The 576,688-nt window shown below is 39.5% G+C and overlaps 1 protein-coding gene across 1 annotated transcript; it reads left to right on the top strand.

The window, feature by feature from the left end:
* Window positions 1–62,169: 62,169 nt before the first annotated feature.
* Window positions 62,170–485,600, top strand: LOC101881240 (disks large homolog 2). Its single transcript, XM_034072915.1, is given in 25 exon segments — window positions 62,170–62,487; window positions 93,464–93,517; window positions 115,909–115,959; window positions 165,379–165,420; window positions 165,422–165,504; window positions 187,408–187,577; window positions 211,861–211,997; window positions 222,816–222,960; window positions 225,447–225,588; window positions 240,127–240,282; window positions 264,859–264,927; window positions 275,054–275,210; window positions 291,554–291,607; window positions 291,609–291,657; window positions 401,413–401,527; window positions 438,322–438,498; window positions 448,925–449,000; window positions 464,850–464,949; window positions 468,856–468,897; window positions 476,944–476,994; window positions 477,718–477,819; window positions 478,731–478,903; window positions 479,593–479,702; window positions 483,338–483,429; window positions 484,452–485,600. Coding segments are annotated over 25 exon segments (2,772 nt in total). The 3' UTR covers window positions 484,559–485,600.
* Window positions 485,601–576,688: the final 91,088 nt, after the last annotated feature.

Below are 576,688 nucleotides of genomic sequence, written 5' to 3' on the forward strand. Positions count from 1 at the left end.
CTGCTAGTGTTACTACTGCCTTCAAGTAGTGAAATATTTAGTACACAGGGAATGCTGGTGCTAATATTGCCTGAGATCAACTGAACTCCTCTCAAGGCAGCTCTGCTCTTACCTATTTTATTAAAGCTATTAAAACACCTTGAGTTTGTTACATGAGAAGATTATTGTTAGGAGAGCAAACGTGATCATTTGAACATCGGAGCTAGAATAACTTAAGGCAAAGATTGATGTCTTAAATTTTTCTCATTAAACCACAATCAAGCAGAAATCAAGAGATGTTAACTGCGTGTGGTTATGCTATAAAGATAAGTACTCTAAATGATTGGAAGAGGTACAGAAAAGTAACTGAGCAATTAATCACGTTGATCTGAGAGGGTGAACTAAAGCAGCGTGAAAAAGCTTCTGATAATGCTTCACTATATTAATAGAATTTGGGTTTCAGGTTTCAATATCAACAGGGGGAAAGACTTTGCCAAAGTCATCCTGTCATTTATTTTCAATGGGGAAATTGAATACTGCTTTTCCTGCTGGTTCAAATGAACCTATGAGACCCAAGTTATAAACGCTGTTAGAATTAGTCAAGTTGTTGAGTTTTTACATCTGAAGACAACACTCACTTTAAAAGGAGGAGCAAAACAACAGGCCCATGTAAAGCATTTAAATGAGTTGACTTTGACCATCCTTTTACAGAATAGTATTTTGGGTATTCTCTTTCTAGTTTTTAGATACCAAAGTGCTCTCACAGTGTTATCAGATTTAAGACCTAATGCCCTATGCTTGAAAATATATATTTTACCCTAGAAGGTTTAGTTCATCATTCCAGTTCAACTCATTTGTTAATTTAATAATTCAAGACAGAAGCAATTCAACTTTTAAAAATAGATATATGGTGTATATATGATGCAAAAGGCATGCAGTTTCTGGACTATCAGTTGTAAAGAAAAATAAAGATTACCAATAGCAATATTCATAAACTGAACAGTATAATTTTAAGTGAGTAGATTTAAATGTAATGTGCAGAGTAGATAAGTAGAACATAACCCACCAGTTTTTCATTCAGTGTGCCTGGGTTGAGTTGTTTCAGGTAAATCTTGGTAGTCTGTCAGTCTGCAATGAGATTACAGGAAAAACTGCCTTAAAAGGTTAAAAAACATGTGATGTGTAACCAAAAAAGATACTTGTCAGTAAATGCAGGCATACTTAATGCTTTTTCTGACTGTCCTGGCAACAGCAACAATTAACTCCTCAAGTCAAGATGACACTAGATATCTAGATCATTCTCATATCTGTATTTTAGTATAGTTAATTGCAGAGTAGGCTGTTCTAGGCTACGTAGTCTTGTTTCATTTTTACTTTGTTTACAAGTAGCTGCCCAGCAGTCTAATTTCAAAGAGATAAGTTCACTTGAAACAGTAATTACTTGCAACATAGAATAGAAACTATGTGATTAAGAAATCATGGAACATAATACCAGTTAAACAGCCTTTCCTTACAGTATTTTTAGATATATTTAATTCCAAACAAGATAAACTCTCTTTCCTTCCATATTTGCATGTATAGCTGATATTTCTTAACACGTTCTCTTTTTCAAACCAGAGCTTACCAAATTATTTCCGGTCCACTGGGGTTGAGATGAAGTGATAAAACTTTCAGGTCTAGTTATTGCCTTGGCCAAAGGTGACATGACTGCTTCTCTAAGGGACTTCTTATGTAGCTGCCACATGCTGTAAGGGTAGGTAAGTTTATACGTATTTGGGCAAAAGAGGAATATCAATGGCAGGATTCAATGGGATGACAAAAGTGCATCACTTATTTGTAGAACTACCTGTATGAACAGGTACTGGAGCCATCTCAGATCCCTGGGGGAATCCTTTCAAATGGGCTTTGTAAGTGCTCTGTTCTACAGTTTTATGGAGAGATCTTTTCTTTTCACGCATAACTGTGCAGAGAAAAATATGCAAGTGTTCCTCCATCCAGAGCTCATTGTGCCTTTTTTTTTAGCACAGCAAAGTTGGAATTCTAAGACATTTTCTTACACTGTGATTTAATCCAGATACATATATATCTGCTAAACCTTTCCCCCCTCCCTTTTTTGGTTGCAGTTAGTTATAATCCCATATGTACCATGATTACCATGATAAGAGTACCATGATAACAGTAAGGATAAGCTGCTGAAGTAGAAATTTACTGTGTTCATAATTTGCATCCATGTCACAATTTGCATCCATGTCACAATCACCACAATAATAATAATAATAAACATATTCAATTAATTATGAAAAATGCAAGAGTGATGTTTTAAAGTAAGATGCTGATCAGCAGTAAAGTACTGAAATTAATCCTTTGCAATCCTTTATTTCAAAGAAATTTTGGTAGTTTTTCTAATCTGTGAGGAAGCTGCTCTTGTTTTGCTTGCTCATTCCATCTGTCCCAGCCCAGCACCTACCTGTAGCTATTACTGAGCAATAAGGGGAACTCCTATTTAAAGGAGCTTTTGTTCATTGAAGAAATACCTGTTAATCAACTATAGGTGAGGTCTTATAAAGAGCAGAATATATTCTCTCTTTTGTTCCAATTTAGCCTAAGAAGACTCTGAATTAAACTTAGCTGGCTGCTGTACATTGGTGATGCCTCTTCTCTCCCCCACGCGTTGTCATCCTGGCACATGCACTGCTTTATGTATTTGCCTGTCAGGTACAACAAAATCGTAGTCCATAGGTGTCTGGAGCATGATGCTTAAAACCGTTTTTCCTTTGCTGATTTAGCCAGTGTTGAGGTCATCCTAAAAACACGTTAAGTAACTCTTTTCAAGTGAAATTTCATCTTGTTTTCTTACATGTAAGGCCAACATGGACAGAAAACAACTGCCACATGGATGGTCATGTAATTGCTACTTTGAATGTTCACGCTGTGACTCAAATGGAATCAGTTTGGACCTGCTTCTAATGAATAAGTGGGTTTATTATCATTGGCTACAAGCTACTGTGTTTGTGGCTTTGGGTTTTTTGGGTTTTGTTTTGGTTTTTTTTTCCAGATTAAAAAAAAAATCTCAATTTCTTCTTCCTCTTTTAATTCAATAATTAGTTTATCATTTTCCCTTTGGGTTGTTTTATTTTTTAAAAGAGAAAAAGTAATTTATCAGCTTTATTTGTGTTTTGGTCCACACTGTATATCATGTTCTGTTAAATCCCAGTGTGTAGCCTTGTGAATATAATATTTAATTCATGAGGTCCTTGTTATTTTATTGGAATTGTTTTATTCCTTTGCATTTTTATGCAGTGTTCAAGTATATTATGAAAATGGCTCGTGTGATGTGCAAGTGTGTGATTTTTGCATTACTTGCCTCTCTGTTCCGAATATGCAATTGAAAACAGTGCATAATAAAATAGCTGTTTGATTTGTGTTCAGAACTGTATTTGGCATCACTCACTATGTTTGCAAATAGTGATCAGTTTGAAACACTGACAAGAAACAATCTGTCCTTTGGCATTAAGAGTCCCTGGAGAAAACAGATGAGAATTCTCTCACTAGTTCCTAAGGTAGATGTTCGAACTGTACTTTACATGTTTTAATATGCTATATGGACCACTACAGCTGGTATGTAACTTGCTCTCACTGGAAGGCATCCTGCCAAAGACCTGTGTATGTAAAAAGCTTTAGTAAATCTCAGAATTATTATGTCATCTGATTCTCAAGACAGATTATTTTAAAGGAGGCACTTTTTATGGTGCAAAAAAAAATTCTCAGCCATACACTACTTAAAATGTCAGGGAAAGCTTGGTTATAGTTATAATATATGCTAACAGCTTCGGATGAGCAATTTGAAAGAATCAAGGGATTAGTTAGTACGTGCTGTATGAGGGGTTTTACCACCAGGAAGGAGGCCCAGATGTCATGTGAAGCGTTGGCAAACTGTTCTGAAGACTGAAGCTCTCTTTTTCGCAACAGCTTCCATGTGCCTCAAAAGGGAGAAAACATTGGTCCCCACATTTCCAACCCTCCACATTGCAAGTCATTTTGGAAATGGCAGCCTTTAGATACAGAGAAAGCATGGGAATCTATGTACCTTTTACAACTCTTAGCTCTTCCGAGATGACCAGTGATGACACCAGCACTATACTGAGTGACTCATGATGTTCAACTACCCTGTTAACCAATTAATTAATCTTAGCCAGTATTAACTAATCTGTGTCTATCACTTGCCTTTCATGAAGCTCAGCAGTGCAGTAACTTTGGCATTATTAAACTGGAAATGGTTTTGCAGAGCAAACTGCATGGAAGCTCTGTATTCAGTCCTAGACTAAGATTTTCTTTCCATTTATTTCAGTCTGCCTTCCATTAAACTGTTCTTCCATATGCCATGCAGGTAAACAGTTTATCTCGTACCTTACCTTGAGAAGCAAGGTCATATCATTAGTGATGAGAAGCACGCTACCAACTGTATACTTCTTTATTCTGTATAGAGTCTGGAATACCTATGGTGTGCAGCTTTATAAATCTATGAAATATGCTTTAACCTTGAGACATAAGGAAGATGTAGAAAACTGTGGTCTTCTCATTCTCTAAATATTGTACTGTTTTCCAGTTAGCTGATGAGTTATGTATGCATGGTTATGGTTTTCTTAGCTGACAGCTTTTCTAAAGGTTTTAGGTAAATTATTTTTGACAGGAATGTCACGTACCTTTATAAGGTAGAAAAAGGTCAGGATATCCTATATTATTAATAAAAACAACTTGATAGACAAGAAGCATCAATTTGCTGTTCTGAAATAAAGGTTCATGTTGAAAGCGATCCTGTTGCAAACTCTTTGTTTTCAGGTTTATGCTTATAGCCTGGTCATTGTTCTGTTCAGTGTAATATTCCATCGAATGAGCTTTCCTGTTGAAATGGGACACACTGTTATTGTTCTTAACTTTCTCCTGCCTGTCTTGCTTTGCTCTCCCCATTCTTCACATTCATTGTTGTTCACAAGGGTAAACAATGTTCCTGCCTTCCTCTTCCGAGAACCATGTTACTTGAGTCAGTGAGACAATAAGAAGGAATAGAGGAGGTTTTGGTGGGTTTTTTGTGTTTGTTTTTTGTTGTTGTTATTGTTTTTAAAAGTAACCAAACAGAACTCCTCAGAGAACTGTAGAATTATAAAACAATTTGGGTTCCTCTATTTGAGGGACCTCAAATCTCATGTAGTTCCAACCTCCTTGCCAAGGGCAGAAACACCTTCCACTGACCCAGGTTGCTCAAAGCCCCATTGTCCATCGTACTATATGTTTAAAAATTTCTGAAACCTTTAGCAATATTTATTGACCTAAGAAAATCTGTTTTAAAAGCTCATATTAAATATCATATCATTATGTGTTGTTCAGCATTCATACTGGGATGTATATATCCATCTTGACATGGCTTTACAAAAGGTCTGTGTGCAATTTCCTAAATTGCTTATTCTTTTAATGTAAATGTGGATGTATAAATGCAAATGCATTTTTAAAAAGTGTACCTGGGAAGTTATGAAAACTAAATCTGAAGAAAGAAAGATATTCACAAGAAAGTTAAAATACTATTACTTTTATTAGAGATAGTCCTGTTAGCAAGGAAGGCATTGAATCAAGTCTATTACATTGCAAATGCACAAAATAAGTTGCTGTAAAGAATATAATACTTTTTTTCCCCTCCAAATTCTATTTATTTAACTGGCATATGAAGTCTGTTGTGTTTCCAATTAATTTAAAATGCCATTTTAAGATTACTTCTGTAGAAAGTACTTTGGGAACCAGACCTATAAGTAAATAGCAAACTGGGTAGCCAAGTACATGATTCTTCACTTAATTGGTAAGGGCAAACCCCCCAGAAAAGAGTTTATTTCCTATTACTTGTTTTGGAAATGTACCATTACCTCCCACAACGCAGCTGAGATTTTTAGTATTTAAAAAGTTGTTTAATTTCAACAGAACACCTTCAGCTTTGCTACCATTTGCAATTAAATATTTAGTTGTGTAGTAAATTAAGAATGCCCTGATCTCTGCAAAGTGGTGCTTCGTTTACTGCTGCATAAATGTTTTACAAGCTGCTGTATTGTTTCTAGTAAATTAATAATGAAGATTTAGATTTTAACTGATTAATAACCTAATTTAGTATTTAGGAGGAATTTAATTGAGGACTGGAAACAAAATTGAGGTAAATATCTTTGGCAGTGATCCCAGTCCTTTGACAAAGTCACCAAGTGATAAGGGAAAAATGAATCAGAGTAAAAGGAATTAAGAGACTGGAACTTTTAGGAGAAGATGCATTTCCCCATGAAGACTGAAAATGTTTCTAAACTGCAGTGTACTTACACTTGACTTCTCTTGTCATATCACAAACTGTAGTGCAAATTTTATACAGCAAATTGGCAGGATTTTGCAAGATAAAGTATGAATTTGGCATAAGTGAAGTATTCCCAAACTATCTGGCTTAAAGCAAATTTATTGTTCATTGCAGGAATATTGCAATACTCCCCAGAATATAACTTCTATTTTTGATGCTCATAGAACAACAAGTAGTATGCTAGGAAACATTCAAAAGTAGAATGGATGAAGTAAGCATGAGGTGGGATGGCAAAAGCTCAATAGAGCAAAATGAAGGTTGCAAACAGTTGTGCTATCACAATTAGAGCTCATGAAAATATGGGAATGAACACATTATTGAGAACTGCATGCCTTCTAAAACTGGTGAAGTGGCTGAAGCTGCTTAGGTTTCATGTCAAAGAAAGGTACAGTGTGCAGAGGAAGGTTAGCTATCAGAAACAGCTAATAAGGAGAGATGCCTCACATCTTTTCCTTTTATAACCTAAGAGCTTGAAGGTTGGGCTTATGCAGTTATAAGATTGGAGAGCCTCCTGTTTGACACCTTCACCATTGCTGTTGCAGTCAACAGCTTTGGTTTCGCTGCATGCAGCATGCAGCAGTATCTTCAACACTTAAAGCTCTGACTTGAGTAACTGTAATTCAAGTCAGCACTTCATAACTTCACCTGGTTGCCTCCTGACACTGACATAAAATTCTTTACTGAGAACAACTGGCAGTAACCATGCAGATTTTACTTCTTGTGTCCACCATTTTTAATTTCATACTTTTCGAGGACTTTTTTGTTAGTGGTAGTCTTGTGTGCTTAGGTTTAATTTTGAGTGCGCATATGGAATGCTATAGTTTGTGTTTCAAATAATTCCCCTGGGTTCATCCAATAGTCCTTTATGGCCATTCTTCTATTACAGTCTCATTCAAAGTAAAAATTTGGCTTTATCACCAGTTTTCTATTAAGAATAGAAATTCTGGAGTTAGAAATATCATGGTTTATCAAGGATTAGAACCTGTCCTGCTGCATTTCTCTGTACAAGAGGTCATATTTGTTGAGTGGAGAGATTATTTTAATTGACATAATTAACTTTTCTCGTGATTATCTTAGGCTTGAAAATGCATTTTGCTCTTTCCCAATTACAGCTTTTTCTCTGATAGAGCTAAACATGCTGTGTGTAATAATGAAGGTGGCTTTGGAAGGACTTAATGTATATAATTGGAAACTAAGATTAGGTAGTCTTCTATCAGCAGGAGGGTAGGAGAGCTGGGATGTATAATTGAAGTACAGTGTAATGGGATTACCTACAAATTTTAAACATTGCTTTCATTATGGAAAATAATAAGCATATTTATTAAGTATGATCTCTGCTTGGGACAATATTTGTTGTTATGAAAAAGCTTTTGTAATTAAGCTTGGGTATAAAACTGTATTGAACATACTACATCAGTCTCTGGAAAATGCTTTTGTGCATAAAATTTTACTAAAATAGAAAGAGCTTTCACAGCAGAGGCAGTTAGCCAGATATTAGTATAGCTCACATCTAGCATTCACTGTAAATTGTTCTATCTGCTTTCAGTTTAGTCAAGGTCAAATCGAAAGAAATATCATAGTGAAATGCACTTATACATTTATCTTTTTATGAGACCTTTTTAATGATTCTGCTGTTTTTCATGGTTATCCTCAGTGGAAATAAAGGCTATTTTTTTTAAGAGTATTTTCTTGCTGTAGCTCCAGAAGTGTGATGTTTTAGGGATTATGGGATGAGTGTGTATGACCTAAATTTTGCAGGCGGACACGTAAAATTCTCCTAGGAGTTGTCCATGTCCTTAAATATGCATCTGTGAAAGTTTCCATAATTGTAGAAAGTATTTTCAGATTGTTGAAAGCATTTCAAATGTGATTGCTCTGTTGGTACTTGGGATATAATACGGTGGCCCCTCGGGATATTCTTTTATTTCTTTCCATTATCACTTTCGAGGATTCCTTTTCAGAAAAGCACTAAATTCAAATGTGTAGCTACTTTCCTTAATCAAAGCTTGTACTGAAAAGCACTGCCTTCAACAACTGTTGCCACAGCTGCTAGATTACTTTGAGGAGTTCTGTTATGGCAGTGCCTAAGACACGTTATGGCAGTGCCTAAGACACATTCTTTAGGTCATAAGGTATGTCTTTATCTAAACAATAGATATGGTTTGGGTTTGCCTATACTGTGAATGTAGATCTTAGATTACAAATTTCTTGTATCATACTGTGTATATATATAAAAATGGCATTTCACTTAATTTATAAAGTTGACAAAAGTATGTTAGTGTATATTAAAGGTAAATGAATAATTAATTGCTATAACAGAGAGAAAAAAGTTCAGAAAGTTCTGAGATATTGGTGTTATTTCATTCTTTTACCTTTCAACAAGGTGAATGTATACAGGAAAGGACAATAAAAACAGGAACTGTAGAATAACAGTGTGGATAAGTTTGGAAGAGGACCCTGGAGGTCATCTAGTTCAACCGTGTGCACAAAGCAGGTTGCTCAGGACTGTGTGTGACCAGGTTTTTAATATCTCCAAGATGGAGACTCCACAAGCTCTCTGGGTAGCCTGCTTCAGTAACCATCACTGTAAAAAGAAATCTTTCCTATGTTCAAGGGAAGTTTCCTGTATTTCACTTGGTTCCCATTGCTTCTTGTTCTGTCAGTGAGATTTAACTGTGCAGACTCTGGTTCTTTTTCAACTGAAGGTGCTCTAGACCTTCCTGTTATTATTGGGGACCTTTTAACATTAAAGAGCAAAATGAAGAAGGCATTGAATACCTCAGCTATTACCATGTCCTGTATCACCATCTCCCCTGCCCCCATTCAGCAATGAGCTCATAGTTTCCTTTGTCTTTTGCTACTCAAATACCCATAGAAACCTTTCTTGTTGCCTTTCATGGCACTGGCTAGGTTTAGATCTGAATGGCCTTTGGCTTTCCTACCCTTATCCTTGCTTGCTCAGACACTGTCTCCATCTTCCTTCTGCTGTTCCTGTTTTCACCTCTTGTATGCCTCTTTTATATCCGAGTTTTGTTGGGAGCTCCTCTTTCAACCATGTCAGCCTCCTGCTACGCTTGCTTAACCTTCTATCACTTGGATAAATCACTTTTGAGCTTGGGGTAGGTGTTCTTTGAAAAATAATCAACCTTCTTTCCAGGTCTATATCCCATGGGATTCTTCTAAGTAGATCCCAAGGAAAAAATAGCTGTAGCTTTGGCTTATGCATGGTGCTCATTTTCAAGTATTTCCTTGCTAGAGGAAAATTCAGGTCCAGTTTCCAGAATCATTTGCCACATCAAGAACTGACAGAATGATGCCAACTCATATAAATCAGTACAAGTCGTTCCTGAGGGAATGTATAAAAATGGAAAAATCTAATCTTGCATACTAGGTAAAAACGTCAGCCTTTAATCACAGCTCTACCTGGCTGCTTCTGAGATGCAGCTTTTTTCTTTTTCCTTTCTTCTCATTACTGCTTAAGGATGAATCTGTCTCCTGCAAGGAAAAAATTCTGGAAGTAGGAGGTGAAGAATCCCAAGAAAAAAGTTCATGTCATCTGTACATAAAAGAGAAGTTAAAGGCCATCATGAAAGAGGGAAATACAACATCTGGAATATGTGGTTAAACACAAACTCAGTTTTGACTGCCCTAGTTGCTTTTGCCTCGGGATTGTCTCTTTGCCAAGGCCTCTCACAAAGAGCCTTGCCTTTATGTCAGTATATTTGTAATTTAAGAGCAATTTGCAATAATTTGCAATCCCGTATTCCCCTCCCTTTTCCCAGGTGGAAGGTTGTTTAACATTTTCTCTCCCAGCTTTCAGAGAGTTCTCCATTATGTTGTGCTTGCCAGTAACATTCCCATGCATCTTTTAAAAGTTTCTTTTACTCTCCTGATACCTTCTTTCCTTTCATTATCCTCACACAAAATTGGCCAGTTATATCACATAGTAAAAGTTTCCTATTCTTTTAATTATGGCGTGCTGAAGTGACTTCAGGCTCTAATACTGACAATCAGAGTGAAGGAGCTTTTTCCTCTGTTGAAGATTGCAGGGATGTTCAAACCCATAGTTTAATGAAGAAAACTGCTGTGTTAATTATGGCAAAAATAATAGTAAATTTATTTTACTTTTTTTTTGAGGTAGGTTAAAAGCAAGACAATGCAGTGTTATTGAGAAGAAATATAGTGTTGCTGATTCTGGGTTGCAGCGGAGTTAATGAGAGCAATAGTTCCCTAGTTATTTATCTTTTCTGCTTGTCAATGTTGAAGGCCTAACAATTTTTCATTAGATTCAGTGTCTCAGAATACAGACCATGAAGATGCCTTGCAGATACCTGGCTGTAGTTTATTCACCCAGTTCATCCCTCCTTCCCATTACTGCTATTTCTGATACTTCACTGGCTCTGATTAGAGCACCTCCTTCTTCCTCAAAAACACAGATATGATAACCTTTTTCAATTACTTTATAGCCTAATTTCTGGGATGAGATTCTGACTTGACCAGGAATTTTAGAGACTACTTATTACAATTGTTTTACTTGTCTCCAACTTGAAGATATCGTTTTATGTAACAGGCTGAATTAGATGACTTCTGTCCTTGTAGTGTAGGCATCAGTTTCCAACAGGCCGTTGAGTTGGAAGAGTTTGAATGGCTGGTGTTCAGAAAGATGAGATATCATCAGTAATCAGGGTGATAAAATGAACTCACTGACAAAGTTGTTGGGTTTAGGTACTTTTCTAAAATCCTTGTATATTAAAGGTAATGAAGAGCTGGAATTGAATGAGAAGCTGACAAAAGGGAAGAAGAGAATACAGAATTAAACTCTCTTGGTTGCTTCTTTGGATGAGTAGTTTGGCTTTAAATTTTCTTTCTTCGGTATGAGAAGTATTGTGTTCAGGGATGTAAAACATGACTGCAAATTGGCCAGATAATCTCCCCTGTTTTGAGAGGTGTGTTGAGACAGTACAAAGTAGGTTGCATGGTGAAATGCTTTGTTTACAGATAGTACTTGCATCTTCTGAAATGGTTGAATTAACATGAGCAAAGTAAAAGACAAGAGTTAGGAAGGGGAATACTGAGTTCAGCTTTGGTATCATGCCAGCTAAATGCAATTAAATAGATTAGGACCTAAGAAGAAGACACAAAAAGTTCACTATAGGTGCCAACTGAAAGAACAGGAAAGGGCAAAATATAACCAGGAGGGATTATACAGAAAAAACAGGAGAAAGAGCAACAACATTGGAGTGTGAACAAACCACAAAACTGGCAGAGGTTGGCAGTCACTAAGGGAACCTGGAAATCTGTAAGGTAAGAGAGGGATTCATTAAAACATTTCTGAAAACAGAGATTCCGTGTGAATGCTCTTATATGTATAATATAGGCAGGTGTTAGTAACTTGAGTAAAAGTAAGATCAGCAAAATGAACTGGAACTCCCAGCCTGGGAAGAGCCAAATTGCACGTGTCAGAGAGAAGAGTGAAATGCTGAGAATGCACAACAGGGTGCTGGGTTTTGGAGTTGCCATATGCAATTTCAAATAATGAACCTGTGAATACTTGTCTTAAAATGGTTTCTTCATTTTTTTTTAAAATTACGGCACTAATCTCTTTCATTATGTGTTAATATTTTTTTTCCCCAAATATTTAAAATATGTCTCAAAAAAAACTTGTACTCCTGAGGATAGAAATACACGTTAGTAAAATTATAAGTAATGGTAAGACATTTTCATGAGGTGTGTATAACAAAATTACATCTTTAAATACTACTTCGTCATATATGACACACTCAGAAGCCCCAGTGAGTGAAAGATAATTTACAGTAGTTATATGACTTTCTTGATTGTTCCTCTTTCCCTCAATTTTCTGAGTAGATTTAAGTGCTTTGGACTATTTTTGCTCATAATTTAATGGAAAAAGTGCGGTGGAAAGCTTAAGTGACCTTGTAAAGGATCCAGAATATGAACCTTGAGCTGAGCCTATGCCAAAAGTTGCACCCAGTTTGCATCTTTACCCAAATCCTGATGGGTAACTCTTCACTTAGTCTGTGCTGTTAAAGGATAAAACAGACCATTGCAGAGATATAACTATGAGCACATTTGGCAATAAATGCTGGCCTTCATTAGTTGTTAGCTGATAGCTTGGGGAAACATCTTTGAAGGTTTACTTTACAGCTTATTTGTCACTAGAGACTGTTATTAAAAAGCAGGTATAGTTCAATATGAGTGTTATGCAAATTTTCAAAGTGCTTGGTAAGCAAAGTTATAATGACTATAAATTGCTATGTGTTTCAACTAGTTCCATATTCTGATTTGCAGCATTTTCAACAAAGCACTTTTCTATTAGAAAATATCTCCTGGCAATACGTTTGATTATTTTCTAATTGATTTTTCTCTAATATTAAAAAAATAATTTATTTCAGGCTACTGCTCTGTTGCTGGAAGCATTGTCAAGTAGCATTATGCTGTAGTTGCTGTGAGTATCACTCTGCTACTCACAAAACTTGTGTTTGATTTTTGTCTTGGAACAAACCCACACTTGTGAAAAAAATGTATTTTGACAGATGGGATTGCTCTAGAGCCAGCTGTATGGAGTAGCAGGATGCCACACAAGTAAATAGCTGGATAGTGAACACTTATGCAGGTCTTCAAATGGAGTTAAGTGATGACGACAAAATCAGTCTGACCAAATCTGGTATGCTGCTAGCTTGAGACTCCCAGGCTCCAACAGTATCTGTTTGCTGACAAGGCTTCCTCTTCTGTATGCAACATAAGTAAGATGTTATTTCTAAAGTAAAACTCTGACAGTTAAGTAATATTTATGCCTTTATAGATACTAAAAAATGAAGTCTGGATAATTTCATTACTCTCTAGCTGTATTCCAGCACTGATAAACCACATTTCTGTGATACCATCCAGAACATACTGGGTATTCACTGCCTACTGGTATTTTCTTCTAGAATAATTTAGCACCATTCAAGAATAGAATTAGAATAGTTCCAGTTGGAAAGAACCTACACAGATCATCTAGCCCCACTGCCTGACTAATTCAGGTCTGTGCAAATGAAAGATATTATTAAGGGCATTGTCTAAATGCTTCTTAAACACTGACAGGCTTTGGGCATCAACTACCTCTCTAGGAGGCCTGTTGCAGTATTCAACCATCCTCTCAATCAAGAAATACTTCCTAAAGTCCAGTCTAAACCTCCCTTGCTGTAGTTTTGAACCATTCCCACTCACCCTGTCACTGGATACCAGGGAGAAGAGATTGGTAATAACAGTTTGATGATCACTCCCCATCACCCATTTCTGACTTTATGGGACTGGGGCAGTAACAGTGTAAAATTTTTTTAATAGCTTTAGCTGGTAGTTTCAAAACTGAGTAAAAGTCCTGACCTCATGCTTTTTAGTATATTATCCTGAAACACCAAACTATCGACTTTTCAGAAAGACAGATACTTTGATGTCTTTTACAAGACATCTCGCATTACAAAACATAAAAGCTGAAAGATTTTATCCCTATTGGAGCAGGTCAGGCTAAGTAAGACTTATGAGCCTACACTCTGACGTGAAAAGGAAGTGGAATGAGTGGTTGCAGCTTTTCTTTTGAGTTCTTGTATGATGACAATCTACATTAGAAACACTGTTTGGAGAATATTTTTCTCGTAGTGCTTTGTGAACCTATGAACCTTTGATCCTTTATGCATCCTTCTCTCTGATGGTTGTTATGTGTTTTCCACCATGCTTCGTTTTCACTGTTACCATAGAAATTTACTGAGGCTGTCCCAATCCCTTTTTTTTTATTTTTTTTTTTATTTAAAGCAGTGTTTCATATTATGCATGGCAGGAATTTTGGTTTTGCAGGTAATAGAAGGATCTTCATAGAGTCTTGAAAAACACTAAAAATACAGCAAGATGAATACTGCTGTCTTATTGTGATTAATCAAAATCCAATAAGGAAGACTTGACATCAAGCTGTTTTCTCTAATTGCTAATAAAATGAACATTATCACCAGTATCAAATCATGCATGTATAGATTAACATTCTTAGACTGTTGAGTTGTGAGCAAAACCTAAGTTTATTTCATTGATACTGCAGTAGTTCAAATCTGTTAAAAATAGTTACCATTGGATGGATGTCTTTAATGTACAGGCATATTTTTCATATATTATTATACAGAGGTAAAAATAAATCTGTGACATGGATCATTCATTACTCATCATTGTATTTGTACTGTCACCATTTAAACGTTCTCTTCACAGAACAGATAATAGGCAATCAGTTGTTAATTTAGGAATGCTTCTGTCCCGATTAAGCAAAATTTCACGTAGATGTTTAAGACTTTTTTTCTTAGAAAAACCCTTGTGAAATATAAATTTGCACATCTGTTAGATAACAGGAACTGAAATACATGGAACTCAAAATAAATCTTAATTAAAAATCTGAATTGAAAGTAATTTGATAAAGTATGATTATTAACTAGGCAAATATACTGTGGGTTGAAAGCTAACTCACGCTTGAAAAGAATATATATATATATATATATACAAAAATATTCAAATCCCATTCAGGTTCTTTTTTTTTTATTTAAGTTTTTTTTGTTAAATTTATTGTCCCTGTAAAGATATCATTAAAAATCCCCCTAATATGAGCTTTGCCATATATAATGAGTTCAGCAGACAGACTTCACTGAATTTAATCTGGGAAATACTTGTCAGCATACAGCGTATATGTGCTCATAGATGTGAAATGACAAATCCCAACATGTGCTAAAAGGCTTAACCTGTTATTTGCCCAGAGTGAGAGAAAAGCACTAAGTATATTTGACTATATTAGCTTCACTAAATTATGTTATATACGGGCATGTTATGTAGTCTGTATAATGAAAAATTTGAGAGATACACAGTTCTCTGTGTGTGATTTTGGCACAGAACACAAGGAGCTCAATTTTTGAACTTGATGTATGCTGGAGAGGCAATTGGTGAATGAGGACATCTTTTTGTTTCAACCTCCTCTCCTGGTTATTTTCCATTTCCTCTTTTACTTCTGAGCTGCCATTGAGGCTGCCAGCTCTTCATGGCTGGAAGTTGTCTCTTTGTACACACTTTGTACTATGGGGCCTCATGATCTGTTGGATGATTCTACAGCTGCAGTTCTGAGTGGTTACAGATGGAATATGTATTGGGGTAAAGACACTTTCATGTTGTAAACAGTCATACTAATTTAACTTAGGTTTAAATATTCTATGCTCATAGGAGGAAAAAGTCCCATACATGCTCACTGATTTGGTAAGATCTGCATAGTTCAATTTTCAGCCATAGACAGCAGCATATTCTTAGGTCTGGGATCACCTCCCTCAGCCTTAAGGTAGGAGCACAGTCACATTGCACCAGTCATTGGGGAAGGTCATATTCAGACATGATTTATATTTACTTATGCTGAATTGCTCCCTGGAAATGCTTTTTCATCATATGGGGAGACAAAGTTGACAAGGCTTCTAACACAAGCAATTAAAATTAGCTGAAATTTCTCCAGGTCCTACTGTACACATCTACTCTTTTCACCTCTTTTTCCCTTCCTCCTTCACAAAGATGAGACTGCTGTAAAGAACACTGTGCTCCTCTACAGTATTTAGCATAATACCTGCTGAGCAAAATTCCATTTTCATAAGGGTTTCCTTTCTGAAGCTATCTATAAAATCACACAGTACTTTTATGTCCCTGTATGACTAGTCCTCGCATACACGTGGTAGTAGATCTTTGTGAAGAGCAATGAGAACCATCTTGCAAACTCTGGTTTTCCTGGGGAACAAACCTTATGTCAGTAGTTTTCTCACTGCCTTTGCCTAAAATTAAGCAAGGAAAACCCAGCAACTGGTTGGCAGAAAGTCAAAATGCCAATAGAAAATGATTTAACGCTAGTAGGAAGCATAGGGACATCTTGAACATGATGCTGCATTTCCTGTAGTATCCACGGTAGATGAGTTCAGAAAAATAATGTTTTGAATTTCAGATTAAGATCATAAACCTCAGGCACTGCATTCAGTGCTTCATCAGCAGTTCAGAAATAGGAATCATTAGTTGTGAGCCAAGACTCTACGTTTAATGCAAAATTTATTCCACATCTTAGATGGTTATATATGACTGAACTATTGATTTTTTATTGTATCTGTCAGAATTTAGCTGCTCACTCACACGTGTGATATACCTCAATCATTTGTAGGCAGGCATATGCCTCTTTAAAACTTGTTTTCTGTGTAGATAATATACTGCAGTTCCCTGGAGACCTTATAAGCATATCACAAAAGCCAGCACAAACAGCAGGCTTGCTAATACCAAAACAAGTGATTAATATTAATCCCTATACTCCACTTCTGTCAAAGGCTTTGGAATCAGCAATTTTTTTTTTGTCCTGGGAGAACATAAAATAGGAATAAAATTCTCAGATGCCTATGTAGCCGTCTGCTTTTATGTCAGAGGTTGCTATTTTTCAACTTGCAGAATAACAATGGTACGTCAACAGGGTTTCTTTACCCTTGTTTTACTCTAAACAGGTTTTTTTCACCATGTTTTTTCTTTAAGAAGGGAAAAAAAAAATATGACATTCCATAGTCACTACAGAGAAGTGATAATAGCTATTGCAGTACTTTTAAAACAATTTATATTACAGGTAATCAACATAATATGTTCCTGGCCATACTTTAATATTAAAACTAATCAGGTCCCAAGACCCCCTCATGCCCCATCTCCTGGATTTTATCTTGTTTCCTTTTTCCTTTTTTGGAAGTGTTATCAGCATACGACTGAGATGAAGAAAGATAACATATACTTGGTACATGATGATAAAGGGCTTGTACTACTGCAAAAGCTTTTCAAGAACTAACTAGAATAAAGAAGCTGATCTTTGCTAAAAAGAACATCTTTAAGTTCCAGCGAGCAGTTAGGTTATGCCTACTAAACAGCCATCTGGAAGACTTCCTGAGCTGCACAATGCAATATTAAGATAAGGATTTCTTGTCCCTATGATTTTTAAAACAAATAAATAAGCTATTCTCTCCCATCTCAAAAAAAGCTATTTTCAATTTTTCAGCCTGTCAATGGGTTATTTTGTAAGCTCAGTATAAATGGCACAATCAACAACAGTGAAAACTAGAATTTGTTCCAGTGAAGATCTGTTTGTTCTACATATTTTAATGTTACTATCTAGTGATTTTTATTTCTTTTTAAGTAAATTTAGTGATTTGTTGTGACCTTTTTATAAACTGTTACTGAAACAGTTTTGTAACCATTTATGATCATGTTTAGCTTTTGAGGTATGGAAACAGCACTGCTATACTCTTCAGACTTATCCTAGTTCTGATTTTTGATTTTTCCAGGGGATTTTCACTAATGAAATTACATTTCTGTTTCTATAAAATTATACCTTTCAGCAATTAATTTGAAGGAGGGGAAAAATCAAGCACATAAGGAATTGCATTTATCTTACGTGAATAAAGCCACTTCTGACTTTGAGTTGAAAAATCTGGTCCTCAGTTCACATAGAATCATAGAATGGCTTGGGTTGGAAAGGACCTCAAGATCATCTGGTTCCAACCCCCCTGCAGAGGGCAGGGATGCCTCACCCTTCTTTTTAGATGCTATTCTATCAATGACCAACTTGCCTGATATATCTACTTATACTTTTCTTCCTCATTAATCTTTGTTAAAAAGATCAAAGCGTGTGTGTTCCGTGATCATGGAGTACTATTCATATAGATGACTTCCATAAGGTGTCTGATACAAAGTACTTCAAAAACACTCTGTAACATTGACTTAATTAGTTTTAAAACATGTATAAATTTTAAGAAAGGTCATGTGTTCATTAATTAAAAGTAATGCTTTAATGCAGGCAGAGTTTAAGTCAATATTGGATCCTGAATTCTTCAGGGCTCAGTTGTACAGGCAGCTGTAAGATTATAAGGGGAAATCCTTAATTCTACTCTCTCAATTGTGAATTAGTCCCATTGCAAGCCACTTTATTTCAGGATTTCTGAGTTGATATTAGCTGACAAGATAGGTCAAAGTACACACTGCTGCCTTTAAGATCACAAAGTCTTTCCTGAAAATTATGTTGGCATAGAGAATGGAGATTAAACTTTTAGCATAAGAAGAGTGGACTTGTTAACAGTTAAAACATTTTATGTATGGTGATGGAATAAACATGGAAATTGAAAAAGGAGAGTGAATGCTGAATAAGAAGAAATGTAATATTAGTGGGGTTTTTCCCTAAAGTATAAACATACTAAATTATTCAGACTATAATAAGGGGAGGTAGCATATGAAATTATACCTCTAAATCCATCCATACTGTAGTTGTGTGGAAGATATAAAAGCTGAGAGCAAAACCCATTAAAACTGTATATTGAATGCATTATAATATTTGTTAATCTATGGTTTGCTTTATTTTATATTCTTTTGTTCTTTTTCTTCCCACTGTTAGAAAGCAGAAAAAAAAAACATTACAAATGTTTTTATAACATACTTGCATTACAGCATCTAGACAAACAGCTTAATTTTGCATGGTTCAAACTAGAATCAGTCAACTGACAGCCTGTACTTTCCAGATTATTCTCATATTTAGGGTAATGAATATGCGGTAAATTTCAGGTAATGAAAGGTCGACTTGACTGGGATATTCTGTAGTCTACTGCCCAGTTGCCAGATTTATTTTGTCCCAGCCATACAGCCCGAAGGGAAGCTTGACTACAACTACACTAATGACACAGTGCAGGACTGTATGTAGTGTAGAAGTCTCTTTCCTGGCCTGACACAGAAGATAGTAACTGCCATGTTTGCAAACCCCTGTCTTACAAAATCTCTTCTGAGATTGTGTGTTTTCAAATTAACTATGAAATTTCATTTCAGCTTTTCCTTTTTTTTCTTGTTCCTTTTAGAATGTCATTGCTCTTATAGTCCTTGGTTTATAACTTAACCCACTCACAAATGGTAAGTTGGTTGTCAGAGTATTCAATGATGAAATTGGTGTCCTACAACTGGGTGATACAACTGGAAATAGTTGGTGAGGGTGTATTATTATTTTTAGTTTTACTATGACAACACAACCTAAGGAAGAAAAAATATGCCTGACACTTTATTACACTTGTTAAAAGAATATGACTGTGTGGCAGTTGGTGCTCCACCTAAATAAGTATGAATTTGCCTTATGTCCGCTTACTGTATTTTCCCTTTGATTCTTGATCATACCTGATCTCATAAGAACTCTCCAAATCATTACAGTATCATTATCTGAGTGTGGTTACATAAGTTTGGTTTTGAAAATGTATTCACCATGGTGCAAAACTGTGAACAGTGGTTCTTAAGTTGGTAAAACATAACATTTCTGCGATGCTGAAAGTTACCTTCCTGACCAGAATCATCACTTCCTTGTCAAGAGGCCTGTGATGTCTCCCTGTTTCTCCTCTGAGAGAACCAGAATATTTTAAGTTATACTCTTTGGCTCCTTCTGTTATTCTCCTGGATAAGAGTTCTGAAGAATTGTTTTTTCAGAATTTATTGACAATATCTAAAATTTCACTGAATTGTTAAACCAGGGATTTAGATTGTGAGCCTTGTCCAAATCACATAGTGAAATATCAGGAAGAGGAGTCAGAAGTCTAATCTTAAATTACAATTATTTTTTCTTCCCCATAAATCGTAAAATCACAGATTGGTTTGCATTGGAAAGGACCTTAAGATTATCCAGTTCCAACCCGCTGCCATGGGCAGGGACTCCTCACACTAGAATATGCCACCTAAGACTCAGTCCAACCTGGCCTTGAACACTGCTAGGGAAGGGGCAGCCACAGCTTCTCTGGGCAACCTGTGCTAGCGCCTCAGCACTCTCACTGTAAATACCTTCTTCATTATATCTAACCTGAACTTCCCGTGTCTAAGTTTGAACCCATTACCTCTTGTCCTATCACCACAATTCCTGATGAAGAGTCCCTTGAGGCTCCTAGTTTTACCTGAGGAATGCTATCCTTTCGTTAAAAATATATTGAATGAAGAACATAGGAGACAGTCAGAAATTATTCAAAATACTCTCAGAGATGTAGTTTAAAATATAAATGAACCACTGGAGTATTTTTCAGGTGTTCTTATTCACCTTTAATTCAGAAGTTTTTAATAAAAAAGGATAGTAGCTTAGGATTCCTTTTTTAACAAATTAGTTACTTTAGTATGTGAAAGAGCATTATCTAAGCTAGAACAGGTTATTTTATCTGGGGCATATCAACTTGGTTCTGGTGTTTAAAAGAGCTCAGTCTTTGCTCAGACTCATTCTACAAATACTTGCCAAATGTAGTTTTTGGTATTGAAAACAAATGAAGGAGGTAAATGATTTGCATGAACAGGACAGATGCCTCAAATACAGCAGATGAGATGCAGGTTTGAACCCGGGGAGGTGTATGAACAGGGCCTATTTTCACCAGCCATATGTGTGGCTAAGAGAATTCCTTTTTCGCTCATGATCTCTCCCTAACAACCTGGAATACAACACCAGAAAAGAAACTGTGGACAGACTTTGTTAGGGTTTAGTGCTTGTGTGTGTTAGTGGTGAAATGTGTGAAGATAGTAAGCAGAAAACACTATGATTTTTTCCTTCCACTCTATTGAACACACCTAAATCCTTTCTGCACAAAATGTTACTTTCTGTAATGCCTTTCATACTTGCCTCTGCATTAAATAACACGTGTCCAAAGAGAGAATTGTCATAAATTGCAATTTATATTTTAATTCTAATATTCACTGTTAGATATCTCTAGATAACAGTGAGGAAACATGGGAAATTTCCCTATTAACCTTGTGAAGAATGCTCAGCTCATCTCCATCTGAAGACTGCCTTGTTCCAGTTGTCTTTCTGAGCTGAGCCTGTTTCCCCACCTTGCCTTTTTAGTCTATTCTTTTTTGTACCTAAGGACTTGTAATAAGTGCTACTAACATAAATTTATTAAGGTGGTATTCTAATGCACTAATGGTGAAAGTTAACTTTCACTGCTCCCTGAAGGGAAAAGCATGTCAGTAATTGAGGCGTTCCCTTGCTGTTCCATGAACCTTGCGGTGGTGTATGAAAGACGGCTTGAATTATTCAGTGTTCCTTGTTAGTTATGTTTCTCCTTGGTTTCCCTGTGTAGCTGATGTCATTTGTAAAGGTGAGATTTAGAGACCAGATTTGTAAAAAAACCTCCCTTTTTTATTTTTCTTCCAAGAGGTAACATTTAGATGCTGATGTTTTCTATTTGTCCATCTTTTAGGATATGAAATGTTTGGAAAACTCTAAAAGATTAAGATTACTTTTAGACTTCCAAACTGATAGAAAAAAAGAACTTCAGAACATTGCAATACTGCTGATGTTTGCAGTCCTTAGGGGTAATTTAATGCTGAGATCACAGAGAATGCTTAACAGGATAAACATTCCCATTCTGCCATTCTGATTTATTTAAAATGACCTTTGTGTATAGATACACCTATTTCTGAAGTTCCACTTGTTTACATTTCACACTGGAATGCACATCCATAAAGCCAGCCTTTCAAGAAATCAAAATGGACATACATAGGAACCTGTAATTTTTATTTAAAGCTCTTTTTTAGTTTCTAGGTTTTTGTTAGCTTAATTTTAAATTAATGCCAGGAAGGGAAGGAAAGGAAGAAATAGAGATTTTATAATAGTTATTTAATCCCTCGGCTATCTACTAGCAGGAGCACAAATTGCACCAGCACAGATGTGCTCTCTGTAAGTGCTGTAGGACAAGCTGTAAGAACAACCCATTCTGCCATAAGAGCATTTCGTTATATAAATGTCATGAAAAGCCTGTCATTTCTCTGAATATTATCTAGTTAGATTTTTTATCAGTCCTTCAGCTTTGAATTCCCCATTCCACAGGGTAATGAATCCTCTAACTTCAGATAACTGTGTAGTGTCTATATCAGAGACTTCATTTAAAATGTTGTTTTCTAATATTGTCAGCCTGTACCAGTCCTACCAATGTGAGCAGTAATTTGGCCCCAAACTGATACAAGCAACCAGGGATGCACAATTCCTGTTGAATGATCTGTTGCCTTGCTTGTGGCTGATCTCACCACAGATGGAATGAATGTATTTCCCTGCTTTGTCAAGGAAGTAAGACGGGATCCTATTCTTACAGACCTGAAAGAACCATAAAGGAACATTTTGCTCATCTTTCAGAAATATCCCTCTATATACTGAGACTTCTTTCACTTCTGTGTAGTTTTCAGAGCACCTGAAAGAAAAGGGCAGCTGCACTAGGCTGGCTGAGCCACTGGAATGCATGGCAAGTTTTACCCTTAGATACACCCTGATATCTCCTTAGAAGACAAAAAATGATGCTGATCTGAAAGCTGAATGTTTCCCAGATGAGGAGGAAAAAAAAAACCTTTTTTGCCTCTTGGTAGACAAAAATATTCTTACAGTATAATTGAACATATTCATCAGTTCATACAAGATATAATTGAAAGTCTTAATTCTTGCTTTACAAGGTCACCTTGGTCCCTAATGGAGAATTGCAATAAAGCCAAGAGACTGAAACACTATTCCAAGATTCTGCCACTGACCTGCTTTTGCAAATTAATTCACATTTTTCTTTATTTCCTTTTTCATATGTGTATGGAAATTTTTACTGTACACTCTCTAAGAAAGGTAGGAATTGCTTGGTTTACTGCATTAACTCCAGGCTTTGTTTGAACTCGTATCCTCTCTGAAGCATCAAATCAGAATAAAAGGAAGAGGAGCTGTATGCATTTCATATTAATGTTTAATAGGAAAACTTTAATGACAGAGCAAAATATATAAAATGCATCAATCTGATTAAAAATCTCAGCCATAGTTTAAAGATAAATTTTGCTCAGATAAATGGTTCAAAGTAACTTCTCTGTTTCAGTATTAACATTTTGTAATAGCTGGCATGAACAGTTTGATTTTATTTTGTTTTTTAACATGGTGCCTCTTGCTATCAAAGGCTTTATTGCTTTCCTAGTGAACTTTCTGCCCAGTTCAAGCTCCAACTAGAGTGGTAATTTCGCTTCATTGACATGGTAATCATATGAAGTTAATGCAGGGAGCTGTAGGTGTGCCACACTTACTGGTACCAATGTAAATTGCTTAACAAATGCCCTGTATTCAAGGTTGAGAGCATCCCTCTGGACTTTGAGAACTTACCAGAACAAATTCTGAATCAAACTCTTTTCATTCTTGCATGGTAAAACAATTTGTGATAAAAGAGTTGTGCAGTAATTCAAAGCTTGAAGAAATTCTTTTATATCTTTTCTAATCAAGAAGAAAAGGAACAGAACTTCTGAGGCAAAGGCTAATAGAAAACTGAAAACATACACATGTATTTTTTAACCTAAGAAAATAAAAGAGGAAGTTATAACTTTTATCCAGAGAGATGTAAATGAAGTTCTGCACCAAAAAAAAACAGCTGTTCCATTGTATGTCTGTACAATTCTATCATACAAATAAGGTTTTATTCTGCTGTCCTTGTAAGAAAATAAGGGACAAATTTGCTAAGGCTCATTCCATGTGAGATGGCTGCATGGACCTCATTCAGTAATTCACAACCTCTCCAATGCATGCTGCTCTTTATTTAGCAGGGAACTATCATGACTGCTTTTCCCTTTGGCAGTAGGGTTACAGCTCCTGGTACCTGCCTGACACTGGCGTTTTAGATGTTTATCCTAGAGGAAAGATGTATCCCAAAATGTTCCAGTATTGTAACTGCAACTAAATTCTGCTAGGCAGTTTTAGAGGAGCCAGGTGCTACTGCAAAAAGAAACAGCACTGTAAATTACAGGCTATTTTTATGAAAGTAGAAACTAGCTTTCTAGTATTTCTGTTTCTCAAAGTCCTAAGGCTGCAGAAAGCGTACTACAGTGCTCCCATTCTATAATAGAAATGGAGGAAAATTAGTTTTAAGAAATTATGGCTTACTGCTCTGGTCTTTTCACATTTTCTTTTCTAGCTTCAAGATAAACTTTTGGGGATAAAATACCACTCTGCAATCTGCTAAAACAGGTTGATAGGTTTATAACTATTTTAGAGCAAGCGTGCTTGATTACAGATATATTTTTATTCATTCTGCATGCCTAAGAATAGCTTGAAATCAGAAGGCAGTTTTTGATTATTGTTTTCAGTCTTTTATGAAACCTCTTGGTTTGAAGATCCCCATTGTGATAATTAACATCATCTCCTTTTGTAAAGCAACTGTGTTAACCGCAGACTTCCTGCACTTTCCATTTTATTCTTGTGGCTGTGGGAAATAGAGGAACTCTGGCATTCTTCTCCAATTCTTACTTTTCCAGTCTGGATTTATACTTGTGAACCTACTCAAACCCGTATGTATATGACTGTTCGCACATAGGTAGCACAATGCAGAAAATTAGCAAAAAGCTTGTGATTTTAATAATGTTCTCATTTGAATCACAATTGCTTGTAAACAGATGAAGGAAGTAAGGCAGAAGACGGAGGATTTGAATATGAGTTGGCATTTCAGTTCAAATTAGAATTTCTGGGTAAGATTGCTTTGTTAGGAGTCTGATGTACTTAGTAAATCAAAGGAACTTTTGAAGCAAGATTTGACAGGAAGGAGCAATGTGTTAATATTCTGATTTCACAAAGCACAGAAATGTCAGTTATCAGAATGGTGTTGATTATATTTCACAGCTGTTTATGCTGATTCCAATGAAAAGAGTTGTGGAAAATTATTCCAAGGATAAAACTGTCTGCTTTAGTACCTTTTTAATATTTTAAACCATTACAGACAAAGGGGTTGTCAAGAATAAAAACACTCAGATTGTGAACAATTTGTGGATTGAATATAGATGGATTATTTAAGTTATATTGTGATGCAGATGCTTAATTATGACAGTGATGAGCACTATAAAAATTCTGAAAACTAATATAATGCACTTGAAATAATAATGTAATTAAAATCTTGTGGAGATGAGGCCATCAATCATGTTCTAGTGATAAAATTTATGCATTTGAAACCCTACATTCTTTCCCAAGGACTTCATTTAGATTGTAGTAAAATATTCAGGGGGTCTTGAAACCCTCGCTTGGCTACTGATAACACAATTTCTGTCTGCTTTCCAGAGAATTATAAGGATGACTCAAGGTTTGAATAGCCTTCTTAGTGCCATATCTACTAAGTATTTTTATTTCATTACCATGGTGATACATAAATTTCAATGTGAAACCAAAGTTGATATGTGTATCAGTCAGCAAGCAGCTTACAGCACATATACTTTGGAGAAGGAGAAAAATAAAAGAGTATATATGTTTTCCATCACAGAAATATGAAAATGTAACTATTATAAAAAGCATCATCTTAATTTTAGGTTGCTCTGATAATGTTCCTTAAATAACAGTTGACAAAGACCACTCCTTTTATGTGGTTCTTAAGACACTTTGAATACTTAATATCAGGTTGTTTAAAAGCATCTCTAGGATAAACTCTGGTTTATAGCATCCATGGCACGATTTGTAAGTTCATAGATCAAATTATTCAATGAAATAATTAGCAGAATTATTCATTCTGTACTCTTCAAATGTTGGAGGAACCTGCTGATATGATGTTTGCTTCTGCCAGGTGTAACTGTATGCATGTAACGTGGCCCAAAATTAAAAAGTCATTTAATCAGCAGATGAGTTGACCTTTTTGGCTCTCTTTTTTTACCTCCATTAACCAGAAAATCTCTACTGACAGAGAATAATGGAAACTCTGTAATTATGAACTGAAACTGATAACAGCTCCAGTCACTTATTCAGGTAATAATCTTGCCTAGAGGTTATCAATAATTTATGTGTTAAGGGAGAGGTAGTCAGTAGATATGAATATATTTTTAAGAATAATTAAGATATTATCATGTCTTCTCCTAAAGATAAAGTCTGAAAAAAGGAAGTTCGTGCTGGCAGCATCAGGAAGGACACATCACATCCAGATTTTAACAGCTTTAAATGAAGATAGGTTGTGAGGCAGGTGGAAAGGAAGGGAAATAGCTCTATTTTCCCTCTAGGCTGTGATCACTGACAAGATGAAATAGTGGGTAATATTGTGATGAAAGTCTACATGCGGGATATGAAAAAGCTCCAAAACAACTCTGAAAAATAACATAAACATTCTAAAAATGTTATTTACTTTGGAAAAAAAAAATCTCTTTAATCTTCTGAAAGCAAAAGAGGAGAGTCTGAAAAGTGAAGACAGGATTTTCTGTCTGGGCTGTGAGGAAAGGAGAGTAGGCAGACACTGAAAGAGCAGTTATGTCTGCTCTATTACATGAAGCTCTTCTGTCTTATTTTTTTTGTGTGTCCATCTTTCATTTCACAAAGTAAGGAAAGATTATGTTGGTTGCATCCAGAGTTTATTACTCCTATTTGAATTAATTAGAATAATAGCTATGGTGGGACTGCCCAAGGGCTCCATCTTGCTCAGTGTCTTACCAAGCAAGTGGGAGTTGTACCAGAAACTGAGAACACATGTGATAATATTGCCCCAGTCTCCAGTTTTTGAACCAGAGAATTACTCTAGTTAAAGGCAATTATTCTATTCAATTTTTTTTCACTTTTACATCTTTTTTTTAATGATTTGCATACTACCATTTCCATATTAAGATTTCCTAGAGTCTTGCTTTTATTCAGCCCTTCAATGGCATCTTCCACTTTATGCTTCTCTCTATATTTCTTATCTCTGCTTCCTTTATATTGATTAAATTTCTTCTAAATTAGGCAGGCATTAGCATACTTACCCTAGCTGGATTTTATTTACATTTCTTTGATCTTCAGGGTTTCTTGAAAACCTGTTAGGAACTGGTTTCCAGTTAGTTTTGGAAGGTGAATTTATTACTTTGCTCATTAGACTCAAGAGGAGCTTCTCTTTTATCTATCCTTTTATTTCCCCTCTCTTTTCTTTTCTTTCCCTTGCTTATCCTCATTTCACTCAGCATATGAAATTTTCTGGTGACATTAACCTCCATAAAAGTGATTTCTGTTACTAATATTTCAGCTCATTCTGCTTTCACAGGGACTCAGAAGCTCACTAAGGAATATGTCAGTTCTTTTTGCTTGTTGCAAAGGCTTCTGGGCAAATTAATGAGTCTAACACAATTATTGGGCTGTAATACACAAGCAGACAGAAACTGCTTAAGGGATCTCAGAACATAATTGGCACAATTTAGGTGCCTAGGCATCAGTCTCTCATGCTTTTAGGTACTTTAGAGATTCAGAGACATCTGCATGAAGTGGCAGATATGACACAGGACCTTTAGAAATCTGACCTTTTCTGTAGTGGCAGCTCTGGGCTTGGCAGGATACCTTGGGGCATTGAAAATGTTACTAGTCTCATATCCATAGCCAGCTAAATTCCACCCGAGAGCTTTTATTTCATGTTCTTAACATGCTGTAACACTTTGATGTACAGTCGTGCTTATCTGCAGTGTTTGCAGTGCTGTGCATCAAACCCTAGATTTTAGGAAATGCTCTCTTGTGTTTTTCCAGTATTCCCAGCACTGCAGAGCTGGGGTTATGTTGAAAGATGCTGTTTGCTTTAGGTATGATTTTTTGTGGCCTTTGCAGTGTGTATAAATATATAAATATATATATACATATTGTTTCAACCGTTTCCAGGAAGAGACATGATACTGCAAAATGTCTTAAAAAAAAGTGATTAATAGCAATTTGGCTGTTTTCAAATTCCTATTGTGTATACAGTGTTAGGCACATTAAACATCCATGTCTTTCTGGCTTTCCAGCTAAATAAGATAGTGACATCTATTTTGGAAAATGAATGAGATTTTAGTATCTGCATTGCTTTTTATAAACTGGCTTAAGTCTGTTGTTAATATCTGGTTGGAGGAGGGGGGAGACAGGATTTTAGTTATTTCTTTTTAAGAAAATTTAATTTTTTTTAAGTAAAAAAAATCCTGATGTTGGAGGGTGGGGGGTATATTTTCATATTTGTATTACATTTTTTAGGAGCAGGGAATTTATGTGCAAAATTTGAAGCATTCTTTCCAAATAACTAATAACGTTTTCTTGGTTTGGTTATTTTCCATATTAAGGGGGGGAGGTTCTTTAAAGCTTCTCTGACCTGTTCAGCATTAAAACTAGAGGCTAAAGATCCTTGATTTCCTGTATTCCCTGAGTAAGTCACTAATAAAGAGAAATTAAAGGAAATTAGATAGTAATGAGAAAAAAGGTCACTTTAACCACCTCCCTGATTCAAGACGAGACCTGCTCTTTCCTGCTGGCAAGTATGACCACCCCTAATTTCTTTTTTGCTTATGTTGTCCCCAGCCACCAGACCTGCAAAAGTATCACATTTAATGTTGTGTAAATGTCCAAAGAAAGATTATAAGACTTCGTTTTCATTGCATTTGTTGATATTGTTGGGAAAAGAGAAATGGAAGGAAAGTGTCTTGGTTTAAGACCTGTTGGCAAGTCAGTCTTGCAGTTTCTCTCTCCCTCCCCCACCCCTACCCCCCTTTTTGCCCTCCCCTGCTCGGGGAGGGATGGGGAGGAGAATCAAAAGAATGCAACTCCCACGGGTTGAGATAAGAACAGTTTAGTAACTAAGGCACAACACAAACCATTGCTGCTACCACCAATAATAATAATGATAAGTGAATTAACAAGTGAAGAGAATACAACACCTCACCACCGGCCAACTGATCACTCACTCCACCCTGCCCGACCAGCACCCACCCATACCTAGTCCAACCCTGAAGTGAACTAGCTCTTCCCGGTAACTCTCAGTTACATCCTGGGCATGACGTGCTGTGGCATGGAATAGCTCTTTGGCTTGTTTAGGTCAGGTGTCCTGTCTCTGATTTCCTCCTGGCTTCCCCTGCTCCCTGGCAGAGAATGAGGCTCAGAAAGTCCTTGGTTAGACTAACCATTTGAGCAGTAACTAAAAACATCGGTGTTATCAGCTCTGTTCCCAGGCTGAAAGTCAAAACCACAGCACTACACCAGCTACTGAGAAGGAGAAAAATGACTGCTACTGCTGAACCCAGGACAGAGAGTCAGCCCCTTCATGTCTGATTCTTCCTGAAATGGTCCTTTGATGATCTCATCCATGACCTCCTTTTGTGCTCTAAAGTGAAAATGTGATTTTATTTTTTTATCCTAATGGTGGAGAAATTATAGAATTTTCTTAATGACACAATATTTGACAACTGGCGTGTGAATTTATTGTTGAAATTCAGCAGAAAATTATTTTAGAGATTTTAACAAAAAATCAATCATGCACGTGTTGAAAATAATGAAGATGATAAAACACTTTAATTGAGCCCAGTGCTGTGCAAGTCATGGCAAAATTAGCTAAGCCACAAAATTAGTTTTCCCTTGGAGTGTTTTACTTCTCTTTCGATAATAATGATAAAGTCAGTTTGTGATACTTGACAGTCATTTCTTTTTATCTGTCTAAATGCAACAGAGGGCTTCCCACAGAAAATTGTGTTTTGCTTTGAGAGCTGAGTAGAATCTTTCTGGTTTGCTTGCAGTTTCATTTCTAATAGTTTGGTGGGAGGATGTTACTCGTGTTGCTCTAGAGCATATGGTAATCAGATGTGACAGTCCCATATGGGGTGTCTGTCCTTCCCACCCCTCCATTCCCCCCATACTCTTTTGGTGCTTCAGTCTTGTACATTAAATATCTACTGGTGGTTTTGCTGAATTGGCTTCTTTCTGGAATAGACTCCTAATAATAGAAAATAAGTACAAGCAATTACTTTTATCCCTTAATGTGGTTCTTAAATATACTGAGTACTTGCTGTCATTGTAATTTTACCCCTAGTTTTCTTCACAGTGGATTATCTATTGCTTGAAAACATAAAATTGCTGCAGCCTTTCCTTCACTGGAAGCAATATTATGTTTTCTTCCTTTCAAGTTTCTTACTGTTCCCATGCAAATTCCCAGGAACTATGAGAACTGCCCAGATTTGCTCAGAAATGTCCCAGTAACTATTGAATTCATTGCTCAATAACACCAGCAGACAGCTAGATGTTTGGACACTGAGTCTTTCAAGTCATGCCTCCAGAAAAAGAAAGGTGAGGGCAGCAAAAAAGTTTTTCTGTACATTTATTTTCTGTTTAGTGTTAATTCCTGTAAAAAACTTGTTTCTCAAATGCTACCTGAAACGAAGACAACTGCGTGATAGTAGCAAAATCATCTGATTAATGATGAATATGTCAGTTTGGCTGATAGAACATGAAGTCAGAAGCTGCAAAATTTGCAGATGATTCTTTTTATTTCCAGTGTGTTTCTGGAAGGGGGAAGAAGAGGGGGAAGGAAAGGTCAGGCAACTTTTTCACAATTGCAGCTTTGCTAGCTATAGCTTCTGCTTAGGCATTATTTTCCTATTATTGTTTTGGTGTAGAGAGACGTGTGTGTCCTTACACGCGCCCAGGCTTCCATGATTGATTTAATAAAAACGATAAAAAGAAGAACCAGTTCAGCTCATCCAGCAGAATTCTCAGCCCTCTGGCATTTAATTATGTGGCTCTGCAAATTATATTCAGGAAGCTTTTTATTTATCCTGTTTTGTTTGGGTTTGGTTTTTTTTTTCACAGGGTGTTCATAAGGCTGCTACATCTTTAGTGGCTACATTGAATATGTGTCAATAGAGATGTTTTTCATTCTGCATGAGTGCACCGTTGCTGTGATCTGCTTTTGGCAACTATAAAATAGGAAACAGTGACACTAGTACAATAGAGGAGGAACAGCGTAGGACACACAAGTGGGAGACAACAGCTACCAAATAGCCTGGCTCGTATAAGAGTTGTTAATAATGGCTTAGGATCCTCTGAGGCTCTGAGATAGGTCAAGTTAAAATGATAACCAGTTTTGTGGCATGTGCATGACAAACTCAGTTTAGGATTGCACAGTTAGTAGCATCTAATATTGTAAGTTACAGCAAAATTTATGGATTTGTAATTTAGGGTTTGGAAGGTTGTTGTATACAGAAAACTGTTTCACGAGTCTTTGGAAACAGATGTATGAGGGAAACTTTTTTAATATAGTTGAGGTTTTTTGAGTGAGAAAGCAGTTATCAGAAGACTGGGGTGAAAAATGAACTATCTAGCGGTAAATGCCTCAGCTTTGACAAATCACAGAGGAAGTGTACCTAGTGTAAAAGCAGCACCTCATGAGGTTTTGTGTCCACATTACCAAAAGAGGTGTTCTTTGGATGGGCAGAAAGGAAAAACCCAAGAGTCAAGCCAGCTGAAGTGGCCATCTCTTCTTACTATTTTTAAATGGAGACAAAGTTTGGAAGAGCGCCTACTGAAGAAGCACAAAACTAAACTGAATTGTTTTCAGGTAACGTGTTAGTCACAGAATATCTTGGCTGTAGTAAGTAATATGATTAAACATAATCAGCTGCTGCATGTGGTTGTGTCTTGAGATTAACATTAGATACGTACATTTTAGTAGTGCGCAGTCAAATAATGATGTATAAAAAGGATAAGTTCTTCCTGATGCTTTCTGAAATGTCAGCTAATATCATTTAGTAGGTTTTGCTGAAAATCATGGAGTCTTCTTTGCAACATTTTAGAGTTCTGAAGTAAGGAATAATTAATTTTGAATATAAACATGGATCTATTTTTCAGTGCACAATATGAGTGTTATGTAGCATTATATTCCAGAGATTGCCAATGCAGTCTTATTTGCTCTGCATTAATTTCTTTTCTTTTTTGATTTAAAGCAAATTGAAAATAAAAATGTTTATAACAAATATAACAATTCTGAAAGAAAAATATTAACACTGTGTAAAGTTTGCAAGAGTGTGCGAGTTCTCACTACACTTCAACTTCACAGTTTGAAGTCCCTAATTAAACTGCATGTCATGAATGTACATTTGGAAAAGATAAAAATACAATAGAAGTGATATCTCAATATGACTCTGTAAGAAATTGGTTAAGTTCAAAGTCTTCTGCTGACTTCAGTGCAAGCAGGATTTCTACAATAGCTTTTAAATACAACACTGGAATATATATTACTAGTAGTGTTAAATTAATATATAGATTGCATATAATGCTATGTATATCTGTTTTCAAGACATTTGTGTAGTTTCTCCTAGTACATAACTATTCTGATTTAACAAATTTTCTACTCGTAAATGATGGTACTTGTAAATGGGCAGTTATAATTCATGGATATAATGATATCTTGTTCTAAGTTAACCTTCAAGCAGAAATCCCTTTAAACTTCAGAAGGCAAAACTTAACTGTGCAAAAGAGTATAAAGCATTTTTTAATGAGGAATAGATTATTATAGTTCTGGAGGAAGAATTCTCATTTGAGTGATTAAAGTGAGTGGGTCATAACAATCATTTACAATTCCATTCTTTTCAGAAGCTCCTCTTTTTAAAATTAAATGTATTGCAGGCTCTAATATAGGATTATTTTAAAGAATTCTTGTATTGTTCACAATCAGAATAATCATTTACAGAACTGCTTTGTACTCACTTGACACTGCTAGGCAGCAAAATCAACACGGTAAATGCTTTTTTTGCTACCTTTTCTTGCACCTGGTTTTATCAAAAAAACACCAAAATCAACAAATTCTAGAAATTGTATATTTCAAAATATACTTGTCACATTCTCATGAAACAAAACAGAATTCTGTTTAAATATTCCATAATGCACTTGACCCTGATTAAAACAAACACGTATTTCTTTATCTTTACAAATACGTATTATTTTTATCTTTCCATCATGAGTATGTACTGGTAGAGGCAAAAATTGTTGAAAGCAACTTTGTGTAAATCTAGAATATCATCATGCCTAACACAGCAAAATCTATAGATACTACAATACAGGTAAATTTGTCATTATAGTCTAAAAAGACAAACTTTATGATGCTGTGTGAATTTTCATGATATAATATGTATGAAATGGCTTACAGAATCTTTGTAGGAGGTTGATATTGACTTTGAACATGGACGATGGAGGAGAAAAAAGAGCAAATTAGGTTGAGTTCACATATTCCCTAATCTGTGTTTTGGATGAGTAGTGAAGAATTGTATTTATTAGATGATGATAAATTGCAAGTTTAGGTAGCAAAGACAGTCTAGATGATGAACTGCAAAAGGATCTTAAAAGACCATGAGATAAAATGGCTGAAGTTTGGTATGAATGATTGTAGAGCAGTGCACATGGTGGGGGGGACTGGGTGAACAGTTTTAATAAGGTGGGCTCTAGGTACCTAGGACAGATCTTAGAGTCATGATAGTTGCCAGATAAGGTCACTTCAGTAATGGTAAAAAAAACTCAAAAAAAAACCCTAAAACCAACCCCAAAACTCATCTCTTATACTAGAAATTATTAGAAAATAATAGAGCACAGGAAAAGGACATGACCAATATGAGGAAAACCTGCATCCACTCTCCTTTATGCTACTACAGGAGAGAGGGAAATGATTTCCTAGAGCAGGAGTCAGCATATCCAGCTACAGAAATTGGGTGGGAATTATCCTTTTTCCTCTTCTGGCTACAGTGAGACATAGGATATTGGGGAGGAGATCACTTGATCTGACCAGTATTGCTGTTCTCACATTTAGTTGGGAGGTAGTATCTGACAGATTCTTGATGTTTTTGACTTGTACTGGTTTCATCTAATGTAGAGTTTTTTCTTAGTAGCTGGTATGGGGCTGTGTTTTGGATTTGTGCTGGAAACAGCATTGATAATGCATGGGTATTTCAGTTACTGCAGTGCAGTGTTTATACAGAATCAAGGCATTTTCTGCTCTTCACACCACCCCACAAGCTAGTGGGCTGGGGGTACACAAGGAGTTGGGAGGGAACACAACTAGGACAGCTGATCCCAACTGACCAAAGGGATATAGAATCATAGAATAGTTAGGGTTGGAAAAGACCTTAAGATCATCCAGTTTCAACCCCCCTGCCATGGGCAGGGACACCTCACACTAAGCCATATCACCCAAGGCTTCATCCAACCTAGCCCTGAACGCTGCCAGGGATGGAGCATTCACAACTTCCCTGGGCAACCCATTCCAGTACCTCACCACCCTAACAGTAAAGAATTTCTTCCTTATATTCAATCTAAACCTCTGCTGTTTAAGTTTCAACCCATTACCCCTTGTCCTATCACTACAGTCCCTAATGAATAGTCCCTCCCCAGCATCCCTGTAGGCCCCCTTCAGGTACTGGAAGGCTGCTATGAGGTCTCCACGCAGCCTTCTCTTCTCCAGGCTGAACAGCCCCAACTTTCTCAGCCTGTCTTCATACAGGAGGTGCTCCAGTCCCTGATCATCCTCATGTGCTCCTCTGGACTTGTTCTAACAGTTTCATGTCCTTTTTATGTTGAGGATACCAGAACTGCACACAATACACCAAGTGGGGTGTCCTGCTCAGCATGTAAAGCTGGGGGAAGGAAAAGGAAGCAGGTTCCATTCAGAGTGATATTTTTTGTCTTCCCAAATTCTGCTTTCCTGGAGATAGAAACACTGATAGGAAGTAGTGAATGAATTCCTTGTTTTGCTTTGTTCACACAAGCAGCTTTTGCCTTACTTATTAAACTGTCTTTATCCCAACCCATGAGTATTCTCACTTGTACATTTCTGATCTCATTGTGGGGGAGTGAGTGAGCAGCTGCTGACCAGGGTTAAACCACAAATGTTTTTCTAGCAGGTCATGGATTTTATCATGACTTATAATATCTGAGGATGGAAATTAAGTTTATTGTAGCTTAAGTAAATTTTTATTAAAAATAATATTATTCAGTTTGCAGAACAGTCTGGATAGTCTGAGGGCAAAGGAGAAAAAACTGAAAATGTCAGGCGAAAACAGAAACTGTCAGATAAAAGCAGGCTCATCATGCCTTAGAAAAGGTATACACACAGTCAGACTATCCCTTTTTAAGGTTTCCTACTTAAGATTTGTTTGGGAATGGCAGGTGATTGGATTTATTGCATTGGGAAGCTTGGTTAAAGAGTCATGAATCAAATTGTCTTCTCACAGTGAAGTTCAGTCTACTGAGATTGGGAAGTGTACTTTTTGCTGCTTGTCATGCCTTGCAAACTTGGATTAGCACCAGGGACTCATGAAACAGCACAAGTGGTTTCTGTAATCTCTTACTAACCTCAGCAGGTATTTTGCTTGTCATAGAGTGTGCTTTAATGGATAAAAGTTGAGCCTGAAAACAGCCTTTTAGGTGCCCTCTTCCTTTGATATTTAGTTTGCCTCTGAGCAAGAGAAATTGCTATTTTATTGACAGTCAAATGAGACTGCTTTTAATTGTACTTCCTAATGAACTTGGAGCCCTTTTCATCTTATCTCCCTATGCCTTTATCACTGTGTATGTTGAAAATCTGATGTTTGAAGTTCCTTGAAGTCTAAGAACTCAGTTGACTAAATAAGGTCTCTCCTGAAACCTTTTAGTGGTGAACACAGGTTCTTCTTTCACAGATGCCAACATAGCAGCAGCAATTTTGACTTAGACTTCAAGATGACATATGCCATACGCATGTCATACTTTATGTTCACTTTTCCAGCCTTAGCTCCCCTGAGAAGTCAGCACTCACCATGCAAAATGCCATGTACTTAAGCATTAACCTACGCCGAGTGCCTGCCGTAAAGATTGTGCAGGGTATATTTTTAACAGGGTGGGGGGGAGGAAATTAAGCATTTTCCTTTTAAAAACTTGCAATTGGTTGCATGCAGCATGCTGTGCCACCAGTTGTGTGCAAAAATTCTGTGGTGTTTTGAGGTTAATTCATATGAGTTATGTCTGAAAGCAGCCTGATATAGTAGGTTTTTCCTTCTAGCTATTGCAATTTGTTGAACACTAGTGTCCTTTATTACAGAATTGAATGGAATAAAAAATGTATTCAATTTCTTAATGTAATTTTATTCTAATTAGATAGGGAAAGGAAACCACTATCTGTAGTTGGTTTACTGCATAAATCTTTTAAGGCCATAACAAATCCTTGTGGAGAGAAACACAGTCTTCCCCTGCTGTCATCGTCTTCATCTTGCCTTCTGGTTTTGTTGTTTGAAGTGCCGAAGTAGAGAGTTTCAAAAGCAAAGAATGAGAGATAATCAAAGCATGTTTCTTTTGTTTCAGACACACAAAGCAGCTGCCTTCTGGAGGCAGAAACTGCAAGTCCCTTAATAGCTGGTCTTAATTTATTGAGGTGATTAGTCATATAGATATTTCTGGGCCGTTGCTACACTAAAGGCACTTTGGTCAGTATTACAAGAGAAGTGGGATGGCACCATTAACAATGATGTGAAACATTTGGTAATTATAAGTAGTGTGCACCAAATGACTTCCTAAATACTATGTTTCTATACCACTTCCTCACTGCTGAACTTCAAGAATTGATTCTAGAAAGCAATATAATAAAGGTAAGAACTTGTAACTGTGCCCTGTCCTTTTAGGGTGCAAGACTTCTGCTGAAGAGATCACAATAGGTAGGGGTGAAGAACAGCATTTCATGTCTTGAAGCTCTTCTCTAGTGCTTGACTGCAGTCTGGCTGGTATAAAGCAAATTTAGCTTTTTAGATGCTGCGTTTAATGAAATCCAAAACAGAGAAATATTCCCAGACTGGTAAGAAAACACGATATAATTTTACACAAGCTTAGGAGCATCAATAAGCAGTAGATGGGACTGCTGTGGATTGAATTGGAAACTGTCTTTTAGAATCCTGTTGCTGTGGTAGATAAGAACCACATAAAGTGTAGCTTTAATATTTGAAACCTAGGAACATTACAGCTCAAAGACTTTTTATTAAGGGAGCTGGAGTATTGCTTTGCTAGCTCACTTGAAAGGGGTTTATAGATAAATTCCATAATTATATGCTTTGTGTTGAAAGTTAAATTAGCCTGCAAAACTCTCAGAGACATTTAGAGTTTTATAGACAGTGTTTATTTATCTGAAAGCATCCTGCTGGGCATCCTGGTCTAGTGTGAACTATGGCAGAAGAAAAGCTGGTGTTTACTTTCAAGTTTCTCATATCTGTCAGGACATAGTTTTCAGCGTGTGAAACTTGTCCAACTGGGATGCCAAACCACCGTGTGATGCCAGAAAGCATGTATAGAAAAGCTGAAGGAGGAGTTCATACCAAGAGTGGCAGAAAGGATCATAGAGATATACTAAAGCAGGAAGCGGTCACTGTCCTGCTTCCACCCCCAGCCCTGGTTCAGGGATGTCCATTTCATTCTAATACAAAATAAACCCCTAGATCAAATCCTGAAAACTGTCATGAAACACAATTATTTGTGGTTATCTCAAATGCTGAATGGGATTTGGGAACGAGGTCATAGGAATGAACATGACTGTCTTTCCTCATATAGGGATTCCATGGAGTACTTTGTGTCACTTGTCATATTTCAGGTAATTTCCATAGAGAAGAAAACATGTTCACAAACAGGGTGGACATCAGTGGTGCTGTAGTAAGGGTGCAGGTGTGTAGGATGCCTAAATATTGCCTGAGTAGTGATTGCATTTGGTAAATGAATTTGAGGAATTGGAAGCAAGTTATATACTAAATTCACTGGCATTTGTATGCTGTGTTAATGTTTTGATCAGTCAGGTAGTCTCCAAATCTATCTTATTTAATGTAGTCAGATTTTACTAACCAAAACACATCTGTGAACACACTACAGCAGGCTTTTAGGTAAAAGCAGTAATATTTTGCTGCTGTGGTATGTGAATACTTTCTGGAGGTAGGATTGATGCCCTTGAATTATGCTTTTTTTTCCCCCTGAAACTTCAATAGTTGCTGCAATTAAAATAGACATTGAACTCAAAGGAAAGTGTTTGTTGTTAGAAAGGTAACAGGGTTAAGAAAGCTGCAGCAATTCATCCTTCTGATTCCTCATGCAACCTTTTGTTTATACTGTGAGAAACAGGGAATAAACCATGTGCCATCTTGTGGCTTCTGTAGCCACTGCAGTTAGTTTAATGGAGAATGGTCAAGTGTTAGCTGAAATACCTTTCACGCCCTGTTGGATTGTATAAAAGCTTTAGTTGAGAGAAGTGGGAAATGGGACAATTTTGGAGGAGAAAGAATGTTGTAGGCCACTGGAAATGTATGAGGTGAAGCACAGGAATTGGGATTTTTTCTGGTTTTCCCTTGCCCCTCTCTTTCCACCAGATAATGTCCTCGTTGAACCAATTTGCTGTAATTGTTCTTCACTCATCTAAATGTAATGCCTTTTGCAGTGATGATGTCAGCTTCTGTTTGCATGCTCTACTCCTACTTTATAATTAAAACAATTAACATGCAGGCTGCTGTGTCTTTTAGATGGAAGCTTTTAACAGTGTATAAAGTGAAGGTCACAGCTTAACTGAGTGCATTGTTTTACACGACTAGCTTCAATATAGGCAATCAAATATTTTATTTCTCTATTGCAAACAAGATGGCAACGTTCAGGTTTTACCTGGATTATTGAAAAGGCAATGCAGTAACACCCTGAAAAACATAATCAATTATTTTGCTGCCCCTAAGTCTTATTTTCAAGAAAGCCTTTGTCTTACCTGTGATTAATTTGTGTGCCATACACTGACAGTTTACCTATGCAAAACTGTTAAACAGAATCTTTCACGAAGAATTAAATGTCTCTTTAAACAGAGACATCAAGTTATAGCCAGTAAGGCTCTACTGCAGCATCAGGAAGGATACCTCTGATCCACAGCAGCAGAAAACGTGGCAAATAGTAGGGAATTTGGGTAGCAGGAGTTAACTGACAGATCAATTCATGTATTAGAAAACATGCCAGACCATTTTCTGTGGTGACCTGCTGTTTCTAGGAGAAGACATGAGAGGGGAGGGCTCCCTTTGCTGTGATACCATCTGCAGTGGGAGTGAGTATTGTAAAGGGCACAGAAGTAACAGTTTACAAAAGCAAAAGAGGATGGTAGATCTACAGAAGGAAGCAGAGCATGTGCCTTTCTGGGGTTTCTGTTCCATACAACTGGTGTATCTGAAACCAGCATCTATGTTCCTTTGTGAGCTGAGTAAAACCAGCATGCGTCAGGAATTTGAAGGATAACAGTGCCAGACTCACAGACCACACCAATTACTGTGGCATGGTAACATAGGCAATATATTCATGTATTTTATACAGCACCTGAATCCTGTATATGCAATCTTACTTCAGGTTCATCTCTACAGATTAGATTTATTGACAGGAGAGCAATGTAAAGAAGCCTTGACCAGGTTTGTTCAGGACCTGCATCCATTCTTTAGTGTAAAAATTAACAGATAACATAGGGGGAAGTAAAATAACTACATTATGAACAGACGCTGGGACTTCAGAACTCCAGCATAAACTGTAGTTCTATTAACCCTTGTAATGTCTGCAATTGACATTGACTTATTTTCCTATCAGGGTTTCTTTGCATCCTACCCAATCTACAGAATATGCTTAATGGCAGCTTTTGTATTAAAATAACAGATTTGTCCAGATTTAACAGTATGATAAATCCTTGTGAAAAAGGGTTAGGGCTTGATCTCTTTAAATTTTATCCAGGTGAAGTCATTAACCTTCCTGTTCATTAAAAGCTGCTTCCCAACTTGTTTCAGTGTTTAGGAAATTTTGAAATTCACAGTTAATCTGCCCTTCTTGAGGAAACCAAATTGAAACACAGACTTCCACTACCTTGATAAATATTTACCTACTCCTGAATTTCTATTTATGAAGAGGCTGTCTGAGAGGTTTATGATGGAACATTTGTGGCAGGATATGGAGAACTCATACTCCAAGTTTAGAGTCACATTGCTTGAAATATATACAAAATGGTGAATAAGAAATGCATATTTAAATATATTCATGCTTCTGAGAGTGATCCCATTGTCAGTTCAGAAGAATGAAAGAGCAGAACAAAGAAACGTTTTCCCCTCTATCTGCACAAATATTTTTCAGAACTCTGTCTCATATTTGAAGTAAAAGCATGTTGCACATTTCCACTCATTCAGACTATTGTGTAAGCACTGGCCAAGTCAGAGCACAGTTGGATCTATCTTCATTTTAGCCAGAATTTGGCACTGAGATTACTTGAACTCTGTCTGATGCTTTGACACCTTTGTGTGACTCATTCCTTCAGCTAGATTATATTTGCATGTGTTTCTAATCAGATCATTTTATTATTGCTGAAAAAGAAGGTTTTGAGCCTTTAGATATTACCCTTAGAAAACCAGCTGCATGATTTGGCCTTTATGAGTAAATGTAATTTCTCTTTAATCTCTGTATAGAAATGAAACAGATTATTTGCAACACATGCTTCAGTGTGATAGGGTGACACTTAATATTTGGAAAAATATTCTGTCCCAGTGGTCCTAACTTCATATTTGAAACTTTAAAAGGGGTCATGCAACTACTGGGCAAACTTTCTCATACCAAAATCTAATTAGAAAGTATTTGAGATTGAGTCCAGGAATTTGGAGTCCAGATCAGCCTCATAAAATGGAAAGAAAGTAGAAGGACAAATATCTCTGTGAGTGCACAATATTGAATGAAAAAAGGGTAAGAGAAAAGAAAAGAAAGAAAAGTAGCAAGCAGAGGGTATTTTGATAGGTATGTACTATCAGAAGCTGTTTCTGTAGAATACATGTATGCATGTATTCTACAGAAACAGTTTCTGATATCTTAAATATTCTACATAGATAAATGTATAAAGGTTTCAAACTTATATAGTGATATTTAAGATTCATTGCATGTATACCCTGTTGTATAGATTTTAGACCCCTGCTTGTGAGGACTCTCATCCATGCTCCTGCTCAAAGCTGGGTCAAATATTGATTTCATAGGTGGCTGTGGGATTTGTCCAACCTGTTCTTGGAAATCTCCAGGAGTGGAGACTACACTACCTCTCTGGTCAACCTGTTCCAGTGCTTAAATGCTTATAGCAGTTGTCAGGATATCACTTGTGTGGTTTTCCTTCTGATTCTTTCCTTTACAAATTTGAGTCTCTAACTTGGTTCAGTTGGCCTTAGTTGAGCCCAGGAAAGGGGAAAATCATTGTGAGATTGATAGTGAAATAAGTCTTCAAAAAGACATAATTGCTCTGTCACTTAAATCTTATTTATTTTATTGAGTTTATCTAGCAATTTTTAGGCCACTTATTGTCATTATTATCTTTTGTTCAATTTATCTGTCGTTACATCTTTCTCTGTGGTTAATAAGTGGGAACTGATTACATCCTTCCTTGTCCTGATCCACAGGACAACATATATTAAGCTTTGCTTAATATATATTTGGTTACTCTGTGCCAGGATTTTTTCCCTTGCTCCTGAAGATACTGTGTAATTGCAAATTACATTGAGCTCTCTTCCACACTTCCTTGTTTTGAACCACATACCTGATCTCAACAAATAATTTCTGAGAACTTCCATTCTTGGTTTAATTCTTTGCAGTCTGTGGAGGAATAGGAAGTAAATATCCTAAAACATAGGCAATGTTTGAAGGTAAGTGAGGGGAACATAGGAAACAATTAATAATTACCTTGTTTATTATGATATGGATTTCTGTATTTAAGTTTTTGCAAATATTTTTTCTTACTAAAGCAGGTATAGCAGTTTCGCACTCAAGCATAATCCAAGGCCAAGTGTGCTGCATTGAAAAATACCAATTGGTTTTGCTTAATTTTGAATGTGTTGGTTTGTTGGTTTCTTTTTTTTGTGATTCTTGTAGTGCTTTCTAGTCTTTACAGAGACCTTTTCATGTATGCAGTCACTTGAAAATATATCTTAATAATGTATCTGGTTTGGGCTGGGTTGAGCATCTGTACAATCCCTGAACATTAACTAAGAGGACGCAAGCTGGAACATGCAGGTAGTTATATACAAAATTAAACAGATAAAAATGTTTTATTTTCAATGTCATTTTTGAAACCTGTAAAGTTTCTATCTCAAGAACTTTTCTGTGTATTCATAGAAGTTGTTACAGGAGATTGATAGACTAGTATGAATTAAATATTCACATATCGTGTTGGCATTTGGGAGCAACACTCTAAAGAAGTCTTCAAAAGGGGGGAAAGATGATTCAATCATTAAAGTAACTTTTAAAATTAATTTATAACAAGATAATATTATTTACTAAGACCATTTATAAACTGTCAGGTTTTATATTTTCAATCATTTGAAAAGGTTCTTAGTGAACCATTGTTTTTTATTAGTATTCTTGCAAAAACTATGCAGGGCTTTTTGTATCTGTTATTTGGAGAAATACTTCAGGGCTGCCTTTTTACAATGCATTCGCTCAGAATAAAAATTAATAAGGAATTTTAAAACTGGTTATATTAACATTAAATATAATCAGTTGCATTTAAATCAGGTTAATTTAAATGTAAATGCACTTTGTGTAAATAGAACTGTTAATAATCTGCTATAATTCATTGACTGGGATCAAAAGAATTTAAAATGGCTTTCACATCATGTGTTAACTGTTAGTATAAAAAAACTCTTTATTTGAGAGTTCTGAACTTCAAAGTATTCTTAAATTTTCCTTTATGTAAAAAGCTTGCTTGATATCATGGGGAAACTAAGTTTTTTTGTACTACAAGTGCAGCAGATGACATTTTCCATTTGGATTTTGTTATCCTGTGGCTTTGGGTTGACAAGTAACTCTCAGAACATTAAAAATAAGGTAGAACTGGTAAAAAAATTAGAACTGATAACACCTACTATTATTAGAAGTGCTTGATTCTACCTACACAAAACTCCACATCACTTGTGGGAGGGATAGACTTCCATTGAACTAGGAAGTCTGTGAGATCCTAGTGTTGTGGATGCTTGCAAATGCTGGCATAAGGAATCTTTCTGCGAGCAGGGCTGCTGGAGAGGCTGGTGTGTTTAAAGAATGCTCTCATACACATGGCATAGCTATGGGGTTCATGTGTTGTGTGCAGTGTCACTGTCCAAAGGCAGGCAGGGATATCACATCAAGTGACACAGTTTATCCTGTAGTAAGGGCTCTGGTATGAGTGTGATTAAATTTGTCTGAAGCTACATCTCAGGCTTATGGATTGTATCTCATAGAACTGGGAAATGGCCCAAAGTAGCTCCTGCCGACTGCTTGGCTCCTTCACGAACAGCGTCATACCCCCTTCCTAGTGCCTTTCTGTAGTATCCTCCAGGCAGCAGGATTTAACCTGGATGCACAGAGGCACTCAGGGTAGAATAACACAGGGAATCAGTGCCAGGCAATTATCATGCTTCAGATTTAGACCAGTAGCTCCTTTTGATGATGCTTGCGCTATACAGACAATCTCTCAGAGGAAAAGTGCAGACTTTCATCTCTTGTTTTGTTCTGTATTTGCTGAAGTTCAGCTCTTAACGCCTACTACAGCAGAGACTTTTCCAGTACAGGCTCACTAAAGGAAACAGCTTTTTGTTCTGTAACTTATATTCCCTTGTTTATTGTTTTTATTAGTTGCTAACAGAACAATAAAATGAAATCTGATGTTGTCATAATGAATATTCAGTAGGGAGAAAATTATCATCAGTCAAGTGTACCAGTTACCATAACATAGACTCATCTGTTTATCTTTGAATAAGAAATAAGTTATAGTGTTGCCATTCTGCACAATGTCAGTAATTGGCTGGAGTACATAAAGCTCTCCATGGGCATGGATGAGGAACTGACCAGGAGTTTATGGACCAGATTTAAAGGGACGGTAGGGAGAGGTGGTATTTGTAGCAGGAGTAGACCCTGCTACTAAGACCAAGCGTATGAGGCACTCTATAGACACATAGGATCAGCCTCACATTCACAAGCCCTGGTCCACATGTGGGACTTCATCCCCCTCCACCCAATATCTGTTGGAGAGACAGCACAGCAGGCCATAAGCAATCCAGCAGGTTCCTAAAAAGTGTTGATGATAACTCCCTTCTCCAAGTGATAGAGAGGACAATGAGGATAGGTGCTGTGCTGGACCTTATTATCACCAAAAGGGAGGGTCTGGTGAGGGAGTGTGAAGCTCGAGGGCAGCCTTGGCTCAGGGAAGACATTGAGCATCTTTCCGATATCTAAAAGGGCTAACAAAAAATCTGGAGAGGGACTTTTGGCAAGGGCATATAGTGATAAGAAAAGGGGGAATATCTTTAAACTGAAAGAGCAGAGATATAGATTACATATTAGGCAGAAGTTCTTCCCTGTGAGGGTGCTGAGGCGCTGGCACAGGGTGCCCAGAGGAGCTGTGGCTGCCCCATCCCTGGCTATGTTCAAGGCCAGGTTGAACGGGGCTTGGAGCAAGATGTTTTAGTGGAAGGCATCCTTGCCCATGGCAGAGTGGCTGGAGCTAGATAGTGTTTAAGTCACTTCCAACCCCAACCAGTCTATGATTCTGAGGGTGGTTGATTACGTGTGTTTACTGGTAACCATTCTTTGCCTGTATTCTGTTATCCTTCAAAAGAGTTATAAATATTTTAAAGGCTCTAAAAGAAGTAATGTCTTTTACAACTAACCCATGTTTATTTGCTGTTTTCATTATTATGCACTTTATCTCTTTACTTTTAATATCAACATGAGTATAATAAATGAAATTGTGCATACTATCATTAAGATACTTAGACTATGGACTGCCACAGGACAAGGATGGGAAGTAAAATTCAAGGTCTATTAACTTGCAAATCATAGTTTCCTTAATGAAGTACAGAAATTCATTAACTTGATTTTGTTAGATCCAGTCATAGATACACTGGTGACTGGTGTCTGGTTTCCCCTTTACAGCACCTTCCAGGCAAAGCATCTTGTAACAAAAGTACTAACTTATTTTTCATTAGAGAATCTCCTGCTGAAGGTATGATAATATATTTCTTAGTATCTTTAATATTATCTAAATGTGAGCAAGAAGGAGGCTTGGGATATGCCTCTCCCTTCAGACAGAAATAGGCATAATAGCAGAAACACAATAAGATGTGAGTGTCAAGATGTCTGAGCCAGGGGAGTGGGAGTGTAATCAGACACTTGAGGAATGGAGGCTGAAATGAGTTGATGTGGAAAGTGAAGGAGGGGGGAAGGTGGAGGTGGAGGGTAGCAGTATCCAAACCAAGTGGATTTAGAAAAAAGTCAACATTTCCTTTTATATTACTGATGATATAACAAACAAATTATATATTTTATATCAGAAACATTTATTATAAATGTATGTTAAGGAAAAAGTTTAAGGTAAATTATAGATTTAGTCCAAAGCAAAGTTACATAAGTGGAGAGAGTGATTATAATTATTCCATCATAGCTATCAAAACTCAGTATGATATTGTCATAGTCTAACCACAGGTAGCAAGTAACTCCCTCACAGCAGCGAGCTCACACACTCCCTGCTCAGTGCTATGGGGTAGAATCAGAAGGGCAAAAGTGAGATAAAGAGTTTAAGAGGAAGAGCAAAAGCCAAACGCAGAAGCAAAGTAAAAGAAGGAATTAGTTCACCACTTCCCATCTCAGGCAAATGTTCAGCTGTCTCCAGGACAGCAGGGCTCTATCACATGTGACAGTGAGTTGGGAAGGCAAACACCATCACTTCAAACATCCCCCCCTTCCTCCTTTTCCCCTAGCTTTATGTTCTGAGCGTGACATCATAGGGTCTGGAATACTCCTTGCATCAGCTGGGATCCCCTCCTAAAGCCTTGTGCACCTCCAGCACACTTGTAGGTGGGGCAGTGTGAGGAGCAGAAAAGGCCTTGGCTCTGTGTAAGTACTTCTGAGCAATAATAGAAATATCACCGTTTCCATCACGAATCCAAAATATAGCTCCATCATAGCTTCTACGAACAAAATTAACTCTATCCTAGTCAAACCAGCACAGATATGCAGAACTGATGGCATCTACTGCTATTAGAATTGCTCGATTCTACCTATACAATCACTTTTTGGCAAAGTTTGCATCTTAAGCTAAAATATTCCATGCTGAGTTTCTGTGTCTTAGGCTAATTGATTTATTTCTGTTTTGTCACAATTTTAGCTACAAAGATTTAGTAATTTATAGACTGATATTAGGGAGTGAAAATACCTGTTTTCAAAAATAACTAAGCCTGAAATTCTTTTCTGTATTCCTGATATTCCAGCACTTCTAGAAGAGCCAGATGACTTCCATTAAGGGCAGTCCTTCTGAAATGGAAACAAATTTGACTGAGTTATATTCCAGAGTTCACACAGGCTCTCTATATATTTGCTAGAGATAATAATTAAGTCTTCAAAGAGCTAATTTTTCTTTCATATTCTGACCAAGGCACATGGGTACTATTTTCCCAGTGATTAAGCATTATTAGCTCCAAGATGAAGTGTAACAGCGAGAGGTTGACGTACTTCATCCTTGGATGTCTTTGTGCAGTGGAGTTGAAACCACAGGGTCTTTCTTTTTTATACCCCAAAATATTAAGGCAAACTGAGAAACAGCCTGTATTAACTTGGGAACAGCATTGTCTTAACACAGATACATTTTGAGTCCTAATATCTTAGAAACTGAGAGTTAGTGGCTATATAAATCCATCTGTCTAGATGGATTCTGGGAAATAAAGGGTAGGGAATGAGCAGCTGGGAACCAGTATGGGAGAGGGGGAAATATGATCACTTGGATATCCAACTCAGGGCAAACTAGAGCATAGAGAACTAACAAACCAACAAAAACAAGCCTAAAACCTGAACCCAGCTTCACCCTAATCTTGGATGACTGGTTTATTCACACTTGATAATTCAGGATTTGCTCAGCTTTATAAAGCACATGATGTATGTAAGAAAATTCAAATTGATATCAGCTACCTTTTTTTGATACTTTTCTTTATCTTGCTGCAAATTAGACCCAATGCTGTTAAATTGAATAGTGAGAAAATTAAGCATATGCAATGAGCACGTATAATAATGTTGGTTTAAATGGTTTCCCCAGAGAAGCACAGAAACACTTTGGCAGAAGAGGGGGTTGAAGCCATCATAAAAGGGAATTATTTAGTTATTTTAACTGTAAGATCTTGATTATTTGCACACGCTCTCTGCTCTTGTGCAGATGAGGACAGAGGTTTTGAAAAACAGTTTCTTTCAGATAACCCTAATTTATTTGCAGAGAAGAGTGAATAAAATAAACTTCAGCTTTCCAGTATTTCCATAGGCATTACAGATAATATATTTTCTTCAGACCAAGGAATGTGGTTTGCTCAGCTAAACAGTAAGCACATATGATGTTCCATATGGGTAAGTGACTTTAATGATCATTCTGGAAAGCTTAATCAGATGGTAAATATAACATCTGTTTACATATCTCCATTAGAGATAACTAACATTCTTTTCAAAGTCACCCTCCTGGTCTTGGGAGACAATCTCATGGGATAGCTCAGTGGTTCATTACTGGAAGAATTGAGGATTATTCTTTTTTGCAGTTAACATCAATAACTACAGAATTGCAAAGGGTCTTGTAAAATATGGAAATTACCATAATCAGAATGATTTAGGACACTGATGAGATCTGTCTCCAGAAGCAGAAATGTGATTGTAATGAAGATCGAAATACTAAGAACCAGGTTCTGAACTGCTGTTGACTGTTTAAATACGGTTGTTTATTTGCACATGGGGAGAGACAGACCTTTAATTCCCTGTATCTTCTTATTAGTTGTACCAAGCACAGTGCATGTATGCTAAGGTATAGTTGAGTGCGTTGTTTAGTGCCCAGTTCAGGTTTGTTCTGGTTGTGGTGTCATTCAGTCATTTGTGATGTAGAGTTACAAGAATGGGGGTGATCAATGTGAAGCGTGTTCTAGTTAGAAACGACCAGGACCATTAAGTCTGGGTTTGAGGATTTTTTGTGTATTTACTTATTTTTAGAGAGTTCTGGTATCATTCATCTGCTCTTTTCCACACTGTATTTTATTTTAGAGTCATAGACAATTCAATCCATACTGAGTAACTCTTATCAGACAGAATGAAGCTAGATCAAGTTCAGGGAATAAGTACCTGATTGCTAGGCAATTGCTATCACTCCTAAAACTATCTAAAAGCAGCTTAGGCTGAGATGAGCTTAGGAAAGACACCCTGCACTGTCAGGTTTTTCCTACTAATGCTGAGATTGTATTTTCTTCTAGCTGTGCTCTATCCACTGCTGTTTGGAAACAGGCGTCCCAGCACAGAGGGTCTCATCAGTGTTGGATGGGATCATCTGTTTTTGCTGGATGACTTGAGCAGCATCCTGGACTGAGTTATTCTCAAGAGTACAAAGACTTGGGTTGAGGTCAACATAAATCTGTTGAGTCACATCTAGAGTAAGCTCAAGAATCTCTGCTTGGCTCCATGGCAACCTTGTCTTGGGTGTCTCCGTACATGAGCTGTTGGGGAAAACAAGGTCATGCTTCCAGTAATTTTCTAAATACAGGTTTTATTTTGCTTTCCTTTTTTGCACAGGTAATTACAGTCTGAGTCATAGTGTGTTGTGTTAGTTGAAACAGAAGGCTGCTTATTTAAGAGCAAAATATTAACTTCTAATATTGATTTAGTGTAAACCTCTGTTTTAATTGGGTAGGTAATTTGCTCTTGAATTGGCAAACACAGATACATTGGCAAAAACACTGCTTACAGATCTTTACAAACACCTTCTGTCCAGACAAAAGTGAATCTCAAATGTATTAGAAGAGAAAAATAATGAAGATGAATGAAGGTCGTAGAAGACATTCGATAGTTATTTGCATAGTTTTATGTAAATAATTGTTTTTTGAGTGTTGCTGCCAAAATTCCAGTTACACATAAATGATTTTATACCTGTAAGACTTTTGTAAATTATTTGGCTGTGAAGAGATGGAAGTTTCCAAATATTTTCTAAATCTACACTTGTGACTTTCAACTCAACTCAAGCAAAACTTGAAACACAAAAGTATGGGTGTACATCCTCAAATACCACAGAATACACAGGAGAAGGTTCTGTAGGTTCCCCAGAGACTGTATTTATGCATTTTATTCCCCAATTCCTCAAATAAACGGGTCATAATCATGGACACACAAAAAATATCATATTAGTAAAACTGCTTATCAGGGCACTGTGTAGACCAGAAGTTCTCTGGAGGATAGGAGCTGCAGGGACTTCCCCAGGGACAGCAGTCCAAGGTGTCCCACCACTGGAACCAGGCAACTGGGGGCAGACCTAGCCCTGGGCATCAGGTGTCTTCATGGAGCAGAGTTTAGTGGAGCTGGAGACCCCATTCTATGAGGCAGTCCTTGGGGCTGGGACTAATGGACTAAATGGGGTCCTGGGCAGTGGCTAGGGTGTGGGGGGACACCCTGGGGGAGGTGGGCAGGGACAGTCAGGTCTCATATTGCCCTCAGGGCCCTGCCATAGTTGTCTTCAGGTTGTTGGCTATAGGTACATTGTCCTGCAAACCACTCCACAAAGAATGAAAGATCCAGGAGACAAAAGATATGCAATTAAGCTTTCATACACTATTCTGTGAAACCCTTAACAAACTTCAAAAATTTAATCTCCAACAATCATTTAATAGCTGTCAAGAAATGTTTATGAAAAATATAGTATTTCTGTTCTAAAAGAGAACAGACTATTCTCTAGCATTTAATTCAGACTGGCATCCTCTTTTGCCATGTAGAATATCTCTGGCTAATTAAGAAGGCTGATTTATTTTGGAGGGTTTTAATAGTTTCTTCAGTTTTCTGACATTCTTTTGGCCTGTTGGCAGTTCCACAGTAACAGTTTTCCAGACTGAAACAGTTTTTTCTTCACCTGCCAACATTTACAATGAACAAAAGAACAGTTGGGAGGAAAGGATGAGGTAAATGAGGCTGAGTTGACTCTTTCTAAGTACTTCATTTTGGAAATATGAAACAATTGTCACTTTTAATGTATATTAAGCTTATTATTTGATAAGACAACTTTATAATATGTTTTATACTAGCTGTCTTAGGCGCTAAATATTGACTCCCCAGTCAAACATCAAAAGATGTGCCCTATACTAGGGGGCATTTGTTGAATAAACATTGTATTTGCAACACTTGTATAAGCATTAGTGGTTTTTATATTCTGGGCAACCTGTTCCTGTGCTTGATCACATTCATAGGGTTGTTTTTTTCTTTGTTTCCTGACATCTAATCACTTTTTGCTTGTTTGTTTGGTTTGGTTTTGCTGCAGCTTGTGTTAATCATATAATCATAGAATAGTTAGTGTTGGAAAGGACCTTAAGATCGTCTAGTTCCAACCACCAGTTTATTTTCAGAGTTGCTTTTTTCTGTGCAACTCTGAAAGAGTATCTCTGACTTTTGTATAGCCATCTGTTTATGATAACGGTCACCTAGATTTGCTTCTTAGCACCTTGCCTTCTTTGAACTTCATTGATTTTCTGGAAGTGTGATTCTCCATTCTGTTGTGATTCCTGTGAATCACAATCGCGCCTATTCATGAACCCCTCCAGTTTTTGAACTGTGAACTTTGTTTTGGTTTTCATTTGTTCTATAAACTTCCCATGGACTGACATTAGGGAGACCACCCTGAAGCTCTCCTAGTCTAACTCTTGCCCTTCTTAGAGATGGATGTGATGTTTTTCTTCTCTCATATACCAAGACTTCTCCTGACACCACAGCCTTTCAAAGATGAGAGAGGTCTCACTACACTGGTAAACTTCCTAGGAGCTTTTGGATGCATCCCATCTATGGACTTGTGTGCATCCAATCTAGTTAAGTGGTCTCTAGTTTTATGTTCCTGCATTTCAGCTAACAGTTCCACCCCGGATTCTACTACTCATTTTAGGACTGTGGGAGGCCAAAGAGTAAACCTTGTCTATAAACAGTGAGGAAGCAAAGTCAATTCACAACAAAGGCTTTTCTATGTCTTTGTCACTATAGTCCTGCATTTTCCTTGATCTTCCTTATGCTGCTGGTTATACTTATAAAACATGTTACTCTACATGGTCATCTCAAATTTTAACTGAACAGCAATATCTCTCTTTCTGAAGAATTTAAATAACAAAGACAAAAAAAAGCTGCAGAAATATCTTTGCAAATAACACTATTTCCTTAGTTTTCACTATTCCAAAATATTTTCTGAGAAGCACTAAATATTAGAGATTTAAATTAATTATTTCTTTTTTTCCCCTTATTGTAAATTTTTTATTGAATTCCTCTAAAACATTCTGTAATTCCTTCACAAGTCAATGTATACATGGGCTGAAGGGAATCTGGATCATCATTGTTGCTATAGGCCCCCTTTTTCCTGCTGTAATTTTTCGCAATCATTGCATCTATTTAAGATCATATTTAGAAACAGTTATTTTGACATAAAAGCAATTCACTAATCAGTCATTAGTCATGAGGGAGCAAAATTATAATTGATTAAAATGGTAGATGAACATATCACGTTTTGCTCTGTGCTAGTTCAAAATATACTTTCCACATTGCACAAAGTTTACTTTTCAGATTTGCAGTTTAATAAAGACTAATGCTCTCTGTTTAGTGGTAGAGAGACAGAAAATTAGGAAAAGTGTAGTCTGCTCTTCCAGAGTTATCTGTCAGTAGCACTGTTTATTTTTTCTTGGACTATCCAGTTAATATCTACTTATTTATTTTCATGTCCTGGATTTTAATTATATATATATATTATAAAAGAATTATAGTCATACCTTTTACCAAGCCTGTAAACTTAGTTTTAATTTAATCTACAGGACAATTATTTCCATGAGTTAACAATGTATTTTAGAGGAACATTTCCTTCCAGCTATATTTAATTGTTTAACATATTTATTTCCATATCTGTCTTTGGTCTTTGAGACAAGTAATTTATTATGTTTATGGAAATCAACTGACATGTAAGTATAAATTATTTGTATGGATAAATTAGAATCTTTTGTAAAAGTAAAAACATAAGTGCATTGTACTTCTAAGGAACTTAGTAGAAAGACGAAACCCATGGGATATTACTGTAATCTGAAAAGGAATAATATAATGTTAGGGAAAGAAAACTGAAGACAAAGTAGTTAATGTATCAAAAATCAGGTAAGAAGTTTTGCACCGTAGCATGGTATTAAAACCATTCCCATTAACTGAAGAGTACAAAGGTTGTGTTTTTAGCTGCAACAAGTGATGTAAAAACAATGAAACATATTTCAAACTCTCTCTTGATTTAGTGCTGACCAATGTATGGGATGCAGAAATCATAACATTACGCTTTATATCCTTTTAAGACTGGGCAAAAAAATAAACGAACCCAGAAATATAAAAGTTAAAAAATAAAATTAATATAAATCAAGAAACAAGTTTCATAGGGTTTTTTTTAATTGTTAAAAGAGCAAGATATTTTTATTGCAATAATTTATCATTGTTTCTAAGCAAGAAACATGTAAATCTTCATAAATTGACGATTTAAATGTAGAGCTATGGCAATATCTGCTGCAGGTTTTAATGGAGAGGAAAAGAGAGTATATTTAGTATTTTTTCAGCACATCCAGAGAAACTGGAAGGAATTAATATACGAGCAAAATACAAACATAAAAAAGGCCTCTGAAAAAATATTTTAAAAATCTAATTAATTGTTTGCTTCACTTTCCACTGTACAGAAATGTTGGAAGATTTATAATTTCTTTACAAGGAAGAAGTCAGAGAAACTGTCTAAAAGCAAAGCATAATAAAAGAGAAATATTGTTAATAGTTGCATATTGCTGGGACCATGAGGTTTTAGCCCAGGAAGGAAGCAATAATTAAAATTATCAAAATACTAAGCCAATGGGTATTCTATCATTTAGGATGATTTTGGAAATACAAGAATTGAAGATGAAAATCTCACATTTCTAAAACTAGATTTTAAAGATGATTCAGAGAATTATAGACCAGGAAGTCTGTCTTTACACTGGCTAGCATGGTTGCAAATATAGTGTGTTGTCCCAATGGAAAAGTCAACATAGCTATTCTAAAGGGAACAACTGTTCTATTTCCTTGGAAGAGCAACTGAGTGTGTGCAGAGAGAAGATATACCCATACAATGTAATAGTATTTTAAAAAACTTTTAAGAAAATTCAGAAAAATATGTCCAGATGAAATTAAACTGTAGAAGATGAACAGAGGGTCTGTTTGGAGTTTTGATAGCTTAAAATGTAAGAAAACAGGAAAGGCAACAAAATAGGAGAGTGCCAAACTACATTAAATTAACCTAGACTGCAGCTAACTGTGAAGTTGCAGAAGCAGCTACAGACTCAGCTGACCAGCCCATAAGTCTGAAGTGATTGATTCTTAGTCTTCCTAAAATACACAAAGTATCATTTAACTTGAAGTATTTGCATATATTAAGATTAGTAATAGGTAGATTATGTTACTGGCATGTTTGAAGTAGAGTGAGCATTTACTGTCTATCTATCCATCTACCTAGAAACACAACTTTTTGTAGGATACATTGCCCACAAAAGACTCCCAATAGTCACCACTGAGCATATGAGGAGCTCTTTAATCTTAGATTGTTCTCTAGATAAACATAGCTCTTGATGAATTAGATGGGTTTTTTTCAATACTTTAGATCCTTTGGAAAGTGAGCTTTGAACTCAGATTTTCTCAGGTTTTTCAATATATTATGGGGTTTTATATAGTTCACTCAACTGTTACACTACTTGATTTCGCTTACCTGAAGACAACATTCCATCAAATGGTAAGAATGGTTTATAGAGATTAAAGAACTAAACATGGGTGCCAGTATCATAAACATCATCCTGTGAGCTTGACATGCAAAGTTCTTTGTAGTCAATGGAGAGGCAAATGCAGCATTATGACATTCTTAATGTGGTCTTATAAATGAGTGGTACTTTGCTGAGAAGGTGTCCTTTCTTGTCTATGCTCTAGATATTTGAGTGACATTGACACTAGCTTGAGTATTCAAAATGTCATGTTAAAACTTTGTCTGAAAACATTAAAGTGGAATTTAAGAAATGGAAGCTACAGCCAGAAAGGTTTTTTTGGCATCTTCAAAAAAGAATTAGAAATGTTGCATTTGAAACATTAGGGACCACATTTCTGAAGGAAACTAAAAATTTTCAAGAATGGTTTTGGATTTTAGAGGCTTTTTTATTTTCTGTAAACACATTTGGGTAAGTTTTTTTTTTAATAGAAAGTAGGTAGTTTTGGAGAACAAAGAGTAGTGGTTAACATGTTGACTTACTAAATCAACTCAGTTTGTTTTGAAATAATGCACTTTATTTTAATAGTATTGCCTGTATTGGTTTGAGACATATTTTTCTATGCATTATTCTTTCAGTATCTAGATATTGTGCTGTATTTGTACACGTACTCAAGGATATTAAGGTAATAAATGCAGTCTGCCAAGAACTGTCTTAGAAGGACTCCCAAGTATGTGGACTGTTTTTATAAACTTGTTTTATCAATATTTTAGGGGCTGTTCATTTTTGTTAGTTTGTGTTTTTCATAGGGGGTTCACTAGCCTCTCACTAACAGCTAGCTAGCACGTAAAGCTGCAAAGGTGTAATCCTCTTTAGACTGGATAAAGAAAACAATAAAAGGCTTATAGGATGCAGCTGACTTATAACGGACAAGTTAACACACTGGATAAGCAGGCTAACAAGCCATGAGAGCTTTACTGATCTTTTCATTTGAAAGTAATGATTGCTGAGAGAGATAAAGAATTATTTTAAGTACCATTGGAGAATAAAAATAAATTGATGAAAATAAGGAAATGCCAGTTGAAAGTTACTCAGGAAAATGCTCCTTAGAGTGTGAGCTATTTGACTGAAGAGAAGTTTTTCTAGCCAAATACTGGGGTATATTTCAATAAATGATGCATACCAAAACAGAAACCTTGCAATGCATTTACCTACTTTTCAGTATATGAGTCCTCAACTGTTATTTGGTGTACTTTGATGTCATCTTCAGGAACGTTGACAGTAGTTCTATGAAATCAAAAGATTGTTATTTTCAGTGTGAGGCTGTTCAATCATTTTGGTCTTTATTCTTCCAATGCTGTTTACCATCACACATTATAAAAGTAAAATGTAAGCAGTTTCTACCAAAAGGAGGAAGAGGCAGACTTGATTGAATCATCTACATGTAATCAGGTACTTGACAATATATATCATCTCTATTTCCTTCACAAGCTAATGTGATTTTAATGTGATCCTGTTATAAAGACCAAATTGTTTTCCTAATATACCAAGAGGTTCCAAGAGAAGCTGTATATTTTGCCACTGTGGGTTTGCTTTCCTGGGTGTTTTTATAAAAATAAAAGCCATTTTCACAATTTAAAGAAAGAAAAGTTCTCTCGTGTATCACCATGTTTCCTCTTGCTTTAACTGACATGGCTGTAGATAGCTCAGGCATGTGGCTGGTCTCTCACCTTCTGTATCCCAGAGATCTTCCTCAAAAGTGTTATTCTGGGAAGCATGTTTAATTTTGTCTTCTCTTCCTAAAACCTAGTAGCTATCATTAGCAGGCTGCTTTACATCCACTAATACAGAGAAACTACTTTTTATCCTAGCCTGTATTTTGCTTTCATCCATATGTACAGTGTTGGAGATGATTGTGATTATCTGGTTTGACCAGATAAAGCTATATGTGATCCAAATAGTGCTAATAGATTGTTTTTACTCTTCAAAGTAACGAAGACAGATATTAAGAGAAAATACCCATATACATACAAACCTTTTAAGTCTACAGCTGTGTTTCTGGATAAAGTTCTTTTTAGTATAAAGCCATCAACTGTTCATCTTGCTTCTGTAAGTCCCTATCTTGATTCAGGTACTATCCTTGTCAGAAAAACACACAGCACATGGATTTGTGTGTAATCACTATACAAAACATGCTAGGATATTTGTTTGGGAAATCTTTTGGGGCACTGTTTGCAACTGAAATGGAATCTCGGGGCAGGGCAAGTATAGATTGAGGATTAAAAAGACAGATTTTTGTTCCTTTGATATTGAACCAGGTTATGTTCCAGTCAAATGGTTTTGCTTTTGTTGTGAAATGTATGTTAGTCACTTAAAACAAGTCTTTATCATTTCAAAGGCTGAAGAAAGCTTAACTAGAACTGTTGTTAGTGTATGCTATGACATATACACTGTTGGTAGCGTATGCAAATGAAACCTTGTCATTTTTCCTGTGTTGTCTGATCACATCTCTCTGCTTTCCATTCATCTTCAGTGAAAGCTTACAACTGGACCATAATAAGACAGTGCCAGAAGTGTGCCAAACTCTTTAAAGCTGTTGTGTATCATGAATAGAATACAAATAGCTTCACAAGGAAGAAACTATTTCTCATTGTCTGCTAATAGAGTTGAATGAAGTTCTTTCTAAGTCACTTTAATGGGAAGCGATTGGAAAGAGGATGTTGTTACAGGCATTACACCTAAAAAAAAGTTGGCTAATTGGCATTTTTTTATTTGCTATGTGGATGGCCAACATTGAAATAAAAGTTCTGGCTTGGTTATATTGTCCTCTTTCTTTACGCACTGAATGCAGTGCATATATCTTTATGCAGTGTGACTCTGTTGTAAAACTCCTGATTAATTTATTCTATGGATATCTTCTGGTTATTTGTTATACTTCTATTGCTTAAGTTACCATTTGGATGGAGACTCAAAGTAGATTGATTTATTTTTCCCAATCAAAAATGACCCAACATAAATAGCATGCTGTTTTATTCTTAATTTAACAGAGAGACAAATAAGAGTAGTTTGAGGTACTGAATGTCTTCATACAACTGAATTTGAGGATATGAATTTTAAATAGCTATTAGCCATGAACATTTCTTTTTATCTTTATATCTTTTTTATCACATGAAAAACAGTGTTGGAAGTACTAGGGCTGATACTGAGTTTCTGAAATGTAATTCTTAATTAGAAATGCAGAATCACATCTTTAAAAAGCTGTCTAAACTCGCTCATGCACTAGTATTATTCTCTGTAAACTGAAAGGTTATTAAATGGGTTAAAGTCCTGGGACTCATCAGGGCTTACCACAAACTAGCTGGCCAAAGTTACTCAGGCAAAGGTCTTATGTTTCTCACGATGGTGAGTGCAAGTTCAAGTCCAGAGGAGGCCACGAGGATGATCGGGGGACTGGAGCACCTCCCATATGAGGACAGGCTGAGAAAGTTGGGGTTGTTCAGCCTGGAGAAGAGAAGGCTGCGTGGAGACCTCATATCAGCCTTCCAGTATCTGAAGGGGGCCTACAGGGATGCTGGTTCATTAGGGACTGTAGTGATAGGACAAGGGGTAATGGGTTGAAACTTAAACAGCAGAGGTTTAGATGGGATCTAAGGAAGAAGTTCTTTACTGTGAGGGTGCTGAGACACTGGAAGGGGTTGCCCAGGGAAGCTGTGAATGCTCCATTCCTGGCAGTGTTCAAGGCCAGGTTGGACAGAACCTTGGGTGATATGGTGTGAGGTGTCCCTGCCCATGGCAGGGGGGTTGGAACTGGATGATCTTAAGGTCCTTTCCAACCCTAACTATTCTATGATTCTATAAGTGTTTTGGGAAAACTTAGAACCCTGTTTGTCACTGACAGCATGTGGAAAAGAGCCATCAATATTTCCCACATAGTGAAAATTATGGTTTCAGCAAATTCTGCAGCTCCAAGTTATTTTGCCCAATGCCTTTTTATCAATCTAGTTTAAGGTGAGCCAAAGCACTAAACTAAAGTGCATGGAATTCTCCAGAGGAGAGAGCTTCACAAACTATTGCACACCTCTACCTGAAAATAGCAGATCTTATAACATTCTGTAAGTTTCTGTACTGGCTTGGAATTGCTTTTGTATTTTAGTCTTTCCACTGCAATTTTATTATTCTTTGGTTCACTTGGATGTGAAATTGGTAAACCTACTGCTCTGTTCTCCACCAGCTTTGACATGATTGACTTTGACTTAATATTCCCAGCTGAGGGTTGTTTTCTTCTGTTGATATAGTTCCCTTCCAAACCCTTGTCATTTTTCTTTTTCATTCTATCTTGATTTCTAAATTATTGTCCTTATGTCAACTCTAGGACATGCAGCTAACACAGGGAATCGGTATATTCATGTTTGTAATTCCATAAGCTTTTCCACTCTCTCATAAAAACCAAAAGAACATGCAGGCAGATATGCTTTGCAGGGAGCTGTCTCAGCAGTGTGCTGATATTTGTATATAAAACCTGAAAGCTTGAGACTCACACTTTTGTTTGAAGGATATGGGGATCATACAGCTTTTTAAAGCAAATAAAATATTACTTTTAAAGATCATTGACAGATTTCCAATGAAATTTCCTTAATGGTGAATTTTTTAAGTAACCAGCCTTTATTATATGTTTTTCTACTGTTTTATTTTTGGTGTTTGTATTCCTGCATGCCTTTCTTGTCTTGTACACCTGGAGGCGGGGAGGAGCAGGGAGGCCTGAAATAGAAGCTGAGCTGTTTCATTTCAGCTGTGTCCTTCCCCACCCCTCATGTTCCAGTTTCATTAAAGGAACATGTAGGATAGTCATGGAAATCATGTAACTTGATCAAGCTTTCTGAGATGCCCTGTGACAGCAATGAGTTGTGCCAGCTCAGCTGGCTCCTGGCCTAATCTTGGACTAAGCACAACAATTCCTTCTATCTTGTGTCACCACTAAGACTATTATTTTGATGCAAGCATAATTGCTTCTCGCTAAACAAATAGTCGCAAAGAAATTGCATTTGTCATATTTCAGCAGCTTTGTATATGTTAATTGTTCTCATTATTTTTCTTTCTAGAAGAACATTTGTAGAAATGTTAGGACCACTAAATAAGCTGGCTCACTCTGGTTTTATCACTCTTCTGTAGTTTTTATGGTTGCATAACATTGCATTCTTGGTTGGAGGTAAAAATCTGTTACTACATCTAAATCCTCTTTGCCTGTGTTTCTAGCTTCCCTTTCAGAACTCTATTAATATTTTTTGTTTCCCATATGCACTTTTGGTTTCCCATATGGACATTTTTGCCCAAAGCAAACTCTCTACAGTGTTTATTTTTGGTGTATGTCCAACATTACTGTAATCCAGTTACGGTTGTTTGTGCTGGTAGAATATCAGCTAAATCTATTTGCTCCATTTTGTCATGCCTACTTAATATATTAAAAAGAGAATTAGTGAGGTTTTTTCCACAACATTATCGGGTCAAACACAGTTCATGCAGTGTACTGTACAATAGTCAGTTTTTGCTTTGTGCACCAGTTATTATCAAATTAGGTTGAAAGTTGGCCATGTGTTAATCCAAGTTAGAAGTGCATGCCACCCTATCCAGTACAATGGTTCAATTACAGCTGATGAAATTGCATTACCTTTTGAATACATCTCACCATGTTGTCTGGCAATTAGGTGCACATACACATCCCATATTGAAGTGGGTTTCCCACTATTTCAAATATAGTGTTTTAACAGTATATAGATAAATGTTACAGTCAAGAGGATGCCTTTGCAGTTCTGCGTTGTTCTGGTTGGGGTTTAGTGAGGTTACTAAAAGGACACTGCTTTACAATATAGTACTATGTGTTTTGTGATAGACATATTAGTGTCCTGGTAAAGATGGCTTTACCCAATATTTATAGTGTAGATGTGTGTGTGGTCACCGAATGTGTAGATTCTTTCCACACAGCAACTAAAAAAGCTGATGGTCTTAGGCTGATGGGCACTGCTGAGAAGGTCTATGATGATGAAAATGAAATCTGAATTTGGCCTTGTTAGTGTTTTTTTTTCTTACATATATATCTATGGTATATAAGTTTTTTTATTATTTTATATAGATGATTTATAGCATCAATTAATGGTAATATATATACTTATTGCATAGAGATAGTCCTGCTGGAAATGATACAGTAATTATTTGGATTCTCATCTGGTGGACAGGTGTTTAGGTGCTCAGGGCTGAGTTATCCTTGAGCACTGGAGGAAAGCAGTTTTCTGGGCAGCTTGCACACCTTTATTCCTTATGCTTGAGTAAAATTGCAAAAACATGGATTCAGTCTTATGTATCTTTACATTTATATTACATATAGCAATGATTGCTTTGTAGGTTTTTAAGTCCTGGCTTCTATATCTGCACCTGCAGCTCAGAAGTGCATTAATATTTTTTCTTTCAAACATGAAGCAACCATAACTGTATGCCAAGCTATGAGAGTCCTTGAAGTTGGGCACTTGTTATGTGAGAGGTGCATGATTTTGGTTTTCTAGCAAAGTTCTGAATAAACTTTGCATTAAAATACCATTGTAGTGTAGCCTGAGACAAGCACCTTAAGTGAAAATACAGTTAAATCTGGTGTCACTTTCACATGCAACAATTTAAATTAGAATGTTGTCAAAATATTTCCTCCACTGTTGGAGCATTGCCATAATTTTTGATGAAGAATTAATGTCAGTTTTTATTGTAATGTATTTCAGTAATATCTAAGCTTTGAGAAATTTTAGGTTAGTAATTTAGGAGAAATTAAATAATTCAATCGAGTCTTATTACACCAAAGCATTTGTAAAAGCTAATTTATCTCATTTGAAAGTATATATGCAGATAGTCATAGTTGTCTCTTTGAAGTCTTTAAAGCAAATTTCCTTTAGTCTTTGGAATGGTAAAACTATGCACATCACTTATGGAGTCCATTTCATTTCTGTATATTTAAATCCTAGTTGAACACCAAGACATAAAAGGATTCTGTCACACAGTCCTGTATTTTTTATTAAAACAATTGGTTGCTTTCTATGGTTAAAAGTACCTGAGACACTCTTAGGTAAAAGAAAACCTCCACAAATATAGATATATAGGGATCAAAGATCCAGTGAGTCTCCAGGGGCTTTGTCATCTGAGACTGGAGTGTATCCCTGAACTCCAGATGCAGGAAACAATCAGCCCAGGTTTATCCACTTTACACCCGTGTCACTTCTATGAGAAGAATGAAAATAAATAAAATTTGCAAATAAAGATTGCATTAAAATGCAAGGAAAAGGGATTGTAGTAGTAAGAAAAACTCAAGAGGGGATATGGAGAAAACTTTGTGCAGAAGGCTATTGCAAGCATCAAAGAATTTGTAAAAGGTGGAAAATAAGAGGAGAAAATGATACATCAATTATAATCTTGAAGACTTGTGCACAAATAAATACATTCATATTTATACATACAAGCTGCTAGAGATTTGTTAATTTCTTGCACAGATCTCTTCTAGGTGGCTTTATTTTTAAGCTCAGCCTCTTGCTGTCTTTGCACTGTTCATGTGCAGTAACACACGTCAACGTTCAAGCTCCAGTTTAGCATTTAGGGCAGATAGCATTCTTCCAGAACCTGTCATTTGCATCTTCTGATGCAATTTTGTTGACAAGGTCTTTCCAGGCATACAGGGTAAAAAAAACCCTCACTCCCTCATCTGTTTCCATACTGGCAAAAGGGTATCTTTTCCAGTAGTTTGTCTAGATGCTGTTTCCACCAGAAAGCACTTTGCCTGTAAAGCTTGCACATATAAATGTGCTTCAGCAGGGTGCCTGCGAGTCTTCTCAGGGTCAGCTAAAAAAAACCCACCCCTACATCTCCCTGCAAATTGCAGGAGTGCTTTTGTGTTTGTTTTCCTCTCTTTTCTTCCTCTCGTGGTTTGTCATTCAGAAAGGGATGCAGGCGCGCATCCCAGCCACGCAGAGCATTGATTGCTTCTGCCTGCAGCGGGGATGCTGTCAAGTCGCTGCGCGAGTGGAGTCCGGTATTGACACAGAGCTGCTGGCCAACAGCTCCTGCTGCGCCTCGCTCACGCCATGCTCTGCCACTAGCTGCTGCCAAGGGGGCTGGAGAGGCCCCGGCAAAGGACCTCACGTCTGGGAGGAGAAGCGCTTGGATGCAAAGTGGCCAAAGGCAGCCCTGGGTGCGCCATGCACGCACACCTCCCCAAGCAGCACAGCTGTGGCAGGGGGTCCGAGGGGTCGGATGCCGGCAGGAATGTGCCTCCGGTAGCAAGGGATGCTCACTGTGTCTGCCGTTGGCATCAGCATCCTCCAGGGCTCCAGTGTAGCTCTCAGGCGCTTCCCTCCTGGGGACCTGGGGGTGCCAACCAGAGCAGGAGCAAGTTTGTCCCTTTGTGGGACACTGTGCGGAAGAGCCCCCATAAATCCCCATCCAAGCCACAGGGCTGCCAGGGGCAGCGGTGGTCAGAGTGCTCCTGTGCCCACGGCTGGTCCCCCCCGGTACAGGTGAGCCAATTCTTCACTCTCCAAGTGACTTAGAGGATGCTGCAGGGAAAGAAAGTGAGGTTTGGTGGTGTGAGGTTTGATGGTGGTGACAACTTTTTGTGCTGTGCCTTGATTTGTGTTTAGTGGTGCCTTCTGGTAAAATTGTATGCAAGGGTGAGCTGTCAGTTGGTAATGTCTGTTGTTTGAATATTGCTTCTCTGTGGCCTGGGGAAACTGTGGGGTCCTTTTGCAAGGGTTTTTCTTGTCAAAATGATTTGGTTTCTACCTCCAGGTTCTACAGACTTTGTATTCCTTTGTGTTGTACAAAGAAATGATGTGTTTATCACCCCCCCCCCCCCCCCCCCCCCCGTAATGGGTTGTGCCTGTTTCTGTAAACAGTTTGTTTTTAAATATTGCATGTAATTAATAAGGATGTTTTAAACAGAGAACAGGAGGGGTGTGTGTGTATGTGTGTTAGATTTATTTATAAGAGAAAGTGTGACCTGTTTTTCCTCTTTTGAACCTCCAATGGGATTGAAATCTTTAATAAATATGAAGCAGCTCTTTAACATTCACAAATTGATAGATTTTTATTGAATGCAAGGCAGTGTATTTTAGAATATAAACCAGCCAGGCTCAAGGATGTGTAGATACCTATAAGCAGTTAGACTGAGAGATGTCACACACTCGATAACCCAGCACTGTGAAATAGAAATCACAGTGACACTCATATGATGGTTAATATCAAAACCATTAACACTTCCTCCCCAGTGCATGTTTTCATTTTTCCCTTAGAAAAGTTTAAGCTCATTCCAAACCTTTGTATTATGTCAACATCAAACCCTTTTGTTATAATTTCACACTAAAAAGCAGAATGCAATGTCAAAATAGGGTTTTGGGATATATGTTTACTTACTGAAATAGTGTACACTAGAGTTTAACTAGCCTTAGCCCACACTGAGCATGTGCACCCTCTCTAGAGACTAAATCAATTTTTTTGCTGTAAATGGTTTTAATGTGTTTTCACTGAACAGAAAAGCTGTAAGACAAAGGATTGTCAGTCAGTGTACCTGTACTTTGTCTTGTCCTGTGGTCTAAAAATGGGATGCTCTGTTGACTGGAAATGATTGCTTTGTAGGAAATGCTTTATTTTCTGCTTCAAATCCATTATCAAGTGGAAAAACTAAGCTTTCTGATATATTTTGGAGTGACCAAAATATTGCATGTGACTACAGTTAATACTATATATTTTCTGTTATATACAAATCATATACAATTATTTATGCTAAAATAAAGCCAAAGATAAAATATTATATAAAACATAAAACTAGCCTTTTTTCTAATTTTAATTAGACAAAGATCTAAATCTGTTCTTAAGCTCTGAAGAGTTTTGTTTTGGAAAAAGCTTGAAGGAAAAAAGTACTGTAAAGGAAAGAGTTCCTTAGTTATAAAGAGAAAAATGAATTCTTTTAATAATAATCATAATAACAGGCCACTTCTAAGTCTAGTTTAATATCTAAGTTATAGATGCATTGTAAAGTCACTTCAGTATTTTTAATGCCTTTGTAACCACATGTACTTCTGCTTATACAGTGTGGAATTGCTCAGGTGTATGTACTTTCTTATATTTCAGTTTGAGTTCTGTACTGTAAACTTTCTTTACTGTCCATTCCTTATGCCAGCTACCTTATTCTGTTTAAGGAAGTCCCTTTTTGGGCTTCTGCCTATAATGAACCAATCTATCATCATTCAATCTGATGTTGTGTGCCTAGGGATGGACTGATATACTTAATTTGGCAAATACTTGATATTTTTAGGTCATGGAGTTGTGAGATAGTTTGTTTCAAATAATTATCTTTTTTTCTCTGTGTGAAGTAAGCATTGTACAGGCTATTGGAAGGGAACAGTGTGTATATATGTGTATATATTGTATGTACATACACTTAGAGGATCGATTTATCAATTATGGCATAGATGCAATATGGGAAAACATTATAACGCTGCCCTTGATTGCCCTTACTTTGGGGATACAAGCTGAAGTCAGTGATGGGTTTTGAGGGCTACGTTGACTGGGAAAGCTGTCATCTTTCTTGCTAAAATAAGTAACACAAGTGATTTACATTTGCTGGCCTAACAAAGGGAAAATTCATTTGAAATTTCTATATTATGTTTAAATGTGATAATAAAGATACAAGTGACAGCTTCAAAGGTGGAAGGGTTTTTTTTTCTGTATGGTTCTAAGCAGATTTTTCTTCTGCTTGACATTTTTGGAAGGGACTACATTCTTCAAGTACAGTAAAGCCACAACACCTTGGAAAAGCAGATTCCTAATTAGTACTGTAGTACCAAATAGAATTCCTAGAGTGTGTACTAGACAGTGGTTACTAATGTGCCCTTTGTCATCCTGATAAAAAGGTTGATTTTTATTGCTGAGGACATGGCTTCATTTTCTTTACTAGTTCCTCCTTCTTAAGTATGTCAGAGCAAAGAATGGCACTCTGGTATTATTAATATTTTATGTTAGATATTCTTCTTTGCTAGCTTGTATGCTTGTGTTTGCTTGTAGCTTTATGTTGAGTTGTGGGTAGCAAAATGCTCTCTATAGCTCTAAAGAGGAATTCCTTTTGAATTACAAAAAAAACCCCAAAAAACAAAAAAACCCAAAAAACAAAAAAACCCAAAACAAAACACTAAACTCTTCATTTCGAAATGCACTGAAATAAAGTTTAGATGCAAAACTGATTCCAAGACTTAATTTGGTTTTTACTTCCCGTCATTCCTGACAAACACACAGTTTTGTTTCCTTTATTTAAAAGAGGAAATAAAAGATAGCAAAGAAGAAAAGTAATTTAATAGTCAAGTTTTTATATGTCATTGTTGCCTGGAAATATTTCTTGCTTCTCTGCAGTGCACTAGTACCTGTATCAATGTCAGGGAGTCACATAGTTTGTGTGATACACTCAGTGATTTCATATCTAAGGCCAGTGTTACTCTGTGAGGGATCTGAGTGAAACTGGGAATGGGGAAGGCAGAGGCAGGCAGGGAAGTGTCTTAACATTTTCCATGGCTCATTTTAACATTGGATGTAGTTTGTGACACTGGATGTACTTTCCCTGCTGGCACATGTGATCTACCAATTAATCAGATTAGAAATGTATGATAACAGGTGTAGGTGAGGGTGTGCAATAACCTCCTACTCTTTGTGCAGAAGGGATGGCAGGATAGGATTCTCTATTGGTCTGATTGTAGGCTGAGGAAGAAGTTGCAGAGATTGACCTGCTGTGCTTTTAAGTCCACAGTATAGATTTTATTTCATGCGGTCTCTATGAAAGAGAGCCTCTTATAAACACCTTTCCAAGGTGTGTAAATGCATGTTTTCAGTTTCCTAGAGCTCAATATTCTTCTGTCAAAGGGGGAGGAAAACACAGATGTGGATTCCCATCTTTGGTTGTTTCCCAGTTTAGAAGACAATATTGGACTCCAGCTAACTCCATTTGCTATTAAGTTTTAATCCTTTGTTTTGACATGCTCTCAAGGCAGAAAAAATTCTTATCAGATAGCATCCTGGATGTGTCATCTGCAAAAATTAATACATGTGTTTGGTTTTGAAGAGTTATGTAGAAGTGTAAATTACCATATATATAAACAGCTTACTGTCAATGTCAGCTCTGATGACTTTTTAGGTTGGTGGATTTTTTTCCTGCAATATAAAAGAAAAAAAGGGTTTTTTTTGCAATCAGTGTCTTTTAAAAGAAATACCATCACGGAGCTGTTTTGTTACCTGGTAAAGAGGCTTGTGAGCTAAACACTACCTTATAGATGTGACATGACTTAAAAAAAGGCAGTGAATAGCCAAACTCTAAACTATCAGCTGAGAATGGTCTTTTGTCTTTGAAGGCCCCTGGCACTGATGCTGAAATTTCAGGATACCATTTGAAAGCTCTTTGCATGGTGAGATGAGGTGAGAGCTAGCTTCAAGGCATTCTGCTACAATACTAAAGCAGAGGTCTATTCCAACAGATACTGGCTCTCCTAGCAGTATAAAGAAATGATTTGTCATCAGTTGTGTTTTTGAAAGCTTAGATTACTCTTTTCAAGTCCATAGATTCCTGCATGCAACTGGCCATACTTCTGTCGTGTCACTCCTGGCAATGGAAGTACATAGAGAAATTTTAGTTAGCCAAGGCAGGTCTTTTCACTCTAATTTAGTACTTTCAAGTGCCAGTAAAAGAGCAGTAAAAGGAGAGTCAAATAATGCCAGTTATTTGGCTTTTTAACTTTTGGGGTTTTTTTAACCTTCAAGGCAATTGAAAGCCAGGTTCCTCTATCAGTCCCACAGAGGACTTTAGGAAGTCTACATAATTCTGGGTGACATTTATATCTGACACTCTACCAGGACAGCTGCTTTAGAAAACTATATGCATTTACATTCATGTTTTACTTACTTATTGTATTTATTTTACAAAACCCAAGAAAGCATTGTTAATACTGAAATCATAGCATTTAGATTTTGTTTGGCATAAGAAGGAGGTAAAAGATTAGCCTTTGAGTCCCTGGTGTTGAGGCCTGCAATCTGATTAGTGATATAGGGAATGGTTCTGGTCAGATGCAGCATGAAATGTTGCATATATTTCTTTGGAATTAATAAAATTATAGAATGGTTTGGGTTCGAAAGGACCTTAAAGCTCATGCAGTTCCAACCCCTGCCACAGGCAGGGACACCTTCCACTAGAGCAGGTTGCTCCAAGCCCTGCCCAACCTGGCCTTGAACACTGCCAGGGATGGGGCAGCCACAGCTTCTCTGGGCACCCTGTGCCAGCACCTCAGCACCCTCACAGGGAAGAGCTTCTGCCTAAGAGCTCATCTCAATCTCCCCTCTGTCAGGTTAAAGCCATTCCCCCTTGGCCTGTCCCTACAGACCCTTGTCCAGTGCCCTCTCCAGGTTTCTTGTAGCCCCTTTAGTCACTGAAAGCTGCTTTAAGGTCTCCCCAGAGCCTTCTCCAGGCCCAGAGCATCTTTGTGGCCTCCTCTGGACTCCCTCCAACTGTTCCACATCCCTCTTGTGCTGTTGCCCCACAGCTGGATGCAGGACTGCAGGGAGGTCACATTGAGAACAAAGCAGAGCAGGAAAATCCCCTCCCTTGACCTGCTGGTCACTCTCCTTTTGATGCAGCCTGGGACATGGTTGGTTTCTGGGCTCAAGTGCACACTTGCTGGGTCATGGGGAACTTCTCATCAACCAACACCCCCAAGTCTTTCTCCTCAATCTGCTCTCCACCCAGTCTGTATCTATGGGAATTACCTCAGCCCAGGTGCAGGACCTTGCGCTTTGACTTGTTGAACTTCATATATGGTTTCTTTAATGTAATAATGGTTCACACATGACTCCAATTTGAAAGATGGACTTGATATGTCATGAAAATACCAGAAACTAAACATGCTGAGGCTCATTTCAACTTTCTCCATAAAATACAGGTTTGGAGTTTGGTTTTTGATGGTTTTTGGCTGGTTTGGTGTTTTTTTGTTTGTTTTGCTTTTTAGAAAGAAAAAGAAAACCCCAGCACTAGTCATGAGATTTTACGATTCACTGTGTCTGAAGCAGTCATTCAATTCAGCTACCACTTTCTGATAAGGTAGCATTGCTTTCCAAAAGGCCATTTGGAGTTAAAGAGGATATACTTTTTTTTGTTGCACAGTGTTCTGTCTCCTTCTATTAATGTATCAGGTCTTTCTTCCAGGTTCATATCTTTAATAATACATAATTTTAAGTGACAGCAAAGACAATTAAGAAATAGGCATAGTTATACAGATCATGAAAGTATTTATGTGCAAGATGTTCCATGTGTCTTCATTTAAATACTGAAAAGGATAAATATATTCTATGTACTGTACTAACTAATGATTGTAATGATTTATAGTTTATCTGCACATATTTTGGTTCCTGCTGATTATTCGGTCATAAATATGTTAATGCTTAATTTGCATGATTTGTTGCACCATATTTAGATTTGCATTTAATTAATCCCATGTTTCAAAGTTTCTCCTCTTAGATGCCTCAAGAAGCCAAGAACATTTTCTCCCCTTGACATATAATTTGGCTTCTGGGGTTTTCAGGGAGGATGAATGAGGGCATGGGAAGGGAATTGGAGAATTTGGAAGGGAATGTTAGTAGCATTGGTAATTGGCCAAAACTGCACAAGTGCTCTGATAGTCCTTCTGCTATTGATGAATTTCTGTAATACTTGGCATATGTATTCACCCATGGATAAGTTGTCATCACTTTTTCTGTAGTCTGTAATCCACTCCTAGGAATACTTTTAACCTAACCTGGGGATGGAATATTTTCACCTAACATGTTCCTTACCATCACAGGAACTTACAACACATGAAAGTCTTGATCTCTCCTGTATTACTCTGATGGTGCATGACACACAATAGGATTTTGTCTTCCTGACTCATGTTATGGAGGTTGAGGTTGCTGGAATTGTTTTCTGGTATATCAACAGGACTGGTAGACTGGATACTCTGAACTAAAGGCAAAAAAAAAGAAGAATGGTTTCCTTATGGCTTCCTTAAGATGATAGGAATAAGTCTTGTTAGCCCTGGTTGTGCTTTCAGTCTAATGTTAGGCATTCAAAGATGCAAAACCTTTACAGCAACTTAACAAAATGCTTTTGGCCTAAGCAAAGCAAAACAAGTCAAACATGGTCCATGACAGTTTGTAGCTGGATACTGAGCAATAGCAAAGATTGAGATAGAATCTATCTCAGCCATTTTGGCATGACTTGAAGAAACACCCTGGACATTGATTTCTCTTTTGGAAATAGCTATCTCTACTGTCTTGGGGTATTTGAATCAACTGAAAATGGCAGAGTTCCCTACAAAAAGAAAACCCTAAAGTGAGTTTCTGGTTGTGGTAATGACAGAATTGATAGAGTTTGCTAATTTAGCTCTCTCTTTTCTCATGTCTGCATGTGGCTTTTGGATGAAGGATCATTAAAATAAAGCCAAAAAATTAAAAAGAAAACTATGGATTAAACTTCTCTTATTGTTTGCTTTTAAGTAATCTATAGATTTTTGAAGTAGAGTTTATAAATTCAATAACATATATTCATTTATCTTTTGTATAAGTATTCTTCTGTCAGTTAATCAGATGAATCAGCTCAATGGTCACCTACTTTCAAAAGCCCCCATTGTTTTACGAGTTCGAAATACCGTGATCAAAAAGAACTTCTTTATGTATTCAAAATAGAGGTTCTATAATATCTGAAATGAACATCAGAAAAACAAACAGAATAATCCTTTTTGTAAATTCCAATTCTGGTGTGAGCTTTTTTTAAGTCGCAGGAGCCAGCTATGAATGCAGTACAAAATCCAACTTAGCAAAATAACATCTGGTTTTGTTTTAGATATATTGTACTTTTAATATGGATTTTTACCTTTCTGATTCAGTATTTGTACAAGGAGAAGCAGGGTACTTCAAATACTGAAATTGCTCATATAATTGGTCAAACAGAACATCAGACAAATGATTTTCACTATGCATTTCAAATGAGAGTGGAATGGAGTTGTGCCATAGGTTTCCAGTTACTGACACCATCGAATAGCTCTGCTGCAAACAGGTCTGAAAACAGTTAAACAGAGACTTTTAGGATTCCTCTTGCTTACATTTGTTTTTTTTCTTTTAAATTCTGATAAACACTTCCTCCATACTGAAACTGGTGTTTGTTGTATTCACAATCACAGAAACTTTTGCTGATTTGTCCAAGTTTTTGTCTTACGGTCATCACTCACCTGATAGCTGAGCTCATTAAATATTTATTAATGTGAGTAAAGTCTGTTTTACTTGATTTTGTAAGGTCTATTTTATAAAATATGTGATTTTGACAGCTTTGTGAAGGAGAAATGCAGATGTGTTCCCCTTAGGAGTGGCTGCCAGAGGAGCAGGGTCCTGGCACTACACTTTGTTGCCTTCGTTGTTCTGCTTTGTATGATTACACACTGAGCTTAGAGAACTGCTATGTCAGAAAGTTAAACTGGAAAGAAAACCCACTAAGGTGTTTGAGAGACCTATTTCATGGCCCAGCTTGACATCCATTAGCACAGCTTCTAGTGCCAGCACAAGGCTGAGAGCAGAAGCGTGTGACAAGGGATGTGTCCCAAAAGATACCATGCAGAAGCTTCTTTCAAGGGTAGTCACACTTAATGTGCTATCTGATGTGTGTGTTTCCACTTTGACAACACCTCAGTGCTTGGGGGCCCTCTCTGTTCTAAGTGCAGAAACTTGTATCGAGCTCTTTGCTACCTCCAAGAACTCATGCAAAATGTGCCATTTAGGAAATGGAGAGTTTCAGGAATACCTTGTTCCCTTTCTGTTCTCACTTTCTGTTCAGCAGACACATCTGGGTTCCCTCAAATGTGTGCATCTTATAGTCCTAAGTATAGATATTGTTTGGCACAGCTCTGTGAGGAAGCAGTCAGGCAGACAGATTCAAAAAGGCAAATGATATTTTGCAAGAAACCCCCCCAAAATTCTTATCTAGGGATTCAAATAAGAAGACAGTAAAAAAAACAGGACCCTGATCTCATGTTCTCTTTGGGGCTGATGCTGTCACATTTGCTACTATGTTCTGAATGCTCTTTGGCCTTTGTACACCAATAGCTTGCTCGAACACAGATTTAGAAGCAAGTGCTTGAAGCCTCTATTGTTTTATTTTCCAACACTTCTCAAACACAGCTTTTTTTATGCAGTGTTAGTAAGAAATAGTTATGTAGTACTGAAATATACATCTTCCATGCATAAGGCTGTGGCTCTGTACAGCAGTTTTCTTCATTACATGGTATTTCTGCTCTATCTGTAAAATATCTCCTATGACATGAATTCTTTTCCATTTTTTAATTGTACATGTAAAAATGGAAAAAGTTTATCATAGAGTATGCACATTTATGGCTTACAAAACCTTTATACATTCATGTTTTAATCATATAATATTTTAATACATTTAGAGGTAACTGATAAAGTTTTATGCAGCTATGCACAAACCAAAGCAGGATGGATGTTTGGGTCATTTTTTATAATGATGAGTAAAGCAAGTATTTTTGGTTTTAATTCCTGGGATATGGAGTTACTTAAAAATAAAAGGTCTAACTAGTTTGATCATCATCAGTTTCCCTCATTAGACATGTACCTCTCTGGCTTAACAGAACCTAGTACACAGCTCCTGATTTCAGACTTGGAGAGATTACAGTACCTTCCTCTGCATTTCTTTCTGGCATGCAGAAAAATGAACATATGTGGGAGTAAACCCAAACTCTTTAACATGAGAACAAATAAAACATGTGGATGAAATGAAGGTTCCACTGCAGCTTATTAATATTATTCTGGTTACTCATCCTGCTAATGTTCATGCATTTGTATATGAAATACATGAAAACTTTTGCTTAATGATATTCAGTAATTGACAGCTCTATATCCTCAGTGCCCATGACTTCATTTTTCAGAAACAGTGTCAGGGGACTGACTATGGATAGAAGTTTTGTGTAGGAGAATAGCCAGTAACAACTGGTGAGTAATGTCATCATGCAAAATCTGGGAAGGAGATTAGACAGTGATGGGAGAAGAGGGTGCCACATCTTTGTACTTTCAAGGATTCTAGGTTTTAGAAATAGTTAGGTATAGGTTGCTGTGATTAGCATGTAGATGTATTCTATGTAATAAGCAAAGTTATGATATACTGCACTTGCCTCTGGGGCAGTTAGTTATTAGCTTGCTCAGCCATTGCAAGTGTAAAAATGGGAGCAATCTGATCACTTCTGCAGGCATAAATCTGTAGAAATCCTGCCTTTTGTAATTCTTTTTTTCTTGGAGTTGTCATGGCAGTATTCTCAGTGGATCTCCTGGTTTTACTGAGATGCATTTAAGTCTGCATAGTCAGCACTAACTTAGAACTTACATTACTCTCTAAATAATTTGTGCTGAAACTTGAGGTTATCATTCCTAGGTTTTTTGGTTTTAAGCACTGGTTACTGTCTATCAGCTAAACTAGTCTGTGTACCAAGATATAAAACATTTTGTTATCATCTGGAGAATACAGAAAGAGTGAGCCATCTCTTTGTAGTGAATAAAAATGCAGAATTGCAGAAATATTTTGCTGAATGGCCAAAACCCTAAAAGCTCTTCAGATTCATAATCCTAGGGTCCTTGTGTCTTCTGATGGTAGCCCTTGTCATGTGTAACCAAAAGGTTGCCTTTTGCTCATTTTATGTAATGTTCTTTCAAAACACGTTTTGGTACTGGGGAAATTAAAACTGTTTTCCTTCTCACCTTTGTCTCTTTCTGTCTTCTTTTTGAAGAGCCCCATTACTTCTATGTAATTTTTTTTCATACCTCATCTATATTTTCACATTTTTGAATGGCTGCCAAAACAGCAGTGGAATTACTGGGTTTACCTGTATGCTCTTTGTCTTGTTTCCAGATGGAAGTCTTTTTCCTTGTGGTTCACTTGACAGGATTTGTCCTCAGGTGATAACAACTTTAATGTACTTTCTGCCAGTTTCTATTTCATCATATTACCTCTTGCACTTGAGGGTTCAGCAAACCTGACAAGACAGCAAAATGCAAAAGGGAACAGAATTGCCACATCAAAAACCTTTGGTGGCAGAAGGATGAAGGGTAGAGTAGCTTGGTTTTGTTTTTATTAATAATGATAGCGATAATAAAACCACCAGAAATCCTTTTGAAATCTGAAGTATTAGGTGGTGTTCAGCAAACAACCAGGGGCAGGAAAGGTGATCAAGGCAAAACTGATGCTGTTTGTGTTTTCTCCAGATGTCATACGCCTGATGTCTTGACATTTCTTAAAGTGCCTCCAAAAGAACAGCTATATGATTCTTTTGTTCTTTTGTTTTCTGATACATTTGTGAGTTCACCATTCATTCCATTTCTGACTGAAAAGGCTGAGCCAGGGATTTTGTACATTGTACATAAAACAGAGGGGGAACTTTGCATTTTCAACCACTTTATCATAGCTTAGTCCTACAGGCAACAGCTAGACTGGACCAACCTGTACTATTTGTTGAAGTCCTCAAACTTTTAGCTGGTTTATGCTGGTTTTTGGCTAACCCATCAATGTGGAATCTGTTCTCCATTGGACCTTCAAAGGACTTTGCTGCTTGTGGAAACCATAGAAGTGTGGCAGCCTGCTTTCAGGGTATCCCAGCGACTTCCTGGATCCATGAGTGTACGTTGATAAGATTTCCATGTTTTTGAGGGTAGTGGTTCCTCATGTTACTGAAGAAAGCTTTGTGGTGGGTAATGAGGTCTTTGCTGAAGTGGGTCACTTTGCATCAGCTCATTCAATCTATGAGAAACTTCAGCTAAAGGAAGGGCTGTACTCTTGAGGTGATGGACACAGTGGATTGGAGGTACAAACAAATTACTCAACCAACATTACTTCTTCAAGCCTTTCCATCAATACAGGATGCTCAACTCACAGTTTGAGCTGACCTTGTTGCTGGGATGTTGTACTGATCTAGACAACTCAATATAGCCAGTTCTGGTACTACTAAATCAGCAAAATTAGAATAAGAGGAGAAAATACTGAAAATGGAACAATGAAACAATGACAAGAAGTCATTAAAGAGATTTCTTAAACAATATTTCTTTTTCAGGGACTACAAAAAAACAGAAGCTCAAAAATAAGCTGTGCCAGTAGAGAGGAAAGTGAAAACTGCGGACCACAGTTCAGCACAGTGCTTAACACTGTTCCCTAAGCACACCAAAACAGTCTATGTTAGTGGGATTGTATTACTGGCAATCCCTTAGTTCTGAAATCAGTCTAAAAGTTAAGTACCCTGCTGAACTGGGATCAATGTAACAGTAAAAGTCTAACCTGTAACTAGATTGACTGATTAGATGGGGGTTTTAGTTCATGTTGTTTTCTTTTCCATTTCTATGTAAAAGTAGAGAAAAAGAAGGAAAAAATAAATCAATCCCATGTATAAATTGTTGGGATTGAAACAAAATTAATAAGATGTTTTCAAAGTTGAATACATCAAATGCACGTAAAGTGCTACTTGTATTTAATTATAACTGAAATTACAGTAATAAAATTGGCAGATGAGAGGAGGAAAGAAAATTATATTTCTGTAGACTTCTTGCACTCAGGTTCAATCCACTAGAGGAGTTTGAAGACCACAGAAGTCAATTTTAATTGCTGCAATTACTGATCTTTAACTACTGCAGCACTAGTGGGAGAAGTTAGTGAAGCAGAATTTCAGCTGATCTGAAAGTATTATGAAGTAGCGTTACCGCCTGTGATTATGGGATGTAGAAGTTCAGGTATCATGATGCAAGAGTTTTGGGCTGCAATTTATCAATCACTATACTATTCTTACTTCCCTTTGATTGAAGATTCTATAAGAACAACCACCAAAACCCTGCAGATTTACACAGGACACACATTTCTGCAACCAGAAATAAATACACCTGTATGTAAAGTTGCATGGCTATATTGTTTTAATTCTTCCAAATGTAAAATCCTTACAAAGTGAATCACTCTGTTATGTCGGTCATTTGTTCTTAATGTCTTAGAGGCTTGTAAACAAACCGTTGGCAACTCTCCAATGGAGCTTTATAGAAGCTATTCTCTACTGAAATTTACTTTAAAAATGAAACATTTTAATGTTTCATAGGAAGGCATTAATCCAGTTGGAGAGATGTAAAAGGGTGAAGTACAGTTAAGTAATTACTAAAACTTTGCTGGAGACATAGTGGTGTATTCCCAGCTGATCTGTTATATCAAACTGAATCACAGAATACCAGGTTGAAAGAGGATCATCTGTTACAAACTTTCTTGGCAAAAGCACAGTATAGAAGAAGATGTCCCAGTGTTTCCCAAAGATTATGGAGAGCAGCCTTGCACCAATGTTAGCTAGCTGTCTTAACACCCTTGGGTGGCTATTTTCAGGGTCCATTGACCTGTATAACACAGAAGTCAGAAACACTGGTTTTACCTCTGAGGAGAGTGCCCACCAGCATCCTGGTAGAGAGCTAGAGCATTTCCCTGGACTGTGGATCTACAGGCAGGGTACAGGCTCCTTCCTGCATGCTTCTGGTTGCTTGCACTCCTTAGGGGCATTTATATCTCCCACGCTTGCCCCAGGAATGCCCAAGCTTCATCAGCCAGGTAAATTATAAAAGGTAATCTTACTGGTTGAGTTATTGAACATTTACTTGATTTACAATAGCAGTACTTGTTTTCATAGAACTAAATATGTATCATAAATGATATTGCACATATAAGGCATGAAGGAAGCTGGAATGCTATTTTTTCCTATAAAATAAAGCCTATGTATGAGCTAATATGTACGAACCTTTATTTGATGCAGTTGCATCAGCTGTTGTACTTGATCTTTATTCATTCTGAGTTCTTTGTTTGTGTTTTGTCATCACTGTCTTGACCTGATGTATTACGTCTATAGTGGTTTTCCAGAGATACCGGAAAAAACTTTAAGTATCCTATGAGACTGCTTTTAAATGATGGAAAGTCTCCTGAAATATGCGCTTTATTTGGAGGTATAGTACATCAAGTTGTGGTGAGTTGGCCCCAGATGGCAGCCAAGCAGCCACAGAACCACTTGCTCACTGCCCATGCAGCAGGGCGGAGGAGAAAATAGGAAGAACGGGAATGAGAAAGCTCATGAGCTGAAATAAAAATAAGGAAGTTACTCACCAATTACTGTCACAGGCAGAACAGACTCAACTTGGGGAATTCAACATAATGTATTAACAATTAACATAAATATTTAATTACTGAAATAGGTATTGCAAGAGAAAAATGGGGGCAAGACCTCTCCTTCTGCTTTCCCAGGCACAGCTTCACTCCAGACACTTCTCTTTCCTCCATGATATCACTGCAGGTTACACTCAGTCCCTTTGGGGAGGTTGTACAGGAGGTTGGGGTCAGGACAAAGCAGTTTTTTTCTCTACTGCTCCTTTCTTCTCATGCTTTTTTCCTACTATTGCTCCCTTCTTACTCATTTCCTCCTCACCAGTGTGGGTCCTTCATGGTCATAGTCCCTCAGGGGTAGTACCTACTCCAGCATGAGCTTATCCATCAGCTACAGGGTCTTTGGAAGGATGCCTTCTCTGCAATGAAGTAGCTCCTACTGCTCTGGTCTTGTTCTCTCATTCTCTCCTGCTCAGCATTTTCTTTCCTTTATTAAATATATTTTCACAGAGGTGCCACCAGCTTGGCTGATGGCCTCACCTGTTTCTGTCATGATCTGTTTGGATCTCTCGAATTTATAGGACAAGTTACTCTGTAAATTAAATCTTATTTTATGAGCTCATTGAGAAATACAGCAAACTCCTTGTAACAATTTTCACAGCCAGGAATCATTTTATGTCCTAAAAAGCAACAGTTTCATCATTAGCCACTTGAATTTATGAAGAAATTGCTAATTATTTATGGTCCTACTTTTAAGTCTTCTATTTTTCTGAGCATCAAATGCTACTGATTGTGTTTTGAGTGACAGAACTGTACTGGGTAAAACTGAAGATCTATTCAAGCCATTGAATACTAAATGATGTACTAAATGTTTCTGGATAGAGTTTTAAAAGAAAGGAAGTTACCTGCTCCTTGGTATATGCAGTTCACATATTCCAGGATTTCCACTAAATTAACATGTTCATTTGGTTAGTCAGGTATTTTCTGAACTATGCTTTGCAGGTTTATTGCATTTTAGTTAACACTGAAGTATTTTTGCACCATTCAAATTAGTGTAGAATGTTCTCATTAACCAAAGCAGTAGTAGGTGCAGGGGTGGAGGAGAGAAGCAGCTCTCAGTCTCCCTTTCTTCACCTCCTCTACCAAACTATACAGGTTTTGTTGCAAGATCTTCTTTGGGTCTTTTCAGAAATAGGTTTTCTTGGGGAAAAAGGTGCAGTTTTAACCTTAGGCTGTCTATGCATTTCTTCTTTGAAAACTTCTTTAAGAAACAGCTCATCAAAAATGTACTTTGTACAAATGCTACATTCTGAAAGACTTTCATGTTTGTTTGAAGTAAAATATTTTGCTCTGAATCAGGCAAAACTTTAGGATTTTTTAATGCTTCTTCTTATTTTTTTTTGTCAGTATATTTGCTGAACTTTACTTGATTTTTCAATTATTTTTGGTCCTCTGACATTACTTTTCAGTGAACTCTGATCATGAGTATTTGGAGTCCTAAAACGAACTGTTACTAGTAGACAAAACCAAAAGGTTTAATACCCAGGGAAGGACATACTGTTTAAGGCCATTTGTTTCCTACTTTTTGTCCCTGGTGCTACACAGTTTTCAGTCTCTCTCCTCTCATACCTTCTTCTCTTCATAAGTAATTACTTCCTACTTTTTGGAAATCTGTTTCATGAGAAGTTGAGGAATTGGGGAATATTTCTAGTATTTCAGCTTTCATACTTGATATTTTCATTTCAACTCTGACATTTGGAAGCCTTGGGTGGAATGTTTTAGTGTGAGGTGTTCCTGCCCATGGCATGAGGGTTGGAACTACATGATCTTAAGGTCCTTTCCAACCCTAACTATTTTATGATTCTATGATCTACTATAGAGCTTTGGCATAGGTGATATCTTGTTCCAGAAAATCTGTGTAATGCCAGTCTTCATGTAAATTGTCTGAGCAGACATCCCACACCTATGCTATACCCTCCTCCCAAAAAGATGTCATCACTAAAATGCTGAACTTATTGAAATCTTCAAGATTTCTGTGGGCTTTGGATTTTACCCTAGGCAAAACAAACACTGTTCACTGATGGATGGGAGCCCTGTCATTTCTTCAGTATGATAGTGCTATCCATAAGTTCAGGCAAAATAAAGCTCAACAGGTAAAGAGAGCTGTGCAACATCCCTTTGGCAATGCAGGCCAGAATAACATCCTTTGGGAGAAATAAGAAATTACCTTTCACTATCCTGTCGTTGTTAGGGTAGTTTTCTTGGATTTAGTCACATTAAACAAATCTTTGTAGGTTGATCCTTACATTTGTCACTGAAAGTCTTTGCAACACTTTTTGTTATGGAATTTCTGTACTCAGTACCTTTCCAATTTTCATTCTTTTCATAATAATAATTTGGCTGTGGGTTTAAGGGTGTCTTGAGAAGTAGGTGCTTGCTGCATTGGAATATAAATATAGGGAGATCTTTTGACCTGCACTTAGAAAAAACATCAGTGAATAATTTAGTCCTAAGTAACATAAAGGGATGATTTTAATTTTCACACAACTATTTTCACTTCTGAACAGCAGAACACCATCTAGTTCGACAGTTGCACAATTATCCCTTAGTGAAACAGCTGTCTTGGCTCTAATCTTGCTCTCCTATCCTTCCAATGAGGCTTTTTGATTAACTTTTTATTCTTAGGATAGTAATTTGTAGCAAGGATCTAATTAAGAACTTTATGTAACACAGCCAAAGTCCTCCTTTTGCAAGGCTGTCTCACCTCAGTCCTACTAATCTTGCAGCTTTCAGTATGGAGCATTCTGAAATGTCTGATATTTCAAGTTATCTCTACTGGTTGAAAACAATTTCAGCTATTGAGAATTGGGAACAAGACTCATTTGATTCTTTTGTCCCGGTAAGGAAAACTGTAACAGCTCTGAAAGAAGAAATGCTTTTAAAATTTAAATTCTGAGGGTTGTTTCTTTAAGGGAAGTAGGGGGAAATGACTTAAACTGAATTTCTCTGCTGAGCTGTATGAGCTCAGACCTCTTACCGTAGATGATCTTTGTTTCTTACTGATGAGGGATAAGTGTGTTATTTCTGGGTAGAAAATGCATAGTACTATATATCTGAAATTAAATGATAATGCCACCATTTCTACTTAGGAATAATGACAAAGAAAAGAGATAGCTATATTACATATTATTAATATGTATACATAGTCTTGATTCCAGAAAATTGTATAATTGAGATATAGCATTTAAAGGAAGGAGTATTTATCAACTTTATTTAATAATTATAAATTCAATATCTGGGTATTACTGCTTATCACCCAATTCTATACATTAATATGATGTTTATTGCATGTAAAACAAAACAGTTAATTTGACTGATCTATATTTACAATATATGTTACTAAATTTAAGTATTTTAAAAACCATTTCATATATATTAGTGTCATGTGCATTGGAAATACTTATTTTCCCATACGCAGTAGCAGATGCAGGATGATGCTTTTGGTGGCCAGCTTAGGTAAGACAGTCAGAGTGTGCTTGAGAGGAAAGAAAGGAGTATATTGCTTTCTTCCATGTATCTTCATTTCATATGAAATATAATTTGACAGGGTATCTTTAAAGCAAATACACTGATATTTGCAGGTACAAAAGGGATGTATATCTGAATTGTTATGTGTATTATCAACAATCTGGAGAAATATTATTTAGGTACTAACTATATCAGCATAGTATTGACCTAACAAGGGAGCAAAACTAAGTGCCTTCAATACCACATAGGCTGATAACAAAAGATGCTTGGGTCCTTGTTTGTGTATGAGTAGAGACTTTATACTATAATCAAAGAAAATATTTCAAAATGTGTCACAAAGCATATAATAGGATGTGAAGGATGGACTGACTTTAACTTGTTTTCTCCTTGTTACAGTTGCCCTAAAAAACCTGGTGCTTCCTGCAGATTCTGTGTTCCTCTTGCTGTAATATTTTCTATGTCATTTTTCTCCCATTCCTCTGAAGCACACGATGTTCCCATTTCTTGTCCTCCAGCCAAACATTTATTTAGTATCAGGGTCAGGTCTGCAGTGGGGTTTTTATGTGTTAGTGCTCAGAATTGGTGCACCTGCCTGTGAAGTTGGTTAGCTTTTGGAAAGGACCGACAGCTTAAGTGTTAATTTTCCCCAGACGTCCTATGGCGAAAGTCAAGATTTACAACAGGAGAATGGTAAAAGTCATATTTCTACCAGGCATCATGATTTAGCGGATGAGGGGGATATGTTGAAAATTGTTCATTTCATTTGGAGAGTGGAATTGGTGCCTTAAAAGCAGGGTAGGGGGAGAATGCATCTCTCCAAAGGGCTCTTTGGTAAAGGTTACCTTGTGTCTGAATGTCAATTGCATGAGATAGATGTTGAGTTGTTTTTAGAGGCTGAAGCACTGTTGTACAGGTGCAAGGGAAATCTGACTTCCTAAAGATGAATGTTTTCAGGACTGATTGATTCCGATGCTCTGTGTCCTGTACTCTACCTACACCCTGCCTTAAGCAGCCAGCTTCATTTGTGTTACTAAATGCTATGCTTAGTCCTTTTCCTGGTCTTCTCTCCTAACACATGATATAAAGTGCATAACTTCCACTCCTTGCTTTGTCAGGAAATGTTTTCTTTTTCTTTCCTAACAGTAATCAAAGCTTATTTCTGAAAGTCCTCTCCTGGAACAATTCCATTTAAATCAGAGAAATAAAACACTACCATATCAAAGACAGACATCCAGGAGCTGATTATTATCACTGTTGTTATTATTATAGGAAGAGTCTGCTTGACATTACAAACCATTTAATGTTCCAGTGTTTTGGGGGATCATGTAAGTGGATGAAAGGTTGTTGTGACATTTGAAATTCCCCCAATTGATTTGCAAACCCATCTTCTCAGTCTTGATAGATCAGTTCTGACAGTTTTTAGGTTTTATGTCTCTGTGATTATTACATTCGTTGTTCAATACAGTGACAGTGAGAGGTCAGTGTTGTCTCTGTGTACAAGAAAGGTTGTTTCATTTTGTGGAATAAGTTATACACATTCACACAGTAAACCTACAAGGACCAGAACTTAGCTCTGCCCAGGTCAATGTTACTAACGTATACAAATGGTAACATCCCAGATTTTTGTGTTTTACAAGCTGAAAATATGTCATGAAATCGGTAACTGAAAGATATCCTATAATCTAAGAATGATTTTATTTCAGAGTGGTACCTTGTGTTACTTTTTGTGACTGCCTCATCAGTAAAAGTGCCATGTTGCTTTCTGCTAGATAAATCACTGTTAAAATTGCCTCCATCTATTTTTAATTCAGTTTAAGATAATGATTTTTTACTCTGTTTCTGCTTTCTTTTCTAGCCAAAACAACACTGTTTAGAAATGACAGAATGCTAAAAGATAAAGATGGGGAACGACCTCACAGGTCATGTTGCCCATCTGCCAGAATGTTGGTACTGCCTACAGTGTGTAGTTTAGTGCTTAGCTGAAGTGTATACAAAGAGTTTTAGGCAGCAAGACTTCTCTTTCTCCTCTAGGGAGATGATACTATAGTTTGATGGATTTGACACACAGTTGTAGCAGTGTATAAAATGTGCTTGCCTGCCCTTGGCATGAAATGTAAAAATATTCCCATGTTAAAAATAGCAAAATATTTATTGAAAAACAGGCCAAGTCTGATTTTACTGATCTGAAGTGTTTCTCAGCATCTTTCCTAACATCAAAAATATTGTTCTGACATTTCTCCCTTTCTGTTTTTAATCCAGCTCCTGAAGTCTGTCTTTTTAGCATCAATACACCTACTTGCACCCCTAATCTAAATTTGTTAGCTTCACAAGGATGCTGTTCCCTTGATTATTACTTGACAGGAATTGCCTTAATTTCTTCAAGGCCCTAATTTTGATTTAAGGCGTATTTTTAAGGTTCTCTACAAGTTCTTTGGAAGACTGTCAGTGTTGCTGTACCCTCCAGTCATGTTGTTTGTGCTTCTCAGACTTAAAATGGCCTCAGGCACTTTCTTTACTTAAGCAATGGCATATTGTAGAGCTGGTTTTATGATGCTGTTGATACTCATCCTGGGCTCAGTCCCTTTATGTGGTTTCATTATTCTAGAAGCCTGCAGTACCATGTTGTTCTTTGCATTTTGAAACTTTTTTGTAAATGCTATTTCTAAGAATCAAGAAGTTGACAGGATCTTAATAGATTATATGTTAGAAGAGAAAGCATAGCTTTGATTCTCTGTGGAAAGCTTCTCGATGAACAATAATCAGTTGTCACTTTATGTGTTTCCATTTTTACTCAATAATGTGATTTTACTTGTGGCTGCAGCACGGCTTCCACTTTCTCTTTGTTGCTTCTGCTACTCAAGTTGACATTTTCTTTTATAACAAAAGACCTTGCTCTTTTACTTTCTTCTGCTGTTCCAGACTCACCTCCAATAAATGATTTGTAGATTTATCAGAAAATAGGATGAGTAAATAAAAGACTCTGAACAAATATCTGTTCTGCAGTGAAATTTCAGAGGAATAGTGGTGCTGCATGCAAAACAGACTTGAGTTTAACTGTATTGACAGTTAAGAGTTTGCTTTCAGTAACTACCTGAAAGGAGAATGGAGCCAGAAGGTGATTGGTCTTTTAAGTAACATGCCATAGGACAAGAGCAAACGGTCTCAAGCTGCACCAGGGCAGGTTTAGATGGAGATTATGAGCAATTCCTTCCCCAGAGGTGCTCGGACATTGGAACAGGCTGCCCAGGGCAGGGCTGGAGTCACCATCACACACCGCGTAGATGAGGCCTTCAGTGCCATGGGTTAGAGGCAGACTTGGCAGTGCTGGGAACGTTTGGACTTGATGATGTTAAAGGCCTTTTCCATCCCAGCTGATGCTATGATCCGTTCTCTGTGATATCATTTAATTATTGAGTGGGGTATTGAGAAACAAAGATAGGTTAAACATTTAGGGAAAACAACTCTGTGCCAGGTTGAGCTTCACTCCAGACTCATGGTGACTACTGCAGGTCACACTCAGTCCCTGCAGTGAGGTGAGGGTGGCACAGAGGGTTGGATTCAGGATGTGGTATTTTCTCTCTGCTGCTCCTGTTTCCTCACTCTTTTCTTCCTTATTACTTGCTTGTTCTGCTCCAGTGCAGCTCTTCTACAGGCCGCAGTGCCTTCAGGGTGTTCCACATGGAGCACCAGGGTCTGTGTTTTCACAGAGGCACCGGTTGGCCCAGAGGCATCACCAGCCTTGCTGATGGGCTGAGCTGTGTCCTGCAGTGGGTCTGACACTGAGATGGCTGGAACCTTCTGTGCCTCTCACAGAACAGCCCTGACTTCTCCTCACAGACCTGCCCCTGCAACCCCCTGCTGCCAAAACCTCCATGTTTGTGACCACTACAAGGGGGAAGACAGGCAGGTATAATGGAGTGCGTTTAGCTCTGGGGCCCCAACATAAGAGGGACATGGAGCTGTTGGAGTCCAGAGGAGGCCATGGAGATGCTGCGAGGGCTGGAGCAGCTCTGCTCTGGAGCCAGGCTGAGAGAGCTGGGCTGGGGCAGAATGGAGAAGAGGAGGCTCCTGAAGGGGAGACCTGAGAGCAGCTCCAGTGCCTAAAGGGGCTGCAGGAAACCTGGAGAGGGGCTTGGGACAAGGGCCTGTAGGGACAGGCCAAGGGGAATGGCTTTAACACACCTGAGGGGAGACTGAGCTGAGCTCTTAGGCAGAAGCTGTTCCCTGTGAGGGTGCTGAGGTGCTGGCACAGGGTGCCCAGAGAAGCTGTGGCTGCCCCATCCCTGGCAGTGTTCAAGGCCAGGTTGGACACAGGGGCTTGGAGCAACCTGCTCCAGTGGAAGGTGTCCCTGCCCATGGCAGGGGTTGGAACTGGATGAGCTTTAAGGTCCCTCCCTTCAACTCAAACCATCCTGTTATTCCATAATAATACAAGCTTAATTTTTCAGTAGGCCATATTCCTTAAAAGAGGCATGAATATTGCAGATTAAGGAATTACAAGATGCAAAGTCAAGAATTGGACTCTATTAATTTCTCTGTGCAAATTTTTAAAGTATGAGGGAAATCAGTCCTAAAACCAAAAAGAAAATGGCATGTGTGTATTTGCACCACTTAGCCTAAAACAAAATTGCATCATCCTAAGGGAGCATTCTCTTTCTTTCAGTAGCAGCCTGATGGTATTACACACATCCCGAGCCCTTGCTAAGCTCGGCAGCCTGTGATGTTCCTGCTGGGTGCTACAGTCTGTAAAATTACAGAAGTAGTGGCAGTTCTGGCACGCATTGTCCTGTAAGTCACCCACAGAGTGCTCAGTCTCTCAGGCAGAAGGATGTCAGTGAGAAAACAGAGATTAAATGTTTGGCAAGCCCTATAGTGAAATACCAAACAGTTTTACGTAACAGTCCATCTCCATTGAGAAATGCATTTTATGCCATGTGAGGCAACACCTTGTAAAATGACTCACTTGCCCTAAACCCTGGATAACTTCACTTTACACACTTGCAACTTTTCAGATGACGTACTGTGAGTGCAGTGGTCCTGCAGTGATCTATGGTTTGAAGCAAGCTGTCGGCAAGTGATATATTTGGAATTATTCTGTTAATTTTATTCATCAAGTAGTGATTCTGGGACGTGAAGAGACCCTCTGGGACATCAATTAAAACTTTTCCAGAGGACATAAGGTTTGAAGTTTACTTCTACTGATGTAAAAATCAAAACCCTCCTTGCTCCAGCACAGGCCAATTTGAGTTTATTGCAGATATTCAAAATCAAGTTTATTTATGTAAAATTGATATACATTCATTAAGTGGAAGTATTTGGCAAAGCAGCTTTGCTCCTACTTAGCCAGAATCAATTAATTAAAGTTGAGGCATTTTATGGACCACAGTAACCACCAGCTCTTCTGGCAACTTCTGTGCTGAAACAGAATCAATGGTGATTTTGCTACTTCTGTTATATCTGAAAGCCTTCCTAAAACTCAAGATGCTTCCTTCTCTATTTCCCATTCTTTCCTCTCTATGGAGAGTTTGAGCTGTAGCATCAGTAAGTCTTGATCTCTTCTGTTCTTGCCAAACAGAGGTGAATGCTCTCTAGCACTAATTCCATTATTTCTCGGCTGCTGGATACAGTGCTTGATGTAATTGATTAATCTCTAAAAGCAGGTGTTTAATTCCTTAGAATTTATGTTCTAATAAAGCTCTTAAATAGATAATGAATTCTGTTAAAATAATTTCCCTACTTCACATGTAGGTTTACATTCACTTTTTTTGTTGTTGTATTCACCTGCATTGTAATTTTTACTCCACTGAGATTACTTTCCTGTTCTTTTTGTTGCACAGCTCTTCTTGAGGCTTATATCTGTACCAGTCCATGGTTAATAAAGCTAATGCTCAGGCAAACTGTTGGGAAGTTAAGCAGTTAAAGTTTAATCAAACATGGGAATGCTCAAGTCAGTGAGGACGTTTGCCCTTGTTAACAAGTCTGTCAATAACCTAAGCTTTTTGTATTAACTTCCCCGCCATCACCACCCTCTGGATTTTTAATTTCTGGATATTCAGCTAATGTGATTTAAAACAAGATACAAAATAATTCCAAAGACATATATTAATTTGTTTAATTTGCTTTAAGTTCTTTTTGCTTATTATTGCTTTCATGAACCAGCAGGCTAAATGCATGCACCACTCTACAAATCCTGCCAGGAGATAAGAACCCCCAGTATCAAGTAGAAACATATTACCTTAAGTTTTGACTCTGTTGAAAGCAGATCAGTGTTTTACCATTAACTTCAGTTATGCAGGGACTTTCACCCAGAATTTTTTAGATCTGATAGATGCAGCAGAATGTCATTGATGTTTAAAATGGAAGATGTAACCTGTTTTGTTAATTTCATAGTATAAAGTAAGTTAGCTTAGCTCTTAGGTTTTCAATAGCACCCCTCCATTGTAATTTATCCTTCCAACAGTATTGACTGCAGTGGCAAGATTTCACAATATCTCATCTTTTTATAAAATTATCACAAATTACATCAAAACTGAAAATAAATTATTTAAATCAGATGTCAGAGTTTTGAAGATAATACACTTAGAAAAGTACCATATGGAATGTATTTCAATTTTTGTTCTTGATTCTAAAGTTTCCATATCCACATTTAAGAACATACGAGAAACTGTCATTGCCTGGATTGTTTAAACTGTTATTTTCTTAAGAGATGTGCTTTGACACAGGCTTTGGGGAAAGTTCTGGAACACAGTGGAGATGAGATCAGAGCAGAGATATGTGTAATAAATGAATGTTATGGCCCATTCACTTTCAAAAGTCCATGAACATGCGCTGAAGCAGTAAACCTAGAAACAGGATTTAGGTCTAAATTTCTGTTCAAAGCTAAAGCACTGTTGTATGACAATTGGCATCAATTTCTTTCGTGAGTCAGAAGAGACCTGGTAATGGGACCGCTGTGTGAGTCTTAGTATGGCATTTGGCATCCTAGAATGAGACAGATGGATCCACCCTGCCTAGTGATAGGAAGGTTATCACCTCAAAATTTAATGAGTAATAACATTTAGTTGAGTAATATCTTCACTGGAAATTCAGCTGTACCCTAATTATCCCTCATTCTCTGTAAAGCTTTTCCCATTGACATTTCTGTGTCCTTCACTAGATCTGATATTGGGCAAAAAGTTGCCATTATGTTAATCATAGATAATTAAAACAGCTAACAGGTAACATCAGTATGGGTGAAACTTCAGCAATTTTAAGGTAGATGCTTTCTTGCCATTCCTTGGTCCACCTGTGGATCCACACAGAAATGTTGGGTTTTCCTGAGGTCTGAAGTCTTTTTGTTTAAATAATGTCACAATTAATACAATTTTAAATAGAAAATTATTCTTTCAGATTAAATAAAGAACAACACAAAACCTCAAGCTCAAAAATAAGACCATGTTCTTTAAAAAACACTATTTACCTTTAAATTAAATGGCTTTATATGAGGTTACATTATACACATAGGGAAAGGTCCTGAGTATTCCTTGAGGCATTTTTCCTCTATTCTTGGCAGCTGCAACCTGCAAGCAAAGCTGCTTTTGACTTCTGAAAAATCATTCTTTAGATGTTCAAAGAGACTCCCTATCTTTCATATTTTCTGTTTAATAACAAGCAAATGACTTTTTCTCCTTCTTGGTCCTGTAGTTTGTTATTCAGTGGTAAATACGATGAAAAGTTCTGTGTGTCCTCTGATCTTGAGGCCTTACAGCATCACAGAGAATTTTGACATCTAAATTATCATTTAATCTTTCATGCTATTGTGTGTCAATGTAAATTTCTTTCTTGCAGTTGTGAAAAACTTTTGAAAATAGGCAATGAATTTAAATTAATTCAGTGTTACCTTTTTAAGGCCTTAAACAGTCTGACAGGTTATATCTGAGAGATGCAAGCGTGCCCTATTCCTTTGCAAATGTAGGGGCCATTCCACTTCATATTATTAAGACACAAAACGCTAAGAATCTGTAGTAAAATAAAGCTGCAACTGAGAGTGTTTTCAAATTTAGGAATGTCTGCCTGGAAGGATGAGCCCTTAACTCTGACATTCAGTCCACAGGGTCAGGCGTCTGCAAAAGATGGTAATAAGGCACTGACAGCTCAACCTACTTTTTAAATGGTAATGCATACACTCTATTTCACTACCTCTTTACTTCGAGTTTTCTTAAATGTAATAATGTAGATAATGACAGTAATTGCTTAGCAAAAAAACAAGAAATTGAATTTTCTGAGTCAAAATCGCAGCTAGGATTAAATATAAGTGGATAGTTTCAAAATTATCATATACTTGTTTTAACGTTTTCTGGCTAAGAAATAATGTGCTATGCTCTTTATATAATAATCACCATATATCTATGCAAGTGGTTTGATGGTCTGGTGTTGAATACAGCACTGCATGGAAGAAACAGTTAAAACAAGGAGATATGCGTACTCCAAAAGGAGTGAAATGCATTATAATATGGATAGTCTGCAAAACTGCGCATGCTCTAAGTAAAAGGATAACGGTAGCATTCGTGGTAGAGGAAAAGTTCATCTTGTCTGAAAGGTATGAGTCATGTCAGACACTTGTAGAGAATTTGGTAGCAGAGTAAATGTTCATGAACTAGACTGTGTGCCTTTTTGTTCTGTTTCTACTGGCTTCAAGTGCTTTCACTGTATCCTGCAACTAGAAAAGCCACTAGACTGTCTGACTCACTGCAAGCAGAACAATCTCATATATATATATTTGTGGAAACAAAGTCTGTTGTGCTCAACTGCTTTAAGAAGGAAAAAAACCACAATTTTTTCCCCCCCCAAAGCTATTCAAGCTTTGTCTCAGCTCTGCCAATCTGTCACTGCAGCTGTCAGTATGATCCCTTTTCTTCAAAGCACAGAGATGGCTCAGCTGAAAGCACTGCTTCTAGTCATGGGCAGGAGAAAGGTCTGTGCAGGGAGCATAAGACTGACACCCCGCATGGTACGTTGTCAGCATAATACTTGAGATATAGGTAAGGATTAGGGCAGAAAGGAAAGTGCATGAGGAATGGGGGAAAACAGGCTCACTTAGCTCACTGCACTCAGTACAATCCCTTGTTTTGGTGATTGGTTTGGATCTATTTTGCAGCTGCAGAACTGGGACAGTGTTCACAAAGGCCTTTTCCCATCTTTAAAATGTGATTGCAAAGTCTGGGAGTCTTCAGTATTCCACCTGACTTAAAAGAGGGCTGTCTCTTTCATGAATTAATTAACTACTGATTTGAATTCATCCTGCAGGTTAGGCAATTAGACATGTAGAATTTTAAACCTCCCTACATAGAGATAGATTATTTAGTTCTCAGCAGCTGACATCGCTCTTAAAATTCTGACCAAATTAAGCCAGTTTTGCTAGAGCTATTAAATATCTTGGTTAAGACTACAGAGCAGGTCAAAGGGCAGAGCTAGGAATAAAGTAATTTTCTTTGTCTTCCAGAAAGCCATTTATTCTTCTGACCAGTGTCAGACATAGATAGATAGTTTATATATGTGTGGGTATTACAGATCAGATGCAGCGCTATCTCAAAGACACAATGGGCAGAGATTTTGGAGAGAATCTAAGTATTTTTTTACATGCTTTTGTTAATTTATGTACAACTGGAAGTATTCCTGCTGAGCTGATGAACTGTTGTGATGGATTAGTCAGTGCTCTCTGTAAGAAGTGTGCAGATATATGGGCATCCTTTTTTGAGAATTTGGTGAATCAGTGCATGTGATGTGTTTTTAAGTCAGCATAGACACAACATCCTGAAAGGTAAAATCCTTCTGACTCTTTGTTGCTACTGATCTTCTCCTGACCTGTCCGCTGAGTAACTTCACTGTGAATGCAGGACTATTTTGATGCTCCTTTGTACTGCATAACTAGCACTATATTTAGGTCTTTTTCCAGTAACTGATAACTGTCTTCTTAACTCTGCATGATTAAAGCCTCCTACTTTTCTTTAAAGCATGAGCAACAAACGGGACATAACTAGTAAAATAATCTCCACTTCCTGCACTTAAATGTAGTGTTGTAGCTCAGGAGGTCAGTGTTCTTCAAATTACCATATGGTAGAGAGACTGGAGCAAAATGTTTCAATTAAATCAGTTTTCTCAGGAAAAAAAACAAAACAAAACAACATCACCACACAGACATGCACATATAGGAACAGGAGGAACACAGAAAAGGAAAATGAACTCATGATATTAGTTGTGAGTGAATGTTATAGTCACTCTATCCATCTGAAACAGTCAGTCTATAAATCTCCTGACCGTCTGTCTGGTCAGGAGAAGTGCTTCAGTAGCAGAAAATTGTCAGTTTGATCGTTAAGTTCAACTCTTCCAATCAGTAACACACAATAAGCACTGTGTTAAAATGAAACCTGAAAGATATTCGAGCTTGAAAGCCAATTCTTTACAGGCTCTGTCAGAAGCTTAGTCAAGGAAGGATCACACTATTCCAAGGAACAGCTGAAGTGCTCAGACTTTTGCTGTAGAAGGGATGATGGGCCAAGTGAGAAGCTGGAGGTCAGGATTAGGAAGAAGCTAACAAATGGAAGCATTTCAGTGGGTGCCTCCAGGAAGCCTTGTCAAGGCTTGTGAAGGACAGAGGGAGGTGATTACAAAGAGCAGGTTGATTTACAAAGGGTAAAATTATGCCTTGCCAACCTGACAACTTTGTGATGTGATGACTAGTTCTGTGGATGATGGCAAATCAGTAGTTGTAATTTGCCTTGATTTTAGCAATGTTTTCAGTACAAATTCTGTTTTTCAGCCAAATGAGAGACAGTAAATGGATGGATGTACTAGGAGATGAGTAGGATGCTGTCTAGACCACCAGACCCAAAGGGTGGCAGTCAGCAATTCGAAGTCCGGTAGTAACTGGTGGCATGTTACTTACGGTGTTTCTGCAGGGTTGATACTGGTGCTAATGATGTTTAGCATCTTAATTAATAACCAGAATGATTAGGTAGAATGCACTGTCAGCAAGCGTCTGCTGGGCAGAGCAGATGATACTTTGGGCAGTTGCTATTCAGTTGCTATTCAGAGGGATCTCAATAGGCAGGAGAAATGGGCTGAGAGTAACCACACAAAGTTCTTGCAGTGGGACAGAACAAAAGATGCAGCAGTCCCAGCCAAGCATAGTACAGATAGGTAGCAGCTTTACAGAGTGGAGAATAAGTTGCACATGAGCTATCCATGAGCCCTTGCAGTGATGAAGGCTAACAGCAAACTGGGCTGCACTAATAGCAGCCTAGACAGCAGTCTGGGGGACATCTTCTCATCACCTGAGTCTGCACTGGGAGTACTGTGTCCAGTTCTACGTTCCCTGATATGCCAAAGTGTATTTGGTGGAAGATAACAAACACTGACTGGGTCTGGTAAACAGAGCATTCAGGAAGAGAGCTCAATTTGTTCAGCTTGGAGAAGAAGAGGCTGTGGGAAGAAACTAATTGCTGTCTTCATCCATCTAAGGGATAGTTAAAAAGGACACAAAGCCAAACTCCTCTCGGAGATGTACAGAAGTATGAGGAAATAGACACAGATGCATTAGGGGAATTCTGATGAGATATAAGAGAAACCTTATCTCAGTGAGAGTTCTATAGCACTGGACCGGGATCCTGCAAGGCTATGAATGTCCTTCTGAAAACAATTGCAACCAATAGTGTGAAAGATTTGTGGGTTCTGCTTGTGCTCTTAGGAGGAAGAAAAGGAATAACTGTGTCTTCAAAAGAAATTCCAGGTTCCTTAAATGTTATTTTTTACAGTGTTCACACAATTACTGATTTCTGATCAAGAAATCTCTTTACTTCAGCAAAATCTGATATGGTATAAGGCTTTGCTCCTCAATGAGTTAGAAGTGATTGGTGTTAATATGAGAATGCTTTGGAAAATGACTACAGAAAGACATTTGTAATTTTTATAGATACTGTTTTGTAAAGCAATGGAAAGATGCTTGGCTTCTGAGGATTTCAGACTTTGCTTATACTTGGTGCTAGAACTTCTCACGGTATGAAAAATAAAACAGATTAAATATTGTGAAAAACAAAAAGAAAACACTTTCTTCCTGTAGCAAAGTCTTTAAGTGTATGAAGCTATATATTAATGTAAGTAAAAACTACAATTCCAAAAGGAAATCCTTTGCTTAACCTTCAGTGATGATACAGTTATAAATTATTCCATATGCTTAAAGCTAAAAATATTATAATCATATGGCCTTCAGCTTTTATCTATCACTCCAAAGTGTTCAGTGTTATGGGGCATAATGAGAATAAACAGGTATGTGTGTATAATATATTTTGAGATCCTAAGCATTTTAATATTAAACTATACCTCACTATGATAACAGATACATGCCATGCATACACACTAAATTGCACACATTTCATATTTATCTTTTATTCACAGGTTACATAGTTGTGTAGAAATAATGGTATTAATCATCAGTAGCTGTTGTAACATATGGTTTCTTTAACACATTTTCAATAAATTCACCAAAACTGGAAAGAAACTGTGATTTTCTGAAAGTATTTGAATTGTTGCAGTAATGTTACATTTTTAATTTGGGTTGTGTTAACATAGATTTTGAAATCCTGCAGGGAATACTTGACAATAGAAATATGATCAGTGCTTTTGGCAGTGCTGTAATCATGCACAAAGAGACTCTGCAATCTATATAAGTTTAAATCAGACAGTCACTCTTTGGTGAATATACAATGTAGATAAATAGAACTAATGAGCTACTCATCAGCTCGATAGAATGGCTGAAGAGTGTTTCTTTAGCCAGGCAAACAAAGTGCCTTCCATCATTTTTTGTACTACATTCACTACATGGTGAACCTTCTCCTCCTGAGTTCTTGAAGTATTAACAATCCCATCTCAGCAGTCCCTATCCCTGACATTTTACTCATGGTGCCTGGCTCTACAATTTCTCACAGCTCTGTGGTTTTCCCCAGTGTCTGAGCCAAGATTATGAGCTGGGTCAAATCAGGGCTTGGCCTGAGGTCACCACTACTGAATCTCAGCATAGAAAGAGGAAGAGGTTAGGGCATTTCAAGTGTCTGGAAACTAGTCTGGATATGGGCTTCATCAATAAGTTAAAGGTCATGTTGGGCAGCTTTACAGACTCACACATCTTTTTAAACTACTTCTTTATTTCAAACTTAACATGAGCTGAGTGCATATGAACCATGAGAATACATAGTTCTAACAGAAATATCCTAGTATACTTGAAGTATACACTTACTACATACCTGTGTGATACTGATAAGTTGTGTAAACATAAAATTCTGATGTTTGTCCTCTGTAAAGATCTAGTTATTACTTTGTTTTTGCTTAAACACAAAAAATGGACTTGTAAGGCAAGGGAAGCTGAAACCCTCACCCTAAGGTCTCCTAATTGTAAGCTGAATGCATCATGTTTTTTATAGTTCTACTAAAATATGAATTACTAGTAGTTATTTATTCAATATGTGATCCAAAGCCTAATGAAATTGAAAGAAAAACCATAGTGAGATGTGGTTTGGAGTCTGAGGACCTATTTCATTCATCCTTAATTGATTGAACAGTACCCAAAGTTATGTACTGTTGCATGATGCGAATTGAGGGAGAAGACAGGCTTTCAGCCTTTTAATTTAATGTATCATAATGGACATTTCAATATTAATGCATTTCACATTTTTTAATTTCTTTTCTCTTATTCTTTTTCCTTTCAGGCAAGCCCTGCCCCTATAATTGTCAACACAGACACCTTGGACACAATCCCTTATGTAAGTATTAATTTTTTCATTACTATATAGAATTTGATTATTTTTCCACAGAAATTATACTCAGTATTGCATAGAAGTTATAAAGAAAAATCTTTGAATTAATCATGTCCTTTACAGTTACACAGTTAATTCTTTTCTAGAAGGTATCAGGAGTGATAATTTCACTCAGCTGAGTTATAGCATAGTGTATACACATAATTTGTACTTTAGATTTCAACACATAAACTGTAGCTTACTAAAACTAGCCTTTCTTTTAAAAAAAAGTGATTTCATTAAGCCTTTCTTCCTTACAGGAGCATAAAGAATGAATAGCTCCTGTTAGAGCATCATGCACCCTCCTAGTTTATGAAGATGATACCTAGGTGCACACTGTAATATTAAAATGGTGCAAACAGCTTTTCATTTATCTGTCTACATTCCTGTTGTAGATGAAAGCTCTTCATGATGAATAGCAGTACAAACCAGATGACCTCATGTTTTCTTGTTAATGTCTCTTCCTTTATATGTCTTCTAGGAAAAAAATATCCTATAATAAATGAATGTTTTTATTGGAGTTTTAAAAATCTGCTTTTCTACAAGCATTTGATATAGTTATTTTACACTGCAAATGCAACTATAGTTGAAGAGAAAGGATACAAAGAAAGACAAAGTGAATACATAATAAAGAGAGCAACAGGCTTAAATGATTGGAGGCAAGAAAAGCAAGGAGTACGAAGCTAACTAGACAGTATCTGATCTTTCTTGTTCCATCCTCTTAGCTATCTTTCTAAAGCTTCTAATTAATGTCTCTCATCTGTCATGTTTTGTTCATGTCCGTTTCTTATGATACCAGTGCATAAGCCTAATTATTTATTCACCTACACCAGTCATATTGCTGGGCTCTGTCTTTTAGAAGAATATTGATGAGGAAGTTTAATAGGGGTTGTCCTGGACAGCTTGTTTGTTTCTGACAATTCATAAAACTTGGAAATTAATGTGCAGATCATATGTAAGGATCACAGCCAGGAGCAATTTAGAAGAATGACACTGCTGAAAAGTAGAAGAGAAATTCCTTGTTGGGAATTTCAACCATTGGGAAGGATGGAAAAGTTAAAATTTCCCTGTTCATTTGCATTTGTCTTTCTTAACAAGCTTCCTATCATTTCTGAGTCTCAGTTTTCCTTACCAACATCAGAACCATCCCCTATGGTCTCACTTTCAATAGGTCTGGCTTTTCTGTTTTAATGAGACATTTTTCACTTAGTGTTCTCTAGATTTACCAAAAGGAACATTGTGAGCCCCAGTTGTCATTTCCAGCACTGGACCTGTGCCCAGGGTACTCTGCAGCTACGGTGAAAGAATTCCTAAATACAGATGCAATTACACTAGTGACAAGATGTTCAGTCATTATGATTTATTCCCATAACACAGTCTATCAGTACTTCTACACTTTTATTGAACTTTTATACTAGTGTTCCATTCTCTTGAAAAAAAAAAAAAGATAAATGACCAAATACATTTAAAAGAAATATTGACAATAGACTGAAAAGTGCCTGTGGGCTGCTTCAGTCTCCAACACGATGTGAACTAAATAAATTAACAGAAGGTGCTGTTGTAAAAATAGACAATTCTGAACCAGTCACCTTGCTCTTATCCAGTGCATGGGAGGAATTATGTCCCTTGGTATAGGACACAGCAACACTACTGAAGTGGGGCTCAGTTAGAGTAGCCAATAAGAAATGTCAAGATGAAGCATATCTTCTGAGCTCAGGCCACCACAGTGCCCCACAGAACATAGGGCCTTTGCTATAAATAGACATTTCTTTCTGATCGGGTTTTGTGTGCTTGAATTTTATCCAGAATGAGACAGAAAGACAAATACACGGACAAATGACCTCTCCATCCAGCCTGGTATTTGGTATAGTGGGCTGTGGTTTATTTGGGGAGACCTGTATTTCCTTCTTCCTCCCAGGACTATTTCAGTTAAGTTCTGTTTGGTTTCATTTTATAGTATTTTGTCTGCTAGGCAGGTGCTGTAGTCACTAGGCCGGATATATGTTTGCTTGTGTGTGAACCTGGGCCAGTGAACCCCTCAAGAACAGGTTTATGGTCAGCATGTGGTGGGTTGGCTGTGGCTAGCAGCCAAACGCTCTTCTCACTCTCCTCTCCTGTGGGTCAAGGAGAAAATGGAAAGCAAAAGGAGCTGTGTTTTGAGATAATGACAAACAGGGAAAGCAAAAGCTTCTTGAGCAAGCAAAGCAAATTAAGGAATTCATTTACTACTTCCCATGAGCAGGCAGATGTTTAGCTGTTTCCTGGAAAGCAAGGCTTCAGTACATGGATGAATTACTTGGGAAGACAAATGCCAGAGCAACAAATGACATCCCCCCCCCCAGCCTTATCCCCCTTTCCTTCTCCTTTCCCTGAGCTTTTATTGCCTGGAGGCTGTGAAAGCTCTGTTCAGCAACAGTCAAAACACTGGTGTGTTACGAACATTGTTTCAGCCACAAATTGAGGCATGGCTCTATATGGGCTACTATGAAGAAAATGAACTCCCTCCCAGCCAGACCCAATACAGCCTAGAATACCATGTGGGGCCTATAACACAGCCTGTTAACACCATGAGATATTATGGAGGCTTCTCTCCTCTCTTGAATATTTGGAAAGGCAGAGGAAAATCTTCCCAGACTAAGTTGATGCAGCCTTCATCATATAATTAATTTTACAGAAAATATAACTTAGCTAATATGCCCTAAAATATTTTGCTCTGGACAGGTCAGTTCAGAGAGATAAAATAAAGCAAGATTATTATTGTGAAACATGAACATGAGTCAAGCACCTGCCTTTTCAGCACTGTCAGGACTTCCTGACATGCCTGGAAGAAGACATCTTTGGTGAATGTTTAAGTATCCTTAGTTAGTTATCTCATTGTGAAAGCGTAAGAAAGGTATCATTCTCTTTTAGTTACCAGAGAAAACACATCCAATTTGTCCCCTGATAAGGACAAATCATTTTATGGATCAGAGAATCCAAGTTAAATCACAGTATTTGGAACTAGATGATCTTCAAGTCCTTTCCAATTTGAACTATTCTATGATCGCCTGTCCAAAGCTAAGAGCAGCCACAGTATAAGTGGGCACAGAGTAGCTGATCCTCTCCCCTAACTGCAGCATGTCTAAAACACCAGAAGTGCTAATCTAGATTCATCTTAGATCCCTGCTGTTCAGCTCCTGTTGTTAAGCCTCAAAGCACATTCAGGAGTTCAGGGAGCCTCCTGTGGGAGGAAAAGGCAGAAAGTTTTAGATCTTACCAATTAGACCATGTTTTCTATGATCACATTCTTTTTCTCATATCCTGCTTTTCTCCAGTCTTAGGTGCTTGCCCTTTAATTCTTTTATTTGAACATGCATTCCCCATATCTCTGTACCATTTCTAACTTAATTTGTTAAATAAAATTAAAAGACAAGTAGATATATATATATATCTGCAAGTGATAAATCTCATGGAAATTTCTGACTTATTACTTTTTGATTTCTCAGTGTTGGGGTTTTAAAGGTGCTTTCCATGATAACCGATTGATGCTATTCACTTGCGCTTTTGCAAAAAATAATGTTGCTTAATATATATATAATTTTTCTATTAAAATCTATTTTTTTTCTGAAATAACTAGTTTTTATTGTGTTAATCATAACAAAGGTAACTAATCCATTTTATGTCATGTAGAACCTATTTTCAAATTTTAAACACAGGAATAAACATGGACTTGCAAATTTTGGTGAATCAAAGTAGTCCGATGTTAATAGGACTGCACAACTGCTCACCTGATAGATCCCTCAACAGGGCCAGGCTATTTTTAGCGTTTCTACACAATAGATGGAGACTTGTCATGATCCTGTTTAGCTGTTGGCTCAACAGCATAAGAAACCTGTTTCACTGTTTCATTTTACCCAGTGTACCTTCAATGCATTTCCATTACAACAGCTCTGCTCATCCTCTCTGCCACCTTCCTCCAAATATTCCTGAGTGTTTTCAGAAGGGGCCACACAGCAGTGATTACCATTCACAAAGCACTTTCAAATGTAATGTTTCCACTAGTCCATAGAGAGAAATTTTCTCTTTCCAGCTGGTATGCAGCTGGTAAACTGTGGGTTTTGTCTCATTAACGTTCTAATGACCTAAACTCCTGTAATTAAACCTTTTGGTACTGTTGATGCTCTTCAAACCTTCAGCTCAATAGTTTGAAAGAAAAAGTCATCCTGTGAGGGATTGTTTTTCATCAGGATTCTTTTCTTAAATGGAGCAAAAGAAAAGGCCTTATATTACACTATATTTTATTCCTTATAATTTGGTCCTGCAGTGAATAACAGAAGAAACTGTTAATAAGCCTTGTTTCTAGGTTCAGTGGCTTGAAAACTTTGGCTCACCACGCTTTGGACGTGGGAATAAATTTGACAGAAAGCTTTGCTGGTACAAAACGAATGATTCTGTGGCATTTTAAGCACAATTAAACATTTGTGGGAGTTTGTTTGTTCTCTATTCTTTGGCTGTAAATTTTAGGTCTTTTTTGTATAATGAGAAGTATTCATTTAATAACATATGAATCATCTCACTTTCTCTCTTGCACAGAATAAGCCTTACTTCTTTTTTAGTTTCCATAATGCTGTATAGTTAAGTTAAAAGTAGCTACAAGGCTGGCTTTGCTGCATCACTTTCAGAAATTGATGGGAATCTTACTGTTTATTTTATGATGGAATTCAATTTTCCTTTCAGCTAACTGAACACTAAGTTCACTCAGGTACCATGGTAGTTACTTTCCTCCCCATCTTTTCACAGTGATAAGATCTAAGGAATACCTACTTCATTCTCCTTTAAGTCCTAATGAATTCCTTGTATTTCTTCAGTCTCCCATTGTTCTCCCAAATTATTGTTGTTGTTTTTATTATTACAATCATCATTATGATTTATTGTTATTGCTGTTTTATTACTGGTTTACTTTGCTAATTGTGCTGCGTATGCTGAGTTCTGTGCAGTCACACACACAGTTCTTTCCTAAAGAAGTGTGTTTTATACTTCTCAGGTTATGTTTTCAAGAGCTGTAATCAAATATTTAGATTGTTTTACACTTGCCTGAGCGTGGCGGTGCAGATGGCTGTACAGCTGTTCTGGTGCATCTCTGCTTAGGGACACTGGGAACTCAGACCCCTTCTGGAATGTGGCAGTTGCTCCATGACAATTCTTGCATAGGCAAGCATGAGGCTGTGGTGATGCCTCCTCCTATAGAAATTGTGACATTATAGTCTTGATGAGTGGTCTGTGCAATGTATGGGGAACTGGCTGTCCGATTGTGCCCAGAGGGTGGTGGTAAGTAGCTCCTTTTCCATCTGATTACCTGTCGCCAGTGGTGTCCCCCAAGGATCGATACTAGGCCCTATACCATTTATTATATTCATAAGAGATCTGGAAGATGAAATCAAGCCCTCCCTGACCAAGTCTGCTAACAATACCAAACTGAGTGGGGAAGTGGACACTTAGAAGGGAGACCCACCCCACAGGATGACCTGGATCAGCTGGAAAAATGGGCTAACAAGAACTGTATGAAGCTCAACAGGAATAAGGGTAAGGTCTTACACCTGGGTAAACACAATTCAAGAGTGGAGCAGAGGCTGGGATCTACCCAACTGAGGAGCAACTCTGTGGAAAGGAACCTGGGGGTCCTGGTGGACACAAGCTCAATAGGAGTGACCAGGGTGCTACTGAAGCAAAGAAAGACAAGAGGATGCTGGGCTACATCAACAAGACATCATCAGCACAGATGTCATCATCCCACTCTGCTCACAGTAGAGTTTCAGGCCACAGCTATAATACTGTGTTCAGTTTTGTGCCTACTATACAGAAAAGATGTGGACGGACTGGAGAGGGTCCAGAGAAGGGCCACAGAGATGATCAAAGACTGGGAAGCCTAAGAAAAGGCTGAAAGAGCTGGGTTTGTTCAGCCAGGAGAAAAGAAAGATCAGGAGAGACTTTATCACTGTGTTCCAGTAGTTAAAGGGTGATGACAGAGAAGATGGAGACTCCCTTTTTACAAGGAGTCACATGGAAAAAACAAGAGGAGATGGGCACAAGCTACTCATGGGATGATTCTGACTGGACACAAGAGGAAAATACTTCCCAATGAGAACAATCAGATCTCCTCAGGGAAGTGGTGGATTCACCAACACTGGACACTTTCAAGCTTCACTTGGACTAGGTGCTGGGTCACTTAGTCCAGATCTTGGTTTTCCCAAAGAAGATTGAACGGATGATCCTTGAGGTCTCTTCCAACTTGGTATTCTGTGATTCTATGAATCACCTTTCTCCTCTGTGGTCCTAGTCAGCCAGTGCACCTGGATTTAGTACAGTAGAAGGAAGTACATAAAGGTATAAACAAAAGGATGCATGGAAAAATAAATTACAGAATCACAGAATCCCAAGAGTTGGAAGGGACCTTGAAAGATGATCTAGACCAACCCCCCCACAAGAACAGGATGACCTAGAGTACATCACACAGGAACTTGTCCAGCTGGGCCTTGAATATCTCCAACGTAGGAGACTCCACAACCCCCCTGGGCAACCTGTTCCAGTGCTCTGTCACTCTTACAGTAAAGAAGTTCTTCCTGATGTTAACGTGGAACCTCCTATGCTCCAGTTTACACCCATTGCCCCTTGTCCTGTCACTGGATATCGCTGAAAAAAGCCTAGCTCCATCATCTTGACACCCACCCTTTACAGTTCTTTCTATTCTGATCTCTCAGATGGAGTCATGCACTGTAGTTACATCTGACTGTAAAGAGAATGGGGAAAATTTGCCAGTCAGTACTCTAAAGGCTTTTACTGGATAATATGAATGTAGGTGCAGCCTATTTTCCTATTTGTTTATCTTCAGAATAAATGTGTTTACTTCTTTCTTGATGAGTTTCATCACAGTCTTGAAAGTCAGCTTGCACATCTTATTATCTTGAATGACTCTTAAGTTTTCCAGATTTTTAACCACCACTTTTGATTCTTTGTAGCTTACACTCATCTTTCAGTCAGTTAACGTGGACTACAATGGGAAAGCTAAATCTTATAGAGCTCTAGTGGTAGTTTTTAAAAGCCGCATTGGCTTGGCTTGGCTTCTTAGTTTTGGCCCTTGAATTGTATCACAGCCATGTTATTTTCCATGGCAATCACTGCTGTGTTCTGCTGTATGTCATTGTTTCTACACTGGAAATAATGAGATATTTTATATATATATATGTAATAACAGTGTTGACAAGATTGATCTAAATCATGTTTATGAAATATTTTCAGACCATTAATGATGTCAGAAAACAATTTCCCTTAAAAATACAGAAATAGAAAAACACTTCATCCTGTCATCTGATGATTTAAATGGATTTTAGTATGATGGATAGCAGAAAAATACATTGTTGCTGTCCAAAACACAAAGCAAAAGTACAGAATGGATGTTATGAATCTGATTTATTTTGCCTCTCTTTCATATCCACTGTTATTCTACCTGAAAATCAATATACTTCAAACCTCTTCTTTTAAAATGTACTGTTTTAGAAAGAAACAGCTTTACAAAAACAGGCCAAAGTGATTTTGATGTAAAATTTCCATTGTTTTTTCTAGATTTATCTGTTAATTTCTGGATGCAATTTTGAATATTGAAGCCTCATCAAAGACATAATTTTTAAGTGGGGGAAAATGCAGCTCTTTAAAGTAAAACAACTTCATATTTGGGGGATTTCTTTTATTTTGCTCAGGAATGAGCACTGCTTTCCATATTTGAGTGCTACATATCATATTACACAGTAAATCAGTAGAAAACCTTTGTTGTGTCTGGATGTAAGTAGAAATATCAATGTTCTGTCAGTCCAACTAGTAAAGGCATCTCTTGGTCAAGTATTTAATTACTCCATTACATTTCTATTCTGAAAATCTATAATACTTTCCGTTTTCAGTTGCTTGGGAATAACCCTAGCCTTTAAATTCAATGAAGAAGTTCTTTCTGTGGATGTTTGCTTGAAACACTGCCATTAGCAGAGTGGGAGAGAGGAGCTTGTTGAACTATAATAAGGGCCCATCCTACATTTGTCTGTCCTGCTTCAGATGGACACAGAATAGGAGATGTGTAATGCCTCATGCTTTTTGGATTTGGACTACTACAGCGCATGTACTTTAGCATTTTAATTGAGATCATGGGTGTGCTTGAGAAGCAAATTCCCTACATTTAACAGTCTTTAATGCACATGCATAAATCCCCTGAAAGAGGTATTGTGCTTTGCTTTTGCAAAATCCGTTACTGTTGGGCCACTCTTCCTATCCTTGTAGCTTCTACTGTGGGGAAGGCATTGCTTTATCAGTTATTTTTATCACACTGAGAAAATCATATATGTTTTGGGGGTGTGTGTACATACCCCTCCTCTATGCCCAGGTATACTTCATTTTTAATTTATCCAAGATAATTTGTCCATGAGGTGATATGTGCTGCAGAATGCAGAGCACACATGTTAGAGTTGTTTGAAGCACTTGGAGATTTCAGTCAGTATAGAATTTCATTGCCTGAATTGAACTAGATTGAATGTACTTTGAATTTGGTTTTGTCTTGCTGTCCCTAGCTTTGAATTAGCTTTTACTTTGCTTTTATGTCATTTTTGATGTATTACACCACAGACCCACAGTTAACATTACTGAATTTTGTAGCAGTAAGCTAAAATCAGCAGGGTCTGTGGGTTTGCAAGGATGTTGTGGCAAACATAACCTCTTGAAGTTATGCTTTTATAGTGTAATCCATGGTCTTAAGCCATCAAAACCACTGTCTTTCATAAATATTTCTGTTCAGTTTAGGTTTTATTCTGTTGCATACAATGCTTAATTGGGATATATAATTAAGAAGTTGATAAAGCTTTTCAAGTACACAAAACTATTTTTGCATGGTTATAATTTTATTCTGAATTACTTTGTCATGAAGTTGCAGCTCTGAACTGAACTGGGAAAAGCAGCATAAAAAGTACAAGTGAATAATTACTTATCTATAAACTTCATTTCTTTGTGATTTGAAACAAGGCACTTGTAGGTAGATTTCCTTGTTTTAGGAAGGTGTAGATCTTAACTGAAAGCTGCTGTCAGAAGTGAAAGACTTAGCACAGGTGTCATTCTCTTAATAGTTTTAGTTATAAGAAAGGCAGAAAGAGTTTTCCTGTTCTGTAAGACCTCATTTTGGAGGACTTCAGACATTATTAGTTAGGCAAAATTTAGAGTGCTCTTGTCAAAGATGGGCATATTCCTTTGACCTTGGATAACCTAAGAAGGAAAGAGAAAACTAATTTTGATGGAAAGTGGAAAAGAAAAATATTGTGTTTATATCTTATTGGAAATGGAAGGGCTTAATCTCTCTGATGCTTCAGTCCTTTAAGATGAGATGTATCTGAAATTCATTTTAGGAGAACTCTCCTTTGTAATTTTAAGAGTATTTATTTTTTATGTCTAGAATTGATTGATGCTTTGCTTTGCTTTGCTAGCTACCTTTTAATGTTCAGTCAAGGAAAGGTTGTTATCCTGGAAGTATATAATGCAACGTTAGTAATAACATAGGAAAGAAAAGATTTCTTTCCCTCATAAACTTTTATGCATTGCTCTTAGCATTATCCATTGTGTTTTTTATGGGAGGGGTTTTTCACATTATTTATGTTAAATCCTAGAATAACTGTTCTTACTCTTTTCCTACAGCAATATAATAAAGCTTGCTTTAATAAAAATGCAAAATCAACTATTAAAATTCTTGCATTTCCCCCTATTGTTAGCCAGGGATTAGCTGATCCACGCTGTAAAATTAACACACCTTCAGCACAGTTTCAGGAATATTCATCAGGGACTGTAATGATAGGACAAGGGGTAATGGGTTTAAACTGAAACAGGAGAAGTTGGACTTAAGGAAGAAGTTCTTTAATGTGAGGCTGGTGAGGCGCTGGCACAGGTTGCACAAAGTGGTAAATGCTCCATCCCTGGCAGTGTTCAAGGCCAGGTTGGGTATAGTCTTTGGTGACGTGGTCTAGAGCGAGGTGTCCCTGCCCACAGCAGGGAATTGGAACTGGATGATCTTAAGGTCTTTTCCAACCCTAACTATTCTGTGATACTCTGAAGCAAAGTCCCCCACAGCTGCAAGCTGTGAGTGTTTTGGAAGGTGATTCATTTCTATCCCACATTTCACATAGTAAAAACCCATGCTACTTTTAATGCAGTGATCCAGTGAATCAGCCTCAATGGTAAATGAAGTTTTTAACCAGTGTTTAGATTGCCTATATTTTTCTGTATAGTAGCAAACCCAAATATACCACAGATACTTGTTTTTCTGATCTTAAGAATCCCACCTTTCATAATTTTCTATACAGCACTGGCTTAATTTAAGGGTAATAGGAATTAAAGAAGCCTACATGAAATAAATTTATATACTGTGGAGATTTTTAATAAAAAGAAATGACAACTGAAGTGCTTTTTCTTTTTCTATATCTAACATTAATATATTCAATCATCTGTCAAGAGATTTGTGCCTGTAAATTGTTCTGCATAAAGATGGCAACGGTTTAAAACTTTGTATTCTTTTTAGTCATAAATTATGATGAACATGTGATGGTTTATGTTATCTGGGCAAAAAACTTCACTGGATTTTGGCAAGTGCAATTGTTTCATTCTTTACCCGGTTTAATTGGGCAATAGTGTGGTCATAACAAAACTAACCTTGTATGATGTCCAAATTCAAGACTTAGACTTTGCAAAGGCTACAGAAAGGTGAGCATAGCACATTGGTTTATCTTGAAACTACTGAGCTATAATAGCTTTTCAAACAACGTGTAGAGTGCAAGGTTGATTAATCGCTTTGATTTCACCATCAACTTTCTCTTTAGTAGAAGCAGAAGAACCTGTTATCTTAATATTGCTCTGTTACTCTGTAAATTGGAAAAGTTTCCAACTGTCCATATGACATCTTGCTATTCCCCCAGAGGACAAATGTAATTTGAAGCTGGTGTTTCCAATACTGTTTCATTTCTTTTCATAGGCATTGTGTATTACTTTGAGGTTTGTTTGCAAAATAAGTCAGAGAAGTGCTCCATTTTCTTTTGCCAGGCATTTGATTTTCATGTAGAAGGAGACAAATATATTCTAGTTTATGAAACATTTTCTCATATATCTTGACATTGTTGAAAGATGTCCATCTTTCTTTCAAAATAGGGACCAATCTCCAGGAGCCATTCTCATGACTTAAGGAGCCTGATCTCATCAGTGACACAGGTTGGTCTTTAGTCAGGACTGGACACCGCCATTCCAATTACATGTCTCAATTAACTTTATTTCTATATGCAGACCTATTAGAGGAAAACAAATTATATTTGATTTTTACCCAATTCTTGAATTTCACATCTTTTTTTTATTTTTGGCTGTACCTAAACTCTAGTTAATTTCTATTTTGTAGGCATTCCCCTGTTTTATTCAAGTTAAAGCTTTAACGTTTTTTAGTTTGCTGTCATATACACTTTGAACACAGTTTCTTATTTCCAATTCTCTTTTTAGACATTGTTCTTTCCCTGCCAGTTCTTAGTGAAGAACAACTCAAAAAGATTATGAGCCTGTCACATTTTTAATCTTTCTGCTTTGGTGGAAATACAAACATAAGCCTGCAAAGCTAAACCATTTTTTTCTCAGTTTCACCTTGCATTGTGTTGTAGTCTGTGATAGCAAAACCCAGGATATTTGCAATACCTATAATATGATTATTACAAGATGTTAAGGGGTTGGTGAATTTGGTAGCCTGATAGAAGTAAGGCTGATGCAACTCCATGCTGCAATGTCCAGCCAGTAGCTGCTCCTATATTCCCAGTAAGCATATACATGAACAGGACAGATATACAAGTATACACATGGCTGAACAGAACAGCACAGACACAGCCAGCACTCATACAAACAAAAGTACCATCAGTAGTCTCATCATGTCCCCCTCACTCATCTATATATATACATACATATGTATAGTGTGAAAATTGCCAGTAGCTGAATTTAGACAGTCAGCTTGGTAAAGCTGGCCCTGTATCCTTGTTGTCCCAAATGTTGGCACTTGAGTGTGCATGTCCTTTAGCTGCAGCCCTTCTCCAGACCCCTATGCACTTATCAACAATGGCTCCTGTGACAAGCCTGGGAGCAGCCAGGCAGGGTGTTTTTTGGGCTCCTTCACCTGCCATTGACTCTTTCTGTCCTTTTCTGGGGGTGCAGATGAGCTTTTGCTACATACCCTAATCCAGACTCCAAAACCAGGATGAGGCAGAAAAAAGCTTAATCCTGAAAATTAACACTTCTGTGGAGTGAGCATATACAGTGAAGTAAAGCCCAAGAGTGTCTATTTAGTACATATTAGAGAATTTGGTGTCCAGAACATATACACAAATCCAGCTATGATGATCATTGACCACAAAGTTTATTGTATATTGTTGAAGTAAGAACCAGAATATTTTCCACATCTCTCCTGCTAAATAGTTTACAGTTTAGATGTTGGAACCATGGGTTCGATTATGTCAGGATACCTATGGAGGACATACTAAAGAGACTTCTTATAGTTAGTAAATTATGCTCTACTTTTGAAAGTTAATGCAATACCTGACATTTTAAAGTAGTATTGCATAACATTAAACACTTTCAAACGATTTCTGTATTGCAGTTGTGCATTTTAGTGTATTAAAAATATGCTTACAATATTTTTCCTGCCATAGGTTTTCTCCCAACACTACTTTCTTCATCTGTGGGTGCTTATTGTGCAGTGCAAGCTTTTTGTGCATGCTCTGAAGAGCATAATGCATCAGCACTTTTCTTCAGCTTTCTTTTGCCTTTTTCCTTAGTGCTTCAGTGAAGCAGCTCTGCTGTTACATGCAGTCGTTAACAGATAAATTTAAAAGCACATAGCTCTTTTTCTGAATACTAAGGCAATGAATAAAAGTTATTTCAAAGGTAACATTCAGGTTCACCTTTCAAAATCACATCTTTGTATCAGAAATGAAACTGAAGGTGGGTGAAAGTGATTTTTGTCTCCTTAAATCAAAGCTGAATATTTTTTTAATTAAAAAAAAAAGAAATTTCTCTCAAACTGATGCAAAAACCAGTTTTTCCTACCAAGAAAGCCGAGTACGTTTGGGGCAGCTTGCTAAATTTTGGCTAGGCTCAGACGGTGGCTGGTAATGATCAATGGTGCAGTATTAGCTGCTTTTCAGGGTGTGTGCTGTTAATCCCTGTGAACAGCTACATCAATTTTCTTTCCCCGAGCTTGTGAGGAGGAGCAGAAACCATTTTGATTTTGTTTTAGCCATTCAGATTGTCTTTCTTTTTTTGTCCTGCAGCAAAATTAATTAGGCATGAGGGAGCTGTTCTGCAATGCTTTTAGTTGTAGAGTGCAGAGAACTGTGGCTCCCTGCCCATACATACACTAAGGAGTCTTCCAAGATTTTAAGAGAAATAGAGAACCTTTCTGCTGCAGTAAAAGTACTTGCGATGCAAGTGATTCATTCGTGGAAAGTTTTTCCTGTGCAATACATGAACATTGGTCTATAAGTTTACTTATACCTTATTATGTGAATATTCCTTGTTACTCATTTTCATCATTCGTGCAAGTATTTTCTTTACCTTTTCAGGTCTGCTCCTCCTGCAGGTGTAAGTACATCCACAGATGAATAAATGTAATGTTAGTTACACTAGTAGAAGCCCAGTGACACTGATAGGGTTGCACCAGTGTTATTGAAAGTACAGTTTAGCCTTCAGTACTTGTGCTAGTTAACCCACAAAAAGAAAAGATCCTAAAAGAATTCATTGACTGTGTTTTTTTCAAAGGCAGTGTGGTCAGAGAGCAGTGAATAGAGTATTAACCATCAAAGATAAACAAAGCTACTGGGAGATAATTTTAGGCACAAAAATATGACACAGTACATTGTCATTTGACAAACTGCAAGAGAATAGATTGTCTTGGTTGTATAGTTATTGAGGAAAAGGGGAATGCTTGTTATGTATGTTATATATTTCATTATACGATTGCAACATGAGCATATCACAAAGAATGAAGTAAATTATTTCTATTATTTGCTTCCCTAAAATGTTGCCAGTTAGTATGTTACTGATTTTTCCATAGAACTGAGAGAAAAATTTATCTTAAGTGTTTAAATGAGTCAAACAACCCAGTTATAATGTCTGCCTTTTAAGCACTCTAACTACAGTTATCAACCTTTTAAATAAAATTATGCAAATTACAGTATTAAACATTATGAAAATAACCTTGTAAGTGCCAAGTTACAAGTACTTTACAATCTTTGTTGATGAAATAAGGTCAATCAAGCAACAGCAGTTTTCCATTTTTATGTATCTTGTGCACTGAATGAAATATTGCCCAGGAAAATAATTTCCAGAAATGGATGAACTGTTCAAACTGCTGAAAAGTTTGATGGATTTTCCCCTACAACTGAAATGGACCAGAGATATAGGAACCTGACAAATGGAGTGTTTATGATAACTCATATGTTAGGGTGTCAGCAGTGGCAGAAGAACAGAAGAAAATGAAAGGCAGAGTGACTGCAAACTTCTGCAGCTGTATAGTAAATGACCTGAATTGCACAAGAAAGAATGTAATTTAGTGGGAAAAAAAATGACAGTTCCTAGTTTTCTGGAATGCACTGTTTCAGATTCCTGCACTGATCTATCTTATAGATTTAAGATACAGGAATATAATGAATTTTACATTTTACAGATTTATTTTTTAAGGATTCAAATCCTAAACGTCAAAATGTCTCTATTTAATCAGTGGGCAGACAGGTACTTTGAGTGGCAATTCAAACAGAAGACTAAGGCACACAGCATAAATCAGCCCCTTCTGATGCCTAAAAAAAGAAAAGCCTTGACAACTCCTTAATTTAGATTCCTACCTGTTAGAAAGCTAATATGGTGGCATATAAATTTCTGTTAGTGTAAGATAGAAAGCTGTAAGCACAGAAGCTGAATCTTGCATTCTTCTTTTGTTGATACTAATTTTGTACATCTTGGAGGTGCTAGCCTAAACAGAATTCATGCATTGATGTCATTTCATTTCCACTCACTATGAGCCTCATTTAAAATCATGATCTCTGCTTTAATTTGCACAATGGATTATGCTTATGAAAGTGGGAGTTTTGTGGTGGGTCTGAATTAAATATATCGCTTGCAAACAGATAGGCACTTTTTTATGTGGTGTATATGGGAGATCATGTTAAAAGTTTAGCTAGAAAAGATGACAAGCTGGAAAGATAATAAATAATCCTTCAGATGAAGTGAGTTTATACAAAGTCCTAAATTCAGTAGGTATGTGTGTGCATCTCATTGTGAGAGAAAAAGAACAGATTTGGAGGTAAGAAGAAGGAAGAAACAAAAAACATGAAAAAAATGGAAATCAGAAATCAGTGGAGGATGAGATGAAGACATAAAAAGTTGTGTTTAGAGGTAGGGGATGGTGATTCACAATAGATACAGAAAACATTATTTTGTTCTGAGCAAGATTTGAGATATGAGGTGAAGTAATGTAAGGTAAAATTAGGGATCTGAGAGTCAGCCAGAGAACAGTGATAATAGTTACTTGATAAATCATAGAATCATAGAATAGTTAGGATTGGAAAGGACCTCAAGATCATCTACTTCCAACACCCCTGCCATGGGCAGGGACACCTCACACTAAACCATATCACCCAAGGCTTCATCCAACCTGGTCTTGAACACTGCCAGGGATGGAGCATTCACGACTTCCCTGGGCAACCCATTCTAGTACCTCACCACCCTAACAGTAAAGAATTTCTTCCTTACATCCAGTCTAAACCTCTGCTGTTTAAGTTTCAACCCATTACCCCTTGTCCTATCACTACAGTCCCTAATGAATAGTCCCTCCCCATCATCCCTGTAGGCCCCCTTCAGATACTGGAAGGCTGCTATGAGGTCTCCACGCAGCCTTCTCTTCTCCAGGCTGAACAGCTCCAACTTTCTCAGCCTGTCTTCATACAGGAGGTGCTCCAGTCCCCTGATCATCCTCGTGGCCTCCTCTGGACTTGTTCCAACAGTTCCATGTCCTTTTTATGTTGAGGACGCCAGAACTGCACACAATGCTCCAAGTGAGGTCTCACAAGAGCAGAGTAGAGGGGCAGGATCACCTCCTTTGACCTGCTGGTCACGCTCCTCTTGATGCAGCCCAGAATACGGTTGCTTTCTGGGCTGTGAGTGCACACTGCTGGCTCATGTTCATTTTCTCACTGACCAACACCCCCAAGTCCTTCTCTGCAGGACTACCATGAATTTCCTTTTTGCCCAACCTGTAGCTGTGCCTGGGATTGCTCAGACCCAGGTGTAGGACCTTGCACTTGTCATGGTTAAACTTCATGAGGTTGGCATCAGCCCACCTCACAAGTGTGTCAAGGTCCCTCCGGATGTCATTCCTTCCCTCTAGCATAGAATGAAAGCAAGAAAATCCAGAAAGGAGAGAAAAACAGTGAGGGAGAAAAAAAGAGAGTAAAGGATAAATATGGTGCACAAACAATGAAGAAGCCTGACTAAAAATTAAGACCTGGAAAAGGATACAGGAGACATCTAAGAAGAAAAGAATGATCAAAAGAAGTACTTTTGAGCAGGATACAAGCTGATTGTGAATGTGCAGCAGATCTTTATAGGTATTGACCAAGAGCTGGATGTGGCTTCTGGGAGCTCTTCTAATTGTGTGTTGAGGGTGATAGTTTCCCTAAAAGGCATATAATGGCTGGTGGTTGAGCGTTCTGTAGGTATCTGTGCAAGGATTCACAAATCAATTGCACAAATCCTGTGTAAGACCTATTCCTGATTAAATGTAAATTTCCTTTGAAACCGGATGGTCTTTCACTTTGCATTCTTCATATCAGAACAGTCATATAGTGATGAGAAAGTTTTAGGTTATGGTAACTTTTCATTCAAAGAACTTAATATATTGTCCTAGTTTCCGAAAGGCAATATGGATGACAATGAGTGTGAGTAAAAATAGATGTGGCATATCTTAAATAAAAAGGTCACAAAAGGCACTCAAATAAATAAGGAAGATTAGCATGAAAAAAAATTTCTGTCAGCCTCTTTAGGAGAGTTTGAAAACACAAAATCATCATATTTGAAATCAGAACTATAGGAAAATGCTTTCTGTATGATTGTATGCATTTAGAAAGGAAACTTTTAATGCTCTAGGAAAACAGTATCAAAAAGACAGGTTTCCTTTGATGATAATGAAGAAATAACCTTAATCTGGAGTTGGCAAAGGGCTCAATAAAGATCCGTCTTTGGTCCTGCTGATAAAGAAATTATGAAGGGCTATTTAAACCTTATCTTCATCAAACTACCAAAATGGCCTTGATGTTTCTGAAATGTAAAATGGACCAGCTTAATTATGCAGCCAATTGGAAAGTTCTACAGGACAAATACATCCTAAGGTTCCTTGTAAAACAAGAATTTGGCAATCTTGTATACTGGTGAGGTTTGGGTGGTTAAGCAGCTGGTGAAACCATACAACCAAAAGAATACAATTTGCCTGTGGAGTGAAAATCAGTGGCGGGATAGCTATCTTCCTATGCATACAATAATAAAAGTAGAAGAAGCAGTTTTCTTTCTTAAAGGCAGATGAAACAATATCCAATTCACTATAATTTAAAATGGATTTTGTTTGTAATAAAAGTCTACAGATGTTGTAATTTTCAGGCAAAACATTCTCTTCTCAAAAATAAGACTAAGCATAGCAAACAGCTCTAATAACAAATTTTGTTGGAAAGAACAGGTGTAATGGTTTCAAAATATTACAGTTGTTTTGATACTATTGTCACTATTGTAATATAGTTCTTATCATTAAAATTCATATGATGCCATCTTTATCTTATTGAGTGGGTGGATGCAGTTGTAGATGTGAAGTACAGCAAGAAAGAATTAGGCAGTGCTTACTTGTTTGAGTGTAAACAGGACTGTCAAATCAAATAACTGTAGAAGTATAAAAGATATCATGTCATTATTATGAGAAAAAAAAATATCTATAAATATCTTAACAAAGTGACAGAGTATGTGAAAATGCAGAACTCAACAGGGTATTTTTCTCCAGGATTTTAGGAATCTATCACAATCTGTAGAACTGATTTTCATTAAGGGACTGCTTCAGCTGCTTATGCTATTCTTAAACTGCACTGAGAGAAACTTCCTAAAAGTCAAATTCTTTGCAGAAAGCAGCAAACAGTTCTGAGTCTGTCAGGTCCTTATTTTGCTGTTCTCTGTGCTGGGCTTTATTTCAGGTTCTTCACAAAACTATATAAAAATCTCTGTTCCTGTTCCTTCTTTCTCATTCTCCTGAAAGTGTCATCTGAAGATAGCTAGCACTTTCATCTCAGAAAGATAAGTGAACTCTAGTGGTAGAAGTGATTCGAGCTTCACCAGGATATTTCTCTTGAATGCTGGAATCCAGATAGTTAGTATACATTACATCTCTTTCTTAAAGACATTTTGTTGTCAAAAGTTTGGGAGAGTGCTCCAGTACAGCAGGTACAGCTGTAAATAAAAGGCATCTGTTACCCCACCTTTGCAAGTAGTTGCTTTAAATATTGGGACTTACTTGAATTTGGTGACTCATTCTACAGAGGCTGTAAGTTCATCAGACTCTGGATAATAAACATATGTCAGGTCAAGAGACGGAAAAGCCCTCTTGCACCTGGAGTGTATGTTGGTGATGCTGTTCCTGAACAGGGCAACAAAGGCCCTCAAAGTTATCTAAAGGTTTCATGCAGACCTGTTCCCCATGTGGCACTTATGTATATTGTCTTGGTCAACATCTTTTCTGTTCTGCTGGAAATAAAACATGTTCCTGGAGGAGACAAATTTTGCTTACAGACTTACAGATCACATCATTCCATGGACCTCTTCTTGTGCACTTCTTACCCACTTCTGCCAGAGTCCTCTGGGCCTGTCACTGTCACAGGTGGCATTGAGCACTCTTTCTCCAGAGTGGCGATATTAGTGTCCCAAGTCACAGAGGGAAGCCAACAGCAAAGGATCTTGGCTTGAGCTTTTGGAGAAGGGGGAGACTAACTGGGCTTGTGGGAGGAGGTGCTGGATATACGGTGCATGTGCTGCCAGTTACAGGTGCAGACAAGCCCCAGAAAGCAATCAGAAAAGCTGCTAAATCAACGTTCTGACCTTTCACTGGTGTATAACGATGAAAGACATGATATCCCTTAAGCAAGAACTTTGTTATCAGCCTATAGGTAGGGATAATACAGAGAAAACAGATTTAAGGCAAGGGCTCACCAAACTTTACACATAATTTTTAGACTCTATTTGTACAGAAAGTGAAAGGAAAACTCAGGGGCACAATTCATCTAACCTACCTGAGATTGCTAGTGTAGGATGAAGTGAGTTAAGACCTAGAAGTGCCTGTTTCTTCTCACTGAGTATAAAGAGAGCTACCTCTCATTTCAGGGTTATAAATATAAAATTTTGGTAGGATTAAAGACATTTGTTGTGTCAACCTTTTGCTCCTGAAAGATGGGATGGAATATTCCCAAACTGACTTGGAAAAGCTGGCAATTTCTTTGACTGTGGAGAAGAGAAAACCATATGAAAAGATCTGGAATTTTTCATAGTCACCTAGGCTCATGCAGTGCATAGTAGATTTTTCTGTGTTCTTGCTGCAATCTGATAGAAAAGCAGAATTCAGAAAGCTCATAGAAATGCAAGAAATGGAAGTTTTGCTGTCAGATAACTTATTTAGGTGCTTTGTCAGGCCAGAGACTGTCAAGTTAAAATAGACAAAAACAGAGGGTAAGTCCATATGCTGCTAAATGAGAGGACCGAGAAGCCAGTTCCGGCACTGGAGCCATGGTTCTCCTCATGCTTAACTGTTGGCTACTCCTGGGCTATTTGCTTCCAGCAGATTCCAGACAGAAACAGCCTTAAGCACTGAGACTTGGCTGAAAATTGACTCTTTTAGCAGTGTAGCTGCAGCCAAAGAGTCTAAATATGAAATAAAATGGTGCTAGCAATGAATGGTACTGCATACCATACTGCATCATTACACCTGCCTCAGGTAGGTGCAACATCTTATTAGATCATTTACGAAATAACTGCATTGGTCTTCTGAGCTACCAGCAAGAAAAACAGCACAATGAATGCATATGTAGATAGATATGCTTAAATAAAAGGAGCTGGAACAAGATCATACTTTTAATTCATATCAACCCTGCTGCTATGGAACCTGGTAATAGATCTCTGCTGCGATTAATGGTGATTTGAACTGAAGACCTTTTTGAAATCGTGACTATGGATGATAAAAGAAACTCCTCAGATGACGATAATCAAGATATAGTTTGTGTGCAAATACAAATTGAGTATTTAGCTTGTGTTTTCCCCTTTCATCTTTATACGGAGGTTGCTCACTTTTCATGTCCTGCTTTTTCCTATTTTGCTGCACTAACAAGTTTTTAATGCAAAGGAAAAGTGATTATAAGCAGTGAAGCAAAGACAGCTTTATAGAGCAAGACTGAGGAATTGAAGACATAGATCAGAGCTGTCCACCAGCCTAAGATGAAAGAGAAGTTCATGAAAACAGAGACATATAGATAGCTTTGATTTCATTATCATTAGACAAGAAAGGACGAGAAATGGACGAGCTATGAAGCTATTCATACCTAGTAAGTTGCCTGTATTAATAGAAGAGTCCATGCAGAAAGCATTAAAGTGAAAACATAAACCATGAAAATATCCTATAAAATATCCTATAGTAAAATATTTGTTCATATCTGGGTTTAGTGTAGTGTGATTACCAGATTGTAATAATGTAAAAAACCCCAGGTATTATGTATGTATTAAGTATTTTATTCCTTGATGCTGTAGTTCTGTTTCATTGTTAAGCATGAGTTATTTCTTTGGACTATTCTCCTTCTTCCTCTTTCCTTTTGAACACAGATTCTAGGGATTGTATTTCTCTTACTGTTTTTGTGGTTTATCAGAGCTTGAATTGCAGACAAATTAAATAGTTGGCAACATTCATAGGAAGCTTTTGTTTGGTAGATATATGTACCTAGTTATAATATTCAAATATTCTCAAGCAAAGCAGGTAATTACACTTGAAAGATGCTTGACTAGATAAAGAATGATTTGTGTACTGTGTTTTCTGATTTCAGTTAGAAAGCTAATACAAGAAGTTAGTGGCTGGGAGTGGGGAGTAGTAATAAACATTCTTGTCCTGAGAAATAATAGATTTGTCTCTCCAAGTTTTGGTCAATCCTAAGGCATCAGTTTTGCTCTTACAATTCTTAATTTTTTTTCATTAAGTATAAATTAAATAAAACAATAAAGCAGAACTGTTTTCCAGGAAACATCCTATCATCACAAAAACTGAACTGTCATGATTCATAAGCAATAGCTATTATTTTCAATTAATCAATATTTTCTTGCCAAATCAAAAAGAATTGCTGCTTAGCTGCAGCTGAGGGATGTTGGAGTCTTCTTAGGTTTTAATAATAGAAGTGTTTTCATTACTCTGCAGTTTCCTGACAATACAGTCAGCTTTTGCAGCTTTTTCAGATGCAGTATTCTGAGAAACATGGAAACGAAGGAAGGGATGTTAAGTGAATTGCCTAGAGGGACAGAAAAAAACTATGCCAGACTGGAACAAGGTTTCTTGGAACAATACTGCTTAAATCAGTGTCATGTCTTGAGCTGATAGATTTCTTGTCCAGTGCAATCCATTTTGGTGCTCTACATTTTGTAGTTTAATTTATTTTGACACTGAAACTCAGCGTAAGAATTACATTAACATTCTGTGCCTTTTTGCCATTCAGCTGTCTATTGCAAAGGTCCTCTGTCATGTTCTTGCCCTAGGTTAATATAGTAAACAAGATGCATTTCAGTGTATGTATCAGTGAGTGATTTTTCCGTAAGTACTATGAATTTCCTGTTTGGTTTTGTAGTACAAGGTAAATTGGAGCTCATAAGGCAATGAATAATTAAACTTTCTTCCATTTTTGGGAACAATTTTTAGAAACAAGTCTATTTTTGACATGAAACTATTACCTTGGAGACTATTTTGTACCAAGTCCACACACTTTATCAAATATCAGTCAAATCATATGAGTGACTTGCTATTTCACACACACTGAACTGCTACTGTTTTCAAGTTCATAGGTTTGATTACATGCCATTCAAGACAAAGAAGAGCTAAATAGGCTATAATTTAGATAGCCTCACCTACATTGTTGATCATGTAAACTGATCATACTGGAAAATCTGTACAATATCCCTACCAATTACTTTCCATATGTACTTAAGGAATTTTTTGTTTTGTTTTTCTGTAGGTCAATGGAACAGAAATTGAATATGAATTTGAAGAAATTACTTTGGAGAGGGTAAGTGTAAGTTTTTCTTCTCTTATAGGAAAAAAATAATCTATAATAAAAAACAATGCAATTACTTATGAAATTAAAAATGGCTAAGAATAAAATTATTTGCATTTTAATTAAAGATGTTTGCTCTTTATTCTAAACAATAAAAATGTGAGTGGTACAGCAGGATACACATTTCATGTTTTTAAGAAGTTTCAGATGTAGCTACTTGCAGACCAGTATCCAGGCTCTTTTTCTCCATAACTATATCAGTGCTTAACTAGGCGTTTGATTATTGGGAAGAGCCCATGTGGCTTAGCTTGTGACATGGAATTGTGATGTCTTTTCTCTTTTAACCTCCTTGATTTCCTTGCATGTGTGCATAATGGAAAACATTAGAACAAAAATTGCAAAAGCTTTTTTTGTTGTCTATAGGCCATATCTATGTGTAACAGATGTGTTTATGGATGTCTGAATTACGTGAACTGTAATCAGAGCTGGCAGTAAAGACTTTGGTGGCAGCTTGGTTTAAAAGTGTCACAAAAAGAAAAAGAAATAGTTAAACTTTGTGCTGCATCCCGTCTTCCTGGATTTGGTGGGTTTTCCTTGGCTTTTGGTTATGTGATTTTCCTTAGACTGCAGACTTTCTTTCTCTCAAGATCAAACCCAGATGGCCATATAATGTGTAAAAAAGAATGTCTAAGCTTTGTCATGCATCATAGTGCTTACAGAGATTTCCAATGGATGCAAGATTGTCATTGCTGAATTCCTTCAATATTCTACCAACATTTTGCTAATATGAAGTTTTGCCATCCTGAAGCAAACACAGTTAAGCTTCTTTCTACATAAATGTTTGAATGCAAGGCTGGATTTACCAAGATGTGACTGATGCCATATGAACAAATGCCTGTAAGGTAGTAAAATACCATTAAATTAGATACTTAGATTATACAATTCATTGCACTTTTTCTCCATGTTATATTTTTAATTGTCCAAGATAATGAATTCCATAGCCATTCAACTTAAAGGGATAAAAGCTTATGTTCTCACTGATTTTCTCTCTCAGACAGATTATGAAACAGCAGTATATCTTTTTACCATAGCTATTCTCGTAACAGATAACATGTAAGGTTATAGGCACTTTTTATCTACTGTCTCTCAGTTTACTTGTGCATCAGTAGTTATTCATTGGACTAGAGTTTCCAAAGGTCACTGAACAGAACAGAATGCCTCCTGGGTGATATTTTGAAAACCACTTTATTTTTAACAGATGTGTAAGTTATCAGTGTACATACTGAACAATGAATGTGATTTTCATCTCCTGTACCTGTCTGATGCAGATAATTAGTTATTCACAACATAATACAGCACAATATCAGTTAAAAGACTGAACAACAATGGCAAAAAATGGAGGATATTTCAGTTGTTTTCTGGATGCTGCTGAATCTATGGTTTCTGATTGTTACTGCTTGAAATGTTCTGTCACATGTATCAGTGTTTTGTCTCAAAGGCAGGGGACTGTGTCTGCTGGGTTTTGTGTGAGATATAAAACACAAGTGATTGCCTTTAAATAGCTGTCATTTATATTAGACTAAAAGCATTTTCAGAAGAAAGGCATTCTCCATGTTGATTACCCATTTTCTTCCACAAAACTGCTTTTAGGAATTAGATGGAAAAATCATCTCTCTGTACTTAATGGCAAAGCTGCAAAATGTATTAAGGTTCCTGCTGCTGAGAGATAAAATGTAGTTTGCCCATATCAAACAGTTTGTAGTAAACTTTCCATTTTAGTCCAGTTATCCAAGTTACAGATTTCTCCATCCCAAAGCCATCAGATATTTTCTTCATGGCATTTATCCACATTTTTTAAAAGTCAGTATAATTTAAAGGATTTTATAATGTAAAAGATAAATTGGTTGAAGATGTATTAGGGCTTTTGCACTCTTTCCTGCTTTTTTTTTATATAGCAGAATGAAAGGGAAGGTGGTAAAGGATTGATTACTTCAGTTTATATAGACTTGGCAAGAACACCATAAATTTAATTGTAGGAGGTCACTTTCATCAGTGGGTGACATGAATCTGTGGATATATTCCTGAGGAATTACTGCCTTTGGTATGAACTTGGCCTCAGGATGAAAAGGTGGTTCCATCCCTTGGGGTAACATAGGACAGCTGTGTGCATGTTGGCAGAATGTGTCCCACGTGGAGCTCAAGAATAGATCAGCAGGGTCTCAGAAATGCCCAAAGGAAACTCTGCTAAGGGATTGGTGGGATGGACAGTGCAGAGCTTGCTGAGCATCACCGAGCTACCCGAGACCCAGCTGGCATACCAAGAAATTACTGCAAGGATACAGTCAGCTAGTGTAGAAAGCTTGATTTTTGCTCTTTGACGTAATGTTGTTCAGTTGTTTCAATTTAAAACGTTGTGTCCTAGTTTACAGTTTAACAAGACTTGGGGATTTGAGCTTAAAAGGCTTCAGTAAGAGCTCACAAAAATGAGGAATTTGAGACAGATCCACCTTAATGCTGTGATTAGTGCTGTTCCAGGAGGTAAGGAAGTTTTAAGTAGCCCCTCTGCCAGCTTCCTCCTTAGGGGCATGCTTTTATCCTTTCACTTTCTTCAGCTGTGCCAGCCACTTATCAGGTGCCATCACCAAACCCTGATCCCCACAAGGATCACCCTTAAATAAATGCTCCTCATTTAGAGGTCTCAAAAGAACCTACTTGAGTAACACATTTAAGGAAAATCAGAAGAATTCTCTTCTCAAAATAATAATAAAAAACCCCAGTTTTAATTCCTTCAGCTACCTCAGAGAATGTGTGAGTTTCTCTACCTTACAGGCACAAAATGCAGATCCAGGTGTAGACAAGACTTAGTGATTTCTAATAAACTACAATGCCCAAATGCACACTTAGAAAAAAATCCTAAAAATAAGCCTTTATCTTGCTCCAGCTTGAATATTAAAGACACCATGAAAAGGAAATTCTACATAAAATGACTCATATTAGTGCAGTGATGTTAGTCTTCCGGTACTGCAGGACTGAAAGTATATCCAGTGCTACCAAGACTGATAGGAGCTTTTATACATCAGTGGTCAGTGTAAGAGGAAACTGAATAGAGTCTGTGACAAAGCCTAGCCTAAGTTCTCTAAGCTGGAGAAAAGTTCAAATTGACTGACTCCTTGGCTTGGAGGAGGAGTATGATAAAGAGAGGATTTTAACAGAAGTTGATGGAATATCAGCCAACATCAGTAGTTACCTTGAAGAAGAATAAAGACAGACAATGGGTCACTTAACGATTTGTGTCCTATTCATGCCAAGTTCAACACCTGAGTTCAGTTCCCAGTCCTCTTTTGGTCATCTAATCTTGTCTATTCTTCAGATGTTAGAGAAAAAGAGGTCATTATGATTAGTAAAGCTGTTTTCGCAGAATCTTTGGTGCTTCAGCACAGATTTTCATTACCTGTATAAAACCATATTATTTTTTTGTGGAATAGGCTGTGTAGAAAGATTAAATTCTATCAACACTGGAATTAAAGACATCTAGATCTCAATGCATTGTCATCATGAGATTGACCTTGATATCTGAACAGGTCAACCTCTGACTGAGAATTTTTCCAAGGCTGAGACATGCACAAAGTGTCTCTTTTCCTCTTATACTCCTGTGGATTGTCTGGCCTATGATAACAATTCAGGTTACACTGCAGAATGTCCCTGTTTTAAATGAACCACATAATTTTACAAAGTTTTTAGGAACTTGCTTTCCTTCCTCCTCAGTTTTTTCAGATTTGGTTGCAACTGGCTATTGGGCATGCTACAGTTGAAAGAGAGATAGGAATGAATGCTCACATGGCATAATGATTTCTTTAGAAAATCGGGTTAAAGATACTCCACAAGAGTAAATCGTGCTTGATAATGATTTATCATCTGGGAGTCTGCTGTGACAACTCTGATACATTTTACTCTCCATCCACCACATGCTCTGTTGAGTGAAGAGAGAGATCTACTCCCTCCCTCTTCTTTTCTTTGATTTGATATTTCAGTGACAGCGAGTACCATGAGATTTTATTTTTCTAGTTTAAGATTATTATTCTCTAATTGTTGGGTTTCCACATTTCCACTGCATTCCAGGGTCTATTCAAACCTCAACGAGGAAGGCTGGAACTGTAGTCAGAAGTAAACTTATAGCATAGAATTTGAAAATCCTGAGGAATCAATGGAAAAAACAATCCTTGTGCATTTTAGTAGAGTAAGGAATTTATTTCAGGCCTGGGCTTTTATTTTCTTTGGTACCTTGTAGACCTAAGAGTTATTACTACTGTAATAGGAACTATTAATTATGCTGTTTTCATCAATAATTTCTTTTGTGAAAATGCAGAAGTTTGCAAAAATATAATGAGGTGCCTTCTACTGAATACTGAAGAGTAGTGGGAATTGGATTGCATTCAATGACAAAAGGATTTTAATTCAGATCAATGCAATATTTTTTTATATCTGTATCTTGTTTGACCAGAGACCATAGAATCATAGAAGCAAAGAGTCATAGAATAATTTGGGTTGGAAGTGACCATTAAAGTACACCTAGAGCAAACCCCTTTTAATAAGCAGCAATGTCTTCAAGGTTTCTCAAAGCCCCTTCCAACTTGACCTTGAATTCTTCCAGGGATGGGTACCTACCACCTCTCTGAGCAACCTGGGGCAGTGTTTCTATACCCGCATTAGAAAAACTTGGGGTTTTGTATCCAGTCTGAATCTACCCTCTTTTAGTTTAAAATCATTACCCCTTCTCCTACTGCAGCAGGCCTTGCTAAACAGTCTCTCTCCATCTTTCTTGTAGGCCCCCATTAAAGTACTGAAAGGCCACAATAAGGTCTCATTTTAAGCAACCTTCTCTGTTCCAGGCTGAACCAGCACAGCTCTCTCAGCCTGGCTCCAGAGCAGAGCTGCTCCAGCCGTCACAGCACCTCTGTGGCCTCCTCTGGACTCGTTCTAACAGCTCCACATGCTTCTTGTCTTGTTGCCTCAGAGCTGGACACAGGACTGCAGGGGGGTCTCACCCGAGTGCAGTAACGTGGGAGCATCCCCTCCTTCAATCTGCTGGCCATGCTTCCTGTGATGTAGTACAGGGCTTTCTGGGCTGTGAGTGCACATTGCTGGCACATCTTCAGCTTTTTATCTGCTGTTTGCTTGTATGTCTGGGAAATAAGTTTTTCACTTTTAGAGTAGTGTATCTGCTTTCTGCCTTTTTATAAGGTGTTAGGCATCAGTTATTCATGCATCAATAAGCTTTGAACTCTCAAGAATAAGATGGCAGGACATTGCAGTACCAGGAAAGTCCTCCTTTATATAGCTCAGAAATAACAGTGGAGGTGAGTGGTCAAGAAATGGCCACTAGGAAAAGGTATTTTCAGTGCTTAAAAGCTTATTCTGTAGATCCTGCCTTCTGCTAACCCAGAGTACACAAATCAATATCCAACCATCAACAGCCCCACTGGAGTGGTCTGACATCTTCCAACAGGAGAAAGTAAATCTTTTAAAGCAAGTGTCCCTCAGGTATCTGCTGAGCTCCTCCAAACACAGTCTTGCTCTCTGAGTGTTCACTTTACAGAACTGTTTATATTCACTGTTGAAAGCTTTCTCACCGGGTGCCCTTATTATGTTTCTTCTTTGCTAGGTTCTGCCTGCTTCCTAAGTGAGAGTAAGTGGTGGTTATTCTTGCAGCCTCAGACTGAAATGAATTACAATTCAAAGGCAGAATCCTTCTTACTGACTAGCTTGTATCAGGTTTATAGTTGAATAGTGGCCTATGGGTGTTTATTGCTATAACGTACACCCACAGGAATCTTTCTGGAAGGGGCCACAGTCTGCCCACAAGAAGAGGCAGAAGTACCTATGTAGGATGCAGAGTTATCACATGGATCTCATCTTTTTTGTTCTTGGGCAGCCAGTTTGAAAAACTGACCTCTTGGATATTTGTACAAAGTCTTTGCCCTTTACGTGCCGCACATAATTCTTTACAATGAAAAGCAAAAATAAGAACTATCCTTGGAAATACAAGTGTAGTTCATGCAGTCACTGTGCGGGAAATTCTCTTCTGCTTTCTAATTCCAGCTACATCTTAGTTTAAAGTTGACACTGATAGGCAGTTGTCAGTGGCTGCGGTTTACCTTCAGAGAGGTTGTAAGCATTGGAAAGGGCAGACTTTCTGGTCTCTGGATGCAATTAAGGCCTGTGCTCTCCTTTTGCCTCTTGTACCTTACCAGATTTTGCTTTGACCTTTGGTTGTACAGGAGAAAGCTGATGAAATGAGATGAAGGATCCTTTTGTGCAGTCCTGCTAATGTGACACTGAAATACCAGGTCAGCCTTTTCCAAAGCAGCTGCAGAATTTGGTTGCTTTAGTTCATTGACCTAAATTAGGGTTCTTTGGAACGATCTGATTTTCTTGTAACATTACTCTCACAAAGCATGTGACTTTGTCACCGCAGAGCAGCCCTAATTTGGCACCCAAAATATAACTAATCACTGGAAAACTTTGTTCTTTGTTATTCTGTCAGAGAGTCATTACATGCTGAAGCTATTCCTGGTTGTAGAGATCTGTGTGTCTTATGGAGACCTGTTTCATCTGTGTTTGTAAGAGATCTGAAATGTGCCAGCCTGGAGCACGTGTGGAAAGGCAGAAGAGCTGGGACATGGAAGGTTGTATCTTTTTGAGGGAGAGAAGCTCCTGCCCAATGTTGTTAACTGTCAGTCTTCACATTCAGTGAGTGGGACTGGAAACTCAGTAAACCTATGTAACTGTCTTACTGATGACTATTGGCTTAAGAAGTGAAGGAACAACTTTCTACTATTATATCCCTCTTGGAGATGTGAACAAACCATTTTTATTTATTCCTATTGCTATTGACAGTTGCATTGCTACAGGTTGAGAGTGTGGTCAAGAATAGGTGAGCAGCCCATAGTTGTCCCAGAAGCAGTAATAGGACTAGGAGGACTCATCTGTTTAACCTCCTCTACAGACAGGGATGGGATGGTCTGGACTGCTTCAGAATATGCAGTGCCAGAAGAATTTGAGTTATCCAGGGCAAACAGTAAAAAGCACATGTCTTTCTTTACCTCTTTTTATAAGACTTGCCCTATAATTCATCATTGCTACAGCTGTGCAGAGGGTGAATCCTTTCCCAGCTGTGGCATGGCAGCACTTCTCATCTCTGTACTCACAATAGAAAAGCTGCAAAGCTACAAAAAGAGATATGAAGGAAGATGGAAAGCTATAAGTGACTAGGGAAAAAAATTAACTACTGCACTGTGATTAGGAAAAGAAGATGAAATAATACCATACATTTAGCTCCCTCTATGTGCCTATCAAAAAATTAATATCTTCATACTGTTATCTTAGAATTTTCTTTAAATCTCAGTGTCTGAAAAACATCGCATGGATGCTAGCTCAGTTAAACCAGAAAAGTGTATTTCCTTGGATTTATCACTACAATGCCATTTAAACTCCTCTGAGGGCATTATCTCAGAGAACGATGGCCCTTCCCATGCATGTTGGCTAGGTTTATATTTCAGATAGAGAAAAAAATACGTATTTTGGATTTACACTCTACAATTCTAGCTTTCCAAGGCAAAGGATATCACTGTGAATTAGGCTTTTATTCATTTGTATATTCATTTTTTGTATGTATTCACTGGGTTTAGTAACTCATACTGAGATTTCTGCATATTTCATAGAATCATAGAACAGTTAGGGTTGGAAAGGATCTTAAGATCATCCAGTTCCACCCCCCCTGCCATGGGCAGGGACACCTCACACTAAACCATGTTACCCAAGGCTCTGTCCAACCTGGCCTTGAACACTGCCAAGGCTGGAGCATTCACAGCTTCCTTGGGCAACACATTCCAGTGCCTCACCACCCTCACAGTAAAGAACTTCTTCCTTATATCCAATCTAAACTTCCCCTGTTTGTTTTAACCCATTACCCCTTGTCCCATCACTACAGCCCCTAATCAATAGTCCCTCCCCAGCATCCGTTATCAGCCTCCTGCAGCTACTGGAAGGCTGCTCTGAGGTCTCCAGGCTTCTCTTCTCCAGGCTGAACAGCCCCAACTTTCTCAGCCTATCTTCATACAGGAAGTGTTCCAGTCCCCTGATCATCCTCGTGGCCTCCTCTGGACTTGTTCCAACAGTTCCCTGTACTTTTTATGTTGAGGACACCAGAACTGTTCACAGTACTCCAAGTGAGGCCCTTGGATGAAGGGTTCACAATTTGTTTCAGTGAGTCCTTGGGTCCAGGGAAGATGAGGACAGTTTTCCTGTTGTGTGAACAATTTTAAGTCACTGAGTATTTGGTTATGAAATCTCACTGTGTTTTCAAAATAATTTGAAGCTTTGAAGAATGTTCAAGAAGAAGAAGAAAACTGGAGATTGTTTGATATATTCTTTTTAATTCAATAAGACTCACTCGACACACTGAGCCATTTTGTTCCCAAAGGAGTAAAAGAAATTTCATTGTCCAATATACTGGATCATAAGCCTGAAGTTACTTACGCTCTCTGCAGTGAAAACTTTAGGGAATTTGTTCAGGGAAAACATGTCAGTAGAAAATACAGATACTAGAAAGAAAGCACTGACACAATACTAGGAAGTATTCTAAAAGTGATTGAAACAAAAATCAACTGCAGGAAAAATGTTGTATATTCTATATCAAATATGAAGAAAAGTTGGAAAGTTAAGCAGCCTTTGAGAGTTCAAAATCCACCAATGTGAGTCCAAGTAAAAGAATTCTTCCTGTCTACTTTAAAGCTATCCCTTTAACTTTGCCAAGATCACTGAGACCTTGAGATACTTATTATGTGAAAAATTATTTTATGCAAGTCATAGCTGCCTAGAGGCAGCATTCTGCTACTCTTTCTTTTAAATTATTATATTGACATTTTATTTTTCAGGTAATACCATTTATTTATTGCCCTTCTTTCATTTCCGAACTCACTTGTTCTCACCAGATAGTTTGCAGTGAGTAATTCTGCTGCATTTTTTGTATTATTTATGGCTTTACATGAGAATTGCCTTTACTTTGAATGTAGCTGTTTAGGATGTGGCCTTTCAGCTTATTTACTCTATTATCCTTAGATGACAAAGTCCAAGCTTTATTTCACTCCTGTTTGGTGACTGGAACGTGAGCATCTAATGCAGACTGGCTGTGAAGCTGCCTTGGCAGGCAAAGGAAGGCCAAAGGCATCACAGGGGTGTCTTGTGCCATCCCAGGATAGCAGTATAATACAGTCAGAGTGACATTCTCTCCACAGATGCAAATCATAGTGGCTTGCAGAGATTTTAGATTACAACTTGCAGAATACTGCCATTTCTAAAATTAATACTTAAGTGGTATTAAGTATTATTAAATAGGTAATGATTTCCTAATGAAAAAAAAAATGTTTTTTGTGAAGCAGGACAGCTTTTGGGGCTGTATCCTTGTCCTCCAGGCTGATGCAGAACAGAACTTTTCCCTCCAGTTTAGTATTTCTACAGTTATTTGACAATAATTTCATCTGGAAATAACTCTGCAGGTATAAATCCTATATTGATTTGAGAGTTCAACACAGATTTAGGGGTGTTCTGAGGGCTTGGATAGCATCCTAATTTTCAGGAAGTGCAAACAAATGGGTATTCTGCTCCACACAGTTCTGCTTTTCCAAACGGACACAAAAAGCATACTTGCAGAAATCAGCCTGAGTGTTAATACCCAAGCAAACCTGAAGTGTTCTACCCTGTGATGCTTCACATCAATCACCAGTAGTGACTAATGAGCAGAGCTGCAAGTGAGAATTCCAAATAAACATACCACTTCTGAATAAAAGCTTCTGGAGAGCTAATAGTAGGGTATGTGTACACTAAAAAGGAGGAATGTGTGTTTCTGGAATTCTGTCTTTTCCAAGAAAGAATGTAGGGATCTTCTGGCAGAAAGATTGAGAAAGAAACACAGAAAAAAAAAATGACAAACTAAAGAGCTACAAAGCAGTGGTTTGATTCAGTTTTCACTTAGTTTTGACAAATAATATGTGGATTTAAAATGAAATGCACATCTAAATAAATGGGAATGATGAATATCAATTTACTAGTAGAAAATGACTCATTCTGGAAATGATAGTCATCATCGTGCAGCAAAGATGGTCATTTTCGATGCAGGACTTTTTAAAAGGCATCTTTGATTTACTGGGTTTGTCTTTTCAGAAATGCAATGTTTTGCATTGCATAAAATTGCCTTTCACTTTTGTTATTAATTTGGAATCAATTGTAACACATAAATTAGGGCCACTCAACCTTGAGGAATCAGTATGCCACTTGGGTAGGGAATGACATAGCAAAGATGAAGATAAATAGGAAGGAAAAAAGGAGGAAATAACCTTCTGACTTACCCAGACTGAATTCCACAACTGTCCTTGCTGTGCATCATAACATAGTACTACAGTATCGCAATACAAATTTCTCATCTTGCTTTTGGATGCAGCATTGCAGTTATTTTCTAATCTTATGCAGTTATATTTGAAGCAGTCAGAAGACCATTTGTCTTCCACTTACAACTGTCATCCAGCTGCTCTTTGACTGCAAAGGGAAGGAAAGCTCTCTCATCAGGCTGAGAACTGATCTGATATATACTTTATTTGAAAGTACTTTTGGAGGAACAACGGACTGCTTTGTAATATGTAGAATTATATGGTATAGACCATTTCCCCTCAAATTTGTTCCCATGTTTAAAACAGCAAGTAAATGTCAAATGGGTAAGGTAATTCCAGGTATGCTGAAGCTGTAAGTAGTTGAAAAGCAATTCTATGCTTCTTATGTATGTTTTATTCTGAGTTACCCTAAGAATTTGAACCTAGCTGGTGAGTCTCAAGCATAGCTTAAAATTCACCTCATGCAGCTTAATGCAATACATGAATTCTGACTGAATTCTCTGAATAATTTATATTTTTGTAGTAGTTTTTTAATTTTGCAGAATTCAACAGGTTGCACTTGGAGCACAATGCACGTTTCCTATTCCTCACCTACAAAGCAGAAGAGAGATCTTGGTAGCATACTTTCGCTGTGAAAGCTTAATATATAGAATCATAGAATCACAGAATAGTTAGGGTTGGAAAGGACCTTAAGATCATCCAGTTCCAACCCCCCTGCCATGGGCAGGGACACCTCACACTAAAGCATGCCAAACATGACTCTGTCCAATCTGGCCCTGAACACTGCCAGGGACGGAGCATTCACAACCTCCCTGGGCAACCCATTCCAGTGCCTCACCACCCTAACAGTAAAGAACTTCTTCCTTATATCTAACCTGAATTTCCCCTGTTTAAGTTTTAACCCATTACCCCTTGTCCTATCACTACAGTCCCTAGTGAAGAGTCCCTCCCCAGCACCCCTGTAGGCCCCCTTCAGATACTGGAAGGCTGCTAAGAGGTCTCCATGCAGCCTTCTCTTCTCCAGGCTGAACAGCCCCAACTTTCTCAGCCTATCTTCATACAGGAGGTGCTCCAGTCCCCTGATCATCCTCATCATTACAGGATATCATTAGGTTATCATTTACAGCAATTAAACTGTATAAGGAAGAAAAAAAAAAAAGATAAGCTGAAATAAACTATGAGCTGGTAACTGTAATCTTTACTGATGCTAAACAATGCTTTAAAGTGCAAATAGTTTTATTGACAGTGACGATGATGTACCTATTTTCATTGTATTTCACAATGGGGAAACGTGAAACACAGAAAGTGCAGGCCAGTTGTAAAAAAGCCAGCATGAAAATGCACAGATCCTAATCTGTAGTCTAGCAACCTTCTTTTTGAAGTCCACTTTGAAGAGTACACGGTCAAAAAAATACCTATTCCATTGATATCAATGGTCTTAATAGCTGTGTAGCCTTTACAAAAGCTTAGGGAAAATGCAAAAGAAGATAGCAAATTTATATTCTTTAAATGTCCCTTGAACTTTTAGGAATGGAAAAATATGTGCATCCAATATGTATTTAGGAATTAGAAATGTAATATGACTAGTTAACTTACACAAAACATTGGCAACTGTCGTTATAAACCTTGACAAATATTTATATTTCCAAGGCAGAAATAGGGCTGCATTACGCAGTGAGGTACTTATACGCATTTTTGTCAATAAACATATAGCTAAACCTCTGAATATTGAAATCATAATTGGATTTTTAAGCAGAGAGACATGCTATACCTATGCAACTTACACTATAATGAATATGCTTAGAGATTTCACATTAAGCTTTCTCAGGGGAAATCTAGAGATCTACTAGGAATATTTTTCTGAGAGGAAGCTTAGAAAAAAGAATATGACATTTCTAGGTATATTCATTATAATGTGACTTAGGGAGAAATGAGCGAGTCAAGTGCGTATGTAGACCTACAGTAAAAAGAAATTGCAACTGCTCTGAGCTATAAATTTTGAGTTAAAGTAACAAAAGCCATTAAAATAAATAGCTGCACTGATTTTCCACCTCCAAACAATGCCATTGCTCATCTCTCCCAGCAGCAGAGGAATAACTATTGAAAAGGGCTGAGGAAAACTATGATCTTCATGAAGCTTCAGTGCTACTTTAACCGGGTAGAAGGAAATCAGGTAAATCTAAATGTAGTGAGGACTTAAGAGTTTAATGCAAGTCTATTTGAATAAAGCCCCAAACTACCTTTAATTATGAGAATGAGCTAGGGCCTTGATTTTCCAATCTAATTTCTAAAGGATTTAGTTGAATAGTGTCTGCATCTGTCATGCTGAGTTTTCAAAAGCTCTTTGAGTGCTGAATAAATTTCAGTGTACTGAAAGAGAGCTAACACTGTGGTGGTGCTTAAAAAGGGTAAATAGGATGGTGTGAGTCATCACGGTATCTGTGTAGGCCAGACTGTTCTTGGTGAAACAGTGTCAGGTATTTTAAATTGGCCAACTCTGAAGTCATATGTCAAGAAAGAATACAGCCTGTGGCTGAAATCAAGCATTCCCACCTGGAAAGCATTGAATCGGCAAGAAGTCCTGGTCCTCCTTGGATGGTCAGCAGCCAAACACAAATATTCAGGTTGGTGTCTCAGCCAAAGTAAAGGGTAGCCAAAGTGAAGCCATTAGCTGCACAGCTGAGGACTGTAGAGTTAGAACACATTCTGGGATGTGGAATATAAGAGGATCTGGGACCTGATGTGTAACATTTTTGGAATATCTTGCTTAATTCTACTTGGAAAAGATGTTGATAACTGAAGTGTCTTTAGGGGAGGCCTTGAGGGTTGTTGTGAGTTTGGAAAAGCACATCCTCTTAGGGAGAGAAAGAGCAAGCCTCTTTGGGAGGTGGGAGGGAAGGTTAAGTGGTGACTCAGAGAAAATATGCACTTTAATGAGAAATGACCTTTAAGAGAGTGTATTTCATCCTACCTGGGGGGAGGCAAGATGAGCTGATGGTTTGATGTTTAGACAGGTTGAGACTGTTAATAGGTTATATGTTAATAGTTTAGCAATGACAAATGACAAGGACTGGATGAAAGTTTTAGGAATAGTGAAAGGGTGTTAGGGAGCAAAAAACAGTAGGTGATAGAAAAAAAGGGTGAGGGAGCATGATATAAGCACTAAGAAGGAGACAATATTACTAAATGCAAAAAGGGTTGTCAGATACTAACGGATGTGATAGAGCAAAAATGGACAGTTGGGGGGGACAAGGGACACAACAGGATGTTGGTGGTTAAAATCAGAATAAATGTGTATAGCTGTGTATGCAGCATATGTTTGAGACATCAGCAAACAGTATGCTCAGAAACAACATATCATCCTTCACTGGCACCCTTCCTCCTGAAAAGGGGAAGACATAAAGTGAAGGCACTAAAGCTATGGATTTATTTGAAAAGAAAAGCTCTCAGGGAATACAGGCAGAGATGTGTGCTCAGTTTCTTTAAGGGGGAAACTGCAGGGCCTATCCTGGCTTTTCTTTCCTTTTTGCAGTCACTACTCTGCCTCAGGAAAAGATGTTATGGAACTAAGTGATATTTTTCTCCAGAGATGGTTTAAGTAGGTCCTACAGCCTATATTAGGCAGGAGTTCAAGGTAAATGATAGAGTTGTGTCCTCTGTCTTAGATTAACTCTGAGGCATTGATACCTACTTGAACATAATTTAAAAGGTGACATTTTCCCAAAACTGTATTTGTAAATTATATATTTTTATCTCTTTGTTCTGAGAAGAGGGTATTTGAGGTGCTATAGCATCATGACTGTTGTTAGATGCTATCATTTGAATGGTGATCAGTGTCACCGGAGATCAACCCCACAAGTTCTTAATGTTTACTAGATGATATATCAGAGTGCCTTCACTGGGAATCAGTCTTCCATAAACAGAGACTGAACTCTATATGGCCAAAGAGATTTTTGATATGATTTTTGAAACCTTCAGGAACAACAGTCTTGTACAAATTTGCTTATAATATCCTGGAGAACAGATGGAGAAAACCCTCAGTTAAAGTAAAGAAAAAGCAATGTGTTTGTGAAAAAAACATGCTCATTGAAAACAACTGCCAAGAAAAAATGGTTGAAATAACAAACACTTGAAATAAACAGGAATTTAAAATAAGAATATACCTGAGATAAAAGCAGCCTACCTGAAGAGAAAATAAAACCAATAACATCTGTTATGGGATACAAATGTGTGCTTTGGAACTTGTCAGAGTCTCATTCCTGTTATTCTGCTATACTTAACAAGCTTGTTGCTTGCATTCTATTTTCTCAGGTAAATCTACTCTCTTGACACCATGGCTAACTTGCAAAAGTGATTTATAGATACAAAAGCTCTTGGTTCACTGGAAAACAGAGTGTATGTAAGAAAAATGCTCAAGTCAAAGTGAATAATGAAGCACAGTGCAGCAATGAAGCTGGATTCTTGAGGCCAGCTGCACTAAAGGGAGCACAACCACATTAATTATTTCTCAACAGAAACATGTGCAACAATACACCGCAGGGCTGTGATGCTAAACAGAGTCAATATACTCCACTGTACACAGCAGGGTATACATTACTTCGAGGCTCTTTGCATAACAATGCATTCGAAGTATAAGTATGTCCAGAAAGCAGTGAAAAACTAAGTCGTGAAGAGGTTGATAGGAGCTTGAAAATGGTGGAGGAAAAAACAAGGTGGGTTTAGCTGCATGTGAATTTTAGACCGCACAGGGATCCAGCCTAGGAGAGGCAAAGGTTTTGTAGTAAATCTGGATGGCAAAGCAACATTTTAAAAGCTTAAGTGATAAATAGAGCTAGAACTGTAAACATTACCATGACATATCAAAACCTCAGTGGTCCCAAATCCTGTCTCTCTCATGCAAATGTAGGATAACAAAAATGTAGGACATTGTGCAAACAGGGATACCCTGGAAAGTGCCACCAAAAAGCAAATGCAACACTTTCCTGTGTTTCTTCAGCTTCCAGTTAGTGAGCTTATTTGGCTTTGGTTTATCTTATTGATAATGTAACTTTGAAAGGTCTTTAAAATCTGGGATAATTGTTTTCTTTCTCTCTTACCTTCATATATTTTTGAAGATGCCATGGTGTAAAAATTGGCTATAAACAATATCAATATTTAGTAAAAAGCAAAGTTATGCATCCATAAAGATATCTGGCAAATTGGTTCCCAGGATTAGTGTGTGGTGGTTCCTTCGATTAGGTTTTCCATAAAAATAAAGGATATCAGATCACCTGTTTATCCTGTGTGTGCTTGCCTTGTATATAACTAACAGACAAGGACAAGGGGTAATGGGTTAAACAAACAGGGGAAGTTTAGATTGGATATAAGGCAGAAGTTCTTTACTGTGAGGGTGGTGAGGCACTGGAATGGGTTGCCCAAGGAAGTTGTGAATGCTCCATCCCTGGTGGTGTTCAAGGCCATGTTGGACAGTGCCTTGGGTGACATGGTTTAGTGTGAGGTGTCCCTGCCCATGGTAGGGGGTTGGAACTGGATGATCTTAAGGTCCTTTCTAACCCTAACTATTCTATGATTAGCAGAAAAGCTGTTACTTTGAACAAAAACTAGTGGTAAGAATCACAGTTATATATAAAACATCTCAGAGTTTTGACTTGGAGAATACTGTTTGTGTGGATGGGATATTTAACAAGTCAGTGATTCACCTGGGTAATACAATAATGCATTTATCTTATCCACATTTAGGACAAACGGAGCTGCACCTTTTTTAAGGCCAGCCAGTAACTCAGCACCACGCAGCTGCTCGCTCCCCCACCACCCTGGAAGGCATGGGGAGGAGAAATAGAATGAGTGTAATCCCCACGGACAGAGATAAGAACAGTCCAATAACTAAAGTACAATACAAAATTACTACTGCTACCATTAATAATCATAATGATGAGGGAAATCCTAAGGGGAGAGAATATAAAGCTAAAAAGTGGAAAGAAAAAAGGAACACTAAACACAAATAATGCACAATCCAACTGCTCACTACCCACCGACCGATACCCAGCCTGACCTGAGCAGCAGTCAGTCCCTTCCAGGTGACTCCCCCAGTTTCTGTACTGGGCCTGACATGCTGTGGAATGGAATACCTCTGGCTAGTTTGGGTCAGGTGTCTTTTCTCTGCTTCCTCCCAGCTTCCCCTCCTCCTTGGCAGAGTAGGAGACTGAAAAGTCCTCGATTAGGGTAAGTGCTACTGATTTAACACATCATTGTTATTAACAGCATTGTTCTCAGACTAAGGCCAAAACACAGAACTGCATCAGCTACTAGGGAGGGTTAAAAATAATTGTTACAGCCAAAACCAGGACAAGGTTGTATTTGTGACTCAGGTTCATAAAGGGACTTAGATAGCCAAAACAGCCACACAGATGAAATGCAGGCTTCCAACCTTCAAAACCCCAGCATAACAATTCAGGTACCACAGAGTCCCTGTGTATTTCAGAATGTGCTGCCTTTGATGCTGGTGCACTTAATTCTACTCTTGTGTATTCCTGGGAGTGCTGCTGCTCATAGATCACCACTTGTCTTTCAGTTGGCACCATAGGAAATTCATGAACATGATGGCTCTGGGTCAGAGTCACTTAAGTAGTCTGGTTTTCCAGAGGCACTCTGAGCCTGTTAATTTAACAGAGAGGAAAGAAAAGACAAGTGGTAGCTGCTTGTCTGTTCCTCCCTCACCATTCCGGAGGAGACATGGGTGATTAAGATCACCTTCACCTGGGGAGCTATGAATAAAGTTTCTCTTTCCTAAGAAAGCACTTTAGTCCCCAGGTGATTTGCATCCAGGTGATTTGCATCCATGCGATATGGAGGTGCTTGAGCCTTCCTTTCAAAGGAGCAAGAGGAAAGAAAAGCAACCGCGTAGTCAAGAATTCGTGGTTATCAGGAAGGCAACAGATAAGAGGGAACTTGTTTCTGAAGCCCAAGGTTGTTTATCTTTCTCAGGGACACTGGCAATTGTTTTAAGGGATTACTAGAACATTGTGCATTCTAAAAGGTTCTAATCTAAAAAACAGAGACATTAGGTGTGAGCTCAGTGAGTGGGTAGAAAACTGTATCTCAGACTTCCTTCTGTTTCCAGCTGCAATGGATTGTCTCTTTCTGAAGCACTGGTACTTTTAGTACTCCAGAGATTTCCTAAACTTGTTATTCAGGATGCTGCTTATGACACTGCGTTGACTGAATCCTGGTCTGATGTAGAGTAAGGAATATGTCTATATTTTCATTACTGAATAAGAGAATCATCGTTTACATCATTGCTAGGATACATTAGTACTGACTGGCCTGATCTTTCTGGAAATTTTAACGCATGGATTTAAGTCTTTCTTATTGACATTTCTGGCTTAAGCACATCTGGGAGACTGCATATTAATTGTCAGTTTCTGTCAGTATCTAAAGCACTTTCAGGAAATTATGTGAGTTGTTGCATTGATGGGAACAACCGATTCAAACCACTCGAGCAGCAGCGAGTTCTGCTAAAAGTGCATTGCAAAGCATTTCAGGGATTTGAAGGTCACAGTGTTTGCATCAGAGACAACGGTGTATGCTTCAAAGCAAAAGTGCTACAAGGAAGACAGTTCTCTTTGGAAGTAAGAAAGGGCAGCGTATCCCCATCAGACAACATTCAGCATGTCTAGCATTTATACTGTGGAAACCCCAGTCATTACATATTTCTCATGTAACTGATCAGTGGCAAGAATGATGTCAACATGAGTTAGAAGAGAAAACTGCAGAAAACAGGAGCTGATTTTACAAGTTCTTGTGTTTTTTTGAGCGGACATCTGTGTGCTGCAAGTTGGAGTCTGAATTCCTTGTGCTGCTACTGGGAACAAAGTTGGAAGGCATTAAAAACAGGCAAGACTGAGTGAAGAAGTAAGTCACTCCTAAGTTATGTTGCTGTTGTAGCACTAAATTGAGAAAACAGGTCATTGTTCTGGAGATATTGAGAAAGTAGACGTTTACCCAGTGAATAATTTCAAGCAGTATGCAAACTTAAATAGGTGGAGAAACCATTCTTTCTAATTATTTTGTTCTAGTGTCATAAAGCACTGACAACACTTTCCTTTCTTCTCTTTCAATTTATTTTCTCTCCTTTAAATAGTAAAGCACTTAGTTCCAGTCAAATAGGAAAGCACTTAGTAATGAAGTTTCCTTGAGAAACGCTTACTGAGGCAGCAGTTATTGTTTAGAATAGAATTAAATAGCACTTCTGCTAAACTTGCAAACTGACAAAATTCAGCCAAGTATCTTTTGTTGTCCTTTTTATGCTAACCGAACCCAGTGTCTTCTCATATCTATAACATATTTGTAGGAGAGATGTTGCTATTTGCTTGATCACATATAGAAGCATGTGGTCATTTAAGAAACAAATCCAGCTATAACCTGGAAATATAATGAAAATAAAAGGAATGACAACATCCTGTAGCCAGGGAAAAAGAAAATGCGAAAACTGAAAAAAGGAAAAGCACCCATGAGAAGTTATGAAGGAATGGGTAGAGAATAGAAGTCAGACCATCAGAGAAAACAGATGGCATGTTCATCTTGCTTTAGGCACACACTCAGAAACTGATCCAAAGCCTCAGAAGTCACTAGGAGGCTCTTCACAGTCACTAATGGATTTTGGATCTGGCCCTAATGAAGAGGGTCATAGAGGCTAATTACCTTACTTTATTTGCTGATAGGGCTGAGAGGTGTAGTTTCATAAATGCAAACAAGAGAAAAAGATGTTTAAAGTCCTTCAGCCTCATATCTAGAGAGTGAAGAGCTCACAGAAACCGCAGCAGCCACAGAATTTGTTCTGTATTGATTTTATGTTCCAATCAACAGGATCATTACTTGTATATCTTCATGTTTCTATGCAAATATCATATAAATATTAAATTTGATGTGTTTGTACATGTGCAATGGCGAAAATGGCCCATGGGTTATTTAGCTTTTATGCACTCATCTTGGCCTGTTTCTAGTGTGTTATTGATCTTTAAAAATACACAGACTAATGCTAGTATAGTAATTATTTTCTCATTTGTATCACAATGACTTTGCTTATAGTTATATTCCCTTATTCTAACTGAATTTGGTAATGGCTATTTCAATTTTAGTATTTCTGGTTATTGAGAGAAGTAATGCTGGGGATTGTACAATTACAAGGCATAACTTCTCTATCTGGAGGACGTGTGGTGCTAATACCAGATACTAGATATGCCTGCACTTCAAAGCCAGTGTATTTCTTTACCATTCAGTGACTGAAACAGAATTATTTTAGATCTCACTAATAAAGTATCATGGAAGATCTGAATTTAGAGAAGAACTTGGTACCAAGTTCAAGCAAATCAATTGTTTAAATTAAAAGAAAATGTTTTCATTGAAGTTCTCAGTATACAAAGGGAGAACTCTGGGAAAACAAAGGAACCAGTTATTGAGCTACTGCATAGATAAATACTGGGACTGGAGAAGAATTGGAAAAACTTTTAATCAGTTTTGCAACTTAGTGGGGAAGGATCCTGGGCCTTAAATGTTGGAAAAGACACTCTTGAAAGAATAGTAAGAGTAGACAAAAGGATTGATCTTGGCAAAAAGTACATCAGAAATGTCAATATTTAACAGAGAAGTGAGACTTGGCAGAAGTCAAGCTTAAACAGACCTTGCTAAATGATTAAAAGGAAATTGTTACAAGTTTCTTTTCTAAATAGAAAATCAACAGTGAAATAAGTTTGGAGCACTGCATAGCGAGATAAAACAGTGATTGTTTTTGTGCCGTCTTTGACTCCATGTTTCTTAAGAACCATCATGAAAGACGAAAGAGCAAACGGTTTAATAAAATGTATGAGCAAGGAAAACTTCAAGAACCCAAAATGCATTTAAGTTGTGGGATGGCAGGTGATTTTCTTTCTAAAGCTTTAAATAAACTAAATAAAGTCAGTGGTCACACATTTAGAGAAGAATATAGCAAGTTCAAGTAATGGTAAATGAAAAAATATGTTGTAACCCATAGTTTCAGCTAAATAGTGTGCTAAACTTAAAACACGTTTGAGTGTTCTTTCATGTTTAAGTTATGGGAAAAAAAAAAGGTAATTTTATAAAATTCAACATAATTTAGCAAAACTAGGTTGTACCACACTCACTTGGTAAGTTTTTTTTGTGACTGACTTTCTAGGAAAAGAAAATCTGTGTTCCCTTTCCCAATTTGAACAAAGTAACCATTATGTTGGAGAATGTGGAGATCACTAAAAAAGCTGTGAAATGGATAGTGCCAGTTTTTATGGGAGATGGCAGGGATTGGTCTGAAAAGGTATCCGGTAGGTTGAAAGAGTATTAGATGAATCCTCTGGGATGGTTCTTGAGATGCATTCTGTTTAATAATGATCTAAGAGCAAACTGTTTCTACTTGACTACTCTGTATGTCAGTGGAATTACCTGGAGGAGAGTTTTCATTATGGGGAATATGTAGGTATGCTAAAGAGATCAGTGGGTAATCTCAAGAACTGATGTAAAAGGAAGGTAATTGAATTTAATCATACGAAGTAGTATGTTAAATACTTGCAACTAAGAGCAAGAACTTATGCTATGTGACTAAAGATCAGGGGTGAAAAAGATTTTCATGAAGTAGTTTTGTATAGGTAAATTAGAGTAAAAAAAGACAAACTGAAAGAGATGTGCAGGTCTAACAATATCACAGGAGGTATTTCCTGTAGATATGAAGAGACATTAAAGCTATATGCCAACGTATGATTAGGTATATTGGAATATTACATTTGTTTCTGGTTTCCTGTGTTCAGCAAAATGAATTTAAATGAAGGTAGGTTCAGGATATGGCTATTAGAATAGCATAGGTAACAGGCTGGCTTCTGAGAAGACACTAAAAACCTTGTTCCATTACATCTAGAAAAGCAAAGACTGAGAGGAGAGATGATTGCCAACTGTAAATACATTTGAGGGTATAAACCACAAGGGGAAGATAATTAGGTATATCAAAGGAAATTGCAGATAGAATAACAAATGAGTCTGAACTGGCCATGTATAAATTTAGGCTGAAGGTTGAATAAAGTTGCTATCTTTCAAAGCCATTAAATATCCCTCCTAACACTGCCTTTGTCCTACGCCTCTACTCTGCTCTCGTGAGACCTCACTTGCAGTATTGTGTACAGTTCTGGTGTCCTCAACATCAAAAGGACATGGAGAACAAGTCCAGAGGAGGCCATGAGGATGATCAGGGACTGGAGCACCTCCCATATGAAGACAAGCTGAGAAAGTTGGGGCTGTTCAGCCTGGAGAAGAGAAGGCTGCGTGGAGACCTCATAGCAGCCTTCCAGTATCTGAAGGGGGCCTATAGGGATGCTGGGGAGGGACTCTTTATTAGGGACTGTAGTGATAGGATGAGGGGTAATGGGTTAAAACTTAAACAGTGGAAGTTTAGACTGGATATAAGGAAGAAATTCTTTACTGTTAGGGTGCTGAGGCACTGGAATGGGTTGCCCAGGGAAGCTGTGATTGCTCCATCCCTGGCAGTTTTCAAGGCCAGGTTGGACAGAGTCATGCATGGTATGCTTTAGTGTGAGGTGTCCCTGCCCATGGCAGGGGGGTTGGAACTGGATGATCTTAAGGTCCTTTCCAACCCTAACTATTCTATGATTCTAGTAAGAATATTCCAGTAAGAATATTTTTTGAAGTAGAGCCTGACCAGTTTATAGGTGGGATTAATTATGGAAGTGTCTGCAGCAGCCACAAGGCCCAACTCAGAAACCCAGGTCCTCTTTTCCTGTGATTATGAAGAATGTGCTCATAGGCAACACTGCAAGATTCCTGTTTTTAAAACCTATCTAGACAAGTAAACAGGACAGATCAAATCCTCATTTGCATGCAGAATGCATCATATGGTAGTAAATTGGTGCTCCAGGGCTAGACTGTGATTTTGAGTCTACACCTGCTCCAGATGCATTAAAGCATCCTCTACATTCCTCCCCAGGCTATGTGGAACCACAATCATGCTCTCTGCCACCTGAGTAGGTAGTTGGGTTGCATTTATAACAAGCTGCTCTTTCCCATATAGCACAACTGAACTGACAAGGCAATATGATTTACCACGAGTGCTGATGTAAGGAGAGGAACAAGTTTGTGGTGCAGAGGACCATTTATGAGTGCTGTGGGTTAACACCCCCACCAGCTCAGGATTGGGCTGAAAGGCAATGTAGGTGTATTGAACTGTTGCTGTACATGTTTCCCAAAGTTTATTATGCTACTCTCAGCACCTTGGAAGTCTCATCTTGTTCTGTGTTCATAAAGTGCTAGGATAATGAAGTTCTGCTTCGTGACCTGTGTTCCTGGAGTGAGCACAATACAGCTGATAAATGAGTAAAATTTTACCTGTTCAGTTGGAACAAAGAACTCCAGGAACCCTTATAGAACTGGATTCAGTTAAATAGAGTTGACTAGATTTCTCTACAGGAGACTACAGTTTTGCAGTGTTTCACTATTGTTTCACTGTCGTTCTGATTCTGGTATTGTTTCTTAAGTTGGAAAAGGCATGACAGCTCTGGTCTAACTAGTTTTCTTTATGGCATGCAGGTACTAGATTTGGACTTTTCAATTAATTTTATTTTTCTAAGTAGCTATTAATGGACTTGAGGAAACCTTATCCCTGAATTAGCTTTAAAAGTAATGAAAACAAATGTCCCTTGCCAAGTATACCTGAGGAGATCATCCGAAGGTCATGCTTCTTCATTCAGATGCTGGAATGGACAGAAACAGGATTTCTGTTTCATTTGTGTATGTTTAGCTACAATTGAAGATTTCATTTACATTCTCTTCAGTCCTCATCTGGACTGAGGGCAAGGGATCTAATCCATATTTGCCATTGGTCGTTCAATCTGAAATTGGCTTCAATCCTGAAAAGGCACTAGGAAATGCACAGTTTGAATTGTGCTTCTGCAACTACATATTAGGGTTTATTTTTGAGGCATATTTCACTACTCTAACTATGCACTCTGTGTCAGTGATTTGTCCTTGACGTGGCTTATTTTTGCCAGAGATACAGCTTTTGCCCCATTGCTGTTTTCTTTCTTGTCCATAATTGCAAATCAAAATTCTTCCATTCATTGTATCATTCATTGCCACCATCTCCTATGCTAAAAAACAATGGAAATCTTCTGTATAACCAGAATTTTATTAAAGTAGTTGGAAACACATTGAATTTCAGTGGGAGTAAGGCAGCTTTCCACAGTTCTCCTTCTCTTCAGTTCATTTAAAAATTTTACTTCATGTAAGTAGGATGTAATTTAACTTCATTTATAATTTGATCTATGCATTAGTGCATAGAGCTTTTTGGTCAATTTTATTTGAGGTGGGTTTTTTTCTCCCCCCCGCCCAATTCCAAAAGGATAAATCATCAAATGTCAAATTGGAGCTGCCTAGCCTGAACAAATCCTTATAGCTTCATTAATAATATGAAGTTATGTGGCTTTAACATACAGCTCACACTGTGAGGCTGCAGCATTGTCAGAGAATGGGGTGCTCACTGTGCACCAAGCAAGGCTGGAAGAGATAGTGGGGAGAACGGGTTTTAAAGCTCACATCTGTTGCTTTAAGGAGGGTGAATATTTCATTCTGGATGTTTTCATCCATCAGGAGGATGTGTGCGGAGAAATGACACAAAACATGGCTCAGTATTAATAAGAACAAGGTGATTATTCTGGAAATTACTGATAGGGAGATTACTGACAGCTCTTTTCACCACTTGTACCAAAACAGAGCTGTGTCATTGTGTTCTTCCAACTTCTTGTTTCACATCACTTGCTAAGTAACACATCCCACTGGTTCCTTGTGTTCCCTCATCTTGTTTATTTGTACTGCTGGTATTCTGTGCATCTTCTTACACTTATATTGTAAACTTATAGGTTGTCTGGGATATGTGTTTGCACAGCACATAACAGAACAAACTACATTTAAATTAGGATATGCAGCAAAGTTCCCCACTGCGTCTGGTCACATCCCAGCTCTATAACCCTTCTTTTTTCCTTCCTCAAGGAGCCTTTCCATGCAGTGATGTTATAAAATAAAGGAAAGCAGGAAATGCAGATGGCATCATGGAAAGATGAAAGAACTTCAATTTAGGCAATAAGTGTGCATGGACCCTGTGCCTTTCAGTGCTCAACAGACAGATTTCCAGAATCATGGAATCATAGAGTCATGGGCAACCTATGCCAGTGCCTCACCATCCTCACAATAAAGAACTTCATAATATTTAATCTCTATCTCCCCTCTGTCAGTTTAAAGCCATTCCCCTTGGCCTGTCCCTACAGGCCTTGTCCAAAGCCCCTCTCCAAGTTTCTTGTAGCCCCTTTAAGCACTGGAATTGCTCTAAGGTCTTCCCACAGCCTTCTCCTCTCCAGGCTGAATCAGCCCACCTCTCTCAGCCTTTCCTCACAGAAGGGCTGCTCAAAGCCTCTGATAATCTTTCTGGGCCTCCTTTGGACTCTCTCCAACAGGTCCATGCCCTTCTTATCCTGGGAGTCCCACAGCTGGACAGAGGACTGCAGGTGGGATCTCAGGAGAGCAGAGGGGGAGCAATCCCTCCCTCAACCCGCTGGCCACACTCCATTTGATGCAGCCTGGGACATGATTGTTTTCTGGGCTGCAAGAACACACTGCTGGGTCATGTTAAGCATCTTGTGAGCCAGCACCCCTGTAATTGTTTAAACCCAGTCAGCCACGCAGTCTCACTCTCTCACTCCCCCATGTTCCCCCTCCACCCCACTTCTTGAGGGATGGGGAGGAGAACTGAAAGGATGTAACTCCCACAGGTTGAGATAAGAACAGTTCAGTAACTAAGTTATAACACAAATCACTGCTGATACCACCAATAATAATAATAATAAGTGAAATAACAAGGGAAGAGAATACAACCACTCACCACCCCCGCCGACTGATACCTCTCCCGACCCCAGCAGTGATACAACCCTTCTGGGTAACTGCCCCCAGTTCTACATCCTGTGCATGACGTGCTGTGGTATGGAATACCTCTTTGGTCAGTTTGGGTCAGGTGTCCTGTCTCTGCTTCCTTCCAGCTTCCCCTCCTTCCTGGCAGAGCATGAGATTCACAAAGTCCTTGGTCAGAGTAAACATTACTGGGCAACAACTAAAACCATTGGTGTTATCACCACTGTTCCCAGGCTGAAAGTCAAAACCACAGCACTGCACCAGCTACTGAGAAAGAGAAAAGTGACTGCTGCTGCTGAACCCAGGACAACTCCCCAGTCCTGCTCCCCAGGGCTATTCTCAATCCATTCTCTGCCCAGCCTGTGTCTGTGCTTTGGATTGCCCTGACCGAGGTGCAGGACCTTGCACTTGGCCTTGTTGAACTTTATGAGGTTTGCATTGGCCCACCTCACAAGCGTGTCAAGGTCCCTCTGGATCCCATCCCTTCCCTGCAGTGTATGAACTGCACCACACAGCTTGGTGTCATTGACAACCTTGCTGAGGATACATTCAATCCCACTGTCCATGCACTTCTTTCAGTAGTAACCCCAGAGCATATCCATATTGTCCATGATTCATGGCTTTTAGTACCTGTTGCAGTATATGATAAAACTGTAACTAGAACAGTGCAGCAACAACATTGGGAACACTATGAAACAGAAAAGACAATAACAGAGTTGCCCATACAAAACAGCTTTATCTGAGAGCTATAGCACAGTTCATGGAGGTACAATGCTAAGCCTTCCCTTAATTCCCTTCTCTTCAGATGAAGAATTTAGTCAATAAGTAATGAAAGAAAAGTCTTCAACTTGCCAATTTGCAACTTCAAATCCTGCATATTTTATGAAATTCTGAAAACATTGGTAAACATGCAGCAGCAAGGGTGTTTTATTTTATGAAATTAATGATGGCTTCAGGGGCAGAGCAGTTTGGCTGGCATTTAATGGCATGTTTATTTTGTTAAGTCATTTTTACACAGACAAGTTTTTATAGGTTTGAATGTGTGTGTTTTTATTTGCCAACTGTGTTCCTAAGTTTCCTAAGTTTCCTTCATGTTTCTGCTGAGTAATGGTTGAAATGAAAGTAGTTCCTGATGTAACAAGAAAGACAAGACCATCTATTCCTATGCACTCATACAAGAGATCTCCAAGATGTTTTTGTAAAAGTAGTTTTCCAAGGGGATTTTTTTTTATAAAACTTTATCTATGATACCTCCTACAAAAATATTTTAAATTAATTTTGTTTGCTGTTGTTATATATATAAATGAATAAATAAATATGCTGATTTAATGCAAAAGCAATTTTAGAATCATAGAATAGTTAGGGTTGGAAAGGACCTGAAGATCATCCAGTTCCAACCCCCCTGCCATGGGCAGGGACACCTCACACTAAACCATGTCACCCAAGGCTTCATCCAACCTGGCCTTGAATAGCGCCAGTGATAGAGAATTCACAACATCCTTGTGCAATCCATTCCAGTGCCTCACCACCCTCACAGTAAAGAACTTTCTCCTTAAATGTAACCTGAACTGCCCCTGTTTCAGTTAGAACATCCCCTGTTTAAGTTTGAATTCTCTTAGATAGTAACATTTCCCCTTGACCATAAGTTTCAAATTTTATCAGTTTGAATATTTGCTGAATCTTGTCATAAGGTTTTTCCAAAACTGACTGTAGCTTCATGCCAGCCTAGTAAAGTTAAAAAGAAAAACTTTAAACTCTTTAACTTCTTATTTATCTGTGTTTATTACCTCATATGTATGTACTGTATATATCGTACCTATACTGTACATATCATACTGTATATATCTGAGCTATGCTGTATATGTCATAGCTCAAAAGATGGCTTTGGCTCCAGACAGTGGTAAGAACACTAGGCAGCTCTTTTTTCAAATTTCAGCTGTTTCCTGAGCTCTTTTAGACTTGCTTTAGAGTTGTGGAACTCCTGTAGACAGTATTTTTCTTTCTCCTACCATTTCATGCTAGGTGTCAAACAGAAAGGAAATGTTGCCTTTTATTTCTTTCTTATTTGTTTTGTTTCATGTGATTTAAATGCAGATAACAAGTTACTGCATTAATGAAAGACACTAAAACAAAACGATGTCAGCACAAGTTTTCAGGCTTGCTTCAGTTTTTTCTTTGTCAATATGTCCCTGCTGTTTAAGGATCATCTTGAGTAAGTGAAGCTGTTGTGGTTTCCAGAGGAGGATATTTCTTGGCTTGTATGTTGTTACACCAAGTTAACACTTATTATAGACTATCATGTTAAAGATGATAATGCTCATATCATCACCTAGAAGCCTCAAATAGCAGTGGGGTTTTGTGGTCTGGCTACTCTGAGGCTTGCTTTTTCCTCCAAAGAAAACCCACTGTGAATGCTTTTAGCAATGAGAATTATATTCCTCATCCTTTTCTCTCAGCTTCCTGCCTGCTCCTCAAGAGACAAGATCTCCTCCCTACCTCCTGTCCATGTTCAGCTCCATATTTGCTTTAATCAGCTTCCCAAAGACTTCCTCAGACTTCTTAAAAGTTCACTTCCCCTCTCTTAGTGTGACTGTGTTTGCAAGTGTCATCTTTGTCCCTCTTTACCTCCTCTAATCAGCTTTGTGCAGCATCTGATAGTCAGCATTGATGTACTTTGGGGAAAAAAATCCCTTTTCAGGAAAGAGTAAGAATTCTCTCTAGAGAAATTTTCTGGATATGGTTTTAGGTGTATATTTGTATAAGGCAGTGTAACCAGTGGATGTCCAAAGTAAAAAGACATATAGACATATTCACAGAATATTTATTAAACCTAAGACTCTAAAACTTACCTTTTTTCATTAGTTTCTAGTTTACTTAGCAGGCTTTTGAATGCTGATTGACTAGACCTGATGTTAAGCCTCCTTAGATTTGTTAGGTTTAATTATAAGGGGAATGCAGTTTCTTGCATTATTTTGACACTACAAGAAAGCTGGAATACATTAAAGTCAGCATCAGACAAAATAAGAAACTCAAAATCGAGTAAGCACAAGACTTAGTAGAGAGTTAGTAAAAAGGAAAACACAGTAATGACCTGCTGAAAAATACTCAGCAAAGCAGAAAAATATGCTAGTTTTGTTTGTTTGGTTTTTTTTAAGGAAATATTATGAAGAAAGAATCATAATTTCATGAATTGAAATAGTGATACTACAGGAGTTAAGCAAAGAATAAGACTAAACAGAGAGTAGAGAAGTGTTGCAAGCAGATCCGGAACAAATTAATTTACCTTGCAGAAACGGTTAATACCGAGTTTACTTTAGCAACGGGCAGGATTGCACTAGGACTGGGTGGCTGCATTGCTGCTGGTGCCACACCAATGGGATGTGAACAACATTTAGATCTTCTTAGGAGCTATTAATCATTCCAGTTTCACTTTAGTAATGTGATGTGTGCCTGGGCACTGTTCCCACATTTTTCTAGTCAAGGCAATCATCTTGTACCTCAGGTACCTACTTCTGTTCCTTACTGGTGCTCCAGCACTCCTGTTGTTGGCTTCTACATCCGCTCCTAGAAAAAAGCTTATAAAAGATAGGAATAGATCTCACAACCTATTTTTGAGCTATGAAAGCAGAATGTGATGCAGCTTTTTGGATAATGGAAACAGGACATGTATAACAGGAAAAAGTAGCAGTCCTGGTAAAAGAGGAACAGAGAATGTGGTGATATATCCTACGTTATCAGCTGTCCTCCATCAGGGACAGTCCACTGGAATGCCTCTAAAAGCTGCTCTATCTTCTACTGAAGAGAAGCTGAGCAAAGGGAAAGGCTTTCTGAAAAGGTAAGTTCACACTGAACAGTCTTAGATGTATATGAGGCAGTCTGGTACCATCTGGAGGAAAGACTGCCTTATACTTTAATTATAGCCACTGAGTTTTCTAAACTTTAAGGGGAAAATCATTCTGTTTTCTTAGGGTATTTGGTCAGAAGACTGATTTGTTTTTCAACAACAGTACTCTACAGTGTTTTAACTGTGGGATAAGTGCAACAATGCTAATGCAAAAAGAACCCTGTGAAGACAGCATGTCTTTCTAGGTATTACTTGAAGTACAAATCTAAAATTTGAAGTGCTAAATGACTTCTATAAGTTGTCAGATAAGATTTTTATAAGTTTTCATATATTGAAAAAGATCTGAAGGAAATGGAATCTTAGCTTCTGTCTAAATAAAATGGAAAATAGGCATCCTTTACAGGAAAAAGACTAGAAAGTAATCCATGAAAGTGTGCTGAGAACAGCTGGAATAGGAGCAAGCTCAGATTAAGTAATCTTCTGATTTTTGGTGTTAGAACTATTATGTAGGGGTCAATTACTCATGCTCAAAGCAGAAATACTTGCAGCATGATGAGGAAGAATGGACTGATTTAGACAACGTAGTAGTCTTAATAATCACTGGGGAGAGGGTACAAATTTTGTGATGACCTCGGTAAAAATAGGGAAGCAGAGCTGAAGACTAAGTGTACACTGATCAATACTGACCAATCTGGAGTTTGTCCTGCTGAGAGAGTAGAGTAGGATGCTGTGTATGTGAATGGTAATCAGCTGGATCCTGATCCAGAATCTTTTTACCTGTGTAAAATCATTGTGATTATTCTTGACAGAAGAAGTACATGTGCAATAAGTATGTACAGGATTCACCCTTAAGTTGGAAGAGGTTTAAGCAATTTCACTTAAGATTCAGCTGTGGAAGCCTCTGTATCTCTGAAGATGCTAGTCTGTTGCTTTTTGCAGTACAGTATTCCCTGGCCACACTTCTGCTATGAAACACTTTCTGCTAATGATTTAAGCATTCTCATGAGCTTATAAATTTCAGATCAGCTCCTTTGAAAAGCTGGTTTACTGGATCTTCAGTGGGTGGGCAAGGGAGAGGCTCTGTGGAATATAACATTAATGCTGAACCAGTGCAAATCACAACTTTAAATTGATTTGTTACTTTTCAGTAAGGAGTCTATTTTCTGTCCACTTTAATTTCTTATGAAGGGCAAAGCTGATAAATAGGGCTATTCTTTTTATCTGTTTGTAGTGACTGAGCTTGATACGAAATCTGGAGGAAACCTCATATGTTCACTGGGGTGTCATTCTTTGAGGTAACTAGGAGTCTGATCATGTTTCCATCTTTCAATTTTATTCACCCAACAAAAAATAACCCCCCCTTCCAATTCAGTGCCCTGTTTGGAGAAGTCTGCAGTTAAATTAGATGAAGACAAATGTTGCCTTTTGTACATTTCATAAGTTAACACAGTAGGTTTAAATTTGAAACCTTTTCTGAAATACATTTATGGGAATCTTGAATCACAGATGGTGGATAAACACCATACACTTTGAAATTTGGTATTCATAGCACTTGTTCTGTCTGTGCTGTTGGTTCACCCTCTGTGAATGACTCACACACAAATATGCAGTCACAGATAATGCAGAGCAAACTTAAGTTTGGATCTGAAATTTTCTTGCTTTCCTGGCTGTGTTGTCTCAATGCTTCTGATGAAGCAATCTGACTTGCTAGTCTCTGTATGCCATGCTGTTGTGTTGAAAGGAAAATGATGCTGCTATCTGTCATAATGATTTTCATCTTTGTGCTAGCAGTTTAAAAAATAAAATATAAAGATAGAAAAGAACTCTTGAAAAATAATGAAAATGTCCATTGCAGACACATTTGGATTTAAATGAAACAAAGCTCTGAAAGCATCTTGTCTCAAAACAAATATTGAGCACTCTGGGAGAACAGAGGGTGGGATTTGATGCCAGATATATCCCATTCTCTCTTCAGTGCTGGCACATGTCATGGTGGTGTAGGCTTAAAGATGGGGCGTTTGTAAAACTGGGTTTGTTATAAAGGGCCAAATCCTGTTTTTACCTAAGTTCTCAAGCATTCAGTTTGTCTGTAATATTGACTTACATGTAAAATTGTATCTCTAGAATCCCACATTGTGTTGCAGCTTTTGGCACAGATCTAACAGTTGCTTGAGGCTAAAGTTAAAATCTTCTCTAGTAGAGTTACTTGCAAAGCTTCTAATTCACTATCAAAGCTTCAGAAGTTCATCTTCTATTATTCCATATCCTAGTATTGTTTTTACATTCATTGTTTTGGTGGCAGATTTTGAATTCTAATGCTAAGAGAACTTCCTTGTAGCCACTTGTAGCATTAATTGTAATGCACATTGCACCATATTAGTATTTTTGTAAATTAATTCAATAATGAATAACTAAAGTTTCTGCATCACTGAACTGAATTCTTAATCAGAATTACAATTAACTCTGTATAACTAAGAATTATAAAATAATATATTTTTCTAGTTTTATATTTCAGTGGGTTAAAAGAGTTATATCATTGAAAGTATTGCCATCTGTTATCCCTTTTGTACTGATGTATATAGCTGTAATAATTCAAAATAAGCAAAACCCATGATGTGTTTCTGAATCTTGAATAAGTGATGGCGACAGGCTAATACTTGCCCATCATTATGTGCCCATTATTATGTTGTCCTGTTGTGCTATCTCCATGTTGTAAGAGGGAATGCTTTTAAACTTTATAAATCCTTACTCACAGAAGTGACTGCAAGAGAGAAAGACCTGGGAGAGATTCACATGCATCAGGTTTATTCTGTAAATTGTTACTGGCTGTATTGCCAAACATCCCACCTACATTTACATTTTAAAAGTATCAAATAAAAAAGGGTCAGGATATGTTCCTGACCCCCCATATTTCCAAATTTCTCTCCATAGGAAAAGCCTTTGCCAGAAATTAAAGATTTCATATTACTTTATTGAAATCTTGTCTATACTTGATGGGCACCACAACTATAATTTTGGATGTTGTTAAGGCAGTGGCATTGCTCTACAGAGAAAGCTGGGATTAGCATTGAAGTGATGGATGTAGAATTGATAGATGTAGAACACCATCCCCTCTTTCCCTGTTCATGTATCCCACCACATCTGATTACCAAGAAAACAAATATTTAACAAGTTTTTTTTTCCCTTAAGACCAACCTTTAATGGCTATTTAATTTGTCTGTTTAAAAGCTGTTTGTTAACTGACTGATTGTTCTTTTATTCCTAAACTAAATCCTTCCTTGGGTGTCAGTTTTGGCATTAAACAAGAGTATACACACCCTGGATATTTTGGCCGCTTCCTGTGTTATCATCTGTGACAATACATCCCCCAAGCTTCCTGTGTGTGAAGTGCTGTTCAGTGGAAAGATTCTTTTGATTCTGTTTATATGTATCCCTCTGGTTTCTCAGTGACAAAAGTCTGTCTTTAACTTTTGCATGGAATATTGTTTTTTCCCTGGATAACTTTGGAGACAATGACAAAGTTTAATGGACTTTTAAAATTAATTCTCTGTGATACTTACAATTTTTCTTTGATGGATTTTTACCTTTCACATGCATTTGCTAACAAGCAGATTACATAGCAATGACAATGTATACTTCATTTTCTAGCTGTAGAATTTTAATGACAAGCCTTATTTCAGCTTGAAAATGCAGTCACCCCCTTGCTTTTATAAGAACACTGCCATTATTAGCAGTAGATTTATACAAGTATACTTAGGCATACATCATAAAATTCTGATGTGGAATGGAGTCTGGATTTTACAAAGTATAAGGACAATGTACTCTAGAAGGCGTATATGGAATAATACATGTTTGACCTTAAGGTGATGCATATCATGGGAATGGGGAGATGTTTAATGCTTAAAATGGCCTTTGAATGGGATTTTAAATTGGAAAAGAGAAAAATACTTAATATGTATTAATACAAATAATACAGGTTTCTGGTGGGAAATATTTTGTGTTAACACCTACTATCCCTGTAGTGAATTACCAGCAGTCTTAAGAAAAGCCAACAAAGGTACCAACTATTATTTCTCCTAATTGCTTTTACCCTTGACTGCATAGCACTGATGGCAGGCTGAGGGCTGGATGTGAAATGGAGTGTCACCAGCTTTTTTGGAGGTACCTTTTACCTCTGCTGCACACTGGTAGATACCTTTTTACGAGTTTGCTTGAGGAAAATGTATAATGTGAAAGGAAAAGGATCCACAATCATCATAAAAACACTTATGAAGGGTGTGGGAAAATCGGATTGACATGCCTCCTCTGCCTGATGTGTAACACAGGGATTTGTCCATGATGAATGACTAGCTTTGCTGAGGTGTGTCTTTCTCCTGTTGTACCTGTTTCACTTTGAATGTAAAATTATATATTCATTAGATCAGAGATAGTGTGCCTGGTGATTAAGGCTCTCTTTTGAAATGTAAACCCCAGTGGTGCCTGTTCCAGAACAGTAGCTCGGTTCAGGTTTTGCAGCACAGATGAGTTCCTCAGCACCAACCTGATGGTTATTCTGGTCTTGTTCTCTCTCTTTCTTGCTTTTTAACACCCTTTCTTACCTCAATTTTCTCCCTCATTTTAGAGTACAAATTGCATACCAGGACTAAGAACTATTAAATCAAGGTTGATTGCAACTGATAAATGTATGTGAAACATTTTGACTTGCCCCAATTTGCATGTTGATGAATTGCAATCCACAAGTGTCTCTTTCTGTACAGTATATATAGAGGGTACATAGCATGCCTAGCCTAATTAAAGGTGTTCTGCTGAGCACGTTTTAAAAGCCAGGTAAAATTTATGCCACCTATTTTGTGCAAAAATGTGCAATCATCCAAAAAAAGATAGTTTATCTTTCCTTATTCTTCCAGCTGCATATATTCTGCTGATGTTATGCATCAGGATTTTGAGGTGTTACTCATGAGGATTTTAGGATGTCAGCAGAGTAATGTTCAGCGTCCTGCTTCAAAGCCCACCATGATTCCTTATCTCTGAAGGGGGTGCGAGAATCTCTCCTTCAGGAGGAGGGTATGGGAATTAAAAGGTCTTGAAATAGCAATGGTTAATATGCATGTTCGTGAGTAAAACAGAAGGAAGGGTTCACTGCTAGTGATACTCACAAATGCTGAGTTAGTCATATTTTTCCTTCCTAATGAAGCTGCTTCCTTCTCTGAAGGGAGAAGTTAGTGTAGGAGGACATAGTATCAGGGACACACTGCTTATTTTTCTGTGACTATTTGATGAGTAAAACTTCAAATCCATTTGCATTACTAAAGTATAGACACAGAGTTGTTTCCCCTTTCTGAAGGGCTATTTCTTCCAGGTTTTATTTTTCAATGTTAGTTTACTCTGTGTGGCAGTGAATGTGTAATACATTCCAGGAACACATTAGAAGTAGACTCATGGGTTTGGATGCTACCAAAACCAGGAATTTCAGCCTTATTCCTGAGAGATGAGTGAAAATGAATCAAAAATAAAGGTCTTTAGTGACACAAAAGCTACTTCTAATACTAAGAAAAGTAGATCTGAAATTGTAGGAATTCAGATAAAAGACTAGATTTTTGAAAGCATTTACTTGTAGTCTGCCTGTTTGTGGGTTTTTTAAAGTAGGTGGTAATTCTGTCAGACATCAATAGGAAAAGGTTTATCCTTCCAAAAATTCCACTCATCAGACTTACTGCTGTACTTATCGGTGTGAGCAGCATCTGTTTGACCCAGAGGCATCTTGGGCTGTGATCTTTCCATAGAGAACGTGAGATCAAGTGAAAATGTCTTTGTTGGCTTTTGCTTTTCTTCTTAAGAAGTGTACATTGTTCAACTTCCAGTCTAACTTCCATTCTTCTGGTGGGAATCTTGGCTTAGCCTCCATCTGTTCCCCTACCCGTCTTCCTACCACCTCCAAAAAGGCAAAAGTGGCATCTGTACAGCTGGGGAGGAAAGGACTTTCTTTTTGTATGAATCATAAGACCATTATTCTTTGCCAATGAATCACTGACAGCCAGCTTTAAAATAAAGTTACTAAACTTCAAAATTGCTATTAACTTATCTTAGATATTTCTAATATGATTCATTATGATTCATTACCATGATGTGTATCTGAAGCAGGACATGGGAATTCAGAATTCCTTTGAATTTCCAACAAAAAAATAATATCTGATATTATATGTTATTACATGGATATTGTTGGGACTGGTGGTACAGTTCTGTTGCACAATGTTCTGCATATGTATTTATTTATACATGTGCATAGTGTATTCAGAACTCTACCAAACATTTTAACAAGCATTGATTTAAGTAAAGGAACATTGCATCTTATCTCAACCGATTTCTAGAAGGGCAGGAAAGTATTGCCTAGGGACTGTTTTTAACCAAGTCTGGCAAATATATACTTAAAGATTTCTTTTCACTTCTTCCTCACAGAAGGACACCTGCAAAATTGCTTTTTCTAATGTAAAGGAGCTGTATATTTCCCATGTGATAAAAATTAATTCTTTTTACTTTCAGAGAACTGTGTTAAAGTTACCCAAGTTGTACAAATCTTGGGAAAGAAAGTTTTGTAGGGAGATATCCATGTCAAATATTTCAGTATCATGATAAAATTCAGAAGGGAAGATTTTTAGGGATTGAACTATTCCTAGGCTGGCAGCAGGATTTTAAACTTGTTTTGTGTTTATGACACTGGTATTTTATATGAGCAGAGAATAATTCAGTTTGGAAGGGATTTACAGAGGTCATCTAGTCCAAGCTTCTGCTCAGAGAACAGACAGCTTTAGAGTCATGTCAGACTGCTCAGGGTCAAAACTAGTTAGGTTTACTAAGAATAAGAAACAAAATGGACACTAAAATAAAATGTTACACTAAAATAGGGTCAGCAGAAAGTTTGGAAACATGATAAGATTTAGGTGTGCACTTGTGAAAACCAAAGAAGAATGAATTAGATTTTGTGTTATTTATCCTTCTTTGTATCTGTTCCCAGCGAAATCTAGAGCTGAGCATCACAGGACCTGAAAGAAAAGGTTTAAGTGTTATTCAGTATAAGAAAGTGTTTCAAAAGTTTGCTTTAATTCATTTTAAAAGAGAAAGTATTTCTAAACTCTGCATGCTTAGCCACTAGAGCAGTGCAGTGATGCCAGGGTAAGTCATGTAGTAGCAAGAATACCCATCATTTGCCTCTAGGATTTGTGCTTGAACTTAAAAGCCTTAGGGCCTTTTAGTTCATTAATAGTTTAGCTTTATCTTCCAGATTACATTCCCCAGAGACCATGATTTTGAATAAGGCAGCAAATTAAGAGCTCTACTTGTGCATTTCCTTTGATGCAGGATGGAATAAGAGTCGGAAAGAAAATGTTATCAAAATGTTATAATCATAGAATCATAGAATACTTAGGGTTGGAAGGGACCTTAAGATCATCCAGTTCCAACCTCCCTGCCATGGGCAGGGACACCTTGAACTAAACCATATCACCCAAGACTTCATCCAACCTGGCCTTGAACACTCGATGTAAACACTCTAGAATTTCAGTCTAAGTTATTAAGTGTATGTGTATTTCAATAAAGAAACACAGCACAAGAAGTTGTTGGGTTATAATATATTTAGAATATGCTAAAACCCCCAAATCATAAGGTGAAAACAGCTAAATATACTAATTTTCTCTCTGTTAATGTGACAGTCAAATGGAAAACAATAGCTTAAACAGTAGCTTAGAACTTGGGCTTATTCCAGCACTTTTAATACTATAGGGATCTCAAATTCCCCTAAGTGCTCTAGAAAACAATGCTATAGTGATTGTGCAATCTGTCCAAATAAACCCATTTAGGTGCGCAGCAGTTTTTCAATGCAAAGACATAGAGCTGTAAACTGGTTTAACCAAGGAGTTCCCACAGAGTCTCAAGACACTCACTGAGGTTTTCATAGCACTGCATTTTCAGCCAAAAGGGATAACAGGTGTCATTCTGATGACTGAAGTCATCAGTAGGAGTTTTCTTCTTTTTATTATTGATTGCTAGCACTGTGTGGTGAAACCCTGTTGGTTTCCATAGCTTCAGTAAAATTGAGTCTCTGTTACCTAAGTCCTTGTATGGAACATGACTGTCTACTTCTGTCAGAGAGTTACATTTAAACATTTCTTAATTTCCTCAGTTTTTGCAGCTGACTGCATTGTGAAAACTTCACTGATGATCATGCCAAAGTTTTGAAAGTATCCTGTCTCTTGAATAAGCTTTGTTATTCTTTCAGTCCTGTTAGTACTTTACTCCCAGTTCTTCCCCACCCCAATATGTCTGGTTATTATTATCACTTAGTGTCTGCTTTCATTTTCTTGATCTGATTTTTCACTTTTGATTGTGTTGTCCTGGGAGTTCACAAAGCTCTAAGGGTCTGGTTGATGAGAAGTCTGGCACTAGCCTGGGGTGACACAATATGATGTACAAAGACTTTTTCATTCCTCAGAAGCAGCATTTCCCTTCCCCAGCAAACATGCATCTGTATTTTGATGAAACATTTTGGATATTTAGTTTTCTCCCATACTACTTCTCAGCTACTCATTAGACTGCGTTTTCTGTGACATTCATTTCTCTTCATTGTATGTAGCTAACTAAAAGAGGATATATGTTGCCTAACTTTTCTGTATGAGATAGAACACTCAAGACCATGTGATTCCATGATCATAGAATTGTAGAATATTCAGGGTTGGAAAGAGCCTTAAGATTCCAACCCCCCTTCCATGGGCAGGGCACCTGGCAGTAGACAATATTGCCCATGCCTCTCTCCATCCTGGCTTTGAACACTGCCAAGGATGAAGCATTTATTGGTCCCTGGGCAACCCATTCCAGTGCTTCACCACCCTCACAGTAAAGAACTTCTTCATTATATCTAAACTGAACTTCCCCTGTTTAAGTTTAAACCCATCACCCCTTGTTCTATCACTACAGTCCCTAATGAATAGTCCCTCTCCAGCATCCTTACAGGCCCCCTTTAGATACTGCAAACTGCTCTGAGGTCTCCACGCAGCCTTCTCTTCTCCAGGCTGAACAGCCCCAACTTTCTCAGCCTGTCTTCGTAGGGGAGCTGCTCCAGGCCCTGATCATCCTTATGGTTTCCTCTGGACTTGTTTTAACATCTCCATGTCCTTCTTATGTTGAGGACACCAACATGGTGCTGGGAAAGACTCTCCCTACAGATAGTACTGAAGAAGGACAAGAAATGCACTGAAGAGACAAGTGTGCATGGATGCAGCTAAGAAGCTGTTACTGTCCGCTTAATAGGGATGGGAAAGTGAAAACCAAGTGTGAAGAGAGTTCACATCTGTTCTTTTGTATCAATCTCTATACAGGCAGAGGATGTAGAACGTTTTTCAAGGGATTGCTTCACTTTGGTTGCAGTTTCATTGCTCGTCTAGGTCTGCTGTTTTTCAGTGCTGTAAATCTCACGTGCATTATGCAAAACTAAGTCTGTTGGATCATATTTTAAAATTCTCCTTCTTGAATGCTGTTCTTCATATGGCAGAGCTGAGACAACAATATCCCTCTACAGATAACCAGTGAGAGTAAGCATACGAAACAGTTGTAGTCGTGTGTATTGTGGTTTTGTAATGAATGTGCTGAACCTGATAAGGGGTTTGAAAACAACAAATGGCACTGTGAGAGAGAGAAATCTGTAGCATATGGAGCATAATGTAACTACGAAGTCTCAAAACTGTGACTCTGGGGAGCATGCCAGCATACGTGGGAGAAGTGAGAATTTCATGAATCATGTTACTCTTGAGTAGATCTGAAAGTACAAAAGAGTTCAGCAGCACTCTGATAAATATGCAAATATCCTTGTTCTCTGAATGAGACAGAAATGTGGCTTTTGATGTTCAGGCATTTGAAACTTTCGCCCTGGATAAAACACAATAGAAGAACAGTGCAAATAGTACAGCATGCACAAATACCTGAACACATTGCTGGAATGATTTAGTTCTAAAGACAGGATTCGATGTAGCAGGATTAGAAAGGTCTAGTGTTAGAGGGGGAGATGGCCAAGGAACCCCATACTTTATGGCAGAAAATGGCTTGATTATTTATTATGTATTATTAGAATATAAAAACAATGCTATTATAAATGCCTGATTGTGAAATAATTGCAAAGCAGAATCCTGTCCTAAAGACCTTAGAGCCTTGAATAGGTGGGTTTAACAAACATCCTATCAAAATCCTGAATTAAGTGGAAGTGGTTTACATATTATCAAATCACTTGTTCATTCCAGTGGGATGAAGCATTATCTGTTAAGCTGTTGTTTGAAATGTGGTTGCGTGAACTGGGCATTGCTGAGTGATGGGTAAAACACCCACACTACACGTATACTGTTAAACTCAGTATGGCTGAGTGAAGGATAGAAAAAATTTTGCACTCCTTCACTGTTGATTGAATAAAGGAGAGTTGTATATTTCAGGTAATGAGTACTGCGTGGAGAAAAATATTATTGAACAAAGTCTGCAGAAGTACTTAGCACATGCTGATCTTTCCAGCAGTCTCATCTTCTTTGCCTTGATATATCTAGAGGCATTCCCTCAACATAACCATCTTAGCTGCCAAAGTAATCGTATCTGCTTTAGCACAGAGAAAAAGAATAAGAAAGAGCTTGTGAAGAACTATTTGAGAGCAGCAGTAAATCCTAGTCTGTATCTAATCCTCCCATGACTGTCAATTAGGGCCAGAGTTTTCAATTTTTTGTCTCATTTGTAGACTACACTACTTGTTTCGCTCTGCTTGCCCCAACAGCCCTTAGTGGTGGTTTCTTTTCCCCTGTCTCGTGCCAAACAAATGAATTCCCTACAGTTTTCTAAGCTTGACTCATTCTCAGCTTTCACTTTCTCATGCTGTTGAGTAGTTCTTGGAGAAACCTAATATTGTAGAACAAGGGTGAATGTAGTTTATGGAAGGAGGTGGTGATGGGATTCTCTCATGGAGAAAGTGCTTCAGTTTCTTAATCTGAAATGGATCTATCTGGAGAAGAGAACTCTAAGGGGAGCCCAAGGTGGTAGCAGCCTTAGTCAGGACTCAGATATTGCTGGTTTGTAAAACAGCTTATGTTATTAAAAGCATAACCTGTGATGGACTAATCCTGGACATAACTAAAATGTGCTGACTATTCCAGCCAAGCTGTTTTGAATATGTGTAGAAAAACAAGTGATACAAAAAGCTTATTAAAATTTTATTAAAAAGTCAAGTTTCAAATGATGTGTCTCAGAGTATATTTCGTAGTTCAAGTAAGGGAGGTGTTTTCCACCATCTGAAATAAACTCAATAGTAGTTCAAGAGTTAACATTTCCTCACAGCAACATTTACTTACAGGAAGGTACTGTATTAGAAGAATTGAAAAGAAAGAACATGTCAATCTCCTTTTTAACAAAATTAGCATAATTCCTAAACCAATACCTCCATTAGAAAAGCACACATTCCTTACACAGAGTGAAAAAGTGCACTGCCTGTAGCAGCCAAAGCTGAAAAGCTTTGGGATTTTGATGCAGGTATGCCAAATTCTAAAATTCTATCAAATACAACTTAAGTCTTCAGAAGATTTGGCTTACCTTTGTATTAAATTTTGTTGAAGTTTTACATAAACAAGAGAAAGCCAGCATTGCTTAGATTAAAGAAAGGTTAGGATCTATTGAACCTATAGATCATTAGCGCTCTTAAAAAGCTGAAGCATATAATTCCCATTGCAAAATTCAGCAGACAACTTTGTCAGGAGTATCAGGTAACAAAGTTGGTAGGGTCTTTGAAAGCTGCAGTACAGGAAGACAGGAAGTATTGTATTTAGGAATGAATCAGCTATCATTCTGTGATCTTTCTCTTGACTAAACTTGCTCTGACAAAAACTGCAAGTTTAGGCACCGGTTCATACTTTAAAGCCATCTGTAAAAGATGTGGAAAAGCATTCCACAGATCTGGCTGTAAAGACCAGAGAAGAGGTAGGAAGCCTACAGGGAAAAAGAACTAGCCTTGAGGTCAAATTTTAAGTATCTTAGGTATACTATCAAGAATAAGAACACAGGCAATGGTTTTTGTTTGTGTTCTCTCTAATATATAAAATTCTGCTTCTTATGAACATGTGATTTATCAAGAGGTTTTTTTTTTAATTCCTTAAATTCTAGAGGAGAACAGAATTATCTCAATATTACAAATCATAGTTTAATTTATTTATTATTTTATTAACTATTTTCCCCTATCATTTCTGTTCAAGAGTTTGCAGAACTTTGCTGATGGATATTGTTACTGCCCTTTTCCTTTCTTCTCTCTTCCCCAAGCCCTACAGCTTCCAGCAAAGAAGCAGCAACAAATGCAAGCTTACAAAGGCAGTGAGGGTCAGGAAGTTAAATTGTCGCTGACATGGACAATGGGATTGATTGTGCCCTCAGCAAGTTTGCCGATGACACCAAGCTGTGTGGTTCTGTTGATACGCTAGAGGGGAAGGAATGCCATCCAGAGGGACCTTGACACACTTGTGAGGTGGGCTGATGCCAACCTCATGAAGTTTAACCATGACAAGTGCAAGGTCCTACACCTGGGTCGGAGCAATCCCAGGCACAGCTACAGGTTGGGCAGAGAAGAGGTTCAGAGCAGCCCTGCAGAGAAGGACTTGGGGGTGTTGGTCAATGAGAAAATGAACATGAGCCAGCTTCAGTGTGCGCTTACAGCCCAGAAAGCAACTGTATCCTGGGCTGCATCAAGAGGAGCGTGACCAGCAGGTCAAAGGAGGTGATCCTGCCCCTCTGCTCTGCTCTCCTGAGACCTTCACTTGGAGTATTGTGTGCAGTTCTGGTGTCCTCAACATAAAAAGGACATGGAACTGTTGGAACAAGTCCAGAGGAGGCCACGAGGATGATCAGGGGCTGGAGCACCTCCCATATGAAGACAGGCTGAGAAAGTTGGGGCTGTTCAGCCTGGAGAAGAGAAGGCTGCATGGAGACCTCATAGCAGCCTTCCAGTATCTGCAGGGGGCCTACAGGGATGCTGGGGAGGGACTCTTCATTAGGGACTGTAGTGATAGGACAAGGGGTAACGGGTTGAAACTTAAACAGCAGAGGTTTAGATTGGATATAAGGAAGAAGTTCTTTACTGTGAGGGTGGTGTGGTACTGGAATGGGTTGCCCAGGGAGGTTGTGAATGCTCCCTCCCTGGTGATGTTCAAGGCCAGGTTGGACAGACCCTTGGGTGACATGGAAAAGTGTGAGGTGTCCCTGCCCATGGCAGGCGGATTGGAACTGGATGATCTTAAGGTCTTTCCAACCCTAACTATTCTATGATTCTATGATCTCATGAATGGACTTGGATGCTTCATCCACCAGAAAGTTCTGTGATAAGCCTTCTCTTGTGTTTACTGATAAGCAGCATTTCTTGGGTCCTAATGGAAGAGTCACCATACATATCTGTGATACTGTGTTTGGATTTAAGTTTACTGTGGAGCAGGAAAACAATTTCATGTGATGGAAATTTGATGTTCTTACTTGGACAAAACCCTTGAGTTCATTGGAAAGCACTGTAGGCTTGACTTAGGTCAATGGTTTTATTTACATTCTACTATTTGTTTATTATTTGCATCGTTCAGCATGTTACAGCTTTATTAACACTAACTTATATTCCCTAACAGCTAAGCAAAAGAACTGCATTAAACCTGGAAGTAAAAAGCCTACGAACACAAAGATTATTTCAGTTATAGAGGCTGTAGGGGGGTGTGTTGCACCTGAAACAGCTTTCAACCTCTGGGAAATACAGTTCCTCATTCTGTCTTGTTTTCTGACTGAGGCACTGTAAAACAGGATTCCTGGAAGTCTGCCATGACAGGGTGAGGTTGCAGCAATAGTTAGGTGAATTCTGTGCAGTTCATATATTTATTTTCATAAATTAAGTGCCAGAAAGCTTCGATATCTTGTCACTTCAAAAAACTATCAGAAGTTCTTCAGGAGCACTGAAGGAATTAAGTCATTCAAAAGCATCTGTGCGAGTTCTGCAGTCACCTTATTGATTAGAATAAAATAGAAAAGAAATGGAAAACAACTTCTATGTGATTGCAGTATATCTATTATGGTAAAGTACAAATCACTTGGCCCTTATACAGGGAAGAACTCCGTCTGCTCTTGATGGGCATTTCTGGTCTCATTTCTTCTTCTTGGCCTTACATTCTTCTGTGATTTTGGTAAAGACTGAATGATTTTACATCATTCATAATCAGAATCTGTTCTGAGGCAAAATGCAGCTCTTGAGCAGAGAAAAAGAAAAAAAATGAGGCACAATAAGGAGGAAATCAGTTTGCAGAAGCACATGGAGAGCTGTCATCCATAGAGAGTAGTCATGGGAGAATAACTTCAGAAGTTCTTGCTGTTGACTTAACTCTGTTTCCATGGAAGTCAGTGTGGAGCACTTCTGGGAAAATAAAAGTGCTACAACCTATGAAGATGGAAACTGTTGTATGTTATAGTGGTGTGTGAAAGGAGAGGAATGCAAGATGGAAGGCTAAATAAGAAAGATGGCTCTCATAGCCTTCTGGCTACCCAAAACTATTACCTGTTGCAGATTCTTACTTTATTTTTATGATCTTTATTTTGGCAGTATAACAAGTCTTGAGGGAAGGGATTCAAACTGGCCAGAACTTGCAAGTTTTATTTTCTTTCCCTGGCATTGAATCATCCACCATCTTATTCTGACCCTAAGTGTTGCGTTTCAGTGTTGGCAGAAGGTAGAACACCATTCATCTGAAAGTAATACTGTGTGTCTGTTGGAGGTTGTCTGCCCTTCCAGGGCCAAAAGAATTACAGTGAGGCCTTTCCATGCTTATTAGCCTGAGCTATAAAGGACTCAGCTGATTCTTGTGGAGGTGCAAAGCCATGTCTGAGAAACACATAAGGGGTTCAGGCTGGTGTAGTAACCCTTAAGTACCAACCTTCCCTTCAGAGGAGAACAGGAAGGAGACTTTGAGCCTGGCCAGGAAGAATTTACTTTGGATTTGGTAGTTTGACTTAAGTCTCTCTGCTCGAAAGGTAAGGCTGAGCCAAGAGAGCACTTTGAGCTTGATGGTAGATACCTGAGAAACATGAGATATGGCAGCATGAAAAGAAGGAAAACCAAAGCACTTGGTTTAAAGGCAAACTGGGCATGTAGTATTATGCTAAGCTTTTTGTCAGGCTACGTGCATGACTGAAGCCTTGCAACAAAAGGTGGGGGAAGCTAGGAAGAAACTGAACTACCAATTAAAAATCTACATCTAATACATCATGCACCTATTGGAGGGAAAGAATGCCATCCAGAGGGACCTTGGACACGCTTGTGAGGTTCGGCTGATGCCAACCTCATAAAGTTTAACTATATCAAGTGCAAGGTCCTACACCTGGGTTGGAGCCAATCCCAGGCACAGCTACAGGTTGGGCAGAGAAGGGATTCAGAGCAGCCCTGCAGAAAAGGACTTGGGGGTGTTGGTCGATGAGAAAATGAACATGAGCTAGCTTCAGTGTGCACTTGCAGCCCAGAAAGCAACCGTATCCTGGGCTGCATCAAAAGGAGCGTGACCAGCAGTTCAAAGGAGGTGATCCTGCCCCTCTACTCTGCTCTCCTGAGACCTCACTTGGAGCATTGTGTGCAGTTCTGGTGTCCTCAACATAAAAAGGACATGGAACTGTTGGAACAAGTCCATAGGAGGCCACGAGGATGATCAGGGGACTGGAGCACCTCCCATATGAAGACAGGCTGAGAAAGTTGGGGGCTGTTCAGCCTGGAGAAGAGAAGGACTGAGTGGACACCTCATAGCAGCCTTCCAGTGTCTGAAGGGGGCCTATATAAGGATGCTGGTGAGGGACTATTCATTAGTGACTATAGTGATAGGACAAGGGGTAACGGGTTGAAACGTAAACAGGGGAAGTTTAGATTGGATGTAAGGAAGAAATTCTTTACTGTTAGGGTGGTGAAGGTACTGGAATGGTTTGCCCAGGGAGGTTGTGAATGCTCCATCCCTGGCAGTGCTCAAGGCCAGGTTGGCATGCTGTAGTGTGAGGTGTCCCTGCCCGTGTAGTGGGGTTGGAACTGGATGATTTTAAGGTCCTTTCCAACCCTAACTATTCTATGATTCTATTGCTGAGTAATTTTATACTAAATTTCCTGGTATAGTCAGTAAATAATATGAGATTTATAGTAGCAGCAATTGAGAACTTCGACAAAGTGATAGCATGATTTAGGTCAGCAGATAATTTTAGCTAACATGAATTGAACATAGAAGTATTTAAATCTGGGCCCTTATATATTTGGACATGAAAATAATGTTTGAGCTTGCCATTAAAATTAGTAGGTCTGCGGCTTGCTCAGAGTTTTTTGTCCCTTATGTAATGTGTTAGGATTTTTGCCTAAATCTCTTCTACTGAAGAATTCTGAAACAAAGCAGGCAACCATGTTTAGGCCTAAATATGAATCTCAATTAAAAGTATCAGGAGTATCCCAAATGAAGACTTCTGTTTTACACTTCCTCTGTATCAGCTGCTATTAGTTCTTATAAAGCATTTACCTGCATTGTCCACCAGGCCTCTGAGCTAATTGCTAACTTGCTTTGTAAGCATCCAAGAGAAGTAAGGCTTGGAATTGAAAGAGGACAGTGAATTAAACTTGATATTTATGGGGAACCACTCCCAAACACGAGAGTCAGCATGTAAGAAAGCATGAAGTTCCACCTTGGAAAATGCGATGGCTAAGTGATGGTTCAGCTGTTGTTTGGGCTGAGGGAAGGCAGACGTTTCCATTGGCTAACATGAAATGACAGGGAGACAGAACTAATGCTAAGAAAAGCTGTGAAGATAATTAACACCCTCTTTTTTTTCCCAGAATGGGGACAAAGGCATTGCAAAAAGTAAAGGACGGAGAGGAACCCGTGCGGAAAGGTTCAGGAAGCCTTATGCTAGTAGACAGTACTTGATTGGAACTTGAAGTTACAGCTTGTCAACTACAATGAGGTTTTAATGTAACAACCATATGCTGATGAACCTGTGCACTAGTAAGCATAAGGGTAGAAAAGAGATCTGTGCATCAGCGTTGCTGCTCAGAAATGAAATACAGCAGCTTTTAGCCCGAATTTTTCACCCCAAGTCTCTTAAAAGGCCGGTTACCATGAGTACCTGTGCTTTTAGCATTGATGGCCACGAGCCACGAGCCAATGCAGACCTTTCAAGAAAACACAGTGAAAAAATACTGCTTTTTTCAGCACAATTCTGGTGAAGGAAGGCCTTACAGGGACAAAACCTACCCACCGAGGGAGCTAGTGTCTGACAGCTTGTAGATCCTGTTGATCAAGTCAAGGACTTGCAGCCAGAGTAATGGCTTGAAATGTTCTGGATACAAAAGGTGCCAGTTAGGAATGCTGCCGTGTGCTTTACAAGGTTATTCCTAAGGGAATAGTCTTGCTGTATAACAGATGCATGTTTATGGATAAAAGTTCAAGGGTAGCACTGATTCTTCTGAGAGCATGTAGCAGTTTTACTACATCACTGCTTGCAGTCAGCACTGCTCTATTTTTTAGCTCTAAAAAGTTAATGTGAAAAAGTATGGTGGGAGGAAAAGAGAGCAGGGGAAAGCATGAACCCTTTGCAGAAATTATTTTGTACTAAGAAATCTAATGAACTTTATGTGAAGAACTGTAACAGCCAAGCAACACGGCACATAACAGGCAGGATTTTATAGTTTTTTAAAGCTCTTCAGTCACACTCTTTTATTATGATACAGCTGTTTGTGTTCCCTAACCAACTAAGAATTATGTCCAGATTTCTCCTTGCTACCTGCTCCTTCCTCTTTCCTTATCAAGAGAAGGTTTGAGGCTTGAATCCACCTCTATTCAGAAATGCAGGTTATTGCATATTTTTCATATTGCTTTGGAATTAAGAAGAAATGAACGATTTAATTTTTTTGGGTTAGAGCTGGGGGGTTTATATCCTTAAAAATCAAGTATTACTTACACTGTCTAAAAATTTGCATTGGTTTTAGTAGTGTTTTAAGGCTGTTGTTCCAGGCTACCTGAAATAAGTATAAGTACACATTTTCATTCTTTTGTGTTGGAAGATTAGCTTCATTATATGACATAGAAAACCTTATAGGAAAATATTCTTAAAGTATTTTTTAGAGTGCATGTTGGTGCAGAGTGCACTGTATAATTAAGCATGTGTTAAAATATTGGGAAAAACAACCTGCATCTGGAGATGATCCTAATGAGAGTGCCCTGTCCCTGGCAGTGTTCAAGGCCAGGTTGGTGGGTCTTGGAGCAACCTGGCCTAGTGGAAGGGGGTTGGAACTGGATGAACTCTGAGGTCCCTTACCAACACAAAACCAGCCTGTTGATTCTTTGATTCTGTGAAAGGGGGATTAAATCAAAGATTTGTAATGCTGACCTGAAGATGTTTATTAGCTCTACAGAAAATATATACCGAGTATTTCAGTATTATAATGTTTTTCTATTATAGCTAGCTGGGAAGCTTAAGATTATGTGTAGTCCACTAAGTCTCTCATTTGATTCTGAAGTTTAAGGGTTTTTAGGTCCATGCTAGTAAAAGAAAACTGCTTTACTTAAGATATGGCAGCACGGTGGAGTGTTCTGGTGACTACTGCACAATGAAGTTTGTAGATGGTCATTAAGCTGGGTGACATTTTGGGTAGCATGGTTTATTGAGAGGTGTCCTGCCCATGGCAAGGGGATTGGAACTGGGTGATCTTAAGGTCCTCTCCAACCCTAACTATTCTATGAGTCTATGATTATAAATCAGTTCAGTACTGAAAAAATTTATTCACAATTATATGCTGATAGCAGAGCTGGCAGATTGCATGTGCATCTCTTGAGCAATAGGAACTGCATTGCTTTGCGAATGTAGAATACTGATAACAGAATGGGAATTTGAACATGGTGCAGGCAGCCAGCATACAGGCTTACACACACAAAATGCACTTCAACGCTTGACCTATTCATTTGAAACACAGTTCCAAAATGCAGAAATGAGGTTTGATTTTAAATTTTAAAATTATAATAATAACAATAATAAAGTCATAGAGATGCCATTTTTATTAGTAACTCAAGAGGACTGAGTTGGATACGTGGTGGAAAGCAGCAATGAAGAAAAGAAACTCCCAGTAGGCTGAGAAGTTCATGAAATGATAAAAGCATTTTTAATGCCCTGAACATATTTCATTAACAGTAGTGTACAAATTCTGCAGTATCAGTATGTTTATATCACTCTGATTAAGCCTAAATACCTAACTATACAAATACTTTGGGGTGAGAGAGACTTTAAGGATCAAGTACTGTATTGAATTTTAAGACTCCCACCTATGCATAAAGGGGTCTTAAACCTGCATCTACCTTTCTACCGATAAGAAAGAATCTCTTGCCAAAAAGATTTATATCAGTTTATACAGAAAAGGGAAATGACTAATATAAACTTCCAAGCAGGTTTGAATTGTGGGATTGAGTTTGTAGGTGAAAAACAGTGACTTAATTTGCCAGCATATGGTATGTAGTGTCATGCTATTTATCTTTCATTATATTCTCACAAACGTGGAAGCAATAAGTAGGGATTATTAAGTAGACTCATCTCTTTCAAACCTTTCATTTGAGCAAATCAGTAAGATGAAAGAAATAGACTTGTGCAGAAATTGGGTTTTTTAAATCATGTGAATTTGAGCAGTGATCACTTTTCAACAGAAAAATGCACTAAAAATACTTCAGAGCTAAATTTTATTCACTGCTTCTGTTCATAAATAGCAGTGGGTTTTTAAATCTTTTTTCAAAGCTGTGGAGTGTTTTTAGCCTCGAGCTCTCATTGACTTGGATAAATTCATATTGGAGTTCAGATGCTAATTTATGTGACTGCTTTTGAAAACAAATTTAGGTCAAATCCTGTTTCTGTAGGAGCATCCATTAACTCTGCCATTAACTCTGGGAAATCTTTGTGTTCACAGCCTCTGTTCTTTACCTGACAATTAATTATTTCTGAGTGAGTCACCTGCCTTCAAGTTTGGAGCTGTCAAATCAAACGCTTTCTTTAGGAAGCAATGATACTTTGCTCGTGCAACGCAAACAAGTGCTGTGGAAATCTAGCATCTGCTGATGCATTTACTTTCTTTCATTTTACCAGGGGAATTCCGGCCTGGGGTTCAGTATTGCTGGAGGAACAGATAAACCCACACATTGGGGATGATCCTGGGATATTCATTACTAAGATTATACCAGGAGGAGCTGCAGCAGAGGATGGAAGACTCAGGTAAAAACTCATTATGTATGTTTGGAAATAAAATGTATGATTATTATAAATCGTTGTCTAGGAGTCAAATGCCAACTGGGTTTTTTCATGGAGTCAGGGGAAATAAAGGACGTGGCAGAGTATCCTTTCTGCTAAGATACGAAAGCTAACTAAAGTAGACTAAAGCAATTCAAGGTTAGTGAAGTCTTGTGTAAAGAAAAGGGCATTTGCTGGTGCCACCTCCATCCTTGTACCAGTCATTTCATTTATTACAAAAGGCAAAGATGGGAACTGGAGGAGGAAACAGGCCAAATTAGCATGGAAGTCTTCTCTGCTTGGTATGTTCATGGCTGAAAAACTATGTGTTATAATTTAAGGCTATCAAGACTTCCCAAACTGCAGTGCTATTGCTAAGTAGTCAATAGGTATTTGGAAATGCTTCCTGTTATTTTACTGCAGTAGTGAGGTGTGCTTACTGCTGTTTCCAAACATTTTTTTGCTCTGTGGGGATGGTGATGTCTATGCTCTATATTCTGATCACTTCGAGAGCAGTCTGTCACTGAGATGGACACACAGGTCACTTCTGTTTGTCAAATACACGGTAGCACACCTCTTAAGCAAGAGGAACCACAGACGTGCTTGTGCTTCTCTTTCCTTATGGATTGCATGCAGAAGGGGTTCCATCTATCCCAGAGGCTGCCATCCATCTGTCAGTCATGAAGCCTGCTGATGCTCTAAAGGAAGGCCATTTAGCTGGAAAAGACTTAGGATACAATTCTGAAGCTTTCATGATCCTCAGCACTGGAATCTTAGCTCTAGGAGACTTTGCCAAAACCAGATGGTCTACAATTCATGAAAGTGACCAGATGGTCACAATAACTTTTTCCTAAAGCCTTTTCCTTTAATTCAGAGTTAAAAGTAGTGGGACTTGTGCAGTTTTTAGAGAAAACTTTGACTATTTCTTATGCTAGGTTAGTAATTTGATTTTGGAAACATTTTCTTATTTTTACTGTGACAGTGATAAGGAGTCATGGTGGTTGGCAGTGCCTGAAGGATTCACCTTCTAAATATGATTATAGAGAAAAGGAGTAGGAATAATCTCATGTAACTTTGTGACTAAAATGTAGCTCTCTACCCCTAAGCTAGTCATCTTAGAGAATCCCAGTGAAGAAAAACCTAGGCATTTCTACATTGTGATTCATCCCATCCTAAAGTCAGTGCCTAAAATAGAACAGAAAGAATCACATCTTAAAAGGCCCTGCATTTTCACTGATGACTCAAATGAAAAGGAGTTTCTTCAATCAGTTCAGCTGTAGTGAACTATACCATAAATGTCTGCATTGAGCCAGATGGGATTCATGTAACAGAGTGTGAGGAAACGGCCGTATTTTGAAATCCTGCTATGAAATTTGATGTGATGAACAGCATAGGAGGGTCTTAAGCTTGTATCTACCTTTCTACAAATAAGAAGGAATCCCTTGCAAAAAATAGTATCTTTTTAGCAGGGTTTTTCATTATTTTTGAGAGCTTTCTTTAATTTAAGTTATTAAGAAGACAGAAGCCATTGCAGTGTTTTGTTGTGCTATCGTTGTATGAAATTAAATATTTCATAACTCATTTCTACACTAATTAATTACTGAAAGTTTAACTCATTACTATTACATATTGTACTGTGTTGGAAAGGTCATAGAAAGACCTTCTAAACCCACAAAAAAATAGCATGCTAATGCAATTCATGAATCTCTGTTAAGGTTAGACCTGCCAAACTTTGTGTTTTGTAAGAAGAGTTTAGTAGTACAAGTATGGTTATCTTGCTACGAAGATAATATTCTTAGAGTATTGAATTTGTTAATATAATGTTATAATTGATAAGCATCTATTTGGCTTGGTTGTTTTTCCTGTTCTCATTTGTAAACGTGGATTTTACAAAGATTCATTCTTTCCTTGTTTTATCTGGTAAGTGGATTTTGCTTTGCTACAATGCTAGCAAAGACACATGTTTTAGGAGCACCTGAAAATGTAGTTGTCAGTGGTCATTACTGATATGCCACTGAAGAGAAGAGCCACCCTGGGGCAGTCTCTGCTGACTTGTATGGTAATTAATTTTACATAACACAGTTTATCAGCTAAGGCCACTCTATAGGAACACAAGCTCAACATTGTGCAGTAACATGTGCCAAGAATAGCAATAACCTTGGTTCCTAACAAAAGCCCAGTTTTGAATTACCTGAGTATAGAAGATTGGTGTTTATGGACAGAAACACTTTCTTGTGTCCATTTTTGCCTCAGACTCTGCTTGCAGTTACTCAATATCATATAGCACTGTGGACTGTCTGAATTAGCTTCTATATCTACTGTCTGCTTTTGAATCATAAAAGCCCATAAAATCACTTCTGCTGCATTTTTACATGAAGTCCCTTTGATCTAACTTAGCTGAGTGAAGTTCTTCAAATAGCGAGACTGTGAAAGCGACCTGTTAGAAATAGACTTAATGCTACAGACACTTACAAGTCTTTTATGTGTATATATGGTTTGGCAAGTGGAGGAATGGGTCAAGTGAAGTTTCATGAAAGTCCAACCAAAGCAAATACAACTTCCTGCAGCTGGGAAGGAATAACTCTCCAGTGCACCATTTATAAGTACATAAATATCAGGTATAAATACCTGATGGGAGGTAATGAAGACAAAAGGAGACAGGCTTATATCAGTAGTGATCAGTGACAGGGCAAGAAGCAATGGACACAAAACACATGGAATTCTGAATATCAGGAAATACTTTTTTGCTGTGAGGGTGGCTGACTGTGTGTACAGGCTGTCCAAAGAGTTTGTGGCATCTCCATCCTTAGAAGCACTGAGAACCTGACCAGACATGTTCCTGGACAACCTGTTCTAGCTAACCTTGCTTCATCAAGGTTTGACAAGATGATCTCAAGAGGTAATTTTCAACCTAAATGGTACCGTGATCCTGTAACTTTGTACCTGAGTCAGCATTGTGCCCTGACAGTGATGAAGGGCAGTGATTGAGGTCAGCAGAGATGCACAGAGAAAGGACTGGAGGCAACAGTCCACATTTGCAATAAGGGAAACTGCAATTGGTTCTGAGGAAAAAAGTCTTTTAAATGAGGATAGTGAGGGCCACTGTAACTGGTGGCTCAGAGAGATTATGGGATCTCTGTCTTCAGAGGGACTCAGAGTTCATCTGGATAAAGTCCTGAGCAACATGACTGAACTGCTTTTCAGCAGGAGGCTGGGACTAAATGACCTCCAGAGGTCCCTTCCGACCTGAATCCTGAATTGTTTTCAGATTATGTAGATTATTCTTATATATAAAACCTATTTGTGAGACTGAAACAAAGGTGATTAAACTCATGTGTTTGTTTTTTTTTTTCCTTAGAGAAAGGAACTTTTATTGACAATAAGTACAATGCTTAGTGTAAGTTTGTGTCACCTCATGGCCCTCATCTACACTTGAGTAAAAATTATGAGCCACTATAGACTACATTCATTCTAATAAAAATTCCTGGGTTTGGGGAACTTCTTGAACTTTCAGATATTAATCATAAAGCACAGAATCAGAGAATATCTCAAGTTGGAAGGGACTTGTAAGGATCATTAAGTCCAGTTCCCTGCCCCTTTTAGGACTACCTAAGGCAAGTATGACTGAGCACTGCCCAGATGCTCCCTTGACAGGCTTGGTGCCATGACCACCTCCCTGGGGAGCTTGGTCCAGTGACCAGCCACCCTCTCAATGAACAGCCTTTTGTTTATGTCCTAATGTCCAATCTGAACTTCCCTGGCCACAGCTTCATTCTATTTCCTTGTGTCCTGTTGGTGGTCTTCCTCCCTTCACTGCCTCTTTAAGGAAGTAATAACTACTACGTTTACATGCTACACTTCCTAAAATGCACTGATTTCTTGAACTCTTCTTGACTAGTACAAGAACCAATACACTGCAAAAGTTAGATCTTAAAAGACATTTTAGCTAAGTACATAACTCCTAATCTTGCAAAATAAAGGAAGCTGTCCAATCTTTTATGATGTCCTTATAATATATAGGAAATAATTTCATGGCATAAAAAATTATTAGATTTGATTACTTTAGCTAAATGTGACTATAATAAGCTTGGGAGTAACTGAAAATTAGGGGGAGTATTTGTGAATGCTGCATACCATGTCTCTTTGAAGCTTTGAGTTTCAAGTCAGTGACAGGGAATATAAAACCGCCAGAAGTAGCAACCATTCCCACTGAGTTGAAGGAGACTTTCTCCAACAGTTTGATCTTTTAAGACTTTTGATGCCTAAAACCTTCTGCTTCTATTTCACAGATGTCAGATGTCCATGGGCAAACATCTGCTTTCTAATAAAGAAGCTGTGAACGTAGACTTCTTTTACTTGTTGGAAGAAAGAGAATCTCAGTAATTTATGTGTCACTGCCTTTTTTTGTTTTATTTGAGTTTGTGTCAGAGAAAAAAAGTGCAGTGGTTGCCTCAATTGCTTAGGTAGAGCAAAGAACTTCAATATACTATCTCAGCAGTCCTTTCTACTGGCACTTATTGATCATAACTGAAATGTGGATCCTAAAAAATTCATCATACTCTGGAAAACAAGAGTGATCAGCTCATGGGAGTGGAAGCACAGTGTAGCAGTATAACTCAGTTGAAAACAAAAACATTAGTAAAAGAATAATTAAAAGCTTCCTATTCTAAGCAAGTTTAAAAGAGCAGAAACTCTCAAAATATGAATTTAGTTTCAAAACCAAAGCTGGTTTGAATGTTATTCTTTCTGTTTATAGCTTCTCATAGTCAAATTCCGATCTTACGGTAGGATGGATTCTTCTCAAAACTCTGGCTACAAGAATGAGTGGGTTGCATGAGTTCCTTATCTATTGCTATCAGAAATGATGCTTTTCTTTTTTATGATGGAAAGTTTGAAAATGTGAATTTTTAAAAAATTCTTGGGATATAAAATGCAAATAAAAGTCTTGGATAGAACAAGTATTCAGATCTTATGTTTTATACCAATCTCATGGTCATAGGACTCTTACAGAACCTATGATTCAAAAATCAGTTACTCCATATGTGACTGTATGTATATGATGACTTTATTCCCAGGACTGAGACAGATATGGGCAATCTTGAGCTTGAATTTCAGGGTTTAATGTTGTACCGAAGGTTATTTTGGCGTTTAAACCTGAGCTGTACTCAGAAGGAAAGAGGGTTGATGTGAAGGGTGAGTGAAAGGGAAGTGGTTGTGCCTGCAGGCACATTACCCTGGTAAGCTGCCCGGACCTGAATCTGTTTCATTCATTCTTTCTTCTAGGAAACTGGTTTCCATTTGTGAACCTATCATTTAAATTTTTTTCCTTAGAAGTGTGCATATTTGTAAGGAGAACTTAAAACACATTGAGAAAAGTGGATCGATTGAGAGATTCAAAGACTAATCAGGCACAACACACTTAAACCCCAGCTATCCAAAACACCATGGGTTAAAAAGTACTAAGGCTGTGAAGTGTTTGTCTTTCCTTTGTAAATGTGTCTTGCCTGATACTGTTTTAACTGCTGATTGGCAGGAGTTTAGGATTGCGAAATTGCAGCACTTTTAAGGCATGCTTTGTTGTTCTCCCATCACCATAATAGTTAGCCCCATTAGATGTTTCTTTTCCCCAGCTCTCAAAGTGATTTAGTGTGGAGAAAGGAGCATAATACACATGCTATAGAGAAGAGACAGGAACAGAAATAACTTGCTCTCAGTCATCTAGTAAATCAAGGAGAAAGCTTGGAATGGAATAGTGATTCCTTCTCTCACATTTCTGTGCCTTACAGGCTTCAGTTCAATGCCTACCAGCAAAGGTTTTAAACAAATGAGGTTTGTGCTCCCTTCCATTGTCAACTAACCCACTGTGGTGTGTCAAAGTATTATTAATTTAGCTAGGTGTATGCATCAAGAGAGGAACTCTGCAGATAAGACCCTTTCTCATGTGCATTTTGTTAATAAAAAATAAAAGTAGAAAATAAATTTAAAGATTGCATTCTGGTAAGATTTAAAAAGATATTTCTATGTTTCACTAAAGATTAACCAGAAAAAAAACAATATTACAATTCCATGCTGTTCACTCAAAGCTTGAAAACTGGAATTAAGATGCCCACTGTTGTAACTGCTGTGTGCAATGTGCTTGAGAAACACAAAGGAAAGAAGGAATGGAGGAGAGGAAACAGAAGCAAGTCGCCACTTGACAGCTGGCTAGATAAAAGACCCCCTTCAGTCTTTGCCCTGTGGGCTGTGCTGACAAGTGCTTTGCCTCTGATGAAAAGTCTGAAACCTAAATCCCTCCAGCAGCAGCAGGAACACAGTTGTTGCCTGTTGGCATCTGTTTGTAGTCTATATTGCTTAATAAGAAGTGAATTGGCAATGATAATAGGAATAAACTAGGGGCTTTTTCAGATTAACGTGAAGAACTATTCCCAGTGGAGGTGATGTTCTTGATACGTGTGTCATTGTGTCTCTAATCCAGCTTGGGCATCTGGCTTCTTTTCACCACCATTATATATCAAAACAGAAGTGTGTCTGCTTTGTGATTCACTGCCTAATCTCTGTTTGCTAACTTTTGGGCTTGTATTAAGCCTATCAGTACCAGGTCTGTGTGCTTTGCAATGGCACACAGCTTGTTCGGGATGTTATTATAATAACAGCGCTGACACAAAACACTGATTCATATCTGCACTGTTTACAGGCCTCTGACAATGCTGTTAGTTCAGTACCTAATTTAGTCGTAAGTTAATAAAGAGCCATTCACCCCATTAGGTAAAACATGCTTGCTTTGCAAACAGTCATAAATTAGATCATGAATTATTGACTGCTCACACTGTCCTGGTTTGTGTTAGGAAGTTTGATCTTATTAACTCTGTTTGCCTGTGTATTTGTATGTATCATTTTTGAGCTACTGTGGAATTAAGAAAAAGATTACCACAGGGGATCTAATTAAAAAAAGATCACAAAATCAAATCCGATTTTCATGCATTATTTTTACAGTTGAACATGTCTTACCATAGTTTTAAATTATGAACATATACATCTTTACATCAATGGAATGTTACCATTCTCTGTTGCTTTCACCACTTTCCCTGAATCCTTTTTCTCTTCTTTCCTATGTGAAGTCTGCATTTCTTTTTTGGTATTGCAGAGCCCCAGTGTGTCTCTGAATTTGATTATATTTCTGCTTTTCCCATCCTGAAGTTAATTTGGTAGCTTGTGAAAGTTTCCTTATGCAGTGCAAGAAAGGAAAGGGAAATTATGTTTTAGCAGCTGAATTCTGAGCTAAAGAGAACAGGATTTAATGAGAAGAAGATACTCCTCTGGCTTGTGGTATTTGAAACTGGGCCTTTATACAGTGATGGACATTGTTGTAGTCATTTTCTTTTGTAACGCAAAGGATCACTTTCTTCCCCCTGTAAGATTCTGATCTGTTTTCTACTACTTGAAACCGTTGCTTGTGAATGTTATTAATAACCTTATTAATGTTATTAAGATTATTATTAATGTTATTAATAACATGACAGTTAAGCAATGTAGCATGTTATTAAGACTTTAGGTACACTGCAGTTGTATAATGCCCATTGCACTAGCTATTTCCTGCAGTGGTACTGAACTGGTTAACAGGGCTCCCTACGGAGAGTCCTTTAGTGCCCAATCTGCCTGAAATTACAATTGTCCCAGAGTGCTGCAGCAGCAGAACAGCACCATGCAACCAAATCCAAGTGATTATTTCATCAGCGTGTTTGCACTGCTACTGAATTTAAATAGCTCAGTGACAATTTATCTGGAGTAAGAAGCCTTCTGTGGTTACACACCTTAGGAATCATCAGCTCTCTATGGAGCCTAGTGTTAGTCAAGGAAAATATATTTCACATTTGTACCCTCTGGGGTACTACTGAATTCTTCATTAATTCCCCATCAAACCTGAATACAAGATTTTGGATTGAAAGGAAAACTGATTTAAGCTATCATACCATCATAGAATAGTTAGGGCTGGAAAGGACCATCCAGTTCCAGCCCCCCTGCCATGGACAGGGACACCTTGCACTAAACCATGGCACCCCAAAATTAGCATAAATAAATAGATAAATAAATGTTAAGTTCCTTATTATCAGCAAAGACCTTATTCCAAAATTTTTAAAGAAAAGCTTGGACAACTTTTTATTTCTTACAGCCAAAACCACCGATACACAGTGAGTATGAACATAGCTTGATCATACCCCATGAGAACTCTAGCTGCGGTTTGAATCAATGCTTTGGACTTTCAGATTTTAGCCAAACTGTATTTCGTGCCAATACCTCATCACTATTGTCACATTCCTTATTCCACTTTTACTGCAGATGCTAGAGCAGGGGTTTTAAATTTATTTCCCTGTAACATGTTTTAATAACAAATTTGCAAGATGTGCAAGTACTTTGAATGTGTTGCTTCCATCGTGCCATTCTGCATTTCACTCTTAATCAAACCATCACAAAAAGCAAGCTTTGTGGGCTTTTGTTTTTTCCTACTTACCTATCTGCATTCTCCTCAAAGTTGCAGCTCACTCTTGTGTTAAGTGTGCAGCCTAATGGTACTGATGCTCTGAAGCTACCGAAGTTTCTTACTAAACTTGAACTACATGTTTTCTCCTCCATTATCTTAATGCTACACCTTTGTTTGGAATAGCTACTCTCAATCAAACCAGAGCGGAAGGGAGGGTTTTCTACTTGTTAGTGCAAGCGCCTGGGAGGCAGGACTGCTTGGTTTTGTTCTCGGCTTGCTATGCCTGATCTGTGGCAGCACTTTTCTTCTTTTGTGCTGAAGTTCCCCCATTTGTAAAATGGGAATAGTGATCATTATCTTTGCCTCACGGGGGTTCTTGGGAAGCTTAAACGAGTTCACATTTGCAAAGCACTTTGAGAGCCCCAAGATGAAAAGTGTTTGCAAAAAATACCGAATCCGGAATTGCCTTCTGGGTTATCTGTTGCAACTGGTTTTCCTGCACAAACCTGAATGCGCTTCAGACAGTGCTGGTGTTAGCTGGGAGGATTTTAACCACGGGTGAGGAAAAACCCTGTGGTTCAGTGTCTTTAGCAGGCAAAGCGTATCTGGGGTCCAAGGAAGCTCCTCATCCTTCCCTAGTGGACCTCGCTGTGGCCAAGCCGAGGAAGCTGCTCTTCCCCAAGCGTCGGGGGCTCAAAGCCCCTGCATGGTGCTGAAGCCAGATAAACCGGAGGGCTCAGAGGGTAAGTCAGGGCTGCGAAGCCATCCCTGCCCTGTACCACACCTACGGAGCCTGGCCTGGGGCATCTTCCACTACCTGCAGAGCAGCCCTGCAGCTGGGAGGAGCTTCTCAGCTTCCTGGTGCCTTCATTCATCTCAGACTTTACAGAGTTTTTGTTTTTCTTTCCCTTTTCTTCATGCCCACACCTTCCTCTCGCAGCACCCACAGCTACCCACACTTCCTTTTCCTCTTTGCCTCTCCGCTGTCCCACTTTGGCCTCTGGCTTTGAAGGGCAGACACAAATACCTGTTCCGTGAGCTGAAGTTTTCCTTCTGGCCACCATTAGAGGCTGCTGCCTCTGCCGGCTGCCAGAGCCGCCCAGATCAAGCCGAGCTGCCACAGAGGTTGGATGCACTGGGAGTTTCAGAGCTTGGATACTAGTGGGAGCAGTTTCAGAAGGAAAGCATCGTACATGGCAGTGGCAGGAGACGAGACGCAGAGAGGACTGAGGATAACTGGGGAGGTAGAGAACGGACGGAGGAATGGCAAAATGTGGTAAGAGCAAAGGGTATCAAAGAATGGAGAAATGCAGATGGAGGAGAAATGCAGATGGAGGAGAAATGCAGGGTGGGAGGAACAACTCAGTTGGCGGGGGGATAGAGAAAAAACATAGCAGCTCCTATAGACCTCACAGTGAGGTTAATAAGAAAACATGACCCAACTTTAAGAGCCCATGTCAGTCCCAGCATTCTGCCCGCCCTCTGCAATCCCCCTCCCCTTCCTGCACTCTCCTGTGTACACTTGATGCCTGCTTCTGCTGCCTTCCCTTTGCTATCATGAGCTTGGAATCAAACACAAACATTTAAACAAACCCATGGGCTTGTGGCCTGCCAGCTGATTGATTGCTAACCGGGCGTTCGGCCAGTGACTGGCTTCACTGCCTGAATCACCTCCTGCCTGTGTCTGTTCTGCAAATCTGTTAGTTTTAGTAAAGTCATACTTGATTTACAACAAGTTAAGGTGGGAATCGCAGGCCTGATAAGTACAAAATGGTCTTGTATGGGTGGAGAATTGTTTTGTGTTTTATACAGGTGTGTCTTGCAAAGGGAAGGGCTCATCCCCCGACCCATCAGCTTTACGTTTGTGTATCACAGTCCCTAACTTGAAGAATTAGGGACATCCCTTGGAAAGGATGTGACTTATGCTGGGGGAGAAGATTCTATCTTACACAGGGAGCATTTTAAAAGCAATAATGTGTAAAGTGAAAGATCATAAACTCTGTGCAAAATTACTATAGGTGTGGCTTACCAAGCAAAAGAGTTAATTTGCCTTGAGTTATGCTAGCTAAGCAATAACTAAAGACTGGATGTCACAGAAAATCAGTTCATTCTAAATGATTTGGAGCAAGCATTATACAGCAACAGGACAGCGTTCTGCTTTCAGGATGCTTTGAAGGAAAAAGCAAAAGGAGAGGTCCTTCTCTTGTAGATGCATTTAGACTTGACTTCTCTAAAAGCTTATGCTTGAGTCTGTGTGCAAATTGAATGGGTGTCAGCTACTCCTCCCTCAACCCCATATAGCTACACCCTGTGAGGTGAGCTACTATTAAGTAATAACTACTTCCCACTCTTAAAGTGTGTGTAAAGAGATGTGGCTCTTCTGGCAGACATTAAGCCAAGCAGGGTTTTGCTTGTGTCCTCTCTGCATTGTTTGGTCTGAAGCATCCTTAACCTCTGAATTTTATCAGATACAAAAGGAATGGCAATTTTTGTAGTGGTATTCTTGGTTCAGCCTTCAAGTAAATATGTGAGAAATTTTAACTGCTTAGTTTTGAGGTTTTTTTCCTTGAGATGAGGAGGTAGAGGATGATATTTGAGGTTGGTGTGGAATTTACCACCAATTTCAGCTTCTGGATGTTACTGACCATGTTGCATGAGGTCATCATCAGTCTATTTTAGAGTAACACCAACTCAACACCATGCAGTGAGCATGTGTACAGTTTATGAAACTTCAGCTTTTATGTAGCTATTATTATTAAAAGTAATAATACCAAGTTATGATTTTTGTAAAAGTAATTTTAGTTTTGTTATATTGATAACAAATTAATTCCTACAGATGAAAATTGCCTCAGAATAACTCCTTACCAAGTGTTTTTGGAAATCAGTCATATAAAACACAAATTCTTAGTGCATTTGGCACTTGTAAACTTTTGAAAGTTTTCAATCTACGTGGCAATTTATTTAAATTGTGCAGTTTCTTTATTTAGCTTGTAATTGTTTAAATATGCTATTATTTAATCTCCCTTGCCCTGTGAGCATTTCTCAGTGGAGTGCTGGCGGCATCACTGCATGAAAACTTGCTATCTACAAACTTTAGGCCTAAAACCACTTCAGGATGCTAACCTAAAGCTGAGCAAACATTTTCTGATCCCAAAAGAGGGCCCAGTTGTTTTCCAGTGCAAAGGGAAAAGACTAAATCAGGGCTTCCTTCATTCTTGAAAATAGTGGCAACATCACTTTTCACCTCACCTCTGAAGGGAAACCTGCATTCACCATCCTCCTCCCTCTGGAGAACATGAGCCCACATCTTCCAAAGGAGTAATCAGACCATTAAACTGGCAGGGCTATGAAATCAATGTATTTTATTCTTTCCTTCCAGAGTTGTTTCACTTCCCCAAAGACAAGTAAAGGTTAATTGGGCCAGAGCAGCCTTGTAGTGAGCAGGCTGTTCTGAGAGGCAGGTAAAGGTTGTGGACTGCAAGTTCCTCTTTATGGATGTCCTAAGCACTCTCCAGCAGCAACCTCACAAGCACCTGCATTAGTTTTCTGTTGTTGGTACAATTTCTGTAATGTATTTAAAGATTTCATCAAACCAAAGCAAGAAACAGAATTTCTTTCTAGTCTTGTGATTGAGGATGCTTACCTGAATAATGAGAGGCTTTTACTGCAATTTAAGAAGTGCATTACATTATCCAAAGCATAACAGCTTCAGTGATGGAAGGAAAGATAGTTAAAGTGTTTTTCTAGGAGATAATATTAGATAATAAGACAGCAGATCGTTGTTTTGCTTTTTGTTTCCCTGACTGTCTAACCTTTTATTTTATTCAATTTTATTTCAATTCAAAGCGTATTAGAATTAAATTTATTTTTGGCTTGACTGGAAAATTTATTCAGCATAAAACAATGTTGTTTTTTGTCAAGGAAATAAAACAATGAAAACAACTAGTGGAAGGTGTCCCTGCCCATGGCAGGGGGGCTTGGAGCAACATGATCTTAAGGTCCTTTCCAACCCAAACCATTCTATGATTCTCTGATTCTATGATTCTATAACTTTTCGAAGTTCAGTTTTAAGTCTGTAGGTGTTATACCCAAGAGGCATTCAGATAAATAGAAAGATGGGGGGTGGTGTTTCCATTTCTGAAGTTAACTTAGTGTTACCAGTAGTTCAGCTCTATGCCTTTGGCTTGAAGAGTTTGTCCAGCAGGGCCTTTTTTTCTTATGCGGAAAAAATCAGTTATGAGATGCAGGAGATTATGTCCTGTTTCCTAACTGCAGGAGAGGAACAGAATGACCAGGGAGCAGTGTTTTTCTGTCTCTACTAATGAAGGGATTTGGAGACATCAAATGAAACTAATAAGCAGCAGGTTGAACTACCCATAAAGAGATATTTGTTTAGCTGGTAGCGATGCTGTTGAATTCATTGACAGAGAATATTGTGGATGTTAAAAGTTTATGTGGGGTTTGAAAGATTTTAGATTTGTGGAAGAAGAATCTATCCAAGGTTATTAAATGAAAAAGAAAGAAAAAGGTTTCTCTGCCTCAGGGAAATCCAGAATTATCATCAGCTGAAAATGTATTCTGGGAATATATTGTTTTAAACGCTTTCCCTTTAGCATCTGTTTGGATAGAAACAGCAGGCTGGATGGACCCTGGTCTGGGTTATGAGGGTATAATTTCTTGGTGAGCCACAAGCACATGGGACAGTAAGGTGCATCTGGGTGGCTCCAGTGCAGCCTGGCTGAGGGCTCTCTTGCCTTGCTGCCTGGCTGTGTGTCCCTGCAGTAATCCTGCTGCCCAGGGCCAAGGTCTCTTATTTTAGTTTATGGGAGAGGATTTTGTACTACAGGATTTTGACTGGTCTCTCTTTTCTATGTCTATTCCCATTAGTAGCCATGAATGGGCCCCCTCTTGAAATCGGTTACTGCCTGGCAAGTTGTGCAGGAGTTCAAGTTTTAGTGCTAAATGAGCTCAGCATTGCAGAGGTGCATTAATATGGCCTTTTGCCATTGGTAATTCGCTGTAGACCTGTGGAAAATATTGATTCAGGTGGATATCCATGCTAGATCTACTCTGTCAGTGCCTGAGCTGGTTTGGATACCTGCATGGGCTTTCACTGTGCCAAGCTGATGCAGTACCTTTGGGGTCAATCTGTCTTGTATTCTAGATATTAGCTTGGTGGGTATTTTCAACCAAGATGTGTATAGAAACACACCCAAACAAGCAGACACCCTGTGATAAAAGCTGCTGCAACACCCTGCTGCTGGAAAGCATAAAAGGATCCGTTCAGTGTCACAGAAAGGGTTAACTGAAGGAGAGCCCTGCCTTGCTCCAGGAATTTCTCAGAACTAGGCTAGAATGCAGAAATGAGCCAAAGTGTTTTAAACACAGATAAACTGCTTTTTAGCCAAGTTAGTGCCTGGAGTTAGGTCTTAAAGCTGAATTTAAGACCTTAAAAAAAGAAAAAAAGGGCAAAAAGCCTCCTCAAAACCAACCCAGATGCTGATGTGTTCTCTATTGAAACTGTGTGAATAGGAACATATTCAAGCATCTAAATATATTTCATGTAACAGTCTAAAGGCTGCAGGGACTTTTCCAATCCTAATTACATAGTGCTGTATGCTGTCTGTTTCTGACTTGCAACTTCAAAAATAGATATTAGAGTCTACATGAAACATAGGGAGAGGTGTAAAGAGATGCTGTTTGTGATGAGGAGCTGCTCTGCTAATGTTCTTCCTGATATTGTTACCTGTCACTTGTGTTTCAAATTCAATTGCTACCATGCAGACCCTTTAATACATTGACATTTCATTAAGATGGCTGTTAAAAAATATATCTATGAGTAGCTAAAGCAGTAGTGAAGGACAATAAATGTAAATGTCTTGTGGCAGCTCAGTAGCTGTTGTGTCTCAGGTCTCAGCAAGGTCACGTCATTAACAGGATGTGGAAGCACACAGTCATTTCAGGCAGTACCACATTCTGACATTCAGAAGTATGCTCTGAAATCTGAATGATTCCCTGACAGTTTGGACTCCAGCCTCTGTTCTGGAAGTGAAAATAAAGCTTAAAGTCCTGTGGTAGCACACCTGCAAGTGATGCTGCTGTGACCTTAAGCCCTCCTGGATGTGATCTGAAATTTTTGACTGCATTATAGAAGGCATTTTCACCCCCTAAGCTACCACTGTACTCCAGCTATGTAAAGGCAGAGTTTCCTTTGTCCTTTTAGCATTCTTATGCAACCTTCTGGAGGACAAGGACTAGGACATCGTGCTAGTGCGTCCTGGACTGGGGATTAGAAAAGTGACTGCAATGATCCAGAGGGAGTAAGCTGGGTTTGCGTGCAGACTTTTTCTGCTGCTCCTCCACTTCTTTTGCATTCTACCATTTAGGCAGGAGGACATTGGAGCTTGACTTTCATTTGGAAAGATAGGCAGCTCTTTTCTATGCCAAAATCACTGCAAAAAAAAATCAAAAGGGGGAACAGTGAGCTGTGTGGGTAACTAACACAGCTTCAGGTCACCCTCCAAAAACCTCATGCCAGCAGCTGCGGGCTAAAGGCTGTGATACGCAGGACAGGCTGGGTTTCAATTACACAGTAGTACAATCTACACATATACTTAAATCAGAACCATTTGTAAGATTCTTTTACTTCGGTCTCTGGACTGGAAATCATTCCAGTTGCTGGTACACTGCAGGAGCACAGCACTGCCCTTAAGCAAGCACACCCTGCTTTTTTGGCAAGACTAGTTAGCTCAGCCATGCTCTAGCCTTCAGGCTTCCCACAGCCAACACACCGAAACTGGTTTGCCAGTGCAGGTGGAGAAAGCATCATCCGCCTGCGTGTATGTCCCTTACAGGAATGCTGTGCAAGAGTTTAGTGCCCGCCTTCATACACACACAAACATACACAGAGTGCATGGTGGAAGTGTTTGCCCTTCATCTCTCACTTCTGAAGACTGGTTATGAGGGTGAACACAGCAGGGAAAAGGCAGGGAGCTGCTTTTGTTGGTTATCTATTATTTATGCTGAGTATGCCTAGAGGCTGCACTGAGGGTTGGTCCTTGTTTGAGATGTGCTGAGAAGGTGTAGACTCTCCTCTGGAAAGTTCAGGCTGTAAACAGGAGACAAAGGAAGCAGGATGCAGGTGGGGTTTTAATCCCCTATTTGAAGATTATGGATAAAAGAAGTTAAATGACCTGCTCAGGGCTGCACAGGAAGAGTTGAGGTGGTACCAGGCCAGCATTTTGGGGAAAAAGATTATATTTTTTTTCAATTTATTCCATCACAACAGATCATTGCAACTTGCTAAAGAATTCAGAGCACTGAAGGGTTATTTTTTTCTCTCACAGATAAAACGTAGTGGGTTTAGTAATTATTTTCTTTCCTCAAGTCCAAATCAAGTCTACTCTTCCTAAAGCATACATTAAATTCAATACTTCAAATAGTGTCTTCATATTAAATACAGCTGAGTTACCATTTCATTGCACCAATATTTCTACGTATATTTAAAGCAGAATCACTCACAGGATTTCGGATTTTTAAGTTCAGCTGAAATTCTGCTGCTTCATTCACAAATTATTCCCTCCCACCCCAAATCGTAGCTTTTATCAAGTATTATTTTCAATTAGTAACCATTCTATGAGAGGCTTTAAATTTCATTATAATGCACATAAGTGACTAATTTTGGGATGGGTTTACCTGGTACCTTCATCAGACACTTCCACAAGCACTCTCTGGCTTCCAGAAATCAGCAGTATTTTGTTCTACTGGTGAGTTTTATCTCTGTATTTTTAGAGTAGACATAGCAGTAGTTTTATACTGCTTTAAAATGTCAGGAAGGGGCCTGAGGGTGTATGTGAATTTGCTACGGAAATTGGATCCTGTGTCTCAGGATCGTTATACTTAAGGAAACAGTATGCCCTGTGGTATATACATATCATTGGCATTTAGTTTTGGCTCTACATTCTGTAATCGGCGAGACAGATCTGAAGGCTGCTGTGGTAAATTTGAGTTCCTTGAATTCTTATTTGAAATATGAAAAAAATAATAAAATAATTACATGGGCGGTACCAATAATTATATTTTTTACCCTTAAATGCTTATTTTACTTACTATGGGATAGGATGGGTGCAAATAGAATTAAAAAGAAGGAAAAGATAGGGGACAGAGAGTCAGTCTTCCCTAGCTAGAAGAACTAGAATAGACCAGACTGATTCTCCTAGGATCAGGGTCAGGCAATATATCAATATCATTATTCGCTGCTCTGTTGAAGAAAGGATAATAGTCCTTTCAGCTTGTTACCTGTAATCCTGTGTTCCTGCTTAAAGCTCTGTGTTCTTGTAACTTCTCAAAGAAAGAATCAACCCTTTTGAAGGGAAACTTTGGCTGAAAAGGTTAGACAAAGCAGGAGCAGAGAAACAAAGTAGAAGTTTAGTCTTCTCTCTCTTTTGTTGCCTACCCAATACCTCCATACTGGTATATAGAGGTGTGTATCTGCTCGATGCATTCCGTAGCTTTACAGATTCTCCTTAATAACAGTTTTTTCACCTTGATTTCTAAGCTTTGAGTAAAGAATAATTAAAGTCTGTGTCAATTTAAGCTTTTCTGAGAAGGCATCTGGAAAAAAAAAAAAACTTAGATGTCCGTAGAAATAATCTATTAATCTTGGGCATTCTGCAATAGAAAACATGGAAGATTAAATTCTTCCCATGAGGGAGCTGAGGCGCTGGCACAGGGTGCCCAGAGAAGCTGTGGCTGCCCCATCCCTGGCAGTGTTCAAGGCCAGGTTGGACACAGGGGCTTGGAGCAACCTGCTCTAGTGGAAGGTGTCCCTGCTCGTGGCAGGGGGTTGGAGCTGGGTGAGCTTTAAGGTCCCTTCCAACACAAATCATTCCGTGATTCTATGATCCTATTTGTGAGAAGCAGTTCCATTAATAGACTGCCAGTTAGTCTGGAATTGTCTAAGACCCATGGGTTACTTCAGCTTTTACTGTCATGGATTTGTCCTATGGAGCACAAATCATTCCCTTGTTCCTGAGTCCGTAGTTGGTTCCAGCTAGCTCCTTTACAGAGCTTCAAGTTGGCTAATGTGTCTTGGCAGGACCATTCAGTCTTTGGGGGCTCCTTGCTGCCACACTAGGCTGCTTTGGGTTTCTCTTCAGGGCACCATATTGCACTGAACAAATGAACAGAATAATCATTACCAGTTGTCACCTACTATATTTCTAGTAAGTGCCTAAGGATTGCCCTGGTCTTGTTTACTTACAACTTGACTGAAGCAATTATTAGCTTTTCAAGGATGTCTTCACAGCTCCTAAAAAAGAGTAAACATAAAATTCAGATGAAGGTCGTCATGTTGAGAACGCACTTAGATAAGCACTTAAGGAATAGTATTTTTCCTCAGTCCAAGCCCTTATCTGCTTTGAAGAGAGCAACAATTATTGTAACTCTCCCTGTGCCTGTCATTCCTCCTTAGTGCCAAATCTCTCTCTTATTTCTTGTATCAGTTGTAATTGTCTTGGCATGATTATAGCATGTGTTCTATATTTTACCATCCACAGTCCTTCGTATATGAATTATATCACAAAAAGCCTTGTAGCATATATCTATTTAATTTTTTAGATGAGCCATGCAATGGAAGAGCTGCCTAACTCATTTTAACTCAGCCATTACCTGCATGGGTGATTCTACAGGCTTGAGTAAATTTAAGTATATGTATAATGCTAAGTTCTTGCTTGAGAATTTTGGCTAAAATAGAAATAGGATTACTTATACCTCAAAAATTAATCAGAGACTTGTACATTGTGGCTGAATTGAGATATGAGGGTGGTGAGGCACTGGAATGGGCTTCCCAAGAAAGCTGTGAATGCTCCATCCCTGGTGGTGTTCAAGGCCAGGTTGGACAGAGCCTTGGGTGATATGGATTAATATGAGGTGGCCCTACCCATGGTAGGGGGGTTGGAACTTGATGATCTTAAGGTTTTTTCCAACCCTAACTATTCTATGATACTATGAAGTCCCTCTTTTTCCAAAGAAACAATAGCACGAACATTTGCTTTTAGGTTTATGTTCTTTTAATGTATGGTTAGAACATAATTTCATTATTTTTTTTTTCAGCATGATACAATGTATTCTCCAAAATACCTTTAATTGCATATTATTTTCATTAAAACATGAGGGAATTTAGTCAAGAACTCTGTGAACCTTTTTCACCAAATGCTGATATTATATTGTTGAATCTGAACAACTAAAGTTCTATATCTTACGAATGAGTTTTAAAGTTCTTTTCACATGCAGAGAAAATCAAATTTCCTCTAGTTTCTTAATTGTTGCAAAAGTCATTAGCTGTAACCTAAAATACTTAAAAACTTACTTTTCTGCTTTCTCTTTCATTAGATATTTTGTCAATTTTTACGATCTTAAAAATAAATGTATGAATTTGTCTCACTTATGTATATGGCATTAAGGCTTACAAGGAGAATGGCAGTAATTTAAAAGTGCTGATACTGTTAAAGAAGTGGTTAAATATTGAAAATATATATTTATGGTAACTGTCACAGCTTCTGTCTTTAGATACTAACAACTGTGGCAAGTACTGGCCCTGAAAACCTTCTCCATAGATTAAGGAGAAAAACATGACATTACAGTCTGTGTGTTGACATGCTGCTTCAGCTCTCTTCCTTTATTTTCTTCTCTGAAGTTGCATTTTGTAATGAATGATTCCTGTTTATCTTCCAAGTGCTCCATATCTCTGAGTTCTAAAAATGTTCAGGAGTTTCTAGATTAATAATACTAAAAGATTTATTTAGCTGTTAATGTTGGAGTCATCTCACCAGCTTATGTCATATATTTCATTGCACCATGAACTGCTGTTTTAGAGGTCTAAATATTCTCAATGTATATTTGTAGACTTCTGAGATCATTATGTTCTGTTGACCTAGTACAGGGTCAACATGCCCTCCAAAAGATAGTGATAAAACCCACAGAGCTCTATAGGCACATACATTTGTGCACAGTCTTATGCATGTGCACTTGCGTATTTATTTTATTTCTGAGAACTAAAAACCTCATCTTTTTCTACATGAGGGAAGAAAAATAACCTAGAGGTTTGGAAAGTTATAGCTGGATATCTAGCACTGGATGTGTTTGTCACAGCAGACAAGAGTAATTCTCTGGCTAATTCTGCACTGACAAAGCCTGTACTTGTATGCAAACAAAATACTTTGTATGAAAGTATTTCTATCACTGAATCAACTTTGTATTCTCTCTGTCTATTAATCCTACAGTATTAATCTATGTTTTATTGAAGACAGTCTTATTGTTTTAAGCAACTCAAGCACTCTAAAAGCCAAATTTTAGCCACTAAGGTGAGATTTCTGTTGGAGTGTTAATGTCCTTTTCCAAAGGGTCTTGCTTTTTTGGTAAGTGGAGGTGTGTGGCTTACTGATTTTGGCAAGTTAATCCCTTGTTGTTTATTGACTTTCTCCAAAAGACATGCTTTTTTCCCTTAATAGGAGCCTTTATGAGCTTTAACACTTTTGACTTTATGGGAGGTTTTATGTAGATAGGATCTAGCGATATCAGTGTTCATCAGTGCAGGACACAGAGTATATGAAAATAAAAGAAATTTAATCCACCTTTTTACTGTTTTTATAATCTTTTTCCATGGTTTTATCTTCATAACCATCCAGTGGTTAGGCTCCTACAGTTTATTCACTAAGCATGGTGTAGCTAATTGTATTTCATATATGGCAAAAGTAAGTCATAAATTTGACAAGAATCAAGTATATAGTAATATTAATAGAATAGCAGCTTAGACTTAATTACTGTCTTTCTGAGTGGGAAGAACTACCTGGATACATTCTAAAGAATGAAACACTTTAGAGCACTTATTAATTTTACAGTCAAACCACACAATTAAACACTTGGAAAGTTAATACTTCTGGCATTGAAAACAAGCACCAAAACTAACCATTGAACGAAAACTGGAAACCTTGCAATACAGTACTTTTTATCAGAAGGGATGTATCAATTTTGTGTCAATTCCAAGTTCAACCAATTGTCAGATAAAAGCTGCTATCATTATTTTCCCCTGCAAATATTCTTTCAAAAGGCTGATAACACAGAAGGTCCTTGGTTTCAAATAGTTGTGGTCTTTCTATTGTTTTGCCTCTAAACAAAACCAGCAGCACAAGAACATAACAAAAATCCATCCTAAACTCTCAGAGTTCAGATAAACTTTTGGCAGTGGTTGTTCTTTCATGTGCTAAGACTCCTGAGCAATGCCCAGCTCAAGTGTTCTTTTGCTGCAAGGAGGACATATTTGATGGTTGATCTTTATGTATAGAAATGTAGCTGAAATAGGAATATTTTTAGCAACCAATATTTTCTTTGCTGATTGTCCTTCCAGATATGCAGAAGAACATATTAATTTACATTTGCCTTTTTCTTCTGTAAGCAAAATAGAGGCCACTTCATCATAAATGTACTTCACAAGAGCAATGGCATCTCAATTCATCTAGTTCTTTGGAATTTGCTCTTAGTTACCCTCATTTGCAGAGGAAGAATGGCCGAGCAGTTAAGTCATTATCCTGCTGCTTTGGAGATGGATTTTACTGCTCTCAATGTAGATTTGCTTTCCAACTTGGACATATCTGTCAGACAAGGAGAATAATGCTTCATTTAACCAGGACATATTTGAGGGTGAATGTATTAGTTCATCCTTAGATAATATAGCAAATTCCCAAAGTAAGAATATGAGGGAATTTTATTAGTAGTCTATGAAAAATAGATGCTATTACCACACAGCAGATTCTGGAGTCTATAGTTAGTGGTGAAAACATAAAGAATGAAATTTACTCAAATTATTTAGCATGAAACATTCTCTTTTAAATTGTCTGCTTTTTGTAGGACAGCTTTTTTTCTTTGACAACTTAGAATTCTTTGGCTCTGATCAAGAAATATGAGAGATTTAAGGAGGCATTGGAACAATTGCTGGTCTCTCTGTATTAAATTAAATCAACTTATTTCTTCTAGGAGTAACTGCCATAGTAATAGCATGCAGCATGAAGATTGTAACTTGATTATGTAGCTTAAAAAAAAGGGGGTTTTAATAAAGTCTGTAAAGACAAGTTGTTTATTACTCATTTCTATCACTCTAGTGGATCCAGCCACAACTTATGAAGGAGGATGGTAGGTGTGGGTGATTAGGCAGACTTCAGTTTGAATCAGGTATGTTTTTTGGAGGGACTAAGTGTTCTGGTTCTATCTCATTGCTGATGAAGCATATCGCATCAAGTCTGGCAGCTGGAAGGTTTCTCAATGGAGTGTGCTCTATTTTACAGCACCAGTGACAAAAATCTGTGTTTGGTCCAGAAGCATTTAGTACCTATGGTCCTTTGCTTTTCTTGTAGGGTCAACGATTGTATCTTGCGAGTGAATGAGGTCGACGTGTCAGAAGTCTCACACAGCAAAGCCGTGGAGGCCCTAAAAGAGGCTGGCTCTATAGTACGACTGTACGTTCGTCGAAGGAGGCCTATTCTGGAGACCGTGGTAGAGATCAAGTTGTTCAAAGGACCTAAAGGTAAATGTGAAAGTGAAAAGACATCCGTTTTAAACTTGATGTTTAACCTCTCTTCAGCTCAAATAGCATCTGAATTTCTTGATTCATTAACTAGCTAGCCTGTCAAATACTGCAGTTCATTTAGGCTTGTACAACTAGAATTTATGGTTGCATGTCTTCCTGAAATATAAAGAAATTCAAGGAGCTGTGGTTTCTTTCATTTGATTTTTACTGTGGAGATGGCTGATTATCTCCTGAAGAAATGCAAGATGAAGAGATGCTATGCTTTACATTAGCTGCAAGCATACTTCCTCTAAAGTTCCTCTACTGAGACCTCTGACTTTCATTTAAGGTGCTATTCAATAGAGTTTCCTAATTCTCTCTTTTTTCAGAAGTCCTTATGATTATCCAATTTATCCTTTCCATTTCATGTTGTCAGTTTCTTGTACAGTTTTCTTTGGAACAAAAGGACAGGAATACTAATTTGTGCATTATGTAGTAGAATTTTACCTGGAAGTCTAGCATGAAACCTTCACTAGTCTAAATCAGCTTTATAAATTCCAGCAGAACCTTCTGGTTAGAGAAAAAAAATCCCAAACGACAAACAAACCCAAATTCATTTCTAGAACCATTAGTACAAATTATGAATATTAGATTTTCTCCTTTCCTTTTGAAAAAGGAAAGTTTTTATTTGCACAATGTTACATTTAACAAATGTAATTTTATTGTTTTTTCCTACCTGAAATTTCCCTCTGGCTACTGTATTTTTCTTCATAGCTAATTTCTGGGCAAAGAAAATGCTTATTTTCACAGTACTGTGTTCATTCTATCTGAATAGGATGAAGAGCAGTAGGTTTTTATATCCATACTGATTATTTCATAAGTAAGTCTTATACAAAAGTATAAGTAAGTCCTATATAAAGTTATATACATTAAATGGAGAAATCTGTATGTCTCAGTCTGTGCCATATCCATGAGATTATTCAACCTGTTTTATCAACAGTGAGTAACCTGTAGCTGTTTCAGTGGTTTCCCTTGCTTCTCATCTCATGAATATTACAGGATGCTTCTGCATACTTTTTATACCAGTAATTGAGTATATTTATTTCTAATACATATGGAACCGTTGAGATTATCCATTCATCATAAGCAAAGATAGTGCACGGCTTTCAATATTCCACTGTACCTCTTCTGTGTACGTATATATCATGGTTATTTGACACAGCAGTGTATTCATCATCCCCTGCTCTTGAAAAATAGTAGATTTAAACATGTATCCGAGGGTAAACCCCTGGAAGTCTGGATTCTCATGGTCAATTACAGTGTTAAATTGACTTTCTAATAGAGATATTTTGTACCTGTATGAACTCAGACAGGCAGCAGGGTTTTTAAAGCTTTGGAATTAAACTCAGTGTGTGCTGTGATAGTCATTTGAGTAACCTAAGGCTAAAGAAACTAAACATATCCTTTCAGGTTGTGATGAAACAGTAAAAGTTATTCACTATGACCAAATTTTTGCTGCATCGTGGAAATGGACAAGAGGCAGTGATTATCTAATAATGGTTTTGCATCATGTTTGTTTTCATTGTATGCCTGAAACTATTTATTTTTACATTTATTTCCATAAAAGAGAGCGAATAACAAGACAAGTACCTTTTATGACAAGCTAAAGAAGCTTTGCTGCTTAGTCCTACAAACGTTTTTATGTAGCTATATTCTTACATGAAGTTTACTACAGATATTTGCCACAGTGAATTTTATTGTTAAGCTGAATAGTTGTTTTTTAAAAAAAAAAATCACTTCAATATTATAGAAATAACTTAATTTGGAACTTGGATGAAAAAAAAAAAAGCTGATGGGCTAGTTCTTTGCAAATCCAGGTTTTCTATCTTTACAGATTAAGCAGCAAGGAAGCATACCCTTATATATTTTCTATATTCCATAGATTCTAAAAAACAGAATGAAAGAAAACAGCCTACAGATTGGTTGGAAAGCTTACCAATACTCATTTTAATGCCTATAGCAGTTTCCCCTTCAATTCTTCAAAATCCTGAATTAAAAATAAACTATGTGTTAGGAGGCATCAAACTCATGGCTGAAGTTGAGACTAAAACCTGTGAGTCTTGGCTGTGGGTTTCAGTGCTAGTCACTCCTGTGATGCTTATCTGCACATATTTCAGGTGATTTACCTGTGAACTGTTCTTTCACACCGTTACTACACAGTGCAAGAACAACTTAGTATTTATATACACAGTGTTTCTTACTTCTCAGAGTGAAATTGGGATGTTTTGGTGTCCAGAGCAGGACATGGTAGTCCCCACAGCTTTACTTCTTTCCTACTCACAAGGTGAATAAAGAAAGTGAGTCTGCTTCTTAGACAAGAAGGTTGTTCCATACTAAACTTGGAGAAGTGATTACCTTTTCAGTTGGTTCTTTTCCTGTCTGCCTCTGTCAGTATATAACTCAGTATATACTGAGTTCATTCCTTGCTGTGTTGAGAATTTACCACATGAAATCAAGTCTTGGCTTCTATAATACCATGTAAAATTCAGAGAGCACTACTTGCCTGTGTATGCATAATACATCATATGTTTCAACACTCGAAGGTGATAAAGAAGTAAATTTGCAAGGCTTTTTATAAAAATATTCTTTCAATTTAATCTGAGGTATCCAGACTGAACTTGAATATAAAGCTTAAAATACAAGCTTTGAATCCATGAAGGTTAGATTTTTCTTAACTGGATGTTAATTTTTCTGGCTAGCGACCACTATATAAAAGACATAGGTTAACTTTGCAAATCTATTTTGAACAGAAGTTAAATATGCGCTGTGTAGCAATGGCTTTGAACATATGACAGGGATAAGGCCATGGTAATGTGCTGTCAAATGGTCCCTTTCAAATGCAGAGCCCCTGTTCCATTGTTCCTGCTACTTTATGGAAAACTGTCCTAGCATCATATGCCCTAGGTCATCTAACTCTTTAAGGTGACTTTTGGGGAAAAGAGGTAAACAAAGACAGAAATAAGTTGTGTAATAGAATAATCAAGATTTCAAAGACAACTGTGTCTATTTAAGGCGGTGCCTTCATCAGTTTGCCACATTTGATTGATCATATTGGCTGATGTCTACAGTCTATGTCTTGAAGGTAATCGATAACTGGGATCATTGCAGGAACTTCCTCTTTTACATGCTAGGAGGTTGTCTTTGTAGGGGTCTTGTATGTCTCTATAGTGAGACTTACAATTGTAGCAATTCACTGTTTGGCTTTGCTTGGTATTTAGTAGTAAACAATGGGTGTTTTATTTCAGGCTCTCTCAGGACACTGCAGGTTTTCGCATCAGTGCCTCTGCAGTAGCTGGGGGCTATAACAGAGGAATGATATACACTGGAGCTTTCTTATTGAAAATCAATAGGATTTAGACACTACTGAAATCCTGTCCTTAAGTGATACACTTTTCTTGCTCTGTATTGAAACATAATGAGACTATCAGTAATGAGAATGGGTTGTGCGCTGCAGTATTTATTCCTGGGGAACAAACATGCAGGCATTCAAAACAAAGCAATTTAATGGTGGTGCTTGACTGTGTAATATAACTTTTGTATTAGCTTCTTCCTGCAAAGAACTGTGTATGAGCAGTGAATTACAAACTTCAGTCACTATTAGACACTACAGTGCTTAAACCCATTAACTGCATTTGACTGCAGCATTTTAAACCAAAGGAATTCCACTGCCCTCTGGGATTTTAATGCTGCCCTATTACACTGCAAATCTACTTTTTCCAAAACCACAAGTATGTATCCTTGATGAAAATATAGTTATAGAAACTAAACTTTATTGGTTTTAATTTTAATTTTTTTAAGAATCAGGCAGAAAAAATGGTTTTCTACCATTGCAGAAAAATTCTGACAGTCAGAAACTTAGTTAAATACTAAAGAAGTTGTGTAATATTTTACCTGCCAGTACCTAACTGATAATTTAAGCTCTGATATTATAGACCAGGAAGAAAAAAGGGCAGAAAATATTTATCCCAGTAACTACAGGAGTTTTGGATCACATAGTAAACTTCTGACCTCAATTCTATAGGCAATGTAATGTCTGCAGGAATGAAGTTTTGGGTGTGAGAGGCAGAAAAACTGAGTGCCAGGAAATGTGGGAGTAGATATGGCACACTTAAAAGCATCCAAAATAAATAAATAAATAAATAAGCACCAAAAAAGCACAATATAAGAAACAGGATTAATTTCCCACACCTGTCATGGTAATTCAATCCTAACTATCATTACAGTGTTTGAACTGTGTTGGAATCTTGCATTGTTGGATAGAGCTGCACTTTTCTTCACTGTATATTAGGCAGAAAAGCTCTGGACAGATCAGCAGCTATGTCTCCTTGCTGTTGTCTGTATGCATGCTTTTTATGTCGTTCCTGATGAATCCAACCAGTGACACATTCAGATCAGTTTCACCCGACCCACTTCTGGGCATTTAAGAAAAGCTATTCGGGAGCAGTGATTCCTCTACTCATCCCTGCACTCAGAATTAGAGCTATGATCCCGATATGTCAGGACTTCCCATTTAATTCATTTAGACTATTATTGTGTTTGGGGACTCTAAGCTAGAATTTGATGCATTGCTAAGCCAGTTCTGTATCACTCTGAATAATTTTCTTCTCCTTCAGCAAAGGCTAAGCTCCTAAATGGGGCATCTCAGTAAAATACTCCAAAATAAGATGAGATGAATACAAAGGGTGTAACACACATTTATTTTTTTTATTATGTATATCCATCTAAATGTTAGATGGAGTCATTGGGCATAACCAGTTCCAGAATTTCCATTTCATTGTTTTCTGTGCCGGACTGAAGCGACTATGCAAACACATGGTATATTTTCTTTTCACATAACTATTTGTTTCTTTCTTGATGACACTGAGTAAAGTCGCTGGGTAGTAATGAAGCTTTCTTGCTATATTGAGAAAAGAATCCGTATGTTTTAAGTACAATATTTTTTAACGTATTGGTTAGTTATGGAGTTCTCTTGAGAAGATGCAGAGATTTTCATCATTAACATAAGGTATGAATTCACTATACACTTACCTTGAATTGTTACTGGAATGTTCTCTGCTCCCTTATTGTCTATAGTTTCATGGAATTTCATACTTCTGCTTCATAGAAGTTGACACATTTTAGTTTGGATTGATGGCTTCATTGGAAAAATCTTTTGTTCTGTTACATTGTTAGCACCCAGCTTGCAATGACAACTGAAACTGTCAAAAAGTACAGTGAAACAATGTATATTTTTAAATGTCTGCCGAAAAAAGTGTTCAATTCAGAACACCAGAATGGGGGTGGGGGTTAATTTTCACAAGTGCTGCTCTCAACAAGGAAAGGAGAAATCTGACCATCTTTACCTACCACAGCAAAGCCAAAGGTTACCTTTCAATATCAAGTAATAGCTACAGAATTTAAAGTGAAAGAGGGAGGTTTTGGAGACAAAGAACCCCAATTATTTCTTTCTCAGTTTCAGGGAGCACTGAAATCTTTCGGATCTTGCTGTTTAATAACTGGTTGCAAGTGCTTGCCTCACACTGATGTATTTTTTTATCAATATAACTATCACTGCTACTACTACACCTGCCTATTTAACCTAAGGGATACTAAATACTTCATAGCAAACTGTAGTGTTTGGGGAGAGGGCGTTTTATGGCAAGTTTGGCAGATGTTTTGTTAATTTAGGATCACTTGAAATATTCAAAACACTTGTGTTTTATGTCGAGCAATGTTTATTTATAGTTCCAAAGTGTCTTCAACAAAATGTTTTTTTCACAGTTTGAACAAAACATTAAACCTTTTCTTACGGTGTTTTAAGAATTTCAGTCTTATGATCTCAGCAGCAGTGAATTTATTTCTGTTTTTCAGTGTTCTCCTCCTGTGCTGTGAGATTTATTGTGAATCCTGATCTAAAACAGAGCAAAATGGGGCAACTTAAAAAAGAGCTGTAGAAAAACAAAGAAGCTGGCAAACTGTCCAAAATCTAGATTTAACAAATTATATAGGTTCTGAACTGTATTTTGAGTGCTTCACTTTGTATTACTGTAACACACTATCACTTACTACAGGTAGAAATAGCAAACCCCTACAACTGAAACTATAATACTATTTTTTTGTGAGATGCCTTTGCTTGAAGGGAACTCACTTCTCATTCAATTAGCAGAAAGTGCTCTATCAAGCACTAATACTTAGTTTTCCAATTTTAAGATAGCGATTCAAAACCATCATTTATAAGTTAGCATCAGTAAAGGCATGACTTCCCTGAAGGGAAGTTTAATGTAAGAATATATGAGTATCTGCGTAGTTTGTGTCATGAAAATTGTACTCTTGAAACTCATAAAATGAGAAAGCTCTGTGATAGTGCTTTAAAAAGCCTTTGCTGTTTTTCAGAAGTATTTTGACATATCAGAGTTGCCAATACCTGATGGAGAAAAAGTGGTAGATTATAGCTGCACCTTCATATTTCACAGTCTGAGGAACTTGTTCTTTAGTATAAGTGGTGGTATCTGCATACAGAATCACAGAATCACAGTATCCCAAAGGTTGGAAGGGACCTCGAAAGATCATCTAGTACAAGCCCTGTGCAAGAGCAGGGAAACCTAGAGTACATCACACAGGAACTTGTCCAGGTGGGCCTTGAATATCTCCAATGTAGGAGTCTCCACAACCCCCCTGGGCAACCTGTTCATACAGCTGCTACTTTAATATTCTGCCTTATGGCACAAATAAAACATTAAATGTTTTATCTGCCTTTGGTCACTATAGACTTGCCGTCATATTCATATAAATTACAACATATGAAATATTCCTTAAAAACTACTCATTCTGTACTCATTCCTTTCCTGAATAAAAGCAGGACTTATCTGTTTTAATCATAGAATCATAGAATAGTTAGGGTTGGAAAGGACCTTAAGATCATCTAGTTCCAACCCCCCTGCCATGGGCAAGGACACCTCACACTAAACCATATCACCCAAGGCTTCATCCAACCTGGCCTTGAACACTGCCAGGGATGGAGCATTCACAACCTCCCTGGGCAACCCATTCCAGTGCCTCACCACCCTAACAGTAAAGAATTTCTTCCTTATATCCAATCTAAACCTCTGCTGTTTTAGATTGAACCCATTACCCCTTGTCCTGCCACTACAGTCCCTAATGAATAGTCCCTCCCCAGCATCCCTGTAGGCCCCTTTCAAATACTGGAAGGCTGCTATGAGGTCTCCACGCAGTGTTTTCTTCTTCAGGCTGAACAGCACCAACTTTCAATCTCACACAGTAACAGTTATCATCATCAGAGTGGCACTTCAGTTCTAGTATTTCAGGCTTTGGCTATTATCTTTTTATCTTTAGTGGAGAAATAAAGTAAATCTTGGGGTTTGTTACAATTGCAGTTAAATATCAGGAGTTGGTAGTACCAAATTGTTGTTGTATCAGACTAAACACAACCTCTTTTGGAGATAATTAGTTTATTGATAAAGTAATGATTTCCCAGATCAACAAGGACCATTTCAAATGATATTCAGAAGCTGTCCATCTGATTGATTGTCTCACCTAAAACTAGAGCTGTCCTGTGAGCTGCAGGATCTCACTTGCTTGAAGTCTTGTATTTCCATGATAATTCTAAGTTCCCTCTTTTCATTGTCATTTCCATTAGCAGTAAAGGAATAAACAAAATTACTTGGAAGACTGTGCAGAAATTTTATATACATATTCTTTGTGTTTTGTTTTCCCTTGAAACATTCAGTTCTTAAGAACTCTCCAAGCAGCTGTAAGAACCCTGGGTTAATATGCAAAATGAACATCTAATCTCATAGTAGATTTTAAGTATCAGTTTCCAGAAGTCATTCACAAAGAGTGAGGTTTCTACTGAAATGAACAGTGCTTTCTGCAACTCCATCATGCTAACTATTTCTGAAGTGGTGCAGTTGCAATTTCCAAGTGCGGTGCTGTATTTTAATAGCCAATTGAGATGGCTATAAAAATCCAGCACTGCACATTAAGATCATTACCAAATTGCTTCAGCAATACTTACTGATGAGGCAGCTTCAGCAGAACATGATTCATCTTAATGAACTGTGGCTGTGATTGAGAAAAGCAGCAGCACAGGGAAAGATGTGCAGGTAGGTTTGGATGCCAAAAAGCTGAAGATTTTGCTTCAAGAAAAATAAGCTTTGGGTAGTTTCTTTTTCTCTTCAGTGGAGAAAGTAAATCTGTCATCTTCTTTGTTTCAATTGCAGTTAAATAGCAGAAGGTGGTGGTATGAATTCATTGTCATGTCAGACCAAATTCAGACATCTTTGGAGATAAGTAGACCATTGACATTTCAATTGACAAAATCTTTTGTGCTTGTCCTTTCTGAATTAGGTAGGAAATTTGTGTTCTCACACAGTTACCTACATTGTTTCATCTCCAACTAGAGACAACAAGTGATACAGTATACCAGTGTGACCCTGTTTTCTATCATTCACTTTCAGAAGTTGTCAACCCTTTTGCTGTGGCTAAAGTTACTTCTGTGACTTTGCTGGGAAATGAGCAGTTAGTGTGACTCACTAGATCACATTTTCTTTCCTTTGTCCACTTTTACCCATACAGAGGGAAAGGGCTTTAATATCTGTGCTCAGCTGTTGGATAAGTCATGGATGCCTCTCCAGGTTTGGCTCATCTGGCTTGCTTCTGAATGGGAATAAAGAAAGACCATTTAAAAAGTCTATATTTGGTGCACCCATCCTTGTGGAAATGCTTCAAAGGAAGTCGCTTACTAAATGGATTTCCCAGCTACATAATGATCTCTGGAGCACTGCTGGAAAGTTTCTTGGAATATCTTTTGTCTTGATCTCATAGGAACGGTGATGTCTTTGCTTTGGGATGACGTTTTACACTGCTGCCTTTTTCTATGGCATTTTTAAAAATCCCAAGGATGTGTCTCCACCACACTTGGTTTATGACAAGTGTTGCACAAATTCCCAATGAATCTTGGCCAACTTCTTTTCCAACTCTCTCCTGACCAAATATAATTACAGTCAGTCTCATCATTTTGTTATTACAACATGCCTTTGTACTCCTTTTTTTCCTTTAGATTATAAACTTCTGGGTCAGGGAGTAGTCCCATCGTTTCCCTCCCCATGGAGTGCTGTGTAAGAGTTAAAGGGGAGTTGCAGGAGATCCCTTTCATTATCTTTGCCATGGCTGTTTTCATCAGGCCAACACAAGAGAGGGAGGAGATGCATCAGACAGTGTAGCAGAGTGTTGTTTCATCAGTATTTCCAGATACACAATAAATCAAAAGATGAGGAAGGAGAGTGGCGTCACTTGCTAAACTACTGGGCTGAGTGTGGAAAGAACTGCTGCAGACAGGAAGCCAATATGTTTTTGCCTGTTTTCTCAGTGGAGGAGTGACAATTTCCCAGGGAGTGGCAATTTTACTGCTCTTTTTTCTCTACCTGTATGTTCCTTGCTTTAAATTCCTCAGGCACGTTTTGGGGAATGATTGTGCTTGATCTTTCACCACTTGAATAAATCATTATGCAACAGCAGTTGCTGTGAGCCTGATGTGACATCCTGATTCAACAGAAGAAAACATTAAGGATTTTGCAGCCTATGTAGAATACATTCGTTTGCAACTAATTCGAAAATCCTTATACTTGTTTCTTTGCAGAGCTTTATCCTTTTCCAAATAGCAATGTGTAAATAAATCAGTGAAATGTGAAAATAGAGAACAGTGATTTTGTCCTTTATTGGTCACTTAATTATCTACATAGCAAGTTCGGTCTTCTTGATAGTTTTTCACATGTCCAGATCTTTCTTCAGAAATCTGCTGTCTCACTCATCAGCAAAATATTGCTGTGCCATGACAAGCACCTTTCAAGGAATAAATTGTATTTAATTAAGTTTTATAGCTTGTGGAGCTGTAGCTGTTAATGTTTTCCTGTGTTCTTGTCTCATTTTTTTTCTGGAATCCTAAAAACAGGCAGATGATATTTTAAGCCTTCTAAGGAAGGCATTAGGAATTCTGATCATGGTGGAGTGACAAAGCTGGATGAAGCTTTAAAGATTTAGGTAATATGGTAAATAAAATATCAGTTCACAGCCTATTTAAAAATACATTTTCAGTAGTCAATATTAATCCTTAGTTTCCACTAGCAGGAAAAGAGGAAGGAGTTACATTAAAGCATCTCTGAACATTTAAAGGCTTGGTCAGAAGACAGACAACAAAGTGATTAATTGCGACTAGTCATGCATCTGACTATTTCCAATACTATATCCTGGTCCTTTTTGCAGGTCTGTCAACCTCATTTTGCTTTCAGTATTCTGAATTTGAGCTAAAATTGTAGTTACCTTTAATGAAAACAAAAGAAACAACACATCTTGGGTTCTTTTTTGGTAACAGCTAAAGCTGGTAACCAGGACTTAACACTTGAGAAAAATAAGCATTTTTGGCTTTAACTTATCATTTCTTATTTTAGACATCCAAAAGCTTTGAAAAGCTGCTTTTCCTTCATCAGTTAGGGTTTGTTTTTTTCCTTATGTGTTTCTTGAAACATTATATTAGTATTCCTAGAAATGGCAACCTTTCTTTTTCAGTTTAGATAGAAAGAGGGTGTCCTTTGCCTTTTGCTGTGTAACACATGGTCTGTGCAGATGACCCTACTTTCCAATTGTGTATCTTAGGATATGAGACCAAGGAGTCCTAGCTCTGGGACTCCAGTGCAGAAACACTCTGGTACTGCATGTGTCAGATCAGTGCCAAGTAAAAAGGCAGCTGATTTGGAATGTATGAGAGATTCCTATATTGCAGACACAGTGAGATCAAGTTACTTGCAGAAATAAAATACAGTCTTGCTGTGCCAAAGACTTGTGCTCTTTGACACATAGCTGCTCTTCAACCCTTCTTTTGAGTCAGCAGTGAAGCCCTGTGATTTGTGAGAGGGTACCACTTCTTTTCCTTTCCTTGCAGAGACTCATTTAAGATGGTTTTATTGAGAAGTTCCATCACTCGGGACAATGGCAGGGGGATTTGTTTTTCTCAACATGAGCATTTGATGTTCTTGGTACATTTTGGCTGACTTCATGTGATAAAGGCAAGGAGACAGCTTAATGCTGATGTCTTTAGTGGCTCATTTCCTATGAAACCAGGAACACTAGCTAATATATCCAATGTATTGCACAAGCACAAAGCTCTGTGTTCATTACCTGGGATGTTCTGAATTTTGAGCAGTGATTTATAGGAACAAATAAGAAGCCTGCTCTTAGATTGCTTAGAAAGTATTTTGTCGAGTCATTATCTTTGATAGGAGAAATAGTTGCAAAGCAAGATCTTAGAGCTGAATGAGGCATAAGAAAGGATATAATGAAACAAAATGTCTTTAGGATATGATAAAAGATATGTTGCATAACCTAGAAGAACAATATCAAGGTGTGTTTGACTTCTTTTTTTTCTTGGAAAAGTGATGTTTGCAAATCAGGATTTGCAAGTCATTTCCCCACTACCCCCAAAACTGTGTTTTGGGCTGTTGTTTGTTTTGTTTCTTATGCAAAACAATGTGTGGGATGTCTTATGACATGAATAGAAAGACATACAACCATCCCAAAAAAGAGAGGCCTGAAATGAGGAAACATAAAGTTACAGCAAATAATTTAGTCAAGTTGTTTAGTGGTGGCACATTTACATTTTATATACTGTAGCTGAAAAAATAACACAGGTAAATGGTAGGCTGGGGGTAAATCTTATCCATAGTCTGTAGGTCAGATGTGTCTTATTTCTAAATTCTAATGATTATCAAATGCCATAGCCAAATTTTCTAAGAGTTATTTTTAAAAAATGCTTTTAAATGCTGTTACAGCAAATCACATCCTTCTGTAATGCACTGGAGTAATTGTAGCTTAGAGATGTACTTTGTAGTTGCAGAGAGATATTGAGATCATAGATGCTTTCAAAGCAAGATATAAAAAAATGCCAGTCCTTTTGCTAGCATCAGTGTTAACAGAAAGGTCATCTGTGATAAGGTTGCTACCATGATTAAATCCAGCAACAGAGGGACAAGACCTCAGTCTGGAATGAAGAACAAACAGGCCTGGTAGCATGTAAGGAGGTTAGATATTTTATACTTGCATGACCTGACGGTCTTGATCCCAGACCAACAAAATTTAGCTGATGAAACCCGAGTGCTGGCAATGTTTGGTTTTGAACATCTGTGTGGAGAATGTGAAATGAGAAACTGGAATGGGAAAGCAGAAAACTCATCCATATTGAAGTGAACAAGAAGAGCCAAGGGACTATAAGGTAATCAGTTTGCTTTCAGAACCCCGGAGGAATACTGGAACAAGTAGGAAATCTCTTTATAAGAACCTAGAAAAACTCTGAAGAGTAGTGATTACCAGAGGATGCCACACTCCTCTTTTGCAACTCTTTTTCACATTTCTCTCAAGTGACACCATGTGCTGAGAGGGTTTAACATTGAAAGTGGTCTGAAAAAGAGGTGTAATTCAGCAGGGAAAACCGCCAAGTACTTTCAGCAGAAATAATGAAACAATCCACTAAATAGTGCTTATGGGAAAAGAATCCCATAGAAGAGCATCTAGAACTTTGTTAGCTGAAGCTTTCTATCTTTTACACATCATACTGTGATGAAACATTCAATAGTATATTGGGATTTACAAATTGAGGCACGGTTTGTAAGATATGTGAGCAATCCTTTCATCCTTCACAGGTAAACCTTTGAGCTTTCCACTTCAAGGGTGTAGGCCAGTTGGAGGGACTCCAAGCCTACTCTTAGAGGAAAGAATGAGTGATCTAAAATACCAAAGACTTAGAGGGGGGTTATGAGCCCCTAGTAAAAATCTTCTTGCTTTGAAGCACATCTTTGAAGAGTGAGTTTGCTCTGTGTCCTCCTTAGGGAGGGTATGAAAACAAATTTAATAGATAAATTATGATAAACAAGATTGGGATTGGATTTAGGATGAGAGAGGCTCATGATTTGATTGATTACCAAGCAGATCATCAGCTCTGTAGCATGGGAAATATCCAGGTGTGCAAGACAGTCGTTTGTTAGCTGTGCAGCTATAGTTTGTTCTGCCTCAGGTCAACAAGATGGAGTGAATGATCCATTAAGTTTCGTCCAGTCCCAAGATTCAGTGATCATAACAATTTTTTCTCATTTCACTGCAGTATGAACAAAGCCAGGATGTATAGAGCCATTTAAATCCTGCACCTGCCAAAATAAAGACATATCTTTTCTTCCAGACAAAACCCACAGCATTTCCTTTGCTTGTCCTCAACAGTAACTTAGTGGTTTTTATTTCTCTTTTTTGCTTTAGCTGTGTCTATGAGTGATAAAACTGTTTTAGAAATGAATCTACTCCACATGTGAAAATATGAATGAATACTAGAACAGATAAACTGCAATCTCAGTCTTCATTTGTTTATTCACAGGTAGCTAGGATTTCTCTGGCTTTTCAACTTTTCTGTTGCCCGAACCAGGATCGTGCTCATAAGGACGAATCTGGTTAGATGGGTGGCTGGTTCTTCACCAGAGGCTGTTGTCACATCAGGTTTTGGTATTTGGACTGCACCAAATCTTTAATGCTAATTCGTGACTTTATATAAAATGCTTTTGTCCAGCTCTAGGCAGGCTTGGTTTCTTTACACCTAAAATCAGTCTTGTAGGCTCTGGGTTCTACAGTTGTGGGTTTCAGTGGGATGAATCTTTTCATCCAAGTAATTGCTTAAAATTTCCAAGGGGTGTCCCAGAAGTGGCCTGGGAATAAACACATTGTAGTACATTTGCTCTTTCCCCCAGGGTTTCAGTTTTCTTTAGGAATGCTTTGTACGTCATACCTGGAGACTGACTTACACTTTACCTCTGGCATTGCAGGGAAGTTCAGGGATTGCTACTGATTGAAATAGCTGACAGAAGGGCTATGTTAATACCCCTCCTAGATAGAGCCCCTCAAGGGACTAATAGCAGGGTCTGGTGTTATATCTCATGAAAAGCCCTGATGAAAAATATCAGAGAAACTCTTAGTCAAAGAAAAGCTGCAGTGTAACTCAGCTGAAACAATCACTTTGTAGTGTTACATTCTGAGTCCCAACTCCTAAGTACAAGCTATTAGAACATTTTTCATGATCTGTATTTCTGAATGCAGATTATATGGGTTCACATCTTTCTAGTTATGTATACTACAGTACAGTTCTCTTCTGAGAAGTTATGGAATCACAGAATAGTTGGGGTTGGAAGGTACCCTTAAAGACCATCTAGTCAACCCCCTTGCAGCAAGTGGGGGCATCCAACTAGATTAGGTTGCTCAGACCCTTGTACAACCTGACCTTGAATGTTTCCAGGGATGGAGCATCTACCACCTCTCTGAGCTACCTGTGCCAGAGTTTAAACCATCCTCATCATAAAAAAATTGCATCATTATCTAGTCTAAACCTATTGTCTTTCAGTTTAAAAGCCATTACCCCTTGTCCTATCACTAAAGGCCCTACTAAAATGTGTCCCCAGCTTTCTTATAGTAGCAAGTGTCTGGTTTTACTCATTTTATTCTGTAAGAGTAGAGGGCACTTCTGACTTGGAAATAAAACATTTTTTGTTTCACTTTACTTGTTAAAGTAGTATTGTCAGCAAGAATCATCAGTAAACTGAACTAAGGGACCAAAGTACAGTTTCAGGGGAACAAAAGTGCAATGACTCCCGAATCTGTTTTCAGTGTCTCCACCTCATTACTACAGTTCAGTAAGCACCATCTCTTTCTTTTCTCCATATCATTTATATACTTGTAAACTTTTAACATCAGGGCTCTGTAAATTGCCTTACATAAAAAAAACAAATTTACTTGTAAATTCGTGTCCTGATTTCTTTCTGTATTTTTTTAAAAAGGAAGTAACTGAATGGATAACAGGTTATTTATGGGTTGATTGAAAATAGATAAGAGGATACAAGATGAACTTTGATTTCATTTTGTATTTTTAAGCTTCAAGATAATTGACAGAGAGCTTTTCAAGAATGTATTTCTGTTCAGCTTTGCAACAGGGATAGGAAGATAAATGCTAAATTCCCCTCATCAGATGGAGAACGAACAAAAGAAACTGATGAGTCTCTCCCTGACATTTATGGTTGTTAAACAGATCCCAAGCTGACAGACTGCTCTTTCTGTCTCCATTTTATTGGTGAGAAGTTATTAAATATTGTCTAAAAGAGCCATAGAACTTTGAAAGCAGTAACCCAGCTGTATTCAGTTAAAGATGTATCACCTCATGTTATACAAAGCAAATAGCATTTTGTCATGACTTACAACAGTTTTCTCCTGTGTCAAGTCTGTAGGTTTCACAAATGAATCTTGATTGATAAAAAGGGCAGGAAAAACACAGCTTTACATAGTACTTTGACTTTAAAAAATTACCATCTCAGCAAAAAGTAATAACTACTTTAAAAGTCATCTTGATATACACATCTACAGGAACAAATGCTTTTCATTTATGTTGTTAGTAGGTGAAATAACTTGTGCTGCTGTCAGTAATTGCAGTAATTTGTGCAGAAAATTACATAGGTACTATCTGTTAATGATAGGCAGACTATGATCAACTGTCAGCATAAAGTTGGTTCCTATACTTGAAACAACTGGTACCTTGTGCATGAAAAGTGAACCATATTTCAGGATCTGAACCCAAGTAAATAGATAATGTAAGAACAATAGTAGATTCTTTGGATCTTCTTGCTGCAGTCATTTGAGGTTTCTGTAACTGCCTGCTTGTCTCGACACTGCAGAGGAGCTGTTATTTTTGTTTCTTTGTCCTAAAGTTACATGTATGAATTGATGTGGCAATATATATATATATATATATATATATATATATATATAAAATGTCAGGATCAAGTGAAGTTTAGGAACACAAGGAGTGGGTGAAAAGGAAAAACCCTTCAAGATATCATTTGAATTGTCTGGTGAAGAGAGGAGACAAGGAAAAGGGACGTCTTTTTGGTTTACATCAGTGAGCTCTTTGCCGTACTGATCCCATCTGGATCTGGATGCCATTTCCAAATACTTCTCCTTAAAGAGCTGACTGATTATCTGCTACACACTAAGGGGAAAATGGCATTTTTTACCTGAAGATGCAGTTAAAATAATTACAGGTATAAAAGCATTTTTATTTATGATAATGAGACTGATTGTTTTAAAACATAAGTTAGGAAACAAGGACACTTCTCTGGAAAGGGTGACTTAAAGGATTATTATTTGGTTCTCTAACCAGGAAAGGCTCATAGTAGCAGTGTACCAGCCAGCGCAAAATTTGGAGAAGTATTGAATAAGCATTATTATTACACTGTGTTCTTCCACTATAGCGATATCAGATTTGTCTTACTTCTCAGGAGCACCACAAACCTGCAATTGCTAAACATCTCTTTCTCTCTCTTAAGCTTAGTGGAGCAGTTTTATTACTCCTTTTCCACACAGTAAAAAAGGCATATTTTTACTGATTATTATTCAGGTGCATTTCTAGCCAAAATAGCCATTTCTGTCCTACTCACTTCAGCTCCTTGCTTCTGTCCCTGCATCTTTCTTTCTTGCCACATCCCCCAAGTTGAGTTTGCTGAACAGCAGTGGTAGTATTGCACTGCCCTCCATAGGAGTCACAACTCTGTAATAAAGTGCCATATACAAAACTGTGCTGCCAGCAAAGGGGGTATGTGAACCCAATACCATCATCAGCTGCCGGCTCTTACTGCTGCCATCTCTGTAGCTGCTGGTGAATACGCATCTGGTCTGTAATTCACACTGATTTCGTTTGGGTTTTATGCCATTTTCATCTTGCCAATCCATGTGGCTAGAAAATCTTCATGGCTAATGCAAGGCAGGCAGTGGGAAAGTGTGGCCAAAGGCAGGGAGCAGAGCAGAGCTTTCTCTTTTGACAATAGTGAGGCTTTAGTTCAGCATATGGCAATCTTGAAAATACACCCTGAAACCCCTCACTTGGCTTTTTGCTTCTAATTACAACAACTGGCTGCTTAGAGTCACGGAATCACAGAATGGATTGTGTTGGAAGGGACCTTAAAGCTCATCCAGTTCCAAACCCCTGCCATGGGTAGGGACACCTTCCACTAGAGCAGGTTGCTCAAAGCCCTGTCCAACCTGTCCCTGAACACTTCCAGGGATTTCTTCTCCATCTGTAGTCATGCATAGTCCAGTTGAATTTTGCCCAAGTGAATGAAAGGGCAGGGATGAGGATGCTAATGCAGAAAAAGATAGAATGAGGAAAAAAGGTAGTTTTAAAAGTCTGTTCATATCCCATTCAGCCATACTGTCACACTGTTTAACATTCCCTGCAAGATGTGGATGACCCCATCACACAGGCAGCAGCCAAATGATGTCTAGCTTCATCAAGACGTGTGTCTTTTAGCAACTCTGTATCTGAGGGATGTTTGTCCCTGTGAGTGCACCAAAAATATGCAAACACTTCCTGTGTGAACAGGAAGGCAACGTGCATACACAGCTTCACTTGCAGGCATATGCAAACTGGGCATGGAAATGAGAGAAAAGACATTAAAAAAATCAAGTTTTAAGCAGTTAAATCCTGTTCCTAAGTGGCAGATCTTGGCTTTATCTGCTTTACATCACTAATCTTCACCTCTTTAAAGCCATAATTTGACTGGTTTTAATGTGAAATGTTTAGACTTGGTGTATTGTGGCTTTTCCGAAAAGAGCTGAACTGCTTGCTACAGTTCTTGGAATGTCAATATATGTCAAAAGTGAAATAATTTTCTCTTCCTTGTACATACACCAGGACAATTCTGACAGTGTGATTTAATTTGATTTTCAGTGAACTTAAATCCTCACTGATGCTTTAGAAATCAAGGTACTGTGAATCACTAGGAATACCGACTTCTCTTTTCAAGATATTCTAAAGTATTCTTGAGCATTTCTATTGTGCAATTAGACCAGTGCTCATTGTCTGTGTTTTCTGGGAAATCTATTCTTAATTAATTTGAATAAATATGAAAGTATAGAACAAACACAACTTCTAATGAGGCTCTAAGTGTATTTCCCTAGATCTCTGTTTCCTTTCTGTTTTGACTGTATCTGAAGGGAATGTATCTTTGGGGATAATTATATGTAGGCAAAAAAAAAATCATAATGGGAAAAACATTTAACTGAAGAACTGAATAGAAAAGGAGGGATTGTTTTCATTTACATGTTAGATAGCTTATTCTACAAATTTCCACAAATAGCAGTATAATAGAACAAGATGTGTTTTAGAGGCATTTTTGAAGATAACAGAAAGACTAGCTTTACTGTTATGATAATGTAAAACCAATGCTTTATCTACTGTATTTACAGCATGATTGTTTTTAAACATGCATTCATTGCCTTGCAGGTATGATAATATTTGCGTTGTAATCTCACTTTCCCATCAGCTCCTCTCTGGCTGGAAATGTCAACACTTATTTTTAAGCCAGGAAGTGTAACCCTATGTCCTGAAAACAGATTGCTTTCTTTCTTGTTGTAACCCAATAGATATGACTACATTGTTAGATTTTAATGCCCCAAGGAATGAAAAAGTAGTTGGAAAAGTGCTGTAGTTGTTTAATTTGCTTCTGAACCCAGAGTGGAGAAACCCAACAAGAAAACTCCTGTACACATTTTCCCATATTCTGAACACTTCTACATTTCTGACTTTTGTGAGTCTCAGGTGATGCTGATGAACTCTTTATGTCCAGAGAAAAGATACAACACAGTGCATTGCCCTATCTGCAGCAGGAGCGCAAGCTCAGAGAAAGCAATGTTATGCAGGGAGCTATCTGGGACATCCCGACACATGGCTATTTTGGAACAGATATGAGGAGCCATGGATGGAGTTGTGGTGGCTGAATTTTCAAATTACATATGCTTTCTAATGCTATAGATGGCAGTTTGTGAACTTTGAGACTGCAAACCTGCTTAGGTATTCTCAGTCAAACGTATGGAAACCAGCCTGCAGTCGTGGCCTATTGGGTCACCCAACACCTGCTGCTGCCACAATCTCTCCTCTGCTGAGTTGTAGGTGACTGCCATTCTTCCGAGTCTTTAGTCTTTCAGAGAGCTGTTTGGGTTACTATGAATCATACAATCATAGAACAATGGCCTGGGTTGAAAAGGACCTTTAAAGCTCATCCAGTTCCAAGCCCCTGGGTGGGGACTCCTTCCACTAGAGCAGGTTGCTCCAAGCCCTGTCCAACCTGGCCTTGAACACTGCCAGGGATGGGGCAGCCACAACTTCCTTGGGCATCACCACTTTATTGAAGGCATTATCTCTGTTTTCTCTCTTTAATCAAGCAAGCAACAAGATATAGAGCTGCAGATTCCTTCACTGGGCTGTGCAGACAGATTGTGTTACTATAATGTTTTAAATTTCAATTAAATTTGTCTTTTTAATAAATTAAGAATAGTCAAAATTGGAACTATTTTATTAAAATTTATTTTTTTAATTTGAATGTGAAGTGTTTAATAGTGATGCAGGTAAAGGCAGATGAAAGATGAAAAATTTCACTGCTTACATTCTACTGAAAACTCTGACCAAAATCTGGCTCAATACAGGAAAGCTCCAAGTCCTCTGTTCCTGAGGCTATGGAAGGGTCTGTTCTCTCACAAAGGCATGCTAGTGCTGCTGTGTAATCAGGGCTTATTTGCAAGAACAGGATTTTCTTTGCCTGCTATACAATGGCAACTCCCAAACAGTATCCAGTCATAGCATCTCTCACGAGTATGCTGACCGTACTCGTTGAAGGCTTGTGTGTGCTCTCCCCTTTGATCCTAAGCAGAGGCTGTACTGAAATCTGTCATCTCTGTTGGTTCAGTAGTACAGGAAAGTGATGAACTGGCAGCCAGAATGCAGGGATTCGTGAAAATAATAACTATAAAAATGGCTGTGGGCAAGAACAAAGGAACTGTGGGTAAATAGCTGAAGGCTTGAGAATCTAATGACAAACAATGTTAAAGGGACAATAATTTTCTCCTTGTGTAAGGTGGTTTCAGAGGATGTTCTTACTTACCTGGTGGCACTGTACATCATTTTTATTATGACATCAACTCAGAAATAACCAAAACCACTAGATATTTCTGGAAAAAATAAGTGTCAAAACAATAAAGAAGATGCTTGATGTTGTTAACCCAGAGCTGTTAGAAACACTAGGTAGTGATAGGCTCAGTTAGATTTCTAGGAGCCTTTTTCCCAGTTTAGGTTGTTATCAAATTGTTGCTTACAAAAGGAGTCATCTGAAGTGAACTGGGAGCAGGGTCTGAAACAGGAATTAACAATAGCAGTGGAAGTAGACAGCTTTTAAGTATGTTATTAATGTTGAAGTTTTATGAATCCTACTATATTTCAGTACTGACTTTTCACCCACAGAACAAAATGTAGTCATATTTTATTCATGTAAGTCCATCTGGTATAAGCTGTCACATGAGTCAGGAATAGGAATTGTTATAGGAACTCAAATAAATTGATATTCAGATCTATCCCTACAACATAAAGGAGATAGATGAAATGATATCATCAAAGCATTTTATATTACCCATGTTCTTTTTCTCCCTCCAAGTGGAATTTGATTAATTAGAAAGCTGGATGAGACTGAACTGCTCCAGATGTTATGATTTTGTTGGTGGGTTCATCAGGATGAAACTGTTCTCCCTTTGAGAGGAAAACAGAGGCTATGTTAATATAGCTTCTTTAAAATTAAGTAGTTTCCACAATGAAACAATACAGACCTATATTGTTTGTAACTAAGTGCTGTAGAACTGTTTTGAAAAGAGCTGAGGTTGGCTTGGGTGTATGCACATCAGTATCTAATCCAGTTTTCTTTCCTTATTCCTCTTGGGGTAGTCTTCTCTTCATAGAACCATAAAATAATAGGACAGTTTGGATTGGAAGGAATCATTAAAGAGCATCTAATCCAGTCCTGTCTTACACTAGACCAGGTTGCTCCAAGCCCCATATGACCTGGCCTTGAACACTGCAAGGGATGGAGCAGCCACAGCTTCTCTGGGCAACCTTTGCCTGTGCTTTACCATCTTCGTAGTAAAAATTTCTGCCTTATCTCCACTCTAAATCTGTCGTCCACCTAATTCCTAATGTGGGAAAATCGAGTGTTCTATCCAAGCTGAGGTGTTGCTGAGAAGCAGATTGCACATTAGGAAAACAAGAAGTCAGAGGGAGGTGTTTCCTCAAAGTAATTCTTGTTTTGGTGGCAGTGTTTTCCCAACCACAAGAACTAATAAGTTCTGCAATTATAAATGGTATTTTATTTTGATTTTTTTTTAATTCAGTGCAGCAATTTAAAAGACCAAGTTTAGAAAACACATGTTGCTCCCAGTGTTCCCAAAGGAATCTGATTTCAAAATAGAGTAAGAATCTAACCTGGTGTAGCTAGTGGCAAGAAGGATCCACACCAGAGATGCACAAACCTTTCTGAGGTCTTAAACCAAAACATAAACAGTCTAAATGAAGGTGAGACTCTAACTCAGGTTGTGAACTTTTATAGCACTGATCCTCCCACCCATCTCTTCCCACATCCAGCCCCCAGCCATTCAGAAACCAAGAGTGTGATTCATCTCATCTCTTTCACATGTCTCTTTGAGATGAGGTGAATCATGGTTTAAAAAGCCTTTAATGAATTTTCATTGATTATAAAGGTAGCATAAGTGATTAGCACAGCTGTCAGATGTCATTTGGCCATATGAGTCCTACGCAAAAGTTTTATTGTACTATATTTTCCTAATGCCCTAACAATTAGCAAAAGTCATTTAATAAAAAGTAAATGTGCCATTCTTCCATTCCCCTTTTTTTCCCAAGAAGAAAGCTTTTAAAGAAGGCAAGTATGATTAGGCAATGAAATGAAATCATTATTGATAGGAGGGACATGGAAAATCTCTCTCTTCTTCAGTTAGCACTCCTACACACTCTTCCCTTTCTTCCTGCAGTATTGACTCCTGTCTTGTTCTGCTTCTTTAAACCTTTTTATACTCAATGCTGTTTTTTCTGGTTCCTGCTTGCAAACACAATGCCTTGTAACGCAGCTATGTCATGTAGATGAGAGGAGCAGAAAAAGTTACTCCTTTCATCATTATTAACTACACTTTTGCAATAGGAGTAGCAAGTGTTACTTCTTTCTTTGTGGTTTCATACATCAGTTACGTTACAACCATGCAAAGAGCAAACACTAGCACCTCACTCAGCACTGCAGTAAATGGAAGGGATTATCTTTGTTAATGTTTGCTTATATTCAGCAGGAGAAAGCTGAATTAGGAACCCCTTTTGCACCAAATACAGAACAGCTATCTGGCCAGAAGTTACCTTGTCCTTTACAAGTATACAGTGTCAATCATCAAATTGAAGAGTGGTTAAACTTAGAAGGGACATACAAGAGCTGAAGCTCTCTGGCTGCAGTTAACCCACTCATTTGCTCTCATCATCATTCTGGAATCCTCTCAAATCTTCATTTTACTGGTAGAAATGTATGCTGATGTTTTTTTGGTTCAAAATGATGATAATTATTTCACCAATGAGCATTATTCAATCATTGTTCCTTGCCTACAGCTAATGTTGTAACGAAAATTTCCATTTCTGATATTTTCTTAGACTATCTCTTTGCTTCTTTGTTTGTAGTCCCAGGATAATGAACAAATTCCTCCATGCTAAAGAAATCATAATCCTTTTATCCTTGTACTTGTCCTGGCAGTAGTACCTAAATAGTAACAGTGATCATCAGCTTTAGCTGGAAATTAAATAAAGTTTTAATTATTACATACATCTGAATTAACTTCATGTGTATTGTTAATGCTCATCTTACTTAATTAAGTAGTGTTTCAATTTGAGATATAAATTTAGAGGTTTCCTTTTGGTAATTTACTCTTTTTGACACTATCCATTAAGTATCCATTATGTTATCAGACCTCACATATTTTTAATACTTAATGATAAAATAAAAGCAATGTGAGGAAAAAAAAAAAGCAAAAATATTAAATCCACTCAAAAAACCTTATCTCTATACTCAATACAGCTGTTAGATAAGCCTGTGTGTATTAAATACACCCACCCTTAAGTTTTATTGCCTATAGGAGTCAGGCTGGTGAGTTTGTGCTAAAATGCCAAATTCCAGGCAACTCTTTTACTATTTCATTAAACTATTCAGGCTGCAGATATTACTATCATATTTGCTTTAAAAATGACTGAACAGCATAGAATTCATAGATAAAACTTTATTATTCTCTAAATAGATATAACCATTTTTTCTATGCATTTAAAAGGGAAATGCCTGGTTGAAGCAATAATCTAAGATGGTTATTGCCACTGACAGCTTATTTGTTCAGCTGGAAGTTCACTTTAGCTATATGATCTATGAAAAATTAGCTGTGTGAAGTAGATTTTTATGGAAATAAAAGCACTGTAATTTCTGTCTTTTCTCTGATTGAGACATAAAATTCTTGTTACAAATGAAGGCAATGATTTGTCTGCCCATGCAGTGTGCCAGAGGAGAGGATAAATAGGGAAAAGGTAAAACTGTCTTTTATTTCTTCTCCCTTCCTTTTCCTGAATCACATCAGCATGTATTACTGACACTGTTCCAAAGTTTAGCTCTTTGGGTGTTGTTCTAGGAATTTCACACATCACTGAACAGAAGTTACATATTTCAAATGACTGTTCTTTCTTATTGTATGTATCCATAGCCAAAGATATTTTGTCCTAGAGAAACATGTGAAGCAGATTTAAATCCAAGTCTTTCACTTTTAGACACACTTCACTGTGGTACTACAGAAACTTGCAAAATGTGCAGTACACCTCTCCAAGCATTTTTCAAATTGTGTGGACAATCAGAGTAACTTTGATTTTGTTCTGATAGACAGTGATACATTTTACACCAATATTTATCAAGACAAACTCCAAGCATCAGAGTTTTATTAGGTGTAATGGTAAATTGCGCCATAACTTCTTGGTGTCAGCTTCACTGGCGCCTGGCGAAGACTAGACATGGGTACAGAATCATCAGTGTTTCTCTTCTCTTTGTCCCTACCTTCCTATATTTGCACATCACAAAGGATTTCATTGGTTTATTTATGTCTCTGATGTTCTAGAGAAAGTGAAAAAGAACTGACCCCACAAATGTCTCTTATGTTGTTTGTGTTTCTGTAAAAAACCCTGTAATTGTACACTAAATATATGTTACTCTTGCACTCCTCCCTGAAGTTATATATTGTATTCATAATGTTTTGTTTTCCTTATCTTCTCTAGGTCTAGGATTCAGTATTGCAGGAGGGGTTGGAAACCAACACATCCCTGGGGACAACAGCATTTATGTTACCAAGATTATTGATGGGGGAGCTGCGCAAAAGGATGGGAGATTGCAGGTTGGAGATAGACTTCTTATGGTAAGTATGACAAACATAAATCACATTTTTTGGCCCAAATTTGTTACATATAAGGACTTTAATTCACCATATATCTTACTGGCGGTAATCATTCCAACTTCTATAATAATGATGAGTTATGTTTTCATCATCTTCCTTTTCCCCATTCTCTATATATATTTCTGAGGCTACAGTTAAAAAAGCATTACTCTGGAAACCCGACATTTTATGAAGAGAAAGCAATGGCTCACATTTCTTTGATAAACCTTTAACTGAGAAGAGGATAAATGTATTAGATACATCAGTGACAAGTCAAAATGTACCAAATCTTTAAAATATTTCAGAAAACCTGTTCATTATAACAGTACTGATTCTACTGCTCATTTTAAGAAAATGGAAAGATGTGAAAATGTGCCATTCTCAGTGGACTGTTACCTACATGTAGGAATGCTTTAAATGTATGTTCCATGTAGATGTTCAAAGAAAATACTTTTCTATCTTTTTTTCCCGAGGAAGTGTGCTTATTCTAATTAATCTCACTTCAGAAATTCTTCCTGATTCTTTGCAGTGCTAGTATGTTGTCCTTTGGAGATGATCCTTTCCCACTCAGAAAGTTTATTTTATCCTTTGTTGAGGGGGAAATCCTAACCCTGGTGAATCAGCAGAAGTTAATCTATGTCAAGTTGTATTCGTGTTGATGCTTTTGCAGAGATTTCAGCAGGTAGAGAATGAATGCCACCAAAAAATATGCTGCAGTAGCTCTGTTTTGTGGAGTGATATCTAAGCAGCAAAAAATTGCCATGACCTTTTATTTGCTGCCTGCAAAATTGTTCCTAATTGAGGTCTTCTTTATGTGGCTGTGGACACTGTGTTCCAGACACATGTGAAGATAAGCATTCATTTTATACAGGGCATTAAACAGAACTGGAAAGGCACTTGTTTGCTGGGTTGGTGACTTTTAGACTTTTTTTAATTAACCCAAGTGGAGAGATGAAACAGATTAAGGATCAAATGGTGTTATCAAAATCAAAGCAAAATGAAACCAGAGTTTAGAATTTCTTTGGTATTTCTTCTTTGCTGTTTCTCAGTACAGAAAAATCCAAGTCACTGCTGTATAATGAAGGTTTGGCTCATTTTGCTATAGAAATGTATATTTGTATTTGCTAAATTTGCACCTTATTTTGTTGTTTTGCACCTTGTAGCAAATCTGCTTGTGTTCAGCTGTTGTTTTCTTTTCAATTCCTTGCAGTTTTTGTGTCATCTGTAAATAAATGCATTCACACTCCCTGCATTCACCATCTCCTGCATAATTTGATCAGGATGAATTTAAATAGAAATATAATTATTTTATACACCACTATGTAAAATTAATTCTTTCCATATTTTATAGGATCTGTTAAACATCTCTTCTCAGTCTCGAACCTGTGATTCAGTGCAGTCAGATATGCACATTTCTTCATTGTGACAACGTTATACTCCCGAATTTGACTTCTGAAAATGAGCAGCCATCATTCTCAGTGTGTCTGCAGTCTTTATCCTTCATCTTTTCAGTCTGGACTCATTCTTTGCTTACTGTTATCTCCTTTTATTACTGTATGTAAAAAGATCAAAGAAAATCAATCATAATATTACTCTGCACTAATTATGTACTTCCAGACCAAGGTTCATTGTTGGATAAGAAAATCCTAGTGAACTTACTCTGTGTATACCTTAGTTATTACATTTTGCAGATATATTTGCAAGATCAAAGCCTATTTCTAAAATCTGTGCAGATTACCACCATGTTTTCTGGTTCTCTCCAATAAGACACCCTGATTTCTTTATAACTTGTGTAGCTTCAGTGTTTCTTCTCTCCTCCTCTGTGAACTGTCCATCAGTTTCTGGCATTAACTTCATGTTCCTTTGTGAAGAGTGAGTGAAAGAATTAATTACTTTCTTTTGGCAGTGTATCAACACAATATTACACTTGTCTTCTGTATGGTCCTACTTCGGCTTCACTGATTCCTTATTGATTAGATATTTGAACACTTTTTTTTCCTCTTTTCTCAGTAATGAATCCTTTCTTGATCTTTGTGGATTTTTTTTTCCATTTCTCTACAAAATTTACCAGACCTTGTCATCCTTCTGGAATTCTCAGTAGCTTCTAGGGAACTTGTTTCATTTTTGTAGCAGTGTATCCTGGGCTGTATCAAAAGGAGCGTGACCAGCAGGTCAAAGGAGGTGATCCTGCCCCTCTACTCTGCTCTTGTGAGATGCCAGTTACAGCATTGTCGCAGTTCTGGTGTCCTCAGCATAAAAAGGACATGGAACTGCTGGAACAATTCTAGAGGAGGTCATGAGGATGATCAGGGAACTGGAGCACCTCCTGTATGGAGCCAGGCTGAGAAAGTTGGGGCTGTTCAGCCTGAAGAAGTGAAGGCTGCGTGGAGACCTCATAGCAGCCTTCCAGTATCTGAAGGGGGCCTATAAGGATGCTGGGGAGGGACTCTTCATTAAGGACTGTAGTGATAGGACAAGGGGTGATGGGTTTAAAACTTAAAGAGGGAATTTCAGGTTAGATATAAGGAAGAAGTTCTTTACTGTTAGGGTGGTGAGGCACTGGAATGGGTTGCCCAAGGAAGTTGTGAATGCTCCTTCCCTGGCAGTGTTCAAGGCCAGCTTGGACAGAGCATTTGGTGCCATGGTTTAATGTCAGGTGTTCCTGCCCATGGCAGGGGGGTTGGAACTGGATGATCTTAAGGTCCTTTCCAACCCTAACTATTCTATGATCTTAAGGTCCTCTCCAACCCAAGCCATTCTATGATTCTGTGATATGTTTCTGCAAAATGCTTTTAGATCCCAAAGAACATGCAAATTATATGCATTACAATTTAAGATGCAATAAAAGAGATGCTGCAAAATCAAAACTAATATTGAAATGCAAAACAATTAGGTGCCATCTAGGCATTTTGCAGCTTGATGATCCTACGGTTATTAAATGCAGATTGTTAATAGTGTGTTAAGCATTCAGTAGATGGAGTATGTACATACTGAGCATTGTGATTATGTGAAATGTATACATGGGCATGTTATACAGTTATGTTTCTATGGCATGAAGCCTGAACTTAAGGCTTATTATCCTGAGCACTTGCACAGGAAAATGCTGCATTGTAGTATAATCCTGAGATGCCCATTAGAAAAACTACTGGAGGAAGCAGAAGACTGCTTAAGCTGAAGACTGAACTCAGTGTTTTTTCTAAGTATATGTGAAAGGAACTGATCAGAGCTCTGCTCTGAAGACTTACAGAGAAAAACACTTCCTTACTGTGTTTTGGTGGTAATGCCCACTAAAGTCAGTTACCGCTAGTGGTAATGCTTGGGTGCTGAGACACCCAGACTGCACTAGGTGTCTCAGCTAGGTTGCTTCTCTGTGTGGAAGGGAGCAAAGGGAAATCACACACATAACCTCATAGGCTAACATGATAATCCAGGGTCAGCTATAGGTTGCTCAGAAATTTATCCAGTTAAGTCTCAATAATCACTAAGGATGGAGCTTCCACAGCCTCTCCATGAAACCTGTTCTACTGCTCAACATTCCTCATGAGGAAAATACTTTTCCTTATAAACTGTTTGATCCTCTCCTGTTTCAACACATGCCTGCTGTCTCCCATCCTGTTACCACATGCTTGTCGGAAAAGCTGAGCTCTGTCTTGATGACCTTCCTGTAAGCACTGGAGGTCTGCTGTTAGCTGTCCCTAGCAGTGCTCCTGCTCCAGTCTGAAAAAGCCCAGCTCCCCCAACATTTCCTCACCAGGCCAGTGCTCCAATCCCAACCATCTTGGTAGCAGTCCCCTCAACTTGCTTCATTTTGATCTTTCCTATAGTGCAGGGACCAAAACTGAATGTGTATCTAGCTACAGTCTAATGAATGGCAAGTACTGGGGAGTAATCCATTCCTGGATCTACTGGAGCATCTCCTGTATGAAGATAGGCTGAGAAAGTTGGGGCTGTTCAGCCTGGAGAAGGCTGCATGGAGACGTCAGAGCAGCCTTCCAGTATCTGAAGGGGGCCTACAGGGATGCTGGGGAGGGACTCTTCATTAGGCGCTGCAGTGATAGGACAAGGGGTAATGGGTTAAAACTTAAACAGGGGAAGTTTAGGTTGGATCTAAGGAAGAAATTCTTTCCTGTAAGGGTGATGAGGCACTGGAATGGGTTGCCCAGGGAGGCTGTGAATGCTCCATCCCTGGCAGTGTTCAAGGCCAGGTTGGACAGAGCCTTGGGTGAGATGGTTTAGTGTGAGGTGTCTCTGCCCATGGCAGGGGTTGGAACTGGATGATCTTAAGGTCCTTTACAACCCAAGCCATTCTAATAGTCTATGATTCTACTACCAGGCTGTCAGTGCCCAGCCTGTGCTATTGAAGAGGGTATTAGCTTTCCTAAAATGTCTTCTGTGACAAATACCCTTGCATGTTTGGGCCATATCCTGTTGCTTCTTGGCCAGCGTAGTCACAAAGATCAGGCTTTTGTGGAACTACTTATGCTTATAGGAAAAATGATGCTACTCACACACCAAGAGATTTAATTTCATTCTGAGGTTTTTTGCTGAAAACAGAAAGAAACTGAAGTCACTTTCTTCTTCAGAAATTTAGGCTTGCTTTTTACCCAATTCTATGCTGAAAATACATTGTTGTTTGGTGGTTTCATAGGTCTGCAAAGGGTTGTAATTACACAGCTGTGAATATGTTCCTTGCAGGTTCCCCTACTGATATCTGTTTCTTTTAGATTGTAGGTGGATGCAGGATCATGTTTGTTTTAATGTAATCAGAACATGTAATTTAAGACACATCTACATTAGCATTCAGTCCTGATCAGAAGTGGTTGTTAGAAGTGATTTTGGCTGTCTTCTGGTGTGGTCTTTTAGAAAACAATTTGGATTTTCTTAATGAAACTGAAACAGATAATATGATCCAGGAGCATATTTCATAGCAGCTGCAAACAGGCATTCAGTCAGCAGACTAGATGTAATGCATACTAACCCCCTTAAAAGCTGCACAGTATGAGTGTCATATCATCCAGACCCTCTGTTGCTGTGGACCACACCTAGTGCACATGTTCTTCACTCAAGTAGGTGCAGCCACAGATCCAGGGTTGTACTGCTGTGCCACTTGTTGGAGTACAGGCATTACCCAGGTAGGCTAAAGGAAGCCAACAGGGTGAGCAGGTAGTACCTGATCTGCAGGTTGTACTGGCTGACTACCATAAGTGAAACACATTAGAGAAATTATACACTGAGGTGGAGAGTGAACTAGTGCTGAACCAACTCAGGGGTTTGGTGGCTGCATCCCTCCTGATGGACGTGAGAGCAGTGCTGCATTCTTAGCCAGATTTACAGTCACTGGCTCTGGCCTTGCAATGCTTTACCTAGCCTTCAAACCTAGATTTGCTAAGGTTTTGGATGGTAGCCTAGCAATAAGCTTCCCAATTTATTCCTTCTGATGATAGTTCCTCCGCTGTTGTATTGTTCTCCTGCTGTCAGCTGGGATAGAGTTAATTTTCTTCCTATTATCTGCTGCAGTTCTCTGTTTTGGCTTTAGTATGAGAACAATGCTGATAACACACTGACGGTTTTAGTTGTTGCTCAGTAGCACTTACTCTGACCAAGGACTTTTCAGTTTCTCCTGGCAGTGAGGAGGGGCACAAGAAGCCAGGAGAAAGCAGAGACAGGACACCTGACCCAAACTAGCCAAAGGGGTATTCCATATCACAGCACTTCATGCCCAGTATATAAACTGGGGGGGAGTCACAGAGAAGGTCCACATCACTGCTCAGGTCAGGCTGGGTATTGGTCAGCAGGTGGTGAGCAATTGTGTCATGCATCATTTGTATTTATTGTCTTTTTTTCCTTTCCCATCTCTAGTTTTTTATTCTCTCTCCTTGTTATTTCACTTATCGTTAGTAGTAGTAATAGTATATTGTAGTTTAGTTTAATAACTAAACTGTTCTTATCTCAACCCATGGGGCTTTTACATTTTTTCAATTCTCCTCCCCATCCCACCTGGGTGGGAGGGAATAGGGGGAATAAAAAGAAGCGGCTGTTTAGTGCTGAGTTAAGCAGAATCTCTTGCATTTCTCTGTAAAGATCTGGTTTAGGACACTTAGTCCATAGCTGTTAGTAATCTAAGCAAGCTAATTTCAGAGGGATAGTCACAGTACAGCACTTGCACAACTAATTTGGGAGTGTAAGGGATTGTAAGGAAACAGTTAATCCAACCAGATTTACATCCTTAGGACAAACAATTGCTCTTCAGCACTGAAACACCTTCCACAGCCTTTTAAATTGTGGTGAGCTTTTAAAAAGGCCATCAGCATTCAAGAGTTACAGCTGGCATGTAGCAGGTGTTCACTGGCAAATATTCACTTAGGCTTCACACAGAAAAATCCACTTCCTGAATGAAAAGTAGATTATTACACCAAAGCAAACATCACCACTGGCAAGGTAAAGATCACCTCTTTGTCTCATTCACTGAGTGACTCAAATGTCTCTTGCCTTAAATAAGTAGAGGAAAGTAATGAATTCCTTTAAAAAGCAAAAAGGAAAATTAAATAAGACAAACTTTACCTCCAGAGCTCTTAATCTGTTATCAGTTTATGCAGTTGTGAATTAAGTTATTCTTTAGAGCACTTGTATAGTCAATTTGGGGATTCTAAGCTACTTCACAGTGCCTTTGTTTTCCAATATGAATCTAGGAAAACTTCCAAATACGATAATTCTTGCTTAGGTTTACACTTCATTGCCTTGATTATGCTATTTAGAAAAAAAACCCCAACAAACTATCACAGTCTTTTTATAGCTCTTTGGCAACATTTCTTACTGATTTCCCCCATCACTCAAATAGCTTCTTCAATTAGACTTATATCTTTAATTTCTTTCTCTATCACCATATTATTTCTTCCTCTTATTCTTTTCCTGTAATATCAGTATGTCTTTGTATAACATAAATTTTCTGTTTAAAGGAACAGATTTCCTATTTTCTTCTTACTTCAGGTGCTGTTTGAATTTCTAAATCTTCTGTAAAGTTTCTGTATGGAATTTTCCCATTAGAGAAGCTGCACTTGCTCCATGCTTTTCCTTCTGACTCCTTTGGCTCCTGTGTCAGCATTCTGTGGCTGTAGCATCTCACACTGTAACTAAACTGACCACCCAAGTAAATTTTCCTTAGGCTTTTTTTCTCCCTGAATTCATTGCTACTGAAGTTAGCTTCTTAGAGCCAGCAAGTTGGCCTGCTTTACCCATTCTACCCACTCAGCTCTGATATGAGCCCTTCTACAAGTGTTTCAACATCTCAGAGTATATGCCATATACGCTTTGATTTCTTATTTTGTGAGCATCTCCCACTCTTCGTCTCCTTTACTGCTAAGATCTAGGTTGTCTTGACAGCAGAAAGTGGAGCTTTGGTGTGAGGCATTGACTATGCCACAACCAGTGAAAAAGCCAGATTTAGTACTTGAAATTCTTTAAAACAGATATCTTTCATGGAAACAAGAAAAGCTCAAGGAATAGTCTGACTTGGAGATTCTGAGAGATTCTGCTCTCTCTATAAATCTTACCATGAAAAACAACTACAACATCGTATTTCCTAATAATCATCATCTCTGTCATAATGTTTTGAAGGATGATATCCAGGGATTTATTTTTTCATGAAGAAAAATTATATACTACAGTAGGGAGCTGAACAGTGTAATTCAGTGTATTTGGGTTTTCATTTTTATATAGAACAGAAAGCATACAGATGTCTTTATTTCTAATCATTGTTTTATGAACAAAGATATATTGATACATGCATATATCAGAATTAATAGGAATTTTGGGTCCAAAACAAGGGCTGCCTTCTGAAGGAAACTAGGAAATGCGTATTATATTGTGTATACTGTAATTCTAAATTGGTGTTGGGAATGACGAAAAAAGTGGCTTTACCTCCTTCTCAAAAACCTCCCATTTAAAAGAGACCTTATGGAACCACTGAGAATCTTTGTCTGAATGAATGAATCAACGTGTTTGTTTGCTCTTGATGTACATTGAGTCTGTCTTCATTTCTTTGTTAACTGAGAACAGAGCAGTCCAGGACAGAATTAATTAATAACAAGCTTCCTTTCTAGGAGTGCTCTATAGAGATGAGAAACCTCTAATTTTATATATATATGGGAGGAGTTTGACTAGCAATTTTGGTATATATTGCTAGGGTGCTTTTTATACAGAGCTTTGCTTACCTTAAAGGGTCTTTCCTTCTCTTCAGATTTTCTTCCAGTGGCTTTTCTCTGAAGTTCTCCTTTGTGTCTTGATTTCACTCATGCGTTATTTTCTTTCAAGATCTACCAAATGCCAGTTCTACATATATCAGTTTTCCACGATGTTTTGCACTCTTCTTCAGCTTATATGTACTAGGACAGAGGAAAAATAATCGTTGTGCATAAACTTTGCAATGACCTCTAGGATCTTAATGTATTATAAACAATGCATGACTGCTTAGACAGTAATTCTTAGTTTAGAATCACCTGGTCTTTAAGTCTTAACTTCAAGATTTGTACAACTTCTACACAGAGTTGTTATGTGTTGTGTAAAGTTCTTGCCAGAGAGATAAGAATAGGACCTGTCAAAGAAAATACAAGTTTATCCTCCAGCTACAGAACTGTGACATCCAAGTGTATTGTGATAGAAGTACAAGAGTCCTAACCATGATTTTTATCAGCTACATTTCCAGGGGGAAAAAAAAAAAGGTTGCAATGAGTCTATTTGTGTCTTAATTGGTTTTATACCCTCCTAAAAAGACCAAAAGTCAAAATCCAGACAGTGCTCTGGTATTTCATCCTGTGGGTTGGCTTTTTTTTTTCTCTAAGAACAATTATTTGCAGCAGCAGTATAGTGGGAGGTTATTATGTGAGATCTTCAAAAAGCTTGCAATTAGTTTGAGACACTACATGATAGACCCAATGTACAGACAGTGTGGGAAGGGGGAAAGGTAAAGTGTGAATCTTCAGTATTTGGCAGTTGTGAAATACATAAACAAGAAAGGCTTAATTTCAGTCACTTCTTGCCATTAGCCCAGTACTTTAGAAGGCACTCATTACAAGTGCATATACATGTTAATTCTGTTCATAACAAAGAAAACCAGAGAAACTTATAGAAGATAAGTATCAGATTTTGATTTAAATAGAAGACCTGTCAAAACACAGCATAGAGTGTCAACACTGTCTTCTAAGTGTTAGGTTGTATCATTGCTATTCATGTCAAATTATCATAACGTGTGTCATTACCTCTTCCATTTAACCTTAAAACCAAGCCTGACAATTATACAAGGAACAAAGTTTAAACAGAATCCCTACATTTAGCAGCCCTGTCCAGTAGCAGTCATTCTCTCTTGGTGTTGATGAAGTTGTCTAGGTATGAAGAATCCTCCAGTGATTCATAACAGCTGGATTTCTTTCCAGTTACCAAACCCTTTTCAGTAGATCATTGTCACAGCCAGTTTGATAATTTACTGATACTAAATGCCCTAAATTCTGTGATTTACAGCTGTATTATGTTATACTATATTTGAGGAGCTATTTTTTTTTCCCATCTTGCATAATCTTTGCAGGGAACCTTTGCAGTAACTGTAGAAGTTGGAGGATGGCACTTTAAATCAAAGCATTCCATATATAACATTCAGCATGAAATATAGGTCACTGGACCAGGCTCCCCAGGGAAGTGGTCAGGGCACCAAGCCTGAGTTCAAGGACTGTGTGGACAATGCTCTTAGGCATATGGTTTAGTTTTAAGTAGTCCTGCAAGGAGCAGGGAGTTGGACTGGATGATTCTTATGGGTTCCTTCCAACTCGAGATATTCTGTGATTTCTGTTGACTTATATCACATGTCTGAAACCTGTATCTAACACCCTTCTTTATTTCTGTCTTCTATCCTATAATTTCTCCTTTCAGGATGTATGTTTTCTGGGTCAGAGACCGTTGACTGTTCTGTTTATAGGACAACCTATTGTTGACTTGTGTGGATGTAGTGGATTTATTTGTGACTAAATGTTAAGTGCCTCTACAATAAATCACTTCTGACAATTTTTACTTTCTTTCTATAGGTGTAAACCTTAAAGAGGGAAAGTTTATTGTCACCATTCCCTTCCCTGATTAATTTATAGTTCCCTGTTATTATACTTGCTTATGTTAAGTACTTTTGTTTTCTACTAAAGCATAGAACTTGTAATACATTCTCTCACTTTTTCCATACTTCCAGAAAACTGACAAAATTTCACGTTGAAAATCCCTTTTCCCCATCCAGAAATACCCTATTCATTTTCTGCACCTCACGGGCAGTCCTTTATTCTGTATATCACTTTGTGCCTCTTACTGAAATGCAAATGTCATATAAAGGATGGAAGGACTTGGGGTGTTAAGTATTTCTGAGGTCATGGCCATTCATGCCAAGAGGTGAATTTGGACATTTCATCTTGATAGGTCAAATAAGGCAGTTTCTGTAAATGATCTGGTGCTATTAAATTATTATTAAATGTAGTTTGATGTTAATGAAGATACCAGTAGCAGAACTTCACAAAAGACTTTTCTACTGACAAGACTAAGTGCCACCTTGACCCATTATGATTCTGTGATATTATCAATACTGCTGTGTCACTCTTTGAATATGCATGTACTAAGAAAACTGTATTTTCTCCCTTGATGAATACTGCTTATGTAATCTTCAGTGCTCTTTGTCTGCAGCCTTTTTCCCAACATTGTGATAACTGCAAGGCTGTGCCATTTTTTTGTGTCTGTTTCTGCATTCAAACTCACCTATCTGATTTCTCCTTTAAGGTGAATAATTACAGTTTAGAAGAAGTTACCCATGAAGAGGCAGTAGCGATACTGAAGAACACATCAGATGTAGTGTATCTGAAAGTTGGAAAGCCCACTACCATTTACATGACTGATCCATATGGCCCACCAGATATTACTCACTGTAAGTGACTTCTGCAACTCATATTGTAGGAGATAATTTGTCATATGATTGTAGGGTTTTTTCATAGCTTGTCCAAAATACCCCATTAAAGTTAATGAAACAGCTTGGAAGGCTACAAAAATGAATTGCTTACTGCTGTTTAATTATGCTACACTCATTGAATATTACAAATAATGTAACTCTGCTACAATATTTTTGCATCAAAAGTAACAATGTAGCTGATGTGCTGACTCCAAATTGCCATTGTCCAGGTAATCAGACTGAACTGTAACTCTTGTGACAATTACAGGAATATGTAAATGCAAATATGTTTTTTTAATGTATTAGATTTGTAGACTACAGTCCTCTGTCCACTGAAAAATTAGAACCAGCAGCAAACCACCTTGTGAAAATACAATGAAAAGCCCAAGGTGATTATACATCATATATGAAAAACGTATTTAGCTGGAATGTAAAAATCTGTCTTCTTGTGTTGACAACCTCCTTGCTGATGTGCTTTTTGTACCCATGAGGATATGACAGCAATTAGGATCTTCAGTCTCTCCTATCTGTCCAACCTACGTATGCCTTCAGTTTTACGCAGTTCTCTTTTGTCTCCCTATCTGAGTGTCCTAGGCTCCAATCTAGTCTTTATCTCCTGCCATCATCTCTTAACAGCTTGACTCTTTATTTTAGTTTGGGTGTAGGCTGTCTTCGCAAGTTATATGTAGTTAATGTTGAGTATTGATGACCTACTGATGAATTTGAGTGCTATTAATGCATGCCATTTTTATACCCCTCCTGCCAGACCTTCTGGTGTCCCTACATAGGCATTCCCGTTCCCTGTTCATTCACAGCAATCTTAACATTTCAGTTGCATCTCTGTATCACTGGTGCCTGTTAGTCTAAGGAGTGTATTACTGGAACTACCTTCCTTCATTTACGTGTTCATTAAAAAATGTCTACTTTGGGTTCAACTACCAACAGGGAGCAGCTGCACTATCTAACAACTGGATTACAGTTTAATACTTGACAAGGCCTTTGGCAAATGATCCATTCCCATCTTGATCTGCCACTAATCCTAGGGGCATTTAAGGCCAGCCAAGGGCTGGGAAAGGCAGGTGTTCCCAGTAAATGACACAGACTTAAATTTTTCTGCACTTTTGCATAGTGTTGCTACTGTGATCTGACAAAGTTAATGGAAAAGCTAAATATCCATAATGCTCCTTATTCAGACTGCTCCATTTGCACATCAGGTGGTATACTCAACTGTGCTGAGGATACCTATTTAGCTAGCAAGTATTACAACGGGTAGCAATCATGTTGTTCAGTAGCAGTCTGGTCTGGATCTTAGCAAAGCCTGAGAAGTAAAAATGCTAAATGTTCCAATACAGTCTCCTGCTTTATTATACTTTCAAATTAATAATTTGGGAGTTCTAAAACAGTGTGTTTTATTAGGTCAGGTTATAGATCAGCAGCATATGAGAGGACAGAAGTAAAGAATATTTGCAGTGGCCCACCCCAGGCTGTTGGTGCATACAAATTCATTTATCCTCAGGGAACCTTTCATTATACCTACACATTCAGAGTATTTCAGAGCCAGTAACAGCCTTTCCCTGTAGTGATATTTTGTTTTGAAACATTCTGTATCAGTATGTGAAAGACTGAAACTAATACTAGAAAGTTTAGCTGTCTTCTTCTCATGAGAAGATCAATCATAGCTCATTGCAGAAGCACATATCATTGTTTTTCCCATTTATCATTTCCTTTTCTAGATTAACTAGAGATGGGATATGACTTGTTATTACATCTCTCCAGTCGTTAATATCCCCAGTAACTTCAGAATAGCAAAAAGCAAGCAAGCAAGCAAACCCACAGCCCAAGTATAGATTCAGACAGCATAGTCCTGTAATTGTTATTAACCATTAGTGTGTAAGGGATTTGTATCCACTTTCTATTTTAAGTATATAGATTTACAATCATCTAAATAACAGCTATGAAATTTCAATTATAATGGGAATTTTGGCACCTTTAGTAGATCACAGCTTTAAATCTTCACCATACATAATTCTTGCCATACATAAAATTCCTGCTCTTATCTTACATTAAGCCCTTACTATATTACTTCCATTGCTGTATATTGGAGCCAAAAAGAGGAACGTGTTTTTAATGTAATTTTCTCCTATTTACATTTCCTTATTCATGTCAGTCCTAATTGAAGAAAATGTTTCCTGTTTCCCAAACTGCTTTTTCTTATTCAGATCTTTAAAGAGTCAATTGCTGCAAACAAGCCATAATAACCATAATTATTAGTAGTATTAGTATTATTAGCCTTTCAGGAAAAATACAGCCATTCATTCTTTCTTGTTACATTTGAAGCTCTCTCAGGCAAAGATTGTTTTGATGTTATTTATAGCAATGAGCATGTTCTTGGTTCTCTTGGTGCTCTTGTGACATCTAACCAAACATGGAAGTGACTAACTAGAAATGCTTATTCTTGCCATCAGCTTACTCTCCACCAATGGAAAATCATATACTCTCTTCCGGAAACAATGGCACTTTAGAGTACAAGGCATCCCTGGCCCCTATCTCACCAGGAAGATACTCACCCATTCCAAAGCACATGCTTGTGGAGGACGACTACACCAGGTCAGATGCTTCTCTTTATTTGTTACTTTTCATGATAATTGCAAGGGACATAGATAAAGCGTTCAGTGCACCTCAAATAGAATAATGCGTAGAGTTATTTCCACTCATATTCAAGGGAAGATGAATTGAAGCTGTTAAAGGTATGAAGACAACTGAGAGAAAGATCACACGAATGAATGATGATGGGAGGTCTGTGTTGTCTGAGTGCAGTCCTGCACTAATTCCTAAACAGGATGGCTGCACTAGAGCAGTGTGGCACTGAGAAAGAAAATCTACTTAGCACAGCTAGATCTCAGGATCAGTGACTCATCTGGCTCACTGCATGTATGGGTGGAGGGACTGTATGTGCATTGTACCAGTTCATGACAGTACACTGGGAAAGGTCCAGGTTGTTTAGGTTAGCAAAATTGAGGCTGAAATAGCCTGTGATTGCTCTGTGTACCGCATTGGAAGATAAATGTTATGGTGAGAAAGCACTATGGGAAAAGAAAAATAGTGTATAAACTGGCTGCAAATCAATATTGGATGGAAACTGGAAAAAGTCTCTTAACCATTACAGCAATCATAATATGAAACAGTTTTCTGTGCGAGCAGAGAGGTTAAAAGGAAACTGTTTATGCAGTGGCACTCGATACCTTCATATAAAAGTAGTTCTTTGATGTGATCATCAGCAAAATGACCCTGGAAATTGCTTCTTATCCTTTTTTAATCCCAAAAGAATTGTACTACTATATGGAAATCTGGTAGCAGAATTGTATGTGTGTAGTTGGTTTCCAGGTAAAAGAGGAAATAGGAAAATGCTGTGTGGGTTCTTTTCTGCCTTTTGTTAGATCAACGCTGAATGTCATTGATGAGACAGCGTGTGTTTATCTTTTGTTTGAAGAGCACTACCATTCACTTAGGAGACAGCAGCTGTTAACGTCTGTAAAATGAGCCCACATTACAATGCCACAGAAAATGAGAAATTAATTCTTTTCTTGTGCTGCAGTATTTATAAAGTCATTGTATTTAAAGCTAGGAGGGAGCCATTCCCATCATCTGACCTGACCTACTGTGTGTATCAAGCCAAGAAATCTCCACTTATATATTCATCAGTTTCATAACTTGCTAATTTGCATTTAATTATTTTTGTTGCATATGATTACAATCTCAAGCTGCTGAACTTGTTGGATCAGACAGGTTCAGAGTAACTAAATTGGGATACAGTGTTTGATCAGGACATAAGTGTATGGTAACCACACCTTGCTTCTCTGTGTTGGCTAGCAGAATCTCTCTGTTTTGACTGAGGATGCAAAGCTTGACATTGCTTTCCTTTAACTTATGAGACATTCAGTTAGGATGAGGTTTTTTTTCCAAAAGGTTCCAAGAAGTTATATTTTTTAATTAATAGTTAAACCATTGATTTCATTAATTGTGCATCAAGGCTTTTCCTGGGTTAGTACTGACGTTATAATTTCTAAGTACCTGTGTATAGGAAGAGCACCAATGTAGTGTCTGGGTTACAATGTTGAAGGCTTTGTTAATGAGCTGAATTCTCTCCTTCTGTAATGAGATGTCAGCAACGTTATTACTGAGAAGGGTTTAAAAAAAAGCTTAAAAATAACAAAAAAAAAATCAACCTTAAAAGTAGATAATAGCTAAGGGGATCAAGGAAGACTTCACAGAAAGTGAAGTCTTCCTAAAATGGGAGAAAACCTGCACTGTGCAGTAAAAGACCATTTAAATTGTCAGAAGGCCTAACATAATGAAGAGGTATCTTTAGATAGTTCTGTGTTTCTCTGTGTTCCATGCAGCCGATTTTATCTAATTATTTCTACCAAAAAGAAGCCCAAACAAGTCATATAAGAGAAGGCAGTGACAGTCTGAGCCCATTAGTTTGGTAGAAAGCACACTTGCTCAAAGAACTATGCAGGTTATATATTGAAAGTAATTAGTATGTATTTTTGATCTTTTAAGGAAGAAAGATGTATTCCTATGCTGATATTTTTAGGGGGTTTTAAAACAAGTTAATTCTGCTGGCTTAGCTCCTGACAGTAAAACCAAACACTGGCACAGTCTGGTTCTTGACTGAGGTATTCACACCAATGTTCATTTTGTATTATTTGAGGGAAAAAAATGAATACCCAGACAAGCTGTGAAATACTCCACTCCTGTGTTCTTGTTCCTATCTGGGCTGATATCCAAAGTCTTCTGTGGCACTGGCACTATTGACAGGAGAGTCTGACTCACCAACCATGACTTTCTGTGCATGTCATGTAGTGCCAGCAGAAATAAAGGTGTCGAGTAGTAGGAGCAGAATGCATCCGTGCAGAATGCTCTTGAATGCATCAGAGCAAATCAAATGAAAATCTCATAGTTCTAAACAAGTATTTACTTCGACCTGTTGAAAAGGAAGCTATTACGTACTTAATTATATTAGTGATAAGGGTTTGTATGCTACACTGTTACCCAGGATACAAAAGCACAAAGGTAAAATGAATGTAGTCATAAGGTAAAGGAAATTCTTGCCATTGCATTTCCTCACTTGACAGATATCATACAGCTCTATCTGAGAGTCACACAAACAAGAGCCAGAGACCAGGTTTTTCCTCTGAGTACGATAACATCTTCAAAGCAGAACCATTTAACCCTTGAATGATGCTGAGCCTTTTTGTTTGCTTTAAGCATCCAGGTAGATAATTATTGCCTATTGATTCAAGTGGGACTATTGAAAATACCACAGTTAACTCTCACAGTGATTTTCACAGCTATACACTGAAAATAGTGAATGTACTCTTTCTGTGCAGTGCCATTGGATTTGCAGGTGAATGCCATTAAAATAAGAAGATATTTGGAACACCTTTGTTGCTGACCAGTTTAGAAAGACTTAAAATCTTTTGGGATGTAATTATCATATTGATAATTTTAGTGAAAATTATAGGTTTCCTCACATATTTTGTTATGATTAAGGTGCTTGCCAACTACTGCAGAGCTGTCCGTTAAAACTACCATGTATGAAACTACAAGGGTTTTTCAGGCCTAAATTACATTGCGATCACATAGGGAAATTATTACCTTTGCAGTCATAATATGGCAACACTTCCAACAGGTTTTCATTTGTGCCAGCTATATTTGCAACAGTAACTTCTCCTCTATAAGAACTTTTGCAATTTCATAATTCTTTGCACATGTGATTGGAGTGAGGCTGATGACAAGCTTTCTTTTAACTTACTTGCTATAATGAATCTATTGGTAAAGCTTAAATGGTCGAATATTCATCTCAATTTTTCCACTTCTTGCTTTCCTTTTTGCTTTTTGTTTTTGTTTTTTTTCTCCAGTTTTAAGGGTTGGTTTTTTTTAACTAAATACTCATATTTTGCAAACAAATATTAGTGTTTCTGTTCATAAAAACTTAGATTTTTTAAATCTGATATTGAATTTGCATCTGAAAAAATTCAGATGAGCTCTTGCTTAATAAAATGGAGGGAGAAACATAACTTAATCCAAGCAAAAGAGAGGAAAAAAAACCAAATCATCTTCAGCCACAAGTTTTAATGAAGCTGGATGTTGTCTTTTAATTACTGAGCTTTTGAAATTGTGTATATAATTGGTCCAAAATACTGTCAATGATGGGCATAATTTACTTTTTGTTTTGTTGGATACATTTTAAATTCTCTCTGGATAGAAGTTTTGCCTTCCTTCATTTTTTATGAAGATTGTCACCTTTTAAAATCTAAATGAAATAACAATGTCAGGTTAGTAGAATGTGGGATCAGAAGTGGATAAAAGCCAACTCTATCAATACAGTCATCATCATTCTGCAAGTAAGTCCTTATTTGTTTTAACTTCAGTAAGATTAAAGTGTTGTGCAGGCAATGCAGGATATCCCTTGACTGTTGCTGACTATTTCCTAATGCTGCCATAGGGCAGAAACAGGAATAATTCTCTGCTTGTCTTGATGCTTACATAAAGGAAAAAACTAGTGGCAGAGGTGGTGATAAATAACAGCTGGATCAGAGTGACCATGAGCTGTTTCAGTTAATGATTCAAAGGAAGTATAAGTAGTCAGCAAGTTATGACTGTAGACTTCAGAAGAGCAGACTTCAGCCTTTTTGAAGAAGTGCTAAGCAGAATCTCTTGGGATGCTGCCACAGAGACATAGGGTCCATGAAAAATGGATGATTTCTAAATAAAACTTGTTAAGAACTCATGAATGAACCATCCTGTTTAGCAGGAAGGAGGGGGATTCAACAGAAGGCCTTCTTGGCTGAGCAGAGAGCTTTCTGATGGCCTAAAATGCAAGATACAGACAAGCATTGCTTCACTGCTTGTGGCAAAATTGAAAAGCTGTTTGATTTGAGCTAAGATAATGGTTATGAAGGAAAATCAAAAGTGATTCTTCAGGTGTGCTACTTTCAAAAAATGAAGGTAGGATAAGCCAGACTATACAGAAAAAGGTGAAGTTCACAACAGCATCTTTAAGGGACCAGAAGGTAATTGAAATGGTCAGCATAGATTTACCAAAAGCAAATTTCAGGCTTGTCTAGCCTGGTTGTCTTTCATTATAAAAGCTGTGTGGATGAGGAGATAACAGTGGCTGCCCTATACCAACCCAGGCTACAGCACAGGTCTTGCCTTCATCAGGAATGCCTCTTTGCTGGGCGAAAACACAGCTGATTCCAAAGTCATACGTGACCTATGCCATAGCTCCCACAAATGTGTGTCTGGATCTGCTGTGGGACACATGGTGATTCCTTTTCTCCACTAGCTCCCCTGGGGAGTGGCTGCAGAGGTATTTCTCACACCTCTTCTGTGGGCAGGTGATGCTGTAACACAGGGAGCACCCTTTAAAACTCCTCCAACAGCATCTCATCCAAACATGAGGAAGTGTTGGATAAACACGTTGAACTAATCAATAGCTGGAAAGAAAATATGCTTTGTAAAGGTTTGGAAACCTTCTGGATACCTTTTGAATATCTCTTGGTTTATATGCTGTCACCTTGCTCATCAGCTTTCTCCCATCATGGCTATGCTCATTTGCATGCAAGGGTTGACTTTGGTGAGGCTTTGATACAGTTTCCCACAGCATTCCCATTTGAAAGCTGAGAAAGAGTAGACTGTAAGAAGAGACTGGGTTGGGAACTGACTGAACCAGTAGGTTGAAAGGGTAGTGATTGCTTGGTATCTGTCAGGTGGTCAGTGATGAGCAGAGTAGCTTAGGATACCTTGCACGTCAGTGAATATCTTCATCAATGACCTAGATCATGACACAGAGTGCACCTTCAGCAAATTTGCAGAAGACAATAAATGAAGGGGGAGTGGCTAACATGACAAATGACAGAGCTGTATTCCAGACGTATCTTGATATCCTCAAGGACTTGACGTTGAAAAGCCTCATAAAGTTCAGTAGGAAGAAGACTGCACCTCAGTGCTGTGCACAGCAGCACACACTTGTATGGGCCATGAAACAAACATGAAACTGCTGCTTCATTGAAGATGACCTGGAGGTTACAACAGATGCCAGGCTGAATATGGACCCAGAAGTGCCCTCTCATTGCCAGTCAGGTAATCAGCATAGTAGGCTATAATAGAAGCATGGCCAGTAGAAAAAGATGAGTTATTTTTCTAGAAGGCTGTAACCAGTTCCCCTACTTTAACTTCAAAAGTGTTGTGGGAAAACGGGAGGGTTCTTAGGGTCCTAAATTGCCTGCAGATTAGAGGGATATTGAGGAAACTGGGGCTTGTTTAATGCTGTGAAGAAGAGGTTAAGGAGCAATTTAAGAGCACACTGTAAGTACTCAGTAGCAAAGGTGATGAAACCGAACTCACTAGAGAAGGATCAATGGCCAGAACCATTTGCTTTGGATGCTCTGATCTCAGTTTGAGAAGAAAACAATAGACAGTAGGTGGGTTTGTTAGCAGTGCTATAACAGGTTTCTTAGTAGGGTTGTGAAATATCCACCCTTTGAGATTTTTTAGGCTTTGGCTAGATAAAATCATGGCTGATCTGTTCTAGTGTTTGCAGTAATCCTGCTTCAAGCACAGGATTGGATGAGATGACCTATACAGATGCATTCCAACCAAATTTTCTATGACAGTAGGAAGAAAATAAGTGTTTTTTTTTATTTTAGGTTTTTTGTGGTATATTCATTACTAGTACAGCTGAGAGAGAATTGCAGTTTACTCTTTAGCAGATGTCTGCCTTCTTATTTGCAGAAATGCTGAAATTATAGCCTAAAATCCTGTGGCTTTTAGTTGTACATTCCTACTGTCCTTAATGAACAACATCAAGATCCATAACAACAAAGAACTACAATCTTGAGTTTTTACTTCCTATTTAACTTCAGGAAATGATAACATCAAAATTCTGTGCTTCAGCTGATAAAAAATCACTTTAACATTTAACTGTGGCTGGATAAAAAGTCATGGATGGAAAAGCTGAGTTCCCAGTTTTGCTGTGAAAAGCATATTTGATTTTTTTTTTACATGTGTCTTTGCAAAATAACATTTTCTGGATGAGGAGGAGGTGCTGGGGACTGCAGGGAGAAAAAGAAGAGCCATGAGTTGAAGTCTCAGGAGATTTTTAACCCGTTTTGAAAGGACCATTCCTGACTGTTTCTTGTTTACTTATATAAACTTGCTGGTTGAGGATATTTTATGGAAACACCTTTAAGTTTGTATTGATACACAGATCTGATTATCCAGTATTAAACTGTAACAACTAACGTTATGGTTTGTGTGTCATAAAACTGTAAGTAATAGTTTTCTGATGTGGTTTTATGAAGCATAGCAATAGGTAAAAAGAACTGCAGTTTTAGTTATGAGTCCTGAAAACAGTTCCCTTGGGATTCTTTAATGAGTTGATTTAGTTAATCCATTGACAAAATCCATATATTGTGTGTTTTAAAAGCGTGTGTTTCCTGAAAAGAGTCAGCTGTGTTCTTGTGTGGGAACAGAATTGAAACTCACGTTTCCCAGATGATCTTCAAGTACTGTAGGTAGAACTTTCAAATGTTGATTTTTACACCATGTATTTGACCCAATATTACTTTATAAGTGATGAGTAAAAGATACATAGAAGTGCACAGATGCAGTTATATGAATATGGCAGATAATTGTGAGCTCTCAACAATTTTAACACCATGCCTAACCCAAACTCAGCATGTCAGCTATGTCCTAAAGAGAATAAACTAGTAATATGGGGAGACTGATAATTCCTTTAATTTATTCTTATTAAATTAGTTATAACTTGGGCAGATTAATTGTTTAGGTTAATATTTTCATGCTCATTTTTTGCCTGGGGCTGGATTTATTTATGTAGGAATAGCAAAGTGTACATGTTTATTTTGATTTAAAATTTAGTGTAAATTATATATATTATATTTAATGTAATTTAAATTAACTACTATTATTATCAAATTAAATTGCATTTAGTTCCAACCATAGCTACTTGGTCATTTAAGGGATGGAGGGAGAATTACATATCTTAGTTCATATTCTGTTCTAGTCTTGTCTATCTTAAAAATTGTGGTAATACTCTATATTAAGTACTGTAATATTCCACACATAGCTTCACAGCGTTGAAATATGGGAGAAGATGGAATTTAATCCACATACCATTTCCACTGCATTTGTGAGAATCCATCTTAATGTCCAAAAATATTAGTCTTTGGAAATCCGCAGTTCATTTGTGTTCTGTATTTCTTGCAGTAGAACTCTTTCAGATTCCGTATTGCACATTGAGGTATACCAAAGCTTCTCAATTCTGTAAAAGTGACTTTATTACTTAAAAAAGCCAACATGATTGAGCACAGCATTATATAGCCAAAGATAGTTTTCTCTCTACTTATTTCTTGCACCTCTTTCTGACACAGAAACATAAGCAGGAGTGATTCTGTTTTGTGTTTGGAGTGCTCAGTTCTGTCAGATTTTAACATTGAAGAGACCAGAGGAAGAGTGGGAGTGTGTTTGGCAAGGAATTGTGGTGAGATTGAATGCTAGCTAAAATGAGGGAGAATTTGTCACTGGTTGTGTGAGAATGGAAATCACAAAAAGGGAAGACTGGTATTTATTGGGTAAGTAAACTTGGATTTGGAAGTGGAATGCAGGAGAAGGAAGAACATAATGAATTTCAGGGCTGCTAAACCAGCGACTCCCTCACACATTGAGACATGAGGTTTGGGATATCAATAGCTGTACAAGAAGGCTGGGGCAAGGAGCAGACATAGAGAGCAGTTAGGAAAAGCTGCTGTTAAGATGTCTGTCCATCTGGAGGATGACAGCCTGCTGCTGCTACTGGTTACCCCCAGTCTCTCAGAAGGCAGAATACTTATGCTTCTTAAGTTAGAGACCCTGCTGATCATTATATTGGATTCAATATAGTGTCCCATAATAGGATTTCTTTGTTGGGTTGGTCTTCAATTAATCTAAGGAATTATTTAAAAAATCCTCAACAATTTAGAAGAACCCTATTTGAGTTACACATTAAATGTTCAGTTAAGAAAAATGTTATCTGTATAACCTTAAATTGGACCCTTGGTGAAATATGTTAGTACCTTATTTAGTTATCATCTAAAAACGTCTACAGGTAAAACACCAGTCCACAGCTTTTTAGAATAAAAGTCACAGCTGTATTTCTTAGCAATCATATTATTCATTCCCTTCAATGAGGCATGAAATCACTAAATTGCAAAGCAGCTATTTGATATATATAATGTATTTAATACATAACTTTTATCTTAAGCTAATAACTTAACTTTGCAAATGCACAGTAATTGATTGCCTATCAAAGATTTCATTTTGCTACCCCAAATTTATTTTAAATAATAAATCGAGTAATTTATGTTAAAGTAAAAATATAGTTATTGTTAAGTCACCAAGTAGTCTGCTATGTCCTGAGTAAACCACACAGATTTAAATGGACCTGTCAGTGATCCCCAAGTAATAGCATTTGACTATTCTAATACAGTCAGTGGAAGCTACTTATTACTTAACCCTTTAAAGAAAAAAATCAAATTCCAGAATCTGCTTTAGCACTTGTATAGAGATTTTTGAAATGAGCTGGTAGGATTGGCAGTGATAATGCACATGGAAATGGTAAGTAGCATTTAATGGTGCACAGAGGAAAAAGATAGCCCTGAGTACATATTACATGTGTCATGGACATAGAGTCTTAAAGCAGCTGTTACCACTTAAGAAAGACACCTTGGGGTGATTGTGATTAGTCCTATGACATTGTCAGCTCAGTACTCAAAGACAATCAATAGAGTAATTAAGAATGGAAATAGGAGCTGATAGGAAAGGAAACAGTGCAAAATATAATGTTTTCCTGTATGAATCTATGGCACATCCAAGTCTTGAATATTACATACATGCAACTGGTGGGAGCCCAGAGGAGGGTGACAAAGATGGTCAGGGTTTTAGTTTGCAAGTGAAGCTAAGTAACAAGTAATTCCAGTATCGAAAAAAGAAGTCAGAGCTAGAAGAGAGCTCTGCAAAAGTATCTGTGGCATAGAAAAGGCAAGAGGCAACTACTATTAGCACTCTTACAACTCAAATACAGGAATTTTACAATGCATTGCCAAGTTTAAAATAGAGCAAATTAAAGGTTTTGAAATGTTACCATATGTTATCAATGTGCAACCAAGGAACAGGCATACAGTACACAAGTTAGAGGTGTCTGGGTATCTGCATGACTGGTTTGAGGGACTCATTGCCCAGGGTGTTTGTGAAGAACTAGGGATAGAAAAATGTTCAAATATGGATGAGGACAAGTGCTCAAATTCATGATGCATAGGCCTACTGACCACAGTTTTCTTGGATTTAGTTTCTAGTCTGCATGGTCCTTGTCTTGCTGATTATCCGTTGAGCAGAGAAGAGCTATTCTTACTGGCCCTGTTTCTACAGTCACTGCAAACGACTAGGGCTTTTGGTCTGATAGTCTCACCATCCCTAAGAGAAACAGCCTTATTTTCCATTACTGCAACAGAACATATTTACAGATTTTTTTTCAAATTAAGCAGCCATTTCCTTTCTTTATTCCTAATGTCTGAGAATAACGAGTGTAGAATTGGATGTAGAATATTAAAAGTTTTAAATTATGCCTTTTCATAGACCATTTCATCTAAAAACCCTATTAGAATGTTTAAATGGTATGGTTAAGAGGAACAAAGCAATTCTTACTCTTCATTACTGTGCTAAAAAGAATTGCTGTGATCTAAGCACTTGTTTTGCAGTTATGGTAAACTTTAAGGCTCATGAAAATAGCAGCTAATAATGAAAAAGCTGAGAAATCGTTGATTATAGAGGGATTTCCAGAAAGAACTAACATAATGTACTTCAGGTGTTGTCTTCCAGCTCTTCACACCCTGCCTGTGTCTTTCATTTAATGGAAAGAAGCATGTCATATAAATGTTTGGGTCTTATTTGAATTGCCAGGACACAACCTATGAAATAAAATCAACTTTCAATTCTAAATAAATGTATTGAATGATAAAGTATGTGTTTCTCCTAGAAGATTATATGAACAAGAAACTGAAAGATGTCAAAACACGTATGCAAATCACTGGTTATTAGAATCAGAGAATAGAATCATAGGATAGTTAGAGTTGGAAAAGACCTTAAGATCATTTAGTTCCAACCCCCCTGCAATGGGCAGGGATGCCTTGCACTAGATCGTGTCACCCCAGGCTCTGTTCAACCTGGCAAAGCAAAAGAGTTCATTTATATTAAAACGCTATTGATTTTTGTTTTAATAGTGCTATACTTTTAGTGACAGTTCCTTGCCCACTTCCCAGCAACACTGTATTACCAATGTTAATGCATTAGTTGTCTTTACTGAACTTGGGTACAATTAAAAATGGCTACTAAAAATATAAAAGTTGGAAACTTGCAGCATTGTGAGATTTATTCTCTCTCAAATTGAATTTAGCATTCCCTGGCTGTAGTCCTGCATAGTCAATATGCTGTGAGAGCTTAGCTGGTTTCTTTCCATATCATAAAAGCTTTTAAATGTTTTTTTCAAATTAAACTGTTAACAGTTATTATGCTCTATGTTGGCAACTGACTGCTGCCAAACAGGATTCTGCAATAAGAAGTTAAAATTGAATTGAGGACCCTGCATGGCACTGAGGAGAGAATGGTTTTAATAATGCCATTTTCTTATAACTTCTGTTGTGCAATAAAGCCAGCCTGAAACAATAACACAGTGATCCAAACAAAGAATAATAAGGACTACAAACAACCAGGAAGATGTCTTTTCTTTACACAATCAGTTATGAAATAAATAAAGAAAGCCAGTGTCAGATCAGTGTTCTACCTCCCACTGTTATGGTTGTTACAGTTAGCACTTCAAGCAGTTAGTTATATCTTTCTGTAGAAATTGTGCCTCATTGCAGTTAGGTCTATACTGATTGACAGGTCCAGCTTTCAATAACTTTGGAGGGCTAGAAAAAGAGCTTATGATCATCTTTTTTCTAGTGAGGAGAAATATAACTGACAAGAGAAAATGTTATGTTGGAAAAATCATTTAATAAAGCTTACTGATATGCTTAGTTATCTTTGGGTTTTTTAGGGGGGGAATAAGAAGGTGTCTTCCAAAGTGTGTATGTACTAGTTTGCCATAGGAAGGTGAAGAGTCAGGAGGATATTTGAAGACAGTCTGTTGAAGCAAGTATCTCATATTACTTCGAAGGGTTACTGGCCTACATGAAGCACAGTTTGTATGAGCAGGACAGTGATGTGCCCAGTGGATATTTTAACATTATTTAATTTATATTAAATCTAATTGGGAGAGAAAATAAGTTTATACTGATCTGAGCTGGACCCTTGATGTTACATATTGCTTGTTTTCAAGTTCTTGCTTTTCTTGCCAATAAAATGTGCAGCCAGGGCCCAGCCATGCAATTTAAGGTATTAACATGTACCTTTGAGTATTATGAAGGTATCTAAAGAACTAGTTCAGTCCATGGTCTTAATGACCTTGAAGAATGACATGTGGTGGTGAATAAGTGCCTATGATGAGCTCAGACCAGTTCATAGACCTTACAAGGAGTGCACTCATAACTGGAATTAGCCAATACTCTGAATCCTATTCTAAGAGTCCAAGCTTTAAATGGATAAGTTTGAATTCCTTTTCTTAACCTTAAGTCCTTTTTCTTCTGCTGAATTAGAGAGGGTGTGGTGTTAGCTAGGTCACAATATCACATAATAGCAATGAGCAGAGTGCTTTATACAACAGTGTGGTGACTTATTCCAATTTTCTATTATCTTACCATCCAGCAAGATTAAAAAGAGTGAAAAACGCTAAATGTTTTAAAATCTGGTGGGCTTCACAAGAAATTTTGTTAGGGCCCCATGTTTCTATTGAAGGATTATGTGGTCTCAGTATCTAGGTAGATGTTGAATGTTTACCTTTGTTTTGCTTTTGGAAGCAGTTTGTAACTCAGTTCACAAAGCAAACACTCATATCTGTCCATCTCTGTGGCATGATTTGTGTCTCAGCACAAGGTTGGATGGTCACTCACTGATGACTCAGTATAGTTTGAGCATTCACAATATATCCAAAGGGTAGCAACATTCATATTATCTACTACTCAGAGAAGACAAGCAACTTGAATATAGGAAGCTAGCAAGTGGTTTATGGACTGGTTAGTGTTTTAACCCATGGAGAAATCTACAATTATTATTCATCATTCTGCACTGTGGCAACACTTCAATTTCACAGCAGGTATCATTTATATTCGATATTTTTACTGTTCTTTAATATACTGCCTAAAAGCAAAAGTGATTTCTGAGAGAATGAAAGACAGTATTGGATTGAAGTACAGTAATAAAAGTGTTTTTCCTCTGGATTTTTTTCTATTGAAAGGAGCAATTGGTTTAGTAAATAAATTACTGAATCCAACCCTCTGTAATAAGTCTGAAATGTACTGATAAAAAAAGAATTTCTACCTTGAAAATTTTAAAGGGGTTTTCCTAAATGCTTGACAGAAAGCTTTATCACAGAATGAGTGGCACCTTTGCTATTTTGATATTTGATAATCTTAAAATGCCATTTTTATAGCTGTAAAGTTTTCCCTCGGAAAGGCAAGCACAAAGAGCTCTCAAATCGTATGTCAGATTACAATGAATAATGTTATTAGCAACAAATGAGACCAAGTTTTAAGTAAAGCAGTTACTCCTCTTCCCCCAAAGGACAAAACCAGAAACTAACAACAAAGGAAAATCTGTTCTCTATATCTGCCAGTGCATCCACGATCATAATAACTCTGATACCTGTGAAAGTCACAGCAAAAACCGCACCCATGTGAGGCACAGTGCAGCCAGAAGAACAAAAAGAGTTCATTAACTGCTTGGCCTCTTGATATTTTCAGGCTTCTCAAATCAGATTTTCATCTAGCTGCTTCTGTATTGCTGTGATTAAAGGCAGTGGCATATCCTGGATCTTCTGGCAGAAGTGAGGATATGACAGCAATTGCATCTTGGCATCCTTTGGAACAGAAACGTCAGGAAATTATGAGTCAAGTTTCACTCTGCTGGTAGTCCCAGAGGTATCTGCTGGGCCAGCGCTGTAGGTGAAGAAGTTGCATGATGGGAAATGTACTATATGGTGCTTTTTGCTTTTAAAACTTCGCTGGTTTTCTCCTATGGATCCCTGGCTGATTGTACTAAAGGCTGCATCCCTTCTCCCCTCTCCCCAGTTGGCTCCCTGGGAAGTCTGTGGTAAGTATTGCCTCTAGGCATCAGGAGAGAATTGCTTTAGGATCAGTGTCAGCTGATCCTAAAGTATCAGCTTTAGGGTCTTACCCTTCTTATTTAGCTTTGCAGACTGCTGTCTGTAATTTGGAGCAGCAGTGCAAGTGCAACTGCAGAAGCCTTGTCAATGAGGTTACCTGCTTCAGATGTGGTCTGCACAGTCAGATTTTGAAGGTTGAATCTGAAACGAGAGCCAAGAATTCTTGAAATGAAATGAATTGCCTGCCAATGAAATTAATTGCTTACATGGTTCGTTACCATCGGTGTTATTACAGGGTGTGGATCACTTTGACTACAGTTCTACTTGCAAAGTCCCAGCTCATTGGGGCAGGAGTATCTTGCATTAAGAAGTAATATGTGCTTCATTTAATCATAAATTAATGGGTAAAAAATACATCTTTTCAGGTAATAAATATTTTCTTTAATACAGGGCTTAAAATTAAAATCACAGAAAGATGTGCAGAAGTAATATTGTTAGATTTTATATATATATATATTTAAAGAGAGTATGTGGGAAAATTCATAACTGAGCTTCAGAGATAAGATGTTCCCTTTCAGTGCCACACTTCCCATAAGCCAGTTTTATGGCCCACTTATATTGTCTGTATCGTTATATGCATTGCTTGTATGCCATAATGCTGTGGTATCAAATGTTTCCTTTAACAGCACACTTGTCAGAAAAGCCCTACTGAAAAGGTCTTGACAGAATTGCTGTGCATGCTTTTAAAATGATTGCTGTGTTTTCTCTGTATTCTCAGTCACTAATACACACCTGATCTTTTACTCTTGTCTCTGTATCACCAGGCCTCCTGAACCTGTTTACAGCACTGTGAACAAACTGTGTGATAAACCACCTTCTCCTAGGCACTATTCCCCTGTCGAGTGTGACAAAAGCTTCCTTCTTACAGCTCCCTATCCCCACTACCACGTAGGCCTGCTCCCTGACTCTGAGATCACCAGGTACTGCATGCGCTTCTTCCTCACCTCCTTTGTTAGAGTGCATGAACATCACTGGATTTATCGCATAGTTTGCATCTTCACCATAGATCTCTCTACAGCTTATGCTTGTTTTTAACCATGCTTTCACGTTTGCACCACTGGAAGATATGTGCTACTGCAGTATATAATTTTGGTCATCCAAAATCCAGTGATGAACACAGGCAATGTTTTGATCCATTGGAATGGTGCTCTAAAATAGGTTACATGATATGTATCACGTTTTAAAACTGAATTCAGTGTTTCTTTCTCTGTGAGAATGAAAGCGACTAAAGCTTCACTGAAAGCTGCAGGAATTCAGTTTGATTCAGTCATTTTATTTCTGTGCTGTGCATACTTTGATCACTGAGCATCTTTGGTTTTATAGGGTGGCTGCCTAAACCTTTCAGGTGCAATTGAGGAAAAGACAATCACCTCCCTCACCAAGCTGTGGTTGAGAATATATCTAATCTTTAGCATTCCCTATGCTGGCTGTGCTAAAACCTAAAATGATGAACATTTCTGTAAATGAAGTAATGGAAGATATTTCTATAAAATATTATCAGTGACTGCCTCCTGAGAAATGTTTAATAAAGAAAAGCATACACTCCAAAAAGGTATCTAGCATAACCCAGCTATCCTTCTGTAGTCTAATGTGATAGTAGTAAGCTATTTGCAAGCAAGACTTGGGAGACAAAGGAAGAATAGGATACAAGTTTTCAAGATGTTGAGTGCTTCCTTTGTCACGTAAACTACCATCGACTTTTGTATTCTCAAGTTGAAGAAAAATAATTGTATTTGGAGCTTTGATCACAGGCATTTTCTACAGAAAACACTTATCAAAGAAAAGAGTAATGTGGGAAGAGTAAGAGCAGAAGCGTGTAAGTGGAAAGTAAAATGGTAAATTAATGTAAGATGCACTAACAGGAAAGAAACCGCAGGGATTAGGAAAACAGCTGTGAAATGCATTGCAGTGCTATGAAATAGAAAGCTAAATTAAAAAAGCAATAAGAGAAATACTAGTGAAGAATACAGCAGATGTGGTAAGACCATGCAGAAGTTGTTTGTTGATTAGAATGAAAACTGTGTAGCTTCTAGAATTTGTAAACAGATGCTTAATCACTGGACAAAGGGATTAGTCAAGCTGTTCAGTGCAAGTTTGGGTGAAATCACTGATAAGGGCAATGTTTTACAAAGGTATAAATAACCCAGAAGGTGCTAGCTTGAAGCATTGTGTGCAGTTATGGTATCCTCAACATAAAAAGGACATGGAACTGTTGGAACAAGTCCAGAGGAGGCCACGAGGATGATCAGGGGACTGGAGCACCTCCCATATGAAGACAGGCTGAGAAAGTTGGGGCTGTTCAGCCTGGAGAGGAGAAGGCTGCGTGGAGACCTCATAGCAGCCTTCCAGTATCTGAAGGGGGCTTACAGGGATGCTGGTGAGGGACTATTCATTAGGGACTGTAGTGATAGGACAAAGGGTAATAGGTTAAAACTTAAACAGAGGAGGTTTAGACTGCATATAAGGAGGAATTTCTTTACTGTGAGGGTGGTGATGCACTGGAATGGGTTGCCCAAGGAAGTTGTGAATGCTCCTTCCCTTGCAGTGTTCAAGGCCAGGTTTGGACAAAGCCTTGGGTAGCATGGTATAGTGTGAGGTGTCCTCTGCCCATGGCAAAGGGTTGGACCTAGATGACCTTAAGGTCCTTTCCAGCCCAAACCATTCTATGGTCTATCCACAGTATTTGAATTTATCTACAAATATTATCTTAAAGGAAATAGCTAACCAAAATTAGTAAAATTACTTCAGGTCTTCAGGTACAGTGTGCATACGAGTAATTTATCTGTAAGCATCACAGTGCTATGTGTGTTTAGAGCCAGACAGCATAAGACATCATTATAAAAAGACTTTTTAAATGGTTCCTTTAGAAAGGAAGGGACCAATTTGAACTAGAAAGTTGAAAAAGCAGGTTCTAGGGGATTTTTAGGACCATGAAGTTGTGTATTGGGAGCACTGAGGGTTAGACTGTGGCATGCTAACTGTAGAGAGATGCAATTCATTGCTAAATGGTCAACCCCGATAGACTTGACTGTCAGGACTATGGAGATAGGCTGGGGGGAAGAGGGTGAATCTGTTAAGGCTAATTTCTGCAGGTCAGGTACGCAGATGCCAATAATCAATGGAACCCTGCAGAGCTCATAAAACTGAGCCGTTTTGCCTTTTGAAGGTATAATTCTCTACATCTTTCTATTTTATTGTGTGATTTATTAAATTCTTGGTCGTCAGATATTTGATGACTTGACATGAGGACTTAAAAAGCTGGATTTGTTTTATTGCGTGTCAGATAACAGTTCTCTTTAAGAATGAGATTTCATTTCTCTTCATTCTAATTTGATGTAATATTAAGCCCTATTCCCTGTATATTTAATCAGTTTGTTTATTTCAGCAGTCCAACAAAAGAACACAAAAGATAAGACACAACTCGTGGTTAAACGCTCTGCACTGTGCTCTGCTACATGCTGTGGTAGAGGCTGCTGATTGCTACAATTTATGCTTCCTTCCCACTGTGAAATAGCATTCAGATGGAAAATATGACAGTTTTTGATGTTCTCAAATACTGTCATCATTTCCACAGGACTCTTTCAATAATTGACCATAATATTTCAGCAAATGCCTTCGGTCAGGAAAGTGACAGCTTTACAGCATATACCAAGATTTGATTTCCAAATGGACTCGGTATTCACAGTTGGAGCACAGATTTTAGAAAAGCATTAATCCCATTTTAACGCTAATCCAAGTGGCTTTTCTTGCAGAAACGTTCATTGTAAGCAGCCCTAAATTTCACACAGGTGATGTGTCTTAGGGATGTATTGTGTCAAATATCTGCAAGAATTAATCCATAAGAAGACCTTGTTCTAAATCCACGGGTGTGATTACTTCCATGTCAGTTGGAAGTTATATCACAGAAAAAGTCTTCCAAATAAGCACCAAGCATTTTAAAAGGTTTCCTTTTACCCATCTAAATCCCTCAAAGCCTTTTCCCTCCACATTAATCACTTCCATGATCTCCAGTCAATTATAAAAAGATATCTGGGTGTCTTCCTGCAGGCTTCCTAGAAAGAGTCTTTCATTGGCAATTGTCAGCCTCAGGTTTGGGGAGAATGGGACAGGGATTATGTGCTTGTTTTGGTAGCTGCAGTCATTGTCATATCTCAGTGCTCCAATGCTGAGATCTGCTGCTGAACTGCAAGAAATTTGGTCTGACAGATAGCTCTTCCAGGGGAAGAGGAACATGATGCCATGTTCTCCCAATTGAAATGCTTGTAAAGCAGCCAGCGCCTTTCAAACTGCTGCTCCAGATAATTTGTCAGATACTCCTCAGATGATTGTTTTGTCAAGGCTCATTAACTTAATAGGCAAACAGGATTCATAGGCCAAAGCCTTATTTGTCTATAATAAATTCAAGTTTATAACCCTTGCTGTTATGGTGGCCTGTCAGCTCCTGGGAGGTTTGGAGGTCTAGAACAACATACTGTCATTTTAGGATATAAGTTATTTGGGGTTTGATTGAATTATCATTTCCTGTGAATTGATATTAACAGGGGGATGTCAATGTGCAGCAGCTGAAAATCTGTCTCATTGAAGGCAGGAGTAGAGGGAGATTTTCTAGCTATTAAGTTTTCTTTTGACAGCACCCCATGGGAATTGATGCAGAATATTCATGTTCTGGTCTCTGTCATTATTGACGTGCAATTAGATTATTGACAGTGAAAGGAAATCACAACTTACAGGTGTAACACTCTTTTACAAACAGTCCATAACATAAAATGTTGTGTTCTTAGTCTTTACACTGAGAGCTTCATTACATTCACCACTACATAGACACACTTACAAAATGCTTCAGTTTGGACCAGAACTAACTTCCCTGTCTTCACTGAAATCTTCTTAGCACAGTAGTTGCCAGCATTGATTTTGCTAAAAGGCAGCCCTTAGGTTTATGTTATTTCTTTATTTACATTTTTTTCCATAGGTATTTATTTTTCTCTTAAGCCTTTCTTTGATCATGTTTGCATCAATATTTCTTAATACATTTAGAGGTAGGAAGTAAGGTAGGGTTTCAATTCATACTTATAGGAGAAAAGCTTGGGAATATGACTCCTCCTGAAAATTTTGGTCATGTTTTTCCTAGCTTTTGTAAACTTTCAGATCCTTCTTATGGTGCTTGGGTGCCTGGATTGAAAGTATTTGGCTTGCTTTTAAAATCAAGATAAGTTTCTTAAAGGCAGCCCCAGTTCTGCCTGACACTGTGATCTGTAGTCTAACATAGAATAGTTAGTGATATTGTCCTTTGTTTTCCAGTCTCTAAAAGAGGTTAAACAATGACTTCATAGAGCTTCTTTTAAAGCTAATTCTGTCCGAGACAATGGCATCCTATTACTAATGGCAATTTGTGTTATTATTAAATAACATGAAACGATTTTAAGGTATTTGATGAATTACATTAATGACATCAAGTTCTTGGCACCACTGCTACTTTCCCACCAATGGGGATTAGGGACAGAAGGGAGGATGGAACTAGATGATATTCAAGGTCCCTTCCAACCCAAACCATTTTGTGATTCTATGATATTAGCACAGGGCAGAGCATAGTCTTTTGCAGCAAACAGCCTGCATTTGCATAGGTATTCAAGGGTAACTGAGCATTGTCTATCACAAATGAAAATATGCTGAAATGTGCGCCAGATATATGGGTAAGGAAACTGTAATGTCCAAAATCTTAATGACTGATGGATGATGCTACTGCCAACACATGGCTGAATTCCCATAGGCTCCACCTAAGCACACGGGGGTCACTACACACCAGTAGTCCCTGCAATCAGACTAGCAAGTCTGCAACACTAAGCACGTGGTTAACTAAATGATTTCCAGGGATCCCTGGGATCCCTCCATAGGCCATGAAGGGACAGCTGAAAAGGTCCTGATTGCTTTTCACTGATCCTTGCAGGAAGTTGACTGCACTTGAAAAAGGTAGGCCTCTCTAGTACTCATTGCTATAGTACCCTTTCTCATTTGTTAATATCTGAGCAGCCTTTTTCTTCACAATAACCATCTGGGAGAGAGCTTATTGTCAAAATGATGCATACAAGTGTACTTGTGTGTGGCTGCTTTCCAGGGAGGCTCTTGTCATCTTTATTGAAATACACATTGTACAAGAGTACTCATCATCCCCTTTTCAATCCCATGTGTTTAATATGGGAATTATATCTCCCAAAACACATCTAGCCCTATTTTGAGCCTTTTGAAATGCCTGGCAACATGAAAGTGGGACCTATCAAATAAGCAGTAAAAAACAATGACATTATGAAATTGAATTTTCAGATTGCCCCACACAAATACAGCCATCTTGAATTTAAAATGAACTTCTACTGTTTAATTGTATTCATTTACTTATATTGGGGAGAAAATTACAAATAATATTTATAAGATTTGAACTTATTAAATTTTATTTAGAATAATTGAAATAATTTAATAATTGAAATTATACAATTCATGGGTTTAAACACTTAAAAGTCAGAATTGGAGTAGATTTGTAGTTTTTCCTATTTTAACACTTTGGAGTCAACTTCTGGACTGATTTGCATTTTACACTATCCACAGCCACAGACAACAAGCTTATATCTAGTGAACTCGCACTACTAAATATCACTGCTTAAAGACAGTGGAGGGGAATAAATACACAGTTCTTTCTGTAGATTTTTGAACAGCAAAATGAGGTTCAATTTATTTGGTATCAATGGAAAAAAAAATCATATTGTCACAGAGAACAATACATCTTTAGAAAATAAAAGATACCTGGTTAAAATAACTCTTGATAAAGTAACTCCCTAAGGAGTTACGTCAAGGTATATCTATACACAGACTTAGGCATTCAGAGGCACAGTGCATATAGCAACCCCTAAGCAATTTGAGAGATTAAACTGGTCAATTCAGAGGCTGCCGTGGGTACTGATGTTCATACTGATGGGAATTGGAGCATCTTGTTATTGCTGATTGCAGTGGGAATTAGGTATCTAAGAGCTATGGCCTTCACTCCCAAATCATCTTTAGCAATTCAAGTACTTTAAATCTGGCACCTCTAGACCCTTCTAAAAACAGGTTTGGATACCTTGACCCACATGAGGAACACACATTGCAGTGATTGACAAGATGCATGTAGATGCGTGCAACTACAGACCCATTAGGCTTGACTGTGTGGTGCTGCTTTTAAAAGCAGCTCCAGAACTGCAATATTTCGTAGTTATATAAGGCAAAACAAAATCAGCATAAACTATGTTGATTAACTGTCTACAACTCAAATGCAGAGCCTCTATGTAGATTGCTCCTGCTTGTGAATCAGACTCCTGAGGCCTTTAAATTATTTAGGATCTTTTGGAGATGATACAAATTAATTGTCGGTTTTCCTTATCATTTTCAATTAACAAATTAAAAAGTCTTAACTGGAACAGGTTCCTGTAATTTCTTTTTAACCCTGACTCAAGTGTTCTCTTAAAGTAAATAATCCAGTCATATATAACTGTTATAGTTAATGAAAGAAAAATGATGCTATCAGCCTCAGCTCCCATGTTTGCATGGATGAATCTCTGACCTTAATAAGAACAAACATTCCTACTGACTCTTATGCTCATTCCTATTTTTAATGAGAACTCTTCTGTTTTAGACACTATTAATTAAAATTATTAGGAAGATGCACCCTTTAAAAACTCAGAGAGATGATTGCCTATAAAAGCATAAAATCCCTACAGTTCAAGTGTTTAATTACGTAAAGTTACAGAAGCCTTTCAGGTTAAGTTGGAATGCTTCAGGTTAGAGCTGCTGGGCTTTATTTCCAGTTGTGCTGCTGACTAAATTGCTATACTTGAGCAAATTACTTAATTCTATTTGCTTTGCTTTATCTATCATTAAAAGGATAACTAATGTCTTTAAACAGAATAGGGTTAATTTTTTAAAAGAGAAAAAATAAGGTGTTTTGTCTGTTCCATCATTTGAGAAATGTTTCATATTTTTGGAATATATGGTTTGATTTTCAGGCGTACTGTGCTCTCGAGTGCTACAGATCCTCTTTTGTTCATTTTCTGCATCCATGGAAATTAGACTATATATTCTTAGCCCATAAAATGGGCAGAAATATTAACTTAGTTTAGTTAAGTAGCAGTATTTTTCTTACTATGTCTTTAGAGAAGAAAAAAAGTCCTCTTGCAGGAAGAAAACGTTTGTAAATCACTAGTATTAAAATCTTCCTGCTGTTATGATTACAAAGAGAGCTATAGAGAGACAGTTGGGAACAAAGGAAAGATGTCTTCTTTCTTTCCATGCCTGTAAGCAAGCTCTGAAATTCAGTCTCTTAAGAAAGGCACAGGAAACACTCCTGAAGTATCAAATGCCAGTTCCTATGTCTTGGATTAATGGAGAAGACTGGAATCAGGAGAATAGAAATGTTTCAGGTCACTTTTAATTGGGTTTTTTGGCAAGAGCAATCAGTCATCCAGTAAGGGGAGGGTGAGGTAGACCATGACCCTCAAAACTGATGTCTGCTTCAGAGGATAGCATTGACCAAATGCCAGCTACAGCAGTTACTGGCTAGATATGAGGCAGGAGTGATGGTCCAGATTATCTCATGAAGATCCAGTTAGTTCATACTAAGTCCACACAATAAGTTTCTTGTTTGAAAGGGTTATTTCTGCGAGACACATAGTTGTTTATTTTCAGGATGTGCAAGCACTCTCTCAAACATCCTATTCTGTGTCTGCCAATCAATCCCCTTGGAGCAGTTCTTCCAAAATGCTAGAGCACTAAAACTCCAGACATGATGTTCAAATGCTTCTGAGTGTTGGGAGAAATTTACACCCACATTTTTAATATCAGCTCCATATCTGGTTAGTGTGCATTCCAAATAGTTGGCAAAAAATCTGACAGCAAGTGTCACCCCACATAGGAGTGCTATAGTAACAAGCTAATGGAGCCATTCACTAATTCATATCTTGTCCACAGTGATGAAAGTTAATGACAATTATTACCTGACAACTGTCTAAAGGCCAATATGAGAAATGGGTTTGGAGATTGCAGTTTCATTCCTGTAGACATGTTTCCACATCATAAAAATCACTCCATCTGTCACAGTAATTGCTAGGCTCTCAGCTCATCAGAAAACCCAAGGATAGATTTAACTTGGAGAACAAATTACACTTTTTTACCCCATGAGAGAGTTCTGTGAGCTTAGAAATGAAATATTACTGTGGAGACAGGGTAAATAAAGCTACCCTGTGGCTACCTGTGCTGTACCTGTTGGGGGAAGAATAATTTCCAGGGTTGTAGTTGTGCACCAAAGGAGCAAGAGAGCTAATGGTTAAAGCAAAGAGCTGGGAACTGGGAAATTTGCCTGTGCTATTGACAGCTTGTATGATTTCAGCAATTTAAGGCTTTCCTTCAATTTTGTCCATTTGTGAAATACATCACATGCATTCACAGACACCACCAGCAGTCCTCGTGAGTTAAAAGATATTTTCAATAGGTGCAAATACCCATGATTTTCTGCACTACATAAAAAAGAATGATCGTTAGTATGGAGTGATAGGAGGCCTCATGGAAAGCAGGTGGGACCTCTAATTATAACAGTGCAATTTGTCATGGAAATGGGAATGAATTACCACAGGAATAATGAACTTTCCCTCAGCCCTGTGCTAGCCTTGTTTTACACTACTGTTATCCCACTGGAGTAATGTAGTGCTGACTCAGGCCCTGAGATCGTTTTGTTTTTAATTATCACCATTTATTATTGTTGACATAAGCCCTATATGTAGATACTTGCAGATATGCCCATTTCTGTTAGTTTTGCCAAGTCAAGTAAGGTCTGAGTTTAAAAAGGTATGTCTAAGAGTATGCCTGTGGTTCAGAAATCAGGAGGTAACACTGTGCTGAGCCTGTGCAAGGCCAATGATACCGCATTGAGAACACTGTTGTAGGTGTTGCAAAACTGCTTCTGTCTAAAAGTCATAAAATATTAATGGAATAGTCTAAAATGCAGGATTATCAAACTATTATAAAATTATGTAAACTATTATAAAATTATTATAAAACAAACTCCTGCCATGATGGGAACCACCTCCTGGGTCTGCTCTAAAATTTCTACATATTTTTGTTTTCCTTTTCAGATTTTCCCCCACTATCAGAACATAGCTCTACCTTTATGGGTCTGTGGGGATAATAAGTATATATAATAAGTAAAAGAAAGCTGATTTCGGTAGCCAGAGGCTGAAACAGTGCGATCAGATTCTTCTGCCATTCCTGGTCCATTTTAAATGGATGTGCAAGCATTAGGAAAAAATGTTACCAAATGGTTATATATTTATCATGTTACTGCAGAAATATTTATTGATCAATGTATTGATCACTGTATTGGTCTGAGAAGTAGTACTGGAGGTGAGGTGGATGGCAACAGGAAAGAGAAGGCAGAAAGAGGGGTGCTTATCTGTTACTCACAAATACAGGGGAAATGCAAAACCCTGAAAATGAGTTTTTGATAGGAAACATTGAAAAGGACAAGAGAAAGCTGCTGTTGATAAAACATATGTATGTATGCAAAGATATTCAGTGCCAATTTGCAACAGTAGGACAAATTGACATAGCAGTTTGTCATAAGCCATTATAAGCTCCTGCATCAATATGAAGTCACTGGAAAAAGGGTTAATATTTTTGTTTTACTATAAAGAAAATAAACACTCATTAGGGGTGCAGAAAGGGTTGCAAGCTCTAAACATCCCTGAATTTGGTGAAAGCCTAGTTATACAACTGACCTTTTTGGGTTGAACCTAACTTTAGCTAAATTGTCATTGTAAATTTGTGCGTAGAATGTTTTGAGATCTTAACCAATTTATTCTTTAAAAGGTTTTTATTTATTTGTAAAGATTATCACTAGAGGCAGCTTATATGAATTTTTTAAATAATGCTTATAGTGCATAAACCCACTATTGTTACTGCACAAAAAGCAAGGTCAATGGAAGTGACAAGATATTAAAATACATTCTTTCAGCTGACAAAGGGAAGGAGAGGAAGATTTAGTTTGACTATGAAAATTAAAATTTCAATATTGTTAAGGAAATGCCAGAACAGAAACATTCCAATCCCCAGGGAGATGCAGAAACAATTTCTTTTTTCCAGACTATTTCCATACTTCATGAAGAAAATGCATCATTCCACACATAATTGGAGTTGCTTGCTCTGTCTTTTGAGGCTCATTATACTTCTTGCTTTTATGCAGTTGGAATCACTACACTGATAAAGTGGAGAGCAGGAAAAAGAATGTAACTCTAAAATGTGAGAGTACACAGTCTCACACATCACAAACTGCTTTTGATTTGATTACACTGATTTTTAACATCTGAATTGCAATGACTGTATCCTTAAGACTACTTTTCTTAAAAAGCAGCCTGAAACCATCATAGTGTATTACATTTTGTAAAGAGAAAACAAGTCAACATATACACCTGCAAGTCACTGAAGCCTGCCTGGGGGGGGAGTACACAGTAGGGAAACCAAATGTCATTTGGTACTGCTCACTGGTAGTAGGGTGCATTTACACAGCCTAATGTAAGGGCTACCATCAGATACTCCTGAGCTGGTTCTAGACAAGATAGGTTAGCTGATGAAGCAGTCTAACCTGCTTCCAATAAATGGCCATGTTTATTAATAGTTGACTTGGGTATAATCAGGAAAATGTGTAGACAGTTTAGTCGCTGCTCTGTTGAAGATTGCATAAGCTGTAATCAGAACTCTTAGCCTATTCAAGGTACAGTGACTAAGAGCTGAAGGTACGAGAACTTATGTAGTATCTGTGGCAAGAGTGTGACTATACAGGCTTGGTTGGAAGCAGAAGTCATACAGGTTTGGCTAGGGTACAAACTCATGTAATACTGTCATTGCACCATGCAGAAGGGAATTGGCTTTTGACATTTCAGATTCAGCAGTATAAGTGAAGGTTGTTAATTTTTCATATCAAGCCTTTACAACCATTTTATATATTATACTACTTCAGTGAAAGTGTATAAAAAGTCTTGGTTTATGAAGACATCTGAAGTAGGCAATGAATTCATGAGTGTCATTGAAGTCACAGGTGTTCTCTAGAATCATGAGGCTCAAATGATTCGAGCTTCTCTGGGTTGGTATGTGCATAGCAATTAGAAAGGGAAGTATGCAGAGTGAAACCACTCCTGATGGAAATTTCAGTATATTTTTCCTATTGGATTTATCTGGTTTCCCACTTACCTCTTGTAGTCATCACTCAATAATCAGCATTCACGTTGTTATGCCATGAATTGCATAACTGGGTCTTTCAGCTGCAGTACTGGAAGGTTGTGCTTTAGAAGCAGAAATTCTGATCAGAACTTTTTACAATGATCAGCCTATTTCTTTTCCTTGTCATTCCTCTTTTTTACTTTCCTGATACAATCTTACACAGTACCAGAGTGCTTTGAATTAATGACAGAATGGAGAATTTTCTGTTTGACTGAAGGAGGATTAGGCAGCAGGTGTCCACAAAGGAAGATCAGTACAGTACCAAAACCAGATCACTTCTCAATGAAGTCAAAAGGAGAATAACATTGACTTCATTGGAGCTTGAATAATCCAAGAATAAACAAGTAAACATAATGCCATAAGCAGGTTCATACTTTCCTGTCAGGGTTAACTTTCAAATAGCACTTCTTCAAATTTAGTAGCATCTCAAAGATTGTTTCTCAAAGATCCACAATCTATTCGAATGTACTACTTGATATCCCTCATAAAGAATATCATCACATGGAAAATGAGTTCTTAAATGCTTGGAAAGGTAAATTTATTAAATAAACCAAGCAGCATGGACCATTGCTGAGGAGTAAACCCTAAAACAAAATGCTGCCAAAAAATATTGTAGATGTTTGTAATCACCACTCTGATGAGCAAGGATTCTTACGAAAGTTAATGTAAATTAGCTCTTCAGTAAGATAGAATATTTTCTCACATCAGATTTATATAATTTTGTCCATGTCAACCTTTCATGTTTTCATGTTTAAATTGCCCAATTCTGCTACATTATCTCTCTACAATTTGAAAAGCCAGCTTAATTAATGTCAAGTAACAAAGGTACAACATTGATGCAACTCAGGACATGACAGGTTTTCTTCAGCTTCCCCACAGAAGTGGTGAATAGCACAAATTAATTTTAGTCTTGTCTACTTTAATATTGCTCCCAGCGCTGTAAGAGTCAGGACATCTCATTTATCTTTGTTTTGGTAGAGACAGGGAGCTGGCAGAAGGACAGGGTAAATGGCTTTGCTGAAGTCCTGTCTGAAATCCACAGTGAGGCTGTGAAGTTCCAGACTCACTAGCCAAAAAAGAGCAGTAAAGAAAGCCCACAGATAAAGCATACATTGTGCAAGTTCAAATTTTAGTAGCATACATATGAATTTAAATCATCTTTCTGAAGATTTAAGATAGTTTCAATTGACTTATAAAATATATATCTGAAAAGAAGCAGAAGCCTACATTTGACTTGTGGATGCTCATCCAACTGAGAAAGTTGGGGTTGTTCAGTCTGGAGAAGAGAAGGCTGCATGGAGACCTCATAGCAGCCTTCCAGTATCTGAAGGGGGCCTACAGCGATGCTGGGGAGGGACTATTCATTAGGGACTGTAGTGATAGGACAAGGAATAACGTGTTAAACAGCAGAGATTTAGATTGGATATAAGGAAGAAATTCTTTACTGTTAGGGTGGTGAGGCACTGGAATGGGTTGCCCAGGGAGGTTGTGAATGCTCCATCCCTGGCAGTGTTCAAGACCAGGTTGGATGAAGCCTTGGGCGATATGCTTTAGTGTGAGGTGTCCCTGCCCATGGCAGGGGGGTTGGACTAGATGTTCTTAAGGTCCTTTCCAACCCTAACTATTCTATGATTCTGTGATTTACAGGTTGGTTAACCACTGTGCAGGAATTTGGTAATATTGTATGTACAGATAAATCGTATTTCTAAGAAGAAACAGCAAAAATGAATTAAAATAGGTCCTGATAAAATTTATTGAAGAGTATTAGCATTTCATCTCTCAAAGGCTTAAACCACTCTCAAAGTACAGAGCAATATGAGCTGTGATATGAGAAGAAATTCTCTTACTTTTATAAAATGCTCTCTGTTTTACCTCTTGTTTTCGATCAGAGATGTGCGCAGTATAATATTTACTGTAAATATTTAACAGGTCTGGATTACTATCTATGAAAAATATAAATGGAAATAATTATTGGTTTCTAACACATCATACATTCTGTATTGACACTGAAACAGAAGAGTTGGTGTTTGGGACTGATATGTAGCGATGTCTGATTTATCTAAATAAACAATTCTGCAGCTAGAGTAGATATCATAAATTTAATAATAAGATGCAAATTTAAATGAATTTAGATGCCTCAAAGGTGTAGAATCTCTCCAGTCCTATATTTGGGCCAGGAGAATAAAGCAGCAATCAAACTGTTCCTCTTAACTTGGGTACAAAAGTCAGCATTTTATACCCAGAAGTAACTGAGGAGTGAAGTAAAACCTTTTTGGGTTTCTTGATGTATGTTCACCCAACTGTATTTGGAGAATTTCACAGGGTTAAAACTGTGATTATTTAAACAGATATTTCCTGTAGCAGTAGACAAACCTGATAAGTTGGAAGAGAGGCATAACTTGGAATGTAATAGTGTATCAAAGGAATTCTAAACACAAGAGCCTATTGCCATGGAATTTCCTGCCAATCTTGCAAATGCAAGATTTGAAAATGTGGATGACCATCCAATGCATGGGCTTATCCTCTGTCAGTTGTTTTGTATCATCTGAGTAATCCATATTTCATATGTAAAGCGTCTCACTGATTGCCGTGAATTCATGGGTTTTCAACAGAACTGCTTTCTCTTCAAAACTAATGCATGGAGAATTGAAGCAAAAAGTTGCAATGCTAGCTCAGGTTATACACACAGGATAAATATGTACACAAGATGCTCATCTCCAAAAATAGCTTCTTTGCATGGCTATTTCTTTTTACAGTGCTAAATGACAATGGAATGTTCGTTTTAGTCCTAGTTGAGATTGAATGAACTGTTGGTATAAATCCAACTGTTATCATTTTTATTGATTCATTCATGCTTAGTTGTGCTTCCCTGTCTGTCTGTTATTCATATGTTTTCTCTTAAAGAGCAATGTTTCATCTCCCAGTGTACCCAGTGCCAAAAACTGGTTCTGGCCAAAACGTTTGGGAACAAAAGTACAAAAATACTGATTAGTTGAAAGCAACAAAGAGAGATGAACTTCCAGAACCCTTTATCAAATAAATGAAAGGAGAAGAAACATGGCAGCATCTTCATCCTTCACACTAAAATAACCTTGAAATAACCCAAGAACCTTGGGTTTGCTGGTTGACTGATGAGAAGATTGTAATTATAAGAAAAGATCCCTAACTACATGAAATATTTGAAAGTTAGTGAAGAAAACTGAGGCTGTTGTCCAGGACTTATACTATTAAGTATCTTAATGGCATTAAATCGGTTCCCAAAAGGATCACAACTTGACTCTTTATCAGCTCAGTCATGTATGCATGCTTGCTAATTTTGTAAATCTTTTAAAACCAGTTTCCAATGTTTTCCTCAAATGATTTACCTATTAAGTTTCTATTTAAACAATTCACCTTAATGACTATTACAGGCTTATCTCCTCTTCATAAGTGCCTTTCACTGTTCTTGACTAAATAGCTAAATTTCTCTTCAAGATTGAATTTAACAAGCATCTTTAAATAGAAGGTGGTTTATATATCGATTTAGAGATAAAAGAATTGGCATATTGGAACATATAAGTAATCTCTCTACCCTGTAATTCATCTAATGCAATCTATGGCCTATAATCAAAGACAGGCAAAATTAATTACTAATGTGCTTGTACAATATTACAGTGATTTGCTATGGGAGATGCTTATGCTTGAAACTCCCACTGTGAGTAACCCCAGAATGAGAAAAATTAATAGATTTTTAAATTGGTTTCTGTATCTAGTTCAAATTTATACTTCATTCTTAGACATCATAGTGTAATACACTGAATATTTCCCATGAAATGCTGAGTAACTCAGTACAAGAGTCATAGTTTGTATAGATTGGATTAGAAACAGAAGAACTTAAGATGTGGAATTTCTTTACAATTCATCTTTCATTTTGACAATGCATTCTTTACACTTCTGCATTTTCAAATCACCATTCATTGCTGTCTGTATGTATTCTGTTGGGATGTCATTCATTTGTGCATTATGTTGTTTCTACTTTTGCTTTTCTCTGCGTGTATTTCTCTAGGATTTTTGGTTTTCTGTTTGGTATAGCTGCACATGCACACTTGCATGCTGGGCTGATTTGAATGACATGGAAAATGAGGCTAAATAGCAGCTTCAGCTATGGATGAGGTTCTCACCCCTGTTCTGTTAAAAGACAGATATTCAATCTGTATTCCTAGCTTGCATAGAGATAATGTATATCCAAAAGGAGGGATAACATTATCAGAAGGTATCACACAAGTGCAGTAAACACTGTGTCGGGGGAACTGCAATATAAGGTGTGCTGTTCTGATATATTATAGATCCTAATCTAAATTAATGTTCTTTCCATTGTGATCATTCTCTTTGCTCTAATGAACCACTACTATGGAAGCTGAAAAGACACCTTTTCTGGCTGTTTCACCTTGACAGCGTAATTCATTGAAATGCACATGTGAGAGTTAATAAGTGCAGAGGAAATGAACTTGGTCTTATACAAAGACAATATTAAAACTTAAATTTCCGTAGGAATGTTTTTATTGTGCAAATGAAATGATACAGAATCTCATGGGACATAGAAATGTTTGTTAATGGCATGGTATGGTTTGGCATCAGACAGTGTTTCATTGCTATTTTAAATCACTTTAATTAACTGTTATTATCCATGTGTTTTATCTTGAATAAGCAAAATTCAGTGCAATGTCTCTACCATGAAAATGATTTTATGTGCTTGTTTTTCTTTGGATGGAGATGGATAGAAACTTTCCAAATTAGATTAATGGGCCGCAGTTACTTGAGCTCTGTCATTAGACTTATTTATCTACTATTTCCCTACTCTTTAGAGAAAAAGCAGATGCAGTATAAAAGTACTATTAATTATTTTCCAAGTGTCATATTCAGTGCAAAGTCAACCCTCCCTTGAAAAGAGAAAGTAAAGCTAAGATGTTCCAGGCACTAAATGCAGTATTGCGAGATAAGTGTAACCATGAAGACATAATCTCTGTCAGTTCTCTAATGACAAGATTGCTCTAACAGAGTTCTGTGTTAAAATCATGTTATACTTGGGTTTTTTTTGGATCCTGAATTGGAATTAGGTCTCTGATTCCTGAAGGGAGCTCTCAACAGTCTTCCTGTTGTGCCTATAGGAGTTTACTAAAACTACTGAGATATTCTTTGATTTTTCTCTAAGTTTTGTTCAAAGTTTCTTGAAAGTGGACCCATTTTTGAAGTCATTGTTAATGTCTTTTGACTTTCAGTTACACTGAAAAGGGATTTTGGTGCAGATACTTGGGTTGTTACTTTCACAGAAAACTAATAAGCTTCCTGTGTGCAATAAATAATGTTTCATTACAGAAGCAATGCAGAGCACTAGAAATACATCAGAAAGGGTGTTATGGGACAGTGGTGAGTGCTGTGTATTGCAGCTGCTGATGATGCAGAAGCTCTGCTACTGACTCCTGGCACACTCTACTCAACCAGAACCCTATGGCAGAGCTCAGCTGTGGTGGCCCTAGGCCTACTCTTATCACCAGCATCAATAAGCAAATAAATACATATATGTCTTCATGTATTATTGCTTTCCATTTTTAATAGAAGAATACTGATATTTGAAATGAAGGGTGGCAAATAATGACTGGTGGGTTGTCCCTGGCTGCACACTAGGTGCTCACTAAGGCCTCTCTATCACTGCCCTTCTCAGCTGGACAGTGGAGAGAAATATGTTGAAAGGCTCATGGGTCAAGATAAGGGCAGGAAGAGATAACTCACCAATTAGTGCCATGGGCAAAACTTGGGGAAATTAATTCATCACCAATCAAATCAGAACAGGATAATGACAAACCCAAATCTGATAACTCCTTCCTCCCTCTCTTCTTCCTGGGCTCAACTCACTCCCAATGTCTCTAACTCCTCTCCGTCAGCCACACAGGGGCACAGGGAATGAGGGTTGTGGTCAGCTTATCACACACTGTCTCTCCTTCCTCCTCACACTGTTCCCCTGCTCCAGCGTGGGGTCTCCCCCGTGGGAGACAGTCCTTCATGAGCTTCTCCAAAGTGAGTCCTTCTGATGGGCTGCAGTTCTTCGTGAGCTGCTCCAGTGTGGGTCCCTTCCATGGGGTGCAGTTCTTCAGGAGCAAGCTGCTCCACCATGGGCTCCTCTCTCTGCAGGGCCACAGATGGGATGACAGCCTCCTTCAGGCATCTCCCTGCTCAGCATGGGGTCCTCCATGAGCTGCAGGTGAATATCTGCTCCACCATGAACCTCTATGGGCTGCAGGGGCACAGCTTCCTCACCATGGGCTGTACCATGGGTGGCCAGGGAATCTGCCTGGAGCACCTCCTGCCTTCTTCTGTACTGACATTGGTGCCTAGAGAGGGAGATACCAAGGAAGAATTAGGAGTGATAGCAAGCAATAAATGAAGTATGGCATTTGAGCATATAAGGATAGAAAAACACCTTAGTGATGTTGATTTACGTAAGCAACATGTCGAAGACTAGTTAGGAGGGTCACAGCTGGTTTCTCCACGAGGAATTGAAAGCTCAGCATTGTATTAGGCACTGGTACCAGGGTAACATGAGATTTAGATAAAAAGATTTCCTTAAAAAGGACATGGAACTGTTGGAACAAGTCCAGAGGAGGCCACGAGGATGATCAGGGGACTGGAGCACTTCCCATATGAAGACAGGCTGAGAAAGTTGGGGCTGTTCAGCCTGGAGAAGAGAAGGCTGCGTGGAGACCTCATAGCAGCCTTCCAGTATCTGAAGGGGGCCTACAGGGATGCTGGAGAGGGACTCTTCATTAGGGACTGTAGTGATACGATAAGGGGTAATGGGTTGAAACTTAAACAGCAGAGGTTTAGATTGGATCTAAGGAAGAAATTCTTTACTGTTAGGGTGGTGAGGCACTGGAATGGGTTGCCCAGGGAGGTTGTGAATGCTCCATCCCTGGCAGTGTTCAAGACCAGGTTGGATGAAGCCTTGGGTGATATGGTTTAGTGTGAGGTGTCCCTGCCCATGGCAGGGGTGTTGGAACTGGATGATCTTAAGGTCCTTTCCAACCCTAACTATTCTGATTCTCTTCTATGATTCTAGATAACTGGGAGGCCATGCAGAGTGTGTCAGTTTTCTGTCCTTCCTAAACAAGCTGTCCCTATTTGTATTCATGAAAGTAGCACTACATTCACTTACATAACTGGAACTAGAGCCCAACTCAGTTCTTATGTTCATGAACCATTTCAATCTGATACTTCTTAAGCAACTGAGGTGATTTTCTTTGTTCTACCATTCTTTTTTCTTTTTTCCTCCTACATTCTTACATGTGTTTTTCACTTATTGCAAGTATTCTTTATGGATAAACTTCACTCTTAAGCTGGTATAATTGTCAAACTAATTTAGTGAGGGACTATTCCAACTGAGAGGCTGGTAGGAAGAACCGAGAGTTACATTTTTTAACAGCAACAGAATGTCTTGTGATGTCGCAGAGATTTAGACATTCCACTTCTGAAAACCGAGGTCTGTCCAAAGTATGAGAAGATATGAACAAGGAACATAACAAACTAGAAGAAAGATGGGATGAAAAGGAGGAATTTAAGCAAAATTTAAAAAAATAAGTTATAACAGAAATCAGTACCTCACAGTGACATCTAGAGCAGAATAACCTCCCAAAAGAACAAGGTAGCATGTCTGAGTCATTAAAAGTCTTTTTATGTGATTCCTAAAATTTGATTCCTAAAATTCCACTTAATTTTGTATGTTTGTCACAGTACATTTTTCTTATGTTTTTCACTCAATACACCTTAGTTGCTCATTGCTGTGCTCTTCACAGTACTGTGTAAGTCTGTAGGTACCCTACATGGGAACATCAGAATGCAACAGTATGTCCTCTCCCCTCTACTCCTTTAAATAGCATTCCTAATTTCAGTTCCCCCCACATCATTCCAAACTTCTTAGCTTTTTTAAACATTATGTTTCAAACTAAAGTAACAATTCCTTCTCATATAAACATACTTTCTATATTTTAAAGCTTATCATTATCACCTGCAATTACCTCAGCTGTAAGGGGGCAGATTTGAAGTCAGTGGATGTTTCACCACCTTAAAGATAGGTGCTGACTTAGGCACACTACTAACAAAGGTGGATAATTAGCTTTATTCCAGGAGCTGAAGCATTCCTCTGAGTCACAGTTTCACCTTGCTTTCTTCCTTATTGCTATAGGATGCTAATTTAGGGCTGCAATAACTGAAATACTTTAGGTTGGGAAATGTGGCTAGCCACTCTTTGTGGATGCTGTTTGGGAAAGGGAGGAAGGAGGGCAGGCATGCAGGTAGGCACGAAGGCAGGCAGGAAGGAAGGGAAGAAGAGCTTAGAAACCTTGTCGATTTTGCTTGTACAAGGGAAATTACTCCAGAGAACCTGAACAGAGATATAGCGTGATCCTTATTTTACATATTTGTAGGTAGAGTGACAGTCTCTTTGTGTTTCTTTTCTGTTTTCCACTGAATAGGTGTTTAGTGTTGGAATGCTATTGGCAAAATATATGTGCGGATGCCATTTAAAAATAAGCTTCAAAAATCCTCACTGCATATGCCTATGCATGATATCTGTGTCACATCTCACTCTGGCTTTGTTGCTTAAGGGTGATCTGAAAGTAGCAGGGTTGAATGTCCTATTCTGTGATGCTTTCTATTTACCTCTGATGTGAGACTGGTTAGTTTGACACTTCCAGTATGGGTCAGTAACTGTCAGTACTGGCTATTATTAATCTGTTTGTTGTGGAGATAAAATTAATAGGAAAAAGCAGTTTATGGTCTCCTAATTAATCTCACAGGAGAACAAAAGCTCATTTAAGTTAGAAGTTTAGCTGTTGCCAGCATCAGGAAAGGCTGGTTTCACTTCACTAAGCTGAATTAAAAAGTCCACATTAATGGAATTAAAGCATGTTGCCTTCTTAAACTCTTACATCCATCAAAGTAAAAACTTAGAAGCTTTATAAACAACTGCATTGCTCTCTTCAATCCTTGCCACAAGAAACAACATGCTGAGAATACATCATAAACTGACTTCCCTTCACTGTTCCCCAGTGGAACTCTCCTGATATTGTTATTTATCAATCTTTTTTCTTTCAGTATTGTAGATAACAAAGAATATCTCAGAGCTCTAGTTTGTGGTGGTGGTGGTTTGTTTGTTTGAGGTTTTCTTTCTGCACAGAACATACTGATGGACAAAAGGGAGTTTGTATACTTCTGTGTGACAGCTTCAGAATTGAGACCCCAAGAATGCTGCTCCAAAACCAGTGTTCAGGGTACCTATCCAGCCTGTGTAGATGCAACGCTGCTTCTTTATGAGAAGGTGCAAGTCACTGATTTAGGAAGCACATAATGACTTTTAGGCTGTCAGATTTGACTTGTCAAAACAAAGAAACAAAAGGTTTCCTAAATTAGGGCTATAGCAAATAAAGGACAACTGTTCTTTGTCTGATAGGAGGTGGGTTGGGAGAGGAAACCTGATGGCTTTTCTAGTATACTGTGTGTATAGACAGTATGTATTGGGTTTATATGAACGAAAGAGACCAGGAAAAAATTGAGATTGTAACAGTCTTCTTTCTTCCACCCTCAGTACTACAGGCAGGCTTGGGATGAACTCTGATTTGACTGTCATGCAGTCTGATCCCTTAATGATGGTTTGTACTTATTTTTAGTTGTCAATTTGTATTATGGATGCTTAAGACACAATAAATATCTCCCTAATGTGATTGTTTCATCCTGGGTAGTGATTTCACAGGGATATTGTGTAATGGTGAAGGTGTCATTTGTGAAGGAAAAGCTGTAGTTCATGTGGTCCCTACAGGATAAAAAGGGTTTATGATGCTGCCTCCAGTTTCAGCATCACCCACACAGCAGAAGTTCCTTCATAGCATCCTTAGGCTAGAACGGAATTAAAAACTAAGGAGACTGGTTTACTCACCTAATTACTATAATACTTGTTACTACTATTATTTTAATAAAAAAACATTAAAAAATACGTTGACAACAGGCTCCTCTGGTTTTGGTAGTTAGGAAGGTCATGAAGTACTAGACTTTGCCTAAGAAAAGGGTTTAACCCCCCCTCCCTCCCCCCAATTTAAACCTATTAAAAGAGAGGTTGGATTCTTTGCTCCCTGATTTAACCTTATTATTCATTTATAATCTCATTTTTGTTCCTTCACTCATATGAATTGTCTTACAAGAACAGGATATTTCTGTTGTCTCGATGAACTAAAATTAAATGGAATTAAGTTAAAACTGGTATTTTACAGGATGTGAGATTCATTTCTTCATGGAAAGCCCATCTCGTGTGGCTGTAATATTGAATAGTATATTGAAATATCATTACTTTGTATTATTAAAATCATGGAAATGTTCATTCTGTGTCATTTCAGAGAAAGGGTAGCATTTTTATAAACCTAAATGTCAAACTTTGAATACTTAGATCTGTGAGTGTAAAAATATGTTACTTAGCTACATATCTCGTAGGGATATGAGTATCTATGTTTAGGCATTCATCATAGAAAGTGTTGGTGGCAGTAATCAGAAGTTTTCTTTTGTGCTACAAAAAGCATGACACTTGCACAACCTTGTTAAGCATTTGATGGAAACAGCTTCTTTCTTCTGGTTTCATCACTTTGACACAAGCCACGAGGAGCTTTATCTTTTAAAGAAGTCAGTTAGGAATGATATCAGACTGTTATTTTTGTCTCCAACTGGATAGCCACTTCTGTCAAGCGGTGATTAAACCACAGGTTTGATTTTTGGGTGTAATTTTATTCATGACAACTCCTTAGAAGGCATAAGCTTGTACTGAGCATCAAACTTGATTTTTATAATTATCTACAAAAAATGAGTTTTCATACCACCAGTTATAAGTTATTTTAATGAAAAAAACTAAGGACTTGTTTGAACTCTCTGTCACAAATACCCAGGGTTAGAGAAGGGTTTCTAATGGGTGGAATATTGTCAATAAGAGTGAGTTGGAATGAGTAAGGTATAAAGTTCCTCGCACAGCTTTGCATAACAAGGTAGTCATTCCAGTGAGGGATACTGATGACAACTGGTGCTTCAGTGGTTTCATAATTGCAGGAGAATATTGTATTGAAATCATTGCTTTAATTCCTACTTATTATGGGATTACTTTACTGAACAGATCATCTCATAGAATAGAAAGTAATATTGCCATCCCAGCCTTTTTTTTCTCCACTCCATCATTGAAATGTGTTTTGTTTTTCCAAGAATCTGCTCTTCCTTCTGAATATTCTTTTGTCACCCTGTCTGGATAATCCTTTGTTAATTTGCTGCTTCTTGCCCCAGCCATAGCAATACTGTGTGAGGTTAACTATCAAGCCGATATGGTGGCACAGCACAATTTCTCAAGTAGCTGAGAAGACTGATTAGTGAGTTGTGGGTACCTTGCCCTTTGCTGAGATGTTACAATCCTGATTTGCTGAAAGGGATGGATAACCTCTCTTGGCAATGCAGGGCTCTGGAGTTTTAGACTTGACATCCAAAATCAAGGAACATGGTGCTCTTAATCACTTCTGGAAATGCTGTTTGCTCTCTTTTCAGTTTTGTGTTTCAACAGTGATTTTCCTCAGAAAGTTCAAAATAGTATTTTCATCAACTTTTCTAGATAGGAATGTTTTAAACAATAATAAGTTTCATTTATAAAAAGATATCAACATTTTTTAGCATAGCTGAATAGTGAAATCCAGAAATAAATTTATGAATGCAGCCGATAGCAGCTTTAGTCTAGGTTGGTAGGTGTTCAAAAAGGTAATTTGTCCCTTATTAAAGAAAAGTACATGATGTCAAGCAGATCTTTTATAAAGTCTAAGTGTTTTTGCTAGTTCTGTAAAGGCCATTATGAACAATATGGTGACAAAATTCTTAGCCTTTTTTCATCCACTATAGAAAATATTTAGAAACAGAGAGGTTATAACCTTAAGGTTTTGCACAAAGTAACCTGAGTTAAGTATCAATCCTGAAACCCATCAGTTGAATGCACCAGTAAAATGCAGCACTGGTATGGGGTATACTTTTCTTTAAGTGAAAAATAAGTATAAAATAGATGTGTTATTCACTGATATCAAATGTTTTAGCTTATGAAAAGTGTGCTTCTGAACAAACAGCTTGAGTTTTATATGGAGCTTGAAAGCAAGACAAAATGTGCTGTTGGTAGAGTCACAGATATAAAAATTGACCTAAAGATTTAATTTCAATGTGTACTTTGCATTATTAATACTGGGCCTCATTATGTCATGTAGCCATTTAAACTAATCAGAACATACATCCAGATCTTTCTACATTTTAGAATTTAAAAACACATTGTCTTGGATAAAGAATGTTACTTATTATCACAGAACTGACTTTCACTGATGCTGTTTTGTTGTCTTTTCATATTTACATGAATAGTAATGGAACAATATTATTGTATAATAGTACAATACTGAGGTTAACATATACTATCTAATTCATTAGATTTATATAACATAACTATTTTGAGGTTACTTACTCATGGCAACATGGCATATGAGAAGCCATTAGAACTCAGGATTTTCAATCTAAAATGATCTTTTTTCCAGATGGTCTGTGTTTTGCTTAGAAAATATAATTTTTTTCTTAAATGTGTCTAAGATTTATAAAATTTCATGTGGAAAAAGTCAAGATACTTAAAATTTGATATAAAAGTGAATGTTGGTTGAAATTTGTAAAATTCAAAGTTACATTATAGTGCAGTTATAAGCAGTGAATGTTCTCTTTTACTGAGCATTCTACCTGAGAAACACTGAGAATTAGATGAGTAACATCATTTACTGTTTACCTTCTGCTTTGAAATTAACCAAGGATCCAAGTTATTTTAAATCACTGAACTGTGTGTATATATACATATATATATACACATATATATTTAAAAGAATTAAAAATATAAGGGGGCATTACTCTCTTTCTGACTGCTTTTTTATGAGGAATGAAACCTGACTTTAGGAGAGTTTGAAGGGTTGAACCCTTTTTTGGAGTGATGAACATCACTAAAGTCAAAATGCTTTAGAGACGTGTAAAACAATCTGATCGTTATTTCTAATTTAGCATTGGCTGAACTGCTAGAGAGAATAAGAATGAGAGAAACTTCCATTTCTTTAACAAATGCTTTTCTTTCTTCTTTCTTGGTCATACAGTCATTCCCAGCACAGCACTGCAACGCGTCCACCCACAGTGAGCTTGCAGCGGACCATTTCTGTGGAAGGGTAAGATGATTCTCTGTTGAAGCTGCCTGTAGAGCTCTCAGATACCACTAAGCCAGATACTGAACTACCCATGTACACGTAGCTGTTAACTAGATGTGGTTTAAGTCTGTGAGATGAAGAAATAACTACTTTCAAATTAGTGCTGATCCTTTCTAGATACTTACACTGAAAGGTTTGGTTTTTATGGAGATAAGAATATCAGTCATGGAGATACATTAAATACAGTGTCTTCAATTCATCTCGACTAGTGCCAATATTTGCATGTGTTAGCTGTAAATATTCCACTAATCATGGAAATACACAGTGAAGTCTTACTCTATTTTCTTAATGTATGTATGAGTTCTTTTTGACAAAGAAGTCTCTGGAACTAAGAATGAAGAAGTACTGGTAGAGAAGAATAATCCTGTGCTGCTTGTATATCTTTGTTGATTGTAGAAGCACAGCTCTGAGTACTTAGCTGACTCCATTTTAGCAAAAACAAATGGGCAAAGTATGAATCATTCTGAACCACACTTAATATTCTTGCATCTTTATGATATTAGAAAAGCTGAAGTTTAACACTGAAACACAGATTTTAGTTGCACCAACTTGTGTTGTTTACAACAAACGTTAGATTTCTTTCTCCTCACCCATGGAAATGTGGAGCTGTTTGAAATATTTTGTAGGCATGGGTAATAACCTGTCAATGCCTGCTGTCAGCTCTTGTTTCAGAGCTTTTCTTTCTTGTGATAAAAGTGAGAATCCAAAGTTTCCACAGAGGAAAGATGTCATCTTGTATGCTGGTTTCTCTTACAGCATTAGTGTGGTACAGTCAGAAGAAAAAGAGTTAGATATGTGAAATACTCCATTCCTAAGTGAACTCTGAAACGTTTTTCTCACAAGTCTCAACTTTTTCCTTTGTTATCTAGATCTAAGACCTAAGACTTTAAGCTTTTATTTAAAATGTATAGGACATCTCCAGTAATTATTCATTGAAAACAAGACTGAACAATGAAATTGCTCCTGGAAAGGTCATATGACTTAAGGGCTGTCATCTGGAAGGTAATCCTATAAATAAAGCCCTAATCATCCAACCTCAAAACAGTGCTAATTTCAAGTTAGATCGGTTTGCGCAAGGTTCTCCAGTGTGAAGACTGGGCATGTTCTGGATAACCTCTCTCAGTGCTTAAACACCCGTCTTCTGGATTTCTTTGTCTCTCTTTCTCCATAACGAACATAGAGGGTCATATGTTAATTCCCTTTTCCTCAAATCAACTCATTAATAATTTGATGTTTGATATAAAACTGAGCTTCAAGAACAAGTTTCTCAATTAAAATGGTAAAAAGCCACAACAGGAAAATAAATGAAAAATTGGTAAATTGAGATTTAAGGAAAGAAATCCTATTATGCTGTCTCTGACTTGGTCCACTGGACTCCATAATTCAGGAGGTATCCTGTAGGTTTAGACTCCTATTGAAATTTGGAAATCAATATATATGAATTTTTAGATAAATTGTAGAATCTGTACTGGCCATGCAGTCAACTTGCATATATTGTATACGAATCATTAGAGCGCAGGATATTTGCAGCTGATATTACAGGTCTCCTGCTGTTCAGGAGGTAGAAGAGTATCTGGCTTGTAATTATTACTAATCAACTTACACTGAGTCATATTTCATTTCACATAGGAAATTGGGACTGTTAGCCTACTACACCGCTGAGCAAAATTAAGTAATCAGCTCAGCCCTAAATATTTCACTGCGTTAAAGCTCAATTTATTCTGATGTTTTTGTGAAGTCCATGCTGATAAGTTTGTTTATAGCTAATACAATTTGAGGTCAAAACAAAGTTATTTCTCTCTTTTAGGACCTAAGTTTCCATCAGAGTCCTATATTTAGGTGACTCATTTCATTGCTTTTGAGAAGCACTTTGTAAAAGCTACTTTATGTGCAAGGCATCCCTAGCATGTGCTCAGATCCGTGGCTTCCATGCTGGCTCAGTGTGACTGACTGTGTAGTCACTGAACTAATATAATTATTGGGTCCTCTGAAGGAGAAATGAATTATGGGGGGGGCTTAAAGAAATACAGGGGGAACTGCATTTGCTGGCATTGATTCCTTTCCACCCTGTTGAATATGTGATAATTGAGCTGGCTAGAATAGATTCTTAAAAAACTTTAATAGCTTTTTTTCATCTAGGGAATGGATTTATACATAAAAACGTTTGTTTTTAGGGAGGAATTTTGTGGATTTTATGGACAGAAAAAAAAAAAGAGTAGCAAGGTGAGAAAAATCCAAAGGTCTTTAAAGATTAAATTTCCTTTATATTCTTCACAGTGTAATGACTGCACATGAGGCGACCAGATTTATTATGTGTATAAAAGCATGAATTCACAGGTGTTTGATGTTCTCATTAGTGCGATCTAATCCGTAACTCCCCTAACGGTTTCTTTGCGTGGCTTAAAAATAAGAAAACTCTAACATTTGACTTTCAAAATATTGTTGGTTTGAGTTATTTGTAATGGTTTTAGCAAAGCTTTTAAAATGGTTTAAGATGACTTAAATGGTTTTAACGAACAGTTTTGAATGTGAGTATCCAAAATAGAAGAATTATTGGATGAAAACTAAAACCTGCTACTTGGAAATCCTGCTGTAATAAGCTATAATGTTAGTGGTGTATGATAGCTACTGTCTCTGCAGTTGACATTCAGACTAAATTGTGGTTTATATGCTACTAGTCATCTCTTCTGCTGAGCTGCTTAGAAACTGGGATTTCAACTTACTTGATCAAGAGTGTTTTGATGGAAAGTTTAAATGAGTTTATCAACGTGACCAAGTATCTCAAATATATATAAATATTTATACCTAAATAAACAGCATTTGAAGCATGACTAAGGGTAAGAATTTTTATTCTGAACATGACAGATATTGCTTTGTGTTTCAAAAGTGTCTTATATAGAGTAAGTTTGGACACTTCCTACTAGTGGGCTGTGTATTGGTATTTTGAAACGTGGCTTAGAGGCCCTGCTATCTTTAGGTATTCTCTTAGCCTTTGAATACTTCCTGTCTCCTGACAGCACAGTGCAGTTGCCTAGCACCATTTTCATCTCATCTAGCTTTGTTTGCAAACTGAGAAGCTGGCGCATTCATGGTAAATAGAATTGTCGAATGCTGTAAGTAATAGTTACAAGTCATGGAACCAATAGTTTTAAAAAGCAGGAGGTTAACCAAGCTTCCTAGTGTGGAGCTGCTATAACAGGTGCAACAGAGATTCAGTTTTCAGGATTTATTTTGAATATTAGCATGTGAATAATGCATCTTCTGCATCAGGGAAGAAAGACAAGTGCTTACATGTGACAAAGTCTAAATGAATGAGCATACTGGAGAGTAACCATGTCCCTTTCAAAGTTAAAGAGCATAGTAGCTGTCCTACATTGTTGCTCTAGAAATCAATGAGATATCTCAAATCTAGGAGAGATACTCCTGTGTATTTAAAGTAAATGTCAGGTGTCATGGCAAAAATGCAGACCAGTTTTTCAAGTAAGAGTTTACTCCTGTTTGCCAATTCCATCTTGCCAGCTGTAGCCAGAAAACATTGCCTGATGTGCAGGCTTTAATTCCTCTGCAAAAGACAAAAATGAAAAACTGTTAGACTCCAGAGGGGTTCCCAAAAAACAAATAAAGTTGCACATGTATAAGCCAGTGTACTCATGCATGCATCAGTCAGGCTGAAGTCTGGGTCCCAGTAGGTTCCCTTGGATTCAGTATACTTCAAAGTTTGTGACAAGTTAGACATACTGTTTGCAGAATAAATGCATTAAAAAATGCAGTTAGTATTAAAGTTGGGATGAAGTATTGCTGCTACAGTTAATGTCAGCATTCAATCAACAAGAAATGCCAAGGAAAGTATAGTGAAATAAACAGATAAAATACTTGTTTCAAGCAGAATGGGTAATCATAGTAAGTAAAATTATACTTTACAATGTTCTGTGATAAATGAACATTTCATTAAAGGCTGAATGCTTAGTTTTTAGTATAGCAGCATTTAATAAAATTCAATACTAAGTCACTAATCAATTGCAGGTAATGAAAATGAACCCTCTGCTCATAATTAAAACACTGTCTCAGTTTAAGAAGGCAGTTACCCCTCTGCACTGTGGTGCTCAATGTGACTGCAAGAGATAACGTGAAGGTTTCCTTATTTTTGCTAGTTTCAAGCATAATTGAAACCAGGATGATAATAATTAAAGTCACAAATTAGGGATCAGACCTCACTGGTTCTAGTACAGCGCTGATGGGTAACACTGATGTATTCAGCTTCTCATAAGCTCTTAGAAGGTAAAGTACTGGGGACCAGAGAACGGAAGGTTTGCCAGCTCCCTACTGCTGCCAGGTTATGGTGGTTTGGAAACCTCAGAGGAAAGGGAGATCAGGCTGGGAAGGAAGGCAGGAAGTTGTGCTGTTTCATAGTGTGGTGGAAAGGTTTTGCCAAGCCTAAGAGGGGAATAACAAGGGGAAATGTAAAAGCCAATATGCAACAGAAATGATACTGCAATAAAGCAATAGATGAAAACACTACAGATGGTAGGTTTTTGTTTAAATTGTTGTGGAGCTGAGTAGTAGACAGTACTAAAATAAGCTGAGTATGTTTGGTCTTGTCTGAACTTCAGTGTCTTTATAAAGGTGTGTGTGCATGTTCCAGGCCTTGAGACGCTTCAGATTTCCAATTCTCTCTGGTGTGATTAATCAGCTTTTAAAACATCATACACACTGGCACATTCTCTGTCCATCCTAGCTCTCTGTGTTAAATGCTGTGAAGAAGCATGCTCAGTCCATTTGAATTACCTTTTTAGATCCTTCCAGTATGAATGCCCTTTGGCTGTCTGAAATAAAATGCAGTTATCAGAATCTTTTCAAGCATGAGCAGAAAACTGAAAGTATCGTATTGAGGAAGAAATGGCTTGAGTAGCCAACTGACCCTAAACAGGCATAGCTCAGTGCTCACACAGCGAATTGTCAGAAGCCAAACGCTGTACTGCTCAAGATAAGGCTGCTGTGATCCCTTAGATATGGGGGGGGAAAGGAGGGGGGTGTACCCATGGTGTACTACTAATATGTGACTTTAACCATCTAATACAATATCTCTCTACTTCAGTTTTCCCTCCTGCTATTTGCTCCTTTAAGTAGCTTGAATGCTTTATTGTTGCATTACTTGTGTGTGGTGCTTTGCACAGAGGGTGTTGGGGACTTAGTTGGAGACTGGTACTACCTCTATGCAAGCAGTAAGATAAATATTCTTCTGGGCTTTCTATGATATGTGTTACTGTAACACCAGATCAGCATGTGCATGAATAGATGTATGGTTTTTAATATCCTTTGAGAAGCAAACAGCATTTTTTGAGCCCTCCTCCTCCTCCCAAAAAGCCTAAATAACAAAAAAAACCCCATACTAAAACATCAAAAAACCTGCAGCCAAAGCAAGATCAAAGCCATATTTCTAAGTCACTGCAGATTTGGGGTACCTCATTGATTATATATAACTAAAGAAGTCTCTAGGGTCTGGTATTTGAAAGCACCCAGTGTTATAATATTTCTATAGATGTTCCAAAAAGAGCAGATTCGTGTCAACACCCCAATTTTATAGATGGCAGAAAAAGAAAGAGAAAGATGGAGCTGTGTGAGTGTGAGATGAATACTAAAACTGACTGGGTTCTTTCATGTAGCCAGCAGCACAAAATAAGCAAATTAAAAATGGATTTTCCTTCAGTCAGTTATTATAAGAATTGCTTGTTTTCAGAAAGATTTTCCCCTTCATTTATCAGTCCAGTTTTTATTCTCTTGAATTAACTCTAGAATTACATGGATTCACAGTCTATAGAAGAATGATGGGGATGCTCACTCTTTTTCTCTTGTCATTTTCCTATGGTAAAAGAGTAAACTGATCAGATATGCAGTACAAATGTAGCAGCTATTTTCAAGATAATGACTAAATAAGTGAACAGGAACAACGAGAAGTGCTAAGGAGGAAAATACCTCACTTTTTGGTTCTTGTTTTGGTAATTGCATTTTATGACAGACAACATTTTCTTAAGTGTCAAAGCTTCATCCATCTGATTTGTTGCTACTTATGGGTTTCAAATATTAATTTCATAACTTTGCTCTTACATCAGACCTGCAATTTATAATGAGCTTTACAGACTCTGATCTGATGCATTCCCTGAAGCAAGTAATCAAGTCCATCCAAATTGATTCTCCCATTGATTTCTGAGCCTGTAAATTTGTGTGGACTGCAGCACTTTATTTGCTCCTTTGCTCCTGGCTGCATTACAGTAAATCTTCCTTTCTTCTTTCTCTGCCTATTTAGTACATTCCCTGCTCTCTTTCACACATCCACTGTCTCAGCTTATCCTGTTCTCTCTTTTCTTTGCTCTTTTTGTCTCTGTTCATTCTCTTTTCCCTTCTGCTGCCTTCTGTCAGTCCAGGAATGTTTTCATCTCGCACTCCGTTCTAATTTCTGCTTGATTTCCCCTGCTGCACTTCTCTGTTTGTATTTAGTACAAAGCTGCAGGAGGGCATAAAGCATGCACACACACCAAATTAAAGTGCTAGTACGCTTTGTTGGCACCTACAAACTCACCTTCAGCCGTGTTTATCAAGGAAGTATTTGTAAATGGGAGAAGTATTTAAAGCTGGAGGCAGAAACATGCATTTCAGAAACACTGGGTAAGACTTGCTTTTCCTTAGTAGCTACAGAGTGCCACCTATTGTCTCCAGACAGAACACTGATCTTTTAAGATAAGTTACCCTGAAATTGGCTTTCCCTCAGCTGCTGTGGTCTGCAGAGAGCTACAGGATTTTGCTGAGTGTATTTACTGCAAGAAAACAGCATTCACATTCGAGCTGCTTTTCTTTTGCTTTTTACTCCCCCATCACAATGTCATCTTGAAAATGTTGATTCCATTGCCTCCTTTGCAGCATTTATCTGCATTCGGGCTGGAGTTCTTTCATGTGTTTTAGAATTACCTTCACAAAGAACTTAAATAGAGGCAAAGGAGGTTTTCCTAATGTTGCTTCCCAGATACTTAAGAAAAAATTGGATAAGCCTCTTCTTTGATCTTCTTAACCATTATATTAAATGAGTTGACTATACACTTTTATATCAGGCAGATAAATACGTGACATCCTCATCTCCAGCTTTATCAAAACTGGCCTTTTTTGTGAGTGTGGCTAAAGCATTGACAGGTAACTCATTGCTGCATTACTCTTAGGAGATCAGCTGATCAGTAGCTGGTATTGTAGATTATTTGCTTAAGAAATTGCTTTCCTACTTTAATTTCATAACATCCTACAAAGTTTTATTAGCATCATAAGTGGGTTTTTTTCATTTTCATACTAAATGCACTATGCAAATGGGAACAACTGCTTATATTAAAAAAATGTATTAAATTTTGTTGAATTGGCATACGCCTTCTCTGGTTTAGCAGTACAGTTGTGGCTGAAGGTTGTTTCTACAATGATGACAACAACATTTGCATCTTCATGAATCTGCCTTTCAGATTCTGCCGGATACTTGGTTACAAAAGAAGTATGAAGAAATGTTGTGCTTGGTCAGAGTCTATACAGCCAAATTTGAGTCATTACCAGAATGACCTGCTTAGGCTAAAGAGCAGGAGCCAAACCTCATTGTGTTCTAATCATGGATTCTGACATTTCCCTGGTATTGTTTGAACTTCCTCTAAACATAATGATCCAAGACCAGAGCATGAATTTTGCTGTCAAAAGGCCAAAATCACAAAACAGCACTGACAGCGTTTTAGACATAAATCTGCTGACTTGATCAGAGACAGGGTTTAATAACTGGGCCAACTTTTTGTTGAGCTACACAGCTTACTATTCAGTAGATACCCAGTTGTATTGACCTAGTTTTCTCCATAGTGCTGGCTTTCAACTAGTTGATCCAAGCTGCCTGTCATATGTGGAAATATTGAGTTTCATCTTGAGCAAGAGCTCTTCTGATTTCTCACCAGCAGCACATGCAGATAGATTTGCTTGACTTTACTGCCTCTTTTTTCCTCAATATTCATGTAAATAATCACAGCAGTCTGTCATGGTTTAAACCCACACTGTGTGTGTAAATCTACATTAACTCTATCCCAGCTCAAATGAGGACACAGTCACTCAGCTCTTGGAAAGTGTTTCTGATTGTGTAGGACTTGAAGATTACAAGTGTCACCGTACCATTTTGTGAATGAGGAAATGGAAGCTGGAAGAACAAATGACTTGCCAAGATCACTCAGCAGCGCATGGGCTAAGCAGGCAGAGGAATCCATGCTTCCAGCTTGCTGTCCTAGTTCTGCTCCAACCCTCAGGCCACCCTTCCTAATTAAAAACCTGTTTAGAATTCTTAGACCTGGATTACAGTATATCTAATCGCATATACTTAAGAAGAGGCTAAAAGTGTTGCTAGAAGGCAAATCAACAGCAATGATCCAAAAGATAAGAAAACCCCTTTATTTTCTGATTACTTAAAAATGCTTAAAGAATGTACAAACTTGAGACAATATGTCTTTTTCTCACAGCTGTATGTTTAAAAGGCTGTTTTGTGACTATACAATGTTAAGAAATCATTATGAGAAGTAATATATGGAGTAGCAGTAGTACTTTCTCTAAAGGTTACAATCACCTTTGAAAGTACTATAAAAAAATGCTTCACTTTTGTCTTTCAGAAATGTTTAAGCTTCAGTTTCAGAAAGTTAAGATGCTATTTAAGGATAATGATCAAGCTGGGGATACAGGTTGAACATTAGCACTGGGCAAAGATGAACACCTGCTGATTTCGGAATTGTGATGTAAAGGCTTAATTCTCCCTGTATAGAGCCATAAGACTTATATCAAACATCCCTTAATTAGTCACTTCTCTCTCTCCATTCCTATGATGTAAAATTGTTCTATAGTACAGAGGAAAAATTGGATCTTTCCTTTTACAGTTGTCACTTTGCTGATAACTTATACTAGTAAAAACTGAGAATTAGAAGATCATCTTATCTGTCTGTAAATATATGGGTTTGTGAGTATTTGCAGGGCTGGACTTAGCATTTACATATACTAATGTAACAGAATTCACACTTTTTCTGAAAAGCAAATTGTTAGAGGGATTTGAAGTAGGGTAAGTACCAGTGAATATTGGGGTTGTGTATATGTGTAGATATGGTTGTGTTTACTTGTGCATCCAAGGGAAAGACAGATCTGAGGTCTACTGTGTGGAGTAAAGATTGGGAACTGGAATACCTGGGACACTTTCTCATGGATGATACCTTGATTGCTTAGGAAAATCATCTCTTTCTGGATATAAGTTTTCACATCAGTAAAATGCATGTTATTGTGTTTACATCCTTTAGGGCATATTTTCAATTTATAGATGGAAAGTGCTGTAGTAGATGTAGCTGTTATTATTTATTGATTTCCATCATAATGACCAACTTTATAAACCAATAAGGCAAAAGCAGATATCCATTGCTATGGTTCAGTGATAAAACTGCTGTGTGACTTTACAATTACAAGCTTTTGATAATGTTAAGCCAGTTTTTTCATGCGATTCTGCTCTCTTAGCTTGGTCATAGCAATGTGATTTGCTCCAGATCTGTCAAGATCAAGCACACTTGCCATTGATCTGCCTACAGTTTTGGTTTTCTTTTTTGTTCCTTTGATTAAAAAGAATACCTAAAACTTAAAATAAAAGGTGACATGTAAAGGTTGATTCTACTTGTATACACAGTATTGTTATAAATTAGATTTTAAAATGTCTTCAGTGTTTTGATTTTTATTTTAATAAACCTATCGCTTAACGTATTGAAGATAACTCCATTGGGCTGAAATTAATAGAAATGTTTTAATTCAACCATGAGGAAAAAGAAAATAATAATGCTGGTTAATAAAGTAATATTGCTGAAAATAATAAAAGGTGCTGGTTAATTGCTACCTTATCTGTTTCCAGTTACCAGATTTATCTCATTTGTTAAATGGTTTATTTAGGTAATAATGAGCCATTGTGTCTTAAGCAAAACATAGCACGCTTCAGATGCCTTGAAAAATGCATCCACACTGAGGGTTTTGAATGGATAAACATTATCCTTCTGTTTCTATACAGAGAGCCTCGAAAAATCATCCTGCACAAGGGCTCCACAGGACTTGGTTTTAACATAGTGGGAGGAGAAGACGGGGAAGGCATTTTCGTGTCTTTCATCCTAGCAGGCGGGCCTGCCGATCTCAGCGGAGAACTGCAGCGAGGGGATCAGATCTTGTCTGTAAGTATTTGTGCTGGGCTCTGCTGGCCAACCACTTCATCTTGTTCTTTGTTCTGTGCTGCAGGGAACACACAAATAAGGCATTTTTGGTTTCTGTGTTGTGTAATCCACGCTGGAAACAGTTTATCACTGAGTATTTTGTTTATTTGCTCTTAGGTTTTATGGCATTTGCTAATGGTGTTACTTGCTCTTAGCTCAGAATGAGACTTTCCTCTGCTTAACACTATCTACAATGTGGCAACACCACAGGGAGGACCTAAACACAGTGCATACCTCAGCATCTCCCAGTGTAGCCCATCATCCGGTTCCATTTTGCCCAAAATGCATTACTTAGTCCAAAGATATTTCTCAATTTCAGCTTGTCTTTGAGGGGAAAAAGCAGTACAACGAAACCCTGTAGGCTGGGGATGCCATCTAGTGTGCACTGAACTGCTTAGCAAATGGCACAGTGCAAGAAGTAGATTAACTAGGTTATGTTAATTGTCTCTGTGCCTCTAATGAATTTGATAATCACTCTGAAATTAATTCCCAAATTTTAGAGGATAGAAGGCTTTGTAGCCTGAGGTTATATTTTGCATTCTTAGTCTCAAAAACATCTTCTTAATTTTTGTTTCATGTATATATTGATAGCGCATTTATGTTTTAGGCTCTATCAAGTAATTGAACATCTGACTGTAACAATCTGAATGTAAAGGATTATGAATGTCAATGAAAGCCTTGAAAATGTAGTTAAACATCCATTCACATTATGTCGCCTCACAGTAAAAGGAAACTGTCTCAAACTGATACAGTTGTGGCTGTTCCATGCAAAGTATGTACACAGCCTTAAGGCAAAGCGCTGAAACACAGGAATTATTCATCCCAGATGAGTGATGGACACACTAGGCTGCAGTGTCCCTCTCACTCACTTTGTTGTGCTTTCTATCCTTGTGAATCTTGCATCCTTGGGTGCACTTTGGTTTGCTTTGGGGTGGAAGATGGCTTTAGGCTGGACATGATGTGGTTATGTGGCACTTTTCATGTCAATGTTTAAACCCATGAGGAAGATGGAATACTTTTCCTGTACTGCTAAGGATTATCTTGGCCACTGGCTTATTCTATGAGAAATTAATTGCCTTCCACCTGCCACAGTTTTGGTATGAAAAGGTGGCTAAGGCTGTTTTGCAGTACATATGGAAAATCTGATGAGTTAGCAGCAAAGGGATGCAGTAACCTGAGGTTGTGAGGATTGTAAGAGTATGTTTTATCTAAGCCTGTTCCTTGACAGTGCTTTAACAAAAAGTGAGAAAGGACAAATAAAAGATGTTTAGGTGCCTTGAAGAGCTCCCAGAGCAGAAAGTTTGTAGGACACGGCAAGGAAACCAAAGAAACTCTTAGAATCATAGAATTATAGAATAGTTAGGGTTGGAAAGAACCTTAAGATCATCTAGTTCCAACCCCCCTGCCATGGGCAGGGACACCTCACACTTATAAGGCTGTGAGAATGAAGAGATAAGAAAGTCAAAAGCCTGTGTCAAGAACACCCCAGCCAAGAACCCCAAAGAACAGAAATGGAATTTTTTTCAGGACAATTAGGTAATTTAGTTTTCCTTGGCGAGGTGCAGCAAAATAAATCTGACTGAAAGAGCACTGAAATCAAAACCTTTCACAATACATTGTGTTCAGAAATCCAGATGCATATTTAAAAGTCCATTTTCCTTTCTTTTTAAGCAGGGGTACATTTAACACTGCATGATGCTGCCAGAGTTGAATTTTTAACGCTAATTTTTGTCTGCTTTGTAGCAATGTTTTCCATAAGTTCTAATTACAGTTACCAGTGTTGCTGTCGCAGTTAGTTGTCATGCAAGAGTAGTTTATTTGTTCATTAAGCAGAGAGGAATGGAAATTATTGCCAAATTAGACTGCATGCCTATCCCCAGGCAATCACTAAGTCGGGAACTGCTTACTTGTGTAGTCACAAATAACTATTATGGATCCGTCTTTCCATATTCAGACAAAACAAATTTCATGCACAGGCTACTTTTAGAGCTGGTCAATCTTAGACCATTGACTGGTGAAAAGTCCTAGACACCATAATTTTATAAGGGCTGCTGCAAAGTAGGTCTGCTTCTCTCTGTTTATTCTTTCTTGTCTCATCCCTCAGCAACACTTACTTCCCTATAGATATATTTTGCCCATTTGTTTCTCAAAACATGACCAATCTGATTCTCTAGGAGCAAACAGCACCCTCAAAACTAGTATCGCTTACTCAAGCTTGGTTAAATTGTGGCTGCCCCATCCCTGGCCGTATTCAAGGCCAGGTTGGATGGGGCTTGGAGCAACTTGCTCCAGTGGAAGGTGTCCCTGCTCATGGCAGGGGGTTGGAACTGGAGGAGCTTTAAGGGTCCCTTCCAAGCCAAACCAGTCTGAGATTATTCCATGAAATTTCTTTCAGACAGGGAGCATAGTAAGTAATGTAAACGTTGCAGATGTGGATTTAATTCTCTGATTTAGCTACTGTCCTTTTGTTTGACCTTAGTCAAGGTGCTTTATCTTACTGGGCCTCAGTCTTCCATGTGGAAGAGGATGACCAGAGCAGTTTGCTAATTCATGCTTGTGTAGTGAATATAGAATCATAGAATCATAGAGTAGTTAGGGTTGGAAAGGACCTCAAGATCATCCAGTTCCAACACCCCTGACATGGGCAGGGACACCTCACACTAAAGCACACCATGCAAGGCTTCGTTCAACCTGGCCTTCAACACTGCCAGGGATGGAGCATTCACAACCTCCATTCCAGTGCCTCACCAGCCTAACAGTAAAGAATTTCCTCCTTATATCCAATCTAAACCTCCACTGTTTAAGTTTCAACCCATTACCCCTGGTCCTATCACTACAGTCTCTAATTAATAGTCCCTCTCCAGCATCCCTGTAGGCCCCCTTTGGATATTGGAAGGCTGCTATGAGGTCTCCACACATCCTTCTCAAGGCTGAACATCCCCAACTTTCTCAGCCTGTCTCCATACAGGAGGTGCTCCAGTCCCCTGATCATCCTCGTGGCCTCCTCTGGACTTGTTCCAACAGTTCCATGTCCTTTTTATGTTGAGGGCACCAGAACTGCACACAATACTCCAAGTGAGGCCTCGTGAGAGCAGAGTAGAGGGGCAGGATCACCTCCTTTGACCTGCTGGTCACACTGTGGCAAAGTGTGGTCTACTTGAAAGATGTGTATTCTCACCTTTGGGAAGGAAACTATAAAAATACTTTACATAGAATACAAATGCATGAATGAGACCCAACAAAGCTAGGATATCCCTGCCCATGGCAAGGGGGTAGACTAGATGACCTTTAGATGACTAGATGACTCTCCCAAACTAGTCTATGATTCTATAAATCTATGGAATATGCATTGCATTTGAGTGACACACTGGATGTGTACATAGTCCCAGAGTCAGCCCACAAAGCTTGAACAAAACCCATAACCTCTCTAATCTCTCTTTCTGCCTGATACTGTTATTTTCCCCTGTGCTGGACACTGGTGAGGCTGCACCTCAAATTCTGTGTTCAGTTCTCAGCCACTCACTACAAGAGAGACATTGAGGTGCTGGAGCGGGGCCAGAGAAGGGAACGGAGCTGGTGAAGGGTCTGGAGAGGATGAGGGACCTGGGGTGGTTTAGTTTGGAGAAGAGAAGATTCAGTGGGGGGGGACCTTTCGCTCTCTACAACTGCCTGAAAGGAAGATGGAGTGAGGTGGGCTTGGTCTCTGATCCCAAGTAAAAAGTGATAGGACAAAAGGAAACAGCCTCAAGCTACACCAGGAGAGGTCTAGGCAGCATATTAGGAACAGTTTCTTCACAGAGAGGGTGCTCAGGCATTGGAAAAGGCTGCCCAGGGCAGGGCTGGAGTCACCATCCCTGCAAATGATCACCACCGTGTAGATTAAGCCCTCAGTGCCATGCGTTAGTGGTGGCCTTGGCAGTGCTGAGGAACCGTTGGATTTGATCATCTTAGAGGTCTTCTCCAGCCCAGATGATTCTATTCTAGGGAGGGCTTCAAGCCTGCAGCCCTCCAGGGCACCGTGAAAGATTGTGGCACAGCCTTGGCCCCAAGAGCAAGTGAAATTTGAGGTTCTTTTTTCTAGATGCCACCAGATGGCATTACAGGATCAATAATCTCAGAGATCTGCCTTTGGAAGCTGACTAAAAGCCTGGGAAAAGCAGCGGTAGCTGCATCTTTCTGTTTTCAGTTAATGGACTGAAATGTTTAACACTTGTCTCAGAAAGCAGGTTCGTATTCCCAATTGCTTCTGCGCACAGAGACAAAATGAATCTTACTGAACGTTGAAGGCAAATTGAAGAATAATGGAAAATGTTCTGTTTCAAATAGTAAAATATTTCAAATAGAAAAAAATAATTATACTGTTACATTCATGATAAGATGCTTTTTTCCCCCCTAAAAGTTAGGATTGTTCAAACACTGGTTTCTTCTTGCTATAATCCATTATGCTCTTGTGAACAAATATTTTGCTTCTCAGTTCTGCGTGTCTTTAAAATGTAGTAATGCCTGCATCACCAGTGTACATTCATCACTACAACGAAATATATCCCTCCCTATAGCATAGTCCTCTTATTAAATATAATGTAAATATTATCAAGTAGCATTTTGTTTGCTACTTGTCATCAAGACTTGATTTGCTGTGTGTATACAGATTAACGTTTGTCTCTGACTTGTATAACTCAAACACAACAGCTCAGAATACCAATAGAAGTATTATTTCTCTCTTAGAGCAGTGAAAATTAGGTGCCAGTATATTCACTGATTTAGACTATGTGAGAAGTCTGGGCCAAGTCTAGACTGAGAGGCTGCTTGAACTCTCATCTAACCCCAAGGCCTCCATCTGTTAGGAAAATGCTGTTTCCAATAAGAATCAAATGTAAAGTTCCTTGATGCTATTCCTGCAGTTTAAAATTCCATTTCCAATGCTAAGGCATATATTGCCGATTAAAAGAGCAATAGGAACCCTGTGTTGTTCACTTAAAATCACCTGCATGTGAATAAATGTTTTCTAAGAGCTATAAACGTTAAAAGTCCATATGTTGTGCATACACCTTTGCTGTCAGAAACCTGTGCAAATCTTATAAATTTAGGAAAGAGGTACACAATACATTTTAGGGGAAATTCCTGGGGAGGCAGGAGAAGGACTATGGTCCTATTCAAACAAACATTAACACATCTTTTTCTGCCTTAGAATCTCAAATAATAATTAAGATAACATATGTCTAGCTATTTTAGTGGTCTTAATCTGCATGTTTCGAAGCACTTTCAGTGCCAAGTGAGCAACTTCACCTTATAGGTACCATCCCTGAAGCACAGAGTTAGTTTACATGTGCGAGTTGAGCAGCAAGTTTCAGATTTACAATTTACAAAGAATGAGTGCATATTGTTCCCTGAATTCCTCAGAAGACATTGCTTTTCAGTTTTATAACTTTTCCATAAGACTGCATCAAGTTAAAAATGTATATAAAAAAGAGAATTCAGGTGAATTAATAGCCATAAGGAGGTAACAGAGAGTATTAGCATTTGGATTATAACTTTTGAAATTGCATCTTGTGTCTTTTGACAAGACTAAACCTCAGATTAAGAACTTAAATTCAGACATCTGAATGCTTGCTGTCTGCTTGCCATTAAAGTCAATAAAGGTTAGAGAATGATTCACCTGGTGAGCTTTGTGTAGTGCAAGTTGAATTGCTGTGTAAGCTTTATTGCCTGTATTGATCAAGTATCCATTGACTTTAAGCCTAAATACTTACGACATCTATATTTAGGTGTCTTAAACTGAATCTCACAAATCATGTGTGTTTTCCCATGTATGTGTTATTTTCTTTCAGCTAACGTGTTTATTTCATCACAAAGAAATGTGAAATATAATTGTGGGCCATAAAACCAGATTTTATTTCATATGCCTGTAGAAAAGCTTCAGTACCTTGTGGTTCACAAGGGCAGGATGAAGCATGGTTGATAGCCTGAAAGTAGAATCAAGAGAAAAAGGACACTGCTTGCTCTGGAGCAGAATGACTGCTCCCAAGAAACACATCCCACGGGTTACCTTAAGGAAATGAAACAAATTTCCTGAAGGATAATTGCTTAACAGCAACAGGAAAAAGAATAGGAAAGGAACAGGCTGCATTGCCAAGATCCAGGTAGTACTCTTGTAATGCTTCCATTTTTTTCCCATCTAACTTAATCATCTAGTCACTATTCTATGATTCTATGATTCTATGAATGAAATTAACCAAATTACTTATTTTCCTCTTGACCTATTTTAGTATTAGGATGTATTCGTATATAGGGAAAGATATTTCTTTTTTCCCCTGCTACTTTCTGAGAATCAAATAACTATGCATTGGGAAAGAGCTATCAGGGATATTCTATGGGGGTTTCTGTCACTGGTACATGACATTGTATGCACTTAGTCTTAACACTAGTATTTGAGCATCTCACTTCAGTACTGTCTCTGATCTGTTATACAAGGCTCTCCCTCACAGAGGAAAAGTGATCTTGGCAGATTTAGGTTGGCTATAAGGGAGAAATTCTTCCCTGTGAGGGTGGTGAGGCCCTGGCACAGGTTGGCCAAGGCAGTTGTGAATGCTCCATCCCTGGCAGTGTTCAAGTCCAGGTTGGACAGGGCTTTGCAACCTGGTCTAATAGAAGGTGTCTCTGCCCATGTCAGGGGGTTGGCTGGATGATCTTAAGGTCCTTTCCAACACAAACCATTCTATGATTCTCTCTCTCTTATATTGATCAGATTTTGTCTCATGACAGCATCGTCCTGCTGTCATTTTCTGTGAGATGTTTGCTTTCACTTACAAACAGCCTAAACACTTCTTTCTACTTAGTTCCTCCCACACAACTCCTACCCACCTTATCACTCACATCTGTAGCAAAAATATGATATGCATTTGAGAAAATGTAGTGTTCTCCAATTTCTGCTCCAAATGTTGTATAGAGCAGGATAGAGTATAAAGGACTTTGTGCTTAATTTATGTTTTATAATTGCTGCAGTTCAAATTGACCTTCAGATTAACTTCCCTTACTTTGGTGCATAGAAGATTTCAGCCTTCTAATTTAAAATGGCTTTTTGCTCATTGTAAAAGCAATAAAACTACTTAGGGCAAAGAGTGCATATTGTTGCCTAGTTACAAAACTAAGAAAAATGGCAAATACCATTTGGTTTTCCTTCTCAGGTTTGAGTTGTTTTGATTTTTTTCCCTCAAATTGCAGCTGGCTTGGAAAGCATTTGAATCATCTTTGTAGGGCTTGGAGTTTTTTCTCCATGGAGCACCAGATAGTCACTCTTGTGTAACAGTGTTGGGATTATAACAGATACTCCCTTTGCCATACAAGAACTATATGCAGAGGCAGTGCCATATCTTTAGGATGCTTACTTCCCTGTGGTGGTGTGAATGCTGCATGACTCCATCCTCTGTCATGGGAGAGTCTACAAAATTCTGTGGTCTTTGGCTGCAGAGGTACATAAATACTCCCTTTATGGTTTTAATATTAGTCCTACTTAGACAATAAGAAAACAACTATGTAAATTTGCTTTGTAGTAATATATAGAATATTGTATGCTATGTGTTGGGAATGTTAGTATAGAATCAAAGCGATGTCTTAAATGGGTAGATCAATTCAGATGTTTGGACTATTTTGGAGAGGTAGGACATGTTTGAAAAATCAAGGGAGATCATTTTGCTAAACACATCCAAAGGATCAGTACTGCATGGTAGGTGATAAATGTGATACATGTGTAAAAGTGCCCCATCCCTGACAGTGTTCAAGGCCAGGTTGAAAGGACTTGGAGCAACCTGCTGTAGTGGTAGATGTCCCTGCCCATGGCACAGGGTTGAAACTGGATGAGCCTTAAGGTCCATTCCAACCCAAATCATTCTATGATTCTGTGAAAAAAAAAGAGAAAGGGAGCTGAGGGCACAGGTGCTGTTATATGTTAATAGGATCACACTAAATAGACTTGCAGGTAGATAACTCCTTAGGAGCAAATAGTGGACTAATCTAAATTCAGGCTTTGTTAATGTTGGGAAGCCGAAGGCATGTAACCCTTTAGGTATTCTCCATAGTTAACAGAAAGATGTAGCCACATCTGGCTTACAGTTTACCTTGCCCTAAAGTAGATATTTGACACAGGTCAGATGACCATTGTGCTGTAAAAGTGTGCATTTCTATTTACTGATTATAGAGACTTTTGGCATTATTTCCCTTTACTGAAATAGATCTCATCCAAACTGACCAGACATTCATGAATCTTTTGGGTAGGGAATATGAAAGAAACAAGTGTAAGTCAGATAATTCCAGATTTTTTTTCTGACCAGTAAGGAGAAAATGGGCTAAAAATGGGGGAATGAAACACAACTTGCCCTTGAGTAGAACATATGGTGGCAAATTTGGTAATTTTGTGCTGGAAAGGAACAAGGAAGTTCAGAAGAATAAGGAACATGAACTTCAAAACAGCATTCATAGTAGCTATGGAAAATCCTACAGGGAGCAAGTTTTCAAGTAAAAATTAATTCAGAAGTAGTAGCTGTCAGCTTTGGAGTTCATATCCTGTCAGGAAAGCCCTAGCATCCTCCTTGACCATAAAAATTCACTGTGATGATCTGTGACAATGTAAGCACTACTATCTGGAAATACCCTTGGACAAGAGAGCTGGTAGCAAATTAGTTTTCAGTGTTGTTGATAAATATGTGTGATCTGAAGGCTGGAAGTTGAACTTCAACATATTCAGCCTCGAAACATGATGTGCTTGTTTTGTAGTCAGGGTAACTGGGTTATATTGCTATAGAAGCTCATAGACTTGTCACTTTGAGACTTCAAAATGAAATAGATAACTTTCTAAAATACAAGCTTAATGGAGCTTCTAGGGAAAAAGTTACCACTTGTATATGCTGGAATGCTACGTCTGTTGGTGACTGCAGAGCTTCCTTTTGTCTTTTATTAATCTAAGAATTTGACTTCCATCTGGAATTCTCCTCTCCTCTCTTCATCACCCCCTTGCCCCATCTTTCTGCAATGTATAACATACCTTGCAATTGCCTTGATGCAGGGACTGTTTCTTAAATTAACTCTCACTTTTCCAAGCACATGCTCAGAAGCTAATGAATTACTTTAACAATTCTCATGAATGAGGCATGTCTCTTTTGCCAAGAAGAGTTAGCTCTCAGACCTGTCAGTTATGTGCCATACAAAGTTAGTCAGTTGGCCTAAACTAGAGGCTGGGTTTCTTGCTGTAATGAAATCATCAGTTGCCTCTAAATCATTCATTTTACAATTGCCTAAATGAGTAGAAATGAGCTGGTGCCAGACTGCTTGCTCTTCAGCTCCTAATAGTTTAAGGAGTTCGCATTCAGTTCAAACATTCTGACTTAGCAAGTTTTGTTTTAAGACTGTCAAACGGAATTATGTCACATCTGATACACTGAACATTTGGGACGAGCTTTACACCCCTCAGTGTAGCCTTATCGTCAGCGTCACAATGAAAGGAAACTAAAAACACAGATTTGAAACCAAACTGCTGTCTCTGGACAAAATGGCTACATCCCTGAGCTTTATTCATTCTGAGATTTGCCCCAGGCTGAACTTTCGCCTTGTGCTTAAACAGACTAGACTCCAGGCATCATTCTGCTCTACTACCCAGTAAGTTTTGGGTTCTTGAGTGATTAAAAAAATTATCATATGACATCAGATGCAAAATAATAGAAACTGGCCATCCATTAAATAGGCTGTTCAAGGAATATCTGCAGTGATTTGTTGGAGGATATTTTGGAAATCCCTTTCAGAAAATAAATAAAATAGATATGCCCTTTATCTGAACAAGCAAACCACCAGGACAGTAACAAAGCAAAACCACTTACAGAATGCAAGAGCTATTTCCTTTGCATTGGTTTTCAAAAACATGCTTTATTTGAGAGCATTGTCTACTCAAAGTTTCTGTCTCTTTATCTCTAAAGCCACAAATGAGCCTTGAGTGTCATGATTCAGGTAGTTTTGATATGAAATGTGAGCACTGAAGATTTACTTCCTCTAGAGCTGAAGGTTCTGGTTAGACAACCTCTCATTCAACCATTGATATATATGTGAGGTCTCATGGTCACTGGATTTGCCATGACACAGTCAATGGCCATCTTACATCTCACAGGTGAGACATAGTGGAAAAACCTATTAAGCAGAGATCAAGACAAGGATTTACTTTTTTGAATTCCCTCTAACTCAGTCCTTGGGATCAGACAAATCACCAATGTCCTTCTGTCTTGAAGCAGCCTCTAAAATAGTTTTTACCTTTATATTTCAGTTCCTGAGTACCTATTGTTTATTGGCTTCAGTTTATAATCTTATAACTCTTATCATCTTGGAGTTATAAGGCACTTGTTAAAATGGAAACCTTCATTTCAGAAGCAGGAGAAATTGAATAATTATTTCTGCTTATACCATCCTTTGAAATTCAAATGTGAAACAAGAGCCCTGCAGCATTATGAGCAAAAATGATCAATGACAGTTTAGTTTTATCCATACACTGGAAGGAAAAATATCTTTCAGAACTCTGTAGAAGCCAAGGTGGTACATGGAATAAATGCTGCCAATAGGATTGTGTCTAAATTACCTAGCTTGAGAGCAGGAGACAAAGAAATCCAGATGCTGAAAACAGAATTAGGGAGAAAGAGGATGATTTCAGAAAGGCAGGAAAGTGAATGGAAGTAACAGTCGTGTAAAGTAAAAGCTGTAGGAGGGAGGAGGGTTAGTTTGATGTTATATCAATTTGGAGTAGAAAGCAGGAACTGCTAGGGAGATGGAATGTATGAAGACTTGAAAAGATGAGACTGTAGTGAGATCCTGGAGCTTAGATGGTGGCAGAAATATAAAGGTGTTTGATTGACCACGCAGAAGGAGGGAAGGTGAAAAAAGCAGCAATTAAATTAATTTAAGAGCTAATAATGAGGTTTCCATTTCAACAGCAATTAACATTCTTACTAAATATTGTGCTTGATGACTATTTTGTGCATAAAATTAATGAAAGACTATTTATATTAATTTAGAAATTAGTTAATTAATATTGGCCTTTTTATGAGCTAGAACAGTACTCATATATTTCATTGGTAATACCAATTGTCTTAATATGGAAAGACTACATGTGTGCCTCTGTCTAGACTTTACCTTTAGCAATGATACCAAATGCCATTGATCACCTCCCAGTTGCTGGATCACATCCAGTCCAGGCTGGTAATTGAACTAGCTGGTAGCTGTTTAGGAACCTGAATGAAGTAAGTTTCATGTCCACTCAAGCTCCAGTGAGCCTGTGTCTCCTTTTCAAAAGCTGTCATTTATTTCAAACTAAGTTTGAACAGGTTTTGAGGAATTCTGATGGAACTGAGAGGAAATAGCTTTTAAGCTGTCACTGCAGTAAAACTCTTCAATGAAATTATTTCAGTCTCAAAGTTTGCCCGTCTGGCATCATTCACAAAAGCTACGATCACATGGGAAGCATATCTTCTTTCAGAAGAATTCCTGTACAATTTAGATTAAAAAAATAAGTCTTTGCCTATGGTTATAGGCTTAACAGGTATCATTTGGAATGATTCATGTGGCCTGGTGAGTCATAAAGGTTGTTGGTTCCTACTGTGAAAGGCAGTGTGTGCAAGACACCTCTTCAATAACGTAATATTAATTTTCCTCTTGCTTCAGAGGTGTAATGCTTTGATGCCTCTTTCAGCTGCTTTAACTGCCTCCTTATACTTCCAGGCAAAAAAAAAAGACATACTAAATGATGTAGCTTGTTCCCCTATAGTGTTTCTTGTTTTCCAGTGAGAGAAGAGTTTGCCTTTAGAATGCCCAGCTTATCAGAGCGTAAAGACCAGCTCACCAGAGGCATAAGTCAGAACTCCAAGGTAGCAAGACAAGGAAAACTGAAAAGGTCATTGAAACTGCTGGCCCATAAAAAGAGGGGAGGAAGATGCTGGGCATGGAGAATAGCTGACATGACATAATAGTATGCTTTCAGTGGAGTTCAGGATGAGACAGCCACAGTGCTTATATGTGCTGAATTGTGCAGTTTTAACTAATCAGAAGTGTAAATGCAGAAAAGTGAGAAAAAAGTAATAATGTGAGACTGAAAATTTGACAGAAACTAAGCTGGAGAGTGAAGCTTCTTCCCTCCTGTGCATTTCTCTGTTTTTTAGTGTTTCTAAAAGTTTTCTTCACCATTAAGGCCATAATGGTGTCTGTACCACCAGTTGCCTAAGGGTGGTTTCCCACCACCATGCCCCAGATCTGGTTCCTGTATCTGCAGTGCTCTGCAAAGCCTCAGTAAATGCAGCTTCACTTGGCAAATGATGCCCTGTCTAAGCTGAGAAAAATCACTGCTCAAGGGCTGTGCTTTGGTGACATGCATAAGTTTCCTGGAATTCTGGACTGAATCAGTTGTGGGACTGTTGTATAGAATGATTGTGCCACCTGCTTGTGAGGAAAATCTTCCCCAGACATGTTCAGGGCAGATCATCCCTGATGTGCTTTTTTCCAGTGTTCCCTCTCTTACTGGAAGACCATGCTTCATCACCAAGTGGTTGCTGCTATATATTCCATTTCTAGTGACTAAACAGGACTGCTAGTGAACATGACTCAGCGTTCCTCTCATCTCTTATTAATCTGCTTAAGAGTACTTAAGTTAACATACCAAGCTAAAGCAGATAAATAGGGTTCTTTGTATCTTAATGCAAACAATGGCAGTTCTAGCTGTAGAGTTGTCTTTATTCAGACTTCAGTTTGCTTTTTCAGACACCAGAAGCTCTTATTTAAGTTCAACAAATACAAGAGTTCAGCCACAACTTGAACAATCTGCTGTATTGTTTGTTCTATTTTTAAAAAGTGCCTTTTTCTCACCATTTAATTTACTGTATAAAAGCACCGTGTTGTGTCAGTGACAGTTCAAAGAAGAAATGAAAAGAAATCCTTTATGTTTCCAGAGGAGGGATATGTTTTTCCTTTCCCTTCCAATTCAACAGAACATTCCAAATGTTCATTTATTCACTGTACAAAGACAAAATAAGGTGGTTTAAATAAACAAATGGCTGAATAAAACACCTTATTCTAGCCTTTATTTGAATGACCTACAAGAGTCATGCTCAAGCATTCTAACAGAGCACAACCAGACCGTAGTAAGTCTTTAAGTGGCACTATTCAGAATTGAACCAATTTGTGCTAATATAGTTTCTTCAGATATTTCAAAGGGACTATAACTCTTCCAGTTTTAGAAGAGGTCTATCTATCCAAAATGCAAATCTTATCTTTCATTTACATTATGATTCAGTATTTAATGAAGTACATAGTGCTTTACTTTCAGTCAATACATGCAAAGGCAATTACTGTAATTACTGTGAACTGTAGTTGCATCTTTCTCTCCATCTCAGTTCAGTTTTGTATGTAGTTTTCAACTATAATCTTGCACCGCAGCACTTCTCTTTGTTTGTAAGCTTTCTAACCACCACCGCATGCAGAAGAGACAGACGTCTGTATAAGCTGGAGGCTCTTCTTATTTCCATTATGTCAAATTCATTTGGAGTTAGGCATCAGAAATTGTGCAGTCAAGTTCATTCTGGGCCAGGACATCAGGATTATGCAGTGAAGCTCATACAGCAGTGCTGTTTCGCTTGTTGTATAACGCTTCTTGAAGGAAGCCCATTTAACAGGAAAAGAACAAGCAAAACCCAAAACCTCCTTCGATATGTATTGAACTTTCCTGCACACATTTGCAATTTTTGTTGTTTCTTTTCTTGTTCATTTCTTTTACTGATTATTCTTAACATAAACTGCGTTAAATTAGTTGAAAACAAAGGCTGAAATCAGATTTAGCAATTTGCAATGAAATCGTCAGGGAATAATATCACTGCATACAACTGTCATCATTAAAACATTGTTTGGAGGAAGAGGCAAGACTAGGGTATTGTTTGTCTTATCCTTTCATCAACTCATGTTATTTCAGCCAGATATTAAGAATTTCATTAAAATGTGTAAATTAATGGTGTCTTTCATGAAGATTTAATGGTGGTACATGAATGTGCTGGTTTTCAACTAGAAGGTTTGGGACTTGATCATGCTTGCTTTTAAATATTAGGAAATAATAGCCAAAAAAAATCAATTTAGTATCTACTGTTCTTGTTCTTTAGAAAGTTAAACTAGGCTATAAGTCCTTTCTAAATTTAACACCTATCATTCTGCAATGAGATTCTGTCAGGTATCGGTGAGCAAAACAGCATGCAAACAGCCTTCTACCTACTTATATGGCGATGGTTTGTTTGATTTTATTCTGCAGCTATGTGACTATATAGTGGTGGTTTGCCTGTTCAACATGACTTCATCTCTTTTGTCTAGCTTGTTTATCATCGTAATAAAAATTACAGAAGATAGAATTGATGTGTTATTTTCTCTATGACATATCTTTTTCTTGTTCTTTAGATTTCAGCCATTCAGACCTGTAAGTCCTCCTCAAGTGTCCTTCCTTGCCTATATCCCAGCAGAAAAGTGGACTTCATGGCAGAGGCATTCACTCACTATAATGTGTTGTGTTTGCACCTTAGCAATCATTTCTTCCAGTCAACTGCCAGTTCAGTGGCTTCTTGGTGTTCTGTGGAAAAGTGAAAAATGTTTTATAAGTTAACTTTGGTGGAATTCCTGTCATATTCTTGGTGCATTCATAGGGTCTTAGTTACTAGATCACATACAGATAGAACTATTGTTTTTCAGAGGAGAACAAGCATGTGGTTTCTTTATTCTTTCCCGCAGCCTCTCCTTTTATCTATAGAGAGATTATTATGATTTATTAATGATTGTTAGGGCTTCATGTTCTGTTAATACAGCTGTTACGGATCACCACACTGTTATCCTGTATTGTTTAGGAGAGACCTTCTAATACAGAGCGGGTGATATCATTCATCTTCATCTCCCCAGCTCATGAGTTAAGGATTCAGGAATACCCCTCTAAGCTTTTCTTAGGTTCATTCTGTTATTTCTTTCTCAGGACTCTCTCAAGGACTCCAGTTATAAAAAGGAAAAGCATCAATAAACCATTCTCTCTATTAAAGGAAAGGTGACTTGGCTTCAAAATTTTCTTCTTTGGAGACAATGAATGAAGGCTGAGGTTTCCTTTATGGTGTAATACAGGCACTGTGCTGCCTAACTATAAGGATTCTGCTTGAAACACCACAATACCAAATCTGTGACTACAGTGCTGTCTTAATGAGTAACCGTAGTGCTAGTACATCTGTGCCCATGGCAATCCATCATCAAGTGTCCTAACACCATCACTGAGCAAAAGTAGGGCACAACACCTATTTCTTCCTCAGCAGTAAGCCCAAAATGTGCTCCTTTCAGGAAGCTTGTGTTCTCCACAGAGGCTGCAGCCAGAATTCCTGTGAGCATCTATGCTCTTTTCCTCCTTCATTCTTCTTTTTAATTTTCTTTTCTTGAGCAGTCAGAAATGGATATATCTCGTGCTGTAGTTTACATGTCAAAGTATCCAGTTCTTTACTGAAACATTATAAAGTAGACAACTGCAGAAATGAAGGGGGAAAGACAAATAAGTACATAAACAAATAAGAGATCTCACACACTTCAATAGAGCCAGGCAGTAACACTGTCACTGCAAAGCAAGACTCAACAGGAGCAGTTAATATTTCTATATATGAATTTTGTCTCTTTCTGGGTTGTTGTAGTGAGGCAGTGAACCTGTGTCTGATAGCAACTCCATTGCTGTCACGTGCAAGAGAGAGGGGTATATATTTAGGCAATAGGAAGAGGGGCTGCATGAAAAGAAAATGGTAGAATGGGGTTCTGCTCTGGAAGTTCTCCAACATGGCAGTTTGTGTTAGAGATTTCCCTGATGCTGCAGACTGGCTGGCAGAGCCTGGCTGAAGGAGGCAGTTTTCCTTACTTGCAGTATTCTGCAGTGACCTTCAAACGCATCAGAAAATATATATTTTGAACTTATCTATTTAATTTTATTTTTGATTGATGAGGAGATTACCAAAAACGTAAACTCAGCAAAGCAGAAACACCAAAAAGCAGCGGTCAGAGAACATGCATGTAAGCATAGACAGACTATGGGGTGCAGTATTAGTGCAGATCCCTCATGGCCTGTCGTAAGTAACATCCTCCCAGCCGTGTTTTGATGTCGTACTTTCACTTTTTGCATCTGGGCAGCTTGACCTTTACATCTATCAGAGAGTTAAAGAAACAGCTCAGCTCTGCCTTTCTGTCTAATGTTAAACTACTCAGATCTGTTGTTGTTTGTGTTCCTCCCGCAGGTGAACGGTATTGATCTTCGAGGTGCTACCCATGAGCAGGCTGCAGCTGCGCTGAAAGGGAGCAGGGCAGACGGTAACAATCATAGCACAATACCAGCCGGAGGGTAAGCAAAATAATAAACTTAAATCATATGGTAAAAAGATAAGTGCTCTAAAGCCACCTGTTTAATGGGATTGAGGCTGCTGTAGATAGTGCTTTTTCCCAGCTACTTGTCAGAAGTCATCTGGAATGAATATTCAAGTGGCAATTCCATCCCAAGGAAATGGCTTGTATTTTTAACACAGACTTGGCTTTTAGAAAGTATTTTGTGCAACAGTAAGAACTATCTTTAAATGTGCATGTAATAAGTAATCAACAGTTTTATAATTTTATTTTCATTATTGATCATCTTACATTCTTTTCTATTCTCCTTCTGGAGACAGTGGCAAAATATAAGAATGAAACAGAAACAGCAGGAAGATCTGAAGTTGCTTCATGACTGTCAGCTGCAGAATCAAACAAAGATAAATGCTTCCAGCTAAATGCATAGAGTTCTCATTATTACTTTGTGGATGATTGTGTCCTGTACCTCCAGGGCAACTAGACCCAGATAACAAGTATTTCCTAGAGAAAATGCTGATGCTTTCTGACTAAAAGCATTAACAGGAAATTCAGCAAAATATAAGGCATTCAAAGTGACATGTATCATAACCCGGAATTTGCTGTCTAATTATTTAGCTTTCTAGAGTTTAAGCTTGTTTGCAGTGAGAATAAGGGATTGACTGATTTTGCAAGTCCAGAGTTAAGTGGCTGAACTCTTTCTCATTGTCCATAGAGCTACAGCCCAAATGACTCCCTGAGAATCCCATGGAATTTGTGAAAGGAATATTACTTCCTGATAGAAACTGTGGTTTTCCTCCACAGAGTCATTACTTTGAAAACTCTTTACCAGATGAATTCAGCAACTACAGGTGCCTGTGAAGACTTGCCTGACACCATTTTAATCAGTTTTCAGTAAACAGTTCTAGCTCAATTCACAAGTCCCTGCTATGACCTGTCAACACAAGCTGTTGATTCTGCCTCACTGTGCCCAGGCCTAGGCCACATTTAGGTCTCCAGCTGGAACACAATAGCTCTAATAGCAGGCTCAGCTAGTCAGTTTTGGCAGGAACACAGGGAAGATGAATTAGTACTGCAGGATTTGTCCAGCATGAGATCTTTTTTTCCTCCAGATCCTGATGATTAGCACATAAGGAAAAAAACAAACTGGTGTTTTAGTCAAACTTATAATTGTGCTTCATATCTGGTATCATGCACTTGAATCACCAAATATAATGAATTAGGTCATACTAAGAAAGGAGCAGAGGAGAGCAAATGCAATTGCAAGTGTCTGTCTTTAGTTAAAGAAATGGAACATATTAATATACAAAATGCATAAGTAATAATCAAAGTTATTTCAAAGAAAAAGTATTGAAAAGCAATTCCATCACAGATAGCTATCCACTGGGTTCTGAATAAAACTGTGTTCCCATTAGTTCCAGCAGTCTTGTTTGCTGTCTGGCAATTTTATACTGCAATTATCACCATGGTGTCTGAGTACTTGTAGCAATCACTGGCATTTCACAGTTGTTCTATGCCATGGTTAATATATGGAAAATACATCACTTGACAGATTTTTTCCTGTTATATTGTACTATTTTTCCCTATATTTTACCAGCTCTGTACTATGTCAGATTCCAGTTTAGTGAGCATGCAATTCAAATTATGCTGATGAAATCCATCAAGAATCATACTGCATATTTATTCCCTTTTTCCCATAACACTGCTTCATTCACCAAAACCCCTGTTGAGGGCAGACTAGTCCTGACTGCTGAGTTCTTTTCAGTGAAGCACAGCCAGTTTTCTGTTCATGGAAATAGTTCTAAACACACACTAAAGAGAGTGCAGCTGGGTGAGAAGCAAGGCCCAAAAGTTAGATTTTCAATGAAAACTGATTAAATCTTTCAAGATATTCAGTAGCTGTCCAGCACATGTAGTATTACTGCTGGAGTATTTAATTTTAATCTGAGATGCTGGTTAATGCCAACTGTATAAATATAGGTGTGAAAATGAAGTATTTCTTTCTTAAAGATACCTAACAGCAAAGAAAAAGCAAAGAAAACAGCAGATATAAAAGGACACCAGTTTTTAAACCAGTTGTTTAAATAACTTGGCAAGGAATTTAAGGATTTACCAGGTAACACAGAAAGACAAACACACTCTGTATCAGCATAAAAGCTTATTTTATTCTGAAAAATCCTGCAGAACTCTTTTTGTCCTTCTCTGTTATTTATATCTGTTCTCTTATTTACCACATCTTGATACATATATTTGAACATAGTCATAAAATACAGTCTTAAAACTGTGCTTCCCTCAGGGGCTCTCATTTTAAAATGCTTCCAAAATGTGTAAAGTACATAAGCAAAGTAGGCTTGGTAGCTTGACCTTATCCATTTTCATACTGGAAGCTCTGAGTTATTACTGCAACTTAAAGTTTTTGGGGGGGACATCCAAGAATAACCACTGTAAATGTTAACCGAGTACTATTTTATTTTATTTATTTTATTTTTATTTTTAATTTTTTATTTTATTGTATTTGCTTTCTTTTATTTATCTTTTCCAGATTATTAAGCCTTTAGATGCTGTTGAAAACAAAAAACGTTCAGTGAAGCCATTAGCTATTGTTATTTCAGGTTTTAAGTGATGTCTCTACAAGTGCCAATTAATACTATAAGCCAGCTGATGATTAGAAATTCAAATCTTTAGTAGGGAGAGCTTATATTCCAATGTTTTAGGTTTTTATGCACTAAGGAAAAGCTTACAGCACACTTATCTTGGCAGTGTCCTCCAACACCAAATAATATACCTTGCTGGGGGAAAAAAAGAGCAAGGTGGGCTCCTATAGGAACAGCTTTCAAAGTTTAGACTTTCCTTGTTTCAGTAAAGAAGTTCATCGAAACCTCCTGTGAACTCCCTCACATTACTGTGTATAGACTTGGCAGCAAATCTCGTGAGAATGGCAACTCCTGCAAAAACATCTAGAGCTTGCCATCAACTTGAAATAGCTTTTCCTCTTGATATTAAGGCACTTTGTTTTCTCATCCTGTCTTGAACAAACAAGTGCAGAGACTAGTTCAGATAGAACAGTATCACAAAGCTTTTGGATGCTGTCAGACTTGTGATTGGTGATGGGTGCTTATCTGAACTACACTGCCTGTCGCTCAGGTGGAAGTGGTCCTTGAGCAAATCATAGAATCATAGAATAGTTAGGGTTGGAAAGGACCTTAAGATCATCCACTTCCAACCCCCCTGGCCATGGGCAGGGACACCTCACACTAAGCCATCTCACCCAAGGGCTTCATCCAACCTGGCCTTCAACCCTGCAAGGGATGGAGCTTCACAACTTCCTTTCCAGTACCTCTCACACCTACAGTAAAGAATTTCCTCCTTATATCCAGTCTAAACTTCCCCTGTTTCAGTTTTAAACCTGTTACCCCTTATCCTATCACTACAGTCCCTAATGAAGAGTCCCTCACCAGCATCCCTATAGGCCCCCTTCAGATACTGGGAAGGCTGCTATGAGGTCTCCACGCAGGCCTTCTCTTCTCCAGCCTGAACATCCCCAACTTTCTCAGCCTGTCTTCATACAGGAGGTCGCTCCAGTCCCCTGATCATTCCTCGTGGCCTCCTCTGTACTTGTTCCAACAGTTCCATGTCCTTTTTATGTTGAGGACACCAGAACTGCACACAATACTCCAGTGAGGTCTCCCAGGAGCAGAGTAGAGGGGCAGGATCACCTCCTTTGACCTGCGGGTCATCGCTAGCCTCTTGATTGCAGCCCAGGATACAGTTGCTTTCTGGGCTGCGAGCACACACTGAAGCTGGCTCATTTTCGTTTTCCTCATCAACCAACACCCCCAAGTCCTTCTCCTCAGGGCTGCTCTGAATCTCTTCTCTGCCCACCTGTAGGCTGTGCCTGGGATTGCTCCAACTCAGGTGTAGGACCTTTGCACTTGTCAAATACTGTGAAAAGAGCACAGAAACAGTGGAACAAAGGAGAGTGGAACATAGAAGCAGTGATTGCATGAAAAAGGAGCTGAATGGAAATACAAGGGGTAGTATGAAGAATAAGAATTCAGCTCTTCTACTTTTCACTTCCGTTATCCTCATGTATGCTCACCATCTTTATTTCCTTAATTTCTCTAGAGAAATAGTAGAGCAAGAAAGAGATTTAAAATCTAAACAAATGCAAATTCTGTGAATAAAAAATTTGAAAATATTATTGGAGCAAGAGAAAACAAATAACAGAGATTTAAAAGTCAGGTGTACGACACCAAGAGTAGCAGATTATAGCTTAAGGAACAGGAGCCATAACTCTGGGCTTTTTAAATCATTCCTTTCTTTGTTTTAAAAACTGAAGATCACCTGTGTACTGTACCTTATGTACACACATTTCATGGTGGTCATGTAGTGTCAAGTATCATGATCTTTAAAATCACTTTAGATATATTTCATATGGAGGCTTATGCATGTGTTCAAAGTATACTAGGCATCCCCAGGCTTCAGAGAGATAACTTGTTTATATCCATGGGCAGCTCACATATTCTGTGCATGGTTGAAATTACTGAAGAGAATTCAAAGACCAAAAGCCAGATAGAACAAAATTAGAAGAGGAACCATCTCTTATGTTGAGCTTTGCTCTCCAATTTCCAATGTTCTTGGAAGCATTTTAACTCCCCTCCCAGCTTAGCAACTCCCAGATCACTTAAAACATTGTACAGATACAGAGCTACTGAGCAGGACCTTCTGTGAAATAGAAATCTGAGCCTGGACATTATCATAAGGTGGAACAGTGTGTCCCTGTTACATAATTAATTAGTAATTAAAATGGGAACATATCCCACATAGGAGAACACTTTTTTACACTTAAAGTTTTTTTATGCAGGACATCTTTTGATGCTAATGGCAGCCGTTGCAAATTACAGCCTAGTATGGAAGGAATTAAGGAAGGAAAACGAAACAAAAGATTTTGCCATTGAAAACTGAAATGTATTTTCAAAGGAAAATGAACTTTAGTTGAAATAGTGGCAATTTGTCCTGAAAGACAGAGCTTGGGAATGGGGTAAACTGAACACTGGACTCCTCATGAAGCTGCTAAAAAGCTTTATTGCACATTTTAGTCTCAAATACTCATGTTCCTCCCCCCTGCAGCAGCATGAAAAGGTAGAACTTAGCCCTAAGAATATTCAATGTCAGTGGTCTGCAAGCTGCCTTGTGCTGCATTGCAGTGCCTCTGCAGCTATTCCCTCACAGCAGCCCCTGGAAAACTTCAACCACTCAGAACTTTCATGTACTTTAAATCTTTCAAGTCAGCCAATTAAATTTGCTTTCTTAACAGCTTGCATATAGGGAAACCATCCATTGATTGCAGTTTGATTAGCCCAGCCAACAGTGAAGAGGTCAAAACGTTACAGTTAGAGATTTCTGCTTTATCACCTTTTGAATTAGCTGTTAGCTGCTTGCTCAGTGACTCTTGTGCCTGCCCTGCGGTAAGTAGCTGAGGTTTAGTTAGAGCAAGAGTATCATATGAAGAGAGACTGGATAGGCAGTGTCTCTTTGCAAACATTAGCTAAGGAAATTACTGGAGAGCTACACCTACAGTTAAAAGGGTCTCAGGGCAGCTACATGCACTCGTTAGTTCTTTTGTTCCTGGATTTGGGAGGCCTTAGAACAGACTCACATTCATAAGCAGCATCACCTTTACAAAAGTATCCTTCTTGTCTTACAAATTCTTTTGACCTGCTAATGCATGAGATCTGCTTTTTTTATAGTATCAGAGTAAAAAATCCAGGGATCACTTTTACAGGTCTCTCCCTGAATAGCCATGGATACTTTTTAGCTCTTTATTCCATTTCACTCCCTGCTATCCAGTCTCAGGATACAAACACATCTCTCCTGTTTTGGTACAACAGCTACCTATATTCCTGATCGATATTTAACCTTTACCTAGATGCTGCAGGAATAAATGGATACAGAATGTATGGGAAGAATAAATTATTCATAGAATCATAGAATCCCAGGTTGGAAGGGACCTTAGGGATCATCCGCTACAACCATTTCTAGGCAAAAGCATGACTTAGACTAGATGTCACCAGCACCCTGTCCAGCCATTGTGTCCAAGTGTCCCATGCTGGGGAATCCCCACTACTCCCTGGGGAGGATTATTCCAATGGCTGATTGTTCTCTTCAGTTGGAACCATCCCAGTGAGTAACTTGTGCCCATCACCCCTTATGTTTCCAAGTGACTCCTTATAAAAAGGGAGTGTCTGCTTTTAGCCACCTTAATACCTTAAATACTAGAACAAATTGTTGTATTTATTTATATTTGTCTAGGTCACTTCTATACTTTGAAATATGAATTCTCATGTTAAAGGCCCCTTTTCCCAGCTGTTGAAAATCAGTGTAGCTTAATTACTTGGATAAAGTTGCATTAAAGCAGTTGGCTTTCATCTGGAAGCCACTGTATCCAATTGCCAAAGAATGCAAGATATTAAGGTAAGGATATTTCATGCATGTGTATTAAGAATAAAACATAATCTTGGAATGGCTAAGCTAGACCTGACCAAAAGCCCATTTGCTGGGGATCCAGTTTCCAACAGTGGCCAACAGCTTAGACAGAGAAGAAAGCATATGACAAGAACATAGTGTTATGTGCACTGATCACTGTCTTACTGACCAGAATGGTTGAAAAATCTTTTCCTTGTCCTTGTCAGATCCTAATCTATTGATAATAGTTTGTTAGTGCACCAAAGTTCTCCTATGCAGGAGGCAAGGACTGCAGTCTCATTCAGATTGCAGTATCAAAAGCTGCTTTTCTTCTTTTCCCTTTTTTCACCCTGTTTTTACAGTAGCACCTCCAACTGTACTGTTTTCTTATTTACTGAAAAAGGGGGTTCTTATTAAGTTAAAGAATACTAAGTTATTTTCTCTAGCCTGGTAAATGTCAGGCCTATGCCTCCCTTGTTTGTCCATGATGTGCTGACTGACGAGAGGTTAGCCTGACTGCAGGTGGTGCTGTCAAAGCTAGTTCTGCTGCTTCTGATGATTTTAACACATTTTGTTTCATCAGAAAGTGCAGGAGTTCATGAAACAAGAAATTGCCTCTTTGTTGTAGAGATTTCTGTATAAATTGGTTAACAGTGCTATGTGGCTGCACTACACAACTTGGTATGTGCTCAAAACCTAAAACTCTGACGAGTGCTCTAGGTTATGTCAGCAGTACATGGTTAGGTGTTGAGATTGGTATCTGCTATTTTCTTTCTTTTGATCTAGTAAAATACAACTTTCATACCCTTAGGACAAATGCAGCAGTTGCCAAGGTAGTATCCCACTTGTCTGGCCATGTAAGATCCTTACCTTCACAGGAGCTTTTGTGCCTCATGATTGCGGCATGCTATTAAAGCATACTGCTTTTATTTATACATTGTTGGAGCGAAGTCTTCAACTTATCATTTCATTGCAAGTGAAAAGAAAAAGAAAAACCAACAAAGCAAAGCAAATGTAAAATTTAAAGGACAGTTTTAAAAATCTCCTGATCCACTTTCAGTTCTTTTTCTCTTATCACAGAATTGTTTTCTGTTTGCCTGAGCTGTCCTCACCACAGTTTCCACTCTACTGCAGATTAGCTCTAGTACCTACTAGAGATTCTGCCTCTGTAGGTGGACAGCACGGACGGATATTTCTGGGGCTTTCAGATGCCACAGCTGAAGGAGCACCAGGGATTACAAATGTTCTTTTAAAGTCAAGTCTTTGTAGGATTCTCCAAAGATACAAAAGGTTAGACTTTAATCCCTCAGCTAAATTTAAAGATCACATTCCCAGTAGGGTTACACAGTGTAACTCGTCCAACATTGAATATTTTAGAAAAAGCAGAATTGTGATGGTTTTGTTTTGTCTAAAATAGGCAGCATTCACTATGCATGAAACAAGTTATTTGATACATTTTCATCGTGTTTTTTATGGAGATTCATTTGTGTTTAATGTAGTCATCCCAGTCTGCTGGATTGTACTGGCCTGTTTTCTTACAGACTCCTGTGTCTTTCTCAATTCTCATTTTCACAAATGCTTCCGTTTTAGTGCTTATTTGTGAGTCAGTCATATTTCACTCTTGTTTCTATAACCAGGCTTTAAAATTCCTTAACAGTATATTTTTTCCATAAAGTTTGTCAATGTCAACTGTATGATATTGTGCAGGGAAAAACACGATTTCCTTCTAAAAACCTGTCTTTTCTTGTTCTCATTTTAAATGTGATAACATGAAGTTGGGGGGGGTGGTGGTGGTGTCTCTCTTTCTTAAAGCTTACATTATGGTGTTTAGTTTTTTGTTGTTCATACAGAACCTTCTTTCTTGCTTGATTATATTACATATACACAGAAAAAAAAATCTGTTAAATCCTCATGCTCAAGATTATTAATTGCTTTTCTTTGGAAATTTATTAATTAAAAATTAGTAATTTCCTCTTCTTACTCTTTTATTAGGATAATCAAGTCTCGTTGGGAAAAACTAATAAAGAGGTTTTCTTTTTGCAGCAGCTGTTATATTGCAGCTGCTGGTTTAACTGTGGGCTACAAATTCTTCCTACTTTTCTTCCCTGTTTTAAAGTTCACTGCATTGAAACCTGCCTCACCTGTGGTTTTGCCCTTCAGTGACAGCTCTTTCAGAGAACAAGGCCTTGCAAGAACATAAAGACATGTCTGGATCTGTGTACTGGCCTTGTAGCAGTTTCTCATCAGTAATAGGAATAACAGTTTTGGAACTACAATGACACTACAGGAAGAGTTTCTCTTTTAACTAATACCCTGGGTTTACATCTCTGGCAATAAGGGAACATTCCCAGCCACATACCTGTCTCACCATAGTGGAAGGAATGGGAGCTGCAGTTGGGAGTGTGCAGTTAGCACAGAGTTAGCAGAGGGGAGCCCAGGGTTCTCTTTAGAACCAGGTAAGGGGAAAACCTTGAAAGTATTTCTGAACCCGGTTGAGTATTTCTTTCTTCTATCACTCTCTTTCTTTTTCAGTTTCTGATTGTGCTTTCCATCTGGGGAGAAAGAATGCATTCCATGCTAAAGGCATTTTGTATTTATTTCCTTACTTCATTTTTAATCAATACATTTTATTCTTTTGTTTCTATCTGATTCTTCCACAATGACATCATTTCATACACCATGTGACTCCAGAAACTCATGTTTATTTCTATTTATGCACCTTAAAAGGTGTTCTCTTTTCTTTCTTATGGACTTTTGCACTTTGAAGAGATACAATTTGGTTTTTTTTTGTTGCTACCTTCAGTGTCACCTCCTTTTCCTTCTTTACTTACAGTAATAAGGATAGTATAAGTCTGACCTATTTCATTGCTACTGCTTTTCCCAGTCTTCATGATAACTTACACAACCTCGTTTAGAGGCTATTATGTTAACTTGAAGCTGGTCCTGGGTGAATGGGCTATTAAAGATACTAAACTCTCCACAAAAGAATTTTTTACCTGAACAGTTTAACGTGGTTTATTTTAATAGAGCTCAGAAGCTCACTAGAAACCTTCTCTGCCTTTAAGTGAATACTTCATGTAGAAACATGACTGAAAATACAAAAGAGACCATAATTTGGTTGAAATTTTGCAATACAGTCAGTATCTCTGACACCTGTGTGCTTAAACTAATGCTAAAATGCAGGTTCTGTACAATCTTTGTGTGCTCGGCTCATGGCCCCAGAGAGCATGAATACTAAAAATACTAGAGAAGAAAGAGCAAAAGACCAGCTATAGATAAAGGTCCATCATATGAAGGGATGAAGGTTTTCCCAAAGGATGTGGGGATTATAGCCTGCTTGAGATCTCATGCTGAGGGAGGATAGCAAGCCTGACATAAAGTAACAGCTGCTGGAACTAGATGATCTTGAGGTCCTTTCCAATCCTAACTATTCTATGATTGCTAAATATCACAGGGGATGATGCCATATTGGGGATTTTCTTGGCCTGGTGCTATAGCTGCTGTCAGCACAAAAGTGCACAGTGAGGTCAATTCAAGTAATAGGACAGTCTTTCGTATTTCATAGTTTGAACATTTATAGGTTTTGACATATACAGGGTTTTTTTTTAAATTATATTACAGAGCTAAGCAAATACAGACTAAAAAGTAATATATTTCTTTAATTAAATGAGGCCATTGACTACACTGGTTGCCCAAGGTCTCTCAATGGAGAGCTGTAATCCTCACTGAGCCCATTCAGCCTCTGAGAGTGAGGTGAGTCTCTCCTCACTAGCTATAGGGGGGAACTTCTATGACTAACTTAGTCTGGATGGACAAAGCTAAGCCTGGATGAATCAACCTCTTCTGGTGTCCCTGGAAGTAGCTTCTTGTAAAATGCTATGCAGACAGATGAAGTTGCTTTCCCCAGCTCACCGGGTGAACTGCTAATGAAGCCAGAACTAAATTCTTTGTCCACTGTACCTTTGGTTTGGTCTCCAGACAACAATTTCTCTCAAAAATAATGCTTGAAGCAAGTTAGTACACTCAATATTTTCATGGAGGGAGCAATATTGGGAAAAAAGGCAGACAACAGTTGTGATTCAGTAGAAAATTAACTAAATTTAGAATTTCAAGGCAAGATAGGAGATTTAAAGATGGTTATTTACTTATATCTTGAATTTTAGGCAAGTTGCTCGATTTGAATTTATTACCAATGGATGAGAATGATGGCAGAGTGTGAGAAATAAAAAATTAAGCATGCACTATTGAAACAGAGAGGGACAAAAAGGTAAAGGGAAGATCTACATCCAGGTGTTCCTGAGCATCACTTACATGCACAGCTTCCTGAAGGTTTTCACTTCCAAGCGTGAATAGTTACAGTTCTCTATGTGCCTTCCTAACTCTGCTTGCTGAGAGAGACAACATAAGAGATATTTAGTGAAAGCAGCAATACTGATTTAGGGCTCACTTAATGGGTAAGTGACTATGTCATTATCATGAAGAACAGAAATGGGATAGACTTTGAGTATACCAGAAATAGTATAGACTTTTATGCATGTACATACACACAGAATCATCGGAAACTGGAATTTGGGATACACATGGACGGATTTTAAGAGCTGCATGGGATGCCTGCAATAGATTCCTTCACAGTTGTCATATGCCAGACATTCTTTGATTGTAAGTGTGTGCTAAGAAGTTGTACAGTATCACATCTCACACTAAGCTGTGCCTCAGATTTTCAGCAAGTCTGTTCATTGCCTCTGCAAATCTTTACTACTGAGCTACTTCTACAATAAATTCCCCTTTTCCATGATCTTGATCAACATCATTCTTTCTTACATCATTTTTCATGGCTGTTAACCTGTCATTTTGCAAGAGAAATAAGAATCAGATTTAGACTTAATTGTCAATCTCACTGCCTCACTACAGACTCATTGAAAATGCTTGATTAACCCCAGAACCATTGAAAGAATGTCATATATTATGTCAGCTTCAACCCCAAACCACCCCCCCCTTAATACTAATGTTGAGTAGGAAAACCTTTTACATGATAGATGAATGCACTGAAAATACATATCTTTGATTTAGCCTCTCTTATCCACGATGGCTACATTAGAGACTTAAGTGAAAGCTGAAGTAAATGGACTTTAAAAAATCGAATATTAACCATAGTTCAGTGTGAAGAAGCCTTTAAAGATATAACGTTCATCTAGAAAGTAAAGATTTCTATATATTTTAACATGAGAATCCATCTTCTTTTAGAAGCACTGGTATCTATTGAACATAAGTAAATTTTCCCTCTGGTTTCAGGGTTGGAGATGGTTTGAAGGATATTATAGTTAATATTTTCTAAGCCAGGTGCTCAGAATTAAACACCAAAATAGAAATATCCTGATTTGCTGCTCTGCTCAATTATGTGAATGATCACTTCTCTTAAAGTTCAGCTTAATCATATTTCATAGTTAAACATTGACATAGAAATCTGGCATTAATCACCTGTTCTTCAAAGTTTCTTATTAAACATCTTGAAGTACTTTCTAGTGACTTTCTCATTCCCTTGCAGTTTGCATGAGAAACATATGAGACTAACCCAAGTAAGAAGTACTGGGTTTAGCACTTAACATGCTGCATATTTGCTTTAAGTGGTTTACACAGAATGGTCAGAATTATGCAGAAAATTCAGGCTTTACAAACTTTACACACATTTGCAAATGCTGAGTTTAAATATCGCTTTAGTGCCGTTTGGTGCCTAAGTACACAAAGAAATGTGTAACAAATGTGTTCAGTCGGTTTACTTCAGCTTCAGTTTAATGCATATGACTCCTAGACAAGAGTTTTTCTTGGAGAGGCTCAGAGTAGGGGTTTTATTGCTGGTTTTCGTTTGAGTTTTTCCTCCCCAGTAAATCTGGATCCTGATGTTTGTCTACATTGTGTCATCAAAACTGATGTCAGACTCATCAGCTGCTTTTGCAAATCTTGCTGGTCATCATTTCAGGATATCTTCATGTGGTGATAAACTACACGATATAGATCAAAGCTCATCTTGCTTGTGGATAGTGGGCTCCATCCCCACCAGAACTTTGTAAACCTTGCTAAAACCTCTCTCTGTCATTCTCTGTCAACAAGTTTCCATGCGTATGTATATAGCATCACAGAGTCCTCGTGCATTTGAAGTGCGTTTGTCTTCCTTCCCTCTTGTACTCCACGTTGACATGTGGGAGCATCTAGAGGGGATGGCTGAGACTGACTACCCAGAACTGTAGTTTGCTTTTGCACTAGTCTGGGCACCAGCACAAACACAAATTGTATGGCATTATATTATAGCCCTCAGTTGAGATTTTGCTGGCTTTCCATTGACAGAGAGACAGGCATGGAGCAGTGGGCACTGAGTGTGAAAGGGGGACAAAAGAGACAACTTCAATGACCTGATATTTGTCTTTTCTGTGATTTTGTGAAATGAGTGGTGAGGGTTTGCTCTACAGCTGGGCACTGCAGTGGCGGTTGTAAGGGTTTTGTGTGTGAGTCCATAATTTTCAGTATTGCTCCTTAAAACCTCTGTTATGTTGCACATGTGTATGTGTTTGTGTAGAATTTTGTGTGGAGACATCTACTACCTAAACCATTCCTCTGATGCACATTATCAAGGCTAAGTCTGAATAAGGGGGATTTGCCTGCATGACTTGGAGGGTAACACACAGGTAGCCTAGCTTGTGTCCCAAGATTAACATAGCTGCATTACTTTTTTTCTACAATTAAATGCCTGCATCTCTGCTAGATGCTCTGAAATGTGCATCTACCTTAGAAATTTAGACCCTTTATAAAGGAAGACAACTAGCTCTAAGGTAAGTATCTTCTTTATGTTGGGTTGCCAGTAATCCTTCCCAGCTGTTTGTAAAGGTCTCAGTATTTACTACCAGAAGTTCACATGCTTATCTTTCTTGGGTTGGATTCAGGGGAAATGTAAATGGCATTCTGTGGTTAAAAAGTCAAAAGCATATGATGATATAGGGAAAGAGATCATTGGAGGTTACAACACTCTGTGGGTACTGAATCCTTGGCTGTGCATAACTCTCTTCTGATTGTTTCATTAACTCATGTAGCAACCCTTAATGCAGGCTTAATACACCAGAAAAGTGTATTATGGATTAGTTAATAATTGTGTTTTAAAAGTATAAAGAACAATCTAAGTGCTAATTATTGTACAGAAACTGTAAGTTTCAATGTCAGGAGTCAATCTGCATTGGAATAAAGACTTCATCAAGTAATGTCATTACTCACCAACTTTGTACATTTAGCATTGTCATAAAAATAACCCAAATAGAGGAGATGCTTCTGCAGCATGGTGAAAATAACTCCTCCAAAGGAAAATTATGACTGTCTTAAGCAAAGCAACTGTTTTATTCCGTCTTGGTTGTGCATTCCCCATAAATATTTCATTTTAATTAAAATAGAGTAAATTACATCAATTATGTCTTATAAGTGATTATATAAAATGAGTTTAGTTACCGGGAATGAAGGAAGCATCATTGATTCTGGGCTAAAGGAGCTGTGGTCCAACATGTGGATAGGGGAAGCCTGGGCTGGAGCCTGGGCTCCACCTCCAAGCTGCTTTCAAAGCATGGTCATCTGTTTTCTGTTTAAATCCTTCCATCATGGAAATTTATGGTGTTTTACTAAATGGATTTTTTTCACAAATCCAGCTGGTTTCCATGGAAATTTTCATCTGCCAAATGAAACATCTCACTTCAGAATTGCAGAAATTCAGAAAAAGACCAACCTATTTCCATTTGAAAGTGCTTTTGTGGTATCTTTTGATCTATACATGTTGGGTGCCACATCTCCACACTTTCTGCTCCTCTGACTGGTCACTTTTCCCAAGATATACCCTAGACAGGAGCTAATAAGATGCCTTATTTCTCGGCCTTAAGAGTAGAGTAGAAGTGTAGGAGCACAACAGAACTGTTATCCAAATGAGAATATTTTTAGCTAAGGGCCAAAAATATAACCATTTTAGGAGGATTAAAAGAGAGAAATCAGTTTTGGTAAATTTGCTTTTCTGAAAAAAGGGGTGCAGATTACTGCCATCATGAAAAAGTTCAGTTTATGCTCTTTACATTGCATTTAATTTCTGGATGTGCTCTTGTTGAGAGATCTTTCTGTGATGTTTCAAAATAAGTCCATAGGTGTCTTAGAGAGGCATGAGAAACCTGAGGATGCTGAGAAGGTAAACAGTGTTACAAGTGTTAGGCTTGACCTAAATTATAATAAGTATAATTTAAAGGTAAACAATTACTATATTTATTTATATGTATATATTCTCCCTTCCATGTAAACAAGAGGAAGTAAAGGTAGCAGCTTTGTTGATGTTACTAAGTCCTTCTCAGAGTGAAAACTGCTGGTAGTGCCTTTCTGCCCTGAACATCGTATAACATTCACTGCACTAGGATGTTATGCTAGAAGCCCAGAGTCAGATGGCTTAAAGCCAATGTGTGCCTACCAATTCACCAAGTATTATTATTACATTTAATATTATCTCTATGAAGATGCCGAGACGCTCAATGGGAAAGTCTGGGCACAGGGATGCTTTGGGCTGTCCAAATATGGGCTCCAGTAGAAGAACAGTTGTTACTTCCTTTGTGTGTGAACAAATGACCAGCTATGAAACTGTGCTGTCTGTTAAGACTTGCAGCAAGTGACTGATGAAAACCATCTATCAGAAAAGTCACCACTGGATTAGTTGCTCTGGCTCTTACAATAAAGTTTTAACTTCTGTGAAGAAGTCAGAGTATTGCATTGTCACTTAAACACACTCCCTGTGACAGTCTACCAGGGATCTCTGGTCTTCCACTTAGAAGAGATTTTGCCTTTGAAATCTCTCGATATGATTCCAGTTTAGGCAAGAGTGACTGAAAAATAGCTCCTCATGTTTCTCAGCTCCTCTTACCACATCCAAGGGAGGGTGTATTGTTTCCTTAGGCACTTCCAGACCTAAAAAACGATGAGGTGAGATGAGCACTTGATACTGAGTCCTTAACAGCAGCCATTGTGTTGCAAGTGGTTCATAAAGTGGTCCTTCTACTTTTTCTTTAAACATTAATTCTAATACAAGTGAAAAACAATGTCTGCTGATTGCTGTTTACACTTTCTCTGCATTCTCTCCTAAGTCTCTTTTCATTGTTTCTAAATTTGAAAATTCAATCATATTGAAATTGCTTGCATCAGTATAGTAAATAAAATGGCAATTACTGAACAGTCTGCTTTCTAACACGTTGATTTATGGTTGCAGTACGCAATGTATTAAAATTTGGTCTGTGCAATTAAAATATAGCAGCTGGAAAACCAACCATGAGCTCAAAGGAAGCTATAAAACTTCCAAATAATTATTGGCTAGCACCAGGGGAGTGGTGGATGATGTTAAAAAATAAAAGGGTAGGTAAATTTATTCAGAAAGAAATAGGATTTAGATTGCTTAATGGTCTAAATTTCAAATTCTGCTTAGGAAAGAATGCAGCATTCAATATTCTGTTCCTATTTCCAGGGAAACTGATAACATAGCCACTTGTCAAGTTAGCCCTAGAGAAACACTGACACGAATGACAAATTTGACCCTGGGCCATGTAAAGAAGATTAGAGCATAGAAAAAGCAGGCAGTGGGCTAGGGCTGCAGAAGGAAAGGGTTGAAAACCCCCCCTGCCTGTTTTGCCTGTGCCAGAGCCTTGGAAAGCCATGCAGGCAGCTGCCTCCAGCTTTGCAGGATGGATCAGCATCCCTCATCTTATTGGTAGGAGGTGTGAGCCTGGCTCTCTGAGGCTCTCCCTTTCCTCTCCATCCCGCCTCTGCCCCTTCTCTTTGTCCTTCTCCTTTTAATTACAGAAGTGGCCTGGCCTTTCATCCTTAGGGCAGAAAATATCATTTTTTCCTGTACTTCAAAGGAGTCTTGAACTGGCTTTTTGTATAAGACAGTGGTCCCCAATCTTGCAGTGTGATTATCAAAGAGTTCTGTGAGGTTTTTTCTTCCAAGGCCAAAGAGGTGCTTTCTCATATTTTCCTTGTTTCCCCACAGATTTTCACTCTCAGTTCATGGTCTGTTGTGGCAATGACAGCAGAAGAGGGCTTCTTGACCTCGAGGTTAAAGCATAAGATTGACAACCAGGCATCGTGGGTTCTTCTTAACTCTACCACTTACATTTGCATTGCTTATTAAGTTTGGAGGTTTATTTGCCTTTTTGCTCTAGGTTCTTCTATTGTTATGATATTTGGTCCTTTATATGGTGTTTTGTAAAATGAGGTGTGTCGTAGCAAGGGGTAATGGAGCATGATAATAAGAACGTTGTGAAATTGCATGAGAGCCCTGTTCAGCACTTCGTATTCACCAAAGCATCCCCGAGTTCACTGAGTCTTGAAGCCAGGGGGAGTTTTAGTGGGCAATGTGCAAAACCAGGCTCTTTGACTATGGCTTAATCCTGAGATATATTTTGCAACTTCAGCGGAAGCTGTGCATGTCCAACAATTGTCATATCAGTCCATTTTCATTTGTAAAGTACTTGGAGATCTGCTGGGCAACCGGGCTGTTATTCAAGCTTTAGTATGCATTGCCATGAATGAGCTGCTTTTGTGTTTGGGCATAAGTTGTGAGTGCCACGGTTAGCAATGTATTTTTTGGGGCAGGAATCCTGCATTAAGTATAATTAATTATTTTAAGGGTTTTCATTATGTCCATGCATCCAGTTAATTGTGTAAATTTAAGAAAATCCATCTATGACTTCAGGAAGATATAGGACCCCTAAGTCTCTTTATTTGATGTGACTTGGGTTCCTAAATCCCTTTAGCTTACACAACACTATAGTCCATGTGTTTTCCAGGCAAAAATGAACAACGTCTGGAAACACAACTAATGGTTCTATAATGGATTGAGTATTAATGCCAAAAGCTGGGATTTCACTTCATTCATATATCAAGACTGCAATTTATTATTCAAAGTGACATAACTTACTTATAAACATTATTTTAAGAGCTCATAAATAAACATATTTATAAACAAGTTTAATTAATAGGCCTCCTAAATTATTTGATACTTGAAGTAAGATTCTTTGAGTGCCTTCTTCAATAGAGGTTGCCATATAATATTTTCCTTCAAGAATTCCATTAAGAACTTTCCTCCTTAGAAATGGAAGCAATGTTTTCAATAGGTCTGATGCCAAAGTCATGCTGCCTCCTTTTTCACAGTGGCCATCATATTTCACTGTTCTGAGGTAGCTGTTTTTACATTTCCAGTTCTCAAACACCCTTGGTTTTCTTCTCACTATAGCCAGATTTGTAAACTTCCTAGGTTTGTAAATCTTGCTTGGGGCTAAATATATAACCCTGTAATGTATTTTACCTTAAATTATTGATATGTATGTTCAATTGTAACTTTATCTTAATGCAGTTGTTGTCTGGGAATTATATAATGCTATTCAAGAAGTCCTCAATTGCTTTTTGTGTAAGAAATTTAGATATTAAATAGTGAGATAAATTTCTAGAGTATTCTTTGTATTCTTACTGACTGGGGAGATTTGCTTCTTCACCTCTGTACTAAAGGTTGCTGGGGCTTGTGTTTTATTGAATTTAGCATTGCAGTATTTGTCCCTAGAAGGCTGCTTATGGACATCAGTAAGGCATTGTGAAAACACAGGGTATAAAGATTATGGGTGTCTCTGATAGCTGACAAAAAGCACTAAATAGATAAAGATAGCCAAGTAGCCAAGGTAGAAGTGAGGTTATATTGGCCAACACGGCAGGGTGGGAGCCCAACTACATCAGCTTTTCCTGCAAGTAGCACAGTTAAGGGATAAGGTTTTGAAGAACAGTGAAAAGAGTTTGGGGATAATCCCAAATTGTTTCTTCTAATTGCTAGGGGATCCCTGGGAAGTAAAGTATGAGACACCCGTCTGTATGTGTGATAGGTTGATATCAGACCCCCAATGGCACAGGCCAGGTAGGTGTAGAGAGGCCTTCCAAATGCTACATGAAGTATCCAGAGGACTGCCTAATTGTACCTGGGGTAGAGGTCTGGTACACCAGGGAGAGGTGTGTAGAGGGGAGCTAAGGCTGAGCACCCACAATCTGTTTCTATTCATCCAGGGGGATGCAATTGCTTCTGTGAAAGCCATAGGGCAGCAGAGGATTTCAAGCTGCAGGAATGTCAGACAGTGACAAATGTGACAAAATGTGACATGGTGAAAGTGTGTATGAAGAATTTTGCCAAGTTAACTTCTCCAAGTCAATGACAGTCCTTTACAGTGCCCATGGGCACATGAGAAGGTTTACGTGACTAAATGTGAAACGTGGGCACACATGCACGTAGCTCTTTCCCAGTTCTGATCCCTTGTCTCTCTGTTTGCTTTTTACTGTCTTTTTTTCCTATGAACTCTTTGATCCAATTTCTTTTATGCTATAAAACATTGGATCTTTTTAATCTAAATTGCAAAGGTTTTCATTGCAGGATATAAACATTTCACAGCCATGGCTCATAATTGAATTTCATAACAACAGTGAAGGGAAGAAATTGAGAATGAGTCAACAAATATGAACATGAGTTACTTTAACCTAACACAACGCCCTTCCAGTGTCACTGCTAGCGCTAACTCCAATCTTACATCTCTTCATTGTTGAGAGCTGCTGTACAGATCACTTCTGCAAGCTGCAGTTTGGGGATGTGCCATAAAACTGGCAAGGATCTCTTGATGGTGATGTTGCAATTGATGGCTTGTCATGCTTTTTGGTCACAGGAAGGTTCTTTAAAATGTTAATGTAAAGTTTCAATAAATAAATAAGCAATATTAATACATAACATGAAATTATTGATTAGGCTTTTTAATAAGTGAAATTAAATCTAGCTTTTCCTATTAAATAATCTAAAATTATTCATAGCATGTTAAATGCATTCAAGTTTATTTCTTTCTTGACTGTGAATCTTTCATGCACAATTATCAATGTAGAGTTCAAAAGTGGTATTTTTTCTTATCATATTAATCCTACAGCATTAGCAATCAACAGGAGCCTAAAAAGAAAATATAAAACTTACTTCCCGTATCTCAAATTATTTATACAAAAGCTGTGTAGAAAATCGCGTTATCTATTATTTGTACTGTATTTCAATTAATTTGTCCAAATAATTAAAATGCAGTTTCTAGCAATAGGATGATAATGAAAAGCAAATGAAAAGATACGTGTTCATCAATATAAGAACAAGGAAAATACATAGATAAAGTTATTACATTGAGGTTTTGTTTGAAAATAATGAAGTAAATTATTTTATTCTCAATCCCTCAGTTTTACCAACATGCTCGTTTTCCTTTCTTGGATTTACTGTTCCAAGGCACAAAGGTTTTCAGCTTGAGCCTGTTTCGGGTTATAGCCTTATATATTTTGCCCTTCAGATTTCAGTCTGAGTAGCTGAGGTATTTAACTGAGATGAAACCTGGAAGAGATGGACAGAAATTTTCAGTGACTCCAGAGAAATTGATTTAGAAGCTTAGCAAAAGGAAAGCTTCTTCCACAGTTTGTTTTGACAACTGAAAAGTGCTGCTGAAAAGACATAATTCAATCTGACATGCTGGGAAATTGGGCAACTTCATCCAGAATTACGGGCATTATGTGTCAACCAAAGTATGGATTTTCTTAATATTACTCAGATTTCTGAACAAGTTTCTCTGAACCAGATTTGGTTGCTGTGATTTAATTATTTTATTGCATCGGTTAGTGCAAAAAAAGGCTATCCCACTGTTTGTCTCATCTCCAGCATGCTCCTGGCTTTGTGCTGCTAAAGCTCAGTAGGAAGAATAAAGGACCATATCTGAAAAATGGTTACAGATGTGTATTGTAAACACTGAATCCTTTAGGCTTTATGACATATCTTTTGTTAAAGAACACAGTTCCTTACTTTGTCATTAGATCATTCAGTTTGGCCATCATTGTTGTGTCATTTTGCCTTCTGCACAAGCATGACCAATGTATTTCAGCCCATATTGGAGGACTGTGACAGTGGTCAGCCTTTGCAAAGCCATCCATAGTTTGTGTCTCTGAATAACCTTGTGAATCTGACAAACATCGCATTAAGCTTTAGAGAGGAACTTAGAGGAATTTGTTAACTGACTTTAAAAGTACACTTTTTTTCTCTCTTTGCTGCAAGGAGTTTGTAAGACAGTGAACGTAATCCACGGTCATGGTCTTCATTCCTCTTGTAGAACTTCCAATAAGACTGTGTGTGTCTGCATGTGACTGAATAATATGTGTATGCTTGAGTGAATTTTTAAAGCAACACACATGACAGAAGGAAAAGCAAGCTGTTTTGACATCAGCATTAATTACAACAAAGTAGAGACAGAGTAAGACAACATGTGTGTCATTTTGTCAGTTAATACAATTAGCAATAAATGGGGATCTTCTGTACTGTTTTTACACTCCAGAAAAGAGGATTTTTTTTGTTCTAATTAACCTGCCTCATGTCCTGGGTTCAGAGAAGGGAAGACATTACACAAGGAATGGCTTCTGTTAGCTGCAGATCTGCACTTAATTATATCAATGGCTGCTTCTTCACCCCCTATCCAGAACTACATTCTGACCCATTGATGGCCAGAGGAATTTCCTACAAAGGAGCAGCCGTGAGTTTAAGTCCTCATGCTGCAAGCCTGTGTGCCAACAGGCTCTCAGCTCCTTGCAAGACTGAGTTCTACATGACCATGGACAGGAGCTCCAGCACTTGGTTGCCATAACACTGATTGTTTCAATGCAGTTGTGGCAAACACAGCACTCTTACCATGCTGAAGTAAGACGATTGTAAATTTGAGTGAGACATCTAATAAAAGTCAGCTCTTTATTTTCCTTAAGTAATAAAACCACATTTGCTCTGTGGCAGTTTTCAGCATATCCAGGTAAATTTTAAATGTTTTTGGCATTAACACTGTATAGATGTAATTCTATATGACTGGAGTCCTAACTACATCTATGCTAACAATGTACATAGGATATACCAAGTCTTAAACTGGTTGCTTTGGAACTGCTTGTTCCTGGTACTCATGGTTCCTGGGACAGTTTTTGGCCTGGAGAAAGAGATACCTTTGCAAACAGATGTTTCTTCATGGTTTCAGCATTAGCTCAAACCACATGGCATTGCCATTCAGTATTTTAAGCACAGCCAGACTAGTTTAACTTTACAGACATTTGTCCGCTGGTCTAAAAGCCAAAATATACTCAACTGGCCCAATATCTAGGGTATAGATAGCTATAGAACCCTCTGCTATATACATGGACTTGCACAAGTCATCTTTGTGGCAGTGGTTCTAGTTGCTCTGGCTATTATCTTTTATTATCTGTTATCTTTTCCTAATAACAGAACAATTGCATTGTCTACAATTCCAGTTCCAAACTTGAGATTTAAATCAGTATTTACCTCATGGGAAAAAGCAACAAAAAAAGAAGAAACACAACAAAAACTCAGGCTTGGACAAAAAGCTGCCTTCTATAGTTCTTTTTATCTCACAACCATTTCTTTGGTCTCTTTTCTTTACATCCCCCTTGGTCACTAATGTGTTTTTTGCTATTTTCAAGTTTCTGTTCAATCACTGACCTATCGTTCTTTAAAACAATTGCTTCTTAGAGTGCTTCACATTTAAGAAGCAATCACAAAATCGCGACCTAAAAAATAACTTTATTCTGAAGAACACTTTGATCTTTTTCAAACCATCGTGCTTTACAAAATCCAATTAATTTTCCCAGTGTGATTCCTTTTAGCCAAAGTAAGTGAACAGAATAATCATTTTCCTTTATTGACCAGAAGCTGACTAATTCACTGCCTGTTTCTCATGCTTTTAGCAACATTTGCTAATGTCTGGGTTGTGGATGTTACAGCGGATGTTTCCTTGCTTCTAAGTGAATGTTTCTAACAGCTTTGGTTTTATAACTTTATAAAACAATTCAAATGTCAGCACATACTTGAATGGGCATTCTGTATATAAACTTTATTTTGTCTGACAGTGTTAGCTTGTGGATCACTTTGAAAAGGAATTTATTACTGCTTATCAAGATGAGATCCATATCACATGTTATAAGAACTTTGCTTCTCGATGCTGTGTGGCTGGTCTTGTCTCATTTTCTTCCTCTTTCTTCTCCAGTTTTCATTTCCTTCTCCTTTATATTGTATCCTGTTTTTATATTGATCTGTAGAAGGATGGATTTATAGTATGCCTTTAGTACAGTACTTATTGAATTGGGTTAAGCCAACATTTGTTATTTAAATCTGGAGGACTTTGCCTTCAGGTATAAATCATCTGAGTTCTTTTTATGGATCTTTTATAAATATTACAGCTTTTCTATGCTCATCCATGAGATAAACTGCTGTTAACTCAGTGTTTTAATTTGGCTTGATTCTCTTCTGTGTAATTGAGGGTGAAATAGAAAGAAAATGGCAGAAATGACAAGGATTAGACTGCATTGATCTGAATATCTTTGTCCGGCTCTGAGCACAGCCCAGATAAGTCACATCAGAGAACTGCAGTGAACTTTAGAAGTCTTGCTCAGGTGTAACTGCACCCTGGGTATTCAAAGCTTTCATCCAGCATTAAATTCATTTGCTTGTTCTGTGGCCTGTTTGCTTCATCTTATTTATTTTAAATCTGTTCAGGTTCCATTTTACAGTTCCTTTCATTACTTCTAAATATTCTATGTTCTACTCCTTGTGTTGGGACTCACATTTAGTCATTTAAACTCATTGGTAACTACCTGACCCAAACGTCTGTGCAAAGTGCTTTATCCATGCATAATTATACTGCTTGATTTCAAATCACATCCTCTGCTCTATACTATAGTCTAAGCCAGCACAGGCTTCTCTCTAGTGATCCTTTAAAATTTTCTGTGTAAATAAGCAATCTTGTGCTGTGCTTTCAGACATCTTCCTTGATGTATTGCTTCTGTTTATTGTCTCTGTCCTCTTATCTAACTACTTCAAATTCACCATCTCTCTTAATTTATTTGTTTTCCCCACAGTCCTGTAAAGAGTGTTCTGTTTTGCCTTTTTATTATAATTTCTAATGAGAAAGAAGAAACTGGTTGATAACTTTTCAGTGGAGTAGGTTTTATTAGAAAATGTCAATTGCACAGAATTAGCTTTTGGAAAACTCTGTATGGCAACTGGAAATTAGGATATTGCTTCTACATGTGGGAGTCAGAATCTACAGCTCCCAATTCCCTTATTCCCATCCTATCTCTCTCTGTTCAGAGTAATATGTTCCTGCAGACCATCCAATTCAAGTGGCTTCAGCAGCTGCAGGATAAATCCTGACAGAGGAAAAAGAAAAGGGTTTGGACTTTTTCAGTAGTTTAGTTTCAGTTCCATTTGGAGGTAATTTTGCCTCGAAAATTCACATTTCTTCTTAAGATGGAGGGTATATTTCTGGCTCTACAACCCTCTCCATCCTGGCACTACATACAACTGTAGTATGGATGGAGCAGAGCTCAGCACCTCCTGCTCTCCCCAATACACTGAGAAAAAACATTTATTGCAGTGGATGCTAATGGGGACCCCTTCTGACCAAGGCATTATAACTTATATCCCTTATACTCTGCACACCTGTGTCCCTGGGTGTGTATATCTGGTGTACATAGTCTCAGTGCTCACCCACAGACTTACTTCTCTTCTGCTCTGTTCTCTCTGACTGCTATCCAGAAATCTCTGCTTCAATTTCTTTCATTTTTCCTTCTTTGGCACAGTCCTTTACCATATGTTTGTGATTCACCAGCTGTCTTATAGTTTAACTTCTTTCCCCTGCTCTGCCTATTGATTCTTCTGTTAAGCTGTATCCCAACAGACCACATCTGTTTCCACAGGGCTCCCTAACACCACACAAACCCGAATCCCTTCCGAACACATCAAACTGGGAACTAATCATTCAAAACATTGCTGCTGCAGTAAGAGGATGCACAGCTGAAATATCCATTCCGGCTCTCAACTCTTTGTGCCCAAGGTCTGTGGCCCCAGCATGTGACTGGCTTTTCTCCCTGACACGAAGAATGACATTAGTTTTGTTTTCTGAATGTATTAACTCAAAGATCAACTGAAAGCTAATTTAATTGAAGCTGAATTTGAACACAGCAGACTTTGTAGCTGATTCTCAACACCTCCTCCGTGTGGAGACTACTCCTTTTTAATATAATACCTTTCCAATACCAACCAATTTCCCAAGTGCTTTGCATACATACCACTATGGTTTAAATGCTGTGTTGCCTTTTGAGCCAAAATGTGCCTTAGCACTGTATAAACAAATGATGTAGAGCCATTCACAGTCCCTGTGGTCTCACAACTTCATGCCTAGGAACGCTGCCAGAGGGAGGATGAGCAAAGCCAGGGCAGCAGGCAGCAGCATGGGCTGGCTTTGGTGAGTCACAAGTTGCTGCACCCGCGGTGCATTAAGGAATGAATAGCTCTTAAAATGAGCATTATTTTATGGAAAAGATCAATTTAGTTGAAATTACATAGCAACTGAGCCTATGCCCTGTGTTCAGAGTGTATGATCCACATGGCACGTGCCTGGGGGCAGATGTGCTCCTATGAGTTTAGCAGGTGCAAGCAGCACAGGCTGAGCTCTTTGAAAAGATGCTATTGTCTTCGGTCCTCCTCCAGAATTTTTGTGGTCTTAAATTTGTGTCTGAGGCTCAGCCGGAGTCCTACCAATTGGCATCTGTCACACGTGTTGACACAACATGTCTCACAAGTGTTATTAGTCACTGTTCCTTTCCAGCATGGACTTTTCTTCTGCTGTGGGCCACAAGTCTGGCTACAGCACCGGAACTCAGTGCTGCTTATTTTTTTGTCCTTTGCAGATTGGAAAACATAAGAGATAATAAGGAAAAGAAGGTAGCAAATGGGTAAGGATTTAAATCGGGTTTCATGGCAGTGTTTAATGACTGCACTCCCTGCTTCTTGGATCCTGTTCAGTTCACTCTTTCCTGTTGCTCTATAGTGCAGAAGTGCTGCATCCCATTTACCAGCCCCACCTGCTGCTTACTTCATTCTTCTGAGGCTCCCATAAGTTCAGGAATTATTTTGGAGAGGAGCTGATTTGATTCTTGTTCTGAGCAGAGTTTTTCTCATCAAGAACCCAGGCCAACTTTTTCTGGTGCTTTTTCAAAACTCACAGACTTTTCCTTTCTATGGATTAACACTGGGCGGGTTGAGCTCTTCTGGCAAGGCACAATGCCATCATCAAATCAATTCTGGGAGCAGTAGCTGCATGATAAAAGTATATCTTTTCAGCTGTGATGTAGCCAAGGGACAGAGGGAACTGAGGTGACACCCCCTTGGCCTTCAACATCACCAGGAGCACGGTACCACTCCTTCCCTCTGCATTAACTCACCCCTTTGCTCACCTGAGATCAGGTTTTCAAGTGTTGGCCAGCCCGAAGAAGCCAGCAGAGCAGTCACATCCAGAAACGTGGTAAATCACATCATTCATGAACTGACTCTTAGGGGAAATAAGCCATTCTCAGGGGGATTGTGCTGGCTGCCTGCATGGATGTTGTGTTAGGCTGTTATCCTGGGATGTGTTTGTTTATCAGGAAGGAACAAGGAGATTGGTGTGAGCAGGGAGGCTTTTTTATTCTGCAACGGTGAGTTTTTATCAACTGCTAATTTATGGGTTTTAACCAATTCTGAACATTAGCATCCTGATTCTGCTTTTAAATATTCATGCCAGATTTATGCCATCAATCTACAGTTCACGTAACTAAGCTATATGAGTGCACAGGGAGGTTACCCAACCCCTGAGGGAGCAGCTGACTAGTCCAAGCCCAAAAGACAGCTCATCTACTGCAAACAGTGTGTGCATCACAGCAGTGAGGTGCAATAACAGAGTGCAGGTTCCTGCTATTTTGGCAGCCAGAGCAATTGTCGAGGCAAAAGGAGCCCTAAAATGGGGATGTTTCACTGACTCACCTGTCTCTGTGACGCTGCAGAAACAGAGGCAAGTGATGATGGTGGGCTGTAGGTGGGCCTGTTAACTCCGTCAAGATGATAATAAAACTTTAACTAAGTCAGCAGAAGCAATTTAGAAGCAAAAGGCATCATAGCTCATTGCTAACTCCCTAAGGAGTCCAGCTCCTGATGCAGCTATCTCTTCTGAAAACATACAGAACCTTGTGAACAGCAGTGATAACAGGAAAACAGTAAAAGGTGCTGTCAGAAGGTTTTATTGTTTTCCCATGGACACACAAAGGATTTGTACTTATCTCTCTTAGGGTATCATGAAAACAGGCACAGAGTGGTTGAGGGATTAAAGGAAACCTTTCTAACTAGTCTATACTTAATGGCAGCTGATATTATAACATGGTAGTGCTATTAGAAGTAGGAACTAAGGAATTACATTACAGACTGCTATGGCTTGAATGTGTCACTGCTGTTTGGCCACAATTAGTGTGAGGCATTTCACCTGAGGCAAAATCACCCTGCATTAAGTGCATCTGCCCACACAGAGTAGAAATGCACAGCAGCAGTGTACTGGATAACACTTAGTTCCAACACAGGGGTTTAATACTGTTTATACACAAGGAAAATGCATAACTTCCTATGAAATGTTTAAACAGTATTGTATTATGGATAATGAGTATAGTCTATAATATCGATGTCTTCTATCAAGAAGGGTAAAATGAAAAATCAAACAAAAAAGAAAACATAAAAGAAAGATCATATAAATGTTGCACAAGGTTATGGCTAGCAGATGGTGTGTCATATGTTTTCTATGCATGTGTGCATGCTTTTTGTTTAGTTGAATAAAGATTCTTCTTGGCAGCAAAGGATCCAAGGATGCTGATCTCATGTGTCAGTCAAGACAAGGAGCCAAAACTTTGGAGATAAGTGTGGAAGAGGTTTTGGGGGAAGATTTGTGTAATTTTCTTTACTGGTTTTAAAATGCAGGAAGCACTTGCCAATGTAGGGATCATGAGAAGATCTCCTTTGTATGAATAATGTTATGTCGAGTTTTATTTCAGGAGTGGGACATGGATCCATCTCTCTCCACTTCTTCTGCAGCTGTTAGGGATCTGTAGGTTTGTAGTCCTTGTCTCCAGTGTGAGATAGAAATAAAAGAGAGAAGCACAGGGACCTGTAATATGTGTAAGATCAGGCCATATCTGCATGCTTGTTTGGTGGTGTTTTGTTTGGGTTTTGGTTAGTATGCAGAGGCCATTGGGTCTGTTAGTAGTTTGTTCTGTTAGAAAGCTCTTTGCAGTTCTCTGCTGACATATTTATTGGAACTTGCATGTCCCCCTTGCAAGGTAACACGTTCTGTTCAACCTGGAGATGTGTGTAAGGTAAGATGAGGGTGTGAAATACAAAGGGAGTAAGGTTGTAAACTTTGAAGCCGTTGTAGAGAATGGCATCCAAACTATGTTTAGTCCAAATGCAAAAGATAAGAAGGTTGAAGGAGAACTGCAAGACTGGACAATTGTGGTCATTTTTGTCATAGTTATTCCATTTCAGTAGAGAAGAAACAATCACAATCCATTTTCTGTACCCATGCAATGTTTCTGCTTATTGTAGAAAATACGCAGGCAGATAAAAAGTTTGCTAAGCTTCATGAAGATATTTTTCCATCTTTTATAAAAGATTTGCACTAGGCTTCCTTATTCATTATTTCGTTAATTGCACCAAATTGTACATATCTCTTCAAGGCCTAATCTTAGCATCACTATATTATTTTTACCTCATTTCCTAAATTATGAAAGGTTTTTTTCACGTTGCCTTTTCGTCCATATGAATTCAGAAAATTACCTGGGCAATGAAGGCATCAGAGTTGCAAAAAATGCCTTGATTTTCTTCTTTACCACTGTATACTTTTTTGCCTTTCTTGATAGCGCCAATGAACTGAAGGAATTCAAATTATGAAATATATGAGAAATGAACTTGCATAATTCCATCAGTAGTTTGAAGTCCTGACATAAAAGAAATTATCATCAGAAATAATTGTCTTTCCATATTACAAATTACAATAGGAAATATTTCTCCATACTTGCATTCAAATGTCTTGATACAAGCAGGCTTTCAACAGAGCATTAACTGTTCTTTGTCTATTAAATGTTACTTTCTGTGCCATCTTTTCCTAATTTATTTTAATTTTCTTTGGGGCCCTATGATTTGATAAACCTGTGCTTGACAGCTTTGTCTTCAGTTGGTTTTCTCCACTGTTTCTGTGCTCTCTATTGAAGCTGACTGGAAATGTTGCTGTACAATATGAGGGGAGTGTGTGGCCAAAATACTGATTTAGATGAGCAAGCAAATATTTTTGTCATAGTCATATTGTTTATATTTGGCCTCTTATCTGTTCTGAATGGTTGAATTGATTGCTCATGCTCTTGAAATTTTGGATGGCAACTTGAAAGAAGAATTTAAGAAGGAACTTCTTATTCTAAGCAGTATTTGGGAGTGTAAGTGATATGCAGTAGACACTTAAAGAAGAAAAATAACCTTCCTAAATCCATAAAATTCATTCTTATTGAACTTTTAGCATCATATGTATTGGAGTGGAAACAAATGGCATCATAAATTAGTAAATAACAGCAACATTACTATGAAAAAAAACTTGTTTCCAATGTCCACTGAATCCTCTAGTAGAAGTTCTCAAGCTTGTGCGTCTATCATATTGGGCACATTCCTGAGGACAAAGAGCAAAGGAGATGTTAGCCCCATATTTGTGCTTTTTTTTCAGTTTGTGCTCTGGGTCATAATGCAGCTCCCCCTCAACATCTCAACAGCTCTGATGCTAATAGAAAAGGAAGAAAAAGTATTTGTGTTAGAAGAGGAAAGGGAGATTCATCATAAGTAGAGAAAAGGCAGGTAAAATATCCTAACAAAATATTTCAAAATCCAGTATTTTTTCAGGAACGTAATGCACTGTTATGAACAAGGATCATGACCCTCAGGACACCAACTAATGAATAGTGTTGTTCCATTCCAGACAATAATTACCATAGTCCACTTTTGGGATAAGGTGCTATTTTGATGAATATTTAAAAGTAGAATGGAGGAAAATCAACTGAAAAGCTGTTTCCTGATTAAACAAGTGCTCTGGAATTATGCAACTCCTCTGCAGTAACAATACAACATGTTGCCTTTGTTGAAAGAGTAAACAGCTAAATGCAAACAAAATAAATTGAAGAAAAATAGATGGAGATTTATTGTGGAAGTCTGATAGAATAAATTTAGCAAGAGGGAAGAGAAAAATTAATCTGAAAAATGAAAGCAAATTTGGTTAAAACCCAAAATTATGTACTATAAGAAATCCCCAACAGCCTAGAAAAGCTTTTAGAGGAGGTAATGACAATTAGTTTAAAAACAGGGAGGAAATCTGCATTGAACTGTTTTTTCCTATAATAATAAAAAGAATGAACATTAAAACGGAATGTTAATTTTCCTTGTGTGAAAAAAAACAGAAGGAAATGAGCATCCAAGCAGAATCAATAGGAAACAAAAGAATGTAAAATCTTATGCAAGTCCAAAACTATCAAAGTTTATCCTTACAGATGTGAGAAAATAGACCAATTAGGTATATATTTTTAAATCAGAAAGAAATCTCTTTGAAAGATGGAGATTTATCAGTGGTCAGCTAAAATCTTAGATACCAAATTTTGGGAACCATCCAAAATCTTCAGCTTGCAGTCACTGAAATAGTAAGAAAGTGAAAAACTCAGTGTTACAAAGGGCAATATAACTTCATAAGTAAAATGCTAATTAGAGACTACATTTTGTTTAGTTGTTCACAGTATGGAGATTTTTCTGAATTGAACAATTCTGTGTAAGTAGTAGCAGAATGACTTGGATGGTGACATTTGGAATACGGTAATCTCTGGATTGTGTACTAAATCAACACATGTAGGGGAAAGAATGAAGTGCTTGGACATGAGAGACAGAAGAAAGTAAACAGTGAGGGGATTTTAGGTTATACAATATTCATCCCAACAAACAAAACATTTGGTGAAAAGATTAAAAACAAGTATAGGGAAGCATTCAAATATGACGTAAGAGCAAAAAACAACCGAGAAATACTTCAAAACAGGAAAGATGTTTGCAGGAAGGGTAATATGGAATGATTTATTTTCAAATATGGCAGGATAAAGAGGGAGTTCTCATTTAGAGCCTCAGTAAAACACAAAACAGCAACAGAAATTGTCATCTCAGATGCGACCTGTATTCCCACCTTGTAAGTACCAACACTGTCTGCAGAAGGTATCAGTTGACAATAGTTCCTTTTAACTGGATAGTATTTCACTAAGCTAATTATTCACGATAACCAATTATAAACCTTATAATTGGCTTTGCCAGTAGTTCATTTAGAAAATGTGGACATTTATCTTCTTTTTCCCCTAATATTGCAGCCTGGTCAAAGGTCTTTATGAAAGAATGATTTTGGATGCTGAATGTGGAAAAGCCTTGGGGCTTTCTTTAAGGAATAAAGTCATAAGAGCAGCCAAGAAAATTTATACTTTTCTTTCCAGGCTACTTTAAAGGTAATAGATAAAAACCAGTATAAAGATGCTGTAGTTAATCTTTAGCATGAAAAAGGAATATTTTAATGTCCATAATTTATGCATTTTTGAGAACATGCAAGAGTGTGACCATAACAGAAAAGACCAAAGATCTCTCTAGGCTCATATCTTGTCTTTAGTAGTGATCAACTACATGTACAAGAGTGGAAAAGCAGAGCAATTTCTGTAGTTTTAAACGAAATTTTATGGAGCAGCTCTAATTGACCTGATTGATTTAGATATATTTGCATACCCATTACTGGATATTTTATTATTCCTCCTTAAGTGTCATATTTACAACCTTTTGTTGGAAAAAGAACATGACAGAAGATTAAACGTACAAGGTGCACAAAGACTGCAGCCTGTCCAACAGACTAGAGGTCCTTCTTCCTTTTGTACCCCATACCTACCTGTATCCATCCATTTTCTTATTCCCTTCTTATAAGACCAGGATTGTCTTTTTTTTCTCAGTGATCATTTCTTAGCGAGTTTGTTCCGGAAGTTTTCTCCGAATCATCATACAATAACCCTGTCCAGTCATCTTTCATAACATCCTGTCTGTCATAATACAAATACACAGTTTAGGTAACGCAAATAGTGCATTAAAAGGTCTGTCCCTGACTGATTCAGTTTATAGCATTGTACTATATCAGTTAATTATCCCACCTTACTCACTTCTGTCACGCTCTAGAGTAGATATTCTGTTAAATAGCTGAAGTGTTCCTGGGATTCACTTGTAACGTAGCAGCTGTGCCTCCACCTTCTCATCACACCGAATTTTGATGGAATAGAGCTGTATGTTCTAAAATAGACTGACTGTACTTAAACCTCCTTTATTTTAATTATCTTCTTTGTTGCTGAGGTAGCTGGAGCAAGCTCACAAGCAAGCAGGAATATCTCTGCAGTGTTGAACACCTCAAGGGCTGTCTGAGTACCACTCAGTGTTTCACCAGGAAAGTGCCTGCAACTTCTCTTTGTGCCATCTGCATACTCAGGCTGCTCAAAACTGAAATGAATATATTCTGCTCATCTGTTTTACTCAGAGGAGGATGCATTTCAAAGAGAAAACACAATTTCACAGTGGCAACATAATGGTAAAGTAGGACAGAGGTTCCCATTCTTTACTGGCCTCAGCCACCAGTACCCCTTCATCATCCCCCACCCCATATACACCATAATTTATTACCTCCTTCAATTACTGTTTCATCAGATCAGTGAGAAGTTCACAGTTGAAAACAAAAAAAAAGGGGGGGGAGTAAGTGAGGGAGGGTTTATGTAACCCAAAGATTTAACAAAATTAGTTTAGCACAAAAAACGGTTGAGTCAGCATTACTGAAGGAGCAATAACATGTGAGAGGATGGAGAAGGAAAAGGCAGAAAGCTCCTGTGCTGCTGTCAGGAAACCCGGAGGTGGAATTGTACTTAGCAATGTTGCGGGGGAAATGAGTTCTGGGAGCCAGGAGGATTATTCGGTCTCCCTAAAGCATTGGAACACTCTCCTGAGGTGCAGTCATGCATTGTCAGGAAGTGGGAAAGCTATAGGGCTTGAAAAACAGAAAGGTCATCCCTTGTAGCTCATTCTCCTAGCACTGAAATTTGGTCTGGAATGTTTTACTTGCTGTACATTTCTACTCCAGACACAGGGTTTTCATTTGGTTACCTTTAGAAATTTTGCTATATGAGAGATCCCATAAAACAAATTACTCTCTTTCCTTCATCTCATTTAGTCAAGTTTCATCCTCTTTTGTTGGCCATTTCCAAATCAGGCTGCAATGACAGTTGTTATGACCGTGCTTGGACATCACATGTACAAACAGTCTACATTATCTGGCATCTGTAATTTCTCTGCAAATAAACAACAAAGCCTTCTAAGTCACTCTACATTCTTGCACTGCCCAGCTCCAATATCAGAATACCTTTGTGTCCTAGATTGTATTATATTTCTTATCTGTCCTGCCAGAGCAGAGCTGGAAATTCAATATTGTTGTTCAATACACTGTTCACCAATATTGGTGGTGAGTTTAAAACACTGCAAACCTATAGTACCTCTACTAAGCACGAGAGTTCAATGTGCTTGTATTTGATTCTTTATGTTTCTCTCCTTGTGCTCATAACAGTAGCAGGACTGCAGGAAAGATTCTGTCCCCCTGTGGTGCATCCTAAGGTAGGGAGTATGAATTCTGAGCTGTTAAGCAGTGATTTCTCAGCTGGTTACATGTTGGTGCCTTGATCCACAATGGAGGCATGATGGTAAACCACAGCTTGCCCTGGTTAGCTTCAATAAGAGCTAGGAAGAGCTTAGAAAGGTGCTTGCAAGAATTATAAGATAGGTATTACAGAAACTCTTTACAAATGTCTGGAATACTATGCGATATTTAAGTTGACTTAAAGAAAACAAAAAGTTGAAGCATTTCCATCTCAATTCCACAGCCTTTTTGTTGTGACAGAAGTCCTTTGATCTAAAACATTATATGATCCAAAATATATTGACGTTAGCACAATGAATCCCACAGGGTTCAGTAAGCATCCTTGATGGTATCTGTCCAGTCCTTCAGAGGCCATGAGTAGGGGAGCAGTAATGGGCCAATTGCATAGCTGTCTTGTAATGGAGACATTATGGTTTGTAGGTCAGAGTGAGCAGATGTAGTGTGTCAAGAAGGCATTCTCAGAATAGTTTGGAATCACCAAACTTAATATTAAGAAAGTGAATTAGAAAGCTGTTTCAGCTGTAAAGTAATAAAACCAGACAGGAATAAAATTACTGGTAGTGTGAAAGTATGTCTCTTCTCTAACAGGCTGCTTCAACATTACCTTTCAAAGTGCCATAAACTGGCAGGCAATAGAGCTCTTGAAGGAAAAGCCATTCAGTAAGTGTGGAAAAAGGCCACTAAGAAAACTAAACTTACAACACCAAGACATCTGTCTTCATCTGCACATACTGGTCATGGAGACAGGCAAATAAACTGATGGATTGACACAGAATTGTCAAATTTGGGCTTTTATAAACCAAAGCAAGAAATGCATTCCCTGTGTGGGGATCCTTTTCTGAATGTGCCCAGCCTTCAGCTTTCAAAATCAATACTAAAGAATTAAATGTCATCATAAATTACATCTTGCATCAACAATTTTCCCTGTATACTATGTCCCATGTGTGGATGTTACTTCTCTCCATATGGGTAGAAAAAAAACTGTCTGAGCTGCAGCAAGGAGAGCAGAGCACTTAATATAACATCAGCTGCAGCAGGAGACTCCAGCTGCTTGGAGCCTAATTTATATGCTCCAGCAACTCATGGGACAGCAGAAATTCATGCAGGAGGCTATGAAAGAAAACAGAAGTTACAGAAAACAAGTGCACAAGCTTAAATTCACTGAAAGCTGTACAAAAATCTAAGTCTGAGATCCAGAGTTTTGATGGGAGGAGATAGAGGATCCATTGGCCAACAGTTGAGTCATGTGGCAGAAAGAACCAAACTTGCTCTTTTAAGAATGTATTGCTGAAAGTCAAAAGTTTCATTCTTCTATGTGGGATGATCACTTTAGAATGTCTCTTTAGATAAAATTTGTCCTTTCAAACCAGCTGTTCATGTATATTTGCTCTGAGGTCACTACTATCAAGAGAAACCTTCTCTTCAGAGCAACTATGTGCTTGGAAGGAGGAGAGAGTGGAAAAGTGAGTAGATATCAGGCAGAGATTCCTTTAGGATTTTCTAGGTTGTTTGGAAATTATCTCTGTTCATGGGAAAAAAACATTAGGTTTCTCTAATTTGCTCTGATTTGTGGAGATGCTGCAGCACTAACATACCTACCTTTCTTAAGAGTAAGCTTCATTGGAAATTAAACAGAACTGGACTGGCTGTTCAGTACTGTGACACACACTGATTGAAGGACCAGTTACCATTTTAAAATGTAGCAGTAAAATAGAAATATTTTTGCATTCCATAATATTTAAAAGGTTGTATTATAACCTACCAATTAATGGCCTTTAACTGGCGATCTTACTGTACCCTATAAGAACTGTGCAAATTCACCAAGCAATTAATAACCCATTGTCCTTCTGCCTAAAATAATATTTTATATGCATAATTGCATTTATTTTTCGAAGAATAGCCTTTCTTGAGCTATGGCAAGAAGAAAGATTGTAGCCTGTGCGAATGGAAGTGAGCGGAAATCAGATTATAGATTACTGTGGTCTAAATCATTTAATCATTCCCCTTTTTTCTCCTCCTTTCCTCAGTCACACTGTGCTTCTCTTGCCTGAGTAAAGGTTATTCATTGGATAAATGGTAGTTGTTCATTCTGAAGGGCTTTTCATTGTGTTTATTCACTACTGCATTTTTTTTACCTTCTGAGTTAATGTTTAATATGAAGAAAAGAATACTTGGAAAAAAGGATATTCAAATGGGATTCATTTGTGGGTGCTGTAAAACTGATGTTTTGGGTCAGTCCTGATTGTAGTTTTAAATTAAGAAGGCTTAGCACTTTTATTCATTTTTATTAATTTTGCTATCAAAATTAGCCAGCTTGACTTAGCTGGGAGTGTGTAATGGCTACTCAGATGCCAAAAGTTTAAGATAAAATGTATATAAAAAGTTGTCTAAAATGAATTATTAGAGTTTGAAAAGCAAGTGCTTTTTGTTTAAAGAAATAAAAGTCTTGATGTTACAAATCCACAGTACTTCCAGCAATGATATTTCTATAGAAACACTAGACATTGTATTTAGCTTTAGTAGTTTGTAAATAGTGAATCCCCATGGTAGTGCTGACATTGCCTTGTTGGATTAAAAGATTTATTTCATCCATACCACATGCAGATTTATTTAGGAAAAGAAACTTTAAATAAAATATTGGAAAGAATCTCATAGGAGAAGTATTAACCATTGCCTCTGTATTCCTTGGGTTAAGGTTATACAGTTAGCTTCAGTATAAAACTTGATAAGCAGAATATTACAGCAAGCCTTTGTGAACCTGCTGCATGTGAAACATTCCATTTATAAAGGCATATTTCTAACAATGTTTATATAATCTTTAAAAATTAATGTTTACAAGGCAAGAGGAGAGAGTCTCACTATTTACTTCACTGTTGCATCAGACCTTAAATCTGGTCTTGTTTTCTTTATTCAGCTAACTGTGGGAAACAAAAAACCTAGCTTCATTTGTTCAGAAACTATCCCCATCACTACAACCATCATCTTTTGTGCATATTAGATATAAGGAAGAAGTTGTTTACTATGAGGGTGGTGAGGCACTGGAGCAGGTTTCCCAAAGATGTTGTGAATGCTCTATCCCTGGCAGTGTTCAGGGCCAGGTTGAATGGAGCCTTGGGTGACATAGTTTAGTGTGAGGTGTCCCTGCCCATGGCAGGGAGGGCTGGAACTGGATGATCTTAAGGTGCTTTCCAGCCTAAGCTATTCTATGATTCTGTGATTATAGACCTCAAGTTTTTGTTGGTAAATCTAAGCCAGCTGGAGTTCCTGCTCTGGTAAGACTTTTTGGAAGCAGAAGGTGATGAATCACATTGTGGAAATTCAGGCAGCTTCCAGATCACCTGGAGGCAGTTTGCTGCCAGCATGGTTTGGACTTATAGTGGTTGTATCCATTGCCCATGTGCAAAGAGGCATCCACAGACTTACATAGCACACCCATGCTCAGTCTTGGTAGACACAGATCAGAGAGGTCTGATCAGAAGAGTTGCACTGCAGAATTCAGGCTTAAGCTGGCTGTTTTGAAGACAATGCAGTTGAATAAATTGATTCATCCCATTATCTGTCTTTTCCATAAATATATAATAACCACTTTTGGGAAGCATTAGTATTCTGCTGCTGTGAGAGGTGGGACACCCACAAGCCCTGTGTGGAGTGATATATTTGCACACTGCTGCTCATGAGCCATTGCTATAAAAAGGCAAAATGAGAATGCAATTAAAAGTGGATTTGGGTTTTTTTCTTATTTTATTTCATTTTAACTGGTTCATTTAATAATCCTCATGGCAGAGGCTGGGAGACAGACAGTTGGGTATATCTCTGGAGGGATCATGGTATGGGCACAAGACTAGCTAGAGCAGCTAAAGTATCTTTTGAGCTTTCTCAAAGTGTATCATAATGAAAAGTTATGACCATTCCCAGGGGAACCCCTCAAAATCTTGTTAAAATCTTAGAAACTTTTTCTTATTATTTAATATATTTCAAGTATTATTGAAATGTATTATATTAAATAATAAAAATGTATTTTGAGTATTATTATTCATTTTATTATTTAATATAATACGTTTCAATATTGTGAAAACTTGGATTTTGGTACATCACAGTCTTACTTACTGCCTTCATTGTTTAACCATCCTTTTAAATCCTGCCCGTAATTCTCTTGCATTGGTGTCTAGTGGAAAAAAAGGAAAATGTTTTAGGAACAGGAAAAAAAAGCAAATGTTTTAAAAACTAAAAGTTTGGTGGTTCTCAGTTTGGGAAAGTTTTCCATAAATTATTCATTATTGCTGCAGGCCTGAGAGGAGGGAGAGCAGTTTAGACTTTTGTTGTCTCTGCCTTTGAAATGTAATGAATAAACCACAATCCAAAACATTATTCTAATCTCAGTTCCAGCCATCAGAAAAGAAAACCTAACTTTTGCTGATATTTATCACATTTCGGTGTTTCTATGAAACTTAGATTCATAAATATTAAAATAGAATCTCGTCACTTAAATGCATTGATTTCTCAATAAATATAGCTGCTGGTTATCACTCAAATAATTTATTAGGATTCAAAAATAGCTGCCTGGCAAAGAGGGATGGCATTTATTCAGTATGATATGAAATCTAAAAACAGCTACGTGTCAACCCCCTAGAAGGTTGCAGCCCCTTAGTTCTTGCAGAGCATCTTTCATTTTTCCTTTGAAAACCTGTGTTTTGGGAGAGCTTTGTATTCATTAACACTTTGCAAAATTTGCCTTAGAAAAGAGCCATGCTAGGTGGAAAAACGTAGCTCACTCCCACTTTATCTAGTTAAAAACAGCATCTGGGACATATTCTGTTCTTGTTTTGAGTAGGGCTTTTCACCTTCAGGCATTCCACCCATACCTGTAAGTTCTCTCCCTGCAATGCTATTCCCTGCTGTTGCCTCAAGAGCCCATTTAGGGACCAGCACAAGGATGCAGCAGGGCATTGCCAGCCCAATGCTCTGGGGGCTTGCTTTTAAGTCTTCATTTTGTCAACACATTCCTGTTTTTCCGTGATATTGCAATATAAGTATTGAAGAGGAATGGTGAGCTTTAGTGAGAAAGTGTCTTAGGATGAAGTTTATGTCTATCTAATGCCCCTCTGCTGGGCACTGGTGAGGCTGCACCTCGAATCCTGTGTTCAGTTCTGGGCCCCTCACTACAAGAGAGACATTGAGGTGCTGGAGCAGGACCAGAGAAGGGCAACGGAGCTGATGCAGGGCCTGGAGCACAAGAGTGATGAGGAGCGGCTGAGGGACCTGGGTTAGGGTTAGTCTGGAGAAGAGACAGCTCAGAGGGCACCTTATCACCCTCTGCAACTGCCTGAGGGGGGGGCTGTAGTGAGGAGGTGGCAAGAAGTGTTCACAAACTATGTAGATGAGGCTCTCAGTGACATGGGCTAGCGGTGGACTTGGCAGTCCTGGGGTCATGGTTGGACTTAATGATCCTAGAGGTCTTTTCCAACCTCGTTGATTCTATGATTCTATAATCTCAGCACACTATGTTTCCAGTTATCTTCCCTCTTACATCCACTCTAACGTACGCATCCATCCCCTCCCTCACTGTAAATGGTTATGCTATATGCATCCCTCCGGGACTTCACAAAAGCTCTCGGGTAGTCCCAGCTGCATGAGCCTTCCCAAGCAAATGCCTGTCAAGTCACTAAGGATGGTCTTTATGTAACACTGGTCATTAGAGGAGCAATGTAAAATTTTCTTTCTCAGGAATCCCCATACATTGTGTTTGCAGTGTTAAGAGGATTTCTTAATCCATGTTTTCCCTTCTCCCCAGAGCTCATCACTTTGTATTCTGTGGTCCTGTGCCCATCTGCTTCAGCTGTAGTTTCTGTGCATTTCCGAACAGTTTATGAACACAATGAGCAAGAGCTCTTTGAAACATTCTGGCAGGATTCTTAAAGATTTCTGATCGCTTAGCCTTGTTCTTACCTATGGTAGTTGGACTAGGTTGACGGTGAGTGCTTTTTAAAGTTCTCTTGGAGGCACTACACAAGTTTGTTCTTTGAGGAAGAAAGGTCCTGTAGGAATGCCAGCAGCTCTTTGCTGTTTCAAATTATGCATCTTTTTCTTCGGTATTATTTGAAGAATGATTATAAATAAGGCTTTGTACTCTCTTCTCTACAATGTATTTGCAGTTCACATATCATTCTATAAGATATCACTAATGCCATATGGGGATTGTTTGTTGTGCTGGTATTTAACTGTTCTCCATTAGATGGTACTATCAGTAGGCAAGTCTTAAAGCCAGGAGCTCTGAGCTCTTCCTCGCACTACCAGGTCTATCATATGAGTTTTAGTTAAGTCTTGCTCTTACTCCTGTAGGTAAAAATGGCAGCTTTCATGCTTGTGTGCTGGAAAATGCAAAGGCATTAAAACTTGTGTCTCACTGACATGTCAGATGGGACTATAATGTTCTTTCACCTAGGAGCTGCTACTATCAGATATTATATTCTCTGGTTATGTGATTCGGGAACAAGCTCAACTCAGTTTTTACCCAATGGTTAAGATTACCTGACAGTGAAACTTACTTTCAGCTGATGTCAAATGCTGTAACCCTCAGTCACTCTGTGACCCGTGGCAAGATAATATCTTTGTAGGCAGCAAAAGAAATCTATCACAGTTAAATAAGCCTTGCTAGTGCAACTTAGCTATGAAATAGTTTGTTGTTTAAAAGATCCTTAATGTTTTCATGATAAATACTCCAGCCATGATCCACTTAAAATGAAAACCATATAGTAACAAATTCTAGAAAGCACAGCGGAGGTGGCAACAACCAGCAGTTACCCGTCAATATGCAATTTATTAACAACTGATTTGATCTTGACGTTATATGATGAGGATTCCTGTCTACTGCTAAAACTTTTCCTTGAGCAGGAGTTCCTCCTAATGTGTTTTAAAACAGGTAACCTATTTGTTAACTTTTATGAGTAGATAAATATACTCAGAGAGTAAATGAGGAAGACAAAACCACAGTGTGGTTTATGGACTGAAGGAGAACTAAAATTGCCATATTCATGGCTACCAGAACCTACTCTAGCACCTTTACAATAATAATGTAATGTAACTTCAGTTTTCCTCTGTTTCGTTAACTTGCAACACACCTCTCAGAAAAGGTGAGTTACAAATAGAGCTGTTAGGAGTTGCTGTGAAAGTCAGTTGGTTTTGAAAGGGAAAACATGTAAAGGTTTCTTTTGTTATCTGTTTTTTTCTGTCTTCCTCTTCTTCACACAGTGAGGAAATAACAAATCAAGGCATAAATAATACTGACTTATCAGATATTGTTGACTTTGTTTTCCGGGGTTTTTCTGTTCAAGTAAAGTTTAGCCAGAGGTGGTTTTTATACTGTAAATGTTAGGCTGCAGATTAAATCTGTGCGTTGCTCCTATGGAACAACAGGCAAGTTTGAAACCACAGAAAGACATAAAGAGCATGGAGAAAAAAAGTGAGTGCGTCAGGGAAGAGGAACTTTACTAGTGATTTTCGAACATGGGGCAATAAGTCTTTTCATGAATTAATGTCTTTATGTGTTAGTACTCCATTTGGGGGAATTGAGCAGAGTGAGCACTAATGGGATTTCTCCTGTTTCGTGCTGACCGTAGCAACTTGAGGTTTTCAGTTTTCACAGGCATTGAATTCCAATGAAATACATTGCTGGTTTCTAATTCTGCTTGTAGCAAGCAGGAAAGTGTTGATCAATGTTACAAATGGTGGATTTTATTCTATTGTTTTCACTATTTTCATCATAATCATCTTCAACTGATTTGGGCCTAGTGCTAAAAAAGCAGATAGAAGTTAAGCCACTAAAGCCATGAAATTAAAAGTCACTAAAAAAAACAACAACATAGGTAGCAACATGTAAAAAGGTCATGTATTAAGTACTAGGCACTTACTTTTCAGGTTGCAACCTTCTTGATTATTGCCACTGAGCAACGTGGGATTTATTGTGCCATCAATAAACAATAAAAATAAGACAGGGAAGAAGCCAAGCTACAAATATACTAAAATGAGAATTACTTCTACTACAAATTTTGCTGTTAAATGTTTTACCTTGCAGGGTTGTGTTCATATATCCTATAACATATAGAATAATAGAAATGAGACTGAAATCTACCTATATAAGGAAACTAGTTGCATACATAAATACTAGGTAGATATATAGGGACCATGTGAAGCAGAAAGAATGGTTCTGCTGTCCCAGAGAATCTCTGTTGAACTCCTAAGGCGTATGGCTGCAAAGCCTGTTTTCTGTTCCCTGTGTTGGGGAGTGATGGAGCAATGTCTGCTATAGCATTAAGTGCACTGAATTATTCCCCTGGGTAGAATAAGACTTTCTCCATCTCGATGACAGTCAGTCTCCTGGATTCCAACAACCCATCAGCCAGGGAAAAACATTAGAGGGGGCATCTGGTGCTTAAACTTTTATTTATTCATCCTGCTTGTTTTTTTCTCTGCTCTTCCTTAAATAAAGGTAAAGGAGATGGGGTTTATTGGACTACAAACATGATTCTCCATGACAGTTAAACCCCAGGAGTCCAGTGGTACCTGTACCAAGAGAAATAACTTTAACTTCAGTGGAATTCAACTGTTGCAAAGCAAATGTGCCTAAGGTCCCCAGCAAATGCTGTTAAGAGCAAGTCCAGAAAGTATTTTTTCAGGACCAAACTGTATCCCAAGGAGATAATATGAGCTACATTTAGGAAACAATATGCTTAGTTTTGGATGTTCTGGCTTCAGTAGACTTATTTTTCAGCAGTGCAAAGTAATTATAATGCAGATTATAATACTTCAGACCTCTGAAGGTGAGGTTGTATCAGAGGGGCAGAGACTCAGAATAGAGGATAAATGGTGATGTGTTTGGAAAACCTGTGCACTTAGACTGTGGCTCTGCTTTCCGCAGTGTTTTTATGGCTTCCAAGTTGTTAACAATTTCAGAGCAGATTTTTCTAGTGGCTGTGCATTTATCTTTGGAGACTAACACATAATTGTCAGTTTGCACAAATTAATCCATGTAGAATGGAACACAGGTTGATGAGATTGAATTTTAAATTGCCTGTATCATCCACTGTATTGGAAAGTGTATATCATGCTTCCTTTAAGTACTCCATAACATTAATAACTGTACAGCAAATACAACCCTATAGTAGGACAATTTATACCGCACCTTTCATGATCATTTGTGCCCCTTTTCACTTATTTACAGCAGTAAAAAACACTAGTCAAGAGCCAAAAATTCATTATATTGTTTAAAAAACCAAGAACTATTAAAAATTTGTTGCAGAGTGGTGTTGATGCCTGTCCTTGTGGATCTCTGAAGGAGGACCAGGGGCAGCTGGAGGACTTAATGGGTGTCTGGAAGTGGAGGAGAAAGTAGAAGGTTCTGTGGTGAGAGACCCCACATGCCTTAAGAGAAAGGGGAGATCTGTCATTATTATCTATATATTTCACCTTGTCTAGTCTGTCAAGTTATACAGCATATCCCAATAATGATACCAGGATCATCAGGCAGCAGCAGTGAAAGATGGTATATGGAGAGGTAGAAATGCAGCTCCCACTTATGAACAAGCCAGCAAGCTCATTGTAATGAGGGCTAAAAATGTACAATGATTTTATTAGAATTGACATTTTCATGTAATCAGAGAATACAGAGCTGGAGCTTAAAGAACAGCTCAAACGCTCTGAAGCTCTGGGGAGACATGGGAGAGACAGCAACTGCCTTCTCTTTAGAAGTTTCTCTATGTTAAAGCAGTTACATGACAGACTGCCCCTGTGACTCAGCTTAGCGGTCCCTGTGTTCATATTAATAATAGACTAAGCTGCTGTTTCCGTGTAGTTGTTTGTGAATCACTGATAATATAAAAGTTTTATAGTCGGGAAACGATGAGTGTCTGAGTGTCTGACACGTAGGTTAGATGATTTCAGAGGTTTGGAAAATGCAGGACTTTTTAATGCAGATTCTACTATTGACTTTTTAATACCTGGGTTAAGCCAAAGGAAAGAATCTAAATGATTAACTCAGGAAATAAGGATTTTAAAAAGGGTTTCCATGTTACCTTACACTGCATAACAAGTAATTGAGTTGTTCACACTAGCTTTTGTTCAGTAGTGTTTATTCTTATTAACAGGTTTTCTCTAATAACCTTGGAGCTATATTAAGAACTTGACAGACTAGGCAAGGCAAAATATGTAGATAATAATGACAACTGGGAAGTACTACTGTTCTAGGGTGAAATCCAGAATAAAGCAAGGGCCTTTGGGTATGTAAATCAGGTGTATTTTAACAGATGATGGTGGAAAGGGTCTTTGCAGCATTTAAAATTTAAATCCCAATCTTTGATCTGTTATTCAGTTTAGCATTTAAATTTAATGGGATATTTGCCTACTGAATAGAAGACGATTGAATAATTCACAAAAACCAGTCTGCCTTCATATTATTAATGAGTAGAAAAATGGGCACAACTCGTGTTCTGTACCACCTTCTCAAGTACATATGAGGACAATTTATACTTACACTTGTACAGTGTGCACTTGCAGCCCAGAAAGCCAACTGTATCCTGTGCTGCATCCACAGGAGCGTGACCAGCAGGTCAAAGGAGGTGATCCTGCCCCTCTACTCTGCTCTCCTGAGACCTCACTTGGAGCATTGTGTACAGTTCTGGTGTCCTCAACATAAAAAGGACATGAAATTGTTAGAACAAGTCCAGAGGAGGCCACGAGGATGATCAGGGGACTGGAGCAGCTCCTGTATGAAGACAGGCTGAGAAAGTTGAGGCTGTTCAGCCTGGAGAAGAGAAGCTGCATGGAGACCTCATAGCAGCCTTCCAGTATCTGAAGGGGGGCTACAGGGATGATGGGGAGGGACTCTTCATTAGGGACTGTAGTGACAGGACAAGGGGTGATGGGTTAAAACTTAAACAGGGGAAGTTTAGATTGGATCTAAGGAAGAAGTTCTGTACTGTTAGGGTGGTGAGGCACTGGAATGGGTTGCCCAGGGAAGCTGTGAATGCTTTATCCCTGGCAGTGTTCAAGGCCAGGTTGGACAGAGCCTTGGGTGAGATGGTTTAGTGTGAGGTGTCCCTGCCCATGGCAGGGGGTTGGAACTGGATGATCTTAAGGTCCTTTCTAACCCTAAGTATTCTATGATTCTAAACGAGAAACATCAGCCTCCCTAAACTGCCAAAGCTGTATAAACAATGTTAACAGAAGTGAAATTTTAGACTTGTGATTTCAGTAGTTTCTTTAGTCCACAGCATTAGGGAAATGAAGGGTTTGAGGAAAACCACTTGATAGCTGGCAGCTCCCAGAGGATGAATTATACCTTGCCCGCAGACTGCTGTCTGATACAACTTGACAGCATCGACACTGCTGACAGGTGTAAAAAGAGGATTCCTATATGCAGCCCAGGAATGGGTATTGTCAATGATTCAGGCTGTAAAAGTAAACCTGCAAGAGCTGTCCTTTCCCTGCAGAAATCTATTGGGAATGATGCTCTGTGTTCCTTTAACATTTTCACTAACTCATGGAGAAAATTAGAGCTTTTCACCTGTATAAAGATGATTATTCCATCGCTATAGGCTGATTCTTGTGTCACAGTTCTGGTTTAACATGCTGAAAACATATTTGCCCTCTATATTAAAAAAATCACATATAGAGAAGTGAGGAATTTGCTCATTATCCACATATTAGATCTGGGAATACAGCCATGAATAATATTTTTGCTTTTACCCTTGATGCATTTAAGGAAGTTAATGCTGTTTCCTCACACCTCTCAAAGTATTTGACTAAATTGTCTCAAAACATTAGTTGCAAAATTAAAAGCACACGGAGTTACCAACAGTACAGATGACTTCTGGTGCTGTTTGTTGTGTCATTATGCCTTAGAAATGTTTGTTTTAATGTATTAGCATCTGGTTTGGTATTCTCCAAAGATCAGTCTTGGGTATTTCTTTTTACTTACAATGACAGTGGCAATGAAATTTCCAATCCTCTAAGCTGTGCAATGTATAGAGAAAGTTAGAAAAATAGGGTCTGAATTACAGTGGCTCTCAAGAGAAAATAAGAAGAAGTCTGGTTTTTGGTGATAGATGAATGGGCATTTTAATAACAGTTTTTTTTTCCCTGAAATCCCTTTTAAATTATTCAGGCTTGCTCTTCTATTGAAATATCAAATATTAGATAATTAATGGACTGCTTTTGAAATACAGGGAGCATAGGCTTCAGAAAGTATGCCCTAAATCATTAAAGAATTATTTTTCCTCATTACACTATCAAATGCACATCATTCTTATCTCTAAAATGGAGAGATAGATCTGATAGATGGACCCCTCAGTTGGATAAGGGAACAGCTGAATGTCTGCACTCAAAGAGTTGTGGTCAACAGCTCGATGTCCAAGTGAAGACCAACAATAAGTGGTGCTCCTCAAGGGTTAGTATTGGGAGCAAAGCTGGTTTAACATCTTTGTTAGTGACATGGCTTGTGGCTGGGATTGAGTGCACCTTCAGTAAGTCTGCCAACGACTCCAAGCTGTGTGGTGTGGTGCTGTAGGGAGGGATGGTATACAGAGGGATCTTGACATGCTTCAAAGGGAGCATGACCAGCAGGTTGAGGTAGGGGATTCTCCCCCTGTACTCCACTCTTGTGAGACCTGCCCCCCTGCAGTCCTGCATCCAGTTTATGTGGGGCCCCCAAAATGAGAGGGACATGGACATGCTGGAGCAGGTCCAGAGGAGGCCATGAAGATGCTCCAAGGGCTGGTGTACAGAGCAATATCTTACATCAGTAGACTGAGGTCTTCAAAAATATTTTCTTCTAAGTTTAGCTGCTGAGATCTTGTGAAATTTGGGACTTTCGTACCCTTACATTCAAGAAAATGCTCAATAGCCATAGAATCATAGAAGCACAGAATGGTTTGGGTTGGAAAAGAACTTAAGATCATTCAGTTCCAGCCCCCTGTCACAGGCAAGGACATCTCACACCAAACTATGTCACCCAAGGCTCAGTCCAACCTGGTCTTGAACACTGACAGTGATGGAGCATATGTACATGGAGCAATATAGGCATGGCAGTTAGCTAGTTCAATGATCCAAAAAGAAAAATTACTTTTCTCTTCTTTAGAATATATAAAACTACCTGAAAAGTCTTGAACATATTGTCATAGTTAAAAAATTATTGTTGTGCTGCATGGTCTTCATTCATGTGTATTATCATCGTGCTACTTTAATGTGTGGACTCTAAGGAGGGAGAAAATTAGTTGTTAATGTCATATAGAGAAAACCAACCATCATGAAAACAGACACATAGAATGCAATTTTCTTTCTCAAAGACTGTTTTCTGGCCAGAGATGGAGTAGTTTCACCCTTTATGCTTATAACCATAGAGGTATACACAGCACTTCAAGCTCTGTGCCTTCACTAATCTTTGCACTGAGGACTGATAGTCTTGGATAAATCTTTATTTATCTCCTTTGATTAATACAATAATCTTGGATGGTCTTAGGTAATCTTCACATTAAAGATGATGTTTTATATTACTTCTACAACTGCATTATTAGGAATTCTTACTGATAAACATTTTATTGGCAACAAGATATGGCTGTTCTCTTTGTGAAACGTTTGCAGTCAGATGACAGTGTTTATGAATTTGTTCTTACTTGATATGGTTTGGTGAACAGATTTTGTGATCGCTCTGTAGGCACTGCATTGTTTGCCAGCTAATGACAGGAGGTGTTCAGGCAATTATGTGAAATCCACTGTTTGATTTTCATGGCAGGTCAGCTGCATATCCTGGTATTGTTGCTTTTTCCTCACTAAACTCATTGAGTAAGTAGCTTAATCTTTGTTTAGTTTGTATCCATCTCCAGCAGCAGCTAAATGGCTTCTCAGGAGGACAGAAAGAGTCCGTTCTGCTGCCCCACAGAGAAGGGGATGGGACTGAGGAACATCCATGATCGAGCTGCGGGATGGTAAAAGACAGGAGATAAGAATGGGACCAGGATAAGAAGCCATTGGGAAAAGTCCTGCAAAATTGGATTTCCTGTTCTGGCTGCTGGTGAGGGAGGTAAATAGTGTCTATGTGAGGGAGAAGAAGGACCACAAGTAGTACTCCTTACAGCTGTAATTTCTGTGCTTCAGATCTTGATCATTCTCTTTCTCAGAGCCAAGTAGGGTGAGATCTACAGCTATGGAGACTGAACTGTGGTGAGGGATGAGGCAGATGAAGAGCCATAAATCCGGCACTTTAGCAAAAGACAACCTCAAGGCAGGGACAATGACAACTTATCTCTCCATGGAAATCAGGTGCCACTTGATACTAGAGACAAGAGATGTGCTTTAGGTACAGGCTTATTGCTCTGGGATCCACTAGCCTTTTACTGAAGCTTTCAGTGAGGGCTGCATAAACAAAGGCAGGCAGAAATGGCATGTGGAAGTGTTTTTGTCATGGAAGCAGGCTCAGCATGACTTATTGTGCATAAATATGTTGTTAGTTTCCTATTGTTGTTACAAGAAAATGAATGATGTAACCCTTCCCCCTTTCAGCTAAGTTTCCCTTGTTTTCTATCCAGACATAGTATTTGTGGAAGTCCTATTTCCTAAGAGTATGCACAGGAAGAATTAATTCATATGGGAATTTGGAAAGGTTCAGGATCTACCCTGAGCAAAGATGGTGCTGTGCTTGGGGCACAATTAGCCTCACAAGCTGTGGCTTGATGTTATAGGACATCTGTAGGGCTCTGTGTAATGGACCAACCTCCTGCTGCAAGAAGATGTAAAATGCTGATGCCCTGTAAGCCTAGGCTGCTGATTCAGGCATATTCAGAAGATGTGATTGCATTTGTGTTGGTATGACACCCTCTGTGCTTGAGTCCTAGCTTGATGCCAGATCAAATATCATCTGTCCTCCCACAGCAGGCATAAAGCCTGCAACAGCTAAAGCACGTAACAGCAGCAGAAAGTCTTTAGCACAAGCACTAGCTGGTTGGTTGGAAAGGTGTGCATTGTCCCTCTCCTGATTCATAACCAAACTCACTCGCAGTGAAGTGCAGGTTTCATGGGGTTGTAACCTTTCTGGCTTTGTTTTTTCCACTCTTGCATTTAGTTTTTATCACGCAAAGTATGTTTCATGACCCTATCGGGTGTATTAGATCTTTGAATTAAATTTATAGGGAGACTGTATATGCACTCATGGCAAACATTACTCAAAATACCATTGCTGCAAAACATCATGTCAGCTCATTGTATCAGGTGCATTGACACTCATTTAGTAGCATATAATCATATCACTGTTGGTTAATAGAAGTTGGAGATTAGACACCAAATAACTGTGTTTTGGCATATTTAATAATGTATTTCTTTCTTTCCTTGCTCTCAAGTTTTATTGGGATGCCTGTATCACAGCAGGCCCAGACAGTGGGGGTTAACTGAAGGCAGTATTGCCTATGTACCTGATCATAATCTTTTGGTAGCAGCTCCACAGCTGAAGAGTTAAGCTGCCAAAGCTGCAGCTGTAAGAAATATGCAAGCAGTCCATACTAGAAGAAAGATGCCAAGAGCCATCCATTTTCTGATGAAGGCATGCTGTTTAATGCTGTTTGTGAACAGGATTTTCTGCTCTTTGACCATCTCTACTTCTCACCTTGTTTTTCTACGTGTTTCTTATTTAGTCTTTGACTTACATAAAAGGAGCAGAATTATGCCTACAGGACACATTTGTTTTTCCAATTCCCAATGTGAAACAAGGTTTGCACTCAACTTTCCACTGTGCTTTTATGCATTTAATTGCGCTATGAAACCAAATACTTTGGGTTTATTTGCAATCATAAAATAACTCATCGATGAGTCCTTCTGCTTTACTTCAGTCACAGCATGTGTGTGATTTAAAAGTTGCACCACCCACGTTGTCCAAAATTTTGCTGTCCACAGATAGATGCTCAGTAAATTGTATCCCTCCATCTGTGGCAATATAATTAGCTGGGAGAAGATTTGAATTGGGATTTAATGTATTGTATTCTGATTCAGCATGAAACTGTTTTCCTCTGAGTTATGGGGGTGGGGTTCTGCCACTGAATATAGTCTGCTCTTGGATCTAAAATGTTTCTCAGTTTAAGCTGAGCAAGAAATTCATCCCATATTAAGTAGCAAAACTGCAATACCCAAACCTCTTAAACATCCAGTAACTCTTCAAAGACTTAATGCAAACCATATGCACGTGTAATGGCTGTGTTCTTTTTTTCACATGGAGTAAGCATTTTAAAATGATACAAGTACACTAAAGACGTGATAAACATGTTTCTAAACAGTAAGTGGGTGGGTGTTCGCCATAATAACCATAATTCTTAAATTTTCAGTAACAATTTTTAGCTGAACATTTCAGAGACTTTTAACAGCCACTGAGCAATAGATTTTTATGAGAAGCCCATAGATTTGTTATTTTAGCAAGACGGGGGGAAAAGGACTGTGATTTACCCAAACTCAGCAAAAGCAATAGGAAGAAAATTCAGGCATTCTGTTCCATGACATTATTTTAACCAGTGAAATAACATTTATAAGGGAAAACATAGTAAATACCATTTTTAAGAAAAATCTTCATAAGAAACTCTTCTTGGAGTTGCCTATTAGGTTGGGTGCAGTGTATCATAAGAGTGTTTTTCCAAACATAGTAATCTTGACATTTTATTTATCATTTTTCTTGTTCTTATTCCCTAAAATAAATAGATATATACTTTTAAAAAGCCAGTAAACTTGTGCCTCTGCTGGAACCCTACTGAAGGCATAATCAAATCATAACAGGGTTGTGGGCCCATCTTTGAGTACAAAGAGGAAGAACTGTCCTCATAAAGGTTACTCAGCGTACTTCACTGAGGGAAAGAAACGCAGCTCAGACATGAGTGGGAACATCACACAGGAGAAGCTGGTGCACCCCAATGACTTCATGTACACAATCCATTAAGTTCAGAGGAACCTGAAGTAGATACTACAAACATCTGGAGGGAATATCATCTGGTTTCTGAATATTGTCCTCAACTCAGGGGATATTTCACCCTAAAGGGGTTATTTTTATGATCAGATGCTTAGATCCTTAAACCACTTTCTGTTCTCTCAATACTACAGCCCAGAAAGTAGTTTGCCTTCATCACTGTAAGGACTCAAATTTGAGCCCTAACAGCACCATTTAATTGTCTTTTGTGTTTTCCATTACAAGAAGCTAAGAATGATGGTTGTCACTTTTACTAGACTGATGAAATACAGATAATGGCAATGAGATTGCTGGGGTCTTCTAGTGAATAATGCAGATTGCTGCTTTTCAGGTATTTTTCAAGTATGATTTTGCAGTAAGGTTGCAAAATCAGCTTGTAACACAGAGTGGAAATTTTCTCTTTCAGTTAGATGCTTGCCAAGGTGTCCAGAGCCTTCTCTTGATACATAGCATTATTGAGTTGCAAGCAGCATTTTGGTGCTTGTTTGCTAGGAACCAGCAGGTACACTTTTTGATATGAATGTCACACCTGGTAATTTTAAAGATACACCATCAAACCTAAAGCAGTATTTTAAATTCATATTACAGATTCTGTATTCTTAATTATTCATCTGTATTGTAACACATCAACTCATTATTCTACCATGTTAACACATTGAACATTCTGCTCGCTGTTGAATTCTAGCATCTGTTTTAACTTATATAACTTTTCCTGACAAAATCTGTTTGGACCAAAATACACCATATTTGTAAGATCTCATTCTTCTGAAAGATTGATATACAGTTAAACCCAACAATTTCTCATCACTTTTCAAGTTTTAAAGCTACATCTTTCTCTTGTACTTGTTCAGGCTCCAAATATTGCATTTCATTGAATTCTCAAACAACTGCTGTTACAATTTTCAGTCATGGCTGAGTGACTTCATGTCACAACATCTAAACTCGAGTTTCAGAGAAGACCTGCTCAGTATTTTGGAGCTATTTGTTATTTGCATTAAAACAAAATAGGCTTGCATATTACCTCATTTTCATGGAATCATAGAATCACAGAACAGTTTGGGTTGGAAAGAACCTTAAGTGTCGCCTTGCACTAAAGCATGTCACCCAAGGCTCTGTCCAACCTGGCTTTGAGCACTGCCAAGGATGGAGCATTCACCACTTCTCTGGGCAACCTCTTCCTCATAGTAAAGAACTTCTTCCTTGTATCTATTCCTAACTTCCTCTGGTTTAGTTTAAACCCATTACCCCTTGTCCTAGCACTACAGTCCCTGATGCTCCTGTTGGTTTTACAAACATCTATAAACTAGAAGAGGGTTCAGCATCACCATTGTGTGAAACAAATGAAAACATAACTACATACAATTTGAATCGCTTGTTCATTTGCATTTACATAATAGAGTTCCTATCCTAATGTGCTGGGTAGACAAATCTCCCATGTAGAAGTTTCTGCTCCTTAGTGATACAACGTGGAAGGGTAGAAGCAACGATAACCACCCAGGTAACATCTGATCCAAAGGTGTGCAGACACCTGCATGTATAGTTCTGCTATTGACTGCTCATGAATATCACATGTGGTCCTAGGATTTTTCAGGTCAGCTTGCAGAGCCTGCACTAAAGCAGGTGTTACCACTGTTATTGGTGCATCAACAGGTTGCATGAGGCTGTGTGCACAGCTGATTGCCCTGTAGATGGATGCTGGAGGAGGCTTGGCACAGATGCAGTGTGCAGGGCATCTTTCTGTGAAGCTTACCTCCCACAGAAAGTGATAGTTGGACTGAACAGATTTGGACCGAGGGCTTCATTTCTTGTCATTTCATTCATTATGTTCTTCCTTTTTCCCTTTTCCTATTACAAGTAGGAAATCAGAGAAGATAAATTGTGACAATGCAATCCAGGTTTAGAGTGCTCTGACTGTGAATTGCTACAAATGAGAAAGTAGTATGCAATCAGAGCAAAATACTCCTCCACCTTCTCTGCTACTCTTCCCATGTCAGAGTGATGGGCAGAAGGAAGGATGACATCCGTCAAGCTGCAGTAACAAATGACAGACATGCAAAAGAATCTAGCACCCTTGTTTTTAAAAATACATTAAGTTAATTAATTACCATCTCTAAGTGATGTTTCATGCCATGCTGATTGGGGCATGTGGGGCTGCTGTAACACAGATAACAAAGTTGCTTGTGTGTATAAATGACTACTTGTATCTCACCCTGACTGAACTTGAAACAGACTCTGAATACAGAGTAGTGCAGGATGACTTCCAGTGTAAGGGGCTGAGCTGCTCTGTTGAGGTGCTGAGAACATTCTCTTTCTAAGCACAAGAAGGATGTCAGAATTGCTCAGCTTTTTGCAGGATTGTGCCTTAAAACTCTACCTCTAACAGATTGACAAGCAAAATAGTAGAAAAAGTGAGTGGGGAGTTGCCATGGTGATCACAACATTTGATAACTGCAAATAACACTGCTTCATAAGGCAACCATGAAACCAGAATACAAAGATGGCATTTATTTTAACCAAAAGTCCAAATTCCTAGAAGCCTTGCCTCATTGACTGTCAATGTATTGATAGTTGATTCGATTTGATGTCTATCTTTGATATGACAAGCTTTCTGTTTTGTTATCCCTTAAGGAATGGACAGGGACTGTAAAGAGAAAGAAAACTGAAATCTGAAAACTCTGTGGAGATGGTAACAAAGCAGATGTCTGTCAGTATGTGGTTTCCTCTCTGCTGCGTGGCTATAGGTACTGATTCCTCTTCCACAGCTTTGGAAAGACAAAGTATGCAGGAGCAGGTTCTTTGGCTAAGCCAGCATGCCAATAAGTCATCCATTTGTTTCCTTCTTTCACTCCGTGTCCTCTAGATTTATCTGGCTAGATTCAGAATCAGAGAACTACAAAAAGGCAGAGTCACCACTCTTCAACAGAACAGATTTAAGCTTTTTTGTCTGTTACTATAGAGAGGCTGTTCAGTCACCTTTAAAGTTATTTTCTCCTAAATATACAGATAGTGCAACTCCTAAATCTGTAGCTAAAATTTTGCTAGACATCAGACTTCGACTAACTCTGAAAACCAAGATTTATTTTGTTTAACCTCAAATTAGCTGTCGTTCTGTTTATAATGACTAACTTGAAGTTTTCTGCTGACTCTGCTTGCAAATCCACAGTCTGGTAATAAGCAGAGACTCACAGCTACGGTCTGAGAGAATGGAATGACTAATCAGAGCATCAGTTAAAGGCAACATGATGTTGCATAAGCAGCTTGGGAAAATGGAAGATTTTACATAGTCATAGAGTCCTTCTATTTTGGATAATCCCTATAATATATTATTGTAGCATAAAAAATGATGTCTATGATTCTCATAACCTAACTTCACTTAAGGCTTGGTCATATATTTTTTTGGCAGAGATATCAGTGACTATCTTCTAAGACATGGAGATATTGTCAAGTGCATTTGTGGGAGAAAGTGTAGCATTTTCCATCACCTAACATGGCCATCAAGTCCAACTATAGGGGCTGATACAGAAGAGGATTGACAGACTGGACTATTGCCAGTTGTTTTATTTTTTTGCCCCCATTCATTCCAAGCACAGAGATTGTAACTGCAGACTAACTCTTTGAAAGACACTGAGTCATCACTATTTATTCCATTCCTAAACCTTATTTTTGTATCACTAGCAAGTCATTTTGGATTATCCCTGCTACTGGATCCATGTTCTAAGGCTCAGTGAGTTTGGATTTTGTTTGTTTACAGCAATTAGGCAATAATTATGAGTTACAAATGAAGGCTAGGAGGAAAAAGGATAGAAACACTTATTTCTGGTAAATCAGAAAGTGTGTATGATTCAGTGAAGAAGGTAGAGGTTTCTGATTCAAGATCTGAAACAGACAATAGGTTTCCAGGCATATTTCTGTATCAGCTTAAGCTAGTTTAAAGATGACGGGAAAGTCTAAATGTGAAGGTCTAACAAACTGAAATTGTCAACTCAGTTACATAAAAAAAACATTGCATCAAACCTTAAGAAAGTGAGGAAATAGTTAAAACTTTAATGAGGATATAACCAATTGAATTACTTCTTTCTTTGAATGTTTTCTTTTGTTTAGTTGGCCCTTGCTTTAAGTGAGATACAGTCCTAGCAGACATACTTGTGCATGCTAGGAGGAAAAGGGCAATTTTAGGGTATGATTTGAGATTAAAGGCTTTGGATGTCATGTGAAATCAGGGAGTCTGTCTCAGTTGGGCATTATGGGAGAGGTAATTGTGGCAAAGCTCTGTGTGATCCTTTGCAGGGAAGGGAAATGAAGCAATCCTAAGCCCTAAAGAAAGAATATGAGCAGAAACAAAATACAGAAAAAAGGGAAAAAAATCTAAATATTGAGTTACAATGTGGCAAAAACAGAGGGGAATAAAACAGAGAAGGGGAAAGCATGTGGGAGCTGCAGTTCTTCTCCAAGTAAATGTCAGAGACACAGATCTTAAACCTTTCTCTTTGTATCTACCAGCCACAGAAATCCCACACAAGTCCTGGCCCTTTCCACCCCTGCAAGTAGCCTGAACTCTGCTTAAAAGCTGCTCCCTATGAACTGATAGGAAGCAAACAGAAGGAGTAGGCAGAGGCCAGCTGAGGGCTGGTTCTGTGTCGCAGATGGAGGCTATAATCTGCCGTTACAATCACTGTAATCGATTGCTGACTTCCTGTTTGTGTTCTTCAGTAATGGTAATTTTCCTCTTTCCTTTCTCTCCATTAAGCCTACCTAGAGCCTGGCACCTTTCAACAAAACCCTTAAATGAATCAGAGTTACAGGATGCTCAGTTTAACAGGGCAAATACAAAAATGAATGAGAAACCCTAGACAATGGGAGTCCTCCTCCCCACTTTACGCTCTGGCAATATATGGCACTGCAAGGCATCCTTTATTGTTCACCTACCTCCATATTTTGTCATTTCATGAAATGAATCCTTTCATAATTGCTAATTGCTGTGTTCCTCATTAATTCCCTTTCCTGGAGGAACACCAGCCCTCAGAAGCACAATGATTTGTTTTCAGATTCACAGAATTGTTATTCATTGCAAAGCTAGGATTGCTTATTCCTTCGAAACTCTCCTGATTAAGTGAGCCATGCTCCTGACTAGATCTTTCTGGGAAATCAGTTTTCCTCTGCATGCTCTTGAGATCAAACAAGTAGGAAGGAAAGCTAATGAGAAGCCAGGAATCATTATAACCGAAGATCAACATTTTGAAAAAGCATAATAAAGCAGATAGTTCCCAAGTAAAAAATATGGGTATTTTTATGGATTTTTTTGAATAAGACTGTCCTAATTAACTGAAATGGAATCATTTTGGGGAACTGTACTGCTTTCACATGAATACTTCTAGAAATTTCCCTGTTACATGAAAGATTACCAAGAGCAATAGAAAGGAACTCTGAGGATAATAGAAGTCTCACATAATTTTGGCTATATAATATAGGTAACTTATTTATCTAATTTTCTTTTGTGGACAACAGAGAGTTAAGTACCTTCATAATGCATTTCTACTGATTCTGAAACATATGAAAAGCTGATTCAATGAATTGCCGCAGGGATTCCAGGAAAAAATGGCTTAGGATGTTATTGTGGAACCAGCCTAAGGAACAAATCCAAAAGAAAACAATTTATTTAGGGGAAAAAAGAAGCAAACCAAACCAAAAGAAAAAAGAAATAATTATTTGCTTGTTTTAGTGGATGATATCTTGGAGCTTGCCTTGTTAAAGTGGAGGAGAGGGGCTAGTGTGCCTTGGGGCATGGGAACACGCCAGGAGAGAGACCAGGGACACACTGGCTGCACTGGCCACTCCAAAAGCTGTGCAGGAACATTAGCCCTGCACTGTAGACAGGCAAATAATCCTTCCCTTTAAAAGCACTCATAGATGCCTAGATGCATTAGGACTACTAGTAGCTGTTACTTCAGAGCTGGTTCTCATCTGGTTGGTTCAGAGGACTTCAGAGCAGGTAGGAGCCTATCTGCAAAAGGGAAAATAGCTTGATGGTGAGAGAGGCTGGTGAGATATACCTGAAATTGCTTGTGTTTCTCTGCTTCCAAAAGTTGTGATTTGTGCATGTATCTCTAGGAAGATCATAGGATTCACAAAGTTTTATCTGGTAGTTTTGCACTTTTCTCCCTGCTTTCTCCTTGGCTTTATAAAAATAGGTGCGAATACTGGCTTCATCTTTCTTCTTCACAGTGACTTTGCAAGCAGTACTCTCTGAGTAGAAAGCTCTGTGTTTGCTATACTCACTGCCCCTAGAAAACCACTGCTGTGCTTTTTTTCTGAGGAAGTTCAGCTTTGATTGTGGCTTTCCAGGTTAGCAGCTAATGAAATCAGACTATGGTTGTAGAAGATACTAACAGTGTAATTGATTTTGCATGCTCAAGCCATGCCATGAGCATTCATGGTGCTTTATAGATCTATGAAACACGGGTGCTAGCTGAACCCACAGTTAACATACATGGTGAAGAAGGGTAGTCACTAGAAGGGTTGGGATAGGGAAGCACAGTAAGCTGAACAAACACATCTCTCTAAACAAGCCCTTTTCTAAGGAGCAGAAATCCTGCCTAGATAGATGAAGAGGATGGGAAAGGTCAGTGTAGTTTGTTACCTGTCCAATTGCGTTGTATTAGCTCATTCTGACTAAAGCCAGAGGAGCCCAATAGATGGTATTTCTGTGAGTCCTTCTTGACCAGCAATGTTTCAGTGTGATGGGCTGCAGTGCTAAACCTCCATTAGAGGCTATCTCAGTGGCAGTGTTGTCAGAACAGGGGAGTTGCATGGGTCTGCTCTCCTGGAATGATGCCAGTGCCTGTTTATGCTGGATAGGGAGGGAAATCTATCCTGTGGCTATTATTTTATATTACTACAGATGTTTAGTTGCAGTAGGAAATCAGCTCGAGTTATACCACACAGGAGTCTCAGTTAATAACTGCAGTCTCACTTCGTACTTGAGCTTTATTGCAGAATCCTCCTGCTGTGGATTTTGGCTCTGAGGGGCTTTCTTCTTCCTAAAACCCCTGGGGCCTCAACTGTAATTTGGATTTTCCAGTGAGGAATGGATTTTGATGAGGAGCCCGTGGAGTACAGGGATGTGCCCTGTATTAACTTCAACATTAAACATTCTGCTGAGGGCAATGCTTTATAAGAAGTAGCAAAGCATGATTTCTTCCTGTGGGATTTATGACAACATTAATGATGATGAATTGTTTGGGTATCTGTGTGGCAGTCATTTTTCTACAGCTGTTTTTTCTGCCCTACAGGGGCTGTTTCTTTTACATGCAGGTCAGTGAACTTTTACTGCAATCACAGCAAATGTGCAGACTTAAATTCTTTGTATAAAACTAAAGGAGGGGAGGAAACCCCTAGGTAGGATGGATGGACAAAGTGGATAGTTTAGAGCCACCAAATGCAGTTTGTTCTGACCAGTTTGTTTCAGATATGTGTCTGGGAAAAGCTTAGATTGTGAAGTATCTCTCTGAAATGAAGGGCTGCTAACATAGCCCTTTCTAGTTTCAGCTCGTTTTGGAAACATCAACTGATAATGCTAATTCATAAGGTCATGGGAATTATAGTTTACCAGGACTGACTTATTTTATTATTATGAAAATGCTACCCTAGGTTTTAGAAAGGAAAAGCTACAAATACTTTTAAATGTACAGTTAAAAAGTAAAATAAATCAGGTGGGAAAAACCTCTCCAGTATGAGATGCAGATTCACTCATGAAGATTTCCTGCTGAGATCCAGTTCCAGACCTTTAAAAGCAGAGAAATTAATGAGAAAGAACACACACTCCACAGGAATAAAACTTCTAACATCACTGTAGGAAACCAAAAAGGTTCTTTGAAATGTGAGAGACTTCCATTGTCCCTTTCTGTGACCTTCTTTCCTTATTGATGTTCCTAGCTGTGGCTCTCTCATTTTGTTTTGTATTGTTTCATATGGGTTTGGGTGTCTTTTCAATGCAGTTGATTTCAGGAAACTGAAGAGCAGATGGTTAGTGTTTGCCAATTGCCAAAGCCTCATGACTTCAAATGGTTAGGTGCCTTGAAAATTTCAGCAGCTAACATAGCTATTTAAGGGCTGTATAATCCTTTCCTTTCCTCCTCCCTTACTTCCCTGCATAAAATGAAAACTGAATCACCTCTATACACTTCATAAACTGTAGAGAATGTTTATATTTGCATCTCACATAGTTTAATGATAATATACAATTTAAGAAATTATTCAGAATCTTTGCTTTATGCATATATTTGAATAGATATGCATTTTTGTAGATTTTCAAGTTTATAAACTTTTCATATTATTTGAATCTACACATTCAAGTTCCGTGATTCAGACAACATATATTCCAGAGTGAAGATAAATTTATAGTAGACATAGTATAAATTAATGTTTCATTTAGCACTTATTCAGAAAACTGATCTAAAATAAAAGCTTTGCCTGAGAATTACATAAAGAATTCCAGATTTCATCTGTAGATTACAGTTTAAGAACCATATCTTATGATGAATGAACAGGGGTATTTTTTTAAAATGAATTAATAAAATCTGATTTAATCTTTACAGTTTTATTGCTATAACTATTTCCACCAAAGGAAAAACAAACAACACCATATTTTTCTTATTATTGCAGTGCATTTTATAGGCATTGTTCTACCATTTCTTTTGTGTTATAAGAAATAAACACCACCATGTTACCTACAATTACAGTATTCCAAATAAATCAACCAGTAGTCTATCTCTGGGTGTTTTCTTTGCTGCAAGCAAAGAATAAGGGATTATTTCTTCACACTCATTAATCTTGTATCATATTAGGGCAGAGCCCCTGTATGTTTTGATTTAGAAGCCCTCTTAGAGATTTTGCATAATGCAGCCTTTGGTTTCCTCTACTCACTTTTTATGTATTGTGAATTCCTCCTTGGGCTTCAGGTGCACTTCCAATTAGGGTTTGTCCTGACTCAATTGCTGCAGCAAAGCAGGCACAGCTGAGGCTCATCCACTTCCCAACCTTAATCCCATCTTCCTAGCCTGAATCCTACCTCCCCGTGTTGTCCCAGAGAAGACAGCAGTAGCCCAGACGGTGAGTTGAGGATTGTATCTCATGAGCATCACTGAGCACTTCATGGACCTCTCAGTCCCCTGCAGGTCTTTTGGTTCTGAGTGTGTCTTCTCACCTCCTACCCTCCTTCCCCACCTGGTCTTTGAACTCCATTGTTGTTCCAGGGTTGTTTCCCTTCCTCTTTAATCCTTCCTTATCTCTTTGAAAGGCCCTGTGTATCTATTCTCTGCCCATTATTTAACTGCACAAGAGATACCAAGGTAATTGATACTGTTTCTGCATGGTATGCTCTCTCCACAGTGCCTTTTTCATCCATTTATCTCTAAGGAGGAGGCAGCTATTCTCTAGGTATATAATTCATAGCACAGCAGGTCTCTGCTCTCAGCCAGCCTAGAGCTATTAGCTGTTAGTAATGTGGTTATTGATGACAACAGTGTTTTAGAGGTGCTTTTTTCCCTATTATTGCAACTCAAGTAGAGGGCGACACTCTTCGTCTTGCAGAGTCTAAAGGGATATATACCAAGGGAATATATTCCTGCTGTCACATTCTCCAGCAACTCTTTATTATCCATCTGTACTACCCACTGTGTGACTGAATTCACCCACTGACTGAATTCTAGAAATTACCCTATTTATAAATGGTTTCAGAATTGGGTTTTTAAATTGTTGTTGCAAGAAAATTAAAGCTAATAGTAATGTTTTCTTCTCTCTCTCCCCCCCACCCTTTTTTTCTGCTCATATTATGAAGTTTACATGTCATCTTAGTTTGGAGCCAATCTCATAAATGTGATGCTCTGCTTTTCCGCTGGTACTTGGGTAGCTGTATGTGCTGAAAGCTGGCTACACTTATGGTCTGTTCTGTTATGCTTAGCTCCTTTCCTCCCAGTTAGTCACTGTATTAAGTTTACCTTTTTGGCTATGGTTTTTGGAATTTAATCACCTAATTAACATCTGGCTAATACCTTACAAATTCAACGGCTTCTCATATGTGGTAGTATTCAGTACTTTCCCCCTTTCATTAAACGCTTCTCTCCCCCCCTGCACCTCGCTTCTCCTACTCATTTCAGCAAAGTGGTTCCTATGGCAACACACTTTCCATATACACTTTAGGTTGTGCTTCAGCATAAAAAACATTATATCAGGCTCTCTTCTATTTAATGAAGGCTTAGGCACCCCCAACCCCCATCTGATACTGCCTGACTCACTCCAGGGTTTGGATTAAAACTATTTCTTTTGGCAGAATGTGGATTTTTTTAATGTATAAATGTGTTCTGCAATTAAAATCCTGGTTTTGCCCATATATGAAACACTTAGTAGGCATGATCTTCCTGCTGTCTTCTCCAGCAGTCTAGGTGGGCTGGTGGGATTTATCCTTTATCTTCAAAACTAGTGCTCTTGTTCTGAAGGGATGCTGCAGGAAATAGCATCTTCCAGAGGCACTTCCAGGTCTGCACTGGTAGGCAGCACACAAGGGGCTGCAGGATCCTGGTTCAGACTCTCTGGGGTTTGATCAAGATGGTCATTGCTACTCCACATACAGATACAAATTGTGCTCAACAAATAACAGTCATGTCCTTCAGCCAGCCTTCACAATTCATCAACAAGTCTATCGTAAATAAAATCAACAAGATGTTCCCATTCGCAGCTTTTGGCTTGGAATGACACAGTCTGTTACAAACCCATTAGATGTTGCAGTGCTGGGCTGCTTTGTGAGTGTTTGACCACGTTGCTGTCCAATGTGATGTTTTTCTTCTGATGAAACAAGCTTTAAATATTTACACAATAACATTTGATGATGTCCACTCATCTGAATGTGAGAGGATGGCATAAAATATACCCCACTCTTCATATAGCTGTATGTGTGTGCACACATGTGAATCTATATAAAATCAGTTCTTCAAAACCAACTCTTTCCAAAGACCAGAGGCTGTTAGGGGGGTGTTATTTATTTGCATTATGGCAGTTACCCTTAATTGCATGTTCCTTTTCTGCTACATGGTTTTTAGAAATACAGAACCTACGTGTCATCCCTGCCCAAACCAGTTATAGTTTATGTACAAGATGTGATTAGAGATGTTTGCAGACAGACGGGAGACAGAATGCAAGGAAAACAGTAGGACAGTAACGATCAGGAAGATGGACTGCAGCCTAATAATACTGCCAAACTAAACACTGTTACAGTTTTGTTGCCTCATGAAAAGCTGATCAAAGCAAAGAGCCAGGAAAATTAATTTTGGATAGATTTCAGTGCAACACGATTTCATTTGCCAATGACAGAGAAAAAGAAATTGCAGTAATTGAAACGTGATCCGAAAGCCTGAGCAGAATATTCAGTTGTGTGGAATAGAATTTACTCTGCTAAGCATTAATAATCCTACCTAGGTCAGGAAAAATAACTTGAATTATGTGTAGTTAGGAGACGTTGGCTGAAACTTTTGAAAGCATGCGTGAGGCCATAGCATCCACAGGGGAATGTTTTCCATTCCTAGAAATGACTGAAGCTTTTGACAGTGAGGATGTCTTTGGCTTTGAGTGAAAACACTCAAGTCTTCTAAAGATCAGGTCACAAATATCTCTTCTTAGGTATTCAAGAAGCTGTCAAAAAAGTCCACCAAAGAGGTGTGTCGAGCAACAGCTATTGATTTCAAGTTCATCCATCTAAACACTGAACTTGTCCCAGTGTTCACAAAGCCATAGGGCTGCTTATCTGTTTTGCAAAGCTGGATTCATAATTTGTTTTCTGTTCTTATTTTATCAAACAGCTGCTGTCTTCTCCCTGCAGTTCCCATCAAATGCTCAATGTGGTTAATTGAGAATGAAAAAAAAACAAACCAAACAGAACAAAACACAAAATGCTCATAATTTAAAGTGTGTCTGCGTAGTGTGTTTAGGCAGATGAGAAGCTGCTCTGTCGGTGATGTGAAGTGACTCATTACTTTCATCTGTTTGATCTATTCTATCAAAACTGCTATTGTGGCAGCAGCAATCCTGAAAATACTTTTCCCTGAGCTTTATCACAAGTGATGTTATTTAGACTACACAAAACCACTATGTCCTGAAGTCAGATGTTCATGAGACAATAGTTGTAGGAAGAGTTGTCTCTTACCATCCTATTTAGAAAATAAATTACTCATTCTTACATGTGCTGGTTGAGGCTGAAGATGATTACTCAGTTGTATAAAACTTAGACAACATGATGAGGTCTTGTCTGTGGTTAGTATCAATCCCCTCTAGCAGAGACATGGATTGTATAACATCCTGTATCCAAAGGGCAAGCAAAGCACAAACCTTTTGCAAAAGGGCTATTGACTCTACATAGCTATAAAGTTGTGGAGTGTGGAGTTTGTGCCATCACTGCAATTTCAAAACACCTGCCAGGTCTGCATTAATGAGTGTAACTACCATATGCTAGCAATGGTTCTTCTCATTTCACCTTTTGAAGAAAATAGTGTGGGCAGAGAAGTGTTTTAGTTGGGTTTTTGAAGTTATCTGTACATGCATATTACTAAATACTCATTTAAAGCAAGATGAAAAACTGTTTAAAAGCAAATCTGGTGAGGTCTGTGACAACCTCCATAGCGTTAGGAAATCATCCTTAGCCAATGGCTGACCTATCAAATCGTGGTTCAGCTCTTGGGTGCTCAGCATGAGTCATGTCGGTGTAATTCCAGCCCAATTAACTTTCATATTCTCAACTTATGTTTGGCAATTGTGCGTATGTGCAGGTCCAGTAACTGCAAATGTTCGTACTTAGGCAGACTGGACCCAGAATGAGTAATCTGAGCTCTTTCATCATTAAGCACACTTAAAAGTTATGTATGGTCATAATCTTTCCAAACTACTACACTTTTAGAGTCATGATGAGGTGTTTTGGAGAGGCATTTGACTGGTGATTATTTAAAGACTTAAGGAACAATGTTTGGACTCCTGTGGTTCCCCAGAAATTAGTGCTGGTGGCTGTGATTAGTAAATGAGAAGTAGAGGTCTGTATCATTTGTAAAACTCTTCAGAAGTGATTGTGCACACTCACCAGCTTTTATCTTGATTTCAGGATGTGGAGGTGTAAAGTGAGGAAAAATTACATCTCTTCAGGATTAGGAGGTTCAGAAAATATGCAAATCTGGAGATATTTCCACATGTAACTATAAGCTAATTTTTGCATTACGTAGCTGCAGACAACAACAAGATCTTCTTTTTGCCTTTTCTTCTTAAAGCTGAGCAAACTCAAATGCCTCTTCTTGTGCACGAATGTCTACAATGGCATTATTCAAAGCAAGCTACACATGAGAAGGCAGAAGGCAGATCTCCGGCTGTACTGAGTATTTGAGAGGGGCAGCTCTGCCCACCCGCTTTTATCCTGAAGCCCAGCAGAGCTCTGACATGAATTATTGCCAATTGTATATGACGGAAGAGTTGTGCATTGCTTGTTTACAAGAGAACATCTCTGTTCCATGTGCCTGCTTCCTTTACTGAAGACCTTAGAGTTGCAGTGAACAAACCACATTTGCTGCTGTTTTCTTTTCACTTCCTTAAAGTATCATTAATTAGTTCATGTAATAGAAGGTACACATCTGAAATGCTTTTCATTTCATGATCCCAAAGTGCTTTGGTGTATTAAACACTAAGTCATATTTGCTAGGGTACATAGGTACAAAGGTGACTGTGAATGACACAGAAAACAGAACAGAGCTTGTGCATGGGGGAGATTATGACCTCACCGAGAACACCACTGTGGTGGTGCTGGTGGCTTCAAGGAGGCAAAGCTGGTAGGAAGCACTACTTTGTTATACTTCATGTATTCCAAGAGGGTCTCATATGCACTGGGGCTTTGTGCCTTTTTGCCTAAGCGTGCCTACAGTTTAGATTAGTTTCAGTTAATTAGAGATTTTAAGCAAATTTTGAGGGAGTCTCTTTTTAAAAAATCAAAATGTTGCTTTGAGACACTAAAATTGTTAAAATATGAAAAAAAGCCTGCAAACTTTTAAATAAAACCCATATTTACCTGTAATGTCAGAAGAGGGCTGCACCAATTGTATTTCCACAGATGGAAAAATCTTGAGGAGAAATAGGTCAAAAACCTTTTCAAATCATACGAATTGTTCCTAATCTCTCCTCTTTCACTCGATGGAATGCAATGTTGTAGTTTTTCTGGGATTCAGTTAATAGTGTTCAAGTCCACGGTACAGGCTTGGATCACCTGCCTTGGTATAGCTGTCTACCATATACTGGTACCATGCTGCTGAGGACAAAAATCAGGTAGAACAAAACTGTGTGTTCCATGACAGTAAAGTCAAAGATGACACCTGTCTTTGAGTAGTTTATTCATCCTGTCTAGATTCGATGACACAGAGAAATGGAGAATTCAGCAATTCATGTGCTAATTTCTTCCAATGGTTATTCATTTCAATATCTATTAAAATATGTGCATTGTTTCCCATGTGGATTTCTCTGACTTGCAATTCCTAATCTTTTCATGCCTTTCTAAATGAAAGTCGTTAAGTATCTAATATTTTGTCCCATAAAAGTGGCTCTACATTAAGATTTCTCTGTTTTCTCTTTGCCAAGCTATAAACCTTTATAACAGTTTCTTCTGCTCTTCAGCTGTCTTTGTGGCTCTTCTGGCTTCTGCCCCAGTGTTTCGCTGTCATTTTTGGACAACTGAATTTCTGTCAGTTTTAGTACCAGTGTCCTTAGTACCCAAATGCATGTTTCTAGTCTGCATTTCACTCCTTTTTCTGCTCAGTCTAAGCACACCTAACCCATGTGAATTGCCCAGCCATTTCTACTGTAAATTGCTTTTATATTCACTCTTTTCAAGTATTCATAGCAATGTCTTTCATTCTTTGTTTCTTTCTATATATCGTATTAGTTGGTTATATTCAGACAGATTTCATTCAACTGGGACTAGCTTAACAAATGAACTAGATCATAAAATAGGGCTGATTCCTTTACTTGTTATTACCTTTCTAACAGTCTTTGTTCTAGCCTCAGATTTAGTCAGAAGAGATTTAGCTTTCAAAACTATTCATGAAAATGATGAAAAATGTGTCCTCTTGTATTTATCCCTCTGAAACCCCACAGAAAATATCTTCATTCAGGAATCATTTTGTGCTTCTAAATAACATTTTGAGGCACACAGCACTTCCTTCTGACTTAATATGGGCTTTACTGATCCTGTGTGGCACACAGCTGTAGTATCCATTCAAACACTTCACAGAACAGTATTAAACTTAGAGGTTTTTAAGTTGGTCATATTTCTAAAAGCAGGCTTGAGGCTTTTTTTGAGGTGGCATATTTTCAATAAAATCATATGAATGTCATTATGTTCCTATCCTTAATTTTTCTTGTCATTACTTTAATTGCACTGATATCAGGCTGACTCCTCTGCGCTTGTCCAAGCATCTTCTCTGTCCATCTGGATAACAATTCTTTCAGCCTGCTGGAGCATCCTCAGCCGTAGGTGCACCAAGGAGGAAAATCTATAAGCCATATGTATCTTCATCTGTCTCTTCAAGAACTCTTAGACATTAGCTAATCATACCTATTTACATATAATCTTCTGTTCCTAGTTAATAGTGTTTTGGTTTTTACTTTGTGTTTAATAAGCACTCTAATTACAGACAGGTATTTCGTCTGTTTCATGTAAATGAAGTTAATCATCCTATTTCTTTCCAAAACCTGAATAGAAATATTTAGTGAATAGTTCTGTGTTCTGCATTGCTATTAAGAATTTTTATCATCTTCACCTAATGATAGATCCACACCATTGCTCAGAGCTTTTTCACCCAAATAGACTGAAACAGTCATTTTTTATTGTTCTTAGTCTTGCCAGCTGCATTTCTTTGGTATTTCTAGAAATTATTATAATTCTTTATATTTGATACCTTTTGACTTACACCAGGTGCTACTTTACTTCCTTTTTATTTCTAATGGCTACCTGTATTTCACCACTGAACCAGGAAGAACTTCTGAGCCCGTCCTGCCCTTCCTAGAGCTCTGTCTGTCACTGCTAAAGATTGATCATTAAGAGCAGTGATGGCAGAGCAGTGAGTTGAAGGATCCTTTGGAACAGCCTGATATGATGCTATCTGAAGAGCCACATGCATACAAACAGTAGCTGCAGACAATGGCCTCAAACTGTATGTCTGTGGCCCCAGTGTTAACAGGGAGTCCCTGATGACAGTTGCTTTCATCCATGGCATCAAAATTACCTTTTTTGGTAGAAATTTTACATATTGTGAAGGTGTCTGGCACTTTTCTGTTTTCTTCCTCTGGAGGCAAGTTCTGCTGTATTTTTTGCTTGAATGCTTATATGAAAATCCAACAAACCATATGTAAGGAGAGAGGCAAAATTATCTCCTCAGCTGAACCCATCAAACCTTGACAACAGACTCCTAGCTCTCTGTCTTGGGATGGCTTAGTAGCAAATTCTGCCCAGGGGCTTGCAAGTACAAATGTGTGGCTAATAAAAATTGAGGTTTTTACTTGAAAGCAGAAGGTAACTGGATTTTCACCAGAGCTTTGAGAGAATACAATAATAAGAGTTTGTTGTCTTTTAAGTACTCTCTCATCATTTAGCTATGTGCTTGACATGCTGATCAATGATATGGAATAATGTAATAAGTTCATCCTGACAAACTGAGGAGTTCAGAGTGGGGATTGTGCTCTACATTAAGGGCATGCAACCTAGGGGAAAATGTGTGTAAGCAAAAGCAGAGTTGGATGAAGACTGACTAAGAAGCAAGAAATCAAATAGCCACATGTGTGGGTCCTGCTTTGGGATAGTGCCCCTAGGGCCAACCTTAGCTGCCTGCTTGAGGTGAGCCTGATTCCTTAATCCATGGTGTAAACTGTGTGTTGCAAATATTGTCCTTGAAGGCAATATGTTTGGGGAAGTGCTGAAATAGTTTTTTATATTGGCAAGAGGTCAATGATTGTCCTGTTTTGGGTGCAGGGAGAGCACAGATTTGATGAGACTGGTGTCACCTTGATGCAGATCCCAAATTATATTTCTGAAACAGAATAATAGAGAATCAGTTTATTCTGGTTTAAGTCTGACATTTTAAAAGGCCTAAAATTAGTCCCAGATCTGACAGATGATATTTGGGTTTTTACTTCTTTGTTCACCATTATCTTCAGCTCCTTTAAGAAGACTGGGACAGATTGAGCCTGTGGGGTGGGATGGAGGAAGCTCCATCATGGTGGAGAACAGAAGGTCCTACAAGCTAGGATAAACTTCCAGATCTGATAGGCAAAAGGAAGGAAGGAAGGAATATGGGTCCCTACAGCTGGTGTGGGGTCTGATGTTTGTCAGAAAGTTACTGAGTTAGAAGTAGCAACGTCTTAAAGTGCAAAGCCTCTCCTTCCATAGGGCCATGATGAATGAGAAGAAAACTGTGTATAATCCCTCTACAATCTCTCTTTGATTTAAAATAATCACTTTGTTAGCATATATGCTAGTAAATAGTAGCAATATTCCCAAAACGAATGTGATTGTCCTTGCTGTCAAATTGTTAGCAGGGTCTATGGCACATTTTGGCCCAGTACAGCCTGGGTGTAAGGCCAGCCTCAGAGGGCAGGTTAAACTTTGGACAGTAGGAGAGTTTGGTGGCACAGACATGAGCTGCTCCAAGCTGCCTGGGAATCACCTTGGAAACATCTGAGTTACTGATAACGCACATAGCCTGTGAGGTCTCTCTAATTAAAAATGTCAAGATTCTAATAAAACCTCCATCTTCTGAGTCCAAAGTCTTTTAGAGCTACCAGAAAGTTCTGGCCAGCCCAGGGTCCTGTGGCACCAGGGTTAATCCATCCCTGGTAGTGTCTGCAGCTCCTGACTTAGTCGTATATGAGTGTGAAAGCAGAATTGCCTGGAAAACAAAGGTTACCATTGTATCACCAGAGCTGCAGAATGTTAGATTAAGGTAAAAAAAGGGTTTTTATAATTATTATTTTCTAAGGTACATTTTCCCCCTGCAATCAGAATGTCAGAGCACCAGGGACAAATGCTCACTTTGAGATCTTCAGGCAGTTCACTGCTGCTCTGTGCTCTGCAACCTGTTGGAACAGTAAAGTCTTTGCAGTACTTGAGCTGGCAACCAGCTGGGAACTTGAGGGTCACCCCTAATTTGCCTATTTATTATTGATTGAATGCTGCACAATGAACTGATTTGCATACATCTGCATAGCAGTTTAATGTTTAATTAATGCATATCTTCTTTATAGTTTTTAATATATGCTATCAATCAGTGTCATGAATTGTGGGGAGATAAAAGCAGGTGAACAAAACAAAAGGAACAAATAGAACTTTTTGACCTAAAATCCACTTTTCTTCCAGTGCTGATGTACTTTTGAAAGTGATTCTTAGGAAATGAGCCACATTTCCTAATTGCCTCCTGCTGCTACTTAGCACAGACTTTCCATGAACACCCCTATGGCTGCTCATGCAGGCAGTTGCAAGTCCATTAAACGGCTGTGAATTACTCATCTCCACTTAGAAAGCACTCTGATCAGCAGCACTGTTTGTGGTGCCTCTCCTGAGCACAGTATCTCTTTGCTGGGCTAGAGAAGATTAGGATGGAAAACAAGATACGAAACACAAAGATAAAATTGATGCTCACAAACCAACCATCAAATATTTTTCCCCTCCACAATGTTTCATGGACATAAAATTTCTAAAAAACCCAGAATTTCATCTTTTAAATGTCTCTAAGCCACTTTTCAAGTAAATAAATAAATCTTGAAGCTTTGTGCTTGAAGCAAGGGAGGATCTTGTTGCTGTTTTCAGCTGCCGGAAAGGGGGCTATGGAGAAGAGTGAGAGTCTTCTCAGGGATGCACAATGACAGGGTGGGAGGCAGAGGACAAATGACAACAAAGGAAATTCCAATTCGGTTTTAAGTACAAAATCTTTGCAGTGACAGCAGTCAGATATTGGAAGAAGCTGCTCAGAGAGACTGTGCAATGTCAGTATGGGTAGGATCAGAGCCCAACTGCTCAAGGCCCTGAGCAAATGGACCTGCTTTGAGCATGGGTCTGGACAAGATCAATTCTGGAAGGTCACTTCCTATCTGAATTAATTTCTTGTTCTGTGTAGATCAAGTAGATTTGTGAGCATCAGGATATCCTTTACAAGATACACTTCCATTCCAACTAGATAAATATAATGGATAATGTAACAGTGCATATTTCACAGTGTAATTCACCATGTAAGTCTGTAGCTGTGCTAAGTAATGCTTGAGTACTGTGCTGAAATTAGTTTAAGAGACTTCAGTTACCTGTGTTTTGAAGAACAATTCCTTTGGCTAATACATAGAAGGGTGACACAAGAAGGCACTAGGAAATTATCCTTCAAACTTGGCTTATTTTGTGTGAGGTATATTAATATGGATAGCACTCAGGTTCTATTTGTTCAGTTAAAACTGCTTGTTAAGTATTGCATGTGTATAAGGTAGTGTATCTTCATTAAAGTGTACAGAAAGTGTGTGTGAAGGGTATGAAGATTCCTCTGCATAAAAATTGCCTTTCAGGATAGCTAGATAAGTACAGAAACCTTCTTATGATAGAGAACTGCTCTAGCAAAACTGTTGTTGAATTATTGGATCATATCTTTTATCATCTAGAGCCTGATAATAAAGTTATCTAGGAAATGTTTAAATCAAAGTTCTCCATGAAAACAGGTTTAGACTTTCATCTCTCTCTCTCTATATATATATTTATATATATCTTAAAAACAGATACACAATATTGCTTGCTCTGAACTGAGGATCTCTGAAAAGCTGGTTATTACTGGAGGTAGAAGATAAGTGGTCTTGGTTAGGGCATTGCTTTGAGAAGCAGAGCAACAGATAACAGAGCAGCAGATAACCCCATTGTTTTCTGCAGGAAAAGTTAATTTTTAATGCTGATGGCAAAGGAAACTAAAGGGGAAGACAGAAAATCTGCAAATAAAGAGAGAGGGGGATAGAAAATCTGCATAAAATATGTCAACAGATTGCCTGTTAATTTTCTTCCTTTCTGATATGTATGTGACTGAGGTTGGTTTGTGTTTGCCAAGATGGTTAGGATTTATATAGGTATCAGGACTAAAATAGCTGAGGATCCATGCTGAGTCTTCCTCTTCTCATTCTAAACCCTCAAATACCACTGCACTGAGAAGTTATCTGTCAGATACTTATTCTGGTTTTCTCTCTTACAGTAGCATTTTTGTGCTAAACCAGTAAAATCATGACAAAATGAGCAAAACCAACTATGGGACTTTGTTATATGCACTTCATTAACAAAATATTTATTATTCTTGGAAAGGATACATGTCATGTAATAGGAGAAACTGTTCACTGACAAACCTGCATCTGGGTATTGTCAGCAGACACTGTGTGCATGTTGCAGAGGGGGGGGGAAATGAACGAAGGAACGAACGTCTTATTACATAAAACACTGATTTAGGAACCATCAACAGCATAATATTTTGGGCCTAGATACATTATTGTATCTGGACATTTAAATCCTGAGGCGATCATTGAGTGTGAGGCTTCCTCTGCAGAGAAAATCGTAATTGTTCTAATAATCCTTATTTTGTTGATTACACTAGAACAGACTATTTTGGTTGGAAGATAACAACAATGACCATCTAGTCCAACTGCCTGACCAGTTCAGGGCTGACCAAGTTAAAGCGTGTTCAAGGCCAGGTTGGATGAAGCCTTGGGTGATATGGTTTAGTGTGAGGTGTCCCTGCCCATGGCAGGGGGGTTGGAATTGAATGATCTTAAGGTCCTTTCCAACCCTAACTATTCTATGATTCTATGATTGATTCTATGATTCTATGATTAAGGGCATTGTCCAAATGTCTCTTTAACACTGCCAGGCTTGGGGCATCGACCACCTCTCTAGGTTCCACTGTTCGACCACACTCTTGGTAAAGAAATTCTTCCTATTTATTAGTAGATGCTAATAGAGCACCTCCTGCTCTATTACACCACCAGTAAATTGCTTCTTCTACTTATCTGTCCTTCATATTAGGAATAAAGGGAAAAATGTTTTGGTAGGGTCCATTTTGGTAGGATATTATGATTTTGCAGAAGTGCCAGCACAGTCCAGGTGGGTTTCTAGTTCCTAACAGCTCCATTCTCCTGGTGAGCATCCTCCCAGGCTGCTGTGCAGCCTCATCTTCCACACTGAGCACTGCTTAGGGACTGACCCCAGGCTGGACATGCACACTACTTACTACCTGGTGTTTGGCAGGAATTTTTCAGTTCTACGTATTTGGTTCTTTTAAGGAAATTGCCGAAATATCAAAATTATGGAAAATTAGCTTTCTCTGCCTATTTTCTAGCTCTGCATAGGAAACCTGCCTGACAAATTATAGAAACATATAAGTGCCAGAATGAAAAATATCCATTATTGTGTTATGATTAGAATCTAAGCTCTCTGAAAATAGAGAACAAAAGAAACTATAAGCAGAATAATTGTGTCATTTTTCTCCTTCCATATGTTAGTATGAAGCTGCAGAAATTAAGTAAGTTTTGGCAAAATTAGATCCACGAGTCTTTCATCAAGTTTCACCTGGGTTTACTATACAGACTATGAAATTCTTTTAGTCCTAATAATGCTCAATACATAGAGGGCATGAATTTACATACCAGGTTGCCTTTGAACTGTAATTAAAAAGTCCTCAAATGTAGAAAATACTATGAAACATTCCTTAGATTTCAGGAGTCATAATATTTATCACAATCAAATCATTAGCTTAAATTAATATGGGACATTCACTTATAGCAGCATTGCTTCAAAGAAAAAGATTAGCATTGAAAATGATATTTTCTCAGCTGTCAATGCTGTCATCCGTGATTATATACTGTATAATGACATTTATCTTCCTCGATATGTTAAGTTCTAATCTGAGTTTTTCAATGACTTGTACCTCTGTCATTTTTCTTCATAAAGTGTACACCTAAATTTTAATGAACTGAACAAAAGTTGTGCCTCTTTTATTACTACTGCATGGGAATAAATAAGAGGATTTGGTTTTGGTTGGAAAGGTCAGAAATAATTTCTAGCTACCATATCCAATCTAATGTCAGTAGATGTGTTTTCCCACAGGAAGTCGTTAGCTTGTTGACCAGGTATAAAAGGAAAGTTAAACCAAATCAATTAATTGCAAAGAGTGCTACATTAAATCAATGTACATTAATATCCCGAATGCATTTAATTCTTCCAGAAAAATAGGCCTTAATTTCTGGTAGTTTCATCTGAGGAAAGATCTGTGACTCCCATGAATATTAATATGCTTTTAAAACGTTGCATACATTGATTTAATCCATTTAATTGAGTTTCCCTAATTGTCTCCAATCTTCTTAAGTCAACAAGTTTGTAGATTAAAACCAGAAGCTTATTTGGTAATCAATTAACTGCAAACCAAGCAGGGTATAAAAGTCCATTCTGCATTCTATACAGTAATGGTATAGGGAATTACATTACAGGAATAAAAATATTAATTATTATTTGACCTTCAAAATTATGTTTCTTAGGTTTCTGAGGAAAGCCAAACATGTGCCTCAAAAGCTTGTCAAGAAACGTACATATATAGTTGCATGATTTATCTGGTTTTGTGATCATTTGCATTTAATTTCCAGCCAATGCCTGCATGAATTTATTGTTGGTAATATTTTTATAATCAACATATTTCATAGGAATATTTTCCCAAGAAATGTAGTGCTGATATTTACACCTCACCAGGCAGGAAAGGAAGAAATACTGTATGATTATGCAAAACTCACATTGTAAATACTAACAACACAGTGTTCATAAATCATCTATAGGCAGAGGGTATCTACTGACTCCCACGTGACCATTAATTTGTGAAAATAACAAAAAAACTCATTAAAAGAAAGAAGAAACAAAGAAAAGGAAACAGAGAAGAAAGCCTATATTGACTGCTCAGTTCTACTGGTCAGTCATACTCAGAAAAGCTTTATTTACCAGTCTTCTTTTCATTAGCATCTAAGTAAACACACACGTAAGATTTGCATTTTTCATCCTCCTAAAAGGCCTTGTTATTTTGGTGGGTAAGACCTGAACTACAGTAGTCCAATGGGATGCCTACTGGGAAACAAATAGCTAAATTTATAGGTAAAAAGCAAAAGGATTTTTTTTCCTCATAACTTTCTGGCCCCATCTAACTAATTTTTGCATGCCCAGAACTTTGATGGCACTTCCAAGGATCCAGGTTTTATTACCTTCTGACTGAATACAGTGATATCTGTAGGGTCACACAGTGCCAGGACACATCCCATCTATTAAGATATGAAACTGGTTATGATCTCCCCAAGGAGTCACCTTCCTCACTTCCCTATCCTTTCATGGTGTACTGTGGACAGTATTTTCTTTGTAAGAGTCATATTGTTTCCTATAAAAGTAGCCCATTTTCATCGTCTTACTGCATTTTTATATGTTGTTATTAAAGCCCTTGTTTGGTACCAACACAGAGTAGTATGGATTGCCCACTTCTCACATGTTCACCTCAGGGTCACTTCGTTTTTATTGTTCTCATTCAGATATGTCACTTCTGATTATTCTGCCCCCAAATTACATTTTAAAGGCCAATAAGCATGATCTCTGAGAACTGGAGCTGAAAAAGCTCCTTTAATTTGTATCCATGCTCAGCCACAGTGCTTTTATGTTGTTTCCTTTTATACCCCTCAGACTGACATATGTTACTGCCTGCTATGTAATACTAACATTGGGAGAGCCAAAGGATTTTTCACTTTTTCCTAGTTGTGGTTAAAAACAGGACTGGGGAAAATCACTGCTTGGACTTCCCTATGTCTTGCAGAAGTCTTTGCTTTGGAGTTGCTTAGGTGGACTGCAGCATTAACGATTAAATACATCATTATTTTTTAGTGTTATCTTCACAATACCTGCAGGAAGCAGTGCTGAGCTGAGAAACTGAGTTGCAGAAGCAGAGTCCATCCCAGGATACACAGGAACAAAACTGCTGCAGCAAATGTCTCAGGCTCTCAGCTACTGCATTTGCTCCTGCTTTCCTTTTCCAAGGTGCTCTGCTAAAAAGGCAGTAAACACAAGGGAGAGAAGTCACTCAGATTCCTTCTCCCCATGATTCCTCCTCCCCTCTGCTGCTCTTAACTTTTCTTTTACCTTTGGCTTTTATTTTCTATGGTTTATTTCCAGCTCAGGAGTGCAGCAGAAAACTGGTCTGAGCATAGAACCATTAAATCATAGGGTAGTTTGGTTTAGAAAGGAACTTTAAAGGTCATCTTGTCCAAACCCCTTGCAATAAGCAAGGGATCTCTTCCACCAGATCAAGTTACTCAGAGCCCTATCCAACCTGACTTTAAATGTTTCCAGGGATGCTGCATCCACTACCTCTCTGGGGAACCTGCTCTGGTGTTTCACCACCCTCATCATAAAGAATTTCTCCCTCATATCTTTTCTAAATCTGCCTTTTTTTAGCATAGGAGTATAGAGCTACAAATTTAAGTGCTGAGAACTGCACATCCTCACCTTTAACACGCACAGTCTCTGTTCCGTTCTTTGTTATTTCCTGATCATTTAAGAAACATTAACCAAATGTTCTTGTTGTGTCTACATAGCATGAGTTATTTCAGTAGAGACTTAACTTGGAGACTCCTGTGCTGTAGTGAGAATTATGTGTTTCACCTCCTTTAATTCTTCAATTATTCAGTTAAAGGTCTTGGAGCATTTTCCCACTCCTAATTAATCCTTGAGTAAGTAATAATAAGTAGTTCAAGAACAGAGCATCTAATCACTGCCCTGGTTCCTGGGTCCCATCAGAGATAATCCTTGCAAAATGGTGGCTTGTCCTTAAGTGCCCAGCTCAGCTTAGACTCTGTGGAATTTAGTTGCCAGGTACAGATGTGATGCGATGACAGATATATTTCCCTGTTCATGGTTGCTGCTGACTTATAGGTGGAGTATCATTGCTATTCATGCCTTCAGAGTGCCCAGACAGCACAGGAATACACGGAGCATGAAGTCCCCACACAGCAGGTTCACCAGGGTATCATCCCCCTTCCCTAACCAAAAAGGTTTCTGGTGAGAACTGAATTAATTGGTCTGACATTAAAGCCAAGACAGTAAATCTGCAGTTTCAACTACAGATGATTCCTGTGGAGCTGAGGGAGGGTTTGCCATATCCCAGCAGAGCAGTTCTTTCTTCCTTCCTTTTTGAGCAATGCTTCACTCTGATGCTCCTGTAGTTGCATATATTGTGCATTGGTTGGAGGTACTTTCTTGGCACATTCACAAGTAATGGCAGAAAACTGCAGAGGTAAATTTGCAAGAATGGCTGGCACAGCCCTAGCTTGAGTATCACTTTCTGTCCTTCCTTGGCTTGTGTGGTTCACAAACTGCTTTACATATTCATGCTCCAGGAAGAGCGTAACAGTGGAGTTTAATGAGTAGGTTAAATTCACTCATGGTGTCATCTAAACTAGTTCGTTTGGAGCTAGAATGGGTATCTCTACATTGCTCTGCCATCTGCATTGTAGTTAGTCATCCAGGCTTCAAATTTCCTTTCCTGAAAGAGAACTGTAGGAGGGGAAAACTTAATCTAAAAGTGTGTGCGTACCAATTCCTGCGCTCGCTCTTTGTCACAATCAGTGCAGAAGGCATCCTCAGGTCGCTTATTTTTTATGATCTACCACAAAATCCAGGCCTGAATTTCACTATTTTCTCATTAAGACTCTTCAGTGTTCTCATCTTCTGTCCCCTTCCACGGATAGCCCCATGCAGCACCGCCGTGGGCTTCTTTAATAAAGCAGATCTGCTCTCGCCACCACACATACCGTGCCTCTTACCGTGATGCCTGGAGAGCTGTTACTTTCTCCATGCGTCAGTAATTGCTATAGGTAACAGGAAGGACTATGCCAAGCTGACAGATTTTCATCACCATCCTCAGAGGAGTCAAGTGTATCATTCCTGTGCTGTGCTTCTTCCCCAAATCAGCCACCTACTCCTCCCACCACAGAGTGCACGCAGAGTTAAACTGCAAATCACAGGAGGATCTTCATGTCCTTCCACCATTCCTTGCTATACAAAGCTGTTAACTCATTTGCTCCCTGTACCAGGCTTATAAGGAGGCTGACCGTGGGATCTTCTGTTTCCCACTGTAATGACAGGACAAGGGGCTAATGGGTTAAAGCTCAAACAGAGGAATATTGGATATAAGGCGGAAGGTGAGGCACTGGAATGGGTTCCCCAAGGAAGTTGTGAATGCTTCATCCCTGGTGGTGTTCAAGGCCAGGGTGGACAGAGCCTTGAGTGACATGGTTTATTGTGAGGTGTCCCTGCCCCATGGCAGGTGTGTTGGAACTAGATGATCTTAAGGTCCTTTCCAACCTTAACTATTCTGATTCTATGAATCTATTATTTTACCTAATAGAAGATGGATCTTGAGCTACTTTTCGACCTCCTTGAGTTAGTAAGTCTTTTGTGATTTGTTTTGGATTTGAATATCAACCTTCAGATTAATTTAACTCATTTAAAAGGAAACAGCGGAAAAAAAAAATAATGGGAAACCCAGGGTTAAAGGGAAAATGAAAGTCCAGACAGCAACATCAAAAAGCCCCAAAGTTTTTGGATGCTGAAATATCCCTTCCAAGTTTCTCTGTTCCTTTAATCAGCTGAACCAACCTAATTCATACAGAAAATCGATATTTTTATGAAGTCCCAAACTGCTCCTGAGATATCCACTGACTTATAAATGGACTGCTGTAGTATTCCAGGTTCATGGGGTGCTATAAAATGCCTTTCAAATCAAATCCATGCAGCCTCTCCAGAGCCTTTAGAGAAAGTGCCATCTGGCCTTCCTTCCTTTTAGCAGCTCTTCTTTATTACTGATAGCATCATTTATATTCTTAAGACTATGAAGCCACCATTAAGGGACTTCAGCCTTCCTAACTAGCAAAGCAAGCTCTTGTCATTGCCCTTGATCAACTGGAATTGCTCTCTTGGGTGTGTGTTCATTCAGGCCTAACCAATATCCTCTTTATTTCCCTGTTTTTTCACACATAGTCCTCATCCAGAGATAAGACTTCAGCTTTCACTCTGCACTTGTAGCAGAAAAGATGGCACCTGAGGCAGAAAACTGTGATTTAGAAAAGTATTATTGCAGTAATAGCACTTGTGCAGTCCTTGCATCTCCAAAGCCCTATGCCAGCTAATTTATTTATTAATCTAAATATACAGTTTTATTCATTTGTACTTAGGAGGATTAATCTTAGAAACTGAAACTATTTTAAAACTGTTCTTAAAGGGAAATTGCAAGTGTGCTGGATTGACAGGAAATTAATTTCTCCATTGCCTTGCTGTGTCAATGGACATTAATTTGCATTGTCACTACTGTTTATTTTGCAATGCATGATGTATGTAGGTTACAGGATGAAATATTCTGTCTGACTCGATGTGTAGTACTGTTTTACCATATATTTACAGAACAAATTCTCATTGGGTTGAGACTACAGACAGTGGAATAACTTGTGAAATCCATAAATCCTCAGTGGTCTCAGCTGGAATTGAAAGTTTGATAGATTTCATTACTCAAAAGGTACAGCAGCCCTATATCACCCTACTGCCCTTCTGGGAGAGTTGAAATTCCCTGTGGTTACCTTTATCAAATGTAATAAGACCTTCACAAGTATACCTAGCTGGTTTTGATTTGAAATAAGGTAGGTCTCAGAATTAACTAGGCTCACACAGATTTCATGGCAATTTTCAACGGGATTAGAGAGGGAGAGCTAAATCAGTGCCTTTGCAGGCAGGAGGAAAAGCAATGACCTGGTTTGTGACCTGCAGCCTCGAGGCTCTGGGTTTTGCCTTGTAAGGGGCCCAAGCGAGGCTGGGCTGTTGTGAAATGCTCAGACTAAGGCAGTGAAATGTGTTGAGTCTGAGCTCAAAGGAGAAATATCCATAAGAAATGGCGTTTTCTTAGATCCCCTGATGACTGAAGGGTTTATGTTTCTTGTTTTTACTGTTCTTCTGGATGTTATTGTCTGAAAAATGCCCAGTCCTTCTTTAAATCCTGCTGGGCTCTTTGCTTTACAGGTTCTTTCTGACAGTGCCATCAACAGAGGCTATCAAACAAAAGAGCCTTTCCTTTAGCCAGTGTAAATCTGACAAAAATTCACTAGAGGAACTGAAGAGCATAAATGCTAAGTACAAGATACTGAATAAACACCCCTTCTGTTTGCATGATGGCTTCTTAGGCCACATGGCAAGGATTACCGGTCATCCATATCATCTGATGTAGCCTGGAGATTATCTCTGTTGGTGCACATTTATTCACCTGGAACTCTGGGTCCACACTGGAGTTCCAATTTGCTTCACTGGGGTATGAATTTACTAGCTAATTTGTGATCTTCGTAGCATCAAATCTGCCCATAGTTACTCTTAATTTGAAGTTTCCTCAGCTGCTTGTTGAGCAGAAAAGGTAACTACTCTTGTTATTCCAGCTGAATGCTCTGATTTTTTCCCCAAGTATCTGTGTCCTTACTTTAGATAACAAATATCTAATCGATATGTAGTAATATCTATCGTAATATCTATTGCTGTGTAGCCAATATAGTCTGTGTGACTGTGGAAGAAAGTAGTCACGTTTTGGCAGCAAATGGGAGCACTTTTGTCTTTTGTTTCATTTTTAGATCATTTCTAGTTTGCAGCTTAAAGCAAAGAATCTCGAAGTCAATACCAAATGTATTTGTTACAAATGCCTTAAAATATCTACTATATATACATGGAGGTATACAGAATTCTGGGAGCCATATGGGATTTTCACACACCTGTCAGTGAAGTGAGTAAGTTTGAATGTGAAATCTTACATTCTGCACCAGAACATATGTGGAGAGCCCAAGGACATGAGTTGTGTGATGAGTGTATCCATTCACCGAAAAGGTAGCAGTTTCACAGAGCACTACATTGCTGAATATTATGGCAATATTGGCTACAAAATATTCCTAATGGAAAGATAACATGGAAACCAGGATATCTTAATTAAAAATTGCAAGTGTGAAATGGGGTAGTGATTTTTTTCTTGGAATTGTGGCTCTTGTGTAATACCACAGATTGTGCTTTATGCATGCCACCTACACACAGCTATGAAATATTGCAGTGTCTTACATTATTGTGATATTGGTCAGTTTTAGGTGAGCTGAATGTTAGAGTGAATGTCATGTTGGTCAAGGAGAGTCAGACAAGCATTGCTTGTGTCTTAATCACACAGCGCCAAATTATTGTAAAGCAGGGTCATGTTTGCATAGATTACATAGAGGGAAGCCTCTTCAAACCTGAATGGTTAAAGCAAAATAAAATGGAAAATGGATGCCATTTAGGGCATTCTGGCACATCTGGTTCGAAACTGTCTTTTATGGAAAATGGGTCAGAACCCCCTAATTAGTGCACAAGACAACAAACTGTTGTGCTTGGGCCATTTTAGAGAACCTCTATGATTTGCAAGTGAAATGTGTAAGCCCATGAGAATAGCAATTGGCTATAAAAGCCAAATCCAGTGGCACAGATCTTTTTGCTGCTTCTTAATGAGCTAAGATCTGTCATTTGGAATATTTTCTGCCCCTATTGGATTATTCCCAGTCAGCATCACTGGAGAATCCAATTATTGGATCTCAGCTGCCCTTTCCCTCTGAGAAAGACAGAGACATCAAAACCATTACTCTGATTAATCCCTGATATGTCTCCCCTACATTCTGGCACCCAGCGACACACAGCTTTTCCTTTATACAGCCCACTATAGTAAGAGCCAGTAGCACATGCAGAAACACCCTCATGTCTCTGGCCTTTAGTGAAATATTTCTCACGTAATGAAGGTGCTGAACACAAAGAGATAAATGAGGAATGGGGAGGGGGGAACAAGCAGCTGAGGACGGGAGGAAGGGGATATATATAGGACTTGCTTTCGCTATGCATGAAATGCAAACACCCTGTTCCCACATCGTGACGCACATCAGTTGGTCCAGATGGTGAGAAGGGTTGGGTTTCTGCCTGGGGCTGCCGGCAGAGGCTTCATTTGCATTCCTCAGCCCAGTTGTTCATGGAAAAGCATCCGGGCAATGCACAGCCGCTCACACAACTGTGCTCACCTTCCTAAGCACAACCTTTCTTTGTGATACCAAACACTGGGAGAGGTTTGCAGGCATGAGGAATGAAAGGAGTTTGATCAAGTTCAGGCTCCAAATGGAGCCTTCTGAGTGTCGTCACTGGTGGTGTAGAAATAGCAAATCATCCCAAATAAAGCATTCATTCACACTGTGCTGGTACAAATAGCCTGGAGTTTGTGTAAAACATACAAGATTCCTGGAGCGCAGCTCTGGAAGAGCAGCTTCTACTCCATCATAAAGGTCTTGCCATACAAAACCCTTTCCACTGGCTGTGTATTTACCATTACCAGTTTTGCTTGCTAGGGGCTAATTGTGAGTGTTTATTTGAGGCATGTGCAACAATTGTGATTGCTACTGCTGTAATTAATCCCATTTAAAAATGTTCAGTTTCATTGATTGTATTGATGGGTCTAAGTTTTAGCTGTTTGATTCTGTTATTTTGTAGCTATAAATGTCCTTTAAGAACAATGCAGGCATAAGTGAAGAGCATTGCAAATACATATTTGTAACTTAGAGGATATTCTTAAAACCTATCAGCATTTTAGGTGTACATAACATGTACACAAATAATTTCACCTACTAAGTATATTGCTTTCAGCAGTCATTCTTCCTGGAGTAAAGTTTTTAGTTTATCTTTGCTAATGTCCATGGAATTTGCCTGAATAATTTCCATTCATGATAGTGGAAGTTACGAACTGTGTGTTAGTCACTAAGCAAGTGCTGTGTCTTTAAGAAAGGAAGATTTTATGAAGATTAACCATAAAAACCGCATCTAGAGGAGGTTGAAGCTACATTTACTACTGTATTAAGAAACGTTTAAGTGATGAATTCATATCAGCAGATGGTTTCTTCTCCAAGTTTTGCTTCTCCCCTAAAGTGCAGTTGATCATTCCACCTTAACAAGGTGCAGTGATTGACAGGTAGAGATGTTGCACAGAGCAGGAGGTGGGAGTGTGCTCTATTGGTTTGTGCTTGTACATCCTGAGCACCAATTACTGTCACTGCTGCCAGCACTGATGTGTTTATCAGGATGAGTTATAGCAGAATATATGTACACAGGCTGTGTGTATGCTGGATGACCACCCCCTGTGATGTAAAATATGAGAGTCTGGGAGCTACCGTTTTATAATTCATCAGGTTCAGCAACTGAATGTTGTTGGTTGGCTTAGTTATAAAGGCAAGTGTGAACTGAACAGCAGACAGGAGCATCTCGCATTAAGAGTCCTGCGAAGCTGCATTTGGTGACTGGGCTCTGCTTTTGTTCAAGTGAATTCAGTCCTCGGTGAGTGATGGGGTCTCTGTTGAGCTAAAGCTGTTATTATATAAGCTGGGGAAACCTGCCTGCTAGTTTTCTATGTATTTCGTTGCTGGAAGTCCTTGTCTGTGGTTGTTTTTAGATTTTGCAATATTTTCAGTTGTGTTCGTTACTGGCAAAAATGAGATGAAAAAGAAAATGCAATGATGAATTATTCACTATAGTGCTGCGAGGATCTCTTTTCTAGCTAAAGTTACTTTCCTTTAGTGAGTGTGTTGGGGGGGGGGGATTCAAAGCTGCAAACCAGCAAATCTACCTGTCATTAAATTGCTTTTATTAGCAGTTAAAGAGAGTGATAGCTGTGGCTTTTGTAACAAGAGGAAGAACAAGCTAAATTCAGAAGCACTTACAAATTCTTTGCTTTTACGTGCATGTGGCTTTTCAGATGCAGCATCTTTTGTGTGCAGCAAGGGGCTGCAAAGAATTTGCATTGTAGAGCTTCTTAATTAGATAATCAGTAAAATGGTAGCCTCTCTCTGTTTTTGTGTGGTAATATGCTCAGTATCATGTTAAAATGAATGATTCCCCATCTTGCATAACAACAGTGCTGAAATACGTGTAAGATGAAAGGCAAAGGGGGACTCTGAAACAAACTGTGGGAAACATGATATAGCACAGCTAAGCAGGGAAAGGTATATTTCCTATAGTGTATGCATTACTTCTTAAATTTCACCAGCTTTTCATTCTTTGCTCTAATTTTCACTTGCTTTGTTACGTCCTCTACATCAAGAAGCTCCTTTAATATCTGTCAATATTATCTTGCCAGTAACCTTTAAGGATCAGTAAGGCAGCATATTTTTTATTTCTGTTTTAACCAGAAAGGAATTGAAAAGCAGAGTTTATGGGATTGAAATGTCAGCATTGCTGTACAATACCTGTATCCCTCCTCAGGAGGGGCAGGTGGTTGTGAGTGACAATCTCACTTTTCCTTTTATTGGTAGCATATCATTGAAGGAGCAGTCGTTGCTCCTGTCTCTGAGTCATTTGGGGTGTGGGGTTTTTAATCTGTGGGGTGGAAAGGAAAGGTTGTTTTATCAAATATAAAGAGGGTTTGGCAGAACAGCACCTGTTGTCTTATTGCTGTATTATTAGTAATAGGAGAGAGAAAACACTCTCTTCCAGAGAGCTCTCCTCTGGTATTAGTCCAAACTGTTTACTCAGTAGTGATTTAAACTTGTACCGTGGCTTAGAAATAATCTATTCCTTGTGTGAAACATTGAAGCTGCAGGAACAGATCCTGGATTAATTAATAAGAGGTCTCATTTTAGCATCATTTTTATGTAAAGAGGAAGGCTACTGGCAAAGTGGCCTTTGCCAAAGACTTAGTTTGTAGAACAGATTGGCACTTACTCGTTATAAATCATATATTTGAAAGAAAATCAGGATTTCTTGAGCTCATTTCCTGGCAGCCGAACAGACTAGAGCCTATTTCTAGGAAGGAGTATATACCTTTCTCAGCAGTGCTTTATTTAAGAGTATTTCACTGCTTTTTAAGCATTCAGATCTATTTTCAGTGACCCCTCTGCTAGCAAATGAGATTTCTTGAAGTGTGAGCTTCTGGCTTTGCAAGTTCTCCTCCTTTCAGAAATCTGTGATATTGCATCCATCTGTCTAGGCATTTATACTGCATGCATCACTATGGTGTAATCTCAGCAATCTGAACATTAACCATGTAAATGTATGTACTGTAACTGAGGAAGTATAAATTAGGACAGGAAAAGCAACCCTAAAAGGAGAAAGTTATGATATGGGCATATGGCTCTTGTGGGCACCAGAGCTCCAGACTCGCTATTTGTTATAACACAATAAATCAAGCTACCAACTAGTACAGTCTTCAGGGAGTGGCATGGAGGCTTGGGCACAGATGAGACCCACGTCTTGAAGTTCAGTCCAGATAAGATCAAGGAAAACAGCCAGAGGATGTGGCAAAGATAACTTTTCATGTTGGGTGTGTGTCTCACTGCTCCTTTTGTCATCATAGCCCAGGAGTGATGCTGAAGGAAAAACAACAGTGACTAAAGAATTGTATTTTAAATCCTCTCTGGTCTGTAGAGCACAGTTGTCTTATCTGGAGATGAGTTTGCTGTTGTGATACATGCCTCCCACCTCGCAGTAAGGGACAGTGGTGCTCTTCGTGGAGCACCGTGCCTTCACTACCCTTAGTTACCAGCACTGGTCCAGGTACAGCCATCTGTGTGTTTATCCTGCTGGATACAGACTACACCACAACTCAAAGTATGTTGGCTTCCTATTCATTTCCAAATAGAGGTAATATTTTAGGACTGATGCATAGCACTCCCAAGTAGCAGAAATCTGCTCTCCAAAAGGAAATCATTCTCAGCTTTTGCCTTTTGGTTACAACTGAAGCCAGCCAAGGCACCTATGTTCAGATTATCTTTCATGTAAAATACAGATGGCAGGGGGGAAAACATCTTAGATAAAAGTCCTTAGGCTCGGAATTGGTCTTTTTTTCTTCTTCTTTTGGTCTGAAATACCTCAGGTGTACAGTGAAGTCCCATGGCAGTTGATGGTCAACATTTTTGTTGAAATAAGGTATTGGACAAGTTGCAATTACTCTTTAGAGAGTATTTTTCACTTTAACTAAAGCTAGTGTGAGACTGTGTAGTTGTGCTACCATGCTTTTTTTCTGTGTCAAAAGTGACTGGGGATTGCAGCAGCAATGTGTAAGCTCATACACTTGTGTGCCTGTAGCACTTCTATTTGCCTCTTTCAAACACACACACACACAAATGATACTTTCATATAGAGCAAAATATTTATAGTACTGACTCTTGCGTACAGAATGCTCTAGTGCATAGAATTGAAAACTATTGACTATATAATAAATCTGTTCTTACTTTTCATTGAAGAGACTGATAAAGTGACAGTGCATGCTATTTTGCCAGAATTCTGTTTGAAATCAGTAGTCATGGGTATGGTACAAAGCAATACAGACACCAGCAATCAAAGTAACGTGCTTTCAGGGAGAAGTCCTTCAGTGGAAAAATGGGTTTTGAATGATAGGTTAGACATGTAGTATCCTCAATGTTGAGAATAGAAAACATAACTTTATGGCAAGGAAAGATAGTAAAGGATGACAATGTGTCAATGGAAAACTGGTAAGGTCTTTTGTATATCTAGATAGATAAGCAGAGAAGCATCGTTTTAAAAGCTAATCAAACAGTGCATGAAAGGAACAAATTTGGCAAATGGAGCAGAGAGAAATGGTGTTCATAAACACAATGTGTCTTTTGATGTTGGTCTGTTCCTTGTGTTGGGAGGCAAATACGTGCAAAGGCCTAATCCTGAATAAGAGGTTTGTTTTAGATCTTATATGATTGTACAAACAGTAGAGGATATTCAAGTTATAAAAAACAATTACAAAGATTCACTTGTAAGCAAATACATCTCATAAATGCTGAGTATAGCTCGTTTGTGGATGCAGTTGTTTGTTTTGTTTAGCAGTTCTCAGTGTCTTGGCGACTGGATGCATTATGCTAATATTAAAAAGGGGGGGGAAGGAGATTTAATGTAAGTAGTCTTTTGCCTCTGCCCCTTCTATACTGCCAGATGGTTAAAATGAGAAGCAGATTTGTCTGTCCTAGAAATCTCCCAGGTAAGGAGGGTAATAGAGGCAGTTCTGGAGAATTCAGCACCAAAAATCAGTAGGAGCCACATGTCAGCTCAGTGAAATAGAGTGGTTCTAGTGCTCTTCTTTTCTGCATGGTATTCAAAGTGTCTAGATGATCAATGATATGAACAGTATAGGTCTTTCCAAGAGACAAGCTGCTCATGTCAGCTTTTGATGGAGTTTCTCTACATTTTCAGGGAACGTGGGCTCTCAGAAGGGTGCTGGTTGCTATGGCTGTGTCACCACCACAGAATAGTTACAATCTATTGTAAGAGAAGCTGTCTGTAAATAGAGGTGTATGATTTGACTCAAATCCAGGATCAGGCCCTACAGCTTTGAATCTTGCAGGCAGGTCATTAGATACATGTCCCAAGAATGAGCTGCACTGACAGTCACAGCACATTGTTCTACAGGAACACTATCCATAGAAAATATCATGATCATGTGTAGAAGAAGAAAATTCTGTGGAAACCCTCTTATATAGCCCTACATGAAAGTGTCTGTAAACCCATTAGACTGCAGGCTGAAAGCGCTCCTAAATTCCTGCTGCTTCTCTGGTCCTCATATTTCTGTCAAAGATGGAGAATGTTTGTCATTCCACTTGCCAGTATGCAAACAGGTGTGATGTTCATCTGTGCAGATTCATTTATTGCCTCCAGAACATTGCTATCCTATCTTTTGTCCTGTGCAAACTTTGGGTTATTAGTTGGTGGCCTAAAGATTAATATTAATAAGAATATACAGTTTTTATTTTGTAGTACAGGTAAATGATTATGGCATCCCCATATTTCTACTTGGCAATCACCAGATCGCTCCTCAAAAGTCAGCCTGGTAAAACTGCAGACAGAGAGTCCTTGTTCCCAGAATACTTTCTTGGTGTTAGCAGAAATCTCCTATTATTTTAGCCAGGTGGGAATGTAATCTGGATTGACAACAGATTTGAAATCCTGAGAGTTAGTGTCATCTTCACATCACACTCGCCAGTGTGTTGTGTTTGAAGAGCCTGTAAAGTGACAGAGCAGGGCATGGGTTGTCCCTTCTAATTCATTACTGTACTCCTGATAAGATGTTTCTTGTTTGGAAGGACAATAGAAACCCACCACTCTGTAAGCACAATTTACAATACTATTTGTGCCAGGTTTTAAAGCAAAGGATTAGTGCACTGGCATTTGAGCTAAGCAAATGCTAATTTAAGAACCCGCTATTATCCCTTGTTTTGTATTGTGGTAATAACCTTTAATATTATGAAATAATAAAGAACTGCTTGAGCTGTGTTGGGTTCAGCCACATGCTGAACTGAATGAGTGAACTGGCCAGACAGACTAATCAGTTCACTTAGTCATTTTGTTAGGTTTTGTTTTAATCTTATAGTTATTTATTTCTATATTTTAAGTAAATTGTATACTCGGAAGATTTTTTGCTACCTTCAGTAATATATGTGAGTAGAAAAAGCATTCAGAGCAGCCAGTAATACTAAGGAGCAAATGTTTCTACCTAGCGGTGTCTAATGGAAGTATTACTCAGGAAAATCTCTACTTTGTTTCAGAAAACCTACTGTAGCTGTTTGAGGAAAATATCAACATAAAATACTATCACCCTCAGTGTACAATACCTTTTCATGTCAATGATGTTTTATTCTCTCTGTACTTATTTACAGTACTGCTAATCTCAGTTTGTCTGTAGTAGTAGATCTGTGTCTCCCATTACCAAAATATGCCTTGAGAAAATAAACTAATATCCCAGGTGAAAACCTAGGAATCAGCAAAATTATTATCTACTTAATGTCTCATAGACTATCCTTGTCCTTCTCAGGTGGTGTTCCTGATACACTTTGCATGGGGAAATGACAGTGTAGGGTGACTGCTGCTGGCTTTGGTTTGGGCTGTAGTTCAGAAATGCAAAGTAAAATCATTAGCAGGTGGTATTAGGTGAAACTCAGCCGTTACCACGTGTTGTCTGTATTTCTCCTCTTTGAGGTACAGCCAAAAGGGGTTAAGCACTTGCATGGGATATACCCATCCAACACAGAACCAAGTTTCAGAGGAGGGAGAAAACAGCAGTCCTACATACAAAACAAGATTTCCAGGATGGAATTACTTTCATTTCACAATACTTTGCAATTTGTCAGTTAAACCCCCTAAATTTTTCTATAGACATTCTAAAATGTTCTTGTTTGAATTAAACAAATTGTTCCAGAATACTGAATGTAATTTAAATGTTTCCAGTTCATGTTTGGTTTCTTCTATTCCCGTTAACATTTTATCTAAATTATAATGGTAGACTGATCTAGTTTTACAAGATTCCTGAAAAAACTTTGTGGAGCAACTCAGATATCTTTGTGGTGGCAATTGCATACTGCTCTTTTAAAGTTTATGTTCTGGAAATACTTTGCTGAGTGCATTTGAGTAATGTCTCCCTTAGGTTTTACTCTTTCATTCTTGTGACTCACACCTGATCACTGAAATTATGACACTCATAGTCCCCTTTATCCTGTCTTTTCAGAGATGTGCATAAATTCTACTTTGTTTTAATTGAATTTGCTTCTGTGCATAGGTATTGAATGATGGTGATATGAGACAGCAAAAGCAAAAGAGCTGGAGGGCAGAAAGTAGGAAGGACTGCATATGCTCCATCCCTGAGAGTGTTCAAGGCCAGGCTGGATGGAGATTTGAACAACCTGGTCTGGAGGAAGGTGTCCCTGCCAGTGGCAGGGGGTTGGAACTGGATGAGCTTTAAGGTCTCTTCCAAACCAAACCATTCTGTGATTTTATGATTTTTATGCATTTTTTCTAGTGGAATTACTCTGAACTGCGTCTGTAACTTTTAGTTCAGGTTTATCTACTACTCATAAATAAGTCCAGCTTTTGCCTTACACTCTTCATGAGCCTTAAAATCCCACATTTGACCTCAATTTTTTGAGATATTTAAAATAAAGTATGAGTCAATGGTTGCCCAGAGAAGCACCTAAACTTCTCAAGACTGAAACATTGAAATTTTCTGTTTCAGTTTATTTTTGGTATGCTTGGTTAATAGAGCGAGAAACAAGCATAGGCTGTAGATGTTCTCTACAGGCCTGTCAACCAATTCTTACGAAAATATTTGATCAAGAATTAATGATTTATATTTATCATGCAAGGTATTTTTAAACAGTGAAACATGGAAAGAAAAATGAATAAGAAATGTTTTACTTAAAGTTCATCAGCTACCTGGCACACTCTCTTGAATCTATACAATAGTAGCACTTTTCTCTCCTTTTCCCCCTTATATCTTCCCCCACTGTTAGGTTACCATACCTTAGGAGTTATTTCTAAAGGATACAATGAAGGCAAAATATACATGATATTTTATGTGAATGGGAGCTTCAAAATACCTGAAACATGTCACATTTTTTCAGGCTTATTATATAAACCGATTTTTCCTTATTCCTAAACAGAAATATTTGTCAGAGAGAGAGCTCAATAGAGGGGGAGAAAACAAAAACATCAGAAAAATAAAGCCGTAGGTAGAAACTGTTTTAAAAATAGTAAATTGCCCAAAACTGCTATTTGAAGGACGGGGAAAAGAGGGACAGGAGGGCCTAATGTTTGAATGTCTGTGCTGAGAAATTGTATCCCAACTGCAAGTTGCATTTAGATTTAAAAGTTGTTTTTTTCATTGAGGAAACATATTTTACTCTTTTTTCCAGAACAAAAGAGACATTTGAGTTTGACATGCAAGTAAATAATTGAATTTGAATTTTAAGGTCACCCATTCAAGTAATGGAAATTGTAAAGGCCTGAGCACTGATGTGGAAACATACAGAGCCTGACTGTCTCCTTACTTACACCTTTAGGCATATACCTAAAAACATGCAAATCAAAGACCAACCTGAGAACACAAATGTCTGCCTTAACCTCTGGTTAACATCTGTGAGGGCTGACTCAGCCTTTCATCTTTTGGTGGATATGCCTTTTGCTGAGTGTGACTCTGAAACATTCAATCTGTAGGTCTTCCCCATAAAGCTGTGGTTAAATTAATCTACTCAATCTGCAGATCAAGCACCATTTTAATTTAGTCACTTTGATTTACTTGCAGAACTTTTACAGTTGTGACTGACACCTTTGAGGTGGATACCATTGATCTATGGTGTTTGTGCTGCATTAGGTTTGTGAAAAACATTAGGTTTCTTCTGGATTAAAAGGCAATATAATTGTAAATTATGTTAGTGTGTGGGTTGGAATCTCAGCGCTCTTTCAGATAAATTACATAAACTGCCATATAAAATAAATGTATAATATTGGGACCTTTTTTAAGTGAAGCTCTTTCTCCGGCAGGGAAACATCTGAGACATTATGATGCTAATTCCCCAAGTTTTTGTTTCAACTTAATTTTTCATAGGGGTGGTTAATGCAGAATGGAAAGACCATCTGAAATGCTATCACACTGTGTTTGAGCATAGGAGACACAACATCTGCCACTGAAAACGATGCCCCAGGGGATTTCCTAAACATTATCTCTGAAAATGTGAAATGCAGCCACCTCTGCTGATGAAAGGGCAGGAAGCTGAATGCCAAATATGGCATTATTCTTCATTCAGGGAAAACCAAGTCAAAACAACACCATTTTGTAAGATAACTGAATAGTAATAGTGCACTAATTGCAGTGCATGTGTAGAATAAGTGTTTTAAAGAGCTCCTCGAAAAGTTCTGCAACTAGTAAGCTGCACAACATTCAGTGTATTTAATTCACAAAAATGTAGTGCTTAGTTGATCTTCCCCAGGATTTGTACTTGAACTCCACCAACTCCAGGTATTTCAAATATAGATTCTTAGTCATCATCTCTGGCGCTAAATGCCAGCAATTATAAGTACTGGTTGACTCATTGCTATACTTTATGGGTTTTTATGGCTATTATAAAGCTTTAAAATGCTGGCAGACCTGTAGCCATCCCAGACACAACCAGTACTGGGGTGTTTCATTTTAAATATAGCCAGATATTAAACCAGTATATTGCTCTACCCAGTTGTCCAAGAGCATCATCACCAGAGATGATAATGTGAGCCAGGGGACCCTACTACAGCTAACTGTAATATTTTATGTATTCTAATGATCTTTGCATTCTAAAGGACTGAAGTTGTTAACCATACATTATCTTGCCAGTTTACCAACTCTGCATTTCTAAGGAGAAAAGAAAGAATTTTGCGGTATGTGGCATTTTTATATAGCCAGAGATAATTAGACCCACTCTTTCACAAAGTCACATAATAGTCAGGGCTGGAAAGCAGCTGGATCATCTAGTCCAGTCAATATCACTGCTCCAGCAGGGTCAGCAAAAGTGAGTTCCTTAGGGTCATGTCCAGTCAAGTTTTTAATAGCTCTACAGATGGAGACTCCACAACTCTTTAGGCAACCTGTTCCTCATTCCAGTTACCCTTAGAATAAAAAAGTTACGTAAGTTATTTCTAATGGAATTTTCTGCATTTCAGTTTGTGCCCATCACTTCTTGTCCTGTCACTGGGAACCCCTGAGAACCACCTTTTTACACCCCTTAAATTTACAGTGTAAATGGACAGAAATCATAAAGCACAACTGTCCATTGTTGACCAAACCAGTCCATAGGGTTTGGGCTGTGATATCCAAAATGCCTTAAACGTTACAAGGAGGAGACAGATTTCTCAAGAGTCGTGTGAATCCTTCTCAGTATGCTGAGAATACTCCTTGGGCTCTTCTCAGATGTTAGGTCCCACTCATCATGAAGTATCATTCTTCTTGGTCAAGATTTGAGTTAAATGACACTGCTTTTGTCCAATACGTTTCCCCTTTTGTCCACATCTGCAAAAAACTTGCTTAGAATTTAAGTTCACATTGAAGTTCTGGTGGGTAATAAGGATTATAGATCGGGCTGCTGTTCATCCTTCTGTTGATGGTGGTTATTTCTGAATCTGCCTGCCAGAAATTAAGCAGGATCTCCTTCAAACAAAAGAAACAATTCCTTTACTGTGAGACTTGCCTATGTGGCACAGTGTGAAAACAGAAATGGACTTTCATAAGCTTGAAGCCAGCTTTGGCTTTGGGTTAGCTGATTAAAAAAGAAAAAAAATCCACTAAGAATAGAGCATGGCCTATATAAAATAAGTTAAAACCTCAAATTTGCTTGCATTTGTTAATGTCCTCTTTAGCAGGCTTTCTTCTCCAGAGATTTCCCTTCATTCCTTTCCACGTAAGTTGTTCTCATTAAGCTCTGTGATTACAAACAAGGCTTAGCAGTATTAAATGACTAGATATTTTTATGGCCAAATGGGGATTACTCTGATAATTGTCTCTGATCTGTTGCAGAGCTTGTTCTCCCATACTTGCTGCATCGAACCTTGATAGAATTACTATCCAACTGACATTTCCCAGGTCCTTTGATCCTGGATCTCTTCAGAAGTTTAGGTTCTTTTCAGCTGTAGGCAGCATGTCACAGCCCTTCCAGAATTTATTATTTCTCCTGACATTGTCCATGCAAGTCTCTTCAAACCTGTGTAGTGAAATTGTGATAAAGAATGACAAGGCTTAAAATAGGGATACCATTGCAGTGTTTCATGCAGCCGTTTCTGACCCAGATCCCCATTCTCAGCCATCATGCAGCCAGGCCAGATTGTGCTCTTAGGCCAGCACTCTAAACTCAGGTTCAGTATCTGTGGCAGATCAAGCACAAGAGAGATTGACAGAAACCTCCAGCATTGAAATTACAGACTGACAGCATGGTGTCATCCACCAGAAATGGTGACATTTCAGATCTATATATCCTTGTGCTCGTGTTGTGGTTTAAACCCAGATGGCAGCTAAGGACCATCCAGCCACTTGCTCATTCTCCCCCAGTTAAATGGGGGGAAAGAGTCAGAAGGGTAAAAGTGAGAAACCTTGTGGGTTAAGACAGTTTAATAGGGAAAACAAAAGCCATGCACGAAGCAAAGCAAAACAAGGAATTCACTCACCACTTCCCATCTGCAGGTGTTCAGCCATCTCCAGAAAAGCAGGGTGCCATCACACATAACAGTTTACTTTGGAAGGCAAATCCCATCACTTCCAGTGTCCCTCTTTTCCTCCCTCTTCCCCCAGTTCTACATGTTGAGCATGACACCATACAGTCTGGAACATCCCTTGGGTCATTTGGGGTCAACTGTCCCAGCTGTGTCCCCTCCCAACTCCTTGTGCACCCCTAGACCACTGCCTGGTGGTGGTGATATCCATATATCCAGAGGTGTTCTCTGTAACTCTGGGAGAAGGATGCTTTTGTATTTGGAAATCCTGAAGTAGTGTATTTGTTGGAAAGTTAGGATTTGCCCATAACAATAAAAACACCACCCTCTATGCCAGGGATACTTAGAATCATAGAATCATAGAATAGTTAGGGTTGGAAAGGACCTTAAGATCTTCCAGTTCCACCCCCCCTGCCATGGACAGGGACACCTCACACTACTTCTTCAGCTTTGAAAGATTTCTTGATCAAAATATATTTACTGGAGTCCTTTCTGTAATGACTTAAATGTGCAACAAAAGTTCTCATAAGAGTTCTAATACTCTCTGTATTTTTGCTCTTGGCATTATTTGGGGTATGAGCAAGACCATGCATTCTGTAGCAGCTTGACAGGCTTAGGGCTAGTACATGCATTGTACTTCTGTGCCTCTGCTGTGATTTATTTGGAGCAGGGCATGTGTATGGCAGTGCTCCTCTTAACTAGCCAGTGGGTAAAAACCCTGCCAAGTTCTCTTGTCAGTCTGTCATCAAAAATCATGTCAATAGTAATCACTCATTGCCCACTTTCATCCCTCCTGCCTTCTTTGCTCTCAGGGGTAGCCGCTGTCTGGTGATGCACACTGCCAGTTTTGCTCCTGTCTTACAGGAAGGGGATTTTCCCTTAGCACCCTCCTTTAGCAGGATGTGAGCATTGTCCATGCTACTCTGTAATCTCCTACTGGAAAAAAATAAACAAAAATAATACTAAAAATACCTTACAAGCAGCCAACTGTTTGGATAAATGTCATGCTTAGCCTGACATTTCCTGTTGCTAGTCCTCTGGATAGCCCAGTGAGCTGGGGCTGCAGCCCCAGGGGGTAATGTGGGAAGACATGTAAAGGTCGTCATGAATCTAGTGAAGGAGATACTTTAAAGCAGAATGCAAATATAAAGTCTTGTAGAGGATGGCATGCAAATGAAAATGTAAATAAGGCTGACAAGCTTTCCAGCAAGACATCAGAATAGCAAAGGGCAATTTTGCCTTCTCCAGGCCTCTTCTGCCCTACATGAGCATGCTACATCTGTTTCCTCAGCCAGCAATGGTAATCACCTCTGGGGGACGAAGGAATATGAAAGTCATAGTGATTCTTAGCAGCTGTCACATTTGCAATGGTTTCCCTTCAGAGTATTTCATAACCCTTTTTTTCAGCCTTAGAAAATCACTATAGATGAATTGGATGAATAGATGAATAAACAAAAAGATGTGTGTATACACGCACAAGCATGGAAGAGAGTCTTAAAGCTATGGAATTCCTACATGAAAACAGGGTAATTGTGAGACACTATTCCAGGGGTTTGGCATAATTAGATAGCAAAGAAATCAGGAAAGATGAGGGGAGGAAAGGGAGTCATTGACATAGGTCATTTATTGAATTGTATTTAAATTGTAGCAGAAACGAGAAAAGGTTGAGGAGGTTGAGAGACTTGAAAACAAAGGAGCTCAGGTAAAAGTCACAAGATAAGAAATCATAACTCTCAGAATAGATTCGCCTTCAGCATCTTTTTGACAGAGATATGTAAGAAATGGTTATTATTGCTTTGAGAAGTCTGTTTTGATCTGGTCTTTTTTTTATTTTACTAGAGATTTAATTCTTCTTTCTTTAATGTCTGGCAGAAATTCATTTAGATATATTTAAAAACATATGTGCATTTAACCAGCAGTCCCCTTGGCATCCCTTCCTACCCTCTGAAGGATGCTGCCCTCCTTTACTAGTGCCCTTCAGAGCAGCCGCTTGGTGTGCTCTGCGCAGCAACACCAGCTGCGTGGCAGACCTCTACAAAGCTGATTTCTATTTCCCTTTGTCAATGCACGATAGTCGCTGCCTGTTCAGATGCTTTTAGAGGCCTCCTGAGCCAGCCATCTCAAAACAGGAATGGCTTGCTGCAGTAATAGCGTCTGCTAATGTCTCATTACAATCAATTTTAAATGCTTCAGTTCCACTGAGAGCTAATAACACATGAAAGTCAAACTAGGCTCGTAATTTAAAAGACACATTTTTTTTGTAATGAACTGAACTATTATGCCCTGTTGAAAGCCTGACTATAAAAGATTTTAAAGCTGTGTTCCCAGTGTCATTAGGTCCTTCTCTTACATGTCTTCTAAGTTGGGAATAGTAAGATGTTCTCAGCTTTCTGTTTACCTTTGTTAAAATACAAAGCTTTATCTATTTCTCCTTTACAATTTTATGTATTTACAATACATATTTAATGGTATTAAATCATGACCTGACTGCCATCCAGAGAGCTTCACGTTATATTTTATGAAAACAGAGTTTGTTTCACTGCCCTTTATTTACTTTATTGCTCCCTCTCCCAACTCAGCCTCTCTCAACTTGATTGTCTTTCAAATAAATGGCCTTGCGAAAAGGAAAGTTGAAGTAATGATAGTAAATTGCCCCTGAAATTACCATGGGCCACTCTTCACATGTCTGATGTAAGAATGGAGATAAATTGGACCCAACAAGCTCAATACCAGGCAGAATTAGGGAAACAGGTGAAAAAAACAGATGCATCTATAGAAAGGAAAATCAAATTTACCTGGTCTTCAAAAAATTCGTGACCACACCAGATATGGATGGGATACTGATGGCTTTGGGAAAAGAGACAAAAAAGTGTTTAGGCTGAAGAAAAGGAAGAGAAAGCAAACTTATTCTTTAAAAAATGGTTTTACAGGTAATTTCAAAGAGATAGTGGAGAGTGAGGCAGACAACTGAAAGGAAGAAAGAAATGCGTTATGGACAGGCCCAGGAAGCGGCAAAGGGGATGGAGAAAACTGGGAATCCTCAAGCTTTGTGGCTTTGTAGGGGCTGGTAAAGCTGCTAAGATCTCTATCCACTTGTACACAGCTCACTGACCCCACTGTTACACTCATTAAAAGGAGGACTAATCTTTAACTCAAGCCCCATCAATAGTGTACCCCCAGATAAGAACTGATGGGGTGATGTAGGTAGAGATGTACAGGCTAGTTTTGCCATAAAGTGCAGTATTTTGTGAAATTACATTCTCAGGTTGGTACAGAAAGGGTCAAGGGGTGGGGGGAAATCTGGGGTTTGATTTTCTTATGTTGAGGGCAGGGGAGAGAAAGGGCTTGGCACAGAGAAAACCCCTGTTGTTGTTGTCAAGGGCAAGGAAGGCTGGTCTACCAGGCTCCTCCTGTATTAGATGGAGAGAGAAAGTCCTGTAGAGGACGGTAGCCTGAACTGAGCTGTGAACAAGTTTCTCCTTAGGGTCCTTAAAAGATTAAACACAATTGACTGAAATCAGCCTTTATGAATCCTGTCCATCTGCCCACCTCAAGGTACAGGGTGGGAGGGAATAGAACAGGAAAGGATCCAGGAGCAGGACTAGACTGCAAGGATCCAGCTCTGTTGCCTTTGCATTATTGCAATAACGCATCTCTGCAGGAGGATGACCAAAGGACGGCAGCTTTAAACTTAAGGAATGACAGTTCTAGATATTAACAAAAACCATTCCTATAGGACTGTAGTCCTCTGAAGGAAGGCAGGCTAGGCAAGTTACAAAGGTAAGTCTGACACAGACTGAAGAAGAGAAAGAAAATCCTTAATTAGCCATTCTTTGTGTAGCAAGTCTCTGTCCAGACAGTGCAAGAATAATCACAGCTACAAGACAGCTTAGTTCAAGCTATGATGCTTAATTTGGCAGGTGATGACTGTTTCCTTAGGCCTAATGGTAACAGGGAACAGAAATTATCTGTCCACTGCAAGTCATTATATTTTAGTGGAAGAATAAAAGGCAGCCGGAACAGAAAACAGTTGTCTTCTCTCTTCCTGTCCCTTTATACCAAGCCACCCCCTGATTTGGCTTGACTTCAACCATGTTCTGTCAGTCACCAGGTAGTTTTTTTTGTGATTTTCTCATCTTGTTTGTGACTAAGAAAGGGAGAAATTCCCTCTCAGTATTCCTGCAGTTTCTTGTTCTTAGAGTTTTGTGCATGAAAGAATTTTATCTTCTTTCTTGTGTGTATGCAGTGCCAATGCTTTGCCCTGGAAGTCAAACATAACCTTCTAAGATGAAAAGGAGAACAGTTTGTTCTGAGACCAACCAACTCTTTAAGCAAGCTAAAGAATCTGCTGGAGTCTTTTATCCCATTAATTTCCAGTCTAGAGCCAGTACATTTTTACTCACTTAGAATCATAGAATCATAGAATAGTGAGGGTTGGAAAGGACCTTAAGATCATCTAGTTCCAACACCCCTGCCATGGGCAGGGACACCTCACACTAAACCATATCACCTAAGGCTCTGTCCAACCCGGCCTTGAACACTGCCAGGGATGGAGCATTCACAGCCTCCTTGGGCAACCCACTCCAGTACCTCACCACCCTTACAGTAAAGAATTTCTTATATCCAGACTAAACCTCTGCTGTTTAAGTTTCAACCCATTACCCCTTGTCCTATCACTTACAGTCCCTAATGAATAGTCCCTCCCCAGCATCCCTGTAGGCCCCCTTCAGATACTGGAAGGCTGCCATGAGGTCTCCACACAGCCTTCTCTTCTCCAGGCTGAACAGCCCCAACTTTCTCAGCCTGTCTCCATACAGGAGGTGCTCCAGTCCCCTGATCATCCTTGTGGACTCCTCTGGAACTAAGTGAAACTTGGAGTTTCACAATAAGTTTATCCAAAGGAGACAGAGAACTATTACAAGACTCCTGTCACAATTGGAAGCTAAGATGGGTTTATTTTTTCTTGAAGCTTCAGTGCCTTAAGTCAACAAGAAAATACCGTTATCAACAAAATGCCACTGTAGCCCAGGTTGGTTTGGCCATCACTGTTCTAGTGAGAATTAGTACAAATTAATTTTCACATTAACCTGCTTACAGCCATGAATACTGCACTAGGTACTAGGGGATTCGGTTAATTACAATAATAATACTTTTGTGCTAATTACAGGGACACACCAGAAAGGTTGCTGTAGCAATACTAACCCATTTCATAGCATGTAGGCCAGTGGCAATAATGAGCTTCATCTGTCCCACTTGGTGTGCAGTAATTTTCTTTTAGGTCTCATTTCTGACATTTGCAGACTGTTTCAAAAGGGTTTTGCTTGCATGCCCACCCCTGCCTGACTGTTTAGCTGTGTACCCCCTTTTTCATTATTTCTTTTCATAGAATCATAGAATAGTTAGGGTTGGAAAGAACCTTAAGATCATCTAGTTCTGTTTTGCCATATTGTTTTCTCATAGTATGTGAACTAGAAGGAATGGTCTAAAAAGGAGCAAAAAAGCTTCAGACAAGACATTAGGAAAAATACTCAAACTGCAGAAAGGAGAGGGAAGTGCCAGAATAGACTGTTAGGGGTGGTTGAAGTGTCTCCATCTCTGGGGATCTTTAAGAACAAATTAGAGATCTGTAAGAAGATATAATTATGACTTATGGCCCCTGAGGATGTTCTGCTCCCTCTCTGCCAATCTTTCTGTCTCCTCCTCACTCAGAGTTCGACTCATGCTCCAGTTGCAAGTTTCTGATGCCTGGCAATCTATGCAAGCATGTCCTGTTTGTCCTTGGAAATGCTAGGCAGTGCAATTTGATACAATTCTTTATCATTGTGGTCTAAGATAAATCGTCTCCATTTGCTTTGAAAAGTGCAGTCAGTAGTCCCAGTGCAGACAACATTTAGGAATTTGATCACAAATCCCAGACCATAATGTAGTCCCAGACAGTTCTCACGTGAGTTCTCATTCGATCTGAGAATCTCTTTCTTAGAAGAGTATGCATAGGCAATTTAAGCCATTCTGTACTGTAGAATCAATAGAATGGCTAGGGTTGGAAAGGACCTTAAGATCATGTAGTTCCAAACCGCTGCCATAGGCAAGAGCACTTTCCACTAGACCAGGTTGCTCAAAGCCCTGTCCAACCTGGCCTTGAACACTACCAGAATTTCTGGGTTTTGACTCTTTCTGTCCAGATTGTCTCTGAAAGCTGTATGGATGTGACATTTATCAGTGCTAAAAGCTGTTTAATCAAGTGAAGGGATTATCTTGACCCACTGCTTTTTCTTACTTGGATCATCCTGGAGAGTCACAAGTAGAGAAGCAGAAAATCAAAGAGCCTTAAAAAAAGCAGCCTACCAAAGCTAAGCCAAAGTGCAGTGTCAACAAAGTATTACAGACTAACACCATTTTTGTCAAGGAAAGGAAAAAGCCAGTCTGCATATGTCGTAGAATCATAGAATAGTTAGGGTTGGAAAGGACCTTAAGGTCATCCAGTTTCCAACCCCCCTGCCATGGGCAGGGACACCTCACACTAAACCATATCACCCAAGGCTTCATCCAACCTGGCCTTGAACACTGCCAGGGATGGAGCAAATGAATCTTAGGGTAAAGCCATAGACCACAGTCATGGAAAACTGTCACTACATTAAAATTGTGATTTCTTCATTGAAAATGGATCTAAACGAATTTGCCTTTCAAGGGAGCATATGGTGCTGCAGTCCAACTGCTGTCACTAGCTGTAGGCCAGCCACTGTGGCAAAGTCTGCACCAGTATATAAGCATTTGACATAGGCCCTTTTTGGTTTCTCCCTCTCTCTGCATTCCATATAAATATCTATGGACACACATTATATATATATATTTGCATTCAACGATATATATATATGCATTGAATTGGCTTTCTGTAAGACAGTGTAAAACACTGATAAATCAATAGTACCCAGCATATTAGGATTAAGAAAACATTCACTTACTCTAGAGAACAAACAGCTGGTCCTTGGGAAAAGCTGCTGAGATTGTCATTCTTATTCTGGGATGCTTGTCAAAATCATGAAAGAGTATAAGAACCCTGGATATCAGGTGGGAACACTTCCATTTTCTACTGATCTGTAAGCCTTACCTTTAACTTGGCTTATCAGCACAGCAGGGAGAGCAAAGACCTCTGCTTCCTGTAGGCTTGACCCTCACCTTTTCTTTTTTACCTAAGTTCATGTATCTAGCACACCTGAGTTAAACAGCATCACTGAAGGCATTGTTTTGATGAAGACACTTTAGACAGAAACCTCAAAGAGCCTGAATGTTTAGTGATATTCACTGACCTACATGCTGTCATATTAACTTTGCATTTTCAGTTTTCACTCAACAGAAGGGCTGTAATGCAATAATATTGTTTACATAGTACACAGGACCAGTAATGGGATGGATAATAACTGGAAGATGTTGTACTGAGATTAGAGGGACCTTGTTACTCCTCCACAGAACACTGCAGGACTGGCACAGGGAGCAGGAAGGGCATCTCAAATACCTATTCAGCTAAAAGTAGTGCTTTATCTGGAAAATGACACCTACAGGTCAGAAAAGGAGAAAGATAAATGATGTGCATCCAACAGATCTGGAGTCTCTCCTTGATATGTAGAAGTATGCACTTATGTACAAGTATCTCAGTATGTAGAAGCATGGTTTTAAACACAGCTTTAGAAACAGAGCATAGAGATAAATTCAAAATGGGATAAAAAAGTAATATAGACAAATTTTCTTGATATCAGTCTTTGATTTTTAGAAGGAGGAATATGATCAATGCAATATGTCTGATTTTTCAGGAAGTCATTTAATACCGCACACTGCTATTTAAACCAGTGAAGACATAGATGAAACCTTGTAACAAGGATAAAATAGCATACCAGAAAAGTCTGAAACAAAATTAGATTGTTTATTTAGCAGAATTAAGGTTGGTAGTTGAAGTTGTGTTCTGTCTGTAAATCTGTCATGAGAATCAATATACAACGGAAAAGAACAGCTTACACAGAGGAACTGTGCTGGTGCAAAAGCCATCAAGCAGGATGAAGCTGCATTTCGTTAGAAGAATGAGTCTAAACACTTGAGGATGGGATTCTGTGTGTGGTCTTCTAACAGTTATGAAATGCCAAAATTGAACTAATTATAAAAAAAAAGGTATTTGAACAGTTTATGCACAGTATTTTAGGGTTCTGTGAAAGCAGGAACTGGACTTAAGAAGACCTTTTCCAGCTTAGTCATGTATGCCATAAATGTGGCATTTTGTGGTTCTGAGAATGATGAGGTCAAGCCTATCAGTGGTAATTGCAAGGCATTTGTTTGCATTATAGTGATTTTTCAGACATTATTCCAATTTTACATGATCTTTTGCTCAAGTTAATCAATGTTTCAGGGCATCCAGACCATTAACTGTAGCCTCCATGTCTCATTAGTGGCCAACTGCACAATGTACATGTTTGCAACCTAGATATCTCCTTGTACGGTACTCAAAATATTCCTTATAATAAGCTAAGAGGCATGCAGGGAGCATGGCTTATCCTGAGGTAATATATGTATTTGTCTTGTTTAAATTCATTCAGGCTTGTAATGTGCTCAACCGTTCCCTATTACCTGTTTGTATTACAAACAGTAATCCCCTTAATCAGGAAGCTCTAGCAAAGTAATACAATTTTGCAGCTGCTCTCAATATTGCCTCTGAGAAAAGATCAATACACCTGTGCGAATGTTTTTACTCATTTCATCCCTTTCTGTTTACTTCTCTTTTTTGTTCAGGACTTTAAATATATTGTTTTTAAAGTTTATTAATGGCAAAATTGATATTTTGTTTCCAGTCTTTGCTTCCTTTTAATTCAACACAGTGTCTCAGACAGTCTTAGGAGATAGCTAAAGATATTCTTGTCTGGAAGAACAACACAGCTGAGTATAGGAAAGTAAAGGTTACAGGGGGTGGTAGATCTTACCTATCAGACTTCGAAGTCAGGAAGTGAATCATTTATTTATGGCATTATTCAATGTTAGCAAATGGTATTAATCATAACAGCAAAGCAGTTCAACACAATGAGGTATATCCACATTTGTTTTCATAACACTTTTGCCAAGATTCTGGTTGCATTACTGATGGTTCTTCTGCTCTCTGGGGTTTTGGTAATCTGTAATTCTGTCCTGTTTTATGAATAATTACATCAGGGAGTTTTGGTATTCTTGCTACTATTTAATTTTCTCTTTTAGCTTTTAATTCTTATATTATTTGTGAGTTGTGGTTTTGAGGGTTTTTTTTACAGTAGGCTACAAGTTTCACGCTGGTTTATGGAATTAATACAATCACATTAGTTTCTCCATCACTGTATTTTCTGAAATAAACCTTTTTTTACCCCCAAGAGTCTTTTAGGAACCCCCTTTTTTTGTCTCTTCCCCCTCTGAGTGTAAGGGAATTTTATGAAGTAAAAGTATAAAACTGGCATATGATGTTTCAGCTGTGAAAGTTTTCATGTCAGTTTTCATCATGTTTCTCCTTAGTCACAGTAAAATTTTATTGATTCTGGAGATGATGAAGTAGGGTTGTACCCTTTTTCTTTTCCTGACATGGTTTAGTACGAGGTAGCATCTTCTGCATACAACAGTGTGGGGGAAGATATCACCTGCCCCAATCTGCCCCCACCTCCATACCACGTTATCCTCTCCTCTTCACATTTGCAGACAATTTTATGTTTCCAGTCTGCATCATTCAGACTATTGTAGAATCACAGAATCACAGACTGGTTTGGGTTAGAAAGGACCTTAAAGCTCATTCAGTTCCAACCCCCTGCCAGGGGCAGGGACACCTTCCACTAGAGCAGGGTGCTCCAAGCCCCGTCCAACCTGGTCTTGAACACTGCCAGGGATGGAGCAGCCACAGCTTCCTTGGGCAGCCTGTGCCAGTTCCTCAGCATCCTCACAGTAAAGAACATCCTTATATCTAACCTAAATCTCCCTTAAGTTTCAAGTTAAGTCAGGCTAATGGAAATAAGCAGGCTAAACTAGCTCATTCGTATTGAAGCGTATTTGGGGAAACTCACATGAGCCGTGTAGCTGGTAGGTGGGCACTCAGGAGACTTTTGGAAGGAGGAAATTTATAAAGAGCTGAGGGCAGGTAGGAATCTTTTGCCAGCACAATATGGAAAAGAGGAGAATCTACCCAATGTAGATACAGGGTTAGTCAATACCACCAAATTGGCTTTCCAGTACTGCCATGCCTAGGAAACTTTAGAAGCAGTCAGCCCTGTATTTTGTTTCCTCATGTCAATTCATGTCTTTAAGAGCTGGAAGCAGGCTAAGCCAACATTACCATTAAGAAGATATGGCTAATCAATATTATATGCTCAAGTCCCAAGAGATAATACTACACTTAGTAAAAAGCAGAAGCAAGTAAAAGCAATGAAGCAAAAATAATAAGCAAAAATGGACCCAGGGCAATAATTTTGGATAAAGAATTGTGGAAATTGAATAAATGTCTGAAAATAAGATCCTCCACCACTACCCTGAAGTGACAAAATAGCTAAATGAATTAGCTTAGCTATTAATAGAAAGTAGGTTTTGCTTCTTTGCATAAATGTTTGTGGAAGAAAGAGGATTCCGATGCAGGGAAGGGGTTTTTCTTCACCTTGACAGAGTCATTTTGTGCCTAAAACACAAGAAAGATCTTGAAACATTTCTACACTGAACAAAACAGTAACTCCTACAAAGCTATCAAGGTTAATGAGACATATGCTGCTCTGCTGGGCAAGTGTGGCTGTGCAAGTCGGAAGCCTGGGGTGAAGTGATGTGCCCAGCTCTTCCAAGATTTTACCCTGTGTTGCCAAGGCAGCCCGTGTGTTGTGAAATGCATGGTTGAGATCTGACTCTCTGCTCTTTATTTGCCTTGCCCTTCCTTCAGCATGTGTAAATGCAATGTTTTCCAAGATGTTAGCTCAGTGGGAGCCTTAGGGAATCTAACAAAGCCCCACAAACAGTCCTGTTTAGTTCAGGATGCATCAATTCAAATAGAGGGAAGAACAGATTTTTGAGAATACAGTAAAATTCAGTGCAGGAAAAGGTTCCCAAAACCTTGGAAAGGGTTGTTTTTAAAAGCTGTTGAGCTGTTTACAGTTTTCTTCAATGGTTGGAAGAAACTACAACAGATTACCAGCTGAGAAAGTCCAGGATGACACTTCATAAACCAAGGACAAGCTTTAAGGGAACAGGCAGAATAACACCTCAGTGGGATACATAGTCCTTGTCACTCACTAATACCTTGATTTATTTTAGTACTTCTCTTTCATTATGAGGTCTGATTTCCCTGAAACTAAGGCTTCTAGAGACTAATTTATATTGGAATTATATTCCCCATGACTAAGAATAGAACACGGTATTAGTCTCTTGAATGTATTGTGGGAGGAAGATATCTTTTCAGGTGTATATATATATTCACAGTTAACACAATATGAGAGCTGTATCTAATGGTGCAAGACATGGAAGACACATTATGTTCCTGTAATAGAGCAAATGAAAATAAAAGTTAATAGTGATGTTTAGGCAATGAGGCCAGCTGCAGAACAAATGTACAGGGTGGAATTTTAATATGACAGGCTCAAATATAAATACCTGTGCATTGATAAAGGAAAACAACCAACCAGTATCAAACAGTAAAGACATTAATGGCCCTACTGTGACGAAGTTTTAAAGGCCAAAGCAATGGGTAAAATAAGTAAATTTTCCTGTGTCATTATTTTTGAAAGGTTCCTGAAAAACTGTGTTGAAAACATTCCAATAAAAACAAGCAGATAGAGTCAAACTAATGAAAACTAATAAAATCTAAACATATCTTCCCTTCCCCAGTACTGGGTCTTATTCATTTCCTTTGGGTGAGCTCAGTGGAGTTATATTACTGATAAGAAATAGTAACTTAGTTTGTTCTATTGCTTGATGCATCATGAATGGAGCAAGGCCCTTTGAGCAACACTTTCCCAATAAATAGGCACACTATTGCATTGCCTATTGACAGCATCAGAGTTAAGTGTGCATTTTTTCCCTATTAAGTCCTGAATTTAGCTGATGTTAAATCTAATTGATCCTTTGGACTTACTGAAAGCATAACATTTGCCATACAATATAAGACCCAAAGCCAGCTTTGTCCAGAACTATATCCCTGGCAGTGGAGGAAGGGAAGGAAGAGATGCAAGAACCAAAGAAATAGTGAACTATATCTAATGACAGTGTGTTTGTTTCTTTATTTCTCACAAAATTACTGCAGTCCACAAAGGTTTTTCACCAACACTAACCTGCCATGTAAATGCTTGCAACCTCAGACAGCTATAGAACTGAAATCCTAATCATCTACAAACAGCAGTCGGGGTACTTTAGCAAAATTGGACTCAAACCAAATATTAAACAAAAACCACACAGTAAACAGGCATAAAATAGTAGCCAAAAGCATTGATAGCTCATGCCTTTTTCTTCCACTTTTTATGTGTATTACAGTAGTTTCAATGGCTTCTAGAGCTGCGGGATGCTTGGCACCTGGCAGTAATCTAGCACCCATATCTCCCTACCTTAGATGCCATAGTATGATGGGACCTACTCTTTGTGACTCACAAGTAAATCCATGGAAAAGCAAGAATCAGACCCAGCCTTGGTGCTGGTCTATTCACCTTCATTGCACCTCCATGTGTAAAACAGTGGTGACTGTACAACACTGTGGAAAAAGGGTAGAAATGGGACACTCACTGCAGGAAGAAATGTGTTCTGCTGTTATTCTAAAACAAACCATTCAGCCAAGACATCTCCTGAGGAGAGGCAGAGGGGGGTAAAAACTATATAAATAGCATAAATAATGTTACCATAATAATAGCATCATGCACATTGCTATCTCGGATGTCCAAGGCAATAAGTTCATGACTACTTGTAGTGACATACAATTTTTGTTCCCATAAACAGAACAAAAGAAAAACTGAAGGTTTAAGCTGCCTGGATCCACTGAAGTTATGCCAAATTGCTACTGAATCTGGTCTGGCAGCTATTCCTTTATTATGGTGTCTAGAGTTATTTGGCATGCCCTTTTTTGAAGTGATAAAATTCTATCTCTAACTAAAGCCTTCCTAGTCTTTTTTCTTTTGGTTTGGTTTTTAAGCAGTGTAGTCTGTTAAAAATGGACAGTTTGAGTTGTACTTTCCAGTGTGAGTTTCTACTTTTCAGGAAATCTACTGTCAATTAGAATCACACAGTGATGGTCTTGAATTACACAGGGAAGTGAATTTTGATACCTGCTGACAGAAAGAATCGCTCTCTCTCTAAAGGTGCCAGCACTAAAAGCTTTCAAATTAATAAAGACCTGGCCTGTGATGCTGAAGTACTGTATAATATGTCAACATTTCAGTGCTTAACTATACTCTACCTGTAGGATCTGGGCTTTTTGGTCATCATGTTCTCTAAATTCAGTCAAAGCTAAATTCTTTATTATCGACTTAAAAGTGAAAAGTAACAGTAACGTAGCTTTGTGAAATTCTGCAACTCTTACCCATAGAACAGCTGCAGCATATTTATTCATCTATCATAGCTATTCTTAATTTATATGATAAAAAGTAACATCAAGCCTTCAGATACAAAATCTCAGTCTTTTTATTTTTAGATTTACAATTACTTGATTTTTAATGTGATTTTCTAAAAGTTTCTTGAGGTTGATTTTCTTGCATTCATTTTTAGTCTCTCAAATGTGTCTAACTTCCAAAAGCCTTCTTGTATGTTCAAGTGTCATAGTCTTTTAGGCCATTTCTAAAGTGACTTGGAGAATTTGAACCTAAAAGTTCAATGTGCTGCTTACTTTAAGTGGAAAAACTCTTTGATCCATGTATATGCAAGGACTTAAGTCACAGCAGCACCCATCCCAACTATCCTTAATGTTTATGCATCCACCATGGATCTCACACACTCACACTGTTTTTCTTCACAACACTTGGAGGGACTTAAGTGTTGAGTGACCAGACTAACAGCTCCAGGTCATAGGCCATCAAAATGAGTCAGTAGGAAACTGAAAAGGCAGGATATGTGTGTTAAAACAACCCCTCCCCACTATGTAGGTACCCACTTTCACTATTGTAAAAGGTGTTGTATTATTTTAGGTATCTAAATCACTTCAGCAGTAAAAATGCTTTTCACTGGACTCATTATCCTGCATAGGTGGACAGGGAGTTGGTGTTTTCCCTTCTGTTTTTTTACTGGTGTCTGTATTTGATAAATACACTCAGCTTGGGCCTTGTCTGGGCTTGGGAACAATTCACACTGTAGTAATTCAAGCTGACTCTTCTCTCCTGACTGCCCAGAGAGTTGAGCAGGGCCAACTTTGGAAAACAAACCCTTAGGAACATGGGTATTTGCTTGGGACAGCATGTAAAGCCCTTCACACCAGTGCCAGAACCCTGGAAAATGATCTTACTCTCCCTTCAGCTTGGCCATTCCTCACAGCAGCAGTCTCCTTTCCACATCCAGTAGCACTAGCTCAACTTCTCCAGGGTTAGTAGGTTGTATCTCGTCTTTGGGACAGTTAAATTCAGGTCTACCTACACTGCCATGAGAACTGAGCCAGCTCTAAAGAACATGAACAGTCATTTCCCTCCATCTCATCTGCCCTCTTTCTTACAGCAACTTTTCCAGAGCCACAGGCCAGGGCAAACCATTGTGTCATCCTGTCTGACCTCAGCAATAATATAGGTTACAGTTTGCTCATGCATTTGCCCTTTTGGTTTAATGCACAGCTTTATCAGTTCCTTAAGTTTGTTACATCATTAATGAATCAGGCAGCAGGTAGGACCTTTGCAGATGGATTTTAATAAGTAAAATGTAGTAAATTTTGCTAATGATGCGCTCCAGCAGCAACAGGTTCTTTGTTCTGCCTTTCTTTAAAGGGCAGGAAATTAGTGAATCAGCTTTAACTGTATTTCTTGTCAGCGTGTCACAACCTCGGTGTCCTTTTAATTGTGTAGAAGCCTCGAAAGTGTGTAACTTAGATTCAGTGCTGACTTTGAAGGACGCTGGAAGTGTTTTTTCTGGACTTTAACACTGCCACTCACCTAGCAAATGCAAAGCTATTAGCTAACAGGTCCTCTGGAATGACCCCATATATAAAGAAGTGTTAAGAAAAAGGACTTTTTCCCAGAGGGCAGCACTACCATAGCAGTTGTGATGGCAGAAATCAAGCATCACTCTTTCTTTTACAGTTCATAGTCAGATACAGTCATCACTGTAGTACCCAGGCATCAGCAGAAGAACTAGGACAACTGAGATTAAAGAAGCTGATCTGAGCTGGGTTAAATGCTACCTGCATGGCTGGCCTTCTAATTTTTGGTCCAGGCATTTGGCAGGAGGAAGGGACAGACATACACTTCAGTATTTTCTGGTACATAAATATGAAGAAGATACTGTGAGAAAATATAGACCCATACATTCTGTTATCTTCAAATGATCTGTGTATTTCAATCCAAAGGAAACAGCATCTCAAGAACATGAATTAACGGAGCTATCATTCAGTGTTTTTTAATAGCAAGCAGGGAGTATGAGCTTGAACCTTGAACTTCCATCACACACTTATTAGACAATTTTAAAGACATGTTGTGGTTTCAAAATGTCTTCCAGGAAGAGAGAGACTATTAAATCCAGAATAAATCTACAGTCAGTTAATATCAGTTCAATCACAAGCGTGCTCCGAGATCAGAACACAAGTTATAATGCTATCTTCTGACAGAGCTGTAGTCATTGGAGTACCTCAAGAGCTGGTGTTCGGGTTGCAAATAGCTGACTGCTGTGCTAGAGAGAGTCAGATTTTCAGTCCTCTCTTCTTGCTCTCCAGATTGATGTCTAAATCTGGGAGTTACTCCCACACCTCAGATACAGAGCCAGCCTGGGATATGGTTGCATTTTAAAGGGAAAGCTGCCATACAGCTGCTGTGATGTAAATCATTCCTATCCTTGGCCTTGCCCAGATGTAAGACGTCAAAGAAGCTGAATTACGCTGTATGTTTTCTGTCTTCTTCAGTGTATCTACCACACATGGAAGAAACCTAGTGACAACCCTTAAAATTGTAGTATTCTGTCTGTATGTAGATGGATGGCACCATATGAGGAAGAGAAATGCAAGCTTTTTGGTTTTAAGATCACCTTCCCTATTTGCCAAGGAGAAGAAATATTAGATTTGTTTTAATGAAATACAAATTAAACAAAGACTTGCTCAGAAGATGAGCACTTACTAAATAAATTCTGGAGTGGGAGAATAGCATAAATATGACTCACATACAGCAAACTTAAATCCTACACTGGGATATAAACACTTCAAAACTAAACTCCACTTTAAAAAACATAGGTTTGTATGAGCCTCAGCTCCACTGAGGGTTTTGGCTTTTAAATCACTGAGAAGTTTAAAGCTATTCTCTAGGTGAAAGAAATTAGCAAGAAACAAGCTACAGAATAAATGTGAAATACAGTCTGCATGTAGGTGTCTCTTCTCCTGACATACAGAATTTCAGCTGCAGTTGGTGAAGTCATAGGTATGTGGAAGACTGAAAAGTCTTATACCACAGCAGTGGTTCCCAGCTGATTGGCAAAGTAGCTACTTAACAAACTCAGTAGGTAATGCCAAAGCAGATCAATGGAAGGAGTTAAAATGAACCCAGTAAGAAGTAAAAAGAACCAAACAACCCCAAATCAAATCACTCTGCTAAGGCAAACTGAAGGTAGCTAGTGTCCATGCAAAATGTGGGACCTTTTGAAAGGTCAGATGTTATTATCCAATGAAAAGTTAAAGGTCACTGAATAAAATGAATTAGTTGTTGTTGCAAAGCACCTAGATGTTCTGGGAACAGAGCCCAGTCCTCAGTGGGCTGGGTAAATAAGTAGCTTATTGCTCATACAACAATTTCACAGCTGCTTTGAGGATAATTAGACTTTGATATATCTCCTTTAGTTCAGTGGGATTTTGCAGTACATGCTTGAGTCATTAGTAACTTCAGTGCATCATCCCCACTGCCCCCAACAAGGTATCTCGGTGCTTGGAAGAAGGAATTACATAGTGCAAAACAGCTTTCAACATGCTTTTTGCAGGCTGAAAGATACCTGGTAACAGACTTTAAACCTCCTGAAACTGCAGGAGGGAGTGTCTAACTACTTGACTTGTCACATAGCGCAGAAATGTTCAGGTACCACAATAAAGAGGGCACATATTTACCTAAAATAATATATTAATGCAAGGTTCTGTTAGACCTCAATTTTCAGGACATGCCTTAAACTCATTAATTTAATACTAATTTGCCTTTAGCAGCCCTAATGATTATATAGGTCAAGAAAACTAAAATATCTTTATTGTCTTTTTTATCTCCTTAGAGTACGCTCGGTTTGAGGCAAAAATCCATGACCTGCGTGAGCAGATGATGAATCACAGCATGAGTTCTGGGTCCGGCTCCCTGAGGACTAATCAGAAGAGGTCACTGTATGTCAGGTAAGCAGTGAGAGATTTCTCCTGGGAATATGCTGGCAGCTACCTTGTCTATGCCTGATTTATGTGTTGTGGGTTTGGCAAGGTGGGGAAGAAGTTTGAGGAACTGCATTGAATTGAACTGAGAAATGCATCAGTCTTACAATGTCATTAATGTGAAAATTGGATAAAGCCCTATTGCTTAATCTGATTGTTTCAGGCCATTTTCAAAGAGCATTATACTTTTATAGTGATTTGGTTTTATGAGATGAAGATTTCTTACCAGTTGTCAGCTCTTTTGATATCTGTGATGGATATTGCAGTGTAGTGACGCATTGTATTTCTGTGTGAGGTCTTGCCCAGGCAGGGACTGATTTTTCTCATAAAGAGGACTTATTTCCCAAGACCTTGTTCTAACAAAGCAAGGACTATTACATGCTATTCTAAGTGCATGGCAATCTACTGCCTCCCCAGTTGCATTTATTTATATTTCTATCAGTCTGTGCTACAAAGAATTTACCATCTACCTAGCAAGATCAAATATGCAGATGAGATTCTAAACAAGCTGATCTGCATAGCTAAATGGAGTAGTAAATAACATAGGAATTGCATAACTGTGAGCCAGACAGTAGCAGTGGTTATAGTTTTCCTTTGACTGTGCAAGTCCCTTGCCATAGTCATTGCTGGGTAAAAGACTGGTTGTTGCCCAAATTGTTGCTAAGAAAGTTCTTGCCTTTTGGAACTCAGGGAGATCTATGGGCCTCTGTGCCAAATACTCTAATAATATTAACAATTATGCTTCTCTCAGCTTTTCATTTTTGTTTTTCCCCCATGCTCAGCATTTCATTTGAAATTCCTGACAATCATGAAGTAGAGGGAAGCAATTTGTCAGCCTCCAGGCAGTGATAATTATTCATGGGGAGCTAATTCAGGTGATAACATTGCAGAGATCCAATTAAGGCTAAATTCTACACTTTGTCATTATGCCCTCAGCATGAAGGGGTAAGGTAGCAGAGACGGAAAGGAAAACTTAAATGTTAGCACAGATGGTCTTATTCTAGTGGGCAACAACCAGATAAAGCACTAATTGGTACTGCTGCCAGAAAGAGCAAGGGCTTGAAAGGATATGGATCGATGTTACCAGTGAATTTGTTGTTGGGCAGGGTTAGGTTGTATATCTTATGGATTTTGATGCATCTCCAACCTTCTCTGACCTCTCTGGCTTTGTGTTTACTTCTGGAGTAAGTTATTCCCACTATTTCACCTGTGGGAGGTTTCTTGCAGATGTAACACAGAGCGATGTTGTCAACAAGCTTTAGCTTGGATTTGCATTTTATGAAAAGCTATAGTCATTGGACATGCAGGGGTACGTCCAAGCCTACTTTGCTTGAGTTAATCCAGGAACCCAATATGTGGGGAGCAATGGTGCAAGAAATCCAAGCCAGCAACCACAAGTCAATTGAGGTGTGCATATAAAGGGCTAACACAGGGTCCTGAACGACTCACTGGTTTGAGCTGCTCAATTACCCCTGTAACAGCATCGACCTGGTAAGCCCTGCTGAGATCTGAAGCTTATTAGCTTGCATACTGAGCCATGCTAATAAATCGATGCTGCCTCTAGACTAGCCTAGTTCTTGAATACGGTATTGCTCTGTGTGCACTTATGAGCCTAGTTTCCCACTAGTTCATGAATTCTGGATGTGGTCTGTCTCGCTAGGCTGATACACCCTCATGCTTCACTGCAGGAATCTTTGATGTCTTAGCTGCATATCTAAATATCACTTCCCAAACCATAAATGCGAAACCTGTTCTTTTATTCCAAAGTTGTACCAAAAAATGCCCCAAATCTCTCAAGCAGAAACCTCAAAAGCCTCAGTCACTTTTGTTAGCATAATTTTTTGCAGTCAAACCCACACAATTGGCTGTTTCCAACTCTGAGAAGTCTGTTTGAGCAGCTCTGTATTTTACATACTATTACAATGTGTTTGTAGTGCAGCAGCACCTGCAGCATTGTACTAGGCACTGGTAGTTCAAACCATAATACACTAATTACAAAGGTAACTTATGTCTGCACTAGGTATTAAGGGAAAAAAATGTGGATTCAGAAACTGAAGCTTTCACTTTATGAATAAACTCTTTACAGCAGGGACCCGTGTAAAAAGTCTGGCATTTAGGGTTTGTTTTGTTGTTGTATTCTTACAACTCAGGACGTTTCTGTTTCAATGGTTTATTTTGGTCAGCATGTGCAAGAAAACTAGAGGCATATTACCATATGTTGCAAATCTGTAGCTTTAATGCCAAGTTTATGATTCAAGTTTGCTGTTTTGCTTTCTTGGGGATATAGTGATTTCGCTTCACTGAGTGCAAGCATAGTGTTTGCTTAGCCAGTGATCTTAAAGTAAATAAGTATGTTATAGGCAGCACAAGGAAATAAAACAAGGTCCATGTAGGTTGCAGTAATTGAAACTGTCATTATCTGCTCATAGAAAAGCCAACGGAAAAGAAGATGAGGAAAAGCAAAGCTCTGTAAATAGATTTGCCAGGGGATGTGGGGTTCATTGGGCACAGGGTGTTCTTGCAGTCTGTGACTTCCTCATCCAGCCTCTACTTAAATAGCATAACATTTTCAGTTGAGATATATAAAAGAAGTTATATCAAATGAAGTGAGATAAAATCTAATAGGGGAATAATGGTTGAATGTAGGACTAGAAGTTGTTGGCTGAAAGCAATTAGCAGTCACACTTAAGCAGTGTATACAAGCACAAGAAAATGATCAAGAATTATTTGTTCAGAATAAATTGTGTGGCTCTTTGATATGATCTTCTATCTGTGCATACTCTGGTGTTTCTAACTTCTATCATCTTTTTCTTTCTTTATGCCAGTCTGTTTTTCTGATGCTTCCTGGAATGTTTACCAGGAATTCCCTGAATATGGTTTTTCAGTACTACCTGTTCCTTATGTAACACCAATCCTATACCTCTATTTCAGATGTTATCAGAAAGCCCATAACACTAAAGGCAAAGTATGAGACTTCAGGGGAGGATGGAGCAGTAGGAAATGCTATTAGCTCTATTGGCAGTCCATATCCTCTTTGTCACTAAGTCTTTGTTGAGGAAAAGGAATACAGAAAGAAAAGCAGAAAGTGAGAGAATACATATGAAAAATTTATTATTTACTTGCTGTTGAAGATGAATGAACTTAATTTGAATTCAGTAACTGAAATGAAAGGCTAAAAGTTTTGCTATTATTCTTTTTAATTCATTGGAATCCAGCCATCAGCTGATGATTAATGAGGAAAGTAAACAAACCCATCACTATACTATATATATACATATGGGGTACTTTAGTGTTTCGTATACAAAGTCATATCTTCCCTTTAATTTTCTTGGCTCGAGGTTTTAAAATCTGCTTTTGTAATGTTATGTATTTGTTTGTCTTGAAGTAGCTGCATGCTTTGCTTTGTTCTTCTAGGTCCAGGTCCATAGTCCAATTTTTCAGGCTATGTGTGGTTATGTTGGTACCCTTAAGAAGTGTCATATCATGTTCTTTAACCACAGGCTGTGGGACATGAGAGTCTTTTGAAGAGTAGTACAGAGAAGTACATCAGAGAAATACAGTCCTTTAAAAAGTTTGGTGAAGTGAGCAGCCATTGAAACTTTAGGATAAAATTGCCAAGCTTCAGAGGAGACAGAGAGCTTAAGCATGGTGAAGGGCTTTTCCTATTGATTTACAACATTCCTCCTGAGCTGAAAGTACTGGTGCAAGATTTCTGAGGGTATAAGTAGGCACTTCAGTAATTGCTACTAGATGTACAAATAAAAGGGTTTCAGGAGTCATCTGGCATCTAAGAACTACCTTCTTTTAGTCTGTTCTTGATTCACAGACAAAAACCAACTGGATAAGCTTTGTATAAACAGCCACAGAACCTTTTAATCTTTATTCAAACAAGACAGTTTCTGAAATAACATCTATAATTAAAATTCCAGCTATCCAAATCCACAGACAGGCAATGGAGAGGTGTATCACTCTGCAGAAACAACTCAAAAGCTTCACACACACAACCAGCCCTTTCATTGTCAGTGTTCAGTACCATCAGTGGCCAAACATTATACCACCTAATCATAGAATCATGGAGTAGTTTGGGTTGGAAAGGACCTTAACATCATCTAACTCCAACAATGGGCAGAGAGACCTTACACTAGACTATGTCACCCAAGACTCTGTCCAGCCTGGCCTTGAACACTGCCAGGGATGGCTACTTGTTGCCCTGTATAATGGGACTGGTTGAGCTTACTGAAATGCAGATATTTCAGCTTCAGCTCTACTTTCAAGTGTGTCAGCTCAGTGCCAATTGTACAGTTGGCCATAGAGGTGGGTTTTCAAAGTCAGAGCTGGGACAGGACTGGATCCAGTTGTAAATTCAGAAACAGAGGGTTGGCAGCTGCCCCACCACTAATTGTCCAGGGGAGAACATTACAGTGGGAAGTGTAACCAAGGGCAAAGCCTCTTCCCAATAAGATGAGGAAGTTTAAGATCAATCTCTTTGTTCCAGCCCATGCTGTGCTAATTATAAACACTGCACAGTGAAAACAGCTGCTTCCTAGGCCACTACAGTTTGTCTTCTTCTAGCTGGAATTACTGCTAAGCATTTCATAGCTATGATAGATGTATGCTGTACAAACAAAAACCATTATGTGTTAAAAATGAGTGTGTTCTGGTTCACTTTTTATTGAGCAGCAAGGAACAGAAGCTGAAATTTGCCATAGCAACTTAGCAGCAGGTGAAAGAAAGTCAAGGTTAAGGTACTTTGGGTTGTTTACTCTGGTTTCCATCAAATGAATTCTCCATTAGGCATTAGATACCTTTATACACAATTCCTTAGAATCATACTTCTCAGAAATCAGAATGATGCTATATTGCTTAGAGAGACTTTGGTTTTCAACAAATCACAGATATTCCCACTTGGGAACTTTTCTGAGTACAGCTGAAGTCTGGCTGAGGCAGTTGTGGAGACTGAATCCACATGAAAAATGCAGTTATTGGAGACATCATGGCAGTGAAATCTGAACACATGATAACATCAGGCTGGGTGATGGAAAGCTCTGCTGTTTAGATCTGGAAGGAAAAATGTGATGGAGATATAATTTCATCAGGGCCTTTCAAACAGGAGGTACTGGGGGAAGCAGAGAGAGGTATAGAATGGTCATACCTAAACACTCATTGCAAGGGAAGAGAATATATATATTTATATCTATATAAATGTATATATATAAAAATGTAAAAAAAAGAAATTCAAATACGTGTATTTGTATATAACATGTTTAAATATATGCTATATCCACACAAACATGGCAAAGCATCTTCACTTAAGCTAGTTGCCTAGTACCTCTCATGAGTCAGAGAAGTGCACTTGGCACTTTCAGAGCACAATTCATCTCATCCAGAAGCAGACATCCAAAATTGCTCAGGCGAATCATGCCCTAAAAATGTCTGTTTCTCGCAGCTGAGTGGAAGGACCCTCAGGGGATTAGCTGAGATGTAAACACCTGTATCAGAGGCACTTCATATTCTCTGACCTGAATCCTACCAACACTGAGTATCTCTCACTCTTTGACAAGAGTATGCATATACATATGTTGAAAAAGCTGTAGCATCAGGCTTTCTGCTTGTTGTCTGTGAATGCATCGGCTCTGTGCTTCAGTAAGACTCTGCAAAGTAGCTTCAAACCATGGCCAGTCCTGTTTAAATAGTCTGGTTTTATTCCTTGTGCTCTTATTCCCTACAATTCCTTCTAAATTCACTTTCAGCTGTTCGCACTCTTGAGGATCAACATGCTCAGTGCATGGTCATCAAGCTGGATGAGTTTATGATTCATAGAAGAATAGAACAGTTAGGGTTGGAAAGGACCTGAAGATCACGTTCCAGCGTCCTGTTGTACATTTCTTTCAGGCTTCAGAGCCTGCATCTAGGTGTTATTGTTTGGTTTTGACAGGGAAATAACTGGAGCTCACACAGCCGCTCCTGTACTTTGATGGCATGATAGACACTACTAGAATCCTCTTTTCTGAACAGTAAGTGGAGGAAGGTGGAATTTTAGTACAGTTTGCTTACTTACCTTGGATTATTCCTAGGCAATTGAACAGTCCAAATTACAGTAGAGAATGGAAACATGTATTCAGGAAATCTGTGATAAATGGCATAATACAGAGAGCTGAGGTTTATAGTAGTGTTTAACAAACATGTTTGGAAATGGTCAGATCAGTATGCCATAACCTACACTCATGAAATGGATTGTTGCACTTGAAATGCCATTTCAGACTGGAAATTGAAACCTGGTTGGGACACGTGTCCTGCTTAATTATGAGTCTCTGAATATTCCATTGCTACTTTTTAGCCATTCCTTCTCTGAATACAGAGTCTTCTCCAGATCCTGCTGGCACCAGTATTCTCTATCTTTATTTTTCAGAGCAAGGAGGGTCACTCTCTGTCCTTGAGAGACATTTTTCCCAGGTGGACATTCAGGAGCTGAACAGTATAATTGATTAACTTTTCATTCAGGCCTTTATTAATTATCAGAGACATCAAGGAAGAGAGAAGGATACGGAATATTCTGACATACAAGAATCACCTGATACAATGGTCAATAAATCCAATCAGTAGTCATTATTTATTACTTTGAAATTCAGGTTTGGAGCAAAAGTATCTGGCTCGCAGAACCTGTGATTATCTGTAAAATGAAGAAGGCGGATGACAGCTCCTTGGGTATACAAACACAATGTTTTCTTATGAAACTCAGGCTGTTTATGTGCTTAGAGGATCTTTATTTTGGCATTTACAAGAAGTACCATGCTGCTGAGTACAGACTAAAGTAGGTAGTAAAAAATTCAACTTACAGTTGAAGAATATCTGGAGAGAGGTTGTTTTTTTGTGAGGGAAGGAGAGGGTTGAGGTGGTCTTTCATTGATGTCAGTAGGAGCTTTTCACACTTCTTTGTATTAAGCCAGTGAACATTTTATAGATCCTTAACTGAAGTGTGTTAACTAAGACACACAACAGTGTCACCACTGGCAGCTGAAAGATCGATGCGAGAATTATTAAACTTGGAATATTCACAATTCAAAGGCCTTCAGGCTTATTGTTTGATGGAATTTTGGTGCTAAAAGAAACACCCCACTGTAAGTATAACATATGTCTCACCTATACCCTAGGACTGTGAAAATCAATGTTTTTGCTATATAGTTAGCTGAAAATATTAGCCACCTCAGAAGCTACTACAATTCTTCATAACAGTTGCTATATTTCTTATTCATCTGATATTTTCTTGCAGTGCTGATGCTAATGAACAGTTATGGAAATATGAGGTTGTTTGCTATTTTTTAATAAGAGACAAAGAAGAAGTGGTTAATGGAGAGTGAAAACTGAACATGTAAACACATCAGTCAAAGCAGTCTCATCTCTGCATCTGACACCAGCTCTCCCCTTCACATCTTCATGTTTATCATATCTGCTACTCTTAGGTACCCAGTATGAAACAAATCTGATTCCTTCCTGAGGTGCAGCGTGATGCGCCATTAGCTGCTCTAGCATGGACCAACAGCTCAGAAAGCCTTTTATTCAAAGATGAATCTCCAGTTGTACTGAAAAGGGGTAAAATGCAGTTTCATTTCTATCTGGCTCTAGCTTTGCAAATCATTGAATACTTTGTGCTCAAGATTAAGAGCTAATGCATGCAGTACTGAGCAGCTCCAAGGACTGAGCCCTGCGTGAATATACCACAGCCTACAGTAATCGCAGATAACAAGCTCTGCCTGAAGTTCCAAATGTAAAACAGAATATAAAGCAACTCCTTATCAAAGCCATTCTTGCCTAATTCATCTTATCTTTACATTATCAGTAAAGCTTGTTAGATATGAAATAACTAGCTGAGACCTGAAATCATGTCCTCAGTGCTGAATTATTAATGCCTGCTGAGACAGCTTTTCTATTAACAGCATCAGTAGGAGTAAGTAGTACATAGTTCTGGCCATTTTCCTTATTGCTCTGTTTCATAAGTTATTGAAATAATGTCCCAGAACAGCTAATGTGCTTGACGTGATGCCAGCTCTAAAGAAGCAGCACACCTTTTTCTTAAGAAACACTTTAATAACTTTCCATTGCACATACATTCGGCTTTCCAGTTCCCTAGTGGGACTGCCTGTGTTCTGCTTTGGAGACTTATCCAGCAGGAAAGTGTCAGCTAGGATAGTTTCCAAGCTAGGAGAAGATGATGATGAACTTGGCCACGTGTGCAGATAGGGTTTGTTTGAAGCTTCTGTGATGAAAATAGTCCATTTCAGCCTTATTTCTAAGCAGAGACTCAGAACAGGATCCTTTGGTGCAGGGCAAGATAATGGCAAAGAAGATAAACTATGTATGGCTTAAAATGGCTGAAAGTGAGTCAGCAAAACATGCATCTAACTGTGTCTGTTCTATGTGGAAAGCAGTCTTACCCAACAAACAGTTTCTTACAATGTTTCCCTGTCAACAACTATAATAGGACACCATCAGTTTATGCAGTTTTCAGCTGGAAAAGTACAAGGCAGAAAGTTAAGACTATGAACATAGCAATAAAACCCATTGAAATAAAAGCTTGTGGGTATCAGTCAAAAGTTGGAAATCTAAATATGTGCATTGGCACTGAGCAAGCTAGCAGAGACTCTTAGCACAGTGACCAGTATAAGAGAAAGAGAGAAGACTGCTTGGCACCTATTACAGTTTTCTACTTGAAATCTTATACAGAAAAGTTAATAAATGCACTGTAGAACAGGGCCTCCAAATTAGCTGCATTGGAACAAAGCCGAGAAAAGCATGGAAACAGGACATAACCCTGCTGAAAAGGGCAGTGGCAATTCCCATTTGAAGTGCCCTCCAGTAAAGATAAATGAGAAGGATCACCGCAAGGAAGTCCATCTATGAGAAGGAAGTCTGACTGAGTTAAGTGATGAGGCTTTGCTGACCCTTTTATTTCTCATTAGACATAGAAATGACTATACTAACCCTACAGTGAGCCTAGGAAGGATGTGGGGAATTGTCTTCCAGAGTTGTGGAGCACAAGGAGCTCCTAAGCAGCTCCATTTGGCTGTTCCCTCACACTCCACACTTCTAACAGGGAGCAAAGTCCTGAAACAGAAAGACCAGGTGATCCCAGGCATCACTGGCATCATGTGGAATAGATCCTGGTTCAGCCGCACCCAGTTTGCACTCACTAAGTTTCCAGTGAGTAGTGGTTGTGTGGTGCTGGTCAGTACAGGAAGCTGGTGTTCTAGGGAGTCCAGCTCAGAGTGGGGGCACCAGCCCCAGCAGGCTGCTGTGCAAGTGCAGGGCTTGCACTGCTTGCTCCATATCTGTCCCTCTCACACACCAGATTCAGTAGGTGGCTTTTGATCCTCTCTAAATACACCTCATGTTCAAAGTAAATGGAGAAAAAAGGATTTCAGGGATTATCACAGAAACAGAATCATGGGATCGGTTGGGTTGGAAGGGACCTTAAGATCATCCAGTTCCAACCCCCCGCCACAAGCAGGGACACCTTCCACTAGAGCAGGTTGCTCAAAGCCCCATCCAGCCTGGCCTTGAACGCTGCCAGGGATGGGGCAGCTTCCATGAGCAGCCTGTTCCAATGCCTCACCCCTCTCACAGTAAAGAATTTCTTCCTCATATATCATATCTCTGTGTTTGTACATCTTCATTCTGCCATGTCTCCGACTTCATCTCTTGTGAAGACTCTGACTTGGGGTCACGCTTCTCTTACAAATACTTATTCTAATTGCTTTCTCTACAAATGTGGCAAATAAAAGAAGAAACAGATCTGTCAGGTGAAGAGTTTGCCAGATGTTCCTCACTAAACAGGAACTATAGTAACAAACATTCACCCACTTCCCATAAATTCTATTCCTTTTTCTTATGCTTTTCAGTTGACATTGCAGGCAACCCCATTCATTCACCCACTACACTGTGCTGCTATAATTATCAATACACCTGCTAGCACCACATAATACCTACTGCTATACAAACCACTGCTTACAGAGAAGGCGTGATGCTATTTTTGCTCCCACAGTTTCCTCCTAGTTGTTCAAAAGGGTCCTGGCATAGTGGGCAGCAACTGAAAGCTTTGTGAAAAATGAGGACAGAAGCAGTTGCTTGACAGCCTACAAAGGTTCTTTCTGTGTAATCTTGTATTTCTAGCCACTTAGATTTTAATTACGCCAGGTTGGAATAGTTTTCACCTTAGTGTGTTTCTAATGCTATGTCCTCTCCCTTTCCAAGAAGTATCAATACTCCTTTCTTTCTGGGAACCAAAATGGATTGTAAATTTCCCTTTTGAAAAGCATTATCTCTGCAGACACTTTCTCTTCTTGATGACCTTGAGACAATTTAGAATCCAGGTAGAGGACCAGGTAAAGGTTGCAGTGGTTGACTTGTAATTAAGCCTTTCTACAGATAAGGATCACAGGTTATCAATCACAGCATGAATGCACAGCCTAATGGCCATCAAGTGGTATTTTGCCATGTTCTTGCAGATGGTTCAAGACACAAAGCCATTGTTGAGTCCTTTTGGCTGTTCCCCTCTGTGCTCAGCTAACCAAATTTTGTCTGTCAAGATCCATTAGAATGCTTCAGAAATTATTCTTCCTAAAGAAGTAATTTTATATTTGAAAAATGTCTATAGTTTCTTCAAGTATTTCTGTGTAGGAAACAGGTCTCTGTATGAATTCATCTTGAAAACGAACTGAATCTAGACAGAATCAAAACCATTTTCAGTAGCACTGCAAGAAACATGGTGCAAGAAATGTTTCTAACATGGTTTGCAGGTTGAAAATGCAATCACCTTTTGAGTCCAGACATTGGAAGTCATTTTGCCCTTTCTATACTGGTAATCAGAGTATTGCCACAGAGCTGTTGTGACAAGAAGGCTCTGCTGCAGAGAAAAGCTGTGAATGTAATGTCCTGTGAGGTGCCCTGGAAAGTACATTCACTCTCTTATTTTGCCCCAGTGTCTCATCCAGGCATTAAATTACAGGCAGATTTTTATGGCATCCACTTGTTATTATTTTAATAGCAAATTTATTACGATATTAACTTAGATTTTAATTATAGAATAGTTAGGGTTGGAAAGGACCTTAAAATCATCCAGTTCCAACCCCCTTGCCATGGGCAGGGACACCTCACACTAAACCATGATTTCAGTAGTATATATTGTTGTTGTTTAGCATGTTAGTGTCTGGTCCTGATTTCACACCTGTCCTTCTTTACAGAAAAAAGGGTGAGCTACACTACCATTAGCATGGTCAGAACTAGGTTCCTAAAGTTTCTATTAGAGTTATGAGGAACGGCATGATTTCAGTGCATGGCACTTTGTCAGATCTGACTCACATTGGTTTCATTGTGGCTAAAGTTAGCCCCAATTAAAATGCAATAAGAATCATACAATCATAGAATCAGTGAATGGTTTGGATTGGAAAGGACCTTAAGATTGTGTATTTCCAACCTTCCTGCCATGGGCAGGGATGCCTCCCACTAGACCAGATTGCTCAAAACCCCATCCAATCTGGCCTTAAATAGTTCCAGGGATGGAGCTTTTACAACTTCCTCAGACAAAGTCATCAGTCTTTACCCTGGTTGCAAATCATAATCATGAGATATTCTAGGAGTAATGATCAGAATCCTTCCTTCATCACTGATATTTGCTTATGGATTCATCTCAAAGTCTTGTGAACTTCAACAGATCTTTCAGCCAAACTGAATGGGACCTGAATTTTCTTCTTGAGTCTTTGAAAACTTAATCTTATACCTTAATAGTAAATTAGAGTATCAGTAAGAAAAACAGTATGCTTGTCCAGTGGACAAGGAGTGGACCCTTACACATCATATCAATTTCTGTGTTGGGCTTATTGTCCAGCTAGATCTAGTGATTACTGGTAGAAGGTGATGGGTTAGTTTAAAGTCCACAGCTCACACCTCCCGATACAGGTGCCAAAACTACAGGCATTCAGCACACGTTATAGAGCTTCCATGCAAAACAGAAATGAAACCTGGAGGCCAGGTGAATTCCACTGGGTTTGTGGCAAATAACTGTTCTTTCCTGTAAATCTGCTCTGATTCAGCAGATGCCTGAGAATTTATTTCAATATCTGAATGATATGCTGCCTTTTTAGATAGGGCAACAAGTATGATTTTATTGTAGCTTATTGTAGCTACTGTATTAATGTAATCTTAATTCTTTAAGGGTTGTGTATTTTTAAAGGCTTTTCTAGTTTAATTTTATTGTTGTTTGCTGCTAAAATTCAGAAAATGCTTAAACAGATCATCAGAAATACAGGAATATCTTTTAAATTCCTTATCATAGAATCATAGAACAGTTTTGGTTGGAAATGACCTTGAGGTCATCTAGTTCCAGCCCCCCTGCCATGGACAGGGATGCTTCAGTGTAGACCATGTCCTCGGTAATATATTTATCTATCTGCCTTTGTCTGCTGCACAAATAATAAACATTCATTTAGCAGTACTCACCTACACATTTCCTTTAGGAATAATGAAACAATTTTAAAACTTTGGATAAAATCCAACAGATAGGTTTGCCTTTTGTTGTTTCTTTAACATTCTTTTCCCTCCGGATTTCTTGTGCTGGTGGCAAGAAATATGGAGAAAAAGATGTAAAAGAAATAACAATTGTCAGACAGGATACACTGAAGGTATGAAATAATAGGCAATTTGACTGAATTAATGACTGGAAAATTATCCCGCTGAATGCAAGGACCATTGCTGAATTTAGAGCCTGTGAAAGATGAGGTTGTTTTCCTCTTAATAGAGTGTGAAAGAGCTGTATGGTAGGTTCTTCTTAAGCTATTTTAGCTTTATCTTTTCTGTATTGCCATCAGGCACTGGACAAGCATAAGATTATTTTGTTTTTAATGTGGACAGTGTGCAGAAGGGTCAGAGTTTCCTTTCCCTAAGCTTTTTAATTGCTATCATTTCCTTGATTCAATGCAGCAGCTCTTAATTTGCATTAAGCCAAGTGAAAGGAAAATCCTCACTTAGTTTGTTGGTGTTTGGATTTTAAAGAAAGGACACTTCAATTGTACCCATGTTTCAATGATGCTTTTTTAGGAAACTATATAAAAGTACTACATCACTGAAGTTGCACTTTTAATGTTCTATCTACAGAAATGCACTACATACCACAGCGTGCTACAAAAGAATTGCATTTGTTTTTCTTCCAGTTGCCTTGGGTTCTAAATCTGTTTCACAGCTACAGAGGATATCAATTTGGAATGGGATTTTGTTATATTTGGGAAGAGCAGACAGATAAGTATATGGAATAAGGGAAATAGTCTAATGTGTTTATTTAACATTCAGTAATAATTATAGCTTCTACAAACAGCAGTAAAATCCGTCTGCAGTCACTATAACTAGTGGTTAATGTGGTGTGAATCGAGTCATACACCTTCATAACTCAGGCAAAAATGTTGGTACTAACAAGAATCTTATTCCAAGTTACTGTTTATAAGTGCTCTGCCTGTTTAAAGAACACAAAGCATTTTCGATCCTGTCTGAGCAATTCCTCCAGGAAGATAAGTGATATCATTCTGGAATTGAGAAGCTCAGATTCTGTATTGATTTAGGACCTAAAAATACACAGTTATATTGTTAGAGAGATATGGAGTGATGCTGAAGCACTATGATGACCTGTTTGTTCATTGTAGGAGACCAGCTGGAAATAGATTTTGAATAAATCATTTGAGACTCTCTAAGCCATAGAACTCTGAAGAGTCTCAGGTCAAACTTTTTTCTGGCATTTATAAATTAGATGTGTGAAAAGAAGTTGGATTTTGTTTCACTGCATTCAAATTGGAAATGAAAACTCATCAGAGACAGTTTTTTTTAATGGGATCAGAAGCGAACTTCTGATGCTTAAGTTTCAGGTCAAGGTGACCTAGGCTCTGGTTGTAGTTGTGTCATAAACAAGAAAATCCCAAGAGGCTTAAGAAAAGTCTGATCTATTTCCTCAGTCCCTAACTTCAGTCATATTATTAAGGTACTGGAGCTGTACACAAGTCATAAAGAAACCATGTTGACTCAAATAAACTCCATTGAAAACTCAGACTATCCTTTCCTTTGAAAGCACATCACATGTCTGTGTTTTCCTCCATTTCTGATATGGGCAGACAGAAGAAAGGTAAAACTCTATGGAATTTTCAGTGCTGTTATTTCTCTGCAGAGCTGTTCTGGAAACAAGCTTATTGGAACACAATCTGTCTTCACCCTTAATCTAGAGGTATAGCCTTCTAAGCCAAGTACTTTGTCATTTCAGTCAGCAAAAAGGCAACCTTCATTGCAATTGTGTCTTTATGACATACCAAAACCACTGTACTCACAAGAGAGGGTCAGGAGTACTGAGATGTGAACAAACCAACACTTGTGCTTCTTTGAGTATTGCTAGAAAGCAGACTTGCTGACATTTAGGTCAAATACTTCAGTAAGATTATCTCTGAGTGATATTTATACCAGAAGCATTGAAGTCCTCTCAAAGTCAAACACTGGATGTGTTCTTCCTGACGTGTTTTATCTCTGCTCACGCTGTGTACATAAAAATAGGATTTTATGGGATAAAGATAATTTAAAAAATCAGCTCTGCAGACTATTCTTGGGAAAATGAAGTACCAACAGAAGTAATTCAGTCTAATTAGATTTGGGGAGGAGTGCTGTATGAAAATCCAAACACCGTTTAAATAATCATGATAGTCTGGGATTTAGAGAGCCTGTATTTGTGTGAATTGCTTTTTCCCAGTGTACAGAATATTCTCATCATCCACTCTTCCAAGAATAATTGAAACTTTGAGCTGATTAATTAATTTTAGAATTTCTTTCTTGATTTCTTAGCATTTTTACTGATAAAAGCAGCCGTCTATCAGGCTAAAGTTTCCTCTGCCAATATTTTGATTGACATAGGGTTTCCTAATGGCTGATTAATTGGTAATTGTGCCTGGTAAAATAACAAATTAGATGTTTGGGTTGCTGAGCAATCGTGCACTGTAGAAGGGGGCTGTCCTGTACATTTCCTGAAGGCCTATGAAATTGTACCCCATGCTTTAATGGAGGAAAAGCATTTACAGTTTGACTCCAGTCATTTGCAGCATAAAAATTGCAATAATAGAATAGCTATGGTGTGTTCACTCATTCTGCTTCTCCTATGAGCATGAAAAAGTAACATTAGAAGGATGTATTTCCTGTTTCTATTCCCTTCTGGGCCCCTGATTGTCTCTTGGGGTGGAAATGGCTCCTATTCCCATTAAAGAAGGGCTAGATGCCTCTTGGAGCACAAGTCCCCAAAATGGACCTGGACAAGAAGGTGGCCTCCCACAGTGAGGAATGAACATTCTTGGGGGTTAGTCCCTGTATATTAAAGCATGGTAGACTGCTAAACATACCTGGAAAACTTCCACATAAATTCCTCCTTCATAGCTTGTCCCTGTGTCCATGCTTGTATACTGGTTTTGCATATAACACAGAGAGCAATGATCAAACAGCAAGCAGTAGTATCTGCCTAGTAGTTCAGGTTCAGGTTGAATCTTTCTTTTCCTCATGTTCTATCTGCTTTCTGTGCATTAAATCATGGTCTCCTGCATGTAATTTTCCATCATGTGTTTTTTATGCTCTAATTGGTTAACATACATGAAATATACATATAAGCTGGAATCATTAACATCACTCTGTCCTGTTCTTGCTCTATCCATCTCTTTAATGTCATATTTGGATGGTTCCCAGTCTCCACATCCTTCTCCATAGTATACCACAGGTACCTTGTGTTAGATTTCCATTAGTCTTTTGACAAACTACAGACAGCTTGCTCATTAATCGTTTATCTAAGAGATCATCAGTCATGGTTTTAAGCTCTTCATTACTTCAATAACACAGCTACAGTCATTACATTTCATGTCTTTCAAACCTTCAGAGCCATGCTTTTGTGTCTGTCTGGAATTCAGAGTGAAGTGGGATTTTGGCTGTCTAAGACTCAGGCTGTAATGCACAAACTTAGATGTTCACTGTGATTACAGTTACAGACATCTATTATTTTGGGGGTTGAGTGAGAAGCAAATTAGTGAGACTCCACTCTTCAGCTCTTGTTCCCCAGGGCAGTGTTCTGAAATCATAGTCCATCCCTTGATACTCATTTCCACTCTTGCAGTCCAGTTGTGTATTTCAAATGAATTTTTTCAAGGTTAATTTGGATTCAGTCCTTGCTGTGTTTCAGAAAGAATGGGATTGCGCTCCTCTAAAAGATTATTCCATGCAGGTCTTTGCGTTAATATGCAAATAAAATGGTAATTGTAAAAATACACCTTTGTCAATCATGTATTTTAGTGGTCTAAGAATTCTGATTTGTTGAATAAAATTATAATTCACTTGGACATAACAAAAACATCACAATAAATTCTCACCCATTCAATAAACCAGCCATTTTCTCAAATGTCATTAAGTCATCAGTTAAACCATAATTAAACCCCCATGAATGCTTCCGCTTCTCAAACAAATCACTGCTCATAATGAATTAAGTGGAGTGAGGCAAATGGAAAAATTTAAACTACCAGGAAACATATTTCTTCACCTAATACAACCATACAAGTAATGCTGTTTCAACAGCATTCCTTTCAGATTCATCTTAACTGGAAATTGTAGCAAGGTGTGGTAGTATAACAGCCCCCATGTTTTAATGTCCTGCTTTTTCAGGCTCTCTCAGACCTTTGTAATATAAATCATTTCATTGCTATCCTATCACTCCTACCTTATTCTAAATCCTATTCTCATCCTTTTCTTTATGCTATGTAGGCAGAAGATAATCTCATTTTATTTGGTAAACCTCTAAGTTTTGTTTAGGAAAACTCAGGGATGAGTTGCTGCTCTTAATGAGAGGGAGCAGAGTGAGCTTTGGAATAATCCTATTTAGTGACAGCCTGTGAAGGAGGTTAATGCTTTTTTAATAGGACTTTCCCAACATTTGGTTTATTGTGCTTGCAGTAAATACTGTTCTTTGCCTCTTTCATCTCTTAACTGAAAGCCTATGAGACTTCTTTCCATGACACCATTTTTAAAGTGAAGTATTGATTTATTTTCATTGATCTCACTGCACACTGTTTAAGGAATTGATATTGCCATTCAGCAACATGGCACAATCTTGTTCTCCCTCAAGTCAATACAAAATGTGTCAAACCTTGAACCACCACGCTCCATACTGAATAGTTTTCACTGTCACTCAAGGAGAACAGACTTCTTGGTCGAAGTAGAGGATTTAGCAGCCTCAATAAAAAGTTATTGCTGATTGATGGGGGGGAGAAACTTGGAACTGATATTGTTAAACCCATTTCCCAAGGTGTCTTGTAGGAATAAGCAGTCCTCAGGCAGCTGGGTGAGAACGCAGACAGTGAGCAGAGCTGACTCAAATATTACCTGTACAGACTGATTGAACACAACTTTCAGAGCATATTATGAGCTATGGAAGCCCAGCTCTGGCATCACAGCATATCATAAAACATAGTCTACCGAGGGTGATCCGAGGTGCCTAACTTAGCTGTATAAAATCTGCATACAGTAAATAGAAGTGTTGAGTAGGGAATTCAGTTTTGCTGTGCTAACCAGGGAGCTTGGCCAAATGCATCTTTAATGGAACTCCATTACAGAGCATGGCAACACCTTTATGGTGGATTAGGGTCAATCACTCTGCCTTTTCCCCACATTGTTACTTTTCCAGTCAAAGCCAACCTGGAATCACTGATAACAGCCAGGACAACTCATCTACCACTGCATTCCCAAGCCTCCAATTGACCACGTTCTTTCTCCCAGACTTTAACCTTCCTGGCCCCTCGGTCATACTGTCTTTTCAAGGAAAGGGGTGAAAAATGTGCTTTCCACAAATGGCAGCCTAGTGGTTAGGACATTTTATGAAGACAAGAGAGTTCTGGCTTTGAATCCATTCAGTCTGTTAAAGGAACTGCATTTGTATCTTCCACTTCCTCAGTCAATGTTTTGGCAAAATCTTGACTTTCCCATACTCAGGTAAGTCTCTAACCACTAGAATACTATATTAAATACTAAATATTATTCCTATTTTGATTGACAATAGCTTTTCCTATTGTGTTTTTTCCTGTATTCACTTTTACGTATGTTAGGCATATTCAGAGCATATTATGGTTGACCCATATAGGGCTTTAATGCAGTCAGAGTATTTCTCTGCTTTAAATGTGAATTCCATAAATGTTTAAATGAGAGTGAGACATCCTGTTCATAAATACGTGATAGCAAATGTAGTCTAAAATACTTGGTCTACTGAAGGGAGTAGGAACTCAGTATTTTGCAGCAAGGCCTTGGTGCTTCAAATTCATCTAAGTCCATTTTAGGCATTAAAAATATTCAGTCTGAATCTTATTCTCAGCTTTTGAGTAACTGGTCACTCTCCACAAAGTTTTGTAATAGGCTGTAGTCAATACTCTTTTACCTTACTTTACTTCAAGTGACTACCAAAGAGGTAAGATTAGAAATGGTTCTGATTTTCGGGTTCATATGAAGCTTCTGAATAGTGATCATCAAGAAAGTCCAAGGCAATTACAATCACAGTCATAGCTGTATCTAAAACAAGTCACATGGGATTTCATACTGCTGTAGAGCTCTCAGAGATGCCATTTTCTCCCAAAGAAACCCTAAAACTAGCAGGATATTTTAAAGACAATATCAATGATTAGCAAGGAAAATATCATAGTTAATTTGTGAGCCTCATTCACATTAATGGATTCGTTTTGCTCCAAAATAGGAATTCCAGCTGCTGCAATGTCATATATTGGATATGTCTTTATCTCACCAACAAAATGATGTTATTTCTAAAAATTTCTCTACTGTGACACAATTATTTGGTTATGACTATGTAATCCAGATAAACCAGTAGCCCAGTTGGCACCCAGGGCCTTGATTGCTCACACTGTATGGATTAGACCTCACCAGGTTTGATTGCTTTTGTATGTCACAGTCCTGTAGGCTTTCACTCTAAGAGATCCCCATACAACCTCATGCTGCTTTTTTTTGGACATGCAACACTATGTTTGTTGCATCACTATTCTCACCATGCTATAAGACATGGCCTGTGAGGCTATAACTGCCAGGGAGGTTGTGAATGCTCCATCCCTGGCAGTGGTCAATGCCAGATTGGATGAAGCCTTGGGTGATATGGTTTAATGTGAGGTGTCCCTGCCCATGGCAGGGGGGTTGGAACTGGATGATCTTAAGGTCCTTTCCAACCCTAACTATTCTATGATTCTATGACATACTGTTCACACTACTTGAGATACTTGGAAGAGTAAGAATACCACATTCAGCAAGTAGCTATTTCTCAGGGCCACAGGATGTGGCACTGGCTTAAAGCAGCCCTGAGCCCAGTGCTAAGCAGTGTGGATTGTATATGCTAGGGGGGATTAGCCTTGGGCAGTGAGGTTGCAAACCAGTTGGCAGTACTGAGCACCTTCTGGTACAGATAGGTCTAACTGTGTAAATGTAATAACACACCTGCATCCTTTTATAATTAACTTCTTTTAGTGAAAGTGTCCAGATTGAAAAGAGATCTTCAAGACAAATGTCTCAGACTGGAGGAAATTTGATAGACAGCAAAATCATACATCTGGGTTATGTTGATTTAGAAATGTCAGGGTATTTTTATGTAGATGTCAAGAGTTTAAAGAGCTGCTTCCTGCCTCCCAGTTTAATTATTTCACATATGCCCAACACTTTCTGTTCAACCTCTGCCTTGTGAGGGTCAGTTTCATAGCATTTGCAGCAAAGATGCACTGTTGTTTCTAATCTTGCTTCTCTTCAGAATTCTGCAGACATCGCAAATGGCCCAGCAGATGTTGCTTTAAAATGCAGATAAGTAGGACACACTGCCACTCGCGGGTGCCATCATTACAGACCCCTGTTACTGTTTTCTGTCAGCTAGAAGTTAATCACTTCATTTTTACCCTGTCAATCATTTAGCAGGAAACAAGAACAAAGATATCTTTAGGGCATGCATAGCATCCTTTTCTCCAAGGCATTTTTTGCATCAATGGTATGATGATTTTTTCTCTTATTTAGTTTTTTATGAGCTGTAAGCATATAAAATATTCCTTTACAAATTTCTTTAGATGTTGCTGCTTCAGCACTTTTTAACATCCAATTTAATAGTTTTATTTTCCCTAGAAATTAAAGCATTTTTACTAATAGCATTGAGAAACACTTTCTGAGAAATTACCCTTCTGCTCATATCTTTACCCAAAGACAAAAGGATCTAGGTTTGTAGTGGAAGATTTTCTCTAAAAATGAGGAATATTTGGATTAACTGCAGAAAGATACATGGTGCTGTATGGGGACATTAGATGTACTCAGCAGTTTGGTTATAATCCTAGTGTTACTGTGCTAGATTAGAAAGGTACATGCATCCACCATCTTGTAAACCTAAAGATGTAGGTTTTGCAATTATTGCATACAATAAGCTTTGTACAAGTAAAATTGTGTCTCAAAAAAAGGACATTGTAGTTTTTAATGAAAACAATGAATCAGTAGAATCTGTCTTTCAGAAAGATTTCTCAGTGCCCTTAAATCTGTGATGTGTTTCAATCCTCATATTCGTCGTAATCATAGAATCACAGAATGGTTAAAGATCATCTAGTTCCAAACCCTCTGCCACGGGCAGGGACTAACCATGCCACACTTCTCAGTAGTAGAAAACCTAAAGACAAATGGGGTTTCAGCTTGAATTCCTTAACTAGTTTCCATAATGGAAACAGTTTCCATATGGAAAGCTGTCTTTCAAGCAGATTGTCACAAGCCAAATGACTCTGTTTCAAGTTACGCTGATCAAATCAAAGCCCCAGTGATGTAGGGTGAATGTGTGAAAGCGAACATGGCCACCAAACTCAACAGGACCAAAGATTCTTCCCATCCATTATTCTGTCTCAAAAAGTAGCTGACAGCAGATATTCCAATACTATCAAATAGTCTTGATGGATTTTTCTGTTTTTTGGAAAGATTTTTTTAGGCCCATTTGAATTTCCAGACCCTACAACATCCACTGGTTAATTGCATCCCCTATATTATCTGTTAGTGGTTAAATTATGATACCCTCCATTTCTTGTACTGTGAGAACAGTGAGCAAGTGTCCCCTATTCCCTCGTCCCTGAAATTTGCAACTTCATTAACTTTTATTGCACTCTTTTCTTAGTCATCTTTTTTACAGCTGAGAAGACTTACTCTGTATCATCTGCCCCTGTGAGCAAATTGCCCTTATTGGTCTCTCTGCTCCTTCCCTGCCTTTTCCAGGTCCTCTTCAGGATGCAGAATCAGGACTGGCTGTAGTGGATGTGTGTGGGTGTCTGTTTCATGGTATAATAACAATGATTTCTGTTTGGTTCTTCATTCATTTCTGTAAATTGTAGGTGCAGATTTGCCTTTTTCACTACTGCTGTGCATTGAATTAATGTTTTCCTATAAAAACTGAGAAATAGGATAGTTACAGAAGAGAAACTAGAGAAAGTGTTTCTTCCCTGGGGAGTAATTGCTTGGCTGGTGTGTATCAATATGTACATCTACAAAGGAGTGATATTCCCCATGCCTCACTTTGCATTTATTGATGCTAAATTTCATCAAGAATTTTACCATCCAGTTACTTGCCATTTTGAAATCCTTTTTCACTTTTCTCAGTCAGTTTTTGGGTTTGCTACCCTGATACCCCCGTATCATCAGTAAATATCACCTTATACTTCACCACCTTTTCTAGACCACTTAAGGAAATTCCTTTGTTGTAAAAATAAAACCTTATTTGTTAATCTCTGCTTCCTGTCCTTTAAACATTTACTAATCCTTTATTCCTAGACCACTCTATCCTTTATATTTTATGAGTAAGGCTTTCACAAGCATTCTGGCAATCTAAGTGTTATTCCTGGTCCATGAGTTTACTGTTCCTCTAACAAGGTTAAGTAGACCTACCTGTTACTCAAGTTAAATTAATTTGTGGTCTCCCTTTAAAAATGGGTTTATATTTGCCACTTGCACACATTTCAGTCATTCATCTCATCCTGGTAATTTATTACTATTCATTTTATTGATTTGCTATTAAACTTTGTCTACTGACACATCAAGAGCAGATGGTTCCATTGATTTGACAGGTCTGAAAGGCTCTTCTGTGGGTTCATCCTGTAGTTGATTGTAAATAATTCATTTAGCTTTATTGCTTTGGCCTTTTCATTCCTGAGCTTTCTTATTACACCCCAATGCCCTCTATAATTGGTATTTAGTATCTGAATGCCGCACAATCCTTACTGCAGTTACCTCCACTATTCTCCTTCGTGGCAGGGAAATGCCATCCATCCTTACTTTATAAAGACAGAGGCAGTGTCCCAGAATGGCCATTGGGTCAAGGATGCTGAGTAGGAAAACAAGTTTGTAGGTCCTCAAAATTGTCTCCAGCTTTGAGCACAAAACTCCCAAGAACTGATCTCATTGACTAAAAAGTATCAGCTTTAAGGAGGAAGATTAATTAGGTGCCAAGGACTGGATTCATGTCAGCAAGTACCTTGAGTGGTGGGATACCAACAGTAGGCAACCAGAAAAGCTGAGAAGATAGAGACATGTCTGAAGCTCTGGCTCCTGTTGGTCTCTGTTATTCAGAGCCAGAAGGGACACCTTGCTGCCAGCCTTCTTTTGGTGCTCACCTCTTGCTCTAATACGAGTTACATACTACAGTTCCTTTAGGCTGGTCTTCCATGAGCTGCCAACAAGCATTTGAGGAGGTAGAAGAATATGCCAGAGGTGCTGACAATAATGTCTTAAGGCCAGGACAGCCTTTCTTTGTCCTGTTTTGTTCCCCCATTGTGAAGGGATTTGAGGGAGCGCATCCTCTTCTCTTCAGTGTCCCTGCAGGACATGACAATGCAGAGCCATGCCTGCTCAAGCATCTGCTGTTCTCTAACATTGTGTGAGTCTGATCTTGGACATAAGCTCACACTGGAGTTTTTGCTGAAAACGGACATCTCATCTCTACTGTTACATGCAGGAACATTAATAGTAAGTCTTGAAAGCAAATCAAGAAAATGAAAAATCTCAACCCACCTCACTAAAGACCAGTAGTGCAATGGGACTGATAAATGCAGTAAATTACTGCTACAGCTGCAGGAGATACAGAGATTTTCAGATGTGGCCCTGCTATGTAGGAGACTTGGGAAGATACTAGAAATTGCCCTCAGAGGCAGTCGCATGCTGCAGTGAGGGTTTGCTTTATAAATGACTTTCTGTAAAGATGATAGTGCTCATACTATTACTTAAAGGAAGAGAAGCTCAAGCTCTTAAATTCAGATTTTGAGATCATAAGGAAAAGGAATCTTTGAAGATAAATTGAGTTTTGTACAGTCTACTTTTTTCATTTATATTTATTTCATTACACTGTATCTTGCACTGACTTGCTTTTTTATATATGAAAAATGAAAGTTGTTCATCGCAATACAAACTCATGCTGGTTTAGAGTCTTTCCATTAACTTGATTCACTTTATAGAGCTTACAGACAGAACTGCAGTGATATATCATAGCTATGAAAAGGAAACATTTCGTACTCTACTAGAGAAACAGATATTTGCTTAGTTGATGTTTGATGGGAAATACTAAGTTAATGAGATAGAGACAGAAAGAAAACCACTAAAAAGATGTCATTTGCATTGCTAGCCAGAAGTTGTGTTAAACAACCCAATGGAGTTTAATCCTATAAGGCCAGAGGTAGGAATGGTAGAGTCGAATATAAGAGCAATGTTTAGATATTGATGTAGTGAAATGATTTAACAGTCACACATCTGTGAGTGCTGCAGTCAATCTATAGATTTAGACACGTATGCAAAAGGTACTCTGAAACTCCTAATTACACTATTTATCATAGAATCATAGAATAGTTAAGGTTGGAAAGGACTTTAAGATCATCTAGTTCTAACCTCCATTTGTTGCTGTATAATGCAATGCAGCACTTTTTATGCTATAGCAGCTTTCAGATTGCCAAAATAATCTTGATCATCAAAGACAGCCCTTGATCAGGAGACACAGGGTAGCTGTCATCAAAAGTATTGTGGTATAGCACTGGGATTAACACTTACATGGAAGCTCCACAGTAATTGTCCCTCCATGGCCCCTGTGAGGTTTCCCAGCTCCCTGAGATGTCTGACAGTCCATGAACCTGTGCAAGATCCTGAGGGATGGGAATTGCTCTCCCACTAAGTGACTTGTGAGAGTCATCACCTACATGCAGGGAGAACTCAGCAATCTGAAGAGCTCAGTCTGATTCTCCTTGAGCTGCAAGTTTTCATAATTAGTCACCTGCAGACATTTCAAGTGTTTGATTCCTTTTCCATGGATTGTTTTGTTCCTTTTTTTAAACACTGAAATTTTTCCATGTCCTTTCTCCTGTCAGCACCAACCCAAGTCATGCAGGAGATATTGGCTTCCCACCTTCTGTATCTGTTTTCCTCTATAAAAGTGACATCAATTTTGATTTGCAGCTACCCTGGCTCAGAAGAAAGGTCCATCTAGCCAAGTGTATTTGTGACAGTGGTTGACAGCAGATGTTCAGGAAACATATAGCAACAGTGGACATATGGTCTGATCCTCTCCCTGTTTATACACCACAGCCTTCTCCAAGAGAGCTTCCTTGCTCAGCCCCTAAATCACTCACTAAACTGCATTGCTGTTTCCATGTTGGAAGAGAAAATATATGAAGTTCCTACAGCTTGCAAATGAGGCTGTAAAATGCTAAAAAAGACTAAGAATTCATTCAGGCAAAAAAATCTCTGTGATTATTTCAATCTTCACCACGAGAGGTGAAAGAAAAACATCTTTTTTTGATGACAAAATAGACATTTGTTTGCTCAGTTTCGTGCTTGTTTCTTTTGGGTCTCTATTCTGTTACTCAGTGAGACTCAATTCATTTTAATGGCACAGGTTTTGTGTAAGGAAATGCTAAATGACAGTGTAATTTACACTGCAGGCTCTTCTGACAAGATGTGTAGCTTCAATAGATGCTTCCTTCTGTTGAAGTCAAAGAGATTTCACCCTTTATGTTTAATTTACCCATCACAGGCATTGATATGGCCACTTTATCATATCCTCTGAGTACTTCACAATACTCTACTTAAGTATTATTAATTTAAAAAGTATGCAAAAAAGGTCATCAAATTAGAGAAATATTATTAGAGAAATATTCATACCACTTGTATTGTCTTTCCAATTTAATGTAAATTCTCTGCATTCTTCCTTTGCCATAGGTACAGAGGAGCTCTCCTTTACTGTCTAGTGATTTTAGATTCCTCTAATAATCTCTGCATTTCACCCATTTTTTTCTCCTGAAATATGGAGAGAAGAAACCCTTCTCAATTTATAATTTTAAGTATATGTAATCTACTTGCAATTGGTCAGATTACTCAAATGCTAAAGAAAATTAGTTTCAAGAGCTTAACTCAAGAGACTGCTGTTACTGCTTTGCCTAAACTTAGAACACGGCTTTTGATATGCATTTTCCATCTGCAGTTATTGTTAGTAGGGGTTCATGGGGGTTTTTCTGCAGGATGGAGGAATATCTTAAAATCAAGGTGAGCTTAAGCCAGTATAGGTAGAAAGTTTCCATGGCAGGGGAAGGGAGAAGAACACAACAGGTTTTGCTGGAAGATTTAGTTTTAGGCTGTTCATAGCCACAGGACTCATTTAAATGAAGGCATTAGAAGGAAAGGTCCCAGCTCTGTTTCTTAGTGTCCTTGTTTAAATGAGGGATTAGACACAGAATGAGGAAGTTTCATTATGGACAACAGCATCAAAACTCTGAGCTTCGTTCAGGGTAGCAGAAAAAAAATGGCTTATCCCAAGTCCTAGCACAATTCAGGAACATGGAATAAACTGTTTGTGTTACTGCACCAGACCATCCTCTTGTCAGTCTCCGAGCAGCTTAAGGCAAATTCTGTCAATCTTAAAGCTGCTTAGGGTAACGTTTTCAAAGCGACTTAGCAATTCAGAGTCTAATCTTATTTAAAGTCAACAAAACCTAGGCTCAGATGTGCTTAATTTACCTTTAAAAATGGGATTCAGGAACTTCTTAATCCTGCTTTTGAGAATGTGAGAGCCAGGGCTCCCAGGGAAGGAGGGTGTGGATAATGCAATGGGGGGAATGATGGGCTACAAATACACATTACTGATGTTATTTTGGTCACAGGTTTGATTAGCATATTTTTCTTCAAGTCTGTTTCTAATGTGGACTGACACCACGCACATAGTGAAACACTGAATCTAATCATTAAGAAGAAGAAATAATCGGTGTTTTGACACTGACCAGGTGACACCAAAGACCATTATTTTTATTTGCCCTTTATGTTTGTTTCTGCTTTTGCATATTCTGGCATCTTATTTTCAAGCTTTCCTCCATGAGAATGGGAGTGTAATGAAAACTGAGCTTCCGAAGTATTGATTTGGCTTCAGAAGATGAAGGTTTATGGAAAAGATCATCTACTAGGAAAACATTCAACCCAATCATAGAATATATTTCAGTGGGATACACCTCTTTATGGTAGGGTTGACACAAAATAGCTCAAGGAATCCACAGGACTTGTTGGCCAAATAGGACATCTCTTCTCATAGCTGCTCTTCCAGGCAAACTTTCACTGTTATTCGATTAGAGTTTAGAAGATTTCAGCTGAGTTTAGCTCAGGCCATTGGCACTGTTCTGTATGTATTGATTTCTATAGAGTTCCATCATGTAAATCTGAAGTCTTTAGAGATTTCATGTTTGGCTTCATGAAACAGAGGTTATGTAGAGTCACTTGACCTTTGTGCAATAAAAGTACAGCTTTAGACTTTGATAGCATTGGGATTTTTGCAAAATCGCCCTTCTTTAAAATAAGAACTAAGTCAAACTCAAGAATTAATTGCATTTCTTAGAGCTGAAACCTGTGTTATAAACACAAAGGACTCACTTTATCAGCAACCTCCCACTGATTGAGTAAACCCTTAACGAGCTCCTCAAGTTTTGCCCTAGAGAAAAAAGGTGTTTATGACTTCTCAAACAGTTGCATCCAGCAGGGTTTATGGAGTTATTACATTTCTCCACATTATGCAGGAGAATTAATTTCCATAATAAGTTTCAGTGTTTTTCCATGGTGTAGTTCCTGCGTGCATGCGACACCTCATTGTTGCAGCAGAACCTCATCAGCTGACACAGTAACAATGGAATTCTGACTTCTGACTCTTTCTTTGGCAAAGGACAACATTCAAGGCCAAGCAGAAACCATTACTAAGAAAGAGCTGTGGTAAACAAGCATCTCAACTCTCCCAAAATGCCCTCACTCATCAAAGGTAGAACAGCCAACGTTCTGCCTTGTTTAATACTTTCTCCTAGTTTTGCCTGTCTACACTTTCTCAATAGCCAGAGAACAATTTTCTTTTCAGAAGCCATTTCTAAAGGTTGGAATGTGTAAAGAGATTTATTATTATATGAACAAAAGAGCACTTCCATGCTAGCAAGGACTGGAGACTTCCCCACCTCTTACACCTCTTGCAACAGAAGTAAGAATATTCTGACTGAAAATGCTCCAGTCTTGCATGTTGATTTCTGAAGGGGACAAATAAAGAAAGAAGTATTAATACTCCATTTTGCTGCCATTTTGGCTGGTGGGGTGTTTTTCATAGAGGCATTATGGTTAGTCCATCTCTTAGCACTCTTTTTGTCAACATTGTGTTCAAATTATACGAATCATGAATGTGGTCCATTTTTCCATAGGAAGGCTTTCTCTTACTTTAATTCTGCAGATGCCTAATATCCTTGTCCAACAAAACAAAGAAGCCATCGTTTATCTGGCTGGTAGTAATAATTATGTTATCAGTAGGGTTCTTTGGTGTGCTGAAAAATTCCTTTTGATTATAACCCAGTGGAAGCACAATGAATTCTGTGGGCAGCCTGGCCATCATGTAATTTTCAAAGCTGCTAAGGGATATGGGTCATGATTAGGTCTAAGAGAAAGCAATTGCAAACTACAGGGTATTTGAGACAACTACCTACATGAAAAAACAACTTGCTTGAGAGCTGCTGCAATGTTTAGGACTATTGTAGACCAATGACTTAAAAAAATCAATTCAGTGCTTTTTTATAATGTATTATGTATTAGAGGTAGCATGCATTTTGGAGAAGGTAAGGAGGGGGGTGGCCACAGGCTGTGCTACACAGTCACAATGCTCCCTTTAAGTTGCATTGTCTTTGAAATAAATATTTCCTTTTGCTTATTTTATTTTGGTTTATTTTATATTTGTTTATTTTATTTTATTTTTATTATTTTAATTTAATTTTATTTTTAATTTTATTTTCCCTCAGGGGAAAATTCCCAAATGAATATTCTTAGTCAGCAAATAAGTTACTATTTCTTTAAAACTAAGAATCGCTGAATTACTTTTTGGCTCCTATGACAAACTATGCAACCCACAGGTTGCAATTTCAGGTAAATTACCCATTTGTTTAAAGTATCCCTGATTTGACATCCAGTCAAATTTCCTTTCTGGGTATGGATAATGTTAAATGTCACAACATAGGAATCTATACTGAGGAACTGCACAGATTCCTCAGACAGAAACCAGAGATGCAGTCAAGCAGCAGCTTCACTTAGTCTGAATGGGAGAAAAAGAAACAAAGCTAAGAAGAAGACAAATTAACAAAACACCTTAGAACAAACCTGATCCAAGTTTTACAGTGTGCTCTGAAATTAAAATCTCACTCACAAATATGGGGGTTTATTGTGAAATTTCACACACAAATTCAGTGTAAATCACTCCAGAATTGAGATGTTGCTGCAGATCTTCTCCAGTTTGTTAAAATACATAAGGCTAAATGTAGTCAGTCTTCTGCCCTAAGGTGGTCTCCCAGTTTTAAAGCAAAGCTCAAATATGCAAATTTAAAATACATTGAGTACAACACAGATGTATTAAAAAGCTTCTCTACTTAAAAGAGATGAAGCCAGCAGGCAGATTTACTGAGTCTATAAATTATGGAAAGGGTTGAGGCACATGCTCACAGCTTGATACTCTTCTCAGATGCTCGCGAGCAGAAGGGGAATTCTACTTGGCCTTTTTATGCCCTGTAAAATGCTAAAGAAACAAAAAATGGATGCAGCCTGAAATTAATTCCCCATGTGCCAACACAAGAGATGTGACAAAGCTTTGTGATCTCAGCTCCTGCTGGAAGACTTTAAAGCCAGGCAAGCCTTGGAGTAAAGTGAGCTCTGACCATGTCCACAGCTGAAAGAATATAGCCATCAGTCCTTCCTCACTGTGGGCTGTGAGAGATTGTGCCTTTAACATAGGACCTTGCATGCTGTTGCATAGCAAGACCATGAAACTGGAACATACTGATCGATACTTCTCAGAACATTGACTTCCATTTTTCAGTACAAAAGAGCTCATTTCCTGCAGAGAACATGAGCACTTACTAAAGGCCCAGAAATGCCCATCAACAGCATAAACACTGGCTCATAGGAGCTGACATTAAGAGTCATGGTCGGATCTGCAAAGTGAACAGAATACTCCCTGAGGACAAATGCCAGTCCTCTTTCCTGTTGTGAACACCATAAAGAAAACCTCTCCCCCTCTTGTGGAATGGTTCTGGAACTAATACTGCTGTCTCAAATCCTTTTTAATTGAAGGCCGTGGCATAACTCCCTGCCAAATTCCCACGAGGAGCAAAATGATGAGAAATGAATTGGACTGAATGGAGAAATTGCTGAATGAAGTAAAGAAAATGGAAAAAGCTTGGGTGCAAATGTGCAGTGGGATTTGGTGTAGTGCAGGTGCCTTGGGGCAGTTCTGTGCGCTCAGGTTCCACCTTAGTTCTACCAGCTATGCCTGGGAACAACATCCGTGCCCCACTGCAACAACCGTATCCATTCCTTTATATCCTCCTGTCCACCATAAAACGGAGGTGCATCCAAACTGTTGCATTGCTGGGAATGGTCCCTGACCTGTCCTTACTTCCCAAAGGAACATCACATCCATGTTGCAGTGCCCCAGCATGACTGAATTTGATAACACAGGGTGCTGCCAACACTGTCCCTCTCAGCACAAACACAGTAACTAAAGTTGAGGGGATTAGCTTCGTGAAAAGCTACAACATCATTAAGCTAGGAAAAAAAAAAGAAAGGAAAAATAACAAAAAGAAAAAGGAAGACATTAAAAGAAAGGCAAGGAAAGGCAAGGGAAAAGCAGCATCTTTGACTTGTATGTATTAAGACAAACATTTTGTTGAAGCCACATTGGTGTAGGATACTCCTAATAAAAGCCGTTCTTCAAAACAATCCCATCCCACTCTTTCAGTGGAGGTGAAAGTGTACCACAGAATTGTTCCTTAGCACAAGGGCTGTTCTGGCAGCCTCCAGTCATAGCAAGCAGCACCTCAGAGCTTCCCACAGCTCACAAGGAGAAAGCAACATTTTTGTATGCTCTACTATATAGGATTTACATAGGATTTACCTGTTCAGCTTCTCCAGGTGAAAACAAAACTGGGAGCAGAAGTTGAACGATTTTACTGACATGCCACTACGTGAAAATTTAACCCTTTTAATAGCATCATAATTGTGTTGCAATGGCTGGTCCTGTCCCAGAGCTGCTATGCTCTTTGTTGTAGCTATAGCGATGAATTACATCAGGACTTCTTTCATTTTCTTCTAATGTTTTCTACGAGCTGAGCCTGCAAGTGGGTGGAAATACATCTATTACAGAGAGTGCAGAAAAGACAGCTATGAAACTTGGGGTCTGATTCTGGCTATGATGCTGAATTACTGTCTAAAACCAGGCAAATTAAACCTCTGTGCACTGGATTTCTAGTGCAGGGGGCAGGATAGATGTTGAAAGAAAGCGAATAAAGTGTCTGTCCCTTAGGATGATGCTATAAAGCCTGAGGTCTGAGAATCAATGCTAAGGAAATTTTCAGGGAAAAGAGTAATATGCTTAAGTGATGTGAATGCAAATATGCTGGCAGATTGCAGAAGAGTTAGGACTATTTACAGAAGCTGAAAATGTCTCTTGCGTTGTTGTCATTTCATAATCAAGTGAATGGCAAAGAGCGGTCTGTAAATTTATGTGCAAACTCCCATCTGTGCCAGAAGAAGAGGAAAGTAATTTCAGAGATGCAAATAAAGCTGCCACACAGTACCTGAACCATATCAAATTGAGATGACTAGCCATAGTGATAGTGATATGGGAGTTGAAGATTTTGGGGCTTTGCACTGAGTATACAGAAGCATTCAGCAAAATATATTGCTGTGCTATGAATGCATTAATATCCCTTGTCAGGAAGATCATAAAGACTACTAACTTACAAAGGGTGTTTACAGCATTAGCTGAAGAAGCTAAGTTTCTGTTAAATTCACTTTTCTGCTAAAGGCTTAGCAAGATCACTTAGTCTTTCTGTACCTTTTTCGTATGTAAAACACTGGTAACAATACAGCCATGGTGGGTGCCAATAGGCTGCAATATATGAGATTGCACAATGAATTGACTTTCAATTTCCTTAAAGCCAATATATTTTCTCCTATGTTAAATATTTATTACTCTAGCTGCAAGAATAGCTGTCATTAGAAATAGAAATTTATTGTGCAATGCAACTTAGCTTCGGACATATCTCAACTGCTGCAGTATTTATGCTAAGTGAAATTAAAACAATGCCACCACTGAACTGGTCTTCACTGACAGGTAGATGCCTCACTGCACGTTTGGCAGTGTATTACAGCTTGACAATGGCAGTGTTTTCATTTCAAACAATTTTTGAGCAATGAGTTTTGATACTGTTGTGAAATGCTGGGCTCATGTTTTACACTGATGTGGGCTCCTGAAAATGATTAAGAAGCATCCAAGCACAAAACCAAAACCTGTTAGGGTCTGTCCAAATTACTGCTGGGATTATTTTAGTTTAATGATCACTTTTCAAGTCTGGAATAATATCAGGGCAGCAAGACTCACATAAGCTTAACTATTTCTGATATCCAGCTTATTCTAAATGCCTGCATCTTCTGCTTTACTTCTCAGAGCTGTGCTTCTTAATTTTCTACAAGCAAGAGGTTTTCACCATAGAAGCAGCACCAATGCTTAGCACTTGAATCACACTTTTCACTTTCAAAATATTGTAGCTATTAAACAGTTTTCCCCAAACTCATGCAAAAACTGAGAATTGAGGGGAAAAAAGTTAAAGGTGTTAATGGAAATTTGGTGCATATACTTTGATAATCACCCCACTCCTGTTGCTGTTTTTCTAATTAGGGAACTAAGATGGTCAAACCATGATTTCACCACATCTATTTAACTAGCTGATAGCAAGCTCTGTCCCCAGTTTCAGAGTTTTATCTCACAGTACTCACTGGGCTTACTACATTTGTAACCTCAAATGCAGGACTAGTAATGTAGTATCATTCATCCTGTGTAACACAGGCTGCTGCTTGTGAAATGCATTATCTAGACGGTACCAAATGGGAATTTTCACAGTGTTTTTGTCACGACAACATTGGCGACAGCTCTAAAATGAAAGTTAAACAATTGAAACTAATTTCCTTTGTTATCAGATATCGACTGTCCCAGTTCAAAAGTAGACTTAATCAGCTGACTGGTAAAAAGAGCCCTTACAGCTATACAGAAAGCCTTGTAGAGCTCTTGGTTCTCTACTATAGGATCAAAAAGAAGGCTGAAGAGCAGAAGTAAACAGCTAACTGAGGATATAAAACACCTGAAAGAAGAGAACTGCCCTTTAAAATGTGCTTTTATCAAGTTGTAGAGAAGCTGTTAGTATCCAAGCCTGTCAGATAAGTGGCATTAGAAAGCTGTAAGATTATTGAGGTTATTATTCTTCAAAATTGCAGTAAAAGACACTAAAAATGAGTTAGGGCTCAGTGGCTTGAAGAACTGCCTGAGCAACCTATGAATAAGCAGACTCAGCCATATGAAAACATACAGTCATGTTACCATGTTCAGAAAGCTCTTTAGCTCTGCTGAGCAGGCTCTCCAGTATCTGCACTATGTGTGCTTGTGTTCTGTGAAGATAACCTCTAACTCTTCACAAACGGTAACGTGTTCATGGGTTAAATCGTTTGAATAATACTCCTTTGCTGTGTCTTTTTTGGACCTATCATTTGGGAAGAGCACTTGTCTGGAGAGTTACAGCAGCCAGGTTCCAATTGTGCCGATATTTCTTCAACTGAAAGGAAAATACGATGCTCATATCTCAGAGAGGGGTGATGGATGCTCTGCCTGAGTGTGGGTCTTTTGCTGGACTGGGCTTCTTATATTCTCTCCTCAACACATTCTGCAAAGATGCTACTACATTTTAGCCTTTTCTTTGATATTCCCCATGACATGGCAGAACCTAAGGTATCTAATATACCTTAGGATGTTACCTGCTTAAAGAAGCTAGCATAGACCAAATAGACTGCTGAGAGCTGAACTTGACTCTTATGAAAGCTTCCCTGCTTTAGGAGTATAGTGTTGTCTCCTGTAAAACTGGGCTGTCATTGTCCAAAACCAGGAAAGCACAAAGCAATACATGCATCTTTTCTGTCTGCCCTTCCCAGTTCTTTTGCCAAATGAGAGGTTTGGATACATTCATTTTCTATCACTTCATCTGACACTCAGCAGATGCAGATGTGTTATTTTTATATACATCTGCAAGACTGAGCACAAGCAGAACTGAGTGCTGTTCATCAGGTAGAAAATTAGAAATGACATGTCTGCCTCTTAAATAGAGCTTGCAATTGGACATGTAGATATCAAATTTATACTTACAGCCTGAGCACTGAAAGGAGGAGGTGAGGACGAGCTTGCCCAGGTCTCTCTATTGCCCAAGGTAGTCATAGTCAAAGTTAACATTTCAACGTGCATTCAGTAGTGCCTAGAGTGAAGGTCTCCATTTGTTTCATAGCTGGGCCAACTGCCAGCTTGCAAAAGTATGCTTTACAGAGCCAACCATATTATCAAAGTTGTAAGCTTAAATAATGCCATGTTATCAACTTAAACCTGGCTCTCAATGTGAAATGTTTAGGAAAGAGCACTGAAGTCAGCTTGCATGTAATTTTCATTTACTAATGGAGTAATCAACATCTGTAGAGCTTGCAGCCACAAAATCTTTCACTCAATGGAAATTGTGCTCAAGATTCCTCCTGTCTGAGATCTATAATCTCATTTTAATTAGCATTGCACAGGACTGCTCCAATCAAAATAAGTCAGTGCCATCTGCATTCACCGTTAACATCAGCTAGCATGAGAGCAGTCAGTGATTTTATGTCAATACATGGGCTCTTGGGTGCAAATGTCTGTTCAAGGACAAAGAACACTGCCTTTTCTTTCTACTACTTAGCTTTTGAAACACGTCATTCATCTTAAATTTGTCAAATATGGAGCATTTCCAGTTTGGCATCTGTTTTACATATGGGATATGGCAGCCTTGCATATTCTCTGCAACAGAAGATAGTGTCATTTGTTTGAACTCATTTAATTATGTATGGACTCAGGATTGGATTACACCTGCCCAGTATTCTGCATGGTTGCCTACTGTGTGGTTAGAGGTTTGAGATGTTGATAGGCTTCCATGGCAAGGAACACAATTCAGTGTTTTTCAGCATTCGGTGAAGTGTTAAGACAATAGTTGTCCATAGAATGGTAAAACTAAGACCATTGTATGTGGATAATGACAGTACCAGCAGGATGATATGTTGGGTGCCTGTGTGTGCATTGCCATTTCTCCTGAGATCAAGTGTCATTAATTGGTAAAGAGGTGACTGATGACACTCAGCTGCTTCTGGATTTGTATGCTGCTTCATCATATGTCTTCATAGAATGCCTTATTTGAGAAGGCAACAGATGAAACGTTACTGATAAGAATCCTTAATGACTGTAACTTACTAAGATATAGCCAAGTTTTTACAGGATTTCCATTGCTAAATCTTTAATTTCTTCAAAGGTTACATGCAGTCCAAGAACATTTACCAAGAAAGGCACAAGCATATCTGATCCCATGGATTATGTAAAATTCAGCAGTCTTCATCCTAAGAGAGGGGAATTATCTTGGCTTTTCTGAAAGCATTAGTAGATGACTATAAACTCTTTAAGAGAAGACATATTCCAAACAGCATTCTTCCTCCTCCTCCTATAAACGAAACCTTTCATGCAGACTGAGTGCTTCCAAGAGCTTTGAAATTGGTTTGGTTGTGCAGTTACAACTCTGGTGATTTTTCAGGTTCTCTCATTATAAGCTGTAACCTTGAGTGCTTTAAATCTACCCATAAAGCTGCCATAATCACTGTCTGCAATTGCACTAAAATGCATAATAATTAATTATATCAAATCCTTCTCTCAGAAGTGTTTATCGGTGAAGAGATTGCCATTACTTTATTTCTGACAATAAAAGAGCAGGAATTATTATACACCCCTTGGGACTTTACTGATCTAACAGTTCTGTAGTCAGGTTTATAATCATATTATTTTTCCTATAGGAAATAAACATCAGCTTTTGAGAGGCATTTTCTTTAAACAATATTTTACTTGGGAAAAATATTTTTTCCCATAAGGAACCAAGATCTGGATTTTCAGCTAGGTAGCTCCAATGAGCAACCTGTACTAATGTACAGCCCTGTTGGGATTCATGTGAAGGGGCTTTCCTTGAGAAACTGGAATATGTCTACCTTGAAGACTGCTTGTGTAGGTGCTGTGCATAGGACTGGAAAAGGCTGAGAATTAGTATCACTGTACTTGGTAATACAGAGCTCACAACAGGCTAAAGATCCTTCCTAGGACCTGGGTTGAATACTTAGGCAGTAAGATCATGCTAAAATATGCCTAGCCACAGTTTGATAGCCAGGTAACTCAAAGCTAGACCTCAATTTGTGCTTATGGAGTCCCTAAATGTATAGATGCATCCTATATTAATATACATGCCCTGTACATGGGATTTTTTTGTATAGGCAGACCAAAGGTAGAAGTCCACTTCAAACTGGTGAAAAACATCTTCAATATCAAATAAAAGAGCTAGGGCTGCTTGGGTAGGTCCTGAGTACAGAGGGACAGTGGCAGAATGGTGCTGTGTGCACCCCAAGTTCATCTGGAGGGTCTGTGTCAGACTAGCACTACTCTGGTCAGGGTATCTTTCAATTTAGTTTTGGATTTCAGGAATCCAATGTCTGCAACCTAACACAGCTCCAGGACATGAATCAAAGCACTGGAGTAGGAATAACCAAGAGATTCCCTTTGAAAGCTCACTTCTGGTCTGAACTACTTGCTCATATAGGTGTATCCATTCACCTGAAGAAATGCATTACCCTAAGCACAGTTTTGGTCCCTTGTGTTTAGTCCTTCTAAAGCATCCGTCTGTCTGAGCACAGATGAGTGTGAGGAAAGGACACATTCAACAGCTGCAAACTGTTGTTGGCAAGGTGACAGGAGGGGCTTCTCAATTCCGGGTTTATTTACTAGATTCTCTGATATGGCAATTGTTCTGCAGGAAGTGAAACAATAAATAACATACTTTATGATTCAACTTCTCTTAAAAAAAAAACAGTATTCCATGAAGATTATCTTCAGAGTGGGAGTTTTTCCCCCAAGCAAGGTCCTTCCCTTTGGAAAGGAGCAAGGGTTAGCTATAACAGAAAATGTGACAAATTGGTTCAGAAGTAAATGTTCCCAAGGCTGATATAATCACCTGTCTTCATATCTTTGTTTACTTTCACAGAGCCATGTTTGACTATGACAAGAGCAAAGACAGTGGCCTCCCAAGCCAAGGACTCAGCTTTAAGTATGGAGACATCCTTCATGTCATCAATGCCTCGGACGATGAATGGTGGCAGGCGAGGAGGGTCACTCTGGAGGGAGACAGCGAGGAGATGGGAGTTATACCCAGCAAGAGGAGGTGAGTGCTGCCTCCTTCTTCCTAACTCCTTGGCCATGATGATATTCCATTTTATTCCAAAGACCTAGAGAAAAAATGGGGAAAGTAGAGGAAATTCCAACAGTTTATTTCAAAAGCTGGAAGAGATGATTTTTACTGTGAAATTTAAAGAGCTCAGACTGTTTAACTTTGCTCAAAATAAACCCAAAAGGTGACTCAGTTACAGAGGATTAGTAACTTCACAAAGAAAAGGGGAGGAAGGTGAGAGAGCACCGTCTACTAAAGAGCTTTGGCAGAAAAAATAATAACCAGAACCCAAGTCTGAAAACGAGCTCTGAATCTGAAGTAGAGCACATGTTTTAATGTCAGGGTGATTAACCATTGCATCAAACTGCTGAGGGATGTAATGAATGTCTTGATATTTTCAAATCAAGAGTGTATGTCTTTCTTCTCAGCCTGTGTGATGTAAAAAAACATATACTATATTATATAATGGTCCTCTTTGGCTTCAAAATCTGTTAAATTAATCTCTGCCTGCCTGGAAACCAATGGATAATCAATATCACAGTAAATTTTTCATCTAGTGTCAATGCAGGAACTTTCATCCACTCTCCAAGCTAAATCTGAACCTTTGTTTAGCTGTGACAGATTGATGCTGGCTGACGGAGAGAGAGCAGACATCTGAATCTCTCTCATTGTTAGTATTGTTTACTCTGTCTGGATGCTTTTACAGAATTGGACACAAGTCTCAGATAGCATCAGAACTACCACACAAATCAGTATTACTTTCTGCCTCTGTGGATAGTGGCTATAGAAAGGTCAAGAACTGAAAGGGTAGGAAGAAAATGAAATCTGTCAAACCACATTACATTTATCTTTTGCAGCAGCACTCCCATACTGCATGTAAACTTTCTATTCCCAGCTATCTCAGCTTTAGCACTAAGATAAAATGATCATGCCCATTTTTTATAGTGAGGAAATGGGATGTTTGATACCCGATAGAGCACCTGCTGCTCAAGAAAGTTGTCTCAGGTGCTAATAGGGGTTATGGTACTCCTTGTTTTACATCATGTAAAAGTAAACTGAAAGACCATCTAATCGTGACCAGGTTTGAACAGCAACCACACCAGGATTTTCAAAAAGCAACTCTGATGTTTTATAATAGAGAGAAATAAAAACTACATTATAACTTTTAAGGTGGGGAAAAATGTGCCCATTAAGCAGATTTATTCTCTAAATATTGAAAAATGAATAGTTGCCTGCTATTAATTGCTACAATAAATACTGTTGTAATGACATGATTGGATCACACATGGGAAAAAAGCAAGTCTATTCAGTTACTACCAAGGGAAGTATGTGCACAAAGCTCGTGCTGTGTAGTGCATAGTCTGAAAGATACAAAAAGATGTCATACATAATGAAACAACTATAGGGAGAAAAGGGCAAAGCAAAGCAACTGATTAATATGTAGAGTTGCATCTTCTGTAAGGGAGAGAAGATGGAAGTGCCTAAAGCTTCTTGAGTTACCTGCACAGTGATGTTTTCAAGGACAAAAGATAGAGCCTCTCTAGTCAAGGTCAGACATGCAGTACAGCCTAGGAAAAATATGTGGCTTAGGGAAAGAAAAGAGGGAAAGGGGAAAAGGTAGAAGAGGCAAGATGAGAATAGATTGGCTAGCATCTTAAAATAAGAGTCCTGAATTTGAAAAGATGCAGTTATAGTTACAATCTGCTGCACTTTGTCATCCTGATTCTTCACGAGTGAATCTGAGAGGTCTGGAAAAATCAATGCCATCTGATTTTTCTGTCTGCGTTAATGTGATGACATGATACACCTGAGCTGGGGGCAGTGAGGAGGTTGCTATTATTTCATAAGAGGCTTCAGTTGTACAAGGTTGTTTTTCCCAGTGCGCTGAAGAGTGAGTGTTATTTCCTTTCTGTGGATTCTGGATGATCCCTCAGAGCCAGTGAGACTGATGTGCTCTTGCCAGCACCTTCTGTGGTCATTTACACCACCCAAGGGGAGGATGAGCAATCAATGCATGCAGGGCTGAGCTACAGACAATAAAGCTTACCATACTGCCGGAATGTTCTAATTCAAAGTAATTTCCTCTGCAGGTGTGGGTTGATCTAAAACAGAGTAGTCCTGTGATTCATTTGACCAAATGCAGGCAACTATGGCATGGAGATCTTCATTTAAACTGTTTTCTCCAGCATGCTATATCCTCTCATAATTTATACAGCACTATTTCTATAGGCACTGCATTATATGTAATACAGTGCTTGTAATATCTAGAAGTAAAATATGCCTTGTGATATAGCAGGAGGAAAAGACCACCTGTGGCTGTTTGCTGGGCTGTGATTTGTCCTGCAAGCCCAACTTCCTATGCTGTTGTATGTTGAAGAGTTTTTATAGTTGTCTTGTACTTTTCAATCCCTCATTCATGTTTATTTCTTTTCTTTAAGGTTTGGGGAGGGTGGCAGTGATGTTGGGGGAATGGTTTGGTGGGGTTTGGGTTTAGTGTTGTACTTGGACTCCTTCTTCTGCCTAGGTATATATGCAGGGTACTATCCTGTGGGACTGTAAAGTTTTTGCACTGTGGGTCAGGGAGAGACTATACATATCCAGGGATTATTAGTGCCAGGGTGAGTCTTTCAGCTATCTGCTTTAATACCTTATCTCCTGTCCAGCAGCAGCCAATATACATTTACTGCATTTTTCCATAACTGAAATCGTTAGGAAATAGATCTGAAAAACAATGAATGCTTCAATTTTATTTTGGAGTGCATATATATGTGTGTGTGTGTACAATTATATGTATATATACACACAAAGCCATTACAAGTACATTATACTACTTCTTTAATGTGCTGTGTAATGGTATTTGCTTTCCAAGTATCTGGTTTTGCATGTTTTTTTACATCTGTTTACAGGAGAGACCTTCACACAGTGACATTTTAGCATGAACCACTAAGACAAATTTTTAAGTCAAGACTCCGTGCTATTTTTCTATGATATATGTGATATGCCAGAAGAAATCATAGTTTATAAGGGAGCTGCCATTCCGTATTACCAGCCTTTACCTCTTAGTGATTCAATAGGGCTTTAACAGTATTTATCATTAGATTTCAGTGCTGCAGCTAATGTATGCCTTCTTAATGGTTAAATTATCAAGTCAGGCTTAAAGAGGGAGTTTTGGAGGGTAGCACTGCAGGTAGAGGAGGGTTAACAAAAGAAGCACCATAAAGAAACAAGGGTGGCCCTGTGTTTCTCTATAATCTGTGCAAGCACCAAACCTGATGAACTGGTGAGCCAATGAACTCAATGGGGATTAACGAAACCTAAATGCTCAGTATTGCAAAGTGCTAAAATACCATTTCAGCCCTTTCTACATCTGAAAAGAATGTTTCATTCTTTTGTCAGTATGTACTTATCATCTGATTACAGTTCTCAGCTATGGGACTGAATAGCCAGTTGCATAGTAACCAAATATAATGCTATAAAGGTGATGTGATATTGTATCACACTGAAGTTGGGAACAGTAGGATTTTGGCAATAAGAGGCTGCAAACCACTTCAATAGTGGTTCAACAGTCACCAAATAGTTGTTATTATATAATATTAAAGAATGAATATTGCAGACCAAATTTCTGTTGGCTCCACATCCACCAAAAAAAGATTTATCCAGACTATGTCTGAGGTGAGAATGGGCCACAGATATTATGCTGGCAGGGTTTCCAAAGTGAGGAGACATAGCTACCAGTCCTGTACCAGTGTATCAGGCATCCTGTGGTACTATCTGTGTACTATGATTACACATGTGAATTGCTCTTCTATCATCAGATTTACTATTTTATACGAGAACGACCAGCAGAATTAGATTTACACTAGATACTTATTCATTTAGATGTAGAGATTTAGATTGGAACATCTACACATGCTGGGATTTTGACCAAAAGAACTTTTGTTTACCTCATTGTCCTTCCTGTTGTCTGGATAAGCAAACTAATTTCAGCTTCCCGTAAAGGGCAGCAGCCAGCTGAGCAGTCTGTGTATGATTCCCTCCCCATGGAAGCATTCACATTAAAGGGAAAAACAAAAAAGCATGAAACCAATGTGCATAAGTTAAGAGTGTATTAAATTCCTAACCAGATGCTCAAATCCAATAGCAAGGAAATTTTAGCCTGTTTTTAGCACTGATTTTACACCTCCAGGTCTTTCTACTTTGAGTAGTCTGCACACAGAAAAGCTGTCACATTGCAAGCCTCATACAACAGCACTGATGTCAAGCTTCTGTATTTCCTATGCCATGTTTATCTGCTTGACTTGGGTCTGTGGCTCTAGAAACTAATTTAGTTGGCAATTTCACACAGATTGCCCTGGAATGGAGCTATTTTTACTACTTCCCAACTGTGGCAAACATGGATTTGGTCCTAAAACATTCAAATACTTACACTAATCTTCTTTGTTGTCTTTGAGATGCACAGGCACAAAACTGCTCATGGATGTGATTCTAAGAAATCACTTTCCAGGTGGTTTAAGTACTTCTGACCACAAAACTTTATGCACCTCTGACAGCTGTTATTATCAGGTGTATGATCTCAACCTGATATGTGTGATATCAAATAGACAACATTCTCCCTACAAACACACATAACCACACTCTCCTCTCAGAGCACAATGCGGGGGAAAGTAAAACAAGTTTCACAAGTATTTAAGGACAAGGAACAAGAGGTTTTTCCCAGCACAGAAGTCCCTGTGGGCAAAAAGCCAACCTAAATTTGTTACTCTGCTCAGCTTGGCAGAAAGGCATGTTTATGCACTCAAGTGAGTTCTATTGACAACACCAAGCTGTGTGGTGCAGTCAACAGGCTGGAGGGAAGGGATGTCACGCACAGGGACCTCAATACTCTTGTAAGGTGGGCCTGAGTGAACCTCATGAATTTAAATAAAGCCAAGTGCAAGGTCCTGCACCTGCATTGGGACAATCCCATGCATAAATACAGGTTGAGCAGGAACTGGATTGAAAGCAGCCCTGAGGAGAAGGACTTGAGGGTGTTGGTCAATGAGAAGCTCAACATAACCCAGCAGTGTGTGCTCGTGGAAAGACAATGATAAGCTGGGCTGCACCTAAAGGAGCATGACCAGCAGGTCTAGGGAGGTGATTTTCCCCTTCTTCTCTGCTCTCATGAGACTCCACCTGCAGTCCTACATCCAGCTCTGGGGCCCTCAACATAAGAAGGATGAGGACCTGTGGGTGAGAGTCCAGAGGAGGCCATGAAGATGCTCCAAGGGCTGCAGCAGCTCTGCTCTGGAGCCAGGCTGAGAGAGCTGAGCTGTTAAAGACTGGAGAAGGCTCCTTAAGGGGAGACTGTAGAGCAGCTCCAGTGCCTAAAGGGGCTACAGGAAACCTGGAGAGGGGCTTTGGACAAGGGCCTGTAGGGACAGGACAAGGGGAATGGCTTTAACCTGACCGAGGGGAGACTGAGATGAGCTCTTAGGCAGAAGCTCTTCCCTGTGAGGGTGCTGAGGCGCTGGCACAGGGTGCCCAGAGAAGCTGTGGCTGCCCCATCCCTGGCAGTGTTCAAGGCCAGGTTGGACACAGGGCTTGGAGCAAGCTGCTCTAGTGGAAGGTGTCCCTGTCCATGGCAGGGGGTTGGAACTGGATGAGCTTTAAGGTCCCTTCCAACCCAAACCAGCCTGGGATTCTATCTTATTGTTTTAAGGGTTTCCTGTAACTTACTACGATGTTTCTAAACATCCCTTAAGAATATAATCCTTAGAAGATGAAACTTTTTAACATGGCCCAATCACGTAAACTTTGTCTAAATTAAGTTACATGACTATACTTACTAATCTAATTGGAAAAAAACAAATATGGAATAAAATTGATATGTATGTGTAAGTATAAACCTCTTTCTGTTCCTTTGCAACAATGGGGAACTTTTCTGCTGAAGCAAAACAGCCCTTAGCTTTTCAACAGAATAAGGTTGTTTTACAATTTTATGAGAGTTCATTTCCTAATGGCTTTAGGTCTACTCTTTTCATTAAATATTGACCAGGTACTGTGCTGTTCTCTATAATCAAGGCACTGAAGGTAAAGAGCTGAATAAGAACATGTTCCCTACTACTGAAAAATACATGTTCTGTTGCAGGAATGCTTAAAAATAATTTGGAGAATAGGAATCTATTGGCTGGTTGAGACCTCACATAAACAAGACTAAAGCAGTGCAGAAGATGGAAGCAATAAAAACTATGGAGTGAGTCCACATATTTGGACTATAAATAGTAACACGTATTTTCACTTATCTTCAGCTTGATGGGCAGGCAACGCAAATAGAGTGTGGATAACCTGGAATTGGCAAAGCAAGACAAAAAGAAGCATGTTAACAAAGATGTAAAATATAGCAAAGTCTTTTGAGAATCCAGTTTACATTGAATTGCATTGGTAACTCCTTATTACAGTTCTTATGGTGGCTTTAGAATTAACTTTCATTCTGCAGTAAACCTCAGTGCCAAATCTGTGCAAATCAGGCTATTGTAACCATTTTATTTGATTCACAGCGCCAGTTTGCAATGTGCATCTGTATTCTACATCAGTGATGAACACTATTACTGGAGATTAAAGCATGTCACACTTGATATTTTACATCTCTGCTGTGAAGACTAATTACTCCATTTAGAAAGACACTGACAAAATTCCCAGTGGTCCATTAACCCCCAGGAATGGAGGATCACAGTTCATGTCTGGTTGAGTTGTGCTTGATTTCATCTTGTTTGCAGTGCACATGAACAAATGAAAGTCTCATTTTTAAGAATCCCAAAGGCCCATTTTCAACAGCTACATGTGCCCAGAAGCACAAAAGCAGATAGACATTGCAATGCAGTGCGTGTTGCACCCCAGTAATAAGTTCCTCAGAAGAGCAGGAAGAGAACAGCATACTGAAGAACTGAAGTCTTATACTTGCTAGTGAGGAAAAACTGAAGGCTGAGATGTATTTTGAATGTACATCTCCACTTCTTTAGCTTTACATGGGAATAAGAGAATGAATTTGACCATTTTTGAAGAAAAGGGACCTGAGGGTATAATTCAGCTGTCCCCAGTCTCAGATGGTCTCAGACCATTTCTCTATACAAAGCAGTGTTTCTGCAGAGAGCTACATTTGGAGAGCAGGTGGAAAGCTGGAGGTGAGATCCCCATCAGTTGTGCAAGGTGATGCTGTCTCCACATGGGGCTCAGAGGACAGCTCCCAGGACACATTTGAATGCTGCGTATAGGTGGCATTGAACATGTCTTGAAATCTCATTGGGTTTCAGTGACTCTCAGGCACTTTGAAAATGGAACTTGAGCTATGAAGTAGTTTTGAAAACGTGTCTGTACTTTCCTCATCCCTTACACATATCTCTATAGAGCAGATACACAACTAGAAGGGGTCATGGGAGCAATGCATAAATCAGGCAAGTCAGGGTTGCTAATTTGGGCCTCCCTGAATGTGGCATATATGAATACTTCTCTCTCACTTCATTGTTTTTGCACAACCCCCATAATCCTACTTTGTGTAGCAATGTTGAATGAAAAATTCATTTCTTCCCTTAAAAGCAATTTCCTTATCTGTTTGATGAAAATGCTGTCCAAGGGATGGCAGGTTTGCTGTCAGCTAAATCAATGTAAGGAATTTACACTTGTATGCTATTTAGACAATCACAATGTCAGCTGCTGCAAAAACCTCCTTTGTGCCTAAACTCCCTTTTTCGTGGGGAAAAAAGAGAGTCGATTTATTTTTCCTTAAATATAGCAATTACAAACCGAATACTCAAAAAAAGTTCTAAAAGTGCTTGAATAATTTTACCTTTAAAAAAACATATATTCTAATAGCTGGATCAATGGTTCTAAAAGAACTGGTGTTCAGTGCTTTTTGCCTGCATCATTTTAGTTCCTTCTTTTGCTCTGTCTGTGGCAAAAGTGTCCCAGTAGCTCAGATGAGATGGTATGGGAACATCTTATTTCACTGCAATCCTGAACCCTGACCACCTCAATAACATGAAATCTTTGGAGAACCAAGCTAAATTCAAACAGACTTCTCCAGCGCATGTAAAACCAAAGCCTTTCACACATTCAGACATTGGGTTGACTTCTCCAGCAAGAACAGTGGTATATTTCTGATACCAGAGGAACCCACTGGTTTGCTGGTCTTGAATGCTCTGGTGCATTTCAAGATGAAGACACAAGACTTGAAGGCCATAGAGCACTGGAGCTGAAGCTCTTTAAAAGTATATCATAAACTGAGCATAACCATTTCTTTTATCCCAATCTTTTTCCAACAGCTAACCCATTTCATTGACACTTTGGGCAGTAACAGTACTATAATCACCCTGAGATATACGAAATTTCAGCTTGGAAGTTTACAATTCAGCTGAATTACAAGTACCTGAGAACAGGTTCATTGTGGAAGGTGTCAGGGAAATAGTCATAGAAGTAACACTGTGTTATCCTTAATACAGTACCAGATTATGAAATATTTGGAATATTCAGTAGGCAACACTGTTACCATATTGCCTGGAGGATTAATGGCACTTGATGACATTATTTATATGCTTCTCAAAGCAATGCAGAATGCTTCTGTCTGCTGTGCCTGTAGAAAGCCACGATGCCTCCATGGCTATTATGCAATTATGACAAAATTCATAAGTAAGATCCACTTTTCAGGGTTAATTTCCAAATTTCTTTACTCAGTGAATAAGAAATGAAGTTAAAAGCAGATGTTTTAGGAAGTTAGACAGGACTGGAATGAGTTTAAATGTTAATACAGATTAATAAGTAGAATGCTGTGTTCATTTGAGCTAATTATTTTCTCAGAAGGCATCAATCCTGTTTAGGCAATTACACAGCCTGAGGTCTTCATTTCTTATCGGTGCTACCAAGGGACTTCATCTGCTAGTTTAAGTTTGAGACTGTTCATGTGTTTTTAATTACACAGATTTAATTTGAAAGCCGCATTTGAGCTGTTTCCATGTGAATATTCCACGCTTACAGAGAAATGCATTTATTCTAAATTTAAACTGTAACTATAGCAACCAACATTCACTGTGTTTCAGTAGAAAATATATAAGCACACTCAGATAGAAGGAAATGTGTTAATTATCACTAGATAGACTAGAGGTTATATTTTAAAACTAATTATCAGAAATTATGTATTCTTATTATCCAGACTTAGAAGTCAAGATATTTGTAAGAAGTCATTTGTGTGAATCTGTGAAAGTTGGGAAAAGGGTCATGTACGGACCAATTTGGAGGATATAATAAACCTCCTTTTTTCCCTAAGTATTTATTGGCTAATAAAAAGGTAATATCAAGGTCTTAAAAGCTAGTTTTGAGGGATTCAACTTTGATTTTCTAGAGCAATTCTTAGTCTTAGACAAATAGAGTTATTGTTTCAATTATAGGTTGATGATCAGATTTTTCTGTTGAGCCAGTAGATGACAGATTCTGAAGAAGATTTTGCAAAGGTAGTAAATGTCACTTTTACAGTACTGATGTATTAGTCATGGTGAGTAAGGACATGAATAGCTTCACAGAATCATAAAATTATAGAATGGTTTGGATTTCCCAGACCCAGGTGCAGCAGTTTGTTGAACTTCATGAGATTGGCCCTGGCCCACCTGTCAAGGTCCCTCTGGATGGCATCCCTTCTCTTCAGCATATCAGGCAAACCACACAGCTTGATGTCATTGGCAAACATGCTGAGGGTGCACTCAATCCCACTGTCCATGTCATCAACAAAGACGTTAAACAGCCCCAGTCCTAATACCGACCCCTGAGGAACACTATTCATAGCCTGTTTCTACTTGGACACTGAGCTGTTCACTGTAGTTCTTTGAGTGCAACCATCCATCCAATTCCTTATCCACTGGAGAGACAACTCCATGTCTCTCCAGTTTAGAGACAAGAATGTCATGTGGGACAGTGTCAAATGCACAAGTCCAGGTAGATGATGTCAGTTGTTCTTTTATCCACCAATGCCATAGCCCCATAATAGGAGGCCACCAGTTTGGTCAGGCACAGTTGGCCCTTTGTGAAGCTACATTGGCCATCATCACTCACCTTGCTACCGTCTGTGTGCCGTAGCATAGATTCCAGAAGGATCTGCTCCATGATCTTGCCAGGCACTGAAGTGAGACTGGCCTGTAGTTCCCCAGGTCTTCCTTTTTCAAAATGGGAGTTATGTTTCCCCTTTTCCAGTCAGCGGGAGCTACACTGGACTGCCACAACTTCTCAAGTATGATGGAGGGTGGAGGAAGTGACCTGACATCTCTGTCTTTAAAACTTGCTTTAAATGCTAATGTTATGCATAATAAGCCACCAATGGTCTTGGGAGACCAGGTGTCAAACATGCTGTACAAAACACTGCTATAATCAATGTGTGTTTCTGTCTTTTTCTGTTCTCCAGAGTTGAAAGAAAGGAGCGTGCACGTTTGAAGACGGTGAAATTCAACGCAAAACCTGGTGTAATTGATGCAAAAGGGGTACGTAAATAGTGAAACATTTTGAAACTGCACTTTGTAATTGTTTGAGATGTTTTCAGATTTTAGCAACATAAGGCATATTTAGATTGTAGCAAACAAGACGTGGGGTATAGTGAAATCTAGACAGGAATATAGTATGATATAATCTTTGATATAATTAAATGCCCTTTTTATAATAATACTGACAGTGCCTTCTGATTAGAAGATATGAAGAAAACAAAGAGCATACTGTGATAGCTACGATTTTAGTTAAATGATGGCTAGAGGAGACTGAAAACCAGTGCAGGTGCATGATTGTTTAATGAAATAGGGCAATAAGTGTAAATTTCTTGGCTTCAAAAGCTGTCAAGTCTCAAACTAAGGTTGAAAGTTAGATTCCTGGAAGCAAAGTTTAGGTTTTTGATATTCTACATTGACAGTTGTGACAGACATTGAACACAAGTGTGTTTCACAGCAGGCACAAGGGGCCAGCCATCATAAAACATGCAAGTAACTTTCCACCATCAATATCTGGAGCAAACAGCTTTCCTGCTGTTGCCACTCTGCAGCATCGCTTTATTGTGGCCAACAGCCAACAGTTCTCACTAGCCTGATGTCTAATATCCTGTACATTGTCCTCTGGCTGGCAAAGAGTTATAGAATGAGAAATGCCCACAGTCCTGGCTGTTGAGGTGTATTTTTCTGCTGAAGTGTAGCTTGTATTTGTAGCAGTAGTGAATACTTGACATTACATCTGCAGGGATTTATTGTTGATAATGGTCCAGTTGGCATGCCTGGGATTTACAGCTGAGGGCTTCTGTAAGCAAACCAAGAGACAGAGCTTCAAAAGCCATCAGCAAATATTCCTGTTTGGCTGCAGAAAACACAGGGCAGGGCCAAAACTGGGTTGTGAGAGGATACAGTTGTCAGTAGATGCTAGCAAGGGACAAAACCAAGTGGTTCAGCAGATCCCTTCCAGACTTGCTCTTCCTGTGGTCCTCTGCCTAGTTTGGAAGTCTCATACTTCACCTCTTCTTGCTTTAGTTTTCCTTGTAATGGGAAAAAGAATACTTGCATTATTTGAGTTTATTCTGTCCTTGCACTCAAACAGATTAGCATCATAAGAAGTTCCTCTAGCTATGAACATGCAGTTCCTAGCGCAGTGGGTCCCAAGCCCATACATGCCAGCAAAATAACATTTCAGACTTGCAAATACTTTCCTGTTACTGCTCTACAGAAGAGAGTGTAAATATAGAATAATTGCACTGACTGAAGCCAGTTTTCCACATTTATAAGGTATACAGAATCAGAGTTCAGTCTCTGCACATTATTTGCACATGCAGATATTTTGGTATAAAATGTGTAACAAAATGCATTGTGAAAGGGACTTATTCATCTCATTGCATTTCTTCAGGCACCAGAAATCCATTTTTCAGTTTGAAATGACCACTCTCTGCAACCCTGTAAATTAATGTTGCCATTTATTTGTTGAGATAATTGGCTTTATATTGCCAATGAAATCACTTGTTAAATGTCTATTTCCTGTATATAATCAAATCCTCGGGGGAATAATTCAGTCATACAAGTAATGGTCCTTATTCAAGTGAGGCTGTCAAGAATTTAATTAGCACTTGATTTCCCAAATTGTTTTTCCATTTTTTGTCATCAGCATAAATTAATCTTCCAGCCACTCACTTCAATGTTTGTTTCAGTGTTTAGGAAACAGCATAATTATAGACCAAGACTGTTGTACCCTTTTCAAAGCACACTTTCTATTGTTAGCATTTGCTAAATATTCCATCATTTCAAGGCTTTGGGGGAAAAGATAATGTAAGCTTGTTTTTGAAAGAGCATAAAGGGAAGAAGGCTGCACTGTTAAATTAAGCATCAACACATAAAATGGGATATTCAAGTATACATATATGTATGTGCATTTTAGGGATCAGTATTTCCATTTAGACTTTCAGTGTTCACACAGAAGTGGTGTAAGCTGTCCAGCTTGCTTTTTCTATCTGGGAGAAATTTATTCCAGGCAAACAGAGCTGCAGTAGGCCCAGGAGAACTACTCTGGTTTGAAATCAAGATAAAATTAAGATAGGAATGGGCTTATGTGTGTTCTGTTCCACCTTTGTGCTCGTACATTCATGACCGTGTGGGCAAGTGGTACTATCTTAATTTACTATAAAGATGAAATGACAGAATACTTTCATGGGGTATTTCTAAATTTGGCTGGGAGAGGTGAATGGAAGCATTTTGTAAACAAAATTTAACTGAATACAGAGAATCCTTGTTTTTTTCACAGTTAAAAGGGTTCTCCTGTTGCACTTTTACCTTCATTGCCTTGCTGGCCCTGACTCCTTTCTTCCGCTATAGAAGCAATGTTTAAAAGCTAATAACCCACAGCAAGGGTTTCAGTAGAGCCAAAGTTTCTCTGGCCTAAGTATGATGTCAAAATATGAACGGTTATTGTACAGCTTTTAAAAGTCTTATGCATTTATTGCTCATTTTGAATCGCAAATCCAGAGGTAAGATACAAAGGAAGTATCACAGCTGGTTTGACATTTGTAGCTTCCTGTGTATCACTAAAAAGGTGCTTACAAGCATTCAGCAATACAGTTGATAAAACTGTTAGTAGGGATAGCTAAAAGATAATCTTTTCAAAGGCCAAAGTTCCCCTTTTTCAAGCCAAACTTTGTGTGTGTTACCTCATCTAGAAATCAGTTCTGCGTTTTTAAAAATGGGATTTAGAATATTTCTATCACTTTTAATTCATTTCACTGAACTCCTCCAATCCATGGCTTGTGAAATTAAAGTATATGAAATCAGGATGGATACAAATACAGGGAATTTGAATCACTAATTAGGGAACTTCAGCTCTGGTCTCAAGTTTAAAGCAGGAAATGGGTAGTACCTTTCCTTACAGTGCATAATTAAATTCTGATTATTACAGGATATTGTATGCAAAAATAAATAAGTTAAAAAGGAATTATAGAATCACAGAATCATTTAGGTTGGAAAAGATCTTAAAGACCAAGTCCAGCCTTTAACCCAACACTGTCAAGTCACCATTAAACTACATCCCCAAGCACCACATCTACATGTCTTTTCAATACCTTCAGGATTACTGACCCAGCTGCTTCCCTGGGCACCTTGTTCCAATGCTTGATAACCTTTCAGTGAAGAAGGTTTTCCTAATATCCAGTCTAAACCTCCCCTGGAGCAACTTGAGGCAATTTCCTCTTATCCTATCCCTTGTTATTGGGGGGAAGAGACCAGCCCCCACCTCACTACAGCCTCTTCAGGCAATGGCTCCAATGACAACTTTTAACACTCTTGTTATGTAGCTCAGGACATACTAATTGTTGATTTCAAAAGGCATAGAGGTCATAAAAGAGGAAGGACCATATTTCTTCTACTGTTTCTTTTAAATATCTTTTATTGGACAACTTCAGAAAAAGTTACTGGGCTAAGTGGATCTCTGATTTAACCCAACAGGGTTACTTTTCTTTCATGTTCTGTTTATTTTGACCAAAAGGAACTTGTTTGTTCAGGTTCAGAAACATCAGCAGAATCCTAGGTCCTATTAACATCTTTAAAGATATCAAACAAGTTAGAGATGCTAATACCTGTGTAACAAGGAAAAGAATACAAGTACTGGTATAAACAGTGCTCCATTTCACCAAGCAAAGATTGTGCTTCAGTTATGTTGACCAAGTTAGTTTCTAGTTTCATTCATGTTATTGTAGGAATGATCTTCACCAGCTTTTCTAATTGTTACTGAAGGTGGATGGAGTATCAAAGCAACCAGTCTACTCCTCTGGTCCCATATGGCTACTTCAAGCTACTGCAACAAAGGGCAGGTTTTCCTGGGCACTCCCTGCCTTAAAGCTTCAAACATTAAAAAGATAAGTGAAGCTAAGATAACACAGTTATGATTTCCTAAGCATTTGCTGCCTCAGTCTATGGGGCCCACTGGTCTATCAATGGAAAATAGAGCAGCCCAGAGGCTTATGTCCAGTATTTATGCTGGAGGAAACTTCATAAGTTATATGAGCATAAACTTAACTAAAAAGGATGCTTTATGCTATATTGAACTCAAGATCATATCCCAGGTATCTTCTGATGCTTACCAAAAGGAGCAGGGATATATATCTGCCAAAGTGGCATATTGAATTCTTGGGAATTCTGCCTGCCATAGCCTTCAAGCTGAACAAAAATAAGCTTTCTTTTTCCAATGCAGAAACACACAGGGGTTGAGAGCTTTACAGGCTGTTTTACTGAATTAAAACAAATGTTAAATGATGGATATATTACAGAAGGAAAAGAAATGAGCCAGTAATCTGCTTTTTTTCTCAACTGCTGTAATTACAACCAGTCTTTCAGGAAGCAAAAAATAGCATCTCTTGCTTTTCTCCCTGTCAGATCATATGCTCTTTCTTGACTGTCTCTTGAAAATATTTTTATAGTGGAAACTTTAACTCTTGGAAAGACCTTTTTTAACCTCTCATGTCTACTAATATTCATGGATTTTGCCTGTTCCCATAGAAGTGTTCCATTATCTTGAGGGTGAAACATCTAGGGCTGTGACACCATATTCCTCCATCAGCATCCATTAGGGTTTGTCTGTTCAGTTAGCTTGTCATCTACAGCTCTTTTCGTATTTCAGTCAGATCACTCACACTGCACTCAGCCTTGAAATACCTCTGAATGTGTTATTATGACAGTCAGAAGTTTGATAGCATTTAATAAGATCTCTTATGAGCAGATTCTGTTTATGGATCCCAAAGTCCTGTCTGCAGTGTAAGGTCAGCCTCTTGCTCTTTGCACTGAGGCATGAAAGGAAAAAGCTAGATTTGACTGAGATAGCAAATTCCCTACTGTGGTGTAAATAAAACCTTCTGCATACTCAATGCACCGCTCCTCCAAATGTCAAAATCTAGTGACTGTCAGGACTTAATACATAGGACACATTTTGACAGCTTATTATTGGGGGGGGGGGAATGAAATCAAACTTATCTGTTTCTGAACAACTCATGTTCTAGAAGATTGTGGTACTTTCAGCCTGGTCATCAAATCAGAGAAAAATTGGCCTGTTTGGAACCTCAGGTGGTCACTGAGTCCAACCCCTGCCCTGAGGGTGTCATTTGTACCTTCGTCCTGTCTCAAAGATTTGTCTAATCTCTACCTAAAGCTCTGCTACAACAGATATTTCATGTCCTTCCAGAACAGCCCACTCCAGTTCTTCACTGTCATCATTAGAAATGACCAAACTGCTGCACTTTAAACCTGGTTTTATTTCTTCTTCTATCAGTGTAAACATACATGGGATTTTTTGTCTTCATCTTCACCAAGCAGAACCTGCAGTCACACCTGCCCTGGTCTCAGCAATAGCATCTGTGCTAGTGGTTCACCAGGACAGATCTGGGTGTATCAATGCAGAGAAAAGGGTGGTAATCTCAGATGAATCCCTGCTTCTCTAATTAGAAAGCTTGAATATATACTAGACTATGTATCCCCTCTCTTTGCCTATCAAGAGCGTGATGTTTCACTGGTTTACTAGGCTTAAGTTTTCTGTGTATAAAGTTTCACCACTTTTAGGGAGAAAACTGTTTTGTAGTCCATAATCAGAAAGTTTTACACATATTTGGTGCATTTTGAACAACTTTTATTTGCACTTCTGAAGATAATTGACACAATGAATTGATTTCCTAAAGTAATTGGTACTGAGGAAATAGTAGAAGAAAATCCACACTCTGAGTGTGTTCAAAAACCTGCAACTTTGTTGTGGAGCTGGTTGCTGGTCTGGGGAAGACTGGTAGTGCAGTGGGTTACATTGCACTGGCGGAAAGAGTAGATTTCCTGATGTGCCCTGATGTTGTAAAATATTAGCTGATTTTACATATATCTATATATATATCAGTATATATATATGAATTTCATGTCTCCTAAATATTTCTCCACCTCAAAAATCCCACAGCTCTTTCTTTCTTCACAGTCAAGAACACCAACCTACCACTATTGTCTAAAAAAGATGTTGGAACTGGATGATCTTAAGGTCCTTTCCAACCCTAACTATTCTATGATTCTATGTTATGAATCATGCACAGACTGTAGAGGGAGTCAGGTCACTGCCCCTGCACCTACAAACTAGATGCAGTGAATCCCATTTCTCTGAACCTTAAGTGGGTGCATCCTCTAAGAAACCCAACAGCCTTTTCAAGAAATGGTTATGGCCCTTCACTGCTTTACTAGGCTAAAGCGTGTCAAGGATTTACAGTCCTTATCTGCTTTATCTTGATCAACCATGATAGTGTAAACCACAGGGCCTTATTCAGACTGTGCAGTTTAAAACCCTAACATAGACATCTCAGCCACTTTCAGTTGCAGTGAATAAACTAGGAACTTGTAATATTCTGAATATACTCTTCCATTACTACTTTGCCAAGTATATGATATAAATGCTTGGATAGGTTAGGTTAAGTTAGGTAAAGCTATCTAGAAATACATAGGAGTAAACCCTCTGCTCAACCCAGCATGCAGCTCCTGCGATGCCAACAGGAATTACACTGTTGCTGTGGAAATAGTGCAGGCTCCTGAACTTCTTTTCATGTATAGCTACAGGTGAGAAAATGAGAGACAAGAAAAAAATCCCCCTGCTACTCAGAACTGAGCTTTATATAGAAAATCACTCTGCATGTCATTTATTTGCTAGAGTTTGTGAATCAGTATTTTACCGTACACTCCCCCGTCTCAGACTGATTGAGATTCGCTTTGCTGTAAGCAAAGAATGAGAACGATTTTTCATGTGTGCAACTTAAAATAAGCTTTGGAAATCATTCATGTCGTAAAAATGTCTGTGTTTACATCTCCATTACTAATTGGCATAAAATCTTTTACAAAACCATTGTTTCTACAGTGTTGGAATTTAGTTGTAACTGTTCAGAAGTCATTCAAGACTGCTTCCTCTGTGATAAAACAGGAATTAATGCCGAGGATAAAGAAGTAATGTGAAATCGTGCTGCAAGAATTCCTCACTAATTCATTCTTAAATGTAGATCCTTATAAGAGGTCAAAAAGAAGCTGGTGGAAATTACCGAAAGCAAATTGCTGAGCAGCAGTGTTTTCTGCTTTGCCCAGGGGCACAGCGTTATCTCTGTTGGCACAGGGCATGAGTAGGTCTGAAGGTTCTCTCCAGAGCTTCAGTGTTAAATTGCCCACAACAGGGAGGAAAAACAAATGCTTTTCTCCATCTGACTTTGTTCCTGTCTTGCTTCTGGTTTTCTCTCTGTTGGATTTAAGTTCTCACAAAAGCTGCAAAACCTCAGAAATGAAGGTAGCATAAGGTGACATGGAAGAACCAGATCTCAGCATCATTCCTGACAATGCAGCTTTCATCTAGAGGAGACTCATTCATCTGTCTGCCCTTGCTCTTTCATTGCATTTTTACACATCCTCTGTAGTCCTGTCTTCACATTCCATGATGTTTGGAGCTGGTGCCAGACACTGGCTGCACTTCTGGTTTGACCCAAGCCCATATTATTGGGCTGCCTTGACCGTTCCCCTTGAGCTGAACACATTCTGCTCAGCACTTCTGCAAAGTGCATTAGAAATACTGCTGTCATCAGCAACTACTTCATTCATGTGCTGAAGTAATCAAATGAAATTCAGGAGATAAAACAGCATATAGACAGGAAATTTAACCTGTACAGTGTCTCGATGCTCCAGGATATCTCGAGGCACTCCACAAAGACATGCAATAATTTAATACTAGCACCTGTTAGGCCCAGGTCACAGTCAATAGTAAAGCAAAACAAGTGAGTCTTTAGTTTCATTTTATGCTACAGTAGTAGTGTTGACTCTAGCAAGGAACTGGCATGACTTAAGGAACTTGGGGTTTGGGGGTTATTTCTGCCTATTGGCAGCTGTCAGTCAAAGAAAATACTGATGGAGTATTTTCTTCAGTTACTGAGCTATTTAAATACATGTATGTCATAGATTTTCCAGTTTCTTTAGCCTGATAATTGTGTGGAGTTTATTTATAATATTGCTTCTTAGGTAGCCATAATGTTAGGGATTGTAGTATTGGTGTTTTCCATCCTCCAGCAAATGTGTGCTGGTAAAGAAATGCTTAAGAGAATCACTGACGTAAAGGTATGTAGTGTAATGTGTAAATTGGTCAAAGATTAAATATAACCACAGTGAAAATTTGTTAGCACAGGTAGAATGCCAAAATTTATAGATGAGATTTAGTTGCTTTCCTCCTAAGCTGTTCCAGCAGAAATTTGTGCTGAGTTTAACTTCATGTGTGTGCTATTTTTATAGCTCATTGTCTAATGCCCTGAAATAAATGGTAGGAATTTTCATGTATGTATAGCTGATGCCATAGTTACTTGACTTTTGTTCTTAAAAAGTGAATGGAAAAAAACATGTATAGTGCTGGCAATAGAATTTGTCAAAGAACTAGAGCAGAACAAAGTTTTTCTTTTAGTAAGAGTTCAGACAAAGCTCCAGAAGAGTGGAGTTTAAGCGTCAACACTCATCAAGATGACGCAGTCTCACGTCTTTATTTCTGGCTCATTCAAATTCAAGCAGTTCAGTTATGATCAACTTAGTGACTCACAGGCCCCGTTTGGGACATGATAAGGAACTACCAACCTTGGTCAATGCCAAAGACTGTTTAATTTGATATCCTGGCTGTGAGACAGGTAGCAAGTCTCTTAGAGATTGACTTTGTTTCTCTTCACCATGCCTTTAGCTTTTCAAAATTGTAGCTGTATGGCCTAAACAAAACAATGTTTTAAATGAAAACCATGACCCAGGTATGATTCACCTGAGCCAGACCCGTGCCATGATTCAGCCTGCTACACCAGCCAGCAGTGAGCACAAACACTCTTAACTTGACAGGACAGTTCTAGGGAAGTCTGCTCCAATTATCTTTCACTGAATAGTTTGGAAACATGTAGGCATTGTAAATCTTTCTCCAATGCTACTTCACAAAATAAGTGTAAGATCTTTATATGACTTATTCTTGCTCTGTTCCATGCAGCTGTTTACACTTGCACAAGTCAAGTGCACAGCACTTGATTGCACAAATAAATGATTCCACAAAAAGGAGTGATAAAGAAGCATGGGATTTTTAACAGCATAGGTAACACCTGCAGCTTTATTTATTAGTAAGAGTAATTCAAAAGATTGCATAGAGGAGACCCAAACCCTCAATTTGGTTTGCAAATTTAAAGAAGCACCAGCAGTCAACTGGGAATCAGAGTTAAGATAAAGCTCTGATAAAACATCTGACCAAAACTGAGGAATGAAGATCAAGCAGATAAAGGTCCTACAGTGTACTCAGTAGCAAGGACTGTGGGTCTGGTCTGATGATCTGACAGTCCCAAAACTTTGCCAAATGAGCACCAGTGTTCCGCTGATCTTCGGGGCTCTTTTGTCACTGTTGCACTAAGGATGCTGAGACAGGTTCACGTGGGAGCCCATGCTGGATCCTAGCTGGATCTGAGAGCATCTCATCAAAGAAACAAAAACATTAGACCTGGGAAAGGCTTATTGTTTAGCTCTTTTCCCTTCACCGCCCTATTCTCTCCCAGCACTGCAGTGTTACTCCCCACAGTACTTAAGACTATCAGATTTGTTTTAAATGTGAAAACAATCTAGGCTTCGTGCTTCCCTTGGGGCAGATTATTCTACATCCAAATTGATTTCACTGTCAAGGAGCTTCGCCCTTTCTTATTTTCACACTATTAATTTCAGTGTTGCTGCTTGAACAAATCTTTCCCACCCTCTTTGTGTACAGCCTTCAGATACTTGTCAATGACCTTGGCTGTCCTGTACACAAGGATTTGATAGAGGTGTTTTAATCCTGCTGACAGTGATGCAGTATAAATGAGCACAGATGAGTACTCCCTATATACCTTGCACCCAGTTAAATACATGTTTGCAGAATTGGAAATACCACTTTTACCTGCTTTCTTTCAAGTCTTTCTGTTCCCCTGGTATTTTGTGTTGGTTTTAGCTGTTGTTTTGCTAGGAACTAAATGGAGTTACTGGCTGACAAGTGGCATTAAGTCGGTCTTAAAAACAGATAAGTAAAAGTTCATATTTGTGAATACTAAACAACACTGTCCTTGTCTGTAGAAGCCAGACAGCGACAGCATGGAGTTTGTAATCAGGCTTGTACTTTTCATTTTGGATCTTTCCAAGATTCCAATCTCCCTGCAGCATCGTGGAAAAACTGATCAAGCAGAGTTATCTTCATCTGAGCTTCTCACCCTGTTTGTTCTCACTTACCAGAACAGATCATGGTGCAACAATTCAGTGATGAATAACTGTAGCCCAGACCTTCCTTTTTTTCCTTCCTAAATACTTGCAGAATCTAAGAAAATTAAGGTTGAACTTAACAGGACAGGGCCATTCTTCCCTCTGCATCTCATAAAAAGCCATAGAGAAGTTGGCAAGTGTTGCTTGCCAGCATGTAACTGCTTGGCCAGACTGAGAATGAAAGATATATGTCTGTAAAGACATCAATAAGAGCTTTTCTGTTTGTGTGAACCCCATCCATGGCCAAGTTTATGGTTACACCAAGAAAGCAAAAACAGCTCAGAAGCATTGGCTTTCTTCTTAACTTGCTCAAGTCACTTAACTTCAGTATACTTCATCTCCCTTAATAAATTACTGTGGCCTCAGTGATAGTGGGGTCTGATAGTGCGTACCAGGTTACAGTGATGACTTAGTCCTTCCAAAGTGCCTGTAAGGAGGGCACTGCTGTAGTCCTGGCATTGCAGATGGGAAAATGAGGCAGAAAATCACAAAGTGCAGTTTGACCTGTGTTCTGCTGACCGTGGCTGCCATGGTAACTGCAAAACAGCTTCTCACAGAAAGCAAATGTACTAACACAGGATGCTCTTCAGAAGTCTGCTGTTTCTTCAGAAACTTCATCATGCAGTTGGAATTGCTATGTGAAAAACACCCTATAAAGGCAGAGAGGTGGTAGAAAAGTTTGAAATCATAGAATGGTTTGGGTTGGAAAGGACCTTAAGATCATCCAGTTCCAACTCCCCTGCCATGGGCAGGGACACCTCACACTAAACCATGTCACCCAAGGCTCTGTTCAACCTGGCCTTGAACACATCAGGGATGGAGCATTCACAACCTCCCTTAGCCTTAGCATGCCTTCCAGGAGAATCTGCTCCAAGATTTTGCCAGGCACAGAGGTGAGACTGACTGGTCTGTAGTTCCCTGGGTCACCCATTTTTCCCCTTCTTGAAAATGAGGGTTATATTTCCCTTTTTCCAATCGTCTGGAACTTCACCTGACTGACATGATTTTTCAAATATGATGGAAATGAGAAAAAATACTATGTTACAGTCTGAAACTGTAAACATAGTATTTACCTTTTCTTCCTGGTAACAGTGTGACTTTTCAGTGTAATGGGAGAGATTTAACATGTACAGATTTAACAGTGTTTGTGTGCCCCCAACCTCTATTATAGTCAGTGTTCAAGCAGAGTAAAAGAATGTCCCTAATACAGAAAGTATGAATTAAATCAATGAAAATGTGAATTAAATATAGAGAAAATTATTACAGGGACATAATATCAATTTTGTAGATTTCTGTAGAAATCTGTACAAGTGAAGGCTTTTCATTTAATTTAGGTCAAAACAAGCTATAAAGAAGAATAAAAGAGCCTGTGTAGATGAGGAGTAAAATGAATGAACTTATATATGCTGCCTGAGCAACCTCAGAATAAGACTCACATAGATAAATCTATAACAAAAACTAGGCTAAAGCTTAGCTCAAACCTTCCTAAAAATAGGCGGTAAATTAAATTCACCTACTCCCTGTCTAAAAGAATTCACAGCCAGTGCTCTGGAACAGCTTTTTTCCCAGATGATCCTCAAACACTGGTTCCCAGCTCATGACTGTGGATTAGCATCGGTTGAATGAAATAGGAAAAGCATTCCCAACATATTTAGAAGTTTAATGGCTTTTAGAAGTCCTAGTTGCTTTTAGAGCTTTTAGGGCATCAAAGAAATCTTGCCCAACATAGGCTCTTCTGCAAAGCGTAAAGAGGACAACTGCTGTCAAGAGCACATCACATCTGCACTAAACAGTATGTATCAGCTACAACTGGGAAGAAGCTCCAAGAATATGGTTTGCTATCACATTACTGATACACTATTCTTTGTGAGGTTTAGCACTATAAAGCAAATTTTGAAATTGGACTGTTTATTCAATGTACATAAAAAATTCCTCCATAAAAACGCTATCCTATTAGCTGATTAGGAACATCCATATGGCTGCTGCACACAGGGAAAGCATCTAGGTTACAAAAATGATGTTGGCACAAAAAAATGCCAAAGGGAGTTCTTAAGAAGAAGAAACACACAGTGTCTTCATGTCTGTCACAACCAGGGAAGTGTAAGCGATGTGTAAGCCAGACTTACATAACTGGGGACATCTGGGGAGGTTTGATCAAACAAGAGTGCGTATCACAAATTTTTCTTGCTTCTTCAAAACATGGGCTATGCCTAAGTAGTAAGGATTCAAGCTAGGACATTGGTGAAAGCTTTTCTCACCTTTTTTACTAAGAAAGGACTCTTGTCACACTGAGATGTTGTGAAGAATGACACTCACTGCCCAGTTATTGAGCAGCACTTGAAAATTTCATTTGTTTTTTAGTCTTAGGCACTTGCCTATTCAAAGTCCTTTCTACTGGCCAGTTCCTAGGTTTGGGATAGTCTGTGTGAATTGACAGCAATAGGGTATAAAAGTAAGTTATTGTACAGGTTTTCCACTGCAACCTAAATGCCTGAGTTATTTGCCATTACAGGGTTTTACAGTATTCATGGCAAAGAAATGGTGACTTTTACAGGAACCCATTTTCAGGCACTTCTTTGTTGGTTTTCAGAAACTCTGCCTCTATAAAGACTGTTGAATGAAGCCTAAGCTTGGTATAACAATTTCAATCCCAGTTTGTGTGCACCTTTTGCATTGGGCTGAGAGAATGTAGGCAAATACCTCTCTCTCATTTGGCCAGGTTAGATGGGGCTTTGAACAACCTGGTCTAGTGGAAGGCATCCCTGCTTGTGGTAGGGGTTTGGAACTAGATGAGCTTTAAGCTCCCCTTCCAACCCTAACCAATCTGTGTTTATATGATATGTCCTATGGCTATTTCACTCCACCAACAGAACAAGATCTGGAATTAACACTGTGCCAAATAAAAACATGGCTTGTTCTGTATGAGTCTCCCTCTCCCCTCTTTGCCAGCCTTCTTATCTCATTATATACATTGCAGATATATATTGCGGTATCAGTAAGAAGCATTTTGTTGGGTATCTCTGCAGGATTTCATATCCTTAAGCAGAGACCATTAGCCTGAGTTTAACCACATTTACATTGGATACAAAACCAAAATCAAGGCTCCTTACTTTGGTTCTTGTGAAGCAACATGCATTTAATGTACAAGCAAATAAACACTTGGTAAGCCCATTTAGTTAATGCCAAGGACTGATTATTTCTAGAAGCTTCAGGATCAGACCAATTTCAGTGGTTTATATTTTATTATTTCTTTATTATGTTAAATATAAACCCTCTGATTACACTATGATAGTACATATGGTCATTAACATGAATATACACGTTGATTAATCTACAGAAATATTAGCCACACGCATAAACATTTGCTTATGCCTATTAATAAACTCAGAGTCCACTTTATTTTAGGAACAAGGAGTTTTACTAGTGTAAATGCAGTGACACAGTTGGACTTAATGCTTACCTGCTATAAACTGCCAGATTTTGACTGTCTAAATGGAATGGAATGATATCCTATTAAAAAGACAATCCGGTACTAGAAATTGCAAAAGGAGAAAAGGTTTTATAATGATGCAATATATCAGTTTAATTTGGTATATACTGTTTAAATCATGCATAAGACTATGCTTTTCTGGTGAAAATGGACTTTATGAAGTTTTTTGCTGTAGACTGTTGGGGGGGGGAAATGGAAAAGAATACTTATAAGTGTTATTTATTGTATAATCTCTGTGAAGCACAGAATGTGTATTTATCAATTTGATAACATTCTCTTTAATACCAAAGTGAAATGGCATTTGGTAATGAAGTTTATTATCGTTTAAAATCCCTTTGTTTTTTGAGGTGCTATTGTGTATATATTGTTTTTTCCTTTGAAAGTGTATTGATATAGTATTGCAATGTCAAATTCAGATGAATCGTGATAAACATTTTCACAATGGGAAATGTTGACATGCTACATTCCTTTCTTTGGAAAACTAAAAGAAATGGTCACAGAAAACACATTTTAATTTAATTATATCCTTTAGGTCATTAAAGTGATGTAACGTGCATGTCAGTCCTCTTTTCATCCATAGATTACTTTAATCCTTCATGAGCATTTATTTCTTTCTCTGGCTTTCTTTCATATTTGCTTTGTTTCCAAGTCGCATGCTGTCTGGATTATTTGTGCATGACCTCCACATTAATTTCACAATGAATGTTTACATACTCTGAGAGATTTTCATGGATCATTTCTTCAATGTGTGCAATTTTTTTTTTGTTCCTTTTCTTTTTCAGTTACTGAACTTTTTAAATGCTTGAAATGTAAAAGTGGCATGAAACTTTTGTGACACAAGTAGACAACTGGCTTAATAGAGACTTTCAGGACCTAAGTTCATATCTTTCAGAAATACATATTCTAAACCACATTTTATGCTGTGCTTCCAAAATGTAAGAAAATAAATGATGTTCTGAATTTGGAGTTCAAAATTGGAGCCAAATACTGGTTCTATTTCATTTGAGCCATGACAAACACACGAGACTGGTCCTTTAAAAGAGTTAAGATGGTCTCTGCTCTCTTGGAGGTGATCGCTTGTAAGGTCATGTCTGGGCATTACATATGTTCAGTATAGGAAACAGTGTAGGACATTGTTTGAAGGACAGTGTAGATCGCTTCGTGTAAGCACTATCTACAGCTCTCAGTTGACTGTAACAGGGACCCTAACTCCTCATCTAGTATCTAAAATAAGTGTCCCAAATAGGCATATCCTGCTTTTACATAGCCTTAGTGGCTATCTGTAAAGTCAAAGGTTTTATCATGTAAAAAAAACCCAATTTCTTCCATATTAATTCCCCATTTGAGGAATTAAAGCAATATATATTGCTCAACATGCACTGAAATACTGCTTATCAGCAGAATTCCATCTCTAAATCACATAAAACTAAAAGCATATACAGAGGAACCTAATGAATAAATATAAGTCTATAAAATGAAACAATGTTGTTTTTAAAAGTTATGAGAGAAAAAAAAGCATTAAAAGACACTTAAGAAGTTGTCAATTAAGAGGCCAAATGAAACACTATGAAATCAGAAGCAGTTACCAAGACAAAAAATGTTTGATTTTAATTGGCGAAGGGCTGAATTCATGTAGCTACTACAAGCAAATCAAAAGCACCCACTTTCCTCTTTTACAGCCTATTCTTTTTCAGCCAGTTAATTAATCCTGTGCACAGTCTGCAATGATTAAAGATGAGTGGCTTGATCTCAAGCTTGCTGAGCCATCTGTAGTCCTTCATATGAACAAGCCAAACACAATAGTTTCCAAATGAGGAGCCAAAAGTCATACTTTTGAGATCTCTGTCATCAAATCAATCCAGTCTCCAGAGGCTTTGCCTTCAACCTGCAGACCTCACCACAATCACCTCTGATTCTTTGCAGCTGCTTGGTTTGGACTGATTTGAGTCACTACAGTTCTCTCCACTTTTACAAACTAGTTGTTTTGTCAGCATGAGTGTGACAACAATTAGACGTCCCTGTTTTTGCCCCATGCCTTTTCTCCTTCACAGTCATTCAATGACAAGCGTAAAAAGAACTTCATCTTTTCACGAAAATTCCCATTCTACAAGAGCAAGGAGCAGAGTGAGCAGGAAACAAGTGATCCAGAACGTAAGTAACCTCTTGGAGACGATGTCACATGCAGCAGCACAAAAAATGGGTGACACGCATGATACCAGTATCCCACACATCTAGGCATATATGTGTCGTAGGCAGGCAGGACAGGTATTACTACTGTGACCAATGTGTGACTGCAGTTTGGATCCAGCTGGCCCTTCCAACCCTGGAAACATCATTTTCAGAGGAGTAAAACAGTGACCTTAAATTGTGGAAGATCAAATGTGGCTTCTCAAAGTTGCTGTGGCACCTGTCATAATCCAAATTTGTCTCTGACTAAATATTCCCCAATAAGAATTGTCTCAAAATAATGTTTTCTTTCACAATATTAAATTATTACTGTTTAAAAGGTCTGCTCTGATCTCTATTTTGCCTTTGACATTCTCCAAGTTGAATGCCATGGACAGCTTCACTGAAAGTTTAACAATTAAATGAAGCAACCATGCTAACAGCTTAAAGAAGTAAATCAGATCTTGGAATGTCTACCTCCCCAGGCATTTACTGCTTGCTTAAATTGTGTAGAGAACCAGCATTATTAAAACATAGTTCCAAGCCAAATACTAACTTTTTTCCACAATAATTCTCTCCTAAATTTATCATGTGAGGATCGTTTCTGGAACTTTATTTATCTGGTTATTCCTTCTTCCTCACAGCTCCAAGTGCCATGTATCATGGTCACTGCCTCTTTCATTGGCTGCATTCCCATAGAACATGGGTCTAAAGTTGTTTCAGAAAGAAAAAAGCAGGGATCCAGATTGCTCAATCAACATGGTCAGTCATGGTAGTATCCATTTCAACTCCACTGACTTCTTCCTTCCTCTTCTGCGGCTGTTCTTCCTTTCTCATTGCTCTCTCTGGGGACTTCCGTGCAGGACATCCCCGGATTAGGTGACGACGGTTATGGAACAAAGACTCTGAGTAAGTTCCCAGGAATGGTCACTGTAAATCTCTTTTTGTTTTGTTTTGTTTTGGCTTCTGTTCCTTCTCTGAGGACCCTCCACTCCTAGCATGCACAAGATAAAGAGTTTTGTTACCCAGCTGTGAATGCATTAAAGATGTTTCAATCATTTTGTTCTGCATGACAATATTAAATAACATACAGTGTATCAAGCAGACACTTCCACTTCTTTTGTAATAACACCTTTTGTTTCTGACAGTATGTTATTGTTCCCATCATGGCAGTTCTGTAGAGCAGCATACCTAGAACTCGTTCTGCTGCCTAGACTGCTCTTTCCAGCAGCAACCCCTCCCTCTCCATCTAAACAGAAAGCTAAACATTTTAACTTGATCACATCCTGAGGAGATCAATAGAAAATCAGTCTCTGCTGTTGCTTCTGCATTTTCAGCTTTTTGCATGGGAGTGTTTGTTACTTTGCTGGATTTTAGATTAGTGTTTGTTATTAATGGAAGAAGTCATTTGCAGGCTAGAGAAGACCATGCTTTCACCAAAGCTAATTTTGGATCCATCTCACCATTACCAACCTATTCTCTGTCATCCAATCTTAATCCATTTCTTTTTCTGATGCAGCAATCCTGTCTCAAGACTTGGCATTTCTGTAACGTGTTAGATAATTACCCAGAAACAATTTTGCTTCCTCAAAAGTTAGACCAGAAAACTTGTATAGAGTGAAATATTTGCAGCTCATTTCTATATAATGAACTACATTATATCCTGTATCCAGACCTAAATAATTTAAACAAAATGCCTCTTGCATGTGTTTGGCTGCTTCTTCCTCTTTTCGTATTCTTTTTCTTGGGCACCAGATAATTGGAGCAGAATGTGTGTGAATGCTAACATTGCATTGCCTACTGTTTTATATGTGCTTTTTAATTGCAGGAATGCACATCCATGCACATAGTGTTAAAGATTATTCTGTTTCTGACTGATTTGTTGAAGGGACATTTTAATGGTTTACCTTTAAGCCATCCAGTAGGTGACAATTTCAAGATGAAAGCTTCATCTCTTGTATGGAGAATAGGTCTGCCAGACAAGTTTTGTCAGTGATAGACAGCAAATGTCACTGCCACCTCAATTTTAAACATGCTGTTACTTTAAGTGTCATGGCAGCTCATTAGCAACAAATGCAGATAGTTCCCTGTAAAGAGAATACTCCTGATCTGATAATTCTCCTGAATATCTGTGTCCTTACAAAGACAAATCTCCATAACATCCACCATTTGAAAGGAGAGAACTGAAATCTGCAAATTGCTGAGGGAAAAGTAGCACAGAGGTATTATACAGGCTCTAGTTTCTCTACTAATATTGCCCCTGTCTCTCAATTACTGCCACATTCCTGCCCATCCATATTTCACTAATATTCAACTCAGATATGCTTTTTAATGACAGGTTATTTGTCCTTGTTTAATACAGTTCTTCAGGGTCTGTATAGCATATTAGTTTGACAGAACCCTTGTTAACTTGATGTGAAATGTCCAAAAGTCAGTATACTGTTTTCTTCAAAACTTCAAAGTTTAATTTTTAAAAGCTTCTTACTAAGCCTGAGATCAAAGTTTTCCATTACTATTTTTATCAGAGAGCATCCCCTTCCGTTTCTGCTGCTCCAGTAACCCCATCAATCCCACTCTGTGAACCCTAAGCCATAACATTGATCTGGGTGGCAAACACAGCACCTCGTAGGGAAGAAGTGGTCTTGGCGCTACTCACATAGTCATCCTTCATGGCATTCTTGCAGGGTCTACTCTGGGTTCATCCCAGGGTATTCTTAGCTTTTGTTAGAAGAGTTCCTTCTTCCATTGGGAATGTTTAGAGCAGCTGTGGGTTAGTGTTGTGGGTCATGCACAGCCTAATCTGCCCACTGGTGTAATGACAAATACTGAACCAATTTTGGCTCCTGGTCTTTGTCAGGAGGTGGTTTATTTGTACCCATTCTCCATTTAACCACTGTGCCTTTCTCATTAACCTAAGATTATGCCAAAATGCATATCCATTATGCCATTGACTTCTAAGTGTCCTAACCCACTGAAGAGTTTTCAACTGTCAAATGATCTTTCAGGTGCAAAGTAATCAGGATTTCTACCCATAATGCTATTAAAACCACTGTTTAATGTGGTTCTGCAGACTTCCTGGAGACCATACAGCATGGTCTGACTGACCATAAACAGTCTGCTGACAGTTTTAGAGCAGCAGCTCCACATGATACAGATTGCATCTTCCTTTAAATAATATGACAAGAGAAACAGGACAACCAGACATGCCAAATCACAACTCTGACCCATCATCATAGCTTTTATATCCCTATTCAACCATCCAGACTCATCTCACAAAGGTTTTCATACTCTAGCTCAAATCCTGACGCTAGGCAATGCCTGAAGAAAGATTCTTTTTCCATTTATTTTCTTAGTTTTGTCATTGGCTTTGTCTTTTTCATTTTGGACAGGGTAAAACAGATACAGTGACAATATTTGATAACAAACCAGTTTTGTATTAATTTGTTAACCCTTTAGGATAGTGCACAGTGATTAAAGATGGACACAGGTTAGTTTAGCAGGAATAGCTTCAATGCATTAATGATGTATATTAGAGATACTGCAGAATAATATGAGCAGACACTCAGGTTTCATAATATTACTCAAGACATCAGTGAGATTCAAGTGGACCATAATATACTTTGAAATTAAGTCACCCGAGATGTAATTAACAGTCTCATCAAGAAAAGACATGGCTTTGCCATGGCACGTATCATTATGTCTTTCTATCACAAGAGAGAAAGCTTTCATTTTACCTGTGTAAATTCTCTGAGAGTTTTCAGGGGATGTCACTGCACAGTTTTGATTTCCCTTCTGCACAACTACCTTTGCATGACCGTGGCAGTTCTTTTAAGTTTCTGCAGCTCTGTGGTGCTTGGTTATGTTCTTTAATTTGCTGTACTGTTCTTGCAGAACATGTTTCTTCTAATGCCAGCGATAGTGAAAGTAGCTACAGTAAGTTACTGCTTTCATTAGAGTCCTTTTACTTTGCATTGCTTGTTCTCTTTGTTTCTTTTATTTGGTTTCTCTCCTTGCTGCTGTTTTGTTAATGCTAAAAAGACGGTTGGAGCAAATGGCTTGGAATTCAAATTTATGACCGCATCTTGAGTACAAAGCTATAAAAGAAAACTGGCAACCTTTATAAGAGGAAGAAGGTTGTTATTTGGAATGTATTCTGGGACATAAAACCAAACCTGGCTTTGGGTACACTATGAAAGTCAAGATTATTTAGTTTTGTGACAAGAAGTTTATTTCAGCAGGGAGGGGGCAGTTTCTAGATGATCTTTTAAAGAGTAAAATTACTAAATAGTTGCAGTCAAATCTGCAAAACACATACTCTTTACAAGGTCACAGTTTTTACTTGTAATTCTGCATACCTGTATGGAGGGCTAGGAAATAGTCCCTGAAATTTTGCTGAGCCCTTCATTTTGGCAGTACAGATTTCCTAATACATAATGAAGTCTTCAAAGAAAGGTAAGATAGACTTTCACCCTTTAGGCACTGCCCCTGAATGTCACTGATTCCCTGTAAGTGGAAGTCACAACCCTGCAACTTGATTTGGTTTGAACTACAGGCTCTATCTGATCATATAGCTAAGAGGAATATTGCCTGTTCCTGGTAACTATTAGTAACACCCCAAAATTTAACCAATATAACTATCTTTCTTAAAATGTTGAAAAGCAGAAAAATAAGGCCTTCAATAAATGACTGGAAATGTAATAAAAGGTAACTAAAATTATAGATTGCTTACTAAATCACCCAGTTGTTTATTTCTTTCAAGCCATTTGCTTAGCAAATCAAGCTTTCCACCAGTCACTCAGCACTTGTGCTAAGCACCACATACATTCAGGTAATCATTGGTATCATACCTCATACTTACTAGCCTTGGTATAGCGCATAGCAGTTGAGCTCTGTCAATAAACACTGGTTTGTTTCAGTAAAACAGCTAATCTAATGCAATTCAGAAATGGTAAATTAGTATGTATTCTCTTGTATTGCAAAGGTTTCCTTGGAAAGCAATTGCCAGAGTCACAAGAAAACAGTAGGTGCTCTTGAACTGCCAAGATCCAATTTTGAACCGTTTTATTCTTAATATATCCTTTACTTAGGAGGGGAGGAGGATGTTATGTTTGAAATATAAGATGCTCTTTCCCCAGGCTGAGGTTACAGCCAGGAATGAATCAATAGGCTATGTTTTCAAAGGTTTGCATCAGTCAGATCTCTGCCAGGTGTGTTTATTTCAGTGTGAGCTCAGGGCAAAAGGCCAGAGGAGAATTTAGGCTGATGGCCAAGTGTGTGCTATGCCTGATGGACTCCCAAACAGGAGACTTCACAGGGGTGCCCAGATGCAGTCAGACAAAAGGTAGTTCCCAAATCTCATCATCAGACAGGCCAGGTAGCCAGTTCCTCTTTGGCTGTGCAATAGCTTGAAACAAAGTGCATGTTTTGAGGTGCGAAAAGGGGATAGAAGTGGTTTGGAGAAACTAGTTAGATATAGATACTTAGGAGGAAATGTAGTGTTGGGATAAGAACTACACATGGCAGGCACTGTCCTTCTAGAGTGATTTCCATCTGGGCAAGCTCTTGTCTCACCCCAGCAGTATCCAGCCTACATTCCGTTGGCTGGATCTCCACACATGATCACTATGTGCAACAACTGTTGCCTGGTGGAGAAGATGCAGACAGGGCTTCCTAATGGAAGAGCTATCTCATTTAGCAGCAGAGGAAGCCAATCTTAAGTTATGCTAAATAAGAGTGGCTTTACAATCTAGGACTTAGTGCCCAAAGGGCCTAATTCCAGTTGCTAAGGATTCACTGGTGTGTGCTGACATGACATTTGAAAGCATGACCTAGGGTAGCTACCCTACGCCTACAGTATGTGCCATCACACAGCTCATAGCAGCAAATCTCCCCTAGAGAAGTTACAACCCAGGAACAAAGAATGAGAAACAGAACAAAAACTGTATGGTCAGAGAGAGCAGTTAACAAATTGTGAGGGCATCAAGAGAGATGAGACCTGTCATGAAGAAGTTGTCTTATTTCACTGCAGTTCTGACCTTGTGAGACTGTTGAGAGAGGACACTGCACAGCACAAGCCTATCAATATCCATGTGGAAAGAGTAATTATCAGGCCTAGTCTGTGAGCATTTCTTAAAGGCTTATTCCTCACTGCCTTCTAATTTATTTCTTACTAATGAAAGGGAAAAAATAATAGGTGCTCAAGGCAAAGCTCATTCCTGGTAGGATTAAGACAGCATGAAGTTACTATTTCTGATCTTGTTTGCATCTGGGTAGCTAGGAACAGGGTCCATCATCAGTCATTGCCACAGAACCAAGTTTGGTTTAACTCTATTTGGAACCAGCCATGTTGCAAAGCTGTTCTTCAGGGTGATGTAGTACCACTTAGAGGAGAATTTGTGTGTACAAAATGAGGCACTACAAGTTATTTTACAAGGACACCATGTGTGTTGACTTGCACGCTCATCTAGCCCTCAGCCTGTGCACACACAAAATGGGGCATACTAAGAAAAACAAGTGAAGGTGAAAAATTTATGGGGAGCAAATTGAAAACTAATGGAGACCTCAATGGTTTTGCATGGGGTTGTGCCCTGTCCCAGTGCCCCAGCAGGGAGTAAAGGGGTTGCCTGTCTCATTTCTTTCTGAATTGTAGGAAACTGTGGAAGAGTGTTTGGAAAGGTGATGGTTGGAAAAGGACCTGGGTTGTTGATCAACAGCAGCTGAACATGAGCAGCTTTTACCCAGGCAGCCAATGGCATCCTAGCCTATGTCAGCAATAGTGTGTCCAGCAGGACCAGGGCAGTGATCATCCTGTACCCTGCACTGGGCACTGGTGAGGCTGCACCTCAAATCCTATGTTCAGTTCGGGGCCCCTCATTACAAGAGAGACATTGAGGTGCTGGAGCAAGGCCAGAGAAGGGCATTGGAGCTGGTGAAGGGCCTGGAGCACAGGAAGGATGAGAAACGGCTGAGGGACCTGGGGGGTTCAGTCTGGAGAAGAGAAGGTTCAAGGGGAACCTTGTCTACAACTGCTTGACAGGAGGATGGAGTGACCTGGGGTCAGCCTCTTCTCCCAAGTAACAAGTGATGGGACAAGAGGAAATGGCCTCAAGCTGCACCAGGGGAGGTTAAGACTGGATATTAGGAAAAATTCCTTCACTGAAAGGGTTGTCAACCACTGGAACAGGCTGCCCAGGCAAGTGCTGGAGTCACCATTCCTTGAGATACTTAAAAGATGTGTAGATGTGGCACTTAGGGACACGGTTCAGTGGGACTTGGCAGTGTTAGGTTTATGGCTGGGCACAATGAAGTTAAAGGTCTTTTCCAACCTAAATGATTCTATGCTTCCATGATTCTATGATTCTTGAAACCTTGGCCTGCACAAAGAAAAGTGTGCAGATAAGAAATCACTGACAAGTGCCCTGTGTTCCCCTGCAGATGTTCATATTTGTCCCTATAAAAACAGAGCAGTTGGAGTTCAGAGTGAAGTGTCCTGCATTTCTTCTAGTGGGTCTCTGGCAATTGTTTTAACATGTTTCTCTAACTTTTGCTTCTCATAATGGAAAGTAGCTAGTATCGAAACCTGTACTACTTGATCATACCTAGAACCATTCCAAACCAGGGGTACAACTGCACAAACTGATCCTGAAGGCTCCTGAGACCTGTACAGGCTGTGCCTTGGACAGTGATTAACAGAGGAGTCACAAATTGACTGGGCTTTTTCTAGGAGTTATTTTGATGCATTCATATTTATTTAGAAGAATATATTGCTTAAATAACTGAGTATTTGGCTGAGGTATTGCTCAAGTCTTGGGCTTAGGGGCTAGAAAATCAGCTTATTGACAGAAATCAGATACTTTTTATTTCAAAATGTAATAGAAATATAACTGAAAGTCCTCCTATATGGGCTCAAGAGAAAATTATTTGACCATTTCTTAGAAACAAGGCTGTTGCAGATAGTAAGGCTGGTTTCTTCTGCCAGCACTTTCAACACTGGGTTTATAATAAGCAAAAGAGCTGGAGCCAATAGTGGGATTTTCTTTATCCCACAAAACAACCTTCAGATCCATTAACATGGGAACCACAAACACATTTGACAGCAGAATCTGGTCCTTTATAAGAAGATTGAAAGGATTTTTGAGCCAGAAACAAATGCTGGCCTGATCTAGAAGGGGCTGAGCTGCTGCTGCATCACACTGGCCATGCTAACATGAAGGCTGTAATTTTGTTAGTTGACTCATACCTGTTCTCAGCAGTAAAACCAACTTTTCAGTGTTATATAAAGCCCTGGTCTAGCAGAAAGTTACTCTTTGTGGTATAAGGATGCACACAGTTAACTTTGACTTGTCCCTGACCCAGCTCATCAAAACGTGATTGAAAGTTTATTTTGAGCTCTGTAACTTAAAATGTTCTGATTTCTTTTTCAAAACAAGCTTCGAAGAACATATTTTTTTTTATCATGGACTCATCAGATTTTATTTTGCAAGACTTGATTTCCATAATGGCCATGGCTTTCAAGTGTCTCTACTGCGTATGTGTTGTAACGCTCTCATACGTAGTTCAGTCAGAATTACACACACATCACAACATCTATTTAGCCTAAATGCATAACTGGTTGTGATTGCACCCATTACCCAGAGACAATGCATGACTAAAAGTGAAAAATAAGGAAAATGTTTAGAAACAAAATCTTTTACCCTCTGTCAGCAAGTCACTCTTGAAATGAGATTTGAAGACTCAGAACAAGGTTAAAGGGGTCTGATTATTATGTCAGGCCACTGATTAATGATTAACTGACTCATGTTGGCTCTTATACTCCCTGAGAATTAATATGTAATTCAGGCACACTTAAACTGGCAGGTATTGAAGTCTCATATTATGCCCTCACAAGCTATATTGACCTTATAAAGACAGTGCTGACAGAGCACTTTCAGTCTTAAATTCATTCTTAGACTCCTGATGATCTTTCTACATATTGGATTTCCAGCCTTTCTTAACTATCAGCATATTTCAAAACATGGTGGGGTTACTCACATAAATAGAGGTTCAGGAAAGGGATTTTGAGCCAAATAGAGCCTCAGATATTGACTGTCCAGTGCAGTCTGTGCAGATAAAAATCCAATACATTGATTTCTCCAGGATCTTGCAATCAGGTAATTTATACATTAACCCAAAACCTAATAATGATGACAGAAAACAGCCTTTGACTTCAGATCCAGCCACGAAACCTGTGCTCATTAAGCAGTTAATGAGGCTGAGTTAAATGATAAATAAGAGCCCGTGTCCTGCTGAATTTCACACTGTGTCTCACACCTCAAAGCCATCGCAACTTTATGGCAATCCAATTATTGATTGACTTTAGAGCTCTTCATTATACTTTATGGACTACTTAAGAACCATGCAGCACTGATGGAGTAGAGATCATTAAGGAATACTGACTGGTACAGTTAACATGTGCATTAGCCTCTGAGGACTTAGAGGATTTTCTCTGGACAGTGGAAGGATTTTATTCAGAGAACTTATCTTCCTGAGCTCTTATAAAACCAGTGGAAATGGTGCAGCTTTCCCTACACTCACACTCCATGCTGAGTCTGAAACTCAGTGCTGAAGAGCCTTGCCTCAGGAAGATGTCCTATGTATGACAGCCTCAAAGCTTCTCCTTATTTGCTGCAGCCCTCTCCAAAGGCTTAAGTTTCAGGACAGTTTGAGTGGGCTGGAGATACTTCCTTTGCCATTGGTATGGCCACAGTTTCACAAGATTTCCATGAGATAACAGGCTTATTTGTCTCCATAACCCCTACCATGATTCTCCTGTTCAAATGAAGATGTCTGCATCTGACCTTGCTGTTTAAATGCCATTATGGGACAATGGAGATGATAAACACACCCTTCTCACTCTCTCATCCCAAAATAGACACCTAAAATAGCTCAGATGACTCATGTCTTAGAATAAGCACTTGCCTATCTGTTGTCATTCATTGACTCGAAAGGGTACCTATGGATTAGCTTAGACATAAGTAATCACCATATAGGTTTCTGAAATTAACAGAAATCCCTGTCTGCAGATCTGTATGCCATTCAAATCGGTATTCTCAAGTTTAATATTGTGTTTGTACAAATGTATTTGTACAAATGTATTTGTACAAACAGGCTTCCCTTCACATACTCAGTACACGATGGCTTCATCTCCTACCCGAAGATTGATATTCTCAGTCTTGGTTCATGAGGGATGGAGGGCAGTCAGTGCAGGCACATCCTCATCCAGCCCAGAGAGTGAATCTTTTCATCTCCAGAGGAATGGGGCATCTTGAGTTTTATATCACCCCTAAAATGTCCAGAGAAACTTAAGGAAAAATAACATATCTGATGTATAAAACCCAGTGTAATGATAATTCTAGGGTTCTAAATTTGCAAAAAGCCAAAGTTAAGCAAGTCATTAAAATATCAAACATTTGCAAATAGAGAGGAAAATCCATTATCCACACTTCTCATATATTATGTTCCCTCATCCTCAAAAGCTGCTAAATCTCTTTCTTTTATTAAAAATGATGCTTCAGCACCATTACTAGCTGAGTCTCATCTACCCTAACACATCAGTACAGGTTTTTATTTGCTTTTTCTGTCATTGCCCTTAATTACATTATTTTTACTTGAAAAAGCTTTCAAGCTTTCTTGTGCATTTATCACAGCTGCCTACATAACATATCGCAAAAACCATCTATCATCATATGAGGTGGTAGTCAGCTTAAGACTAAACCACAAAAATCATGTACCTTCTTGGAAGCTAAGCATTGCATCCAATACAAATCTTGTTAACATAGTTAGTGGAGCCTCAAGCATGTCTCAGGTAGCAGTCAGACTACTTCAGGGTGAGGTGTACCCCCCTCTAAATCCTACCTATGTCATCCATCAGGTAGCACTTTTCCCCTGTATATGCATGTTTTAGTTTAGCAGCAGCCTCCAGATAATGTAACTGAGGCTCGTGTGCATGCAAAGAGATGAAATGAAGACAACTCTGTCTATTCTACAAAGCCCTCGTATGGCTTATGACATTCTTTCTACTGTAGTATCTAAATTAGTTGCAGAATCCCTCTGTGGATCTTCTCATAAACAAACCCTGACGTGAGTAAAAATAAAATCACAATCTCAAACTTTGCTAAGCCTAAGTCATATTTAGAACCAGAGCTCTTTTGTGGTAACAAGTATGTGACAGTGACCCAGAAAGAGAAATGCTCAGGGATTGTTCATGCATTAAGTTGAAGAATCCTCCTCCCTCTCCTCCTGCACTCCCATGGAGGGGAGAAGAATGATGCAGTGGGGCTGTACACCTGCACCAGAGCCATGGTCCATATAGTGCCACTTGTTTCTCAAGACAAATATCTCTGCTTTCGCTCCCTAAATGACACCATGAGGAAAAAGCAGTATCCTTAACAGGAGTGGATAAGTGCATAAAATACAGTGTTGTAAGATTTCTGTTCAGGGAAAGGATAAGGGGCAGAAAATAGCTCATAGCTAGATGTCAGGCTGTGAATAAACTAGGCTATAGAGGTTATGCAGAGAAGGATGATCAACCAAGATGTGTATATTCTTAGGACAAAAACTGTCCAGTTTCAGTATCCTGTAGGTTTGCCCTGCAGCAGCATGTTAGGGCCTTAATGAATGGACAGACAAGAGAATTGCATCTTAAATTTGTGCACTGTCCTTGCAAACAGCCTTGCTATCAAATCAGGAAATGAAGCCTTATTGCCCATCACTGAAAAAGCCCGATTTCAGCAAAAACAATTGAAACATGCAGCAGGGAAGGGTGGGAGGAAAAAAGTGATCTCCACACCTTGAAATTGTGAAGGACTTTGGAATGGTTCAGGTGAGAGCATTACCAGAGAAGTGTTAAACCTGGTCTGTCTCTATGTGAAGCATTTTATCAAGCTTTTGTACTTGGTATGTTGCTTGTCTGCTTCAATCTCTTCTTTCTTCTCTCATCAGGAGGCCAAGAAGACCTCATCCTTTCTTATGAACCTGTCACAAGACAGGAAAGTAAGTTTCATCTGCTTTTCTGTCACTGTTCCTTACATAACTCATTTCACAATTTGGGGTCAGCGGAGCAGTAAGATTTGCTGTGCCAGCCCTAGATTCTCTGGCTCCCTTTTTATGGTCACTTGGTCTATTGCATAGGAAACAAATGATGTAAGGGTCTCCCTCGCTAGCCCCCAGTTCTTAATAGTCTTATTAATAAATATGATCATTAGTCTGCCAAATATTGATGCAGATTTTCTACATTTACTGAAACATTGTTAAATGGGAAGCTTTAATGTTTTTTCTCATGTGATATGTGCCCTTAGCCCATGTAGATGAATCTAGGGGAAGGCAACTGAAAACGGGAGTGCACCCACCTGATTTAATAGGGGATAAACTCATAAAACTGGGGAGAAAAAAATCCTACACTGTCCTTTCCATGCCTCCTGAGGGAGTCCATCTGCAAGCATTTGGGTGTGATTTTGTTGCGCAATAGCAAATACAAGTACTTCCACACAGTCATTTCTCTACATTTGCATGGACCATCACAGAGCTCTGCAGAATGAGTGGTACTCATTCCATTTTCCTTGTCCACATCAATAAATCAATTATTCATCAATAAAATGTACCCCTAAGTTTTCACTTCATACATAAAGGCAACAACTCCGGTTAGTGCATCTTTGGGAAGATTTACTGTTATTGCCAGTGAGATCATCAAAATGTGCCTTTCTTTTTCTTGTTCAGTTAATTACACCAGGCCGGTGATTATCCTGGGTCCTATGAAAGATCGGATCAATGATGATTTGATATCTGAATTCCCTGATAAGTTTGGGTCGTGCGTACCACGTAAGTATGATTTTGCTCCTAGTTCCATAGCTGAGTGAGCTTGTTTCCATGCATTAAGTAAATTGCTGTGAAAGCAGCATCTGTGAACTGTATGTAGCTAAGTTTCTCAAAAGCCATTTGTCCATCAGAAAGAAAAAGAGAAAAGGATCAAATAAATAAAGATTCTGAAAGGCTGGAAAGAATTTCTCGTGTCCCACAAGCTATAGCAATTTTAAAGCAAGGAGCCTTCTAGATGTTTATTCAGTTTATAATCAATTAATCTGTGGTTTCTTAAGATAAAAGTTTGAAATATTGGTAAAATGTTTCAACTGAACGACATATCATCCACCAATAAAAATCTGGAGTGATTTGTGATTGGTGTTAGATCTAGATTGCCTAATCTGAAAGCAGTGTTTTTATCTTGGATCATTAGAGCTCACTGAGTGCTTATTTCAGGCCCTGATTGCAGCCATATTTCAATTAAAACTGTTGTCTCTGCAAATACTCCAGCTTAAAACTGCTAGAGATGAGATCAGACTAAGGCTTATAATTAAGGCTATATTGAATTGATAGGATTGTGATTTATTTTATCACTGTAATAGGATTAGATTTACAATCTGGAATGCATTATGTATTTGAGATTTGTGTGTGATCCTGCTGAAAAAGAGTGGAATTCTGGTAACCCCTATTTTTATGTTAGCCTGTAACTATTGATTGGAGGTAACACCAGAATATATGACTACAAAAAGACAGGTTTATTGTCGTAACTCCATTGAAAACAATATGTAGTAGGCAGAGATCTGCTCCTAGATGTGGGGCACCTCCACTTAGGGTAGACCCAGCATTGCCCACTGAGCAAACCTGAACTACTACATTTTGTGCATTAGATGTTGTTACAGTCTTCATGATCTTCTGTCTTTTGTTTCATGCAGATACCACACGGCCAAAGCGTGACTATGAAGTGGATGGGAGAGATTATCATTTTGTCATTTCAAGAGAACAAATGGAAAAAGATATCCAAGAGCACAAATTTATAGAAGCTGGGCAGTACAATGATAATTTATATGGAACTAGTGTCCAGTCTGTGAGATTCGTGGCAGAAAGGGTAGGTTGACACTAGTTTTATTGCCCATGAAACATACGTTTTGCTTCCACATTGTATCTCAGACAGAATTCTTCTGCCAAAAGTATAAAATAGCTGCAAAATGGCATTCTAATATTTATAGGCTTTACAGTGACTTCACAAGTTGGAGTCTCTGACTTTAAATGACAACATCCTTGGCATTTCTTGTGCTCGGATGTAGTGCCATGGATCCAGGGATCTAACACAGCACCTCAAGTAAACGCCAGAACAGCCTTCCTCTTTCCCCTGTGAGACAGGTAAATAAACTTATCTCACTTTCACAGAGGCAAAAGAACAAAGCACAGAAAGATTAAATTACTTGCCTCAGGTGAAACAGGGAGTCTTTGACACAAACAAGAAGTGAATCAACCAGTAAGAACCTAGACATCTTATTACTTTTATGAACTTGGTTTTTCTCATCTCTGAAGAAAATCCTCTCCCCCACACACAAAGTTCATCCCAGTAAAAGTAATGTCTCCCATGTATATTTTATATTAGCACCAAAGCAAAAGGAAGAGAGCAGAGCAGTTGAACACATGCCCTGAGGTCCCCCTTCCCCAGTGTGCCAGTAATGGCCCATTCCAGGGCATTGTGTTGCAGAATTGCTTCTCTTCTGGCTGATCTCCAGCAAACTCCGCAAAACTAAGACCATTCTCATCTGTTTGCAACAGGGCAAGCACTGTATACTCGATGTGTCAGGAAACGCTATCAAACGACTACAAGTTGCACAACTCTATCCCATCGCTATCTTCATTAAGCCTAAATCCTGGGAGCCTCTGATGTAAGTATAAACTTCTTCAAGTGTTTTATTTCCAGGGTACAGTCACAGGTGGCACAGGTCTTGAGTCTACATCTTGCCTATCCTCTAAAATCAGTAATAACAAGAGAATGTAGGAACAGTGAAGAGTTGCTCTTCTTCACTATCATCCACTGTATCCCCCCCATCTCAGGTAACAAATCAACCTGCCTTTGAAACTTCCCCTATGGGACATGTGGTCTTACATGTTGGAGCCTGAAGGACTCCCTTCCATTGTTTGCTCTACTTGTTCCAGCTTGTGCAGCAAGTCCACCAAGGACTCATGCAGCATGGCTTGCCCCATCCAGTCTTGGGCATTCTTGGGATATAGAGTCTGGTCACAGGGTATAAACCAGAAGGTAAACCTATGTCAGATTCATGGTGCATGTCTCACCTATTCATCAGCTATACGTCTATAAGAGGGTAAGCAAGAGCCCATAGGCCTGGAGAGGGTCAAACATAACACTTAAAGAAGGGAAGAGAAGACATCAACTTCATGCTGTCAGCAGGCAACCTAATTCAATACTCAGAAAAACAGTGGGATACAGGGACCAGTTAAACAACTCAAGTATAATAACTGAGAGGATAAAAAGGACCTATGATGCAGCCAATGTACATGCATCAACAGCAAAGCAAATCAATCATATTTCCTTCTTTCATGAGATTGATATCAATAATTGTATTGCATCTTGATTTGGGGGACATTCTCAGTAGCAGTTTAGGGAAATATAATCCAGAAAGAATTACTAGAGATCATATGCATAACTAAACGCCATCATTGAGAATGGCAATTGTTAAACTGGGAGGTAACAGGAATCCTGCAAGTTTATCTCCTGAGCTGAGTCCCTGTTTGGAACTACTTGTTATGTTCATGAATTACTTGAATGATGAATTGGGCAATAGTTCTGTGAAGTCTGTGAATAACTCAAGGCTGAGCGAGGTGGCAAGCTCTTTTGAGGATAAGATTAAAACTCAGTGTAGTATCAGTAAGATGAAATTCAGCACAGACAAAGGAGACAAAATGAAAAGCATGAGTACTAACAGGGAATAATTAAACTATAGCACTGCAGAAAAGCATCTGGCGGCTGGGGTGGATCACACAGGAATATGAATGGATGGATAATGTGGCTGCAAAAAAGGAAACTGCCACTGTGGGCTGTATTAGCATCAGTGTTGTGTAAGGGCACAATAGATGGTCATTTTGTTTTGCTGGGTATGGAGCATTCCTCAGCTGGAGTGCTGGCCCATGAATGTGCATCCTCCCTGGCCTTGTGTCTTGGTGATGAGGTTGTTGCACATCCATCCACATTACAGGCAATGAATCATGCACAGTATGCAGTACCTGCACAGTCCTATCCTGACCAAAGCCATCTTGGGTTGAATGACTTGACATTTCTTCCAGCCCTACAATTCAATTACATTCTGATTATGTTGCTGTATAGAAGGGGGAGAGTAGTCTGATTGCCTGCCTTCTGCATTGATTGCTTTAAGAGAGCTCTTAACCCACATAATATAATCCATAAAATATTTCCATTATTTGTTAATGCTAACATTGTATCTGGAGTGAGTAAAAACAAAACCAAAGAATAAATAAAAATGGTCCTTAGTCTGAAAACTACATTAGGCAGAACCAGAAATGTGGCAATAACATAAAGGCTCCATTGATTTGATGTAAGAAGAGTAAGTCCTTGCACAAACTGACTGAACAGTGTTATGAAGATGCTGAATATTATGGCAACCATCCTGTTATTAAATCAAAGCAATGCTAATATTACACTTAGGACAAACCAGCTTATGCAGAGTTAGCAGAATTTTCCTTATAGATATAAATTAAAAGTAAGCCAAAAGTCTTCACTCTCCAAAACTAAACTTGCCTTGGTGTTGACAGTATTGTAGGAACAAAGTGAAATCCAGTACATGACTTTGAATTCCTTGCTCTGCTAATATGCTGTGGAAGACACCCTTTATTACAAATCCAAACTTTTGTGGGACAGCAGAAGCCCTTATATACCAGTCCTGCTTTGGGATTGTTTGCAGCAATGTGGCTCATATAAATAAATTATTTAAACACAACACAACTCCTGAAATAAAAGAGAAAAATGTAATTAATTCAGGCACTCTAAATTAGTTTATCCCCTGCTTTCCACAGGTAACCTTTTAACTAGTTTATCTAATGTGTATTTATCTTATCAAACAGCACCCAAAATGAGTTTCTAACAGTAATGAGAACTCTTTTAATATAAACAGTGTAATTACTTGTAAAGAACTGTCTTGAGAATAAAGACATAATTCTGAATCATTTAATTTATTTAGCAAGGAAACTAAACCACACAGGGTCTGGCTGAACAAATCCATACTCTGTCCTAAGCAGTGGTGAGTTGTAGGGTGTGCACGGATGAACAGATACAACACCTTTCCAATAAACACTATTATTTTAGTGTGGAGAACTTCAACATGGTACACGAGTGCTCTGTGGGAACAGAAAGAGGGTCTTTTTATGACAGCATAACTGCGTTCAGTCTTTTATACATGTAACTACTATAGGTTTATCTGCCATATCTTACTCCTATTCATACAAATAGGTTAAAAGTTCTTCCTTCCTTTTCTTCCTTCCTTTCCTTCCACCCTCCCTCCCTCCTTCCCTTCCTTCCTTCCTCCCCTCCTTCCTTCCTTCTTTTTTTCCCTTCCTTTCCTTTCCCTTCCCTTCCATTCCCTTCCCTTCCATTCCCTTCCCTCCCTTTCTTCCTCCCTTTCTTCCTCCCTTTCCTTTCCTTTCCTTTCCTTTCCTTTCCTTTCCTTTCCTTTCCTTTCCTTTCCTTTCCTTTCCTTTCCTTTCCTTTCCTTTCCTTTCCTTTCCTTTCCTTTCCTTTCCTTTCCTTTCCTTTCCTTTCCTTTCCTTTCCTTTCCTTTCCTTTCCTTTCCTTTCCACTCAACTCTTTCTACTGGAAATAATCAGTTTGATCTGAAACTCATGTCCCACCTGAACCAAGAAGTCTCCCTGGAAGACATGCTGGGTTCTTTGGGGCTTCCCTATAGGTTTTACAATGACTCCAGGATTCCTTCTACAGGGTCAGGAAACTCTGTACTGAATCCTGCCTTTAATGGTGATTCCACTTCACTTGATTCAAAACCCCACTTCCATTCAAAACCTCTATCAAAACCCCACTTCCATTTCAGCAGTTTGGACAACCTTATTCAGCTGAGACAGCCAGTTTTGGGCCTAGGGAATAGAGAGGTTTCTGAAGGTTCAGCTCTGGAGGCAAAAGTGCTCCAAGTGCTCTGTCCTTGAGACTTCAAGCCTCCCAGACTTACCCATGGGTTCCTGATGCCACAAGGCCATCTCAGTTAGCAGTTACCAGATTTGAGCCTTGGGAGTTTAGAGTAATGGACCGAAAATAATAATTTAGTGGGAAAATGGGAAATAGTCTGAAAATGAGGGTTTATACTGCATAAAAATTAAATGAAAGTACTGAAAATCCACTGAACTCATGGAAGAAATGGGTTTCACTGCTTGATTCTTGTATCATTCTCAATACACCTGTGATTCAGTTGAACTCATGTTTTGAAAAGCTGTTCTGCTAAGAATCTAAACTTTTTAATTACTTCCCCTGTGTTTCTAGGGAAATGAATAAACGTCTGACAGAGGAGCAAGCGAAGAAAACTTACGATCGAGCAATTAAATTAGAACAAGAATTTGGAGAATATTTTACAGGTACGTTTTTATTAAAAACAGTTTCTTTTCCCCAAGATATAGTCTTTTATTGCAAAAGAACTGGACCACCTCTGGCTCTGGCCTAGAGTGTTATCAGTAGAATGTGCCCATAGTAAGGACTCCTGGCTTGAGATTGCTGTTTCCCTGTAATTCAAGAGCAGTTGAGACATTCAACTCCTCAAAAGTTTGATGCCCTGAAGGAATATATGCACATGAATTTGATTCCTTCCCTTACCCAAACCTTCATTAAACAAAGTCAGTAAAAATGTTGCATCATTTCATTTGTACAAACCAAATAATTCCTCACTAGCTCAAGGCTCATGGGAGGGAAGGCAAAAGGCATGTTCTTCCTGACTGGGAAAAGAGCAAGGTTTAAGACCTTCTCTGGGTCCCAGCATTTCCTTCAGGCAGCTTAGGCAGCTCTCTACTCAGGGGGCTGGTATTTGTGGCTAACACCCAGAAGCCCCTGTTTGTCCCTCCACAATGCTGATAGTCCACGTATTCTGAACTGCAGCTCTAGATTCCTGCTGGTGGGACAAGGAATTTAAGAGTGTAGGCATTGTTTTGTGTTACAGTTGCTTCATCTTCTGTCAGCCTGGCCTGATCTGCTTAACTTTTGCAGCCAAGAATGAGTTTATTATAACCATGTCAGGGAAAGAATAAGTTGTAAATCTGCTGCTACTCACTACTGCAGTAGCTTCTACATCAAATTAAATGTAAAGCTCGACTTGCAACAGTGGGAACCTACCGTGCTGCCATTCCCTAGGACAGAACTGTTGATCTCTAAACTAACCTAGCTCAGTCTTCTTACTACAAGCAGTGGGATGGATGTCTGCCATGGGGAGGTGCCATTGGTTTGAACTTAGTTGTCACCTGCAGCAGTATGACTTTTCCATAATGAACATCACAGTGTATTCCTTATTGTTTCATCAGTATCTATAAGTACATTGAAACTCTGCTGACACTGGATGCTGTAGAATATGTCAATTAAAAGAACTATCAATATGTTTTCTCTACTGCAGCTATTGTCCAAGGAGATAGCTTAGAAGATATATATAATCAATGCAAACTTGTAATTGAAGAACAATCTGGGCCTTTCATCTGGATTCCTTCAAAGGAAAAATTATAAATTAGCCACTGCACCTCTGATTATGACGGGAGAATATTTAGAAGAAAACTATAATATACTATTTGGAGGCTTTCCTGTTTTTGTTGCATTTATGTTCTTTGCAGTCAATGTGAATTTTGATGAATGTACAACACAAAGTGTTTGAAGCCATGAAGGACACTGATGGGTCAAAGGGTAGGAACAAAAAGACTTCTACCACAAAAAGCAAATCTGTTGTGTGCTCAGAGCACCAGTTGTAGGTATAAACTTCTGACATGGAGACCCTCTGTCAAGGGGAGCTAGCCACCTCCTGTGCCCATGCGGACATCCTGATCAATTCCAATGGCTGAGCTCAGTGTGTTGATTGCTTTAAAGAGAAGCTCCCAGCTCTTGAACCTCATATAGGGCTTGATCCTGCAAGGCGCTCAGCACTTGACCCCAATCCTTACACATGAGTAGCCTGTTGACTTGGAGTCACTTGTGATCCTTCCCTGTGCCGTTCAGTCCCATCAGTTCCAGTAGGACTATTCATGTGCTCAAAGCTAAGCACAGGCTTAAGCATTTTGCTAGATCAGGGCCACATGCACCTTGCAAAATCAAGCTCAGAGGACCTGGTCCACTTCCTACTGAAGTCACTGGTAGAACACTCTTTGACTTGACTAGGAGGTGAGTCCTATCCTAGGCTTGTCATTGCACATTTGTAGTTGGTACACCTCGACTTTGGTAACTATGCACATGTTTTGAGTTTTGAAACCAAGTCAAGCATTTCTTTTTTTCCCCCTTTGGAAACACTATTGCATCAGGAACTAATTACAATATAGTTTAATGGAGTTTGAGGGTGGGAGAGGATGGAAGCATTTCGTATCACACACACGTGCACACAAACACATTCCCATGTGGACACACACATGTATGAGGATTCACAGCACCTATGTTGACAAGGAGGGATACAACTGGGAAAAGCTTTAAAATTTTTGATTGTCTATTTTATCATTTATATTGATAGAAGGCACTTAAAGATGGAATAATTTATAAAAATAAAAATATATTGATGTATAGAAACTAATTTCTATAGGTAAAAAATGTTTTTGTGAGATATTTTGTAAAGATTAATTGAAAGATTAAATATTTACACCCTTGTGCGACTGTAAAATGTAAAGAGGACCATCAAGTTGCATTATCCCTTTTTTCCGTAACAGTTTCTCTATTGCTAATGACAAGCAAGATAATTCCTTAAATTCTAGTTGTCATCTTGTTTTTCTCTCAACTTAATCCTCTCCCTTGCCTCTATTTAATCATGACAAACTCCTATGGAAAGATCTCTTGAACTGACTGCCCTGTAGGACTTTTTCTAATCACAAAAGGATAATGCATCTTTAAACTGAAGTGGACGATTTGTCAGTGCTTGAATGCAATTAATAACTTCTCTCTTGGAGGGAGTCACACTTCACCCCCAGATGGTTTTTGATTCTTCCTGTTTCTTTAAAGGAATTAACAAAAGCATTTGATCTTTCTTCTATTTGCAGGCAGGCAGGCAAGTCAGCAACTAACTTGTATCTTCATTCATTTCACAGTCAACAAGGGTCTTAAAAGTAAAAACTGAGGCAATGGACATTTGTGAGGGATTTGGGGGAAATTTGTGGAATTGCATTTTGGGGTGCAAGGAAGGGGAGAAGGAGGCATTTTTATCTCGCTTCACATTGCCCTTCCTTTGTATATTGATACCATTCTTCACAAGGGGACAACTGCAGGAGATGATATGATCACAAACTGAATTGCCTTTGCTGCTGCTGGACCAAGTTTCCTGTAAAACCCACCACTCTCCTGCCTGCTGCGCTGCAGGAGTCCAGTGCTTCTTAGCTGGTGGCTTCAGTAACCGTAATGCTTAAGGACATTTTAAGGGCAAATGCTAAATAGACTCCTCAGTTACTTGTCTATTTGAAGCTTACATTTCTACTCCCTGTCAAGCAGACAGGCCCATCCAGCCAACCTCCGCGGACAGCGCGACTCGCTGGATGTTTGCAATAGAGCCACCAGCAGTGATGGGGTTAAAAAACACGGGCATTTTAGTGGCCATGAGGTGGCCTCTGACTTACTGCCCAACTATGGTAACTTTGAGAAGTTCACACTTCTGTAACTACTATTTTACTTGCCTGGCCAGCGCAGATTCATAACGAAGGGTTTCAGTTGAGTCTCCAAAAGAGCTTTGTAAACCAGAAGGGCTAGAAACCTTTATTTTTACAAAATATAAATGAATGAAAGCTTGGATTTTGGATCATTCAGCAGAAATCCACAGAGTGACCCCAGATCTTCAGAAGCCATGGATTTTTCCATGCTGGCTAAGTACTATTGCCCAGGTTGGGAAATAGCCCACCAGACCTGAAAAAAACACAAGAAACAAGTATCCTAAAGCAGGAACCTAACTCTAATTTTCAGCTCTGTTTTAAGCTATCAATCACATCTGCTTTTCTGTTTCTTAGTTCAGCATGCAGCCTTTTACGGTACTATTCTACTAGTAACTGTTTTGCTTTGTCATGTGCTGTGCTTTACAGTGAACAGTAACACTATGGCTGAGTACAATCAATTTTTCCATCAGTCCTTGGTTACTGTAGTAACATTATTTATTTTCCCCTGTCTGTTGTTTGTGCTTCCAGTTTAGAGTTGCCATTGCACTGCTTTTTTTTTCTTTTCTTTTTCCTTTTTGGGGTTTTTTTTGTTGTTTTTTTTTTTAAATAAAACCTATATTTAAAACCAAATCACCAAGAGAAGCAGTGAGAGGTCTTATTTCCCTTAGGACTTGTACTCCCATTTGTTTTGTGCATTGACGTTTTGCGTTCCATGTTTCAGCATCCTCGGAGCTGCAGCTCTATTTTGCATTGCAGCTGTTCAGATCATGCTGGGTGGTAGTGGGAGGAGGAAGAGAAACATAAGATTCATGCAGAATTACATCTGGTGCAAAATAAATACCAACCCATACAAAGTCCAAATTCACAGCCCACAGCAATTGGCGCACAAGACCATATTGGTGCTAACACAGCTTAGCATAATCAAATCCCTTTTCTGTCCATACAAAAGACTTGAAAGTGTCTAAACATGAGACAAATGCAAATGCTGGACCCTTTAGGAAAAGTGTCAGATCACACCCCTGGTGCTATTTCTCATGTTCTGGCACAGTGTGTAGCACCGTAGGGTCTAAGCAGAACCAAAATGATCACAGCTTTTTGTCTACCCATGAATGATCACAATGACATCTTTCCAGCTTTGTGCAGATGTGCAATATTACAACTTATTTATTTCTCCTTGCCACAAAACACCTTCCATGCACTGACTCATGGAGAGCTTGCCAATAGGGCTCAGTGACACGGCACTCTTTACTGGTCTTACGGTCTGACCATCAACCAGTGAAAGTGCCTCTTTCTTGCTTAATTCCCCCTTCCTACAGAGGTACCCTGTCCATGCTAGCACTTTGTAATTTCTTTGGTAGTAAAGGCTGTTTCTAGATAAATATTCTGTGATGTAACTGTGTTTGTAGCTAGCATGGTTTGATGCTCCGGTGTGGATAGGGTCCTAGGAACCACTCTGTGAAAGTCAAGGATAAGAAATCTCTCCATTGCACTGAAATTTCACATCCTCATCCTGGAGAGCAGTGTGGAACCTGAGCTAATAACCACTATGAGCCAGCGACGGTGTCCTAGTTAACCACCTACCTACTTACACTAGGTTTCTATGGAGCATTTGTTGGTGTTACACTTTGGCTGTTACTTGCTCAGTCAAATTGTATTTTTCTTTTGGTTTCCTTATATTCTTTGTTCTTCAATTCGTATCCATGACCAGAGGACTCAGTGAGTGACAACACAGAAGGGTATTTGTAGGAAAAACAGTGTTAATGGATAAAGTCTCAATCTTCTCTTTAAGCTGCAGATTCAAAGCCATAATATCTGCCGTGTTGAGAGAAAGTGGTCTTTTATCCTTCACAGCTTTGATTCTCAACCTTTTTTCTCTTGAACATTTTGTCTGCCATGTTATGCATGCAGTTCACTGTGCAACTGCATTCATGTGCTCAAACCCATGCCTTGGCGGAATAAATGTATTTTCCTATTCCATTAAAAGCAGACATCTTGTCAATTAGTTCAGAATAATGAGGTTGTCTTTATGTAAAAAAAAAAGGTTACCATTCCAGGTCACAAATCAGCATCAAGGCTAACAACAAATAACATCTAAAATCTATTCAGCATATAGCTAGCCTAGATCCTCAGCTGGTGTAAATCACGGTCACTCCACTGGGGGAGTTGGATCTTTAAAGTCCTTCCAGCCCAGGCCATCCTATGATTCAGTGATGGATTTCAGTGGAGCCCATCCCATTTACACCACCTGAAGTTACACATCTGCCCTCCCCATTACACCTATTTTTTAGCATTACTGTAAAACACCAAGGCCACAGGATTAAACAGTAGCTCAGCTCTTTCCATCATTATCTACTGCTTACATTATTGCAACACCCAGTGGGTCAAGTCACAGACCAAGATCATTTTGAGGTAGGGGCTGTGAAATTGCTGAACAAAAAGATACCCTATGGGTCAAACACTATGGCCAGATTTTCAGAAGCCTTCAGCCCCACTTACATCTCACTAAGAGCAATAGGTACCACTACCCCTTTTGAAACTCTGTCTTTAAGGTGAGGAGCACGAAATGCGATCCATCATCCCTCACACCGTGTTAGCAGCTTATGGTCCTGATCTACAGCTCAGGCAACGTGCCCTGGTGTAAAACAGCATTTCTGGGGATGGGTGGTAGCCAGCATCCTAGGCAAGGTATTTTGGGGAAAAATAAAAGAAAAAAGGAAAAAAAAAGGCATTAAAAAGGCAACACTGTTGGCTCTTAGTGGGATAGCAACCTTTTAATTTCCGGATTTGTGTTCCTCAATTGGAATCGGCGGCTCCAAGTCTCCAAGTGCAGCAGCCTGTGCTCTGCAGGCTGCTCCATCCGGCACGCTGGCCGGCGCGCGTCCCTTGAGCAGGATGTTTCTCAGTCCAGCTGTAGTGTGGGGTACTCAGAATCTGAACTGGAGTTTACAGAATACCCTTGTCCAGCTTACACTCCTGTTATGTGTAAATACTCTCGCGCATCCATTCCATTTGTGTAAAGAATAAAGCACACACGATTATAAAAATTAAGATGTATATTTCATACTAGCTGTGTCCTTGCTTATTTATTCCAGTCCAAGCTCTCAGCTGTGGTTCAGTTGTAAATGCTTGATAGAGTGTTTATAAATATGTCATGAATTTTATTATAAAATATTAATATTAAAGCATTTTTACACTTTATAGCAAATGGCTTCTTCACAAGGCATAATTTGTCTCTTTTCCTTAAAGCAGAATAGTAGAAAAGAATGAATATGCTCTTAATATGTCCTGAGACACATCAGTCACACAGGACATTCCTGGTTTCAGAAATGACTGAGGATACAGAAACTTTTCTCTTTCTTGCACTTTTCCTTTTGCTTTTTGACTTCACATTGACATGAAAGTTGCCACCAAGAAGATTCTCTCTGGTGAAGCACTGCCCCTTCCTCCTTGTCACACTTCTGCTGTGTATTGGGCATCGTCAGCACCGTGGTGAATAATCATCAGAATATTTCTTTCAAATAAAGAATTCTTCCATGTTTCTGACATCACAGCACAGCCACTAGGATAAGGACTGTCTGTAACAATTACATGCTTGTGAGCAGCTTAGTGGAGCATAAACTCGGTTGTGCTATGGGGTCCCAACAGCCCAAGAACCTTTGGCCATCCCAAAGGCAGACTTGTGGGCTCCAGTGAGGCCACATGGACACTGTCAGTCACTGGCAGAGGCAAAAACATGACAGAGACATTGCTTTCAAGTCTGCATAGGACCACAGAGCCTCCATATGGCTCTGGGAGCCACAACTGACTCTATAGGGAGAAAAACTGTCCATGGAGTTTTATGTGTGTAATCACAAGGATGGTTAATCTTCTAAATGTTCACTGTGGTGCCTTTAGACTTCTCCAGTAGATTTAGGAGAGGGAGAGAATCCAAACAACAATTTCCATTGATATGCAGATGAGCACAACTTAGGGAAAAAGAAACAATAGCAGTTGTTTTTGAGATGCCAGCCTGTTTACTGAGAGGTTTTTCAAAGCAAAGTTACTCTTCCAACAAGCTTGGCAACAACCTGAATTTGTTCTCCTGAGCAACACTGTACAAAGCGGTCTGTAGGTGGGTTCTTCATTGCAGAGCAGCATCTCTTATTCTATGGGGTTTGTGTGGCAAGGTGTTGGGAGCAGGGAGGCTGCAGGGCTGGCTTCTCTAAGGTGCCAGAATGTTCCCCCAGACAGAGCCAATGCCAGCCGGCTACAAGATAGACCCAACACTGGCCAAGGTTGAGCCCATCAGTGATGATGTTAGTGCCTCTGAAATAGCAGAGTTAAGGGGAAATAAACCCTGCTCAACAGCATCCTGAGAGAGGTGAGAGTATGTGAGAGCAACAGCCCTGCAGACACCAAGGTCAATGAAGAAGGAGGCAGAAAGTGCTCCAGGCACCAGGGCAGAGGTTCCTGGTGTCCAGCTAAGGTCAACCCACCACACTTATTAAACAACTTTCTTCTTCATCCTATTGCTAGGCAAACCTGAGCTAATCCCCCAGACTGGGTTCTGCAAAAACAAGAGAAAGCTGGAAAACAATCTTTATAAAATGCCCAGGAAGCAGGAAATAGTTAAAATCGCAGGAATCTAAACATGCCAAGGCTATCAATTCAGGCAGTGGTGGCAACTGCTGCTGGCCTGTTGCCCTGAATGGTCACCTTCTCTTCATTTGTCCCACTGTCTTTTAAAGGTCTCTTCACACAGCCAGCCAAATGTCTGGACTCAGCTGTCAAATCACACCCATATGGCTTTAAAGACACTGTGTCCCACTTTGAAAAGTTATCTGGGACCGGAGCTGCATGGCAGTCTTGCAGTACTTCTATGTGCAGTGAACTAAGTGTTCTAATTCATCTCAGGGAGGTCATTTCAGACTGATTTTCAAAGGAATTTAGGTATCCATCTGGCATCAGCAAGTTATTCACTGCACTATAACGATGGCACTTTATAGCTGGCACACAGCAAGGCAATGACACCTGGGTCCCTATGTCAAGAATGGGAGAGCAGGAAAGTGCAGATCAGTTCCTAAATCTCTGCACACATATCAGATCCCCACCAGCAATCCATACAGCAACCAAACATCTCAGACCATAATAGCTCTACCAGAGCAGAACTCACCAACAGCACCATTACAAAGCCCATTGCAAGGAAGGTGATGCCATGGCTGCTTGGGTTGGTTGTCACCATTAAAATATGTCACCAGTAAAACAGCCACAGCTGAACTGGTCTATAGACCAGTTTGGAAAGCTGTGAACAAAAGCACAGCTCCCCTGCTCAGAGGAGGAGGGATCTGGATGACACCCGCAGTCTCTTGCCGATGGAGATGGTTCCTCCCAGCAACTCTGGGGAGGGACATACTGGTGCCCAATATCCCAGGGAAGCAGAGCACAGTGCTCTGATACCATTTTAGTCAGTGAAGAAATTGCAATGCTCACTGCAGAAGCTCATTAACTACTGTCAACTGCTCATTAGCCCTTGATCTAAGCAGAAGCAGGTGGTGGCAACCAGGGAAAATGAATTAGGTCTAATATATCATTAGTGTAATAGTAATAGGGTTGTTATAACATCAGTAGAAAAGCAATACACAGCTGGCCCCTCCACTACACCAGCTGATTAACTGATGTCTCAGGCTAAACAGCTAGCCTGAATTTGGGGGCTTGTTCTGGTATGTATGGATAAAGAGCGTCCATCTAAGCCTCTTATGAATTCCCTTCCACACAGCGACTCCCTGACACTGCCATAGACTTTGCCTTGCAGTACAGTCTAGAAATGCAGTAGGATATCAGCTATAAATCACAGTTTGCAGGGTGATTTTAAGCTGCTGAACTCTGGGATAGCCTTTAAACATGTAAGAAAAGCACAAAGGTGATGGGAACCTGCAGTTAAATCCACTCCTAACAACAACTCACATGAGGTCCCAGTCTGCAGCAGAGACTCACCAGCAGCATCACCAGACCCTGTCTGATCTCTGCCTGACCTACCTGCCCTTGCAGGCTGGGCTGAACAAAGATCATACCAGACTCCAAGGAAACATCACCTTTAAGGTCTTCTTGCCACCTCTCTTTTTCCCAAGAGGGTGTTGCCATTGTGCCATCTGCAATACCAGATGGTCAAGGAGATGTTCATTATCTTCTAAGTCAAAGCACAGGCTTAATTGTCACAGTCATCACCATGTTTAAGTACTGAGAGTGTCAAACCTATGTCAAACACATTTCTTGCTTTCTGCTTTAACAGGAAGTATTTAAAATGCTGTCAACCCAATGACTCACAGAATGAATCTGAAGGGTCTGAGTGCAAATGCTTGTCCTACATGATAACCTGTACACGATAGAGGTTTGGGACAGGCTTTGCAGGATACAGAAGTCACAAAAGCACCCTTTTTCCTCCTCTGGTGGTGAATTTATTGGCTGTATTCTGCCTGCTTGGGTGAGATTTACTGGGAGTCACTTGCTGAGTAATGGCAATACACCTCCAGTGAAATTAGATAAGTATTTTCTAAGCTTTTAACTTCTCATCTGTAAATAATCCTTCTTTAATAGAGCAGGATTTGCTGGAGGTAAGAACACCTATCAGCTTACAATATAATCTCACAGGCAAGGTATCCAAAGCCTCTTTTTTCAATAGACACTATTTTAGTGATAGTAAACGGGAAGGAAAACACTATTCTGAGGCTGTGTCTGCTGAACAGGGAAATCCCTGTAGATAACCAGCTCCGAAGCAATTGACAGAAGTAGCATTCCCAACTAAACAAGCTTAGGTATTCACCTGAGCTTAGTCCATGGTGGAACTGGATTTGGGGAATGGGTGCAGAGTATGGAAGTGAGGTAAGTGGATAGTTATTCACTGTGCTGGCTGGATTCAGGATGGGAACTCATCAACTGTTGTTGATGTCCAGAAGTGAGGCCATAGGCCTCACACAGGGCTGATGGAGGTGTGGGAGTGGGGAGGTCTCACATTATTCAGTGCCTGCTTCACTCCATTAACCAGCAGAGTTACAGATGGAGGATCACGGGTCACTAAGCAGAATGTTAAATAGGGCAAACACCAATTTCAATGCATTAAAGAACCTGAAGTAAAACACTAGGGATGAGTCAAGCAGCAATTCACAGTCCTATGGAAGAAGCCAGCTGTTAATGAAGCCTTTTCTCATGGAGACAAATCCTAAGGGACCACAAATTTCTGCCCTAAATATAGCAACTGCCCTCCCTTAACCAGGAATCGAGGCACCATAGTGTGTGCCTGAGTGACCCATGCAGCCAAGGCACAATCTTACTGTTCTATATCCAGTATGTAGAATCATAGAATCAATTAGGTTGGAAAAGACTTTTCAGATCAAGTTCAACCTTCTTCCCATCACCACCAAGCCCACCACTAAACCTCATCTACACTGTGTGTGAACACTTCCAAGGATAGTGAATCCAGCACCCAGAGCCCATAAACTCTGCAACATTTGGATGCTCACACATTAGCAGAGAACTCTTCTACAGGGCAGCTCTTCAAGGTTCCTCAAGTAGGTACCCAGGCACTATGTAGCCATCACAGCCCAGCCCAGGGCAAGGAGCGCATACAATAGGTTTTCCATATAGCTGTCAATGCAATAAAAATAGTATCATACTGGATCCCCCAGCCTGGCTGTAAAGCTTTTGAGAGGAAAGGAGAACATACACACACAGGCAATGGTATCTCATGGAGGGTTTGCCACCTTTGCTGGAGCAGTCACAGAATCATAGAATCATAGAATAGTTAGGGTTGGAAAGGACCTTAAGATCATCCAGTTCCAACCCCACTACCATGGGCAGGGACACCTCACACTAAACCATATCACCCAAGGCTCTGTCCAACCTGGCCTTGAACACTGCCAGGGATGGAGCATTCACAGCTTCCTTGGGCAACCCATTCCAGTGCCTCACCACCCTAACAGTAAAGAATTTCTTCCTTACATCCAGTCTAAACTTCCCCTGTTTAAGTTTCAACCCGTTACCCCTTGTCCTATCACTACAGTCCCTGATGAAGAGTCCCTCACCACCATCCCTGTAGGTCCCCTTCAGATACTGGAAGGCTGCTCTGAGGTCTCCACACAGCCTTCTCTTCTCCAGGCTGAACAGCACCAACTTTCTCAGCTTGTCTTCATATGAAGATAAGTCATCAGAGCACTGGAGGTACAAGTTGCTTAGGAATTAATTTTCTTGATATCAGCTAGAGCTAAGTCTTTCCAAGCCTCACACAGAGACAGACAAAGATTTATATTTGCCTTCGGTGATGCTTGCTGCCCATTTCAGGTATGATTAGGGAATCCATCTCTATATGATGTGTGCCCACGGTGCAAGGAAGTAATAATGCCACCTCTCACTACCCCGCTAGCTGCACGATCTCTATTGTGCCAGGACAGTGTAGGCGAGAAATGATTTAAACCACCTTTATTGCTATTTTTTAGCCTAGAGGTGCAAGTACAGGCAGGGAACAAAGAAAAATTACAGGAGAGTGATATTTCATTGCAAAGGCCATAACAAATGTCTTTGCTTGAGCAAGGGTAGGAAAGGTACAAAGAATGTGAAGGTGAGGCAAAGAGAAGAAGCTGGTAGCAGAGGAAGGGGTTGGCCATGCACAAAGAGGAAGGGGACTGTGAAGCCAACATTTGCAGAGCCTGAGGACACTGTCCAAAGTGATATGAAGTCTAGAACTGCTCACAGGGGGCATTAGTCTCTCAGGACATTATTTCCTTATGCTTCAAGAATCACAGAATCACAGAATGGTTTGGGTTGGAAGGGACTTAGAGATCATCCAGTTCCAAGCCCTTGCCATGGGCAGGGACACCTTCCACTAGAGCAGGTTGCTAATTAACCAGGGTAGGCAAGTATGGCAACCAGAAACCCACTGCTTAGAAATAAGAAGGGCTACAAACCCTCACTACTAATCTACCACATCAAGATTCCCTCCAAACAGCAGCTGTGATGCTCATACCTGGTTCATGGACTTCTCCATTCAATGGGTCTGTTCATCTCTTCAGCTTGACTTGCTCTCGGATATTGCTGGACAAACAGTTCACAGTACTTGCAAGGGACAGGTGCTGTCCCCACAGGCACTGTCTTGACCATGGCAACAGCACCATTTCCATCAGGAATGGAAGGGTGATAGGGAAAAGCTGCACAAGGTCAAGTCCCACATGTGTTATGAATGCCCACACTGAGCAATGCTACGGAAACTGGAGGAAAGGAGAAAGGAAAAAAGGCCATCCTCTCTTTCCTGATATTGCCCTATCCTAGTACTCTTCAGCTGGAAGCCTGAAAGTTCTTTGAAAATCATTCAGTCTCAATTTTACATGAGCAAAGCTTTATAGGTACTACATTAACACATTAAATCACATCCATGATGGAACTGGGCCAAGACAATGTGCCAAGCATATTTGCTCTGTGTCCAGGCACCTGCCTTCTTCACTAATACATACTTCTTAACAGTTCATGATATTCCAATAGGTCTACAGGTTACAGCAGTACTATGGCTCACATTAAACAACTCACTGTCCTAAAGACATCCTGATCAGTGGGTATGAGAGAGAAAGGGAAAAAGCAGTATAATAAGTCAAAAGGTTGGTGCAGCCATGAAAAGCTGACTCAGTGACTGCAGAGAGGATATAATGAGAATATAATACCCTAAATCCACACCTTCCCAGTCACTTACAGCACTGTATGTTCAGTGGCTACTGACCCTGCTGGTCCTGGAACATGTGTCAGAACTAACCTGCACAGCCAGAAGTAAACAGGAGGATGATGGTGATGATGATGATAATAATAACAACAACAACAAAAATAAAGATTTTCTGCCCAGTTTGAAATGTCAAGGGTTTGGCTACGGGCCAAAAAGAGATGGAAAGTTGAATGTACTTGAACTTTTCATAGAGAAATAATGCCTCTGAAATGTCAGTTCAAAAATGTCACATACTTTGACATTCAGGCTCGGAATTCATCATTTCAGACTGACAGACCACAGAAAACCCACATTAGCTGGTGGTTTGTTTTCTTTAGTATAAAAACACCTTAAAAAATGTGTCTTTTGGTCTAGCGGGGATTGGCTTAGATAAACCTAAAAGCTAATGGGAAAACATAAAATGTTTGTTCCAGACAGTGTGACCAGCTTTGCCCAGACCCTTGAGAAGTTTCCACTGTGGAATATGAAGTTTATTATGTGATATGGGCACTCACTTGACAGAGAGAGAGATTTGTGAGCCATTAGTAAGAGATCATAACATCCACTTACAAAGATCAATTCCCATCCAACAGTGAAAGCAGGAGAAAAATGACAAATGTGTTATAGAGCAGGGATTAGAGATTTTGATCACCTAAATGTTAATGTGTGTTTGCAAATTGATCTAGAACTAAGTAAAGCTGAGAAATAGGAAGCGTCTGAAAACCTTCCTCCTTCTCAAACACCTATTGAAGTGGTTTTTCCTACTGATTAATGCTCATTAAAGAATCATTTTAATTGCATACTTCAAATAACTTGTGTTTGTACCAGCAAACAGTAAGTGCTGCGGAACTAGAAATGAAGGAAGAGGAGGAGCCAGCTCAGAGAAAATTGTATGAATGTTTTTCAAGTTGTAGGAAAACCAGCTCGAAGGTGATGAAACAGAGGGGCTACTAGAAACCTTCCATCCACAGTGATGGCCCAGGGAGACTGCAGGACATGCAGAATGAATTACAACATAGCAAACAGCATTCAGATAAGTGGAGGTTAACAGTAAACCAAAATCTATAAGAGTGGGAATTAATTTGGTGGAAAACAGCATGGTCAAAAGAGGAAGGGATGACAATGCAGAATTAGTCTGCCCAGAAATGGGTCTGTTTGAAGTATAAGCCCTAGAAAAAGACTCATCAAAACTTGGTGTGGTGAGAGGACTGACACTCTTCATCTATAAGATGCCATTATCAAAATGCCTTCAAAACCTTCAGAGGACACCACACATGAATACCTCACTATCTGGTAAACAGCTCTAAAATGGTTTCAGAGCTATGAATTTTCACTTGCCCATTTTTTTCTATCCAGAAATCCAACCTTCCCATAATCATTGTCCAACAGGCAATATAGACTCATATAATCATAGAATAGTTAGGGTTGGAAAGGACCTTAAGATCATCCAGTTCCAACCCCCCTGCAATGGGCAGGGACACCTCACACTAAACCATCTCACCCAAGGCTCTGTCCAACCTGGCCTTGAACACTGCCAGGGATGGAGCATTCACAACCTCCCTGGGCAACCCATTCCAGTGCCTCACCACCCTAACAGTAAAGAATTTCTTCCTTAGATCCAATCTAAACTTCCCCTGTTTCCGTTTAAACCCATTCCCCCTTGTCCTATCACTACAGTCTCTAATGAAGAGTACCTCACCAGCATCCCTACAGCTCCCTTCAGATACTGGAAGGCTGCTCTGAGGTCTCCATGCAGCCTTCTCTTCTCCAGGCTGAACAGCCACAACTTTCTCAGCCTGTCTTCATATGGGAGGTGCTCCAGTCCCCTGATCATCCTCGTGGCCTCCTCTGGACTTGTTCTAACAGTTCCATGTCCTTTTTATGTTGAGGACACCAGAACTGCACACAATGCTCCAAGTGAGGTCTCACAAGAGCAGAGTAGAGGGGCAGGATCACCTCCTTTGACCTGCTGGTCACGCTCCTTTTGATGCAGCCCAGAATATGGTTGGCTTTCTGGGCTGTAAGCGCACACTGAAGCCAGCTCATGTTCATTTTCTCATTGACCAACACCCCCAGGTCCTTCTCTGCAGGGCTGCTCTGAATCTGTTCTCTGCCCAACCTGTAGCTGTGCCTGGTAACAGCTGTAGCTGTTACTGTCTTCTTGTTGGAGAAGGTAACTCTGAACACCCCATATACTCATCATTGCCTCTGAATTTAGCAGCAAGCAGTCCATCTTACATACGAGAGATGTTTCCCCTTATTCAGCAAAGATTACCCATAGGATTCCCCCCTGTGACTGCAAATCCCATAACTTAAAGACTACACTGCAAAATGGTTCACAATCACGTAACACCTCTAAACCAAGCAAACCTGCTTTTGGACACTGAACCCAGGCATGTTTTCTTGGCTGGTTCTTCTTACTCGTGTATTATAGTCATAACAAATAAGAAATAATAATTGAGAAAACCCTCTTACTTCAAATTTATAATCTGAGGTCACCATGTATCAGTACCATAAATTTGGAGCTCAGCATTTTCCAGACATAAAGACTGACAAAAGGATGTTAAAGACATCATTATAGCAACCTTGTCAGCCAAGCCCTGTAGCCTGTGAGAGTGTGAGGGATGCTGATGGGATTTCAGAAACTTGAAAAAGGTCTCAAGAAATGTCAGCAGGGTGTGTTGAAAAAGAAGAAATTGAAGATGACAGGCCTAAAAATCTAGCGAAATAAAGATCTGTTGAAACACAAAGTGTCATTTTTCATCAGAGATCAAGTGAAGCTTAGTCTACATGTGTTTGTTCTTAACAGCAGTACATTTTTATTGTTTCTCGCTTGGTTTGTAAGTGTAATAGTGAGTTTATGTCATTTTCTGCCAAAAAAGATTGCCCAGCAAGCTAATTTTTCAGCTTAGGAGTGCAGTGAAAAAATGCTCTTTACCTATCACATATTTTTAAGCTGTTGAGGTTTTCAATTAATAACAAAAAGTGCCAATCACATTTTTAGTTGAGGAAACAGTCCTGGCTGCTTTCAGGTTATCTCTTTTGTCAGTGACTGCTCCCCATCAGTGACACTTTAGTGCCAGAGCTGTGGGCAGATTTCAGGTCATTTAAGTTCATCAGTGAAACTTGAGACTAAAAGTGATTAGAATTCTAGTTACAGGCTAAGAACTCATGGTAAGTGGTAAATGCCCCATCCGTGGCAGTGTTCAAGGCCATGCCACCCAAGGCTCTGTCCAACCTGGCCTTGAACACTGCCAGGGGTGGAGTATTCACAGATCCCCGAGCAACCCATTCCAGTGCCTCACCACCCTAACAGTAAAGAACTTCTTCCTTAATATTTAACCTGAACTTCCACTGCTTAAGTTTTAACCCCTTACCCCTTGTCCAATCACTACAGTCCCTAATGAAGAGTCTCTCCCCAGCATCCTTATAGGCCTCCTAAAGGTTATTCCTAAGAAACACTGGTTGTGATCTGTGTCTCTCCGAAACTCATACCTAACAGTGACATACCAAACTGCTGGGACTATCCTTCTATTTTCACTTCTGTCAGCAACAATGTCAGCTAAAGCAGTTGCCTCTCTCAGTCCCTCTGTTTTCTGCAAGGCTGTTTTTGACATGAAGGATTTCCCTGGAATGGGTCACCCTTGAGAAGAAGCTGGGGCAGAGTTTATATGCTCTTCAGGCACCTACAAGTGACAAGAAAATGCCCCAGTAAACTTCAGCATCCAACATGTATGATTCATTCCCTTTCCTGGGGCCCAAACATGTATTTTCAGGACCAAAACATCTACCCAGAACTCTGTTGAGCTCACCAAAAGCCCCTGATCTCCTGTTGCCCTCAGAAAAGTACAAGGACTTAGACCAGCAGATGCCCATCCGTGCTTGAAACCCAGGGAAAATCAGATCATCTATAGATGACTAACAAAGGAACCTCTTTGGGGCTGAGCTGGGAACTGAGTCCCATCTGCTGTGCTTGTCCTCGTAGTTTGGCCAGAAAGGACACCCTTCCTCATGAGGTTAAATGATGGAAGTGGAGCTCACCTCTGGTAAATATTCTTGTCCCTCTGTGTCCTTCAGAAGATTAGGAACACCCAATGGGCTGTGTTTTCAGAGCCAAGTGAAAACTCTGCCATCCATAAGCTTTGAAAGTTGTAAGCCACAGGATTACAGGAGAAGGTGAAGCATCTAGTCAGAAGGAGGAAAAGACATTATAAATACATGTAAATAGACATCAATCATAAGTCAACTTATCTAAAGAATCTCCTTGAGGGTTTTTTTGCATGAATTTTCAATATTCCTTGTAACCTCACATATCCCATTGAATGACATTGCACTTGCAAAGGCTGCCTGCTTTGCAAAGTCTCTAAAAACCTAACACCTCCATAGAGAGAAAAACAATTAAAAATTAAAGAAGAGGTCACAAAATACATCTATAACCTGATCCTGAAAGACATTTTCATGCGGCTTTTATACTGATAGGAGTGCTCTTGTAACTTTAGATCCTTGCAACTCACTCAAGCCAACAGACATCCTTGGTCTCCTGTTTTCCTAGTGGGGCTCTTCATGTGACAGGGTATCTCTTACTGGGTGTTTTCACAAGACGAAGACCACATGTTCAATAGCTTCATTTCCCAGTGACCTAAACAGCTTGTAGCATCTCAAGGACTTGTTGTCTTTGCAGTCCAACTGCTGTTTCAACCCATCTTTGCAGTGACAATGTAATTGTATATGTCCTGCAAGAAATATAGCAGGTACCTCATAGGCATCCAGGAAAATAAACAGGATTGCAGAAGGACATTACAGAATCATAGTATAGTTAGGGTTGGAAAGGACCTTAAGATCATCCAGTTCCAACCCCCTGCCATGGGTAGGGATGCCTCACACTAGACCATGTTGCCCAAGGCTCTGCTTTGAAACATCTTCACTGCATGAAGACATACACATACAAATTTTCTCAGTCATTGCAACTGCTGTTTCTTAATTCAAACAAGTCATGGGCATTAAAAACCCACAGGCATCTTGGCATTGACCCCTCTGGAGACAGACTTGATCTGCAGATAGTCCAGCCAATGACCACACCACATTTAATTATTAAACCATTAAAAGTGTCTAAGGACAAGGAGGAGGTCAGCACTGCTCTGGCCTGTCCAACCCCAGCTGTGCATTTCTCTGTCACCACTGTTTCACCACAAAAATCATAGCACTAATGAGCAGCCTAAGGATGGAAGAGATCCTGTATTGGTGACCCTAACCCATGGCTGTGGCCAAGAATGTGTCAAGGTAAGATTTTATTAGCCTGCTGCTAAACAATGTGATCCGAAAACATGATTTCTTCAGTTTTTTAAGTTAATTTCAAAGTTAGTTAACGCATTCCTCTATTGAAGAATAATGCACAAGATGGTCAGATTGCCTTTTTCTTTTTTTTAGCTGGTACCCAGAGGATCATAGAATCATAGAATAGTTAGGATTGGAAAGGACCTCAAGATCATCTAGTTCCAACCCCCCTGCCATGGGCAGGGACACCTCACACTAAACCATATCACCCAAGGCTTCAATGATGTCTTATCTTTTTCTTCATTGTTTTGGCAATCACTTATCTCTTGCCTCTAGCCATCAGTGAACTAATGTTGTTTCCAGCATGGAACAATCCTGCTGCTGAAAAAGCCTGCTGCCTGAATTGCCTCTTTCCTCTCTGTGCTGCTGAAGGCTTAGAGGACAGCTCAATCCTCGATCTTCCTAGGCAGACGATGGACTGAAACTCTGAAAGTCTTGATTCCATTCTGGCTTCTTTCCATGTCTCAGGTTCCCCATCTGGAACATGCAGATGGTAAAATTACCCTTTCTGTAACAGGAAATTCACACTTGAGAGATGATGATAAATTGATACATGATACAGATAAAAGCAAAACCAGAATGATTTCAGGGCTTGTTCAGAAGGAAGCCTGAGTTTAAAATTGCCAATTGTGTAAGATAATGTTGAATAAAGAGAGACAATGGTTTTTTACCTACCCTTGTCATGTGTGCAAGACCACACATCCTAGTGCAATGTCCTTGAATTGATCTAAGCCAGAGTTGCATTGAGTTTCAGTTCTATCCATGCTTTTATGCACTGTGCAGCAGACGGTTTCTGGCTGTCAAAAGCTTACTTTCTATCCCTCCCAGGAGCCATTAACTTACTTACAAAACCAACTTCCACAGAGGCACAGCCTCAGCCTTCAAACACTGAGCACGTTTTACGCAGTATTTATAGGCAAAGCCAACAGATTTGAAATATAATTAACTCTCACCAGATGTAACATTTTTGTTTTCATCTCAGCACCAACCAAAGAGATGAGAAAATTCTGCCCTTGAAATATTCTGCCATTGAAATAGCAACAAATCTGAGCAAAAGCATATGCAAGCTGATCTAGTCAATGGTAAACTCTTCAGATTGGTATGAGCAGGAGGGATCACCTCAGCAAATACATGGAGTGTCTTTAGTAAGTAAAAGCTGAAGAGCCAAATAGCCGTTGCAATTGGAGATGAATTATTAGACAGATTAACACTCATAACAGTGAACTAGCAGAGACACACAGCCTGTATACTTCGAGATGCAGAGCAGAACAAGAAGAAATGAGATGTTGGGGGAATTTTTTGGGAGCTGAGTCAGCTGGAAATTTCCTGCTGCTTTCTCTTAAAAAGACAGTTTTCCCCAAGGAAAATACACAAGAGGAAAAATAGAAAAGATGGTGGGCAGGTGTAATATAGCCCTGCCACTTACCAGCTGCTGAGACTTTTTTCTTCCTCTGTGAATGTCTTTATGGAAAACTTCATGAAAGCCATGCACATTTAGACTGACAGATGATGTCAATGTGGGTCACTTACTCTAACTAGCTGGATGCTCAGAGACACACTAGCTCATGCCAGCTGTACTCTTTGGCTCTCATGTTCATTTTCAATCACTGCATCGCATTGAGGGAAGCCAAGAGTACATTACAAATGCAAGTCCAATGGCTCCCTGCCTTGGGAAGGTGATGGATGTTGCTGTTCCTGCTGGCTGGTGAAAAGGGTGAGCAATGCAGAGGTTTCTGCAGCCTTCCAGTAGCCCTTCCCAGGGTACCCTCGAGGGTTAATAACTCAGTGGCCAAGGCTACTTTTGCACTGTTCTCACAGCATGTTGGAGACAGCCCATAAGACCACATATTTATGGAGGTTTTGGAAACACACATGCTGGAGAAGCATGTCCAGCGTGCATGGGCTGGAGTGATGGGGCACAGGACAAATAAACAGGTAAGAAAGAGGGACGACTCCCTCCAAAATGTCACATTCCTGACATTGCAAATCAATCCCATTGTCCAAAGCACTGCAGAGTGAACCGAAATGAGCAGTGGAGCAGAAGTTACCTGAACATAACTGGGCTCCAGTTCAGCTGGGAACTGTCCACAAGTTGCCCCTGTCTCTCTGAGAATGAGATGAGCCCTTCCAGCATCACAGAGACTTTGAAACCAGACACAGCCAAGAATGACCAAGGTGTGAGGATAGCTGCTTGCTATCCCATTTACAGCCATGGGAGAAGAATTGGGTTAAGATTTTTTATCCCACAGTATCCTGAGATAGTACTAACAGCATCACTGCTGATCTGTTAATACTGTTGAGCACCTATACAATATAACTTGCTTTCTGAAGTACTGACATGAAGCTAGGACTGATGCTCAGATAGTCGAGCATAACCAGTAGCAATCAGTGCTTGTGTTTCTTTCTGCCATAAGTATTTGATAAGAGGTTACAGCTATTTTCCAATATTAATCTTCTATATCAGCAGATGCTGTAATTTCTATTGATTGCTACCTCATTAGTGGAGAAAGGCAAGCCAGGAAATAAACAAACAGCCATAACTGGAGTATTGGAGAGGGTGGGAAGGTCTGGAGTTGTTCTATATACCTGCAATTCCGCTCCACATTCAGGAGACAGTGATGCTTTATAGAAATCCTTCCAACATTTGTGCCTCTCATTGCAGCATCTTTTCAATACCTGTAGCTCTTATTTCAACGTCAAGTTGATTATGTTTGTGAAAGCTGAAAAAACACCTTTCGTTTTGACTCAAAATGTTATGAGTAAGGCAATGTGACATTTGTATTTAAATGCCATTTCTTACTGCACTTCCTCATTTTAAAAGCCTTTCTCACATAAGTAAAACTTTGTGCATTTAATGCCATGTCATTGATCTTAGTTTTTAAGCTATTAATGGCTCACCCATCACCCCTTGACTCCTGCTTTTTGTCATTACCTAATGATGTATGGCCACTGGTCTGGTTGCATTTTTGGTTTCAAAAAGGACTTTAGGGGGTTTAAGACACTTATTAATAATTCCTGTTCTTTCTTTCCTCCACCTCCACCCCATAAAATAATGACAGTAATACTTGATTTCCTCATATCTTTAGTTTTCTTGCAATGCACAGTGCAGAATAGAGATAGGTCTCAAGCACATGTTTCCATAGCTCTAAGTAGATGTGGACATGATCTCTACTGGGGCCAGGAGGCACTGCTGTTATAGAAATGATAATGTCAATGCACTGCCTGTGGGGGTGTTATCTCTCACTGAGAGGGAAAAGACTATGAAAACTGGCTGAACTATTACTGTTTTCTTTGCCTGCACATTGCAGCACTACCCCTCTGTGCTGTATAAATACAATTGTAATGTAAAACACCCAGGCAGAAATAACAGGTAAATTCTGCTCACATGTTAACCTCAGATCTGCACCTGTGCATTTCTCCTCAACACTCATCAAGCCTAATGGCTTTGTAGGGGACCTGCTCATCTTAAAGCACTTCCTACCAGTCCATCACCGATTAAACCTATGCTTCCATGCTCCTGTGAAGCAGGGAAATTGGTGATAGTGAGGAAGCAACAAGAGGAAATTTCAGCTGTACAGTGAGGTTTTTTGGACTGTGAGTCAGTTTCCAGATTAATGTTGTAGATCAATCACTTGATTTATCTAAAGAGTGAACTGGATAAAGTCACAAAAAATGCACCAGAGAAGAATTCAGCTCCTGGAGGATGACCAGGGGAACAATGAAGTTTGCTTGAACTCTGCTCATTTTCTTCTTTCTGTCTGAAATCAGGGCACTATTGCTACACTTCTCCAGAGGAAGAGTAAGAATGAACAATGTATAAGAATCAGTGAAATCTCTTTTTACTACAACAAGAAAAAGCTGCCTAGTGAGCAACTGGGATAAAAGGACAGTTTCTGGGAGTGACACGAACAATAATAAGCTAAAACTATATCCACTGGCCTCATCTGGCCCATTTACCTAGTTATGACTCCACTGGCTGCCATGAAGTTATTCCTGATGTACCTCCAGTGTAATTAAAAGGGCTCAGCAATAAAAGTGATATATTCGGAACACTTTTTTACCTGCTCAGAATCCATATGCCATTCTTTTAACTCATTGCTCATATTTAACAACATACATAAAACCAATGAGGGTATTAGAGTCTGGAGCCTATTTTTAAACAAAAATAGTTGCATCCCTACCCTGATATCTTGGTTTGGTGATATGAGTCAAGTCACCTTTTAGGTGGTTAAGGATAAGCTGTACAACATGAGCAGGAAGAACAAAGCTTGCCTCATCAAAACGAAGCCTGGCCTCAAACCTAATGCTGTGCAGATTGAGCTACACTGCTTCAGACTGAAGACTGATGAGGTTACTTTAGTGATTTTGCATGTATAGTGACAGATGTTTTCAATTGGTAGCTCAAGAAGTACAAGGGCCAAGCAAGCTCTCTGTACCCCAGTGTATCTTGTAGTGCCCCTCTGGGAGGAGAGGGCAGGTTGGATCAGAGAATAGTTTGGGTTGGAAGGAACCTTTAAATCACATCTAGTCCAACCCTTCTGCAACAAGCAGGGACGACACCTTCCACTAGACCAGTTGCTAGGTGCTCAAAGCCCTGTCCAACATGGCCTTGAACACTGCCAGGGATGAGGCATCTACCACCTCTCTGGGCAACGTGTACCAATGTTTTGCCATAGAATCACCACCTTCATTCTAAAAAAACATCTTCTTTATCTAGTCTAAATCTCCCCTCTTTTAGTTTAAAATCATTACCCCTTGTCCTGTCACTACAGTACCTTTAGGTACCAGAGAAAAGAAAGGTTAAAGGGGGTTTTTCAATCTGGCAGGCCATAAGCTCTCTTTCTGAAAGAGAGTAAGCTATACTTCTCTCTGAAATGAAATCCTGTCAATAAGCGTTCTCTAACAGTTTACAGGGCCATGTCTGCTATTTCAAGATTTCCTGGGCAATATATAACTGGCACCTAGTTTTAATCTGCCCCCTCAGATAGGTCAGAATCTCCCAAATATTTTTTTGGGGGGTTGTGTGTTTGGAGTGTTTTTAATTGGGAAAAAGTTCTGTTTAAGAGCATAACCTAACAATTGCATCAGAAGCACCAAGGGGTGCTGACATGGGGCTGGAACAGAGGTGCAGAGGGATGCAAGTCGTCATTAAGGGTTGCTCACCAAAAGAATGGCAGTGTGTAATCCCACTCCAGGAGTCAATGCAGGGCTGTCACATGTATGGATTTATCAGGTTTCTTTAATTCTTGTGTCATCTGCAAGCCCAGGGCTCTGTTTCCAGGCATGCACAGTATGGGTCTCCACCAGTATTGCAGAGGATGTCCCACAGAACAGCTATCTGCTTCCTACTCTTCCACAAGACCTCTATGGGCAGAACTCTCCTTTTAACTTCAGTGTGACAAAGATGCCACCAATGCTCTGCAGTGCTTCTCACGTGTGGGTGGTAATGCCATTTCCTGCTCCTATCAGCTCATGAGCTCAGAATGACAACTACTTTGGTTTGTGGATGAGAAGTGAGAAGTAGGTGACGATAAGCAGAGTTGCCTGTCAGCCCTTTGTACAAGGACATTTCCTTAAATAGGAGTTTTCTTTAGAAATAAAAGGTTCCTTAGAAAGCAGAAAGCCTCTGTCCAACGGTACTCTTTAATATCACTAAATAAGTAAGGGAAAATGCCTTGAAGGCAGCAAAGTTCAATATTTTTCAATTTAGCAATCAAAAGTTATTCCTGTGCTTGCAGATCGTAATGCTATCATCTATCCCCATCTACCTAGTAAGAAAGCATAGAGAAGACAGAGACAGACTTCTGAGAGATGTCCAATGATATGAGAACAGGTGATGGACACAAGTTGCATCATGGGAATCTCCATTTAGACATATGGAATTATTCTTTTACCACAAGGGTGGTCAAACACTGGAACTGGAACACAAATAAGACTGATTTAACTAAGCTACATGTTCTACATGCACCTGTTCTGAGTGGGAGGTCAAACCATACATCCTCCAGGGTTACATTCCAACCTGAGTTATTCTATGATCCTGTAACTCTTAGAGTCACATACATTGAAGCTATGGCTTCAAAATTATTTATCTATTTTCTTACATCAATGTAACATAAGATTCACTTTCTTATTTTGCAACTCAGAATTTCAATTTTGCAGTAATCTTTTGCAAAGAGCTGTGGAAGCACCTACTTAGTCTGTATCAGAGCACGGCTAATTAGTTATGTGCATCACTATAAGGCAGATATACTCTGTATTGCTGTGTAGTGTGTGAAAACACATTTCACTTTAAATTAATCCTATTTTACAAAAAGGAAGATAACAAGGAAAATCAAATTAAATTCTCCATAATATGCAGCATGCAAATAGGGCTAGTGTCTCAGCATCCTGTCTGCCAGACAAGATCCAGTCCCTCCTCTTGGTAGTAGAGGAGGACCTGAATCACCCATCCCTTCTCAAGGAGCCCACACGGCTGCCTCTTGTGACATTTTAAGCCTCAGGTTGCCCAGCAGCTCCTGAGTAATACTTAAGTAAGCCTGGTTCCCAAGCAATGTGCAACAGGACTAGCTGTAGTGATGGCCCCAGATCCCCATCATTACACTGTTTTTATTGTGCTGTAAGAGCTCAACTACAGGCCGTTTGGCATCCAAGTAAGGATTGGGAGCACTGAATGGTATTCAGACTATCTACACTGGTTTCCAAGATTTAGATGGAATTTATTGCCTAGATCCAAGAGCACTACTCAGACTGATGGCTTCCCAGGGCCCCCTAAACTCTTCAGCACATAAAAATCTAATGGCACCCTGGTGTTAACTGCAGTACTCATTAAGCACCTAAATACGCCTAATCAGCTAAGTGGGAACCTCCTACTCGAACCCTGCACCATCTCCGAGAAAGAAGTGAGCCCTTGAGGACCTTCATCCATTTGGTACATCCAGAGAGCACTTGGTGCACTTGAACAGCATTGGCCAAAGGAGGTCGCCTCTCACAAAGCACTTAAAGGACAAGAATCACTGATGCAAGGACAAAGATCACTGAACCTACTGCAAATCAAAGACACGCCAAAGAAAACAAATCTCTTTCTAAATGGAAGCATTTGCTCATTATCAATCACTACACTTAATTTAGTGTAATGGCAAGAAAATATGCACCTACTATCTGTGAAAGGTACTCATGAACACACTTCTTTGCTTTTAATGTCTTGTTATGAAAAACTCAGCTATATAAGGAGGAGACTGTTATTGACAGTTTATCTTACTTCAGGGAGCCCTTTGGATGGGTCAGGGTATTCCCTAATGTTTGCTCCAGCAAGAGCACAACTCTGCAGATGCATGGGATCATATTACTTAATGATAATGGCACTAATAACTCAGCTAGCTGTGGTAAAAAAGATTACTACAGACATTTCTGGTTAATAAGTAAATCATAAGTAAATCTTAATCACTGATTAAGAAATGAAATCATTACAAGACATTTAACAGCACATTGGGGATATAGGAGGAGGCTGGGCAACAGCAAAATATAGTTGATGTAAATGCCTCTAGCAATCCAGGGAAAAGCAGCACGTTCAGAATACCATGATATTCTGGTCTCCTCGTTGATAACCTTGGAAAACCCAACTGCTGATCAGCTTCTAACAAAGAGAATATTGAATTCACAATGGTCAGGAACCAATTCTGGGAAATATTCCAGCTCTGTCTTATGCTTGCTCCCCCAAATTGATCTTTGAAAGGGCTGGGGAACTTTCTGACCGCTGTTGTCTAACATGTGATAAGGACAGCCAAATCTCTTCCTTCAGGCTATTTGTCCTGGAATCAGGAAAAAAACCTCTTCCTACTCATCACTGCACAGCTGACATATTAAGGCTATTTTCTAGTGTTTAGAGTCATCATCTGCTGTTAGGTTTGATGAACTAGCAAAGGATGCCAAAACCTATTCTCCCATTCATCAACATATGCTGCTGTTAAGTGGTGCAAGAATGTTTTTGCAGTGGTAGTTCAGACAAATTAAGAAAACAAGACAGTCCTACAAAGAAAGACAGCCCTGGATTCTCGTCCTATGGGAAAGACCCCCATTTTGCCCTGATATTGCAAAAATTCATCTTATCAATTGTAAACTGAGATTGCAGAGATTCTTGCTGGCAGCACACAGCAAAGAAATGTCTTGTGTCATTCTGAAGCAAAGAAACCTGGCTGGCAGCAAAGAAAGTTTCCTTTATCTACTAGTGAAATGTTCTGCCATGACATTTGCAATAGGTTGCTCTATTAGTAAAGTAAAAATTAATTCCTACACATTGTTAACAAAACAGCATGTCTTTCACTGTGCTTACTAACTGCCAATTACACGATTCACAAGGAATTACTGTATATTGCAGTGTCTTTCCATTCTGCATAAAAATAGCTTTTCATTCAGTGTTTCTTTCCCGATTCCACATGTTGTGAGGGCTCAAGCCATCAGATATTCCCCAGTGATACGTAATGATTTATAAACCCTCTGCTTTTGCACTTATACCCAATTTGAACAAAGTCTGAAATTCAGTGTCTCAGCAATTTGGGCAGCAGAGTTGGAGCTGGAATCTGTCTTTGGCCTCCTCTGGGAACACAAAGATTGCTACATACGCTATCATCACACTTTTGCCTCTGAGCAATATGGGTTGTACAAGGCTTACTTTGAGCTGAACCTGGATTGCTTAAAGGAGGTTGGGGCAGGTGAGGCGAAAGGAATTAAAATGTGCAGAAAAACAAAGGTGAAATTTAATTCAGTTTTACTTAGAGCAAAATTTAGGACTCCTCATTAATAGAAAACCACAAAACACCACAAAAACTCTACATTGTCAGGAATTGCAGCAAAAGTGCTCTATCAGGGCAATGGTATGGTACTCCTCAGCAGAGAATAACACTCCACTTCTGACACCAGCCCTGGCACATCTGGATGCATCACTATGAAGAATCAGCAAATCTGCCATGGAATCCACACTAGCCCTGAATCACATCATTGGGATGCTCACATCGTTCGCAGTTTCCAGCTCCACGATACCTCTTCCTCTCAGGAGAGCAATAGGGAATTTCCATCAAAATATTACTGATGGAATAAAAATCAGTTTCTGCATAATCTAAGTTTTTGGTGGGAAGATGTTAATTTCTCACTGGGACCACTGATGTTGAGCATGTTTTGAATCAGGCTGCCCAAGCTGCTGCAGTATCTCTTGAAAGACGCAGTGCAGCTGATTTACCCTGTGGGATGGATTGTAGCATCCATAATTTAGCAATGCCTCAGCTCATGCTGGAGCACAATGGCACATCCCAGGACATGCATCTAACAGGATTAAAACTCTTTGCAACCACCTTTTCTCCCCTGCTAAGTCTCCATCTGCTGAAAATTGGTGAAAACAAATGTTAAATAATCAAGTATTTATATCAATAACTAAATTTCATATAAAATTTGTGAAATTATTTGCATTTCCAATTCGTAATGAAGTCAACTGATTGAAACCTTAAAAACAGAACTGGGATTTTTCTGAGGGACCAAACCAACCAAAATCCAGGCAAAATTCTAGGAACATTCAAACCCAACTCACTAGCCACTTTTTTCCCTCCTGTTGCAGGTAAATACACATTATAAACCAGCAGAGATTTTTACCAAAGTTATTGCACCATAAGGTGGGTTGCCATGGGTGAGGGGAATATCACAAAACTCATGTGGCAGAGGGCAAACTGAAAGAGCTGCTTTCTTCTTCAGAATCCAAACTGTGATCAAAGCCTTTCCTTTGGAAAATGATTAAATAGAATTGAATGAGTCTGAGAGAAAGGAGAGAGTTGGCAGGTTGGCAGCACATCAAGACTGGGCAATAACCACAAATGTTCACAGGATATAACCACACAGAGAGTGAGCTGCAACCCTCCACAAGCAGACATTTGATGTATTGTCTCCACCTCTGACAAACCAAGGGTGCTGTCCTTTGTGTATCTTGGCCAAATGTATATCACTAGCCTTGTCAAGAGAGTACAAAGGAGATGACAAGAACTGATTCTTTCCAACATTTCTCAAGACCCATTGGAACAATATATTGGTCATATAAACTTTTACAAACTTTATTTTCTTAAGCCACAGAACAAACCACAGGTACAACAGTAAATATTTCTGCTTTTATTCCGCAAAGAAAGTAACTAAGGCTGAGAGCAGGATGATCAATGTTTTCCAACTGTTGTGCTCATAAGGGAGTTTGGAATAGCTCTGGGTGGGTTTTAGACAGCAGAAGTCAGCTAAAATGAATCTCACTCTAAGGAAACAACAGTGCTTTCACTGCAACCCCAGGGGTACACAGAAAGTGCTCTCTCTTGAGATGAAAGACAAGTGCACGAGGAAGTCTGGGCTCTAGCAGTTGATGCACTGATTCTGAGTTCATGTAAGGAGTTTGTAGCCAAGATAGTGTATATCTTTTAGAGCTGTACAAACAGCTTGGTGTCTCAATGATCCTTATGCCTAATGAATTCATGCTCTCTCATTGCTCAGATAAAAATGCTACACACCATCAAGTATAACCACACTGAGATCTGAATTGAGTCTTACTTATGATGGCTGAGAAGCCCCAACAGGTTTAAGCCCTATTGGAAAAGTATTCTTCACACTGAAGAATACGGCACAAAGTTTAGGGGCCTGCCTCTGCTATGGTATTAGTTTTGTCTTGCCACCATTGCAGTGCTGAAAAGTATCAGCTAAGAACAAGTCCCCCATTAGGCTATCATATAAAGGAAGCCCAGTAGAAGTCAGGAAAGAAGAGTGAGATTTATTGCATCTGTCTTTAAGAGAATGATTTAATTAGGCACTTGGCCATCTCCATTTAGGTGGCTATAATTTCACAGATGCTCACAAATAGGTATCTAAAGCCTTTTGAGACACCTTAATGTAGTTTTACCCACTGGTTAACTTCAGCTGCTGGTTCCAAAGGCCACAGGTCTTCCATATGTTCTGTATCATATTTGCCAACCCCATGCAGATGTCTCAGATACTCTAGAGCCCCTCAGAGACCACAGAAGTCTATTGGGCAACTGAGCTGAGCCCTTAAATTCCCTGATAATCAATGGAAAGTGACCCCTGAAGAGTGATTCAGGTGGCCAGGTACCTGCTTTGAGGTAAGGATTCCTCCCTATGATCCACTGACTGTGTTGACTAGGACTAGGGCTCAATTCATCAGGATGTCCTCTGTTACTTGATACACCTGAGGGTGTCTGAGATGTGCTATGATACATGCAGTGATGCAGCATTTACACATCTCTGGAACAGCAGCTGGAGGTCAGGTGGAAGAGTGGGACATCTCAAGTGGTACTACACACCTATGTATGAGCAGCTGTGATGAGTTCTTATGATCCATCCTGGCTGCTTAGAGACCATGTTCACACATAGACACTTACCTGAAGTAAATGCCTCAGTCTGGAGCTGTAGCCCACCCAAAGACCCTATTCAGTTTGCAGCAATCAGCATTATGGCCATTTGAGAGGCTCTCTGCAACCTGGTCTCCAGCTGCCACTCTTGAGAGATACGTGTCTCCTTACCAGCCCCATGTCATCCCTGCCAAGCCCACACAGATGTCTTAGGTCCCTTGAGCATCCCAAATTACACTAAATGCCTCCATCTGGTTTACTGAGCTGTGGAAATGCCTGTAATATGGTTGCCTACACTAACTAATGATTCAAGATTTCCTTTATAACCAGGGCAGGAAAATTGAGGTTTAGGATACACTTCAGCTGGCCTATTTTAGAGATTTACTTTAGAATGGGATATAGCATATCCAGAGGAGCCAATTTCTCTCCATTCTTAATAAATGGAAGACAACCAGCTCAGAAGCAAACACCTCAGCAATCGATCAGCTGAATGCCACATCTCAGGAGTTACCCAAGCCACAAAGGGAACTCCAACACAAATGCACAGACAAGGAGAGATGCAACCAGGTCACTAAGGTTTGATAGACCATTGTGACTCCCAGTCAAGCAGAGCTGGGCTTTAGCCATGAGCCAAGTTCAGATTAAAACCCCAGTGAAAGAGGGTTAAGATGATTTTTAACATGCTTTTGTGATGGAGTAAGAAAACAATCACAGCCACACTGTCAGCCGAGGTACAGCAACTGTGTGCCTGAGCCTGGAGCTGTGATTCCTGCTGTAACCCACCACCACTGTTTCTGTGTTAATATTGCTATGCTTTTCCAAGAGGTGCCATGGTAACAGGCACTTGGAATTACTTCACAGATTATATAGCATGTTATGCAAAGTGGCCTGGCAGGCTTCCTGCTTTTAACATTCAAAGGATTACCTTCAAGGTAGGCTATCTGTTTTCAAATCCTTAAGTCCCTCGACACCTGGATGCTTTGTATGGAGCTTCAAACACACCATAATTTTGCTCCCAGACTTGAGAAAATCATTTAGAAGTAGAGGAGGCAGGAACAGCACTAGGCACTTCTATCAGTTCCTGTGGCAGAGAGGTTGCAACAGGCATACAGACAGAGAAAGAAAAATTAATAGTAGCTAATTTATTAATAATAAACAAAAGAGTCTGGCTAAAGTAAGGCATCAAGTTGGTAAAACAAAGCTCATCTAGTGGCTTCATACATGGGTAAGGAATAGCTTCCAGCTCTGCTTGCCACTAGCCAGCCTCATGTTTCATTCAGGTAGGATTAAAAGCTCATAGAATCAACCAGGCTGGACAAGACCTTTAGGATGATCAAGTCCAACCTTTACCCCAGCACTGCCAAGGCCATCACTAACCCATGGCACTGAGGGCTTCATCTACACAGTGTGTGAACACTTGCAGGGATGGTGACTCCAGCACTGCCCTGAGCAGCCTGTTCCAATGCCTGAGCACCCTTTGAGGAAGAAATTGTTCCTAATCTCCAGTCTAAATTTTCCCTGGTGCAGCTTGAGGCCATTTCTTCTTGTCCTATGGCTTGTTACTTGAGAGATTGACCCCACCTCACTCCATTCTCCTGTCAGGCAGTCATAGAGAGTGATAAAGTCCCCTGACCCTTCTCTTCTCCAGACTAAACCTTCCCAGGTCCCTCAGCCTTTCCCCATCACAATTGTGCTGCAGACCCTGCACCAGCTCTGTTGCATTCACAGGGACCATTACCCACCATGCCCTATCTCCCCTTTACATCTTTATCATACTGTACTTCTCCCTCTGCTGCCCTTGCCTGCCCCATCTGCACTCATGGCTCTCCCTTCACAGCCATGCCCTAGACCGAGGGCTCCAGAGGGCAGCAGGGATTGCTGAAGCACAGCACCAATGGCCCCTGCCAACCCCATGTTACTCTATAAGAGTCCCAATAAATTAGACAAACTTCCCTCAGGAGGCTGTTACAAAAGCAATGATGATTTATGCAAGCATAACAAATAGGCACTTGGATACCATGGTGATTAGCACTGTGAAAGGGAAACAGAAAAGCAGAACAGTTTTTCTCCTCTCTTTTATCTGATTTGCGAACTATCCAGGGAATGAGCATTTTTTGCGTATGCACATACCATATGGACAGGCAAAGGCATGGTTCTTCTGAAATCCCTGATGCTCACCTGTATTATGAACAGAATGGAAATTTAGAATTATCTCAGCCAGTCTCACTTACACCTTTACTAAGTGTCACAAACACAGCCCATGAGTGACAGGCAAATTTCCTGCACCAAATGCATTCAGTTGCCCAGACCTGCAAGGCAAGAGTAAATAATCTGTCAAACCTTCTACCATCGTCTCTTCCCCCCAGCCCTAGCAATGACATTCTCCTCCCTACTAATGCATTGCCTCCTCTCACCACCATTGTTACACCTACCTATCTACCACATCAGCAGCTTAGTATCTCCCTGTCTATCCTCTACACTATTTAAGCCTCTCACAAGGAACCAGCTTGGTTACCTTCCTGCCTGCAAAACATAGGTTGTTTGCATCCAGACATCCACAGCTGGTATTCATAAGGCCTTCCCCACTGCCTCACTGCATTTAGGGACAGAGCTGTTCTCTCCTAAAGGTGCCCCTTTGGTGGGCTGACTTTGCCACTGCATGAAGCCTCTTCCCCTTTCCTTTGCACCTTTACAACAGGGGACAATAGGCTTTGTTATACGTTTGGACTGATATTTGGTGGGCACAGACAACAGATTACAGCAGTGTTAACTGCAAACCATGAGGAAGGAGGAGTACAGTGTCTTGTGGTGATCAGTATCCCTATAGCCATCATGCTCCTTTTCCATTTCAGGGTAACTGGGGGATTACCCTGGCAAATAGATGGGAAAGGCTGGCTAAACACAACTGACTTGCTGCAATGCTCCTACCATTCCCACAGCAGAGGGGATACATCTCAGGGAGCTGAATGAAGAACCCATGTCTGGCTGCCACTGGTATCTCCAAATCCGAGACCAAGCCTAGAAACTGCCCACAGCTGATGCACAGTCTGTTGTAAGCCTCTTCCCTCTGCCACACGATAGTGTAACAATGGGTTGAATAGAGCCCAAGACATCTTGCAGGATAGAGAGGTCAAATGCTTTTCCTTTGAACAGATTTTGCTTTCTTCATGCCCATTTTCCAGTTGTAAGTATTCTGCAAGGCATGACTTCAATTTTCACGGCATTGGTAAGTAGTTTCGCATACTCCAAGGTATGCACAACCCATGCACAAATAACTCTGGCAGTAGCAAAGGGATTAGGAAAAAAAACAGTAAAAGACTGAATAAGTAAATAGCTCCTGCTTAGAAAACTGAACCTCTTATTGACTTTAATGCAAACATTTCCACTTGAGTGCATATCCTCTCAAATCATTTGCCTCTCTGAGGAAGCAGATTTTTACACTTAAATGGCCCTCAAAGGCACAAAAGACAGCAATGATTTATACATGCATGTGTGTATCCATGTATAAGACCACCATCTATGTATACAACCAGCATCTATGTATACATATTTGTTGGTGGTAGAACCAGAGCAGTTGTAAAGACCTTTTCCAAACCTGTCTTTCTGTGATTCTATGAGAAGAGGCTAATTAGGAAGCTATTTTTGCTGCCACCCCAAAACCAGCTTGGCTTAGAGACTCCGAAAATCCTGCTCTTGAGGCTTATCTCCCATGAGAAGTACAATGATTTACATTAAACCCATTTAAAAACAATTTAGTGTTCTTATATTTTGCTAAGCAGTGGGTTACATTGTTTTAATTTGTGTTCATAGGGATTTGACTGAAATCAGTGTGAGCTGTTCCTCTGTTTAATGAGTTCATCCCTATTAAAAACATGTCTTTATTAGGCTCATGGATGTTTCTTGCATAAATCAGACCTTAGAGCCTCTAAAGGGCTCCAAGATGCATAAAGCAAAGATAAAATTTACCATTATTTCCTGTTTTTTTTTTCTGGATTAAGTTACCCAACAACACATTCACCTATCACCATTTCTGCAGTTTTGGTCATCTCATAATACACCTGGGAAGTAGACAACCATTTTCTTTCCAATTTACCTGCAAGGGAGTGAGGCCTTCCCATCCCAGGGCTGAGTCCTGCATTCAGCTCACCAGCAACTAACCCATGAATTGCTCTTCCCTTTTTCCATGTAGCTCTCTCTGTTCCTGTAATCATAGAATCATACAACAGTTAGGGTTGGAAAGGACCTTAAGATCATCCAGTTCCAACCCCCCCGCCATGGGCAGGGACACCTCACACTAAACCATATCACCCAAGGCTTCATCCAACCTGGCCTTGAACACTACCAGAAATGGAGCATTCACAGCTTCCCTGGGCAACCCATTCCAGTGCCTCACCAACCTCACAGTAAATAATTTCTTCCTTACACCCAATCTAAACTTCCCCTGTTTCAGTTTCAACCCATTACCCCTTGTCCTATCACTACAGTCCCTAATGAAGAGTCCCTCCCCAGCATCCCTGTAGGCCCCCTTCAGATACTGGAAGGCTGCTATGAGGTCTCCACGCAGCCTTCTCTTCTCCAGGCTGAACAGCACCAACTTTCTCAGCCTCTCTTCATATGGGAGGTGCTCCAGCCCCCTGTAGTTAACCCTTCCCAGCTGAAGCCAGCACCCTGAAAACCCTTGAAGAGCTCCCAGTTCTCCAGCAGACCCACAAGTTCCCAAGAGATCTCAAAAGAAAGCAGAGAAACTACTCATCTGTTAGCTGCCTCTTTTAGCTGCACTCACTGCATGACTTTAATGGAGTCCCAATGATTGCCACAGCCAACAGCAGCTTCTCTATTTTTATGGATAAACAATACACCAGCCACTAAGTGGGCCTTTGAAGGTCCATCCAACCCAAACTATTCCATCATTTCTTCTACTCTGGCTGTGCTCCAGACATGGTCTGGTGTTTGCCCTGGTGTCACAGGTGAATTATTCAGGGAAGTCTTCCTTAGTGGGTAATTAAAAGGATTTCTTCATGATGAAGTGATGATCAGATGGTAAGGAATCAACAACTGAAGGCAAATCATAGCATAAGCAAATGGTGATAAAGTAATAGTGGAATGAGAGTCACAGGAACCATTTAGGTTGGAGAAGGCCATAAAGGCCGTCGCATCCAACTGTTAAGCTAACACAGCCAAGTTCACCAGGAAACCATGTCCCTAAGCTGGCCCTTGACTCTGCACTTGCAGGAGGAGCAGCCGCCCCACTGACCTGGGTGCCAAGGGCTCTGGTCCCTGTCTGTGCGCTTCACATCTGGCCCCGTGATGCGGTGGCCGGGTCACAATGGGTGGTGTGTGTCTGAGGGTGCCCCTGCCCGTATCTGGGGTGCACGCAGGCCAGCAGTGCTGATGTCACAGAGGCCCCGGTGACCGGTGCCAGGGCAGGCCTATAAAAGGGGGAACGCAGGGCACAGTGCATCACTGCGACCTGGTGAGGTGAGGGAGCAGAGGGCAGGGACAGGGCTATGGGGGGCCGGCCCAGGGAGGAGGGGGCTCCGCACCGCAGAGCTCTGGCCTGTGCTGCAAACTCACCCGTGTCTCTCTTCTGCCACAGAGGTAGCAGAGGAGCATTTGGAGAAGAAGCCCCAGCACTGCTTGAACAGGGACTCTCCAAACGCCCACCTTTGATATCTGACATGTCCGCAAGGAAGCGTAAGACCCCTGACATGATGAAGCAGGGTGAGAGCAATGTCCCCCTCCTGCAGCCTGGCACAGGGACTCCTGAGGCTGTTGGCATGGACTGGGAACTGTTGGCAGGGGGAGGCAGGAGCTCCAAAGACACCCTGGGGGAGGGTCACTCCTCTGCTTGGCAAGCGGGACCAGGGCTGGGCAGTGAGCACCCTCCAGGACACCCATGCCTACAGCGCCCTGTCCTCCCCAAGGCTTCCTAGCAGCCAGCTAGGCAGGGACAGAGCAGCCCTTGGGGGCAATCCCTCAGGGATGCATCCCTGGCCCCACAGAGCTGCTCATGCTCAGTGCCATTTGCTCTCTCCCCTCCAGCATGCATGCTGTGCTGCCGCGCAGATGCAGACACGGATATCTGCGGGCCAAAACTGAAATATCGATGGATCTGTGCCCATCACTTTTGCCTGGTGAGTTCCTCTGGGGCTGCTTTCATCTTTGCAACACACCTGCCCTGCCACATGCCCCTCATCTGCTCCTTGCCTCTGCTCTTCTGCAGCGTTTTGCCAGTGACCTTCCACCACAAGGGACAGAAGAGGAAGAACAAACGATACTTGATTCTACGGATTTTCAACGTACACTCCAAAAGGCAGCTCAGAGGGTGAGGATCTGAGATGATCAGGGTGGTTTGTGCCAGGAGAGGTCTGCAGGAGCATAGCACAGACACCAAGAACACAGTCCCAGCCTTCCCACCCAGCTCTGGGACACAAGTCTTGCTCCCAGCAGCTCCACAGAGGCTCCAGCACAGGAGCCTGCTCTGCCAGCTGGATCTGTGGCCTGTGACCCAGATGGGGTCACATCCTGCACCCTGCTCCGAGGTGTGGGTCTGCCTGTGGAGACCGTGAGGCTGCCGCTGATGGCTGCTGCTCTGCTCTTTCCAGGCCTGCTTTGTGTGCGGTGAAACGGGGGCCACCGTCAGCTGCGATGAGGTTGGCTGCAGCCGCAGGTTCCATCTCCCCTGTGGCGTGGATGGTGGATGCATCACCTGTTACCTCCTGCCATACAGGTACCCCCTCTACCCTTCTCCCTATCACCAGGGAAGGACCCAGCGCTTCTCATCTCACCCATCCCTTCCCTCTTCCCATAGTTCCTTCTGCTGGGAGCACCGCCCACAACAGCAAGAGCTGGTGGCTCCAGAGGACACCAACTGCCTCATCTGCACGGACCCAGTTGAAGGCAGAACCACCTATGGCACCATGGTGTGCCCGGTGTGCAAATCTGCCTGGTTCCACAGGGCCTGCATCCAGGTAGGAGCCGTTCCCTTGCTCCGGGCACAGCAAGCTCTCAGCAGCACCAGAGCCTCACTCACGCTCTTTCTGTTTCTCCTGCAGGGACTGGCCATACGTGCTGGCGTGTTTTGCTTGCAGTGCCCTCTCTGTCAAAATAGGAAACTCTTTCTAAGAGAAATGTTCTACATGGGGATCCGGATCCCCGTAAGGTCAGTGTCCTCCGCTCAGCCCCAAGTCTAGGCTTTAGCTCCATGCAGGGGTTGGAAACAGGGTGTCGGGGGAAGAGCAGGGAGGCCTTGCATATGCTTTATGCTGTGGCAACAAGGGCTCATCAGTTTTCCTTTCTCCATCAGACAAGCTGCATGGGAAGACAATAATGCATATGCAGAGCTGTACCAGAGGCACAGGAGCTGCGATGCCATGGAGTGCCTTTGTCCAGAAGGCAGGAAGGTGGCAGAGCCAGACGGGTAAGTTGCCACAGCTGCACCCTGGGGCTCGGAAGGGGATCTCGCTCTCAGCAAGGGCTTGAAGCAGAAGGGCTGAGAACAAGAGCTCTGCTGGACAATCCCGTTCTGTGGGTACTTCATCCTTAGAGACATGAACCCATTTCTTCCCCCAGGCCCTGGCAGATGTTCCTGTGCTGTTCCTGCACGGCTGTGGGCACTCACAGATGCTGCTCCAACCTGGACAACAGCCAGAAGGCCACCTGGGAGTGTGACACCTGTGCTGGCCTGGGCACCTGTAAGTGTCGAAGCACCCACTGCTCCTGGCCAGGGCCCAGACAAGGCCTGGCAGTGGGTACCTGGTGTGGGCTTGGCAGAGCCTGAATGCTCCAGGAAGGCTGGGGCACCGCTCTGGCCTACCCCGTCCCAGGCCTGGGAGCCAAGCCCTTAATGTTCCTGCTTTCCCTTGTAGCCTCCAGTGCTAGCTCAGAGCTTCCTAGCTCCAGCACTTCCAGTGGCGCAGCATCGGGGCAGTCTCATGGATCTCTAGAAATGGAGCTCAGCAGCCCCAGCCCCAGCAGCCAGGCACCATCGGAGCAGAAAACTGGACATGGAGCACAGGATTCCAGCAGCGCCAGCACTGCCAGCAGCGCAGCATCGGGGCAGTCTCTTGGATCTCTAGAAATGGAGTTCAGCAGCCCCAGCAGCCAGGCACCATCGGAGCAGAAAACTGGACATGGAGCACGGGATTCCAGCAGCGCCAGCACTGCCAGCGGCGCAGCATCGGGGCAGTCTCTTGGATCTCTAGAAATGGAGTTCAGCAGCCCCAGCAGCAGGAGCAGTGAGATGCAATTAGAACCATACCACAGTTGCCCAGCGTGTGATGGCAGAAGCCGCCCCAGCTACCCTGGGCCTGACCGACGGCGACACCAAACCCGGTGTACCCGTCATAACCAGAAACCCTACACGCGCCCTGAAAGACTGCAGCAGAGAAGCCAACTGCCAGCAATATGCGCAGCCAGCGAGGCGGTGCTAAAGCTGTCACATCTTTTCCCACCACGTGACACCCGCAGGAGCAGCACCACCAGGCAGCAGCCATCAGTGGCATCCCGTGGCTCTGCACTGCTGCCAAGAAGCAGAAGCAACAGGGCCGGTGGCCCCGTGCGGGTGCGAGACAGCTCCCGCCTGCGGCGTCGAGCCCAAACTCCCTATTCACGGCCCTGAAGACGCTCCCAGGGCAGCCACACTGCAGCAGCGCGAGGCAGGAGTCCCAAGGCTCACCAGCACCAGCGGGCCACAGCCGCAGCACCACAAGACAGCGGCCATCACCATCACCTCGTGGCTCCAGGGCACGACATAGACTATCCCAGCACTCCCCAGCACGTGCTAGCAGCTGCTGCACCTCAGTGGTACCAACCCTGTTTCACCTCTGAGCGACCACTGAGATCCCCCTCTATTGGCACAATAAAGGTGGCTCCTCTTCTCTGGACTGGGAGATTCCAGGCTCTTTGGTTGCTTTCCTCCTCCTCTGCCCTTCTCAAGGGGCAGCATCAGTGGTGGACTTGGCAGTCCTCTGGTAAAGGTTGGACTTGATGATCTTAAAGGTCTACTTGACTCTACTGATTCTACTTGATTCTGTGATTCTGTGTACTGTGATGCTCAGATCCCACAACATCTAGGTGCTACCACACCTCACTTTCATCATCATAACACTAGTTCCCACAGAGAATCAAACTCAGCACTTCAGAAAGGCACATTTCTCAAATTAGCTATTAACATTGACTTTTGCCATATTATTGATGCCATCGCAGCCATTCAAGGAAGAGATCTCTTATTCTGCAATTTTTGTCTCAAAAATTGTTCCTCACTGAAGTAAAGGAAAAGAAGGACTGTGGCTTCCCACAGAGTTGCAGAATCACTGATGCTGGTAGGTACCTCTGAGGATCACTAGTTCAACCTCAGCTCAAAGCAGGGTCAGCTAGAGCACTTTGCCCAGGGCCATGTCCAGCAAGGTTTGAATAGCTGCAAGGATGGAGAGGCCACAACCTCTCTGGGCAGTCAGTGACAGTTTTCACACACCCACACTGTGAGAAGCTGTGCATTTTGGGGGTTTAATAAATGGCATTTCCTAAATTTCAACTTGTGCCCATAACCTCTTGCCCTTTCACTGGATGCCACAAAGAAGTCTGGCTCTGTCTCTATATCCTCCCATCAGATATTTATACACATGGATAAAATCCCCTGAGCCTTGTCTCCTCTGGGATGGCTTCTTCCCATTGTCTGAAGAAGGAGTCATCTCCTTCTTTCTGATCTGGTGGTCTGTGGTGAACACCCACCACAGCATCACCTCCGTTGGTCTGCTCTCTGAGTATGACCTAGGAGCTCCCAGGCAGCTCATTATTTGATCCCAAGGCAAAGTTCCCTCACATAATGTGCAAAACCTGCTGTGGTTCCTCACTGCCCTTGGTTTAGTGCTAAAGACACAACAGCTCTGTCAAAACCATGGCACCAGGACAACCACATACCTGGTTCCCCCTAAGAGTGAGGACAGGCCACAGCATCTCCTGCTCCCTCCATCCACAGGGATTTTCTTCCAAAGTAAAGGGATGCAGCACCTCTGAGCCTTGGCCTGACTTGCAATCTGGAGGTAATTCCAGGAACTTGAAGCAGGTCTTGGGCACTGGAGCTCAGATCAGATGGAACATTGAACCCACTTCCACAAACCTATCTTGGCAAACAGCTTCCTCCCCTTCTGTTCAGAGTGCTTCCTTAAGTCAGATGCAGTGATTGATGTTTCAAGGGGCTTAAGTGCCAACACAGTCTGAGCTGCAAGAACTTCTCCTGGGGCTGCCAAAGAGCTTATGTGAAAACCATCTCAGCAGAAGAAATACACTGAGTGCAGCAGGGAGCTGGAAAGGCAAATATGGAGTTGAAGATGAGAGGAGATGCTCCAGTGCCAGAATTTAAACTGCACACAGGGGCATTTGCTCTCTTTGCTATGCAAAAACCCAAAACCAACCATGGTGCTGATGTTTCAGGAAGTCTCAAACAGACAACTTGGGGGTACAGGCATTCAGTGATATAGTCTCCTTTCCTTTTACTAGGGCTGGAGCCCTCAAAGACCACCTTTGATTTATTAGGAGAAGTGTTACGCAAGACAGGACCCACCTAATTTTATAACCATCCAAAGCCATATATATATTATTTATACTGCACTGTATGTTAGGGAGATCTCTTGCTGGCATTTGCAATTAAAAACAACCTGCAGTACTGTGAAGCACTACAGCTCTCATCTGGAGATGCAGTCAGGAATGAAAATGAAGAGGGGGAATCTGTAGGCAGATTTCTGACAAAAACTGCTGTTTATATCCAGGCAAGGCTGGGAGGAGAGTGCCAAGATTCCTGCAAGATTTTCCAAACTTGGTGCCTGCATCTTGGCTCCCTCATCCATCACTTGGCACCTCTTTGGAAGCACAGAGCATCCTGGCTGCTCTCCTGGCGATGCGCACGGATGCAGTGTGCTGACACTGCTGTGTCTGTGCTGGAAACCTCACCTGCCCCATGCATCCCTCTGCTGCTGTCTCACACAGATGTGTTTCGTTTGGAAGTGGGGACAGATGGCTTGAATTCATTTATTTCTACCACTTAAACAGAAAACAAACCCCAAAATGGGGTGTGCAAGAAGAGGCTGTTCTCTGCGTCCTGATGCCAGTATCCACACAAATACAGGATGCTACCAGATGGAAGCTATGGTAATTTTAAAGGAGAAAAATACAAATACCATGCTGTGAGGTGGGGGGATGTGTACATTTAAGTTTGCATTTGGCAGAGCAACAGACTTTATCTGTCTAAAATACACGACCTAGAGTGGCACTCCTCAAATATAAGCCTTTGCTTCTACCTCCCCCATTGACCACTCTTTTACAGGAGCTCAGCTCTTGCATAGGGATCTGGGTGATGGAGCCATCCACCTCCTGTAGCATCCCAAAGAGAACGATTTTCTAACAGAAAGGGGAAATTCAAGGTTGGCAGGAACAAGGACACAGCAAAGAGGCCCAAGCATCCATCAGTTCATGAAAAAGACCAAAAACACGTCCTTGCTGCCATTATAGAGCTCAGTTCATATAAGCCACTGAGGACAGAAAGATGTGGGCATAGAGATCAGTGGCAGAGAAAATGTTATAGCCTCACCTCATTGCCAAAAGACAAGAGCATAATACAAGAAAGAAAACCTGGTCAGTCGGATTAGGAAGTATTTCCCATGACACAGTAAAACGAGCTGCTGGCAAAAAAGGTTGTGAAGAAATAATGTCACTCAGAGACTGTTCTGAGCCAAATACAGGCAAGAAATGTTCCTGCCTTTGGTCTTATCGCAGCATCAGCCTCTATGTCAAAGAAGGTTGGGGTCCTGAACTCTGCAGTACAGTGTCTGTGTCCTTCCACTGCTCTGAGCCACAAAAGGTCACAACAGCTCATGTCACAGCAAGTCCTTCCCAAGGCATTCAGATGTCTGCTGGAGGTCTACATTGACCTCAGGATTATCACACCTGATCACCACTCTAAACCCCCAACCACCCAAAATGCCTGTGCAGAGACAAGGTAGTCTTGTCAATCTCACACATACACTTCCATGCCCAGTGTGACAGTCGTGCAGCTGGGTCTATCTGACAGGTTGTGCTGCACTTCGGACTGTGCTCAGAACTAATGCAGCCCTCTGAATGTGCCCAGAGCTAATAGATGTGACAAAGGGGGTTACCTGCGTGGATGCCCCAGCCAGCTTCTGCAGCTTCATGATAAGAGCATTGCTGCCTTCTAATATGAAATTGCCCAAACAAGATCAGGCCTTAGGTCTCTAGTGGTAGTATTGTACGGGGTTACACTATGATCAGAAGTGTAAAGTTCCCACTTCAAAGGTTTATCAGCTTAGTTCAAAAATGCTGAGATGCCTTCATTCCTACATAAAGCTTCATTGCAAGACAGAGACAGTTTGTTGGTGGTTACATTTAGCTGCTAAACTGTTTGTTGATGAGACCATGGGATGATAACAAAGCTGCACTGAATTCCAGCACTCCAGGGGTAGCTGTTTATTCCCTATCCAATTGACCATTGAGCTACTTGTGCTTGCCCCCATTACCCACATTCAGCCTTTTTTCCCTCCTCAACTGGGGGAAAAACATCACTTTACTGTTATCAGTCTCACTGTCCCAATAGAGCAGAGGGTCCTCTGTGTGTCCATATGTTGTGTGCTCATTTAACTGCAGTCAAAGAGCACTCTGCTCTTTTGGGTAAGGTCTCAGTCAGCAAACCAACTCCTTCAGTCCATGGTTTAAAGCCCGTAACAGAGGAGATGCAATGATGATTTATGCAAGCATAACAAATAGGCACTTGGATACCATGGTGATTAGCACTGTGAAAGGGAAAAAGAAAAGCAGAACGGTTTTTCTCCTCTCTTTTATCTGATTTGCAAACTATCCAGGGAATGAGCATTTTTGCATATGCACATACCATATGGACAGGCAAAAGCATGGTTCTTCTGAAATCCCTGATGCTCACCTGTATTATGAACAGAATGGAAATTGAGAATTATCTCAGCCAGTCTCACTTCCACCTTTACTAATTGTCACAAACACAGCCCATGAGTGACAGGCAAATTTCCTGCACCAAATGCATTCAGTTGCCCAGACCTGCAAGGCAAGAGTAAATAATCTGTCAAACCTTCTACCATCGTCTCTTCCCCCCAGCCCTAGCAATGACATTCTCCTCCCTACTGATTCATTGCCTCCTCTCACCACCATTGCTACACCTACCTATCTACCACATCAGCAGCTTAGTATCTCCCTGTCTATCCTCTACACTATTTAAGCCTCTCACAAGGAACCAGCTTGGCTACCTTCCTACCTGCAAAACACAGGTTGTTTGCATCCAGACATCCACAGCTGGTATTCATAAGGCCTTCCCCACTGCCTCACTGCATTTAGGGACAGAGCTGTTCTCTCCTAAAGGTGCCCCTTTGGTGGGCTGACTTTGCCACTGCATGGAGCCTCTTCCCCTTTCCTTTGCACCTTTACAACAGGGGACAATAGGCTTTGTTATATGTTTGGACTGATATTTGGTGGGCACAGACAACAGATTACAGCAGTGTTAACTGCAAACCATGAGGAAGGAGGAGTACAGTGTCTTGTGGTGATCAGTATCCCTATAGCCATCATGCTCCTTTTCCATTTCAGGGTAACTGGGGGATTACCCTGGCAAATAGATGGGAAAGGCTGGCTAAACACAACCAACTTGCTGCAATGCTCCTACCATTCCCACAGCAGAGGGAATACATCTCAGGGAGCTGAATGAAGAACCCATGTCTGGCTGCCACTGGTATCTCCAAATCCTAGACCAAGCCTAGAAACTGCCCACAGCTGATGCACAGTTTGTTGTAAGCCTCTTCCCTCTGCCGCACGATAGTGTAACAATGGGTTGAATAGAGCCCAAGACATCTTGCAAGATAGAGAGGTCAAATGCTTTTCCTTTGAACAGATTTTGCTTTCTTCATGCCCATTTTCCAGTTGTAAGTATTCTGCAAGGCATGACTTCAATTTTCACGGCATTGGTAAGTAGTTTCGCATACTCCAAGGTATGCACAACCCATGCACAAATAACTCTGGCAGTAGCAAAGGGATTAGGAAAAAAAACAGTAAAAGACTGAATAAGTAAATAGCTCCTGCTTAGAAAACTGAACCTCTTATTGACTTTAATGCAAACATTTCCACTTGAGTGCGTATCCTCTCAAATCATTTGCCTCTCTGAGGAAGCAGATTTTTACACTTAAATGGCCCTCAAAGGCACAAAAGACAGCAATGATTTATACATGCATGTGTGTATCCATGTATAAGACCACCATCTATGTATACAACCAGCATCTATGTATACATATTTGTTGGTGGTAGAACCAGAGCAGTTGTGAAGACCTTTTCCAAACCTGTCTTTCTGTGATTCTATGAGAAGAGGCTAATTAGGAAGCTATTTTTGCTGCCACCCCAAAACCAGCTTGGCTTAGGACTCCGAAAATCCTACTCTTGAGGCTTATGTCCCATAATGCTTTACATTAAACCCATTTAAAAGCAATTTAGTGTTCTTATATTTTGCTAAGCAGTGGGTTACATTGTTTTAATTTGTGTTCATAGGGATTTGACTGAAATCAGTGTGAGCTGTTCCTCTGTTTAATGAGTTCATCCCTATTAAAAACATGTCTTTATTAGGCTCATGGATGTTTCTTGCATAAATCAGACCTTAGAGACTCTAAAGGGCTCCAAGATGCATAAAGCAAAGATAAAATTTACCATTATTTCCTGTTTTTTTTCTGGATTAAGTTACCCAACAACACATTCACCTATCACCATTTCTGCAGTTTTGGTCATCTCATAATACACCTGGGACGTAGACAACCACTTTATTTCCAATTTACCTGCAAGGGAGTGAGGCCTTCCCATCCCAGAGCTGAGTCCTGCATTCAGCTCACCAGCCACTAACCCATGAATTGCTCTTCCCTTTTACCATGTAGCTCTCTCTGTTCCTCTAATCATAGAATCACAGAACAGTTAGGGTTGGAAAGGACCTTGAGATCATCCAGTTCCAACCCACCTACCATGGGCAGGGACATCTCACACTAAACCATGGCACCCAAGGCTTCATCCAACCTGGCCTTGAACACTGCCAGGGATGGAGCATTCACAGCTTCCTTGGGCAACCCATTCCAGTGCCTCACCACCCTCACAGTAAAGAATTTCTTCCTTACATCCAATCTAAACTTCCCCTGTTTCCGTTTAAACCCATTACCCCTTGTTCTATCACTACAGTCCCTAGTGAAGAGTCCCTCACCAGCATCCCTGTAGCCCCCTTCAGAAACTGGAAGGCTGCTATGAGGTCTCCATGCAGCCTTCTCTTCTCCAGGCTGAACAGCACCAACTTTCTCAGCCTCTCTTCATATGGGAGGTGCTCCAGCCCCCTGTAGTTAACCCTTCCCAGCTGCAGCCAGCACCCTGAAAACCCTTGAAGAGCTCCCAGTTCTCCAGCAGACCCACAAGTTCCCAAGAGATCTCAAAAGAAAGCAGAGAAACTACTCATCTGTTAGCTGCCTCTTTTAGCTGCACTCACCGCATGACTTTAATGGAGTCCCAATGATTGCCACAGCCAACAGCGGCTTCTCTATTTTTATGGATAAACAATACACCAGCCACTAAGTGGGCCTTTGAAGGTCCATCCAACCCAAACTATTCCATCATTTCTTCTACTCTGGCTGTGCTCCAGACACGGTCTAGTGTTTGTCCTGGTGTCACAGGTGAATTATTCAGGGAAGTCTTCCTTAGTGGGTAATTAAAATAGCTTTCTTCATGATGAAGTGATGATCAGATGGTAAGGAATCAACAACTGAAGGCAAATCATAGCATAAGCAAATGGTGATAAAGTAATAGTGGAATGAGAGTCACAGGAACCATTTAGGTTGGAGAAGGCCGTAAAGGCCATCGCATCCAACCGTTAAGCTAACACTGCCAAGTTCACCAGGAAACCATGTCCCTGTGCTGGCCCTTGACTCTGCACTTGCAGGTGGAGCAGCCGCCCCACTGACCTGGGTGCCAAGGGCTCTGGTCCCTGTCTGTGCACTTCACATCCGGCCCCGTGATGCGGTGGCCGGGTCACAATGGGTTGTGTGTGTCTGAGGGTGCCCCTGCCCGTATCTGGGGTGCACGCAGGCCAGCGGTGCTGATGTCACAGAGGCCCCGGTGACAGGTGCCGGGGCAGGCCTATAAAAGGGGGAACGCAGGGCACAGTGCATCACTGCGACCTGGTGAGGTGAGGGAGCAGAGAGCAGGGACAGGGCTCTGGGGGGCCTGCCCAGGGAGGAGGGGGCTCCGCACCGCAGAGCTCTGGCCTGTGCTGCAAACTCACCCGTGTCTCTCTCCTGCCACAGAGGTAGCAGAGGAGCATTTGGAGAAGAAGCCCCAGCACTGCTTGGACAGGGACTCTCCAAACGCCCACCTTTGATATCTGACATGTCCGCAAGGAAGCGTAAGACCCCTGACATGATGAAGCAGGGTGAGAGCAATGTCCCCCTCCTACAGCCTGGCACAGGGACTCCTGAGGCTGTTGGCATGGACTGGGAACTGTTGGCAGGGGGAGGCAGGAGCTCCAAAGACACCCTGGGGGAGGGTCACTCCTCTGCTTGGCAAGCGGGACCAGGGCTGGGCAGTGAGCACCCTCCAGGACACCCATGCCTACAGTGCCCTGTCCTCCCCAAGGCTTCCTAGCAGCCAGCTAGGCAGGGACAGAGCAGCCCTTGGGGGCAATCCCTCAGGGATGCATCCCTGGCCCCACAGAGCTGCTCATGCTCAGTGCCATTTGCTCTCTCCCCTCCAGCATGCATGCTGTGCTGCCGCGCAGATGCAGACACGGACATCTGCGGGCCAAAACTGAAATATCGATGGATCTGTGCCCATCACTTTTGCCTGGTGAGTTCCTCTGGGGCTGCTTTCATCTTTGCAACACACCTGCCCTGCCACATGCCCCTCATCTGCTCCTTGCCTCTGCTCTTCTGCAGCGTTTTGCCAGTGACCTTCCACCACAAGGGACAGAAGAGGAAGAACAAACGATACTTGATTCTACGGATTTTCAACGTACACTCCAAAAGGCAGCTCAGAGGGTGAGGATCTGAGATGATCAGGGTGGTTTGTGCCAGGAGAGGTCTGCAGGAGCATAGCACAGACACCAAGAACACAGTCCCAGCCTTCCCACCCAGCTCTGGGACAGAAGTCTTGCTCCCAGCAGCTCCACAGAGGCTCCAGCACAGGAGCCTGCTCTGCCAGGCAGATCTGTGGCCTGTGACCCAGATGGGGCCACATCCTGCACCCTGCTCCGAGGTGTGGGTCTGCCTGTGGAGACCGTGAGGCTGCCGCTGATGGCTGCTGCTCTGCTCTTTCCAGGCCTGCTTTGTGTGCGGTGAAACGGGGGCCACCGTCAGCTGCGATGAGGTTGGCTGCAGCCGCAGGTTCCATCTCCCCTGTGCCGTGGACGGTGGATGCATCACCTGTTACCTCCTGCCATACAGGTACCCCCTCTACCCTTCTCCCCATCACCAGGGAAGGACCCAGCGCTTCTCATCTCACCCATCCCTTCCCTCTTCCCATAGTTCCTTCTGCTGGGAGCACCGCCCACAACAGCAAGAGCTGGTGGCTCCAGAGGACACCAACTGCCTCATCTGCACGGACCCAGTTGAAGGCAGAACCACCTATGGCACCATGGTGTGCCCGGTGTGCAAATCTGCCTGGTTCCACAGGGCCTGCATCCAGGTAGGAGCCGTTCCCTTGCTCCGGGCACAGCAAGCTCTCAGCAGCACCAGAGCCTCACTCACGCTCTGTCTGTTTCTCCTGCAGGGACTGGCCATACGTGCTGGCGTGTTTTGCTTGCAGTGCCCTCTCTGTCAAAATAGGAAACTCTTTCTAAGAGAAATGTTCTACATGGGGATCCGGATCCCCGTAAGGTCAGTGTCCTCCGCTCAGCCCCAAGTCTAGGCTTTAGCTCCATGCAGGGGTTGGAAACAGGGTGTCGGGGGAAGAGCAGGGAGGCCCTGCATCTGCTTTATGCTGTGGCAACAAGGGCTCATCAGTTTTCCTTTCTCCATCAGACAAGCAGCATGGGAAGACAATAATGCATATGCAGAGCTGTACCAGAGGCACAGGAGCTGCGATGCCATGAAGTGCCTTTGTCCAGAAGGCAGGAAGGTGGCAGAGCCAGACGGGTAAGTTGCCACAGCTGCACCCTGGGGCTTGGAAGGGGATCTCCCTCTCAGCAAGGGCTTGAAGCAGAAGGGCTGAGAACAAGAGCTCTGCTGGACAATCCCGTTCTGTGGGTACTTCATCCTTAGAGACATGAACCCATTTCTTCCCCCAGGCCCTGGCAGATGTTCCTGTGCTGTTCCTGCACTGCTGTGGGCACTCACAGATGCTGCTCCAACCTGGACAACAGCCAGAAGGCCACCTGGGAGTGTGACACCTGTGCTGGCCTGGGCACCTGTAAGTGTCGAAGCACCCACTGCTCCTGGCCAGGGCCCAGACAAGGCCTGGCAGTGGGTACCTGGTGTGGGCTTGGCAGAGCCTGAATGCTCCAGGAAGGCTGGGGCACCGCTCTGGCCTACCCTGTCCCAGGCCTGGGAGCCAAGCCCTTAATGTTCCTGCTTTCCCTTGTAGCCTCCAGTGCTAGCTCAGAGCTTCCTAGCTCCAGCACTTCCAGCGGCGCAGCATCGGGGCAGTCTCATGGATCTCTAGAAATGGAGCTCAGCAGCCCCAGCCCCAGCAGCCAGGCACCATCGGAGCAGAAAACTGGACATGGAGCACAGGATTCCAGCAGCGCCAGCACTGCCAGCGGCACAGCATCGGGGCAGTCTCTTGGATCTCTAGAAATGGAGTTCAGCAGCCCCAGCAGCCAGGCACCATCAGAGCAGAAAACTGGACATGGAGCACGGGATTCCAGCAGCGCCAGCACTGCCAGCGGCGCAGCATCGGGGCAGTCTCTTGGATCTCTAGAAATGGAGTTCAGCAGCCCCAGCAGCAGGAGCAGTGAGATGCAATTAGAACCATACCACAGTTGCCCAGCGTGTGATGGCAGAAGCCGCCCCAGCTACCCTGGGCCTGACCGACGGCGACACCAAACCCGGTGTACCCGTCATAACCAGAAACCCTACACGCGCCCTGAAAGACTGCAGCAGAGAAGCCAACTGCCAGCAATATGCGCAGCCAGCGAGGTGGTGCTAAAGCTGTCACATCTTTTCCCACCACGTGACACCCGCAGGAGCAGCACCACCAGGCAGCAGCCATCAGTGGCATCCCGTGGCTCTGCACTGCTGCCAAGAAGCAGAAGCAACAGGGCCGGTGGCCCCGTGCGGGCGCGAGACAGCTCCCGCCTGCGGCGTCGAGCCCAAACTCCCTATTCACGGCCCTGAAGACGCTCCCAGGGCAGCCACACTGCAGCAGCGCGAGGCAGAAGGAGTACCAAGGCTCACCAGCACCAGCAGGCCACAGCCGCAGCACCACAAGACAGCGGCCATCACCATCACCTCGTGGGCACGACATAGACTATCCCAGCACTCCCCAGCACGTGCTAGCAGCTGCTGCACCTCAGTGGTACCAACCCTGTTTCACCTCTGAGCGACCACTGAGATCCCCCTCTATTGGCACAATAAAGGTGGCTCCTCTTCTCTGGACTGGGAGATTCCAGGCTCTTTGGTTGCTTTCCTCCTCCTCTGCCTTTCTCAAGGGGCAGCATCAGTGGTGAACTTGGCAGTCCTCTGGTAAAGGTTGGACTTGATGATCTTAAAGGTCTACTTGACTCTACTGATTCTACTTGATTCTGTGATTCTGTGTACTGTTGACAGTCACAGGTGCTGAGATCCCACCACATCTTGGTGCTACCACACCTCACTTTCATCATCATAACACTAGTTCCCACAGAGAATCAAACTCAGCACTTCAGAAAGGCACATTTCTCAAATTAGCTATTAAAATTGACTTTTGCCATATTATCGATGCCATCGCAGCCATTCAAGGAAGAGATCTCTTGTTCTGCAATTTTTGTCTCAAAAATTGTTCCTCACTGATGTAAAGGAAAAGAAGGTCTGTGGCTTCCCACAGAGTTGCAGAATCACTGATGCTGGTAGGTACCTCTGAGGATCACTAGTTCAACCTCAGCTCAAAGCAGGGTCAGCTAGAGCACTTTGCCCAGGGCCATGTCCAGCAAGGTTTGAATAGCTGCAAGGATGGAGAGGCCACAACCTCTCTGGGCAGTCAGTGCCAGTTTTCACACACCCACACTGTGAGAAGCTGTGCATTTTGGGGGTTTAATAAATGGCATTTCCTAAATTTCAGCTTGTGCCTATATCCTCTTGCCCTTTCACTGGATGCCACAAAGAAGTCTGGCTCTGTCTCCTCAGAGTTCCTCACTGCCCTTGGTTTAGTGCTAAAGACACAACAGCTCTGTCAAAACCATGGCACCAGGACAACCACATACCTGGTTCCCCCTAAGAGTGAGGACAGGCCACAGCATCTCCTGCTCCCTCCATCCACAGGGATTTTCTTCCAAAGTAAAGGGATGCAGCACCTCTGAGCCTTGGCCTGACTTGCAATCTGGAGGTAATTCCAGGAACTTGAAGCAGGTCTTGGGCACTGGAGCTCAGATCAGATGGAACGTTGAACCCACTTCCACAAACCTATCTTGGCAAACAGCTTCCTCCCCTTCTGTTCAGAGTTCTTCCTTAAGTCAGATGCAGTGATTGATGTTTCAAGGGGCTTAAGTGCCAACACAGTCTGAGCTGCAAGAACTTCTCCTGGGGCTGCCAAAGAGCTTATGTGAAAACCATCTCAGCAGAAGAAATACACTGAGTGCAGCAGGGAGCTGGAAAGGCAAATATGGAGTTGAAGATGAGAGGAGATGCTCCAGTGCCAGAATTTAAACGGCACACAGGGGCATTTGCTCTCTTTGCTATGCAAAAACCCAAAACCAACCATGGTGCTGATGTTTCAGGAAGTCTCAAACAGACAACTTGGGGGTACAGGCATTCAGTGATATAGTCTCCTTTCCTTTTACTAGGGCTGGAGCCCTCAAAGACCACCTTTGATTTATTAGGAGAAGTGTTACACAAGACAGGACCCACCTAATTTTATAACCATCCAAAGCCATATATATATTATTTATACTGCACTGTATGTTAGGGAGATCTCTTGCTGGCATTTGCAATTAAAAACAACCTGCAGTACTGTGAAGCACTACAGCTCTCATCTGGAGATGCAGTCAGGAATGAAAATGAAGAGGGGGAATCTGTAGGCAGATTTCTGACAAAAACTGCTGTTTATATCCAGGCAAGGCTGGGAGGAGAGTGCCAAGATTCCTGCAAGATTTTCCAAACTTGGTGCCTGGATCTTGGCTCCATCATCCATCACTTGGCACCTCTTTGGAAGCACAGAGCATCCTGGCTGCTCTCTTGGCGATGCGCACGGATTCAGTGTGCTGACACTGCTGTGTCTGTGCTGGAAACCTCACCTGCCCCATGCATCCCTCTGCTGTTGTCTCACACAGATGTGTTTCGTTTGGAAGTGGGGACAGATGGTTTGAATTCATTTATTTCTACCACATAAACAGAAAACAAACCCCAAAATGGGGCGTGCAAGAAGAGGCTGTTCTCTGCGTCCTGATGCCAGTATCCACACAAATACAGGATGCTACCAGATGGAAGCTATGGTAATTTTAAAGGAGAAAAATACAAATACCATGCTGTGAGGTGAGGGGATGTGTACATTTAAGTTTGCATTTGGCAGAGCAACAGACTTTATCTGTCTAAAATACACTACCTAGAGTGGCACTCCTCAAATATAAGCCTTTGCTTCTACCTCCCCCATTGACCACTCTTTTACAGGAGCTCAGCTCTTGCATAGGGATCTGGGTGATGGAGCCATCCACCTCCTGTAGCATCCCAAAGAGAATGATTTTCTAACAGAAAGAGGAAATTCAAGGTTGACAGGAACAAGGACACAGCAAAGAGGCCCCAGCATCCATCAGTTCATGAAAAAGACCAAAAACACGTCCTTGCTGCCCTTATAGAGCTCAGTTCATATAAGCCACTGAGGACAGAAAGATGTGGGCATAGAGATCAGTGGCAGAGAAAATGTTATAGCCTCACCTCATTGCCAAAAGACAAGAGCATAAAACAAGAAAGAAAAACCTGGTCAGTCGGATTAGGAAGTATTTCCCATGACACAGTAAAACGAGCTGCTGGCAAAAAAGGTTGTGAAGAAATAATGTCACTCAGAGACTGTTCTGAGCCAAATACAGGCAAGAAATGTTCCTGCCTTTGGTCTTATCGCAGCATCAGCCTCCATGTCAAAGAAGGTTTGGGTCCTGAACTCTGCAGTACAGTGTCTGTGTCCTTCCACTGCTCTGAGCCACAAAAGGCCACAACAGCTCATGTCACAGCCAGTCCTTCCCAAGGCATTCAGATGTCTGCTGGAGGTCTACATTGACCTCAGGATTATCACACCTGATCACCACTCTAAACCCCCAACCACCCAAAATGCCTGTGCAGAGACAAGGTAGTCTTGTCTACCTCACACATACACTTCCATGCCCAGTGTGACAGTCGTGCAGCTGGGTCTATCTGACAGGTTGTGCTGCACTTCTGACTGTGCTCAGAACTAATGCAGCCCTCTGAACGTGCCCAGAGCTAATAGATGTGACAAAGGGGGTTACCTGCGTGGATGCCCCAGCCAGCTTCTGCAGCTTCATGACAAGAGCATTACTGCCTTCTAATATGAAATTGCCCAAACAAGATCAGGCCTTAGGTCTCTAGTGGTAGGATTGTACGGGGTTACACTATGATCAGAAGTGTAAGGTTCCCACTTCAAAGGTTTATCAGCTTAGTTCAAAAATGCTGAGATGCCTTCATTCCTACTTGAAGCTTCATTGCAAGACAGAGACAGTTTGTTGGTGGTTACATTTAGCTGCTAAACTGTTTGTTGATGATACCATGGGATGATAACAAAGCTGCACTGAATTCCAGCACTCCAAAATGGATTTCTTGTTGCTTAGCTGCTGCCCTCCCATGGCATGTCTTCACCAAACACTGTCATTAGACATCTAGTGCCAAAAATTCTTATTTTCTTCCTATATCTCGGTTTCTTCCATTCTATTTCTGTTTACTAAGTGGAGCTGCCTTATATATTTTAAAAGCAGTAAAGAATCTCAACCAGGGGTAGCTGTTTATTCCCTATCCAATTGACCATTGAGCTACTTGTGCCTGCCCCCATTACCCACATTCAGCCTTTTTTCCCTCCTCAACTGGGGGAAAAACATCACTTTACTGTTATCAGTCTCACTGTCCCAATAGAGCAGAGGGTCCTCTGTGTGCCCATATTTTGTGTGCTCATTTAACTGCAGTCAAAGAGCACTCTGCTCTTTTGGGTAAGGTCTCAGTCAGCAAACCAACTCCTTCAGTCCATGGTTTAAAGCCCATAACAGAGGAGATGCCACAGGGCATCTTCCCCTGTGCTGAAATCAGAATCTGGACTAGAAGTAACTTTTTCAAGAGTAAAATAAACTTTATTTTGCCACTTGATGAAGCAAAAATATATATTTTTCTGACATTTTTGCCCATTTTTAAATCTTTGCAACTTGCTAAGCCTAGACCCCCCTTTTTTTGTCTTTGCATGGAAGCAAATATAGACTTGGGCAGCTCTAAAGTACTGCTTCTGTGTTAACATTTTCACCCAGTTGTTTTCCATGCCAGAGGAAAACATTTCTAAGCAAAGAGCGTTACAGCATGAGACACAAACTGTGATCTCTGGAATGAAATGTTACGTTTTATTAACCTCACACATAAATCTCCCTGTGCTGGCAGAGGAATCGCACTGTTCAAAGCAAAATGAGTTCTTAATAATTGTTGTCAGAGAGGTGAAATAGCCTCCCAGTAAAACTCCACTGGTGTTAACAAATTGTGAATTAGATACTGTGAGCACCAGCTCACTGCTGTAAATTGTTTGCTTTTGAAACAGTCGGGACCATCTTCTTCTGGGTGAAAGGATAATGAGACTTGATTTTGAGGCTCATTATGAGAGAAAAGGAGGATCTAACAGAATAATTGCATTAAACTGGAGGCGAATGTCATGGCAGTGGATGCGAGATGGGAAGCTGGGAGGTGCTGTCAAGGGGTCGCTGGTCACCTTCAGCCTTTGGTAAAGAAAAGACTTTGTGGTTTGGAGATGTGACACTGTGCTGGGATGAAGTGAGGCTCTTCCACCCAGGGGCGTATGGTGGCTGTCAGCAAGCTGCTCACACAGCACACAGGGGAGAGCCCAAGGTGTGGGGAACAGGCTTGGGGCAAGAACCAGCCAGTGCAGAAGCAAAGAAATTACACATCCCAATGTGATGTGTAATGAATGGATGGGCAGCGAACGCTGTGAACAGGCAAAGGGCGATGCTGATAAGGGCTGTGCACTTCATAAGCAAACGGGTACTCAGAATTATACTGCTAGGTTATTATTCAGTCCCATTTCTAGTTTCACTTGAAAGTTCATGGCTGCAGATACTTTGCAATAGTCAAAAAAGAAAAAGGCAAACAAAATACTCAGCTGAGTTTTAAAAAATAGCAGAAAAACCTGCAAGTTCCTTTATATAACTTGATGCACACCCTCACCTGAAACACTCAGCTCTTTTCCAGGTCTGCTATTGCAGAGTGCAGTGGAAAGCAGAGCAATTGGGGACACACAATGCAAATGCTTAATGGCACGTAGGAAGAGCTGAGAAGATTGGGATGGCTGGGTTAGGGAGAAGACTGTGTACACAACATGATGTAGATGGAAGTATGACTCAGACTGGAGCAGGTAAATTTATCTCCAGAGTGCCATAAGCTGGAACAAGGGAATGTCTGATGACATTTATGGAGCACATCTGAGGAATGGGCTGCTAGTGGTACAGAGCCAAATTAGTTAAAGCTAAAAACCCTGAGAGGAACAGCTCACCGGATTTTCATATGATATTAACAATACCCATAGTTAAATTACAATATTAAAAATAGAAGATAAAAATAAATTAAAAGGAATTAAAAGTTTAAATAAATAATAAAATAAAAATGGAAGAACATTATGGTACAAATCTCTCTCAGGATAAAAAGATGAAGTGGAAATCAGGGTACTGATCAATTATTTCCATGTTTTCCAATAATGGATTTCAGTGATAAACTTAAGAAGAGTTTTTCTTCTAGAAGAAAGCAACTACAGTGTGCAGGGCCAGTATTAATAAAATACACAATCAGGCTTGGCTGTAGAAGACAATGATGGGTGCTACCTGTGGTGCCATTTGAGATGGGGCTAGCAGTAGTCATTTTGCTGTACTGCCTCTTTGTGTATAATCCCTCTCTACAGGAAAGCAGCTGTACACAGGATACTCACACAGGTAGAGAAAAGAACCTCTCATCCACAGTGATTTCTTCAACTGCAATGAGATGCTCTCAAAACTACTGCTCTGCTATTTAGAACCTCAGCAAGAGCAAATCTGCCCACATTCCTCCTACCCTGGTGCACCGCAGCTCTGAAACACCTCACGCTTCTGCCCCTGCAAATCACAGTTGCTTCCCACATAGTGACAGCACTGCCCTTCTATGGATATTCTATGGACAGAACAGCTTCCATCAGCCTTGCCGTAGCTGTGCTTCTGAGCCATGACCTGTGTCATCATTTTTCCATGCACAGCTGGGGTGGGTAAGCATGCTGTTCATAGAATCATAGAACCACAGAATGGTTTGGGTTGGAAAGGACCTTAAGATCATCCAGTTCCAATACCCTGCCATGGGCAGGGACACCTCACACTAAACCATGTCACCCAAGGCTCTGTCCAACCTGGCCTTGAACACTGCTAGGGGTGGAGTATTTATCACTTCCTGATGTTTCAGCCCCATTTCTGTCTTTCTGGATGGGGCCCCTTCAGAAAGCAACCAGACCGTGTGGAAGGTGTCCCTGCCCATGGCAGCACGTTGGAACTGGGTGATCTTTAAGGTCCCTTCCAAGCCAAACCATTCTGTGACTCTATGACTAATAATAGTGAGAAAGCTAAAAGCAATTGCTATTACAAATAGAGCCTACCAGTGTATCAAAGTGCAAGCAGAAACACTTATCAAAGCAACAAGCAATCGAGATGCTGATGCATAATGAGCTGTTGCTCATGACTCAGCCATAAGCTGATGGATGGCTCTCAGCCCATTAGAAAACATGAAGTTAAAAGTGCTTGTTTCAACCCCTGTAAAAGTGTTTTCTTACATAAAAGCAGGAGGGTTGTGCTAATGGAATTTATTTCTCATTCACAATGGCCTGAGAGTACACATTTTCTGCAGCTAATGGGACCAGCAATATCCAGGCACACTGTGCAGGTGCAGACCTGGATCCGGGTTTTGCACATCCCAAAGTCCCCTGATGGCTCACTCTACATTTTAAGACTAGTTCTAAACCAGACTCAAGCAGAGCTCAGTTCTGATTTGGACTAACACTCCTCTCTCATTGCCTTTGGAGATGTTCAGATCCAGAGTTCTGGTTCAGGTCCATTTGGAAAGAAAACATAAGGAAGGATTTATCTAGAGCTGCTATCAGAGGAACTGGCAGCAAGACTGACAGGATCCTTCTGCTGTCACTAAGCTTTGACAAGCTGGCAGGAAGCAAGCATAGCTGTGATGGAATGACAAAACAGAGAAGCTCCTCTTTTCTTTTGCTCACTGAATTGTACGATAGGCCTGAAAGTCACCCAAAGTACAGCTCCTCTTTAAAGTCCACTGCTTTAACTGATCATGCAGCTTTGTGCCAGCAGAGAAGATGGGAGGGAAGCCCCATCCCTTCCTACCAACCCTGCGGCACAAGGCTCACAGGAAGGGATGGTGTATGAATGTTTGGAAGTCAATCTCCTTAGCTGGAAACCCCAAACTTGCTCTTTCAGAGGCAGGGCAAGCATCAAAGTGAGAGATGCTACCTGGAGCTGTGCTGGGAGAATTAACCCCAGCTCTAGGAGCAGGGTGGCCTTTCTCCTAAAGTTTTCCTTCCTTCACTGGCAGCCACCAGCTTGGATGTGCAGCTTTTTAGGGGCTGCACAGGTTTTCTGAGCTCCAGTGCTCTTCCCTCACCCTGGCCAAACTGGTCCTCCCCAGCCTTCATGTCTTCTTGCATCTGCCCATCTCACCTCCTCTTCTGCTCTCCCAGTTCCTATCCCCTCTGACAAACACCCCAACCAATCTGCTGCTTTTTGAAGGTCTTTCTCTCAGTAGCATGGAAAACAACACAGTTTTGGTACTGCTGTTTATCTACCTTTGCTTCACTGCGTAGCCATGTAGCCACACCATGAAACCCTTCTTCAAATAGGAGGGTACCAAGGTTCAATAGTCTGCCCACATGTGATGTCCTGACCTCTCAAACTACAATTCAGAGTGTTTAATCCTAACTCCCAAGTTCATCCATAGCCTGGCTCATCCTCCTGTTTCTGAGAATTCAATCACAGCCTCTCAGTGACCCCAATTCTCACTGCCCTAACTCTTCAGCTGGTTGAGTAGTTAATTGTTATGCCAGAGGCTTCAAAAACTGCTTTTTGCTGCATTAACCTCTGTGGCATCTCCCGCATTCCTCACCTTAGAGAGACAGTGCAGAGTCTCAGGGGCTGAAACCAGTGTCACCTATTCTAGTCCCACTATGAAGAGAGGCACCACAGTGCACAGAGAAGCACTTTCCTTTGAGCTTCCCTGCCTTACCAGAGCTGCTGCATATAACATTAAGTACAAGAAAATGTAACAAGTAAAGTCAAGCTTGACCTTATTTTTTCCCTTTCAGGTGATCTATCCTTCTCCTTGTCAGAGCTCCCCCCTCACCATCTCTGATCTCTTCCTCTGACTTCTCTGTTTAGATGTAAGTTCTTTGAGGGTTGAGACCTGCCATCGGTATGTGCTGCCTAGCAAAATGTGCCTCATCTTAGGAAGGCTCTCTAGTTGTGATTAAACTCTGCATCGACCCAAGAAGAACATATGGTGCCTATATAATAGATGCTACACTAAAAAGGGTCAAGAAGACAACTCAAACACTGGACCCTGGATCCTCCCCATTGCCCAGCTACTGCCTCTGTCCCTGGTCATCTTTTGGACCATCCCTGCTGCTCCATAACATATCTCCTGCAGGAAGCCACTCAAATGTTGAACCTGTTTTATAACCTGGATCTTCCTCAGGATACATTTACTCAGCCAGTGTGTCCATGAGTCCTTAAGGAGTGAGAATTTGCCATGGGGATGAGTCAGTTACAGGCCCAGGTCTAAGTGAACAGGTTTTATCCATTTAAATTTGTATGCAAATGGTTGGAGAAGACTCCAGGCAAAGTCTCTACACAGAGACAGACACTCACAAAGTGTCTATTACAATTACAAGACATTTCTTACTCTAGCACAGCTCCCATTCAGCACAGCTCTTCCTGTGGTGTGTTGTGATTGTTCCCAGACAGTGGTGATGCTGCTTTAAAGCTTCTGCCTTCAACACACATGGCTGCTGTCTGAAGGAGGTAACAGCACAAATCAGATCACATTTGATTGTAGATCTTTAGTTCATTGCAAGGGCTACTAAAATGAGAAGGATTAGGAAGTTTATAAACTTTGCATCATGATATCCACACAGTATCATAGAGCTACCTTCAAGTAAATGCACAGGCATCAGCTGGCAATCCCATTCTTACTAAAGGCTATGGCAAATCTCTATGTGCTCTAAACAACTTAGACACTCTGGATTAGTAATAGCATAGTGCTATCTATTTTAAGTCTGTAGACAATATTCAGCAATTTGGATGTGAAAGATATCCACGCATCAGAGTAACAAAAGCATAAATAATCCAGCAGATTGATCAGCTCATGAGTGATGTTTTCCAAAATCATCAGAAGTGCCAAGGCAGATTTATCAGTTTGGTTTCACTCAAAGATGTTTCACAAAGGACTTGATGGGAAGGAAACCATGCGAAGCCAGCAACGCTTTTGGAAGCCTAAGAGAACAACTGAATGTGTTTGTTCAGGATGGGAAAGAAGAAGAGGACCCATCATATTTATGCTCTACATATTTCCATGTTATTTGACTACATACCAGATCCAGCTGTGTGTGGTGGATGTTTAAGTACAGCCTCCCCAGGTTCCTGTCTGTTTTAACTGAAGCATTGCCCACACTGCTCCCATCACTTTCTTTCCTTGAGCATCACTGACCAATGTTGGAGTCCTTTGCACTTAGAGGCATTTCTGAACTACCCATCGCTGGGACCTTCTGGGATGCATGTTATCCCTGCCATGGATGCCAGGACAGGGTATGCATTAGCTCCGACATTTCCCCACAGAACTAAAGGCTGGTTTTGGTGTGCCTGCTTCTTTGTGGTGCACGGTTGGCATTCATAGGCCTGTTGGACTCAGGCTGATCTCACACAGGGCTCCTCGGCTTTGGAAACTGGGATCATGGTGGAGTCAGCTATTGGCTGTAACACATGCTTGCATTTCAGATCCAATAGCTTTGGAGCTCTGGGCTCATCTTCAAAGGTCTTCCTGACCTCTGAGGTCTCCAATGGCTGCTTTTACCACCAAAGATACATTTTGCAGATGTTTTAGAGCTAAAAAATACCAGGTCAAGAGTTTGCAGGAGAGTGTGAATATTAACACCTCTCTTCCAGCATGGCATTAAGTAAGAAACAATTCAAAATCACATTATTCACTGTTTGCTACTTAATGCATACATATTATTGTGGACAATTACCATTATTCATTTCCTTTGTCACCTCTTGATCTCTCATTTGATGTATTTTGTTCTATGGTACGTAGTGGCATGTAGGAAGCATAAAAAGCCCCCAGCGAATACAAGCTGATGGATTAGGTGGGAGAAGGTTATTACAAAGACTGGTAGAAGTTCAGGCTGTAACTGCTGTGTAGATGACACCTATCTCTGCAAAATGGTATGGACAATAATAAGGAATAAATGTATCTGCTAAACCAGATGGGCAGTTTGGTGTTGTTTGTGTCCCACAGCAATAAATGAAATGGCTTGGAAATAGCATGAAGAGAATAGTAGAATCAACTGGGTTGGAAAAGACCTTTGAGATCATCAAGTCCAACCTTTACCCAGCAGGTTGGCCAAGGCCAAGGCCACCACTAACCCATGGCACTGAGGGCTTCATCTACACAGTGTGTGAACACTTGCAGGGATGGTGACTTCAGCACTGCCCTGGGCAGCCTGTTCCAATGCCTGAGCACCCTTTCTGTGAAGAAACTGTTCCCAATATCCAATCTAAGCCTCCTCTGGTGCAGCTTGAAGCTGTTTCCTCTCGTCCCATCACTTTTTACTTGGGAGAGGAGGGACACCATCCTTGCTCCATCCTGTCAGGCAGTTGTAGAGAGCAACAAGGTCCCTCCTGAGCCTTCTCTTCTCCAGACTGAAACCCCCAGGTCCCTCAGCCATTCCCCATCACTCTTGTGCTCCAGGCTCTTCACCAGCTCCATTGCCCTTCTCCAGCCCCGCTCCAGCACCTCAATGCCTCTCATGTAGTGAGGGGCCCAGAATAGAACACAGGATTCGAGCTGCAGCCTCACCAGTGCCCAGCATAGGGGGAAAGAGATATGAAGATGGAAGACTGCTTATGAACTATGAGCTACTTATATCACTTACTGAAGTCCTTCATCTCTAGCACCAAATTCAGCTGAGCTAGAAAAGCAAGATCAACTACTTCTTAGAAATAGGTATGTTTAATCTCAAGTTGGATTTTATCTAGAGGTCAGGAAAGACAGAGCAACTGCTCCATGTTTCCTGTTCACCAAGATAGTTCTCCCAGTGCAGACCTTTCAATTTTCTATTCAGAACTATCTTGGCACAGTGAATCCTGGAGGGAAGTGACCTTTCCTGCTGGCTCACCTTCATGAAGGATTCAGTCATGAACACAGAAGTCCAAAACCCTGTATGAAGCAGAGATGTAAGTTTCCAGGCTTAACAAAGAGCCACCATGAGCTTGTGAAGCCTAAGGAGAAAGCAGAGCTCAACAGCAGTGTGAGCTCCCTGTCCATTAGTCTCCAGTATGGGACAAAGCACAGATTACCAGCTATCATGTGCTAATCATTTCCATAATTATTAAGTAAGGGAAAATGCTCCTAATTCTTTCTTCTTATGGGACAATTGGAACTGGCCCGTTGCTTCTATAGATAATGTTATTTTTGGTAAGAAAAGAACTAACCTGTTCTGTGCTTAAATAAATGACGTCTGCTATTCCGCATGCTAAGCACCAGCCCTGGAACACAACAGATCTATGATTTACATAGGTTTATCTATTTCTTCAAAGCTAGGCACCGGCTCTGCAAAAAGGCCACTCAGAATCCATTATTTTTTCAACTATTTCTTATAATTGGATTATTCCCAAAGTGAATTATTCACTAAAAAGAACTCCCTTGCATCAGAGTACATCTTTCTGCTGCTTACTGCCAGTGAATAAGCCTCAGGAAAACGTATGAAGCTTAAAAGGAGAGAAGAAGTTCTAACCATCTAGTTTGGATCCACAATTGAAACAGCTTGAAATCCAAGCATGTTTGGATTCGGGATTTTCGCGTGTGCTCATCTGTTGTAGGCAATATTCTTTTATTTGAAGAAGAATAGAGGCAATTTGCAGTAGAAAGTGCCTTCTTGGAAACTATTTTTAAAACAACCCTTAAGGAAGAGTGAATTCTTGCTGTGCAATTTGCAAGATAAGTGAATTTGAAGCAATCCACTGATAAAACAGCATGATGAAAGGTGGCAGTGAGTGATTGACTCCGTGCTAGCCTGCGGTGTCAGAAGAGGCTCAGGTAACTATAAATATATGATTCTAGAAGAATAAATATGAGAGAATTAATGAATAGAGACACCGCTGCTTCTTAGTTGTGCACATGCACACACAGCTGAGGAATAGTGGAGACAAAGAGCCAGGAGAGGAGGACTCCCCCAGGGAAGAACTGTTCCCAAAATATAGCCCAAGACATCTCGTTCTGGGCAAGGTCCAAGCAGTCAATGAAGAAATCACAAAAAAAACCAAGAAAAATAAAGGCTGGTGCATGTGGTTTCACATGGAACATAGGTATAGGACAAGGGGTGATGGGTACAGACTTACACAGGGGAAGTTTAGGTTAGGTATAAGGAAGAAGTTCTTTACAGTGAAGGTGGTGAGGCACTGAAATGGGTTGGCCAGAAGTGGCAAATGCTCCATCCCTGGCAGTGTTCAAGGCCAGGTTGGACAGAGCCTTGGGTGATATGGTTTAGTGTGAGGTGTCCCTGCCCATGGCAGAGGGGTTGGAACTGGATGATCTCAAGGTCCTTTCCAACCCTAACCATCCTGTGATGATTCTATGATGTTCCAGCTCACCACGTCTCTATAACATGTGGACTTCAGCCATACAGCAGCTCCTGGACAGGGCCATTGCACAAGTGGGCAGGCAACAGGGCTAACAAAACAGTGCAGGGTTTACTGGTCGAGTCCTGCGTAGGAAACAGGTAGACTGCACTTGTGTAATATTTCTATAAGGCATTAGCAAGGCCACTGCTGCTTCCCCATGACAGGGAGTACAGCTGGGATGTCACCAGAACAGGAGGAGATAGACTCGTGCCACTCTCTTAAAACCTAAAGGCCACTTATCTAAATACAAGTTTCTATGAGGAGTGACTTCTCCAGTCTGGGGATTTGTTTAGCCATATACCTCTTGCTTGGTGAGTTCCTTTAAGCATTAATCATGCTATTGGGTGATCTGCAGAAGCGTCACAGCTCACAACCCAGATCTAAACAGCTGGGACACAGGATGATCACCCTTCACAGACAGAAGTTGTGGCTACCACTTGTCTGCTATTGTATAAGCTGTGATTTATATCGATCGTGACTTGCTGTGGGTGTCTTTCATGCCTTGCTCACAAGGTCACCCTTCCTTCTGACTGACTTAGTCAATTTCTGCAGGCAATTTATCTTTCTAAAGTGCAACCTTGCACTAAGCAGGTTGGTTTGATTTTGTTTATTGTGGAGCTTTTTTCCTGCTTGGGTATTGCCTGCATCATGGTGACCTTCAAAACACCCCACTCCACACAGAATGAGGCACTTGGTTTTCCTCTCAATGCCTGAGTGGAGACAATGCCAGGTCATTATTTCCCTCACTGTTGTCGCTGGTCTAAGCACAGTCTGACCCTGACTGCTCATCCATGTAATCAAGACAGCCCTTTATTTGTGGCAATACATCACGTAGTACATCACCATATTAAACCTAAAGTGTCAAATTTCTCTCTTTGGCAGACAGAAGAGTATTAAGTTTAGAATTCCTTGGAGATTCAGCCCAACACATGAGGTATGAGGCCAACAGACAGCCCTGTGCACCAAATGGAGCTATGCAGTATGCCACAGACATGGAAAAAAAGTCCCCTATGTCAAAAAGGATAAAGAAGTTCCATGCAAACAGTCCCAAAATTGTCATAAAAGTTAGAGGAACCTTTCTGTTTGACTAATTCCCAGAATGAGAAAGCGAAGTTCTGGTTCTGCCCTGAGGGATTTGTGCAAAAACCAGACAAAGTCAAAATCAAACTGATTTACTAGATAGGAGACGAATGGGTAAAGATCATGGATAATAGATGGGAGAGTTCATCGATCCGACAAGGGGAAAAACACACTGCTGAAGGAATCCTTTCTTGTGCTGAGGACAGGAAGAAAGACAGACCTTGCAGCTATTATTCTTTCCTTTAAGTACAAATACTTCAGTGTCAAGATATGCTAACAAGGTAGTTTTTAGCCATGGGCCTCTCCAGAGAACTGAAAGCTGTTGTTAGGAGATAGTAAGAGATGACTCTCAAGCTCCTCTTGAGACTGTCTAACACAACGTAAGACAGAATGACTAGAGCACCTTAAAGCCCTGTGTGTGCATCAGCAAACTACTCTTACAAATTCCTGCTTTCAAACTTTCTGTGGCTATTTTATACTTTTTACCACCCATGGCTTTGCAGATTTGTGTGTGCTGATGCACCCGTATGTGTCTACACATGTATATATGAATACACATATTTACAGAGTAAAACTTCACATTAACCATGCATGTACTGTGATGGAATAGTAACAAGTACCTCATATTCCTGGAAACCACTTCCAAACATATATATGAATGACAATAATGTGATATGGAGCAGTCAGCATGGCTTTAGGAAGAGGAATTAATGATTGACAGCCTTTTACAATGAAGAGACTAGCTTGATGGATGGGGAGAAAGAGCTGACATTGTTTAATCTTGACTTTAGTTAGACTTTCAACAGTGTCTCTTATAAGATCCTCATAGACAAACAGATGAAGTGCAGGCTAGATAAATGGATGGTGAGGTAGACTTTTAGAGGGTTCTGATCAGCAAAGTCCAACTAGAGGCCAGTCACTACTGGTGTACCATGGGGATTGGGGATAATACTGTTTAACATCTCCATCAACAACCTGGGTTACGGGACAGGCTGAACCCTGAGCAAGCTGCAGATGATAAAGCAGGAGGAGTTGCTGGTAGCACCCGCAGTTGCACTGCTATTTATGGAGGGACCTTAATGGGCTAGGGAAATGGACAACAGAAACCTCATGAAGTTTAACCCCAAGGTCCCTGGGGTGGGATAGTCCCAGGCACCAGTACATGCTGAGGACCAATTGGCTGGAAAGCACAACGCTCCTGAAAGGTGACCAAATATTATCCCATAGTAAAGACAGAAAAGCTGAAGCAGAGCAAAAGGGCATCTGGAGACCACAAAGCAGGACAAGTCTTGACTCTCCTGCTTTAATAGACAATTTCTCCCCTTTCACCGGATACCAAACAGACTTCTATTTTTTCTTTAAATGTGTATCTTCTAATCAGTAACAGAATGATGGTGACTGCTTGAACATTCCAAGACAGACTGGTAGGAATGAGAGAGTGACATGACCTGAATTCTGCTGAATCTATTGGTCTCTCAAAGGGCCTTAATCCAGTATTGCCTCTCTTAACATTAATTGGACTTTTACCATTGACTCTGTTCTGACCTGGCCACTTTAATTAGGAAAACAATCTTTCCTTTCCTATAGATGAAGACTGGGATATATCAGAAGGTGTATTTCACAAGGACAGCATTCAAATTAATAGTTTTATTTCTCTTAATGAGAAAAGCTGCTTTTGAACTGTATTCGTGTAATATACAAGACAGATCCAAGAGCATTTGGCTCTGCCTTCTGTGGTATTGAGTCACTTAACAGATTGCTATTATGGCTTAGATTAGAGAAACATTAACAGAGCAGAAACCATCCAAATGGCTATTTTCTTTCTTATATAACAATAGAATTTTCTTGGCCTGTCAAGTGTCCAGTTTTAACTTGCACTTTCCTCATTTTGTTTGCACCTCAGAGGGAGCTGGAGCAAATCTTCAAGGAATTTGCTCGATTAAAGTCTAGCTTAAACATGAAAGTCACCACAGCAACCTCTCACTGCCATAAAATATAGACAAACACAAACAGAATCACACAGAATCACAGAATCCCAAGGGTTGGAAGGGACCTCGAAAGATCATCTAGTCCAACCCCCCTGCAAGAGCAGGGAAACCTGGAGTACATCACACAGGAACTTGTCCAGGCAGGCCTTGAATATCTCCAATGTAAGAGACTCCACACCCCCCCCGGGCAACCTGTTCCAGTGTTGTCACTCCTACAGTAAAGAAGTTCTTCCTCATGTTAACATGGAACCTCCTATTGACTTTTACTGGTGGAGGGACCCATATAATAAGCATCTTTGAAAGTGTCCTAGAAGCTGCCATATTTGCTGCTGTAAACTCAGAATTAATGGGCTATTTGCTGCCTATTTGACTGAGCAGCATGAGCAAGAAGCAGAATAGTCACCTCCATAGATGGCTTTGACTGCTCTCCTGTTGTGGTCCTCTGAGCTTTGTTATGATTCTGCATATTTTCCCATCTGCTTTGCTCTCTGAGTTGCAGAAGAATCCACATGAAAAAGCACAGTGCTTAGGCACTACAACCCAGGGTCAATGCTAGGTTAGCCTTTACATTCACATCTCTGCCAATATATGGAATTTACTGGTTTGCATGATGCTTCCCCTAAAGCCCTTGCAGCCTGATGCTGCTTTGAATTGCACAGGGTTCACAGGCACAGAAGGACTTTGCTAACTCTGCCTTCGGATTTCAGGTCTCAATAGGTCCTTCAAACCATGAAGCAAACACTTAAAAAAGGAGGTGATGGAAGAGGCAGTATTCACCCCCTCAGTCATAAGCCCTTCCTCTACAAAGGAAGGCATCTCCTACACATAACCAGGCCAGGCTTGGCAGCTAAAGGCTGTGGAAGGGAATGACTACTTTGCTATGGATCTTCAGATTATCCAGCATATTGGTTCCTGATCTGACTATGACTTTCATGGTGATAAAACGCTGTGGCTGGTTTGTATTGTAAGAAATTGTATGAACAGCATGTCACCACATTAAATGGCATTGTATCACTACACATTTCTATTCTCAATGCAGTTGACTTGCAAAAGGGCTTAAGAGTCCTTTGGGGACTTATCCTTGTTGGGTTTGCAGAGAAATACAACGAGACATCTCATGTAACTCTTTTGAGTGCAGCTTTTCCTCAATACTGTGATATGGTCAATTAATTTTTAAAGCAGCCACTAATAGAGCTTGCCTGTAAACTAGATGTTCATCTTAGGAGAATAAATAGTGACAGATTTCTTTCCAATTAGCCCAAGAGCAGCACTGCAATTAGTGCATCGGTATTTGCTGTTGCATTGGGCATCCTCTGATGTCTGAATCATCCTTCTGCTTTCCAGTTTGCAAAAGTCTGCAAGAGATTTTCAAGCACTCACTGCTCCAGAGAAACAAAACATTAGCTTGGAAGGAAAAGCTGGAATTTATTCAAAGTCCTATGGCTGCTCTGTCGTGTTGTTAGGCTCTCCTCTTCTTTCGGTCTTCAAAAACATAGCTCACTAATGGACATGATTATCTGCTGACCTTTCTGAGTAAGAAGACACTTTTAGTATAAAAGGGTTATTACAATAAATGCAGGCAAGTATATTGACTAACATTATCCTCAGTATATCCAAGAAGTAAAAGCGCTGGTAAGAAAGCTATCAAGTAATTTAGCCAGTTCTCAATACTACTCCCACTAGTATTGCTGCAAAAGAACTTGCCTAATTAGGAGCCTATCAGTTCAGAAGAAATCAAAAGAGCCTAATTCTGATCTTGAATATGCAGTTTTGTATTGGCACAATTCTATTCATTTCATTCTCTTTACCCCTTACTTAGTGTACACCAGCATCAAGCAAACTATGAAGAGAATGTTACCTGCCATGTCTCATGTTTTTTTGCAAAGACCACTAAATCACAGAGAAAAAGGTGAAGGAAATACATCTATAGACACCACGTAGCAGGTGGTGCCTCTGTTGCATGCACTACAATGAATACAGTAGGTATTGAAACTACATAGTGGAGGTGTTAATTATAAACCATTATAGCCATTAATACATTAGTGGAATGAAACCTTAGTGCCAAAAGTGTTTTGACTCTTTTGTCTTTGGAAAAAAAAAATATGCATACCTTTATGAAAAGTTCATGAGGGCAATTTCAGAGCACATAAAAAGCCATGAGAAGAAGCCTAAGCAGCAAATCTCAGTTCCAAAGGTCTTGCCAAATGTTGCCAGAATAGGTCCTGGGGTCTTAATCAAGCCTATACATCCACAGTATCAATCCCTACATCTGAAATACTCCCCACAGGATCTCTTTCTACTCAACAGGGAGAAACAGTCACTTCTAAGTTGTGAGACATCTGGCATGGTTTCAGTATCTATTTTAGAATGAGCTAAGTGCCCGCCACTCTCCCATTGATAATTAAGGTAGATCAGATGATGTGGTCGTATGTGTCTTCACTTGGCCAGATGAGGGTCACCTTTTAACATTAGTTAGAAAGGGGAACATGGAGAAGTAACAGTAGCAAATTTGTTTGAATCTGTAATACTAATTCATTAGCACAGGGAGCAGTCTAAGTAGTCCTTCACCAGGAGGCATCAGTCAAAACATTTCTCTGTACAAATACAAGGAGTTTTGGACAATCTGTTCTATCAACCCACCATTCGACTCCTCCAGGCATACATATCTGCTGCCTCACTTAAAATATACAGCTGGCAAGATCTAGTATGAAATGCAAGGGAGGTTTGCTGCAGGCTCCTCAATTCCATTCCAGGGTCAAGAATAGCCAAGACCAAAGACTTACAAATCCTAAAACAGTTCAGAAATGCAGTTCAGTGAAGGGCATGTAGCATCAGGTACTTCCCATGTATATGAAAGCAGTCCCTCAGGATTCTGATGGCCACCATATAAAACTACTGAATACCCTCAAACATCCAGCCCAACCACCTCTTACACTGTCCTGGAGATAATGGATGTAGAAAGATGCATCAGTGACAACATAAAGTTTAATACCTTGTGTTTCTACTCAACTAGAAAAAGGAGATTCCAGCTCTCCAGCAGAAAACTGATCAATTCCTTCTAACACTTCCACACTAAAAACATAGCATTGTAGATGGATTTTCTATTCTAGGCTTTTTTTCATGGGCTTCTAAAACATGTTAATTATAAGTTATCCCTCCCTCAATGGCTTGCATTGCTAGACCCAGGGGGGTTAAGGTAGCCACAAAATCTCACCACTCTCTAGAAATCTTCTGTAGGCTTTCCTATTCAAATACATGGCACAGGGTGACATGTTCAGTGTGACTCCAGAATTTCATCTCTTCTCCCCATTCTCCAGCTAAGAGTTATAGATGAGAAATCAGAAGGGAAAACTCACCCTGGATTTGGAATCAGATCAGCAACCTACAGCCTGGCCCTTGCAGGGCTGTTGAAGAGCATCCAACAAACCCAACAAAGGGTAAGATCATCTTATTCACTTAACCAGATTAAAATGCATTAAAACTGAAAGAATTAGAAGAGTTACATAGGAAAAGAACTGAGCTACACAGATATATGTCTGGTTCTACTGCTGTCTGGATCTCTCTTATCCTGGGGGACACTGGTGTAGGTAGAGGCCAAGATCTCTGACTGCTTCTTGGAGAGGTCTCAAACTTCCATTAGTTTTTCCTTTCTAAAAAGTCCTAACCATTGATTTTGCACAGAAAAGACAACATGGGAAGAAGTACCATGGGAGATTAGTTCTTTTCTTCACCTCAGGCTTTCCTCAGTACCATTTTGTTCCTTTGCTGTCACTTAATGAGGTTAACTTGCTCATAGAATAGAATCATAGAATCACAGACTGGTTAGGGTTGAAAAGGACCTTAAGATCATCCAGGTCCAACCCCCCTGCCATGGGCAGGGACACCTCACACTAAACCATATCACCCAAGGCTCTGTCCAACCTGGCCTTGAACACTGCCAGGGATGGAGCATTCACTACCTCCCTGGGCAACCCATTCCAGTGCCTCACCACCCTCACAGTAAAGAATTTCTTCCTTATATCCAACCTAAACCTCCCCTGTTTAAGTCTTAACCCATCACCCCTTGTCCTGTCACCACAGTCCCTAATGAAGAGTCCCTCCCCAGCATCCCTGTAGGCCCCCTTCAGGTACTGGAAGGCTGCTATGAGGTCTCCACGCAGCCTTCTCTTCTCCAGGCTGAACAGCCCCAACTTTCTCAGCCTGTCTCCATACACGAGGTGCTCCAGCCCCTGATCATCCTTGTGGCCTTCTCTGGACTTGTTCCAACAGTTCCATGTCCTTTTTATGTTGAGGACACTAGAACTGCACACAATACTCCAAGTGAGGTCTCACAAGAGCAGAGTAGAGGGGCAGGATCACCTCCTTTGACCTGCTGCTCAAGCTCCTTTTGATGCAGCCCAGGATACGGTTGCTTTCTGGGCTGAAAGCACACACTGAAGCCGGCTGATGTTCATTTTCTCATCAGCCAACACTCCCAAGTCCTTCTCTACAGGGCTGCTCTGAATCTCTTCTTTAAAAAGTGTTATAAATTTGCTCTTCAAGGAATTTATCAGGCTATACTTACTCAAAGCTGGGAATGAAAGGCTTCAGTTCCAGTTCCTAACTTCATCTCCCATCATCTCCCATCTTCATACATAATTAACCTAAGGGTGGGAGGGAAGATGGAGAATAATATGAAGCTGATTCACCTTCTACATTCACTAGCAAAAATAGAGAGTATTACTGCATGCATCAGTGGAATTAAAGAGTAAGTCTGAGATCACTTGTAAACAGATCCAGTCAGACACAATTGTTGCATGAATGGGAACGCATAAATTAAGCTTTGCCAAAGGTTACTAGTAATTTATAGTTTGGGTGTCTTGGAAGCGCCAAGCACGATGCTATGTACTTGTATTGTTTATTGAACAGGCACACTTAACAGGGCAGTCACAGGATCTAAATGCTACTTTTTCTCTCAAATATATCTTGACTGATGAGCAACTCAGATATGTCATAGGCCAAACACTGCCTTTGGAGCTGGAAAACATCTATTGTTTGATGCCTGCCTGAGGAGCTGTCATAAGGAACATGGAGGAAAGAATAATTGTCATAACATGTCTAATATTGAAATGCGATGTGTTTCTTTTTCATCATTTCCAAAACAGAGTAAACTGAAAGATGCTTGATGACAAAGCATTTAAATACAGAGAGACTTTTTCAACATGCATGTGGAAATAACTGGTGGCTTTGATTTGAAGAACGGTTTAAATAAGTAAAAGAACTAAAAGAAGTGTAAAGTAAATATGTTTGGATCACTTTGATACCTGGCAGTCACTAGGGAATTCCACAGTTCTGCCCTGCATGGGATGCTGATTAAGAGGATAGCTTTAATTAGCCCTTGAATATGATATGAAGCCCATCATGTTGGAGTGCCATTGTTTTTATAGTTTAGAAGCTTAGCAAATCAAAATCATTATGTTATCAGGAGCTGTACAGAAGACCTATTTATGGGAAGCTGTGGATTAGGATCAAAAGATGGCATTCTTCTCTCACACCTATAAATGCCTCAGCTTTGTGCTGAGGAGGTCTTGCCTTTCTTAACAGTAAGGAGGAAGAAAAACCATGATCATAGGTTAGCCCCACCAAGTCATGACAATCAGTCCCCTTCCAACTTGAGTGATTATACTGACTGTATATCAACAGGATGTGAAGTCTGCCTCTGAATTTTCTCTCTGATCTCTATTTACTGTCTTTAGACATCTTCTTCCCTCCTCTCATTTGCTATATCTTTGACTTGATGGCCTTCAAGCCATAAAGTTGGATGCCTTTTTGACAGCCTCATTGTTTGCTTTGACTTCAGTTCATGATGAACTCCTCCACCACTATAGCTGACTTTGCACCACAGTCTTGCACTCCATCCTTATTTTCTGATTCCTGTAACACCAACTTTGAATAGCTTCTCCTTACCAGGAGTCACACTTTGGGACAAATATGTTCTCCACTACAGTGATCCCATCTCCTATCTGGAACATGGGGTTTACATTTCATGTACAGCTGAAAAGATCCATGCATGAGGTCACTTAACTTGCAGCTGTCCAGTGCAGAGAGTAAGACAAAGGAGCAACCTTTGGACCAGAAATAGGTCCAGAAGGTGTCCCTGCCCATGGCAAAGGGTTTGGAATTAGATGATCTTTAAGGTCCCTTCCAACCAAAACTATTTCATGCTTCTATGAGCAAACCATTGTGGAAAAGGAAAGGAAAAGCACAAGATACACTAGAGAAACAGATACCATTGTCTAAGTAAATGAAGCTCCTTCGCTCAAGTGAGAGGAAGGAGAGCTGACAGTACCCCAGCTGCATGGAAGTCCCTTGTCTATGCAGCCAAACTAAACCCTCTAAGTTTAATTTGGTAAGGTTTTCTAGAGCATAACTTTTTGCCTGAAGAGATGCATGTCCATCATCCCACAGCCTCTCTGCTTCATTGACCAGCACTGACTGCAGGTTACGGGTCAGGAACCTTCACTGCTCCTGTCACAGCTGCTGCCACATTGCTCAACACATCAGTGGCAAATGGCAGGCAAAAATGATGTGCTGCTTTATGTAAAGTTTGCTGCCTTGTGCTAGATGAGGGCATGTCTTCAGTGTGCTCATCTTCTCTGTCTCTTCTTTAACAGCAGGAGAAACATGCTGCTGGAAACAGTCATAAATCTCAGTGCAGCCATTGGGAATGAGAGCTGATGTCATGTTGTACTGAATGTTTTCAGTCACGTAAACAACAGAAGGAAAACTTTTCTCAGGGCAAAGAATTCCTTTCATCCCTAACACATACACTGACAAAACAATTAGTTAATGAGTTTTTAAGGTATTTAGATAATGACAGATGGAAAGACCTGATCTCTACTATAGTCAACAGCACTAACCTGGGTTCTTGATAATTCTATTTGCTATCAGTCTGTGCATTTAGACAGATGGAGTAGCAACATCAGTGGACAAGGCAAGAGCTATGGAAGTCATCTGTAGAGACTTCTGTAAGGCCCTTGACTTGGTCCCCCATAATATCCTTCTCTCTAAATCAGAGACATATGGACTTGGTGGGTAAACTGTTGGCTGGATGAGGAATCACAGAATCCCAGAATCCCAAGGGTTGGAAGGGACCTCGAAAGATCATCTAGTCCAGCCCCCCTGCAAGAGCAGAGTAACCTAGAGTACATCATACAGGAATTTGTCCAGGTGGGCCTTGAATATCTCCAATGTAGGAGACTCCACAACCCCCTGGGCAACCTGTTCCAGTGCTCTGTCACTCTTACAGTAAAGAAGTTCTTCCTCATGTTAACGTGGAACCTCCTATGCTCCAGTTTACACCCATTGCCCCTTGTCCTGTCACTGGATATCACTGAAAAAAAGCCTAGCTCCATCATCCTGACACCCACCCTTTACATATTTGTAAACACTGATGAGGTCACCCCTCAGTCTCCTTTCTCCAAGCTAAAGAGACCCAGCTCCCTCAGCCTCTCCTCATAAGGGAGGTGCTCCACTCCCTTCCTCATCTTTGTGGCTCTGTGCTGGACTCTTTCAAGCAATTCCCTGTCCTTCTTGAACTGAGGGGTCCAGAACTGGACGCAATATTCCAGATGCAGCCTCACCAAGGCAGAGTAGAGTTGAATGGTCACATCCAAAGTGTAGTGGTCAACGGCTCAATGTCCAAATGGAGATCAGTGATGACTCGTGTCCCTCAGAGATCTGTACTGGGACCAGCACTGTTTAATGTCTTCATCAGTGACATACAAAGTTCATGAAAATCACATTATGAGCCTCAAAATACAAATGAAGAGGTTTGTATGTTGTCCTGGGCTCTGGTGTGGGGATGACTCTCTGCCAACCCCACAAGTCAGGTTTACTGGACGATTTGCTTTGTGTATGGACAAGGAATGTGTGTGAGGGATGAGGGAAGGCCATGGGAGAAGTGGAAGCAGGGATGCTCCATAGAGTCCAAGGGGAAGCAAGTGTCTCTACTCTCTATGCAATGTCACCAACCCAGCATTGGTGATGCTGCTTAGACCAATACTGGCTTCAGCATGGGGCGCACATCCTTAAGAACTTTGTGTTATCTTTCCTACTTTATTACTTAATGCACCAAATGTGTTCATTTCTCCTCCCCTGGAGGTGTCTGCAGCCTCCCCACAGCTGGATCCTACAGAAATGGTGCACTACAAATAACAGCTCAAGGAGCAGGAGGCAGGAGCTGCTTCCTCAGTGGTTTTCGACTGTTCCAGAAATAGCATCCACAAGCCTTGTACTCTCACAGGAGGCATTTCTGCCTGCACACCCTTCACTGCGGCAATGCAGGTCAGCTCAGGAGCCTCAAAGCACGGCTTTTAAAAGGCTTTGGAAATGAAGCTTCTCCTGCAGTTCCCCCAGCACAGTTTGATGCCCGCAAGGCATGTGTGCAAGGTCAGCCCTGACACCTGCCCTAGGGGACTCTGTCTTTCATGGCCTCTTCCCTTTAATCAGACTGGAGCTGCACCTTTCAACAAGCTGGTTCTAAGTCTCCGACCGTGAAGTCTGGACCCATCTGAAGTGAAGGTTATAGAAAACATGAAAGCAGGGGCTATTTATTTGTAGCACATGTGGCACATCCCCACTGACATGGATGCTTTCCATTGTAGCCAAGATACAGAGGACTCTGCTATAATCTTTAAATTAAATGTAATTGTTTATGCCGGAACACAATTATCCTATGAAATACATGCAATGAAAGAATAAGCCGACCACATGCCGTACACATCTGTTTAAGCTCTCATCCATCAGTCACATCCAGGAGGCACAATGAGGTCTTTGCCAACTAATTACAGACCAAATATCGCTCTGGAATTACTCATCTACTGATTTTAAATAAGGAATGAACTGGGAGAAAACTGTTGTCAACCAGCACCACAAACCAGTAAAGTCCACTGAATACATCATTCCTGATTAACTTCTTGCTCAGCACTATGGTAGTGCCAGGGACGAGTAGTTGGAAATTGGAAATAATTAGTGAGGAACTTCAGGATATGAGATTTTTTTACCTGAAACGCATTTTGGAGTTCTTAACCTTGGGTCTACCCAGGGAGCAGATCTTGCTTTGTGAGGACTTTGATTTTTATTGCATTCTAATGTGATTTTAAAGCTCATTAAAGCAGCCCCTTTTGTGCTGCCAGCAACAAAAGCCTTAATGTTAAGAGTCCCCGGAGCCCACAGTGCAGATAAGCACCGTTGTTTTTCACTAAGCTCAGCCTCCTAAGCCACCAGCTCACAGAATACAGCAGAAGGTTGCTGCCAGCAGCAGCCTGGAAGCCAGATTTTAGATAATGCACTTGCAGCAAAGACATGATCCTTCCTGTACAAAATGCTTTAGTCACGAAAATAATCAGCTGTGCTTTGCTGTCCAGGGTATGACACTGAACACAGAATCACAGAATAGTTAGGGTTGGAAAGGACCTTAAGATCATCCAGTTCCAACCCCCCTGCCATGGGCAGGGACACCTCACACTAAACCATATCACCCAAGGCTTCATCCAACCTGGCCTTCAACACTGCCAGGGATGGAGCATTCACAACCTCCCTGGGCAACCCATTCCAGTACCTCACCACCCTCACAGTAAAGAATTTACTCCTTATATCTAACCTGAGCTTCCCCTGTTTCAGTTTCAACCCGTTACCCCTTGTCCTGTCACTACAGTCCCCAATGAATAGTCCCTCCCCAGCACCCCTGTAGGCCCCCTTCGGATACTGGAAGGCTGCTATGTGGTCTCCATGCAGCCTTCTCTTCTCCAGGCTGAACAGCCCAACTTTCTCAGCCTATCTTCATAGCTGCTTCAGCCCCCTGATCATCCTCATGACCTCCTCTGGACTTGCTCCAACAGCTCCATGTTTTTCCATCTTTTATCTACCAAGACTTCAGATAAGAAACATCCAGGTAACGTTGCTTACATATTTGCTATGCAATGATTCACTTTCAAGTATAACTCCTCTCTTTAAAAAAAGCCCCACACCTCTTGGAGCTTCTGTTCTTGATCAATGACTCCACATCAAATTTGTCCAATTTGCAAGCAAAATCAATTAGGTCTCATTCCAAACTGACAGCATATTCAGCAGAGGATCAACAAGACAAGTTGATATGTTTTTATTGACTTGCAAATCACTCACTAATAGTAATGATTTTGTGATACAAAAACTGAAATAGATGGCACTGCATCTCCTTTAGTGTATGAATTTTCCATGGAAATTAACAGAATTAAAGCTCAGGGTTTGATTTACCAATTTAAAATACTTCACTATAGGTGAGAGATGTGTTGAGTCAGCAAAGGTGTGGGTTTCCTTATCTGTAACTGCACTACCATCAACAACTGCAAATCTAATTACTGTATAAGCTTATTCAACTTTAACTGAAATATCAATCCTGCATTGCAGTTAAAGCATATTATGAATGCCTGAAAAGTACATCCAGGTAGGATTTAAAGAGAGAATTTTCAAAGGGGAAGGTGTAAACTCTTACATCTCCTGTCAATGAAAGTTAGATATCTGCACTGACTTCTCCTCTAATTCTGTAAAACATTTCATCTTGCCTTTACTATTAGACTTGGCAACCAGTGCTATGCTTTCAACCTTTGTGGCTGCAAAGAACTGCTTGATTCAGCAAGAACTTTAAATGGAAGCAACAAGAGCTTCCTTTCATTGCACATGCAGCAAAATGGAGAAGGTGCCCTTACTCCAAAAGCAGGAGTTACTTTAACCTTCACCTCATGCAAACAATGTGGTGTAAGAACCTCTGTGATGTGCAGACAACCTGGCTACCCTGGCAGGATTAGGAATGGTGCCTGGGCTCTGGTCTGGCCTCTTCTGCTTATCTTCAGGTATTCTGCATGGGTAACAACTACAGTGGCTATGGCCATTGCAACAACATATTCTGCATGTGTTGGCACAGTCCCAGGCTTGCTTTTGCCTATGGCCAGCTAGTCCTTGGCCTCAAAAAGATGCTCTCATAAGGTTTATTGATCAGCTCATATAAGAGAAATCACTTGGGTTTTACCCTAGGAGGGGAGCACATAGGAGACATCACATCCATCATAGAAGCCTCAGGTACCTGGCTAAGGTCTGGCCGTAGGTGCTGATGTGGAGAATCTCTTTAACAACATCTCCCCTAAAATGCCAGCAGACCTCTTCAGGACAAGACTAACTGGTGAAATGGTGATGATTTATTGGCTGTGCACAGCACTGAGGAGATAATTTAGTTTGAAGAATGGGTTTGGAGTATCCTTCCCTACCCACCACATTGGACTCCCATAATTTATAGTTGACCTTAAAGACCATGATGCCCTGGATCCTGGGCTTCTGAATGACTCCAGCCCATGCTAGTAGGTGTCAACACAGCCCTCATATCCTTCCACTGTATGTTGTACTACCAGGTGATCCCCAGGAGCTGGATTTGGGAGCTCCCCGTCACCAGAGGCACCCCAAGGAGGACACTGTGTAACACATAGTCTTCAACAGGTATCTAGAGCACAGCACAACAGCAGAGATGGTTTCTCACCTCAGAATTGCTCTTGATATCTCTGGATATGCTCAGGCTGGACCGACCACTGGAGAATAAACTTGTTATTGCTTCCTTATCACTCTTCAGAGCCATGGTCCTGAGTGTTGAAAAGAGGCACTCAGATGTCTTCCAAGTGAAGAGATACCCCAGTCGAATTTCATAAATACAAATGTCAATGTTCCAGTAGTGAGCAATATTGCACAATGACTATCCCTAGTGTAACACTAAAGGGACAGTTTACAACCAGTGTTAGTATTGTCTTTCCCAGAATCATCTTATAATTCCCAACAGGGCAGTTCTTGTTATGACTGTATCAGAGAGATGCAGTTCATCACAGAATCATAGAATACCAGGTTGGAAGGGACCTCAGGGATCATCTGCTCCAACAGCACCCTGTCCACCCAAACAACTCCTCTGGAAGATCATTCCAATGGCTGGTTGTTCTCATTGGGAAAAATTCCCCCCTTGTGTCCAATCAGAATCTCCCCAAGATTAACTTGTGCCCATGGAAAAGTTGGCTTTTCCATGAGACTCCTTGTAAAAAGGGAGTCTCCATCTTCTTTGTAGCCACCCTTTAACTACTGGAACATGGTGATAAAGTCTCCCCTGAGCCTTCTTTCCTCCTGGATGAACAAACCCAGCACGTTCAGGCTTTCCTCATACAACTTCCCAGTCCATGGATCATCTCTGTGGCCTTCTCTGGACCCTCTCCAGCCTGTTAGGTCTGTTTGGATTATGAAGTTCTGCAGGTTCATACAGCTCTGTATACTTCCCCTCTCCCTAGCTTGGCACCTATCTCTATTCAAGCCAGACCCAAAGATTAGGTGAAGGAGCACACAGACCCCTGAAGGGCTCAATCAGATCAGCACAAGCTCTCACATCGTGCCTTACACCCCAAGAGCCTACTCATATAGTACAGGTATAACTGCTTCAAACACAGGAGGAAAGAGAGCCAGTCTCACTTCATTTTATATGGCACTCTTGTGCAACTGCATTCACCCAGAGGGGGTGAGAGACCCCAGAACCCCTGCCCTGATAAGGGTAGGAAAGCCACTCTTATGAGTTATGTTTTCTGAGTCCCCTTGGCTGACCTGCACATAGATCTACTACACCCTGGGCAGTGTCATTAACCCTTCAGCTATGCTAAGAAAGGTCATCAATACCTCTTCTTTAACAAGACTAGTTCTTTTCCCATTATGATTATGGAGATATACATCACACGCACAAAACTTCAGCATAACAGAAATAAATGTAAGACCTTGAACATAAGTGCGTAAAGAGAGAGCATATATTTTCTTAATTGAGTAATAGCACCATTAGTGTTAATAACAGCATTAGTGTAGACATTAATACGTAAGGGTTTAAAATGTCTCCATACTAAATCACAAGGGTATTTTAGTGTTAGTAACAGCATTACTGTAGACATTAATACGTAAGGGCTTAAAATGTCTCCATACTAAATCACAAGGGTATTTTAGATTAAGATGTGCTCATCAGACTGTAAATCTTACAGCTACTTGCAATGGGACTGGTGCTAAGGATTGCAACAGAGGATGAATGTAAGTATATTAACAGCTATTGCAATACAATATTCAGAGAACAGACTACACTATACAATGGAGTATATAATTATTGGTTGTATCCTACAAACTTGTATGGAAAATTTATGGTTTAGGGATAAAAGCAATCTTCTTAGAAAGAGAGAACTGATTGCCCGAGATGAGATCTCTGATATTTGTCATTTGGGAGTATAATAACTGCAGGGATTTTCCTTGGCTGTACTTACTTGATGCTATTGCTAAACCTGTATCTAGTTTCTGCTGTGCATGTGCCTACTTTTCCATATTCCCATACGACTGCTGGGGACAAACCTAATTTAAGAAAATATATTATCCTACAGCTTATCTAATAGCTCCTAACTTCTAACAAAGTGGTCAAGAAGAAATGGAAAACAATCTTCTGCAATGCTGCCTAGACTTTGTTCATTATGGGAGAAGAAATATGAATAATATTTCAATCTCCTGTCCTATCAAATCTGATTGTTCTTACTCAGTGTCTTGCTTCTGTAATATATGAGATAAGCTAATCTGTTTATCACTACTGGAGGATCATCCTTGCAATAACTCTGGCACTGAAAGCCATTTATATGCACAGATGTCTCAGTGTGCCTTCCCAATAACTCCTGGCCAGCATATAAATATAGAAGCTTCCCTTGGTCATTTTGGCTGTCAACAAAGAAAAATGGCAGCAATGACCATTTAGAAATAACTTGTTTTCACACATGATATAAAGCTTCTGGTCTGAGGGTATCAATAAAAACCTTCTTGTATCCTTTCATACCCACAGGACTAGGATGGGATATTTTGCTTTTTTAGTTAAATTTTCTGTTCTTTTTCTCCACTATTAAACCCTTCAATTTTCAGCATGTTTCAGAGTCTCAGGTCGAGTGGGATCCTAAGCTAACATAGACATGACCTGAATAGAACCACAGAATAGTTTGGGCTGGAAGGGACCTTCAAAGGTCACCTAGTCCAACTCCCCTGCAGTGAGCAGGGACATCTTGAACTAGATCAGGTGGCTCCAAACCACATCCAGCCTGGCCTTGAATGTCTGCAGGGTTCAAGACCAGGTTGGATGAAGCCTTGGGTGATATGGTTTAGTGTGAGGTGTCCCTGCCCATGGCAGGGGGGTTGGAACTGGATGATCTTAATGTCCTTTTCAACCCTAACTATTCTATGATGACCCCCTTTTTCATCCTTTTTCCCAGACTTCTGCTGGGGAGACGAATATCTCCTGTAGCCATGAAGCATCCCAAAAGGAAAAGAATCACATCCAGCAAGACTGGAGATGTGCTTTCTGTTTTCAACCACAGTTACACATTCAAGAGTATGGCTCCTGTGTTTTATTGTTGCTGACGGATTTTCTCTGTCTCACTCCCTCCTCCTCCACCCCAATTTCAAATCGATCTTTACAAGATCAAGAAAATTTGTTCCACGTCTATAGGCTTTTCTCAGAGCCAAGGAATAAGTTGAATAGTAATACGATGGTTATTCATCAATAAATGTCTATCTCTGACTGTATATATATAATGAATACTTCAATTATGCAGCAACTGGAAGTTGAACCTTTTCTGTGTATATATCATCACATCAATTTAATTGCCTTTAGCATAGATGCTTCCAGTTTATGAGCAACATACATAATTGCAAGAGGACAGTTGCAGCCACAGTTAAAAGTTACGGCTGCTAGACAAACCATAGCTGTTCTTGCATTGAAATTCTCAACACAAACTGTAATAGCAATATATATATAAGAAGGATTGGCACAGAATAGACCCTTTTCTTCTTTATTTGCATTTAATCAGCGTTCTTGAGGCTGACTTAAATCATGTCACACTTATAGCTTCATAATGTGAAAAAAATAGCTTTTACATTGAAAAATAACCCATTATTTTCTGTTCTTCCCCACATCAATGGTTACAAAGGCTGCTGAGCTGCTCCTGCTGAAAACTGCTGGGTGAACTAATGAGACCAGCTGCTCTTAGAGGTGTTCCTTGAAAGCCCTTGTTGCAATCAAGGCTTGAGCTGTGTTTACCTGACATATCTACAAGCTACTATTATTATGGCTACAAACTGCACCTACATGAAATAAGCAGAAAGCACTGCGTGTGTTGTCACATTGTCTTCACAGGCTTAAAGGAGGCAGAGAGAACCTGCAGACCCAATCTTCAGCTTTATTCTGACATGCAATGGAAATTGTATAAATGTCACTTTTGTAATCCTAGTTACAGACCAGATGTGTACTCAGTTCATTAACTAAAGGCTGAAAACTCCTATAAATTACAGCATCCAATAGCTCCAAAGGAGCTAAACCAGGAGTAAGTGGTGGGACACAGGGAAGACAACCCTGCTGCAGAAGCTGGGCTGTTGTGCTGGGATGTGAGGACAGCCTATCTTTTCTGATGCATAGAATCATAGAATAGTTAGGGTTGGAAAGGATCTTAAGATCATCCAGCTCCAACACCCCTGCCATGGGCAGGGACACCTCACACTAAACCATGTCACCCAAGGCTCTGTCCAACCTGGCCTTCAACACCACCAGAGATGGAGCATTCGCAACCTCCCTAGGCAACCCATTCCAGTGCCTCACCACCCCTATAGTAAAGAATTTCTTCCCTATATCTAACTTGAACTTCCTCTGTTTCAGTTTGAACCTGTTACCCCTTGTCCTATCACTACAGCCCCTAATGAAGAGTCCCTCCCCAGCATCCTTATAGCCCCCCTTCAGATACCCTCCATGGGCACCTCAGAGCCAGACACAGTGGTCCTGTGTTCAAGTCCTCTGAGCAGAATATTCCACATGTAAAGGTATGGTTTATTGTGTGGAGATCTCCCACTCTACTCAGCGCTTGTCAGGCCACAACTGGAATACTCTGCTCAGTCCTGGTCCCTGCTGTACAAAAAAAGATGTGGGCAGGTTGCAGAGGGTCCAGAGAATGGCCACAAGGATGGTCTAAGGACTGTTCAGCCTGGAGAAAAGAAGGCTCTGGGGAGACCTCATCACTCATCTTTCCCTAAATGTAGTTTCTCAAATGTTAAAAAAGAAAATGAACAGTTCCAATGGACATGAAATCTGTTTGGTTTTACTCTTGGGTTTTCCTGCTTTGGATCAAGCCCACATAAATTAACTTTAGTGATTTTCAGTCAGGCCATGAATACAAAAAATCAGCTGTTTCCACAGTTCTGCCCCTCAGGAAAACGAGAATGGTTTCCTTCTATAGTACGAATTGACCACCACATTTTCACACTCTAGTTAACTCCTACCAGAGTTAAATGAAAATTGATTTTTCTCTCACTCCATGGCCTTGCCATATACTCTCCTGGATTTTCTGACAAATTCATGGAGAAATGGAAGTTCACCATTTTCACTCGTGTTCCATCTGCTATTCAAGCCTGGTATCTATGTCTAACACAGGAGCAGCTGGAGAAATGCTTCAGTCTAGAACAGCCCTAGGAAGTCCATTCCATCCTTTTGCATTGCTGTTTCCTAAAGCTGCCTCCTTGCTGCTGATGATTAGATGCAGCCTTGGAAGCGCAGGACCTCTTCCTCTCACCTTTGTAAATGTAAGTGACTCATGGGAACATTCAGACTATGCTTTGCTCCAGCCTCTCTTTCCAATCAAGATCATTTTGCTCAGAGTCAATGACAGCAGCTGCCTACCTTCTCTCCAGAGGGGTCATTTATAAGACTAACCTTGCACAAGTTTTTCTTCTTTTGAATTGTTTCCTCCATGGTAAATCACATGAGCCTGCAAAGAAGACAGGAATCATTAAAACACTGACATGGAAAAGAGGCATTAGATGTAAAACCTTTCCCATAGTATTTATTCAGGGCCAGGGTGATGAGCTCTACTTGTCAGGTTGCTCGAGTCTCATCATCAGGATATTTGGTAGTCATTTCATTTTCCAGTCCTTAACTTAATTCTGTTACTCCTTAATATAATCCTATTACAACCAGGATAGTTGCTGCCAGCCATGTCCACACATCAGCACTGAGATGCAGTTACTTTAAAATGTGGAAACTCAAATCATTTCATCACACTGCCAAAGCAGCACAACTTCCATGTAGGGTCTGTTGCACAGGGTGGTCCATCTCATGCATAGAGGGGATGGCACAGTAATGCTAGTTTACCAATGCCAGTTAACTGGTGTTCATCAATTAGAGCTGTGTAAGTAATTTTCCTGTACATAAAGGCGAGACATGGTACAGAACATCTACAATCATAGCAAAATAAAGCAAAGCTGCTTCTTTGCACTCCTGGATATTTCAGAAACTCCCCATGGGCTTGTCCTAGCTCTGAGGTATGATTTCAGGTTAATAGTGTTGATTAAAGCAAAGGAGGAAAAGAAAAGGGGAATCAGAACAGAAACAGTATCTCTGATCAAAACAATCCTTTCTTCAGCCTTATTTCAGTGTTCTGTGTAATTTGTTTCCAACTGCTATTGAAACAGAGGTTGGCTGCTTTTCAATAGCAAAGTTAAATATATATATTGTGTGTATATAGACTCACACATGCATAAATATATATTACACATAGACTATTAAAACTGCAAAACCATGTGTACACAAGTATCATAATACCAGATTTAAGGTTACTGTGCTCATGTTGTTCATGTGTTATGACTCAGTAGGAAACGCTATGATCACCTGCTAATTTCCTTAAGACCTCTGTCTCAAGCAAGTCCAGAGGAGGCCATGGAGGTACTGCGAGGGCTGGAGCAGCTCTGCTCTGGAGCCAGGCTGAGAGAGCTGGGCTGGGGCAGCCTGGACAAGAGAAGGCTCCTGAAGGGGAGACCTGAGAGCAGCTCCAGTGCCTAAAGGGGCTGCAGGAAACCTGGAGAGAGGCTTGGGACAAGGGCCTGTAGGGACAGGACAAGGGGAATGGCTTTAACCTGACAGAGGGGAGACTGAGATGAGCTCTTAGGCAGAAGCTGTTCCCTGTGAGGGTGCTGAGGCACTGGCACAGGGTGCCCAGAGAAGCTGTGGCTGCCCCATCCCTGGCAGTGTTCAAGGCCAGGTTGGATGGGGCTTGGAGCAAGCTGCTCTAGTGGAAGGTGTCCCTGCTTGTGGCAGGGGTTGGTGCTGGATGAGCTTTAAGTTCCCTTCCAACCCAAATCATTCCATGATTCTATGATTCTATGATCAGGATAACATCAGAGCAATGAACATCTGCACTTTAGTAGAATAAACCCCGACTCTGCAGTATTTGCTTATCCATCCCCACTAACAGTCACTGCAGCAAACCAACCTGAAGGTCACCGATGCAGAAAGCTTTTGTTCACACAGTTTTTGTTCTTTTGGCCAGTAATAAAAGACCTTTTATTCACTCACTGTAAAATAGGAGGGGGCAAATTTCCTGTTGGAGAAAGTGATCAGACCTTGAATTACATCAGTAGAGATTTGGTTTCCACTGAATTCAACCGGCATAAAGCACTTCAGAGGTTGCCATCAGATGAGTCTAATTGCTTTGCAGTAAATCCACTCCTAATTTATAGCCACTGGGAACTGCATTTACCTAAATGTGTGTGTGTTCACATCATAAATTCAGCAACTCCATAATTCAGTTACCTACCGAGTAAGTCTGGCTCCTGGGGACTGAAGGTGAGGCGTGGGCTCTCTTATTTTGGTGGTTTAAACACTTCATGTTCAATCAACATTTGTGTCAGATGACAGCACCTCAGTGTAAACTGCTGTACCTGGAACAGGGGAGAAAAAAGACCTCATTTCACTTCATTATCCAACAGCACAGACGAATTGCTGCAGTCACTTCTGAAGGTCTGTGGCATTTTGCACTTGGCTGTAGCATATCCAACCATTACTGAGACATGTGTCCCTTGATACAGCCTTGCCAATCCAGGATGACTGTACCTTTGCGTGTTGAGGGAGCTCGAAATGGAGATGTCTCCATGTCTTGAAGCAAGCAGCGTACCTTTCTGAGGCTCAGCTGCTAAAAGTTTTAAGATCCCAGCTAGATTTACATTAGCCTGCAATGTAAACACACCTTTGCTGTGTTTCCAGGCTCATAAACACACGACTGATTTGAGAGAAGCTTAGTCCTGGCATAATCTATTCAAGCCAGAAGCTCTGTGAAAACAGTGGTCCACAAGCTGCTCCCAGGATACAGAGCGCTGCAGTTAAGTGGGTGCTGTCTGTGCCTAGGTGGAAATGCATCAATGTCTATGTGGCCTCCAAACACTGAAAGTGCACTGTGTAAACCAGGCAAAGTATTTTGGATTCCATCAGAATCCCAGAGCCACTTCAGGAGCCATGAAAAACTGTTTCCTTGGGAGCTGTGGGGCAGTTCCATAACTCACAAATCACATCACAGTGACTTTTATGGACTTGTTTATGTGTTTGCACCGGCTTCTCCAGTACATCTGGGTCCTTCAGGATCTTTGCTAGACAGGTACATTGTGCCTGGCTGAGATGGAGTGAGCTTTCTTTCTCATAGCCTGGATGGAGCTAAGCTTTGGAGCTGTGGCTGTAACAGTGTGGATAACTCACCAGTGTCTTGGCTATTGCGAACAGAGCCTGTCCAGCACCAAGGTGTTCAGTCTTTCCTACTCTGCCCACCCCACCAGCAAGTAGACTTGGGGTGGGCAAGAGCATGGGAAGGCACACAGCCAGGACAGCTGATCCCAGCCAACCAAAGGGATATTCCAGACAATATGACATCTGTTCAGCTACAAAAGCTGAGGGAAAGGAGGAGGAACTGCAGAATCCCAGCTTGGAATGGACCTCAAGGATCATCTGCTCCAACCTTTCTAAGCAAAGCACGATGCAGAGTAGATGTGCCAGCACCTGTCCAGCTGAACCTTAAAAGCATCCAGCATTGGGGAATCCACCACTTTGCTGGGGAGATTATTCCAATGGCTGGTTGCTCTCACTGGGAGAAATCCTCCTCTTGTGTTCAGTTGGAACCTCCACAGGAGTAACTTGCGCAGGCAAGCCAGGCAGCTGGGATCCCTGAGTAGGGCACTAGGATTGACAAAGTGATTGGAAAGGGAACTGGAACCCAGAGCCTTCTGAAATGGTTCCTGTTGACTATGAAAGCCAGTTACTTCCACAAGGATGGTCTGGTATGTTGCCTGGACAAGTGGACCACCACTGAGGAAGGTATCAGTACCTGAAAGAGCTAAAGATGGTGGGAATCCACCCAGTCCCTGTGGCAGAAGATGGGATGTAACCCACCAGTGGTTTATGCAAACATCCTGGTGCTGATGCATTGGTCGGACTCTGAGCCACTGACTGTGGAGTGACTGTTCCAATGGCTCCAGAGGTTCAAAGAGAACCTCCTTTCCTTCCCCTCACCATGGACCTGGTCTGAGACCACAGGACTCTCAATACTCCAACCAGGAATAGAGCGTCCCTGTCTCTGGCCAGGCAGAGGGAAGGGATAACCAGATTTACTGGACAGTGTGGATTCAATGGCCTGGCACATGGGATCCACAGGAATAGAAGGCTTTTGTGGACATCAGTGCACACTGTGCCCTGAAACCATCAGAGTACAAAAGAGCAGAACCCATCTGGATTTCTGAAGTGATCTAGACTAATGAGTAGCTTGGTGAGCCCATGAAACATCAGGACATTTAGGAAGAGATGGATCACACAGACAGGCTCACGACTGAGGGGTGGACCCAACTGCAGAGGTGGCAGACAGCAGCACTATGAAGGGCAAAGAGAAGGTAACTCAGAAAGACAGACAAGAGGAGCATCAGACAGTGCTGAAGTCTTCTTTCCCTAACTAATGTCAATACCAGGATTTTATTGCCTTCAGCCACATGCAGAATCTATATACTGAGATTTCCCAAGGCAAAGATGCTGACACAGGATTTGGGCTTCTCAGTACTACAGGATTACAAAGAGCAAGCAATAGTGCCTGCTGCTTCGAGCCAGCATGGCCCCATTGACCACAACAACCTCGCTGACTCAGGTGAGACTTAATCGAACACATCTGTGATCACACATTTAATTCCACTATTCTATTTCTTCCCTCCCCAGTGGGGTCTCAATGTTATCTGAGCCACTGACAAGGACAAAAGTCAACAGAGCATCATTAATACCAACCACAGCTCCAAAGTCTGCCTGCCCACTGCCCATGCTCCATCTCAATTAGATTTGGTAAGATTTATCTGAGCCTGATGTAGCTAAATGAATCCTGCAGAGCACTGACCTGTCCTAGCACAGGCTCCTGTGCCCGCACCCTGCATGTTTATTTCAAAGTAATCTAATTTGCTGTAAATGTGCTTATCTAGCTGGGAAGCAGCCTGTGAGAGGTGCTCCACAAGGAATACAGCTTTCCAGAAAGCACGGCTCACTGAACTCCTTTCAGTGTGGAATATAGAATCCGTTTTGTTGCTGTTGCTGATCTGCACTGGAATTATTCACTTGCTCCCTGCTCTTTGCCTCAATACATTTCTGAAGCACAGTTAAGCTCCTAAGCTCCAATCAGTTCAAAATGGAGTGGAATGCACCAGCCCTTTCCTGTGGGTTTTCCATAAGGAGCTTAAGCAACCCTGGAGAGCTGCAGGACAACAACACTCTGCCTGCAAGGTACATTTGGCAAATGAGGGTACAGTTCTGACAGATGTTTGCTAGCAAAATGCTGATGCACAACAGGCTGTTGAGTGCTGCAGCCTCTGAAACACAAGAGAGAGACAGAGCACAGCACTTTGACCTTAGTAGTGATGGGCAGAGCACAACACTTTGACTTTAGTAGTGATGGGGAGACCCAGGTCTCATGTTCCTAAATACACACAACCCCAACCACTGCTGAAATGATTAGTAGACAATACTATGGTAAATAGCAAGTGTTCACTACACACTAGCATATTCTGTCCCACTCCAGGCTGTTGGACCTCACTCACCTTTGCTTCCCAAGCTCTATCTTGCACTTGGGCTTTGTCTCAGTAGCATGGAGAAGGAGGCATTCAGAGCCAGTCCTGCTTCCCATGGCACAATGCCCACCAATACTCCCCTCTTGCTCCATGAGGCGTAGGAAAACAGGATTGGGAAGGGGTATGCAGGTGCACATTGGGACAGGGATGATAAATGGATGGTCCCAACACCAGGGAGAAGATGAGCGGGGAGAAGATGACTTGTGCTGCACTCAAGACATCTGTCCCCTCTGCAGCATGGTAAGTTTCACTGGTTAAGTCCCAGCAGAGGTTTTAGCATGCATGAAGACAACCTTTTCCAGAGATCCCCATCTGGCCTCTTTCCTCCAAGGCTCGGTCATGATGCAACACATGGTAGAGACATGATGCTCCCTTCTTCCAGTTTCAGGTGTGAGGAGTTCCTGAAGGACTCAAGGAGACAGGCATCACCTGCCACTGCTACCAAAGGTCCTTGTCACCTCCACTATTCCCTTCCATGCTGCTTCACTTTAGCACTGCTACGAAACTACCCGAGTGACCAGAAAGAAGCAGAGGGGGCACCATGAAAAGATACTGGAACTATCTTTTAGCAGAGAAATGGGTATTTCCAGGCTCCAACAAACACTGAGTGACCAGTATCTGACCACCAGAGACTTGACAAGAGGCTCACAGCAGAGAAGGGACTCACAAGGGATGGATTCTGCCTGAGCACCCATAGAAACAAAGCCTACACGAGGCCCCTGGCCATCAGCCCTGGCTTTGACAGGGAGGCACAACTTACAGCACATGAACCCTTGAATGTTTTTATCATTTTAAATTCCTCATTCTCTTACACTCTGTTCCATTTGTTGAGATTAAATAGTACTTTGCTTTGCTGAAGCTGTTTGCACTCTGTTTGACACTGGTCACAGAGCCCAGAAGAGGTCTGCAGGGGAATCATGTACTGTGGTCCAAGGACCTGTGCCCTCTAACACAACCAATACAAAGGTTACTAAAGCCCAGGCCCCTTCTAAGGTGGGAGACTCTCAGAAATGAGAGAGCACAGAGAAAGGGCATTCGGTATTCAACATCCTTGAACATCCCACAGCAGTTTAGGTTTCTAAATGCAGTGCAGGGATAGCAAGCTTGGAAAGTCTTTGATTCACCCAGACTTCAGAAAGGAACTTGCCAGTGATTCAGTGGGAAAGACAACTTTAGGCTGGGAAAGGTCTCAGAGAAAACTGGGGAGATGGAAAGAAGGTCTGTGTGCTCCTTGGCTGCAGAAAGAATGGACTTGAAACACGTGGTCCTTTTCAGCCCCACATACCAATAACTACATAGCACCGCCTTAGACAACACTAAAACTTTGGTCTGTATTCTGAAGTTGATCCATGTCCCTCAAAGGGAGATAACAGAGAGCCCCCATGAAGGATGCCAGAGAGTGAAAAATATATACTGTGTGAAAAACAGGGGGAAGGTTAAAAAATGAGTTAATCTGTCTCATTCGTTTCCCTCTTTGCAACCACATCATTGGTTTCAACATTTGTCTGTTGGGAGTGAGCATCTGCTCACCCTCCTTATTTCCACAGAATCACAGAATGGTCTGGGTTAGAAAAGACCTTAAGATCATCCAGTTCCAACCCCTCTGCCGTGGGCAGGGACACCTCACACTAAACCATCTCACCCAAGGCTCTGTCCAACCTGGCCTTGAACACTGCCAGGGATGGAGCATTCACAACCTCCCTGGGCAACCCATTCCAGTGCCTCACCACCCTCACAGTAAAGAATTTCTTCCTTATATCCAGTCTAATCTTCCCCTGTTTCAGTTTCATCTGTTTGAGAGGGGTGCTTCTACCCTGCAGCATCTTGCAGAGCATGGCAGCATGAAGCAATCCCTGCTGTAGGCCCTCACGAACTGAAAAGAGAGATGGGATGTCCAGGGAATGGGTTGCCCAGGGAGGTTGTGAATGCTCCATCCCTGGCATTGTTCAAGACCAGGTTGGATGAAGCCTTGGGTGACATGGTTTAGTGTGAGGTGTCCCTGCCCATGGCAGGGGGGTTGGAACTGGATGATCTTAAGGTGCTTTCCAACCCCAACTATTCTATGGTTCTATGTGTTCTTTGTGTGCATGCAGAAGCTGCAGGTCCGAGAGCACCGGAACAGCTTCCCTCTGTACCACACTTGTATTAATGACGATAAAGACAACCCAGCAGAAGGCTGAGTCGATCAGAACACACAGCCCCATCGGCATCTCCTGTCTGGCTGTAGGCTGCTGCCCTCCTATGGCAAACTGCGAGAGCCGCCCGCATCTCCAGAGCTGCTTTCTGTATTAGATGAGCCACGTTCAGTTGCTGGCTGCAGACACCCGGGTTGGCAGCTCAGTGTCTGTCTGAAGAGGAAAATCAGCACCCTGGGGCACTCAACCCTTCTGTCCTGTGAGGGAAGCCTTGGCTGGAAAGGACTTTGTGTCCCTGAGGAGCAAACTCCATCCTGAGCCTACCTGTGACACTGCTGAGCAATAATGTCCTGTGAGGGGATGCAGATCAGGGGGTCTTCCCCTCAGTGACAGGGGTTTGTTGCTGTTGTGGTGGTTTTTTTCCTCATGTCTGTCTTTTGGCAACACAGTTGTTGACTTGGGAACTCAGTGCTTTAAATAAGCCTGGGCTTGTTTGAGTGTTTCTGCTGAATCCTGCATCTGTTACCATGTGAAGTTAACCCTCAGCACAGGTACCAGGGGTGTGCTCCCCTGTGAGCATCCTTTCAGGGAGCTCCCTGGCTGCTTGCCTTCCTTATTACCCTGGCTCACACAGCTGCCACTGGTGGCAGTGCTTCTTCCCCCACATATCCCATCTCATCCTAGAAGTCCTCTGAATGAGTTGTGTCCTGACAGAGGAAATGAGAGGTGGGCCAGAGAAAACTCAGGAAGTTCAACAAGGACAAGCACAAGTGCCTGTACCTGGATCAGGGCAATTCCAGTGCAACTACAGGCTGGACAAAGATTGGATGGAAGGAGCCCTGAGGAGACGCACTTGAGGGTGTTGGTTGACAAGAAGCCCAACAGTGTGTGCCTGAGCAAACCATACATATGTGTATGTGAACGTACAGAAACCAAACTGTATCTGGGCTGCAGCAAAAGGAGTGTGAGCAGCAGGTCAAGGGAGGGGATTCTCCCCCTCTACCCTACTCTGTTGAGATTGCCCCTGCAGCCCTGATCCAGCTCTGGGGCAGCAGCACAAGAGGGACATGGAGCTGTTGGAGTGAGTCCAGAGGAGGCCACGGAGATGCTGCAAGAGCTGGAACAGCTCTGCTCTGGAGCCAGGCTGAGAGAGCTGGGCTGGGGCAGCCTGGACAAGAGAAGGCTCCTGAAGGGGAGACCCCAGAGCAGCTCCAGTGCCTAAAGGGGCTGCAGGAAACCTGGAGATGGGCTTGGGACAAGGGCCTGTAGGGACAGGACAAGGGGAATGGATTTAATCTGACAGAGGGGAGACTGAGATGAGCTCTTAGGCAGAAGCTCTTCCCTGTGAGGGTGCTGAGGCACTGGCACAGGGTGCCCAGAGAAGCTGTGGCTGCCCCATCCCTGGCAGTGTTCAAGGCCAAGTTGAACACAGGGGCTTGGAGCAGAGTGGCTCAGTGATGGCTGAAGCCAACCTGGCAGCAGAAGGAACCTCCAAGTAACTGAAAATCAAACGTTTTTTATTACCAAGGAGGTTTTTCTGCTCTGAAAGCCTGAATGTTTATGTGCTCAGCTTAAAGCACTCCCTCACAGCAGCTATGAGAAACCCAGACCTCTGGGAAGAACAGGGAGGGTTGAGTACAGACAACCCACAGCTGCTGGCGACTGGTGAAACATGCATCTTACTTACTCACAGATGTCCTGCATCACAGCTCTCAAAGTTCACTGTTTCAGCATGATTTACAAAGAGTACCACCAGCAATCCTTCTTCTGGGCTGCACTTTGAGATGTAACTTCAGCATCCCTGGGCTTGTAGTGTCTGAGAGAGACCAAAGTATTTTATTGTGATTCACAGAAAACCCCAGCAACAAGCTCACCAACAGTTTCAAGTTGACAAGCAGGTATTCTTTATTGCGGCGCCGAGGATAGCTCCTCCTAACGTGTGCCCCTGTATTGCTACACAAACCATCCTTATACAGCCCCTGGGCATACATACATATTCATGAGGCTACATATGGATTACATCATTTTCCTGAATGTTTCCCGCATGCCTACAGAAATGTGGTGGTCTTTAAGGGTCGTTTACTTCTCCCAACAACCTGCATAACCTCTGGCAGTCTTTGAAGCACCAGCTTAATTACCATTACAGGCAGAGCAATCATGGAATCATAGAATCATAGAATAGTTAGGGCTGGAAAGGACCTTAAGATCATCCAGTTCCAACCCCCCTGCCATGGGCAGGGACACCTCACACTAAACCATGGCACCCAAGGCTTCATCCAACCTGGCCTTGAACACTGCCAGGGATGGAGCATTCACAACCTCCCTGGGCAACCCATTCCAGTGCCTCACCACCCTTACAGTGAAGAATTTCTTCCTTATATCCAGTCTAAACCTCTGCTGTTTAAGTTTCAACCCGTTACCCCTTGTCCTATCACTATAGTCCCTAATGAATATCCTGTCCTTCTAGTTACCAGTTAGTTCAACTGCTCCCACCCTGGACATCTGCTAGTCCTGGATACTCCCCAGTAGATGCTTACACCATCTTAATGTGTTCATTAACACCACCAACATAGCAATCATCCTGTCCTTCTACTTATCAGTCAGTTTAAGTGTGTGCCTATCCTGAACATCTGCTAGTCCCAGACGCTCCCCATTCCCAGATCCTGTTTTTCTATTCTGCTTTTCTTACACTTTTTGTACTAAGGTACTAAGGACTTAAAACTGTGTTAACTACCTTCAAGCTCCGCAGTTGTTTTCTATTACAGAGCCATCAAACTTAACATTACCTAGAACTGATTACATTGTGCTTTTGTGCCTCCTTGTCTCAAGTGTAAGTTGCTCAGAGCAGCCTTCCAGTATCTGAAGGGGGCCTACAGGGATGCTGGGGAGGGACTCTTCATTAGGGACTGTAGTGATAGGACAAGGGGTAATGGGTTCAAACTTAAACACCAGAGGTTTAGACTGGATATAAGGAAGAAGTTATTTACTGTGAGGGTGTTTAGGCACTGGAATTGGTTGCCCAGGGAGGTTGTGAATGCTCCATCCCTGGCAGTGTTCAAGGCCAGGTTGGATGAAGCCTCGGGTGCCATGGTTTAGTGTGAGGTGTCCCTGCCCATGGCAGGGGGGTTGGAACTGGATGATCTTAAGGTCTTTTCCAACCATAACTGTTCAATGATTCTATGATTGTAGGAACAGAAAAGTAAGAATTCAGTGTTGCAGAAACATTCCTTGGCTGTGAAATCTGCATGTTGCTCTGATAAGGAGCAAAATACAAACAGGCTGCAATCTAAAGGCTTCAGAATTAAAGAGCACGAGAGTCCAGAGTAATAGTTTGATCTTTCAGGAGATGGACAAGAGGAAACGGCCTCAAGCTGCACCAGGGCAGGTTTAGATGGAGCTGAGGAGCAATTCCTTCCCCACAGGGTGCTCAGGCATTGGAACAGGCTGCCCAGGGCAGGGCTGCAGGCACCGTCCCTGCAAGTGTTCACACACCGTGGAGATGAGGCCCCAGTGCCATGGGTTAGTGGTGGTCTTGGCAGGGCTGGGGAATGGTTGGACTGGATGAGCTTAAAGGGCTTTGTCAACCAAGGTGATTCTATGATTGAGTCAACGGCAGCCTTCCTGCTGCTGATAAGGTCTGAGAAAGAGTTCAATCAGCCCAAACAAGAACTTGTAGTTAATGGGAAGGACTAAACACACATTGCAATGTCCTTAACCAACAGATATCCATGAAAGGATAAATGGGGGGGGGGGGTATTTCTCCCTAATCAACCCCCACACACCCCCCCCAAGACCAGAATTCACAGCACCCGCACCATAGCCTTATCTGCCCAAACTACCACGTGCAATGAGTAACAAGAACTGGGTGGGCATTTCGCAGACTTACAATCCATATGTATATAATGGAGGTATGCGAGCTATAATACATATGTAGTATATATATATATTACCAATGGAGATACTGCCTCTTCTCAAGAGTGCATGACAGGCATAGCGATCCCCCATGC

This window comes from Melopsittacus undulatus, chromosome 2 (assembly GCF_012275295.1).
Source record: "Melopsittacus undulatus isolate bMelUnd1 chromosome 2, bMelUnd1.mat.Z, whole genome shotgun sequence".
NCBI classification, from domain to species: Eukaryota; Metazoa; Chordata; class Aves; order Psittaciformes; family Psittaculidae; genus Melopsittacus; species Melopsittacus undulatus.